Consider the following 457,656-nt stretch of genomic DNA (forward strand, 5'->3'; position numbering starts at 1 on the left):
AGTAGGAAACAAGATCAAATTATAAAATTCTCATTCTGTGTAAACTGTATTTTACAAATAAGTGCCAAAGCTTTTCCTAGTACTCAGAATTGAGAGAAATGTGTTTATACTTTTCAATAATGCAACACTGGACAATGTAACAATTTTCTCAACAGTATCTTTATAGAAATTAAATTCACAAATTTCATATGAAATTCATCTTCCTTCAGGACAAGCCGGCATAATATGATGAAAGGTACCAGAAAACAAGCCATCTTGCTAGGAAGACTTTTGCAATTTATCTAATCTGGATCTTTGAACAAACACTAAAATTCTCCAGGATCTTCCATTAAATTCACAGTCCATTTTCATGTTCTAAATTTATTTTTAATTTTCTAAACTCAAGTTCTTCTGCTGGGTGAGTAAATAAAATGAACATGCAAGTGATAACTGTGGTTTCAGATCAGACAAAGGAGAAGACACTGGTAGATAGGTCCAGACACTTAAAAGGGATCTCTCTCTTTTTAACTTAAAACTTTTTTCTTTGGTAACTTTTTATGATCCTACTCAATTCAATAGCTTAGGAGCCCAGTTTCTCAAAATTTTTATTCTTCTTCAGTTTGGTATTTCTAACTATGGTAGAGAAATCTGTCTTAGACTTTCTAGATTGCTACCTTCTCAGTCCTCACCGATTTCGAATTTATTTTAAAGCACAAATCTGTGCATACTTTTACAGGATTTACTTTTTATATTATTGAAGGGGGAAAGATAGTAAAATTAATATAAAAGCAATCTCTTCTCTCCCATTTTATTATACAAGATAAGTAGTAGCAAATATATCCCATTATCATTGGGTTGATCTCTTCTCTTTCTCCCAAAGACGCCAAGGTTATATTCTCTTACCTACCAGTTTATGTTGTTTCCCATTGCTTCCTTACTTAACTATCAGCTTAGGTCTCATCACTTTCAGGATGCTCCTCTTTCATAGCCTAACTATTTGAGTTCAGAAAACTGTCTTTTTCTATATGATTTCGCTCCACATTATTCTCCAACTATTTCAGGGATCACCCTTAATAGATTTTAAAAGTCCTTTTTTTACATTACCCGTTGTAAACAATAAAATGCAGACATTCTAAGTATGAATTAATATGATACATTAATAAACTTCTGTACACATTTATAACAGCTAAAGTTGGTCCAACATAACCAAGATATTTGTTAGGACTGCATCAAGTAAGACAGAAAGCCAATTTTTTACTATATGGATAATTTCTAAATGATACACAATCAACCCATATTAAATCAAACCTTGGGCTTTGCTATCAAGCTTGTCAAAAATATTTTAGTTGTGACAACTTCTGAGAACACTACCAAAAACCAAATAGATTTTGTAAATTATTGTCAGACCTTAAAATGACTAAAATTAAACAACTGTGTCCAGTACAGCTTAATCCATATTTGAACTCACATGTATAACCCAAAGAGTGATTTTGCCTTTTCCCTCATTAAATGACCTTTTCCAATGTGGAGCCACTGAAATTCATTATTTCTGAATTTCCTATTTTATGAAAATTAAAATCTTAGTAATCTCAGCATACAATTTCTGCTACTGCAAAGTAGCAGTACTTATATTTGGCATAATATGTGCATTTGCTTAGCATTTTTCTTACAATAAGAAAAGCCATTCCTAACATTTAAAAATATGTTAGAAAGCATATGCTTAAACTCATATTAATTATCAGCTTAAATCAATCAAGATTATATTCTATTCATTTAAAAATTATAGGATAATTAAAATGGACCACCTTATAACTGTTTATTTCAGAGAACAGAAGTAGGAAACATATCTATAATATAAATTGGAAAGCTTTGAACAAATTTAACAACAGAAAGAATATAATTCATTTTTCTTTCTCTTCCTAAAAAACAAATGGAAAGAGTAAACCAAAGGAAGCTACACACATATATATTTTCATTTATTGTAACATAATAGATACACACAGAGCCTGTAAAAATACAATATTCATTTTGCTGCAGAAGAACAGACATTGCATAACAATGAGATTTGCTAATGAAATCAACCATCAACCTGGAATACATATGTATTAAACCAAGACCTCAGTGTCATTTTCTTTTTGCATCGTTTGTTCTTTCTTTCATTTTTTTTTTCTTGACCTTGTCAGTATTTCAGTCCTTTAGATTTTGGAATTTTGGTAAAGCAAAATCAAGACTATAATATCATAGTGTACTGCTTTTTATTCATCGCATTTATTTTTAATGTAAATTCCAATTGCTCTGCTTCTATCAGCACTATTAATGTATCTTTGGGGAAAAAAAAAATCAATGGATGTTACCAGAAGAAACAAAAGCGGTTTACTGCCATACAAAAATTCCTGGGTCAGTTCTAAAGAAAACTTTTATCAACATTTGACATAAATTTCATATAAAAACTTTTATACTAACATTAGTGCTTACTTAAAGAAATAAGAAAATAATAATATATTTTAAAGTCACTTTTGTAATAATGTAATTCCTCCAGCAATTTCTACTACTGACAGTGAAATAATGTAAGGCCGACATAGCCATGTTTTTAGATAAAAAAATCACAGCACCCCCCCAAATTCTCTGCTGTCCTAGTCTACGAAGTTAATTACCAATTTCCGCTTATCAAAAAATAAATAGGAGTTCCCGTCGTGGCGCAGTGGTTAACGAATCCGACTAGGAACCATGAGGTTGCGGGTTCGATCCCTGCCCTTGCTCAGTGGGTCAAGGTTCCAGCGTTGCCGTGAGCTGTGGTGTAGGTCACAGACGCGGCTCGGATCCTGCGTTGCTGTGGCTCTGGCGTAGGCTGGAAGCTACAGCTCCGATTCGACCCCTAGCCTGGGAACCTCCATATGCCGCGGGAGCGGCCCAAGAAATGGCAAAAAGACAAAAAAAAATAAATAAATAAATCTGAGAATTTTCTTAGACTTATGATTTAAACTTATGGTTTAGTTATTATAATTTTCTATAAAAACCAAAAACTATGAAAGTATTTGATATTATGTATCTTTAGAAAAGCATTAATGTCCTTCAGAATTGATTTATATCTTTTTTTTGATTTATATCTTCCTGAGCATAAGCTATTTAGCTGACTATCTGTCCTATTGGTTGTCCATTTACACAAATTAGGTTTTCAATTCACACATGCTACAAATAAAATTAACAGCCTAACCTACTGAGGTATATTATAATTGCTACTAATTCATGATAATAATACTTTTTTAAAAGCAGTACTTATAGGAGTTCCCGTTGTGGCTCAGCGGTTAATGAACCCGACTAGCATCCATGAGGACATAGGCCTCGCTCAGTGGGTTAAGGATCCAGCGTTGCTGTGAGCTGTGGTGTAGGTTGCAGACGCAGCTCAGATCCAGCATTGCTGTGGCTCTGGTGCAGGCAGGCTGGTGGCTACAGCTCTAACTGGACCCCTAACCTGGGAACCTCCATATGCCATGGGTGTGGCCCTAAAAAGGCCAAAAAAAAAAAGGCAAAAAAAGCAGTGCTTATACCAGCTAAAACAACCCTAGCTAAACAACTGTTTCCTATTTTCATTTTATAATACCTTAATATCTAACCTCACACAATATCCTTAAAAATAAAAGTCAAAAGGAATAAAATTCTGTTTTAAAAAGTATATCAAACAGATATTCCTCATTAAAAATTCTCTGGAAGTTGCCACTGACAGTCTAATAGTTATCAAAGCCAACTATCTTAAAAATTTTGAAGGACAATTTTAAGCAAAGAACCACATGATCACAGAGCAATCATTAATCCACATAGAAAGTAGTTCCCCTAAAACAGAAATTTCTACTAAAAAGGCAAACTATAAATCAGATTGTAAAGAAACAGACAGTTAAAACAAACATCTATGATAATGCTGAAAACTTAAACTTTCACTAAGGCAAAAGATGCAATCCTAGTAAAATGTGGAAATAGGCTCTGGAAGGTTATCAAGCTCCTTGCTACTCAACCTGTGGTCTACAGATAAGCAACACTGAAACTACTTGGTAGAAATAAAGAATCTCAAGCACTAGCCCAGACGTAGGGAATCAGAACCTTATACAAATTAAAATTTAAAAAGTCATAATCTAGAAAATTTTTTAGTCTCCCTAACAATTTATCAATTCCAGTCACTTCTGATATTCTAACAACTCCTTAAAAATTAATATTAAAATGAAAATTTTTCAGAGAATAAACTATTTATTTGTCATGCTCAAAGCCCATTACCTACTATGTGCTTAATTATTTGAAGTTTCATAGTCACATGGAACACAGATTTGAAATTTGTGGTAACACAAAAAATAAAAGGGCAGCAATGTTATATTTTTGCAAGATCTTAGAAAATATTAAATAAATGGATATAACAAGTATTATACTCTCTTAGCAATCATTTTAAATTATTTCAGCAGAAGAATCCTTTCTTAAATAAAATCCTGTGAAGAAATCCTGTGTGGTAAAAAAATAAAGGGCTGCTATTTGGGGCAGGGGAAGCATCCAGCAGTAGCCAAAACATCTCAACAGAACCAATTCATCTGATTCCTTAGAGTAGTTTGAAAAACTGATTTAAGGGAACTACTTAAGAGTCTAAAAATGTACTGAACAACTGCTGTACCAATCACAGATAAAGTTAACTATTTATCAAAGCAAGTCATAAAGATCATTACATAAAAACTCATTGTTTAGTTTATTCTACAGTATTTAAAGTAAGAACAATAGATCTTAATTAAAATACTTAGGTTAATAGTAAAACATGTCTACCATATATAAAATACAATCTTAAGTGCTATAAGGGCAATGCAGATGAATAGACAAAGCACTCTATTACCTTGGAAGGCTAAGACAAATACATGGCATACAGTGTAAGCCATAAAAGCAACAGAAACATAGTGCTATAGGAGCGAAATTAACTCAGGATGTCAGAAAAGACTTGATGGAAAGGTGATAATTTAACTAAGCCTTGAAAAGTGTGTAGCATTTTGAAAGTCAGAGACAGCTGGGTAAAGGAACTAGGAAAAAGGTATGGCAAGTGCAGGGCAAACATATGCTGAGGGCAGAGGTTGAAAAGCACTGGGTGTGTTCAGAGAAGAGCTTGAGGTTGCTTGCAAGTTCTCCCAATAACAACAATTATGAGCTGTTCATTTTTATAGCAGTAGCACTTGCAAAATTCAAGTATTAATATATCTGTATAGCATAGTAAGAGCATTAAATATCTACTGTTGAATGTATTAATCAATAAATAAATGAATGTAATCTAGTCTGGCTAGTAAATGGGACATATATAAAAAATAGTGGGAGATGTGGCTGAAAAGGTGGTTTAGGATCTTATTAGAGACATCCCTGAACACCATCATAAAGGTTTAAATTTAACACTGCAACCAAACTTAACACTGTAAATTGCATGCATTAGAAACACTGAACCATGGAGTTCCCAATGTGATTCCCGTTGTGACCAGGAACCTTGAGGTTGCGGGTTGGATCCCTGGCCTCACTCAGTGGGTTGAGGATCCGGCATTACCATGACCTGTGGTGTAGGTCACAGACACGGCTTGGATCTGGCGTTGCTATAGCCGTGGTGTAGGCCAGCAGCTGTAGCTCTGATTAGGCCCCTAGCCTGGGAACCTCCATATGCTCAGTACAGCCACCCCCCCAAAAAAAGAAAAAGAAAAAAAATACTGATCTAGCAGTTTTTAGTAGGAAGAATTGGAGCAGGAGGAGATTTCCAGTAGGGATATTGTTATTTTCAGTCTGTTGTAATACTGTAGGCAAAAGGTAAAGATCTGAACTAAGATTGTGGCAGTAGAGTCAGGAATACGAGAGTTCCCTGGTGGCTCAGTGGGTAAAGGATCTGGCATCATCACTGCTGTGGCACACGTTCGATCCCTGGCCCAGGAACTTCCACATGTCACAGGCACGGCCAAAAAAAGAAAAGAAAAGAAAAGAAAAGAAACACAGCAATGAATATGAATATGAAAGATAAGATGAATCAATTCTGTCTTACTTCTTGACTTAAAGTAGAGCAAGAAACACAAAAATTTCTGAACTAAACTTATGTTTATCAAAGGGGAAACATAGGTGGGGGAGGGATAAATTAGGGAGCTGGGGTTTGCATATACATAGTATTCTATAAAATAGATGGGTAACAAGGACCTACTGTATAGCAGAGGGAAATTTACTCAATACTGTGTAATAACCTATATGGGAAAAGAATATAAAAAGGAATGGATATATGTATATGTATAACTGATTTACTTTGCTGTATGCCTGGAATTAACACAACTTTTTTAAGTCAACTATATTCCAATAAAATAAAAAATGCATATCAAATATAGTAGAGCAAGAAACAAAATTATATTTATAGAATATCTATTGGACTTCATAGGAGATTCTACTTAGAGAAAGAGGGAAGGAGAAAATTAAGAAAATCACAAGGACTGGGAAAAATATAGAGCAGGAAACCTTTCATGCACTTCTGGTGTAATCTCATATAACCAGAGTAGACAGAAATTAGGCAATACATAGTAAAATCAGAAATGTATGTAGTCAATATCACAGCAATTCCACCTCCAGATATGTAATCCAGAAAAATTCTCATATGCACTCATAAAGTCACATACAAAAATGTAAGCTACAGCATTATCAGTATAGTGAAATGCTATTAATATAAATAAAAAACTGTGATATGTTTTTATAATGAAATATATAGCAGTTAAAATAAATGATTTAGATGGAGCTACCCATGTTAACATAGATATGTATCTTTAATATACAATAACAACCACTTAAGGGAAGTAAAGATTTTGTTGGTTTGTTTACTTCTATTTATCATTTAAGATGGGACAATCCAATCTGAAATAAATCAGTCAGGAAAGGAGAAGATGGATATGTCTTATGAATGATCAATAAAACATGTCTCTGGAGTACACATAAGAGGATAAAAATCAAAAAGCATGAGTAAGCCTTAGGTTTAGTAAGAAGGCAAAGCAGATTTTTGTTTGTTTGTTTTTACCAGGGCTGACTTATTTTATAACTGGAAGTTTGTACTCTATGACAGCCTTCATCATTTCACCCACTCTCCACCTATCTGTTCTCTGTGTCTCTGAGTTCAATGTTCTTTTGTTTGTTTTTTTTGCTTTGTTTTGTTTAGATTCATATAAATGAAATCATACAGTATTTGTCTTTTTCTGTTTGACTTACTTCACTTAGCATAATGCCCTCAAAGTCCATGTTGTTGTAAATGGCAGGATTTCCTTTTTTTATACCTGAATTATATTCCACTGTATAAATATATAACATGTTCTCTTTACCCATTAATACATCAGTGAGCATTAGGTTGTTTCCATGCCTTGGCTATTGTAAGTAATGCTGCAATGAACATGGGGATTCAAGGTAAAATAATATTTTTTCTCAGAGATGGGTAGAAGGTAGAACAAGAAAAAAAAGACAATTTTTAAACTTTTTCATTTGAAATAACTATATAGAAAGTTACAAAAATAGTACAGTAAGGTCCCATGTACTCATAACTCAGTTCCCACCAATGGTTATACCTTATATAACTACAGTGAAATATCAAAAGCAGGAACCAAACCATGTGTCATATAGCTCTATGTATCTTATTGTATGTGTAGATTCATGTAACCAACACCGCACTCAAGATACAAATCTATGGAGTTCTCCTATTGAACAGTGGGTTAAGGATCTGGCATTGTTACCGCAGTGGCTTGGGTTACTGCTATGACATGGATTTGATCCCTGGCCTGAGTACTTCTGCATGCTATAGGTGCAGCCAAAAAAAAAAAAAAAAAAAAAAAGATACAGATTTATTCCATCACCACCAAGCTCTCTCATGCTACTCTTTTAGAATCACACCTGAACTCGCCTCTCTTCCATCATCCCTAAACCCTAGTAGCACAAATTTGTTCTCAATCTCTGTAATTTTGTCTTTATATAAATGGAATCATAGTGTCCTTTTGAGACCAGCTTATTGCATTGAGCCTAATGCCCTCAAGATCTGTGTTATCAACACAGATTTTCCCTTATGTTTTCTTCTAAAAGTTTAACAGTTTTACATTTTCCATTTAAATCTATAATCTAGGAGTTCCCATCGTGGCACAGTGGTTAATGAATACGACTAGGAACCATGAGGTTGTGGGTTCGATCCCTGCCCTTGCTCAGTGGGTTAAGGATCCAGCGTTGCAGTGAGCTGTGGTGTACGTTGCAGACGCGGCTTGGATCCCTCGTTGCTGTAGCTGTGGTGTTGGCCAGTGGCTACAGCTCCAATTGGACCCCTAGGCTGGGAACCTCCATATGCCGCGAGAGCGACCCTAGAAAAGGAAAAAAAAAGGGGGGGGCTTAAAAAAAATCTATAATCCAAAGAAAAAGGGGAAACTAATTGATCTGTTTATCAGAATGTCTTCAACTACTTTGTAGAGTTAATTTCAACATTTATTTTTTTTAATATTTTTAAAACTTTTAATTTATTTACTTTTTAGGGTCACACCTGCAGCATATGGAGGTTCCCAGGCTAGGGGTCAAATCAGAGCTGCAGCTGAGGGCTTATGCCACAGCCAATGCATTGCAGGATCCAAGCCACGTCTGCAGTCTAAACTACAGCTCACGGCAGTGCCGTATCCCTAACCCACTGAGCAAGGGGAGGGATTGAACCGCATCCTCATGGGTACTACTCAGGCTCATTAACACTGAGCTACAACAAGAACTCTCAAAACTTTTTAAAATTTTAATTTAATTTCTTTCTTCTATTATGCTCTTTTGTTTTTATTGATGTATAGTTGATTTACAATATTATATTAGTTTCCAAGGATATATTGTATAGCATAGGGAATTATAGCCATTATCTTGTAATAACATTTAATGGAGTATAAACTTTAAAAATAACTCTTTGACAGACAGGAACAAAAAGCCCATAGTTGATTGGTTCTTACACATTGATTTTTTTTAACTCCCTTTCTCACAGTCTTTTCCCAAGTCTGAATAAGATCTGGTAGAAAGTATTAATTTTTCTACGTAAAACACACTGAATATTAATGACATGCCAGGTCCCAATCCAAGTATTTTATGTTTTATTTTGCTTAAAGACATAACAAGTAAATGTGGTATTTTTATGTTATTATTTTCCATTTCACACAGAAAGAATCTAAAACTTAGAAAGTTTAAATAATCTCCCAAAGATTAACAAAAAGTACAAAGTATAGAGCTGCATTTGAAATCCGGGTAATCTGACTTCACGGTCATTTTTTTTTTTAAGATCTGTGAATTTCAACATTTACTGAGATCTACTTAAAGTATGAAGAAGTATGGATACAAGGTATAGGATATAGACAGTGTGGAAAACACATCTTTTTATTTCATTGTTTTAAGTGCTTTGACAGAACTGTACATCAGCGTACTGAACTTGGCCAGGAAGAGCTTGAGCGTACTCTTGGAGAAGATGATGACTAGTCTAAAATTTTAAGAATGGAGATATTAGGCTACTCACAAGGGTCAAACTATGTCGGGAAGAAATAATAATAGCACTGAACAAAAGCAAAAGGACTGTATACCCACTGCTTCCTTTAAGGAAGTATAAATGGTTTCAAAATTGGAGAGCACCAAGTATGGAAGATTTACGCAAAATTTTAGATATTAAGTAGAAGATAGATTGCAGAAGATTTCATATGCCCTGCAAATGAGATTAAATTTTACTCTGTAGTGATGGGAAGCTAGTAAAGGATTTTAAGTAGGTGAATAATCTTGTTAGATTTGTGATGCCAATTAAATTGTCACTGAGAGGACAATGAATTTGGACACAGCAAGACTAGAGGAAGAGTCACCGGTTAGGAGGCTACTGTGACAGCTCAGATGAGGCATGATGCAAACCTAGGTAAAGATATAGCCTTCATGAATAGAGAAGAAAGGATGGATTTGAGAAATACTTAGGAAAATAAAAAGAAATGCAGTCTTTACTGAAAAAATAAGCAGGGAGAAATGTTGGCTTAAGGAGAGTAGAGGTTATGAAACAGCAATTCTGGAAAATCCTTTTATTAACCAATAGTTAATCTGTAGGATTACATAATATAGCATTTACCAAAGCATGAACAACATTAACCCCTTAAGAGGCTCCTGGAAGTGAGGGTCAAAAAAGCTGGCGATTCACAAAACATGTTAGCATGTTAAAAGATGTGCCTCAACAGTTAAAAACAAAACAAAACCTGTTAAGCTTTATTTAACATTAACCCCATGTTTTCCAAACTTACGTGACCATGGAATCTTTTTATCATGCAATACTCACTCCACACAACTAATGCTTTACCAAAAGTACTTTGGAGATCCCCAGTTTAGCAAAAATATGAGCAGTGGTTAAGCTTAGAGCATAATTATTTTCAATATTCTCTTTAAAAAAAAGACTTAATTTTTAAATGTTAGTCTATGTGAAATCTCTCTAGCTTCATTTACTATTCACATTCATCATTCACATCATTCCAGCCATGCTGGTTTCCTTACTGTTACTGTAATATGCCAAGCTCAATCTCCCTCAATATCCTGGCATTTGCTGTTTTCTTTGGAACAGTTCTCACCCTTCACTTTTTTTTTTTTTTTTTTTTTTGCTTTTTAGGGCCTCACCCATGGCATATGGAGGTTTCCATGCTAGAGGTCTAATCGGAGCTACAGCTGCTGGCCTACACCACAGCCACAGCTACACCAGATCCAAGCTGCATCTGCAACCTACACCACAGCTCATGGCAAAAGCAGATCCTTAACCCACTGAGCAAGGCCAGGGATCGAACCTGCCTCCTCATGGATGCTAATCAGGTTCATTTCCGCTGAGCCATGATGGAAACTCCCTTGTTCCTTCACTTTTTTAAGTTATCTGTTAAAGTATCATTTTCTGAGAAGGGCCTTCGCTGACTATTCTATAACAAATACTAAGTCCACAACCCTGGCACTCATGACTCGTAATTCGCTTTAATCTTTTTTCACAGCATTGGTTGCCATCTAACTTAATAAATATCAGTTTATTAACTATTACCTCTTTCACTCATAGAGTGTAAGCTCCATGGGTGCAGAATCTGTTCTGTTTACTGCCTTATCCTCAGCACTTGTACGTACTAGGCACCCAATAATTAGTTACTGAATAATTTGGTAACCGTCATTTAACCTCTGAGTGTATTTAAATCACATTAAAGTATATAGTAAGTGAAACAGCTTCATATCAATTTATCCATTGATAGGAATAGTATTCTTTTTTATGATGTTATGGTTAATATTTTTATGCCCACTTTTCATCTTAAAAGGTCTAACCAGTTTTATTCTTTAAAAAAAAAAAAAGGAGAGAGAGAGAGAAAGAGATGTTCTCTTATGATGCAAAGGGTTAAGGATTCAGCATTGTCACTGCAGCTGCTTGGATTACTGCTATGGCACAGGTTCCATCCCTGGCCTAGGAACTTCCATATGCTGCAGGAGCAGCAGCAAAAAAAAAAAAAAAAAAAAAAAAAAGAAAAGAAAAGAAAAGAAAGAGAGAGAAAGAAAAAGAAAAAAATTCATGATTAGAGGGAGCTTTCAGTTCTAACCTTTCAATTTTTTCTCCTAACTAAAAACAAATGTAAAATTGTGTAATTTTATTTTTAGAAAATGTGCATATATCATTTTGAACGATTGTTAAATTTCTCTTTAACTTACTTCTTTAGACACTGGCTTGTGAAAGAGTACAAATTGGAGCACTGAATGACCAACCTTGACCTTCTAAAGCAAAGGGTGGTTTTCTTCCATAATGTACAGGGATTCCTTTCTATAATTTGAGCAATTGTCAAATGTTCCAGTAGGTTTTAGGTGTGTAATGCTTCCACATTTAATTTTAGCCATGACTCATTACTCTTTACTATAAGTCAGCTGCCCAAATGAACATACCTCACATGGTAGTTTACTCTCATGGGGGCCTATAGTCCTCTAAATACTGGATTTCTCACTGACATATGCAACAGTATTTCAAAATATCTCAGTTTAAAATCTACAAAACCCTCAAATATCTTAACATGAAATGCAATATTGCTTAAAGGAAGGACTTTTACAAAGACACAAGTAAATCAACACAAGATACATATTTGAATTGGTTCTAATTTAAAGAAAATATTGTTTAAACACTTTCTTACTAATAAATAAGAACACAGCTTATGCATCATATATAACCTTATAACCCACGTATAAACACTTCATTCAACAAAACTTTTTCTGCACAGCAGTCTAGTGATCATTAAAAAGAAAAACTTGCTTTCCAATAAAAATATGTGCAATTAAATAATATATATATAAAAGTCTCTATAAGAATGCACTCTCAGTATGCAGCTGTCTTGAATAAGTGACGGGTGTACTCTGTGGTATTCTAAGTTTTATTCAAAGAAAGTAGTTTCTTTTATTTTCATAACTAAAGCTATTTTATACATACAACAGGTGATAATCTAAGAGTCACCTAATGTTTTTCATAAACTAGTTTAGTGACCTTGGTTAAATTCCAGTCTAGGTCACTCAGTCTCTTCATCTGTCCAATGAGAAAGCTTCTCTGAGATTTTTAATATATTTTGTAGCTTTAAAATTCTATGATATTAAAAATATAATTTTTCAATTTAACTCTATTGTTTTTACTATTGCAAAAGAACTGAGAAATATTTCTTATTTCAAGAAATGCATGTTCCCTTAAAAGCTTACTTCTTTAAAAACTAGATAATAAAACATATTTATGCTTCTCTGTAATGAAATACCTCAATTTGTACTGAAATATGATAAGTACTGTTTATCTACTTTAGGTGCATAAAAGCTGAGGACAATTTATTAGAGCATAAGATTCCTGAATAGTAGAAGGTCACAGACTGTGTGCTGAGTTGCTAGCAAAACATCTATGATGCTCCAAAGCTGCCATTTTTCTTCCTTGACAAAGACTCCATCTGCCACTGAGCCATTTACAGCCTCCAAGTCAGAATATCAATGATTTCTAACCATTCTGCAAGCCTGCTTTCACCTTGACATCACCTCTGTAATACATCTAAAGCAGATGATACATGTATCCTCAACTATAAGCATGAAGCCTATGCTTTATTCACCTGATAGGTATTTAAACTGTCCTCTCATGTACCATTTTTATCCATGCTGAGTTGTAAAGGAATTTTAAAGTGAATAAATTTACTATAATTCTTGTTGCTTTACTTACATACTTTAAAATCAGATATATTCATAAACCTTTAAAACCTAAAAGGATGGTACTAGGTAGTTTCCAATAATGCCCTAATAACCAAGACAACAGAACTATATCATACTTACATCTATAATCTGCTATAAAATTATTTCATATAAAACATTTTATTTCCTTAAAAATTGAGAACATTAAAGCAATGAAGAAATGTTTAATAAAATGTTTAACATTGTACTCAAATCTGTGTTCTTAACATTATAAACAAGTGAAACCCATCTACCTAGCAATGAAAGAGAAGTTGTAGGAGTTCCCGTCGTGGCGCAGTGGTTAACGAATCTGACTAGGAACCATGAGGTTGCGGGTTCAGTCCCTGCCCTTGCTCAGTGGGTTAACGATCCGGCGTTGCCGTGAGCTGTGGTGTAGGTTGCAGACTCGGCTCAGATCCCGCGTTGCTGTGGCTCTGGCATAGGCCGGTGGCTACAGCTCCGATTCAACCCCTAGCCTGGGAACCTCCATATGACGTGGGAGCGGCCCAAGAAATAGCAACAACAACAACAACAAAAAGACAAAAAAAAAAAAAAAAAAAAAGAAATTGTATTTTTTTGTTTCTTGCTGTTTTTTTTTTTACTAAAATCTTAGAAATAGATGCAGGAGTTCCCTGGTGGCTCAGCGGGTTAAGGATCTGGTATTGTCACTGCTGTGGCCGGGGTCACTGCTGTGGTACCTCAATCCCTGCCCTGGAACTTCTGCATCCTGTGGGCATGGCCACAAAGGGAAAAAAAAAAGAAAAAAAAATAGATGCAAACCACCAAAAACCAGTAAAAATTCTTCTTTCCTTCTTTTTAAATAAAAGAAATATAATCCTTGGTCAGTAACAGTGGTAAAAATGGAAACAATAAACTTACATAAAATAAAACTTTTATAAGAAAATAATATCTACAAAATAAATCCTAAATTAAGGCCTATTATATGAAAAATATTAAGAGGAGTTTAAAAAGTCAAAAGCAAGATTCTTGGCCTCAAATAGAGGAAATAAACACACTCATGAAAAAGCATCTAAAAAAACAAGGCACTTTACAGTGAGAGAAAGTGTTACACAAGAAGAAATTCTGGGTTGCAAGTTAAGAGATGTAAGTGTAATGAAATTTTTGCTCTGAACCCTCCAAATACTCAGTCATTTATCTAAGAAAACCATGTACTCACCTGTAAATGAGGTGACTAGAACAAGTGATATCTAAGTCTCTTATGGATCTAGCATTCTATGATTATAAGATACCAATGAGTCTAGTCAAATGGTTACAAATGTTAACTGACCCTAGATTTAAGTGGCACTACCTTTAGGTAGATATGGCTAGTGAGACAAAGAAGCAAGTAAGTAAGCAAGCACAGTGATCTAAACATGACCTAAATAGGGTGGTGGTGAAAATGACAGGAAAATAAAGAATGCAAAAAATATTGAAACTGGTTCCTGGGTTGGAAAAATTAATATTGTAAAAATGGCCATACTACCCAAAGCAATCTACAGATTCAATGCAATCCCTATCAAATTACCCACAACATTTTTCACAGAACTAGAACAAACAATCCAAACATTTATATGGAATCACAAAAGACCCAGAATTGCCAAAGCAATCCTGAGGAATAAAAACCAAGCAGAAGGCATAACTCTCCCAGACTTCAGGCACTATTACAAAGCCACAGTCATCAAGACAGTGTAGTACTGGTACCAAAACAGACATACACACCAATGGAATAGAATAGAGAACCCAGAAATAAACCCAGACACTTATGGTCAATTAACCTTCGACAAAGGAGGCAAGAACATAAAATCGGAAAAAGACAGTCTTTTCAGCAAGTATTGCTGGGAAACCTGGACAGCTGCATGCACATCAGTGAAACTAGAACACACCCTGACACCATGCACAAAAATAAACTCAAAATGGCTAAAAGACTTAAATATAAGACAAGACACCATCAAACTCCTAGAAGAGAACATAGGCAAAACATTCTCTGATATCAACCTTACAAATGTTTTCTCAGGTCAGTCTCCCAAAGCAACAGAAATAAAAGCAAAAATGAACCAATGGGACCTGATCAAACTGGCAAGCTTTTGCACAACAAAGGGAACCAAAAAGAAAACAAAAAGACAATTTACACAATGGGAGAAAATAGTTTCAAACAATGCAACTGACAAGGGCTTAATCTCTAGAATATACAAACAACTTACACAACTCAACAGCAAAAACGCCAACAACCCAATGGAAAAATGGGCAAAAGACCTGAATAGACATTTCTCCAAGGAAGATATTGATGGCCAACAAGCACATTAAAAAATGCTCATCATCACTGATTATTAGAGAAATGCAAATCAAAACTACCACAAGATACCACCTCACACCTGTCAGAATGCCACATCATTAATAAGTCCACAAATTAACAAATCCTGGAGGGGGTGTGGAGAAAAAGGAACCCTCTTGCACTGTTGGCAGGAATGTAAATTGGTAAACCACTATGGAGAACAGTATGGAGGTATCTTAGAAAACTATACATAGAACTACCACATGACCCATAGCCACTTTTAAGATTTAATTTCTAGAGCCAGAGGGAGAAGAGCAATGCAAAATGATGCTAGAGTTCATATACTGATGTGGGAAATGGTGCTACTATTCACAGAAGTAGACTTGAAATGTGATCATCTTTCTAAAATAATATGAAAAAATATACATTAAAGGGAAATATACTCACCTAATTTTCAGAAAAATATTTGATTAGGAATTAGCTACTGATTTTGGAGTCTCTGCATAAATGACTGTGTAACATATAGTCAGTCACTCTAAGGTCTTCTAAAATGAGAATAATGAATGTAATAAGATTTTTTTTAAGATTCTTTTCAGTTTTAGATATAACATAGCATCTTGATTTCTGAACAAACTTGGAAGTTACAGAGACAATCTTTTGAAATAGTCTTAATCCTGACTGACTGAAGATTTGACTTTTTTAAATACATATGAAAAGTTGAGAAATAGAAAATATTTCATCCCAAAACAATTAAAATGATTATTTTAACCTACAGGTACAACCAAAAACACAAGTGCCACAGAACTAAAGGCAAAAATAGTAATTTCAGAATTAAGCTTACATTTTTGATACTATATTACTCATTAGCTAACTCATTAAATACCTTTTACTAGGAATAAGGGATAGCCAAAAGAGAATAGTTTCCATGTTTAAGATTAACATTACTGATGAGAGAAAATGAATATATACAATATAATAAGAAATCACCTTTTGATACAGATAAACCCACATACCAAGAAAATCATTACTTAACATCATTTCAAAGGGGAGATGAACCCCCTAAAGTGTAATCTTAAAAAATGTGACAGATATAAACTTAGATTAAAGGAGAAAATATTCGTAGAAAGTTCCTTTAAAAAGAGTCCATAATCAAATTAAAATCTTATTCACATTTCATACTTATGTTTATACAATGATTACCTATAATTTTCAGCCAAAACCTCATATTTATTCCAATGTCATGATTCAAAATACATGGAAGGTTTATAAAGTATGCTTTTAGTGGTCTGTACAAAACACAATAAGGCAAATTTTTTCCTAAACATTAAATTACAATTTAAATCATATTCTGAAATTTTTTGAACTCTAAAAATATTTTTTTGTTTTATTTTTGTCTGCCATATGCAGAAGCTTGATGTGGGATCTCAGTTCCCAGACCGGGGATTGAACCTGGAGTATGGTAGCGAAAGCGCTGAGTCCTAGCCGCTAGATCATCTTGGAACATCCTAAAAATAATTTTTATATTAAGTTATGATTTTAATTTTTTTCAGGAAAGTATTTAAATTTAAGAAACATGCAAAAGAAGGAAGTCAACTTCTAAAACCTGCTATATTTTATTCCGTTAAGGATGGGTCATAATAAAGTATTAAAACAACATATCAGAGCTTATTACTATTAATTTCTCATTATTTAATATTAACATTATACTCAATTAAAATATAATTAAGTTCGCAGGTGCCACACATGTCACAGTGTGGTAATTTTTTTTTTTTTTTTTTGTCTTTTTGCTATTTCTTGGGCCGCTCCCACGGCATATGGAGATTCCCAGGCTAGGGGTCTAATCGGAGCCGTAGCCACCAGCCTACACCAGAGCCACAGCAACGCGTGATCTGAGCCGCGTCTGCAACCTGCACCGCAGCTCACGGCAACGCAGGATCGTCAACCCACTGAGCAAGGGCAGGGACCGAACCCGCAACCTCATGTTTCCTAGTCGGATTCGTTAACCACTGCACCACTACAGGAACTCCACAGTGTGGTAAATTTTTATACTTTGGGAAAAATATTTCTATGTATGCATATATTTTGATCTCCAAGATGATATCTTTTTTACTGAAACATACTTTTATTTGAAGAGTATAATCACTTATAATAAAAAGTCCACTATTCAGTATGTGAAACTGGTCACAATACAGTACATAAAATAGGGAAAGAAAATGGATTAGAAATAGAGTGTTACTTATAAAAATGCAAGTACAACTTCAGATAACAATGAACCCAGCTCTCTTCAAAAAAAAGAATATTCTTTTTTCATTATTAATATTGAGGTAAAGTAAAATCAATCTACTTTCCACTTCTTCAAGTGCAATACACATTAAAAGTGTATTAGAGGAGTCTAGCGGTCTAGAGGAGTTTTGACTGCAGCGGCTTTGGTTGCTGCGAGGCATGGATTCAATCCCCCGCCAGCACAGTGGGTGAAAGGATCAACTGCACTGCAGTTCAGATTTAATTCCTGGCCCGGGAACTTCCATACTTTCATATGCCGCAGGTATAGCCATTTAAAAATAAATAAATAAATAAAAATTTTAAAAGGTGGTCTGGAGTTACTGCAATTGTTTAGTAAATTCTTTAGCAAATGCTGATGATACCTGGCTGGCAATAGTTTAGGTGAGTTACTGCAATTGTAGTGATTTGATAATTAGTTTGGTCCCCAAGTCCTCATATTAATCCCTCTTTAAACAGTGCTTTAGGGAAAAAAATTAATAAAAAGAAACTGGATCACAGTATGGGTAAAATTATATACAGATTAGCTAAATCCATAAGCAATAACTAGAAACCTACTCAATCCAACAAACACTGATTGAAAACAAGTTTGAGAGCTTAAGCTCCAACACTGTGAACAGATATGTGTGAATAAGACAGTTTTGTCAACAAAGAGCTTACAAGTGAATATTGTAAGTTGAAACTTCTCAAGGAGTTTCATAAATTATTTAATAGTATTCAAATTTTTAATGAGGTAATGGTGAGCTTAAATAAATTTTTTTCCCCTCTTTTTTGGCCACCCATGGAATATGGAAGCTCCTGGGCCACGGATCAGATCCAACTACAGTTGCAACCTACACACACTGTGTCAGGCCAAGGATCAAATCTGCATCCAGCACTCCAGAGATGCCACCGATCCCACTGTGCCACAGTGGGAACTCCTAAACACTTATTTTTAATAATAAAGAAAATCACTTTCTCGGCAAGCAAAAAAGAATAGGCTGAGAACTTTAAATGTATATCATGTGTGGTGGTGAGTGTCACCTGATAAGAGAGTACATGATACCCAGTCCTGAAATCACACAGCTAAACAGTGGCCTAATTGCTATGACAGTTTTAATGTTTTACATTTTTAATGTATTAAAGAACAGAATTATGAGACACATTAGTAGAGAAATGAAAGCCAATGAGGACATAAAATGACAATTTGCCAAAATCATCCCAAGAAGAGTTTCACCAAATCCCAGTTGCATTTATCTAATCAAAGTTCTTACACAGCACATCAAGATGTCTTTATTATTTCAAAAATCAATGTAAAAAGGAACAACTGCACTGATAACTCTCTTTAAATGAAAAGCTAAACTAGATGCAATTATCTTCTTTCTAAATTAGGACAAAAATTATAAAATTAAACCAGTGTGTTTGTTAACACTGTAAGAACGTCAAACATAGCAAATGAAAACAATTTTTAGCTTTTTAAACTGTTGTGATACTATAACATTTAATTCTATGCTTAATAAATCAAATAAAAATGTCATTTTAAAACGTTATCACAATAGTGAAGAGCTGGAGCAACTTAAGTGTTTACTGGAGGATGAATGGATAAAGAAAATGCGGTATGTACATATAATGGAGCATTACTCAGCTTTAAAAAAGGAGGAAATTCTAACACATACTACAATATGGATAAACCTTGAAACATTACACTAAGTGAAATAAGCCAGTCGCAAAACAAAAAATACTGTATGATGCCAACAAGATGAGTTATTTAGAGTAATCAAATTCACAGAACTAGCAAGTAGAATAATAGTTGCCAAAGGCTAGAAGAAGGAAATAGGAGACGCTATTTAATGTGTACAGAATTTCAGTTCTGCAAAATGAAAAAGTTCTGGAAATTGCTTGAATTAATATTATGAATGTAGTTAACACTATTGAACTGTATAATCAGAAATGGTTAGGACAGTAAATATAATGTTATGCATTTTTGACACAGTTTAAAAAGAAAAAAAGACCTTCAAGTGCTTATGCAGAGATGCCTAGCTTAAAAGTTGGTAAGTATGTCTTATAGAGGGCTTTATTTCCAAAATACACAAACAGCTGATACAACTCAGTAACAAAAAAACAAACAACTCAATCAAAAAATGGACAGAAGATCTAAATGGACATTTCTCCAAAGAAGACATACAGATGGCCAATAGGCACATGAAAAAAATGCTCACATCACTAATTATTAGAGAAATGCAAATCAAAACTACAATGAGGTCACTTCACACTGGTCAGAATGGCCATCATTAAAAAGTCTATAAATAAAAAGTGCTGGAGAGAGTGTGGAGAAAAAGGTACCCTCCTACACTGTTGGTGGGGATGTAAATGGGTGCAGCCACTATGGAGAACAGTATGGAAGTTCCTCAAAAAACTAAAAATAGAGTTGTCATACAATCCAGGAATCCTACTTATAGGCATATATCTGGACATAACTATAATTTGAAAATATGCATGCACCCCCTATGTTTGCAGCAATATTAATTACAACAGCCAAGACATGGAAACAAATGTTCATTGACAAATGAATGGATAAAGAAGATACGGTATATATATACAATATACAATGAAATACTACTCAGCCAAAAGAAAAAAGAATGAAATAATGTTATTTGCAGCAATATGGATGGACCTAGAGATTATCATACTAAGTGAAATAAGTCAGAAGGAGAAAGACAAATACCATATGATATAATTTACATGTGGAATCTAAAATATGACACAAATAAACTTATTTATGGAACAGAAACAGACTCACAGACATAGAAAATGAATTTATGCTTACCAAAGGGAAAGAGGGTGGGGGGAGGGTAAACTGGGAACTTAGGATAAGCAGATAAAAACTATTATGAATAAAATAGACAAATAACAAGGTCCTATTGTACTGCACAGGGACGTATATTCAATATCATGTAATAAATCATAGTGGAAAAGAATATGAAAAAGAATATGTGTGTGTGCCTATGTATGTATAACTAAATCACTTTGCTATACACCTAAAACTAAAACACTGTAAATCAACTATACTTCAATAATTTTTTTAAATAAAATAAAACGGTATCCCTTGAAAAGTAGAAAAATTATCTTTATGTGTTAAAAATTATCAAATTCAGGTGAGGATATAATATTTATTCATGTACTGATTAAATACATACCATTTTTACTGAAAATCAATGTTATACAAAAAATGGTTAGAGGTTACATTTCCTAAAAAGATTCATAAGATTATACATTATCATAAAAAAGGTTTGAGATTTTAAAATATTAAAAATGATATAAGCAAATAAGTTATAAATAGCAACTAAATGAAATAATAAATGCATAGTTAAGATTCTCCATCCTAGAGAACAGCATAGTGAAAGAACTGGTATATTACTCAAATTGGAAATGTAAGAAAAGGGAGCTCCCGTCGTGGCACAGTGGTTAATGAATCCAACTAGGAACCATGAAGTTGCGGGTTCAGTCCCTGCCCTTGCTCAGTGGGTTAAGGATCCTGCATTGCCGTGAGCTGTGGTGTAGGTTGCAGATGCGGCTCAGATCCCGCGTTGCTGTGGCTCTGGCATAGGCCGGTGACTACAGCTCTGATTTGACCCCTAGCCTGGGAACCTCCATATGCCACAGGAAGCGGCCCTCGAAAAAGACAAAAAAAAAAAAAAAAGAAATGTAAGAAAAGGCTTACTTGAGAAAGCAACTAAGTTTTAAGAATAAATAGATGGTTCAATATAAGAAAATCAATCTGTAAATAAATATCTCAACCAACACAGAAAAAATATTTGACAAAATTCACCAGTCTTTCATGAATTAAAAAAAAAAAGCACTCAGAAAATTAGTAATATAAGGGAACTTGCTCAACTTGAGAAAGGCATTCTGGAAAACCCATAGCTAACATCATACTAAACAGTGAAAGAACAAAAGCTTTTCCAGTAGATCAGGAAGAAGAAAACAATGCCTGCTTTTACCACTGAAGATTCTAGCCAGAGCAAGGACCAAGAAAAACAAATAAAAGACATCCAAATTGGAAAGAAAAAAAGTAAAACTATCTCTATTTGCAGATGATATGATTCCCAAAATAGAAAATCCCAAAGATCCAAAAATAAATAAATAAATCATAACACTAATAGACAAATTCAACAAAGTTGCAGAATACCTGATCAACACACACACATACACGCTCCCCCAACACACACTGAGCTGTGTTTCTATACACCAACAACTGAACAATCCAAAAAGGAACTTAAGAAAATAGTTCCACATATAATAGCACCCAAAAGAATAAAATACCTACAAATAAACTTAATCAAGGAGGTGAAAGACCTATACAATAGACAAAACACTAAAAAAGACCTTAAAAAAATACAAAACACTATTAAAAAATAATTAAAGACAATCTGAATAAATGGAAAGATAGTCAATGCTCATGGATTACAAGACAATATTTTTAAGATGGCAGTACTACACAAAGTGATCTACAGATTCAGTGCAATCAGTATCAGAATTCCAACAGCATTTTGTTTTACAGAAATAGAAAAGATAATCCTCAGATTACAATAAATTTGCAAGTGGCCCTGTATAGTCAAAATGATATTGAAAAAGAAGAACAAAGTTGGAGGACTAATACTTCCCAATTTCAAAACTTACTACAAAGCTTCAGCAATCAAAACAACGTGGCACTGGTATAGGAATAAAGATATAGACCAGCAGCATAGAACTGAGAATACAGAAATTAAAACCACACAGCTATGGTCATAAATATATACACTGATTTTTGACAAAGGTGCCAAGACAATTCAACGGAAGAAAGAAGAGTCTCTTCAACAAAGGGTGCTGAGAAACTGTATACCTATACACAAAATGATGAGGTTGAACTGCTACCTCAAATCATATGTGAAAATTAATTCAACAACCAGGTAAAACCATAAAACTCACAGAAGAACTATAGCCATAAATCTTCAAGAACTTGGCAATGGATATGCTTAGATAAGGCACCAAAACCACAAACAAAAGAAAAAAATTTTTTCCAAAGGAAAATTCTTAGATTTCAAAGAATTAAAATTTGGAAGGCATCAAAGAATATTAAGAAAGTGAAAAGGCAATAAACAGAATGGGAGAAAACATTTACAAATCACATATCTGGTAAAGGCCTGGTATCCAGAAGAGATTAAAGAACTTTTACAACCCAACAACACATGTAGACAACAACCCAATTAAGGGGGCAAAGAATTTGAACAGATCTTTCTCCAAAGAAGATAAACAAATAACCAATATGTGAAAAGACACTCAAAATCATTAGCCATGTGTGAAATACAAATCAAAACCACAATGAGGTACCACCTCATACCCACTAGTATAGTTGTCATACTGAAAAGAAAAATAACATATATTGGCAAGAATATGGAGAAATTGTAAATCTTGTACATTGCTGCAGGGAATGCAAAAAGGTTCAGCTGCTGTGGAAAATGATTTCACGGTTTCTCTAACAGTTAAACATAGAACACCTAAAACAGCAATTCCATTTGTAAATATATATCCAAAAGAACTAAAAAACAGATACTCAGACAAATACACATTACATGCGTGTTCACAGTAGTATAAATCACAATAGCCAAAAAGTGGAAATAACCCAAATGTCCATCAATGGAAGAATGGATAAACAAACTACAGTATAAACATATAATGTAACATTATTCAAATATAAATGTGAATGAAATAGTGATACATGCTATAAGAGATGAACCTTCAAAACAAAGGAACAAAGTGAGACATAACCGGTCATGTATATATTATTCTCTCTATAAGAAGTCTTCAAACTAGATAAATCTAGAGAGACAAAATGCAAATTGGTGGTTTCCAGGGTTCACGGGGGTGCAGGGGGGGGGGATAGAAAAGGAGAAATTGAAAGCAACTGAGAGGTTTCTTTTGAGGGTGGGAAGTTTCCTTAGCAGGTGGAAAATGTTTTAGAACTAGATAGAAATGGTGGCTGCAGAACATTGTAACAGCACTAAAATTTTCACTTTTAAATGGTTAATTTTATGTCATATGAATTTCACCTCAATAAAAAGAAAAGTTTAAAAAAAAAAAAGAGCAAATAGGGCTTGATCAAGTTCTTTCCCAATGGAAAAAATTATCCAGGGTAAGAACATTTTTAAAAAGGCAAAAGTTTTTTGTGTGAGGAAAATTTATATCATCTTAAAGAGAAATTCATGGATATACATTATCGCTTCATGCAGTATACACTGCGTTGTTCCTTTTAAATTCCTTAGTAGGTTTATAAAGATGGAAAATGTACTGTTCCTCTTCTTTAAGAGCTTACAGTCTAGTGGAGGAACAAACAAACTGGTCATTATATATGTGGTTGATGTCACAAGAGAGGTACATGTACAATGTTTTTTGAATATAGAAAGGATAGTGTGATCCCTGGGGGTGGGAAAGGCCTCATCGAAAATACTTATTCTCGGAGTTCCTGTTGTGGCACAGTGGAAACAAATCTGACTACCATGAGGACGCAGGTTTGATCCCTGGCCTCACTCAGTGTCACCAATGTAATACACATAGCTTCCTCCTTAATGAGGGGAAATTAAATCAACCATTAGAAAGTGGCTTCTCAAGGAAAGACAAATACTGTATGATATCACTTATATGTGGAATCTAAACTATGGCACAAATGAACCTATCTACAAAACAGAAACAGATTCAGACACGGAGAGCAGACCTGTGGCTGCTAAGGTGGGGGGGACGGACTAGGAGTTTGGGGATAGTAGATGAAAACTATTATATTTAGAACGGATAAGCAAAGAGATCCTGCTGTATAGAACAGAAACTATATCCAATCACTCGTGATGGAACATGACAGAAGGTAATATGAGAAAAGAATGTGTGTGTGTGTGTGTGTGTGTGTAAAACTGGGTCGCTTTGATGTACAGCACAAATTGACAGAACATTGTAAATCAACCATTAAAAAAAATTTTTTTTTAAAGAAATGGCTTCTCTTCACATTAGGAAGAGTTCTAACTACTTTCAATGACATCTACCTACCTCAATTCTCCCAGCTCACAGTATTTTAGCCTCAATGGCACTGTGATTCCCACTTCCTCAGATCCTCACATGGCTGGCTCTTTCTAGTGATTAATTTCTTGATACAGTGTTGTCACTTCACAGAAGCCTTCCCAGACTTTTACATGTATTTCACCCTCAATTCTACCCTGCCCCCCTCAACACTATCACGTTTTCCTTACTTTTCCCCCTCCTTTGGAGCTCTTATCAATATTTTAAAATATTTTCTTTCTTTACTTCTGCTCTGCTACTAGAAAGTAAACTTAATGACAGAGGAACTTTGTCTTACTGACCATAGTATGCCCAATAGCTAGAGGGTGGAAGCATTTAAGTCGGTACTCTACAAATATTTGTTTAAAGAATAAATGAATACATCAGTGAGGGCTGAACATGAATCACATAACATATTGATTAACTGAATGAATAGCTCACAATCCCTACCTATGAAATACTTTGTCAGGCAGAATCTTTGAAAACAAGCAACTTTACAGTATATATCATGTCTCTTTCCTTTACTGAGTATCAATACTATAGTTGACATATAAGAAAATGAAGATAATTAAATAAGAGAGATTGGCAGTATATAAACTGTTTGAAGAATATGTCTCAGAAAATCACCTCAGGGGACACACCAGCTGATTCTAGAATTCTTTTCTCCCATAATCCTGCTTCTATCATTCAATCAGCTAGCAGATATTAATTACGCATTATGCACTTTATTTCTAAGTATACATACTCAGGTCTCTTGAACACAAATAAGTTTTATATTCTTTGAATACATTTTAGTAGAAACATTATAATCCTTAGAGAAATATGAACTTGAATCCAGTTATGACCACAACTAATTGTATCAAGTTGGAGCAGTTACTTAATATCAATAAGTCGAAGATAAAATGATACTTGGAAACTGGCACGTAATTAGCCTTCATTATGAATTCTCCCATAAAGGGCAGGAAGGGAAAGGTAAAGGCAATCATAAGACCATATCAAATATACCTTTGTTCTCATGGTCACTGTTGAATACTGTTTGCTAAGAAGGAACAGGTCACGAACAGAGTTAACAAAATTTATATAACCATGACTGCATTTGAAAAAAGTAAAATTGCATTCCTCAAACATAGTAGGCATTTAGTTATCATCTGCTGAAATACTAGAGAACAATTTCAGGTCACAGAATTTCAAGCTTAAAATTTCTTAAACATTTCTTAAATTTGTATTTATAAGAAAGGCGGAAGTCAAGATCAAGACATTCCTGGATTATGGTCCCAATTGTATCACTAAATCATTGTATCACCTTAGGTGAGTTACTTAACCTCTGTAAGCCTCAATTAAAATTGAGTTATTGATATTTTAAACTTAATTTTATACTTCAAACATTTCTCATTGCCCTTAGGGTAAAGGAAAAAAAAAATCCTTATCTTACTCTACTATATCCTATACCTTCTGGTTGCTAATTTCTAACCACAATCTTTACTCTCTCTACTCTAGTTACACTGGCCTATTCTTTTCCTCAAAGTACTATGTTCCTTATCTATCTACCTATGTAGTTACCTTTACCAGAGTTCTTTATTTCTTCACATGGCTTTTAGCAGCAAAAAATTCCCAGTCTTAAATATATTCGACAGCAAATTTCAGCAGGCAGAAGAAAGAACTAGCAAACTTGACAATAGGTCAATTGAAATTACCTAGCATAAGGAGCAGAAACAATAAGGAAAAGTGAATGGAGCCTATAGAATCTGTGAGATAAAATCAAGAGTACCAACATATACATTATGGGTGTCTCAAAAGAACAATGGCGAAAGAGGCAGAAAAAGTATTTTAAGAAATCATGGCTGAAAATTTCCCAAATTCGGGAAAACACAGAAATCTGCATTTCCAACAAACGCAATAAATTGCAAGTAGGATAAACTCAAGGAAAATCACACCAAAATACACTACAGTTAAACTGTTGATAGACAAAGATAGAATCTTGTGAGCAGCAAGAGAAAAGCAACTCATCATGTGTAAGAATTCCTCGATAAAATTAATAGTCAATTTCTTTTGTTGTTGTTGTTGTTGTCTTTTTGCCTTTTCTTGGGCCGCTCCCGTGGCATATGGAGGTTCCCAGGCTAGGGGTCCAATTGGAGCTGTAGCCGCTGGCCTACAGCACAGCCACAGCAATGCAGGATCCGAGCCTCGGCTGTGACCTACACCACAGCTCACGGCAACACCGGATCCTTAACCCACTGAGCAAGGCCAGGGATCGAACCTGCAACCTCATGGTTCCCAGTCAGATTCATTAACCACTATGCCATGACGGGAACTCCTAATAGTCAATTTCTCATCAGAAAGCATGGACACTAGAGGCAGAGAGATGACATATTCAAAGTGCTAACAGAAAAAACAACTGTCAATCAACTTTTTTTTTTTTTTTTGTCTTTTTGACATTTCTTGGGCCGCTCCCACGCCATATGGAGGGTCCCAGGCTAGGGATCGAATAGGAGCTGTAGCTGCCAGCCTACACCAGAGCCACAGCAATGCGGGATCCAAGCCACGTCTGCGACCTACACCACAGCTCACGGCAATGCCGGATCCTTAACCCACTGAGCAAGGGTAGGGATCGAACCCTCAACTTCATGGTTCCTAGTCGGATTTGTTAACCACTGTGCCACGACGGGAACTCCTCAATCAACCAATCTATATCTCACAAAACTAAACATTGCAAAAGAAGTAATTAAGAGATTTCCAAATAAATGAAGTGAGATATACATTAATAGCACCTAGCACCATGGCAAAGAAAGAAGCAGTGTAGCATAGTAAAGACACACAGTAAAGGTTCCATGTCAAACTGTCTAGATTTGAACCTTGAACTTCACTGAATAATAACCATATAACCCTGGGGAAACTTGCTTAACCTCTTTATACCTCAGTTTTCTTAAATGTAAAATGAGGATACCTCCTTCATGAAATTAGAAAAATAAGTTAAAACAATAAACTTATAAAAGAGTACCTAGTACATAATTAAGTACTTGAATTTTGACTATCACCATCACCATCATCATCACTTTTATAGAGGTTCTAGAAATGTTAATTTTTATTCCCCTGAACTTCCCATATTTCAGTGAAACAAACACTGAATATTGAGAAACTGTGACACAACAGTGATTTTTTTTTTTAATGGCCACACCTGCAGCATAGGGAAGTTCCAGGGGTCAAAATGGCGCTGCAGCTGTGGTCTACACCACAGCCATGGTAATGCTGGATCTTTTACTCCACTAAGCAAGGGCAGGGATTGAACTGGCATCATCACAGAGACAACATCGGGTCCCTAACATGCTGAGTCACAACGGGAACTCCATTGGAGAATTATGGTTAGTAAAATTATGAATTATGTTTTATTTGAAATAATGGTATTGGGCTAAATGGTTTGTCACCTTCTTTAGCAAATTCCTTTTTATGAGAGGGGCCAAGTTTACTTTTAAAAAGTGATTGGTGAATGCACTTTTAGTCCTCAAGCTCAGCCTCCAACAAAGATGCTATGCTCCTTTGTACAGATTTGTGTTTTTTACATAAACAAACAGCCCAATACTACTATCATACCTAAGATAATTTCTAACAACAACAAGCTGATAATAACTATCCAATCAGTGTACACATTTGTCTGAGAATATTTTTTAAGTTGTTTGAATCTGCACTCAAGTATGATCCATATATTTGAACTGGCTAAGGAGTTCATGGTGTGGCACAGTGGGTTAAGAATCCAACTGCAGGGGCTCAGATGGCTGTGGAGGCACAGGTATGATCCCCAGCCCAGTGCAGTGGGTTGAAGGATCCAGCATTGCCACATCTGTAGCAATTCAATCCCAGATGCAATTCCCGGCCCAAGAACTACTATATACTGTGGATGTGGCCATTAAAAAAAAGAAAAAGAACAAAAGAATTGCCTGGAGTTTCCCTCTAGTCCCTTTTATTTTTATTTTTTTAGATTTTAATTTATTTTTCTTAATTTATTTATTTATTATTTTTTAATTAGTTATTTCCCCTATACACATACATGTACACATTCTATTTTTGCACCATCATATCATGCTCCACCATAAGTGACCAGACATAGTTCCCAGTGCTACACATCAGGATCTCATTGCTAATCCATTCCAAAGGCAATAGTTTGTATCTATTAACCCCAAGCTCCCCAACCATCCCACTCCCTCCCCCATCCCCTTGGCAACCACAAGTCTACTCTGCTAGTCCATGATTTTCTTCTCTGTGGAAAGGTTCATTTGTGCCTTATATTAGATTCCAGATATAAGTGATATCATATGGTATTTGTCTTTCTCTTTCTCACTTACTTCACTCAGTATGAGAGTCTCTAGTTCCATCCATGTTGCTGCAAATGGCATTATTTCGTTATTTTTTATAGCTGAGTAGTATTCAATTGTGTATATATACCACATCTTCCTAATCCAATTGTCTGTCGATGGACATTTGGGTTGTTTCCATGTCCCTCTAGTTCCTTTTAATCTGTAATTGCTCCTACCATATCCTCATCCCAGGTGTTTATTTCCATTAATATTTTCAGTTGAAGAAAACAGATTTTTTTTGTCTTTTAGAGTTTCCCAGTCTGGAGTTTCCTGATTTTATCCCCATTTAATATGTTCCTCTGTCCTTCTAATTTCTTGTAAATTAGGCTCAATCATATCTAGGGTTTTTATTTTCTTTTTTAAAACTTTGGATGGACAGCTTCATAGGTACTTTCATCAGTAAATTCATATTTTCACAAAATAGGAATGATAAAGTTCATTAGGAAGATTAAATTGGTTACCACAGATCAAATGCTCTTTGCTTAGTGCCTGACACATAGCAAGCACTCCATAAACATTAACTCTTATTATTACACTGCATGTAGAGAATCAACAGAATTTGAGTTCAGATCATATAAGGGTTTTTGAAGGAGTTAACTAATATTTTTAGTTTGGGTGGCTGGGTAGATGTTGATATCACTGACTAACACATAAAATACATAAAAAGGGAAAGGTTTCCACAGAATTGAAAGAGAATGAGCAGAGGTTTCGACATCCTGAATTAGTGCCTGTAGGATGACCAAGTGCCAAGGTCACATAAAGAGCTAGAAATATGGGTTTAAAATTTAAAAAGAGAGGTCTGTGGGCAGGAAATAAAGATCAAATGTTGACATTACAGGGAGATCAGTGAAGATCACAATTATCATAAAAGATGACAAGACCACTTGAAGAATGAGTTGGCAATGGATAAGAAAGGTAACATCAGGAGTTCCATTGTGGCTCAGTGGTAACAAACCCAACTAGTATCTGTGAGGATGCAGGTTCAATCCCTGGCCTCGCTCAGTGGGTTAAGGATCTGGTGTTGGCATGAGCTGTGATATAGGTCACAAACACAGCTCAGAACTGGCATTGCTGTTCCTGTGGCCTAGGCTGGTAGCTACAACTCTGATTCGACACCCTAGCCTAGGAACTTCTATATGCCATGGGTGTGGCCCTAAAAATACAAATAAAAAAAAAAAAAAAAAGAAAGAAAAGAAAAGGTAACAGCATTTCAAGAAAAGGAAATGATGCATGGAAAAAAGACATGTACATAAAATTATCACCATATATTGTGGCTATAGCACTGTTCTGACTAGGAAACAAACTGTGTTGGAAAGTAGAGGGAAATAAAGGTACATGGATAGAACAAGACTAACTTTGAATGACTTTGCAATTTAGGAATAGGTAATTTAGGAATAGGTAAGTAGGAACAGGAAAACACTGAAGAAGTTAGAAAGAGGAATGACCTCTATGCTATGTCAATGTTATACCAAAACCAAACCATAAGAGAATCAGCGAAGTAGAAAATGTGCTTGCTATATTATTCTAGAAGATTTAAATTTATGCCACTTTGACTTCCATCTAAACTAAAAGGAACATGCCCTAGACACTGTGGCTTCATGCCAATACCCAAAAGGTGAAGATGGTGGCTTCATATCGTCCCATATCCCTCTCCATTCCCCTCTCTTGTCTCCTCTTCCTTGGAAAACCAATGCTCTCAAGCCACCCTAACCAGATAAAACTACATTTTTGTAATGATGCACTGTTCTGTTCCCTGAAGCACTCTCCGCATTCAGTTCTGTCTACCATGAAAGCTTTCATTCTCCTGCTGTCACCCTACAGATCCTTTGATTATCAAAATAATTTATACAACACTGTAAGTTGTGATATAGGTCACAAACACAGGATATTTAATTTAAAAAGAGGAATTTGTTAACTTGTATGAATTTCAAATTGTTAAAATATACATTCTTTATATGCTTTCTAATTATATATCCATTCTGGTTCAACTGGACATATTACTAAGAGGCATAGCTGATTAGGCCAATTTTTTTTGTCAATATATGCTGTGTGAATATTGGGGACAAGGCATTGAAATAGACTCTAAGAGGACTGCAAGAGTAAATAAAACATAATCTATGGCTTTACTAGACTGTAAGGACTTTACAATCTAATAGGTGAAAGAGCCAGACAAACAACTCATCTCATAAGGCAGATATAGGCTCTATAAGAATATTTCTGAAACTTAGATTATGTATAGATTCTTTTTTTAAATTTATTTTTTTGTCTTTTTAGGGCCACACCTGCGGCATATGGAGGTTCCCAGGCTAGGGGTCGAATCAGAGCTGCAGCTGCTGGCCTACACCACAGCCACAGCAACACCAGATCCAAGCCATGACTGTGACCTACACCACAGCTCACAGCAACACCAATCCTTAATCCACTAAGTGAGGCCAGGGATCGAACCTGCATCCTCACGGATACTAGTAGTCAGATTCATTTCCGCTGAGCCACGACAAGAACTCCTAAATTCTTATAAAGAGAGGAAAAATGTGTTGTGCACACACATGTTGACAGATTAACTGAATTATTATTTTACTGAAATATATAGAAAAGTACAACTATGGATAAAGATAAACTCTTCTTCTTGCTTGCAGATCTTATTCAAAAATAGGACCAAAACAAATTCACACAGTATGCTTGTAAAAACTACAAAACTAACAGATTTCAAATTGTTATCAATATGATGATGTTACTATTTCCTCATTATTTTCCAGTTACATTTGAGTTTGACATGCGTATCTTACAGTCTAGTATTCCCTGAACGATTTAATATTCCCACCATTTCTTTCTACTCAAACTATTACAAAGCTTTAATTTAGCTCTCTCTGATGTCAACCGGCCTTCACTTGGTACAAATGAACCATTTGTACATATCAAATCTATTTTTGTTCTTCTCTCATTAAACTGACATAATTAAATAAAATCATAGCCATGAAAGTACATGGCAGTAACTGTTTATGAGGTAAGTATCCCAGATCCAAGAATGTTTCTTTTATATTAATGTTGAAAATTGTAAATTATTGTAGCAAAGTCTCTCTCTCTCCTCCAGAGAGAATAAATCTACGTACTCAGGTACAAGGACTCCAATGTTGAAGAATAATGCTATGATACAAATAACAAATACTAGACGGGCAGAAATGATAGGAGATTAACACCAAATGCAGAGGTTTTATGGAGGAGGTAACATTTGAGGGAGCTGTGACATTTGGGTTTAGTGCTAAGTGTGTAAGTCTTCTAAAATTTCTTTTCCGTAAGGTCAATGCTGAAAATGTGAAACGAACTTGAATAAAAAAGACACACAGGAATACTCAGTGGTAAAGGCAATAAAGAGACAAAAATCATGAATTTTATGAACAAAATTGAGGGGTTTTTCTGAGAAGAAAGAAAATTAGAAAATAAAATTGCAAACATTACATGTGCAATTCACAAAATAAATGGCATACTTTGCATGTGGAAAAGTTTACACATACTATCTTATGATGGAAATGTACCTATTGATGTAATTTTTAAAATATTTTTAAATGTACTCACATAAGGAGAACATCAGGAATATTTGTATTTGACTTTTTTAATGTCTACGACATGCTAACTTAGGCACACTTTTCCATTTTTATCAAAATATTTTCTCCTCCACAGTGTTTCCTTTGTGTTATTTATAGAAAAAGAATAAAAAAGTCAACTATCATAATCCCATAACTCAGTCTATAATACCCTCCTTCTCATTGCTAAAACAGTCTCTGTAGACTATACTTGTATTTTACCTACTTAAGTATTATTTCAATAAATGCATATCTCACAGCAGGTGTTTTAGAAAGTGTGAAGGAAAAGAACAATGTATTAACCAGATTAACTTTCAAGTCACTTTAATTCAGAAAATATTTACCTAGTCTAGGTGCTAGACTCCTTGCTGATTACAATTTTAAAAACAGCAAACCAAATCAGAAAATTAGTTTTTCCTTTATAATCTCTCATGCCTCTATAGTTATTTTTAAGCTATGTTAAAGTTATCGCATTTTAATTTTTAGGTGGATTTATTAAATTGCAAACCATTTAGAATTTTCAGGTAAGAATTAATCTCTAAACTAAATGAGTGTGTATCACTGTACACTTTTCACTTGTTCAAAGAAGTTCACTTAGGTCTTGGCAGCAGGATGTCATTTCTATCTACAGGCACTCATACTAAGAACACGATGCTTTTAGCTCCATTCATGTTAAAACAGTGCAACTTTTGAGGGAGATGCAGTTGGAGTAAATGGAGGTTTCTTTTATATAAATGTACACTTAGGAACAGCAATTAAAAATTGATCTGTATAAAGTAATTTAAATGGCTGTCACGTAGTTAACTTTGAAGGTACTGTTCACAATTCAGACCCTAGGAAAAAAAATGATTAAGAAGCAGTTTATAACTTTACTATATTAGATTTTTAAAAATATTTTAGATGTATTCACTGGCATCAAATATGGAAATTCTTATATAGATTTTAAATTCTGGCTTGATCACTGTTATTATATTTTACTAGTGATACTTTAAATTTGGCTGTAATGATCCTTTGGGTATTAGAAAAGTAGAAAAATAAAGGTCAGATAATACACAGCAAACCTGTTCTTAAATGGTTGATTTTTGTACTTTCTAAATAACGACAATTACCGAAAGACACTTGACCCTTCAGAGTCTCAGTTTAGTTATCTGTAAAATGTAATAATATGTCTTCTAAAATTGTCAAAGGCTCAAATATAAAGTACCTAACATCTAAAGCAGTAAATAATGGTTTTGTTCTTCCTTCCTAAATATTTGCATAAAAATCCATATAATTAAAATTTTTAAGTGAAAGGATCACAATGTGAAAGGTAAATTAGGATACATTCCTGATCTTTATAGTTGATTTCCCACCCTTCCCATGTCTATAAAGAGGCAAAACATAAAGTTAAAGAAGAGGGAAGAAAAGTAACTAACGTTTATAACATTCCTTTTAAATATATGCATATATAACTTTACAAGTGCAGATACTGAGGCACAAAGAGGCTGACTTGCTAAAAGTCACATATACAGTACACAGGAGCATCAGTACTTGAACCAGCTCTGGTTCTTTTTTTTTTTTTGGTCTTTTTAGGGCCACACCTGTGGCATATGAAGCTTCCCAGGCTAAGGGTTGAACTGGAGCTATATCTGCTAGCCTATACCATGGCTACAGCAACGCCAGATCCAAGCTGTGTCTGTGACCTACACCAAAGCTCACAACAACACCACATCCTTAACCCACTGAGAAAGGCCAGGGATTGAACCTGTGTCCTCCTGGATGCTAGTCAGATTCGATTCTGCTGAGCCAAGCTGGGAACTCCCCAGCTCTGGTTCTAAAAGCTATGTTCTTTCCTATCCACCTGCCTCCTATGGTTCAATTTTGGATGTTTATGTATTAATACCCTTGTTTCAATTTTAATATAAGAAAACTGAAGATACTAATTAATTTAGTTCTTTCTGGGGTATTTATGATTACTAGCAGACATTTGCTGAATACTCATTTGCTGCATATAATGGAAAATACATATTAAAATGTGCAAAATACAAGGGAATATATGTTATCAGTTACATAGGAATAATAAAAAAATTAAGCATTACCAAACTGCTAGGGAGAGGGAATCACTTTCAATTAGGATGATTAGGGGAGGCCTCAGAGAGATGATTACATGTGCACAGGGCACTAGAAGGAACGTTTGATTTCATCAGGAGAAATAAAAGACTGAAGAAGAAAACGAATATTCTAGGAAAAGAGAATGACATGAATATAAGTATGGAGACAAAATGTATGTTCAAGGTGGAGTATGTAGTCCACATTGGATAGAGTGTAAGGTTCTTCTTAAATAATAGGATATTTGTCTCAGAAACATGTTAGAGACGAACTGATGAGGGGTCTTGAATACCAAGTTAGAAACCCTGGATTTGATCTTAGAAGAAATGGAAAGTCACTAAACATCTTCAAGTAGAGAAATAAAAAAATCAGGGCAATGCCTTAATAAAATTAAACTGAGGATGATGTATAGCTAAAATAGAATTCACAATGGCCAGGAAAAAGAGAGATCAGTTAGAAGATTTTGACATTTCTTTGGAATGTAACAAAGGGAGTGAAAACAGAAATTCTCCTCAGTTCTGAAAATTTTGGAAGAATAAAATATATAAGGTGTATATTATATAACACATAAATACTACAGCTTCAGCTCTGAAACAATCTAAACATTTCCCTCTCTGACCACAACATTCTACTCTTTTAGTTCTTTATCATCTCATTTCACCAGTTTATCTACTTCTGACTAATCCCTTAATTTTTCTGAATATATCAGCCCTTCCCTGGCCTCATTTTCTTCCAGTCCCATGGTCAACACTTGAACTACCCTCTCAATACTCTCCGCCTGAGTCAGTAATTGAAACCTACCCTCTCTTCTTGATTCAAGGGGCTATAGAAAGCCTCACAACTCTGACATTATTGCAATGAGTTTCTATTATCAGTCACTTATGAAACTCTAGAATGAATACTTCTTAGTTTTTAACTTATTTAATAACTGATAATATTGAACCCTACCTCTCTTCCTGAAATTCCTGAATTCAGAACAGCTGCAATTAAATGTTCTCTTAATATTACCCTAAAAATGTACTGAGAGTCAGCATATTTTAACTAAAAACAACAAAAACAAACACCCTTTTCATCCAATGCTAATTTTAACTTCCTTGATTGTAAAACACTAAATGCAAAACAAAAAATTACTACAGAAATATGTTAATACTTTGTTGTAAACTATTCAGTTAGGGCAATAAAGTTCTGATTAAGAAAAAACAAACAAGCAAAGAGCTACAAATCAGAGACAGCTAAAATGCTCCCTTAGGACAATGAATGAACAAGCCATAAACATCTGTGGACTCAACAATGATGATAAAACCTTTAAAAAATACAATAAAAGTTCTCTCTGGACCCTGAAAAATGTTAAATTTAACAAATGAACCAGTTTCCAAAAAAATTTTAAAACACAAGATTATATACATCGTTTACATTTCTGATAATTACTGCTTCTAATGAACAATTAAAACAGGGTTAAAAAAGCAGATTCATTGAGTACATAATTTACTCAATTTTTTACTCCTTTCATTTAAAAGGAGTTTTCAAAAATGCCATAACATTTCGTTCCTATAATGCAGATTTTACTAATTAGAATTTTCTAACAATGTAGATCAAGGCCTTGAATAAAGTTCTTCTTTAAGTAACATGTTTCCTTATATACAGTAGAAATAAATGTTTTAAATAAAATTAAAGAGGAAAAGAAGATAGTTCAGAGAACTATCCTTTTCAACAACTCTTTACATTTGGATGACTCCTTATGAATCACTTAAATATCAATGAAAAATTTAAGAAAGAAGCTTAATAATCCTTTCAAAGCTGTTTTCATAGTCTTTCCTTAATATGTGATTACAGTCTCAAGTAATTTTATTTTTATAATTTTCTTTCTAACATGGAGTTGCCTTAAATGTTTTGTGTCATATTTTAGAAAGAACAAAAAGTGAAAAAGATGATGTTCGGATTATGATTCGCACTGAAATGTTAATATAATTAGGCATACAATTTCAGTTATAAATTAAGTTTAATTTTCATTTTAAACCTTTAAAAAGCATTTAAAGAGGTATTTAAACAACTACAGTGTGAGAGGTGATTCATTAAAATGTAAACATTCAATTGGCTGTTGAAAGAAAAACAATTTAAAATTATAAATATTTTCGGAGTTCCCACTCGTGGCTCAGTGGTCATGAACCCAACTAGTATCCATGAGAAAATGGATTTGACCCCTGGCCTTGTTCAGTGGGTTAAGGATCTGGTGCTGCTGTGAGCTGTGGTGTAGGTGGCAAATGCGGCTTGGATCCTGCATTGCTGTGGTTGTGGCGTAGGTTGGCAGCTGCAGCTCTGATTTGAACCCTAGCCTGGGAACTTCTATATGCCACACTTGCAGCTCAAAAAGAAAAAAAAAATTATATTTTCTAACTTAATTTTCATTCTCAGAGAAAACAAATAGCTGTAAAAGCATAATTATCATTTTGGTCTTACTGTGATCAGTGCGGTCAATCTTGTGACATCACTGTTGAGAAATCTGCAGAAGGAAAAGAGAAATAGCATTCAGCTGAATCATACTTAAGTAATTTCGTAAACTAAAAAGTCTGTCTAGAATATGTGTCTTTCTTGATGCCATAAGTCGTATTTTAATTAATCTAAAATTGTCAGGAAAAGTAGAATTGGAATGGCACAAAAAAGCATAAAACCCCTGGAGTTTATTTACAGGTTGTTATTTACTATGGTATGGTAAATTATATAAGCAACACCCCAGGGCTAACGTAACATTTTAGTAAATAAATTAAAGGATGTTTGGGCTAGTTTTATTTGTTTTCAAATATTTACTAACAAGGAAATCACAGTCTTAAATATATTACAAACAACAGATACCCAGGTACTGTATATAGGTACCCATTTCTTTATGATTAGATTAGCAGTTCAGCCTCTGGCCAGAAGATGATCTACTCATTACTAATTTACAGGAGAAACTGCTTCGTGTTAATCCTTACGAACAGTGGCGAAATTATTAAAGATTGAAAATATCATTACAAAGGAACTATAAACCCAGGGAAAGTTATAAGTTAAACTGCTTCCTAACTATATATGGCTTAGAGTTCTTATCTCTGTCAAATCCAAGCTTTTAGAAATTTCTTAATTAACAAGGTATGGCTTAATTTAAGGTAAGTTTTCAAGTGTTTAGTGTTAAAAAGTAACATGATGTTAACGCGTTTTAAGATTCATAATATGCTTTCATGCATAATTTCATCAGATCCATATAACAATTCAAAGAACCGGGAAAGTGGTATTTCTTATTATATACTCGGGGAAAATAGATGTTGCAGAGGATACTTGACTTGTTCAAGCACAGAGAACTGAGTTTTCCTTGGTTCCTTCTTTATCTCACACCTCCCAACCCATTCTGCTAATCATCCATCCTCATTCTGTCCTTAATTCAAAAGAAGTTATTACTGCTTTTTAATTCATTAGTTCAAGATATTGTTCTCCTATATATATGTCTATTCTAGTGTCCCTTCTAGTCTTAACTCAGTGACAAATATTAGCTCACAATACTCCCTTCCTAAAAACTGTCCAATGACTTTTCCATCACTTAGAATAAAGTTCACAGAGTTCTGTCAGGGCGCAGCGAAAATGAATCTGACTAGGAACCATGAGGTTTCGGGTTTGATCCCTGGCCTTGCTCAGAGGCTTAAGGATTCGGTGTTGCCGTGAACTGTGGTGTAGGTCGCAGACGCAGCTTGGATCTGGTGTTGCTGTGGCTGTGGTGTAGGCCGGCAGCTACAGCTCCGATTAGACCCCTAGCCTGGGAACCTCCATATGCCGTGGGTGCAGACCTAAAAACACAAAAAAGATAAAAAAGAATAAAGTTCATTATACCTATCATGGTCTCTTAGTCCCTCTGTTACCTGGTCTCCTGACTACGTCTCCCGTCATTCTCTCTACTGTGTTCCAGTCACAATGGCCTTTTTGATATTCCCTAAATATACCAAATTTGTCCCTCTTTAGGGCCTTGACATTTGCTGTTCTCTCAGTCTGGAGCAACTATTCTCCATATCTTTACAAGACTGGCTTTCTCACTTCATTCAGGTCTGAGAACAAGTGCCACCTCCTCAGTAAGGGTAAGGCTTCCCTTACCACCAGAGACTTTTCGGCTGCAAGCTCCATGAGAGAACAACACTAGAGCATTGTTTACAGCTGGAACCGAATAACTACTCAGGAAAAAGCTATTGAATGTATGAGTGAACAATTACTTATTGATTTCCTACTGCACCTAACACTATGCCCAGAGGGATGTATAAATTAAAATGCTTACAATTTCTATCTATTTAAAGAAAATATAACGACTTTGTGTACATTTTTAAAAGTCACTGGAGGGAGAGTTTGAGAAGCTAAAAAAAAAACAAAAGACAAAGCAAGGGTGTTGTGAAAGTGGGTGTAGTGAGTTACAGGTGTGATACAATGAGGTTTTGCATAATAACGATGAGGAGTGCAGAGAAAAATGGTAAATTCAAGACACATCTTACATGGAGAAACAAGAGGATTTCATGCTAAATTAAATATAGGAATAAGCACAGTAGAGAATGAAAGACTACTTGGGACACAATAAAGGAAACCTGCAGTGCTAGGGTGGAGTGACTTTTATCTCAGACAGTAAGCCCAGTGTTAACCACAGGCTACTCAAATGGAGATGCTTCCCAATAGCAGGTAGAAATTATGATTTAAAAATCAATCATATAACAAAGCACAATTAAAGCCAAGAGAGCAGATGAGTTCACCAAAGGAAAGAATATAAAGAAAAGACAGTCTATTCACCAGAATGTGAGGGGTAATCATAGATAAGGCTCATGGAACACAAGAGAGGTGACAGTGCACAGAATTTTAAGTCTAAGAAACAGAAAAATGGAAAGTACACTGACTGAAGGCAAAAGAGGAAAGATTTACATGGAGGGGTCAGAGAAGTTAAACCAGAAACTTACGTTTTCTAAACTACCCATGCTCCCACCATATCAAAGCAGATCAGAATGTGGCTACATAGATGGAACACACTATTCTCTGTATCCAAAGACCTGCCTTCAAGGAACTCCTTGCTAGCATTATGCTCTCAACTTCAATCAATACAAAAAAAAACCATCTTGTGATGGTAAAGAGTCAATACAAAAAGTTTCCTGAAAGAAGCAATTATACTTTCTATAAAACCATGTAATGAAAAAGGTATTAAATATTTTTAAATTGTTACAGTCAAACAATATAAGTAACAAAATTAAAAGATAAATGTTCCGTTTTATTTTTATTTTTTGGGAAAAAAGATAATTGAGATTAAACCTATAGTTTAAAATGCAAAAAAAAAAAAATTTAAATTTAAAATGCATACTTTATTTTAAACCCTAAACCTAGAGTTCCCCTGGTGGCGCAGTGGTAATGAACCTGACTAGTATTCATGAGGATGCAGGTTCAATCCCTGGCCTCCTTGATCAGTGGGTTAAGGATCCAGCATTGCCGTGCTGTAGCATAGGTTGCAGATGTGGCCAGAATCCCATGTCGCTGTGGCTGTGGTGTAGGCTAGTGGCTACAGCTCTGATTCGAACCCTAGCCTGGGAACTTCCATATGCCATGGGTGGAGCCATAAAAAAGACAATAAATAAATAAATAAAATGAAATAACCCCCAAACTTCGTAGTATAAAAACCTAATAAAGGCATTCCTTCATCATGGTAGCAATTTTTAGTCATAACATACTGGATATTTGCAAATGCATAAAAAAAAATTCATGAAATTAAAATGACACTAGAGGTTAAAGCCAGACAAGTCTTAACGATTCTCATAAAGATTCCAAGTGGCTTTTATCAGGAAAAGTTAGTTCTTTTATTTTTCTTTTATTATTTTTTAGGGCCAAACCTGCAGCATATAGAGGTTCCCAGGCTAGAGGTCCAATCAGAACTACAGCTGCCGGCCTACACCACAGACACAGCAATGCAGGATCCTTAATCTGCTGAGCGGAGGCCAGGGATTGAACCTGTAACCTCATGGTTCCTAGTCGAATTCATTTCTGCTCCACAACGGGAACTCCAAGAAAAGGTAATTCTTTAAAATCATTTTGAAACAAGGAAATATATTCAAATTAGACATATAAAAAGTAACATTACATTTTTATAAAAACATAATATCTAATGTATTGGTTATTACTTTTCCCCTATAAGATATCATTCTTGTAAATAATGCACAGCTATATTTATCCTCAGCTATATTTATCCTCAGAAAACACCTACCAATGTTAAAGTGTGGGGAAAGAAATTTTAAATTATACAATTTTATGAGTATGTTTTCAGTACTTAGAATGTAACTATCTCTATTTTTCTTCTGACTCTGCTCTCAAATGGAAAAAGTCCTTATGTAATCAATTTTAGCATATTTAAGTCTTAACCTTCGCTTGACAATTCTACCTAAGTTTCAAGACATAGAAACTAAGGATATTTCTCCTTACCTAGCTTATTGAAAAAATTCAAAGATAAATGAATAGGAGTTCTTGTCGTGGCTCAGCAGAAACGAATCTGATTTGTATCCATGAGGACACAGGTTCGATCCCTGGCCTCGCTCAGTGCATTAAAGATCCTGCATTGCCCTGAGCTTGGTGTAGGTTGCAGACACGGCTCTGATCCCACGTTGCTATAGCTGTAGCATAGGTCAGCATCTACAGCTCCAATTTGACCCCTAGCCTGGGAACCTCCATATGCCATGGGTGTGGTCCTAAATAGACAAAAAAATAAAATAATAAAATAAAATAAATGAATAGAAAACCTACTACCTTTTCCTCACCTTACTCAATCTGAACATGGAGATATATGTTAATTAACCCTAAAATTCACCTAAAGCAATAATCACTAAAATATTTAATCTTTAGTTTCTGTATCACCTTTAACATTTTCTCTGTGTTCCATGCTCTCTTCAAGGCATAGTTATATAGTTATTTCTAAAATTTCTATATGAAAAAATATAAATTATTTCTAAAATTTCTATATGAAAAGTAACTTCATAAACCATATGCTACTTGTAGGCTGTTTCTGTGCTACAATCTTGAATTACAGGCATGGAAAGTCTGTCATTATTCTCTTTGTAGAGAATTACAACTATGCATATTTTGGCATATGCTTTTTTAAGATTTAATAAAAAACTTAATAAAAATCTAAACATGCTTCTACCATCATCTAGTTATTTCAAATCCTTATATTTATTACTATTATTATTACTTGGAGAAATCATTGCTAGGAAAAAAAATCACAAGCTTTGATAAGAAATACTTTTTTGGTAAGAAGGATACTTGTAAATGATAGGAAACAGTAGATTAGGTAAGCTGGTAAAATGTGACCTACCTCTAATAGGATAGAGTACCAATATCTGTGGGATGTGGGTTCTCCATCCCACAGGAAACAGAAGCCTGACTGTACTACTCCACTTTATATAAGGGACTTGAGCATCCATGGATTTTGGTATCCACGACAGGGTCTGGAATCAATCCCTCACTGATATTAAGAGACAACTCTATCCAGAGCTGTGCAATGGAACCTTATGAAATAATGGGAATGTTTAATGTCTACGCTGTCCAATACCTAGCCCATAGCCAAATTTGGCTTCTGGGTACTTATAATATGGTTAGTGTGACTAAGGAACTCAATTTTAAGTATTAACTAATGTAAATTTAAACATCCACACATAGCTAGTGGCTACCATAATAGAGAGCGCAACTAGGCATTTCTTAAACTATACTAGGATCAAAGTGTAAATTATCCTCCTAAATAATTTGAAAATTTATTTTCCCTATTTTTTTTAGATACATGGGGGAAAAAAAAAAACTTTGACTGTGTTGGGCAAGATATATTCAATTCAGGAACACTGCTCCAAATTTGGAAAGAAATTATTTTATCTTCAAATAACTTTATGCTGGGTGGAAAAGGTTTATTTTATTGCAGAATTCTTAATGTATCGCAGTGTTTATAACGGGAAACAGTCTTAAGTTTTAAAAAAACTTGGCTTTTAAATCTCTTTAACTTTAAATCTAAATCAGCTAGGAAGAAGGAGTTTAATTCATTTACTCATGCACTGTTAGGACTAAAAACTCAGGAGAACTTAGAAAAAAAAAGAAATTTATTTTATTTTATTTACAATTTTAATGGTCCTGATCATTGGAAACCTCTTTTGCTATCAATTATTTGACCTTTTTTTATTGTTTTAAGGAAAAAACATGAGCAAGCTTTAACATCAAGACAAGAATTTTAAGCATGTAGTATGGTATGTATGAAGCCTGCCATCAAGTCTACAGTGGACATATAAATTTGAAGACCTTCTATAATATTAATATTAATTTTGCCAGAATTCCCTGGTAGCTCAGTGGATTAAGGATCCAGCATTGTTACTGCCATGGCTCAGGTCACTGCTCTAGTACAGGCTGGACACTGGGTCAGGAAACTTCCACATGCCGTGGGCATGGCCAAAAAAAAAAGTTTTGTTAAGCAGGTTTGTCAAATTAGAAAAGCACCTATCAATTTAGATAGTTTAGATACTTTATCTACAAGCAACAAAGTTTTAAAGTGATAGAAATCATTTCCTGACCCATACAAACAGTGATTATATTGATATCTAGGTAAAGGTTTTTTTCCTGATTTCATGGAGAGAAGACATCAAAGGTAGAAAAAGGGAAAAAAAATAGGTAGCCTGGATAGATATTTCCAATTCCAAGCAGTACTTTTGGTACATAACACTCACTGAATGCTCTCTGTCCTCAATTCCAACTGTAGATCTAAGCAGGGTATGTGGTAAAATATTAGATGTGCTTCTTCCCTTAATGTTCAGAGAGGCTGTGAAGGCAGTAGTTCCTGTGATTCTTGCCACTGCACATTAATCCATGCACATTAATTCAATCCCTCTCAATACCAAGGGACAACTGTGATTCAATACTTGTGTTAGAAATAATCTGAAGCCTACTATCTACACAAGACATACCCAGAAATTTAAAAATGATGACTCTATAGCCTCTAGAAGTCTAGAAATAAAGTAAATCAGTTTCTCATTTTAAAACACCAAGCTTTGTCATATCATAACCTAAAACAAAGTGAGCTTCCCCTTAAGAGAACTGCCTTAAGTAATATAGAAAACCAAAAGCAAAAACAAAAAAGCATGCAATATCTCTTTAAAACCTTAAGGAGATGATTTGCCAGAATTCTAACTTTTTGTCACCCTTTCCAAACTACTACTCTCTTCACCAAAACAAATATTACTTGAGGTAAAACCAAATATAAGAAGACTCCATTTTAAAAAGCACTTCTCGGAGTTCCCATTGTAGTGCAGCAGAAACAAATCCAACTAGTATCCATGAGGATGTGGGTTCAATCCCTAGCCTCACTCAGTGGGTTAAGGATCCAGTATTGTTGTGAGCTGTGGTGTAGGTCACAGACGTGGGTTGGATCCCGTGATGCTGTGGCTGTGGCATAGGCCAGCAGCTGTAGCTCTGTTTCAATCCCTAGCCAGGGAACTTCCATATGCTGCAGGGGCAGCCCTAAAATGCCAAAAAAAAAAAAAAAAAAAGCACTTCTTAGAGAAAACTGTAATTCAGAATTTTCAAACCAACACTATTTACAATAGCTAAGACATGGAAGCAACTCAAATGTCCATCAACAAATGAATGTATAGAGTAGATGTGGTACATATATCCACTGGAATACTATTCAGCCATAAAAAAGAATGAAATAATGTGATTTGTGGCAACATGGATGGGCCCAGAGATAATCATACTAAGTGAAGTCAGACAGAGAAAGACAAATATGTGATATTGCTTATATGTGGAATCTTTTTTTTTTTATATATATAATTTTTTTATTTTCCCACTGTACAGCAAGGGGGTCAGGCTATCCTTACATGTATACATTACAATTACATTTTTCCCCCCACCCTTTGTTCTGTTGCACCATGAGTATCTAGACAAAGTTCTCAATGCTATTCAGCAGGATCTCATTGTAAATCTATTCTTTTTTTTTTTTTTTTTTTTTTGTTGTTGTTGTTGTTGTTGTTGTTGTTGCTATTTCTTGCACCGCTCCCGCGGCATATGGAGGTTCCCAGGCTAGGGGTTGAATCGGAGCTGTAGCCACCGGCCTACGCCAGAGCCACAGCAACGCGGGATCCGAGCCGCATCTGCAACCTACACCACAGCTCACGGCAACGCCGGATCCTCAACCCACTGAGCAAGGGCAGGGACCGAACCTGCAACCTCATGGTTCCTAGTCGGATTCGTTAACCACTGCGCCACGATGGGAACTCCGTAAATCTATTCTAAGTTGTGTCTGATAAGCCCAAGCTCCCGATCCCTCCCACTCCCTCCCCCTCCCATCAGGCAGCCACAAGTCTCTTCTCCAAGTCCATGATTTTCTTTTCTGAGGAGATGTTCATTTGTGCTGGATATTAGATTCCAGTTATAAGTGATATCATATGGTATTTGCCTTTGTCTTTCTGGCTCATTTCACTCAGTATGAGATTCTCTAGTTCCATCCATGTTGCTGCAAATGGCATGATGTCATCCTTTTTTATGGCTGAGTAGTATTCCATTGTGTATATATACCACCTCTTCCAAATCCAATCATCTGTCGATGGACATTTGGGTTGTTTCCATGTCCTGGCTATTGTGAATAGTGCTGCAATGAACATGCGGGTGCACGTGTCTCTCTTAAGTAGAGTTTTGTCCGGATAGATGCCCAAGAGTGGGGTTGCGGGGTCATATGGAAGTTCTATGTATAGATTTCTAAGGTATCTCCAAACTGCTCTCCATAGTGGCTGTACCAGTTTACATTCCCACCAGCAGTGCAGGAGGGTTCCCTTTTCTCCACAGCCCCTCCAGCACTTGTTATTTGTGGATTTATTAATGATGGCCGTTCTGACTGGTGTGAGGTGGTATCTCATGGTAGTTTTGATTTGCATTTCTCTTATAATCAGCGATGTTGAGCATTTTTTCATGTGTTTGTTGGCCATCTGTATATCTTCTTTGGAGAAATGTCTATTCAGGTCTTTTGCCCATTTTTCCATTGATTGATTAGAATCTTTAAAAATAATACAAATGGGAGTTCCCGTCATGGCTCAGTGGTTAACGAATCCGACTAGGAACCATGAAGTTGCAGGTTCGGTCCCTGCCCTTGCTCAGTGGGTTGAGGATCCGGCATTGCCGTGAGCTGTGGTATAGGTTGTAGATGCAGCTCAGATCCCTCGTTGCTGTGGCTCTGGTGTAGGCTGGCAGCTACAGCTCCAATTAGACCCCTAGCCTGGGAACCTCCATATGCTATGGGAGCAGCCCCAGAAAAAGGCAAAAAGACAAAAAAAAAAAAAAAAAAAAAAATGAAATTATTTACAAAACAAATAGACTCAGAAACATAGAAAACAAACTTACGGTTATCAAAGGGGAAGGGGGAGAGGGATAAAATAGAAGTTTTGGCTTAATAGATACACATTAATATATAAAAAATAAACAACATAATCCTAATGTATAACAAAGAGAACTATACTCATACTTTGTAATAACTTATAATGGAAAAGAATCTGAAAAAGAATATATAAATAAAATTGAATCACTTTACACCAGAAACTATCATAACATTGCATATAAACTATAGTTCAATAAAAGATAATAATAAATTAAAATAAAAACGCACTTCCTATATTGTCAATTTTTTTTTTTTTACCTTTTTGCCTTTTCTAGGGCTACTCCCATGGCATATGGAGGTTCCCAGACTAGAGGTCTAATCGGAGCTGTAGCCACAGGACTATGCCAGAGCCACAGCAATGTAGGATCTGAGCCACATCTGCGATCTACACCACAGCTCATGGTAACGCCAGATCCTTAACCCACTGAGCGAGGCCAGGGACCGAACCTGCAACCTCATGGTTCCTAGTCAGATTCATTAACCACTGTGCCACAACAGGAACTCCATTTGCTTTATATACTTTTTTTTCTTTTTGGATGCACCCAGGGCATGTGGAAGATCCCAGACCAGGGATCAGACTCATGTCAAAGCAGCAACCTGAGCCATTGCAGTGACAATGATGATCCTCAATCCACTGCACCACAAGAGAACTCCGATTTTCATTTCTTATAAAGTTACATTTTCATAAGTTACTAAAATTTATCAATAGTTTCACTACCTTACTGCGAAAAGCTGTCATTCCCTCAAAAAGTATCACATTCCTCATTTGCAACACTTGTCCTTATTTTTCTATGTGATTGAAACTTCTCTAAAAGAGTAATAATTTCCAGAGGTTAACTCATAAAACTTTTAGGCAACTAACATAAGCCTTATTACATGAATTATCTACAGCTCAGATGGCAACTTCATAATTTTGCTAATAAAAAATAACCATGCAAATGAAGCACATCTTGCTATTAGACTTTGTGAATTTTTAAATATAAAGCTCTTTGTTTCTCTAAAGTTCACCACCATATTCTTTTAACACTAATTAGCACTTCCCAAAATCTTTACTCACTTGTTCATACATTTCAGCTTTAGAGCCATAAATGGGCATCCAGTAGAGGAAGAAAGTGATAGCACTGTCAATAGATGTTGAAACATTCTTGAGGCTAATACATACACAATATCTAAAAATGAACTAATCACTTGGGTGAAGTAATACAATGAAGGGCTTCACTTGAGAAAAATTGTATGCTGCTTGAGCTGTATTTTTTTCTCTTAAGTTTTTTACAGAATTCATCTCAAATTACAGCAAGAGAAAGAGGCAAAGCCTTTAGGAATTACTATTAACTAAACTAAAATACATTATCTGAAAATAAATTATGGGAAAATTTTAGTTTTTATCTAAATTAGAGTCCATCTTGGTCTTGTCAACAAATGGCAAATTGATAATTTGCCACTTTTATGATCACCTTAAAAAAAACCACCTCACTTGAACAAGCCAGCAACCAAGACAAACATAGTTCACAGTTTTATAAAGGTTTCAGGTACCACTGCTAAAAGACTTTAAGGAAACTATTCCAGTCCAAACCTTCAAAGTTCCATTTCAGATTATGGCTATGAAGACTCGTGAAACAATTAAGCAATCTAACAACATGCAATCAAAAAAAATATTTAGTTAGATATAAGAACTAAAGTCACCTCATTAATTCTAGATTTCAGATAATACACACTTTACTCTTTTCTATTAAAAGTACTTTGCTTGGAGTTCCCGTCCTGGCGCAGTGGTTAACGAATCTGACTAGGAATCATGAGGTTGCGGGTTCGGTCCCTGCCCTTGCTCAGTGGGTTAACGATCCGGCATTGCCGTGAGCTGTAGTGTAGGTTGCAGACGCGGCTCGGATCCCGCATTGCTGTGGCTCTGGCGTAGGCTGGTGGCTACAGCTCCGATTCGACCCCTAGCCTGGGAACCTCCATATGCCGCGGGAGCGGCCCAAGAAATGGCAAAAAGACAAAAAATAAATAAAAAATAAATAAAAGTACTTTGCTATGAATATTTAGGGATATTAAGTAATCATTACTGCTACTTTATTTTCCTGAGAACTCTTAGAATGATTTCATCATAAAAAAGAAATCTGGTTTAAGGCTTTCAACAAGGTGCTACATTACCCTGGTCCACTTTCAGAATTTTGGCAGACATGCATAAGATACCTTAGGCAATCTCTTCATACTTCAGGTGGCCATACCGTAATTATCTACTTCACAAGGATATTGTGAAGTTTTAATTATGCTTATGAAATTTCTTGAGGTATACAGATGAAAGAGAGCTCTGTAAGGCTCAGATAGAATTAACTGCTATGTACTTGATGAAAAAAATGCCACTTAAGAGCATTTAATAGTAACAACAGGGATAAGATGGAGAAGACTGAAGTAGGAATAAGATTGGTGATGTACTGACAGTACTAAGAAATCAAGGATTCAGTTTTGGCAAAGTTACTCAAGTAAAGAGTTTCAGAAAAAAAAATGACATGATCAACCAAGACAAATGCTGCTGGGAAACACTTAACCTAAGAATGAGCAATGACCACTGAATTTAGTTAGATAAATTTCACTGATGCCCATGACAAGAATGGTGTCAGTAGAGTAGTGTAGACAAAAGCACTGAACAGGATAAGTACAGCAGACAAAGTGCAATGAGGGTATGGAAGCAACATATATGGACAACTCTTTGAAGGAGTTTTGCTACAAAAAAAATTGCAGAGAAACAGTAAGGTAGCTTGGGGGAATATGGAGTTCTTGAAAGATTTTTGCATTAAAATGGAGTATATGCTGAGGAGAAGGATTTAGGTAGGAAAAATGATGATGGGGAAAATTACAAAAGTAAAATCAATCATTACTAAACACCTAATAAATGTATAAATCTGTCCTCGGTAGAAATGCAAAGATAACAAATATAAGACATTAACTAATTTAATAATTCTATGGAACCTATATTAAAAATCATAGGGGGAAATACCACATATAATTAAATTAAAAATCCTTTAGAAACAATATTATTTTGTAATAGAAGCTGCCACATTGAAAATATGAAAGCAATGTTGACATTTCACGATGTGACAGGAATGTCCTTCTAAGCTATACACATGCAGCTGCACAGTGTGAAAATAATACCATACACAGCTTCTGATTTGATTATGCACAGTGGAGCTTAACTAGGATCAACATTAGACAAAAAGTAAAGCCAGCAATTTCAAAAAACTTTCCCTCTTCCCTCCTCTGTGTTGATCTATTTTCACTTTTGGATTTCCAGCACCACTCTATTCTATAACATCACTCTATTCAAAATAGAAAGCAATTCATACTATCAATCATTTGAACAAATTTTTGTCATTTCCAAAATTCCATTCCCTCTGCTTTTTAATTAGTTTCCACTATGTTCCCTTGCCACTAAGTTTTAGATAGAAAGAACTGGAAAGTTATAAAGATAATTATTAATTACATATTAGTGTAAATTAATAAGTCATTCAAAGACATTTGCATTTCAGGCTTTTTTCCTCTCATACCACCCTTTTTTCTCTCTACGTTTTTATACACCCTGTCCTGTTCTAAAATATGAGGTAATATTCTTAGATGAGGTTATATACTAAAAAAGTACATAATATCCATAATAAAAATAACTTGTGAGTGAGAAAAATAAGACCAGGCCAAGAAGGTTAGTTTCAAAACTGCATGTCATAAGGCACTGTGTACACTTTGTCACTGGAGAACCAAATACATGGCTTTCAGTTTCCTGAAAACCAATGCAAAGAAGAAATGACTATTGTATGCAACTTCTGTTTATTTGAATTATTCACAATATTCATAATGTGAAAAGAAATCCCTTTCTTTCTTCCTTCTTTCCTTCCTCCCTCCCTTTCTTTCTTTTAATGGGCACATCAGTGGCATGTGGAAGTTCCCAGTCTAGGGGGTCAAACTGGGGCTGCATCTGAGGCCTACACCAAAGCCACAGCAACACCAGATCTAAGCTGCATCTGTGAGCTACACCTCAGCTTGTGTCAAGGCTAGAACCTTAATCCACTGAGAGAGGCCAGTGATCAAACCTGCATCCTCAAAGAAATAACATCAGGTCCTTAACACATTAAGCCACAACTTTAGAAATCATTTTCTTAAAGAAAACACAGCTCTTTTTTTGTTACTGTGATCTGAGGACAGTTGTTCTATTGAGTGATCAAAAAGGTTCCAGCATTAAAAAAAATAATGAGTTTTAAAGGCCTATTTCTTTCAGACACTGACCATTGGCATCATACTTAAAGAGCATTTTAGCAGCTAAAACAATACAATTCAAGGATTTCACATATAATTTTAATTCCAGGATAAGATATGAACTAGCCAGAGCAGTATTTTACATGTTTCAGTCACTCCTCCCCCAAATATTAAAATTTGAGAAATCACAATGAATTTTTTAGATGGAGATAAAATACACATGAAATAAAATTCACCATTTTAAAGTGCATAATTCAGTGGTTTTAGTATATTCACAATGTTATGCCACCATCCCAACTATGTGATTCCAGAACCCTTTTATCAACCCCCCAAAACACCATACCAATTAAGCAGTCATTATACATTTTTTTTTTTTTTTTTGCTTTTTAGGGCCGCACCCGCGGCATATGGAGGTTCCCAGGCGAGGGGTCCAATCGGAGGTACAGCCCGACCTACACCACAGCCATAGCAACACCAGATCAGAACTGCGTCTGCGACCTACACCACAGCTCACGGCAACACCGAATCCTTAACCCACTGAGCAAGGACAGGGATTGAACCCGCAACCTCATGGCTCCTAGTCAGATTTGTTTCCACTACACCGAGACAGGAACTCCACACATTTTTATTTCCACTCTCCCTTCCAGCATCTTGCAACAACTGATCTACGTTCTATTTCTATGAATTTGCCTCTTCTACACATCTAATATAATACAATCATATAATATGTGTGGCTTCTTTCATTTAGCATGTTTTCAAGCCTCATCCATATTATAGTATATATCAGAACTTCATTTCCTTGAATAGCTGAATAATACCCAGTTATATGTACATTTTATTCATCTCTTCATCAATTAAGATACATTTTGGTTGTTTCCACTTTTTAGCTGTTGGAATAACACTACGAAAAATTCATGTACAAATTTTTGTGTGGACAAAAATTTTTAGTTTTCTTAGATATATACCTAGAAATGGGAGATGAGTCACATGGTAGCTCTATGTTTAACTTACCAAGTAACTGCAAAACTGTTTTCCAAAGCTGCTACTTCATTTTACTTTCCCACAGTGTATTAGACTTCCATGTCCTCCATCCTCACCAATATTTATTTTCCATTGGTTTTGATTTTCTGTAGTTATTTTAGTAGAAATGAAATATTGGAGTTCCCGTGGCGCGGTGGTTAACGAATCCGACTAGGAACCATGAGGTTGCGGGTTCGGTCCCTGGCCTTGCTCAGTGGGTTAACGATCCGGCGTTGCCGTGAGCTGTGGTGTAGGTTGCAGACGCGGCTCGGATCCCGCGTTGCTGTGGCTCTGGCGTAGGCCGGTGGCTACAGCTCCGATTCAACCCCTAGCCTGGGAACCTCCATATGCCACGGGAGCGGCCCAAGAAATAGCAACAACAACAACAAAAAAGACAAAAAGACAAAAAAAAAAAAGAAATATTATCTCATTGTGAGTTTGATTTGCATTTTTGATGCCTAATAATGTTGCACACCTTTTCATGTGCTTATTGCCATTTACATATCTTCTTTAGAGAAATATTCAGATCTTTTGTCCAGCCTTTAATTGGGTTATTTATCATGTTTGTTGTGGAGTTCACACTGTGAACACTGTTGCATTCACAAGGAATATTTTTTTTTTGTCAGTTGTCGGTTCCCAGGGTAGGGGTCGAATCAGAGCTGTAGCTGCTGGCCTACACCACAGCCACAGCAAAGCCAGGTCCAAGCCATGTCTGCTACCTACCCCACAGCTCACCGCAATGCCAGATCCTCAACCCACTGAGTGAGGCCAGGGATCGAAACTGTGTCCTCCCGATGCTAGTCAGATTCGTTTCCACTGAGCCACAACAGGAATTCCCCCATAATGAATTTTCAAAGACTGTCATCTGTTACCAGTTTTTAAATTAAGATTGACAAAATATAAGATTATAATTTGTGAAAATGATGATGGCAGATCAAAATTATTTTGAGACAGAAGACACATTTCCATTTTATAATGATCTATTGTATATTAATATCAATACTAAATCCTTGCTCTGCCTATGAATTCTCTTCCTCCTCACCATCAAAATGTACTATCATGTCAGTGAACAGTCCATATCCATAAGGAGGCACACTGTTTCAACATTCAACAAAAACTGACAATTGTCAAATAATAATCAGAAAAAAAAGGTTAGATATTAAAACAGCTTGCAGGAGTTGAAAAGAAACTGCCAAAATAAATGGATTACAGTTCAAAAAAGTAAAAGTATATAACATTTGCACACTCACTAAGCTCTTATGCAGACTGCAAAGCTTTTTTTTTTTTTTTTTTGTCTTTTTGCCCTTTCTTGAGCCACTCTCGCGGCATATGGAGGTTCCCAGGCTAGGGGTCTAATTGGAGCCATAACCACCGGCCTATGTCAGAGCCACAGCAACACGGAATCCGAGCTGCGTATGCAACCTACACCACAACTCACAGCAATGCCGGATCCGTAACCCACTGAGCAAGGCCAGGGATCGAACCCACAACATCATGGTTCCTAGTCGGATTCGCTAACCACTGAGCCACGACAGGAACTCCCGCAGACTGCAAAGCTTTTAAAAAAATTTTAAAGGTCTCTTATTTGGAGGTTTCAAGACAATGCTAGTTTAATGTTTTCAACAAAAGCCAAGGATAAGCCAGTGCCTGGATTTCTCTGGTGTGAACAGGTAATGTTTTTCTTTAAAGTTCTAGTAACAGAAAGAAAGATTTTACTAATCATTAAATTAATTAACCAGATTCAACCAGCAGCTGGAATTCATGGTAAAAAGGCTGGTAAAATAATAATTCTGAGTTTTCTGATTGTGATTCTTAATAGCTGGAATTTGAAATAAGCAAAGGCTGAATTTTCAGGGAGAAGAGGAAAAGATTAGGAAAAGCTGCCAAGCTAAATCACTTGAATATCTAAGTTTTATTAAATATATTTAAATTCACTATTGTCATAATAAATAAGTTTTATTATAATATTTACTATTTTTCCCTTATATTAGGATTTCTAAGCCCTACTCTCTAACATTCCTTGGCATGCTCTCTGTTCTACCTACTGATGCATAGGCAGCATTTAACAAGTAAAAATTAACATATGTCACCATAACACATATTTCTTGACTTTTAATTTCAACATATATTTGTGATGTTATCAATGATACAAAATCATTACATATTAGTATGAACCAGCTTTGTTCTCAAAAACCTTAAAAAGATGATTTAAATTAAAAAGAGATTCTTTTCTCAAAATTACTAGTGAATTAAACAAGCATAAAAGTTGGAATATTTCAAAGATAAGAGCTGCCTTCAGTTTCTAAAAAAACTGTGAAGTAAGATATTCAGGATGAAACAATGACTGTTTTTGGAGCAACCCGAAGATATAACCACATACTGCAAAATATGAAGACTGTTCTTCCCTTTCCTATCATATACCTAAGCAAAATGGGCTAAGAAGGGTCAATAAAAAACATAAAACAGATTTAATGCTGAACTTCTGTAACTATATACTTCATTAGCAAGTTTTCATTAATAAGCAGAAATAGTATTAAAAGAGTCAAATATAATGCTTGCTTTTTTAAAAGTTGGCATATTTAGGATTTTTAAAAAATATATAATAAAATATACTTAAGTTTCTCAAAATAAAAAGGTATTTTTTTACAAAGCCACAGTAATCAATAGTCTGCTACTGGTACCAAAACAGAAATACAGACGAATGGAACAGAAAAGAGAAGCCAGAAATAAACCAGACACTTATGATCAATTAATCTTTGACAAAGGAGGCAAGAATATAAAATGGGAAAAAAACAGTCTCTTCAGCAAGTGGTGCTGGGAAAACTGGACAGCCACATGTACATCAGCGAAACTGGAACACACCCTCATACCATGCACAAAAATAAACTCAAAATAGCTGAAAGACTTAAACATAAGCCAAGACACCATTAAACTCCTAGAAGAGAACATAGGCAAAATATTCTCTGACATCCACATTACAAATGTTTCTTAGGCCAGTCTCCCAAGGTAACAGAAACAAAAGCAAAAATAAACCAATGGGACCTATTCAAACTGACAAGTTTTTGCACAGAAAAGGAAACCATTAAAAAACAAAACCCCAAAAAGACAACCTACGGAATGGGAGAAAATAGTTTCAAACATGCAACTGACAAGAGCTTAATCTCTAAAATATACAAACAACTTATACAACTCAATAGCAAAAAAACCAACAACACAACTGAAAAATGGGCAAGAGACCTGAATAGACATTTCTCCAAAGAAGATATACAGATGAAAAAATGCTCAACATCACTGATTATTAGAGAAATGAAAAAACTACTATGAGGTACCACCTCACAACAGTCAGAATGGCCATCATTAATAAGTCCACAAATAACAAATGCTGGAGAGGGTGTGAAGAAAAGGTAACCCTCCTGCACTGTTGATGGCAATGTAAATTCGTATAACCACTATGGAAAACAGTATGGAGGTACCTCAGAAAACTAAATATATAGAAACTATACAGCAATCCCACTCTTGAGCATATATCCAAACAAAACATTCCTTGAAAAAGACACATGGACCCACCCATATGTTCACTGCAGCACTATTCACAATAGCCAAGACATGGAAACAGCCTAAATGTCCACTGACAGATGAATGGATTAAGAAGATGTGGTAGGGAGTTCCGTCGTGGCACAGTGGTTAACGAATCTGACTAGGAACCATGAGGTTGCGGGTTCGGTCCCTGGCCTTGCTCAGTGGGTTAACGATCCGGCGTTGCCGTGAGCTGTGGTGTAGGTTGCAGATGAAGCTCGGATCCCGCGTTGCTGTGGCTCTGCCTTAGGCCAGTGGCTACACTCCGATTCGACCCCTAGCCTGGGAACCTCCATATGTCGCGGGGGGCGGCCCAAAGAAATAGCAAAAAAAAAAGAAGATGTGGTATATATACGCAATGGCATACTACTCAGCCATAAAAAAAAACGCCATTTGCAGCAACACGGATAATGGATGGAACTAGAGACTCTCATACTATGTGAAGTAAGTCAGAAAGAGAAGACAAATACCATATGATATCATTTATATTTGGAATCTAGTTTATGGGACAAATAAACCTTTCCTTAGAAAAGAAAAGGATTTGCAGAACAGACTGTGGTTGCCAAGGGGAAGGGGGAGGAAATGGGATGGACTGGGAGTTTGGGATTGGTATATGCAAACTATTGCATTTGGGATGGAAAAACAGTGAGATTCTGCTGTAAAGCACTGGGAACTACATCTAGTCAATTGTGATGGAACATGTTGGAGGATAATGTGAGAAAAATAATGTATGTATGTACGTGTGAATGGGTCACTTTGCTGTACAGTAGAAAATTGACAGAACACTGTAAACCAATTAAAATGGAAAAATTCATTAAAAAATAAAAACTTATTTTTGATTCAAAATTTAAATATGATTTCACTTATTTGCTTGTCAAAAACTTTCAAAAATGTGATAAATAAAAATTTATTTTCAGCAATTAATTTATCTGAGAGAGAATTTTTTTGTTGTTTACCTTAATCCAAAGAAGCTAGGTCAAGGTTGGGTTCATCCCAGGTACACAAGGATGGTTCAACATATGCAAATCAATCAGCATCATATACCACATTAACAAAAAAAAAGTCAAAAATCATACGATCATCTCAGTAGATGCAGAAAAAGCATTTGGCAAAGTCCAACATCCATTCATAATCAAGACCCTCGCCAAAGTGGGTACAGAGCGAACATTCCTGAATATAATCAAAGCCATTTATGATAAACCCACAGCAAATATAATCCTCAATGGGAAAAACTGAAAGCCTTCTCACTCAAATCTGGAACAAGACAGGGATGCCCACTCTCACCACTGCTCTTCAACATAGTTTTAAAAGTCCTAGCCACAGCAATTACACAAACAAAAGAAAGAAAAGGCATCCATATAGGAAGAGAAGAAATAAAACTGTCACTGTATGCAGATGACATGATATTATACATAGAAAACCCTACTCAACCCCAAAACTCCTTGAACTGATTAATAAATTCAGCAAAGTAGCAGGATATAAGATTAACATTCAGAAGTCAGTTGCATTTCTGTATACCAGCAATGAAATATTAGAAAAGGAATACAAAAATACGATACCTTTTAAAATTGCACCTCACAAAATCAAATACCTCGGAATACACCTGACCAAGGAGGTAAAGGACATATATGCCGAGAACTATAAAACTTTAATCAAAGAAATCAAAGAAGATGTAAAGAAATGGAAAGATATTCCATGTTCCTGGATTGGAAAAATCAATATTGTAAAAATGGCCATACTACCCAAAGCGATCTACAGATTCAATGCAATCCCTATCAAATTATCCATGACATTTTTCACAGAACTAGAGCAAACAATCCAAACATTTATATGGAACCACAAAAGACCCAGAATCGCCAAAGCAATCCTGAGAAACAAAATCCAAGCAGGAGGCATCACTCTCCCAGACTTCAAGAAATACTACAAAGCCACAGTCATCAAAACAGTGTGGTACTGGTATCAAAACAGACAGACAGACCAATGGAACAGAATAGAGAATCCGGAAATAAACCCTGACACCTATGGTCAATTAATCTTTGACAAGGGAGGCAAGAACATAAAATGGGAAAAAGAAAGTCTATTCAGCAAGCATTGCTGGGAAACCTGGACAGCTGTATGCAAAGCAATGAAACTAGAACACACCCTCACACCATGCACAAAAATAAACTCCAAATGGCTGAAAGACTTAAATATACGACAGGACACCATCAAACTCCTAGAAGAAAACATAGGCAAAACACTCTCTGACATCAACATCATGAATAGTTTCTCAGGTCAGTCTCCCAAAGCAATAGAAATTAGAGCAAAAATAAACCCATGGGACCTCATCAAACTGAAAAGCTTTTGCACAGCAAAGGAAACCAAAAAGAAAACAAAAACACAACTTACAGAATGGGAGCAAATAGTTTCAAATGATGCAACTGACAAGGGCTTAATCTCTAGAATATATAAACAACTTATACAACCCAACAGCAAAAAAGCGAATCAATCAATGGAAAAATGGGCAAAAGACCTGAATAGACATTTCTCCAAAGAAGATATACAGATGGCCAACAAACACATGAAAAAATGCTCAACATCGCTGATTATAAGAGAAATGCAAATCAAAACTACCATGAGATACCACCTCACACCAGTCAGAACGGCCATCATTAATAAATCCACAAATAACAAGTGCTGGAGGGGCTGTGGAGAAAAGGGAACCCTCCTGCACTGCTGGTGGGAATGTAAACTGGTACAGCCACTATGGAGAGCAGTTTGGAGATACCTTAGAAATCTATACATAGAACTTCCATATGACCCCGCAACCCCACTCTTGGGCATCTATCCGGACAAAACTCTACTTAAGAGAGACACGTGCACCCGCATGTTCATTGCAGCACTATTCACAATAGCCAGGACATGGAAACAACCCAAATGTCCATTGACAGATGATTGGATTTGGAAGAGGTGGTATATATACACAATGGAATACTACTCAGCCATAAAAAAGGATGACATCATGCCATTTGCAGCAACATGGATGGAACTAGAGAATCTCATACTGAGTGAAATGAGCCAGAAAGACAAAGGCAAATACCATATGATATCACTTATAACTGGAATCTAATATCCAGCACAAATGAACATCTCCTCAGAAAAGAAAATCATGGACTTGGAGAAGAGACTTGTGGCTGCCTGATGGGAGGGGGAGGGAGTGGGAGGGATCGGGAGCTTGGGCTTATCAGACACAACTTAGAATAGATTTACAAGGAGATCCTGCTGAATAGCATTGAGAACTTTGTCTAGATACTCATGTTGCAACAGAACAAAGGGTGGGGGGAAAAAATGTAATTGTAATGTATACATGTAAGGATAACCTGACCCCCTTGCTGTACAGTGGGAAAATAAAAAAATTATAAAAAAAATAAAATAAAATAATAATAATTAAAAAAAAAAGAAGCTAGGTCAATACATTAAGATACAAACAATATTCCATGATAAAATAATAAGCCTTATATGGTGTCTGATACATAGTATATTTTCAATGTACATCTATTAAACTAAGTTCTAAGTCTTATCTGTGCCTCATCTTCTTCTGAATACCTGTTATACAGAGAATAAATATTCTGATCTTTGGTTTAAAATTTAAAACTTAAAATATTATTCCTCATAAATTCATTTCACTTTTTTTTAAATGGCCACACCCATGGATATGGAATTTCCCGGGCCAGGGATTGAATCTGAGCCACTACTAAGGCAGGGAAGGATCCTTTAACCCACTGGGCTGGGGATCTAACCTGCATCCTGGCGCTGCAGAGACACTGAGGATCCTGTTGCACCACAGAGGGAACCCCCCAATTTTGGACAATTTTAAAAAAGGATAATTTTGATCCAGCATTTTATTTAATTTTTAAAATTCAATTTAATTTTTTTTTTGGGGGGGCTGTGCTCGCAGTGATAACACCGAATCCTTAACTAAGGCTACCAGGGAACTCAATCATTCCAGTATTTTAAATGGAATTTAACTGCATAGAAAACGACGAAAAAGGAGTTCCCATTGTGGCGCAGCAGAAACAAATCCAACTAGTAATCATGAAGTTGCAGGTTTGATTCCTGGCCTCACTCAGTGGGTTAAGGATCTGGGGTTGCCATGAGCTGTGGTGTAGGCCAGTGGCTATAGCTCTGATTCGACCCCTAGCCTGGGAACCTCCATGTGCCGCAGGTGCAGTCCTAAAAAAAAAAAAAAAAGGAAAGGACCAAAAAGAAGAAAAAAAAAGTAGAGTAGTAATTGATTTGAAAATCTCCCCTATACATCACTCTGAGGTGAGAGTGACCCCACCTTAAATGACCTTTTTGTTAGATTTATACCTCCACGAGATTTATTTCTTATCTTTCTCTCTCTGACTCCTTTCCTTTTGTCAGGCAAAAACAACTTCCTCTGGAAACCATTTTCCAACCTCTACCATCTACCATCAATCCCAGTACCAACTTTCAACACTCTAGATAAGTGAGGTAATCTTAATACCCCATAAGATGCTGTGCATGTATCTATCACTGAATAACTTACATTGTTAGAATTTTCTTTTTATTGGTTTCCTTTAATTAAACTCTAAGTTCCATGCAAGCAATGGTATGTCTAATACATAACAGATATGGTATAATAACAAATAAACAGTCTTTGTTCCTGGTTGCTAGTGCAAAGCTGCAAAAGCTATGGAATTTAAATTTTCTGTCTTTGTATGCTAGTGAGATGACTCACGGGGAAGGAGTGATAGACAGCTTCAGGAAAGTGTCTGGGCACCAGACAAACTAACCACTCAATTAGAGGACTAGAATTTTCACCTCTAACTCTGTCGCCTAACTCTGGAAAGACTTGAGATTGAGTTCAGTCACCAAAGGCCAATGATTTAATCTCTCACACCTAAGTCATGAAGCCTCCACAAAAAAATCTAAATGGTAAGAATTCAGATAGCATCCAAGCTAGTGAACAGATTCACATGCCCTGAGAGTGGTGCACACTGACTCCATGGAGACAGAGGCTCCTGTACTCTGGACCCTCCTGGATCTAACCTTATTGTACCTCTTCATCTGGCTATTAATTTGTATCCTTTATAATAAAGTAAAATAGTACATATAACACCATCTTGAGCTCTATTGAGGTCTGAAGGGAGGAAGTCATGAGAACCCCAGATTTGCAGTTAGCCAGTCATGAGCATGAATAGACTTAGGACCCCAACTGGGGATAGTCCTATGGAACAGAGACCTCAATCTGTAGAATCTGCACTAACTCTGAAAAGTTTGTGTCACAACTGAATTAAACTGTAGGAGACCCAGTTTGTATTAAGAGAATTGAAGGATTTGGTGTTTATTTTGAAGAAAACAACAATAATACTTAATACATTTATTTTAGAGAAACAGATGATTGAGAAACAGATAAAAAAAGAAGTAAATAATATCTAGCTTATTTATTAACATGTATAGTCATCCCTGTCTTTTTTTTTTTTTTTTGGCTACACCTATGGCATACAAAAGTTCCTGGACCAGGGATCAAATCCATGCCACAGCAGTGACCCGAGTCACAGCAGTGACAATGCTGGATCCTTAACCCATGAGGCCACCAGGGAACTCCTTGTATTACTTTTTAGAATTAGTTTTTCCTTTTTGTTATTGCTGTATATTCAGTTTCTCTATAGAGACAACACTTGCTTTTATCTTTATAATTATTATAAAATAAACAGTGCTTTAAGGTATTACTTTCAAGTTTAACAAAACATAAACTGAAATATATTACTAAAAGGAAAATCAAAGACAAAAATCTGAAGGAGTTGCCACTGTAGTACAGTGGGTTAAGGATCCAACATTGTCTTTGAGGGGGCATGGGCGTGACCTCCAGCCTGGCACAGTGGGTTAAGGAACTGGCATTTTTGCAGCTGTAGCATAGGTCACAGCTAAAGGCTGGATTCGATCCCCGGCCTTAGAACTTTCATATGTCACAGGTGTGGCTGAAAAAGAAAGAAAAAAAAATTGATTCTAGTTTATGAAAGAGGATTTAACACGGACTCACCTAACTCACAGTGTTTGTCATAAATAAATTAAGAATAAGGATTGTGTTTAATAGAATTTTATTATCCAGAGATTAACAGAGGGCTTAGCATATGAAGGATATTCAACAGCTAACTGGAAGATAAAAAGAAATATTTCGACAGGGAAAAAAGTTGCAAAAAAAAACAAAAACAAAAACAAACAAACCCTGGAAATTGGAAGAACAGAGGGGAAACGTTACAAAAAACTGAAAAATAAAGTACATAATGGGAGTGGCAAATAAGGGGAATACTGAATTTGGCCAAAGAATTTTCTTTTGGTCATACCTAAGGCATGTGGAAGTTCCAGACCAGGGATCAAACCCCTGCCACAGCAGTGACTCAAGCTGCTGCAGTGACAAAAACAGATCCTTAATCCACTGTGCTAAAAGGGAATTCCTGGTCAAAGAATACTTCAAGTGATCCTCAAGAGAGTAATTTCAGATTAAAAAAATCATGAAAGGTTAATGAAACCACACAGAGGTAAGACATGAAAGGAGATGCTGATTCAGAAAATCTGTTAATAAGAGATTGAAAACTGCTAAACAATTCTGAAAAAGAACAAAGTCAGAGAGCTCATATTGCCTGCTTTTAAAATCTACTACAAATCTATTACTTTATTCTGCTTATTTATTTATTTATCTTTTTAGGGCCACACCACAACATAATTCATTTCCACTGTGCCACGACGGGAACTCCTTAATTCTACATATTCAATGAAATGGAACTGAGAGTCAAGAAATAAAAACTTTTTTTTTCTTTGACTTTTTGCCTTTTCTAGGGGCACTCCTGCAGCATACAGAGGTTCCCAGGCTAGGGGTCGAATCGGAGCTGTAGCTGCTGGCCAGAGCCACAGCAACGCCAGATCAGAGCTGCGTCTGCAAACTACACCACAGCTCACGGCAATGCCGGATCCTTAACCCACAGAGCAAGGCCAGGGATCGAACCTGCAACTTCATGGTTCCCAAGTGGTCGTTAACCACTGAGCTACGATGGGAACTCCAAAACTTTACTTTTATTGTCAATTGATATCTAACTAACATCAGTGCCAAAACAATTCAATGGGGGAAAAATGTCTTTTCAACAAAAAGAACTGGGACAACTGGATAACTGCAATGCAAAAGAATAAATTTGGACCCCCACCTCACAAGAAATACAAAAATTAACTCAAAATGGAACAATGACCAAAACATGAGAGCTATAATTATAAAACTCTTAGAACTGGGCAACCACAAATCAAAACCAAATAATACATTCACAAAAACTAAAACGAAGAGGACACAAGCATAACACAAAAGGAAATCATCCAAATGAAAAAAAGAAAGTAACAAAGGACAAACATAAAATCAACTGGAAAACAAGGAATAAAATGGCAATTAATACACATTTATCAATAATTAATGGTAATGTCAAATGTCAATGGACTGAATGCTCCAATCAAAAGACATAGAGTGGCAGATTGGATAAAAAAACAAGAGTCTACAATATGCTGTCTACAAGAGACTCACCTGAGAGCAAAGAACACACATAAATTTAAAGTGTGGGGATGGGAAAAGATATTTCATTGCCAATGGACAAGACAGTTGCAATACTCATATCAGACAAAATAGACTTTAAAATGAAGGCCATAAAGAAAGACAAAAAAGGACACTATTTAATGGTAAAAGGATCCATTCAAGAAGAAGATATTACAGAGTCCTCACTGTAGCTCAGTGGTTAACAAATCCGACTAGGAACCATGAGGTTTTGGGTTCGATCCCTGGCCTTGCTCAGTGGGTTAAGGATCAGGTGTTGCCATGAACTGTGGTGTAGGTTGCAGACGCGCGGCTCAGATCCCACGTTGCTGTGGCTCTGGCGTAGGCCAGAGGCTGCAGCTCCGATTAGACCCTTAGCCTGGGAACCTCCATATGCTGCAGGTGCGGCCCTAGAAAAGAAAAAAAAGAAAGAAAAAACAAAAGAAGATATTACAATTATCTATATATATGCCCCTAATATAACAGCACCCAGATACATACAACAAATGCTAACAGACATAAAAGGAGAAATTAATGGGCATACAATCATAGCAGGTGATTGTTAACACCCCAACTCACATCAATAGACAGATCCTCTAGACAGAAAATCAATAGGGCAACAGAGATCCTAAATGACACAATAGAAAAGTTAGATTTAATTGACATTTTCAGGAAATACATCTAAAAAAATCAGAATACACATTCTTTTCAAGTGCACATGGTACATTCTCAAGGATTGACCACATACTGGGGCACAAAACTAACGTCAACAAATTTATGAGTATAGAAATTATTTCAAATAATTCTCTGACCACAATGACATGAAATTAAAAATCAACCACAGGAAAAGACATGAGAAAAAAAATGACTACACAGAGACTAAACAATATGCTACTGAAAAACCAATGGGTCAATGAGGAAATCAAAAAGGAAATTAAAAAATACCTTGAGAGAAATGATAATAAAAACATGACCATTCAAAATCTATGGGATACCACAAAAGCAGTGCTTTAGAGGGAAGTACATAGCAATACAGGCCTTCCTCAAAAAAGAAGAAAAATGTGAAATCGACAATTTAACCCACCACCTAAAAGAATAACAAAAAGAAGGACAAACAAAACCTAAAGTCAGCAGAAGGAAGGAAATCAAAGATCAGAGGAAAAAAATCAATAAAATAAAGATTCACCAAAAAAAAAAAAAAATCAATAAAACCAAGAGCTGGTTCTTTGAAAGGGTAAACAAAATTGACAAACCTCTGGCCAGACTCACCAAGGAAGGAGAGAAAGAACTCAAATAAACAAAATAAATGAAAAAGGAGAAATCTCAACGGATACTGCAGAAATACAAAAAAAACATAAGAACAATTGTATGCCAACAAATTTGACAACCTAGAAGAAATGGATAGCTTTCTAGAGACTTACAGCCCTCCAAAGCTGCATCAAAAAGAAACAGAATATTTGAACAGGTGATCACTAGAAATGAAATTGAATATGTGATAAAAACACTCCCTACAAACATCCAGGACCATACGGATTCACAGGCAAATTTTATCAAACATATAAAGAGCTTATACCCATTCTTCTTAAACTTTTTCAAAAGGTTGAAGAAGAAACACTCCCAAAGACATTCTATGAAGCCACAATCACCCTAATACCAAAACCAGGAAAAGATACTATCAAAAAAGAAAATTATAGGCCAACATCTTTGATGAATATAAAAACAAAAATTCTCAACAAAATTTTAGCCAACCAAATCCAACAACATATAAAAAGGATCACAAACCACGACCAAGTAGGATTCATCCCAGGTTCACAAGGATGATTCAACATACGCAAATCAATGTCATACATTAACAACTACATTAACAAACATTAACAAGTCAAAAACCACATGATCATCTCAACAGATGAAGAAAAAGCATTTGACAAAATCCAACATCCATTCATGATAAAAACTATTAGGCAAAGTGGGTACAGAGGAACATACCTTAACATAATAAAAGCCATTTATGACAAACAAATATAATACTCATCAGAGAAAAGCTGAAAGCCTCACCATTAAAATCTGGAACAAGATAAGGATGCCCACTTTCACCACTTTTATTCAACACAGAATTGGAAGTCCTAGCTACAGCAATCAGACAAACAAAAGAAATAAAAGGTATCCAAATTGGAAGAGAAGAGGTAAAAGTGTCACTCTCCGCAGATGACATGATACTATATATGGAAAACCCTAAGCACTCCACACAAAAACTACTTGAACTGATAGATGAATTCAGCAAAATAACAGGATACAAGATTAACATTCAGAAGTTGCATTTCTGAATACTAACAATGAAATAATAGAAATGGAATATAAAAATACAATACCTTTAAAAATCACACTCCCCAAAATTAAATACTTAGGAATACACCTGACTAAGGAGGTGAAAGACTTACATGCTGAGAACTATAAAACATTAATCAAGGAAACTAAAGAGGATTCAAAGAAATGGAAAGATATTCCATGCTCCTGGGTTGGAAAAATTAATGTTGTAAAAATGGCCATACTAACGAGAGCAATCCACAGATTTAATGCAATCCCTATCAAATTACTCATGGCAGTTTTCACAGAACTAGAACAAACAATCCAAAAATTTATATGGAAGCGTAAAAGACCCAGAATTGCCCAAAACAATCCTGAGGAATAAAAACCAAGCAGGAGGCATAATTCTCCCAGACTTCAGGCAATATTACAAAGCCACAGTCATCAAGACAGTGTGGTACTGGTACCAAAACAGACATACACACCAGTGAAACAGAATAGAGAACCCAGAAACCTATGGTCAATTAATCTTTGACAAAGGAGGCAAGAATATATAATGGGGAAAAAAAAGCCTCTTCAGCAAGTGGTGCTGGGAAAACTGGTCAGCTGCATGGAAATCAATGAAACTAGAACACACCCTCACACCATGCACAAAAATAAACTCAAAATGGCCGAAAGACTAAAACATAAGACATTGTAAAACTTCTATAAGAAAACATAGGTAAAACATTCTCTGACATCAACCATACAAATGTTTTCTTAGGTCAGTCTCCCAAGGCAGCAGAAATAAAAATAAAAATAAACGAATGGGACCTAATCAAACTTAAAAGCTTTTGCACAGCAAAGGAAACCATTAAAAAAAAGAAGAAGAAGAAGACAACTTACAGAATGTGAGAAAATAGTTTCAAATGATGCAAATGACAAGGGTTTAATCTCTAAAATATACCAAAAAACCAACAACCCAATTGAAAAATGGGCAGAAGACCTAAATAGACATTTCTCCAAAGAAGACCTATGAACATGCATTCATGAAAATATGGTCAACATCACTAATTATTAGAGAAATGCAAATCAAAACTACAATGATGTACCATCTCCCACCTCACTGGTCAGAATGCCCATCATTAACAAGTAAACAAATAACAAATGCTGGAGAGGCTGTGGAGAAAAGGGTACACTCATTACTGTTAGTGGGAATGTAAATCGGTACAACCACCATGGAAAACAGTACAGAGGTTCTTCAGAAAGCTAAATATAGAACTGCCATATGACCCAGTAATCCTACTCCTTGGCAAATATTTGGACAAAACTTTCATTGAAAAAGATACATGCACCCCTATATTCATTGCAGCACTATTCACAATAGCCAAGACATGGAAACAGCCTAAATGTCAATCGACAGGTGAATAGATTAAGATGATGTGGTATATATACACAATGGAATACTACTCAGCCACAGGAAAGAACCAAATAACACCATTTGCAGCAACATGGATGGAAGTAGAGGTTCTCACACTAAGTGAAGTACGTCAGAAAGAGAAAGACAAATATCATATGATATCACTTATATCTGGAATCTAAAATATGGCAGAAATGAACGTTTCTACAGAAAGGAAATGGACTCATGGACTTGGAGAACAGGCTTGTGGCTGCCAAGAGAGAGGGGAAGGGAGTGGGATGGACTTGGAGTTTGGGATTAACATATGCAAACTACTGCATTTGGGGTGGATAAGCAATGATACTCTGCTGTACAGTACAGGGAATTATACTTAGCCACTTGTGATAGAACATGATGGAGGATAACATGAGAAAAAGTGTGTGTATGAGACTGGGTACTTTGCAGCAGAAATTGACAGAACACTGTAAATCAACTATAATAGAAAAAATAAAAATCTTACAAAAATTAAAGAAAAACTTTTAGAGAAAAATACATGTGTAAACCTCTTTTTATAACCTTAGATTAAGCAATTTCTACCTATGACACCAAAAGAAAAAGCAATCAGTCAAAAGCACAAGCAATCAAAAGAAAATAAATATATTTACTTTTATCAAAATGAAAAATTTTGTGCTTCAAAGGATACTATCAGAGTTCCCACTGCAGCTCAGTGGGTTAAGTACCTGATAAAGTCTTTGTGAGGATACAGGTTTGATCCCTGGACACTCTCAGTGGATTAAGGATCGAGGCTTGCTGCAAGCTGTGAAATAGGTTGCAGATGTGGCTGCGATCTAGTGTTGCTGTGGCTGTAGTAAAGGCCTCAACTGCAGCTCTGATTTGACCCCTAGCCTGAGAACTTTCATTTGCTGAAGACGTGGCCACAAAAAGTTTTAAAAAAAGGATACTATCAAGAAAATGAATGGATTCACTTCAAAGTGGATTAAAGACCTAAATGTAAGACCAAATACTATAAAACTCCCAGAGGAAAACATAGGCAGAATACTCTTTGACATAAACTGTAGCAATATTTTTTTGGATCCATCTCTTGGAGTAACAGAAATAAAAACGAAAATAAACAAATGGGACCTAATTAAACTTAGCTTTTGCACAGCAAAAGAAACCATAAATAAAACAAAAAGACAATTTACAAACTGGGAGAAAATGTCTGCACACAACATGACTCACAAGAGACTAATTTCCAAAATATACAAACAACTCACACAGCTCAATATCAAAAAAATAAAAAACTCAATCAAAAAATAGGCGGAAGATCTAAGCAGACATTTCTCCAAAGAAGACAGACAATAACCAAAAAGCACATGAAAAGATGCTAAACATGACTAATTATTAGAGAAATACAAATCAAAACTACAGTGAAGTATCACCTCATCCCAGTCAGAAGGCTTGTCTAAAGTCATTTAACAAATAACAAATGCTGGAGAGGGTGTGGAGAAAAAGGAACCCTCCTACACTGTTGATGGGAATGTAATTTGGTACAACCACTATGGAGAACAGTATAGAGGTTCTTTAAAAAATTGAAAATAGAGGAGTTCCTGTCGTGGCGCAGTGGTTAACGAATCCGACTAGGAACCATGAGGTTGTGGGTTCAGTCCCTGGCCTTGCTCAGTGGGTTAACAATCCGGCGTTGACGTGAGCTGTGGTGTAGGTTGCAGACGCGGCTAAGATCCCGCGTTGCTGTGGCTCTGGCGTAGACCGGTGGCTACAGCTCCGATTCGACCCCTGGCCTGGGAACCTCCATATGCCGTGGGAGCAGCCCAAGAAATAGCAAAAAGACAAAAAAAAAAAAAAAAAAAAAAATTGAAAATAGAGTTATATGATCCAGCGATCCCGATCCTGGGCATATATCCAGAGAAAACCATAATTCAAAAAGATACATGCACCCTAATGTTCACTGCAGCATTGTTTACAATAGCCAAAACATGGAAGCAACCTAAGTGTCCATCAATAGATGAATATATAAAGAGGTGGTAGATATACACAGTGGAGTATTACTCAGGCTTAAAGAAGAACCAAATAATGCCATTTGTAGCACATGGAGGGAACTAGAAATTATCATACTAAGTGTAGTAAATCAGATAGAGAAAGAAAAACACAATATGACATTACTTATATGTGCAATCTAAAAAAAGATCATACACTTCCTTACAAAATAGAAATAAACTTATAGACATAGAAGGCAAACTTAAGGTTACCAAAGAGTAAAGATGGGGGAGGGATAAATTAGGAGTTTGGGATTAACAGGTACACACTACCATATATAAAATAACCAACAAGGTAACTATCTCAATATTTGTGATAACCTATAAAGGAAAATATTCTGGAAAGAGAATATATATACATATTTGCATATATGTGTATGTATGTGTGTATATATCACACATACACTTGCTTTACACTTGAATCTAATGCAACATTGTAAATCAACTACATTTCAATTAAAAAATTTTTAAATAAAAAATAAAAATAGCGAAAAAACAACAAACAACGTGAGAAAATATTTGCGATCACATATCCAATAAGGGAAGTATATCAGAAATATATATTAAACTCTTAAAACCCAATAACTGAAAACAAATAACACAATTTTAAAATGGGGAAAAGATTTAAATATATGTTTTTTCAAAGAAGATATAAAAATGACCAATGAGCACATGAAAGGATGCACAATATTATTAGCCATCAGGAAAATGCAAATATAAACACAAGGTACCATTTCAAACAGACTCGAATGGCTAAAATGAACACAACAGAAAATAGCAAGTGTTGGTGAAGATGTAGAAAATTGGAACTTTTAAACAGTGCTAGTGGGACTGCAAGGCATTGCAACAACTTTGGAAATTATTTGGCAATTCCCCAGTAAGTTAAACATAAGAGTTATTACCATGTTATCCAGCAATTCCATTCCTAGTTACACCCAAGAAAACTGAAAAATACGTTCACACAAATATCTGCATCTAGGTAGATTTTATATCTGAATGTCTATAGCAGTATTATTCATAATTTTTTCAACATTTAAAATTATTCAAAAGTCCATAACTGATAAATGGACAAACAAAATGTGATATATCTCTACAATGAAAGATTATTTACACTATATATATCATTAATATGTAGAATCTAAAAAATACAACAAAGAGTGAATAAAACAAAAAAGCAGCAGAATCACAGAGAGAACAAACTAGTGGTTACCAGCAGGGAGAAGGTAGAGGGTAGGGGCGATACAGGAGTGGTGGGAAAAAAAGGTTATTGTGGTATTATATGAAATCATGTGTGTGAAACTTTTCAAAGTTGCAAACCACTACAGAATGTAAAGAATCTTTTTCATTCAATTTTAAAAAATGAGAAAATATAAAATGAAAATTTTTGGTAATAAAGTGGAAAGTAATGATGCATGTTACAACATAGAGGAATCTAGAAAACATTACAAGAAGCCAGTCACAAAGACCACATAGGATTCCATTTAAATGTCTAAAATAGGGAACTATATAGAAATAAAAAGTAAATTATTGGTTATTATGACCTGGGGGAATGGGCAATAGGGAGTGACTTACGGTTTGTATGAAATTTTTTAATGGGATGAGGAAAACGTTCTAAAAATACATAGTGCTAGAGTTTCCGCTATAGCAAAGTGGGTTAAGGACCCAGCGTTGTCTCTGAGGTGGCATGGGTACTATCCCCAGTATGGAGTAGTGGGTCAAGGATCTGACATTGCTGCAGCTATGGCATAGGCTTCAGCTGTGGCTCAGATGCAGTCTCTGCCCCGGAATAACTTCTATATGTGTGGGAGAGGGGGAGGGCGAAAAGGAGAGGGAAGGGGAAATCGAGGAAAAGATAAAGAAGCAGTATTTGAAGAATTAACAACTGAGTGTTAGAACTGAGAAAAGAGGAGTTCCCGTTGTGGCACAGTAAAAACGAATTCGACTAGTACCCATGAGGATGCGGGTTCAATCCCTGGCCTCACTCAGTGGGTTGAGGATCCAGTGTTCCCGTGAGCTGTGCTGTAGGTTTCAGATGTGGCTTGGATCCGACGTTACTGTGGCACGGCAGGCCGACAGCTGTAGCTCTGAGTTGACCCCTAGCCTGGGAACTTCCATATGCTGTGGGTGTGGCCCTAAAAAGCAAAAAAAAAAAAAAAAAAAGAATTGAGAAAAGAGTAAGTTTCTCAGATTGAAAGTACATTTTGCGTCTCAAAAAGGATACATAATAAAATAAATAAATAAATAATAAAGACACATCCACTCTAGACACCTCAAGATGAAACTGCAAAATATTAGGAAAAATAGGAAATCATAAAAGACTTCAAAGAGAAAAACACAGATTATCTCATAAAGAATGGCATACTATTCTTCAACAACAGAAACAAAAACACAATAAATAGATTCTAAGTGAGAAATTTTACATAAATTACAATCATCTGTTACTTAATAGTTTGCTTATTTTTTCTTATTTTAGGAGAAGGTAATTTCAATTTTGATACTGTTTCTTAATTATTTACTCAGGTCTTTAAAAATCCTGAAACAGGAGTTCCCGTTGTGGCACAGTGGAAATGAACCTGACTAGGAACCAGGAGGCTGTGGGTTCAATCCCTGGCCTTGCTCAGTGGGTTAAGGATCTGGAATTGCCATGACCTGTGGTGTGGGTCGCAGACAAGGCTCAGATCTGGCATTGCTATATGGTGTAGGCCAGCAGCTATGGCTCTGATTTGACCCCACCCTAGCCTGGGAATTGCCAATATGCCGTGGGCGCAGCCCTAAAAAAAAAACAAAAAAAATCCTAAAACAATTTTGTTTCTCTGTTCATCTAGGAAATTATACATTTTCCCTATGATTTCAAATTTGTTGAGAAAAGTTTCATTTTATTTGTTACTTTTTAGGTGCACATAATTTTAAAATTTTTTACATCTTGTTAATTCTTTTTTTGTTGTTGCTGTTCTTTTTCGGCTACATTCACAGCATATGAAAGTTCCCAATTCAGGGACTGAATAGGAGCCACAGCTGCAACCTATGCCATAGCAACACCAGATCCATAACCTGCTGTGCCGGGTCAGGGATTGACCCAGTGTCTCCACAGAGACCAGCCGGATCACATACCCACTAAACCACAACGAGGACTCCAATCTTGATAAGAACAACCCTTGATGAGAACAACCTTTTATCATTAATTTCTGTCAGCTCTGATAAAATTCTTGTTTTAATACCTACTTTGTCTGAAATTAATATAATCAGTCTGGATTTCTTTTAATTAATGTTTATAGAGTATATATTTTATATGCTTTCTCTTTTAATCTACCTATATATTCATATTTAAAATGAGTTTCTCTGAAATATATAAGCATGTAATTGGGGGTTACATTTTTTCATCCAATCTAACTATCTCTGCCTTTTTTTTTTTTTTTTTTTCAGTGCCATGCCTGCAACATGTAGAATTTCCAGGACCAGAGATTGAACCCACACCACAGCAAGGACCTGAGTCACAACATGACAATGCCAGATCCTTGACCTGCTGAGCCCCCAGGGAATTTCAACAATTTCTTCCTCTTATTTGGAGTATTTATTTATTTATTTTTCTTTTCAGGGCCACATCTGCAGCATATGGAAGTTCCCAGGCTAGGGGTTGAATCAGAGTTGTAGCTGCCTGCCTATGCCACAAGCCACAGCAATGTGGAATCCAAGATGTGTCTGTAACCTACACCACAGGTCATGCCATGTCTGGATCCTTAACCCACTAAGCAAGGCCAGGGATCAAACCCACATCCTCATGGATACTAGTCAGTTTGTAACCCTCTGAGCCACAACAGGAACGCTTTAATTGGAATATTTAGATAATTCAGATCTAATATAATTATTGATAAAGTTGAATTTAAATAAACACGCTTGCTAGTTGTTTTCTATTGTCCCATACGTTTTTTATTTCTTTTCCCTCTTTTCCTGACTTTTTGTAAATCAAGTGTTTATTATTTACTATGAAAATGAGGAAGGACAGATAGAGAGGAAGACTCATTTTATTAAGCTAATTTAATTTTGAAAGCAAAACCACATTAATTTCAGTAGCAAAATTCTAAATAAACTAGCATATCAACTCCAGCAAAATATCAACATACTAATAACAAATAATAATTAAGTAAGTTTTCATTCAGAGAATTCAATGCCCGGTCTGGCTTTGAAAAGCTGTTAATTATAGTCATAATATTAATGAATTAATAAGAAAAAATTACAATATCTTCTCAAAAGTACAAAAAAATTCAATAAAATTTAACCTGTGATTAAAAACTGCTACTCTTAATCTCCAAAATATACAAACAACTCATACAACTTAACAGCAAAAAAACAAATAACCCAACCGAAAAATGGGCAGAAGACCTAAATAGACATTTCTTCAAATAAAACATACAGATGGCCAACAGGCACATGAAAAAATGTTCAACGTCACTAATTATTAGAGAAATGCAAATTGAAACTACAGTGAGGTGCCATCTCACACTGGTCAAAATGGCTAAGTCTACAAATAACAAATGCTGGAAAGGGTGTGAAGAAAAGGGAACCCTCCTACACTATTGGTGGGAACGTAAATTGGTACAACCACTATGGAAAACAGTATGGAAGTACCTCAGAAAACTAAATATAGAATTACCATATGACCCAGCAATCCCACTCCTAAGCATATATTCAGACAATGCATTCATCGAAAAAGATACATGCACCCCATATTCATTGCAGCACTATTCACAAGCCAAGACATGGAAACAACCTAAATGTCCAACGAAAGATGAATGGATTAAGAAGACGTGGTATATATACACGATGGAATACTACTCAGCCATAGGAAAGAACCAAATAACACCATTTGCAGCAACATGGATGGAAGTAGAGATTCTCACACTAAGTGAAGTAAGTAAGAAAGAGAGAGACAAATACCATACGATATCACATATCTGGAATTGAAAATATAGCACAAAAGAACCTATCTACATAAAAGAAACAAACTCATGGACATGGAGAACAGACTTGTGGTTGCCAAGAAAGAGGGGGAGGGAGTGGGATGGACTGGCAGTTTGGTGTCTCTAACCATCTGTGATGGAACATGATGGAGGATAACGTGAAAAAGAGAATGTGTGTGTGTGTGTGTGTGTGTGTGTGTGTGTGTATAACTGGGTTACTTTGCTAAACAGCAGAAATTGACAGAACATTATAAATAAATTATAATAAATTTTTTTTGTTGTTGTTGTTGTTGTTGTTGTTGTTGCTATTTCTTGGGCCGCTCCCGCGGCATATGGAGGTTCCCAGGCTAGGGGCTGAATCGGAGCTGTAGCCACCGGCCTACGCCAGAGCCACAGCAACGCGGGATCCGAGCCGCGTCTGCAACCTACACCACAGCTCACGGCAACGCCGGATTGTTAACCCACTGAGCAAGGGCAGGGATCGAACCGGCAACCTCATGGTTCCTAGTCGGATTCGTTAACCACTGCGCCACGACGGGAACTCCCTATAATAAAAATTTTTAATTAAAAAATAAAAAAAGCTGGTATTCAACTTAGTGCCACAGTAAGAAAGTTCTTTAAGATGACAACATATTAATAGTCACAAATAACAAAATGAAGAAGCATTCCCAATAAGATTAGAAAAAAAAATCTAAATATTTGTTGTTAACACTTCTATTTAATGTTGCTCTATTGTTCCTACACAATGAAATTAGTTAAACATGTAGGATTTCTGACTGGCAGCCAACCTAAGGTTCCAGTCAACAACTAGCAACCACCACAAGAAGCCAGCAAAGATATCTCTGGATATTTCCAGTCCACAGCTGTCAAGCCATTCCCAGACTTCCAGTCCTTCCATGTGAGGCATGTGGAGCAGGAACAAGGCAAACTTGCAACGCCCTGTCTGAGTTCCTAACACACAGAAACCATGAGAAATAATAAAATAATTGTTGTTGAAAGACACTAAGTTTGGGGTTCTTCCTGGAACAATGAAACAATAGGGATTTTTTTTTTAAAAAAAAAAAGCACCATCATAAAATACAAAACTAACTTCAAAAATTAACAAATTTTAAGCTTATATACAACAAAGAGACTTTAAGCAAAAAGACAAGGCACTGAATGAGCAAAGACATCTCCAATGTATCAAGGATATACACTAAGAAATAACTTAATTTTGAAAAACAGGCCAAGAATGTGAACAGACAATTCACAAAAGAAGAAACTTAGATGACTAGTAAACACATGAAAGCTGTTCAACCAATCAGAGAATTTAAAATAATAATCAGGAGTTCCCACTGGGGCGCAGCAGAAACAATTCCGACTAGGAACCATGAGGTTGCAGGTTCGATCCCTGGCCTTGCTCAGTGGGTTAAGGATCCAGGCGTTATGGTGAGCTGTGGTGTAAGTCGCAGAAGTGGCTCAATTCTGGTGTTGCTGTGGCTCTGGCGTAGGCTGGCAGCAACAGCTCTGATTAGACCCCTAGCCTGGGAATCTCCATATGCCGCGGGTACAGCCCTAAAAGGAAAAAGACAAAAAATAAATAAATAAATTAATTAATTAAAATAAAATAAAATAATAATCAGCTATCACTTAATAACCAGTCAGAGTGGTAAAAAAAAATTTAGGCCTGATAATATCATATTCATTCAGGAGCAAAAGAAATGGAAACTTGCGTGCATTTTATCATGACAACTTCCCCTGCATGATAATGTCCAGCAAAGCCAGGGACCTATGGCTAGGACAGTAGTTCCAGACTGCCCCCTTAGTGTGAGGAACTTGGGAGTCACTTAGGGACAGTAAAGTGGACGCCTGAGGGATGGGTGAGTGTGCTCTACTGGCAACCATGAGGTCAAAGGTGTCCCAAATCACAACAAAGACCTGTGGACTATGGAATGTAAAGTCTACAACCATCAGAGAGAGAGAAATATGACAACAGCTAATCATTTCAAGGTGCAAATCCAGTTCTAGATACAGTAACGTCCACAGTTCTGCATAAGAAGGCAAATACAAGAATGTTCCTTGTGACATTTATAGTGAAAAATTATAAAAACCCTAACTATCCATTATTAGAAGAGATAAATTAATTGTATTACATTCATACAATGAAACAATGTTCAGCAATTATCATGAATGACTTATAGTACATGAACGAAAGCAGATAAATCTAAAAGACAAAGAGTAGTGAAAAAAGTAGACTGGAAAATGATACATGATATAATACTATAAAGGGTTTTTAAAGCATGATAAACAATACTATATAACATATACACATGTGGTACAAAAATGTACAAGTACTGTCATGGAGTGATCAACATCAATCTCTCTTCTGAGAAGAGGGAGAGAGAGAACTGGATTGGGTAAACTATACATAAAGTTTCAAATGTATTTGTTTTTATTTATTTAAAATAATAGGCATTCCCATTGTGGCTCAGAAGGTTAAGAACCCAACATATTGTCTGTGAGGATTCAGATTCAATCTCTGGCCTTGCTCAGTAGGTTAAGAATCCAGTGTTCCTCCAAGCTGCGGCATAGGTCACAGATATAGCTTGGATTCAATCCTAGTCCAGGAACTCCCATATGCCCCAAGTGCAGCCATAAAAAGAAAATAAAGTAAAATAAAATAAAATGTTGAAGCATATGTGGTAAAAGTCAGCATTTATTAAAGTAAGGTAGTAGGTATAGTACATGTATTTTCACTACATTACTTGATATTTTGTATGTCTGCAATGATTTAAAACTTTTTAAGTTTTAAAAAATATTGCAAAGGACTGTGGAGGAGTTCAAGGCTAGAGACAAGTGAAAAAGATGTGGAATCTTGATTGTGGAGAATGTACTATATTCGGTTTATTAGAAATAAGTGACACAATTGCCACTGAAAATAGAATAACTGGACAGCATGGAAGCAATATATAGAAAGATTCAAAACAGGGTTGTTTTAGACAGATGTTCCCTTAATACAGGCAATAATATTTACTTGCAAAACATTCTACTTGAATTTTTCTGCCCCAGAAAATAAGCAATTGTATAATAATCAAAGACAAACCTCTGAAACCATAATATAAATTTAAACACATATATTTTGATTCTATTAGCAACTTTTAAGTTACCTTTATTCTAGAAGACCTCTTTTCAAGGACATAGTCATTAAAACGCTATGAATTTTCAAAACTAATATTTGAGTGGGAAATGCTTTGATTTTATTAACAACTGACACAGCTTAAAGGAGATCTACGAAAACTCTCTTAGCTCTTGCAAATTCCAAACTTCAGGCTCTATTTAAAATGACTAGAATTTAGTAAAAGACAAGAATTCATTTTATGCAATGGTCCTACACTTAACAGAACTAGAACCTATACCTCATCGCTATGATCACTTCATCTCTCTGAGTCTAGTTTTTACATTAATCACCTGATCTTTTTTAATCATACTGTATTTATTTACGTATTTATTTACTTGCTTACTTATTGGCCACACCTGCAAGATGTGGCCATTCCTAGGCCAGGTATTGAATTCACACCACAGCAATGACCACAGCCAGTGCAGTGACAATGCTGGATCCTTAACTCACTGCATCACAGAAGATTTCTCACCTGAACTTTCAAGTGGGTATTTGTTAATCATTACCTACACTTTGTGGGCAAGGAATGTCTTGTGCATTTTTGTTTTCCCAATGCCTGATCAATAATAGGTGTTCAATAAATATACATTTATTGAAATAGTGAAATGCATCTAGCCCCTAAAGCAGACATAGTCTCATAATCTCTGCAACAGATTATAAAGCCAAAACAACCACTGTGGGACAGACCCACCGACTCTTGTAGCTTAAGATTCAGGAAATTATTTGGAGGGGTTATCTATCTACCCTTAGGAGCGCTACTCTTAATCCCACTTCCCTAATATCTCAGGCAGTAAGCAAGTCATTTGGATCTACAATTACCTTGAAGATAGAGGAACAACAATTCTTCAAAATGTAATTTTAAAAATATTACATATACGGGAATTTCACAGTTCATGGACTAATTTTGATTCAAAAAGCCAAGAATCATTGCTAATATAAGTAATGAGGGGATGAGGACTGAGAGAAGGTCACAGTTTTAATAAGAGAACATAGCTCATTACTCACAAAGGAACTATTTCAGTAGGGTAGTAATCGGAACAGACGGCAAATTACCTTTCGTAAATATGATGATAATAATAATAACCTAGTTTAGATTTCTTTTATTTAGAGACTATGTGGCTGATTCTACTAAGTGTTAATACCACAATAAAAATAGAAAATTCTACATATCCATATAATATGGTCAAGCTAAAAGATATGTTATCAAACGTTTGAGGTTAGTACATTTCATATGCATATAGATCAGACAGGAACATTAAGAGCAGGATATCTTCTTCTAAAAGTATAGCAATTTATTAAACAAACATCTTTTATTTTTCTGATTTTTGTCCTGAAACAGGAGGAAATTCCAAAAACATTTTAATGCTGAGAACTAAAACTGTAAATTGCCAGGTGCAAGATAATTGGTGAGAGGTAAGCAAAATGGTATATATCATCTGAGGAAAGGCAAGTCATATACAGAATAAATTTTTTTTCCTTTACTGTATCTACTAATTTAAATAATGATCCTTATTAATAAAGACCAAATATATACTAAATATGTTCTAAAGCTGTATTATATGTATAGAACTATATTCTAAGCAATAATTTCCTGATTAGATTCACAAGAAATATAAAACCTAGGTCTACTATATGTACTTGTTTTGATTGTGTTAAACAAAATTTAATTTCTTAACCACTTTTAAGTGTACAGTTCAAAAGTATTAAATGCATTCAGTTGTTGTGCAGCCATCTCCATCATCCATTCCCAAAACAATATATGTTCTTTTAAGAGCACTCTTAAATAATAACCTGATCATGTGCAAGACAACTAGCGTAAAAGGGCAAAGCAGAAAAGAAAGTCCAATGAGTTAACTGCAATGAATGGAACATAAAGGTGGTCACTGACAAACCATATTCTGACCTGGAATCTGTAACCTGAATTTAACCTTTAGGAGATATCAGATAATCCCAAATTAGAAGCATTCAATTGAGGAGTTCCCGTCGTGGCGCAGTGGTTAACGAATCCGACTAGGAACCATGAGGTTGCGGGTTCGGTCCCTGCCCTTGCTCAGTGGGTTAACGATCCAGCGTTGCCGTGAGCTGTGGTGTAGGTTGCAGACGCGGCTCGGATCCTGCGTTGCTGTGGCTCTGGCGTAGGCCGGTGGCTACAGCTCCGATTCGACCCCTAGCCTGGGAACCTCCATATGCCTTGGGAGCGGCCCAAAGAAATAGCAAAAAGACAAAAAAAAAAAAAAAAAAAAGAAGCATTCAATTGAAAAGAAAGTGAGGGGGGGATATTTTCTTCAAAAAAGACAATGTTGAGGAGTTACTGCTGTGGCACAGTTGGTTAATGATCTGGTGTTGTCTCTGTGATGGTGGAGGTTGGATCTCCAGCCAGCACCAGTGCATTAGGGATCCAGTGTTGCCACAGCTGAGGCTTAAGTCATAATTGCAGCTGGGATTTGATCCCTGGCCTGGAAATTCCCATATGCTGCAGGTGCAGCCAAAAGAGAAAAAGAAAACAAACAAAAAATCAATGTTGAAAATGATAAAGAAAAGCTGTAGGGTGTTCCTGCTGTGGCTCAGCAGGTTACAAACCCAACTAGTATCTATGAGGATGGGGGTTTAATCCATGGCCTTGCTCAGTGGGTTAAGGATTGGGTTGTCATGCGCTTGAGTGTAGGTTTCAGACAAGGCTTGGATCCCACAGTGCTGTGGCTGTGGAGTAGGCCAGCAGCTGCAGCTTCGATTCCACCCCTAGCCAGGAATTTCCATATGTCTCAGGTGTGACCCTAAAAAGCAAAAAGAACAACAACAACAACAACAACAACAACAAATAAAAGCAAAGGGAAATGACAATCATTTGCAAAACTTCATCATAAAATGGATTCTATATTGGAGGGAAAAATACAAAGGAAAACATTCCTTCGATAAAAACTGAAATATGCATAAGAGATTACACTGAAGCATGAGGTAAAGGGCCACTCCTCTCAAGTGGTTCAGAAAAACAACCAAAAAAGGTGAATTTGAATAAAGATATAAAGGCTATGTCAGGTGTTCTCCAAATTTTGCTTAATTAGGTAGAGGCTACATATGGAAGTATAATTCAACACACTAACGAATACAAGGAATTATTAACACAGAGCTTGTACAAAAGTACTTTTTAAAAATTTCACAAACAAATGTAATTTCAAAGCACTGTCAGTATATCACACCTAAATTTTGAACAATGTCAGAGCTGTGCTTTTCATGGGCAAATATGATGGGGTCATTTCTATCAGGACATTCTGTATCTTGGTCAGTGATTTTGATTAAGATTCAGTACTTGTGGGAAATTACCTCTAGCTATGTTGCATTTACAATGCCATAAATACTGAAAAAGTTTTTTATTCATCATTGAATTCAGTTCTTGTTGACTAACATTTCATGGGTCAAAATGAATGGGTTGTCTGTGGGTTGTCTGTGGGCTCAGCCAGTGTGGTGATTGACAAATATAATTCAATAATAGCAGAATGAATAAAATGTCAACTTCTGTATCTGATACTTATGAGACTTCATTAATGCTTCATTTTTATTCTAAAATTATTTAAAATTATTTTATCTTACTTTTGGTTTATTTTCTTCCTTGCTGCTTCATTGTTTTTTCAGTACCCCTTTTTATTTTATTTATTTATTTTTTAGGGCAGCACCCTTGGCATATGGAGGTTACCAGGCTAGGGGTCAAATCACAGCTATAGCCGTTGGCCTATACCACAGCCACAGCAAAGAGGGATCCGAGCCACGTTTGTGACCTACACCACAGCTCACTGCAACTCGAGGCCAGGGATAGAACCTGCATCCTCATGGATGCTAGTCAGATTCATTTCTGCTGAGCCATGACAAGAACTCCTTCTTTCACTATTTTTTAATCTTACTTTCCTTTTCAATTGTTTTATCTTATTGTTATTCATTTGGTCTCAGTTTATAATGATGAAATGAAAGCATGGTAATATCATTGACACAAATCATGAACATATTAGCAAACTACAGAAAGTCATCTAACTTCATTATGCTTTATTCTAGACACTCATTGTATGAAGTATCAGAACCAGCAGCAAATGATCTTTATGAAAAAGTTCTGCACAGGCATACTCTACATCCAGAAATTATAAACCATCTTCCTTCTTGAAGCCTGCCTGAACCAATTAAGTTCCAAGAAACTTCATTTAGCTACCAAGTTATATAGTTATTACCAAATTAATCTTAAACTGACACATTTTGAACATTTTATCATTTCTATCCAGTAACGTTAATATGAAAACTCTGAACTAAGTAGTATCTTACTTCAGATTCTAAAAATCTAAATGTTTATGATTTGGTGCTGTACTATTCAGAATAGAATTCCAGAAGGGCACTGAATACCTAAGTTCTTGTTCACTATACAACTATCTATTAGCTGTGGAATTACAACAATGATCACTATATAACCTAAAGAAAATGTGGTAGAAAACAAATTTTAAGTGTTCAAAAAGAAAGAATAAAATAAAAACAGGGAAAAAAAAAAAAACACCAAGTAAGTTCAGTTCATGAGGTATTTAGCAAGTGCTTTCCACAGTTTAGGTAGAGTTATGCACTAACTGTATTAAGGGGATTAGATTAAGGAATTCATTAATTTGAGAATAATTAATGAGTCACCCAAAACCCAGCAAAACTCCAAATGCCCCAAATAGATTCATAAAATTGCTGTTTAGGAAAACACAGCATTTGCCACAATTTAATTTATGAGCCTGTGTCTAAGGTTCCTAATGTGTATAATGAGAAATGCACACTCTAAATCCTTAAGTTCTAAAATTCTAAGAGTGTAAACAAACTAGAAATTGAGATAGTAGGCCTAAATCCACAAAATGTGTAATTTTAACGTGATTAGGAAATCCTCACACTGATACTAGTGTATACTTAAGAATATCAAAATTAAAAGATAAACATTTTAATAGGACTAGATATAAAAGTTCCAAAAATACATTCAGGAGTTCCCGTTGTGGCACAGTGGTTAACGAATCCGACTAGGAACCATGAGGTTGTGGGTTCGGTCCCTGCCCTTGCTCAGTGGGTTAACGATCCGGCGTTGCCGTGAGCTGTGGTGTAGGTTGCAGACGCGGCTCGGATCCCGCGTTGCTGTGGCTCTGGCGTAGGTCGGTGGCTACAGCTCCGATTCGACCCCTAGCCTGGGAACCTCCATATGCCGCGGGTGCGGCCCAAAGAAATAGCAAAAAGACAAAAAAAAAAAAATACATTCAGATGTCAGGGAAGAATATCTGCATCTTCCTTTATTCATAGGAATTGATTTTGGACTATGTAAAGTTAGGACACTAAGCTGAAATATGTAAGTAGTAGCCTAAAACATGAATAAACACAAACATGAAATACTTTTCCTTTAACATTAAGAAACTTACTAAATTCCTGACAAATAGCTTCAAAATATTACCAAGACACAAATTAAATCACATTCACAAAATATATTTAGAAGTTCAACTAAATCTGGCTGGGCTTACTGAGAAGTCAGTATAAGAAATCTGAATTTCACTCCTGGATTTACTGTACACTAGCTATGAAATCTTGGGCCAAATACCTAACCACATCTCAGCTTCCTCAACTGTAAAATGGAACAAATAGAGAACTTACAGTATTGTGAGGATGAACTAAAAATATGCAGATTCCTAGCAGCATAATATCAATATGGGCAAAAGTTATTAACATATAATTTACAGAAAAAACATGTAAGTGGCCCTTACACGAAAATATATTAAATCTCACTAATAATCAAAGACATACAAATTTGAACAATCCTGAGTCAACAATATGTACCAATGAGATTATCAAAGTTAAAAAAACAACAACGAAGTATCCAGAATTGAATAAGGTGTGGCAGCGAGTATATTCTCACATAATGTTAGAGGGACTGTAAATTCTTACAATTGGCTGGAGAGCAGTTTGGTAACAAACAACAAAGTTGTGATTCAGCATTTTCTCTTTCAGGATTTATCCTATAAAAATAATCACACAGATGTAAAATCATCTATAGAAATGTTCAATAGAGAACTATTCATAATTTGGAAAACTTTGAAATCATCTAAAAGTCAATTAATATACATTATGGTATATCCACAAACAACTCTGCAGGAACTAAAAAGTGACTTATATTCTCAATATTTATGAGAAGAAAAGTGCTCCCCCCCAAGATACTTTATGGAGTAAAAAAAGCAAAATAAAAGACAAGTATCACCCTGTATTTATAAAAGCGTATGTGTACATTTATAGAAGAAAGTTCAATGTTACTACAGTGTGAAAGTGGTTACTTCCAGATAGTAGGATTCTGAGTAATTTAATAAACTCTCTGAGTATGCATTATCTTTAGAATCAGAAAAAAAATTTTCATTTCTTTAAATTAAATTTTAAAAACAATTATACAGGAGTTCCCATCACGGCGCAGTGGTTAACGAATCCGAATAGGAACCATGAGGTTGCGGGTTCGATCCCTGGCCTTGCTCAGTGGGTTAAGGATCCGGCGTTGCCATGAGCTGTGGCGTGGGTCACAGGCGCAGCTCCGATCTTGCGTTGCTGTGGCTCTGGTGTAGGCCGGCAGCTACAGCTCCGATTCAACCCCTAGCCTGGGAAACTCCATATGCCGTGGGAGCGGCCCAAGAAATGGCAAAAAGACAAAAAAAAAAAAACAAAAAAAAAAACAATTATACAACTAAAAAGAGGAATACTAATTCTCCCTCCAGTGATTATGTCCACTTCATACAACTACCGATCTAAGCAAACATTATGTGAGAGAGGAACAATATACTTTGAATAAGTTTAGAGGAACTTGACAGCTCAGCGAAAGGTAAAAGTAAAACCAATTATGATGACAAGATTCAACAGTATCTCTAATTTGAAACATATCTAGAATTAAGCTAGACTGACTACTACTGTCTTATACACATCAAGAATTAAAACTAGGAACCTGAATGATGACAACAAAGGCAAAAGAAATAGCTAAGAAATTTACTAGGCACATTTAAACATAGTATTACTTTCCAAGTAACTCTTACTCAAAGTAATTCAAAGAATTATTCAACATAACAAAGCATTTAGTAGTTATTTATGTCAGAGGACTTGGGTGATTTAAGGAAAGTTGTATAATTTTTAATAACTCCTTTACTGATAGACATTTATTTGCCTCTACTTATGAGAGTGGGTTATATAAAGTTAAATATTTGCTTTTCTGCACTACAGTGCATTATGATTCTCCAAAGAGAAACCTGATTGAAGCCTAACTTGTTTTCACTTGCCACTAATTACCTATCAAAACATAGCATGCTGACATAGAAAAACCTAAAGACCCACAAACGTTAACTTTTCCTAGTATCAACACATGAAATCTATTTTTTCCCTTATAAAAAAAATCCAGTGTTTAGCTTTTCTCTTTGAAATCAGGAAAAGGTACTAAATGAAGATTAAATTCCAAGCAACAGAAGCAACATGGAACCAGAATCAAGAAACTGACGGTAGGTTTCAATTTTTGATTATTTCAGTCTCAATTTCCTTATGAGTAAAATAAGAAGACTGACTACAGCTCCAACTACATTTAATAAAGGATTAGTGACATGACATGTTCTTTGAGAGAATTACATGCTTCATGAAAATAAATGTTCTATTGGTGAAATAAGTTCAGGAAATTCTGCACATAATTTACCCTCTTTGGAGAATCATGCATTGTACTACAGAAAATATTTAACTTTGTATAACCTACTGTTAATCATAATTAAAGACAAACTAAATGTCAGTGAGTTATTAAAAACTTATACATCATTGTGTAATCATTACAAAGCAGATATTTTATATACTCACATAGATTTCTGTGACACAAGTTGGAAGGGATAAACTACAGAATAATACATATATTAACTAGATTTTTTTAATTTTAGTTTTTGTATATAAATTTGTTCTTCTGTATTGTTGGAGAATTGGTTCCAGCAGCCTCAAGGATTTCAAAATCTAAAAATACCAAAGTCCCTCACATAAAATTGCATAATATTTGCTAACCTATGCACATCCCCAGTATACTTAAAATCATCTCTAGATTACTTATTATACCTAATACAAAATAAATGTTACGGGAGTTCCCATCGTGGCTCAGTGGAAATGAATGTGATGAGTATCCTTGAGAATACAGGTTCAATCCCTGGCCTTGCTCAGTGGGTAAGGGATCCAGCATTGCCTCGAGCTGTGGTATAGGTCGCAGACGCAGCTCAGATCTGGTGTTGCTGTGGCTGCAGCATAGGCTAGCCAGCTATAGCTCTGATTAGACCCCTAGCCTGGGAACTTCCATATGCCTCCAGTGTGGCCCTAAAAAGACCAAAAAAAAAAAAAGTAACTGCTATGTAAATAGTACAGAATACAATGCAGTGATATCTAAATGGTTGCCAGCTCAGCAAATTCAAGTTTTGCTTTTAAGAAAATTTGGGAATTTTATTTCCTGAATATATTCAGTCTGTGATTGGTGGAATCCACGGATGTGGAACCCATGGATATGGAGGGTCGACTGTATATATACGTGTGTTTGTGTATATATATATATGTTTATCTACATATACACATATGTATGTAGTCATATGCATATAAAAAGGTCTGAAAAGAGAGTTCCCTGGTGGCTCAGCAGGTTAAGGATTCAGCATCATCACTGTGTTGTGCTGCTCTGGTGCAGGTTCGATTCCTGGCCTGGGAACTTCTGCATGTCACAAAAGGAGTACACAGCATTTTTTTTTTTTTCTTTTTAGGGGCACACCTATGGCATATGGAAGTTCCCCAGCCAGGGGTCAAATCGGAGCTGCAGCTGCTGGTCTATGCAACAGCTTCAACAACATGGGATCTGAACTATGTCTGCAACCTGCACCACAGATCATGACAACGCCGGAACCTTAACCCACATTGGGCCAGGGATTGAACCCACCTCCCTGGATACCAGTTAGGTTCATAACCCACTGAGCCACAAAGGGAACTCCCACAGCAAACTTACTGAAGAGTGACTTTAGAAATGGAAACTGGCAGGGCAAAGAGGGATATGTTTACTTTATGAAATGATAGATGAGTTTTTCCAAATAAAAATGTATCTTTCCATGATAAAAACAAGTATCCAAGAAAAAATGTAAAAGCACTACAGTGGTTGATATTATTTAAAGTGAATCTTTTCACAACAGAAATATACTGGCTCTTTTATAAACGTGAAATTTCATGTATGTTTAGAACAGGGTATATCTCCACTTTACTGAAATTAAAGCCTTCCTAAAATATTCATAGAGTCCTTACCAGTAAAAATACAAGATGTAAAAAACTTAAATGCTCATAATAATCAAGTTAAGTAAAAGACTAAATATTAACCAAAGAGAATTTTTCAGAGTTCCCATTGTGGTGCAGCAGAAATGAATCCGGGAGTTCCTGTCGTGGCGCAGTGGTTAACGAATCCGACTAGGAACCATGAGGTTGCGGGTTCGGTCCCTGCCCTTGCTCAGTGGGTTAACGATCCAGCGTTGCCGTGAGCTGTGGTGTAGGTTGCAGACGCGGCTCGGATCCCGCGTTGCTGTGGCTCTGGCGTAGGCCGGTGGCTACAGCTCCGATTCAACCCCTAGCCTGGGAACCTCCATATGCCGCGGGAGCGGCCCAAGAAATAGCAACAACAACAACAACAACAAAAAAAGCCAAAAGACAAAAGACAAAAAAAAAAAAAAAAGAAAAAAAGAAATGAATCCGACTAGGAACCATGAGGTTTTGAGTTCGATCCCTGGCCTTGTTCAGTGGGTTAAGAATGCGGCGTTGCCGTGAGCTGGTGAGCTAAGGTGTAGGTTGCAGACACGGCTTGGATCCTGCGTTGCTGTGGCTCTGGCGTAGGCCGGTAGCTACAGCTCCGATTGGACCCCTAGCCTTGGAACCTCCATATGCCACGGGAGCAGCCCTAGAAGTGGCAAAAAGACAAAAAAAAATAATTTTTAAAGTTAACTCAAGAAAATATGTATAATGATTTAGAATATAAAGGAATAAAAATATTTATAAACATAAGTGAAAAAATTCCAATGTGTAATTTTGTTCTGATTATACCTGTATAAAATGGAAAGTATATTCTTTTATAAACTAAACAAATGTATACAACCACATGTGCAAAACACTGAAAAAATAGACCTACAAGTTACACACTTATCTGTCAAGCTTATAGGCAAGTGAAATACAGACAAACAAATTAATTATAATAAGAGATCCATTTATTCCACAAAACACTGTATTCAGTGCCTACTTTGTGCCAAGTGCTGTCTAGATGATATTTTTGTAGTACACCAAAACAAAAAATAATTCTTGCCTTCTTCTGGGGAGAAACTACAATAAAAATATGTGAAGACCATAAGAGCCACGGGAAAAAAAAAACCAAAAACAGAGCAGAAAAAGGGATAGAGTGAGTGTAGGGTGCAGGGCTTCCATTTTTTGGCTAGGGTGTTAAACGAAAAGTGTCACATGAAAGGATACTTTTGAGCAATGGTTTGAAAGAGATGAGAACAAGCCAAAGATTATTTGAAGGAATGGCAAATGCAAAAGTCTTAAGACAAAAGTGTGTCTTATATGTATACAACAAACAAGGAAGCTAGTGTAGCCGGCCCCAGGTCACCTGGAGGAAACGTAGGAAGAAATGATGTGAGAAAGGTAAGAGGCTGTAAGGAGATCATGCAGGACCTTGTAGGTCACTGCAAGGACTTGAAATTACATGAGTTGGTTGGTTACTTGAGTTTGTTTGTTTTTTTGTTTTGTTTTGTTTTGTTTTGTTTTGTTTTTGCTTTTTTGGGGGGCAGCACATGCACATATGGAGGTTTCCAGGCTAGGGGTTGAATTGGAGCTGTAGCCACGGGCCATGCCACACCCACACTAACTTGGGATCATCGCCATATCTGCAACCTACACCACAGCTCCAGCAATGCTGGATCCTTAACCCACTGAGCAAGGCCAGGGATTGAGCGCACAAGTTGGATTTGTTTCCACTGCACCACAATGAGAACTCCATTTAGTTGGTTTTACAGACTTGATTTTTATTTCTTTATAGTACTAATTAGTAGTCCATTGTCTAGATGTACCACAATTTATTTATTCTTTCACTAACTAAAGGACATCTTGTCTGCTTCCCAGTTTTGGCAATCATGAATGAAACTGCAGATTTTTCTGAGGACATAAGTTTTCAACTAAATTGGGTAAAGACCAAGGAGAGTGACTGCTGGTTCATACGGTAAGAATATGGTTAGTTTTGTAAGAAACTGCCAAACTGTATTCCAAAGTGGTCATACCGTGTTGCATTCCCATCAGGGGAAAAGAGAGGGAGGGAGAGAAAAGATGAGAAGAAAGAAGGGAGGAAGGAAAGAGAGGGAGGGAGAAAGGGAGGGAATGTAGTGCTGTCAGTGTTTTGGATTCTGTACACTCTAATAGGTGTGTAATGATATCTAATTTTTTCTTTATGGCTGCACCTATGGCATATGGAATTTTCTGAGTTACGGGTCAAATTGGAGCTACAGCTGTAGGCCTACACCAGTCATGGCAACACTAGATCCAAGCCACATTTGTGAACCACGCCACAACTTGCATCAGCCAGGTCCTTAACCCAACTGAGTGAGGCCAGGGATCAAACCTGTATCTTCATGGAGACTATGTAGGATCCTTAACCCACTGAGCCACAATGGAAACTTTTCTCATTGTTGTTTTAATTTGCATCTCCCTGATGACATGTGACTTAGAGCATCTTTCATGTGTTTATGTGCCATCGGAGTTTCTTTAGTGAACCATCTGTTAAGATCATTGGTGCATTTTTTTTCTTTTTTCTTTCTTTTTTTTGGTCTTTTTAGGGCTGCACCTGAGGCATATGAATATTCCCAGGCTAGAGGTCAAATCAGAGCTGCATCTGCCGGCCTATGCCACAGCCACAGCAATGCTGGATCCAAGCCACATCTGCAAGCTACACCAAAGCTCACGGCAACGCTGGATCCTTCACCCACTGAGCGGGGTCAGGGATCAAACCACATCCTCATGGATTCTAGTTTGGTTCATTATCACTGAGCCAAAACGGAAACTCCCAGCCCACTTTTTAATTGGGTTGTTTGCTTTCACATTGTTGAGTTTAAGAGTTATTTGCATATTTTGGATAACAGTCCTTTATCAGATGTGTCTTTTGCAAATATTTTCTCCCACATTGTGCCCTGTTTTCTCATTCTCTTGTAACTGTCTTTCCTAGGACAGAGTTTTTATTTTTAATGAAATCTGACTTATCAATTATTTCTTTCATGTATCATGATGTTGGTGTCATATCTAAAAAGACATCCATACCCAAGGTCATTTATATTTTTTCCTGTTATCCTCTAGGAGTTTTATAGGTTTTCCTTTTACATTTAGGTTTGTGATTTATTTCAGGTTAATATTTGTGAAGGTTCTAAGGTTTGTGTCTGGATTTTTGCATGTGGTTGTTCAGATATCATAGTACCATTTGTTGAAAAGATTATCTCTGCTCCATTGTATTACTGCCTTTTCTTTTTTGTCAAAGATCAACTGCCTATGTAAATCTATTTCTGGGTTTCCAATTTTATTCAATTGAACTGTGTGCCTATTCTTTTGCCAACACCACATGTCTTAATTATTATAACTTTATAGTATGTGCTGAAGTTGTCAGTTTTCCAACATTAACATTGAGCATGTTAAATTTGAGATGCCAAGTAAAACGTTGGTATAGATGTCAAGAAGGCAGTTGGCCATGAGAGTCTGAGTTCAGGTTAAAAAAAAAAAAAAAAAGCCTCAACTTATAAATATCCTACTTTGCAAAAAAAAAAAAAAAAAAAAAAAGGTCTTTTTCAAACTCTTCCAAAAAACAGAAGAGGAAGAAACACTCACAAACTCAGGTTATGAGGCCAGCATTACGATTCCAAAACCTGACAAAGACATTGTTAAAAAAAGAAAATTACTGGCCAATCAACTCTGATGAACATAGATGCAAAAGTCCTCAACAAAATGTTACTTTTTACATTATAAGAATACATTAAAAGGATCACACACTATAATCAAGTGGACTTGTCTGTAGGATACAAGGATGGCTCAACGTCCAGAAATCAAAGTGATACACCCCATTAACAAAATGAAGGTTAAAAATCCTATCATCCCAATACATGCAGAAAAAGTATTTTACAATATTCAACACCCATTTGTGATAAAAACTCTCATCAAAATGGGTATGGAAGGAATGTACCTCATCATAATAAAGGCCAAATATGACAATCCAACAGTGATCATCATATTCAGTGGTGAAAAGGTGAAAGTTTTTCCTCTACGATCAGGAACAAGATAAGGGACAAGAATGCCCACTCTTACCACTTCTATTCAACACAGCATTGGAAGCTTTAGCCAGAGCAGTTCGGCAAAAAGAGAATAAAAGGCATCCAAATAAGAAAAGTAAAACTCCCTATTTGCAGAAGACATGATATTATATACAGAAAACCACAGACCCCACATAAAAATATCACAACTAATAAATGAACTCAGTAAAGCTACAGAATACAAAATCAATTTATAAAAAGCTGTTGTGTTTTTATACACTAAGATGAACTATCAGAGAAATTAAGAAAACAATCCCATTTACAACTGCATCAAAAAGAATAAAATACCTAGGAATAAATTTAACCAAGAAGGTGAAAGACCTGTACACTGGAAACTGTAAGACACCAAAGAAGACACGTAATAAATGAAAATATAGTCCATGCTCGTGGATTGGAAAAATTAATATTGTTAAAATTCCATACTATACAAAGCAATCTATAGATTCAATGAAATCCCTATCAAAATTTCAATGGCATTTTTCATAAAAATAGAACAAACAATTCTAAAATTTGTATAGGACCACAAAAGATCCCAAATAGCCAAAGCAATCTTGAAGAAAAAAAAAAGCTGAAGACATCACATTTACTAATTCCAAACACTATTATAATGCTACAGTAATCAAAATAGTGCGGTATTGGCATAAAAACAGACACATAGATCAATAGAACAGAAAATAAAATCCAGCAATAAAGCCACCCACACATGGTTAATTAATTTTTTACAAAGGAGCTGAGAATATATATTGAGGAAAGGATAGTATCTTAAATAAATGGTATTGACAAAAGTGGATAGCTATATACAAAAAAAATGAAACTGGACCACCACTTTGCATCATATACAAAAATTAGCTCAAAATGGATTAAAGATTTGAATGTAAGACCTGAAACCATAAAACTACTAAAAAAGAAGACAGGTGGTAAACACCCTGGTATGTGTGTTAGCAATGAATTTTTGGATTTGACACCAAAAGCAAAGGCAACAAAAAGATAAACAAAAAAGAGCAGGACCAAATCAAACCAGAAATCTTCTACAAAGGAAAGAAAACCACCAGAAAAATGAAAATGCAACTTACCAAATGAGAAAACACTTGCATATCACATTTGATAAACAGTTAATATTTAACATATAAAAGAACTCATACAACTCAGCAAAAAACAAAAAATTGGATATAAAAATGGGCAGAAGATCTGAATAGACATTTTTCCAAAGAAGACATACAGATGGCCAACAGATACATGAACAGGTGCTCAACATCACTAATCATTAGAAAAATGCAAATCAAAACTATGACATATCAGTTCATACCTGTTAGAATAGCTGTCATCAACATGACAAAGAATAATAAGTGCTGCCAAGAATGTGGAGAAAAGGGAATCCTTGTGCACTGTTAGTGGTAATATAAATTGGTACAGTCAGTAAGGAAAAAAGTATGGCAGTTCCTCAAAAAATTAAAATCTTACCATATATCCAACAACTCCTTCTGGGTATTTTTCCAAAGAATACGAAAACACCAACCAGACAAGATATATGCATCCCCCCATGTTCGTTGCAGCAAGATTTGTAATGGCCAAGACATGGAAACAACCACCTAAGTATCCATCAATGGATAAAGAAATGGATTTTTTAATGTATTTTATATTTACTTATTTATATGTTGTTATATATATTTACATACAGTGAAGTATTATTCATCAATAAAAAGAAGGAAATCCTGGAGTTCCCGTCGTGGCTCAGTGGTTAACGAATCCGACTAGGAACCATGAGGTTGCGGGTTCGATCCCTGCCCTTGCTCAGTGGGTTAAGGATCCGGCTTTGCCATGAGCTGTGGTGTAGGTTTCAGACGCGGCTCGGATCCCGCGTTGCTGTGGCTCTGGTGTAGGCTGGTGGCTACAGCTCCGATTCGACCCCTAGCCTGGGAACCTCCATATGCTGCGGGAGTGGCCCAAGAAATGGCAAAAAGACTCCCCCCAGCAAAAAAAAGGAAATCCTGGCATCTGCAATAACATGTATGGACCTGGTGGATATTATGCTAAAATAAGTCTGAGAAAGACAAATATCATACGATTTCATTTACACAAAAACCAAAACACAACAAACTCACAGATACAGAGAACAAACTGGTGGTTGCCATAGGTGAGGGATAGGGGTGGTGGGCAAAACAGGTGAAAGGATCAAATATAAAATAAATGTCATGGCATGTAATGTACAATATGGTGGCAATAGTTCATAATACTGTATTGTATATTTGAAAAGTTGCTAAAGGGATAAATCTTAAAAGTTCTCAGCACAAATTTTTAAAATGTTGTAACTCTATGTAGTAATAGATGTTAACAAGGCTTATCATAGTGAGCATTTCACAATATACACATATATCCAATCATTATGTTGTACACCTCAAACTAAAATAATGTTATATGTCAATTATATCACAATTTTAAAAATTCAACTTTCAAAAAAGAAATAAGTAAATTTGGAAGTCATAAGCATTTAGATGCTATCTAAATCCAGGGACTGAATTATTTCACTAACAGAGTGATGACAGTGAAAGAACAGAATATGCAAGGACTGAAGCCTGAGACATGGATGGAGAGATGAAGAGAAACAAGCAAATAAACGGCAAATAGGAAATTAATAGGAAAAAACAAAATATGAAATTTTGGAAGGAAAAGTAAAAATGTTTCAAAGAGGATAGAGTGGTAACATGTGTCAAATGCTGTAAGTCTGTCAAGAAACATCAGAACTGAGAACTGACTGAAGTCACAGAGGTCACCAGAGACACTGGCAAGAATAGTTTCAGTGAAATTGATAATGAACCAAAGCATGACTGAAGCTAGATTAAGAAAGAATGATAAGGACAGCATTTTAAGTAACAAATATAGAGAATTAGGGCAATAATGAGGGGAATGAAAAGGTCAAGAGAGGATTTTTCTCCTAGTATGTTGATGGTAATAATCCAAGAAATGGGAAAATTATGATGCAGAAGGAAAATATATGAGTAACATGAAGGGACTACAGGAATCTACTAAAAACCTAGGAGCATGGGGAAGCTGGAAGGTGAGTATATCAGGGCTGATCTCTCAGAGCTACCTCAGGGCAGATCTCTCTGAGATACCTCTCAAAGATGATTTGATGTGATGATGAGTGGATAATACCAGGCATATGGAACAAAGAAGATTTCCAAAGGCAAAAATCTTAATGGAAATTATTTCTTTCTCTTTCTAGTAGGCCATCGTATTTCTGTTCCCATCATTTGATTTGCATGCCTAAGAAATTTTGTTTGCTCTCAAACCCATTAAGGGTGGTAATATTTGCTACTGGATTTATATAATTCAATTAACTGTAACATAAAACAATGAGTGCAAAAAAAAGTTATTTCCCTGAAAATTCAATGCTTCTGAAAAAGTTGATAAAAGTGGGTCATTTTTTAAGTTAATGTTAAATTAGATGTAGGTAAAACAAGTGTAAAGTAGTGACAGAAGATAATAAAATGTACAGGGTTCTGCACTCAGTTCAGTAAGTGTCTAAGTTTTGGCTCCACTTTAAAGAATCTGATATGAAACTTCTCTTTCAGAAGTTTGCTCAAGAAAAACAATGTGTGTTCAAAGAAGACAACAATGATTTCTAATTATGGAATCCATCCTCAAAGAAAAGGTATGGATTGACCCCCACAAACACATAAAAAATTCACAAATGAATGTGAAAGTTTTGATTTATTAAATGTTTAGTTCCAAATGTATGTGTCTCGTTTTTTTTATGATTTCCTATTTCAAACTAAAAGGACTGAATGAACAGCTATCAGTTCCACATGCACTAAGTTTCTGTTCCTGTAAATTCTGCAAATAAAAATTAGAAGCCATTTGTAAAAACTTAAGTATCCATACCTAAATATTCTACATAAGGAGTTCCCGTCGTGGCGCAGTGGTTAACGAATCCGACTAGGAACCATGAGGTTGTGGGTTCAGTCCCTGCCCTTGCTCAGTGGGTTAACGATCCGGCGTTGCCGTGAGCTGTGGTGTAGGTTGCAGACACGGCTCGGATCCAGCATTGCTGTGGCTCTGGCGTAGACTGGCGGCTACAGCTCCCATTTGACCCCTAGCCTGGGAACCTCCATATGCCGCAGGAGCGGCCCAAGAAATAGCAAAAAAGACCAAAAAAAAAAAAAAATATATATATATATACATATACTACATAAAACAGTTAAGATACTTTCTTCCTTTAGACTCTTTTTTCTGATGCTCAGAATCACCTCACAAGTCAACTGGATATTTCCTATGTATTAGTTTTATGGTTGGAATATGGTGATGTTCTCATTAAATGACTAGGACGTTGTCCCTATGTTAAATGGCACTACTCAGATGGCTTTCAAGTTTTCCAGTTCTCTCTCATCAGAGTCCTGTCAGGAGTTCCTGTTGTGGCTCAGCAGAAACAAATCCATGAGGATGCAGGTTCGATAACCGGCCTCACCCAATGGGTTGCCACGAGCTATGGTGTAGGTCGAAGACATGGCTGTTGCTGTGACTGTGGCTGTGGCTGGTGGCTACAGCTCTGATTCAATCCCTAGCCTGAGAACTTCCATATGCCTTGGGTGCAAACCTAAAAAAACAACAAAAAAAGTCCTGTCAGCTATGACCTATTTGCTGCATGAATGCTTATGTAAAAAATAATTTTTTATTGAAATAAATGACTTTTTATTTTTACATGCATACTTATTCCATATTTTTAGCAAAAGTCACCTCTACACTGTTTGCTAAGAGACTTTTTAAGTATAAGTGGAGCTCTGCTGAGGCCCAGTGGAAACAAATCCAACTAGGAAACAGGAGATTGAAGGTTGGATCCCTAGCCTCGCTCAGTGGGTTAAGGACCTGGCATTGCCATGAGCTGTAGTGTAGGTCACAGATGTAGCTTGGATTCCACATTGCTGTGGTGGAGGCTGGCAGCCGTAGCTCTGACTCCACCCCTAGCCAGGGAACCTCCATATGCTGCAGGTACAGCCCAAAAAAAGAAAAGAAAAAAAAAAAAAGAAAGAAACTTTTTAAGTATAAGTAAGGCAAATTTAATATTTAGAATTTAAATGCATCAGTAAGTAATTTTAAGTGTGGCAAAGATGTGGATTATTGTTTTTAAAACAGTATAATGATTTATTTCACAGTTTTAGACAATATTAAAAATCACACTAAATCTAAAAACCCATTGCTATTTGTTAATTTATTGATAATCTAGAGTTTGTAGTAATTATGATTGTAAGTTTACATCTGGCATAACAAAAAAGGATTTGATAAGATCTCAAGACTAAAAGTTATTTCTTGGCTCTTGAAAATATCTGCTTTCATTTTATGACCCAATACTTCTGCTTGGGTTTTTTGTATGGAAGTGCGCTCTGCTTTCATTTTATGACCCAATACTTCTGCTTGGGTTTTTTGTATGGAAGGCGCTAGATTATATACAAATCTGCTGAGCAGAAATAATCAAATCACCCAATCTACAGACAACTCAGAATTTTTCTTGTGAATTACTACTAAGCTTGTTATCAAGCTATCTTAAAAGTGCTAACTAATCTTCAGTTGAACCAGTTTAGCAACTTTAAGCTTTTAAATTTCTTACCTAAAAAAATTTAAGCAAGATCCTACTTATTCTCCCTGTCCTGTACCCAAACATCACTGGTATAAATGAATTAGTTATTTGGAACATTAAAAACTTAATTAGATACAAAGAATAGCTAAAATGTATCAAAAAATTATTCAATACAATAAATTTTGTAAGTTATTCAATACAAAATGATTCAATACAATTTCGTAAGTTATTCAATACAAAAAACTTAGACTGGAATAATATAAACTTTAAAACCTAATAATACAAATTAATGTATAAAAGCTTGATTTTCAGTTAATACTTCTATCAGACAAGGTTTACATGTATAAAGTTGACAACTAACAAATGACTTTCTCTCTCAACCATAGCTTCCACAATGCTAACAGAGATACCTTTCTGAAACCCGAATATAACTGAATCTAATCATCTCTCTCCCTTTCCTAAATACTTAATTTGGAACCCCATACTTCTTTTTTTTTTTTTTCCTTTGCTTTTTAGGGCCACACCCAAGGCATATAGAGCTCCCAGGCTAGAGGTCTAATCGGACCTACAGCTGCCAGCCTATACCACAGCCACAGCAACACAGGATCCAAGCCGCATCTGCCACCTACACCACAGCTCATGGCAACACTGGATCCTTAACCCACTGAGCCAGGCCAGGGATCAAACCCACAATCTCATGGTTCCTAATTGGATTCGTTTCCGCTGCACCGTGATGGGAACTACAATGGAACCCAAAATTCTAATGATATCCTGTCACCTGCAAGCTCCTTCATTGCTTATATAAGCCTCATCTTTCAACATTAATTGCTAACACCTCCTATGATATCTGAGGTTTTTTTTTTTTAACCCTGCCTGTCCCTTCCCACTTTGCCTATCTGCACATAATATATTCTTCAAAAATTTGCTAAGGTATCAACTTGTTTAATCACTAGTATATATTTACTGTCACTATATTACCAAGTGTATGGTCCAATGCTATGTGTTCTAAATATGTAACTTTCAGATGAAAAGATGCAGATAGTTCTTGCCCTCAAAGAGTTTAACAATATGGTGACTTCCTCCCCTAAAACCTTACCCTTCTCAGGGCTATATTTCTCAGAGCTACTTCATTATATTAAATCTAATTCTTCTAATGTACTTATCATACTTTATTCTAATTACTTATGTGACTCGTTCCCCTACTAGCCTATGAACTGAGAGAAGAGTAACTGCTATTCATCTTCATAGTCTCAGCATCTAGCAAAATGAATTACCAGTAGTAGCAGCTCAATGCTGCAATGAATTTTATGAGCAAAAAAGAATTTGTCAGTGCAAGGAAAATATCTTTCACAGTCATACTTTGCCATGATATAAACATATGTAAATGGTCTATAATTTTAATCTATAGTAGAAAATATTAATCTATGAATTAATTGTCAGTCTTCTTAGCAAATGATAACTATAAAATATGACTTTTGCCCTGGGTTTCACAGTTAACAACATCATCTTGGGACAATTCTTCATTGGGCGAGGCTGCTCCAAACCTTGCAGATGGTTAACACTGCTGGCCTCACCCTCTAAGTGTCAACAGTGCCCCTCAGTCATTGTAAGAAATTAAAACATTCTATAAATTTGAAAGTGCCCCCTGGGTGAACAGTTCTCCCCTGAGATAATAACTCCTGGTTAGTCTTGTGACTTTGTTCAACTTTATTTGCAAATAAATCTGTTCCATATAGAACAGTTGCTGTGCATCTCTAAAATTGAAAATTAAAATGTCTAAAATTTAAAAATTATAATCAAAATCAACCCAAATATGAAGTACAAATTTAATATATTAAGCCTTTCTACCTTAGGGAGATATACATACACAAAAAAGACTAAACAATTTTTTTTTTTTTTTTTTTTTTTGCTTTTTAGAGCTTTTTCTTTTTAGAACCTTCGCATATGGAGGTTCCCAAGCTAGGGGTTGAATCAGAGCTATAGCTGCCAACAGAAACACAAGATTGGAGCCTAGTCTGTAACCTACACCATAGCTCATGGCAACACTGGATCCTTAACCCACTGAGCAAGGCTGTGTCCTCATGGATACTAGTCGTTTTTGTTTCCACTGAGCCACAAAGGGAACTCCTAAACAATTATTTAAATGTATGAAGAAATCAGACAGAGTCCAATGGGGGGGGAGAATGTTGGCTATATTATCAAAGCTTTAACTGGAATGCTATATTTGAGAGAGACCTGCACAGACTCAGATGTGACCAGATAGTTTCAAAGAACTGCTTGGAAAAATCAACCTGGTACCTTGCTTACAAGTTTCTGGCAAAGTAGTTTTTAAAAAGAATCTATAGGGTCAGTCACTATTCATGCTATACTTATAAAATTAATCAAATGTATTACAAACAAATTTGTTTCACTATGGTTATTTTTGGGAAAAATGTAATTGTAGAGGGAAAATTATGTTTGCATCTTTGCAGACATTAGATTCTGGTCCTATTGTCTCTGAGGTCTTGTTATATACCTATAAATTGGACTAGATTTGAATTCTTTTAGTTTCCTCAACTTCCTGTCTAGACTCACCAAAATGTTTCACGTTTTCTCCCACCTTTCTGATTTGGAGTCACTAAGAATGAGGTCAGTCCTGGATCCCTGCTGGAAGGGATCTTATCAATTACTCCTGACCACAGACACTGCTGTAAAACTTGAATGAATTGAGCCTTGTGTACAGATCTCACAGCTGAAAAGGTCCCACCTGATACCTGGTCCTATACAAACAAAAGATAACCTGCAAATCAAACTGACAAGGAAGAGAAGTGGCTGATATCAATGTAGAGTGCTTCTGCCCAAGATGCAGATCCAGACTCCCTACTCTAGCTAAACATGAAACCCTTTCTTCTTTACTCTGACATCAGCCTGGAAAAATAATACTCTCATTTGTATCTCCCAGGCCACTACTAAGGGAGGTAGCCTCTGGAATTTAGGATAACTCTTTTATTTCAGGCTAGAATATAACTTACACTTAGCTTGAATGGACGAATGTGCCCGCAATAAGATTTACCTTTGTCTGTGGTGACTATCATTCTCTTTGGGTTTATGAATGCTTAGATGGCTGGTGTACAGCTGAGCCATGCCTCTTAGGTTATTTATCTGCGCCCCAACTATTCTACAAAGGACCTACCTGGAGGCTTTTCATGATGCAGGGTTCACTTCCTTTGACAGAGCCATATTTTTCTGGTTAGGAGTAAAGAGAGTAAATATGAATGAGAATATAATCAAAAGCCTCTTCTTAACTCCTGAAAGTAATGCAGAATTTGCTGCTGCTGAAGCCCGGCAAAGATCCTAAGACTCTCTCTCAGTTTTCCTTGATAATAGGCCTTGATTATCTTCTAGCTAAGCAAGAAGGTGTGTGTGTTATGGCCCACACTACTTGTAGTAATTGGATCGACAATTCTGAGTAAGTTAAAACTCAGTTACATAAAACCATTAAGCAAGCTAACTTGGATTAAAAGAGTGACTCCTTCAAGGAGGTCTTTCCTAGATTTGTTTGAGTCTTTGGGAATAGGACTCTGAAGTGCATTTCAGACACTGGGAATTATCCTGCTTATGGTTATTAAATCATAGTAATATCCTGGTGCTGTATCCTCTCAAAAATTTTAAATGGATTTTGCAGCAGCTACCTGCCAAGGAAATGCTATTTCTAAGACTAGAATGTCTAAGTAATACAGAAAATGGCCAACTTAAAATTCGTGAATCTGGAACTGTGATCTGTAGACATCATGGAGATTAAGCAAAAATGTTATGCCACACCGAGGATCAGCAAAGCTGTAGAGCGGTAGCTGAAAGTGACACTAATACATTAATTTTTTAACCACACCTCTCTGTTAAGCTGAGAGTCTGATCAAAAGGGAAGGAATTGTGGGAGTTCCCTGGTGGCTCAACAAGCTAAGGATCCGGATCCAGCATTGTCACCACTGCAGCTTGGGTTGCTGCAGTAGGGCAGGTTCGATCCCTGACCCACAAACTTCCGCTTGCCACAGGTTTGCAAAATGGCACTTGTGCTAAAGCTCATGATACCAAATCTAAACTTAATACCTGACTTAATTGCAGTTATGCTCTTTCCCAGAAATGTAATCTTAACCAACCTGTTTAGAATTTTCAGCACCAGTGAGGTAATCTGTCACATGGGCCCTTTCCATCCCTCCCAGAAGGAAAAAAACAATCCACACAATAAAACAAAAACAAAAACAAAAACAAAAACAAAAACAAAACAAAAACCCTTCCCTTCGCCCCAAAAAGATGTCCTGGCCTAAAAATCTCTTTCTCTTTTTTTGCTATTACTTCCCTTGCCCCATTCCTCTTCCTATAGAAAACTTCCATTTTGTAAAACCCCTTGGAGTGCCCTTCTGGTTGTTAATGGGATGCTGACCAATTAATTAATGGACTGCCTTATTAAGCCAATTACATCTTCAAAATAAAAAGTACAAATTTTATTAAGAAACATAAGAAAAATTTGCTAATTACTAACACTAATATTGAATACTCAAACTGAGACTTGAGACACTCCCATGGGATTGAATGTTAAGCGTTTATGCAGCACATACTGCTCTTAAGCTATCCTGTGGGAAGAGTATGAGTTTCACACCAGAAGAGCTAGCAGCGTTATCCTTAATCATTTGGTCAGCATATTGTCCAGAGTCACATTTATATAGGTCTACGGTAAACTGGATTTATAATTTATATCAGTTGCAGTAGGCTCTCCATAGCTTCCAGTTCTGCATCTGTGGGTATGATCTGGGAAGAACTGAATGCACAGATACAGAGAGCTGACTAAGGTACTTGGGTGCCTATGGACTTTGGTATCCAAGGGTGTCCTTGAACCAATCCCCACAAGATACTGAGAGATGACTGTACTTTAAACCTACTTTCTCAAAATAGGAGGGACCTTTTTTTTTTTTTGTCTTTTTTTTTTTGTTTGTTTTTCCTTTGCCTTTTCTAGGGCTGCTCCCACAGCATATGGAGGTTCCCAGGCTAGGGGTCTAATCGGAGCTGTAGCTACTGAGCAAGGCCAGGGATCGAACCTGCAACCTCATGGTTCCTAGTCGGATTCGTTAACCACTGCGCCACAAGGGGAACTCCTAGGAGGGACTTTTTAAAGGAAAAGATTTTTTTTTTTTTTTAAAAATCATGGATTAAATATGCTATGGCCTGAATATTTCTGTAACCACCCCTTCACAATTATGTTGAAATCCTAACCCTCAATGTGACAAGAATTAGAAGGGAGGTCTGGGAGATGATTAGTATAACCAGCCCAATCCTATTTCTAAAAAGATACTGAGATGTTTCTTAAGAGACTAGAGATTAAAACCACCAATCATGCAGCTGAGGCATGTGCAGAGAACATTTTTGACTTCAAATACACCCAGAACCAATATTTCTCCCCACTACTTCATGGAACCAAAGGACTGGAATATGACTAGAAACTGAATGCTAGAATTCTTTCAGAAGCGATGGGTCCATCCTCCAGGAAGATCTGATGTTAAAGCTCCTTTAGCATAAATAGCCAGATTCCAAAGCCCTCCAAGTGAAATCTCCAGATACCAACACTCTCAACTAACTCATAAAAGCCTGGCCTAACCCCAGACCTGGGAGATAGATTTGAGCCCTGTCTCCTTGCTAGTTGACCTCACAATTGAAGCTTTTTCTTTTCTCAAAAGCCTATGCCATAGTATTGGCTATTATGCAAATGTGGCAGTAAGCCCTTGCTAGATAAAATTAGGACTTGAGGACAGAGCCCTCATGAGTGGGATTAGTGCCCATATAGAAAGAGGCCCCAGAGAGCTCCCTTGTTCCCACCACTATGTGAGGACACTGCAAGACAAGATGGCCATGGTCTATAAACAAGGAAGCAGGCTGTCAACAGACTTGGAATCTGCTAATATCTTGGATCTTAGACTTCCCAACCTCCAGAACAGTGAGAAATTAATTTCTGTTGTTTATAAGCCACACAGTCTGTGGTAATTTGCTATAACAGGCTGAATGGAGTAATACAGAGTATATTTCTAGTATTAAAACCACAAGAAGCAACATGGAAGTGACAAAGCTGATGCTTCTGCTCCCAGTTATCAGAGATATTATGAGGGAAAAATAAGCATGAGCTCAGCAAAAAATAATTATGAGTTTAACAATATGTTATTTTCAATACAGATATCTACTACCGTTAACTACCACACCAAGTGTTCAATGCATTTTGAGAAATTGGCTAATAATACAGTTTTCAGGAGTTCTTGTCATGGCACAGACAAAACAAATCTGACTAGGAAGCATGAGGTTGTGGTTTCGACACCTGGCCTCACTCAGTGGGTTAAGAATCCGGTGTTGCTGTGAGATGTGGTGTAGGTCGAAGACACAGCTCAGATCTGGTGTTGCTGTGGCTGTGGCGTAGGCCAGCAGCTGTAGCTCTAATTGGACCCCTAGCCCGGGAACATCCATAAGCTGTGGGTGCGGCCCTAAAAAAACAAACAACAACAAAAAAATACAGTTTTAATCATTAACAAAGTATTTTAGGATCCTAGATATCATTTTTATCTTGTTTTCATTTCCATTTATTAGTGTGTTGGAAATATACTACATATTAGAATATTATTAAATTTGTATAATTTATAAACAAGTGTGTATATATTCATGATCTATGCTCCTAAAACAAAGGAGACTGGAGAGTAAAAGTCATTTAATCTAAGAAAAATTGGAGTCTACCACATTTAAATACTCAAACAAAAGTCATCCAGCAAGAAGCAAATACAGCCGCCCCTCAGTATCCACAGGTTCCAAAATGCAGGTGCCACATTCACAGATTCAACAACCAAGGGTCAAAAATCTTTGGAAAAAAAATCCAGGAAGTTTCAAAAGGCAAAACTTGAACTTGCCCCCAACCCAGAAATCATTTACATAGCATTTACATTGTATTAGGCATTATAAGTAATTGAGAGATGACAAAGTGTATAGGAGGATGTGCATAGATTACATACAAATATTGTGCAATTTTATTGGTATCCAAAGGAGTCCTGGAAACATACCCAAACTAGGGACCACTGTATTTTTAATTCTCACTCAAAGGAAAACCAAGTAAAAGGTCTTCAAAACCAAACAAAAACACTGCCTCTTTGAGAATAGATTTAATATAGGAATTAAAATTTTTAAAGGCAATTTTTAAAGGCCAAAGGAATGAAACTTTAATTTAGGTTTCTAAAGCATAAAATTCCAAAAAGTATGCTATTTCTTAATTGCAGCAAAAAAGGGGGGGGGAGGAAGCGAACTTCCAGCAACCTCAAATAATTTATTTACAATGTGGGCATTATCAGATTTATCTGTATTTCAAGAGGAAAACAAAAAAATGCAAAGAAGTGCTTTTTAAAAGCTTCTATTTAGCCTTTAAAATAACATTTCTTTACATTCTAAAACTTAACTATTTTAAAATAATTATTTCTTGACATGATAAACAAATAACATTTTGATTACATTCAATATTTTTAATATCTTCTTCCTAGAGTTTAAGGTATCTATCTGCTTCTCAAAGTTCACTTAAAAAATGCGTAAAAACATTTGACCATGGTGGGCTAATATTAAACAATATAAAAACTCATTCCCTAGACAACATTATTATTTTAATACCTACAAATGAAAAGCATGTTATAAACATTTTAATGTATGATAGCATGGAATGGAAAGTAGTCTAACCATTCACAAGAATGCTCTTTTCCAAATCATTAGAAAGCTCTTTGATAACAGCTTTCTAGGCAAATGAGGAAGTTTGAGGTAGGAGAGTTATGTTTCAGGCTTTTTTTTTCTTCCTAGTCAACAGGCCTTATGTTGCCCGTTTATTTCTGTTAAAACAGCAGTTGTTATGGGACACAACAACTACAGGTGAAGAGTTAGAATGCTCATTAATTTCAGTTGCTGGCTGTCTTCAAAGTTCCCTAGTCCACTTCTGTTTCTTTGGTAACAAAGGAAGAATCAGGAAGCAGAAGCAAATACTTTAAGACAACAGTTAAGTGAGGAGAGTCAAGTATTGAATGGCATATACAGACAATTAATTTTAAGAAAATAATCTAAAATGTAAAAAGGAAGAAGAGAATCATAGTTCACACAATCTTAAAGACATTAAAGTGAAGAGGAGCCTACCAGATCAGTATTTTTTTCCTTGATTGTTTTCATTGAAAAGTATTTACATTTACTTATAACTTTTCTAAAAATTTGATTTGAATCCCACCAGGAGAGACCAAAAAAAACAAAATGAAAACTTAGAATCACCAAGTGTCCAGATTCAATTTCTAGCATAAAATTCACAGTATTGGAATTAAGGCTTTCAAATATGATAGCATGTTTAGTGAACTTAATTAGAATTTCATTTTAAGACAATCTTTGAAATAGTTGATCCTAATATTTTTTAAGTCAAGCAAAGCAGCTACCTTTAAGAATAAAAATAAATCTCCTGTTAATACTAATATGAACCTTTCATATATATTCCTTATACCAGTGAAACATATATAATTTGTCTGAAACGGAAACTTCTTCAGAATATTTTCTAAGTATTTTGATTAACTAGTTTATGAGTATCTAAAATCAGGACTTTATTAGACCTTTTAAACAGTTTATTCTTTTCCAAACTGCTTTTTGTTCAAACTTTTCTTCTCCTCTCTCACAACACTGCCACTCCAAAAAGTCTCTGACTGTCTCTCATTACTCACTCTGTAGAGGCAAGCAGCCATGCCAAAAGCAGCGCTATGGAAATGACCATGTGACAGAGAACTCTGGCCAAAACCAACAAGGAACTGAGGCCTGAAAACAACCACGTGAGCCTAGCAGTAGATCCTCCAGCCCCAGTTGAGACTTGAGATGAGTGCTATTCCACAGAAGGCTTGACAGACACCTCTTGAGAGAACCTGGGCTAAAACCACCTATATTAATCCCAGATTCGTGACTCAAAGACACCGAAATAAATATTTGTTGTTTCAAGCTGCTAAATCTTACAATATTTTGCTAAATAGAATTCGATGATTAATAAGGTATCTTACTCATCTTTTTATTTCCTCCAACCCAACTCTAAGAGTTCTTTGCCTATAGCAAATACTTAAGAAGTAAATACAAAATCAAGCATTAGAATGCAATGCAGTTTGGTCAAAACTCCTACCAAATGAGCCTGCTCTATTGTTAAGGAAATCAGAAAAGTTCTAAGCCCCAAATCCTTGTGACAACTGAAATAATTTGTTCATTTATAAAACATATAATGTGCTAACCTATAAACATTAGAAAACAAAGAGTATGTCTAAAATCTATATTTCAACCCTATCTACCACTATTTTCCAGTAAACATTCAAACTTTGGCCAAAACTTTGTGCATCTTATCTTTAGACAATGTGAACTATATCTCTCTTTAGTTCTGCACATCCAAATCTTACCCCTTTTAATGTAATGTTCCCGAGATAAAATGGTGAAGACTTTAGCAAAGGCCAAAAAAGATTGCTAATGGCCTCTCCAGGACATCTTACCAAGTTATCTGTGCCTTTCTTTTTTTTTTTTTCCTTTTTGGTAGCAGTGGTAAAATACATATAACATATCACTTGCCATTTTCATCATTTTAAAATGTACATTTCAGTAGTATCAAGCTCATTCACAACATGCAATATCACCCCATCCATTTCCAGGATTTTCATTGTCTTTAATTCTCAGAGAATAAAAAAATTGGATTTCAAATATTTTAAAAGTACATTACAAAAAAAAACAAACAAACAAGATACTTATAGAAACAAAGTCAGGACGACCTCCCTTGCGGCTCAATGGGTTAAGGATCTGGCACTGTCATTGCTACAGCTTGAGTTGCTGCTGAGGCACTGGTTCAACCCCTGACCTGGGAAATTCCACATGTTGTAGGTATGGCCAAAAAGGACAAAAATATGGGAAAAACAAAATCAGGACTGTTGAAGAACCCAAGATTTAGGCAAATCTTTGGTAAATTAGACTAATTTAATAAATTTAATAAAGTTATGGCTTTAACCAAAAAAGCTAAAATTAATCACAAAAATGTTTACAGTTCTGAAAAATATAAATTCCTATGTTCAAATAAATTAAATCTTTTTTTTTTTCTTTTTAGGGTCACACCTGTGGCATTCATAAACTCCCAGACTAGCAACTGAATTGGAGCTGCAGCTGCTGGCCTACACCGCAATCCCAGTAATGCCAGATCCCAACTGCATCTGTGACCTATACCTCTGCTTGAGGCAATGCCAGATCCTTAACCCTCTGAGCAAGGCCAGGGATTGAACCACATCCTCAAGGACATGACACTGGGCTCTTAACCTGCTGAGCCACAACAGGAACTCCTAAATCATTCTTTTGGCAAAAGCTTTTTTCAACAACACCTATTTTGTGAATGGCAGCTTGAAGGTAATTTTCAAGATGTTTAGGTAACCTAAAACCTTGAACTGATATTAAATTAAATTAATTAAATGAAAATTATTAGATTCCTAGAAGTATCTAAGATACTGAAACATTAATTACTAGGCACAGTTTTAAGCTTATATATTTTGCTTTTTATTTTAATACTGACAGGCTATAGTTCCAGGTCATGTTAATGAAAGCGTCAATTTTTGCCACTTTAAGGTGTAAAGGGATATATGTGTGCCCAAGAGCTCTGCTAGCCTGCTAAAATGCTGGTGTATGGCAGACAGTTCTCAATTTAGGCACCCTCCCCCATAACTTTTCTCTGTGAAACAGAAATTAGCTTAGCTAAAAGTTATAATCAATATGAGTAGCTGAGAGCAACAATGACAGAGAAATAAAACTGAGTTTTAACTAAAGGACAGGCTCTTGGGCTTTTTGGTCTTATGACCCCATTCCACTCTTAGAAATTATGAAGACTCCAAAGAGCTTTTATCTTATATGGATTATATCTATTGATGTTTACCATATTGGAAATTGAGAATTTTGAATATTTATTTACTGACACCCTTGAAGATAGCAATAATAAATGTATTATACATTAAAACAGTGTCTTAGTATTGCCACAGATATTGTTTTGACTTCACAGATCCCCTTAGAGAAACACTGACCTCAAAGTAAAATGCCTGTTTGAACAAGAATATGAAAGACAGTAATGAAGGACCTAACTTGGAAAGTAAATTTTTCTTTGCTTTTGTTTATAATAGCCAGTTCTGAAAAGAAGCTATGAAACATTTTAAATTTTAGCCAAGTTCATTCAGTGTTGATGGGCTTGCCTCCTTGGGTTACTGATTAATATCTTCAACATGAAAGGCTATTATATACCTTCTGCACAGAGTGCCTAAATAGCAGAAATACTGTCCTACCAAAATAATTTTCTGTGCTTTGTGCTGACTTTTTTATGTCCTTGATTATCTAAAGAAAATAATAATAAAAGTTCCTCCTCATTTATGAATCAGCAAACATATTATCTTCTATGTTTATTTTTATTGTTACTTTGATTAAATAAGTAATGAAGTATTATTTCTCAGATACTCATGATTCTATTTTAATCAAGCCCCAAATCTCCTAATAGCTCTCGATTTTGCATTCTCCTAATCATCTCCTAAATACAAATAATATAAAACTTTTTACAGTATTTTACACTAAACTATCTTTGAGATTTCTCAGTGTGCCTCAAGAAAGCCAAAAGATCTGCGGCTTCACCTTATAAAAATAGAGCTGTTACAAATAATTAGGTTGTTTTGGTTTTGTTTTTGTTTTTTGTCTTTTTGCCTTTTCTAGGGCCGCTCCTGTGGCACATGGAGGTTCCCAAACTAGGGGTCTAATCGGAGCTGTAGCCTTCGGCCTATGCCAGAGCCACAGAAAGGCAGGATCCGAGCCACATCTGCAACCTACACCACAGCTCATGGCAACGCCGGATCGTTAACCCACTGAGCAAGGGCAGGGACCGAACCCACAACCTCATGGTTTCTAGTCGGATTCGTTAACCACTGAGCCACGACGGGAACTGCAAGAATTAGGTTTGTTTTATCTGTTGTTCCTCTAAGAGTCACATGGGAAAAACTGTCAAATCAAGAAAGGCACTTATCCTTTCCTAGAGTTAGTTCTGTATAGATAAAATGTTTAATGTAAATATTTCAGAAATTTTGTTAATGAGAAGTCCCTGGAGATGTGTCAATGTCCTCCTTGTCCGTTACATTTTTATTTTCAGGGGAAATTCTGAACAAAACTTTAATGAAATAGTTACATACTATGCCCAGATATAGAAATACTCTTTTCATTGTTTTGTTTTTTGTTTTTGTCTTTTCCAGGGCCGTACCCTCAGCATATGGAGGTTCCCAGGCTAGGGGTCGAATCAGAGCTACAGCTGCCTGCCTACACCACAGACACAGCAATGCAGCATCCGAGTCATGTCTGCGACCTACACCACAGCTCATGGCAACGCCGGATCCTTAACTCACTGAGCGAGGCCATGTCGTATCCATAAGGATGTGGGTTCAATCCCTGGCCTCGCTCAATGGGTTGGGGATCTGGTATTGGGGTGAGTTGTGCGTAGGTCGCAGACTTGGCTGAGGTTCCACATTGCTATGGCTGTGGTATAGGCTGGTAGCTGCAGCTCCAATTTGACCCCTATGATAAGAACCTCCATATGCCTTGGGTGGGGCCCTAAAAAAAAAAAAAAAGCCAGGGAAAATACTAATATTATAACAATATTATAACTCTTATGCCCTTAGAAAACAAGGTACAGATTTTACTAAACATCCTAACTTGTAAAGTTAAAGTTCAAGAAAATGGAAGGCCTACCTTAAGAGAAATGGGAATCACATATGTGGGACTCATGTTTGCATAGGAGAAAAACATCATGGGCTACATTTTAGCCTCACTGTTTTAATTTTCCTCAACCAGTCATCAGGGTTGAAAAGGAGCCAGCATTTTGCAGGTGGTGATCAAGTTTGACTAGGCAGACATAAGTAAGCACTGACTCACCAAACAAAAGTCATAATCCACAGTATTATAGAGTGGCCATTTTCCTCCTCCTACCTCCCCACTCCCAACCCCCATCCACAGGTAGGCCAGGCTGAAGCAGAACTGCTAAAATCAAAGGATGACCTTTGCGAGTTCTCTGATGGTCTGGTGCTCAGGACTCAGCACACTCACTGCTATAGCCAGGGTTCAATCCCTGGTCTGGGAACTAGATTCCACATCAGTTGTTGCATGCAGAAGTCAAAAAAAAAAAAAAAAAAAAAAAAAAAAAAAAAAAAAAAAGGATGACCCTCAAACACAGAATCACAGGGGTACATCCACAGCACAGATCTCAAGAGATTCAGAGAAAAACTTATAGGGAAAAACATATCTGAACTATTACTGCCCAGTTTACCTTGTTGCTTACCCCAAATATTAAAAACCATCAACATCTAAACTTCTAGCACATATTATAAAACAAAGGCCAGGAATTCCTATCGTGGCTCAGCGGAAACGAATCTGACTAGCATCCATGAGAATGCAGGTTCAATCCCTGGCCTCACTCAGTGTGTTAAGGATCTGGTATTGCTGTGAGCTGTGGTATAGGTTGCAGACCAGCTTGGATAATATGGTGTTGTGGCTGTGGTGTATGCTGGCAGCTGCAGCTCTGATTTGACCCCTAGCCAGGGAACCTCCATATGCCATAGATGTAGCTCTAAAAACAAAAAGAAGTTTAAAAACACTAAGGTAAATGGAGGTCATCAAGAATTACCCAGCTGCTACTCATTTAAATAGTTAAACTTCCTTTCTGAATTTTTTTTTTTTTCTTTTCAGGGCCATACCGGCAGGCTAGGGTTCAAAGTTGCAGATGGTGACCTACACCACAGCCACCAGCCTATGCCACAGCCACAGCAACACTGGATCATAGCCGCATCGGTGACCTACACAGCAGCTGGATCCTTAACCCACTGAATGAGGCCAGGAATTGAACCCACATCCTCATGGATACTAGTCGGGTTCTTAACATGCTGAGCCTCAATGGAAACTCCTGAATTTTTTAAGTCTTAACAAAACAGAAATCAATAGATACTTGCTTAATGTGATTTTCAAAAATACATGTAACAAACCAAAAGCCACCAAAAAGGACCAGTGAGGAAAATGTCATCATTAAAGAAGCCAATAGACAATGATATATGAGTCACTTTGTTGTGCAGCAGAAATTATCACATTTTAAATTAACTAGACTTCAGTAAAACTTGTAAAAAATAAAAAAAAAATGAAGAAGCCAATAGACAATGATAAAATATTTGAAGCATTCCCAAAGTCAGGTGAAAAAAAGATGCTCAATGTTAACATTTGCTTTGTAGGTAATAACCAACTTTATTCTTTACACGGAAAAGTTACAAATATTAAAATGAAGGTAGCAAAATTATATTTATTTGCATAATATGATTATGTATCCAGAAATCCTGGAGAATCAACTAAAAAAATATTAGAAACAGTAAGAGTTAAATAATTCAATCAACTGTCAGAACTCAAAAATCTTTTGGGGACAGAGTTCCTGCTGTGGGACAACAGGATCAGCAGTGTTTCTGCAGCACCAAGATGCAGGTTCAATCCCCAGCCTGGCTTGGCACAGTGGGTTAAAACATCCAGCACTGCTGCAGCTGCAGTGGCGTAGGTTACAACCATGACTGGGACGGATCTGATCCCTGGCCCAGGAACTCCATATGCTGTGGGGTGGCCAAAAGTGAAGAAAAAAATAAAGAATATTTTGGAGAAAACTGAATATGAATAATCTCCTAGAAAAAAATATATAAATCTGGGTATCCATACTTTATTTCTTTCACCTAAACTGAGTCCACCTATCACACATTCAAGAGTAAAGCAAAACAAATTTTGAGGCCATAAAGAAAAAAATAAAGCTTTGTCTTCTAAGTGTTTATATTTCTTCCCATAATGAAAAATATAATATTGGAAGAAAAATCCCACCATAAATATTAGAAAACAGAAGAAAGAAAGGTAAAAAGGAAGGAAGAGGAGGAAAAAAAAAAGGTAACTTCGCAGTGGTGTGCTTGAGCTTACTCACAGTAGTTCACAGGAGCCAACTGCTAAATTTTCAGGAATTTTGCAACCCAGCTGTTAACCACAGTAACTATTAAAAATTAAATTACATGAACTTACAGATCAGTAAAGAAAATTAAAAATAAGGTAATAAACACTTAAAACTGATCACTCCCTAATTACTTTACTACATTTTATTATTATCTATGCTGTTTAGGTTATTTACATCTATTGTATCAGTTTGGTGCAAATAGTATATAATGGTTGTGTGACTGCATATCTCAATTCTGTTCAGTGGTATTAAGTTGTTGGATTAAAACAGACCACGCTGGGAGTATTTACACCATAGAAAACAGCATATACTACAAATCAGGACTCCCTCTCCTAGACACACAGACAGTTGTTAATATTTACAAGGATAATACATATATGTAAATATTCATATCCTTTGACATAGCAATTCAATTTCCAGGAATGTATTCTAAGGAATTAAAAATTAGAATATGCACAAAGGCTTAGGGATGTTTGATGTATCATTACATACTATAGGCTAATCAGAAACAATTTAAATATCCCAAACTTGGGTAGTTGATTTAATTATTGTATGCTGTTTAAAAATATTTAATGACACAAGAAAATGCTCATAAAAGAATCCAAAAAGAAAATACAGTGTAAAAAGTGCAATGCAAAACTCCATATCATTATTATTTTGTAAAAAGAAATATATATATATACACACACATAGAAAAAAATCACTTGGAAATTAAAACCTTGTTTTATTAAAAAAAAAAAAAAAAAAACCAGTAAAGAGCCATTTCTGGTTGAAAATTTTCTTCTATTTCGAACTTGAACTCTGAAATTTCTTTCCACCAAAGCTCCAACCTCACTGCTACACATATGCACAAATTTTATCATTCCTTCTAATCACAGAAGTATCCCTCTTTCTAGTTAATGACAATCCATATAACATGGTCTGGAACCTGTTTCTTCCCACTTCTCAAAGAACCTCTGAATTATATGCCCAGACCTTATACCTTGAGTTTCTTTCACTATTTAAGAAGGTCATATTCAAGTCCACATTTCCTTCCTAAACACTTGCCAATCTCTTTTCCTTTTCTCTTAGAAAAGAAAAAAGAAAAAAAATCTATCTAAACTCCAAGTTTCTATTTATTCACCTCTAGTCAAAACCACTGCACTGAAACTAGTATTGCCAAGGTTACCAATGTCCTTATTGCTTAATCCAACTGGATTTTTTCATTCTTTCTTAGTTGATAACACAAAAGCGAGTTAATTCATGTCCACTTCCCTCATCTTCACTTTTTTTAAAGATACAAACTAGCTATTTCATTTATGAACACTTTCACTAAATAAAGTACAACATTAAATAAAGAGCAAATAATGGGATTTTGGACATTTAAAAGTTTTATCTTAATATTTTCCTGTATTTTTCAAAACTTTTGCACTTATTTTTTAGTAAAAATATACTTTTAATTTTAAGCACATGTATATCTGAAAATATAATGTTGTATGTCAATTATACCTCAATTTTTTTAAATGTTAGAAAATAAAATGAATATAAAGAAAAAAATCAATAGGCAATGAACATGATTATACTGTGTTCAGTATTACCTAATAAAACTAATACTTTTATAGAGTCCTTTTACCAGAGGTAGAAACAAAACAACAATACAAAATTGACAATGGAGGGGTTACCATTATGGCTCAGCGGAAATGAATCCAACTAGTATTCATGAGGATGCAGGTTTGATCCCTGGCTCCACTTAATGGGTTAAGGATCTGGCATTGCCGTGAGCAGTGGTGTAGGTAACAGATGTGGCTCAGATCCCAAGCTGCTGTGGCTGTGGTGTAGGCCAGCAGGTGCAGCTCCAATTTGACCCCTAGCCTGGGAACTTCCATATGCTGCAGGTGTGGCCTTAAAAAAGAAAAAAAAAAATCGACAATGCTTTAAAAACTCAAACTTTAGTTATCTAGTTCAACATTCTTTGTAATAAGAGATTTTGTGGAAATATAGTATATGTAATAAGTGTTGATGGGAAGTTGGGCCTTAATATAGGCATTGAAGGACAGCTTTACTAGCAAAAAGGAATGGTGAAGAATTATATACCAAACATAAAATATAGAACAAACTAGTGGTTACCAGTGGAGAGAGGGAAGGGGGGAGGGGCAAGATAGGGATATGAGATTAAGAAATGCAAACTACTACATATAAAATAAATAAGCAACAAGGATATATTGAACAGCACAGGGGACTATAGCTATTATTTTGTAACAACTTTAGATGGAGTATCCTCTATTACAAATATTGAATAACTATGTTGTACACCTGAAACTAATATAATATTGTAAGTCAAATATACTTCAATTTAAAAACTTTTTTAAGCTTGAGAAGAAAGAACAAAGCTAGAGTCATAACCATTCTACACTTCAGATAATACTACAAAGCTACCATTCCACACTTCAGATAATACTACAAAGCTTCCATTAAAACTGCGTGGTGGAATTCCCGTTGTGGCTTAGCAGAAATGAATGTGACTAGCATCCATGAGGATGCAGATTCGATTCCTGGCCTCACTAGTGGGTTAAGGATCTGGCGTTGCCATAAGCTGTGATGTATGCCACAGATGCAGCTCAGATCTGGCATTTCTGTGGCTGTGGCGTTGGCCAGCGGCTACAGCTCTGATTTGACCCCTATCCTGAGAACTCCATATGCCATGGGTGCAGCCCTAAAAAAGACCAAAAAATAAAAAAATAAATAAAAAGGGCATGACACTGTATAGCACAGAGAACTCTACTCAATATTCTATGATAATCTATATGGGAAAAGAATCTGAAAAAAGAATGGACATGTGTACATGTATAACTAAATCACCCTGTGGTACAGCAGCAATTATCACAACATTGTAAATCAACTATACTTCAATGAAACTGAAAAAAAAAAAAAAAAAAAAAACCCAACATGGTATCAGCACAAAAACAGACATATATAACAATGAAACAAAATAGAGAGCCCAGAAATAAACCCACACAACCTCTGGTCAATTAACTTAAGACAAAAGAGTCAAGAATACACAATGGAGAAAAGATCGTCTCTTCAGCAAGTGGTGTTTGGAAAGTTCGACAGCTACACGTAAATCAATGAAACTAGAACACAACCTCACACCCTCACACTTTATATAAAAGTAAACTCAAAATGGTTAAAAGACCTATATATAAGACATGACACCATAAAACTCCTAGAATAGAACACAGGAAAAACAGTCTCAGACATAAACATACCAATGTTTTTCTTAGGTCAGTCTCATAAGGCCGTAGAAATAAAAGCAAAAATAAACAAATAGGACCTGATCACATTTTAAATTTTTTGCAAAGCAAAGGAAACCATCAACAAAACAAAAAGACAACATGCAGATTGGGAGAAAACATTCACAAACAAAGCCACAAGAGCTTATTTTCCAAAATACACAGTTTATACAATTCAGTATCAAAAACCCACACAACCCAATCAAATATGGGCAGAAGACCTAAACAGACATTTCTCCAAGGAAGACATGGCCAACAGACACATGAAAAGATGCTCAACATCACTAAATTTAAAGAGAAATGCAAATCAAAACTACAATGAGAGAGTTCCCACTGTGGCACAATGAGATCAGCAGCGTCTTGGAAGCACTGGGATACAGGTTTGATCCCCTGCCTGACACACAGGGTTAAGGATCCAGTGTTGCTGCAGCTGTGGCTTAGGTGTGACTGCTGCTCGGATCTGATCCCTGGCCAAGGAATTCCATATGTGATATGCTGCAGGGCGGCCAAAAATGAAAACAAACAAACAAAAACACAATGAGGTATCACCTCACACTGGCCAGAATGGCTATCATTTTAAAAATATACAAATAATAAATGCTGAAGAGGATGTGGAGAAAAGGGAACCTTCCTACACTGTTGGTGGGAATGTAATTTGTGCAGCCACCATGAAAAATAGTAATAAACTATAAATAGTAATAAACTAAAAATAGAAATACCATATGACTCAACAACCCCTTACTCCTGGACATATATTCAGAAAAGATGAAAACTCTTAATTCAGAAAGATATATGCCTGAGTTCCCATTATGACTCAGCAGTAATGAACCTGACTAGTCTCCATGAGGATGCACATTTGATCCCTGACCCTGCTCAGTGGGTTAAGGATGAGCCGAGGTGTAAGTCACAGATCTGCTGTGGCTGTGGCTGTGGCTGTGGTGTAGGCTGGCACCTACAGCTTCAACTGGACCCCTAGCCCAAGAACTTCCATATATTGCAGGTGCTGCCCTAAAAAAAAAAAGAAGATTCATGCAGTGCAATGTTTACAGCAGCACTATTTACAACAGCCAAGACATAGGAGTTCCTGTCATGGCTCAGAGGTAATGAATACAACTAGCATCTATGAGGACTCAGAGTCGATTCCTGGCCCCCTGTTCAGTGGGTTAAGGATCCACTGTTGCTGTGAACTGTGATGTTGGTCGCAGACATGGCTTGGATCCCATGTTGCTATGGGCTACGGTGCAGACCAGCCCCGTCAGCTCTGACTCAACCCCAGCCTGGGAACCTCCACATGCCATGGGTGCGGCCCTAAAAAAAAAAAAAAAAAAACAAACTACAATAGCCAAGACATGGAAAGAATCCAAGTGCCCATCAACAGATGATTGGCTTAAGATGTCATATATATATACATGCCCCTGGCCTTGCTCAGTAGGTTAAGGATCTAGCATTACCGTGATCTGTGGTGTAGGCTGCAGATGCTGCTCATATCCTGTATTGCTGTGGCTGTGGTGTAGGCCATATATATATATATATGTACACACACACACACACATATATACACTCAAGAATATTACTCAGCCACAAGAATGAAATATTGCCATTTGCAACAACATGGGTGGATCTAGAGATTATCATTCTAAGAGAGGTAAGACAAAGACAAATATTATATGATATCACTTATATGTGGACTTTTTAAAATAATACAAATGAATCTATACACAAAACAGAAACACAGACATAGAAAACAAACTTATGGTTACTAAAGGGGAAAGGAGAGGGGAAGGGATAAATTAGGAGTATGGGAGTAACAGATATAAACTACTATACATAAAATAGATAAGCATCAAGGATTTACTGTATAGCACAGAGAACTAATTCAGTATCTTATGATAACCATTAATGGAAAATAATCTCAGAGTTCCCATTGTGGTACAACAGAAACAAATCTGACTAGCATCCATGAGAATGAAGGTTTGATCCCTGGCCTTGCTCAGTAGGTTAAGGATCTAGCATTACCGTGATCTATGGTGTAGGCTGCAGATGCTGCTCATATCCTGCATTGCTGTGGCTGTGGTGTAGGCCAGCATCTATAGCTCCGATTCAACCCTAGCCTGGGAACTTCCATATGCTATTGGTGCAGCCCTAAAAGAAAAAAAAAAGAAAATAATCTGAAAAACTATATATATGTAACTGAACTACTTTGCTGTATACCTATAACTAACACAATTTTCCAAATCAGCTATACTTCAGTTTTTTAAAACCCTATATATATTTTATATATATACATACATATTTTTATGTGTGTATATATATATTTGTCTTTTTAGGGTTGCACTAGCAGCATATGGAGGTTCCCAGGCTAGGGGTCGAATCTGAGCTACAGCTGCCAGCCTACACCACAGCCACAGTAACGTGGGATCCCAGCCGCATCTGCGACCTACACCCCAGCTCACAGAAAAGCTGGATACTTAATCCACTGAGCAAGACGCCAGGGATCCAACCTGCGTTCCCATATATGCTAGTCAGATTTGCTTCTGCTGAGCCACGATGGAACTCTTGTTTAATATATTTTAATCTTGGTAATCTTCCACTACATTGTGAGACTTTGAGGTCAAAACCAGGATTTATTACTCTTTCTACATGCAGAATATGCTAGGTACTTAATGAAACTTGTTGAATAAATATATGAATACAACTAAAAAAAATCCAAAACACACACAAAAAAAAACCCTGCCTCTCTTCAATCTAAAGATTTACACCTCGGTTGAGATATAAGTCAACCAAAGTATTAGTCCTCCTAAATTTATTTTTAAAAATAATTAAATAAGATTAAAAATATGAGAAGTAACTATAAAAACTCGGTCAAGGAGAACATTTTTTAAGCTTAAAAATGGAAGAAAATGTTTCCAAAAATCCAAAGATCAACAATTTAATATTTTACATTTCTATAAATAAAAACAATATTAAAAAGCCAAACAAGGAGTTCCAGTCGTGGCTCAGTGGTTAATATATCCGACTAGGAACCATGAGGTTGTGGGTTCAATCCCTGGCCTTGCTCAGTGGGTTAAGGATCTGGTGTTGCCATGAGCTGTGGTGTAGGTTGCAGACGTGGCTCAGATCCCACCTTTCTGTGGCTCTGGCATAGGCTGGAGGCTACAGCTCCGATTAGACCCCTAGTCTGGGAACCTCCATGTGCCGCGGGAGCGGCCCAAGAAATGGCAAAACGACAAAAAAAAAAAAAAAAAAAAAAAGCCAAACAATTATAATAAATATAATGAAAATATATCATGAATACTTAGAAGAATTTATAAATGGTTACAATAAACATAAGATCTCAGTGCAAAAACAGCAAATGTCAAAGACAAATCACAAAAGAGAAATACAACGGGTGAAGACACTGAAAAATTGTCACTTTAATTAGTCACAGAAATGCAGATTAAATAAGGTATAGGAGTTCCTATTGTGGTCAGTGAAAACGAACCCATCTAGTATCCATGAGGATGTGGGTTCAATCCCTGGCCTCACTTAGTGAGTTAAGGAGTGACAGTAGGTCACAGAAGCAACTTGGATCCTGCATTACTGTGACTGTGGCTGTGGCTGTGGCCAGCAGCTGTAGTTCCAAACAGACCCTTAGCCTGGGAACTTCCATATGCCACAGGTATAGCCCTAAAAAAAAAAAAAGAAAGAAAAAGAAAAAGGGACATTTTCTGCAATGCAATTGGCACGGGCTAAAAATAATGAATATACCCAACCCAATGAAAATATGGCAGTGTGTAATAGTGGTTCTGGGATAGAATTCCCACCTGCCACTGAAAGTATGGTAAACAGGTACCATATAATGACAGTGAAATATAAAATCATACAATACTGAACAAAAGCAAAGCTCACGATATATTTTAAAAGCCTTAAAGCATTCTCAGCCATTGACCCAACTGCAATTGCATTTTTGGAAATTTATCCTATGAAATAATGTCAAACAGGAGTTTCCGTCATGGCGCAGTGGTTAACGAATCCGACTAGGAACCATGAGGTTGCGGGTTCGGTCCCTGCCCTTGCTCAGTGGGTTAACGATCCGGCGTTGCCGTGAGCTGTGGTGTAGGTTGCAGACGCGGCTCGGATCCTGCGTTGCTGTGGCTCTGGCGTAGGCCGGTGGCTACAGCTCCGATTCAACCCCTAGCCTGGGAACCTCCATATGCCGCGGGAGTGGCCCAAGAAATAGCAACAACAACAACAACAACAAAAAAAAAAGACAAAAAAAAAAAATAAGAAATGATGTCAAACAACAATAAATAAAAGTGGTATGAATAAAAACGTTCACTGAAGCATTATTTATAAAGGTTAAAAAAGAATCAGTGTGCCTATTTACACAACCATGCACTCCACCATTTAGCACTCAATTGGGGAACAAAGAAAGAATCAGATAATCTTGTGGGGAGGTAGAGGGTTAGAAAGATTTTCACAAAAGTAACTCTTCAGAGGATATTAGAAAATAAGCAGATTCTACCAAGTAAAAAGAGAGAAAATAATAATTGAGAACATCATATGCAAAAATCACAGTCATCAAAGTCTACACTTAGGGATCCATAACATATGGCATGTCTCTAATATGTTTAGAACATGCTGCCTCCCATCTCCCAGTGGTTTTCAGAAAGCAATGTCTGGCAGTGGTATAAATACATTACAGAGCTATAAACATAAATACAAATGAAAAATATTAGGCAAACTAGCTGTGATTATTCATTTATACATATGTGATATACCAGGAGAGTAGAAGGGTTTTTAAAAAAAGGATGAGAGTTTGTTAAGCTAAACTCATCTTGAGACCTTATGATATATTAGAAAGAATATGTAACAACTGACAGTGGTAAGCCACAGACAGTCTCTATAGCTTTCACTTTCATCATCTGAAAAGAAGGAAATGAGTGTTCAATTGCATCAAATTATTGTTATGGTCATATGAAATAAATGTGAATGTAAGGTAACATAATCTCCTACCTCCCCCAACTAGCTCAACCCCATTCCTTTAAATTATGTAGTTCATATTAATCCTTCTGCCCATTCACATTACTATTAGTCTAGTCATTACCGTCTGACACTTGAATTTCTGCAATAAATTACTGGTCTTTTAATAACCTCTTCTTTCTAAACATTTAACAGATTTCCTTCACATTTATTTTCCTAAAACAACTTTTTAATCATGTCACACCTCTGCTTGAAAATCTATTAACTAGCCCAAATTCCTCTAACTTATCTGTCATTATTTTCAAACAAATTTTAGTTAGTTACGTTCCCCTCCATCCTCGCCTTTGCTCAGGTTGCTCTTCTAAGCTAAAATATCTACTACTTTCTTCAAAGCCCAATTGAAGTTTCATTATCTCCTTGAATCCTTTTAATTCTAAAGCAATTTTAAAAAGCATTTTGGAGATACCAATACTTAAGCATATGAAGTATCCTAAACCATGCGACCTTACAGTATAAACTCATCTTACTGGAGAATGGGAGAGTGTGGTAGGGTCTAGTCAACAGGTTGTATTAAAATATAATTTAAAAATATCATCGACATCGACCACACTGGGGATGGATTATATTTGCCACTCATAAGTGCAACACAGCCAATTTCACCACCAACATTAAAGCAGATGTCATTTATGTAGCTGAGCTCCAAATACTCACAGCTGGCCTGTATTTAGAAGCTATGATAGGAGCTCCTGTTGTGGCTCAGTGGTAATGACCCCAACTAGCATCCAAGAGGACATGGTTCAATCTCTGGCCCCACTCAGTGGGTTAAGGATGAGGCTTGGCTGTGGCTGTGGTATAGGTGGGCAGCTGCAGTTCCAACTGACCCCTAGCCTGTGAACTTCCATATGCTGCAGATGTGGCCCTAAAAAAAGCAAAAAAAAGCTATGATATACAAAAAACATCTATATTAAGACATAAGAGCCACATTTAGTGTAAGATGCCACACTGTGAGAGCTACTCAGGAACAGAGGGCATCTGACACATGTATCCCAGTTGGAGCATAAGGTCACTGAGTAAATGATGGCTATTAAAATAATTTTTCCTTTCCTACCCTTAATTTTTTTCCTGACATAAAAAATTAAATTTATAACATAAAAATCACAAAAGAAAAGATTTCATGTACACCCTTTCTCTCTAAGTAAATTATGAACTCCTTAAGCACATTATGGGCCATACATTTTATTCCTAGGCACCTTGAATTGTTTCTAGTTATTTAAAAATAGATGCTGACCTGATACTTATTCTCAATTTAACGACCAATATATTTAACTAATCACTGCTGCCTAATACATAACTATTAGCACATCGCAATAGTACTAAACATGAGAAACTAATAAGTGATTGTTTCCATGGGTGGGTACAGGATTATTTTTCACTCACTCATGAAGTGCTGAGATTACAAATACAGAAATAGACATTAATTTTTACCCCGGCACATGTAGTTAATTTAGTTATGCCTCTGGACTTCAGCTGAAACATATCAAATGCTACCTACCAAGAATGAAATATTTGCGATAAATTGCAAGAAATGACCTGTTTCACAAAAGGTGTTTCACATTACAAAGAAAAAAGTCAAAACCAAGGGACTATGTTATAGAGCACTTCATTAAAAGAACAAAAAAACAAAACCAGGGAAATTCTGGTCACATTCTATTCGGCGCCTACTCTCCTCCCCCAGCTCAGCCTGCTCCTACCTTTCCATTTCACACTTAGCACAAAAGAATTTACCAATTCTTCTCGTTTATGAGTTCTGGCAAGTACATCTCATTCTGGAGAGGGAAAAGGAAAGAGTTTTTACCTAACTGGCCAAAGTTATTACATGTTCTCTTCCTGAACCAACCACCTGACTGTTTACAAAGCCCTTCCCTAACCCTTCAACTTCCTACTTCAAATGCCCAAGGTATGATTCTAGATAAGAGTTATTTTCTCAACAAACTGCTGAAATTATTAATAACAAGGCAGGAATTCAATGCCAAGACACTTTGACCACAGTGAAGAGGACTCCATTACATAACAATTCTCCACTCCTCTTAACCCCATTTAAAAGACTTCTTGGAGTTCCTGTTGTGGTGCAGCAGCTGAACGAATCCGACTAGGAACCATGAGGTTGCAGGTTCTATCCCTGGCCTCACTCATATCCAGCGTTGCTGTGGCTGTGGTGTAGACCCGCAGCTGTAGCTCTGACTAGACCCCTAGCCTGGGAACCTCCATATGCTGAGTACAGCCCTAAAAAAAAAATAAAAGCCTTCTTTAAAACTGTCTCCTCTTTTTGTTGTTGTTACTGTCTACCCCCAATTCCTTTGGCTTTGAAGTACCCTTCTTTTAAAATAGATTTGACCCACAATCTCTGTTACTGTTTCTTTGTAGACCCTATTTCTTTCAGTACACTACACTAACAACCCATAAAAGTAGAAATACATTATGTGACTTATGGGCTGCTCCCTGATTTTTTTCAGGTGCTCAAGATCAGCTTAGCCGCTTCTTACACCACCATAATGGTTTATGTTAACAATAACCCTCCTCCCAGGAAGTCCAAAAGTAATGTTTCAACAACCATGTCATGATGGAAACCAGAAAATAATAAGTATGGTTTCTTTCTAAACTCAGATACTAGATAGCCTTCTATGTCTACTCATTTCCACATTTCATTTACCTCAAAACTCATCATCATCAAAATAAGAAATGATTACATATGTTTTAACGTTTTCTTCTAAAAGGTCCCTTCAAGTAAATGTTTATCACAATAATGCAAAAAGGAAAACGAAATAAATTTAAATTTATCTTACTGCAGTAACAATGAAGTTAGGAAAAGTCTAGCCACTGAAAACATACTTTCTTGTACATCTGTCTTTGTTTTAATCTTTCCTTTTCAAACTCTTTATTCTTTGTAGGATTTCTATTATAAGGGAAATTCAGTACTGATGTAATTTAAAGGAAGAGGTTAAACATTTTGTTGGCTTTTTGTCCTTATGGATATTCCTATTATTGATAGTCCAGCCAGTCTGTCTTCTTCATTCATCCAAAGGAACTAAAACAAGTAAAAGTGTTTTTTGAGCCAGAGGCATCAAACCTCCTTGGAAAGCTAGTTCCTCACCACCACATCTAGAAAAGGAAAAAAGAGGTCACATCCTCTTTGCTTGATGTTCTTGGTAGGTATGATGATACATTAGGTTTCAAGAAACAACATTTATAAAAGCACTGGAAAAGAATGAGGCAGAAGAGAGTTTTTCTGGTTGATCTCACATTAAACAATATTTGAATAACTCTGACCAGAAAGGGCAGTTCTGTCAGTTTTAACCTGGCTTCCACAAACTGCAATCCTATCACTGAAATGGATGATTTGAAACTGATTAACCTACCTTCTCCAGAGAAAGCCAAGCAGCCAATTCTGAAAGCAATGGAGGAAAAGCAGCACCCCATAATGATTTCTTTTCCATCTGGCATAACCCCCAAAAGACTGCTCAACTCCAGATACAACAAGCCCTAGTTTGAATTAATTTGTTCTAGAGGAGGCTCATGCTGTCCTAGTAATAATAGTCAGATTATTTCTTCTGATCTCTGAACATTCAGTTTATTCATTCTTGGTCTAATTCAAAGCTACCCAAACCAAAGAGCCGTTTCTGTGATTCTAAGCAAAAGTCATCTCTCTCCTGAGCTTTCACAAACTTTACTCCATAGCTCTCCATGAGTATGCTTGAAGACAGCATTCAATACAAACCTGATGAATGAAGGTAGCTGCCCTCCTTTTCCCCTATTATTAGGGGACCAATAAAAATATATCAAATGCCTGTGATTCTCCTGTGGCGGTTGTTTTTGAGTCAATTCATTTTTCGAGTAATAGCTAAATTTTCTGGATTTTTTTGCTAATATTTTAAAAATTGAACCCATTACTTCACCTCTCTTTTTATCTAAGTATAATTATCTGTTACAACGAGAACCAGGAAAGGTAGACAAATAAAATTCCAAACCTTTATTTTGGTGAAAAATCTAAGGACTTCTCTCCATCTGATCTACCAAGAAGTCAGGGAGAAAGGAAAACAGGGCTTATTTTAAATTTACCTGCTTTTATTTCCTCAGCTTATTCTGGGCTAAGATGCTGACGATCAGGGAGATAACTGAAAGGACAACAGTCCAAAAAAAGAGAGAGCAAAAGGGCATAGAACAATTTACAAAATGACTAATGTAACCTGAAATAATGGCAAATTAATGGTATATATAAAGTTATTATCCTATGGGACTCAAAACTAAAATACAACACATCGTCCTTTAATAACCTTTGAATTTATTATTTAGAAAAAAGTACAGCCTACTATCAGCTAGATTAAATTTGGCCATATATTCTGTTATATTACCAACATATCCAGCCATTTGTGAAGCCAAGAAAGAGTAAAATGCACTCTTAGGATTGGTACTCAACCTTGAAGTGCTGAAAGCCACTTCATCATCTAGTGTGGGGACAAACACATGCATGCAGCACATGCGAATCTAACACTTTGTTGTGTGAAAGCTCAACAGAATCACCGTCACTGTAAATCACTCAGAGAAATTATTTTAACATACACAAATCAAGGCAGAGTTCTCTCTGATTCCTACCAGGATATGCAAAATCACATTCAACATTTTCTCCCCCTACTCTCAATTGAAAGTTTGGCATACAGTGGCTTTCTCCTCTCTTTTCATTCACTACTAAGCAGCACAACACACAGAAACTATTATAGCTGGACCAGCTTTCACATGTTACTTCAATACACAGCTATACTTAATATTCCAGAAGTGACCCAAAAAGCAGAAGAGACTCCATCTTTGATTCCTTCTAAAAAACTGATAGTTTAGGATCAGCATTATCCTAACCCCATTTAATGTCTTGATTTTCCTTCCTTTCTCTCTTGCCTTACACCACTCCAAACTAAAAGTTCTGTCAGTCTTCTACATATTAGATGAAATTGTTTTATAGGCTACGGTTTGTGCTTCTTAAAACTACATCTAACTAGTAAAATATAATTAACAATATTTTCAAATCAAAGATAATTCAGTTATTTACCTATGGACAAAATCATAAAACATTTTCCAAAAATTACAATGGTTGTATAATCTATATTTGTTTTTGGCCAAGATGAGACATACAATCAGTAATACATATTCACCTTTTACACTTGCTTCCTTCAAAGCTTCTTCATTTTATTCAGCATTTAGTTTAAATTAAATATTTAAAATTGAAGCTGTTCTATGTTGCAAACACAGCTAAAATGAAGAGCTTCAGTAGCAGCAGTGACCAGATTTTAAATGCAGGTAGATCAATAAAAAAAAAAAAAAAAAAAAAAACAACCAAAGGCTCCATGTGTGAGTGGAATGGTTTATAATAGCTTGCAAATGACTATGTGCTTGCTGTAACCAGCTGTTCTTAAATTATGAATATGCAACCAATTCATGTTAAAGCCAAATCCCAGCACTCTTTCTACAGAGAAATCCCAGTAGTTTTGCTTGTTCTACATGTTAGCACTGTTAAGGATACAAATAGCAGTAAGCTTCCGAACAAATAGGACCAAACTATTGGCATTTTATGCACTGGGTCCATTATCACAGCGGGCGATGTCAATCACTGGTACATTCCTATAACAGCTCAGGCAATATGACAATGATCTTGAAGGAAAAAAAACCAAAATCTCTGCAGCATAGTCAAAGTCCTTCTGACAGCCTAATGCTTTCTTACTTCAGCCAATCAGATTGTCAGACCTGACCTACTAGAAGACTTGCATCAAGCTTGAAACATTTTAAAACATCAATCATAAAAACAAAGACAGGACATTGAATTATACAGTATTAACCTCTAGGGTTTGCATACAAAGACCTTAGATTTATTTATGTCCCAGCGAGTTAAGAGCTTCAGTACACCGTTCTTTACACCAAACTGACTGCCAATTTGATGAACCTCTCTGCCCTCAGCAGGAGTGCACCGTCTTTGATTAATGAGTGCATGCTTGTAGAAAAGTATTAAGAGCAGAAAACAGGAAAAACACACAATTATTTCTACACATAGCTGAAGTACCAATGCAATCATTATCTGCAAACAAAATGCTCCTTTTGCCTATGTACACATGTGCACACAAAGTTAGTAAAGGTTCTGATCTACATATTACCATCATTATTATCTCTAACACTTAATTCTTATTTGAAAGACATTTAAAAACCAAGGTGCAAGCCAAATTTCATAAATCATAAAAACAACTATTTTAAAGCAGTAATTTTATTTTTAAAAACAAACTAAAAACATCCTATCTTACACAGCAAATTTTTAAATATGTGGCATAAAAAGTATATTTTTACCTCATATTCTTAAAAAAGTTATGCATTAAAAAAGCTCAATATTCTATTTACAAATATCAGTTCTCTTAAATATTTTACATCTCAAACTGTATTATGACTTGCCACAAATCACATAGCATTCAAAACAGATTTAAGTCATATAAATTCATTTTAGTCTAAGTACCATACGTAACTGTAAATTAAATATATTTATTGCCCATGATTTCAAAGTTAATAGGGTCAACAGAAAAATTTATGAATGAAAATTTAAACTTTTTATGATTGTTCTGTTTAGAACTGCTTTCCTTTAAGAAACCCAGTGGGGGAAAAATCCTACTTAAATTAAGGGATGCCTATTTGCACTACAATTAGGAGTATGTCATTTCTAAAAATGAGCTAAGCATTGAGATTCATTTAAAAAAAGTTTACATTTAATATACAACTCAATTTGCCACTTAATTTATATCTGCCATGACATAAATATTTTCTGAATAAATATATTTCTCAAAAATTGAAACACAGGCTAAGATAATAAAATAATTTTAAGAAACTGTATGGTGAATACATTAAAATATAAAAGCATTATTACCTGAATATAAATTTTAGCTTTAGTCTCAGTAATTTACATTTATTTAAAAGAAAAGCATCTTTATAAACTTATGATTTCAGGATATTATAATTCTGGAATCACTCAGTGATGCATTATAAATGTTTAAATTTGTTTATATTGTATAAGAAGTCCTTTTCATTGGGTTTAACTCAGCAAATTATTCTAATCATCAATTTCACTTTTTAAGAATTCCTTTTAAAGGCAATATTCAATATTTTGAATATGTTATGTTATGCTCTTTGAAAAATTGTTGGTGTACTTAGATTTAAAAATTAAAAATTGATAAATATTAGAACTAGAAAATATCTCAACACAGTCATAAGTTACATTTTATCCTTCAACTCATCATCCTAAATTTGTTACATAAATTTTTTTTAAATATGTTTTTTTCTGTTGAGATGATCACTCCCTATTCTCCATCTTTCCTGTCTCCTCTTCCACCAAAACAAACAAAACAAAGAGCAAGTAATTAGAAAAAGTATAAAACAGAGGCCAATGGGATGATCTGACACCACTATAGTATAACAGTTTAATAGCTGAAACTATTAATAATGGTTATTAGTACAATAAAAACATAATTTCAAATTTTAAAATAATTAAATGACTACTAGTCAATTATATAATATTTTTACCTTCTTATAGAGAAAATTAAACCCCAAATTGCCCTTTTCCTAAATAATTCTTTTCTCTTCTAAATATCTTCTGCAGCAAAAGTTTAAAGAAATGTTTAGTCAAACAAGTCAACGTTTACTAAATAAGGCATATTTTTGAAACCTTATGATAAGATTTAATTTTATATAACCAAAAACTTCTTAAAATACCTAACTAGGTATTTAATTACTCCCTCAGGATATCAAATTTATTTTTTAAAAAATCATTAAATCTCAATGATAGAATTTCATCTAGGGGTCAAAATCCCCACATTACTTTGTGCTAAAGAACACCTTCTTTTGGCAGTTCCACCTAGGACTAGGTCAAAAACTCAGAAACTACAACTTAAAAATCCTATGAGAAATCTTTAAATCTAAAAGTAATCAAGTTCTAATGCTTCCTTTCACTGATTCAAGAAGATAAGACAGAAAACTAAACTTTCATGTAACTGTGATATCCTACATCTTGTATAGTAACACAAAAGTAGCAACAAAGACATTAACAATTGCAGTTCAAGCTGGGAGTGACTGTTCTGTTTCAATTCAATGACACCACTAATGGCTTCTTAGCAGCTCCATGAAATCAACCAGCTGTCAAGTTGATGCATCAGAAGGAACAGTTATGCACTCCCATAAGAAAAAGCAACACATCAGGATGTTTGGCAAAACATCTGCTCCTTTACACTGCAGTTCTATAATAAACATGCAAACAAAGAAATGGGAGAAAGGGCAACAGAATTAAAATTCCAAGGTTTCCATTACAATTTCATATGCATTTTAAATAAATGGCTTATAAAAATAAAAACAAATTTCTGCCAAGCTGAATACTTTATTTGAAATCTTTTGAAAATGCTAAATATGATTAGTCAGATTCTTTTAGGCAAAACCTACATACAAATCTTTCCATTTTTAAAACTAAGAGTAAACTATAGTTACCAAATAAAACCTTACCATGGTGTTACATACAAAACTCAAAAATTAATACTAAAATATAGTCTTCCTTCACTCAATACATATTTAGTAACTTATGCCAACAGTGTTTTGCATTTTCAAGACTAAATAGCCTAAAAATATTTTTCAGTAGTGTTTGAAAGAGTAAATGCTGCTACAGTTCAGCCCCAGTTTTTAACACATAGTAACAGTAAATATACCACTCTATTTCAAAATATGTATCTACTCCTACTTCTCTCCAAACCTCTATATGAAAACAATAATATTAAGTTCTCAGAAATAACTTCCTGCTTTTAAAGCATACAATTTGATTTCCCCAAAAAAAACTCTTGTCCTCATAGGCTTAAAATAATTTTACATTCAACCATTCATTTCAAACATTTGTAAAATATTACTTTTTTCTATCTGAAACTTACAACTGCCTCAATGTTCCTAAATTATTGATTATGCAGCACGGTGACAATATGTAGTGTTTACAATAGGTGTGAGACATCAAATGTACTTAACTACCATTTTCTTAAACTGCTTATCCTCTGTTGCTTGCCATTTATAATCTGCCAAATCTTCTAGTCCTTTGTTGCATGTATAATTTAGAACCATCTGTTCTATGTGCTTTTAACTATTTAAACATTTTTCACCTACCTACAATTCACATAAATGGCAGACATTCAATTCAGTCAAGCTTTCAGTCATAGTGTTTTACATAAAGCACATTCCTAAATAAATAGCATAGCAGATAACACCAAAGAAGGCTGCAACAGAGATAAAAACACACCCCATACAACATAAGTTTTTATGTGTTAGACAAACCTTTTCAATGTACTCAGAATTGTTTCTATTAGCTTTTTTCGAGTTAATTGTAGTCAGTGTTTTTCCCCAACCCAGAAGACAAAGAGAATGCAAATTAAATACAGACAGTTTCATGTCCTTGTTAGAAGAGAAGTAAATATGCTGACTGAAAATGACTGCAGGAGACAGAATTACACTTTCCCATTCAATTTACAGTGCCTCCTATTTATATACCAGTCAGTGTATCATTAAGTTTGGTCATGTGACCAACCGAACTTTAGTGAGGTGAAAAACTATTTTAGACAAGCAAGTTAAAACAACACTAGTTTATATTGTTTACCTTTTCATAATGGCTGACAAAGAGAGTATAGCTTGAGATTTTATTTTTTAAATCAATTCTGCCTTTTAAATACTGATTACATTTTCGCTGATCATTTTACTTAATTATCTGCTACTGAATTTGTAAAGTATCTAGTATCTCCAAGTATTTTCAATAGTTATCTTCTCAAAATGTAAAGAAATATGTACAAAACAGAGTATTTAATTACAAAAGGAGATCTAGGTCATTTTTAAAAAGTATACACAAATATTAACAAAGCTGATTAAAGGAAAATCCACAACAGAGAGTGGAGTAAATAAGAAATAAAGTATGCTGATTAAAAATAACATTTAAATCCTTTAAATTATAAAAAAAAATGTCGACAAAAGCTAGGTGAAAACCAAAGGATACTATAAAAGTTTCCCCCATTTTTTTGCACATAATTTTCCACCTGTTACCAAAACATAAATGTGCAGACACTAAAGGTTCATTTTGAGAGCACAACACAAAAATAAGCAGCATAGCTTATCGTTAACCTGTAAGTTACATAATCCTTTAAATGGTCCCTTAAAAACATGATAAAAATTAAGCGAAAAATTCACTCCTGGGAAAATTTCTCAAGTTTACATGACGTCACTGGGCCCCCTGAACATTCCCTAAACTTTGAGTCTTAACCAGACACTTTTTGACTTTGTAGTGTTTCTTTCCATTTCTTAAATAAAAAAGAGAGAGAGACTTGGGAATAAAAATTGCCCAAGATGGCGAAACGCTTGTTGTTTAGAGGGCAGGGGAAAAAAATGGAGGATATTGTAATATACACAAAGGGATAAATTTCAACAACTCGGCCAAGGACTGCAGCTGCTTCTCTCTTTATAAGGAAGCAACACACAAAAGATAAATACAGAGGGAAAGAAAAGAAGAGAAAAATCTCCCAAACAGCAGGGCTAGTTCTGACTCTCCGAACACTTCCTGCTTTTCCCATGTTCCAATTCTGGGGTTCGTGGAACTACTTTAAGGGGAGAGGAGCCGCGAAAAGGAAGGTGGGGCGAGAGAACGACAAGGAGATTAAAAGAGCGAGGAAGAGTTGAGAGCAGGAGGCAGCTCCCAGGGAAGAACTGCTAGGAGACAGACATGACTGTAGGAAAAGCTGTGTTCCTCTAACGCTCTGCGTTACTGAAACAGACCTACCCAGGTATCTAGATCTTTTCCCAGTTTCACCTGCCCCCCCACTCCCACTCCACCCCCAGCTCACTTCAGTAACTCTGGAGCTCCCAGCTACTCAGGGAGAGCGAGCAAGAGGCCCGAATTGGGGGGTGGGGGTGGCAGGCGCAGCTAATCAGTCCTAGAAGGAAGAGGGGGCGGAGGCAAAAAAGGGCAGCAGTAGGCGGACTGGAGTGGGGGGGTATCTTGAAACTACCCCGGCGGGGATGGGGGGAGCAGCGGATATTCCTGGATAGGAACTACGATCGCAAGAGTGCCAGAGGTTGTTTAAGAAGCAAAACTGTTGGTGGCAACCTGAGCGCTGGAAGCCGAAGGGAGGAAGAAGGAGACGCGAAGCCGGGGCGGCGGAGCAGGGCGGCCGGCACAAAGGAGGCGGACTCGCGGCGGCAGCGTATGCCCGCGCCGGGGGATGCACGGCCCGCGGCCCTGCTAGACCGAAGTCCCGCACTGGCAGCTACGAATAAAGTTTACATTCTCCTGAGACCGCACCCCCCACCTCCCACCCAGGACCGCGCTTCTCCGCGTCCTCCTCCCCCAAACTGCACTCGGGACCCCGAGCACCATCCCAGCCTTCCAGCCAGCACAACAAAGAGACACACCGACCGGCGAGGGTAAACAGCCGCGGCAGGGCGAGCAGGGCGGGCAGAGCGAGCGCCTCGAGATAAGCAACTCCCGAGTCTTCCCCGCTCGCCGGAACGTAGTTTCTCCTTTTCTGTTTCAACCGGCTTTACATTTGGAATCTTCATCTTCTCCCGCACCCCTCACACCCAAGGATTTTAAACTCACCTTTACTTTCGAACTGAGAGTTGCGGTGGATGGGATTTTTGCCTTCTCCAGATGGTTGAAGGTTACGATTTTTGTTTTTGGAAACCCTACCACCTCCTTATTTCTATTACTATTTTTGCAAGAAAAGTATAAAGAGAGTTGGAGTGGAGGTGAGATTTGTGATCGGGAAAGCCCTGGACTCCCTCCTTCTCCGTCTTCCGCCTCTCTCTTCTGATTAGTTCCTATCCAGCAGCAGATTGAAGCAGGAGATGATTCTTCTCAAGGTTTGTTCAGCAGCTTCACTTCTAGGCGAAGGCTTCATGAACCAAGTGACGTCAACCAACAAGGCTTCTCTCTCTCTCCTCTCTCTAACAATGAAAGTTGCTGTTAACAAGGGAAAAAAGAGAGAGAATTGTTTATACCATTTCAGTTCCAATAATAAATGACCTATCAGCTCCTAAAGTAGCCAAGGGAGGGAGGGGGTTGCTTCTTCCTCCCAAGAATGCTGTAGCTTTGAGTTTGTACCGTTCCTCGTCCCGAAAAAGTTAAGGAACTCAAATGTTTTTGTTCTACTTCTAAAAGTAGAGAAGACAGAAAATAGGATTGAAAGTGTAATTTTTTAAAAAAGTACACCGAAAAGAGGGAGCCCAGATTAATCATTTCCATCTAAACATTTGGTTCGTAAAACTCAGAATTCGGTTGAAGTCTAAAAGCTAATTTAATATGCCAAGAATTCGTGGATGTTTAGAACTCAAAAAGCAGGCGCAAAAAGGTCCCGGGATAAAACACTACTGCCCTAACACAGGCAAGTTAAACCGACTGCTGTAATGTTTATGCACTGAGTAAAAATTTAAATAAAACGTTAAAATAGTAAATAGTTTTAAAGTTTTAAGTTAAGACTGTAAAAGGTAACCTCAGTATTTTCCCCCTCAACTTCTGAGAAGGCAAAGAAGGGGAGGGATAACTAAATGTAGGAATTAGAACACTTGAAAAAAAAAAAAAAATCAAGACTGGGCAGCCCATTGCTCCATCTTTAAAATACACACGAGGTATGTTATTTGTCTACTCCCAGAATTTTTTTCAACTTTCATTTTCCCCCACCAATTTCAACATCCTGAAACCAATAAAGTTAAAGTAAAGGTGAAGTACACCCCATTCCCTGCTACGGCACACTACACCATAGCTTCCTAAAAGATGATTCTTTTTTTAAAGGCCTTAACCTTCGCAACACTTTATTAACCAAGACGACAAATAAAAATGTTTTTCATTGAGGTAGTGTTTTTCCCCTGAAGCACGTTAAAGTCTCGAAAGTTCATATTATTAAAAATTGCATAATAAAATTTTTAGGAGGAAGAGCAAGTGAAAGGCAAGCTATAGAATAATTTGACCATATATGTATATTTTGCACATGCATATGCGGATAAATGTATCTTAAAAGATGCTATTGTTTTATGTTTCCTCTTCAGCCACTGGCTGTGATTTTAATTGTGCTGGAGGATCTTCATTAGTATTAACACATGGGGAGATTTCACAAAGCTGCTTCATTAGGAAAAAAAAAAGCTTGGCAGACTAGGTCTTTTTGCATGCACTGAGAATGTCAGCCTTACCTCGGTCATTTGTAACATAATAAGTGCAAGTACAATGATTGCAAAGCAGGAGCACTGGGGGAAGGGCAGAAATACTGCCTGTCTAATAGGGATATCTGAAAAGAAGGCTGCTCATTACATAGTAAAATGTATGCTAAAAATTAGTGAAGATGATGTCTCAGGAGATTGATGCTAAATAAATTAATGTGCTGATATGTTTTTAATTATTATTTTTGTAGTAGTTTATTTCATTCTCAGGATTCACATAGAGCAGCAAAGCTGTGCTAGCACTTATTGATTTTTTTTCCCTGCCACATTCCCGGAATACAGATTTTAATCATTTCACTACACCACACTCAGTAATTTCATTAAAAACTGGAACCTTCCATCCCCAGAAAAGCATTTAATTTCAATGACATACAATTTCTCTCTTAGCAGAAAACTGTCTCTACAGTAAAAGCTGGCCTAAGGTTCAAATGCATAATTTAATCCTGAGTTTTCCATGCTCTGCATTCCTTTGAAGCTATAATTTGAGTAACTACCTAATAACTGTAATAAGGACAATAATTTCCTTATAATATATTATTAACTCATATTTAATTAACTCAGAGGCCAAGCTCTGTACATGTATGACTGGGTCAACAGTTCCACAATAACAAAACTTACAAATAATTCTCCAGAAAAAAAATATAGATTATGCTATAAGTGTGGAAAGCTAGCATTTAGATATTACTTTAGCAAAGAAACTTGCAAAAAAGTTCATTCACTTTTATATAACAGTAGTCATTATTCAAAACAGTATTTTAAAATATTTGGAAGAATTCACGGACATTTCTTTATATAAATAATTTTAATATTAATATTTCAACATTCCATTTCTGATATTTTGCCCAATCACTAGCATTACTGTTAAAAATAATCAGTTTTGAAATGATAAAAAGAAAGCACTAGATTCAAGTTGTTTCAATTTTCATAAAGAATTCTCTTAAAACATTTCTCTTGAAATAAAGTTAGGTGGCACACTTCAATAACTTGGATGACCAAAGATATATCTTTTACTTAAATACTTTAAACAATATACTGCAAAGCATGGTTCAACTTTTGTTTCCAATAATATTTTGAATAATACTGGGTTTCAAGATAGCACATTGGTTTTCCAAACAGTAAGTTTCATAGGAATATGTAATTTACATTGCCTAGTTTTTAGAGGAAAAAAGCCTGCGGGAAAACTATTTAACATAATAAAACTCATTTTGTAATTTAAATTTTAGATATATGCCTAATCCAAGGAAAAAAAATGATACATAGATAATAAAAGCAATTAGCTTATATAAATATAAAAATTCATATTAAAAATTTCTATCATTCCCCTCAGTGGTTTTATGACTAAAAAAATTTTAAAGTGTGTACATTTATGTGTGTATGTGTATATCACATATATATATAAAATTTCAAGTTGTAGCCGTATATAACACAAAGTTGTCTTTTCCTTGGTTGAATGATGAAGTAATATAACAAAGTAAGACTTAGTGTCATTAAAGATTGTTATAAAGGATAAAAGTAGTGATAATGAAAAACTTGATTTTGGTGTCTTTAAAATATTTTATAACTATATTTTTATTATCATCAAGGGCTTTTTATATAGTTTGGAAATATTTTTGCAACATTCTCAAAGGCAAAGTACAGTTAAATGATAATCAATAATTAACAAAATAGTTAACAAATGAAAAACTCACATAGGTTGATATCTAAAATTCATAAAAGGAATTTTTGTATTTCAATAAAAAATAAAATCTTCAATTTTTATATTAAAATAATCTTCAAAATAATTGGGGGTTATTTGGTAATTCAAATATATTACTTATCCAATTTAATCTATACTTTTAAAACTGCTATTTAAAAATAATTATACACTAAAAATTTAAAACTGGATTACTCCAGTATTTGATACCCCCTTACTAAGAAGTTGTGCTTAAATTATTTTTTAATATGATTCCTTCCCTTTTTTTATGTTATCTACATTTAAGTGTTTCAAAGATGACAACTCTTCATAGAGTTGAAGGGAAAAAAAGGGAAAATAATTATAAGTTATAAAATAATTTGGCTCCCACAGCACTTAAGTCTTCTACTTAAGATCATCACCTAAATTAGTACTTGATCATGTACAGAAGGTGAAAGAATTTAATAATCAAACAGATCTTTTCCAATATTACTGATAATTATTTCTGAAATTCTATATATGATACATACCTATCCCATAAACGAAGTATTCCACCACTGTGGACTAAATTGTTGCACTTTCTTCTGTAAAGCATCATCTACTTTTAGGACTAAGGCAAAACTTTTCAAATAGGTAGATATAAAGATGGACAGGTATCTAATTTACTACTGTAGTTATTGTACAGGGACCTTCAAAGGGTAAGAAATTGCTGTGTACAGAGAACAAAGTCTAGGCTGACTATAAAAAGCTAAAAGAACAAAAGATCTTAATGGTAGAACAAGCTGGCCACTGTCATGTCTTGTTTCTGTTTCAATCAGTACAGACTAATGAAGCTTTATTTGTTTTCATTCTCTGAACAAACATTTGAGTGCTCGCTATATGCTATGCACTCTGCTAGAGGCTGGAAGGACATGAAAAGCTCACATTCTGGTTGATGTTGAAAGTGTGAAATTCCTGGGAGATTAGAGGCTCACAAAAATCACATTATAAAGATACAAATAATAAAGTTTTGCAAGAATAACGAGGGTGGGGCAACAACTAATTCTGACTGAGGGTCTATGAAAAGCTTATCAAAGAAATCCCATTTGAGCTACATCTCAAATACATACCAGGCAAAGAAAGTGAGGGTGGATTCTGAGTGAAACCTGTTTAAATACAAAGAGCTACTACTACATCTTATGTCCATCTACTAGAGTGAGAAATACAATTTAGCAGGACTATTCAGCATGAGGTGTGGAATATCAGGGACAAGAAGGAAAAGGAGGCAGGGACCTGTGAGTGAAAGGCTTTATGGTTGAATTTATCCTGAGAGCCAACAAAGGTCAGCAAACAAGTGACATGATCAACCTTATTTTTAGGGAAAAATAACTGTGTAGGCAGTGCACATGATAGACTGTAGTATGAAGAGATTGCTTAACAGTCCATGAGGGAGTTCTGTGGTGCAGCAGGTTAAGACATTGTCACTGCAGCAGTTTGGGTTGCTACCGTAGCACCCCTTCAGTTTGGAGCCTAGGAACTTCCATGTGCCACAGAGGTGGCCAAAAAATAAATTAATTAATTAAAAAACAGTCCATGAGAAAAATGGTAAAAGACAATGGTACTGGAAGTTTAAAGTGAAATATTTTTGAGGTAAAATGTGGATTGTGTGACTAAGTAAAAGCAGAGTAAAAGGAGAGGAAGGGCTACACGAAAACCAGAGATTTCTGCCTTAGGGAACTGGGTAAATGCTGCAGTCATTTAGGTAAAGTCAGAATACATAAGGGATGGAGTTCCCATTGTGCATCAATGGGTTAAGGACCAGATGCAATCTCCTTGATAAGGGTTTAATCCCTGGCCTCATTCAGTGGGTTAAGGATCCAGTGTTGCCATAAGCCATGGGGGATATGGCTTAGATTTAGTGTTACTGTGGCTGTCGCATAGGCCTCAGCTGCAGCTTCAGTTCGACCCCTAGCCTGAGAACTTCCATATGCCACAGGTACAGAATATATAAGGGAAAACAAATCATAAGGTAGTTTGGAATTAGAAACAATTTATACTTTATAGAGCACTCTTAAATGGGATTATTAAAATCAACTGGAAAGTTTTTTTCAAAATGTACATACCCGGGCCCAGTTATCTACACATTGACTAGATCTGGGGTGGAGGCTAAGTATTTATTTTCTTTTTTTAAAAACTGATGGTGTTTCTGATACACACTGCTGATTAAGAACTTAGTTGATTATAAGCACAAGTTGATTATAAAATTCATCTGGAATAAACAAGAAAAGTTCAGAAAACTCTGCAAAAAGAGGATTGGGAGTAAGGGGAGGATGTCATATCAGATTAATAATGTAACAGCATTGGCACATGAAAAAAGACAAGAGAAAATTGACAAATTATCCAAATGCATATTAACATAGATGAATGCTGATTCTCAAAGCAGTAAGGAAGAGATGTACTTTTTCATAAGCAATGTTGGGATAACTGGTAATCATAAGGAAAAAGTAAATTTGGATCTGCTCCAAAAATAAATTTAAAAAAAGATCAGATATTTAAATACAAAAATTTGAACCCATACAAGTATTAGGAGAAATTATAGGTCAATTCCTCTGTAAACGGACAGTAAGGAAAAAGTTCCCAGCATTGGTCAAAACTAGATGCAGTAAAGTGAAATATCAGTAAATTTCAAAACATAAAAACTTTTGTATGACAAAAAAGAAAAAATACTGCAGGCGAAGTATAAAAACAAATGAGAAACTGAAAAAATCTGTAACACATGAGACTATTTAATAACCCTACATATAAAAAGTATCTAAAGTTGAATAAAACACCAACACCCTGATAGATATATGGTAAGATATGAACAGACATTTCACAGAAAAAGAAATGCAAACGTCCTTTAAACAGAAATATTCTCAAACTTGCTCTTAAGAGAAATGCAAATAAAGAGTCACTGAAATATGGAGTTCCCGGTGTGGCTCAGTGCTAGCAAACCCAACTAGTATCCAAGAGGATGCAGGGGTTTGATCCCTGGCTTTGCTCAGTGGGTTAAGGAACCTGCATTGCTGTGATCTGTGGTGTAGCCTGACCCCTAGCCTGCGAACTTCCATATGCCGCAGATGTGACCCTAAAAAGAAGCAAAAAAAAAAAAAGAATCACTGAAATACTATGTCTCACCCAACAAACTGGCAAAAATCCAAAAGTTTTACAACACAGCCTGTTAGTGAGGCAGTTGTGAGGAAAAGGAACACTCTCAAACACTGCTTGTTAGAGTGAAAAAGAGAAAAACCCCAACAAGAGAATTTGATATCTAGCAGTTATACGTGTATTTTATATTAGAAAATTCCACTTCTAAGAATCTGACCAACACAAAAGAATATAATATAGGCATATAAGAAGTTATTCTCTGAAGCATTGTTTTTTATAGCAAATGTCTATGTGAAAATAATAGAGAAATCTCACTAACATGAAGTCTGAAGACCAAAAGAGGGAGCACTCATCCATGTACCAATCAAGATCTATTCAGATACCAACAGGAAGACTTAAATCATGTCTCTCCAGCTGGAAGTGACACTGTTTTACTACCAATGCCAGAGGAGAAAGATCTCTTCCTTGCGTGGCAACAGCTCAACCAATGAGAAATTGTCACAACTCAGCCAGTTAAGAGCCATCATAATTTGAACTCCCAGTTTCCTCCAAGGGACTTCTTGTTTATGAATGCCTCTTCCAATTTTTCCTTTTTCTCTATAAAAAACTTTTCTTTCTTTTGCTTTATAGGACTTGCATATGGTTCTCATAGTTGCATGTCCTAAACTGCAAATCCTTGCTGTTCTCAAATAAACCCATTGGCTATTAATTGTTTTAGGTTAACATCTAGAAATAACCCAAATGCTCATCATAGGGAAATGGCAGGATAAATTATAGCATATACAGGGAGTTCACGTCGTGGCTCACTGGTTAACGAACCTGGATAGGAACCATGAGGTTGCAGGTTCAATCCCTGGCCTCACTCAGTGGGTAGGGGATTCAGCTACACCATTGTGGTATAGGTCGAAGACTCGGCTCAGATCCCGCTTTGCTGTGGCTGTGGTGTAGGCCGGCACCTGTAGCTCCCATTAGACCCCTAGCCTGGGAACCTCCATATGCTGTGGGTGCGGCCCTAAAAAGCGAAAACAAACAAAAAATTATAGCATACACATATGGTGGAGTTCTATTAATTTTTAACAAGGAATAAGGAATATATGTAGCATAAAATACTTCATCATCAACTCCAGTATATATTGTTAAGTTAAAAAAGCAAGATGGAGAAAATCATCTATGAGATACTGCCATTCATTTATATAGTTACCTCATTTATTAAAAAATTTTATGACCGCACCCAAAGCACATGGAAGTTCCTGGCTGGGGACTGAACCCATGCCTCCACAGTCACCCAAGCTGCTGTAGTCAGGTTCTTAACCCAATGCACCACAGAGGGAGCTCCTCTCATTTTTTAAATGAAAAGTCAAAAAATTAAAACACATGGTTACCTGCAAAAACAAAGTGAGCAGAGCAGTAAAGATAGAATGGTAGCAAAGTTTTTCATAAAACTTGTTTTGTAGGTGTGATTTTGGGAAACATATAAAATAATTTACATAATTATAAAACAAAAACACATTAAATTGGAGTTCCCATTGTGGTTCAGTGAGTTACAGACCCAACTAGTATCCATGAGGATGCTGGTCTGATCCCTGGTCTTGCTGAGTGGGTTAAGGATCCCACTTTGTGGTGAGCTGTGGTGCAGGCTGCAGACGCAGCTTGGTTCCCACGTTGCTGTGGCTATGGCATAGGCTAGCAGTTGCAGCTCCAATTGGACCCCTAGGCTGGGAACATCCATATGCCACAGGTGCAGCCCTAAAAAGCAAAAACAAACAATTACATTTTAAAAGCAATCCCTACATCTAAGGATGACCTGACCCCCTTGCTGTACAGTGGGAAAATAATAAAAAAAAAAAAAAACCAAAACAAAACAAAACAAAAAAAAACAAACAAAAAAAAGACATCAGTTCACACCAAAAAAAAAAAAAAAAAAAAAAGCAATCCCATCAAAATGAAAGCTAAATGAAATCAATGAACTTACTTGTATATGGAGTTGGTGGCATAACCATACAGAGAAGAATATTCTAAGTGATTTTAAATGCAGTAAAGTTTTTTTTTTTTTTCTCCTGGCTGCCCTGCAGCATATGGAGTTCCTGGGCCAGGGATCAAATCTCACCCACAGTTGCGACCTAAGCCGCAGCTGCAGTAACATGAGATCCTTAACCCTCTGTGCTGGGCCAGGGATCAAACCTGTGTCCCAGTGCTCCCAAGACGCTGCCAATCCTGTTGCACCACAGTGGGAACACATAAATGCAGTAATTTTTTAAAAACCACATACAAACACTAACTTAACAGTACATTCCTCATAGGATTTAAACTAATAAAATGAACTTTAAAGCAGCAACTACAAAAGAGAAACTTAAATTGTTATCACTAATCATAGTTTTGTAGTATTAACTTGTGATGTTATTGTAATATTACTGCATGTATAGTCTGAGAAAAAACAAATGGTTAATTAAGTTGGATGTTTTTTGTGTGGAAAAAAAAGAAGCAGATCTAAAAATCAATGTTACATAAAATTTCTGATCATGAATTTGCACTGGATATGTTAGAATGAACTAATCAAATATTTTCTAGAAAATATATATTTTAGTTCCACCCACCATAAATGCCTAAAAATGGCATCTACTACAGTAGCAACATGCATACACTTATGTATCCAGTTATGGCTGCTAAACACCATTCACCCCTGAAATGAATTCCTTGAAACAATGTCTGATTCTAGGCTTGGGACAGGAAATATCCAGATAAGCCTAGAATACCCTATCATAGGATTAAACATGAAAACTATCAAAGATTATTGGGGTCATGTAAAAAGGACTTGGGAGTAAATTCGAAGAAGCTAACTTGAGGTGGTTCCCACTGGCCAAAGATGAGACAATTTTAATTTGTTAAGAATTACTACAATAGGGAGTTCCTTGGTAGCTCAGTGGGTTAAGGACCCAGCATTGGCACTACAGTGGCTGGGGTAGCTGCAGTGGCAGGAGTTCCATCCCTGCCTTGGAACTTCTGCATGCCACAGCTGCAGCCAAAAAAAAAGAAAAGAAAGAAAGAACTACAATGAATTGAAACACACACACAAAAAATATCTTAAAGTATGAGTTGATAATGATACTGAAAAAAAAAAAAAAAAACTTTATGGAGTTCTCTTGCGGTGCAACTGGTTAAGGATCCAACATTGCCATTGCAGCAGCTTGGGTGGCTGTTCTGGTGCAGGTTTCATCCCTGGCCAGAAAATTTCCATATGCCTTGGCACAGCCAAAAAGCCCCCAAAACACAAAAAAACTTCATTGTTCACCTTTGAAGAATGCTAGGGAACCAATCACCTCATTATTTTGAAAACTGGTAAATAAATAATACAAATTATGACTTTAGTCAACATTTCCTATCAAATATACCTTAGAAAATCTAATTTGAAATTATTTTTGTATGTATAGATATATATGTATATACCTATGTCTGTATGTGTTGTATGTATATAGGTATGCATATGGATATAGTGTATACATCTATATCTTAATATTTCAACATAATATTTCATTTTTTTAAAAAGTTTAAATGTTATTGGCCTGCACTAACAGTTATTATGAGCAAGGAAATAATACAGATTTCAAGGTAGATAAAACAAAGAAGGAATATAATATTCTTATCTGATAAACAGCAAAATTACCAATTCATTAAGACAAACTTAAAACACTGGAGTTACATATCAAAGTTTTGAAGCAATCAAAACTTATACCAATGTACAGACATCATTCGCGTGGTCTTTCTCATAGCAATCCTCCATGAAAGCCAAAGGCATAATGATGAATAAGCTGATTGAATTAACAAAAAAAAGTTCACCCAAGTCAGTCACATAAGGCTGTGCATATTATACAGGAAACCACTCCAGGGGCAGCAATATACTGAATCCAACTCATTAAAGCCCATGCAGTCAAAACTTAAAGTTTCAGAAATTCTGCAAGCTGGTTGTTAAAACACAGCCATTATCAAAAATAAATATTTTAAAACTTAAAATAAATTATATTAACAACAAATAAATATAACTCATCACTTCTTATTTTATTATGTTTTACCATCATTGATGCCCTTGAGGTTATTTATGCCCACTGCAGTATGCAGAAAAAATGATACAGTGGTATGCTACTGACATCCCTTCCCAACTCTATTATTAGTGATATTACATTGGTAGTTTGAAATAGACCACGGCGGAAATGTTTAAAACGTGGAAATCAGCAAACACTACAAAGCAGGGCATAAATTTAACATTTTGGGGTTTTTTTGTTTTGTCTTTTCTAGGACCACACCCGCGGCATATGGAGGTTCTCAGGCTAGGGGTCTAATCAGAGCTGTAGCCACCAGCCTACATCACAGCCACAGCAATGCGGGATCCAAGCCTCGTCTGCAACCTACACCATAGCTCATGGCAATGCCAGATCCTTAACCCACTGAGCAAGGGCAGGGATCAAACTCGCAACCTCATGGTTCTTAGATTCATTAACCACTGAGCCACGACGGGAAATCCAAATTTAACATTTTGTTGACAGTCTACAATTAAGAAAGTGATAGGGAGTTCCTGTCGTGGCGCAGTGGTTAACGAATCCGACTAGGAACCATGAGGTTGCGGGTTCGGTCCCTGCCCTTGCTCAGTGGGTTAAGGATCTGGCGTTGCCGTGAGCTGTGGTGTAGGTCGCAGACGCGGCTCGGATCCTGTGTTGCTGTGGCTCTGGCGTAGGCCGGCGGCTGCAGCTCCGATTCAACCCCTAGCCTGGGAACCTCCATGTGCCGCGGGAATGGCCCGAGAAATGGCAAAAAGACAAAAAAAAAAAAAAAAAAAAAAAAAAAGAAAGTGATAGGAAAAATGTTAACCAAATTAAATTTATTTATTTATTTATTATTTTATATATATATATATATATATATATATATATTTTTTTTTTTTTTGTCTTTTTGCCATTTCTTGGGCCGCTCCCGCAGCATATGGAGGTTCCCAGGCTAGGGGTTTAATCAGAGCTGTAGCTGCTGGCCTACACCAGAGCCACAGCAACTCGGGATCCAAGCCGCGTCTGCGACCTACACCACAGCTCACGGCAACGCTGGATCCTTAACCCATTGAGCAAGGCCAGGGATCGAACCCACAACCTCATGGTTCCTAGTCGGATTCGTTAACCACTGCGCCACGACAGGAACTCCTAATTAAATTTAAAGTGTTACACAGAAACAGCACGAAAAGGGAGAGAGAGTAATCTAATATTTTTTCATTTCTTAAAGTTTTATTATAGTATAGTTGATTTATGATGTTGTAATAATTTCTCTGTACAACAAAAATGACTCAGTTATACATGTATACACATCTATTCTCTTTCAGATTCTTTTCCCACACAGATTATCACAGAATATTGGGTAGAGTTCTCTGTGCTATATAGTAGGTCCCCACTGGCCAATCAGTCCATATATCTCAGTGTGCATATGCCAATCCCAAACCCCTCATTCATCCCCCTGCAATCTTCTAATATTTTAAACCTATTAATGAGTTAGTAAGAAGTCTTTGATCAAAAAGTAATTTCATTTTCATCTTACTCTTTAACTTAGACAAAAATATCAATGACCATTTATATTAAAACTACATTCTTCAACAATTGTGCAACTATACGTTGGCTACAGATAGGGACATAGAAACAAGATTTTGGTAAACATCAACCAAAGTGTTCTATAAGAATAAATTGGCTATATGGATTTTACAATTAGTACTGCATATGTTACGATTTGCAAAATGTATACATTTTCATTCCAGAAAGATTTACCAGCACACCTCTGTTGGGAAGGACCACAATCACTAGCCCTTGAGAAGTGCACTGTCCAACTGAAAGATGTAAACAGTCCAGATATCTGATACAATGCGTTAAATGCTCTAATATAAGTATTCAAAGTGAAATGAGTGCACATGAGAAGAAGCAGTTATTTTTTTCTGGGGAGAGATAGGGGAAGGAGAATTCATATCCTAATTTGTAAAAGTCCATCTCATAGTAAAACCTTCTTTGCATTATAATTTGTCCTAATATATTACATATATTATTTTTAGCACTGAAGTTTGTAACAATTTAGCCCTGAAACACAGTTTTAAGCTCTTCAAGGTATTGATACATGCCATTTGGGCAAGCCCTCTGAAATCACAGAAATGATCTTTTTTCAGCGTCATGATGAAATATTTTTATCTATCTGATTTCAAAAATTCATATGACTACTTTCCCTCTTGACAGCCAACGGTTTCAAGTTGGGGAAAAAGGAGGTTTTTTGTTTGTTTGTTTGTTTTTGTTTTTAGGGCCGCACGTGTGGCATATAGGAGGTTCCCAGGCTAGGGGTCTAATCGGAGCTGTAGCTGCCAGCCTACGCCACAGTCACAGCAATGGAGGATAGAAGCCACGTCTGCGACCTACACCACAGCTCAGAACAACTCCGGATCCTTAACCCACTGAGCAAAGTCAGGGATCAAACCTGCGAACTCATGGATGCTAGTCAGATTCGTTAACCGCTGAGCCACGACGGGAACTCCCTTTTTTTCGGCAGGGGTTTATATTCACTGCTCATTTATTTTCACAACATTCTGAAGAATATATACTCAAGGACCCAAATTCAATCATAGGCATGGTTTTCACTATTTCTTTTAAACACTAAATCAAGATCAAAGTCCATATTCTTTATAGACAGTTGTGTCTGGGAATAACACACTGTGAGAAACAATATTCAACTGCCAACTCTTTAACTAGTGTAGTGCTATTGTTTCTCATATTCTGCTTGTACTCTGTCAATACTGATTCCAACAAACTTTTTCCAGAAAATTGTTTGGTTCATAAAATAATCACAAACCAAATTTTAAAAATATCTTCCACCTTAAGCATGAATCTTTAGTGATTTAAAAAAGAAATCAGAGATCCCACTGTGGCACGGGGTGGTGGGGAGGAGTAAGGACACGGTTGTCTCCGTGGGGGAAGGGGGTTCAATCCCTGTCCCAGTGAAGTGCCTTAAGAATCCAGTGGGGCTGCAAGTGTGGCTCAGATTCTATCCCTAGCCCAGGAATTTCCATATGCCAAAAAAAAAAAAAAAAAAAAAAAAAAACCAAACAAAACAAACCCAATAAGCTCTCAGGCACATCTCCCTCATAAACAGTAAAACATTCAATGTATTCTTTACATAGAAGGTTTCAACCAAGTGTAAAGCCAGATATCTAATAGCATGCACATGTTAAAGAGTAGTTAGAGGGAGTTCCCGTCCTGGCACAGCAGAAACGAATCCGACTAGGGACCATGAGGTTGCAGGTTTCATTCCTGGCCGTGCTCAGTGGGTTAAGGATCCAGCGTGGCCGTGAGCTGTGGTGTAGGTCACAGACGTGGCTCGCATCTGGCGTTGCTGTGGCTCTGGCATAGGCCGGCGGCTACAGCTCTGATTCCACCCCTAGCCTGGGAACCTCCATGTGCTGCGGGAGCGGCCCAAGAAATGGCAAAAAGACAGGAGTTCCCGTCGTGGCGCAGTGGTTAACGAATCCAACTAAGAACCATGAGGTTGCGGGTTCGGTCCCTGCCCTTGCTCAGTGGGTTAAGGATCTGGCGTTGCCGTGAGCTGTGGTGTAGGTTGCAGACGCGGCTCGGATCCCGCTGTGGCTGTGGCTCTGACGTAGGCTGGTGGCTACAGCTCCGATTGGACCCCTAGCCTGGGAACCTCCATATGCTGCGGGAGCGGCCCAAGAAATAGCAACAACAACAAAAGACAAAAAAAAAAAAAAAAAAAGAAATGGCAAAAAGACCAAAAAAAAAAAAAAAATTAAAAAATTACTTTTTATAACCTCTCTCTCTCCCATATATTTATAACCTTTCTATCTTTCCCATTCTTGACTGGAGACAAAGAGAGAGAGAGAGAGAGAGAGGGAAATTATCCTCCAAGAGGCAAATAAAATGATAGAAATCACCTGGAAACAAGATAAGTTGGATCTTTTAAAATAGTAAAAAAGAAATTTATACATTGTGAATTTTTTATTTTATTTTTTTGTCCTTTTTTTTTTTCCCAGTGCCACACTCACGGCATATGGAAGTTCCCAACCAAGGGGTCAAATTGGAGCTGTAGCTGCCGGCCTACGCCACAGTCACAACAACACAGGATCCTAGCCACATGTGCCACATATGCCGCAGCTCACGGCAACACCAGATCCTTAACCCACTGAGCAAGGCCAGGGATTGAACCTGTATCCTCATGGATACTAGTTGGATTCGTTATAGCTGAGCCACAAGTTGATTTACAATGCTGTGATAATTTCTGCTGTACTGAAATTATTTCTGTATAGCAGAAATTATCACATGTTCAGTACATGTATAACCAAAGAGTGATTCAGCTATACATGTACACACCCATTCTTTTTCAAATTCTTTTCCCAGACAGATTATCACAGAATATTGGGTAGAGTTCCCTGTGCTATACAACAGGTCCCCACTGGCCAGTTATTCCATATACCTTTTGTGGAAGTTTTTATGTGTGGCTTTTGTTGAAAAAATTAGGTTTAATTCTTTGAGACTTTCTTGGAGGGTCGCTCTTACTACTCAGAGAGGAAATACACCTTATACCTAAAGGAAGAGAGCCCTTGGGATTTAGACCATTCCCTCAATTCAGGAGTCCTGAAGCCTCTGCTTCTGCCAGGAAATCATCTCCAATCCTCACGTTTCCCTTTTCAATCATCCCTTCCCAGCAGCTTTTCTATTTTTACACAATAAGAAAAAGAAAAATGTAAGGGGACTCTATACATTGATTCCTCTACTATTTTAACTGTATTAATGATGAATCTCAGAGCTCCCATTGTGGCTCAGTAGTAAGGAACTGGACTAGTATCCATGAGAATGTGAATTCTATCCCTGGCCCTGCCCAGTGGGTTAAGGATTTGGTGTTGCCGTAGCTGTGGTGTAGGCTGGCAGCTTCAGCTCACATTCAACCCCTAGCCTGGGAACTTCCACATGCCACAGGAGCAGCCCTAAAAAAGAGAAAAAAAAGATGAATCTCAAGATCATCATTAATCTTGACATTAAGATAAGATTTTAGGGAGTTAAGTATGGGTCTGGGTGCCACACTACGCTTTGGCAAATCTTCTGTTTCCTTCCTTGGCTATTGTCTTTTGAAATACATGACATGAGCTTCTATCCTGTTTCTTATTTTCTGGTTACTGCTGATGAATATTTTCTTTTCTTTTTTTCTTCTGGTTCAGCTATTCTTATCTTTTTAATTGTTGAAGATCATATCATTAGGTATCAGAGGAGGGAAATTCTGTAGCTTCTTTCTATATCTTTACATAAGAGTTTCTTTTCTTAATTGCAAACATGCTTAATTGAAAGCATATTAATTATTTTCAGATGATAATGATGCATAATAAAGCTTATAACCTAGAGGAATTTTTGTCTTCAAAAGCCTAAAATCCTTTAATATGTCCCTTTATTATTAGACCATATGATGTTTTCTCTATCATTGTCATTTAATTGTTCCTAGAATACTTACTGAACACCTATTATGTGCCAGTTACTATTATAGGTGCTAAGGATGCAGCAGTAAAAAAAAATAAAAATAACCTGCCCTTACAGGGCTTACTTTCTTGTGTGGAGAAATAGGCAATAAACACATAAGCAAATACATTGTGTATATCAGGATTAAAAAACTTTTTCTGTAAAGGGCCAAATAGTGAATGTTTCAGGCTTTATAGGCCACGTCTCTGCTGCAATTACTCAACTGTGCCACTGTAGTTAAAAACTAGCCATAGGCAACATGTAAAAAAGTGTGTGTGGCTGTGTTCCAAGGAAAGTTTATATACAAAAACAGATAGTAGTTGGAGTTCCCAGCATGGTGCAATGGGATTGGCAGTGTCTCTGCAGTGCTGGGATGCAGATTCAATCCCTGGCCCAGCATAATGGGTTAAGGATCCAGCGTTTGGCCCCAGCTGTGGCGCGGGTGGCAACTGTAGCTTGGATCAGATCTCTGCCCTGGGACTCTATGTGCAGTGGGGCAGCCCAAAAATTAAAAAACAAAACAAACAAAAAACAGACAGTAGTTATATTTAGCTCACTGGCCACAGTTTGAACACTCTGCTATATATAATTGTGACAGGTATCATGGAGAAGCAAGGGAAGGGAAGGGAGGGAGCCAAGATGTACAAGAGGTTCTAGAAAAAGTGAAAAAGGGCCTTATTGATAAGTTATCTGAGCAAAGACTTGAAAAGTGAGGGAATAAGGCATGTAGAAATATGGGGAAATTGCTTCCCAGGCAGAGAGAACAAGATTTAAAAATGTCCTTCAGCAGGAACATGCCTAGTTTGTTCAACAAACAGTAAAGAGGCTGATGTAGTCAAGAAGAGCACCGACAAATAAGGTCAAGAGAGACGGTGCCACATTTTGCAGGGCTTTTGAGGCCATCATATAAAGACATTGACTTTTTTTTTTTTTTTTTTTTTGCAGCACCAAAGCACGAAGAAGTTCCAGGGGTCAGGGATCAAACCCATGCCACAGCAGTGACCCAAGCCACAGCAGTGACAACATCAGATCCTTAGCCCACTTGGGCCATCAGGGAACACCCAAAACATTGAATTTTACCCTAAGTAGGAAACTGCTGTGTAGTTTTGAGCAAAGAAATGACATGGTCTGATTTAACTTTTAAAAAGTTCTCTCTGGCTTCAGTTTTAGAATAGTCTGTAGCTAAACAAAATGGAATTTAGACCATATAGGAAGCTGCTAAAAAATTCCAAGCAAAGGATGATCATACTAAGCTTAGAAATGAGGGCAGAGATTGAAGTAGTAGAAAGTGGTCAGATTCTTTACATTTGAAGGTAGAGGTAAAGGATCTGTTAATGGAGTTTGATATGTAATATAAGAAAAAGATTGCCAGTGCATGACTCCAGAGTTTCTGTCCTCAGAACTAAAAGCAAAAAGTTAGCATTTAATACATAGACTGCAAAAGAGTTGCTTTGGGTGAGGGAGTTGGGGTTTGGTGTAAATCAATAGTTTGGTATTTATCAAGCTGAAGATGCTAACTAAATACCCAGGTGGCAATGTTAAGCACAAAAATGACTCTATAAGTTTGGAGTTCAGGGAAAGGTCCAGGCTGGAGATATAAATTTGGGAGTTACTTGCTTATAGTATTTAAAATATGAAATGGTAGGACTCCCCTGGTAGCTCAGCAGGCTAAGGATCCAGCATTGCCCAGAAACTTCTGCATGATGTGGGCATGGTCAAAAAAAAAAAAAAGACATGGTGAGATCATCACCATGCCCTCTAATACTGTGGTAACTTAGAAGCTGGAGATATGAGGAAAAACCAGGAAAATAAGGGATGGCCACTAGTGAAGAGAGTGAAAAAACAAAGAGCAATGTTTTAAAAATCAAATAAAAAACATGTTCAAGAAGGACATAGTGATAAATCGTTTCAATTGCCATTGATAAACTAAGAGTAAAAATTAGCAATTGGATTGGAAACGTATACACATCACAGCATTTTCACTGAAGTGGTTCCAGAAAGTTAAAAAACAAAACCATCTTTCAGTTCAGGAGTACGTCTTTATGAAGTTTTTTTCTATATGGGTTGGGAAAATAAATATTTTCTGAACCCTTGAAAATCTGAGAATATTTTCAGGTTCTTTTCATACATGAAAGACAAATCAGTTAAGCACAAAATTCTTTTTTTTTTTTTTCCCTTCTTTCTTTCTAGAGCCGCACACATGGAATATGGAGGTTTCCAAGCTAGGGGTTGAATCGGAGCAATAGCCGCGAGCTTACACCACATCTGAGCCGTGTCTGTGACCTACACCACAGTTCATGGCAATGCCAGATCCTTAACCCACTGGGCGAGGCCAGGGATCAAACCCTCATGGCTCCTAGTCGGGTTCATTAACTGATGAGCCATGAGGGGAACTCCTGAGCACAAAATTCTTAAATCAATTTTATCCTTCCTCTTAAAATTCTCTCTCTCTCCACGGTCTTAGGGAATTTATAGAGAGAGTTGAGACCATCCTGATTTTTACTTTAAGTAAATGATTCTTTTGCTTAGTTGTTTATCCTTATTACAATAATTCAAAAAGACATCAGTTGCATTTAAGAATGGTTCTCTTTTACCTTGATTTTTCTTTTATTAGGCTGAATTATTTAATTAGAATATTTAGATTAAAAATCTTACATTTTTAATGTTTGCTTCTTTTCCAGTTATTTTACAGGATACCTAAGTTGAATATGTTTCTGTTATAATATGATTTGCATATTTTCTTCTTCTTTACCTCTGCTTATATAGTAAACTCAAGATAGTTATCACTGATTTGTCTGCATGGTTATTTAGTTACATATTGCCTCTAATATAGACTTAAATTCTATCAGTGCATTTTTAATCACCATGAAATCTTTCTTCGTATCACTCAACTCCTTTTTTACCTAAGATTTTTCTATTCTCATTTAGGTTTTCTGCTCAACTTGTATTAACAACATACCTACTCTCTAACCTTTATGACAGAAATTGAAAATGTTTATAAGATTTTCTTCTAGTTAGTTTTTAGTGTTATATTGTTTCATTAACATGGGGAATAATACTAATTTTCTCTTGTTCTGTAATACATTTTCCATAGATTGTTGGAGTAACTTTTTTTTTCACTTTAATGAGGTGATGTTTATACCAATTTAGTATTTGTCGTACTGACTTCCTTTCTACACACTTACATGATTTACAGCTTCACAGATTTATAGCTGGGAGGAATATATAAATATACATTTTATATATATATATATATATATATATATATATATATATACACACACACACACACATACATAGCAAATGAGTATATATTAATGTGTGAGTGTATATAATTTATCATTAGATTCCCATTAAGGTCATCAAGTAGTTGAGATTTCCTAGGGATTAGGCCACTCACCAAAGGTAAGTTTACTGACTTTCACATCCTTTCCACATGTAAACTACATTCATTCCATTTCAGCAGCCCCAAAAGTCTTAACTCATTTCAGCACCAACTTTAAAGTCTAAACCCCAAAGTCTCATGGGTAAGATTGGAAATACAACTCATCATGACAGAAAATTCCTCTCTAGTTGTTAACATAACAAAACCAGACAAGTTATAAGCTTCCAAAATACAATGGTGGGACAGGCAAAGGAAGACGTTCTCATTTTGGATATTCTCATTCCAAAAGGGAGAAATAGGAAAGAAAGAAGACATGAGGAGTCTGTGACCTATACCACAGCTCACAGCAATGCCAGATCGTTAACCCACCGATCTAGGCCAGGGATTGAACTTGCATCCTCATGGATACTAGGTGGATTTGTTTCTACTGCACCTGCAACAGGTACCCCTTCCATTAGATCTTAAGGTTTGAGAATAATCCTCTTTGGCTTAGTAGCATAAATGGGCACAATGGGATGGCAGCTGAAAGCTATTGCATCTGAAACTGAGCAGGAAACAGCCTTGTTCTCTGGGCCTGGAGTGGGAGTGTCAGCTCTGATGATCTCTAAATCATCTTGGGACCATGCTTCATATTTCTTTAAGAATAACACACATTTGCAGCTAAACAGGTCTGAAGGCCTGTCCTGTAGAATCAAGGTCCTACAGCCATCCTTCATTTTGTCCTGTTTTCTTTGTCTCTTTAGTTCAAACTGATAGAGTCTCTGCTGGTATAATTCTCTCTTCCTGCTCCTGCTGAAAAGGCTGATTAAATCCGAGTTGCACCTATGATAGATCTCTTTATCAAATGGCCCTTCAGCTACAACCTAAGCGTTTTTGTCAGAACAAGCTTTTCATTTTTTGCAATATGGATAGGCTGAAAATTTCCAAATATCCAAATCTGGTTCCATTTTGCTTAACCAATCTGTTTTCAATTCATCTCTCTCTTCTCACCTTTTACTACAAGCAATAAAGAGGATTCAAGCCACACCTTTAATGCTTTACTTAGAAATCTTTCCTAATAAGTATACACATTCATTACTCACAAGTTCTATCTTCCACAAAACACAAGAACACAATTAAGGCAAAGTCTATGGTACACCATAACAAGGATTGCCATTCCTCCAGCGTTCAATAATTTGTTCCTCATTCCATCAGAGACTTCTTCAGAATGGCCTTTAATAATTATTTTTCTACCAACATTTTGTTCATGATTATTTACGTGTTCTTTAAGAAGATGAAGCTTTCTCTTTTTTTCTTTTTAGGGCCGTGGGTGTGGCATATGGAAGTTCCCAGGCTAGGGGTTAAATCAGAGCTACAGTTGCTGGCCCACACCACAGCCACAGCAACACCAGAGCCAAGCTGTGTCCGCGACCTACACCACAGCTCACAACAATGCTGGATCTTTAACCCACTGAGCGAGGCCAGAGTTTGAACCCGCAACCTCAGGGCTCCTAGTTGGATTCGTTTCTGCTGCGCCATCAATATAATCAAGCTTATTGAACATATCCATTACCTTCAAAAGTTTCCTCATGGGCCTTTATTAATATTACCGTCTCAATTCTTCCATGTTAAACTTTTCCTTGTTACTCACTTCTGTAATCCCAGAACCACTGATTTACTTCCAATCACAATGGATTATGTTGCAATTCTAGAATTTTACATAAATGGAATCATATGGCATGTATTCTTTTTTTGTCTGGTTTCTTCCATTCAGTATAACTATTTTGAGATTCCCTGATTTTGTTACATGTATCAATTGTTCTTTCCCTTGTATTTACTTCTTTTTTTAATGATTTTTATATTTTCCACCATAGCTGGTTTACAGTGTTCTGTCAATTTTCTACTGTACAGCAAAGTGACCTGATCACATACACACACATACACATACACAGTCACACACATATATATACATTCTTCTCACATTATCCTCCATCATGCTCCATCACAAGTAACTGGATAGAGTTCCCAATGCTATACAGCAGGATCTCATTGCTTATCCATTCAAAAGGCAATAGTTTGTATCTACTAACCCCAGATTCCCAGTCCGTCCCACTCCTTCCCCCTCCCCCTTGGCAACCACAAGTCTGTTCTCCAAGTCTATGAGTTTCTTTTCTATGGAAAGGTTCATTTGTGCCATATATTAGATTCCAGATATCAGTGATATCATAAGGTATTTGTCTTTCTGACTTCACTTAGTATGAGAGTATCTAGTTCCATCCATGTGGCTGCAAATGGCATTATTTTGTTCTTTTTTATGGCTGAGTAGTATTCCATTGTGTCTGTATACCACATCTTCTTAAACCATTCCTCTCTCAATGGACGTTTAGGTTGTTTCCATGTCTTGGCTATTGTGAATTGTGCTGTAATGAACATGTGGGTGCATGTGTCTTTTTCAATTAAAATTTTGTCCGGATATATGCCCAAGAGTGGGACTGCTGGATCATATGATAGTTCTATATTTAGTTTTCTGATAATAACCTCCATACTGTTTTCCATAGTGGTTGTACCAATTTACATTCCCACCAACAGTGCAGGAGGGTTCCCTTTTTTTCACACCCTCTCCAGCATGCTATTTGTGGACTTATTAATAATGGCCATTCTGACTGGTGTGAGGTGGTACTTCATAGTAGTTTTGATTTGCATTTCTCTAATAATCAGTGATGTTGAGCATTTTTTCCCTTGTATTTCTAAGTCATATTCCATTGTAGGAATACCAGATTTCATTTATTTATTCATCAGTCAATTGATATCTGGACTGTACATCTAATTTTTTTGTTATTACAAATGATGCTGTTATGAACATTCATGTTCAAAAATTTTATGCAGATGTATACTACCACTTTTTTTTTAACCACTTCTTTTGAGTAAGTTAAGGAGTGAAATGGCTAGATCACTCTGTAGGATATTTTACTTTATTTTATTTAGTTTTATTCTATTGCTGAACCTGTAGCATATAGACATTCCCAGGCAAGGAGTCAAATCAGAGCTGCAGCTGCAGGCCTACGCCATAGCCACACCAGATCCGAGACACATCTGCAACCTATGCTGCAGCCTGCAGCCACACTTGATCCTTAACCCACTGACTGGGGCCTGGGATACTAGCCAGGCTCCTAATCTGCTAAACCACAATAGGAACTCCTATATTTAATTTTTTAAGAAACTGCTAGGTGGTTTTCCTAAGTAACTATGACATTTTATATTTTCAACAGCAAATGAATGCTTGATATCTTCTACACACTGGCCAAAAACTTGGTTGGTCTTTTTAGTTTTAGTCATTCTAACTGGTGGCATCTGATTGTGTATTCATTGATACTTCCTTAATACTAGTGATGTTGAGTATGTTTTCACATGCTTGTTTACTATCCTTATATCTTCTTTGGTAAAGTTTGTGTTCAAATTGCCCATTTTTTTTTTCCTTTTTCAACCACACCCACTGTATATGGATGTTCCCAGGCCAGGTTTCAAATCTGAGCTGCATCTGTGATCTACGCCACAGCTGTGACAATGCTGAATCCTTAACCCACTGTGTCACAGTGGGAAATTCCTCTTTGCCTATTTTTAATTGGGTTGTAATTTTTCTCATTACTGAGTTCTGAGAGTTCTTCATAAATTCTGAACACAAGTACTTTCATTAGATATATGATCTGCGAATATTTTATCCCATGAATCTTTTTATTCCCTTAAGAGTGTGTGTATATTTGGATGTTTATAGTCATACCCATGTCATATGGAAGTTCCTGGCCAGGGATTGAATCTGAGCTGCAGCTGCAACCTATGCCACAGCTGCAACCTATGTGCAGCTTTGGCAATGCCGGCACCAGATCCCTCAATTCACTGAGCCAGGGTAGGGACTGAATACTCACCTCTGCAGTGACTGGGACTGAATACTCACCTCTGCAGTGACTGGGACCACTGTGTCACAGTGGAAAAGAGTACATTTTTAAGAGCAGAGTTTATTTTTCATCTTGATGAAAACTGATTTATCAATTTTTGCTTTTATAGATTCAGCATTTAGAAATCTTAGTGGAAAATCATGAAGATTTTCTCATTTTATGTTTTCTTCTAGATGTTTTATACTTGAGGTTTTATTTACATTTAGGTCTCTGATCCATCCTGAGTTAGTTTTTACATATGCAAAGTAAAGTATAGAGGAAATTCCATTTTTTGCATATGGACATCCAATTTTCACAGCTTTATCTATTGAAAAAACCATCCTTTCTCCATTAAATTGACTTTGTAACTTTATCAAAATTCACTTGTAGGAAGTCCCATCATGGTGCAGCAGAAACAAATCTGACTAGGAACAATGAGGTTGCGGGTTTGATCCCTGGCCTTGCTCAGTGGGTTAAGGATCCAGCGTTGCTGTGAGCTGTGGTGTAGTGCGCAGATGCAGCTTGGATCTGGCATAGCTATGAATCCTGTGTTGCTGTGCCTGGGGAGTAGTCCGGCAGCTGTAGCTCTGATTTGACCTCTAGCCTGGGAACCTCCATATGCCATGGATATGGCCCTAAAAAGTGAGTTAAAAAAAAAAAATCACTTGTCTTTCAGCTTTTCCATGTCCAAAAAACTTCATTTTAGGAATTTCCGCCATGGCTCAGTGGTAACAAACCCATCTAGGATCCATGAGGATGCGGGTTCGATCCCTGACCTCGTTCAGTAGGTTAGGGATCTGGCATTGCTATGAGCTATGGTGGAGGTCACAGACACGGCTTGGATCTGGTATTGCTGTGGCTGGCAGCAATAGCTCCAATTCGACCCCTAGCCTGGGAACTTCCATATGCTGCAGGGTGCAGTCATGAAAGGAAAAAAAAAGAAAAAGAAAAGACTTCAATTTCATGTTTGAAAGACTTTTCTGGTTATAGAATTCTAGTTAACAGTATTTTTAAACTATTTTAAAGATGTTGGTCTACGGTCTTATTTTTTACATTGTTTCTGATGATATATCTACTTAATATATCTGTGGTTCTGTAGTCATGTGTCTCTTTTCCTCAAACTGCTTTATTTTCTCTTTATCACTGGTTTTGAACAAATTCGTGATGATCTACCTTGTCATGTTTTAGATGATTTTTACTACTGAAATATAATTCACTTACAATAAAATTCACTACTTTTTTTTGTTTTTTGTTTTGTTTTGTTTTTGGCCACACACATGCAGATACTCCCAGGCCAGGGATGGAACCTGGGCCACAAGAGCAGCCTGAGTCACAGCAGTGACAATGCTGGATCCTAAACCGCTAGGCATCAGGGAACTCCCAAAATTCACCTTTTTAAAGTGTGTAATTTCATGTTTTTTAATATATTCACAAGTTTCTACAATCACCACTACTGCCTAATTCCAGATTTTCATCAACCTAAAAAGACATCACACACCCATCAGTAGTCACTGCCAATTCTCCTCTTCACCCAGTTCCTAGAAACCGCTAGTGGACTTGGTTTCTCTGTGGAGTTGCTTATACCTCACACATAAATGGAATCATACAATATATGGTATTTTTATGATTGGCTTCTTTCACACAGCATAATGTTTTTAATATTCAACCATGTGTAGCATGTATCAGTTCTTCATTCCATTTTATTGTTGAATACTATTTCATTCCATAGCTATTATACTGCATTTCATTTTTCTATTTGTCCAGTAGTGGACATTTGGATTATTCTACCTTGTGGCTATTATGAATAACACTGCTATAAACATTCATATACAGGTTTTTACATGAGCATATGTTTTCATTTCTCTTGGGTATATACCTAGGAATGAAATTAAGTCATATATGTTTAACTTTTTGAGGAACTGACAAACTACTGTCCAAAGTGACTATAATATATGTATTCCCATCAGCAGTGTATCAGGGTTACAATTTCTCCATATCCTCACCAACATTTGCTACTCTCTATCTTATTATAACCACCCCTAATGGGTACAAAGAGTATAAAGTGGTATCTCACTGTGCTTTTCATTTACATTTCACCCTGATTATGACATTGAGTGTGTAAAACATCATTTTCAACTAACCTCTTACACTACCTCTTTATAACAATTTTTTTTTTTTTTGGTCTTTTTGCTATTTCTTTGGGCCGCTCCCGAGGCATATGGAGGTTCCCAGGCTAGGGGTCTAATTGGAGCTGTAGCCACCGGCCTACGCCAGAGCCACAGCAACGTGGGATCTGAGCCACGTCTGCAACCTACACCACAGCTCACGGCAACGCTGGATCGTTAACCCATTGAGCAAGGGCAGGGACCGAACCCGCAACCTCGTGGTTCCTAGTCGGATTCATTAACCACTGCGCCACGACGGGAACTCCACAAATTCTTTAAAAATGTTGTTTTTTAAATCTCATTTCTGTAAGATTTATCCTATAAGACAATTTTTTAATTTGTTCAAATGTGTACATAATCGCAACTGTGCACAGTCGAGATAGATATCCTCTAATTGCTTTTGGAAAATATAGTAAGAGTTGGAAAGAATCATAGCTTACAAGTTTTGTGTCGTCTCATACCTCTCACAAAAACATAAAGTAGTCTCTGCTTTGGTTTTTCATAAATAAAAAACACTTGGAACTAAATTTTAAAAGTAAAAGATATATCAAGGGAAACCTGGATCAGCTGGCTTATATGACAAATTTTCTAATTACAAATAAAGTTAAGTGACTTCTAAAATCTTTCAGTCAGTAAACAACAAATCTATAACTAAAAGCTAGATATATTCTTCACTGTATCAGTGTTCCTTCTAAAGGAATTCATTGGTAAATAAACTCAATAAAATATGTAGCAGTAAATAATGCCAGAGGCAGTGGACTGGTAATCAGAAGACCTGCCTGTATCTTATTACATTTGGTAGTTCCTAGGGGAATCCTAATTTAACCTCTTGACCACACCTTCAATAAATAGGAAATTCTACTAGATAATCTGTACTGAATTCTTTCACATCTAAAATTCTTTGGGAGTCAGTGAAATACAAAAAAGCACAAGTAACTACACTTGGGGGTTAACCCCCCCAAAAAAAAGAAAGAAAGAAAGAAACTTTAAACAGTAAAATCCAAAATCTTAATGGAATTTTTATTATCATAACAATGGGAATGGAATCAGAAATACATTCTATGAATAAGAATAGCAAATAATAACACTGATAGGAAAACAATTCAACTACTACTACATGTTGCAATGTATTGATCAATAGAAAAAGCATCTCCCAACTGTATAGAATGATATACTGAGGGAGCCAGAATCAGAATCTGCCAAAGGTTCCAATTTAGCTCTATATATTCTCTTTAATATATAAAGAATCAAGGGTACCTAGTAGGAAGATACAAAATTTTGTGTACTCAGAGTGGAAAAAGGATGAAAAGATAAACTTGAATATGCATTCTAAGCATTGTAAACTAGATCTGACAGTAACTTAGAAGACCCAAGACAAAAAATGCAAGACAGGCCAGATAAATATCAGTAGCTATTCAATCTGAGGTAGAAACTTGTCTTCAAAGTTAATGCTTAGAGGGCTGTTTGCCAGCAGTTGTTTTAAAGTAAGAATGTATAGGGGTCATTCCTTAATGCTGTGTATTGAGAAAAATGCCAGACTGAGTAACATGAGTATGTAGACAACAAAGAACAAGGGAGGGAGAGGGAAAGGAAGGGAGGGAGAGGGAAAGGAAGGGAGAAGGGACGGAGGAAGGAAGGAAGGAAGGGAGAAAAGGGGCGACTGCTTTGAAAAAACATTGCAGCAAAAAACCATGAGAGAATACTATAAACAATTGTATGCCAAGAAATTTGACTGACAACCTAGAAGAAATGGAAAACTTTCTAGAGACTTACAGCCTGCCAAAACTCAATCAAGAAGAAACAGATCAAGTGAATAGACAGATCACTAGAAATGCAATTTAATATGTCATAAAAACACTCCCCACAAATAAAAGTCCAGGAACAGATGGTTTCACAGGTGAATTCTACCCATACAAAGAGGAACTTATACCCATCCTCCTTAAACTTTTTCAAAATGTTGAAGAAGAAGGAACACTCCCAAAGATATTCTATAATGTCACCATCACCCTAATTCCAAAACCAAAGATACCACCAAAAAAGAAAACTCTAGGCCAATATCTTTGATGAATAGAGACGCAAAAATTCTCAACAAAAATTTAGCCAACCAAATCCAACAACATATAAAAAAAAACATACACCACGACCAGGTGGGATTCATCCCAGGTGCACAAGGATGGTTCAACATATGCAAATCAATCAACATCATACCCCACCTTAACAAAAGAAACATCAAAAACCACATGATCATCTCAATAGATGCAGAAAAAGCATTAGACAAAGTCCAACATCAATTCATGAAAAAAATTCGTACCAAAGTGGGTATAGAGGGAACATACTTTAACATAATTAAAGCCATTTATGACAAACCCACAGCAAATATAATACTCAATGGAGAAAAGCTGAAAGCCTTTCCACTAAAGTCTAGAACAAGACAAGGATGTCCACTCTCACCACTGTTATTCAACACAGTATTGGAAGTCCTAGCCACAGCAATCAAACAAACCAAAGAAATAAAAGGCATCCAAATAGGAAGAGAAGAGGTAAAACTGTCACTGTATGCAGATGACATGATGCTATATATAGAAAACCCTAAGGACTCAACCCAAAAACTACTTGAACTGATCAACAAATTCAGCAAAGTAGCATGATACAAGATTAACATTAAGAAATGAGCCACATGTCGGAGTTCCTGTCATGGCTCAGTGGTTAAGAATGAGGTTGCGGGTTCAATCCATAGCCTTGCTCAGTAGGTTAAGGATCCGGCATTGCCGTGAGCTGTGGTGTAGGCTGCAGACGCAGCTCGGATCCCACGTAGCTGTGGCTCTGGCATAGGCTTGGCAGCTACAGCTCCAATTAGACCCCTACCCTAGGAACCTCCATATGCCGTGGGTGCAGCTCTAGAAAAGGCAAAAAGACAAAAAAAAAAAAAAAGAAAAAAAAAAGAAATCAGCCACATGTCTGTAAACTAACAATGAAATATTAGTAAAGGAATATAGAAATACAATACCTTTTAAAATTGCACCCCCAAAAATCAAATACCTGGGAATACACCTGACCAAGAAGGTTAAAGACTTATATGCTGAGAACTATAAAACATTAATCAAGGAAATTAAAGAAGATGTAAAGAAATGGAAAGATATTCCATGCTCCTGGGTTGGAAAAATTAATACTGTAAAAATGGCCATACTACCCAAAGCAATCTACAGATTCAGTGCTGTCCCTCTCAAACTACCCATGACATTTTTCACAGAACTAGAACAAACAATCCAAACATTTATATGCAACCACAAAAGACCCAGAATTGCCAAAGCAATCCTGAGGAACAAAAACCAAGCAGGAGGCATAACTCTCCCAGACTTCAGGCACTATTACAAAGCCACAGTCATCAAGACAGTGTAGTACTGGTACCAAAACAGACATACACACCAATGGAATAGAATAGAGAACCCAGAAATAAACCCAGACACTTATGGTCAATTAACCTTCGACAAAGGAGGCAAGAACATAAAATCGGAAAAAGACAGTCTTTTCAGTAAGTGGTGCTGGGAAACCTGGACAGCTGCATGCCCATCAATGAAACTAGAACACACCCTGACACCATGCACAAAAATAAACTCCAAATGGCTAAAAGACTTAAATATAAGACAAGACACCATCAAACTCCTAGAAGAGAACATAGGCAAAACATTCTCTGATATCAACCTTACAAATGTTTTCTCAGGTCAGAAATAAAAGCGAATATAAACCAATGGGACCTCATCAAACTGACAAGCTTTTGCACAACAAAGGGAACCAAAAAGAAAACAAAAAGACAGTTTACAGAATGGGATAAAATAGTTTGAAATGATGCAACTGACAAGGGCTTAATCTCTAGAATATACAAACAACTTATACAACTCAACAGCAAAAACTCCAACAACCCAATGGAAAAATGGGCAAAAGACCTGAATAGACATTTTTCCAAGAAAGATGTACAGATGGCCAACAAGCACATGAAAAAATGCTCATCATCACTAATTATTAGAGAAATGAAAATCAAAACTACCACAAGATACCACCTCACGCCTGTCAGAATGGCCATCATTAATAAGTCCACAAATTAACAAATGCTGGAGGGGGTGTGAAGAAAAGGGAACCCTCCTGCACTGTTGGTAGGAATGTAAGCTGGTACAACCACTATGGAGAACAGTATGGAGGTACCTTAGAAATCTATACATAGAACCACCATGTGACCCAGCAATCCCACTACTGGTCATATATCCATACAAAACTTTCCTTACAAAAGATACACACACCCGCATGTTCACTGCAGTACTATTCACAATAGCCAAGACATGGAAACAACCCAATGTCCATTGACAGATGATTGGATTAGGAAGATGTGGTATATATACACAATGGAATACTACTCATTTCATAAAAAAAAAAACAAAATAATGCCATTTGCAGCAACATGGATGGAACTAGAGACTCTCATACTGAGTGAAGTAAGTGAGAAAGAGAAAGACAAATACCATATGATATCACCTATATCTGGAATCTAATATATGGCACAAATGACCTCTCCACAGAAAAGAAAATCATGGACGTGGAGAATAGATTTATGATTGCCAAGGGGGTGGGGGAGGGAGTGGGGTGGATTGGGAGCTTGAGGTTAATAGATGCAAACTATTGCCTTTGGAAGGGATTAGCAATGAGATCATGCTATGTAGCACTGGGAACTATATCTAGTCACTTACGATGGAGCATGATAATGTGAGAAAACAAAATGTGTATGTGTATGTGTAACTGGGTCACCATGCTGTATAGTAGAAAAAAAATTGTACTGGGGAAATAACAATTAAGAAAGAAAGAAAGAAAATGGAAAAAATAAATAAATAAATAAAAATAAAAATTTTATTCCCACATCTGAAAGAAAAAAAGGCACTGCAGCAAAATGTAAAATATGTAAAACAGCATACACTCTGTAAATGGTTTCCTCTGAACAAAATGTAAACATATAGTTTTCACCTACTTGGTAACTGCAAAGAAGATACAACAGGAGAAGCAGAAAGAAGTTAAAATAAAAAGACAAGATGGAATGAAAATTAGTCAACATAAGGTATTATGTAAAGCAAAAATAACAAAATAATTAATATATGCATTATAGGCATTATAAAACTGAATAAAGATGTGAAAGAGAGAGTTTTTAATATTTTTCAGACTAAGAAAATATAAACAACATTGAAAAAAAATTTAAAAGAGAAGATGTCCGATATGGAGGACAAAAACCTGAATATTCTAAAAATCACAGATATATCAGCCAGGGTTCCTTTAGGACAGAGATGGCCCTTGGGACAATCCAAGGAAGGTTAAGGTGCAAAGGTACTATTTATAAAAGAGTGAAGAGGAACCATAAGGAACAATGCAATCACCCAGGGCAAATGAAGGAACTTTCACTTTCCCTATACCCATAGGTTTAAGTAGAGGGGTTAGTCACTGTAATCAGAAAGAGGGTATCACATAGAAAAGGCCATTTTCAGTATACAGACATATATATCCTGACATGCCCTCACAGGAAGGGAGCCATAAGAAAAGGCCATCTTCAGTATATAGACATATATATCCTGACGTGCCCTCACAGGAAGGGAGCCCTCACAGAAACGAATAAACACCTCAAGGTATTTATTCAAGGAGAATAAATACCTTGACTACATACTCTTGCCTTCTTTCAATATTCTTGAAGGTCTCCTTAGTGGTAAAACTGACAGGTATCAAAGGATATGTATATATATTTGATCCAAATAAATAAGCCTCCTAGGTTAAAAAGCAAGGTAGACTAAGGAAAAGACTAGATCTGGAAGGGCAAATGGAAGACAAAAATAATACTCTTTACAGGAATAAAGAAAAGAAATGTGAATCTCTGCCTTTCAATTGAAGTCCATTCACAAATACTGTAATTACTGATATGGCTGGACTTTATTTTCTATCTTGATATCTTGATATTGTTTTCTGCTCTTTTCTTTCTTTCTTTTTTTTTTTTTTTTTGCTCATTGACAAATAGATCTCTTGGTTTTTTTGTTTTTATTTTTTTTCTGTCTTCTTGTCTTTTTGTCTTTTTAGGGCCACACCAGAGGCATATGGAGGTTCCCAGGCTAGGGGTCAAATCCCAGCTATAGCCGCTGGCCTACACCACAGCCACAGCCACAGCCACACCAGATCCGAGCCATGTCTGTGACCTATACCACAGCTCATGGCAATGCCAGATCCTTAACCCACTGAGCGAGGCCAGGGATCAAAGCTGCAACCCTATGGTTCCTGCACCATGACGGAAACTCCAATATTGTTTTCTAAATGTCCTTTTTTACTCTTCTGTTATTCCTTTAGGGTCTTTTATGTAAAGTAAGGATGTTTTTAATGTAACATTGTAAGTCCTCTTTCAATTAATGTATTAGATTTTGTTTAAAGTTTCTTTTTAGTCATTGCTTTAGGGGTTACAGAATGAATCTTTACCTTATGACTATCTATTTCAAATAAATACTGACTTAATTCTATTACACTAAATTTGCTCCTATATGGTCCATGTCCACCACCCTCATTAGTAATATTAATTATATTACTTTCATATATGTTACAAATCCAACAATAAAGTACTATAATTATTGTTTTAAAAACTTTTGTTAAGAAATAAGACAGGGGCGCTCCCATTGTGGTGCAGCAGAAATTAATCCGACTGGGAACCATGAGGTTTCGGTTTGATCCCTAGCCTTGCTCAGTGGGTTAAGGATTCAGCGTTGTGGCGTTACCATGAGCTGTGGTGTTGGTCACAGATGTGGCTTGGATCCCACGTTGCTGTGGCTCTGGTGTAGGCCGGCGGCTACAGCTCTGATTCAACCCCTAGCCTGGGAACCTCCATATGCCATGGGTGCAGCCCTAAAAATGACAAAAAGATTAAAAAAAAAAAGAAAAGGAAAAAGAAATAAGACAGGGAAAAATATTATATGGTCTTTTGTATTTACTCACACATGTACTTGTGCTCATCATTCCTTCATGTGGCTCTGAGTTACTGTTAAGTATCATTTTCTTTCAGCCTGAAGAATTTCATTAAGTGATGCTTGTAGTACAGGTCTGCTAAGCAATAAAACCTTAGTTTTTGTTTTCTTAAGGAATGTTTCTCATTTTCATTACTGAGGGATAATTTTATTGCATATAGAATTCTACAGTTGTGAGTTCCCATACCAAACTCAAATCCAGGATCTTGAATATGTCATTACATTCTTTTTTTTTTTTTTTTCCTTTAGGGCTACACCTGCAGCATATGGAGGGTCCCAGGCTAGGGGTTGAATCGGAGATGCAGCTGCTGTCCTATACCACAGCCACAGCAACCTAGGATCCAAACTGCATCTGCCACCTACACCTACTCTTGGCAATGCCAGATCCTTTATCCACTGAGCGAGGCTAGGGATTGAACCTGCATCCTCATGGATACAAATCAGATATGTTTCTACTGAGCCACGACAGGAACTCCCCAAAGACACATTACTTATGAACAGTAAGGTTATTTCTTTGATTCAAAACCACAGCCACAATGGGAACTCCCTACACTGTCTTCTTGATGTCACCGTTCTGATGAGAAAAGTAAGCTATTAATCACATTGTTGCTCCCTTGTTCATAATGAGTTGTTTTTCTGTGGCTTCTTTCAAAAATTTATTTTTCTCCTTTGTCTTTCAACAGTTTTGCTATAAGGTATTCAGGTGAGGTACCTTGTCTTTTCATATCAGGGTTTGTTGGGTTTCTTCAATCTGTCGTTTAATATTCTTATCAATTTGGGAGGTTTTCATTAATTATTTCTTCTATTATTTTTTCTGCCCACCTCCACCCTTTCTCTCATTCTAGGATGCCCAGTAAATGTATGCTGGGATACTTCACACTGATCTATAGTTCTCTAAGATTCTATTTTTTTCTTCAATTTGTTTCCCTATTCCTTGCATTGGTTTTTGTTTGTTGGTTTTTGTTTGTTTGTTTTTGTCTGATTGATTGATTATGGCTGCAATCATGGCATATGGAGGTTCCCAGGCTAGGGGTCTAATCAGAGCTACAGCTGCTGGCCTATGCCATAGCCACAGCAACCTGAGATCCGAGCCATGTTTGCAACCTACACCACAGCTCATGGCAATGCCAGATCCTTAACCCACTGAGCAAGGCCAGGGATCAAACCGAAAACCTCATGGTTCCTAATCAGATTCATTTCCACTGTGCCACAGCGGGAGCTCCGCACTGGGGTATTTCTAATAATTCTCAGGTTCACTGAGTCTTTCAATTGCTGCTAAGCCCATTTAATGAGATTTCCATTCCACTTCTGGTTCTTTTAAGTGCTGAAATTTCTATTTGGTCCCTTTTCTACAGACAGTATTTCTCTATTTATTTTGGCTGTGCCCAAGTCATGTAGAAGTTCCTGGTCAGGTATTGAACTCAAGCCACAACTACAACCAGAACCACAGTAGTGACACCATATCCTCAACCCTATGAGTCACCAGGGAACTCCTGGATTTATCTATTTAGATTCTTTTTGTTGTTACTACTATGTTTTCCATTCGTTTATTAAACCTACATATTTTATTTTTTATTTTATTGCAGCATAGTTGACTTACAATGCTTTTTTAGTTTCAGGTGTAAAGCAAACTTATCAGTTAAACATATACATACACATATCCATTCCTTTTAGGTTGTTACACGGTATTGAGTAGATTCCCATGTGCTATAGAGTATATTCTTGTTACTTATCTATTTTATATATAGTAGTGTATATATGTTAATCCCAAACACCTAATTTATCCCTTCCCACAACATTTCCCCTTTGGTAACCATAAATTTGGTTTTAAAATCTGTTTCTGTTTTGTGAATAAATTCTTTTGTATCATTTAAAATTAGATTCCAGGAGTTCCTGTGTGGCTCAGCAGTAATGAACCCCACTAGTATCCATGAGGACTTGGGTTCCATCCCTGGCCTTCCTCAGTGGGTTGTGGATCTGACATTGCCAAGAGCTGCAGTGTAGGGTGCAGATGTGACTCAGATCCTCAGTTGCTGTGGCTGTGGTGTAGGTCATGGCAGCTGCAGCTCCGATTAGATGCCTAGCCTGGGAACTTCCATATGCCATAAGTGTGGCCTTAAAAAAAGCAAAAATGAAATGAAATAAAATAAAATTAGATTCCACATCTTAGTGATCTCATATGATATTTATCTTTCTCAGTCTGACTTACTTCACTTAGCACGATAATCCCTAGGTCCATCCATGTTGCTCCAAGTGGCATTATTTTGTTCTTTTTTATGCTACTATGTCTTGGCTATTGTAAACAGTGCTGCACTGAACATTAGGGTGCATGTATCTACTCAAATTGTGGCCTTCTCTAGATGTATGCCAAGCAGTAGGATTACTGGATCATATGTTAGTTCTATTTATAGTTTATTGAGGAACCGCCATACTGTTTTCCATAGTGGTTGTACCAATTTACACTCCCATCAACAGTGAAGAAGGGTTCTCTTTTCTCTGCGCCCTCTCCAGCATTTATTATTTGTAGACATTTTTTTTTTTTTTTGTCATCCCCAAAGCATATGGACTTCCCAGGCCAGGGATCAGATTTGAGCAGCAGTTGCGACCTAAGCCACAGCAACTCCAGATCCTCAGCCCACTGTGCCAGGCCAGGGATCAAACCTTCATCCCAGTGCTCCCAAGATGCCACCAATCCTAGTGTGCCACAGTGGGAACTCCCTGACCATTTTTTAATGGTTTTTTTTTTTTGATATAAAGCTGTATGAGATATTTGTATATTTTGGAGATTAACCCCTCATCAGTAGCTTCATTTGCAAAGATTTTCTTCCACTCTGTGGGTTGCCTTTTTGGTTGTCTTTCTTTCGTATGGTTAAACCTATGGGCATTTCTGGATTTTGTTTTATATATATCTATATATAGATATAAATATATAGTTCAGAAGGTACTATATATACATATAGAGAGAGTACCACTTTTTGGCCACACCCTCAGCATGCAGAAGTTCTATGTATCTATATATCTATATATAGATATATAGTTCAGAAGGTACTATATATACATATAGAGAGAGCACCACTTTTTGGCCACACCCTCAGCATGCAGAAGTTCCGGGCCAAGGATGGAATTCACACCAAAGCAGTGACAACACTGGATGCTTAACAAAGAGGTCACCAGGGAACTCCCAAAAGCTAAGGTTTTTGGGTTTTTTTTTAATTTAATTTTTTTTTCTTTCATTTTTTAGCCATCCTGTGGCATACAGAATTCCCAGGCCAGGGATCAGATCCAAGCCATAGTCACAACCTAAGCCACAGCTGTAGCAATGCTGGATCCTTAACCCTCTGTGATAGGCCAGGGATAGAACCTGTGACCCAGTGCTCCCAAGATGCTACTGATGCCATTGAGCCACAGTAGGAACTCCACTGAAACCTACATTTTTTAAATGTCAAAAATATATTTCTAGGAGCCCCCTGGTGGCTCAGCATGTTGAGGCTCCGGCATTGTCACTACTATGGTACAGATTCAATCCCCTGGCCTGGAAACTTCTGCATGCTGTAGGTGAGGTCAGAAAACAAAAACAAAGCAAGGAGTTCCTGCTGTGATTCAGAAGGTTAAGAACCTAACACAGTCTCCATGAGAATGTGGGTTTGATCCCTGGCCTCATTCAGTGGGTTAAAGATCCAGTGTTGCCCTAAGTTGCAGCATAGTTGCAGGTGTGGCTCTGATCCAGCATTGCTGTGGCTGTGGCATAGGCCTGCAGCTGCAGCTCCGATTCAGCCCCTAGCCTGGAAACTTCCATATACTGCAGGTGTGGCCATAAAAATAAACAAAACAAAACAAAGAAAATTATTTCTAATAGTTGCTTTGAGATTTTGCCTGTTAAGTCTAACATTCGGACCCAGAGTGAGTTACAGCTGATTGTCTTATTTCCTGGTATGTGTCACTCTTTTCTTTGCATATTTAGCAGTTTTTGTCTTTTTCTTTTTAGGGCCACACCCACATCATATGGAAGTTCCCAGGCTAGGGGTAAATTGGAGCTGCAGCTGCCGGGCTATGCCACAGCCACAGCAACACCAGATCTGAGCCTTGGCTGCAACCTACACTGCAATTCACAGCAACATCAGATCCTTAACACAGTTGAATGAGACCAGGGATTGAACCTGAGTCCTCATGGATACTAGTCCAGTTTGTTACTGCTGAGCCACAAGGGGAACTCCAGCATGTTTAGCAGGGGTTTTTTTTTGCCTTTTTTTTTTTTTGCTTTTTTAGGGCCACACCTGAGGCATATGGAAGTTCCCAGGCTAGGGGTCGAATCCAAGCTACAGCTGCCAGCCTACACCACAGCTCACGCAATGCCGGATCCTTAACTCATTGAGTGAGGCCAGGGATCAAATCTATGTTCTCATGAATACTAACCAGATTCGTTTCCACTGAACCACGATGAGAACTCCCAGCATGTTTAGTAGTTTTGAAAACATTTTAGAGAGCATATAGCAACTCTGTATTCTGCTTTATTTTCCAGAAAGTTTTTGTCTTAATAACTTTCCTGAACTTAAAACTGCAGAATCCGTGTATGCTGCACTACGTATCACTGATGACTTTGCTCAAATTTTTAAAAAATTAATGTATTTTTGGATCAGTCTTTAAAAAAACAAGACCAAGTACAGAGACTTCCCACATACCCTCTCATACATTTTCTATAATCTTCTCTATTATTTTTTTTTTAAGACTTTTTTTTTTTTTTGTCTTTTTTGTTGTTGTTGTTGTTGTTGTTATTGTTGCTATTTCTTGGGCCGCTCCCACGGCATATGGAGGTTCCCAGGCTAGGGGTTGAATCGGAGCTGTAGCCACCGGCCTACGCCAGAGCCACAGCAACGCGGGATCCGAGCCGCATCTGCAACCTACACCACAGCTCACGGCAACGCCGGATCGTTAACGCACTGAGCAAGGGCAGGGACCGAACCCGCAACCTCATGGTTCCTAGTCGGATTCGTTAACCACTGCGCCACGACAGGAACTCCAATCTTCTCTATTATTAATATCTTGACTCACTATGATATATGTGTTAAAATTACTTAGCCATATTGATAAACTTTAACTAAAGCCACAGGTTACATCAGGATTAACTATTTCTGTTGTTCATTCTACGAGTTTTGAGAAATAATGACTTGTATTCACAATTAGAATAGTTTCTATTCTTTCCTACCCCTAACTCCTGTCAGCTACTGATTTTTTTTACTATCTCCATAGCTTCACCATTTCCAGAATGTCGTGTAGTTAAAATCGTACAGTACATAGCTTTTTCAGATTGGTTTCTTTCATTTGGCAACAAATGTTTACATTTCTTCCAAGTCTTTTCGTGGCTTGGTAGCTCATTTCTTTTTAGTGTTGAATAATATTTATTGTATGACTATATCACAGCTTGTTTATCCATTCCTCCACTGAAGGACATCTTGGTTATTTCCTAGTTTTTGGTATTTATGAATAAAATTTTGATAGATATCTGAGTGCAGGTTTTTGTGCAGACATAAGCTTTGTGCTAATTTGCATAAATATCAAGAAATGTTACTGCTGAGTCAAATGACTGGAGTATGTTTAGCTTGTTAAGAAGCTATCAAACCATCTTCCCATGTGGCTGTATTATTCTATATTTCCAACGGTATTAAATAAGAGTTCCTCTTGCTCCAAATTCTTGCCAGCATTTGATGTCAGTGTTCTGGATTTTGGCCAAAGCTGTGCAGCGGTATTTCATTGTTTTAATTTACAATTTCCTAATAACATAGAATGTCAGACTTTTTTTTTTTTTGGCTGTGCACACGCATGAAGAAGTTCCCTTGCCAGGAACTGAGCCTGTGCCACAGCAGCAACCCAAGCTACAGCTGTGACAATGCCAGACCCTTAACCCACTGAGCCAGCAGGGAACTCCTGGACATCTTTTTATATACTTATTTACCATCTATATGTCTTCTTCAGTGAGGTTTCTGTTCATATCATTTACCCATTTATCGATTGGGTTGTTTATTTCCTTATTGTTTTAAACATTTCTTTGCATAATTTGAATACTAGTACTTTATCAGATATATGTTTTATAAATATCTTCTCCCAGTCTGTGGCTTGCCTTTTTGTTCTCTTAATGTCATTTTCCAAACAGATTTTAATTTTAATGATGTCTAACATCAATTTTGTTCATTGAGTTCCCATTGTGGCTCAGTGGAAAAGAATCTGACTAGTATCCATGAGGATGCAGGTTCTACCTCTGGCCTTGCTCAGTTGGTTAAGGATCCAGTGTTGCCATGAGCTGTGGCATAGGTCACAGACTCGGCTTGGATCCCATGTTGTTGTGGGGTAGGCCAGCAGCTGTATCTCCAATTTGACCCTTAGCCTGGGAACTTACACATGCCGCACTTGCGGCCCTAAAAAAGAAGCAAAAAAAAAAAAAAAAAATTTGTTCATGTATTATATTTTTGTTGTTATACCTAAAAACTCAGTGCAAACTCAAGATCACTTAGATTTTCTCCTAGGTTGTCTTCCTGGAGTTTTATGGTTTTAAATTTTATATGTATGATTATGATTCATTTTGAGTGAATATTTGTGAGAGTTGTAAGGTCTGCATCTAGATTCAACTTTATGCATGTAGATGTCCAGTTTTTCCAGCACTATTTGTTGAAAAGACTATCCTCCATTAAATTGCATTTGCTCTCTTTTCAAAGACGAGTTAATTACATTTGTGTGGGATTATTTCCAAGTACTCTACTGTCTTTTTTTTTTTTTTTTTTTTTTTGGTCTTTTGTCTTTTTTAGGGCCATACCCACAGCATATGGAGGTCCCCAAGCTAGGGGTGGATTCAGAGCTGCAGCTGCCAACCTACACCACAGCCATAGTAACATGGGATCAGAGGCGCATCTGCACCCTACACCACAGCTCACGGCAATGCCGGAATCTTAATCCACTGAGAGGGGCCAGGGATTGAACCTGAGTCTTCATGGATACCAGTCAGGTTTGTTAACCACGAGCCATGATGAGAACTCCTACTCTGTTTCATTTATCAAATTGTCTATTTGTTATCAATACCACAAGTGTCTTGATTATTGTAGCTTTTTAACAAATTCTGAAATTGGGGAATATCAGTCCTCTCTTTCTTCTCCTTCAATATTGTTTTTGCTATTCTGAGTCTTCTGCCTTTCCATATAAATTTCAGAATCAGTTTGTTAATATCCACAAAATAACCGACTAGAATTTTTGTTGAGATTGCACTAAATCTATAGGTCAAGATAGGAAGAAATGACATCTTGACAATATTGAGTCTTCATATCCATGTACATGTGACATCTCTCAATTTACTCAGATTTTTATTTTTATATTTTTAGAGCTGCATTCACGGCATATGGAGATTCGCAGGCTAGGGGTCCAATCAGAGCTACAGCTGCCAGCCTACAAAGCAGCTACAGCAACGTGGGATCCAAGCCACCTCTGCAACCTACACCATAGCTCACGGCAACACCGAATCCTTAACTCTCTGAGCGAGGCCTGGGAACCCGCAACCTCATGGTTCCTAGTCAGATTCATTTCCGATGCTCAACGACAGGAACTCCATACTCAGATTTTTAAATATTTTTCATCAGTTTTATAGTTTTCCCCACATAGATCTTAGACATATTATATTTATATATATGTATTTCACATTTTTTGGTGTTAATGTAAAACGTATTGTGTTTTTAATTTCAAATTCCAGATATTCATTGCTAGTATGAGAAAGCAATTGGCTTTTGTACATTAAGGTCGTATCCTGCAACCCTGATATACTTATTAGTTCCCGGAGAGTTTTGGCTGATTTTTTGGATCTGAGAATAAAAACAGTTTTATGTCTTCCTTCTCAATTTGTACACATTTCATTTCCTTTTCTTATCTTTTGTATTAGCTAGGACCTCCAGTATGAGGATATTTGAGAGTGGTAAAAGTGTACATACTTGATTTGTTCTTGATCTTAGAGGGAAAGCATGTATTTTTTCATCATTAAGTATGACGTTGATTTTTTTTTTTAATGTATGTTCTTTATAAAGTTGAGGAAGTTTTCTTCTGATTTTGAAGAGTTTTTTATCTTAAATGGCTGCTGGATTGTCACATATTGATATAATCTGCATTACTCATATAATCTTATGATTTTTCTTTTTATCTTGTTGAAGTAATGGATGATATTAGTTGATTTGATTTTTTTTTTTTTTTTGTCTTTTTGCTATTTCTTGGGCCGCTCCCACGGCATATGGAGGTTCCCAGGCTAGGGGTTGAATCGGAGCTGTAGCCACCGGCCTACGCCAGAGCCACAGCAACGCGGGATCCGAGCCGCGTCTGCAACCTACACCACAGCTCACGGCAACGCCGGATCGTTAACCCACTGAGCAAGGGCAGGGACCGAACCCGCAACCTCATGGTTCCTAGTCGGATTTGTTAACCACTGCGCCACGACGGGAACTCCTGATTTGATTTTTGAAGGCTGATCGAACCAAATATACCTGGAATATATCCCACTTGGTCATGGTATGTAATTGTTTTTATATATTGCTCAATTCAATTTGCTAATATTTTGTTGACAATTTTTGCATCTATGTTCCTGGGGGATTGATCTGCAGTTTTCCTTTATGTAATCTGTCTGGCTTTGTTATTAGATGAATGTCAGCCTCATAAATGAATCAGAAAGTACTGCCTCTTGTTCTTTCTTTTAGAAGTGATGGCAGAGAAGTGCTATAATTTCTTCCCTGAATCTTGCTGCTTAGTTTTTTATTCCTATTACTAGTATTTTGTAAGCTGGCTTTCTAGAAGATGGTATTATTTCGCAATAACTTAGTGGTTAGCCAATGATTTGGCTAGAGATTGTGCTCACATACCTTGACCTGATAAGACTTCCATCATTTGCCAATTAATCTGTATATGGGTTGCAGAACACTTTCAAATCTTGAGCCAGCTCTCTAGTTCCCTTTGCCTTTTCACTTTCCAACAGATGCTCCTAGTGATGTCTTGAATATGTATATTTTGCCAGTTAGCCATAAATATGAGGGGAGCTTATCTGAACCCCTATATACCTATCTTATTTTCAGGATCACCCGTCTGATTTCTGGCTTGTCCACCTCTCAACCCAATTGGAACCATAATTTCTGGTTACCAAAGTGGAGATTTCCCTCCATCATTTCCAAACCTATTTGGCAACTTTAGTTGACAAAGGCAAGGGTTTTTACTCCTCACCTCTAAATGATTACTACTCTGATTTCAAATATGGCAATTCCCATGACCAGCCAAAAACTAGTAAATGTACAATTCTTGTCCACCCAGAAGAGGGATTGTGTATAGAAATTCTTGTCCAGACAAGATGGCCACAGCCTCCCAATGTTATTACCCGAAATTGCATTAGTTTTTCAGGAATAAATGTTTCTCAATGTGTAGTCTGCTTTCTGGCGTTCTGGTATAGATTTTGCCATACTTAAAAAAAAATTTTCATCTTAGTGAGGTGTAACTGACACATAAAATTGTAAGATATTTAAAGTGTACATCTTGGTTATTTGATATATGTATACATAGTAAAAGGATTCCCCCATCTAGATAATTAATACATCCATCACCTCATATATTTATTTAGGTAAGAATATCTATAATTTTTCCACTCTTGTACTTATTCTTCTGTAGAGTGGAATCACCAGTCATCTTCAGTTGCTGTAACTGAAAGACCCTTATTCACTAAGCTCTTATAATTTCATGTATTACTTTTTTTTTTTTAGGGCCACACCCATGGCATATGGAAGTTGCAAGGCTAGGGGCTGAATTGGAGCTGCAGCCACAGCAACACAGGATTTGAGCCATGTCTGTGACCTACACCAAAGTTCACAGCAACACCAGGTCCTTAAGCCACTGAGCAAAGCCAGGGATTGAACCTGCGTCCTCATGGATACTAGTGAGTTCGTTACCACTGAGCCACGATGGGAACTCCTCATGTATTACCTTTCCATTGATAAAAAAATAACATAACCTTACCCTTTAAAACATTATTACATACACAATGCAGTGGCATTAAGTAAATTCACATTATTGTACAACCATTACTATTTCATATTTATAAAACTTTTTCATCATCCCAAACAGAAACTTAATATTTATTAAAAAATAAACTCCCCATTTCTTCTTCTCTCAGCCCCTGGTAACTACTTACTTTCTGTTTCTTTGAATTTGCTTGTTCTAAGTACCATGTATAAATGGAACTATATTTGTTCTTTTGTGTTTGAACTTATTTTACTTAGCATAATGTTTTAAAGGGTCAATAATGTTGAAGCATGTATCAACACTTTATTCCTTTTTTGGCTGAATAATATTGCATTGTATGGACTTAACACATTTTATTTCATTCATTCATACATGACAGAATTTACATTTTTTCCAACTTCCAGATATTATGAATAATGCTGCTATGAACATTTGTGTGAAATTCTTTTGTGGGCCTATGTTTTCATTTCTCATGAGCATATACTTTGTTGTAGATTTGATTGATCTATGTTTAATCTGTTGAGGAACTGCCAAACTGTTTTTGAAGTGGTTGCACAATTTTTCAATCCCACCGTAGTATGGAGGGTTCCTATTTTTCCATATTATCACTAATATTTATTACTTTAAAAATAGCACTATAGAGGTATAACTGACATAAAAATTTATATCTAAAATATATCGTTTGAGGGAGTTCCCATCACGGTGCAGTGGAAACGAATCTGACTAGGAACCATGAGGTTTCGGGTCTGATCTCTGGCCTTGCTCAGTGGGTTAAGGATCCGGCGTTGCTGTGAGCTATGGGGTAGGTCGCAGATGCAGCTTGGTTCTGGTGTTGCTGTGGCGTAGGCCAGCGGCTACAGCTCCGATTAGATCCCTAGCCTGGGAACCTCCATATGTCACAAAAACAGACAAAAAGACAAAAAATAAATAAAATAAAATAAAATATATCATTTGATAAGTCTTGACATATGAATACATCAATTAAACTATCACCACCATCAAAATAATGAATATATCCATCACCCCCAGTTTCCTCATTCCCTTTATAACCCTTTTTCTCTTTCTATTCCCCTGTCCCTGGCCCCAGATAACCACTTATTTACTGTCACTACAGATTTGTTTGTATTTTTTAGAGTTTTATGTAAATGAAATTATATGGTTTTGTTTTGTTTTTTTCCACTGGCTTCCTTTTCTTGGCAAAATTACTTTGGGCTTCACTTCATATTGTCATGCATTTGTTGCTAGTTCATCCTTTTATATTGCAGATTTTTTGCCATATAACTATATCACAATTAGATTATCCAGAAACCTGCTGGTGGGTATTTCAAATGTTTACAATTGGGGCTATTACAAAGAAAGTTGCTATGAACATTCCAATACAAGACTTTATGTGGACATATGCTCTTTCATCTTGGACAAACTCTTAAAAGTGGAATGGCTGAATCATGTGGTAGGTGTACGTTTAACTTTATAAACAACTGTCAAACTTTTTTCCAAAGTGGTTTCACAATTTTATTTTCCCACCAGCAGTGACTGAAGTGTTTCAATTCCTCCACAACCATGTCAAAACTTGGTATGGTCAGGTTTTAAATTTTACCCACTGAAACTGGTGTGGACAATATATTCAACATACCAAGGGCTTTATTTATTTATTTATTTTTTTGTCTTTTGTCTTTTTTGTTGTTGTTTTTGTTGCTATTTCTTGGGCCGCTCCCGCAGCATATGGAGGTTCCCAGGCTAGGGGTCTAATCGGAGCTACAGCCGCCGGCCTACGCCAGAGCCACAGCAACACGGGATCCGAGCCACGTCTGCAACCTACACCACAGCTCACGGCAACGCCGGATCGTTAACCCACTGAGCAAGGGCAGGGATCGAACCCGCAACCTCATGGTTCCTAGTCGGATTCGCTAACCACTGCGCCACGACGGGAACTCCCCAAGGGCTTTATTATATTTGATTTGAAAATATTTTATCCTATTCTGTGGGCTTTAATTTCACCTTCTTGATAGTATTTTTTGAAGTATAAAACTTTTTAATACTGATGAAGTCCATTTTATCTATTTTTTTCTTTTGCTACTAATTTTCAAGAAACAGTCAAACCATTTTCAAAAGTGGCTATGAAAATTTACATGCCCACCAGCAGTATTTGAGAGTTCTAGCTTCTGCAAATCCTGAACCACATTTGGTATTGACATCTTTTTACTTTAGCAATATATTTTTTTAATAATACTTTTTATTTTTTCCATTACAACTGGTTTACAGTGTTCTATCAATTTTCTACTGTACAGTAAGGTGTCCCAGTCACACATACATGTATACATTCTTTTTTCTCACATTTTTATGCTCCACTATAAGTAACTAGATACAGTTCCCAGTGCTATTACAGCAGGATTACTTTAACAATATTAATGAGTATGAAAGGCGTCTCATTTTGATTTTAGTTTGGACTTCCCTGCTGACTAATGACGTAGAGTATATTTTCAAATGCTTATTTATGTATCTTTTTTGTGATGTGCCTTTGCAACATTTTTACCCTTTTTTAAATTGGATCATTTGTCTTCTAATTAATGAGCTATAAAAGTTCTTTTAATATGCTGGTAGCAAGTCCTCCGAAATATGTTTGCATAATATTCTCCCCCACTATCACAAATGCACTGCCTTTCTGTTTTAAGGGTGTTTTTGAGAGAAAAAAAATTTTAATTCTGATTTTAAAAAATCAATGTATTATATTTTCTCTTATGGTTCAGACTCTCTTGAGTCCTTATTAGTCATTTTCCCAGGTAGGAAAAATTTTTCTATTTTTTTTCTTCCAAAATTTATAGTGTTATGTTTCCATTTAAGTCTATGGTTTGAGTTAATTTCTCTTCATGATGCCAATAGGTTCTAATAATTTTCTCAATATGTATAGCCAACTGCATTGACATCATTTATTGAAAAGATTCTACATTCTTTCACTGAATTACCTTGGGACTCTTGATAAAAAATTAGCTGTTAATGTTTGTATGGGTTTATTTTAAAATTCAATTCAGTTTCATCAATTCAAATGCCTGTCATTTCACCAATTAGGAGTGATCTAAACACATTAACTTTACCTAAAGTACTGGGTTCATTTTGGGTAAGTCCTCCTACCTTGTTTATCATTTAAAAAATTGCTTTGCCTACTGCTGATTTATTTTCATTTCCACATAAATTTTAGAATAAGCTTGTTATGTCCTAACAAAATAATTGATTGGAGTTTTGACTGACATTGTGTTAGACATATTGATCAATCTGGATAGATAGAAGTAACAGATGAATAATCTTGAATATTTCAACCCATGTATATCTCAGTATTAATTTAGTTGATGTTTATATTCTCCCATCATTTTCTCGGTAATTTTCAGGGTAGAAGTTGTGTGTGTCTTTTGTTACATTTATTCCTAAGTATTATTTGAAGGGAGGTGTACAATTATAAATGGAGTTTTAAAATCTTTTCCAATTGTTTGCCGCTAGTATATAAAAATACAACTTTTTTTTTTTTTTTTTTTTTTAATGGCCTCATCTATGGCATATAGAAGTTCCCAGGCCAGGGATCAAATTTCAAGCTGCAGCTGTGACCCACACTTCAGATGCAGCAACACCAGATCCTTTAACCTATTATACCAGGCAGGGGATCAAATATGCACCTCCACAGAGACCTAAGTCACTGCAGTCAGATTCTTAACCCACTGTGCCACAGTGGAAACTCCCAAAACTGATTTTTTTTTTAATCTTAACTCTGTACCTGTAACATTATTAAATTCCTTCTTTTGTTCTAGTTGTTCTGCAGACTCCTTAGATTTTCTAGGAAAGAATTATCATTTGAAAAGAGGGACACAGTTTTACTTCTATTATGCAATTTATACATATTATTGCTATCATCATCATTATTATTTTGCCTTACTGCAATCAATGCTTATAGAATTTGGTACAATGTTAAATACAATTGATTAAAGTGGACATTCTTTCCATGTTTCTAAACGTTGAGGTAGAATATACAGTCTTTCAAAACTAAATATGATGTTTTGTGTGTAGTTTTTTTTTTTTTTTTTTTTTTCTTTGCTCTTTTAGGGCCATACCTACAGCATATGGAAGTTCCCAGGCTGGGGATCAAATCAGAGCTACAGCTGCCATCCTACACCACATCCACAGCAATGCAGGATCTGAGCTGTGTCTGTGACCTACACCATGGCTCATGGTAACGCCAGATCCTTAACCCATTGAGCAAGGTCAGAGACTGAACCTGTACCCTCATGGATACTAGCCAGGTTTGTTACTGCTGAGCCACCTGGAACATGAAGGTAAATTGAGTATTCTGTAGAAACTCCTTACCAGATTAAGATGTTCCCTATTATTCCTAGTTTGCTGAGTTTTTATCATGAATGTGTGTTAAATTTTGCAAATGCTTTTTCTTCACATTTGGAAACAATCAGGTATTTTTTAATACTCTATTTTGTTAATATAGTAAATTAACATTTTAAAATGTGTATATAATCTTCTATCACAGGTGTTAAAATCTTCTATCATTGTATAAATAACTATTTCTCTTTTGAATTCTCTCAATTTTTGCTTCATGTATTTTTAGGTTGCTGCTAAATACACAGACATTTATTTATAATTATATCTTCCTGAAATGTCCTTTTAATATTATGAACTATCCCCTTTTTTTCCTTTTTATAGCTGCACTTGTGGCATATGGAAGTTCCCAGGCTAGGGGTTGAATCAGAGCTGCGGCTGCTGGCCTACACCACAGTTATAGCAACACCAGATCTGAGCTGCATCTGCAACCCACACGGCAACTTGCGGGAACACTAGATCCTTCACCCACTAAGCAAGGCCAGGGATCAAACCCAAATCTCACAGACACTATATTGGGATCTTAACCTGCTGAGCCACAATAATAACTCCTGAAATATTCATTTTTATTTCCCATAATACTCTCTATCTTGAAAGTTATTTTATCTGGTATTATTATCTTGAAATTTTCATGGCTACACTTGCAGTATATGGAAGTTCCTGGGCCAGGGACTGAATCTGAGCCACAGCTGTGACCTAAGTCACACACGCAGAAATGCTGGATTAAGCCCACTGTGCTGGGCCAGGGATGAAACCTGTGCCTCCACAGCAACCTGAGCCACTGTAGTCAGATTTCTTAATCCATTGTACCACAGTGGGAATGCCTTTATCTGATATTAACATAGCTCTTCCTTGCTACATTAATAGAAAAAAAAAAAAAAGAATACCAAGAGTCAAGGGCAAATCCACATAGGATTTTATATAGTTATAAAACTGAGTAAGGAAAAGAGTTCAGGCTTTGGAAACAACAGACCTAGGTTTCACACTTTTTTTTTTTTTTGGTCTGTTTTAGGGCCACACCCACAGCATATGGCAGTTTCCAGATTAGGGGATGAAAGAGAGGTGTAAGTGCCTTCCGACACCACAGCCACAGCAATGTCAGATCCAAGCTGCTTCTGTGACCTACACCACTGCTCACTGAGTGAGGCCAGGGAGTGAAACTGCATCTTCATTCACACTAGTCAGGTTCATTGCCACTGAGCCACGACAGGAACTCCTGACTGGTATAGTTTTGTACATTCATTTACTTTTAACATACCTATGTGTCTTTATATCTAAAGGGTAATTCTTGTAAGCTGTATATCTTCCTTTTTTATAATCCACTCTGACAGTCTCTAATTATTAATTGCAGTGTTTAGACCTTTAATATTTAATGCAACTGTTATCATCATCAGATTTCACTTAACGTTTTATTATTATTTTGGCTGTGTCCATGGAATGCAGAAATTCCTGGGCCAAGGATCAAACCCATGCCACAGCAGTGATGCTGGATCCTTAAGCCATTCAGCCACCAGGGAACTCCTATTATTTTTCTTTTGTCCTCTCTGCTGCCTGTTATTTCTTCTTTCTTATCTTTTAAAAATATAACAAATAATTTTCAATATTATATCTTAATGTTTCTATCAGCTTAAAAGATATCTCTACTTTTTTAGTGTTTTATTTAAGAAACACAATATACATCTCTAACCTTTCAGAATTTAAGCAGAATACTGTACCTTTTTACATAAAATATAGACACCTCGTAAGCATATAGGTCCATTTTGCCACCTCTGAACAACCATACTCTCTTATAGTATCATACATTTAGTAGTTTTATATATTTATTTCATTATACATTTACATATTACATCTTCATACATTACAAACCCCAAAGACTGATGTTATAATTTTGCTTTAAACATCAAGAGGTCTTCTTTTTTTTTTCAAAGAAATTGAGGATAAAAATAATCTTTTATTTAATCCAGATATTTACCATTTCTGATGTTCTTCATTTGCTCCTGAAGATCCAATTTTTCTGTTAATATTCTTTTTCCCTTTGGAGAACTTCCATTACAATTTCATGTAGTACAGGTCTGCTGGAGACAAATTTCTCTTAGTTTTCCATTTATAAAATTATGGTAATTTTGCCATCATTCGTGAAGGATATTTTCACTGGATACAAAATTTTGGACTGACTGATTTATTGTTTCAGCTTTAAAGTCTTCTGGCTGCCATAATTTCTTTCTGTTTGCTTATTTGGTTTGTTTATGGCCACTATGGTTTCTGATGAAAAATCTATTGGCATTTGAATCATTGTTCTTTTGTATGCAAAGCATCACTTTCCTCTGTCTGCTTTCAAGATTTTTTCTTTATCTTAGGGTTTCATTTTGTAATGAGCCAAAGTTTTCTTAGAATAGTCTTCACTGTTCTAAACTGCACTGCAACATGCCTCATGCCTTGATTTCCTTTTATAGCCAAGATATCAGTCTTCTAAACCTGGTCCTCACTATCTATTATCTTCTTTCTTTTTTTTTTCCAGGGCCACACCTGCGGCATATGAAGGTTCCCAGGCTAGGGGTCTAATCGGGACTGTAGGGCTGGCCTATGCCACAGCCACAGCAACGTCAGATCCACGCCGCGTCTGCAACCTACACCACAGCCCAGGGCAACGCCAGATCCTTAACCCACTGAGTGAGGCCAGGGATCGACCACAGCCTCACAGTTCCTAGTCGGATTCGTTAACCCTGAGCCACGACGGGAACTCCACTATCTACTACCTTTACCCATAACCTGTCAATGTTGTAACAGTCAAAGCTGCTGATTGATGTTTTATAACTTTATAATTGATATTTATAATTTTATAAAACACATCGATGTTTTATATTTCAACTGAATCATCAGATACTAGGCAATACTTTAATTCTCTCCAAGGACCATTCCAAATTTAAACATACATGAAAGAGAGATATTTACAAAGATAGAAAATACTTAGTAGCTACCCAAGGTATAAAAAACTAACTTCTAGAAGACATTATGTCAAATCCTTTTTAAAATGAGTAATATAATACCTCTCAAATAAGTTCAAAGATAAAAGTTCCAATTTTAAAAAGAATAGACCAGATAGGACAGTTAGAATTTAAGGAGTGATTTCACCAATGAGACATAAGAAAGAATTGTTCAATCTTTCTGAAGTCATCACAGGCCTGTTTAACAGGTGAACATAAACACTTTCTGCTCAGGGACACTCAGGATATTGGTCAAGCTAAGAGAAACAAAGCATTCACATATTCTTAGTAAATCATATGATAATATTTATATCACTAAGATTGAAGACTGGATATGCTTATGGTAACTGCCCTTTATCATTTATTTTCTTCACTAACAGCCATTTTTCATGGATATAGTTTGCATTAATGTCAATAAAGTATTTTATAAAACAACAAATTCTAATTTTATCTGTTTTAATTTTTAAAAGTTCTATGACCACTCGCCTAGCATACGGAAGTTTCTGGGCCAAGAACTGAATCCAAGCCATAGTTGCAACCTATGTTGCAGCTATGGCAATACTGGATCCTTTAACCCACTGCACCAGGTCAGGAATCAAACCCACACCTCCACAGCAACCTGAGCTGCTGCAGTCGAATTCTTAACCCACTGCACCGTACCAGGAACTACCCAACAAATCCTAATTTTATATAATATTGTTCAATTACTCTTGGAATGGTTTATTTGGGAAATGCCCAAGGATATAACCATGCTGTCAGACTCTAGGATGACCTAAAAATTCTTCATGTCAAAACACACTCATTCTTGAAAACTTCTGCCTTTATTTTCTGGTTGTATATATTGTTATCACATTATAGACCACATTACTATTTCACTTACCATAAATAAACATTCTAAGATTTTATATGTGATATAAGAATAGTTTTCTAGTAATGGTAATTTTGCTTAAAAATATGAGTGCTCATAATCATTGAAACAATGGGATTCATGGTACACACTTCAAAAATGCTAAAAATAAAATGGTACAACAACTGTTGTACCAGAATAGCATAAGTATTATAATCCAATAGACTTAAGGATTATAATTAATTTATACTATTCTTCCAGGTAAATACACAAATCATAACCTTCTAATTGCTAATTCCAAAGAATCATAATGTATATTAACAATCTTCAACGACTGTCAAAACTGTTTACTTTTTCTTTCCTATAAATCTCTCAGGCGGGAAAGATAAACACAAAAAAGTAGAATTGTATGATTTCATTAAAATAGGGAAGATAGGGACTTCCCTTGTGGCACTAGCAGGTTGAAGATCAAGCATTGTCACTCTAAGGGGTTGGGCTGCTCTGTTGCACAGGTTCAGTCCCTGGCCGTGGAAATTCCACATGCCATAGGCACAGCCAAAAAATAATAAATAATAAATAAATAAATAATAAAAATAGGAAAGATAGAAATTATACAACAGTGCACCCTGTATAGCACCCTGGATCCCTAGAGTCCTCATGGATATACACAGTTGCCAGGGATACTAACCAAACAGGATGAAGGTTCTTCCAGGGATAAGCCATATCTACTTTATACCTCTGGAAGAAAGGAAGTATTATAGCTTCCTGACTCCTCTCATTGTTTGAGATTCTGGAAAGCGTTTGCCTGCTGACCTGATAAAAGTATACAACATACACCTACCATGGGGGAGTTTACAGGGAGGTAGTAAGTTACAGGTCAACTCCCAGGCTTCCCTGACCTTTTGTCCAGAACCAGGTCCCAGACTTCCTTGAAGGTTCTCTCAACATAAGTGCAACCACACCTGTATTTGGGAAATTCTTATATTAAACATAGTCTAAGGACAATAGTCACAAGTTTATTTCCCAATAGTCCACTCCTTGATCCTTGATGAGTTATCATTTAGCCAGTAACTATGAGGTACACACTTTTGTATATTTTGTAATTGGGGATCATAGGTCCCCAGATATATATAGGTATGATTTTAGTGAACACAATTTCTTCTTTTTGAGCATCATCATGGATTTACGGCTTTTTACAGATTCAACTAGTTCTAGTTATTATAACTGTGGGCTTCTTTTTCATGTTTGAATTATCAAAATTCAGCCTAAAAGGTCTTTGAAACTGGGATCTTTGTCAGTACTTCCAAAAATCTTGGAACATATTCTTGCTATCCCACAATAATAATATATTCCATACTAGTCTTATTTTTTCTGACTACAAACACGAAAGCATCTTATTACAGGGACTTAATGTGCATTCAGAACCCCAGCAGCAAGGGACTCAGGAAATGCAGTATTTAGCTGCCCAGTCTCTTCAGTACAAGAAGGCACAACAGAAAGTAATTTAATGGATGCTGAATAAGTCAAACAACTTTAAAATCCCTCTGATTCCTCAGTCAGAGATAGGAAAAATTTGTATGCATTAGTAAACTGTTTTCTATTTCTACTCAGGTCAGGATATGAAGGATAAGTTAAAAACAGATCAACTGATTATATTTCTGAGAAAATTAAGGTACATTTTTATCTAAAATAATTTATAGAAAAATAATTTTCCAGATTTCACAACCTGACCATTCATCTATTTTATATTTATCAGCATATCAACTTATTAGAGAATATAACAAAATATTAGCTTGTCTAAGTGAAAGAGTCCAACTATTTCTTATCTACCGTGTTAATATATCTAGTATGATATGAATCAAATATTAATTTTAGCACATGATTCTACAAGGATTCTGTCCACCTGTTGCTCTATTTACTGTTTATCTTCCCATTTAGCAACACCAAAATCTGAAGACTTTAATTAAATTATGAGTCAGGTCTAAATTTTCTTTCCAGAAAATTCCAGGTATGAACAGTTAATAGTTGACATAGTCTTTACAATTCTCTTTCACTCTTGTTCAGAAACTCCAGTGCTTATGTCTGGCTTACACTGTAAGCCCTTTCTTTAAACTGGTTTCATCTGAGAGGCAGTTTCTTAAGATCAGTAAAAATATTTTAATACCATTCATTTTCTATTTCTGTTAATACTTTTAAACTACTGTGTCTTGTGTATAACCTGAAAAAAAATTAAACAAATGCAACCTTTAAAATGCAAGATGTTTTAAAATTCTTTTCCCTTTAATTCATATAACTCTCTTTCTTTTTTCTTTTCTTTTTTTTTTTTTTTTTTTTTTTTTTTTTGCTTTTTAGGGCCGTACCGAAGGCATGTGGAGGTTCCCAGGCTAGGGGCTGAATCGGAGCTGCTGCTGCTGGCCACAGCCACAGCCACACTGGATCGTAGCCACATCTGCGACCTACACCACAGCTCACAGCAACACCGGATCTTTAACCCACTAACCGAGGCCAGGGATTGAACCTGAGTCCTCATGGATGCTAGTCAGATTTGTTTCCACTGAGCCACGATGAGAACTCCTACCTCTATTTATTTTCTTTGTTATACTATTTTATTATATTTGTCACCTTGGTGTGAATAAAATGGAGACCTTAATTATGTATGCATGTGTGTATGTATCTATATATGTTCCTTGATTTTTTTTTTTTTTTTTTTGCTATTTCTTGGGCCGCTCTCGCGGCATATGGAGGTTCCCAGGCTAGGGGTCGAATCGGAGCTGTAGCCACCAGCCTAGCCAGAGCCACAGCAACGCGGGATCCGAGCCGCGTCTGAAACCTACACCACAGCTCATGGCAATGCCGGATCCTTAACCCACTGAGCAAGGGCAGGGACCGAACCCGCAACCTCATGGTTCGTAGTCGGATTCGTTAACCACTGCGCCACGACGGGAACTCCTGATTTTTGTTTTAAGATAAAGCACATCATAATACAAAAGAATTGTGAGCTCTCCTCATCCTGAAAATACTTAGGAATCCCTAAGAATGAAAAAGATGTTTTTAGTAAACTTAGAGATACTAGTGGCTTATTTCTTTGTGACACTTGATAGCTATTTGTGTGTTTGTATATATGTACACAGTATTGTTCACTGTTATATTTTATTTCTTCTAAATGATAACAGTGGACCTTTATTACATTAAATGTTTTTCATCGAAGTAGAAAAATTAAAAATATACAATTATATTAAAATTGAATCATTCAAGGCAAATTCAAATACTGAAAGTAGATTAGAGGTTACCAGTAGCTAGTTAAAAATGGGTAATTATTGCTTAATAGTTACATAGTTTCTGTTTGGGGTGATGAAAAATTTTGGAAACAGTGGATGGTTGCACAACAGTGTAAATATCATTAATACCGGAGTTCCCGTCATGGTGCAGTGGTTAACGAATCCGACTAGGGACCATGAGGTTGCGGGTTCGATCCCTGGCCTTGCTCAGTGGGTTAAGGATCTGGCGTTGCTGTGAGCTGTGGTGTGGGTTGTAGATGCAGCTAGGATCCCGCGTTGCTGTGGCTCTGGTGTAGGCCGGCGGCTGCAGCTCCGATTAGACCCCTAGCCTGGGAACCTCCATATGCCGCGGGAGCAGCCCTAGAAAAGGCAAAAAGACAAAACAAAACAAAACAAAACAAAACAAAAAAAAAACCCAAGAAACAAACAAACAAAACATTAATACCACAGAACACTTAAAAATGGTGAAAATGGTAAAATTTATTTTAATCACAGTCTTAAAGAAGCAGACATTCACTTACAAGAAGGGTTTACTCCCTTAGAAATTGTCACATTTACTCATCTGAGATGTAAATATTAAACATATCATGGTCTCGATCTCTATTTCTGAGCTAGATTTTATCTGAGAACTTCACAGATATGTAATAATCTATAATTCATTCCAATTATGCTAGAAGTTGGCATGGTTTTTCCTGCTGGGTAAATCACTTAAATTATAATAAATATGCTAAAACCTTTTGATCTTAGCTGAGCCAAAATACTGACGATGAAACACTGAACAACGACAAAGCTAAAACAGACTCCTAAAAGAAAAATGGTCTCACCGCTTATTGGATAGAAGTCCTATACACTGCTGAATAGCAATCTTCAATAGTAATATGATATATAGATACCAAAGCTCATATAATTATCAATAACCATGTGCATTTGCTTGAGAAGTAATAAAAATACAGTATAAGAAAATTCTCAAAAAATAAATTATTTCAACTCCCCTCATTTTAGAAATAAGAAAGAAAAAAATCTATTCCCCTTCCCTAATTTTTTCCGACATACTCTTCAAAGGACTATTTGCATAGTCTTAACATAGCTCAATGGTACTTTGTTTTAAAGCAATTCTTTAAAGACAGTCTTAATGTTTTGTGTAACTGTTTTTGCTAATTATATGTAGAAAACTAAAAATTACTAATAAACCATGATAATAACATAATTTTTAGATGTATCTTTAAAGAGACAAATGATCACTCTTTTTTTTATAGTATCAAAAGGAGGACAGGGAAGGGGGAACCCAGAAGAAAAAATTACAATGTATCTTAATTGTTATTTCTAATTACATATCTATCACTAAATATGCAGCAGGACAAAATAAACTCATAAAACAATGGAGTTCCGCTGTGGCACAACAGGATCTACAGCCTCTGCAGTGGGAGGATGCAGATTTGATCCCTGGTCTGGCACAATGGGTTAAAGGATCTGGCATTGCCGCAGCTGTGGCTGTAGGTTGCAACTGCAGCTCAGATCTGATCCAGGAACTCCATATGCCTCAGGGTGGCCAAAAAAGAAAAAATATACAATGAACATCACATATTGTGACCATGGAGATTCAGTCAAAGAAATTATGGTTCGGAGTTCCTGCCATGGCTCAGTGAAAATGAATCTGACTAGCATCTATGAGGACACAGGTTTGATCCCTGGCCTCACTCAGTGGGTTAGAGATCCGGTGTTGCTGTGAGCTGTGGTGTAGGTGGCAGATGTGGCTCGGATCCCACATTGCTGTGGTTGTGGCACAGGCCATCAACTAGAGCTCTCATTCAACCCCTAGCCTGGGAACCTCCCTATGTTGCAGGTGAGGCCGTAAAAATACAAATAAATAAATAAATAAAAAATTGTGGTTTCACAATACCCTCTTTGAGCACAGACGACTTTATCCTTAATTCAGAAGCTTAGTTTTTCCCAAATCCATATTACTGACATTTAGAAAGATTCAAAAAAGTACTTGTGTGGATATGTTCTTTGTTTTCTCCACCTTTTCAGGGACTTAAGTTTAAAGCTCTATCAAGTTACTTTGGAGCACAAGGCAAACAACAAACACTGTATTGTTTACATCCCCCTCCAGTGGTCTTAAATTTCTGTTCTGCATAGTATTAAAAATGAATACTTAAAAAATGAAAATTCAGAAAAGTTATCTGGAGAGAATTAAAACAAACCAAAAATTTACAGCTAGGAGAGATGATTAGATTGTCTAGTCTCATGCTATTTCAACTAGAGGATGTAATGTCGAAGCATGTGAAGCTCTATTTTCTAGAGCATCTGTTTCACTTAATGTTATACATGAAAGCAAATACATATATTGGAGTAAATGCTTATTAGGAGTATTTCAGTTTAAAAAACACAGTATCCAAACTTTTCATTCTACAAAAAAAGAACATGATGACCTAAGCAATTAAACGATTTGCTCAAATTTACTTAACCAGATAGTGATAGAGTGCTATCAATAATGCAGATATTTTCTACCCTTTCCATTGCAAAATATGGTTACATACAAAATACAAATCAAGTTTACAAGATGCTAAATACTAGCCCAAATGCCAAATAGCTGTATAGCAAATATACACTGGCAGTTTTGGGTAGTTGTTTTTGTATACAGAATTTCTTAGACCTTTTAATCCTCAGAATTTTACTTTTACTTCATAACAGCACACTTACAACCTGAAATTAACTCCAAGTACTATTCCACCTTCTTTTCTAATATTTGCCTAAAATTACATTAAATTGCCTTTCTTGGGGAATAGTTTTATGAAAAAAATTTTTTTTGGTCTTTTTAGGGCTGCACCCACAGCATATGAAAGTTGGATCTTTAAACCTCTGAGTGAAGCCAGGGATCGAGCCCTCGACCTCATGGATACTAGTCGTGTTCTTAACCCACTGAGCCACAACAGGAATTTCTCTTTTTTTTTTTCTGCACCCGCAGCATATGGAAGTTCCTGGGCCAAGGAGTGGATCCAAGCCACAGCTGTGACCCAGACCACAACTGTGGCAATGCCAGATCCTTAACCCACTGCATCGGGCCAGGGATTGAACCTGTGCCACCACAGAGACAATACTGGATCTCTTACCGACCACACCACAGTGGGAACTCCAACAGTTCAATGAATTTTAACACATGTACAGATTCATGTTACTACTCATACAATCAGGATATAGAACTTCTATCACCCTCTACTTCCCAAATTCCTCATACTATACACTTGAAGTCACACATTCCCACAATCCCTGGCTTCTGGCAAATCCTGATCTGTTTTCCATCAGTATGGGTTTGTCTTCTCAAGAACAGTTTATAAAAGGAATCACACAGAATATAACCTCTGGAGAATGGCTTCTTCATTTCAGCATGTTGCCTTTGAGATTCATCCAAGCTGTTTTGTGCATCCACAGTTTACTCCTTTTTATTGCTAAGGAGTATTCTATAGTATACTATATATTACAAGGGATGGTATATAGCATAATATAGCATAAAGAGAAGTACCATAGTTTGTTTATACATTCAACCATGGAAGAACTTTTGGGTTGTTTCCAGCTGAGGTGATTATAAATAAGGAGTCCAAAAATACTGGTGGCTAGGACCTTTTCTAATTTTTATTTTTTATTTTTATGTAATGATTATGATTATGATTATGATTTTGCTATTTTTTTTAGGGCTGCACCCATGACATATTTAAGTTCCCAGGCTAGGAGTCAAATCAGAGCTACAGCTGTCAGCCTACGCCACAGCCACAGCAATGTTAGATCCAAGCTGCGTCTGCCACCTAAACCACAGCTCATAGCCAACAGTGGCTCCTTAACCCACTGAGTGAGGCCAGGGATCAAACCTGCACCCTCATGGATACTAGTGGATTCATTTCCACTGCGTCAAAATGGGAACTCCTCTTTTCTAATTTTTAAATATAGGTGATTTACTATTAGAAGGTTTTCAAAAGTCAGATATTTATACAGAAAATGTGACACAAACATATAACTTTCATAGGGTAAGAATTTAAATAAAAACTTTCAATGCCTAAATTATTTCATCAGTATTAGGAGGACAATTATTTCTATTGATACATGGGAAACATGAAAGAGAAAGACTGAAAAATCAAACTTCCTTTAAATACAGATATACATCATAATTTATTTAAAAACATAGGAAGCGAATGGCAATCATTCCCTCTTCCTCTACTCATGATGTATATCAATAACCAATCAAGGCACACTTTGCTGTAAGCCTTGATGTGGCCCTAGAATGCTCAAGACACAGTTCTAGGTTGTCACTGCTACATAATCAGAGCTGGGACTCCAATTGCAACAAATTTTCCATCTCTGGTTTAGGGGAAATTATTTGCAACAAAATGCAATCTGAATAAAATTATTTTAGCTTTAGGGAAAAAATAACTATTTCTAGCACTCTTAATCCTAGGCCTATTACCTTCCAAACGTGTGTTTTTTTTCATAAGATAGAGAAAGAGAAAGAACGACAGTGTAGTTCCAGGCAGCCATTTAGTACCTGAACAAAATCAAAAGTAAAAGTTAAAGAATCTAATCTTGAAAAAAGGGGAAGGAGAAGGAGAAGGAAGAACAGGAGGAAAGAGAGGAAGAAGAGTGGTGGAAGGGAAGGGAAGAAGGAGGAGAAGAAGGCAGAAGAGGAGGGAGAAGGTTACAGTCTGTTGAAAAATTATTAAAATCTTATTGGTTAGCCATTGTATTAAGCTAATTCTTCCAATTCTATATCTGACATTCATTTGTTAATAATTTTTTGTTGTTCTACTTTTATACTACCTCTCTCTTAGACATCAATGTTATAATAGTGTGAGTGCATCCTTGGACTCCCTTATTATATTTCAAACATAAAAATGGAAAATAAAATTTTAAGGAGAAATTGTGGAAAAAAACAGCTACATAGAAGAACCCAGCACCCCACCCCCACCAAACTCCTTCACCCACCCCCACCCCCAATCCCTGCAAAGATCAAGGATTGAACAGCTATTCAGAAACAAAATCAGTTCTAAGGAGTTCCCATCGTGGCTCAGCGGAAATGAATCTGACTAGTATACATGAGGACGCAGGTTCAATCCCTGGTCTTGCTCAGTGGGTTAAGGATTCGGTATTGTCGTGAGCTGTGGTGTAGGTCGCAGACACAGGTCAGCTTTGGCGTTGCTGTGGCTGTGGTGTAGGCCTGTGGTTGCAGCTCCAATTTGACCCCTAACCTGTGAACCTCCATATGCTACAGGTGCAGCCCTAAAAAGACAAAAAAAAAAAAAAAAAAAATCAGTTCTAAGAGACCTTGAAAGTGCACTTAGGAAATTTTAGCAACACAGTGGAACAAAACAAACTGAAAATAATCACACAAGAGGACAGCTTCACTTTGGCTAGATCATCCTATCACCCAAGCTGGTATTGTTCAGCACCCAGAAGGAACTTTCCAGACAGAAAGAGTTCCTCTTGCCAGGAAAGGAAGAACAAGGTGAGCAACCAGCTTCTGCATGTCTGTTAGTAATAACCTCTGCTATTATAAAGAACTGCTTTACAGACAAACTAAGCAGACTTCACTACTGACAAAGCCAACAGCCAGGACAGCTTCTAAGCACCCACAACAGATTTCACCAGACTTTGCCTCACAGGAAGTAGTGTTTATTAAAACTAACAGACTGAAGCTGCACAAGTGTTAAGACACTAGCTACGTGAGTCTCTTCCTGTCCCTGTAGGAATTCAGTAATCACACTTGCAGCCAGCTTGAGCTTCTACAGCTACACATGTGCAAGACACCAGCCTAGACGCCCATGGCAATGCTTAAGGATAGATCCTCCACCTGTGCACTTGCATGCCACTGACCTGACACCCATCATAAGCTTCCACTACAGTGCACATGCCTGGGGTTAGCATGCATACTCACAGGTGAACACGTAGAGAGCCAGGCCCCACAGCTGTTAGGGGCCTAGATCAGGTGCTGCCTCCTGTTATGAGCTGGCACCACAGTGCTCACCTGTAGTCAGCCCCCCACTGTGCACCTGTAAGCCCCCAGCCTGGCTCCCATAACTGGCCTCCACTGCAATATGCACACCTGGTGGGAAGAGCAAGTAGCCACAGGAGTGTGCACCAACAGGGCCTCCATAGTTGCCAGTAAGCCCATAACTGGCCCTGGCCCTTGCTACCTGTCCTGGCCCCTGACACTACACTATCTTTACATGCATATTATGCCAGTATCATTACATCCATGTCTGCAACTGGCCCCCGCCACTACATAGGCACTTGCAGCTCACCCCCACAGTCAAGCGTAAGCATGCCACTGGCTTAAGCCACCACTACTACCTGCCCTGGTCCTGAGTCACTGGATCTAGAAGGGCTGCTGAGGACACCAAAAGCCTTTGATGCCACTGAAAACCCCCTGCAGTGCTTGCGAGTTATCAGTGCTATGGTAACTGATAAAAAGTCAAAAAGACATCACGTCCTTGTTGTACTTTGTATTGCCACAGGCTCTGGCACTTAACACCCTGCACCACTAGAATCAAGGTCACAACTTGGTCTTGGACCCCCCAGGTGAAAGACTTCCCTTACTGAAGTTAGTCCATAAAATCTGAACAAGATGATTGCTTCTTCAAATGCTCAGGTACCCATGCAAGGCCACAGGGATCATGAAGAATTAAGGAAACATGTCTCTGCCAAAGGAATACAATAAATCTCCAGTAAGTGGCCCCAAAGAAATAGAGATGCAGGAGTTGCCCAATAAAAAATGAGAAATAATTTTACTACAGAATATGGAAAAATAATTTCATGATACCAACAACATACATGTCCCATCTAAAGATCTCTAACTTAGAAATGCAAATCAAAACTACAATGAGGTACTACCTCACTCCAGTCAGAATGGCCATCATTGAAAAGTCTACAAATAACAAATGCTGGGAGGATGTGCAGAAAAGGGAACCCTCCTACACTGTTGGTGAGAATGTAAAATTGGTATGATCACTATGGAAAAAAGTATGGAGGTTCCTTAGAAAGCTAAGGCTAGAGTTACCATATGAGTCCGCAATCCCACTCCTGGGTATATATCCAGACAAAACTATAATTCAAAAAGATATGTTCATACCTATAATCATAGCAGCGCTATTCACAATAGCCAAAACATGAAAGCAACACAAATGTCCATCAGCACATGAGTGTATACAGAAGATGTGGTACATATATACAATGGAATACTATTCAGCCATTAAAAAGAATAAAATAATGCCATTCACAGCAACATGGATGAAACTAGAGATTATGATAAAGTGAGGTAAGTCAAAAGAGAAAGAGAAATACCATACGCTATCACTTCCATGTGAAATATAAAATAGGACACAAATGAACCTATCTACAAAACAGAAAGGGACTCATAGACATAGAGAACAAACTTGTGGTTGCCAAGGGGAAGGGGTTTGAGGGAGATGGGATGGGAGGGTGGGGTTAGCAGATGTAAGCTATAATACATGGAGAGGATGATCAACAAGATCCTACTGTATAGCATAGAGAACCATATTCAATGTTCTATGAGAAACCATAATGAAAAAGAGTACTTTAAAAAGTGTATACACACACACACACACACACACACACACACACATATACACACATATGTATATATAACTAAATCAATTTGGCAGAAATTAATACAACATTGTAAATCAACAATACTTAAATTAAAAAAAAATCTCTAACTTAATCATAACTGCAAGTTCCTTTTGGTATATAAAGGAACATTTTTAGGTTCTAGAAATTAAGATGTGGATATCTGGGGAGTGAGGGGGGGCATTATTCAGTCTACCATAGCAGTCAACCCGTCTCTAACCCAGCTGCCAGCAACCATTGGTAGTTCTGTCCCTATAGATTCGCCTTTTCCAAAATATCATATAAATACAATTATTATACTATATAGCCTTTGTAGTCTAGCTTCTTTCACTTAGCAAGATGTATAAGAGATTCATTCATATTATTATATTTATCAGTAGTTCATCCCTTTGTTTGCTAAGAAGTTTTCTATTGCATGGACGTACCACACTATGTTTAACCACTCACAAGATGAGGGATATTTGTATTGTTTCTAGGTTTTGACAAGTACTCATGTGCAGTGTTTTTCTTTGTGAACATAGTTTTCATTTCTCTTTGGTAAATATCCAGGAATAGGATTGTTAAGTTGCATGGTAAATGCATGTGTGACCATCTAAAAAACTGCCAAACTGTGTTCCAGTGTATCTGTACTTCTTATGATTTTTCTGAAGCACACAGTCACTCACTGCATAAACAATGAAAAGGCATTCATAAAGAAAAAGTGGAGGAAATAGCTTTTGGTTAGATAACACTGTTTGCCAAAGTGACAGGATGAATTCTTAATAGAAAAAGATATAGAAATAAAAATAGAAAAGCACATTTAAGAGACAGGATAAGTAGTTCTAAAGGATCCAACATATAGCTAACAATAATTCTAGAAATAACTTAGAGAATAATAGAGAAGCAATACTAAATAGATAATAGCTGACATTTTTCTAGAACTGAGAAAATATGTAAATCCACAGATTGATAATGCACAAACAGAGTAAAGAGTGTCACAATCAGACACATTATGATGAAAACGTGGGGTATTAAAGATAAGGAGAGGAGTTCCCTGCTGGCCCAGCAGTGAGGGATTTGGTGTTGTCACTGCGGTGGCTTAGGTTAGATTCCTGACGCAGGAACTACAGCATGCTGATGCCGAGGGCACCTCCTCCCCAAATAAAAAAGCGAAAGAGAAAATATTATTATTATTTCAAATTTTTTTTCTTTTTAGGGCCACACTTGCAGCATATGGAAGTTCCCAGGCCAGGGGTTGAATTGGAGCTGCAGCTGCCAGCCTACACCATAGCTCACAGCAATGCCAGATCCTTAACCCACTGAGCAAGGCCAGGTACTGAACCCTCATCCTCATGGATACTAGTTGGGTTCTTAACCCACTGAGCCATAATAGGAACTCTCTTAATTTTTCTTTTTTATAGTTGATTTACAATGTTTTGTCAATTTTGCTGCACAGCAAAGTGAACCAGTTATACATATATACATACATTCTTTTTCTCATATTGTCTTATATCAAGAGACTGGATATAGATCCCTGTGCTATACAGCAGGACCTCATTGCTTATCCATTCTAAATATAAGAGTTTGCATCTACTAACCCCAAGCTCCCAGTCCATCCCACTTCCTACCCCCTCCCCCTTGGCAACCACAAGTCTGTTCTTCATGGAGAAAAAGAAAATCTTAAATTTACCACAAAGAGTAAACAGATTACCTAAAAGAATGAAAATTAAGACTGACAGCAGGAATTTCATCAACAATGACAGAAGCCAGACAATAGTAAAAAAATAAATCTATAACTTTTTATGTGAAATATTAGGACCAAAAATATTTCGGAATTCAGATTTTATCGGAGGATGGAGGTTATGAGAAAATTAATAGGGTCCATATACTGGATATCACATAGCACCCTAAGTAGCACATTTAGTCAGTTCTAAGGAATAAGGCTTAAGTAGCAAGGTGAGAGGAAGGGAGTTGACATTAGGCTCCAGAAGCTTTCTCAGAGATATGAAGAGACAGGGACATTATGGTAGCGAAGAGCTGACAGAACTGTACTACCTTTGGAAACTGCAAATTAGATCACTACTTTGCATGATTTTTTTAAACTTGTTTCTCCAAACTGTTTATGCAAAAAGAGTGTAAAGAGTTAAAGCTTTCAGACCTCTTCTCAAGAAACCCCTCACTGCAAAAATCCTTCTCCTACTCCCTGGAAGTCTACTTTTAAGTGGTTTTGGTCTCCAATTGTAGAACCGTATTTTTCTAATACTTTTAAGAAATGCATTTTACATCACAACCCAGAAATCACTCACACACACATACACACTCGAAATAAATGTTTTAGTAATTACACTAATTATGCGCTAAATACTACACTTTTCATTGTTTTACTTAATTTAAAAAACGCAAGTTAAGATTTACTAAATTGTTTTCATGACATACCAATGGTAGCAACTTGCAGACTGACAATGATCTAGAAATTTTCTACGTACGTATATACAGTTAGCCCTCCACATTTGTGGGTTCCACATCGGTAGACTCAACTGACCATGGGACAAAAATATTTGAAAAAAATTCCAGAAAATTCCAAAAAGCAAAACTTGAATTTGCCATGTGCCAGCAAATATTTACATACATTTACACTGTATTAGATAGCCTAAGTAATCTAGAGATAACTTAAACTATGGAGGAGAATGCACATGTGTATGTTATATGCAAATATAATACCATTTTATATAATAAGGGACTTGAGCATTTGCGGATTTTGGTGCTCTCAAACAGTCCTGGAACCAATCCTCTGCAGATACCAAGGAACAACTGTACATCCTTTTTATATAAAAATGAGGTTAGAGCATATAAATTGTGTCTTTTTTACACTCTTCCTATTCACATTCTTTTTTACATTATTTGTTAAGTCAATAAGTGTCATTAAGAGCTAAAGTTAGCTATATCATCCTTTACATATTTCTCTTATTTATTCTTATATTCTAGAAGAAATAATTTGTAAAATAACTTTCCAAGATATAAAATAGACTCATCTGGTATAGTAGTAACTTTCTTATGTCATAGATCAAAGAGATATTTTAAAATCTTCCCTATGAAATGCTGCATTTTCATATACAGAATTTCCTGTCAAACAGGTCACATTGTCCACATCATGCTTATTCACTAAAATGGAATGGGAGGGTGGAGGTACCATTGCTTGAAAGAGTTATGAGTAATGTCAAGATCTTCCTTTACGCCCCTGCTATGCCCTTTTATGTATGCATGTTGAACTAGACAGCTCACTTATTAGTTTTGTATGTAAAGTTTTAAGAAGTTAATCATAGACCTCTGCTTTTCATAAGAGGAAAATATGACAAAGTGTTTCCATTCTATTCAAAAGCTGCAAATAAAATATTAAAAAATTCTACTAAGGTTGTGGTATAATTTTATTAATAACTTACATATACCAAGTAGAATGTAATTTTTATTTAGAAAGAATATGCATCTATGAATTTTAAAATGTAACATTTGATAATTGACATAATAGTTTAACTAAGGTAGAACACTTAAGAATAATAAATAACAGAGTTCGCGTAGTGGCTCAGTGGAAACAAATCCGACTAGGAACCATGAGGTTGTGGGTTTGATCCCTGGCCTCACTCAGTGGGTTAAGGATCCAGTGTTGCCGTGAGCTGTGGTTGCAGATGCGGCTTGGATCTGAAGTTGCTGTGGCTCTGGTGTAAGCAGGCACCAACAGCTTTGACTAGACCCCCTAGCCTGGGAATTTCCATATGCCCTGGGTGTGGTCCTCAAAAGACAAAAGACAAAAGACAAAAAAAAAAAAAAAAGTAAAGAAGAAGGAGAAGAAGAAATATGATGTACATCTTACATTAAGTCAGGTTTTTTTTTTTTTTTTACTTTTTATTTGGAAATGACTTCAAACTTACAGAAAAGTTACAAAACAGTAGAAACCACTTAGTGCCAAGACTGTGGTTTCTAAACATCGTTCTCCAATTACAAAAACCCAAGTGCTCTAAAGAAACAGCAGATTGAAACAGGAAAAATACAAGACAAGCCAATAATACCAGAAAGCAAGGGAATGCTCATAAACCAAAAGGATGGAAGCATGTCAGTACCACAGGAGTCTACCAGAACTCCAGACAGTCAAAGCTGGAAGTATGTGAATGACAAAGAATATATTATATTATAACCCAAAGAATAAAATAAATATTAATGAATCAATATACACATAAATAAAAGATACATAAACAAATTGGGGAGAAGAATCAAATCTTCCTTCAGCGGAATCCAAGTAACATATGTAGCAACTAACCTGTCCAGAAAGTGAAGTTTAACCTGCCCCCTCACCTTACCTTTGAGAGTGGGCTGGAGTTAGTGACTTCCTTCCAAATAGGGAAAAGTTGGAACTTTACATAGGAGAAACCTGGCAGATATTTCCTTAACCAAGATATTAGGTTTACATCACTGGAGTTGATAGTATATACTCCCTGATACAATGTGATGAGAAGAGTACTTCAACTCTGCAGTATTCTTTCTACAAAAACCATAACCCAGGAGTTCCCATCACAGCTCAGCGGTTAACAAATTCGACTAATATCCATGAGGACTTGGGTTCGATCCCTGGCCTCGCTCATTGTGTTCAGGATCTGTTGCTGCCGTGAGCTGTGGTGTCACAGACGTGCCTCGGATCCTGCATAGCTGTGGCTGTGCCACAGGCCAGCAGCTACAGCTCTGATTCGACCCCTAGCCTGGGAACCTCCATATGCTATGGGTGCTGCCCTAAAAAAGACAAAAAAAAAAAAAAAAAAAAAAAAAACCAACCCAAAAAATCAAAACAAACAAACAAGAAAACCATAAGCCCTAGTCTAATCCTGAGAAATACATTAAGACAAACCAAAATTGAGAGATATCCTAGAAATATTTCACCAGGACTCCTCAAAACTGTCAAAATCATGACAAATAAGGAAAGACTAAAACTGTCACAGACCAGGGGAAATTGGAGAGACTAGTATCCATAAGGAAGAGGGTTGCTGGTGTTGAACAGGTTCGATCCCTGGACTCGCTCAGTGGGTTAAAAATGCAGTGTTGCCATGAGCTGTGATGTAGGTTGCAGATGCCGTTAGGATCCCGTGTTGCTGTGGCTATGGTATATGCTGGCAGCTTCAGCTCCAATTCGACCCCTAGCTTGGGAACTTTCATATGTCACAGGGGTGGCCCTAAAAAGACCAAAAAAAAAAAAAAAAATTGAGTATTGAGTTTTGATGCTACTAATTTTATAGCTTGCTAGTTACTAAATTATTTTACTGTTTGGATTAGTTTTATTACTGATTCTCTAGGGCAGGAGTCTACACAATTTTTCTGTTCAATATCTGAATATTTTCAGCTTTGTGGCCCAAACAATTTTTCTTTCTTTCCTCCCTCCCTTCCTTCCTTCCTTCTTTCTTTGGCTGTGCCTACAACATGTAGAAGTTCCCAGGCCAGGGATCAAACATATGCCACACCAGCAGTCACAATGCCAGATCCTTAACCCACTGCACCACAAAGGAACTCAGGTTCATTCAGTTTCTGTCACAATTACCCAATTCTGTTAGTGTAGAGCTAAAGGAAAAAGTAATACACAACAAAATGATGTGACCATATTTGGCTCTCGGGCTACTTTTCTGACCTTTGTTCTAGGGTTTTCCACATATACTATCATAATATATGCAAATATACTTTTACTTCTTAATTTCAAATTGTTACGTCTCTTCTAAATGCTCTTATTTAATTGCATTGCGTAATATATGAGGGCAGTAAAATGAGGGCAGTAGTAAAATGAGGGCAGTAGTAAGGTTACTACTGCCTTGTTCCAGATGGTAGAAGTAAAAATGTCCCTAGTGTTTCCCACTAAGTAAAATGGTGTTAAGAAAATATCAATTCCTTCACACCTGTCAGAATGGCCATCATTAACAAGTCAACAAATAAGAAATGCTGGAGAGGGTATGGAGAAAATGGTACCCTCCTACACTGCTAGTAGGAATGTAAACTGGTACAATAACTACAGAAAACAGTATGTAGGAACCTCAGCAAATTAAACATGGAACTATGGTATAACACAGAAATCCCACTCTAGGGCATATATCTGGACAAACCTTTCCTTGAAAAAGATACATGCCCCTGAATGTTCACTGCAGCACTATTCACAACAGCCAAGACATGGAAACAACCTAAATGTCCATCAACAGATGATTGGATTAGGAATATGTGGTATATACACACAATGGAATACTACTCAGCCATAAAAAGGAACAAAATAATGCCATTTGCAGCAACATGGATGGAACTAGAAACTCTCATACTAAGTGAAGTAAGTCAGAAAGAGAAAGACAAATACCATATGATATCACTTATATCTGGAATCTAATACACAGCACAAATGAACCTTTCCATAGAAAAGAAACTCATGGACTTGGAGACCAGACTTGTGGTTGCCAAGGAGGAGGGGGAGGGAGAGGGACAGACTGGGAATTTGGGGTTAATAGATGCAGACTATTGCATTTGGAGTGGATAAGCAATGAGATCCTGCTGTATAGCACAGGGAACTATATCTAGTCACTTATGATGGAACACGAAGGATAATGTGAGAAAAAAAATGTATATATGTGTGACCAGTCACTTGCTGTAAACCAGCTATAATGGAAAAAATTAAAATCATTTAAAAAGAGAAAATATTAATTCCTATTTTGTTGAGTGTTTTTATCAAATGTTAAAGGTTGTTGAAGGTCATTTTAGCATCTACATATGATTTGTCTCCCTATATTCATTAATATGGTATACAACATTAATGGATTACCTAATAGTCAACTAATTATGTTTTCCTTGAATAAATCCCACATGGTCATAGTACCACGTATTATTTTCTTAATATGGTATTAAAATTGGTTAGCTAATGTTTTATGCAATAGTTTGCATCAGTACTTATAATTGATATAGGTCTGTAATTTATTTCCTGTACTATCTTTCAGAACTGGTATTATCTACTTTCAGTGGTCTGGAACAATTTATAGAGCACTGAGATTGCTTGGTCTTTGAGTGTTTCATAAAATTTCCCTGGGGAACCATGTGGAACTGTTTGTTGTTGTTGTTTTTAAATAAGGTAGTTCCTTGATGTCTTTCTCTGTTTGTTCTATAGAAACTGCACTATCTCAAATGTGGTCAATATATTGATAAGCTTGTATTTACTTTGGAAATTATCCTTTTCATCTAAGTTTCAAGTGTATTTTCAGAGAAGTTTACAAAGTAGGAATATATATATATATATATAATTATTATTATTTTAATCTTTTTAGGACCACACTGGCAGCATATGGAAGTTCCCTGGCTAGGGGTCAAATCAGAGCTGCAGCTGCTGACCTATGCCACAGTCACAGCAATGCAGGGATCTGAGCCACATCTGAGACCTACACCACAGCTCATGGCAACGCTGGATCCTTAAGCCACTGAGCGAGGCCAGGGATTGAACCAGCAACCTCGTGGTTCCTAGTTGGATTCATTTCTGCTGTGCCGCAACAGGAACTCCCTCCCTGGAGTTTTAAACTCTCAAGAGTTGTCCATGCTGAGCCTCAGCGATTCATTGATTAAAGTTCTGGTTTTTCCTACCTGGCCCTGTTTCCTATAGTGGTTTGAGATCCAGAGTCTCTGCTTCCATAAACTACAACTTCTTATGTTCAAATGTCTGTCTGTTTCTCCAGTCTTGGTGGGTAGTGGTTTGCCTTCTGTCTGCCCCTCTCTTGTGGATCCAAGAAAAGTTGCTGGATTCAGTCTGTTCAGCTTTTTACTTATTGTTAGTATATATTGAGGACTTCTTTTTTTTTTTTCCCCACTGTATAGCAAGGGGGTCAGGTTATCCTTAGATGTATACATTGCAGTTACAGATTTTTCCCCCACCCTTTCTTCTGTTGCGACATGAGTATCTAGACATAGTTCTCAATGCTATTCAGCAGGATCTCCTTGTAAATCTATTCTAGGTTGTGTCTGATAAGCCCATAATGAGGACTTCTAAGCTCATTATGTGAAACTGGAAATTGGAACCAACACACTTTTTCTTGATTTTTAACAGGAATATATGGTTCGATTCCTAAGGACTGGAGACTTGTGTCATTTGTTTTTTCAAAAATAAAGGTAATTAACTATTCATTTGGAAGAAATGATGGATTACAAATTCAAAACATTTTTTTTAATTCAGGAAAAGGGAAATATTCTCTTACTACTACTTTAAACATTTTTTTTAACCTTAAACATTTTTAACAGTTCTATCTATAATTTAAAAATCTACCATATATTCTATTTATCTTAAAAGCATTTTTCTTTTTTCGTCTTCCTTATATTAATTTGTTCTTTTCCACTACACATTCTTTCCCTGCATAAAATATGTTAGGAATATTGCAAAGATAGTCTGTGCCAATTTTGCTGTGAACAAAGCCTAAATTCCAAATGTGGTTCTGATAGTAAGAAAGTAAAGTTTTCAAAATAGGGAGTAAACAGTTTTATCAATGTCTAAGAGTTGCTTTAGTCTTACTTCAGTTGACTTAGAAATGCTGTAATATATTTACTTCTTTCTATACATTTTTCTCTCAAAAAAAGAAGAAATGGGAGTTCCCGTCATGACTTAGCAGTTAACGAACCCAACTAGCATCCATAAGGATTCGGGTTCAATCCCTGGCTTCACTCAGTGGGTTAAGGATCTGGTGTTGCCATGAGCTGTGGTGTAGGTCATAGACGTGGCTCAGATCCCATGTTGCTGTGGCTATGGTGTAAGCTGATGGCTACAGCTCTGATTTGACCCCTAGCCTGGGAATCTCTATATGCTGCTGGTGCAGCCCTAAAAAGACAAAAAAAAAAAAAAAAAAGAAATGGTAATAATTTCCACGTGGCTTTCTTCCAAGCACATTACTAAACACTAACTAGTCTAAGACTAAACACTAACATTTTCCTTTCTGGACATTATCAAGAAGAATTATTAAAACAACTTAAAATCTTCAAACTTTTTAGATATAAATTTTCATATACCCAATTAATTTTTAATGCTATAATTTGATTAGTCTTTCATTTATTCAGATCAAAAGTTATTAATAAGGCCTATTAAAATCCTGATATACAACTTCACAAAAATAATTGTATTTTAGAAGTACTCTAGCAGTTTGTATTACTACAACTAGTAGCAAAATTCATGTACAAGGAAAATATTTGTTTATCAACCTAAGGAAGTGAAAGTCTAACAAAATGGTCATGTCAATTTATTTATAAGACTGTTCATGGACACAGTAGGAAACCCAAATACCTATTAAAATTATATATTTTCATTCATATTCTCTGACGCCAGAATGAAAACACATGTTCAATACTTCGAGTAACTATCTGAGATAAAGTTCATAAGATTTAAAAATATCTTACTAAATGGACCTGAAAACAATGAAATAATCACTTTCCTGAGAAAATCCTTCCAATAAATTTAGGCAAAATTAACTGTATGCAAACAAAACAAAAAAAAATTACTGAATATCCCCTAAAACTAAATTTAAACACAATTTTTATTTTTTCATTTTTTGCTTTTTAGGATTGTACCCATGGCATATACAGGTTCCCAGGCCAGGGGCTGAATTGGAGCTACAGCCACTGGCCTACACCACAACCACAGCACGGGGTCCGAGCCCGCATCTGTGACCTACACCATGGCTCACAGAAACACCAGATCCTTTAACCCACTGAGCAGGCCAGGGATCGTAACCACATCTTTATGGATACTAGTCAGATTCGTTTCCACTGCACCACAATGGGAACTTAAATTCAGAGTTCTTAGCTTTGAAGACAGCAATATTAAAACCACAACAACAAAATCAACAACCATCACCAATATATTTATAAGATATGCTAAAGCTAAGAATTACAAACATTAAACCTAAGTGAAATATTTAAAGTACATCACCATTTTCAAACCTTTTATGATGACATAACAAAAAACAATGTAGGATTTCTTCTACATTGTCCACAGTAAACTTACCAAGAGTGGCTAAGGCTCCATGGTAGAAAAAACTACACCGGGGAGATCTCCTATTAGCTCAGCAGGTTAAGGACCTGATGCTGTCTCTGTGAGGATATAGGTTCTATCCTTGGCTTCACTCAGTAAGTTAAAGTGTAGCTGGAGTGTAGGTTGCAGCTGCAGCTCAGATTTGGTATTGCTGTGGCTGTGGCGTAGTCCCCAGCTACAGCTCTGATTCGACCCCTGGTCTGGGAACTTCCATATGCTGTAGGTGTAGCTATAAAAAGGAAAAAAATTAGATTGGACTTTGGGATAAAGAACAGGGTTATATACAGGGAACTATATATCTAGTCACTTGTGATGGAACATGATGGAGGATAATGTGAGGAAAAAAATGTATATATATTTATGAGTGTGTGTGTGTGTGTGTGTGTGTGTGTGTGTGTGTGTGAGACTGGGTCACTTTGCTGTGCATCAGAAATTGACAGAACATTGTAAATAAACTGTAATAGAAAAAAATAAAAATATTACCAAAAAAAAGAGAGAGAGAGAACAGGGTTATATAAGAAATTAAGCATATATGTAAATAAGTTCTCCTGTTGTTGTTTTGGCCACAACTGTGGAATGCAGAAGTTCCCAAGCTAGGTATCAAACCTGCACTGCAGCAATGACAATGCTGGATCCTTAATCTACTGAGCCAAGAGGGAACTCCTTTATGTTTTTTTTTAAATTACTATGATATACAAAAGTATTGATGAGATAATTTTATTTTTATTTTGATTTTGCATTTTAGGGCTGTACCTGTGGCATATGAAGGTTTCCAGGCTAGAGGGCTAATTGGAGCTACAGCTGCCGGCTTACAGCACAGCCACAGTAATGTAGGATCCAAGCGGAGTCTGCAACCTACACCACAGCTCATGGCAATGCTGGATCCTTAACCCACTGAGCAAGGCCAGGGATCGAACCTGCAACCTCATGGTTAACCAGTCAGATTTGTTTCTGCTTCACCACAACTGCAACTCTGAGATATTTTTAAATACCTGAAATATATTCACAGACTTTAGTAAACTGCCAAGAAAGGGAAACAAGAACAGTGGAGAAAGAAACTAAGGTAATTCTTGGCAGGGTGGTGGTATTATGCTGTCATATAAAACAAAGCTGGATAAATATATTGGGTGATTCTGGAGGAAATAGTTATGGTTCCTTATAATTGAGTAAGCAGGTAACAGAAATGTGGAACAGTATTTATACACATAAAATGTTTAAAAAGGGGCTAAACAATATTTAGTTTTCGGCAGTTTATAGTTCTAAATAGTTCCATTTTCAAAACAGAAAATCTAGAAATAAATCCAGTATATATTTGAAAATTTAATGACAAAAGTAGTCTTTCCAGAGTTCCCAGTGCAGCTCAGCGGGAACAAACCTCTAGTAACCATGAGGATTCAGATTTAATCCTGGCCCTGCTTAGTGGGTTAAGGATGCAGTGTTGTGGCGTAGGTCACAGACACAGCTTGGATCTGGCATTGCTGTGGCTGTGGTGTAGGCCAGCAGCTATAGCTCCGATTGGACCCCCAGCCTAGGAACTTCCATATGCCACAGGTGTGACCCTAAAAAGACCAAAAAAAAAAAAAAATGAGTCTTTCTAATCACAAAGAATAGATTATTTAAGAAACACTACTGACAAAACTGGCTATCTATTGAGAAGAAAATAAAATTGGATCCCATTATTCATATACGAACACTAGTTTAATTAATTAAACATAATATTGTAATCTAGGATACTACATGATACAAGCTAGGGATAAGTAATACCTTTTATACTAAGCTAGAGTCCCAAAAAGTTATAAAGGAAATTATAGACACATTTTACCATATGGACATATCTATAGCAAAAGATAATAAGTAGCAAGGTCAACAGTTGAAAAAGAGAAGGCAGGACAGAGTAGTAATATCTATGACATTGAAAAGAAAGAATAAACAACTAATATAAATAGGTATTTAGAGAAAAAAGTACTTTTGATTGAAAAATTAAGATGAGGAGTCCCTATTGTGGCACAGCAGAAATGAATCTGACGAGGAACCATGAGGTTGAGGGTTTGATCCCTGGCTTTGCTCATTGGTTAAGGATCCCGTGTTGCTGTGAGCTGTGGTGCAGGTCACAGATTCGGCTCGGATCTGGTGTTGCTGTGGCTGTGGCTGTGGTATAGGCCAGCAGTTGTAGCTCTGATTAGACCCCTAGCCTGGGAACCTCCATACACCACGGGGGCAGGCCTAAAAAGACACACACACACACACACACACACACACAAAAAGACCAAAAAAAAAAAAAAAGAAAAATGAAGGTGAATATGCATATTGAAATTTGATGTTATTTTATAAAATAAATGGAAAAAAATCTCTATACGAGTATTTCTCTGCAAGTGTGTGTTAAATAACTATTCTTTAAACACTGTACAACTGCAGAAAAATGCAGACAGATACTCACAAATTTTGCAAGAATGTTTATGGAGTAGGAAATAGAGGTGAGAGAGCAAATTTTAAAAGCAAAAGGGAAAAAAGGAAAAGAACAGGGAAGAAAAGAGAAAAAAAAAGAAAAAGGGGGAAAAGCAAAAGAAACAGCCTATCCTAAAATAGCTAGGATGTATGACATAATCACATAATACATAGTTATAAAATTGTACACAAATATGGACATAAAAAAATTAAGACTAAAAAGGACATTGCAACCACTTTTGCCAGAGGGATTATTCAAGGAATTTATATAAGTATTTAGATGCTCTTCTGTTTGCAGTCTCACAAAATACAGTCCAAAGTGGCCACAGAGATTATTATTAATCTAAAGTTGTATGTATATATTCAGCTTGACTGTATGAAAGGAACAGTTCAATTTGGCTTTATAGTTTACTCTGGGGGTCAGCAAGCTTTCTATCAAAAACCTATTAGATATTTTAGGCTTTCTGGGCCATACTGTCTCTATCACAACTACTCAATTCTGCTGTTATAGGGTGAAAGCAGTCATTGACTGCAATTGTCAATTTTATGTGTTAAGTTGGCCAGGCTAGAGTATCAAGTCATGTAGTCAAATGATAATTAGGCATTGTAATGAAGATATTTTACAATTATAGATAGATAGGCAAGTATTGTATACTATTGGTTCCATTTCTCTGGAGAACCCTAATATAAAGACAATACATAAAATTCTGGGCCTGGCTGTGTTCCAACAAAACTATTTACAGTAATAGGTAGTGGATCAGATTTGGTCTGTGTACCATAGTTTTAGTATTAACAATAATAAAAGATAGTTGTTTTTATTAAAAACTGTATGTTTTAGGCAATATGAAAAGTGCTTCACATATGGATTCTAAGTGCCCCGTAAATTGAGAATTATTCCTGATCAGGATAGATGTTCTAGAGTAACAATGTGAGCGGGAATGATCTTCCTAGTACCAATGAGATCTGGACCATAAGCTTAGGTATAAGAAAGAGTTCTGAGAGAAGGTTTGCAGATGGTATTTTTAAAATCTGTTTTTATATTGTTTTATCTATTAGCTTAAAGCATCAAAAGTTATTTCTGAATATTCGACAGAAGTCAACCAACAGAATGCTTTGAATGCTCATTTATTAAATGTGACAACTTTCCATTAAACTTGATGAAGGAAAAATTTAAATTAACAGAACTTTTTTTTTTTGTCTTTTTAGGTTGCACTCCCAGCTTACGGAAGTTCCTAGGCTAGGGACTGAATTGGAGCTGTGGATGATGGCCTAAAATCATAGCCACAGGAATGCCAGATCTGAGCCATGTCTTAAACCTAAAAAGCAACTCCAGGCAAAGTGGATCCTTAACCCACTGAGTGAGGCCAGGGATTGAATGTGCATCCTCACAGATACTAGTCAGGTTTGTTACTGCTGAGCCACCATGAGAAATCTTAATTCACCAAATTATTAAATCATGAGGTTATTATTTTGGGAATAAAAAGAATTTTTTACATCAAAGATTTAAAATAACAGACCTGGAGTTCCCGTCGTGGCGCAGTGGTTAACGAATCTGACTAGGAACCATTAGGTTGCAGGTTCGGTCCCTGCCCTTGCTCAGTGGGTTAACGATCTGGCGTTGCCATGAGCTGTGGTGTAGGTTGCAGACGTGGCTCAGATCCTGCGTTGCTGTGGCTCTGGTGGAGGCTGGTGGCTACGGCTCCGATTAGACCCCTAGCCTGGGAACCTCCATGTGCCACAGGAGCGGCCCAAGAAATAGCAAAAAAAAAAAAAAAAAAAAAAAAAAAAAGATAAAATAACAGACCTTTTAAGTAACATATTTCCTAGGAAAAATCCTCAATTAGAGGCTTTTTTAAAAAATGAAAGAGAATTCTAACCTATCAGGTAGGCGAGGAAGTACTTAAGCATAAGAACAAAGGGTTGTTATGATCATGTTATGACCAACAATAGACAAATTTACAAAGTAGAAGAGAAAAAATTAATAATAGTAAAGAAGGCCTTAATTTAGAAAAGAAGCCACCTTCGAAAATGGGAACTAATGTGTTGGTGTGGCAAGTGGAGAACAAAGATATTTAGATACAAAAAGGTATGTCAGAGTTGGTCATAAGGAAAAAAAGTTGAGCAAAGGAAGGTCAAGTAGGGGAACTCTAAAAAAGGCAACCATTGGGTCTCAATTGGCCAGAACAGTTCTAAGTTTAAATCATTTTGCCTGTCAAATCACTGATCTTGATTTTAAGTTCATAAAATATAGTCTAGATTGTACCTATTTGTATCCATGATCCCTACCAAATTGTCTTTAACACAGAAAATCTCAATAATTATCAGCTGATAATGATAATTATCTGGAAACTCAAATCACAGAAAGCACATTAAAAAAACAATATCAATTAATAATAATTCTTAAAGAATAAAAACATACTTATGAGTGGTCATTATTTACTAGCATTAATAAGAAATTAGAGTCTGGAAAGTCTGCTTAGCATATGAAATTGGTGCCAACTCACCTCTGTTGATATTTTATAAGTGTTGGTTGGGGATGAAGTGATAATCTGCCAAAATCTGAATCATCCTTGCCAGGTTTGGGGGTTCTGTAGAGAAGACACCTTTACCAGGTCTGACTGCCATAGCTCAGGAAAATGGTGCGGTCATTCCTCTTAACGTAGAATGTACTTGAGATGTTTAAGGGACCTATGTAATAAGGTCCAGAAAGACAGTATTAGTAGTGGTTTAGATATGGAATGTAATAGTTAACAATTATGGAATGCTTAAACTATGTTCTAGGCACTGATGCATTAACCCATTTAATCTTTTCAACAACCCTATGAGTTATAGGTACTCCAACCCACATTTTATAGGAAACCTTGGCTTGGCAAGGTTAAGGAATTGCTCAAGATAACAAAGGGAGTAAGAGGCAGGGCTAAAATTTGAACCCATGCAGCCTGTGCTCAGGGTGTCTATGTTCATAACCACAATGCTACAGGTAGACTCAAACAGTTGGAAGAAACCTGGGCAAATTTTCTATAAAGAGCAAATTAATTTTCTCAAACAATCCCTGTTCACTTTATTCCATATTAGATAGTCTTCAACTCACCTTTTTTTTTTTTTTTTTTTCTTGGTCTTTTTAGGGCTGCACACACGGCACATGGAGGTTCTCAGGCTAGGGGTTGAATAGGAGCTGCAGCTGCCAGCCTACACCACAGCCAGAGCAATGCCAGATCTGAGCCTCATCTGCAACCTACACCACAGCTCATGGCAATGCTGGATCCTTAACCCACTAGGCGAGGCCAGGAATCAAAGCCACCTCCTCACGGATACTAGTCGGATATGTTAACTGCTGAGCCACAATGGGAACTCCTTCAACTCACATTTTAAAGAGATAGAATGGCATTTATATGCCAACTTTAAATAATAATTATCTTTAATATTTTACAATTTACAATAGTGAAGAATGAACAGTCTGTTAGTTTCTAAGACAGAGGGATGATACATTTCACCCTCCGGATGAAATAACAAAAACCACAAACTTCATACTACATTTATTGAAATTACTTGGATCTAAAGAATTGCTTAAACAACCTAATGAAAATAGGTCAGTGTACCAATCAAGTGTAATCAGTATGCCTCCAAGTTTCAATAACTTAATCTTTACTGGTGAAGAACTTTGATGTTTGGTACATTATTCAAAATCCACATATTCACCTAAATTCACCGAAATTGTGGCTTTTTCCTCTAATCTACTCCTTTTCATTAGGATTCTTTTATATCTTGGTTTACCACATTTACAGATTTCTGAAAGTTTCGTCTCATTCTCGTCAGGCCATTTACCTCACAATTTTCCTCTCTAAATGGATGAATTCTTACTGCAAAATCTGTAGCTACACTACCAAAGATTAGTAAAACGATCTTAAAAGACTTGTCTAAGAAACTACACCACCACCACTGAATTACAACCAGTAACAAATGGTCCGGGACAAATCCACTCCAACCTTTAAAGGAGAGGGTTCGGATACACAGGGCAGACAGGGAATGGGAGGAGGGGAGGTCGGAAAAGGCAGTGTTTGATTCAAGTCAATAAACATTGACTGCGCCACTCCTCAAGCGGAAAAAAAAAGGGGCGGGGGCGGTATTTTGAGCAGTGGGCCTTGCAGGTTTGCAGGAGGAGGCAAGAGCCTGTGCCACGGACTTGGGCTCTGGAGAACGGCAGGGCTGGATACCAGCCCTTCGCCAAGCCAGGCGAGGGCGGCCAACTAGGGCCGGGCCTCCAGCGCCCAGCTCCCGGCGCCCGCACCCTCGCAAGCCCGCCGGCCGACCAGTCGAAGCCGCTTACCGATGGCGCCTCGCTGACTCCCCAGGGGCAGCCCTTCAACGGTTGCCGCAGTCAGAGCACCACCCCGCGGTGGGGTACGTCGAGTCCGCCCGCAGTTCTCGGGTCCGCGGAGCTTCGCCACTCTCGCGAGAAGTCGGCGGAATCCGCGAAGTGGTGGGGTTGGGGGAAGGAAGAGAAGGGAGGGGCTTTTAACGGTGGCGGCTGCTTCTGCGCCTGATCCTGGAGAAGGGCGGGCGCCATTGTGCTTCGCCGCCGACTGTTCAGCCTCATTTAGAGGCCTAGAACTCAGAGGAAGAAGGTAGTGGTGTGATCGCTGGGAGCCGGACGCGCCTGTTCGGTGTTAGCACCGGAAGAAGGGGAATAAGCTGCGGAGTTTGGGCTTCTACCTCTGGGGTAGGTGGTTCTAGTCTAGGCCGCTGGTGGGGGAGGGGAGGAAATGAAGTGCGGCCCCGGGGACGCGGAGGCCCCTGCTTCCTTCCTCTCTAGATGGGGTGAAGGAGCTTGATCCCGCGAACGAAGCGGAGCTGTCCGCAGGCCTTCTTTGCCCGGAGCCTTTCGTCCCGTGGTGGAGTTTTGTGACGGGTGAAGGGGGCAGGTTGTGCGTCTTCCATATGGACTTGCGGCGGGCTCGGGCAAGGGGCTTGAGCCATATTTTGGCCTTTGGCGGCCTCCCCTTAGGTTGGGTTTAGGAGGGTCTTTACCGAGCCCCGAGGGCGAGCAGTGTCACGTGTAAAATATTTAATGAGCGAGGTGTTGAAGGCCAAGAGACTCAGGGCTCTGCCAGCCCAGCCTTGAATTGTAGGGACTTTGCCAGCACCTTAGATGCGGTAAATATTTGCTGATTGATTGTCCAAGTTCTTGAGTATCGTAATAACTTTGGGCTTTCTTTTGCTTTGTGGTAAATTGTACGTTCTTCAAATGGAAATACGTGATGATATGTGTAAGAACGGACTTGTTGGCCTAAGAAGTAAAAATATGGAGGGCATCAGTAGAACATAGTACTCCTTCATTTTGATGAAACTGCATAATGAAGATGACTGTGTACACACACCAAAAATACTGTAATTCTTTTTTCCTACGTACAGATGTAAATATATGGGCAACATCTCTCTTGGTAATAAATTCATCACGAATGCTGTCGTTTGTCACTATTAAGAACAAAGGTGCCAAGTGAAGTGGAATTCAGTAAGATTTTTTTTTTCCGATTTTGTATAATATTTTAGTTTTTTTTTTCATTTTAAAAATAATTTAAAAATCTCTCCTTGCTCTCATCTGTCCGTTTCTGTCTAGAGCCAAGAGGTAAGGTTAAAGATGAATTTTTGACTTAAAAATCAAATGGTATACCATTGTTAAAAAGGCAGGCATATAGTGTAACTAGATTTTTGCTTTCCTTTGAGATAAAATTTTGTTTCAGAAATGGGGTCATTACAGAATTCCCTGGTGGCTCAGCAGGCTAAGAATCTGGAGTTGTAACTGCTATGAGTGGATACTGCTGTGAAGGGGGGGGGCGTCCCTGGCTGGGGAACTTCCGCATGCCTCAGGTGTAGCCAAAAAACAAACAAAATCCGTATTAAAAATTTTTTAAAAAATGAGGTCAGTGTTTCATTTACAGCTCTACATACAGCATTTTGTGAAACCTCAGGGGTATATGAGGCATTAGCGGTAGAAGATATAGGTCTGATTCTTGATTTTACCGTAATTATTTATTTATTAATGTTTTCCTAGAAGCGTAGCAGTCAATTCTTAGAGTTAAGATGAGGATTAAGTTCTAGTAGTGAGTAGCAGTCAACACCCTGGGGGACATAATACTTGATGAGTATAAACAATTGGAACGGATATTAAAGTCCATCTGTCCATTCTGGTCAGAATAACATTCAAATTTTACCCTCCCTGAAATACCCCCTTCACGGAGTGCTGGCCGTTTTTCACAGGCAAAGTGCTATCTACTTATATAAAGTCTATACTACAAATCTTTACATGTAAGAATTTTTTACAACTCTTCTTTTGCCCTAAATTATACCACAGATATAAACATGCTTGGTAAGTATAGTTCTGAGTTTTTTCCAAAGTTGAGTACTGGATCAGATGTCTTGAATAAGAATGATTAAAAATTCATACTTACTTAAGTACAAGTGATTTCTCTTCCTCATTGGCAAGAGAGATTAATTTCCCAGATAAAGCACAATGATGCCCCTATATAAACATGTGCATATATTCTTTGGGGTGGGGGGAGGCAAGGAACAAACTTTATGTTAAAGTTTAGAATTGAGTATGGGTAGTGTAAAATCAGGCTCCAATATGTTCATATATATACTACATGAAGGTGTCAGATAATAGCTTGAACATAAGTCATCCATGGCCCCAATTTTTAATCAGCTCCATATGCACTTTACACAGCTCTTCATCTAGTATGCTTTCAAGAGTTGCCCACTTAATTTTAGGAAAATAATTTTAATTGTACAGAACTATCAAATAATGTAAAACACTTTGATAGTTTGTTATGTATTTTAGCTACTAGGTTAGGGCTTCACATTACATGAAGGAGCTTAACACAGCTTCTGCCCTCCACAAGTACAAGTTAATCATCAGACTCATCTATAAACTTATTTTAAATTTATGGTAGTACTGTCAGAGCATAGAGGAGTGCTGTTTAATCTTGGGGGAAATTTTTACCAGACATATTGCTGGAACTAAGATGTGAAGGATGATTAGAGGTTTAATAAGGAAACTGCTAAGTCATGTTATCATGGTTTGTTTTAGGAATGGACAGTTTATTCCCCATTGCTCAAACAATTGAATGGAAGGTTAGAGCATTATGTAAAAGGCCTTTTGTACTGTTTTAGAAAGTTAGTGCTCTCTGCTGTTGGGAATAAAGAACTATTGTGTCCATAAGCCAAATAAAAAATGATTTTTCAATTGTCTTTGAGGATACATCCTCCTATTACTATAGATAATTAAGAGCTAGTAATAAAGAACAGTGGGAAAATGCATAAATGAAATGCACAGGCTTGCATCAAACCTCACTTTTAACCAACAAACTTAACTAATGAACCCTTTAACTGTTGTATGACTGAATCAACAACTGATCACATAAGTATAATTACAGTTTAAAATGAGTAGCGTTTTAAGTTCTTACTAAGATCTTGAATTCACTGAAGCAGAATTAATGTGAAGTAATTTATCTCCTCACAAGTATTATTTTACAAAAACTATCTTTAATGTACTTGCTAATCATAAGATGAACTTAAAAGGGGGAAACAGAATAAAATTATAATTTGAGAGTTGGCTGGGTTTTAATTTTCAGTGATCTTAATTTTTAACTTTTCTGTTCTGATCCAAACTCATGTGGTCAAAGCTGGTTTTTCTTGTTTGAGATATATTTCTCTGGCTCTACTGGTTAGACTAGATAAGTTGTTCACCTGGTTTTAAAATTACCCACTGTCATACACCCACTGTTGTCAACAGTTTTAAGAAGGCAAATTTTTAACCTTAAGAGCTAGTTCTTGGACTTCGCGTTGTGGCACAGCAGAAACGAATCCAACTAGGAACCATGAGGTTGTGGGTTTGATCCCTGGCCTCGCTTAGTGGGTTAAGGATCCGGCATTGCCATGAGCTGTGGTGTAGGTCGAGGAAGAGGCTCAGATCTCCTGTTTCTGTGGCTCTGGTGTAGGCCAGCAGCAACAGCTCCAATTAGACCCCCTAAAAAAAGGCTAGTTCTCATCTTTTCATATTGTACTTCAGTATAATGTGTTTCCCACTTTTAGATAGACTAAAATAGTTTCCAGTTATCGAATGAGGATTGAAACTTGGCACTTATAGAATAAGTACACTTCAAAGGAGGATAGATTATTCCAAAGTTTTCTAATGTAGACTTAATTTAACATCATAGTCATATTTTATCATGGAGATGTTGAACTTTTTCTGGTTACTATTTTTTAAGACTTGTGTATATCTTTGTGTCTTAAATATTTGTCAGTTAAAAATAGAGGCATTGGAGTTTCTGTCATGGCACAGCAAAAGCAAATCCAACTAGGAACTGTGAGGTTGCGGGTTCAATCCCCAGCCTTGCTCAGTGGGTTAAGGATCCCAGTAGGTTAAGGATTCTGTGTTGCCCTGGCTGTGGCTGTGGCTGGCAGCCGTAGCTCTGATTAGACCCCTAGCCTGGGAACCTCATCTGCCATAGGTATGGCCCTAAAAAAGCAAACAAAAGGATATGCCAAGTAGAGGTAAATAATGGACTTGTACCTGTGTGTATTTCTAGAAGATTACTGGCTATTGAAATACATTAGTATTTTGTGTTGTAACACTGGCCTTTATGCCATGAATTTATTGTATAGTAATGTTGAATGTTGTGCTTTTGGTAATTCATTAACTTCAACTCCCCTGGATATTTAAGACAAAGTCTAAGACCCTGAAATAGAATCAGATTTTTCGTAAGACTGAATGCATAACGGTAATTGTAGGAAAGTAAAAGAATATGTTAGCAAACTTTACCCTATTAGTACATGGTACACCACCGCAAAAACCTATGGACTAAAATTACTATTTACAGTTCTGTGTTCCTGTTGAATATTTCTTCTGGTTTTGCCTGGGTTTGCTCTTGTATCAGCATTCAAGTGAAGGATTTCTCAGACTGGCAGGTCCAAGATGGCATCACTCACATTTCTGGCACTTGGTGTTGGTTAACATTTAGGCTTTCCTCTATGTGGTCTTCTATTACATGGGGATCCCAAGACAGCATTCCAGGAGAGTGAAGTGGAAGCTATAAGACTTCTTAGAGCCTTGGAAATCATATAATGTCACACTGCATTCTCTTAGTTAAAGTAATTTTCACAATGGTAGCCCACCTTCAAGGTGTGGGGAAATAAGATTTTGCCTCTTCCTGGAAAGAACAGCAATATTGCTGTGCAGAGAGGTGTGGGTGTTCAGCTGGGAGGGATTTGTAGCAATACTTTGTAATTGATGACAGACTGCTTAGAACATTTTAAGAATAGATATTCTTAAAGATGTTCTGATTGAGATTTGCCTTAAAATAGAAATGGTAAAATGGTCAAATCTTGGTAATTGTTGAAGACTGGTGATTGGCATGTAGGGGCTCATTGTTGTCTCTACTTTTGTGTATGTTTGAAATTTTTTCTAATATTTAAAAAAAAATTTAAGGCATTCTCAGGTAATATAAATTCAATTTTGTGACGTGATTTGGACCTTATTTTCCATTTGTTACTTACCAGCTGTTGCTTAATATTTACTACTTTGTGGTATGTAGATACTAAGGAATATAAACCAGCAAGTACTGCAGTTAATAGAAGGGAAATTATTTTTTAGCAGTTCTTTATAGATGTTATTGTAACGTAAGATAAATATCTTTTCATTTGCCAGTAACTTTCCCTTAATTATTAAAGTTAGTCCAAGTACATTAAAGAAATCCAAAACTAAGTATAAAGAAGAAAATAAAATCCATTCAGAGATACACTAAAATGTTAGTAATTGCTATTTTTCCCAATTTTGTATGAATATGCTTGTATAAGAGTGAGGTATACTAGTTTTCTTTACTCTGCAGCAATTATCCTCCTGTACATAAGTGACTTTTTATTTTTATTTATTTTTTTTTTAGGGCCACACCTGTAGCATATGGAAGTTCCCAGGCTAGGGGTTGAATCAGAGCTGTAGCCACTGGCCTACACCACAGCCACAACAACGCCAGATCCCAGCTACATCTTTGCCCTACACCACAGCTCTCAGCAATGCCGGATCTTTAACCCACTGAGCAAGGCTGGGGATCGAAACTGCTTCTTCATGGATACTAGTCAGATTTGTTTCTACTGAGCTTCAATGGGAACTCCATAAATGACTTTATTTAAAACAGTCTTTTTACTGTGTGTTAAATTTCAAATAATAAAAAAGCCAAAATAATGTCTACTAAGCTGTTTGAGTATTCCTTAATAATAGCAAGTATTTGCCGAATATATAACTGTGTGCCAGCAAAGCTCACTATAAGTTGGTACTGTTGTTACTCTCACTTGGTAGGTGAGAAAAATTAAACATTAGGGAAATTAAGCCTAGAGTCACATCAAGTGAGGGACAGGCTTCAAACCTTTGCCTTCCCAACTGTTCTGATTTTACATATAGTTAGAAGTTGATTCATGTGCTAAAAATTGGGCAGTGCTTAATTTATCTTGCCTAACCTATCTCCTGTTGTGGAAAATTTACCTTTATTAAAGAATAGATTTAAAATAAAGGGAAAGTCTTTGGTGTAAGCTATACTATTAATACGGGTGGGGCTGGGACCTTATTTGTTAATTTGGTCATTTGGTTTATGTCTACTGTGTGACTCTCAACAGACCCTGTACAAGACTCTTACTGTGTAGGAGTTCCCATCGTGGCTCAGTGGAAAGGAATCCAACTCGTATCCATGAGGATGCAGGTTTGATCCCTGGCCTTGCTCGGGGATCTGGCATTGCTGAGCTGTGGTGTAAGTCATGGTATAGGTCATGGGCGTGGCTCTGATCCCAAATTGCTGTGGATGCAGCCTTAAAAATCAAAAAAAAAAAAAAAAAGGCACTGTTATGGTGGGAATGAGACACAGTGATCTATAGTGTTGGGAGAGGATACATATTACTTAAGAAATCTCATTATAAATAAGCAGAACCATTGAAAAACCTTTGAGCATTACACTGCTATTTCTCTGATCTTAGGAATTAACAGCTTTCCAAATTGGGTAGACCAAAAATTCAAGTCTTTTTTGGTAGGTAACTTGTGCTCAGAGGAAGCTTTATTTACAAGCAGGGTAATATGTAGATCTCCTTTGCTCTAGGTGTTTTCCTATGTATTCTAAAGTTTTTCAGTGTAACTTTTTCATGATGTTGACATTCGGTGCAGGGGGGACAACTAAGGCTGACCAGGAAGAAGCTACAGTTCAAGCAGAAGGCTAGGAGGTAGGTAGCATATGTGTAAAGAAAAAAGTAAAATCTAGTTGTTAAGTGGTTGAAAATCAGTCAGCTGAAATTGCTCTCTGGGATTTTCAAAACTATTTCCAGCATTCTTCTGGACCTCTTCTCGGTACTTTAGGGTACCTTTTTTTTTTTTTTTTTTAAAGAACTCATCTTGGTATGCTTCTTTACTTTCCACTCCCAAATCCCTGTAAGCAATCAATCAATATAAATATTCTTCATTAATATGCTGAATTTTACCTCCTCACTGCCACCCCCAGTTAATAGGTGAATTCTCTTCTACTTGGGATATATTGAATCTACCTTCTATACATATACTTTGGGCCCACACTAATGTGTCTCTTCCTAATAACTTGTCCTCAACACTGATTTAGTGTGTGGGAAGTCAGGGGTTGTTTGTTCTTAGCTGACTCTCTTTCAAAATTTTTAGTAGCTACTGAGCCTACTAAAGCCTATAGAAGTAGATTGTTCCTCATGGTTCCACAAAGGTAATAAAATTACTGACTTTAAGTAGTGTAAGAAATGCAGAAAGCTATATAAATCTGTTATTATGACTAGACAAAACTAAAGTTTTGGTGTACTAATTGTTTCATCCTTGAAAGCTCTGATTGCTGGTCAGAAACATAATTTCTTGGATCCTTAGGGAGGAAAATAATATAAATACACTTACTGATGGTTAAAAGCTTCAAAATCATTGTCTTGTTAAAGTATAAACTGAGCAAAGGACACAGATTGCTTTTACAACCTTGATATAATTAACTTTATGTATTTATTTCCTAGACAGTCCTTTCTGTTGATTCTCCCTTCCCACACCTTGAATTTCACCCCTCACATGTACATTATTTTGTTTCCAGTTATTCAACATGCTTTAGCATCTTTATACTTTCTTTTTTCTGTTTTCAATCTTCAAAGGCCAATTCAGATGTTAGCTCATCTAAAGTCTTTCTCGTCTTGTTGGAACTTTTGGCTCCCATAACATTTTTAGAATTCTTCCCCCCCCCACCCCGCCTTTTAGGGCTGCACCCCTTGCATATGAAAGTTTCCAGGCTAGGGGCCTAATCGGAGCTACAGCTGCCAACCTAAACCAAAGCCACAGCAATGTGGGATCCAAGCTGCATCTGTGACCTACACCACAGCTCACTGTAACTCCAGATCCCCAGACCACTGAGCAGGGCCAGGGATCAAACCCACATCCTCATGGATGCTAGTTGGATTCGTTTCTGCCGTGCCCCAGGGGGAACTCCCAAGAATTTAATTTAAATTGTAATCTTCCCATTCAGTGCTCCCATAACATTTTCAGAATTTATTTAAGTGTAGTGATTTTCAGCAGTCTGGTATGAATATAACATGAATGAATATAATATTAATGTAATTGCTAATTATTTTAGTTGGTATTTGAAGGACTTCTTGACTGATTAAATCAATTCAGCCAAGTTTCTTTTTTCCGAATTGTTTCTCTGCTCTAGTTCGTTCTTTCTGTAATTGTAGTTAAATTTATAGTAGACTTTCTTATTTTTTCTTCAGTGTCTCTTTAACCTTCTCCTGTATTTTACCATCACCTATTTTTCTCTCATCCCGGACAATTTTCCTCTAGTTAGTTTCGCAGTTCCCTAGTGTTTTAGTTTTGTCTAGGCTACTGGTAAATGCATCAGTTTACCAGTTTGCTAACATTAGGGCCATCTCTTAATCTGGTTCTGTTGACTCTTGTCTCTTGACAAGGAACTAACTTTTTTTCCTTGTATTTTTGTGTCTTGTAATTTTTGATTGAATGTAAAACATTGGAAATAAAATAATAGTAAAGACAGACAAATAAAATTTTATGCTTGGATAAGGTATGTGTAGTGGGTTGAGTCGATTTAGTTTGTAGTTGAGCTGGGTTCGGGCTTTATTATTGCTTCATTTATTTTCAAAGTATTCTAGTAGTGGATTGCTGCTGCATGTGCTTAGAGTGAGGCTGGAGTGCTAGAGGATTTCTTTTACTAGCCTCAACTTCCTGCTGGCCCTGCACATTTGCACCACTGAGGGCTATAAGGCTGTAACTCCCTCAGCAGTAGTCTGGTTTTGTTTTTATTTGAATCAAATCTCATGGTGAAAGGAGATGTTCTTAATTCTTTGAATCTTTCTCCAGTCTTCCGCAAGTTCTTATGTGCCTGATACTCAGAGGTGGGGCAGTTCCAGGATTTCAGTCCTCCCTGTCTCCTGGGTATAAAGCGTAGGCAGAGCCCTGCCACCTCCTCTCCACTAGGGTGTGAACAGGAATTAGGTTTTTGTTTATTTGTTTGCCATGTCCGAAGCATGTTCCTGGGCCATTTCAACTCAAGCCATAGCAATAACTCCAGCCACAGCACTGACAATGCTGAGCCTTTAACTGCTAGGCCACCAGCAAACTCACTGGAACTAGGATTTTTTGGGGTTTTTTGTTTGTTTTTTGCCTTTGGTCTTTTTAGGGCTGCACCTGCAACATTAGGAGGTTCTGAGGCTGGGGTCAAATCAGAGCTGTAGCTGCTGGCCTATGTCACAGCAACAGTAGCTCGGGATCCTAGCCGCCTCTGTGACCTACACCACAGCTCACGGCAACACCGGATCTTTAACTCCCTGAGTGAGGCTAGGGATCGAATCCGAAACCTCATGGTTACTAGTCGGGTTCGTTAACCACTGAGCCACTACGGGAACTCAGATCTTTTTTTTTCTTTTTTAGGTGGTAGTTGAAATTAAGTGGAAAAGATAGGTTAGAATTCTGGATACTGGGGCAAAGAATTTAGACTACTTTTTAAGGTACTAGAAAACAATTGAAAGTTTAATTGGGGGAGTTCCCGTCGTGGCGCAGTGGTTAACGAATCCGACTAGGAACCATGAGGTTGCGGGTTCGGTCCCTGCCCTTGCTCGGTGGGTTAAGGATCCGGCGTTGCCGTGAGCTGTGGTGTAGGTTGCAGACGCGGCTCGGATCCCACGTTGCTGTGGCTCTGGCGTAGGCCGGTGGCTACAGCTCCGATTTGACCCCTAGCCTGGGAACCTCCATATGCCGCGGGAGCGGCCCAAAGAAATAGCAAAAAGCCAAAAAAAAAAAAAAAAAAAAAGTTTAATTGGGAAGTGGTGCTATTACTTGGTAGAATAAAATAGAAGAGAAGAAAATATGTGGATTAATGATGAGTTCCTTTTTAGACAAGGCCTAGCGTGGTATTGTTAGAAATGAACTTTGGTTTACCCAGAGTAGACCTGATAAACAAGTAAAGTCTTTTTGGAAAATGTTGTAAAATTCGGTTTAAATTTGTAGTGTAAGTTGTCAGATAGAATTTCGGTTGCATTTCAGTGACTATGAGATCTTAACTTGTAGATGATGTTGGACATAGAATTTTGCATGTCAGGTAATGATGTAGAATTCGTTAAGACTTTTTACCTAGACTAAGAAAGGTTAAGGTGAAATTATTTTTATAGAATAGATTTGAATTGTACTGTTCATAAGTAGGAGAAACTTTTTGGTTTAAAGATCCTTTATAATGTTTAACTGGATACCAAAAACATGAACTTGCTTTAAAGAGCTCCTCAGAGGTTTCCAAGGAAGCCCAGCAGAATGAAATTATGTATGTAGTCAGTTGTTTGGGTTTTTTTTTTTTTTTTTTGTCTTTTGTCTTTTGTTGTTGTTGTTGTTGTTGCTATTTCTTGGGCGGTTCCTGCAGCATATGGAGGTTCCCAGGCTAGGGGCAGATTCGGAGCTGTAGCCACCGGCCTACGCCAGAGCCACAGCAACGTGGGATCCGAGCCGCGTCTGCAACCTACACCACAGCTCACGGCAACGCCGGATCCTTAACCCACTGAGCAGGGGCAGGGACCGAACCCGCAACCTCATGGTTCCTAGTCGGATTCGTTAACCACTGCGCCACGACGGGAACTCCTGTTTTTTGTTTTGTTTTGTTTTAGTAGCTAGCAAACCACAGGCTTATGAAATAGACTACATAAATTTTGGTATTGGTATGAATATTTGTTTTCCACTCCTGTTTCCTATACCAGTCACTATTAATGCCTGAAGGTAAGGAAACACTTAATAGTAAAATTAAGACTAATTGGGTAAACTATCAGTTGAATATCAGCCTCAGAGAATCTTCATCCAAAAGACTTCATTTTAGAAGTTACAAAGTTTAATGCAGTAAAAATCTCAAATAATTTACCGTAAGATTATTGTGGTTTTGTGGCTCATTACCTTCTTTCTGCATTTAAAGTTGAAGCAAGTTCTGGAGAATAGAAAATATGACTTCTTGGAGCTGTCAGTGCCTCAGCTTATTCACTCATAGATATATTGGTAAAGAACATAAGTAGGTCCAGTGGACCCATAGTGCCTAGGACTTGGGTGAGGCTCAAAGAGAGAAAAATTAAGTGTATTGATAGAAGCTTCATAGCAATATTGAATGCAGTATGCAAATTGAGTGGCAAGGCTTGGCAAACAGGTACATATCTCTTTTGCTCAAGTTCATGCTCCACTATCCTGACTTCACTTGTAATGTGCAAGTTTAGATTAAATTATTTCTAATTTCAAGATGTCAACTGTAGAGCTTTTTGATCAAGCACAGGGCTCCATGTGTCTGTGTGGTGGTTGCACGGCTATAAAGCCAGCCCTGGTGGTATGTTTTTATCTTGTCTTTCTTTTTGAAAGCTCCACTGTCCAACTTTGGAAACAAATCTAAATAAATTTATATTTAAAGACATGCCATAGTAACAGAAGGAAAGTAGGAGACCATTATGTGGATTATTAAGAGAAGAATAATACATACCAACCTTTTTTGTGCTTTAACTCTCTTTTTTTTTTTTTGTCTTTTTAGGGCTGTACCCATGGCATGTGGAAAGTTCCCAGGCTAGGCAGTCCAATTGGAGCTATAGCTACTGGGCTATGCCATAGCAGCCTAGATCCAAGCTGTGTATGCAACCTACACCACAGCTCATAGCAATGCTGCATCCTTAACCCACTGAGCAAGGCCAGGGATCCAACTGGTATCCTCGTGGATGCTAGTCTGGTTTGTTACTGCTGAGCCACAGCAGGAACTCCTGTGCTTTAAGTCTTGGTTAAAAGCACTGCCCTTCAAATGCTTTCTTACTGCTAGTCTATTATCTGTCTTATACCTTTTCCTTAAGTGCACTTATAACTGTTTATGTTATATGGTTATTTGTGTAGTTTGTTCTCTGTTTCGCTACAGCTTCTTCATAGTCAATATTTTGGTAGGTTCAGTGCTGTCCCCTCTCTTCATCTCCTTCCTTGTTTAGTATTAATTAAAGTGCCTAGCACATACTAAGCATGTAAAAAACTATCTTAAATGATTGAATGAACTTGAAGAGATGCCTCATAGCATCTTGAAAGTGGTCTGGTAGAAGTTTTTCAAGAACTGCATATTTTATTTTTCACTATTTTTTGTGCTTACACAACCAAATTATGTAAGTTTTCTGGTAACACCTACACTGTCAGAATTCAGTCAGTTTACATAGAGGAGTTGCCAAAATTAGTTTCATGCAGTAGAATTTGCAGCTCTCAGAGGATTCTGCCTCTTTGCCTTCCCCCAAGGGCTTTGTTTTGAGCAGATTTGCTACTGGGTTAGTTTCATTCTGCAGGTAAGTCTGCAAGTAAGAATTGGGTATAAATATAATCAATGTAAACTGTGAGAAGTATGATTAAGAAGCATTAATGTTAAAGAACCGTCTAAAGACTAATATCTCTCTCTCTCTTTTTTTTTTTTTTTCTTTTTTTCTTTTTCTTTTTAGGGCCACATCCGAGGCATTTGGAAGTTCCCAGGCTACGGGTCGAATCAGAGCTAAAGCTGCCAGCCTACTCCCCACCCACAGCAATGCAGGATCCAAGCCACGTCGGTGACCTACACCGCAGCTCACAGTAACTCTGGATCCCTGACCCACTGAGGGAGCCTAAAAACTGGGATCTCTTATAAAAATGTTTTATCTCCCTGTTTAAAATCCTCAACAGATACAGTCACTTGTTTAGTGTTTTTATAACCTTGATAAAATTACAAATCTGCTACTTGTTAAATCATTTATGGGCTTTTGCATATCAGTATTTAACCAATACTATTCTTTCTGTTATGTATACCTTCTTTAAATGTCCAATCCATAGTTCACTTTTTTAGTAAAAATTTTTGTGTGGATATATAGAGAGAGTTTATAAAAAGCTAGAAGTAGAAGAGATTTATGTTAAGTGAGTTTATGCTTTATCAGAAACCAGGGCACTTTTAAGACAATGCAAGCACTGTTAGTAATTGTCCTGGGATAATGAGCACAAACTAGGAGTTTTTTGGCCCTGAAACTGAGACTGTTCTAGGTGAACCAGGAAATATGGTCATTCTTAAAGGAAAAGGCGAAGTCCTTTGACTCAGCGTTTCCACTTTCCATAGGCAACAATCCTAGCCTTTTAGCTGTTCTAGGATTTATCTTCGTATTTCTAAATGATGAACTCATGATTTTTCAATAATAGATATGTGCTTTTTTATTCACCATTGTCCTTACTTCCTCTACCCACCTAAATTACACAGCATGTTTGCAGCAAGATTATTGATTCAGTAGTCTGTTTACACTATTTAACTATGTAAATATTAAAGAGTTCATTCAAACACAGCAGTATCTTCTTTCTTGAACAATAGCTTTGTTTCCCCAAATTACAAAATTAATGTATTAAATTGCCGTTTTAAGTACTTAACATTTTTCCACAGTTATATCATCATCTCTGCCATGTGCCAAAATAATATAAGGCTATTTTTTCCTTAGAGTTTTGCTTCCATCTGTAATCCTGGTCCAATCTTGATTGGTTGCTCCCTATGCTTTTTCCACACCTGATTCTATGTCTGGTTCTTTTTTTTTTTTTTTTGCTGCTCCCACAGCATGTGGAAGTCCCCAGGCCAAAGATCAGACCCAAGCCACTGCCTTGGCAATACCAGATCTTTAGCCTGCTGTACCACAGGGGAACTCCATGGTTCTTTCATTCTTTATACTCCGATTTTCTTTGGACATGCTCTCCATTTAGCTTCCTATGGTTTTGTTTTGTTCTTATTTTTTAAAATCTTGCACGTCTGAAAATATGTTCTTTCTCCACTTCACATTCAGTTGCTAGACTGGAGTTCAAAGGCTAAACATTTTTCACAGTACTATGGGCATTGCTTTATTTTATTGTTTTTAAAGTTGTAATAAACTATTTCTTTTGTATATCTTGTAAATTATAGGATCTTCTTTTCATCTTATTTCTGGTGTGTTGAGATGTCACCATGATAAATTGTGCTTGGTGTTGGTTCTTTTTTGATCCTGCTAAGTACTCTTGACCCTTTTCAATGTGGAGATTTGTGTCCTTCAATTCTACAAAGTTTCTTTCATTTCTTTGGTAATTTTCTCTCCTTCACTTTCTTTTTTCCGTCTTTCTGTAACCGTAGTTAAGAGTCAAAGATAGGTAATTATCCTGGACAATATAATTCTCTTGTTTTTGAATTACGTTTTCTGCTTCTGAGAGGTTTCTTTTGTTTACTCCTGATCCTTTGTTGCATTTATTTCAGTGCATCACATTTTTTTTTCTTTCTTTTTTGGCCACCCCTGTAGCATGTGGAAGGGATTGAATCCAAGCTGGAGCTGCTGCAGCTACACCACAGCTTCAGCAACACTGAATCCTTAACCAACTGCACCAGGGTAGGGGTGGAACCTGTGCCTCCAGAAGACACTAGCCAGAACATTAACCCATGGTGTCGCAGCAGGAACTCCTCAGTTTTGTTTGTTTGTTTGTTTGTTTTTGTCTTTTTAGGGCCACACCCACAACACATGGAGGTTCCCAGGCTAAGAGAATAGGAGCTGTAGCCTCCAGCCTTACCCCATAGGCAACCAGATCCAAGCTGCATCAGCCACCCACACCACAGCTCACAGCAACGCCAGATCCTTAACCTACTGAGCAAGGCCAGAGATCAAACCCTAATCTTCATGGATACTAGGCAGATTCATTACCACTAAGCCACGATGCAAACTCCCTCTCATCACTTTTTTTATCGTGTTTGCTTCATTTTATGGACAGTAGGGAACCTTTGATGAACTTTACACTTCTGCCTTGTTGGAGGGTGATGATACTCTCACAGTTTACTATACCAGATATAATTAATTTCGTGGTTGATTCTTTCTGAGTTGAGCTGATCATTAAGGAAAGGATTAAGAGTCAGAAGTTTGCACGTTTTCCCAAAGGCAATTAATCAAAATTTGCATTTCACAGGAAACCTTAAGAATGGAGTCTAAACCTTCGAGGATTCCAAGAAGAATTTCTCTTCAACCCCCCAGCTCATTAAGTGCTAGGATGATGTCTGGAAGCAGAGGAAGTAGTTTAAATGATACCTATCACTCAAGGGACTCCTCGTTTAGACTGGATTCTGAATACCAGGTAACATCTTAGTTTGAAATATGTGTGCACATTCTCATTTTTAAAATCCTTGGGATTTTTAAAAACTTTAGGGGAAGATAAATCCCTAACAGTATTTTACATGAATTTGGGGGTTTTATTTTTACAGTTGGTATGAGTTTTCATTGATTCATAATCTAGATGAAGTAACATAAATTACTCTTATGTAGCTAATTCTCCTTAGGACCAGTAGGTTTGTTGCACTTTAGGTTTGCTGCTGTTTTGTTTTTTTGTTTGTTTTGTCCATGCCTGCAGCATGCAGAAGTTCCTGGGCCAGGGATCAAACTGATGCCACAGCAGTGGCCTGGGACACAGCAGTGACAACACTGGATCCTTAACTTACTAGACCACCAGGGATCTCTGAGCACTTTGGTTTTTGAAGTAGTTTATTAGTGTTATAACACTATGGTTGGAGTATAAAATAATAAAAATCTCAGAAGGCATGGTTTGTAGGTTTAATGCAGTATATCTTGCTCATGTTTGAATTTAAGTTTATTGCATTATTGGCTGAATACCTAATTAAATTACCTGTGATTCTCAAAAGTCTGACTTTTAGGTAACTGAATTTAAGAGAATCCTTTAGTGAAAATGACTAAGTCTTAAGTATTTATGTAATTTATATATTATGTAGTATGTTATATGACAGAATCATTTAAAGAATATTTCTGCATAGTAATAATAACCATTTTATAAAATATTCAGAGAAAGATGCAAAATAATTTCTCTCAGATGCCCAAATCTGCTACCTACCTGTTGACTTTATATGTACTGTTTACTTGGATTTTTTTTTTTTTAATTAAAAAAAATTTTTTTTTTCTCCTTTGGCTGCGCTTGTGGCATATGGAAGTTCTTAGACCAGGGATCAAATCTGAGCTGGAGCCGTATCTTGTGCCACAGCTGTAGCAATTCCAGATCCTTACCTGCTGCAGCACAGTGAGAACTACTACTTGGACTCAGTTTAAATGTTGTTTGATGATTCTTTTTTTTTCCCCTTCAAACTATCTTGCTAGGCAAGAGTATGCTAGCTAGAAGTACAGAATCATATTTTTGCATTCTTTAAAAATGTTGTGGGTTAAATGATTGTGACTTATTAAGAACACAGAGCTAGGGGAGTTTCCATCGTGGCTCAGTGGTAATGAACCCAACTTTAGTATCCATGAGGGCACCGGTTCGATCCATGTCCTTGCTCAGTGGGTTAAGGATCCGGGGTTGTTTTGAGCTGTAGCTTAGGTCACAGACACAGCTCGGATCTGGCGTTGCTGTAGCTGTGGTTGAGGTTGGCAGCTGTAGCTCCGATTTGACCCCTAGCCTGGGAACTTCAGTATGCTGCAGGTACTGGCCTAGAAAAAGCAAAAAAAAAAAAAAGAACACAGCTGGAGGGTTTCTTCCCCTATTTTGTCTTGATAAAATTTTGTCTACTGATCTTTGTTTACTTTTTCATGTAACTTAGTGAGGAACACAGACTCTGAAACCAGACTGAAAGTGTTGACTATACCTAGAAAGTGTATTGACAGTCACTTTTAAAATATGACTATTTTTAGACTTTTTCATCTAGCTTGTTCTTAATGTCATAGATTATTCCAGAGTCTCATTTTTCAATGTGAAAGTTAAGTACAAGCATAAAAAAATTTGCTACTTTAATGACTTCTAATCTTTTTTTTTTTAAAGTGGGTTATGAGAGCAATTCCAATCTCTACTATTCCTAGCCCGTTTTGCTGTTTAAATTTTGATTTAGAAACTAAAATTCCTATATTCTTGAGCAGAGTACTTTTCTGTGTCCTCTTCTGTGAAATGGTAATAATGGTAATTTCCTCATATAATTACTGTTAACATTTTTTTATTTTTATTTTTTATTTTTTGCTTTTTAGAGCTGCATTCGAGGCATGTGGAAGTTCCCAGGCTAGGGATCTAATCAGAACTGTAACTGTCGGCCTACACCACAGCCACAGTAACTCAGGATCCTTAACCCATTGGGCGAGGCTGGGGTTCGAACCCGTGTCCTCATGGATCCCAGTTAGGAATGTTAACCGCTGAGACAAGAAGGGAACTTACACTATTAAAATTAATTGAAAAAAATAATACATGAAAAGCACTTAGAACAACAGTACTTGGAACCTAGTAAGAGTTCAGATGTTACCAGTTGTAATTATGGTGATTGTTATTGCTACTGTTATCATTTCCTTGCTTTGCATTAGTTTAAACAATATCCTTAGGGTATAGTATGTTATCAGAATATATAAATTACGTATCACACATTTAGTTTTATTTAATATTCTTAAGATTGCTTAGTAGAATGTGTATTTAATGAATAAAGGAGTCCTTTGATTATCAAAGGGAACTTTTTTTGTTAATTGCTAATGTTTTCTCACTTAAAACTGTCTGCAACAAACAGTCCCCTTCTTTATTATGCATAGTGAACCTGAAGCTTCAGAAAGGAGGGTCAGGACATGACATACTACATCAGTCTCGTTTGTATTACGAATTAGATGATAGGAAAACACCTTATTTATGTGGTTCTTGACATTTTGCAGAACATTTTTTTATTTTTAATTTTATATGGGACAGAAAGTAAGGATCTGAAATCTGGAAAGATAAGTGCTTTCTCCCAAGTACACGATTAGTGTGTACTTGAGCTTAAGAATCTAAGACTTCTAGATAGCATTGTTTCTTTGGTAAATGTAGGTTCTAAGTTCCGAACAGTTGGTTTTCTGTGAATATCTTTTGGTTTTTGGCCATTTGTAATCTGGGCTGCCTCTGTTAATTAGTCTTGTTTATATTTCTGTTACTCCATCTTCCAGTTTTTGTTACAGTTTGAATGGTGGAAAACCATGATCCATCTTATCTCTCTGGTAACAGTATGTAGAATTTTAGATATTTTGGGGAAGAAAATTTATTTTCTATAATTCTCATTGTTAAAGGTAAAAAATTGGAGTTTTCTGTGAATATGTAATTGTTTTGTTATTTTTTTCTAATTTAAGATTTTGAAGTTTTTATTTATTTATTTATGGCCATGAATATGGCACATGGAAGTTCCTAAACCAGGGATCAAACCCACGCCACAGCAGAAACCAGAGCCATCAGCAGTGACAATGTCAGATTCTTAACTCCTGTTTTTGTTACTTTTATATATTTTTCTGTACTTAATTTAAGCATCCCCTAATCCTACTTTTTGCTTTGTGGAGAGATTGATTACTTTTAATAGGAAATAATAGTCTTTTTATGGAGGTTCCAGGTACTTTTTAAAATTATTTATATCATTTTCTAACATATATCAGCTCTTACAGAGCTCAGTACCATTAAATATTTTGTTAGGATGTATTCTCAAGAATTAAGAACCAGTGATCATTAACTTTGTTTTGTTTTGTCTCTATCTGCTACAAAGGTAGCTTCCAAGGAAATACATACATACATATCAGACAAGAAAATGAAAATAGTTTTAAATGGAATCAGGAAAACTACAGGTAAAATACTGAGAAGGTCAGGGTTGGTTGTAACATTAATAGGCATTTGTAAGCCCCACAGTATTCTAAAGTTATACTTGGGCTCTTGTTTGGGGTGTCACGGAGATCACAGGGAAACAACCAAGTCTATAAGGAGTTTTGTTAATAAGGAAAAGGAAGCAGTGTTTGGCAGTTTGATCTGAAAGGGAACAGTGAATTATGTAGAAGACAGTATCTTCAATGAATATTCATACTGTAAGTATATACCTAGTTTAGTGAAACTGTAAAGCTCAGTGAAAACACTTGTGTAAAGGGACAACAAAGGATGATCTGAATTTTAACATTTTTGTAGTCTGTTTTGTTCCAAATATTAATCTTAAGAAATTTTGAGGGATAAATGGATTCTAAGTCATTCCCTTTTTTGTAAATAAAAGGTTTCTTACCTGGATATCTCTTAAAGTTAGGCATGGATGAATCCATACATTCTTGAGGTGTGCAAATGTCTTTTTTATGAAAATTAGGAAGACTGGTCATTCTGAATAGAAAGTAGGATGTAAGACCTCTGCATTAGCATTGAGTTGGATACTCTTCAGCACATGAATATTTAAAATAAAGAAGAGGTCAGAGTTTTATGTTTTGCTTATGGCTAAGGCAATTTTGATCTGGAAAATTTTGAAAGCAGGAACTATCAGTCATCACAGTCAAGGCATTGATTCATGGAAATGAGCCGAGAAAGAGCATTTTATTCTGGACTCACTTCCATTACTGTGCATTATATGATTTCTCATGATTAGCATTGGTTGCATTGGCAGCAATTGTTAAGATTACTTAAAAAAAATAACAGCTAGCTTTATTGAGTTATAAATCAGATAGGCTATGACTTGCCTAGTTAAAGTGTACAAGTGAGTGGTTTTTATTAGTATATTTACAAAATTTGTAAACATCACCATAGGCAACTCTAGAATATCTCCAGAGAATATTCCACATCCATTAGGTATCACTTCACTAATCTCTCCTCTTCCCCTCAGCATTAAGTAACCACTAATCTACTTTTCTGTCTTTATAAATTTCTCTTTTGGATTTCATGTACATGAGTAGAAACATTCTATGTTGTCTTTTGTGACTAGCTTCTCTCACATTACTTCTCTCATAATGTTTTTTTTTTTTTTTAAGATTCATGCTCATGATAATTGTGTGTATGTGTACGATGTGTTTTCTACCTTTTTGGCTAATATGAATAATGTTGCTATAAGCATTCATGTACAAGTCTCTTTGTACAACTATCTAGTCTCTTTCAACTATCTTGGGTATATACCTTACAGTAGAATTAACTGAATCATATGATAACTCTGTGTTCAGTTATTGAGGAACTGCTAGATTGTTTTCCAAACTGGCTGGGCTATTTTATATTCCCACAACAGTTATGTATGAAGTTTCTGTTTCTTTTCATCCTTTCCTGTACTTAATCTTACATTTTGATTCTAGCCGTCCTGTCATGGGTGCGAAGTAGTATCATGTATTTTTTTTTTTTTTTTTTGGCTACACCTGTGGCACGCAGAAGTTCCCAGGCCAGGGAATGAACCCCTGCCACAGCTGTAACCAGAGCCACAGCAGTGACAACACCGAATCCTTAATCTGCTGATCCACAAGGGCATTCCAGTTATCATATAGTTTCAATTTGGATTTCCTTGACTCATGATGCCGAGCATCTTTTTGTGTGCTAACTGGCTATTTTTATTTATTTATCTTTTTTACAGCCTTACCTGCTGTATATGGGAGTTCCTGGGCCAGGGGTCAGATCCAAGCTGCTGCTGGGGCTTACACCACAGCCATGGCAATACTAGATCCATGCTGTATCTGTGACCTATGCTGTAGCTTACGGCAGCATTGGATCCTTAACCCACTGAGCAAGGCCAGGGATCGTCAGGTTCTTAACCCACTAAGCCACAAAGAGAACTCTATTAATTGGCTATTTTTATGTCTTTGGAAAAATGCTTATTTAGATCTTTTGCTCATTTTTAAATTGGGTTATTTGTTGTTTTATTATTGAATTGTAAGAGTTAAATTTCAGCTTCCACTTTTTGTTGCTGATATATAGGAAAGCAGTTAATTTTTGTGTTTTAACCTTGTATCCTGCAGCCTTAATATAATTGTTAGTTCTAGGACATTCAGTCCTTTCAGATTTGGTCAGTTACTTAGGCTTTTCTACATAGAAAACCATGTGGTCTACAACTAATGTCTTCCTTCCCAGTCTGTATGCCTTTTGTATTTTCTTGCCTTATTGTATTAGCTTGAAGAGTGGCGAAATGAAAATAACAATGATCAGAATGTAAATAAATGTAACAGAGACTAAAAGACAGTAAAAAGATAAACAGAGCTAGCTTTTTGAAAAGGTAATTAAAATAGACATATCTTGGGAGTTCCCTTCGTGGCTCAGCAGTTAACGATCCCATCTAGTATCCATGAGGATGCAGGTTCGTTCCCTGGCCTTGCTCAGTGGGTTAAGGATCCGGCGTTGCTGTGGACTGTGGTATAGGGCAAAGATGTGGCTCAGATCTGATGCTGCTGTGGCTGAGGCTTAGGCCGGCGACTGTAGCTCCAATTTGACCCCTAGCCTGGGAACCTCCGTATGTTGTGGGTGCGGCCCTAAAAAGACACACACAAAAAAATCTTTAGCTAGACTCATGAAGGAAAAAAATGACTTAAGTAAAATAAAAAAATGAAAGCGGAGACTTTACAATGATACCACCAAAAGAAAAAGGATCATAAGTGACTGCTTTGAACAATTATACATCAAAAGATTGGACAATGTATAAGAAGTGGATAAACTCCTAGAAATTCGAAACCTACCAAGACTAACTCAATGAAGAAATAGAAAATCTGAACAGACCAATAATGAGTAAGGAGATTTTTTAAAATTTTTATCTGTGTGTGTGTGTGTGGGGGGGGTTCTGGCATGTGGATGTTCCCTGGGCCAGGGATCAGACCCTCGCCACAGCAGTGTAAAAACACTGGATCCTTTAACCAATGACCACCAGAGAACTCCAAAGGAGATTTAATCAATAATCAAAAATCTCCCAACAATAAAAGTCCAGGATCAGATCACTTCACCTGTGAATTCTACCAAACATTTATAGAAGAATTAATATCAGTCTTTTCTCAAAATTTTCAAAAGTAGAGAGGGGATAACACTCATTTTATGAAGCCAGCATTACTCTGATACCAACACTAGACACTATAAGAAAAGAAAATTAAGGCTAATATCTCTCATGCACATAAATGCAAAAATTCTCAACAAAATACTAGCACACTGAATTTAGCAATGTACATTAGAGGCATTATATACCATGGTCAAGTGAGATTTTATTCCTGGGATACAAGAAGGATGGGTCAACATCCATACATTTATCAGTGTGATACACCACATTAACAAAGTGAAGGATAAAAAATCACATGATCATCTCAATAAATGCATAAAAAGCATTGGCCATTTATGATGAAAACTCAGCGAAATGGATATCAAGAAAATGTACCTGAAGGTAATAAAACCATGTATGACAAGTCCATAGCTAACTGGTACTAAGTGGTGAAATGTGAAAAACTTTTGCTCTAAGATAAGGAGCAAGGTGAGTCAAGGGTGCCCACTCTCTCAACTTTTATTGAATATAGTATTAGAAGTCCTAGCCCCAGTAATCAGAAAAAGAAATTAAAGGAATCCGGAGTTCCCATTGTGGCTCATTGGGAAAGAATCTGACTAGCATCCATGAGGTTCAATCCTGGCCTCACTCAGTTGGTTAAGGATCTGTTGTTGCCGTGAGCTGTGGTGTAGTTCACAGATGCAGCTCGGATCTGGTGTGGCTGTTGCCCGTGGCGTAGGCTGATGGCTATAGCTCTGATTCGACTCCTATCCTGGAAACTGCCATGTGCCACTGGTGTGGCCCTAAAAAAAAAAAGAAAAAGAGAAAGAAATTAAAGGAATCCAAATTGGAAAAGCAGTAAAACTGTCAGTATTTACAGATGATATAGTTACTGTATATAGAAAAACCTAACAATTCTGTCAAAAAACTGTCAACTAATAAATCAGTAAAATTGCAAGTTACAAGGTCAATACATAAAAATTTGTTGTGTTTCTATACACTAATGCTGACTATCAGAGAAACTAAGAAAAAAATCCAATGAACAGTTACATCAAAAAGAGAAAAATACGTAGGGATAATTTTTTTTTAATTTTTTTTTTTCTTTTGTCTTTCTAGGACTGCACCCAAGGTACATAAAGGTTCCCAGGCTAGGGGTTCGTTCGGAGCTATAGCTGCTGGCCATAGCCACAGCAATGTGGGATCTGTCTGCGACCTACACCACAGCTCAGGGCAACACCTGATCCTTAACCCACTGAATGAGGCCAGGGATTGGACCTGCATCCTCATGGATGCTAGTCAGGTTCATGAACCACTGAGCCACGACGGGAACTCCCCTATCTAGGAATATATTTAACCAAGAAAGTGGAAGACCTCTACGCTGAAACCTATAACACATTAATGAAAGAAATTGAAGAAGACACAAATAAATGCTGTGGGTTGGAGGAATTAATATTCTTAAGATATTCCTACTTCCCAAAGCAGTGTACAGAATGGGTGATGGTGGTCAAAAAATACAGACTTCCAATTATAAGTCGTGAGAATGTGTACAGAATGGTGACTATCGTTAATACTGCTATGTTGTATATTTGAAAGTTGCTCAGTAGAACAAGTTTCCTTTTTTCATGAGGAAAAAAATTGTAACTGTGAGGTGAGGAATGTTAGCTGAAATTATTGTGTTCATTTCAATAAATATATAATTATGTTGTACACTTGAAACTAGTGTTGTACATCAGTTTTATGTCAATTTTTTTAAAATGGAGCAGTGAGAAGGGACATCCTTGCCTTGTACCTGATCTCAGTATGAAAACTTTTGCATCTCTCCATAAATATAATGTTAACTGTACATTTTTTTCATTCTTTATCAAGTTGAGGAAGTTACTCTCTAGTTTGCTGAGAGTTTTTAATCATAAAGGGATATTGATTTTATGCTTTGTTGGATTCAGTTTGCTAATATTTTGTTCAGGAATTTTGTGTCTATATTGAGATAATGGTCTATAGATTTCTTGTGGTTTTAGTTTTGGTTTTAGGGTGGTTGTTGGCCTCATAGAGTTAGGAAGTATTTTCTCAACTGCTTTCATCTAAAAGAGATTGTGGAGAATTAGCATAACTTCTTAAATGTTTGGTAGACTTCACCAGTGAACTCATGTGTGCCTGATGTTTTCTGTTTTGAAAGCTTATGATTGATTCAATTTGTGAATTATAAGAGTTTTTATATATTCTAAATATAAGTTCCTAATTAGATATATGACTTGCAGATATTTTCTCTCTTTTTGCTTTTTAGGGCCGTACCTGTGGCATATGGAGGTTCCTAGGCTAGGGGTCCAATCCGAGCTACAACTGCCGGCCTACACCACAGTTACAGCAACATGGGATCCAAGCCGCGTCTGCGACCTATACCACAGCTCACGGCAATGTCAGATCCTTAACCTGCTGAGCAAGGCCAGAGATCAAACCCACAACCTCATGGTTCCTAGTTGGATTCATCTCTGCTGCGCCACTACGGGAACTCCTCTTTAAGGTTCTTTTTTGCTATACTGTTTTAAGGGCATTTGCATTGGGAATTTTTTATGATTTTTATGGTTTCCATTACAGTTGATTTGCAGTGTTCTGTGAATTTCTACTGTACAGCAAAGTGACCCAGTTATATATATATATATATATATATATATACACACATGTATATATATTCTTTTTTCTTATATTATCCTCCATCATGTTCCATCATAAGTAACTGGGTATAGTTCCCTGTGCTATACAGCAGAATCTCATTGCTTATCCAGGAATATTTTTTAATCTTTTTTAGAAGTAATTATTTTCTGAATGTAGATACTGACTCATTCAGTACTAATGATTAAAGAGTATTGATTTCTTTGATTATCCTAGTAAACCTCTGAAGGAAGAGAAACCTAAATATTATGAGGATAAAAATAAATCAGTAAATAAAATGAAAATTGAATGCCTGCCAGTTATAGAATGCTTATAAAATTCCCTTCCTTCCATCTGTAGTTTTCAAACTGTTTCACATGATTGCTCAGGTATACAGTATAGCATTCAGCCACATATACCATATAATTCATATGATAATCGCTAATCATGGCCTTTTGAGTTGAAAATAACTCATAAAAACATGTTTACTCTAGGAGCTTTACTTATTCTTGGTAAAGACTGGAAATTTAGTGAAAATGAAGGAGAACTCTTAAAAAGGAAGAAAAAAAGTTTTTCCTCTATTCCCTAGAAATTATGTTAGTGATAAGTGTCTTCAAGCAGTTCAGAGATTATATGCCAAATGCATCCTTCTTGGTCTGTTACTGTGTGTGTACGTGTGTACATTGTGAGTGACTTGGTGTTATTTCATTTTGTTGTATGTGTATTTGTATGTTAAAAGAGAAAACCTTAAGCTAGGAGTTTCTAAAATAGATAGTTTTAGCTGTTACTTGCTTCACTGATGAAGAAATCCCATATATTGAAATTTTTTTTTAAAATACCATTTATAGTGTTTTATGATGGTATTCCTGAGAATGGGCATAAGATCTAGGATATGTAAAGTTTCTACTCTTCAGTGTTTCCTAGCCTAGTTTTTATACACAGCTATATAGAAGACATTATTTAAATCATATTGATTATCTAGCAAAGGAAATTACAGTATAAAGTAAAGAGGCAAGTGGGTAGAAGGGAACAAAGATGGGAAAATCTACATGATAGAAAAATTTGTGCTTGTGAAGTCCTTGGGAATTTATTAGAGTATTATAGGTTAAATTTAAATATTTAAAATATTTAAAAATTGTAAGCATTTTTTTTGTTGTTCCTTTAAATTTTTTTTTTTTAACCTTGTAGTCTACATCAGCATCAGCATCTGCATCGCCGTTTCAGTCTACATGGTATAGTGAGTCTGAGATAACTCAGGGAGCACGCTCAAGATCGCAAAACCAGCAACGGGATCATGATTCAAAAAGACCTAAACTTTCATGTACAAACTGTACATCTACCTCAGCTGGGAGAAGTGTTGGACATGGTTTAAATGCAGTATCAGGTAAGAATTAAATTTTTATACATATAAATCACTGTATATACATTTGGGACAAAAACCCTATTCCCAAGATGTAGTATATTAAGCAAATAGATTGCACATAAGATAGTGGGTCAGAAATACAGTGGAGTTTCTATAATCTTACCTTCAGTTAGTGCTGGAACTGAAAACTGAAAGTAACTCTTCATCTTGAATTTTTGTTCTAAATTTGATACAGATGTCTTACACAAACAGGATGTTAGCAGATTTTAATTGATTAGAATAGCTGATATGTATGATAATAAAATTAGTGACATGTTTTCTGTTGGTTATTATAGGAGGTAAAATTTTAAATTGTTACTTAGAAAGCCAGATGTACTGATTCATGTTAAAAACATTTCCTAAGCATAACTTCTTGTAAATAATAAATGTTGTGCTATATGACACTTATTTTTAGAAAAGGTAGAAATCCTTTAAACAAAATCTAGTTGCTGGTATTCCGGTGGGAGTTCAGTGTAAGGAATTAGAAAGCTGTGATTCTAGCTCTCTGGAACCACTTTGGTGTTTTGATGACTTAGGCACAAAGCTCCATGCTGAGTATCTTACTCACAGACCCACATTTGTTGCACAAATTGAAAAGATCTTTTGTTAAGAGGTACTGCTTCACTTATACGTCTCTTCAAATGAAATACTAGCTAATGCCTGAAATTGTTTTAAGGTAAGATAGGACTTGTGATGACACAGTTGGAGATGAAATTCTTGAAATGCATATGTACTACCACTTGAATTAGTGTAAGCGATTCCTTTCTATTTTGATAGGCAGGACCGCCATGGGAAAGACACTGCCCATCTGAAGGATATTAAGAGTAGTGTAATGGGTAAGAGCAGACTGACCTTAACTCTGTAGACCAATACCACTCTGTAGAGATATTTTTGTTCTCTTCTGCTCTGTGAAGGCTTAGCATTAACCCTGGACCATTTCCCTTAATGAAGAGGAATTATTAAGGCTATTAGGACTAGGAGAGGAAGAACCAAAATTTCAAGGTAAATAGTGAGGGGGGGGAGTTTTGAGACTTAATTTTTAATTTCTTTTTAAATGAATTCATATATAATGAAATTTAGATTATAATTGCAAAGTACATTAATTTTTAGCATAAGAATGAACCAGTATGGCAGCAGTGATGTAATAGCTCTGACAAAATAGTTTTGTAACCTACAATGTAACATTTTTCATTTCAAGATGGCTTTGATTTTGATTTTGGCTATTCTCCAACATCACTTTCATTGATTTTTTTTTATGAAATTCTGCATCTTTGGCAAGCTTTACTTTTTTGCTCTGTAATCATTTTACATCATGTTTATATTGTGTGGTCAAATGTTCTAGAGTAATATTAGCATCCTAGATGGGGGTAGATAATAACATTAGAAAAGAATGAGTAGGAGATAATTTTATAAGTAATTAGTTCATTAGTGAATAATTTTATGTTTTGCCGAATTTTGCTTTCGATTGTAACTTTATAACTGATATAACTAGGAATTTCTATAATAAACCATATTATCTTTCTATATAATACTAAAGATTTGTTGTCATCTGAAACCTTGAAAGCTTTTTTCTAAATTAAAACTTGAATTATTTTAAGATTCTTCTTGGAGGCATAGTCAAGTTCCCAGATCTTCATCAGTGGTACTTGGATCATTTGGAACTGACTTAATGAGAGAGAGGAGAGCAGATTCCTCTGTTAGTAACCTTACGGATTATAGTCACCGAAGTGGCGATTTCACAACTTCATCATGTATGTATAAACTATGTTGTTACTCATAATTTATAATATTACATTTTCCTCTTCTGTCTACCTGTAGTTTTTTTCACTTTTAAGAATCTGTTTTAGGAGTTCCCTTGTGGCACAGTGCATTAGGGATTTGGCATTGTCACTGCAGCAGCTCAAGTTGCTGCTGTGGTACAAGTTCCATCCCTGGCCTAGGAACTTGCAAGTGCCACGGGTATGGCACTTGCCAAAAAAAAGTTTTTAAGGCATAATTTAGAATTCCTTCAGTTTAACATGAATATTCTTTATTTTCATTTAGTTGAAATAAAGACCCACACTGTTTCTGTCAGTGTATGAAAGCTTAAGCTTTTCAAAAATAAATAACATAAAACAATAATACTAAATAACTGAAGAAAAAGGTGCTAATCAAAATTGACAAATATAGCAGATAAAAGTGGGATTTGATTTATAAAGAAGAAAATATATTTGTTTTAAAGATTTAACCAGGGTACTTTAAATAATCTTATTGGAACAAACTTTTATTTAAGACAAATGAAAGCATCTTTTATTTGCTTGACTTTGGATGGAGGAGCTCTAATAGTTTCAATAGCTTCTAGGCTTGGGAGGTTATAAATGTGCAGAATAAAATAGGTTTAGTCCCTGACAGTTTATCCTTTCGCAATGCTTTATGTATTAGCATAGTAGCAGTCTCGCTCTTAAACTAGGTGTATGGATGAGTATTCTTTATGAGAAAATGCTATGGTATTTCTCATTCCATTTGAAGATTAGAACCACCAGTTGTGTACTCTTAAAATTGAAGATGCCAGGGCTGTATTCTGATTCATAGTTCCCAGCAAATATTTTTTTAAAAAGGAGTTCCCGTTGTGGCTTGGTGGTAATGAACCCAACTAGTATCCATTAGGATGCGGGTTTGATCCCTGGCCATGCTCAGTTGGTTAAGGATTTGGCATTGCCATGAGCTGTGGTGTAGGTCTCAGACACAGCTTGGATATGGTGTTGCCGTTGCTGTGGCATAGGCCAGCAGCTGCAGCTCCGATTTTACCCCTAGCCTGGGCGCTTGCATATGCAGTGGGTGCAGCCCTAAAAAGAAAAAAAAAGAAAGCATAGGTATGTTGATGAGTAATTAGGGATAAGAATCACACCTGTTAATTTGAAAGAGGAGATAAAAGTTTAGAGAAATTTTGGGCTATTTGCAGGGTTTGCCATAAAATTACAAGGGTGATACTATTTGTATGAAATAAAAATGTCCTATGGAGTTCCCATTGTGGCTCAGAGAAAACAAATCCAAGTAGGAACCATGAGATTGCAGGTTCTATCCCTCGCCTTGGTCAGTGAGTTAAGGATCTGGTGTTGCCCTGAGCTGTGGTGTAGGTCATAGACACGGCTCGGATCTGATGTTGCTGTGGCTGTGGTGTAGGTCGGCAGCTGTAGCTCCAATTCGACCCCTAGCATGGAAACCTCATACGCCTCTGGTGCAGCCCTAAAAAAAGCAAAAAACAAAAGGAATAACTTGTCCTTATTGCAGAGTAAGAAAAATCTCTAAAACACTGTTTCCCTATTATTATTTTCCTTTTGTATGTTGTGAGTCATTTACAGTGAATTTTTTTGCCCATTCAAAATTCCTTATCCATTTAGGTATTATATATTCTACCATATCAATTTCTGATTAATAAATTCAGCTGTTTTACCTTCATCAAGTTGGTAGATTAAAATTTGCCTCTCACAAGATATGATTTGTTTCTTTATTTTTTTATTTTGTAATGTTGACTTTATACAGCGTACTGGATTTTACCAAAGATGTAGAAAGATAGATAAATATGTTTATTTTTTCTGTAATAATTAAGCTGTATAGTTATAATATAGCAGTATTCAGTTTGAATCTGTTGTTCATTTTGGCAGTAATTACTGGTTAATAGACACAAACTTAGTACTCAAATTATTCATGTAATTGGTTATCTTTCCTTTCTTTCAAAAACAGATGTTCAAGACAGAGTTCCTTCTTCATATTCACAGGGAGCAAGACCAAAAGAGAACTCATTGAGCACTTTACAATTGAATCCATCATCTACAAACCACCAAATGCCTTCTGAACATCAGGCCATACCATGTTCTAGGGACTCTCGTAGAAATTCTTTAAGATCAAATTTTTCACCAAGAGAATTAGAATCTCCCCAAAGCAGTACACAGCCTGGGTTTTCTTATATTTCACATAGAGATGAAACCTCAACTATAAGCAGTTCAGATAGGGTTGGCTCATCTCAGAGATCATTTCAAGAATCTTCTGACAATGAAGGTAGACGTACAACAAGGAGATTGTTGTCACGTATAGCTTCTAGTATGTCATCTACTTTTTTTTCACGAAGATCTAGTCAGGATTCCTTGAATACAAGATCATTGAGTTCCGAAAATTCTTACATTTCTCCAAGAATCTTGACAGCTTCACAGTCTCGTGGTAATGCAGCATCACCTTCTGATGTTCCTAATAATAGGGCATCCGAAGCTTCTCAGGGATTTCGATTTCTTCGGCGAAGATGGGGTTTGTCATCTCTTAGCCAAAATCATAGCTCTGAGCCAGATTCCCAAAATTTTAACCAAGAATCCGAAGGTAGAAATACAGGGCCATGGTTATCTTCCTCACTTAGAAATAGATGCACACCTTTGTTCTCTAGAAGGAGGCGAGAGGGAAGAGATGAATCTTCAAGGATATCTACCTCTGATATACCATCTAGATCTCATCATATTTTTAGAAGAGAATCAAATGAAGTGGTTCACCTTGAAGCACAGAATGATCCCCTTGGGGCTACTGCCAACAGACCGCAAGTATCTGCAGCAATGAGCAGTGCTGCTACAGGTGGCTCAACATCAGATTCGGCTCACACTGGACGAAATACAGGAATAACAGGGATCCTTCCTGGTTCTTTATTCCGATTTGCAGTCCCCCCAGCACTTGGAAATAATCTGACCGACAATGTCATGATCACTGTAGATATTATTCCTTCAGGTTGGAGTACATCTGATGGAAAAAGTGACAAAACTAAAAATGTACCTTCAAGAGACCCAGAAAGGCTGCAAAAAATAAAAGAGAGGTAAATTTGAATACCTGTCTTAATTAAGCCTGTAAAGCAAGAATAAATTAGAGAAAGAACTCTTTGTTTCTAAAATTGTTTCTCTTAACAGTATTAACTGAAATTTCCCTTAAAATTTACATCTAGTAATGGAGTTCCCATTGTGGCTCAGCAGTAGCAAATCTGACTAGTAACCATGAGGATACATGTTTGATCTGAGACCTTGTTTAGTGGGTTCAGGATCCAGTGTTGCCATGAGCTGTGGAGTAGGTCACAGACGCGGCTTGGATCCCATGTTGCTGTGGTATAGGCCAGCAGCTGCAGCTTCCATTCAGCTGCTAGCCTAGGAACTTGTATATGCCACAGATGCAGCCCTCAAAAGCAAAAAAAAAAAAAAAAAAAAAAAAAATTTACGTGTAGTAAGATGTTAGCATCTCACTCAGAGGTAAAATAGATGAGAATACTGGAGGTAGGCACTGTGCATATAGATTGCATCAGGAAATAATCTAAAGGTTATTTTTAAGCAGCTTTGGATATAGATACATACAAAGACAAAAATCTTAGTCTCTTACCCTATTTCTTGATAGACTAATGCTAAATAGATTATTAAGACTATGTTTCAGGAGTTCCCGTCGTGGCGCAGTGGTTAACGAATCCGACTAGGAACCATGAGGTTTCGGGTTCGGTCCCTGCCCTTGCTCAGTGGGTTAACGATCTGGCGTTGCCGTGAGCTGTGGTGTAGGTTGCAGACGCGGCTCGGATCCCACGTTGCTGTGGTTCTGGCGTAGGCCGGTGGCTACAGCTCCGATTCGACCCCTAGCCTGGGAACCTCCATATGCCGTGGGTGCGGCCCAAAGAAATAGCAAGAAGACAAAAAAAAAAAAGAAAAAGAAAAAAGACTATGTTTCAGCCTTTAAGATCATTTGTATTTCTCACTTCAAATCTTTTTTGGAATGAGGTAAAAGAATTTGCACAGATTTTTAAATTTTGTTTTTGAAGTCCAAATATATACTTAATATTCTTTATGTATTGTGACTTTTGACAGAAATATCACTTTAAATTCAGTATTTAGAATCTTTTTATACATGTGAAATCTTCTGAAGAGTTGAGATTGCTTAAAAATCTCTGGGAAAAGATGAAAAAAGATCATAGATTTTAGGCCCAGCTTAATTATTTTGTCATGTTAGTATATTTACTTAGTTTTCCCAGCTATTGAAACTACTTTATGATAAAATGCAATAGGATAGTACATGAAAAGACTTAAGCTAAGGTTGTTCGGTGTTTTTATTTTTTCTTGTTCATGAAGTTCTCATGTAATGGAGTTATAGGGAAGCATAGTTGTTACTACCATTTTAGATTTTTCTTTGTTCTTTAAGAACAAATACATTCAAATCTACTCTGGGGATAAAGGGAGCTTCACATGCTTTTTGTGATACTGGGCCTTGACTAATATATTCCCACTTTTCCTTATATAGGACAAATTGTACAGTGTGATTGTTCTGATTTTAAAATTTGCTTTTTTTTTGCTTTCTTAGAGAAAGATTTACTGTGCCCTGGCAGTGTTAGCTTTAATGTTATTACAGCAGCTTCCTCTGATTACAAGCTGTCTACTGAGTAATATGGTAACCATTATATTTCTTTTGCTCACAGATTGAGTTCAATAGTGTAAGTAGGGCAGAGCATTAATTTAGTGATTTCCAAAGAGAAAGCAGTTAAGCCTGTACCACCCTGTTAGGTTAGATAGTTTAGAACACAACATTTTTTCTTATTTAGACAGAGTTTGTGTGTATGTTCCTTTATTACATATTTTGCTTACACATGAGGATTATAAGACACTTTACAGTTAAATGAATAAGCGTGTATGAAAAACAATCTCCCAAAGTAAAAACTGTCAACTAAAAAAAATACTATCTAAAGGTAAAACATAAACATTTATGCATGAGGTCATATTTCTGGTTAAGCCAAGGCATGGAAGTCACCTAATAGTACATTTTCTTCTTTGCACACATCTTGTGCTAAACTCATTTGAAACCCATATGATCCAGGTTGTATTTCAGTAGCAGTTGAGCATTCAGTATCATCAATTTATTAAGTACCTTTTTCATGTCAGAGTGGACTAGGGCAATAGGGATTTTAACAAAAAAATTACTTGTTTTGTAGGAATCATTCTTCATTTAAATTAACCAATACATGTTGGCCTGTGAAATAGAGGACATAGGTTAATAGAATCTCTTCCACACTTTAAAAGCCTACCCTTGTAGAAATCAGAGCGATTTTTGCTTTTTAGGACCACACCTGACTGAGGCTTATGGAGGTTCCCAGGCTAGGGGTCGAATCAGAGCTACAGCTGCCGGTCTACACACAACCATAGCAACATCAGATCTGAGTTGTTTGTGCAGCCTACACCACAGCTCACAGTAACACCGGCTCCTTAACCCACTGAGTGGTGCCAGGGATCAAACCCACAACCTCATGGTTCCTAGTCGGAATTCATTTCCGCCGCGCCACGACAGGAACTCCAGGATGATTTAATTACATTGCTTGTGATGGGGAAAATTAAGAATATAAAAAATCTATTCTTTTGGTTTTTTATTGTGATTAAATACAAAAAGCTTATTAGTTTAAACATGTGATTCTGATAACATGTAAATGAAAAATCACAAGTCAATATTCGTTTAATTCATGAAAGTTGTCTTAAAAGTTTTGGGGGATGTGGGGAGACAAAAGTGATGGGTGTGTAAGTACATTATACTGCTGGAATTGAAGTAGTCTATGGTACTGAAGAAATTAATATCAGGTATACTTGTAAATTGTGAGAAACAGGGACTTTAAATTGTGATGTCAAAGACAAAATGACTTAGATTGCTTGAAAATAAGTAAAAAGATATTTGTTATAATTTTCATTCTTATTGAAATGATTTTTCATAGTACTTGTTATTTATTATTATTGTTGTTTACCTTTTTTCTACCCAGAGAGGACGTGATATTGTTTGGTATTATGTATGACTGGAAATGACCAATCAGAATAAATTAAGATAGCTCTGTTTAGGAAATGTGTCTTCTCTTCCAGCCTCCTTTTAGAGGACTCTGAAGAAGAAGAAGGTGACTTATGTAGAATTTGTCAGATGGCAGCTGCATCATCCTCTAACTTGCTGATAGAGCCATGCAAGTGCACAGGAAGTTTGCAGTATGTCCACCAAGAGTGTATGAAAAAGTGGTTACAGGCCAAAATTAACTCTGGTAAGATTTACCCTTTTGAGTATTTTGTTTTCACAATTTTTCCAAGAGATCCACGTATGTACACATTTTAATTGACAAATCTATAATTTATTGATTGTCAAACTCATACTCTTATCAGAAGTGCCAATCATTTTTTTTAATCAAAAGCATAAAGAGCATCACTCTTACTTCATTAATTTATAGTAGTGTTTCTTATATCCATTTACCTAACATCTATTTACTTCCATATATGCATAGTACAACTAATTTATCATCATTGGTGACCCTTGTATCATGTAAGATCCTTTTGCCTTACTGTTCATAAGTTATGTGTCTTTGGGGAGTTCCTGTTGTGGCTCAGGGGAAACGAATCTAACTAGCATCCATGAGGATGCAGGTTCAGTCCCTGGCCTCGCTCAGTGGGTTAAGGATCCAGTGTTGCCGTGGGCTGTGGTGTAGGCCAACAACTACAGCTCCGATTTGACCCCTAGCCTGGAAAATTTCACACGCCACAGGTGCACCCCTAAAATGAAAAAAAATGTGTCTTTGAGAATTATTTATTGTCTGTAATGATGTTATGCAATAATAGGGACTCATTGTTTACTGAGTGCCTATTAGGAAACCACTGTTTGAGATGTGGGATTTAAAGAACAAGACAGACAAGGCACTTACTTTTTGGTGGTGGTATTTTGTGTTAAAGGAATGCCTTGTTTAGATGAGAACATTTATTTAAACTTGAACAAAAGAGGAGCTTGCTATTCCAGAATGAGAGCAAAAGCATTCCAACACATGTAACTAGTACAGAGCCTTTAAGGTGAGAATGACTTGAGTGTGTTTGAGAAATTGAGAACAAAGGCCCAGTGTCGCTAAAGTATTGGTGGAGAAGAAAAGTGATTTTGTTGAGATAAGAGAGATTAATAGGGGCTAGCTCATTTAGGACTTTTAAAGCTGATGTCAGAAGCTTAGTTTTTTTATCTTAGTGTTTTGGGAAGCCACTGAAGGCCAGAGGAGTGAAATGATCTTATATTTCAGTGGCTTTGTGAAGAGTGGGTTTTTAACAGGACAAGAGTAGAAGCGGGGAGGTCAGTCAGGAATCTGTTGTGGTGACCAACCAAGAGTCTGTCTTTTAAGAGATGATGGTGGTAGTGGTAGAAATGGATGGATTCTGGTATGTTGCAGAGATAGATTCTATAAGATATAAGTCTTGCTAATGGATTGAATGTTGTGGAGTGAAAGAGAAAGAACATTAAGGAAGCTCATAGTTTTGCCTTGATGAATAAATGGTGAGACCATTTATTGAAAAAGAACTGAGTATAGAATAAACTGAGGATAGGAAACCAAGAGTTCTGTTTTGGAATTACTGCGTATGAACTATTTATTAGATAACCATGTGGAAATGTCAGCTGGGCAGTAAGCAAGGCAAGAGTGATGTTTCAAGGGTTTTAATACTGAGAATTACAGTTTTGGGAATCATAAGTACATAAGTAATATTTTAAGCTTTGAGATTAAGTAAGGTCACAAGAGCAAGTGAGCCCAGGACAGAGCCCTGAGGCACCCAGATGTTTAGTGGGAAGAGAGGAGGAGATTTGAAGAGTAGCCTCAGTGTGAAGGAAGAAAACTGAGAAAATGTGTTTTGCAAGCCAAAAGGGAATGTTTTAAGAGGGTGTGATCAACCCCTTCAAGTACTGCAAAAAAGGCAGATCAAGGAGATAAGAACAAAGAAACCCATAGTTGCATTTGATAGCCTGGATGTCCTTGGTGACTTTAGACACTGTGATGGGGGAAGCATTATAAGATGATTCAAGTGGTCTTGGGAGAAAAAAATGAGGTAAGACTGGGAAAAACAGCAACATAGACCACTCTTTACAATAAGCTTTACTGTCAAGGACACTGGAGATATAGGAATACAAGAGTTATATGGGGTCATGGTACATATTGCTTCGTTTTTGTTTCAAGGTAGATTTGAGGGCATGTTTTTATTTAAATGAGAGATAGAGTGGAGAGAAAAAAATGATAAAAGGGAAGGGAAAGATGGGATCCAGAGCACAAGCTGAGTAGTTAGCCTTTAACAGGAAAAGGGGTACTTTATCTCCAGAAGGCTGTTGTAGATATGAATTATTGATCAGTTTTATTGCTTTGGTGAGAAGGTACTTGGATTCTTAGATAATTGTTTCTATTTTGGGGGATGGGTTAAGAGATTTTCATGTGTGTGGGAAGATAACATTCTAAGACGTTTTTAGGGTTTCACATAGTATGTATACGTGTACATGAAAACCTGTGGCCATGAAGTGGGATACATGTACATTTTTTAGAAGCAGTTTTCAGATGCTTGGATATAGACAGGGATTTGAGTTCAATGGAGTTGGGACCCTTGCCTGGCAAGTATGATGGCAGTTATTTGTAAGGATGTAATTATGATGAGCCTAGAAATTAGACAAAATCACTGAGTACAAGAACCTTAGGAAGTGGATGGTGAGAAGTGGTAGGGTCAGTGTCTTTGAGTCTCATGAACATTGAAGAGAATTACCAGAGTAGGTGAGCTAGGACGATGAGAAATTGTAAGTTGTTTTTGAGAAGATGCTCAAAATACATATTTTAGAAGTAGTACAGTAAACCGCAATGACAGGGTTAAGAGTATGAACATAAAGTGGGTGGCCGAGGTGGGGAAGGAATATTGGAAGCAGAGAAATTGAGGAAGTCAGAATCAAATGTGAATGGTCTCTGTTGATGTTGAAATAGCCACGAAATTAGTTGGATGTTAGACAGGGAGTCACATTCTAAAGTCATTAAGGAATGAACAGGGAGGGACTTAAGAGTTTTAAAACAGCAATAGGTGTGGGGGAACATATATCCCTTTTTTTTTTTTTTTTTTTTGTCCTAAGGTGCAAAGGGTTGAGGGGGAGAGAAAATGGCTACAGAAGAGTATATATCAGACTGAGACATGTAGTTCAGGCTTGAAGTTAGAATTCATAAAGGAGATGGGTTAAGAGGGATTTTCTCATGGTATCCCATGAGTACTAGTGAAATGTGACTAGTAGGGTGAGAAAGGTGGGAAATTAGAGCAATAAATGTACATAATTGTGTAAAATCAAAGGTCTGATGATAGCTGGGTGACATAGGCAAATAGGTTGTAAGGTATGGTATTAATTTTAATTTTAATAATCTTTTAGAGGAGTTGGATAACCAGTTCAACTGGAGATTATGAGGCTTTGGGAAACTTTTTTGCTGCTGCAAAGTAGCAGAGTCCTCCTTGGGGTAGGAGGTTATCTTTTCTTCTAAGCTTACCTGATCCCAAACTTGCGGGATGGGCAGTCTTAACCTGCAACAACCTCTTCTTGGATATATGATATTTTGACAGCCTCATAGGCTTTATTAGTCACTGTCCTAGGACGTTATTAATATTAAATGAGTCCTCAGCATGGTTCTTGGCATTAGCAAGGGCCCAGAAAAGTTAACTATTACCACAATGAAAAACAACTTGACCCACCTTCTGGTATAGTTGTAACTGAGTTGTAGGTATTGGGTTAGCCGGAAAACAGATAATACAGTGTATTTATTGTTTAAGAACATTGGATTTTGGGGGGTTCACATTGTGGTGCAGTGGGATCAGCAGCATCTTGGGAACACTGTGTCTTGGCTTCAGTTCCTAGCCTGGCACAGTTGCTTAAGAATCTGCTGTTGCTGCAGTTTCAGCTTAGGTGGCAAGTGCGGCTCAGACCTGATCCCTGGCCCGGGAACTCCATATGCCACAGGGCAGCCAAAAAAGAAAGCCAAAAAAAAAAAGAAACATTGAATTTTTGGAGTTAGACATGCTTAAGGTTGGAATAATGACTCTAGTTGAGTCAGTATCTTAACATTGGTTCTCAACCTTGATTGCTGATCAGAAATTACCCATTGGAATTTTTAAAAGTAAGGATGCCTCAGATCCACTCCTGAACATTGTTAAGTAGATGTAGGGTTGAGCCTCAGTTCCATCATGAGCAATATTAAGTAATACTTAGTTCACAGGATTATTATTAAGGTCATTGAGGTGATGTTTATGAATAGTTTCTCACAGTATTGGGCTCACAGTGACTACTCACTTAAGTGGATTTTATAAGGTAATATCAACTACCTTTAAAGACATGGCCAAATGAGTGCAAAGATCTCAAGAACCTTCCTGATAAATTTTTCTTTCCCAAGTTCATATTTGCATGAAGACCCTATCTGGTAGATAATTCTCATAGAGATGTTAAACATTTCTTAAGCTGCTGCTGTGTAAGGACTGTTAAACTTTATAGAATATACAAAGATGAATAGAATAAGTCCAGTGCAAGCTTAGGCAGATGCGGTCAGGGCCGACTGAATGAGGTGGGGTATAAAGGATACCTGGATTAAAGAAAGATTGTAGGGGAGTTCTTGTCATGGCTTAGTGGTTAATGAAACTGACTGGGATCCATGAGAATGCAGGTTCGATCCCTGGCCTTGCTCAAGGAGTTAAAGATCCGGTGTGGCGTGAGCTGTGGTGTAGGTAGGTCACAGACAAGGCTCCGATCTGGTGTTGCTGTGCTGCAGCTTAGGCTGGCAGCTGTAGCTCCGATTTAACCCCTAACCTGGGGAATCTCCATTATGTGGTGGATGCGACCCCAAAAAGACAAAAGACCAAAAAAAAAAAGATTGTAGGGATAAATGGGTTCTTCCCAATTGTATATGGCCCTTTTATTTATTTATTTATTTTGTCTTTTTAGGGCTGCCCCTGCAGCATATGGAGGTTCCCAGGCCAGGGGTTGAATCAGAGCTGTAGTCACTTGCCTGCGCCACAGCCATAGCAATGCTAGATCGGAGCTGCATCTGCAACCTACACCTCAGCTCATGGCAACACTGGATCCTTAATGCACTGAGCGAGGCCAGGGATTGAACCTCTGTCCTCATGGATGCTAGTCAGATTTGTTAACCACTCTGCCATGACAGGAACTCCCTGTATATGGCCTTTTTAAACAACTTCTTTAGGTCAGTTGTACATAGAAGAGAAAAATAAAGCCCTAAGATGGGGAAGACTTTGTATTAAATGATCTACAGTGTCCATATTTTTATGACCACATTGTCCTGCTTCTGAATCAAAGGATAAATGTCTGATAAGAGAAAGCCTTCCAAAATTTAAATATTATAGCATTCTTTGTATTCTCCATCAGGTCATAAGATGGACTTATCCTGAATTTAGCTCAGTGACATACTACTAATTTTTAAAAATTAAGAAAATATTCTGGCTGCATTTTAATTTCAGTGTTTTCAAGTATACCTGACTCCTGAAAAATGACTTTGTATTCATAGACCTGAAATATGTCTTTTGTAATTTGACTCGAGCACATTTTGAGATAACATAGACATGATACTACCTCAAAATAGCACTCAGTTTCCTTTCACTCAGTTTCCTTTCTTTTTCTAGAAAATGTATGTCAGACTTGGACTATTGTCTTGGACTACTATTGTCTTGGACTTCATGCTAAATTTTACTATTTAAAGAATTATTATTAAATAACACTAGTTCTAAATTTTATGAGTTCTCAAAGGTAGAAATAACTATTTTCTTTCTGAATCTAGAACCTCAAATGTTTTTTGACACATAAAAAGCACTCAAGAAATGTTAGTTGAATTGAATCTAAGCTTTTAACTTGTTACCAGCATCACTTAGTCTAATTTTTAGGACTTTTTTCAATTTAAAACCCTATCTAAAAATAAATACAATGAGGGAAAATGGCGATACATTTAATTAGACAAGACTACTACCTAGTTAATGGGAGCCAGAAACTGAGGAGTAACCAAATGTTGAGTGCATATGGGACAGAATTTTTATTTAACTGTGGTAAAATATGTATAACATAAAAATTTTCCCTTTGAGCCACAGAGTGTATAATTCAGTCGCATTAAGTACATTCAGAATGTTGTGCAGCCATCACCACTATTTATTTCCCAATATTTAAATTGCCCTCAATAGAAACTCTATACCCATTAAGCACTAACATCCTTCCTTACCTCTTTGCACCCTCAAACCTGATAACTTCTGATCTACTTTTTCTGTGCATTTGCTTATTCTACATATTTTATGTAACTGAAATCATACAATATTAGTCCTTCATGTATCTTATTTGTGCCTTATTTTACTTAGCAGTTGTAGCATGTATCAGGACTTCATTCCTTTTATGGCTGAGGTGAGCTGTTTTTATCTGAATAAAGGTAGATCCCTTTTTTTTTTTTTTTTTTTTTTTTTTTTTTTTGGCCTCCTAGTCTGTAGGGTAGGTGCATTTCTTAGCCAATAGAAGGTCTCAGTATATGTTGTCAGATCAAAGATAGATACTCTGGCCTGAAGATGTGTAACTAGTTGTTTTAGATTCCATGTTTTCCTGGCATCTTGCCAGAGTACATAAGGAGGAAGTAGGAAGTACAGATAACATTCCACTGTCAGCTTCCCATATCAGAGATGTGTGAGTATCTGGTAAGAAAAAAAAATAACAACTAATAAAGAATGGAGGCTTAGATATCACAGGATAGGGTTTGACAAGCACATCAGATATTAAGGATTGCTATTTTAGAAGACATTACAGTACAGTTTATGGCAGTAGCACAATCTCCCTTCTGTCTTTTCCTCCCTTCCTTTCTTCCTTTCAGTTTTTAATATTCTAAGCTTAAAACCTACAATGAAAAATGTTTTGTGGAGACATAGCAAAATTAAGCTGTACTTGTAATTTTTTTTTAACCAGGTTCTTCATTAGAGGCTGTAACCACCTGTGAACTCTGTAAAGAGAAGTTGCAGCTTAACCTGGAGGATTTTGATATTCATGAACTACATAGAGCTCATGCAAATGAACAAGTTAGTATATTTTGCCTAATTTGGTAAGTGTCTGTTCTATGCTTAAAGGACAACTCTTGAAGAAAAGATTAAATCATGGTCAGAAAACCTGCATTAAAATAATAATGTTAACATTTTCTTTAACTGCATTAGGTATAACTTCATAATTTTTCTTTCCTATAACTTTCTGAAAGTGAAAGGCAAAAAAAGCAAGTCACGTGTTTTAAATTACTAAGGTAAAATGTATTCTATGCTTCCTAAATGAAGCTGAAAATACAGGCTTAGGAAAGTAGTCCCAAAATAGGCGTGTTAATCTTAACTCCCCAGAGTGGTCTTAGTTGTGAATGAATGCCTCAGAGTCCTAGAACATGATTGAAATACCAAGTCGTGAATCTACATCCTGTTTCTTCCTGCTTTCCTTTCCTTTCCGTCCCCCCTTCCTCTCTTCTTTCCTTCCTTCCTTCTTTCTTTCTTACATTAGGCAGTTTTTTGAGTATGTGCCCCCATATTCTTTATGTTGAAAAGCATATCTTTAAAATCGTTTGTTCCAAGTTCACATTGTTTATAAATCCCTTATTATTTGTATTATTTCAGTCTATACAGTAGATCTCTGATCTTATTGAAGTTTTTTTCATTTAATTTTCATTTCTCAGATTTTTTTTGGTATGTATTAATAACTATTCTCCTTATAATTGATTTGATCGCTGATTTTTGTTTCTTGAAGCTTTAAATTAAAAAAAGTTTTCGAGATGCTTAAATTAGTTAGAATGAAGAGTTCAGTATTTCCCTGTTTTTTCCCCTCCTAAAGGAAAATTCTGGTGGGAAAAAAGATGTTAAAAGGAGATTACAAAGATGACTCAAGAGCCATGCTATCCAAATGTACTTAGCATATTTGTTATTAAAGAGATATGATGATGGGAGAATGCATGAATGTTTGAAAAACTTTTTTAAAATTTAGAAGTAATGGATACCCCTGTCCTTTTTAAAAATTGAGGTAAAGTTCATATAAACATGAAAATAAATCATTATAAAATAAATAGTTTTCAGTGCTAATGCAACCACCCACCTCTGTCTAGTTTCAACACACTTCATCTCTTGGAAAGAAAATTCTATACCCATTAACCATTTGCTTTCTGTTCCCTCTTCCCCTGACAACCACCAATCTGTGTTCTATCTCTGTGGAATTATTTACTCCAGAAATTTCATAAAAAAGGAATCAAGCAACATCTTTTATGGATAACCTTTACTTTTTTGGGGGGGAGGGGTGTCTTTTTTATCTTTTTGTCTTTTTAGAGCTACACCCGGAGCATGTGGAGGTTCCCAGGCTAGGGGTCCAATCGGCCTACACCACAGCTCACAGCAATGCAGAATCATTAACACAGGGATCGACCTGTGTCCTCATGGATGCCAGTCAGTCAGTTAACTGCTGAGCCACAGTGGAAACTCCCAATAGCCTTTATTTTTAAAATGTGAAATAATACCCTTTGAAAAATCTGATTAAAATCACATTCCTTACAAAATATACAAAAACATAAAATTTGTATATGATTTAAGGGATTCCCAGATCCTTTGAAGCTGGTTACTTAGATCCAAATTAAGAATGACTGACTTAATTAATGAAACTTTGGCATTGGTATAGCACAGATGCTACTCATACTTACTGTTGTTTTATTCTCTGAGCTAGTTGTCCAAGGAGTCTGAACAGCTGAGTATGGTTTTTGTTTTTGTTTTGCTTTTTAGGGCCATACTTGTGGCATATGGAAGTTCCCTGGCCATGGGTAAAATCAGGGCTTCAACTGCTGGCCCATACCACAGCCATGGCAACTGGGGATCTAAAGCCACGTCTACGACCTACATCACAGCTCATGGCAACACTGGATATTTAACGTACTGAGCGAGGCCAGGAATTGAACCTGCATCCCCATGGATAGTAGATGGTTTTGTGACCTGCTGAGCCATGGAGCAAACTCCCTAGCACTGGTATTTTAAAGAACAGGGGAAAGAGTATGTAAAGGTAGAGTAATGCAAAGAAAATACTTTTTTCTCCTCAAAATGAGAGTAGGTTTCACAGGATGGTTTTCTTCTACCATTCTTCTCTAGGTACTACATCTTCAGGTTTCTTAAAGGTGATTCTTTGATTTTTCAATTTAACCAGGAATGTTTTTATGGTGCTCCAAGGATTTTAATGACCCACAATCTTAAATAATTTTGTAAGTGCGAGTAAATACTAGGTGGAGCCATTGTAAAAACATCAGCAGTCTTGAATAAGCTTTCTAGCTTTAACCCCTTTGTTCTCTGTGAATGTTGAATTCTGGGGGCCGAAGAATTACTCTCATTTGACATGATTAATTTAGTATAGTTTATTTCCTCCTTATCCAGTGGCTTCATTTTTTTTCCAAGACGATAGCCATTAAATTTAAAAAAATTTTTTTCTGGACATAAATTTCCTTTTCAGTTTTAAAATAAGAATTAGGTAAAGATTTAAAGAGGGAGTTCCTATCGTGGCTCATTGGTAATGAACCTGACTAGTACACATGAGGACATGGGTTCAATCCCTGGCCTCGCTCAGTGGGTTAAAGATCTAGCATTGCTGTGAGCTGTGTGTAGGTCTCAGATGTGACTCAGATCTGGTGTTGCTATGGCTGTGGTGTAGGCCGGCAGCTACAGCTCTGGTTTGACCCCTAGCTTGGGAAGTTCCATATGCCATGGGTGCGGCCCTTAAAAGACAAAAATAAATAAAAGATTTAAAGAAAGTTTTAATAAATCTAATTCAAATTTCTTGAATGCTCTGTGGAATGATAACCAGTTACTTGCTGAATCTGATGCTAAGAATATATAGTTTTTAACTTTAGACAAGTTAATGACCAAAATGGTAGAACTTAACATATAGTTTGCTGTATAAAATTTACAGAAAAGAGTGGATTTTTGGTAACACTATATTCATGACTTGTATTCTTAGCTTCAAAGTGATAGAACAATTTCAAATTAAAGGACTGTTTTTACCCACTATAAATTTCTATGAATGATATGAGGAAGTTACTACCTTTATTCATTTTTATATTTACTGTTGCCTTAATTAGATTACATGATACTTGATCCACTTGAATGGGTTGTAATTACATAGTTTAATTTAGGTATAGATGAAATGGTAAATTTTAAGCAAACATTTATAGCCATTTTTATTAATAAAATCTGTTAGGAGCCTTACAGAGAACCAGAGCACCCATTCTACCATTTTAAAAGTCCCACTTTTGAGAAGTCCCATATGAAAAAAGAGGATATTCACACACCTCTTGGACTCAGTATAGCATTAGTAAAATTAGGAAATTATAGAGGGTGGCTTTTTATTTCTTGGTTTAATAGGTGGCGCTCTTATCTCTTACTAGGAACCAGATGTGAATACATTTCCTCTAGTTTATCAGTATACTATTAATGTCAGTCTCTTGTCTATTAATTTTTCATTCTCCATATTCTTTTTCTCTTTTTTGCTTTCCTATTGAAGGCTGAGTATGAGTTTATCAGCTCTGGTCTCTACCTAGTTGTGTTATTGCACTTGTGCGAACAAAGCTTTTCTGATATGATTGGGAATACGAATGAACCAAGCACACGTGTCCGAGTAAGTAATCTTGGGGGGGGGGATGCAATGAAACAAGTGTTTGCTTTAGAAAGAGATTGTTTTTATATGTTTACATTTCCTTTGGGGAGTTCTTACAAAGATATTGTAGATTTAATAGAAAGTGCTATCTCCCTTACTTCTGTATCAAGCAGCCTAATTTTCTCATAAAGTTATTTTAGAAAAAGTAATTGTCTAGCTCGCGAAAGTAACTGGAATACATTTCAGTGAAAAACAGGGATAGAATTGGAAGTACTACGGAAAAATACTTTTTAATTAAAAAACAAAAGCAAGACTCAATATTATAAGTTAGAAACCTGAAATTGAACTGGAAAAACCAAAAGAGTATGGGAGATTAACTTCCGTTTATTTGTTACTATCCTGTAAAAGATTATCAGTGTAGTAGTTGTGAAGCATCCATTTACAAACTACCTATGATTTGGACCATTTGGTATTTACTCTGTATACTATCAACTTAACACTTAGGCTAGTTGTTTTTTAGGTATTTTTACTTAAATGGTACTGTTTGTTTCAGTGTGTAGTGGAAAACTATACTGCTCTGCCCATATATATCAGGGTCTAGCATCTACAGTAGCATTCCTGAACACTTCGTATCTTGAAATGTGTTCATAAACACATCCTTCAGACTATTTTTTTTATAAATGTTCTCTTTGGTGATAAAAATTCAGTAATTAATTGTAAGGTATAGTGCTTCTGTTATATTTTGAAAATTAACAAATAACCAGTGTATATTTGGAGAACATTTTTCCATAGTTATGTAAACATTATTCCTGTGAGCCATTTGACAGATTATTATCAAAGTAGAAGTCATTCTATGATTTTTCAAAAAGTGAAAAATTAAATATAATACTTCTAGGGCTAATGAATTTAGGCAGGAAAAATATTGGTTTATTTTTTAAATTGTCCACAAAATCGAGTCCAAATTGCCAAGGTTTATTTTTTTCGTACATGGTTTTTGGAAGTGTTACATTTATGCAAGAAGACAGTGGTATTCATCTCCCAATTTCCACATGATTAATACATCATTCCTACATGGCTAATAACGATTAAGACATTTAAAAAATCATATCCATAAGCTTGTAATTTTTGATGTGGGGAGAGAAAGACCCTTTATTTAAAAGCTAAAAATTGTTTGACTTTGAAGTAGAAATGAATCTCTTATATTGATTCTTTTTAGATCCATGTGTTACATTTAAACTACTGTATTTCTTTCTGCATTGTTTCTAGTTTATTAACCTTGCAAGAACTCTTCAGGCACATATGGAAGATCTCGAAAGTAGGTGGAATTTCCCCTCCTTAGACTTATTGAATTTACTTTTGCAAATTAAACCCACAGAGCAAAACCTAAGTATATATATATATACCCTTTCTACGAAATTAGAGCTTCATTATAGGATTAATAATACCTATTAATCATTGATTTGGGAAAGATGGGTTGGGCAGCTGACATTAGTTTTTTAAGAGCATATTTTTTTTAAATCACATGAATTTTAAGGTCTAGAAGGATGTTATTTTAACCATCAGTATTTTACTTTTATTTAAAATAAAAATCTGTATATTTAATCATTTTAACACTTAATCAAAAAGAAGATATGTTTAACTACTAATCAGAACACTTGTGTGTGTGTGTGTGTGTGTCTTTTTAGGGCCACACGCACAGCATATGGAGGTCCCCAGGCCAGGGGTCCATCGGAGCTACAGCTGCTGGCCTACACCACAGCTCACAGCAACGCTGGATCCTTAACCCACTGAGTGAGGCCGCTGTGTCCTCATGGATACCAGTCATATTTATTTCTGCTGAGCCATGACAGGAACTCCAAAGCACACTTCTTAATTGGTTAGATTTTTTTATTTTGTATATGAAATTTTACTTGCTACTTATTTTTGTTAGATCATAAAAGGTGTTCCTAGGAAAATAAGGTGAAAGAGTCCTAATTCTGAATCCCTAACAGAAGCCATAGTTTTTTTGTTTTTGTTTTTGTTTTTTTGCTCCTTGTTCAGGTCCTCATGGACCTTTAATAGACAGCCAGCTCGGCCAGCAGCTTCAATCTCTTAAGATCACGTTGCAGCATTAGGACTTCTGCCTGGGCTCCTATGTTGAAGGCACTTAATGCCCAAATCTTTACAGGCATCTGCACAACTTACCCTCTTCTCAAAGTCCTACAGCCTCAAGGGTGCTTCATATCAGGTGGGCACAGATATTGATGGCTCTGGAACAGTTCCTGGGAATCCAAGATTTTCCTACCTGTTACTTTTTTTTAATCCAAACCAACCATGGTCAGATTTAATCCAATCTCTCCATGGTCAGATTCTAGTACACTCTTTGAAGTATTTTTAAATATCAGTTATCCAATTGATCATCTTCTATATTCATCTTCAAAATACTTGGAGTGTTATCTGTAGTGTGCGTAACATTTTTACCTTCAGAGAAAGCTCAGCATCCTTTGAGGTAAGGTTTTAGAAGGATTTAATCCTAAGAACCTTTTAATTCCTTGAATGTTCTAAGCCATGGATTTTTGTCATTAAGTTTATGCTATTTTTAAGTTTTAAAAGGATTAGAGGTACAACTAGATAATGCATTTTTGCAGTTTTAGTACATGTGGAAATGGTATATAAAGGAGTCAGATGATAAAGTGGGGATTCATTTAATGAGATCTTTTTTCTATTCATACCTTCTTAGTTCAGACCCCTCATGTTGACCAATAAATACAAAGATTTTTCTCTTTTTTGTAAATAATACTTTGTCAAATGTAGTAATAATTTGTTGCAGTGTACATTTTCCCTGAATTGCTTGTTTTTTTGTTTTAAGTAATGTTCTCATTTAGCATTTAGTTTTTAAACATATAGGAGTGTCTACTCCCAACATGTGAATGAAAGGGAAAAGATGGAGTTGAAGTATATACCCAAACTCAACTGAGAATGAAAGATGTTGTGGACGCTACACATTAACTTCTAAGTACTAGAATATTAATATATTCTGAAATTTGGTTCTGACTGAATTTTCTTGTGTTGGTCCAGTAGAAAACTTTAATAAAGAGTTTTGAAAAGCCATTTAATTTTTTAGTTTAACATTTCTCTATGATACAGCATAAAACTTAAAACATAGATTTACTCATCATAAGCTATGTACATGCTTGATATCATTTATTAAATTGGATTTTAAATTTCCTCAAGATAAACAGACTGAAACATGGAGACTTAAGTCTCATTTATATGTGTTGTGTAATTTTCTTGTTGATTGGATTTGCTGGGTACTCAAATTGTTCAGTATTAAATGCATGAAGAGTATACATTTAACCTTTCTGCCCTTGATAAAAGTGGGAATGCTTATTAGATATTTAGTGAACTTCATTTCCCTTCACATGCAGACAGTTTACAGAATATGTAGTGCTTCATTATATCCTTCTTAAAGACATTTGAGTATATTTTATTTATTTATTTTGGTGGTGTTGGGCAGCAGCTTGATGTGGGAATATCAGGTCCCAGGCCACAACTGTGAAAGTGCCAAGTCCTAACCTCTAGGCCACCAGGGAACTCCCTCGAGGGTGTCTTTTATTAAAGTCTTAAGCCACTAATGACTCTAAAATAAATTGAATCAAATGTTGCACCAGTGATATCCCTGACAGCTAGAGAAGCATAGGAATAATCTCAGAAAGTTTTCATTAAATCCAGTTATTTTAAGTAAGGCTGTGTCTATATAAAGCTCTTTTTTGACTGACCAGAACTTGGCATTGTATAGACATAGCTTTGATGTAAATTGCAAAAACTCCCATAACCTATGCTATGTACATTTTTTTCCATTTTCTTCGGATACATCAGACGTGAAGTGGTAGTAAGCCAGATTCTACTCAGGTGTGTGAGAACATTTGTCCTTTAATTCACTTTTTGTCTAGTGTTTATATATTAGCTATGATGAATACCAGTTGATCTCAGAAACTTTTTAGGTGTTTTTTTGTTTGTTTGTTTGGTTTTTTTAGGGCTGTACCCAGGGCATATGGAGGTTTCTGGGCTAGGGGTCAAATCAATGCTGTAGCTGCCAGCATACACCACAGCCACAGCAACACAGGATCCATGCCACCTCTGCAGCCTACACCCAGCTCACAGCAACACCGGATCCGTAACCCCCTGAGGCCAGAGATCAAACATGCATCCTCATGGATACTAATCAGATTTGTTTCTATTGAGCCATGCTGGGAACTCCTAGAAGATATTCTTGAAACACATTTTTATTTTAATAAAAACTAATAAAAGAGGCAGAGGAGGAGGTTTTGTGAATGGGCATCACCCACAGTCAAACCACCTAACCCTATCATAGTAACCTATCGTTTTGAGGAAACATACACTAAATTGGGGTTTTTATTTTACATATCATCGCCATTCTGGCTTCATATTTACACTTCTATTCTCATCCCCCTTAAAGTCATTCTTGATTATCCTGTTTTCTTTCAACAGCTTCAGAGGATGATTCTGAAGAAGATGGAGACCATAACAGAACATTTGATATTGCCTAACTTCATATAAGACAAATGGATGATCTGTGAACAAGTGTTTATTAAAACTGGCAATTAAGTATGAATTAATTTTGTGGGGAAATGCCTATTAAAATACATTTACAATCTGTCTATATAAAATGAATATATGTATACATATGTATGCATGTATATATATATTCATTCTCAAGTGTTGCTGAATTAAAATTCTGCTAGGCCTTTTAAATACGGCCATTGAATCTGATGTTTATAAGTTGATAATCAAAAGTATTTTTCTTTTAGATGAGTGGGAAAGTATTACCCTTGTTTTAAATATGTAAGCAATGCTGTCGGCCCTTTTTTGTGTTCTGATTACTGTAGTCATATTTATGAAAAAAGTTTGGTGTTTTAGTCTCTTGTTAGTGAAAAAAATGGGACAAAATATGCTTTCAGAATAAACTGCCAAATGGCACCTAATTGTTTTTCTTTTTAAAATGCCTTAAGTTGCAATCTCCTTTTCATAATCATTTGCTTCCAGTGTTTAAAAAAAATAAGAGTGGGGAGAAAGTTATGAAGAGCATTGTATTAGGTTTCCAAATTTAATTTGCATTCTAAATTTGCTTAGGAATAAAATCTCTTTTCCAGAGAGGGGAGGGCATGCTTGTGGCATGTGAAAGTTACCAGGCTAGGGACTGAACCCACACTGCATTTGCAGTCTGTGTCACAGCTGTGGCAGTGTGGGATCTTTAATCTGCAGTGCCACACAGGACAGGAACTTCCAAATCTAATTTTTTTTAAGTATATAAATATAAAATGTAAAAATGATGGATAAATTTTATATTGATTTGCAAAAGCAGATTGTATTTGATAGGACATAATATGTAGATATTCCTTTTAGGAATATTACAGCTGTAAATTTATCAGAATTGCCAGCCATGCTATTTGGTTAAAAAAATTATTGCAATCTCAAGTTAATTAAATATTTTTAAATCCCACAAAGTTTAAAACACTGGTTTTCAATGTGTTTTTTAGTGTTGTCACTTCTTTATAGATAAATATGCTATAAATAATCTGTTTGGATAGTGGTCATTTTTAACTGTTCCTTGGTAATTCTGAGCATTTATTTGATGACAATAATTTTCACTACCTTTAGAGAAGAGGTGAACATTATTTATTCACCATGAATTGATCTACACTGTGGTTATAAGTTGTGTATACCTGCATAACACTGTATATTTCCTTTGTCAGCACCCTTAGGATATACTTAAAAACACTTTCAGATGGTTTCAGCTTAAATAGTCTTATGTCATGGCAACAAACTACTTTTTCAGACCCTAAATAGAAACTATGTAATTTTTCTCAAATTGTGAATCAACGCTTTGTTGATTCAGTTTGTTGGTCTTAATGTAAAACCTTGGCTTGAAATAAAGTACATACTGATTGATTTACTTTATAGTTTGAAATGTTTCCTTTTAAACTGGTGCTCCAAGAAGCCTTCAAACCTTATAGCCAAGAATCTTTATTATAATAATTTCAAATACCATTTCATACAAAATATGTTTCTAAAACATTTGCTCAGCTTTTGCCTTTCATTGCCTTCCTTAAAGCAAAAATACAAAATTTAAGGATTAATATCTGTTATCTAGATCTTTAGGGATGCTTTTAGGGATTTATACTTTTCATAGAACTCAGTATGAAAATGTAGTATCTTCTTAACCCACAAAATTATTTAAAAGTTTTAATTAAACAGTAGAAAACATTCCATTGGTATGCATAGTTTATTTATAGCTTTGTTATATTAACTGCTAAATGATGGAGATATGCAGACAATGGTTTGAGTTTTATAGTATTGTTAGTAACAATTAGTATTTCAATATTGTATTAGTTTCTGATATCCTTTAAATGTGAATTTGAGGGAATAAGGAAAGTCATTGGAATAAATTCTGAACAAAGTAGAAATCATACATTATTCAAATTCCTTAGAATTTAAGATTGTAAATTCCTAAGAGAATATAGTTAAAAGTAATGGTAGCTAGGCATTCCCACTTTGTCGCAGCGGGATCGGCAGTGTGTTGGGAGTGCTGAGTTGCAGGTTTGATCCCATGCCTCTCACAGTGGGTTGAGGATCTGGCGTTGCCAAAGCTGTGGTTTAGGTCATGAATGCAGCTTAGACCTGATCCCTGGCCCCAGAGGTCCATGTGCCCTCGGGTGGCCAAGAATGAAAAAAAAAAAAATAGTAATGGTAGCTAAAGGTAGTAATGTTAATAATGGTTGCCAGAAATAAGAATTACATTGTCATTATTACACGGAACCAAGATGTTTGAAGAAAAGGAGTTTATGCATTCTGAATGTAAGCAAGTATGCTTATGTTACTGTTAATATTAAAAATAAATACAGACTTAAATGATCCAGTTATCTGTTGACCACCGAATAGCTACAAGGACCTGTTGCAGATGTTCACATATGTAAAGAGAATTAAGGTTTAGCACTGCATTCCAGAGGCCTTTAAGGACTTGAAGATGAAGCCAAACATGGAAAATTAAATCACAGTTTAAAATAGCCATTTGGAAGAGCTGTCATTAGGTAGAAGTTATTGAAATAGGCTAAAGAAAATTAATTGTTTCAGAGTGGGAGAACTAGAGCGGCATTGTCCAATAAAACTTTCTGTGATAATGGAAATGTTCTATATTTTCCATTGCCCAATATGGGAGCTGCTGCATGCATGTGATTTGAACACTTTAAAGATGGCTATTGCGAATGAGGTTGTGATCTGTGGTAACACCTAGTGTAATAGTTTGTTCTTTTAGTACCACTGTCACTACTTTCTATTCATGTATCATTAATAAAAGTGCCATTAATTGTGATGAGGGATGTTTCTAATTCATGGTGGCCAATAGAAACATGGCACAAGCTAGGACGTTGTTACCATTAGTCTAGCTTGAGAGATAGTGTATTTCTCCATAAGAAAACTATTCCCATAAGATGATTCATGGGATATGGGTTAGGGAGAGAGAGAGAACTTTCCTTGAGCTTTCTGGTTTCTAAATATAGTAAAAGTTATATATGAAGTATATATATGTTATCTTCTCTAATACTGTGTTTTTTAAGTTGTAGAAGTTGTTAAAGTCACTTTGTTTCACCTTTCTTCCATTTTCCTTTTTTACACCCCAAATGATTATTTTACCATCGTCTTAAAATATTCAGTATATGTACTCACTGCAGTAGTGTGTAGTTTTTCTCTGCAGTTTAAAAACTTTGCTCTTAGAATGATCCCATAGATTAATTTTTGTCACAGTCATTATGTAAGAATAATGCATCTTACTGAAATAACTATTTCATAAAAACCACAATTTTCTTTGTCAGATTTTATATTAAAATCTTGCAGAGGATCACTGTCAAGGTATTTGATGTCTTAAACTGAGATTTCTAAAATCTCAGTCAAACTGAACAGCATATTCATTTTCCTCTGCAACTACCAAAACACAATCATCGTTGAAAGGTGATTGGGGTGCAGTTGAGAAAACTGTGGTGAAACCAGAGTCCAAATTTCTTTTGTACAGGAACCAAATGACTGCTCCCAAAACTGTCAAGATTACTGTGCTAGCGATCACCAAAGCTGATATTAAAATGTGGTTATCTGAAAAGGAAAAGACAAAAGAAAATATGGGAAATCAGGGTACACAAGTTGCTAGTATTGCTTTTGGGGGAGCACAGATACAGTTTCATCATGTAAATACTGCCCTATTTGGGGAATTTCTCACATTGGTGAGAAAAACAAGTACAGATTTATTACTATCAAGGTTTATATTTATTAGCTTGACTGCCGTATTTCAAAATTCCAAGTAAACTTTACAGTTCTCCACTCTACTGTTAAGACCCCAAAGTGGAAATTATCTACATTCACATCCAGGCTACACTACATATTTCAGTTTGCACATATCCCTTTATGTTTTCCAAAGTACACATTTACATAGCTTAAAATTCATAGTTCTCTAGGGTATGTAATGAAAATACTGTGCTCCTCCTGCCTTACTACAGCTCACATTTAATTACCATTCCTCAAAGCAACCACTCCAGTAATTTTTGTTATTTGCCTCCATGCTTTCCAGCTATTGTGAGTAATGTTCATTGTAAACATGGTGGTTCAAATATCTGTTCAAGTTCCTTCTTTTGTATCTGGGGTATATACCCAGAAGTAGGTTGCTGGGTCACATGGTAATTCTATGTTCAATTTGGGAGGGAACTACCATACTGTTAGCACAGTGGATGCACCATTTTACATTCCCATCAGTTGTGCAAAAGGGTCCATTTTCTCCACATCCTTGCTTTATTTTTAAAAGATTTTTTTTTGTCCTATTGACTGAAATTTTAACTCTCCTATATATACATGAACCTATAAACACTCCTGTCCACTTCTGTCAGTTGCAGCAAGTCCCAAACTGAGAAGTGTTCATGATACACATTCGTGACAAAGGACTCGTCCAGAATTTTTAAAAACAGAAGCTACCAGTAAGAAAAGCAACCAAATAGACAATGAGGGCAAAAGACTTGAAATAGGCATTTCAAAAAAGAGAATATCCAGATAGCTATAAATGTGCAAAGGGACTCAGTATTTTTCAAAAGGGAAATTCAGACCACAAACTCATCTGAATGGCTAAAATTAAACAGATTGGTAAGACCATTATGGGATGGGATGTAGAGCAAATGGAACTTGCATACACTGCCAGCAGAAATGTAACACAGTTCTACCACTTTGAAAAATTATTTGATTATTTCTAATAATGCTAAGCATTATCAGCTACCCTACAGCCCTGCAATTTCACCCTTTGGATTTCACAATCAAGGAAAATGAGAACATAGGTCCAAAAAAGTATGAGACTGTGGGCAGTGCTGTCACATCCATGCCAAATTATTATTATTATTTTTTTTTTTTTGTCTTTTGTCTTTTTGTCTTTTGTTGTTGTTGCTATTTCTTGGGCCGCTCCCGCGGCATATGGAGGTTCCCAGGCTAGGGGTCCAATCGGAGCTGTAGCCAGCGGCCTACGCCAGAGCCACAGCAACACGGGATCCGAGCCGCGTCTGCAACCTACACCACAGCTCACGGCAACGCCGGATCGTTAACCCACTGAGCAAGGGCAGGGACTGAACCCGCAACCTCATGGTTCCTAGTCGGATTCGTTAACCACTGCGCCACGACGGGAACTCCCCATGCCAAATTAATAATGAATCACATATCCATAAATGGGAGGATGGACAAATGATGTGTTTATAAAATACTATGCAGCAATAGAAAAAGTACAATAGATGTACAACACTGATGAACTGAAAGAAGTAGAGTTATATTTATGTGGATTTCAGGAACATTACAGTGATAGAAGTCAATAGTGATTACATGTGGGGTGGATGGTAGGGCGGACATGTATTGGGAAGGGGCAAGAGGGAGTTTTGTGGTTTGATGAAAATGTTTTATGACTTGATTTGAGTGGTAGTTACACAGGTGTGTGTGTGTGTGTGTGTGTGTTTATAACCACTAAGGTGTATAGTTAAGATTGTACGTTTAATTCTGTTAATTATATCTGAAAAATAGGAAGTTAAAAACTATGCAATTTGCAGGACTTCCCATTGTGTTGCAGTAGAAACGAACCCAACTAGTATCCAAGAGGATGTGGGTCTGATCCCTGGCCTTGCTCAATGGGTTAAGTATCCAGGGTTGCCATGAGTTGTGGTGTGGATTGCAGACTCGGCTCGGATCTGATGTGGCTGTGGCTGTGGCTGTGGAGTAGGCTGGTGGCTACAACTCCAATTTGACCCCCAGCCTAGGAACTTCACATACCTCGGGTGCAGCCCTGAAGAGCAAAAAAAAAAAAAAAAAAAAAAATTTGCAAAAATTCAGTTTCAGAACAGGTGTTCATACATTGCTTTGGGAATGCAAGATAGTATAATTTCGTTATAGGCAATAGTATGGAGAAATACCTAGACTATATTAGTAAAAAAAAGCAAAATAAGTTACATATCTTAATTTGCCTATATTGGCAAAAGAAACACTACACATTTAAAGAAGAAACTGAAATGGTGCCCATTAAAGTTAAGGGTAGAATAGGATGGATAGAGGCAGAGTGGGAGACAAACTGCAGTGTTTGCCTTGTATGGTTTTGCTTTTGATCCATGTAAATATATTACCTGTTCCTTTCCCCCAAAATGCATTTAGTAGTATGCCTTAAGACAAATGTTCATGTAATTAATTAAAAATTACAATTATGAGAAAACTTTTTTAAAAGATGCAGTCATTTCTCACAAAAATAGATAATGGAACTCAATGAAAAAATGTGATTTGGTATTTAAAAATGTTCACTTCATACACTGCAGATATATTTAAAATGTCAAGTCTTAGACCTTTCTGCATTATAAAATTTGTTCTACTTTACATTATATAATTAATTTTTAAAGGGGTCTTTAGTACTACTTTAATACACTAGAATCTTAATATATTTTTACACATGGGAAAATTTTAACAAAAGTCTAATACTTACCTGATAAATATTTCTTTTCATATGGGACTAGAATACAAAAGAAAATAATAATTAAAATTTAAGTATGTCTTATTCTAAGATTGCCTTTAAACATTTAAAAGTAGTTTAAAACGAACCCTTTAGGAGTTCCCGCTGTGGTTCAGTGATTAACGATCTGACTAGCATCCATGAGAACACAGGTTCTATTCCTGGCCTTGCTCACTGGGTTAATGATCCAGTGTTGCTGTAAGCTGTGGTGTAGGCCAGCGGCTACAGCTCCGATTTGACCCCTAGGAACCTCCATATGTTGCAGGTACAGCACTAGAAAAAAAAGAAAAACCTGAACCCTTTAATAGCGGAGTATTACTGCTAGTTTTATTGCTTGGTCATATGTGCATTAACTATTTTGAACTTAAGTTGTTTTTTTTGTTTTTTTTTTTTTTAAAGACATAAAGGTCTAAAAATACATTAGCCTGGTTGGCGAAAAAAGAATAAGGAAATTCAAGAAAAGTGTGATGAAATAAGGAAAACAGGAGGTTCTGGTTGGAGAGTGTGTAGAAAATAGTAAAATTATACAACTGTGACCTTCCCTCAGTACAGATTTGCTCGCTATTTCTGGTTTTAAAGTTATAGTTTAATGGTTTATAAAATGGTTCAGAGGTGTGCAGAATATGAAAAGAACGAACTTTTTAAAAATCTAACAAATATTGGAAGTTGAATGCTTCTGCCATAAAATCATGACTAGTCGAAAACCATGCTGATGCCACAGGTGTGGCCCAAAAGGAAAAAGAGAAAAAAAAAAAAAAAAAAAAAAACATGCTGAGGCAAGTTTAAAGAAAATAAAGAAAACCATGTAATTCCACACGTAAAGAAAGGAAATAATCAGAGGGAGGTGTATAGTTTTGGTTTTCAGTTAAGGTAGAAGGGGAGAATATTAAGGATGCAATGTGGGGAAATGGCTGTTTCTGCCTTGTTTCAAGCATCCCAAAGTCATATTTTGAAATTTGTCTTTAATGAGAAGACAGTCCTTTCTAAAACATAAAAATAACAAACTGCCTAATGTTTAACAGTAACATGAAAACACTGGGACAGAATAACTTTGTTCATTAGAAAGCACTGTGATGCATAAGAAAACATTTTAATCCAGAATCATTTATAATCTACAGTGCATTTTCTTCACCCAGTCAAGGATGTTCTTGTACTGAATCAAATTATCTGTAAACTAACATTAGAGTTCTGGAATCAGCCATGATCATTCTTCACCACTTCTACTGTTTAATCAGATCACATGCAAAGAAAACATGATGATTCCTTTGAGTAACAGGAAATTTTTGACTTCTTGCAAGTTCTAAGAATAAGCAGGTAGAATAAAAGTACACCTGGTTCACATGGTCTGACCCTGCCTCTGAAATGTAATAGAACTACATATTTGATTTCCAAATGGGAGCAAACCAACATAAGTACTTTCATAATACCTTCTGAAGTCTTCTATTTACTGAGGCACACATCTCAAAACTTTAAAAACCTTTCCCCACCCCTCTTAGAATGGAATAAAGCCTTCAATTATACTTACTAGCTGCTTTACAAAGGGTTCCTTCCACAGAAGAAACTTCACAATTTCCTTTTTTCCATTCACCTGTCTTGGTGTGCAGAAAGGCACAAGTGTCAACTAGATCCTCTCCATCTTCTTGGTCTGACCACTTATCAAATGTCATATTTGACTTATCAAACCACTTGAAACTGGCATCTGTCAGTTAAGGAATATTTTCAACATTATGACAGTATAAAATGTGTTAAAAGGGACTAGGCTTAAAGGTGGGAAGTTACTAAGGATGTCTGGTCTAAACTTCTGAATTTAGGGTTTAAATTAGAAGGAGGAATATATCCTATGTACAGGCAGAATAGACTGGTTCAAGAAGGTTCCCATTTTTGTTTTAAAATATATGTTATTTTCATGGAGAAATAGCCAAGACAATGAATGACAACAAATACATATTACTTTGACAGCTTTCTGTCTTAATCCTGTTGCTGAAGATCCCATTTTTGTTTTAAAATATATGTTCTTTTCATGGAGAAATAGCCAAGACAATAAATGACAATAAATACATAATTACTTTGACAGCTTTCTGTCTTAATCCTGTTGCTGGCAGTAGTACCAATTTTTTACCTACCATATTAGAACAACGCCGAGTTGTTATTAGAACCACACTTTTTTTTTTTTTTTAATCTTTTGTCTTTTTATGGCCACACCTGTGGCATATGGAGGTTCCCAGGCTAGGGGCCTAATCAGAGCTGTTGCTGCCAGCCTACTCCACAGCCACAGCAACACCAGATCCGAGCCTCGTTTGTGACCTACATCACAGCTCACAGGCAATGCCGGATCTTTAACCCACTGAGTGAGGCCAGGGATCGAACCCACAACCTCATGGTTCCTAGTCGGATTTGTTTGCGCTGTGCCACAACAGGAACTCCTAGAGCCACACTTTTTTCCTTTTTACAGCCATACCCATGGCACATGGAAGTTTCCAGGCTAGGGGCTCAAATCAGAGCTGCAGCTACGGGCCTGTGCCACAGCCACAGCAACGCCAGACCTGAGCCACATCTGTGATCTGTGCCATAGCTTGCCGCCACGCTGGATCCTTAACCCCCTGAATGAGGCCAGGGATTGAACCCGCATCCTCATGGACACTACATAGGTTCTTAACCTGCTGAGCCACAATGGGAACTCCCTAGAACCACATTTTAATCCCGACGAGAGTCACTTTAATTCTCACATGTGATACACACTGAGCTGATCAGGGAAAAGCTGTGGTACATGGTACATATTGAAAATACAGTACCTGGAGACCATAGGAAACATCAACTTGAATAGAGAATTAAAGAATCTGAAAGTCATCAGTTTTATCGCTATTGGGAAAATATCTCAAGGTTAAATATCACTTACCATCTGTGTCAAAAAACATGCCTAGTAGGATATCATCTGGGCCTTTCCATTGCTTTTTCAAAGTCTCCAGTATAAAAGTATTTTCTTCTTCATTATGTATGCTTACCATGTCTGCCCCTGAAATTATTTTGGGGAGAAGAAATAAGCATATTCCCAGAATCAATGAAAGCCACATGAATGCAAATTATACATTATTATATGTAACAATTTTACATCCTTTTTAAAAAACTTGGAATATCATGCACTTTTCTAAAGAGGCAACATATTCATGAGAAATTATGTGATAAACTGAACAGAATCATACTTTTTCTATTTCATTCACCTAGGCTTGATTATCTCAAACCACATGGAAACAAAACATCATGGGTAGGCTTGAGCAGTAAAACACACTTTCTGCATCTCTCAACTTTTCACTACCACTTCCTCTAGCAATCAAGGCCTCTCCTGCCCTCTGTTCACAATTTATAGGGAGGAGTAGCTCTGACAACACCCAGGAGAGCTGAAAAGCACTAGGGCAACTTACCATAACTGTCCCAAGACCAACTGAAGTTAAAGTAACAAGCAGTCTCTGTCCTGCCTCACTTAACTGGCTGTCATGCACCTGCTGCCTGAAGCCTATGCCTTTCCTCTCTGGTCATCCTTAGAAAAGTCAATTTTCATTAGAGAAAATGACAAAGGAAGACCTCATCCTTTGTTCTCATTGGATAGTTGATTTTTTTTCCTGGGAAAAAAGAATAACTTGGTTTTCACTTAGTTCAAGAGTAAAGAGCAGCAGCCGTACGATTTATGTCTCACATTAACATTTTTTTATCCTTTCAATCTGTAAGCTACACAGCACCCTATAAAATATTATTAGCAGTAACTTCACTTTTCCAAAATATACTTAAAAAGTTATTTTAGAAGCTTTGGGTACTACAACTAATTCAAATACTACATGGAGAGATGAGGGAATTTTTCCAAATATTAACTTTCATTCTTCCAAAATCATCCTGACTTAAGACTCCTGAAAACTTTAAAATAATTGTCTTAGATCAGTGGCTCTACAACTTTAATGTGCATCAGGTTCACCTCCTGGAGGGCTTGTAAAACAGTGTGGGGTCCTACACCCAGAGTTTCAGGTGTAGCTGGAGTAAGATGGGGCCTGAGAATTTATATTCCTAACCAGTCCCCAGGTGACACTGATGCTGTTGATCCAGGAAACACACTGAGAATTATAGGAAACAAATAATTGGCTGCTATATTTATGACATCACTCCAAAACTGGTCAATTTTTTGGTAATTAGCAGATAAGTGGAGAAAAGGAAGAACTATTAGGTCATAATGCGGTAAGAAAATCATGTACTAGGTGATTACTTTTATATCTTTTAAGCATCTTAAAAAATAAAATTACAGGGGAAAAAAACCCACAGGGCCTAAAATCTGCCTCCAAACATACTATATTGTTAAAGAAGAAGATAACGAACTGGGTAGACTAAAGCTCTGTTGTAAACAAAAAACTAATAAGCAAACACCTTAACAGGTGAAAGAAAAATGGTCTCTGATCTTCACAAAGATGCAGAGAACTAGTGCTTGCCAGTGGGGCAAAGGTAGGGGGAAGAAACAATATAGGAGTAGGGGTTAAGAAATACTACACATAGGGGCACAGCGGAAATGATCTGACTAGTATCCATGAGGACGTAGGTTCGATCCCTGGCCTCACTCAGTGGGTTAAGGATCTGACGTTGCCATGAGCTATGGTGTAGGTCACAGACGCAACTTGGATCTGGCCTTGCTGTGGCTGTGGTATAGGCCGGCGGGTACGGCTCCAATTCAACCCCTAGCCTGGCAACTGCCATGTGCTGTGGGAGCAGTCCTAAAAAAAAGAAAAAAAAAAAAAGTAGTGTACATAAATTAGCCACAAGGATGTATTGCACACCACAGGGAATATTGCCAATATTTTATGGTAACCAAAAATGGAGTATAAACTTTAAAAGTTGTGAATCACTATATTGCACACTTGTAATTTATATGATATCATACATCAACTATACTTCAGTAAAAAGGCAATTCACCCTCACGAAAGGAAATATAACACAAAAATATGTGAAAAATGCAATCTCACTGGTAAAGAAATGAAAGTTACAATAAGCACTGTTTCAGATGTACAAATTGAACAGTGCTAACTTTGGGTATAGAAAAATAGGAATCCATAAGTGGTTAGTTGGAGTAAAAATTAGTAAAACATTTTTGGAGACAATTTGGCAGGATTATGGAAAGCCCTACAAAAAAAGTACATATTCTTTGGCCTAGCAATCCTGAATAATATATGCTAAGGCAATCACTGGCTCTCTGCTCAAATAGGCACAATCATTAATGTTTATCACATTTACGACACTGGAAGATTGGAAACAACCAGTATTAGAGGATTAAATAAATCAATTATGGCATATCTCTATAGAGGAATAGTGTATAGCTGTTAAGAAATATGCATTCTATATTTACTATGGAAAAATATTTTTAAGAGAAAATGCAGATTTCAGAACTGTTTGCTTAATGTGATCCCTTTATATACACATTTACTAAAATATATTTGCCTGAGAAGATCTAAACAGATAATTCTCCAAAGAAGACATACAGATGGCCAAAAAACACATGAAAAGATGTTCAACATCACTCATTATTAGAGAAATGCAAACAAAACCACTCTGAAGGTACCACCTTACACATGCCAGAATGGCCATCATCAAAAAGTCTACAAACAGTAAGTGCTGGAGAAGGTGTGCAGAAAAGGAACCCCATTGCACTGTTGGTGGGATTGTAAATTGGTGCAACCACTGTGGAAAACAGTATGGAGATACCTCAGAAAACTAAATATAGAACTACCATTTGATCCAGCAATCCCCACTCCTGGGCATCTACCCAGAGAAAACCATGACTCACAAAGACACATGTACTCCGATGTTCATTGAAGCACTATTTGCAATAGCCAAGACATGGAAACAACCTAAATGCCCATCTTCAGAGGTGTGGATCAGGAAGATGTGGTTCATATACACAATGGAATATTACTCAGCCATTAAAAGGAAAGAAATAATGGCATTTGCAGCAACATGGATGGACCTAGAAATTATCATGCTAAGTGAAGTCACTCAGACAATGAGACACCAACATCAAATGCTGTCACTTTCATGTGGAATCTAAAAAAACACACAATGAACTTTTTTGCAGAACAGATCCTGACTCTCACAGACTTTGAAAAACTTATGGTTTCCAAAGGAGACAGGTTGGGGGGTGAGGGGATGCACTGAGGGTTTGGGATGGAAATGCTATAAAATTGGTTGTGATTATCGTTGTACAACTATAAATGTAATAAAATTCATTGAGTAATTATATATACACATATATACACATATACATATGTACATATATATACCTACACACACACACATATATATATATTTGCCTGGGCAGGGTAGGGGAGAAGGAAGTCTAGAAGGATACTTATCAAAATGTTACCAGTCATTACATTTCCTTAGGATGGTACAATTTAGGGTTATTTGGTTTTATTTTAGAATCTTTGCATATGTATTTTTCTATATAGTGACTATGTACTGATTGTGTTCTAATTGTGTAACTAAGAAAACTTTTACAAGAAAAAATAAGACTGACCTTTAAAATACTTGAGTCAATCCAAAGTTAGGATTTAGCAAGTTTCTCTCTCTCAATCATAGCTTTATTTTTAAAAATTCTATGATGGTTTTCTTATTAGTTTCAGCTGCTATCACCTCTTGTCTATTAAATGTCATGCCAACTTTTAATCTGTTTTACCCCAGTACGTACTTGTAGCTATTTGTGAAATGTAACAAAAATGCCTGTTTTTTTGTTTTTGGGGTTTTTTTTTTTCTTTTTTTTTTGCTTTTTGGGGCCGCACCTGTGGCATATGAAGGTTCCCAGGCTAGGGGTCAAATCAGAGCTACAGCTGCCGGCCTACATCACAGCAATGCCAGATCCTAGCCATGTCTGTGACCTGCACCACAGCTCACGGCAATGCCAGATCCTTACCCCACTGAGCGAGGCCAGGGATCGAACCCGAAACCTCATGGTTACTAGCTGGATTCATTTCCGCTGCGCCACAATGGGAACTCCCAAAATGCCATTTTTTAAAAGAAAAATCTTCAAGAGAAATATTTAATTAAGATTATAGTTTAGGCTTAAGTGTTCAGAGATAAGGTTTTCATTCTTTTCTCTGGCCTTATGGCAGCTAATGGAACTTCACTGATTTTTAACATTGCAATTTAAGTAAATACTGTATAAACTAAATTACTATGTCAGGCAAATAAGACACACTTTTATTTTCTTTAACAAATGACAGCATAAGTCCCTGAAGAATACATGTACTCAAGCAATTTTTCTTTACACTGCATTACCAGTGATGCTACCTGCTGAGATATAATTTGAGTCTTTAATACTTTTCATGACTAGTGACATAACTCATACATAGATCACAAGAAGGAAAGATTGACAATATTTATTTGTCCTATTATAATGATAATATCTAAATCAAAGGTAAATGTTGCAAAATAAAAATTTTAGCCTCTCACAACTATTTTCCTAAATGAATAATAACAGTATCCCCAAATAAGGACAAGTAACATCAAGTAAATTAGCACAAAGCACTGGGAATATTTCTAAATATAGCTTTAAGCCCTCAAAAAGTAACGTCACGGAGTTCCCGTTGTGGCGCAGTGGTTAACGAATCCGACTAGGAACCATGAGGTTGCGGGTTCGATCCCTGCCCTTGCTCAGTGGGTTAAGGATCCGGCATTGCCGTGAGCTGTGGTGTAGGTTGCAGACGCGGCTCGGATCCCGCGTTGCTGTGGCTCTGGCGGAGGCCGGTGGCTACAGCTCCGATTCGACCCCTGGCCTGGGAACCTCCATATGCCGCGGGTGCGGCCCAAGAAATAGCAACAACAACAACAACAACAAAAAAAGTAACGTCACTTATTTTCCTATACCCCTAACTAGAGGTTTCAGATAGGATTTTGTATAGCTGCAAAGAATTTATTAATCCAGATGTAAACATCCTAGTATTCTTTATGGTTTTCCTTCATTATACACAGCAAACACTGAATTCATGTCCACCTAGTGCTCTAAACCAAAACACCATCCTGGCCAAAAAAGTAACAGTGTTATGAACAAATTTTAGCTAATTTTCTGACTCATCAATGAAATAGGTATTTCCAAATGTAAAGAATTATCAAATAGGGAGTTCCCTTCGTGGGTCAGTGGTTAACGAACCCGACTAGGATCCATGAAGATTCGGGTTCAATCCCTGGCCTCGATCAGTGGGTTAAGGATCTGGCATTGCTGTGAGCTGTGGTGTACGTTGCAGATGCAGCTCAGATCCCACGCTGCTGTGGCTACGGCGTAGGCCAGCAGCTACAGCTCCAATTCGACTCCTAGCCTGGGAACTTCCATATGCCATGGTGCAGCCCTAAAAAGCAAAAACAAAAAAACAAAAAACAATTATCAAATAAGTGGTGAGGTTATCAGAAATGTGTGAGAAATTTTTAAAAATCAAATCACTAAAACAAACAGAATTTATAAACTTTGAACTGGGGGAAAAGGCATATTTGTCTTTAGACACAAGACAAACTTTATAAGCAAATCTGTATATAATTTAAATTCCTAAATGGCTAGCCAACTTGAATAAATAAGAGTCAATGGACTTCAAAATAAATAATAAAAAATCAGGCCTCTAGGGAGTTCCCATCATGGGGCTCAGCAGCCATAAATTCAACTAGTATCCATGAGGACTCGGGTTCCATTCCTGACCTCGCTCAGTGGGTTAAGGATTTGGCATTGCCATGAGCTATGGTATAGGCTGCAGATGCGGCTCAGATCCTGCATTGCTGTGGCTGTGGACCAACAGCTAAAGCTCCGATTTGACCCTAGCCTGGGAACTTCCATATGCCACAGGTGCGGCCCTAAATAAGCTTAAAAAAAAAAAAAAAAAAAACAGGTGTCTAAGTTGCTGGGTGCTTTCAATTTTGTTTGGCTTCATTTGCTAAAGAAAAACAGCAAATACAATTAACTACAGTTTAGCTGTAGAGGAGATCAGTCAACAAGTATTAATTATGCCTTTATATACTATGCAGTTGCTTAATTGTTTTAAGCTGGACAGTCAAATCTGACCTTGTTATTACAAGCTAGTTGAGTAAGGAACATGTCTTTTCTTGGCTGAGACCCCAATATAATTTTGTTTACTGAAATCAGTGTTTATGTCTAAGTATACCTGATATAAGTGGGTTTTTTTAAAATACCTGTGGGGGAAACAACATTTGAAAAAATCTTGTAAGATCGGCAAAATTCCTGTTAGTCAATTTTCTTGGCATGAAACTGTATCGGCATCTTGGAAATGTCTTGTTTTCAAAGAGCCAATGTTCAACACCATTTAGCAAGTAAGGAAAATGACCAATAAGTATGTATTAAGCATGACGTGGCACTTCACAGGATTTAAAACTCCTATGCTACATTTATTCCTTCTATAGCAAGAGAATATGATTTTAATTAAATCATCTTAATGCAATTTGATATTCTTCCAAAATGTTATATTGGTGGGTTTTCAGAAATTATGTTTTTTAGGTAAAGGATTAAATGCTAGTGTTATATGCTTAAGACAAAATTTAATGAAAATAAGAGAATTTTTGATCTTACACAATAATAAAAAGCTCCTTAAAATAATCAAAGACTCCCATCTCACTGTCATAGATATCTCAGGTGAAAAAAATGCTAGCTGATACCATATTTTAGTTTGAGCTCATACCATATTTTAGTTTGGTCCAAAGTCCATTCTTGTTGTTAAGCTTTAGAAGCTTAACAACAAGAATGGACTTTGGGCCAAACAGCCAAATAAATATATAAAGAGCACCCAAACACACCTTTTTAAAAATGACATTTTTGGAGTTCCCGTCGTGGTGCAGTGGAAACAAATCCAACTAGTATCCATGAGGATATGGGTTTGATCCCTGGCCTTGCACAGTGGGTTAGGGATCCAGCGTTGCCGTGAGCTGTGGTATAGGTCTGGCGTGACTGTGGCTGTGGCGTAGGCCCGCGGCTACAGCTCTGATTCAACCCCTAGCCTAGGAACCTCCATATGCCAGAGGTGCAGCCCTAAAAAGCAAAAAAAAAAAAAAAAAAAAGGCATTTTTATTTAACATATTTCACAATGTGAAGTTATAAATATATTTCCCAGAGACTACTGAGCACATCAGGTAGCAAATGTAGCCTTGTTCTCATTTTTCTTTAATGGTATACTTCTTTACCACAGTCTCACGTCATAGTTCCATGTAATCTGACTTTTGCCCACACGCATGCCTGAAACAGTACTTTCAGGGTGGAATAACACAGTGATTAAGAACACTGGTCCTAAAATCACATCCTGGTTTGAATCCTGGCTCTGTGGCCTTGCAGAAATAACTGAGCTAATTTTATTATTCTCTTGATAAAAGGAGGCTAATAATAAACTACCTGATAGGTTTGCTACAATAATTAAAGCCAGTTAAAGTATCTTGTGTGCTTACAAACAGTGCCTGACACGGAGCCCTCACATTACATAGACACTGCTGTTGCTATGGTTCTCTCACTGTGCTTTGGACAGTGCTCTCCAACAACTGTCTTTCAACTGTCCAATAGGCTTTACCCCAATCCCACTGCCTGTGACTACCCATTTACTATATGGACCAAAGTAAAAATAAGATGTGACAAATCCTTTTTTATTTTTACTTCTTTTTTTAATTTGGGCTGCATCCACAGCAAATAGAAATTCCCAAGCCAGGGACTGAATCCTAGCGACAGCTATGACTTATGCTGCACTGTGGCAATGCCTTTAACCCACTGCACTGAGCTGGGGATCGAAACCAGGCTTCCAGCCACCTGAGCCGCTACAGTCGGTTTCTTAACCCACTGCATCACAGTGGGAACTCTTGACAAATCCATTTTTTAAAAAGACATTAGTGAACACTCTCTACTGACCTGTGGGGGAAAAAGAAAGAAAGAAAAAGCTCCTTACCATGGTCAGTACACTGATTTCTGACATCCTCTATGCTTTCTACTTTGATGGCTTCTTGAAGAAAAATGTAACAACTGTCCTGGAACTGCACCCACGTGGATGAAGGGCAGCCTGTGTGGAAAAAGAGGAACCTGTTAAATAACTTGAGAATAAGAATTTCATGAATTCATAAAGATATTAGAGACTAAATTTTCGCAGGAAAAAAGAATGGCAATTTGCCTTATTAATTTAGCCAAAAGGCTCTTGGTCTTTGTTAAAATGAGAAACTGACTGGTGTGACAGGAATTAATTCTTCTCCACTGTACACATGGGAAAAGAGAAATGGGCCATTACTTCTCTTCTGATTTGACAGAACACAGTTATAAGTCTTTGGGTTGTTTACGAATTTAGACATAAATTATAGCATATTACATATGGTAATAACCAAGGCAATAAACGATCAAGAAGACAACCAATCAGAATTACAAGTTTCTTTCAAGGTTATCTTTTTTTCTTTAGGGCCACACCTGCAGCAAATGGAAGTCCCAAGCTAGGGGTCGAATCAGAGCGATAGCTGCTGGCCTATGCCAGAGCCACAGCAACGCCGGTCTGGGCTGCATCAACGACCTACACCACAGCTCAACCCACTAAGCAAGGCCAGGGATCAAACCCGCATCTTCATGGATACTAGCTGGGTTCTCAACCTGCTGAGCCACAGCAGGAAATTTCAAGGTTATCTTTTCAGTATATAATAACAATTCCATTTCAGAAGTCTTAAGTAAGAGAGAAAAAAAGAAGTCTTAAGAGTCTTGCAAGATCCTTTTATTCAAAATATACTTTCAAGAACAGAGGAGAAAACTTTCTGGATTATGAATACTCAGAGAAGTTTTCCTATTGCACAAAAAAACCAGACTGGTGTTCTAGTGAATGTTAACACCTCACCAAAGCAGATTCTTTGAACTAGTTTTATGAAATGGAACCGTCTCGCTTCCTCTGTTGCTGTACGGTAGAGAGTCAGCTCCATCTCTATCTTTTGCTGCTGTACATTATGAAGGTGTATGTGTACATTTTCAGCCTCAGCTCTGGAATTTCATTAGTTAGCATTAGAAGCAAAAGTAGACCTGTAAGAGCTTGATTTCACTGGCCAGATGGAGAAAGGATCCAAAGATGTTACTGAATTCAGAGAATAAGAGAATATCAGGCATTAATTTTCCATATTCTCTTAGGTCTGTATAAAGGAAATCCCTAAGATTTTACTTAGTTTTATTTATTTTTATTTTTTATATTTTTGCTTTTTAGGGCCGCACTCACGGCATATGGAAGTTCCCAGGTTAGGGGCCTAATTGGAGCTGTAGCCATCAGCCTACACCACAGCCACAGCAATGCCAGATCCGAGCCACATCTGCAACACACCACAGCTCATGGCTATGCCAGATCCTTAACCCACTAAGCAAGGCCAGGGATCAAACCCGAAACCTCATGGTTCCCAATCGGATTCGTTTCTGCTGAGCCATGACGGGAACTCCCCCAGTTTTATTTTTTTAAGTGTCTGTGTGATTTACAATTTTAATATAAACAGAATGGGTTACTATAAAGATCAGAATTTAACAGACTGCTATGTTAGTCTAAGTTCAACAACCTCAGTTTTACGAAGCTCAGAACATGGCAGAGACCATTAGTTGTCTCTAGCACTTGACCTCAGCTTCTTGTACAGCAGAGAGTACAAGCCACCGTGGTAGACTGTCTCAGTCTTCTGGTAACTTCTGGAGAATGAGGTGTAAGCAGAAGTGAAACATGCAAAAATGTGTCTTGAAATCCCTGGACCATGTTTCCTCTTCCCCATGGGCTAAAATGTAGTTGGCCATCTTTAATCCTATAAACAATGGAAACGGCTTAAGTATAACAGAGCAACAAGATGAAAGGATCCTAAGTGAGGCCAACAGACCACACTCCGATTGTATTTTTTCTTTTTTTTTTTTTTTTTTTGTCTTTTTGCCTTTTTCTAGGGTCGCTCCTACGACATATGGAGGTTCCCAGGCTAGGGGTCTAAACGGAGCTGTAGACACACTCTGATTATAATGGGAGAGAAAATAAAACTTCTACCTCGTTAAGTCATTGTTCATTCAGGTCATCCTTAGAGCAGCTGAATCAATAACCTAATTAATACAATAGGCTACTTAAAATTATCTCCATGTGTGTTTTTCCCTGGCCTCATACTGCTGTGTTTAGTCTTTAAACCACCCAAGATATACTAGCATGAGGATAGGTGTGCCAAGATAAGATTTATTTTACATACAGGGTTGCCCCCCCCCTCCACCCCCGGCCCCTGCTGTTTATAAGTACTTGTCTTACACATGTGACTACCTTGGCTTGAAACTCTGGTAGGAATCTAGACATTTCCCATTATGGTGGCTTTAAAGGCAGTTGTATAGGGATATTTTAGCAATAAGCACTTTGCTTTGGGGGAAATGCTCACAATAAAATGGTAATTTTAAAAAATTTCACTATAAAATTACATCTGCAGTATGATTCCAAGGTTTAAAAACGCAAGGAAGTCTAGAACGGTCCAGGAATTGGAAGGGCCAGCACTTTGGAGGGAGAGGGCTCAGGGAGGGCCTGAAAACAAGGTGCCTGGTCGAAAATCTGTTTGTGGAGCAGACCCTTAGATCCTGCTCCTGAGAAATGGTACTCAGCCATCTTAGTTTCACTGGACACCTCCGCTGCCTTCTTTGAAAGTCTGGGCCTTCCCCAGAGGAAAAGAGTTTAATTCCTCCAGATCCACTTCCAGAGCAGCAAACATTACTCTCTGCTCTTCCTTTGAGAGGCAGGCCATCTATCCACACCACTTTCTCTAAGACAGCACCACAGGGATTTAACTCCCACTTGCCATTTCTTCCCACAGTTCTTTCTCTTAGCCTCCATCCATGGCCATATAAGAGCTTGATTTCACTGGCCAGAGGGAACATGGCTTTGAAGTCCCAACTTTTATTTTTATCTTGGTGGTGAGACTTTGAACAACTTATTACCCATGTTTCCTCGGGAAAAAAAAAAAAGGATAATAACCTCTTTGGATTGTTATGAACATCAAGAAGCAACACAACTGCCCAGCAGAGTGCCTAGTACAAAGAAGGTACTCAAAATACTGTAGCTTTTATCAATTCTTATCAATGTTGGTGCCCTTCCCCAGACACAGTAACCTCTCTGAAAATAGGAGCTGAGCTTTATTTCTGAATTCCCAACCCCTCAAGCAGCTCTTGGACCATAACAGGGACTTAAAATATTCTGCTAAATGAATGAATGAATCCTATTTCTTCTTCATCCTTAAATACCTTAATTTATCATCCCTTCAGCATCTGCAAACACTCCCTTTGCAGTGTATTCACCTTTTCCTGCTAGAAGCATGCAACATTTCTTATATCCTGGAATATAATTGATCTTCCTGCCAGTTCTAGTACCTTCACTGTAACAGTTGGCTCTCAGTACCTGCAGATGTGAAACACAAAGATATGGAGGACTGACTGGATCACACCATTTTCAATAAGGTGTTTGAGCATCCATGGATTTTATTATCCATGGAGTGTCCTGGTACCAGTCTACTGGGACACTTTTTAAAAAGTAAACTTTGTATTGAAATACAACATACAATGTGCAAATCATATATATGCTGGGTGAATTTGCATAGAATGAACATGCCTATATAATAATCAGAAACAGATCACTAATCAAAACTTTTTGGTCCACTCCCAGAAGTAATCCCTCCTAACAGCTAACACCATAGATTTGTTTGCCTGTTTTGGACTCTATAGTAATGAATGCATACAGTATGTACTCTTACGTCTGACTTCTTTTAATAAACATTACTTTTATGAGATTCACTTATGTTGCAGTACGCAGCTATAGGTTCTTCTTTCTCATTGTTATATAGTATTGCATGAATTTATTCATTCTTCTGTTGATGAATGTTTGGTAGCTTCTGGTTTGTGGTCATTACAAGCAATGCTGCTATAAATATCCCTTGCACGTTCTGGTGCACATATGCATGCTTTCTAGTGGGTATGTTTCTAGAAGTGGATTGCTGGGTCATAGAGCGTAGATGTGTCTAGCTTTGGCAGATACTTCCAAACACTTTTCCAAAATGGTTATAACCCTTATAAGCAAGCAGGTTTTGTTTGTTTTTTGGCCATGCCCATGGCATGTGTAAGTTCCTGGGCCAGGGATCAAACCGAACCCATGCCACAGCAGCAACCTGAGCCACTGCAGTGACAACACTGGATCCTTAAGCTGCTGTGTCACAGCAGGATCTCTGCAAGTAGCTTCGTTTTTTAAAATCAGTTTAATAATCTGTCTTTGGAATATTTCCATTAGTATTTAATGTAGTTATTGATGTAGCTTGTATCTACCATCTTAATATTTGTTTTCTATTATACTTGTTTGAATGTTTTTTCCCTTTTTGTCTTCTTTTTGGATTAGTAAATATTGGTATCCCATTTTTTTTAGCTTATTAATTACATATTTAACTTTATTTCTAGAGTGAGTACCCTGAAAATTACAACATTGAAACTATTTATTTGTACCTAAGATAAATTAGTATTTTTACTGTTTCCTAGACAAGGCTAGGATATTACAATGTTTCAACTTCCCTTACTTTGTGTTATTGTTGTATTACTATTTTGCACAATGTTTAATTTTATTTATTTTTATTTTTTTATTTTTTTGTCTTTTGTCCTTTTAGGGCCACACCTGCAGCATACAGAGGTTCCTGAGCTAGGGGTCCAATTGGACCTGCAGCTGCCGGCCTATGCCACTGCCACAGCAATGTGGGATGCGAGCCTCATCTGCGACCTACACCATAGCTCACAGCAATGCCCGATCCTTAACCCACTGAGCAAGGCCAGGGATTAAACCCACAGCCTCATAGTTCCTAGTTAGATTCGTTACTGTTGCGCCATGACGGGAACTCCTGTTTGTTTAATTTTAAACACATATTTACCTTCTCCGTTGTTCTTTATTCCTTCTTACATTTCTATTGCTGACTGGAATAATTTTGTTTGCCTGAATGAACCCCTTTGATGTTTAAGCACAGGTCTACTACAAACTCCCCTGATTCTTAGTTTTCTATAAATGTCTTTATACACCCTTCCTGTTTGAAGGATATTTTTGCAAATACAATATTCCAGAATGGCAGCTTATCTTTCTTTGGAGACATAATTTTACTGTTTTGGCTTCCATCATTCTTATTGAGAAATCAGCTGTCGTTGCTCTTTGGTGGCTGCTTTCAAGATTGTCTTGGTTTTTAGTAGTTCGACACCGATATGCCTAGTATTTTTTTTTTTTTTTAAATCCTACTAATGATGCACTGTAACTATTGAATCTGTGGCTTATTTCCACGGGTCACTTTGGAAAGTTCTTAGCCATCATCACTTCAAATAATGCTTCTTCTCCATTTTCTTTCTTCTCCCTTCCTGGGACTCGAATTACATATATGTTAGATTTCTTTTTTTTTTTTTTTACTATAATTTTTTCCATCCAAGGGGTTATCTTCTCATTTTGTTGATTGATTCTTTTTTTTTTTTTTTAATTTTCCCACTGTACAGCAAGGGGGTCAGGTGATCCTTACATGTATACATTACAATTACATTTTTCCCCCACCCTTTCTTCTGTTGCAACATGAGTATCTAGACATAGTTCTCAATGCTATTCAGCAGGATCTCCTTGTAAATCTATTCTAAGTTGTGTCTGATAAGCCCAATAGATTTCTCACCATGTCCAATATGTTCACTTTGCTCTTCTCCATATTTTTAATACTTTCAGTTCTCCCTATTATAATCTTGTTCTTTCTGGTTTACTAATCTACTCTCTAGTTTTAACAAATCTGCTGTTTAAACTAGCTATTGAGTGCATAATTTTTCAGTGAGTTTTCAGTTATAGAATTGTTTGTATTTTTATAGTTTCTGTGTCTGGTAAAATTCTCAATCTTATTAATATTCTTGAACTTATTACAATTGTTTTAAAGTTCATTTCTTAAAATTCTAATCTCTGGGTCACCTTTTGGTCTATTTTTATTTATTCCCCGCCCCATTTCTTGTTATGCCTGGTAGTTTTTTTTTTTTTAATTGTCAAATACCAGACACTGTGTAAGAAACATTTCGGAGGCTCCAGCTGATGTCATTCTACTCTAGAAAAGATTCTGGTAGGCAGCTGGGGTCCTAAAGATCACCTTCATACAATTAATAGTTGAAGCCTCCTTCAGGGGAATTACAGCCACTGTGAGGCTCAATATCCATGGATTCCAACTGAAAGACTGGATATTAGCTAGAGCCCCTCCTCTTCGGCAAGTTTAAACTCAATTTTTTGTCTCCTTTATGACATGAGAATACCAAAAACTCTGTTCTGTTTTCAGCAGCTTAAAATCTAGGCAACTCTCCTCGGAGGAAAAGCAACAAACAGGATATTGGGCTCAAGGCATGCCTGCAAATTAGCATACCATTCTTATGGAGTTTTATCTAGTTGTTCTTAGTGGGAGCCTCAGTATCCCACTTCATCATAGCCACAAGCAGAATTCCCTCTTTCACACTTATGAACAAGTTATCGTAAATGCTGCTACCATTACCTATCCAACGATCATTTGCTGAGCAACTCCCACGTGTCAGATACTACGGTTAGTGTGAAGGGGTACGGATGAAGGGATTTAAGAGGAATGGGTCCTACACTTCAAGTGCTCGGTCTGATGGGAAGCGTCAGACACATATACATATTACAAAGGCATGAGAGGTTAAATGCTGCAAGACTCTAGTAAAAAGAGTAAATAACTTGTAGGGTGAGGAAACATGTCCAAAAGGAGGCCATTTAAGCTTCAATTCAAAGGATAAATGAGTTTAGCATGTGGACAAGGAACAAGAAATCCCAACCAGAGGGCACACCATAAGGAGCACAATCACAGACACCTAATAAGGTGTCAAACATTGGTTGAATGGGTGAATGAGGCAGGTCTCTCCCTCCCCACATTCCTCCTGCCAGACAATGTGTCATGTATTCAGACATGATGGGGAAAAAAAAAGCAGTCATTTCCAGGATGAAACTCAAATTGAAAGTCATAACGGCAGATACTCTGAATTTTTTTTTCCGCCCTTATTTTCTTCTGGTTCCTTTTGCTGCTTTTTCTTTAGCCATATGGAATTTAAAAAGAAGAAAAAAAAAAAAAAAAAGGAAATGGAAACAGACTCCATGACCACATTTAATGACACCTGAAACAGCTTATAAATCACTGCAGGTTCTTGAGCTATGGATTGAGAAATGCCCTCTTGTATTATTTCTAGTCAAAACTACACATAGGATTTTGTGGTAATAACAACTCAATATAAAAAAAATTTTGAAATACTGCAAATGGAATAAAGCACATCCATTCAGTACGCAAAAAAATAATCAACACCAAGCAAAGTGAAATTTACAATTTTTTTTTCCTGCTAACAAAGCAGAAGACTTTATTGGGAAGGGGCACCCAGAGAAGAGAACCACAGGGCAAGGGACCCCAGGAGAAGTGTCCTCCCAATTATTTTTCTGTACACTTGGAGTGCTTAGGCTTTGTAATTATAATGAACTCTGATCTCTAAACCATCTATTGATTATTAAAGTATATTCTTCTTTCAGCAGCAGCACGTGCGTCCAATCCTCACCTTCCTGTAACCTCTGATCCCCCTCAACTTCTATAGGACTTTGTCCTTTACAACATATGAGGAATCTTTTCTGCTTATAAAGACTAAAGACTTGCTCAGGTTACCCCACTTGACAGGAGTTTTTGGTAAGGATACATGGGGTCATAAGAGTGCTGAGGATTCTACCTCCGCACTCACACAGGCCTCTCAGAGTCCTTATACCAGGTTCCCCCTTGGCTTGCTCCCTAGTATAGTTGTCAGCCTTTGACTTAGGAAATTATCTTTATTTTGATTAGTTGTGGCGTGGATGGTGAGTATAACATAGCACAAACCACAGACCTAAGCATAAGAACCACAGGTCGCCATTCTTCTTAGAAAGGGGCTGTGTTACCCATTGATGACCAACACACATTCATGTGCACTGATGACATTCTGTTCTGCATGGTAGTTTATCTGATACGTATTCCATTTTGCCAACTGGACTGTTAACTGTGTGACAACAGAGACCATGTCTTCCCCCCACCTTTTTAGGGCCACATCTGCGGCATGTGGAAGTTCCCAGGTTAGGGATCAAATCAGAGCTTCCAGCCTACACCACAGCCACAGAACGTGGGATCTGAGCCGTGTCTGTAACCTACACCACAGCTCATGGCAACACGGGATCCTTATCCCACTGGGTGAGGCCAGGCATCAAACCCACATCCTCATGGATACTAGTCAGATTCTTTATTTTTTTGTCCCTAGTCAGATTCTTAACCAGCTGAGCCATGGCAGGAACTCCAGAGATCATGTCTTAATCTACCTTGTACCCCCAATAATAACCACCACAGCATGCAGAGAGGTGGGACAGTGCAGGGTTCTGATTAAACTGTTAGGGTCTGATGACATGACTTTGGGTATGTTACTTAACTGTGCTCCCGTTTCTCCATTTGTAAAATGGAGATGATAACAGTACTTATTTCAGGGGATTGTGGTGATCAAATTGTTCTAGGTGCTCAGGGTTCCACAATGAACAAAAAGAAAAAAAAAAAATCCTGCCATCCTGAAGTTTATGTTCTAGTAGAGGCACATAGATAAAGGCAAGATAAACAGGTATAATTATATGTTAGACAGTGTTTTATTTAGATAGTATATTAGCAACCTCTTGCTATATAACACAGCAGCTTAAAAAAACAAAAACCTTTATTATCGCACATGATTTCTCTGGATTGGGAATTCAGAAGCAGTTGCTTAGCTGGTGATTCTGGCTTGGCATCTCATAAAGTTTCAATCAAGATGTTGGCCAGGGCCGCACCTCTCTGAAAAGTGAACGGGGGCTGGAGGATCAGCCTCCAAGTGAGTCAGTGTTGGCTGGGGGTGGGAGGTCTCAGTTCTTCATCATGTGGAATTCACAGGGTGACATGAGGGACCTTATGACATGGCAGGTGGCTTCCCTCAGAGCAAGAAATTCAAATGAGAACAAGGTACAAGTACAATGTCTTTACAATCCAGCTTTGGGAGTCACGCCCAGTTACTTTCACAATAACCTCTCGGTTATACAGGTCAGCCCTACTCAGTGTGTGGTGAGCCACGCAAGAGTATGGACACCAGGAGGCAAGAACCACCGAGTAGGATGATGATGGTAATTGTAGCAACTCAAAGGCCATTGTTAAATAATTAAATAAGCAATACGTAACAAGGCCAAAATAAAAACAAAAAGTTATAGGCAGAAAAGCAGAAAAGAAATTAACTTCACATCCTCAAAACTTTCAATTGCCTTCTCTTAGACTCCTTTCAGCATTATCAGTAACTCCAGTTCATTTAGCCCTGAACCCGTCTTTTCATGCCTCCAGTCAGGGTGTGTTCCCCAGAAACAAGCTTTAAGTGACCACTACTCAAGAGATCTATTTTTCTACATTGAGAAGAGTGTTCTGATACCTACTGTGAGGGAAGTTACTGAGGTTCATGCACTTCATGAGCAGAAGAGCTAAACTAAATCTTTTCCAGAGCTCAGTATCTTTGCCATAATCCTATTACCATGAAAAACCTGCCTCCCCCAAATACTACCATAAGACTTCCATTGCAGCATCTGTAATATTTTCTAGAAAATACATTTCAATAACTATACTTTGATTAAAAAAAAAAAAATCTGCCCACTATGCTCTCTCCGAAGTGCTTTTTCCTGTTTCTCTGGCTTTTGCACAGTTGTCCTGAGAGGTTTTATTTATATATATATTTATTTTGTCTTTTTGCCATTTCTTGGGCCACTCTCGTGGCATATGGAGGTTCCCAGGCTAGGGGTCTCATCGGAGCTGTAGCCACCAGCCTACGCCAGAGCCACAGCAATGCAGGATCCAAGTCACGTCTGGGACCTACACCACAGCTCACAGCAACGCTGGATCCTTAACCCACTGAGCAAGGCCAGGGATTGAACCCGCAACCTCATAGTTCCTAGTTGGATTCGTTAATCACTGCGCCATGAGGGGAACTTCGAGAGGTTGTTGTTAATAAGGCACCTAAGTGACTCAAGGCTTGCATAATTTTATAATTCCATTGACTTAATATGCACAGAAATTTAGGAGCCTAATGAAAATTTTAAAAGCTTGAACTCCAAAACTATCCAAATAAATCTTCTGCCTAAAATCATTATGTGATCAAAGAATAAAATGGCATATCCACAGGAATATTTTGCATTACCAGTCAGTCCTAACAGAACTCTGTTCCCTTGTAATTTATTGTTTTTTAAAGAATCAGGCACAGCATAAGAGGAAGTAATCCTTGGGACATACTTATTCTGAATGTTAACAAAAGAAAGGCAAGACTGTATTTTTTTTTTCCTTGTTAATAATATGATCTTTGCCCCTCTCCCATTAAGATATGAGTCAGTCACTTTAACTTCCACAAGGGCAACTTCGGCAGAGGCAGAGGAAGAAAGAGGCACTATTTGTTTTGTAGGGAGGGGGACGTGGTGTTCCAGGCCTCTGACAAAAACAGAGGGCCTGGGCGGCAAGATCTCCTGAATCGTAAGGCAATTCAGCCTCTCCAACACTCCGTTCCTTCTCCAGGCCACCCTTCCCAACCTAGCTTCCAAGCCAAGATGTCCACCCCCATCTTCTCCCTTCTCGGAAGAGCTGTCCTGATATTTCTTCATAGAAAGGGGGTGCCAGTGTTACTCTCCACCTTTCTCACTGGGTGTCACTCATCCATTTCCTTATCGATGCCATCTCAAGATGTGCCCTCAGCATCTAAAGTAATCTGAAATACTTGATATGTATCATAAAAAATTGTGGACGATAACCTTATTGCCAAACTAATTTTCAATGCATAAGCACATTTTTTAAAAAGCTTCTCAACAAAGAGTCCTGAAATAAAACCTTAATTAGAATTTCACCTTTTCATTGGAAGGAAAAGAAACACTTATTAACATTTCAAATTTTATGAAGATATATCTGAGATAATTTCCCCTGAAATATTACTGTGCCATCCACAGGAGTCAGAAAAAGTCCCATCAATAGATTAAGGTGATTTAATGCTTTGAATTCAATTATGAGATGAGTTCAGGGCAGAAATAAAAGTAATTGGAAAGAAATTGTAATCCCATTATCCCCCCTAGTTTTAAAATAATTCCTCTAAATTTTTTGTCCTTTTATTATAAATTAGAATGAACTACAGAGACACCTTGCCAAACAAAACAAAAATCCACAGGACAGTAAAGTTTTTGCTGTTATGGAGCTTCCTGGATAACGGGAGTGACAAGCAAGAAGACTGTGATTAGAAGTTCCCATTGTGGCTCAGTGGTAACGAATCTGACTAGCATCCATGAGCAGGTTCAATCCCTGGCCTTGCTCAGGGGGTTAAAGATCCAGCGTAGCCATGAGCTGTGGTGTAGGTCACAGACTCAGCTCAGATCTGGTGTTGCTGTGGCTGTGGTGTAGGCTGGCAGCTACAGCTCCAGTTCCACCCCTTGCCTGGGAAGCTCTATATGCCATGGGTGCGGCCCTAAAAAAAAAAAAAATAAAGACAAAAGAAGACTTTGAATAAACAAGATGCATTCTAAGGGAATTCAGTGCTCTGAGGAAAATAAAGCTCTTCTTTTAGGATGTGACAAAGAGGGTGGGGTGTTCAGGGAAGGCCTGAGGAGATGACATATGAACAGAGACCTGAAAGATGTGGGAGGGGACAGCAGGCCACGGACTAGGGAAGAGGGGATTGTCTGGGTGGAAGGTGGTTGAGGGCCCCAGAGGTCAGTGTGGGTAAACAGAGTGAATGGCAAGAAGGTTGGGAAGAAGGCAGGGGCTTGTAGACTATGACAAAACCAGTCACCTGGAATTCCCGTTGTGGCTCAGCAGTTATCGAACCCGACTAACATCCATGAGGTTACTGGTTCGATCCTTGGCCTCACTCAGTAGGTTAAGGATCCAGCGTTGCTGTGAGCTGTGGTGTAGGTCACAGATGCGGCTCTAATCTGGCATTGCTGTGGCTGTGGTGTAGGCCGGCAGTTGTAGCTCTGGTTCGACCCCTAGCCTGGGAACATCCATATGCCATGGGTGTGGCCCTAAAAAGACAAAAATAAATAAACAAAACCAGTCCCCTAGGTTCTGAGGCATGCAGTGACCAGAGAATGAGGGTCTTCTCTAACATGCTTATATTCATTTATTTCATGCTGCCTATGTGAAGTCACCGACCCAAGAAACATATTCCAATCATCTACTATGTACAAAAAGCACCACTACAGAAGGACTTTTTAAAAGGGATGCCATGGATCCTTCCTCAGGAATTTAAAGACTGTTTTGTTCATTGTGATTTTTCAAGATAATAGCCAAGACCAACATAAGACCAATTTACACTAATAAACTCCAAAAGAACAGAAAACAATAATTTCCATTTCAATATCATACCTGTACTTTATGCAACACCACAGGAGATTTTCTGTTAAGATCTTGCCATTGGAAAAATTCTGTGATAACCTTGATAAGTGTTTTCTTGACTCAGTTCTAAGCCAACTATGAGTCCTCATCTTGTGTGGATACACTTGTGAAGCATTATGATGAAAACAGACATAGTTTCCCAGTCCTATGTTATCAATATGCATGGGAATGTGATAGGTCTAGAGTAGCATAATTAATTAGTTTAGAAATCCCACCAGGGGATTAAAGACAAAAAGGGAATTTTAAGGGAGTTTGGGAGACTCCTGTAAGCTAATGACCACTCAAGAATAGAATCCACGAGTTCCCGACATGGTGCAGCGGAAACGACTCCGACTAGGAACAATGAGGTTTCCAGTTTGATCCCTGGCCCCCACTCAGTGGGTTAAGGATCTGGCATTGCCGTGAACTGTGGTATAGGTTGCAGACTCGGCCCAGATCCTGTGTTGCTGTGGCTGTGGTGTAGGCCGGCAGCTGTAGCTCCGATTAGACCCCTAGCCTGGGAACCTCCATATGCTGAGAGTGCAGCTCTAGGAAAGACAAAAAACAAAAACAACCCAGTGTGGTCAAAGAGGATCTAAGTATGTCAGTCTTGACTCTGCCCAAGAAGGAGAAAGAAGTTGGTCTTTTCCCCCTCTCTACTCTTCTTCTTCTTCTTCTTTTTTTTTTTTTTTTTTTGGTCTTTTTAGGGCCCCAGCCACAGCATATGGAGGTTCCCAGGCTAGGGGACCAATTGGACCTGCAGCTGCCGGCCTATGCCACTGCCACAGCAATGTGGGATGCGAGCCTCCTCTGTGACCTATACCACAGCTCATGGCAATGCTAGATCCTTAACTCACAGATCAAGGCCAGGGACTGAACCCACGTCCTCATGGATGCTAGTCAGGTTCATTAACCACTGAGCCACAATGGGAACTCCATTTTTTTAATTTTAATTTTTTATTTTAGGGCCGCACCCACAGTATAGGGAGGTTCCTGGGTCAGGGATGCAATCTGAGCCACATCTGTGATCTATGCTGCAGCTGCCACAATGCCAAATCCTTTAACCCACTGCTCCAGGCCAGGGATCAAACTCATGCCTCTGCAGGAATCCGAGCCACTGCAGTTGGATTCTTAAATCACTACATCAAAGCAGGAATTCCCTCCTTAATTTTCTTTAGTTTATAAAGTTCTCTCAGCCCTCAGGGCAGCACCTTCTCTTCTGCCAGCTTGTATCTCTCAAGAGCATCCTATGATGATAAACTCACTCTTTGCCACTCTGCCCCTCTTTGCTGAATTCTCTCTGCACTGAGACAAGAGAATCTGAGCTTTAGTAAACCCTGACACCAGATGAGTGGTTTCAGTTAAAGACAGTGGGCTTGAGTCCCCTCCTAAGTCAGGGACCATGGGCTCAAGTCCCAACCTGAGTTTTGGCTGGGTTCAAATCCCATCCAAGAAGACGTGCAGTTTCAAAGGTGCTCAGTAATCATAAACATCCAACACACATAAAGCAGCACTCATGATCCTTTCTAACTGCAATAATTACCCCTTATTCCGTTGGAAGAGAACAAAGGGTAGGAAACCAAGATTTATTACACCTGCAACAGGTGCCAAACATGGAGTTCTACCGAATGCTCATCCTAGCCCTAAAGGTATTACTGTAACCCTGCAGGACCCTGTGAGGCCTTCCCATGGTGGATCCCCACTCATGTCCTCCACCTGCCTTTTGCCTATAGAAAAACTTTAGTCAAGGAATCAGTTTAATGAGAGAAGTGAGAAAATACAGAGAGAAAGGACAAGAGTCAAGCAAGACAGAATAACAATAGCTCAGCCATTCAACAAAGTCAAGGACCTTTAGTTCTCCCAAGGTCTATAGATAATATTCTGAGCCATGTCCTTGGAGTTGCTCAAGTCCCCTCCGGGTGGAAGAAGTTAACTGTACTGCTGCCCACAAGCACATAGACCCCAGACCTGTTGCAACCAGAAGGTTGATGATGCTGACTCCCAATCACCTCACCAGCAACCAGTCACCAAAACGTCACGCCCTGCTCCTCGAAGACTATAAGACTCCTCACTACCCACTGCAAGAGGGGCCTTCTGTGTTCTCCTCTTTGCCTGGCAATTAGAGCTACTTTTCCTGTTTCCTCCAACTCTCATAGTTTCTACTTGGCATTGGTGTATAGAGGAAGCCAATAGTTCAGCAACATTATCTCCATCTGACTCAAGTGCAAAGACTTGGGTAATTCAATCAAGGCCACACAGTCTGTACCTAACTCCAAAGCTCATGTTTTTTCTAATTTCTTAAAACCTCCTGAGATAAGCTGATTAATAGCATTAATTTATTCAACATGGACTTATTCAGCTCTTGAAAAGTCTATTTAACCATAATGGACTTACAAAAGGAAAAAGAACAAAACTTTCCAAAGAGTTTTGAGATAGGCTAGGTCCTGGGACCCTTTGCTGCAGTGCTTGCACCTGGACTAACATGTTCTCTGTGCAGTAGAATACAAAGAAACTGAGGGACTAAAAATAACTGCACCCCTGTGCAGCTGGGGCAAATTATGAGCAACAACATACCAAAAGGCCAAAACCCAACTGTCACTTCTGAGGGGACTGCTCAGGATCCATGCACTCAGCACTACCAATGGGGTAGGTGGACCACCTAAGCCACCCCTGTGGCCAGACCCACAGTCTGCCCAGCCCCCTACACTCACCCCATTTAAGGACCAGCTTGCCCTCACTTAGGAAGCAAGCAAGGGCACCTGTTACTTGTTTTCGCTCCCGCTCTCTCATGCTGCAGGAGTGCCAATAAAGTCTGGCCTGAATTCCTCATCTGGCTTATCAATTTCTACTGATTAAACAGTTTGTCCTCGATTGCTGATCAAAACGGTTTCTCTAAAGAAGAGAGATATCAAAATCTAGAAATGGATTTTTTAAAAACGAAGTATTTTTTAACTTAACCTGATGGATGAAGGCACGGGCAACCCATGGAGCGGCTTAAATGTGCGTTTAGATGTTACTGGAAAACTGAACGAGGGCACGTACGAGGAGGGCTTCGCACAAAGTCTCGTCCAGCCTTGTCTTGGACCAAACTAACGTGCTCAGTCTAAACGGTGTGAAAATCTTGTTTCTGTGCCTCCACAGGCATAAATAGTCATAAATGCTGGTGGACAAATGGTTTCAGGAAAGGAGCTTTGAGTTTGCAAGCAAGTTCTGAGCTGCTTACTCTACTGCTGCCTCCAACACTGAGATCCTTTAACATATTTCTGTCGGTCAGCAGGCTTCTAGCAGGAATTTATAAAATGACAGTGAAATTCAGGAGAAAAAAAAAGCCAAACTCTTGCATAATCACTTTATTCAAACCCATGCAAGTATTCACTTAGTTCTTGTTTATTTTGTTCTTTAATTCCCAGAGCTGGTCAATTAACAGTGGTTTTGGATGGAAGTTCTTTCCCCAGTTTTCCCTCTCAACATTTTCGACATGGTTGCATGGGAAACTTGCAAAAAGAAAAACAAACACAAACCATATTCAACAGAATTGTCTGTTTTCCTCAGGATTCATTTTGGAAATGACTACGAGTAATTTTTCAGATGTCACTAGTACAAGAGCAGGCTAGACTTAAAAAGATTTTAAAAGCACACGACTTCAGTGGAATCCAAGTCTCTCCTGTTCACGTCCCAATTCCATCCAGGGGGTTATTTGGCTGAACTGTTTTCCTGTTTCAACAGCTTGAGCACCAACCGACTGGACAAACAACACGGAGAGCAAAGAAGGGCCAGCTTCCTCGCACCCCCACCCCCACCGCACAAAAGCTGTGGAAATCTCCACAGCTAACTTGGCCACTTCTCCTTTCTGCTCCAATGGCCCTGAAGCTATGTTCGTCCCGGGACTCTAAGCCCCTCTGCCCTCCTGTCAATTAGCCCCCGTTTGGGGACCTCTCCCTGCGAGTGGGGTCTGCACTGAGGATGTGCACACGACTGGACAGGGGGTTCGCTCTCAGGTCCCCGGCGGCCCCCTCCCTGGCGGGCGCCCTCGTCGGAACCCAGGCGACGCAAAGGAGGGGGTGCTGATCTGACCCCGGGGCGCACGGGGTGGGCGTGGGGGAAAGCGTGGGATGCCCGTGGGGATGCAGCCCTCCGCCATCGACAGGGTGTAGGGTCTCCCCCGGTTCAGGGGGTTGTGGGGGCGGAGAGGTGGGGCCGAGCGGGGAGCGAGGCGAAAGCGGTCAGTCTGCGTCCCAGCTCTCAGGCCGAGGAGGTGGCGCACCAAGGGGGCAGCTTACCCACGGCGGCGGCGGCGGCGGCGGCGGCGGCGGTGGCGGCGGCGAGGCCCAACAGCGGCAACAGGAGCGCGGGTGGCGCGGCCCGGGCCATGACGGCGGGTGCGGGCCCGGCGCGCTGCTCGGAAGTGCGGAGCCGCAGCCCGACCCCTCCCACCTGCGCCCCCGCCGACCCGAGAACCCGCCCGCGCTGCCTTCTGGGCCCGCGCACAGCTCTCCGTGATTTTCAAAACTTTTGCTCTTAACTGAAATGTCAGCCTGTCAAAAATGTTGCCAAAATAGTACAAGGAGTTTCCATAACCTTTCAACCAGCTTTCCAAGTAGTAACGTCCTATGTGACTTCAGTACAATGGTCAAAGCCAGTGTATTAACCCTGGTGCGATAACATGAACTCATCTGCAGCCTTTATCACATTTCGCCAATTGCCCAGTTGTTCTTTTACTGTTCTAAAATTCATCTGCGTTGAGATGTCACGGGTACCCTCAATTTCTTGAATGCGGGACAGTTCCGTATCATTGCTTGTCTTTTGCCACCTGGACATAGGTTTGGAGAGTTCCAGCCAGTCGTTGTGCAGAATGTCCTTCAGTTTCAGTTTATCTACTATTTTCCTCTTGAGGGAGATTGGAGGACAAGCATTCAGGTTATGTTTATGTTTTTGTTTTGTTATTTTTTATTTTTTTATTTTTTGGCAAGAATACCGCAGAAGTCATATGCCTGGCGCAGGAGGGCCGTGCTGTTTCTCTCATCACTGGAGATGTTCATGTTGATTACTTGTTAAAGTGGTGTTTGTCCTTTGGACCCAATGACCAGAAACATTTTCAAAAGCCCTCTTTCAATGGACTGTGTCCCTCAGATGATTTGTCACTAGCTTTGTTACCAGCTCCTGGATTAAAGGTCTTTAAACTGTGGTTGCACAGCCCTGGGAAGGAACCAACTCTGATGGATACTTAATCTTGAATTTCTAGCCTCCAGAACTGTGACATAAAAAATTTCTGTTGTTAAGGAAAAGAAAACTATACTTGTTATTATATATATAAACTATGTAAGTATAACTTGATTGGGGAGGGCCTCTGGAACCAGACAACCAGGGCCAAGCAGGCTTCTTATTTAAGCCCTGAATAGCTTCATGTCATTAGCAAAAGAGTGCTTTAAAACTGCGTCTAAACTCAACAATACAAATGACTCAATTTAAAATGTACAAAAGCTCTGAAGAGACACCTTGCCAAAGAAGATATACAGATGGCAAAAAGCATACGAAAACACACTCAACATATGTCACCAGGAAACTGCAGATTAAAACAAAAATGAAATACCATTACACATTATTAAAATGGATTTTTTTTTTTTTTTGCTTCTTAGGGCCACACCCACAGGATATGGAGGTTCCCAGGCTAGGGGTCTAATTGGAGCTGCAGCTGCCAGCCACGCCACACCCATGCCGGATCACCACAGCCATGCCAGAATGGAGCCGCGTCTTCAGCCTACACATCGCACTGCCAGATCCGACCCATGTCTGTGACTTACACCACTGCTCACAGCAATGCCAGATCCTTAACCCACTGAGCAAGGCCAGGGATCAAACCTGCAACCTCATGGTTCCTAGTCAGATTTGTTTCTGCTGTGCCAGGACAGGAATTCCCTAAAATGGCTTTTAAAATCCAAAACACTGACAATACCAAATGCTGATGAAGATGTATAGCAAAAGAAACTCTCATTCACTTCTGGTGAGAATGCAAAATGGTACAGCCACTTTGGAAAACAATTTGGCAGCTTCTCACAAAACTAAATATACTCTTACCATATGATTGAGTGATCATGCTCCTCAGTATTTATTTATCCAAGCAAGTTGAAACTTTACATACACACAAAATTTTGCATATATATATATGTATGTATTTATTTATTTAGTAGCTTTATCTATAATTGCCAAAACCCGGAAGCAACCCAGATGTCCTTCAGTAGGTGAATGGATAAATAAATCATGGTGTATCCAGATAATGGAATATTATTCAGCACTAAAAAGAAATGAGGAGTTCCCGTCGTGGCGCAGTGGTTAACGAATCCGACTAGGAACCATGAGGTTGCGGGTTCCGTCCCTGCCCTTGCTCAGTGGGTTAACGATCCGGCATTGCCGTGAGCTGTGGTGTAGGTTGCAGACGTGGCTCGGATCCCGCGTTGCTGTGGCTCTGGCGTAGGCTGGTGGCTACGGCTCCGATTCAACCTCTAGCCTGGGAACCTCCATATGCCGCGGGAGCGGCCCAAGAAATAGCAACAACAACAACAACAACAACAAAAGACAAAAGACAAAAAAAAAAAAAAAAAAAGAAATGAGCTATCAAGCCATGGAAAGACCTGGAGGAACCTTAAATAACATTACTAAGTGAAAGAAGCCAATCTGAAAAGGCTACATGCCCTATGATTTCAACTTTATATTTTGCAAAAGGCAAAACTATGGTGACAGTAAAAAATATCAGTGGTTGCCAACAGTTGGGGGAGATGAGGAGGGAGGCATGATAAGTGGAGCACAAAGAACTTGTAGCACGTTGAAACTGTACTGGGAGTTCCTGTCATGGTGAAGTGGAAATGAATCCGACTAGGAACAATGAGGTTTCGGGTTCGATCCCTGGCCTCGCTCAGTGGGTTAAGGATCCGGCATTGCTGTGAGCAGTGGTGTAAGTCACAGACATGGGTTGGATCTGGTGTGACTGTGGCTGTGGCCTGCAGCTACATCTCTGATTCAACACCTAGCCTGGGAACCTCCATATGCCACAGGTGCGGCCCTAAAAAGACATAAAGGACAAAAAAAAAAAAAAAAAAGAAACCGTTTTGTGTGAATTTGTAATGGTAGTTACATATCATACATTTATCAAAACCCAGAGAATATATGATATAAAGATGAATCCTGGAGTTCCCTGGTGGCTCAGTGGGCTAAGGATTAGGCATTGTTATTGCTGTGGAGTGGGTTTAATACCTGGCCTGGGAACTTCCATATGCCATGGGTGCAGCCAAAAAAATAAAAACAAAAGAGATGAATTCAAATGTAAACTATGGACTTTAATAATAACAATAATATGTCAATACTGGATCATCAATTTTACTAAATATACCACACTAACACAAAGATGCTAATAAGGGAAAGGTGGGGAGAGGTAAGGAGGTATATGGAAACTCTGTACTTTTTGCTCAATTTTTTAGCCTAAGACTGCTAAAATAATAAAGTCTATTCTAAAAACAAATATCAAGTCTAACCCTTTCAAAACTTTTCTGATAGTCCAATCGGAAATGGAGTGAGTCCATAGAAATCTATCTGACCAAAGGGGTCTAGCAGGAGAGTCATAAAGTCAGAGGAGGTAGGGACTATAATATATTCATTTATTAAAAGAAAATTGAGACTCGAAGAAGGGATATGACTTGCCGATGGGCACACAGTGAATGCTCTGTGCAGTCACTTATTTGAAAAATTTTCTCCACCCCCACCTTAGGCACCAAAGTATATGGTATCAATATGAATTACTTTGTGTTAAACTAATTTTCAAAAAAAAGGTTGGATTTACAATAGAAGCTGTACGTTAATGAATCAATCTAATTTAGGCAAATAACCCATTTTGGCAGCTTCTTATTTTTAAGTCATTTGAACTAAGGGAAGATAGATATATTTTCCCCACTGTTAACCCTGGGGCACACTTCCTCATTTTTTATGCTAATATGACAAAACAGACTACTTCCCACCTCTGTGTGGAAATAATATGCTATTTCATTAAAATCTCTCACTCTGATGTCCTACTTTCCAATCTCACATGATACTTTTTAGTTTTCCTTTTCTCTCTCTCTCTCTCTCTTTTTTTTGTCTTTTCGTCTTTTCTAGGGCTGCACCTGTGGCACATGGAGGTTCTCGGGCTAGGGGTCCAATTGGAGCTGTAGCTGCCAGCCTATGCCAGAGCCACAGCAACACCAGATCTGAGCCACATCTACGACCTACACCTACATTTAAGATCTACTCTCTTAGCAACTTTTAAGTATAGTACACAGTATTGTTAACTATAATCACCATGCTGTATATTTGATCCCCAGAACTTATTCATCTTATAACTGGAAGTTTGTACCCTTAAACCACATTTCCCTTCCCCCCCATCCTCCTACCCTTAGTAAGCACCATTCTTCTGTCTTCATGAGTTTTTTGCTTTTTAGGGTGCACTAGCATATTTTCCCATATTCACCAGCAGCATATGGAAGTTCCCAGGCTAGGGGTTGAATCAGAGCTGTAGCTGTCAGCCTACGCCATAGCCACAGCAAGGCCAGATCCTTGACCCACCAAGTAGGGCCAGTGATTGAACCTCATGGATACTAGTTGGGTTTGTTAGCACTGAGCCACAATGGGAAAGAGTTTGGCTCTTTCAGATTCTACGTATAAGTGAGATCATATAGTACTTGTCCTTCTCTGACTTACTTCGCTCAGCATGATGCTTTCAAGGTCTATCCATGTTGTTGCAAACAGTAGAATTTCTTTCTTTCTCATGGATAAACCATATTCCATTGTGTGTGTGTGTATATATATATGTATATTTATAATATAAATATATATAAAAATACATACATATATATACTCTTTATCCATTTATCCATTGATGGATACTTGTTTCCATACCTTGGCTATTGTGAATAATGCTGCAGTGAACATGGGGGTATCACTATCCATTGAGATCCTGTTTCCATTTCCTTTAGATATACACCCAGAAGTGGAAATGCTAGGTCATATGGTAGTTCTATTTCTAAATTTTTGAGGATGGGGTCTCTTCTTTCTTTTTCATAGTTTCCCTTCTCTCAACTTAAGTAACTAAGGGCAGGTAGAGGAAATCTATTAATTCTCCTGATGCTTGTCATTACTAATAGATAGGTTGTTGTTGTTGTTTTTTTTTTTTTTTTTTTTTTTTTGTCTTTTTGCTATTTCTTGGGCTGCTCCCTCGGCATATGGAGGTTCCCAGGTTAGGGGTCCAATTGGAGCTATAGCCGCCGGCCTACGCCAGAGCCACAGCAACGCGGGATCCGAGCCGCGTCTGCAACCTACACCACAGCTCATGGCAACGCCGGATCGTTAACCCACTGAGCAAGGGCAGGGACGGAACCCGCAACCTCATGGTTCCTAGTCGGATTCGTTAACCACTGCGCCATGACGGGAACTCCAGATAGATTTTAATTTCATTTGGGCCCTGTATACCTCTTCTTTTATTTTGTCTTAGTCATTCTTCTCTCTCATTTCCTGCATAGACTATTTCAGTTCTTTATTCTCTTCTAGCTGAAACCCCATTTGATACCTGTGTTTCTTGGCAGAAGACCTCACCTTCTACTCACTAGGAAAATGGAGGCTGTAGAGTGTACACAGACAACTTCAAAATACTTCTCTGCTCTTCTTTTCTCTTCCATATAGGTCTTCATTTTTTTGTCCTCAGAGAGGAAGTCATACTTCCTCCTATTCCATCCAAACCTAGTTCTTTTTTTCTGTGGATTTAGGACCAGCCCTCTCATCCCATCTTTTCCAAGATCTTCTTCCATTAGTGTTTCCCCCTCTCTCCCTTGCATCATAAACTTCTCTCCACAGTTTTTAGTTTTCAATTTGTTTTGTCTTCTCTTCTCTCAGCTTCTAAACCTGTGAATCCTTCCCCTCTCCTTTAGAAAAAAATCTTATCAATCCTCCTTCTCTCTCTAGCTATGGCCTATCTCTGCATATTTCTCAAAATTTCATGTTCTGTTTTCCCTAATTTCCCTTTCACTTTTCTGCTCACTCTCATCTAGATTTTGGCTCCTTCACTCTGCTGCATTTCCATTGGATAAGATCACTAATGTTTTCCTAATCCCTAGATTCCTGTTTTATCTGACTTTGCCCCTTTGTTGTTTAGAAATTGGAGCAATATTGACTCAACCCTACTTTGTATTAAAAGAGTGTTTGCTGGGAAACCAAAACTCAGGACTTCTCAGGACTGACATCAAGCCACATAAGGTCCCTGGCTGAGCTCCTTTTAGGCCTGAGACAGTCAGATCCAGACAATTTTAGACCAAAACAGAGGGGGAGTCTTCCACTGTGAATTTCAGTTCTCCTAGGCCCAGAATGGGAAAAAAATGGGATGAAGAGGAAAGGCTGATAAGGAAGACCAGTGAAGAAGAGCCTTGTGTAGATAATCCAGGGAGAAAAAAAAAGATAAAGGTCTGAATTAAGACAGCTGGCAATGGAAATAACCACTCTGAGAGAAGTGGGGGATAAAACTGACAGAATTGTTGGATTAGAGAGATGAGAGAGAAGATTTAAGGATGACTTCTGAGTTTCTAGCTTATGAAACAAGGGGTATGCTGTCTTCATACCGATTCATAGAGAATATAAGAAGAAGAACTGTTTGGGAGAATAGAAAAAAAGTCTCAAATTCTGCTGGTGGTTAACCTAGCTTGGAAAAAAAGAAAAATATATGTATACTAAATTTGTTGAGATGTAATATTGTGAGACTGCTTTAATTTAGAATACACAGAGAATTAGAGTTAACTTTGTATAGATCATGAGGTCTAGTGAAAAAATGTCTTTGAGATCAAGTTAAAATTTGCCTTTTTAGGTAAAAAGTTGTTGAGCTAGTAACAATTAGGTTTCTACTTCTCTAAGAGCGTTTTAGGATTAAATGAACCTAAGGTAAAGGAATCTGAATCTCTGGCTTTTCCTAGTGTCAACTCAGCAGTGGGATCAGGACTGGGAGTTGTCAACACTCCATCAGCCATTTGGAGATCTCCCAGGTAATGAAACATCTTGCCCTGGGATGAGGGAGAGGAACAAGCTGTGAGAGGACAGTCATGGGTATCACTTCTGAATGGGTCCTCTGTACCTGATCAGTAGGTATATTGGCCTGCATTTTTAGGTGCCTGGTTTTAAACAATCAGTTCTGTCAGATCACATGTAGGGGTTGGGTTAATGAGGAAGATTGGAAATGGCTGTCTTCACTTCTTTGAAACATCTAGAATAGGGGAAATGAGGAAGGGAATGTAATACATGCAGTTCTGGTCATGTTGAGAAGGACTTTTCATGGAGACTGTTCAGTGGGAGTTAGAAACATGAAGCTGGAACAAGATTTTTTTTTTTTTTTTTTTTTTTTTTTTGTCTTTTTAGGGCTGCACCCATGGCATACGGAGGTTCTCCGGCTAGGGGTCAAATTGGAGCTGTAGCTGCTGGCCTGTGCCACAGCCACAGCCACAGCAATGCAGAATCCGAACCGTGTCTGTAACCTACACCACAGCTCACAGCAATGCCAGATCCTTAACCCACTGAGCGAGGCCAGGGATTGAACCCACATCCTCATGGATACCAGTTGGGTCATTAACACTGAGCCATTATGGGAACTCCAGAATGAGATATTTGAATTACTGACTTAGAAGTGGTTGATGAATGCCATGGGGTGGGAGGTGGTGCACAGGATCTCCTGAGGGGAGAACACAGAATGGGAAATAAAGTGGGTCAAAGAATGAGTCTCCGTTGATGCAGTAGTTAAATATGGAAACACTGAGTCAGAGGAATCCACTAAGGAGCCTAAAGTCAAATATTCAGAGATGTAGCAGTGATTACGTTTATTCTTTTAAAAATACACAAAAAATCTTAAAGATGCCTTGCTTTACAATAGCTGGACACTTTATTTTGTGTCATGCTGTATGCCTAACATAATAAAGCCCAATCTAGCAATATATATATTTTTCCAACAAGGATCAACAACATTTTTACTTAAAGAATAAAAGAAGACAACTTTATTAGGTCATCACTACTGTATATACGTGTACTTTTTGCATCAACTTGGTTTAGCTCTTTGGAGAAAATCTCAACAACTAAATTATTCAGATCATAGAGCAAGAGAATTAGTTTAACAAATTCAATAAAAAAATAGTTCAGGATAACTATACTATAGAGTTTTAGACTATACTAAAATTGTCTTAGAAAATTATTTACAATGTTATCATGGTATAAACACTCTAAATTTAAAAAATAAATCTGTAGGTTTTATACAAAAATATTCTAAAGTACAAATATAAGTTAAACACTGAATAAAACATTCGCCATATCCAGTGGAAGCTATTATGAAGAATATTCTAAGTGGTAAAATTTAAAGCCTTCATCACAAAACAGTACTTCCTTAACCATTTATATAATTCAAAATATTTTAATAGTAATCACAAGGCTTAGAGTTTCATTGTAAATTTTTCATTTTACAAATGTAAGATATAGTTTCCTTCCCAGACCTTTCCTCTCTTTAGCGTATGTAAAAAGGCAACAAAGTAATAAAAATTTCTTAGTCAGAAGTTGCCATACCATATAAAGTACATAAATTGTGAAATTTTCATAAACTCTTATCTTTAGGTGACTCCCTTTAAAAAGAAAATGGTTATATATTGTACATAAGACAAAAACCACATGGCCACAAGGTATCTAATCAATCCAAAAATAATGTTCCTATACTTTAGAAAAATATAAATACTAAATCTTTAAAAGCCCTTTTAAAAATAACTATGAACAGAATAAAACATTTGCATTTAAATAATTTTGGTGTGAAATACCTTTGGAATAATAAAAAAAAATCTTGCAAAGAGGCTCTGTTAAAAATAAGCATGTTTCATTGTTCAATAATTTCCCCCAAATGCTACAAATAACTATTTTAAAACAAAGTTGATATTATTTACAGTTGTATTTTTAGCTTGAGGTACCAATTTTATATTTGGCTTGGATGCTCTTAAAAATTAAAGGTAGATGTGTGACCTAGAAATATGCCATTTCAGGGCATTTCCTATGACATTGTGTTAAAATGCCACTAAGATACACATATCCTAGACACCAACCACGTTCTTATAGAGAAAATGCACATTAAACTTGTTACCCTAGGAACAATTTGGACTTTAGTTCCACCTTTGGTTCGTTTTCATTCTATTAAATAGAGTTATAAACATGGCCTTTTGTGGGTAATCGCAGATACCAGCATATCAATTAAACAAAACCAGAAAAAGTACTTAAGATTTCTACTTGGAAACAGAGTAAATACTGACACTGGGAAATTTTTTAATGGCTCATTTTTCCTAAACCATCAGTGCAAATTAGCAAATCTTTAGAAGAGTTTAGTCGTGGAAAGAAGGAAGCATAATCTCATCTTCATTTGCTCCTTGTTGATATCGAACTGAAGAGAAGCGCATCCAGTGCAAACGGTTCCTTTGGAAGAGGAACCAAATCAGTCCGCTGATGAAAGCCAAGACACTTAGCACAGCAAATGTGATACCTATTCCTCTGTAATCGGGACCTAGAATAGGGAAAGGTTTGGTAGTGGTGGAGAGAATGTACAAGTGGTCATTACTGATTTTATACACTAGTCTCTGTGTCACATATATAAACCCCGTCCAAATTAGACACAGGAAGTACCTGATTGTTTCATAGCATTAACAAAGAATTCAGAGAGTTCCCCTTGTGGCTCATTAGAAATGAATCTAATCTGACTAGCATCCATGAGGACGCAGGTTCGATCCCTGGCCTTGCTCAGTGGGTTAAGGATCAGGTGTCGCCATGAGCTGTAATGTAGGTCACAGACGTGACTTGGATCCAGCGTTGCTGTGGCTGTGGAGTATGCCTGCAGCTACAGCTCCAATCCAACTCCTACCCTGGGAACCTCCATATGCTGCTGGTGTAGCCCTAAAAAGACAAAAATAAATAAACAAACAAACAAACATAGAATTCAAACTCCTTATCAAACACTTAAGTGCTTTCTTTTACAGTTTAACTGTTTTCCTTTCCATTCAAGTCCTCTTCATTGCTATAGCAATTTTCTTCCAAAGAAATTAAAGCACCATCATCATTATTCTCACTTTCCCTTTTGAGACTTTCACTGCCAGTATATTATCTTACTTTGATAGTAAATTGCTGAAAGTTGTAAATGTTTGTATTTGACTTACCTAGGGCCAAAAAAAGTATTATTTGCTTTAAAGGAATTTAAATCTTTATGGTGACCTCATATAGTTCCTAGCTCTTCATTTTTCAAACACTATTCTATGTCCCTTCTCTGCATGTTGCCGAGATGGACTTATTTTGTCCCATGACTTGAATACCATCTCTCGGTTGAACTCCTTTCTCTGTCATATGCCCACCTGCATACTAGACGTTGCATGTGGATAGCTCATTTCCACATGGATGGCTCAAAATAGAACTCTTGGTTTATAGTACCCGAATGCTGCTCCCAGCCCACCACCCCTGAAATCTTCTAGCTACTCTCCATTCCACTCAGAATAGAACCTGGACTCTTGATGCAGGATTCCAGAACCCTAGGTATCTGGCCCCTTTCCCCTTCTAGCTCTTCCCTGAACCCACATCAAGTTTGTTCCTCCTTAGGCTCTTTGCTCCAGTGGCCACCTTTGCCTGGTATGACTCTTCCCCTGATCCCCAAAGCCTTCCCCAAAGGCTCTGGTTGGCCGTTCACATTTCAGCTTCAACATCTCCTACTGGAAGATGTCTTCCCTGATAACACAATCTAGAGTAATTATCACCCTAGTCTGAATTACAAAGAGTTTATAACTACTTGATATTTTCTTTTCTTTGAAAAATGGACCTGCTTGATTACTTATTATCTGCCTTTCTCCATTAGATTGTAAGCTCTGTGAGAAAAGGAATCTTATCTCTCTAGTTTATAGGTCCATCCCAGCACATAGAATAGAGCATGACATAGACACTCAATATCTACTGAATCAATGCATAAATATATAGATACTGATCACCTACAATTGGACTTCTAGTGTTTGTACACCAAAATGGACATTTTATTTTATTATGTTGTCTTTATAGGGCCACACCCAAGGCATATGGAGGTTCCCAAGGTAGGGGTCAAATTGGAGCTGTAGCCGCCAGTCTGTACCATAGCCACAGCAACAGATCTGAGTCACGTCTGCAACCTGCACCACAGCTCACAGCAACACTGGATCCCTGACCCACCAAGTGAGGCCAGGGATGGAACCTGGGTCCTTATGGATACTAATCAGATTCATTTCTGCCGAGCCACAATGGGGGGAACTCCAAAATGGACATTTCAAAGCAAATCTTTTAAAATGTTGATGTGAATCGTTCTTTAATGCATCAATTATGACGAAACAGAAGTTCAAATTATGACTTTCTATAGTTACTCAGGACATTTTAAGTAATTAAATACAGTTTTGTATTTTTGTTAAGTTAATCATGAATTTTATGGGAATGAGGAGAAAGGAAGCAAACTAACTGCAGAATTAGACCTTTGAGCTTTTACATATTTGAACTATAGAATAAAATACATCTTAACATTTTCAAAGAAATGACCTCCCTAATACTCTGGTGGCTTCTAATTTCCTTAGGAAAGAATCATACAAGTTTAGACAGTTGAGAACCTTCCTCTGGGAGTCCAGGACATCTTGTGCCATTTGTCGTCTCTTATAATCTATTTTTCCAAGGCAAAAAATATCTATGATCGTTTGGATATACTCTAAAAACTAAGTACTTCAGGATGAAGTACAACACTTTGCACAAAACTGAACTGTACATTTATTTCCTGACCTGTTCCACAAAAATGTTCCTTAAGGACGGGTTGCATACTTACCCACGGGAACTTTGCAGACAACTCTTCCACGGCCATCTGAACATTCAACTTTTATCCAAGTTTCATTTGAAGCCAACAAAATGCTACATTGTCCACTACCACTCTTAATTTTATTTGCCCACTTGACAAATATTGCTTTGGATCCATCTAACCAATTCCAAGACCGATCTAAAGAAAGAAAATAAGTATGTTTATTGCAATTAAGTTACTAAGGTAAAAAGGCCTATGGTTTCATACAATTTAATTACTTAGAACTGTGCTGTGCCACTACTTAAAATTTATTAAAAGTGAACAAATTAAAAAAATCAGTTCGTCAGTGGCACTTGTCTCATTCCAAGTGCTCAGTGGCTGCATATGACTAGTGACGACTAAGTTGAACAGTACATACACAGAACAATTTCATCTTTGCAGGAAGTTGTATTATACAGCCCTGATAAAGAATACGGTATTTTGCTTAGAGTGCAGAATGCCTGCACATTTATCATTGTGTGAGGAACAGATTTCTAAGAGACCTGTATCTCTTGTCCCTTGCCTCCACGCCCCACCCCGCCCCCATTAAAAAATTCATATGATTCACAATGTGCTGGTGGGGGAGACAGGGTCCAGCAGGGTCCAAGAAAGCTTCCACAGCGTGATTCCATTTTTCCTTTCCTGCTGAGGGAGCACCACTACCTTGTGGTGATCAGATAAATACAATTTACAATTCACTTAGATGGCCAACTTTGAATTCATTTACTTTTTGACACATACTTCATATTTTGGAATTCGCATTTTCCCAAGTATTTAGAATTCAACTTTCTGTAAAATATGAAACAGACTTCCTATTCTAGCAAATCTGCACTCCTCATTCTTTATCAATTCCAACTGTACTAAATCTATTATTCCTTACTGAAAAGTTCCTCCACAAATCTTTTTTGAACCAAATCTCTGCAATTTTACTAAGCTAGGATGAAAGCAATCACTATTAATACTTATTTTCACTCTATGGTTAAAAAAATTACAAGAGGGAAGGGAAGAAGAAGAGGCCTTTCTGAGTAACGGACTTATAAGCTGCAAGATCACTGGGTGATAGACACTAGAACTCTGAGGGAAGTAAATGATGGATGTCTTGTGGGGACATGGGAGTCACTGACATTGACACGGGAGAAGAAATGTCCTATTGATCCCAGTATCTTAAGCCTCTAAAACAATTCCAGTTGACTTAAACTGATTTTCTATTTTGTTAGTGTTTCCATCATTACTAATAAGTTACTTACTCATTAGAAATGTATAAGCCTCTAAAACAGCAGACCTAGCTTATTCGCCAAAAGGAAGCGTCTGAATTAGCTACTGCTTGACATTTCTTCAGTGAGGCTGACTTGGTATTTAGGACAAGTTAGAACTCTCTTCACACACTACACACACAGATAGGTCATTTACCGGCAGAAAGTTGGGATAATCCAAGCCAAACTCTCATGGTAATATTATTATTTTCCCTCATCAGTTTGCTCACAAATTTATTCTCATCTTCATCCTTTATGGTAACGATAGTTGCAGAAGGATCTGTTGAAGGAAAACAAACCCCAAACCAATTCACTTTATGCAAACTAGGGAAGTGGTTTATTCTCAACCAACCATTTGAAGAAAAGACTATCATGTTTAAGATCACAGAGAAATTCAAACTTGACACAGAGAATGTTCTTCAAATCTGATATTTACGTCAGATTTTTAAAGTATAGCACCAAAGACTTCCCCCCAGATTAGAAATATTTCAAGATTAAAATCTTGTATATAGATATTTTATATTTCCTCAACATGTTTACCTGGTAATATTTTTGGAATTTGGAACTGCCTAACCACTGAGACCTTCATGTATGAACAGCTTTTAATAAGAAGTGAGGTAGGTAATGATAGAAATCTGTTTTCTCCTGTAGATTTTAAACACTTTCTCCTCAATAACTAGTTCTTTATAATAACTCAGCTTCAAATTTGCTTCTGTTAAAATGAAACTAAAAGCAAATAAATTTGGGACATATACTGGAAAGCACTAGCCTTTCTTTTAGTAATATTTTATACCTAAGTGTCTTCAGTCATGCCATTGAAAGTTCCTAAATACAGTATGGAATTGAATGAGTGAGTATTCTCAAAGTTTGATAGGTTACCCTAAACCCACAGGGAAAATAACATTATCACCAGCATCAGACAAGGGATAAAATAATAATTCGACTTGGAAATCAATCCTAAATGGAATCAAACAGCCTTCAATTCCAACAAGTCTATGAATACTTGAACTAAAACATTTCTTTCGTGGTGTGAGGTATTGAAATTAAAAAAGGGCAAAGGAAAGCTTTTGCTCCTTTATAGATCACCACAGGGTGCTGGTACTTTATATGTTACTTTGTTTAATACTATATAATCCCGCAGAGTAAGGTATTACCACTATTTTCCAGATGACAAAATAGAGGAGCAAGGAGATTAGTAAATTGGTCAAGTTTACACACCAATGATAAGAATAGTTTTGAGGGCTCACTTATCAGGGCACTGTGATATATTAGCATACCTTATCCCATTTCATTCATTCCTACAACAACCCAAAATTTACCCAAACTATTTTCTTTCTTTTTTTCCATTTTTTTTTGGGGGGGGCACATTTGAGGCGTATGGAGTTTCCCAGGCCAGGGATAGATCCTGCACCTCCGCAGAGACAATGCCAGATCCCTCACCCACTGCACCATAGTGGGAACTCCATGAGTACTATTTTCATTCTCATTGCTCAGATGAGAAAGAGAAACAATTATGTAACTTTCACAGTATCACTCAGCTAGTTAGTGTGGGAGCTGGGATTTGAACTCAGACTGTCTGCCTCTAAGGCTTGAGTGCCTAACCCTCACACTACAATGACAATGAAACTTATTCTTTTCTCTCTTAGGAGCAAGTGTCATGTGACTTTCAAAATATAAATGATTATGACCTACTATAAGGCATTGTGTCTGTATGTATATATACACACGTTTATATATATATATATATATATATATATATATTTCAGAACACACATACACACACACACATATATATGGTTTATAGTAGTTCCCATCACATGTATACATAAACATGTATAACATACAATAGTTCCCATTATGTAGTTAAGTGGTAGATTTTTAAATCAGTCCAGTGTCTCAGGTTAGCAAAAGAGATGCCATCTGCCTGGCTAAACTGCTACCCAGGGATGCAGGTCTTTGGAATACTCTAGGTAGTCTCCCTAGAAGTCAAGTCACAGTTTGACTATAGGCTAAGTTTCTTATGGGAGAGAGTCAATCATTGCTGCTCTTTATAAAACAGTTAAATCTGAAGACATAAGTTCTGTCCCTTTTAGTTTTCAGAGATGTGGCTCATTCTTTTTGCAGATGGATGAACAACCCATGCTTTTTGGATTTTATTGCCCTGGTCAGGCTAAGCTTACTGACTAATAACTAAGCAATGGGAAATCTCCAATCTTGTAATTACAGCTTAATCAAACTGTACAAAAAAAAAAAATCTACTTCTTGGAGCTCCCATCGTGGCTCAGTGGTGACGAAATCTAACTAGTATTCGTGGGGACGTGGTTTCCATCCCTGGCTTCACTTAGTGGGCTAAGGATCTAGCATTAACGCAAGCTGTGGTGTAGGTTGCAGACACGGCTCGGATCCCACGTTGCTGTGGCTGTGGTGTAGGCCGGCAGCTGTAGCTCTGATTTGACCCCTAGCCTGGGAACCTCCATATGCTGCCCTAAAAAGACAAAGAAAACCAAAAAACAAAACAAAACAAAACAAAACTACTTCTTAATCCCTTCATCTAAGCATATTTAAAACTCTTATATTTAAAATGATTTCATTTGTCAGCATTTTCACATAACAGTTGACTTAGCAATTTTTATTTTACTTCTTCCCACTTAACGTTTATTTTCCATGTACTTATTCTTACATTGATCATTTTTAATGGCTACACCAATATTCCATTAAGCTCCTATATCATAAAATACATAAACCATTTCCCTACCACTGGGCAATTAGGTTATGATGCTATTATAATTAGTATTTTGAAATTATTTTAAAAAAATATAATCTTTAAAGAATATCCTTAAGAAAAATTTCAATGGTTAAATTATTGAGTCAAAGAAAATCAACACATTTTAACTCACCAAACTCTGAACAAAGTTGTCTGGCTTCTGAGAAGCTGTGCAATGCCTGGTCAGATATGTAACAATAGCCCCTGTACTGGATCCACTGTGACTTACTCCCTTTTACTGCTGGGCATCGTGATGAGTACGTATAAGAGGACATCTCTTTAGCTATAAAAATGTTAGACACAACTGTGAAAATGCACAGAAAAAATGGCTGACTTTTAAAATATCATTAAATGTCCCATTTGACACTGTGGTTCCTGGGGTAAGAAGCATTCAACTCAATACACACCAGAGAAAGCTACAGCCCACACTCTAAGAGTATACATTCTAGGTAGCTTTTTGGAACACCATTTTTAAAAGTGAGAATACAGAGGAAAGCACTTAGCTTTCTAAGATGAACTTCAAACTAAAATAAAAACTATTAGAAAGACAGAATAGGAAAAGAAGAAAAGACAGCCTGAGTAGGCCTGGAACTACTTTGAAGTAACAAAATTCTTTCTTTGGATTCCTTTTTATCTTGATAATAGTAAAACAAACAAACAAACAAAAAACAACATAGTTTTACCTTGCCATAAAAAATCACAACCCACAAGTAAAAATTTGGTAATCTGTTCACAAAAGGCAAGAGATCAGCACAGCAAAATCTGTCTCAAACAAAAAAAAGGTGTGGCTTCTCAGATCTTAACAGTTCCCTTGGTTTTCATTTGAACTGCTTAATTTTTAATTGCACTGTGTAACACAAGAAGCCTGTGCCCCTTAAAAGTGTTGTTAATTCCAACAGAAGAGAGTATGAAAACTGGAAAGTAAACTGCCAACATCCTGTTTGTGGTGTACAGATTATCTGAATCAAATATCTGACCTGGTAAGGCCAGTAATCTAAACTTAAATCACTGGTCTGTACGCATTACATACAATCTGCATGTCTTTCAGTTGCTGAGGGTTTTTCCCCGTTTTTTCTCCTCATTGCAGTTGGGCAGAATTCTTATTTATGGTCCCTCTGATTCCAGAAGAAGGACTGCTGTCATTTCCTTCTTCATTAAGAGACTTCCTGATGGCTCTTCATTCCTTCTTTTGCTTCTCAATCCTCTGCTTCTCCACCTGGGCTTGATCTTTTTTGAACTCTAGTTATTTGATAGGTTTCTGCCTCCATACTTCCCACTAAGGTTATTAGTTTAAGCTCTGAGTCTTTCTTCACTATGACAGTTGATTACTCCTGGGTACATTTCCTAGTTGCAGATGATTAAAACTTATTTGCAAATGCATCTGCAAGTCTGTAAGACTTGTGACAATTCTTTATTAATGCTTCTGGTGGAGAAAGACGTTACTAGCAAATTCTTGCTTTTACCACACTGTGAAAATAGTTTCTTTGTCAAATATATACTGCTGACCATTCCATCATTACATAGGCAATGGTGTGTGTTGCTTCATTAGATGCGAAATATGCTGAACATTGGCTACCAATGCATAGCTAGGGCTAGTGGACTTTCGTGAATGGATTAGCTTAAAAAATTCTTCTTACACTGGGAATATATAGAAATGCCTTATCTCCAAAGCCTATTTGTTTCTAGTTTAGGCTATAACTGGCCTGTCTTATACTGCATTCATTTTCTTTCTTTACTTTTCTTCATGGAGTTTTGCTTCTTTTACATTTTCTTTTCCTGAAAGAGCCAGCATTGTGGTAAGTTTGCTATATTCCTGTCAAAAAGATTTTCAATGTTTTTGTGTGAAGATTCAGTTTTTTTGAAAGAGGTAAAATATACTCAACAAAATTTACCATCATAAGTATTTTTAAATGTGCAGGTCAGTGGCATTAAGTACATTCACATTATTGTGCCTCCATCACCACCATCCCTAGAACTTTTTCATCCTGCAAAACTGAAACTCTGTGTCTGTTAAGTAATAACCCCTCATTCCTCTATCCCCCTGGCAAAAACCATTCTACTCTGTTTCTATGAATTTGACAATTCTAGGTACCTCATATAAGTGGAATCATACAGTATTTGTCCTTTTGTGACTGGCTTATTTCACTTAGCATAATGTCTTCAGGATCTATCCATGTTGTAACATGTGTCGGAATGTCCTTCCTTCTTAAGGTTGAATAATATTCCATAGTATGTGCATAGCATATTTTGCTTATTCATTTATCTGTCAATGGACACTTGAGTTGCCTCCAACTTTTGGCAATTACAAATGATGCTGCTGTATAGAATGTGGCTGTACAAATATCTGTTTGTGTACCTGCTTCCACTTCTTTTCGGTATATACCCAGAAGTGGAATTGCTAGATAATACGGTAATTCTATGTTAGCTTTTTAGTCACTGTACCGTTTTCCACAGTGGCTATACATTGTTTTATATGACCACCAGCAGCACACGAGAGTTCCAATTTTTCCACATCCTTAGCAACACTTATTTCCTTTTTATCTTTTTTTTTTTAAATCCAGTTTTAAAGTTTGCTCTTGTATTGGTTTCTCAGGGCTTCCCTAAGAAATTAGTACAAATTGATGGCTTAAATCAAAAGAAAATTATTTTCTCACAACTCTGGAGGCTAGAAGTCTGAAAATAAGGTGTTAGCAATGTTGGTCCTTTTTGGAGGCTCTAAGAGAGAATGTTTTCTGCCTTTTTCCGTGCTTCTCATGGTTGCTGGAAATCCTTGGCTTATAGCTCCATCACTTCAATCTCCACCTCTGTCATCAAGTGTCCTTCTTCCTGTGCATTTGTGCCTGTCCTCTTAGAAGGACACCAGTCATTGGGTTTAAGGCCCATCCTAATCAAGTATCACCTCATCTTAACTAATTACATATGCAAAGACCATTTCTAAATAAGAGCACATTCTGAGGATTTGGGTGGACATGCATTTGGGGAGACATCCTTCAACCCAGTATAGCACTGAATTTGTGTTTGAGCTACAGTCATTCTCCATCATCCTATAAAGTCTGCTTTTCTAACACAGCTGTCCCTTTCTACTTCTACGTGCTTTATCACGGTTATCATGTATTTCATTTGTTTTTCTAAAAAATTATTCTTCTTTTCTGTACCTAACAACTCAGAGGTCAGTTCTTGATTGTGCCTTTATTCCTCATTCTCTATATCATTCCCCTTTTCTTGTATTCACTTGTTTCTCTAGCTAAGGTTTCCACATTTTCTTCCGCTTAATCTGTTGAAATCCAAATGTTAAATCTTATCATGAGGGTACTCCAGAGCAGAAAATACGGTAAGCAGAAAACAGGGCAAGCACTGAGAATCAGAAGCTTTAGACACCAGCACCGCAACCAGCTCTTGGCCTGCCTGGCAGGCCTCTGTAGCTCTGGGGTGTGTGTGTGTGTGTGTGTGTGTATGTGTGTGTGTGTGTGTGTATTGGAGTGTGGAGCAGTGTCCTAGGTTTTTGTACTCTAACTCATGGCTCATGCTCCACCCCCCCAAGGATGACTCCAAGTCCAGCCCCTGAAGAAAGGAGCTCTTTCCTTAGATTTTAAGGGTCATATAAATTTGGAAAATGTTTAGTTATACACATTTATTTACTATAGAAACTTTTGGAGTTCCCGTCGTGGCACAGTGGAAATGAATCTGACTGGTATTGATGAGGATGTGGGTTCCATCCCTGGCTTCGCTTAGTGGATCAGGGATCTGTCGTTGTGGTGAGCTATGGTGTTGGTTGCAGATATGGCTCAGATCCTGTGTTGCTGTGGCTATGGCATAGGCCAGCGGCTGTAGCTCTGTTTTGACCCCTAGCCTAGGAACTTCCATATGCTGCAGGTGCGGCCCTAAAAAGCAAAAAACAAACAAACAAACAAAATGAAACACCTCACAAACAAACAAAAAACAAAACAAAACAAAAATACTATAGAAATGCTTTACTATAGAAACTCTACTGAACTATCAATATGGTAAATCATTTGAGGTATTTTCTAAAGTCATATGCTGTGGAACTCTTTTTTAAAAGGAGCATCTCAGCCTTTGTAAAACATTGCTGAGATTAAAATTCACAAAGTCTAGAGTAAAATTCACCTAGTGAATAGAAAGTCTGAGAACAAATTCCCTGAATGTGCATATTATATTTGTTTCTCCAAAGTACTGAAATTTTTGTGATAGGATTTGTGAATAAACCTTATTTAAAATCTATAAAAATTCCTTTGAGGAGTTCCCGTCGTGGCGCAGTGGTTAACAAATCCGACTAGGAATCATGAGGTTGCGGGTTCGGTCCCTGCCCTTGCTCAGTGGGTTAACGGTCCGGCGTTGCCGTGAGCTGTGGTGTAGGTTGCAGACGCGGCTCGGATCCCGCGTTGCTGCGGCTCTGGCGTAGGCTGGTGGCTACGGCTCCGATTGGACCCCTAGCCTGGGAACCTCCATATGCCGAGGGAGTGGCCCAAAAAATAGCAAAAAAAAAAAAAAAAAAAAAAAAAAAATTCCTTTGAGTATTTAATCATGTACATAAAACAAATGTCACATTTTAGTAAATATACAGTTATTTGAAATTAAGTCTTACATTTGGTAGGTTTATAACAAATAGCACCATCCTTAACAGAGTTGCATTTTTCATGTTTCCAAATTCCTTTTGGATCCAAGACAACACAATTTCCAGCAGACTTTTTGTCTTTCCATGGGATATAGTCAAATGCACTGCCATCAGACCATTCAAAACTCGATTCACTTCCCTGTTTTAGGAATAATAGGCATAACCTGAATTCAGATGTATGACTTCGAAAAAGAACATATATGCTTTAAGAAATATAGGAATGATTCTTGGAGTTGCCGTCGTGGCGCAGTGGTTACCGAATCCGACTAGGAACCATGAAGTTGCGGGTTCGGTCCCTGCCCTTGCTCAGTGGGTTAAAGATCCAGCGTTGCCGTGAGCTGTGGTGTAGGTTGAGCTGTGGTGTAGGTCGCAGACGTGGCTCGGATCCCGTGTTGCTGTGGCTCTGGCGTAGGCCGGTGGCTACAGCTCCAATTAGACCCCTAGCCTGGGAACCTCCATATGCCGCGGGAGCGGCCCAAGAAATAGCAAAAAAGACAAAAAAAAAAAAAAAAAAAAAAGAAAGAAATATAGGGATGAGGTGTTAATCGTTTGCTTACAAGTATTGTAAGTCTGTATCTATTTGTAAAATCAGAGATGCACTGATTTAAGACGTTTGCTCTGGCATAATTTAAATAGGACTTTAAGTTTAGAGACAGAGTTACTACCTTCTGTCTCTAAATTTATTTTTTTAAAACATGAGTTTATATAACACTTGAAATTAAATGACATGCAAATGGCTTCCATTTTTCATAATTACAGATTTACAATCCCAACCTTCACATTATTCTGAATATTGTTTTTTATGTTTTATAGTTTTGTGGTTTGTGTCTCTGGCTAAAATATCATATTATGGAAGTCATTAAGCAGCATGGGGCTGGAACAGGAAAATACTTCCCAAGAAACTCATATAAGAAGATTACTTCTGATTTGTCCTGGATTCCATATGCTACTTTAACATCATTTTATTTTCTTCACTTTGTTCTAAAGATTATTTAAATTAGACCTTCAATTCTAATCTCAGTAGATGTCTACTTTTTGTATACTAGATATTATTGTCATACATGCATATACTAATTAATAGGATCCAAATGGTGGCATAAAAGATATGTTTACCAGCAGAAGATTATTCTCAAATGGTGTTAATTTTTAGGATAAAGTAAAAAGAAAAGATGCACTTATTTTTTTTTGATCTTTTTAGGGTCGTACCTTCGGCATATGGACATTCCCAGGCCAGGGGTCCAATCTGAGCTGTAGCCACCAGCCTACACTAGAGACACAGCAACTCGGGATCCCAGCTTCGTCTGTGACCTACAATGCAGGTCACAGCAATGCCGGATCCTTAACCCACCAAGCAAGGCCAGGGATCAAACCCACATCCTCATGGATGCTAGTCAGGTTCATCAATTTCTGAGCCATGATGGCAGCTCTGAAAATATGCACCTATTAGTCCTAATGTTGAGTTTTTGGCCCCTTACATACATTTTTGTGTTAATCTTTGCTACAATCCTATATTAAGGAAAATATTATCACCCTAATTTTACAGATGAGGAAATAAGCTTGCAAAGGTTTAATAACTTGCTTGTGACCACCCATCATGTAAATAGAAGACCTGCCCTTGTACTGGAAATCAGGATTTTCTAATCCTATGCTATTCCCTTTTCACCAGCTTTCCAACTGGTCTGTCCTACACAGGTAACAGAGATGTTGTTGAAATATTAATCTAATGAGCCCATGGGATGGTTTGACAGTGTCTAGGGCAGCTGCAGTCCTGGCCATTTGCCCTAGTGCACTCTACAAATATAATTTTCAGCTTGTTTTATGTTGTGAAAAGATAGAAAGCACTATGCTGTGCAATGCAATCCCAGGACTTATCTTGATGTTATACTTTGAATTAATATTTTATGCTCAAATTTCCAACCCTCTAACATATTTGGAAAATTTCTAGAAAACAAAACAAGACTTACATCATGACTTGAGAGCCCAACCCACAGTGGAAATCCATCACGCTTTACAATATCTTCCAGAAAAAGCTGGTCACTTTGGTCGTGAACACTTGCCAAATGACCTCCACTTTGAGAACATGTATTTAATGCTTCATACCATGTTACTTTTTTTTGAATGACATTATAAACACCATCTTCATATGGAATTGACTGTGGCAGAGTAGTATTATATTCTTCCTTGTGGTCAACTATAATATTTAAATTAAAAATGTTAGTGATTAAATTTAAATTATTTTTTAAAATACATATTTTGGGCAAGGGTGGACATGCAATCATTAGTTCTAAAGTGAAATAAAATTGGGTTTCTTATTAGTAAGGGAGGTCAAATGCTTATTTTCTTTTTTTATTGCCACAGCATATCGAATAGGCTCTTTACTACAATTAAAGCAAAGGTTTAAACACTATAGATGAAACCATTGGGCTATCAAGAAAAGGTTTAAACACTATAGATGAAACCGTTGAGGGGAGGGAAGAAGTGGGAGGGTGGGAATAATATGTATATAATAGTACATATAAAATAGATGATAAAATGTATAAAATAGATGATTAACAAGAACCTTCTGTATAGCACAGGGAAATCTACTCAATAGTTGGTAATAACCTATATGGGAAAAATAATGGATATATTTATATGTGTGATTAATTAATTCACTTTGCTGTATACCTGAAACTAATACAACGCTGTAAATCAACTATATTCCAATAAAATTAAATACGAAAGGTATAGACTTCATCTTTTATTTAAGGAGCTCACACATTGGGCACAGAAAACAACACCTGAAATGAGGGCAAAACAATTAACTACTAGAATATGTGTGACTGACTAGAGAAGGAAAGATTCATTTGAATTAAGGGAGAGAGCTGGCTTGATAAGTTAGATCTCCAGATTTTAGGTTAGCTGAAATTAGGACTAGAAAGAAATTAGGTAATCAGAAGGTCAGCTAAAAATAAGCAAACAGCAATAACAAAACCACAATGATGAAGACATTTCAAAAGGACAGAGGAATCAAGTAAAAGGGATCCCAATGGTGAAATCTGGAGTAATTTGAACAAAATATGAAATAATGAGGTCTATTATATTCTAACCCAAAGTATAAAATAAATAACCATGAGCCCATACTGATATAAATAAATGACTAAATAAATTTTTCTTTAAATGAGAGAGAATAGACAAATCCTTGAAGAAATCCAAGTAATTTATATGGGCCCTCCTCACCTATGGAAGGTAGAGTATCTCTGCATTCCTTAAGTGTGGACTAAGGATGGTAATTTCTTACAAAGAGGTCGATAAGGAAAGGGACCAGGGGCGGGAGGCTGGGGTTGGGGAGAGTTCCCTTCATGGCTCAGCTGTGAACAAACCCAACTAGGATCCATGAGGCTGCAGGTTCCATCCCTGGCCTCGCTCAGTGGGTTAAGGATCCAGCGTTTCTGTGAGTTGTGGTATAGATCGCAGATGCTGCTCAGATCTGCATTGCTGTGGCTGTGGTGTAGGCTGGAAGTTGTAGCTCTGAGTTGACTCCTAGCCTGGGAAATTCTATATACTGTGGGTGTGGCCCTAAAAAGCAAAAACAAACAAAAAATTAAAAGGAAAGGGGAAAAAGTGTAACTTTGTAGTGGAGAAAGCTGATAGACACTACCTAGATCTATGCAATCAAGATTAAAAATCAGCAATGATAAGTAAGTCATGTTTAAGCATATACTTTTCATAGGATGTGATGCAAATGAAACTTCATCTCTGTGGTTTGTCCCCAAACCCATAGGTCCAGTTTAATCATGAGAAAAAAAAAAAATCAGCCAACCCAAACTGAGGGACATGCCACAAAAACACATGACTAGTGCTCCTCAAAACTGTCATGAAAAGCAAGGAAAGTCTGAGCAATGATCATAGCTCGGAAGAACCTGAGGAAAATATATTAAATATAACATGGTATCCTGGATGGATTCCTGAACAGAAAAATAACATAAAGTAAAAACTAAGGAAATCTGAACCATGTATGAGCTTTAGCTGATATAAGCCGCCGACATTGGTTTATTAGTTGCAAAAAATGTACCATGCTAATAATGTTAAATGTTGACAACAGGGGCAACTGGTTATCATGTATATGGTAACTCTATACTATCTTTGCAACTTCTCTGTAAACCTAAAATTATTCTAAAATAAATTTTTTTTTTTAGAAAAAGGGGGACAAAGAAAGAACATAGAAGACTTCTTGGCAGGAAAAAAAAAACCATAAATGAGTGCAAATGAGAATGGGTATACACTGTATGTGAGACAATTAAGAAATCAGCCTGACAGAAAAAAGATCCTTTATCGAACCAAAAATTGGAAAAAGAAAAGGACACTGGGAGAAAGCCTAGAATTTTAGAAGAGACACTGGTTTCTAAAGTCTCAAAACCTTACGTGAACTCAAAGTAATTGATAATAGGGGATCCCTGGAAATTGTTGATGGAAATGGTGCATCAGAAAGGTATTCTGCAGGACTGTGAAGAGTGAAGATGGGCCTGGATGCAACTGTGATGGGCTCCATGTTAGCAGAGGGCTTACAGCAGAATGGCCATAATGACAGTTACTAAGCTGTGGAAAATTTAAAGCTGACTTGATTTAAAAATAGCCTTATTTAAGATAGGTTTAGAGACATTCATTTTCAGCCTGGAATGTTAAAACTCTCCCCAAATACGCTTTATTATTTATAAAAATCTTAACCATCCTTTAAGGTCCGACCAAATTTTACCCCCACCTCAATGCATATTTGTTTTCATTATTCCCGTTTTCATTGATTTCTTTTGGTTTCCCAACAAATGTAAGCCCATATCAAATAACTTAAGACAAACCTACATAAAACAATGATAAAGAATTTAACTCTGTCTCCCCAGCTACATTTCACTCCTTGATCAAGACCACAGCACCAAGGATTGTGTATATTCCTTCCTCAGAAACCTCTGAAGTGCCTCTTACTGCAGAAGACTGAAACAGGGAGCCGCTCAAGAAATGCAAGTGCTTGATTCCCACTAGTGGAGCTAATACCTTTATATTCTCTTTCTCTGGAGTAGAAACTCTACATTCGCATACTTACCCATTTCTATTTTACAAGCAACAATGCTGTGCTGGTGAAGGTAAAGTATATCCTCAACAGTATTAAAGGTTTGAATATCCCAGAAGCCATCAGTATTCAAGCCAGCAAAAAACTTGTCATTTTTCACAACTGGTCTTCCTGCTCTCCAGTGCGTATATGACAGTGTGGTCTTGTCAGACCACATAAGAGAATTATCTAGAAAAGAAACATTTTTTTTCCTATGCTTAGATATTAAATCAAGACGTGATTTATAGTTACGAGGTTACTATCTCAAGCTCAACTATTTTTCTTTCTTTTTCCCCTCTTTCTAAAAAGGTTGTATGTCTTCCTCCAAAATATTTTCTAATTATAACAGTAAATCATGCTTATTTTGAATAAAGTACAAATTATAAACATGAAAATTAAAATTTATGTATAATTCTACCACCCTGTAATAAGTTTATGAATTTTGTTACTTTGTTATTTTTTCAACCAATATTCATTTTTTTCTACATATTTTTTTTTGGGGGGTGGTGCTGCACCTGAGGCATATGTAAGTTCCTAGGCCAGAGATCCAATCAGAGCCACAGTGTGACCTACACCACAGCCGCAGAAACGCAGATCCTTCACCCACCGCACCAGGCCAGGTATCAAACCCATGTCTCAGCAGCAACCCAAGCAGTCACAGAAACAATGCTGGATCCTTTATCTGCTGTACCACAGCAGAACTCTCCTACATATATGTTTAATTCTGATGGAAAATGAACATAACCATTTTGTTTAAGAATTAACACATTATAGAACTTGTGATAGAAATCCCTTCGCTGGACCAAAACTATGCACAATTATGTCAACTGATTTTTGACAAGGGTACCAAGACAATTCAATGGGGAAAGAATAGTTACTGGGACAAAAAGATATCTACATGCAAAAAAAAATAAAGTTAAACCATTTTCTTTCACTACATAAAATACTGAAAATTGATCATGTCTAGAATACATGTCTAGAATAGACCTACTTGTATGAGCTAAAATAATTAAAACTCTTCAGTGTGTCTTCATGACCCTAGGATAGGCAAAGCCTTCTTAGACACACACAAGTGGACTTCATTAAAATTACAAAGTTTTGGGGAGTTCCTGTCGTGGCTCAGTGGAAACGATTCTGACTAGTACTCATGAGGCTGCAGGTTTGATCCCCGGGCTTGGTCAGTGGGTTAAGGATCCAGCATTTTCATGAGCTGTGGTGTAGGTCTCAGATGCAGCTCAGATCCCAGGTTTCTGTGGCTGTGGCATAGGCTGGTGGCCACAACTCCAATTCTACCCCTAGCCTGGGAACCTCTATATGCCACAGGTGCGGCCCTAAAAAAACGAGACAAAAAAAATTAAAAAGTTTTGTCCTACAAATTATATTACCAAGAAAGTGATGGAAGACAATATTTACAAATCATTTCTTTGACAATGAATTTATATATGGAATATATAAAACATGCTTAAAACTCAACAATAAAGAGAATTTAAAAGAGGGAAAAGGATTTAAAGAGAGATTTCTCCAAAGATAATATACAAAGAGCCAATAAGTACATGGAACAATGCTTCATATCATTAATCAACTGGGACACGAAAAAAAAAAACCTCAATGAGATACTTCATATGAATTTTAATGGCTATAATCAAAATAATAAAGAAACTGTTGGCATAGATATGGAGAAACTGGAACCTTCAACGGAAAATGGTACAGCAGCTTTGGAAAACATCCATTAGTTCTTCAAAGGGTTACACAAAACCCAGCAATTCCACTCCTAGGCATTTACCCAAGAGAAATGAAAATGTATATCCACATTAAAGACTTGTATATGAATGTTATTCATAATAACTAAAAAAGTGAAAAACTAAATACCCATCAACTGATGAATGGATAAATAAAGCGTGGTACCTATCCATATAATGGGACTATTCAGCCATACAAAGCATGATATACTGATACTTGCTGCAATGCTATAGGCATAAACCATGAAATGATTATGCTAAATGAAATAGCACAAAAAATCATATTATACGATCTCACTTACATGAAATGTCTAGAATAGGCAGTCTGTTGAGACAGAAAATAGATTGGTGGTTGCTGAGGGTTGGGAGAAGGGCTCGGGGATGAGGAGGACTGCTCATGGGTATGATATTTCTTTTGGAGGTAGTGATAGTTGCACAACTCTGCGACTATACTAAACACCATTACACTGTACGTCTTAAATGGCTGGATTGTATGGTATGTGAAAATATCTTATTGAGGTTTTTTGAAAAACAAGTTGTTAGGCTTATTAAAATTATGAATTGGTAATGAAGAGGGATGTCATTATTACCTACACATACCCCTTGTCCTGGTTATTTCTACTTTTCACTGATTACCATCTCCCAAGATATTATACCTAAACCTCTGCTTGCAGCAATGACACACTAGCAACATTGGACATATGATTTGGTTGTTGCTTGCTGTTCTGTATCACCTCATGTCTTCTAGTTCCTCTTCCCTTCTCCCCAAATGTTAAAGTTACAATTTTCTGGCCAGTACAATGGACAATTGCATATGCATATATATGCCATATATATATAATTGCTATAACAAAAGGGTTACTTTTTCATTTGGCTTGAAGTATCTTTCAGTTGATATGTGGTTTCTATTAGTAATTTCTATTTGTGGCACTATTTTTGAAAAGTCAGAACTTTTTCAGAAACAGAATCTTTTGTGTAGGTAGTATATACAATAAAAATATTATTTAAGTAATAAAAACCCTATAGATATAAATTCAGCCAGTAAGAATTAGGTTTAAACCAGGTTCAATGTTTGCTTGAAACATCTTTCTATATGTCACTCATGTCTGTATATTTTTAACAGAAATTTTGTTACTTTTTTTTTTTTAAGAGGTTGCATATAGAGGTTCTGAGGCCAGGGGTCAAATTGGAGCTGCGGCTGCAACCTATGCCACAGCTACAATTTATAAATGAAGTTAAGATTATTAAAAGAAAGTCTAGAGATATGAAAATGCTTTTCATAATACAACATAATTAACAAAGTTAATTATGAGGGGTAAAACTGAAATCTCCAGCTATATCCTGGGTCAGTTTCTACTTCTCTATGTGGGATCACTGTTTCCTCAGCTGCTTTCAGGTGAAGCCTGGGATCTTTTGACCTAGTTTCTCTCCGTTCCTTACATTGCCCAATTTAAGGGTATTCAGGCATCATTAGAGAAAAGATTTGGGCAACTACGTCCTGCCATAATGAACTCATCTGCTGGCAACCCAAGTCTTACCCCTTGCTTGATAGCTTATTTTTGTTAAGTCATAAACATTTAAGAAAAACCTGAGTAATTCTAAGAAAAGACATAAGTTAGACTGCAAAGAGAAGGCTATTTTTGTTGTTGTTGTTGTTGTCTTTTTTAGGACTTCACCCGAAGCATATGGAAGTTCCCAGGCTAGGGCTCCAATTGGAGCTGCAGCTGCCAGCTTACACCACAGCCACAGCAACCCTGGATCTGAGGTGCATTGGTTACCTACACCACAGCTCATGGCAATGCTGGATCCTTAACTCACTGAGCAAGGCCAGAGATCAAACCCTTGTCCTCTTGCATACTAGTTGGATTTGTTATTGCTGAGCCACAGTGGGAACTCTGAGAAGGCTTTTTCTAAAATGGTCAGATTTTGAGTAATTTAGCTTCTCTGCCTACCCTACCTCTTGCTATCATTGTTCTATGCCCGCTATTAACATCTTTTTTGGGGGGGGGGTAAATATATGCTTTTGATCCTTTATGCCCAAAGTGTGATTTTTTTTTTTTCTAATTCTAAAACTTTGTGGGAGTTCCCGTCATGGCGCAGTGGTTAACGAATCCGACTAGGAACCATGAGGTTGTGGGTTCGGTCCCTGCCCTTGCTCAGTGGGTTAACGATCCGGCGTTGCCGTGAGCTGTGGTGTAGGTTGCAGACGCGGCTCGGATCCCGCGTTGCTGTGGCTCTGGCGTAGGCCGGTGGCTGCAGCTCCAATTCAACCCCTAGCCTGGGAACCTCCATATGCCGCGGGAGTGGCCCAAGAAATAGCAATAAATAAATAAATAAATAAAAAATAAAACTTTGTGATTTTTCAGGACCTCTCTAATTGAGTATCTTTCTAAATTGGTCTTCTTTCCCCTATTAATGAGGACTGTGTTTTAAAATTTTTTCATAGCAATTATATCTTGGGACTTTGGTATTTATAATTTCAAATATTCTATTCCATTGGCAGATTATATGCCTCATTTTTCTAAAGTACACCCCCAAACTAATGATATAAATCCAAAGGTGCACATTAGAAGTATATTTCTGTTTTTACTCATTCCACATACAGAGAGATACAAAGTAAGTATTGGAGGTTTACATGGCAGTGCAGTCATTTTTAGTTAGTCTTGTATTCCCAAGAGGGAGAGTGAAGAAAGGAAAATACCTTCCATCACTTCACTCTAAGCTCAGTGGTAAAGGCATTTTAATGACAGAGCAGAGACAAAGAAATGGTCTTGGTATTTGTATAAGTTATGCTCCGTGTATAATTATAATTTTGTATACTGATAAATATATACTCTGAAGAATTATACTTTTATACCTTGATAAACAAGAAGTTTATAATGAATCATTAATATAAAGATAAAATCAGGAGATTCACAACTTACTTTCATAAGTTATGCCTAACATGACCCATGAAGCCATGTAATTGTAGCGTAGAAGTTCCTCAAGAACAAAGTTATTCTCTTTTTCATCTCGAATACTCAGAATATGCGATTTTGGGTCTGTTAAATAAAAACAGTCGATAATTTAAATACTCATTTAGAACCCATTTATTTGTTTGATAGATTTAGTAAATTTTTATTTCCCAGTTTAATACACTCCAAAACTTACACTATAGTAGAAAATAAGAAAGATATGTACATTAAAACTATCTTGTTATACTAAAATAGATAGGTTAAGAAGTTTTCAAACATTCTGATATTAAATTTGGTTTTATAGAAGAGTAGAAAACTAGTAGCTGAGTAGAGAACTTGAAACATTGATTCACTTTATTTTTCCTCACTTAAGGCTTATTTTGAGTTGGTACAAATTTACCCATATTAATGATACACTGTCAAAGACTATAATAAATAAACCTCTTGGATGGGCTAAAAGACAGATCTTCCTTTTCCTAGAGATCATTGCTATATAAGGGTTTAAAAAGTTTAATATTTCCCAAATTGTGTTCCTCAGGAAACTTACAGAGAGTCCTCAGAAAAGGACTTCATGGGAAAAAAAAATTTACAAACATTAAACAAAGTTAAACTAGTTCATTTATGCCAGTCTTCCTTCCTTCCTTCCTTCCTTCCTTCCTTCCTTCCTTCCTGCCCTCCCTCTCTCTTTTTTCTTTTTTGGCTGCCCCACAGCATGTTGGAGTTCCTGGGCCAGAGATAAGATCCAAGCTGTAGTTGTGACCTAAGCTGTGACTGCGGCAACGCTGGATCCCTAACCCACTGGGCTGGGCCAGGGAGTGACCGTGAGTCCCAGCGCCCCAGTGCTCCCAAGGTGCCGCCCATCCCGTTGTGCCGCAGTGGGATCTCCTCCAGTATTTCTTAAAATACACACTAATGTACATTCGATAACATTTAACAGGAAGTGAAATGTGCCGTGTTTCTCCACCTTGCCCTTTTACTAAGGATCTTTCTTTCTGTCTTTCTGTCTTTCTTTCTGAACATCTCTTAAGACTAGTGTTCTACAGAGCACATCTTGGGGAATAATGGTTTGATATTTTCCACAGGAACTTTCTACAAAGTTGATAGGTCCATTGTTCAGAAGTCAAAAATCCTCAGTGGATCTCATAGGAAATATTCGGAGTCTTGAGAACAGAAAGGATGAGATATATATTACTTTTAAGCTTCTTCGTGGCTTATGTAAGCTTTCAACCACTCAAACTGACCTACTTTATCATGGCCAAAGCCTAATTTGATTTAACATTTAGCTCTCTGCTCTCTAGTGTCATTTCTTTTACTTTTTAAGTAGAATATATTTGGTTTATACATGTTAAGACAGACCTAGTTTCCTTTTGGATGGGTTAAAAAAAAAGAGGTAACTCCTATACTTCACATTTTAACTAAACACAAACTTTAATAGTTTGTAATTATTAAAAAAGAAATTGGAAGATAAGTACTTTTGAGATCTGGTTGCTAGTGCTAATTAGAATATTTATAATACACTCAGGTTAGATTTGTTTTTTAAAGAGTATAATGTAATATATAATGGCCATATAACATACTTACTCAGTGTCTGGCATTTGGAATGAACTTCTTCTTGTGTTGTTACCACATATCTATTCTTTGTTATCATAAAATTATAGCAAGAGTTCTGAAATGGTATCCAGGGAGTATTTAGAACAGGAGATGGACACTGAACACTGTCAACTGGTCTGACCTCTCTTTCAGTATCATCTAGAAAAAATTAATAGTAAGAATTCTAATTTCAGATATAAATGTTATATCCTGTTCATAGTAATTAGACTTGATTTGTAGGAAATACACAGGAAGCCAAGAAATAATAGCCTGGTGATGCTTGTTCTGTTTATGCTCAAATAAAATGTGACCTCTTAACTGACTTTCTGTAGGAAGGAAATTATTTAATGTAATTTTCCTCCCCCTGATGTGAATGAGTGGAAGAATGTGAAAAATGAGGTGTTATTAGATTAAATTCAGTTTCTGTCTTCCTGCATCACCAAACTTATAGGGAGCCAGTTCAGGGAAACTATACAAATATAATGATAGGCACCTAGATATAACTAAGAATTCATCTTCAAGTTTCCAGTTACTGATATCTTCTCTAACTTTAAAGGAACATTTTATGAAATACTTAATATTCTAAATAAGTTATTGCTTTAACTAAACGAACAGAAATAATTTAAAATCTGACATCTAGAAAATCTGAATTTGGCTCTTTTTTTCACTTTATGAAAAAGCCATGCATTAAAAAGATACAGAGATATGCTCGACTCAAAGCCAGTCAAACTGATTGAATATGTGATAAAGACCATTCAGTATTTCTCCCAGCCCACAGCAATTCCCTTTGTCTGTGAAGTAGTGTCTTCTTTCTAACCACAAAGCCACATGTGTGGGCCCCTGGAAGTTGTAAAACCACTTTCCTCTGACTGGGCTAGAAATGGCATATCTGACTCCAGCTGAGTCTATCAGCTCTCTCCAGATCTGAAAAGCAGAAGAGACAGTTCATCTCCAGCTATGGCTATAACTGAAAGCTGCAGAACTGCCATGTTTCGCCATGTACCATGTACACAGAGAAAGCACATGAAGAGTGGTATGTAGATCTACAGACAGAAACAGAAAGGAATCGCACAAGACAGCATCTCTGGTTTTCTGATTCCCTTTCCTCAAGAGGCTCAACTCTAACCCCTTTTTGAGGATATAATTTCCCTTTTAGCTTAAGCTAGTGTGAGCTAATTACTGTTACACCCAACCAAATGAATATTAACAGTGACTCATAAAAAAGAAATGTTAGTCCTTGACGATATGAATTATAAAAGAATTCCCACAAATATGTTTTCCATAAGAATATAAACACAAAATGTATGCAAAACGAGGCTAACAAGGACTTAAAACTCAAAGGTCAATTACTATTGTCACAAAGATAAAACATCTAAAATAACAAATTAATACAAAATAGGTCACATATAATTATTCTCAAATACAGATTTTCACAATAAATTTTTTGTAAAAAGGACATGATTATAATTGGTTTCTAACTTTAAAACCAGATTTGGAGTTCCCGTTGTGGCGCAGCGGTTAATGAATCCAACTAGGAACCCTGAGGTTGTGGGTTCGATCCCTGGCCTTGCTCAGTGGGTTAATGATCCGGCGTTGCCGTGAGCTGTGGTGTAGGTTGCAGATGTGGCTCAGATCCTGAGTTGCCATGGCTCTGGCGTAGGCCGGTGGCTACAGCTCCGATTGGACCCCTAGCCTGGAAACCTCCATATGCTGTGGGAGCGGCCCTAGAAAAGGCAAAAAGACAAAAAAAACCCCAAAAAACCCCAGATTTTATAAAACCATTCCTCTAAAATTCCACTACTCATGAGACTGGTAACAATTTAAGAATTAAAATATTTGAAATCACCATACTTCCTGGATAATAGCAAATAGCGCCTGGTTGTTTATCATCACAATCAAATGTTTTCCAGAATCCATCAGTGTCTAACACTACACAGTCTTCAAGTTGCTCATTGTTTTCAGCCCAGCGACTAAAATGAAGACGTTTCCCGTCTGACCAACCAAAGTTGAGTTCATCCTGTAAGATGCAGAAATATATTTTAAGTGGTATACTCATGTTTTCCCTAATGTATGATTTTGATCCTCAAGATCAATCTGTGCCTTTTACTTTGATCTTATATTTAGCATATATTTACACAGCACTTACTCTGTGAGAGACACTGTTCTAAGTGCTTTGCAAATATTAATTTAGATAAACCTCATAACAACCATATGAAATAGGTACTGTTATTACATCCACTTTATAGATGAGGAAGTTGAAGCCATGTAATGTGCGCAAAGTTACACAGTGTGTAAACTACACTGCTGGGATTCGAATCCAGGCCATCTGGCCCCAGAGTCCATGGTCTGAACCATTACGCTTTGATGCTCCCCACACAATTGGAACTTGGTTACTGGAGTGAGGACCACTGCCTCCACTGATTTTGTTAGAGACAACATGTGGTAGTGGAAAGAAATGGGCTTTGGAGCCAAGCATATCTAGTTTTGAATTCTAGTTTGGTCACTTATTAGCTTTTGATTGTGATATTACCATGCCAAGTTTCCATCCCCTCATCTATGAACTTAACCTTGTGCAATCAGTGAGGTAACATGGAAGACACACTACGTCAGTGGCCAGCTGGTACACAAGAAGAGTTACGTAGATGTTACCTCCCTTCCTCTTAAACCCTCAGGCCTTGGGGATCTCACGCCACTCTCTTCACACTTGTCTTTGAAGAGAAGCTTCCTCATTCTCTGGATCCTATGGTGGGCTAGGAATCTGTGTACATCCACCTTTACATCCTGACAAGGGCCTGACCACCCACCTGTCTCAAGAGAGGCTTGATAGGGTAGGTACAGAAGTGCAAGGGATGGACTGTGAAGTACAGGCCTGCCTGAGCTTCCCCATGATGCTGCCAGAGCACCAGGCTTTACACACTGACCTAGTGAGCTAAGCTTTCCTGAGGTCCAAGGCAATTTTGAACCACTGGTTTATTTGGAATATAGAGCAAAGGTCATACACAGTTTCCTTAGTGAACCCCAAAAAGCAAAGATGGTCAAATCTCAACACCACCAACTGTTTCATTCTGAACTATTCTCCACCAGAGTTCTAGTTGTAAACCTGTGGCCAGTTAATCTCTAAACCAAGTGGCCTCAACTGTGGCCCTTTGGATCTCTGATGTTGCTTGTACTGGAGGCTACCCTGGATTCCTTCCCCTTTGCTACACTCTCAACTAACCAGGTCCCTTTGGAACGTCTGTTCCACTCCCTCTAGCTCTTTGCTGAATACCAGATCTCTTTCCTCCCTCCCTCCCTCTCTGTTTCCCTTCCTCTCTCTCTTTTTTTTAAGGTGGCACCCAGGTTCCAAATCAGGGGTTAAATCAGGGGTCAAATCAAGGCTGTAGCTGCCAGCCTGCACTACAGCCACGGCAATGTGGGATCCCAGCTATGTCTGAGACCTACACCACAGCTCACAGCATCGTTGGATGATCCTTAACCCACTGAGTGAGGCCAGGGATCGAACCTGCGTCCTCATGGATACTAGTCAGATTTGTCAACCACTAAGTCACTACGGGAACTCCCAAGATCTCTTTCTTAAAACTGTAAGTATCTAATAAATTCTAGACCTTGATTGATCTTCATTAAAACCTGTCCTTTCCAACAGAAGAAAGTTCCTTTCAGCCTCCACAAGGGAAAGCTGTTTGTTATTTTAGTTGCAGACTCCAGGGCATTAGAATGAAGTAGTAGATATTTTTATCTCCTTCAGTCACTTCCTTTGAGGTTTATGCCCTTTTCATCACTGCAGATCTGCAGATGCTCTCTGACATTCACCAGGCACTTGGTCCCCTTGCCCCTCCCCAACATTCACTAAGGATCTGTCCCCATGTCTTGCTCTGTCCTCCTGGTCCACTAACTTAGGGATGTCTATGTTCATGAGAATGACTCACCCTATATCCAAGCCTTCTTGACTTCCTCTTCTGTGTACTTTCACTTCTATGTACTTGAGTGACCTGCTGCCACAGCCACCCTCTGGACATTTTATAACCCAGAACTGCTGCACTGCAGACATTGTAAACATGTCTCAGTTCAGGCCAACAACATTTCCTGCATGAATGTCTACAAGAAACTCTTAACTAAGTCTTCTATCCCTGGTTTTCCTCCCCTGACTCCTGCCCAGTAAAATTTTTCTCAAGTAAAAATCTCATTTTATTACTACCATGTTTAAAAATCTTTCAATACCTTCCTACAGCCTTCAGTGTAAAGTTTTATTTAATTATACCCTGCCATGTTCCAAATATTTGAGGCAGCTTATGAGATACATAATAAAGATCTACAGAGAACATGTTAAAGAACAAGAGGAAAAAAGAGAAACACAAGTGAAGACTGAAAATAGGACAAGAAAGAAGATCAGTATCATTAAGCGGGAGAAAAGAGTTAGAAAACTGCATGACCCCAATTGTCTTAAAAACAAATATGTGTACATAGAAAAATAACTCAAAGAACACATACCAAATTATTAAACCATATTTATCACTAGACACTGGGATTACTGGTAATTTGAATTTTATTCTTTTAAGTTATTATAACTATAATTTTTCTACAGTGACAATATTGCTTTGTTTCAAAAGGACTAAGGTGACTGAAACTAAGAAACATCACCCCCCCAGCCCCCCACAAGAGACATGATGATGGGTTTCACATAATGCCAAACACCAAAGAGAAAGGAGATAGAAGCAATGTTGTCAAGGAATTGATAGTGTGAGGTCTAGAGAGGCAGTTCAAGCTGATGATCTGACTTGATCTAAGGGTACATTTTAAAATCCAGAGTGTTAGAGAAACTATTTTTCAAGCAATTCTAAATGCTGTTTATTTTAACTGAGCTTCTGGTAAATGCTGATAGAAGTAAATCCAAAGTTTGTCTAAGATAACATTTATTTTGGAGTCTATTTTAAGGTTTTTTACCCATTCTCAGTTCAATTCGGATTTGTGCTAGGACTAAAGTGCCTTCAAGCACATTTTCTCTATGCAGTCCTAAAGCCATCTTGGTATTCTGAGAGTTATTCTACAGCCTATGTAACTCAGGTTTGCTTCATAAGGCAAGGACTTCTCTCTTCTACTTTGCCAACTACCTTCTCTCTGAGAGTGGATTAGGAACATTGGTCTAGGCAACATTTGTCTAACTAGGGCTTCAGCAGTCATGTGCTACACAGATACAGGGGGCAAAGTTCACATCACAATCTTTGTAAATGTCACCCCTTATCAGTGCATAATGTATGCAGCCTTATACACCAGCCCTGTATCTTACCCTCCAATACACCTTAGTGGGCAGAGTATCAAGTTATTACATAGAAGGCTTAGGAAAGAGGCAAAAGTGGCCCACAATGCTGAGAAGAATATTACAGCTTTACTAAAGAAGATTCCCTATTAATTATAGCCAAATGATTTAGTAGCATAAATATTCCTGCTTGTGCTACATGCATGTAGTTTAGTGTTGGGAATTAACAGAATAGGAGACTAGCATTCTTTGCTGGACTATGAAATGAATGAGAAGTACCCAAGACATCTATCCAGGATCAGGGCTTGAGATGTGGCAAAACACTATCCTAATCCCTTCGCGGAGTGGCTTAATTCACTCTGCTGATTCGGAAAGGGATACAAAGCTGTTTAATAACGTCCACAGGGCTTCCACTCACCAAACTCCACCTGATTTTTTAGTTCTCTTCCTCTCTTCTTTTCATTGGCTGAGGAGACATGGTAGCTTCTGATTCCAGCTCAGTATTTGATTAAAATGAATAAAAAGAGGTGCTCAGCTATATACGTCCACTAGAACTTTTTCTTAATCTAAGCAATAAAGCACCAGATCTTTCAACAGTGGAAAGATGACTGCCACTAAAAATTACATACCTCACAAAATTCATTCACTGGAGTAAGATTTTATGATCTCTGATTTCTTTTAGTTTGAAATGAGAGATGCTGTATGCAAAAAAAAAAAAAAAAAAAAAAAAAAATGTCACAATCTGTCACCCAATCCTGGCAGTTGGAACTGAAAACTTACATCATGACTGGAGAGTCCAATCCATAAAGAAGAGTTACGAAGGACCGCCTGCACAGTCAGGAAGGCCTGCTGGTGAGGGTCTGTGATGCTCACCAGGTGCATATTTTCTTTCTGACACTCCCGGAGAGCATCGGACCACGTCAGAGTCTTCAGGATTATTTTGTACAGATTGTTTCGATACTTCATAGTTTCTGAAGTATTGTGCAAGGTCTGTCCACTTTCAACTTCTGTGTGTAAGAGAAAAAAAAACACAAAAACCACCCACTCAGAAAGTCATGGGGCTTTTTTTCCTCTCAAATTTCTGCCTATAATAATGTATTTTAGACGTTTTTTATTTATTCATTTATTTTAGATTTTGGGTGGAAGAAACTGGGTATGTTTGACTATATACCTTAGGTAAAATATGTGAGCCACAAATTTGTTTCCTAACATTAGAATGAAATTGTGTTTCAGTTCACCTGATTTAGGAAAAAGAAAAACTATAAGTAAAATTAGCCTGCAGTAAGATTAACATTTCAGATTGGTGTCAAGTAACTCTTGTTTGAACTGCTTCAACAAGAGACAGTGTTAGGTTTCCCCTTACAAGTCTTTACCTGGGAGAGCTCCCATGAAAAACTGTACAAAGCCACCCGTAAGAGGATATATTTGAATAATTTCTCTAAAGTACCACTCTGAATAAGGCAGTTATTTAAAAGTATGAGACAAATAAGCAGAGATTAATTGAGCAAAAAGTTGTTCAGAAGCACAGGGATTAACTACCTAAGGTTCTTGTTACATGACAAAGATTTTTTTTTTTGAATGATTTGTTAAAAACCTATCCTGATCAATGGAAACAATTTAATCCTTTAAAAATAACTTTCTGAAAATACAGATGATTCCTACTTTAAGTACATATTTTATTTTTATTTGGATTATAGGAAGGCATAGACAGTGGTCCATTTCAATGCTTCACATCCTTTATTTATTTATTTTTTAGTGTTAAATTTAACTGTGAATGTTTATACTGGTCTCAGTTAAAAACATTAAGTTTTTCTCCAACTTTATTTGTGATAGAAAGTAAAATCTGAAAAATTCCAGAGTAGAAAGGAGAACAGGAGTTCTTGTCGTAGTGCAGTGGAAATGAATCTGATTAGGAACTGTGAGATTGCAGGTTCGGCCCCTGGCCTCATTCAGTGGGTTAAAGATTCGATGTTGCCTTGAGCCATGGTATAGTTTGCAGACATGGCTCAGATTCTGCATTGCCTTGGCTGTGGTATAGGCTGGCAGCTGTAGCTCTGATTCAACCCCTAGCCTGGGAACCTCCATATGCTGCTGGTGTGGCCCTTAAAAAAAAAAAAAAGGAGGATAAAATGTAACCATAACTTATTATTAACAAATTCCAATGGACAATTTTTTCCCCGCACCTGAAGCACGTGAAAGTTCCCGGGACGAGCTGCAGCAATATTGGATCCTTAATCTACTGAGTCACAAGGAAACTTTCTTGGATACTTAATTTTGATATTTAAGTATGGCAATGATCTTGAAAAAAAATCACATTCCATTTGAGCTCATCTGACTCACTGAGTCAATACAGATTTAGTCATGTTGAAATGTTAAGGAAGCTATATGATTATAAATTAATATTAATTCATTTACAAGATTCTTTGTGAAAAAGTGTTATACATAAAGTACCAATGTTATCTAAATAATATCCTATACCTGAATATTTCTGACAGAGAGACAGAGTATGATGTTCACCGCAGGAAGTAAAATTCCATGTCCCAGTGAAAGGTGACTTTTGGAGGTTGAGCAATAGAGCACAGTGGTAGGATGACTCTTCATCAAAAATCTACACAAAAAGGCAAAGATATACAAGCAATTGTGAAACTAACAGTCTCAAGATCCCAGCAAGAGAACTTTATATTGCAAATTGGATTTTTTTTTCTCCTGTAAAAAAATCTGTTAAGAAACTGACCATGAAATCACCAAGAAAATCCTGATAAACTTTCAAAACATAGGGGAAGGGCAATTAACTTTAGAGATTATAAAACAAAATACTAGCAATACTGACAAATATATATTCAAAACATAAAGAAAAAATGTTAGAAATAAGAGGAAAACACATTTACAGTAATATTTAACAGTCTGTTCTCACTCCTAAAATTTCAAGCAAGCAAAAAAGTAATGACAATTAATTCAACTTATTAGATGTTTATAAACTTTTTATAATGACAAATGGTGTCCCACACAATAGGAAATTCACTTAAAGATTTTTTGTCTTGGTCTTTTGTCTTTTTAGGGCCTCACTAGCAGCATATGGAGGTTCCCAGGCTAGGGCTGGAATCAGAGCTGTAGCTGCCAGACTATGCTACAGCCACAGAAACACGGGATCAGAGTAGGCTTCTGGGACCTACACTACAGCTCATAGCAACACTGAATCCTTAACACACTGAGAGAGGCCAGGGATCGAACCTGCATCCCCATGGATCCTAGTCAGGTTCATTAACCACTGAGCCATGACAGGAACTCTAAAGCTTTGATCCTATACTAGTCACTATAAAAAATCCATAAATAAAGGTATCTATCTAGCTTTCATTCTCTGACCACAAATCAATAACATTAGACATGAAAATTGATTCAAAGTATACTTTCTGTATACTCTGCTGTACATTGGAAATATCATATGCAGGAAAATAAGAAAAATGAGCTTATCCCAGGAGCTACAGATTAAAAAAATCCACATACTCACATGCTATTCCATAATCATTAAACCAAAAATGAAATAATTACAGGAAAGAATTATAATTACAAGAGATATGAGTAAAATGCTATGAAGGTAAAACGGTATTATTAAATATGTTCTGATTTTAAAAGGAAAGATGTCCAACATCCACACGATAAAAACTCTTACTAAAGTGGGTATAGAGGGAACATACCTTAACACAATAAAAGTCATTTAACAAACCTACAGTCAATATAACACTCAACAGAGAAAAGATGAAAGCCTTCCTTCCAAAATCTGGAACAAGACAAGGATGCCCACTCTCACCAATTTTACTCAATGTAGTATTAGAAGTCCTAGTCACAGCAATCAGACAAACAAAAGAAATAAAAGGTATTTAAATTGGAAGAAAAGAGGTAAAATTGTCACTCTATGCAAATAACATTATACTAGATATAGAAAGCCCTAAGGACTCCACACAAAAACTACTTGAACTGATCAATGAATTCAGCAAAGTAGCAGGAACTATAACAAACAATCCAAAAATTTATACGGAACCATAAAAGACCCAGAATTGCTAAAGCAATCCTGAGGAAAAACAAAACAAACAAAAAAAAAACAAACCAAAAAACAAGCAGGAGAATTAACCTGCAGACTTCAGACAATATTACAAAGCTACAGCAATCAGTGTGGTACTGGTATCAAAACAGACATACAGACCAATGGAACAGAACAGAGAACTGAGAAATAAACTCAGACAACTATGGTCAATTAATCTTAGACAAAGGAGGCAAGAATATTAAATGGGAAAAAGAAAATCTCTTCAGCAAGTGTTGCTGATAAAACTGGATAGCTGCATGTAAATCAATGAAAGTAGAATATACCCTCACACCATGTATAAAAATAAACTCAAAATGGCTTAAAGACTTAAAATAAGACAAGATACCATCAAACTCCTAGAAAAGAACATAGGCAAAACATTCTCAGACATCAGTGGTATAAATGTTTTCTTAGGTCAGTCTCCCAAGGTAGCAGAAATAAGAACAAAAATAAAACAATGGGACCTAATCAAACTGACAAGCTTTTGCACAGCAAAGGAAAAAAAGACAACCTATGGAATGGGAGAAAATAGTTTCAAACAATGCAACTGACAAAGGCTTAATCTTTAAAATATACAAACAGCTTATACAACTCAACAGCAAAAAACCAACAATCCAATTGAAGAATGGGAAGAAGACCTGAATAGACATTTCTCCAAAGAAGACATACAAATGGCCAACAGGCACATGAAAACATGCTCAACATCACTAATTATTAGAGAAATGCAAATAAAAACTATAATGAGGTACCAACTCACACCTGTCAGAATGGCCATCATTAACAAGTCAACAAATAACAAATGCTGGAGAGTGTGTAGAGAAAAGGGACTCCTCCTACACTGTTGGTGGGAATGTAAGTTGGTACTACCACTATGGAAAACAGTATGGAGGTATCTTGGAAAACTAAATGTAGAACTACCATACAACCAAGCAATCCCATTCCAGGACATATATCCATACAAAATTTTCACTGAAAAAGATACATGCACCCCTATGTTCAATGCAGTGCCATTCACAATAGCCAAGACATGGAAACAATCTAAGTGCCCACTGACAGATGAATGGATTAAGATGTGGTACATACACACAATGGAATATTATTACTCAGCCATAAAAAAGAACAAAATAATGCCATCTGCAGCAACATGGATGGAACTAGAGACTCTCATACTAAGTGGAGAAAGTCAGAAAGAGAAAGACAAATACCATATGATATCACTTATATCTGGAAACCAATATATGGCACAAATGAACCTATCTACAGAAAAGAAACAAACTCACGGACTTTGTGAGAACAGACTTGTGGTTGCCAAGGGGGAGGGGGAGAGAGTGGGATAGACTGGGAGTTTGGGGTTAGTAGATGTAAACATTGCATTTGGAGGGAATAAGTAATGAGATCCTACTCTATAGCACAGGGAACTATGTCTAGTCACTTGTGACGGAACATAATAGAGGATAATGTGACAAATAGAATGTGTGTATATATACATGCATATATATGTATGACTGGGTCACTTTGCTGTACAGCAGAAACTGACACAATACTGTAAATCAACTATAACAGAAACAATAAAAATCTTAAAAAAAATAAAAGGAAAGATGAACTAAGAATTCAACATGAGGAGTTCCCGTCGTGGCGCAGTGGTTAACGAATCCGACTAGGAACCATGAGGTTGCGGGTTCGATCCCTGCCCTTGCTCAGTGGGTTAACGATCCGGCGTTGCCGTGAGCTGTGGTGTAGGTTGCAGACGCGGCTCGGATCCCGCGTTGCTGTGGCTCTGGCGTAGGCCGGCGGCTACAGCTCGATTCGACCCCTAGCCTAGGAACCTCCATATGCCATGGGAGCAGCCCAAAGAAATAGCAAAAAGACAAAAAAAAAAAAAAAAAAAAGAATTCAACATGAGATTTAAAATCAGCAAAAACATAAGCTCCAAGAAAAAGAGTATAGAAAAATGCAGTAGTATTCACATACATAAAGCAATAGCAGAAGGTGGAGAAGGGGGAGGAAAAAAAATAACACACACTAGTTTTTGTAAAAAATCTAAATAAGAAAATTAAAAACAAAAAAAGATATGGAGGTTTTTTTTTTTTTTTGTCTTTATTTTATTTTATTTTATTTTTTTTTGTTTTTTTGTCTTTTTGTTGTTGTTTTTGTTGCTATTTCTTGGGCCGCTCCCGCGGCATATGGAGGTTCCCAGGCTAGGGGTCCAATCGGAGCTATAGCCGCCGGCCTACGCCAGAGCCACAGCAACACGGGATCCGAGCCCGTCTGCAACCTACACCACAGCTCACGGCAACACCGGATCGTTAACCCACTGAGCAAGGGCAGGGACCGAACCCGCAACCTCATGGTTCCTAGTCGGATTCGTTAACCACTGCGCCATGACAGGAACTCCTACAACTTTAATACATTTGAAAATTGTAATGAAATAGACAACTTTCTTGAAAAGTACAAATTAGCATAACTGTTATAAGGAGGAGAAACACCAAAAGGTACCAGTAACTTTGGAGGATATTGAAAATTAATAATCGCTTATTTTAAAAACTATGTGTCAGGTAGGTGCTAAAAGCTTTAAGTGAATTATCTTTAATTCTCACATTGTTTTGTAAGTACAACAGTATTGGAACTTACGGACGAAAAACTGACACTTAAGAAAACTTAAATGAACTTCCAAAAGCATGCTAAATGGCTGAATGGAATTCAAACACAGGCAATCTGACTCTAGAATTTAGCTTTCAACTACTGCCCCAAATCCCTTTGTTATTAAAGAATGATCTCTGAAAGGGTTCTAATGTCACATATTTGTATTTAGTTCCTTCAAACTTAAAGGAAAAGATAATTTCCCAGGCTGAGTTATAATTTCCAAACAGAAAGGCAGAAAACTACACAGTTTATCTTTGAAACTGACATCAGAAAAAAAAAAAAAAAACCTGACAATATGTCATAAAAAGTTAACTCTATGAACAGAGTTTAAAACATTCCCAAATGAAATTCTAGCCAATCCAATTTGGTATAATAGGAAAATATTAATACACTCTGAGCAACCAGATTTTAAAGAAGATAAAAATGGTTTAATATAACATCTATTAATGTATTATACCACTTGTCAATAGGCCTAATGGGCAAACCTATATGATAATTTCACCAGATGTTATAAACAAGTTTTAGAAAAGCCACTACTTACTCCTGAATAAAAATTCTAAGTCAGCAAGTTATAAAACAATGTATCTTAAACACAAAATCCACATCAAATATGGTAATGAAAGATTTCAGACGGTCCCATTAAAGTCTAGATCAAGTCTAGGTACTTAACATCATTCTGAGAGTCCTACCATATGCAGTGAAGCAAGAACTGTTATTTGCAAATTATGATTATCTAATTAGAAAACCCAAGAAAATCTAGTGAAAAACTCTGAGAATAAGACCTTTTGGAGTTCCTGTCGTGGCGCAGTGGTTAACGAATCCGACTAGGAACCATGAGGTTGTGGATTCAATCCCTGGCCTTGCTCAGTGGGTTAAGGATCTGGCGTTGCTGTGAGCTGTGGTGTAGGTCACAGACGCAGCTTGGATCTCATGTTGCTGTGGCTCTGGCGTAGGCTGGTGGCTACAGCTCTGATTCGACCCCTAGCCTGGGAACCTCCATATGCTGCAAGAGTGGCCCAAGAAAATGGTAAAAAAAAAAAAAAAAAAAAAAAAAAAGAAACCATCGGTGATAAAATACTAAGTGAGAAAAGTAGCTACAATAGTACATATGATGATCTTATCTATGTCAAGAAGATAATGTATAGAAAAGCCCTAGATGAAAAAATTGCTGAAATGCTCATTGTGATTTCCCAGATTAGGGTTCAAATATGATTTGAGACACATTTAATAGGTCATGAAATCAGTTCAGGGGATCTTGATTCGTTTGTGATAAGGACATAAGAAAGCATAATGGGAGTTCCCGTCGTGGCGCAGTGGTTAACGAATCCGACTAAGAACCATGAGGTTGCGGGTTCGGTCCCTGCCCTTGCTCAGTGGGTTAACGATCCGGCGTTGCCGTGAGCTGTGGTGTAGGTTGCAGACGCGGCTCGGATCCCGCGTTGCTGTGGCTCTGGCGAGGCCGGTGGCTACAGCTCCATTGGACCCCTAGCCTGGGAACCTCCATATGCCGCGGGAGCGGCCCAAGAAATAGCAACAATAACAACAACAAAAAAAAGACAAAAGACAAAAGACAAAAAAAAAAAAAGAAAGCATATGGAGAGTAGATTGATTAGACTAGACCAGATTAGAAAGAAATATAAACTCTAAGGTATGTTCTGTTTCCTGAAACTTTTGTTTCAATTGACTATTATATCTATGTGCTGAATGGTGATTTAAATGTATTTTTACTATGGGTCACTGTTAAAAAGTTTAAAAGCTACCAGCCTATGTGGGATAGGGCTGATATTCTTCTTTGTTTATTCTATAACTTCCAACTTTCTTATAACAACCAAGCATTATTTTGATATTTACTTTGTACATAACTCCACACATTTTATTTATTTTTTTAATCTTTTATTTACTTATTTTGTCTTTTTAGGGCCACATTCATGGCATATGGAGGTTCCCAGGCTAGGGATCAAATCAGAGCTGTAGCTGCCAGCCTACACCACAGCCACAGTAATGTGGGATCTGAGCTGTGTCTACAACCTACACCACAGCTCCTGGCAACACTGGATCCTTAACCCACTGAGTGAGGCCAGGGATTAAACCTGCCTCCTTATGGATACTAGCCGGGTTTGTTAACCACTGAGCCACAATGGGAACTCCAACTACACACATTTTAGAGTTCCCTTGGTTGCCACCAATGTCAACCTTGAGCAAAATTACAATGCATCAGAACATTAGTTGATATTGTCTGAGATATGTTTTTGGAGTTCAGCTTTAAAGTTGTTCTCTTAACCTTTGCTTTTAGTACAAAAGGTGGTTTGTATCCAGCAAATAAGGAAGACAGAAGCAGTGGGTAGCAACATCATGGTATAGGCAACTACTGTTAATATAATGCCTTCTTCCCCTCTATAGCTTCTTTACATTTAGCACTTAGAGAAAAATGATCCGTAATCACTAATTTTGTACTTTTTACCTCAGGAGACTGAAGCTGACAGCTCCAAATTCCAAGATGATAAGTAAAACATTTATATTAGCTTTTATTTGCAACTCACTACCTGATGGTTTTTACATGGTTATGAAATAAGTGCTATGAAATCATGCTACTATGAAAAGCTAAAGCAACGATGCAAAGGCTGGGGACGCTCCTGCTGTTGTTGTTGTTCTTGTGACAGCTTTGTTGAAATAATTCATAGATGGTAATTCACTCATTTAAAGCATATATTCTACAGTTATTAGCATATCACAGAGTTGTGCAACCATCACGCCCAATCAATTTTAGAACATTTTCAACACCCTAGAAAGAAACCTTATATACTTTAGCCATCACCCCCAATCCTTCCATCCTCCTTAGCCTCTGGCAACCACTCATTGAATTTCTATCTTTATAGATTTGCCTCTTCAGGACATTTTATATAAATGGACACATAAAATAGGCCCTTGTTCTTAATCCAATAACTTACGAAAGATATAAGTATTTCATAGAGCTACATAACCTTTACCTTTGTTGGTATTCTCAGCCGTCGACCAACCAGTAGTGGGTGAAAGTTACTGTATATAAGCTCTCTGTTATCCATCCATTTGTTTATCTTTTCATAGGCAGTCCAGCGCAAACCAATCCATAAAGTATCTTCTGTGTCCGGAAGCAAATGTGTAATAAAATCTGTCAGAAAAAAATTAAAAAAAAAAGCATTTGACTTATTCAAATTAAAGATGTACTAAAAATGTCAATGAATACCTCTTGCTTATCTAACCACCAAGATAGTCTTTCACTTACTCTGAAAAAAAGTAATTTAATATTATTTTGATATGTTAATTCTCCACAGCCTCCCAACATGAACTTAGCCCCCAGATAAGAATAAAATATGTTTACAAATAATTCTGCTACCTTGTTCTCTCTGGCTCAGCACTGAAGGAAGGGTGCCACCATACGTATGGCAAACATCACTGGCTTCAGAAAATGTGAGAGACTGGGGTTTGAGCTTTAAAAAACACTGCAAACAAAGAACAAATATGAAGTATGAGAGCCTAGACATGAGAAATCTCATTTAAGAAGAAGATGCCTCACCTTTTAGTGGGTTTTCTATCTGTGAGATAACGGAAATTTACAAAGCAGTACCGTAAGAACGCAGATCTACATTCTATACTGAGTAGTCTTCATACTATTTTTCTAAAATCTTCTATTTATTGAGTACTTCCTTGTGCTAAACACCTTGCACAGTATTATCTCATTTCGTCCTCATAACAAATGGGAAAACTGAGGCACAGGAATGTTAAGTTTACCAGTAAGTAAAATAGCCATAGAATGGTACAGCTAACATTTAGACTCTGATCCATCTGATTTCAAATATGCACTGTTCATCATTTATATAAAAATCATATTTTAAAGAAATCAGCCCCCAATCTCTTGGAAGCCTTAAGTTAGGATGGCAGACCAGAAAGAGAAAAGAAGCCTGGTTTGCAAGACTTCACAGAGTTTCCACACCAACCCCAGCCTGCTTAACTTCAAATTTCTTTTATGTGAGAGAATAAATGCTTTAGCACACTGTAGCAATCTCTCTTTTTAGCAGCCAAATGCATTTCCTAAGAGATACATATACCAATATGAATTATGCATCTCAGAAAGGCAACTATAGAATGCAGCATTTCCCTATTTAATCTTAAACCCTGCTTTGGAGGCAAGATCAATGATTAACATTTTGTTAGCATATGTGTATGTTCCCAAAAAAGTAGTTTGGGAAAAATGCTGGTCTAATATGATTGGTAAATGCTGCTTGGGAGTTTTCCTTAAGGGGGAAAATTTATCAACCAGAAAATAAGTCAGTTTCCTGACTATTCAATGTACTACTATTCATTGAAAGATCAACTTCAGCAATTTCGATGTTAGTAGCAACGCAATGGAGCATGGTACTCTGAAAGGCCTATAGGCATAGTGAACTTGAGAGTTAACTTGGTTTCTGAAAATGTAGACACTCAGGTGAGATATTGTAACATGCAGAGTGTATCTGAATGAAGTTATCTGGTGAGATGCCTTTCTGCCACAGCCCATGTAATCATCATGAAAGCAATCACTATTTGCACAATGTAGCAATTCTCTCCTTACCTTATTCTGAAAAGCAATCCAATCTCCGGAGCACTGTATTTTAGCTCCAGAATCTGGACTATATTTCTCTAATGAAGATACATTATATTTTTCACAGATGAAAGGCAACTTGGTACTACAGTCAACTGGTTTATTTAAGTCTGAGAAATGAAAAATAGGAGACTGTGGTGAGAATTTTCCATTCAGCACACATAGAAAACAAACTGATGGTTACCGAAGGGCAAAGAGGAGGAGGGATAAATTAGGAGGTTAGGCTTAACAGATACCCACTACCATACATAAAATAGATAACCAACAAGGACATACTATATAGCACAGGGAATTATACTCGGTATTTTATAATAACCTATGATGGGAAAGAATCTGAAAAACTGTATCTATATATCTCTCTATGTGTATCTCTGAATCACTGTGCTGTATACCTGAAACTAACACAATTTTATAAAATTAACTACAATTTAAAAAATTTGAAAAACACAACAATTCCGTAGTAAGGTAAGTCTCTTTAAATCAATCTTTGACAAGTAGTTAAATATATTCCTTTTCTTCTCTAGCCATTTTTGTCTTCTATATTATTATTCATATCAGTAGGCTGTAGCATACCAATATTGCCTATAAAAATGCACATACTTGGTATAACAAGTATGTGCATTTTACCACAGTTCTTGTATTAAATTTTTTTTTTTTTTTTTTTTTTTTTGCCATACCTGCAGAAATTCCCAGGCCAGGGATTGAACTCGTGCCATAGCAGCGACCCAAGTTGCTACAGTGACAATCCACTGAGCCGCAAGAGGAACTACCACAGTTCCTTATGGCAGGAAATAGAGAGTTGAAGGCAAAGAGGGGGAAAGAGACCTAAACAGTATTTTAGAACTGCTGCCTGATCATCTTTGCAAATTTGTCTATATCCTTATCAGTTATAAAAGTGGTAGATTTATTTCTAAATAACTGCTTTAGGATAAAGGAAGTCAAAATATTCACAGTGAAAAAAAGCACCTTTATTTGCATCTGGAATTTGAGCTATTGTCATTAGCAAATAAATCACAGTAAGATGAAGCTACTAAACATGTAATCAAAGGAAAAGAAGATTAATAGTAATTGAAACTGAAGTTCACATATCACATAATCAACATGAAAGGATTTGGAATTAACCTTACCATTAAGCCAAGTCTTGGCAGACAGGGACAAGCATTCCTCTCCAAACATTATAGGAAAGTGATACAATGAATACCGTGAGCTGAAAGGAAATGAGAGATGTGACAGCTCATAATATCGTTACATGTTTCATTCTGTTATTTTTTACTGTAATTTTAATTCTAAATTTAATTTTATATCATTATTTTATACTACTTTTCCTTGATGCTCATATGCAAAAGGACTTGGTTTCTCTAGTCTGGATAGTTTATGGATTATTGCTCAAAACTAGTTATAAATAGTACTCTTTAGTAAAAGGGGACTTGGGACTGCTTCTTTTAAATGATAACTTTACAAAGGCGGCATTGAGGATGTCACATACTATCTAAAACGGCGATCTACCGGCAGCCCAGTAGTTCTCAACCACCACTTCTGCTCATCACCAGATATCTGAAAAAAAACAAAAAAACAAAAACAAAACGACTAAACACTCATCCTTACATATGTTGCTTTCTAGGAGAGTTTTGATATTAATATCCTGGCCCATCATAACCACAAGCCACTAAAATTTTTGGATATTCACAACTTAATTTTTTAAATTTAAAATTTTTAAGATTTTTATTTATTTATTTATTTTTTGCCTGACCTACAGCATGCAGAAGTTCCTGGGCCAGGGATCAAACTCATGCCACAGCTGTAACGAGGGCCACAACAGTGACAATGTCAGATCCTTAAGCTGCTGAGCCACCAGGAAACTCTGGATATTCATTCTTTTGGTCTCTGAATTATACAAACCAGGTCCTTTCACCAAAAAAGTAGTTTGAAAACTCTTTGTATATTCATAGGCCCTATTTTGCACTAGGAAAATACAGTCACTGTAATTATAGGCATACATTAATTAGACATATGGTATCCTATTGCAAGTATCATAAATTTTAAAATATACAAATTAGTTTTCCTCCAAAAAACTATTTTGCAAATCAGCTATTATTAGAAACAGAATCTCCAGTTAACTATGAAGTTAACTTTTAGTTTAAAAAAGTGACAAGGAATTAGAACAATTTATATTATCTATTGGCATCATCTTTTTGTTGTTGATGTTGCTTTTTAGGGCCACACCCAAAGCATATGGAAGGTCCCAGGCTATGGGTCGAATCAGAGCTACAGCTGTGGGCCTGTGCCACAGCCACAGCAACAGGGGATCTGAGCCGCATCTGTGACCTACACCACAGCTCACAGCAATGCTAGATTGCAGACCCACTGAGCATGGCCAGGGATTGAACCTGCATCCTCATAGATACCATTCGGATTCGTCTCCGCTGCACCACAACGGGAACTCCTGGTGTCACCTTATCAATTGACATTTATAAATAAACTCTTTTTTTTTTTTCTTTCTTTCTTTCTTTTTTTTTTTTTTCTTGTCTTTTAGGGCTGCACTGGTGGCGTATAGGGGTTCCCAGGCTAGGGGTCTAATCGGAGCTGTAGCCTCCAGCCTAGGCCAGAGACACAGCAACGCAGGATCTGAGCCACATCTGCAACCTACACCACAGCTCAAGGCAACACCAGATCCTTAACCCACCGATTGAGGCCAGGGATTGAACCCGCATCCTCATGGGGTTTGTTAACTGCTGAGCCATGATGGGTACTCCTATAAACAATCTTGAATATTTTAAAACATTAAGCAATTCTATTTAACTTTGTTAACATGAAATGATGAATTTAGATGTTGTTAGGCAAATTGTACTTGAGAGGAGCACTTAACTTTTGTTGATTTTTGAAATATTTTAATGGAATAGATAAAAATAAGAAAAAATTTAAAAATATATTTTCTTAAATTACATTTGCTATTTTGTTTTTGATGGCTTTCAGTCCTGCAAAAGATGTTAAAGCGGCCAGAGAGCTGTGATTGCTGGCACAATACAGGACAGCTTCTTCATAGTTTAAGTGGGGCTCAGCAACAAACCAATATTCACTCCCTTCTATTATAACTGGAGGTCCATGAATTCCAGCACGCTCTAGAGAAGAAGAACAGCAGAGTTATGACAATGCAAACCAAACTGCACCTGTTCAACATGGATTAATGTTCAAAACTACTTATAAATAGTAATCCATTTAAATTATTGGCTCTCTTTGGCTAGGGCAGTACTGCCTAGAAGGATCCAAGCACTGCTGAGCCAGTGAGTGACTCTGCTACCCTCCTAGGCTCACAGAGAGGGATAAACCCAGCCTCACAGCCTCGTCCCACACCAGCCAGTCACCTTCCCTGCCTGGAGATACTTCATCTCACATGAAGACATGATAGAGAAAAAGCTGGCACATAGGCCTGGGCTTCAATGATTAACTAAATACATCATTGAAAAGGTAAAAGCAGCTCTGAATAAATTTCAGTTTTCTTAACTCACCTGGATTGTACCAGTCTGGCATTTTTGGAGTACGACCTATATAAGAAAGAAAGTGGCTTAAGTTTAGTACTCAATTACAGACCATGGCATACTATAAATAAATGTCTTTAATCTAACTCAAGGGGACTTGCAATATTGCAAGGTTTGTCCATTTCCAGCCAAACCATCTCCTTTCATGTTATGATCACTTCAGTTTGAATTTTGGGGGGCCTATGCTAAAACTGCCTTTGTGGCAACCAAAAAGGCAGATTCGCTAACTAGTAATAAAGCAGTAGCAGGAGTAAAGTAGTAATAGCTTTTTCTACCTTATATCATGGGAGTCACAAAGGAAGACTAGATAGATAAAATATAGCTAATAACTAGAAAGTACAAATAAGTAAACCAAAACATTGTACATATTACATAGAAGCATTAAGGAATATTCACCAAGATAATCATCACTGTAGGATGACGTTATTCAGGAACCATATCCCCATCTACTGCAATTTGACTACACCTGGGTTGATAGAATTAATTTTCTTTTTTTTTTTTTTTTGTCTTTTTTGTTGTTGTTGTTGTTATTGTTGTTGTTGTTGCTATTTCTTGGGCCGCTCCCACTGCATATGGAGGCTCCCAGGCTAGGGGTGAATCGGAGCTGTAGCCACCGGCCTACGCCAGAGCCACAGCAACACGGGATCCGAGCCGCGTCTGCAACCTACACCACAGCTCACGGCAATGCCGGATCCTTAACCCACTGAGCAAGGGCAGGGACTGAACCCGCAACCTCATGGTTCCTAGTCGGATTCGTTAATCACTGCGCCACGACGGGAACTCCAGAATTAATTTTCTCTCAAGACATCCTTGGAGAAAAAAATGTACAATGACCAAGTACTGAAACTTTTGAGAAGATGAGAGACAAAACTGGGAGGGAAATAGTAAAATTCAGCCAGGATTCCAGGATGGAAACAGTAAATATGGTACTGAACAAAGAATTATGGGCTTTGAAGTTGGTGATTCAGTGTCCAAATGCCCTCAGACTCTTGGCTGCTGTGGTACTTTGGATCAGTTGCTTAACTCTCTGAACCTCAACTTTCTATTCTATAAAACTTTAATTCTCCTACCTAACCTAACTCACAAAGACAGTGAAAATCATCTAAGATCACCCTTATGGAAGCACAGGGCTCAGTGCCAGGCACAGAGCAGTTCCTCTTAGGATACTAGTTGCTTTCCTCTCTCTTTGCATTCTGGTCATGGATCACACCAGTTTCAAGTCAGAGACATAATTTGATGAACTTTAGAAATTACATGGCAAAATAGCTGTTCTTAATTTTTCTGTTGTATCAGGGCCCAATGCATGGGAAGACCCTAGTCAGAGGAACGTCTACATATCCAGCATCTGTGGATTTTTTTGACTCAGTCCTCTGCATATTAGATAACTTCCATTAACAATGCTGCAAATAGGTTAAAAAATATATATAGTTTCTTGTTTGCAAGCTGGTCAAAGAATTCTGTTCATTTGTATGTTGACAGAAAGCTTTGTATAGCCTTTAAATTTCTTTAAATTAGTGAAAAATGCAAAACGAAGGTGTTTTTTTCACATACAATCATGAATATGTATATGTGGACAAAGAACCAAGAACTACGATATAAAAAAAAAGTTGTATTATAAGCCATTTTCCTAAAAACATTTTTATGAACTTTATTTTTGATACTATTTTCTCAACTAAAAAAAAAAAAGAATATTTTAAAAGTATACATACCCATAGCGGTTATGACAACTTAAAAATTTAGATTGTCGGAGTTCCCGTTGTGGCGCAGTGGTTAACGAATCCGACTAGGAACCACGAGGTTGCGGGTTCGATCCCTGCCCTTGCTCAGTGGGTTAAGGATCCGGCATTGCCGTGAGCTGTGGTGTAGGTTGCAGACGCGGCTCGGATCCCGTGTTGCTGTGGCTCTGGCGTAGGCCGGTGGCTACAGCTCTGATTCGACCCCTAGCCTGGGAAACTCCATATGCCACAGGAGCGGCCCAAGAAATGGCAAAAAGACAAAATAAATAAATAAATGAATGAATAAATGAATAAATTTAGATTGTCAAGATATCCCTTATAGAGGAGAGAGGACTAATTAGAACCAGTTGGATGAGGTAATAGAAAAAGCAAGAGCTAGAGAAAAGATTTGGTGATTTAGGTAATATAGCTTAACACAGAAGTTATCTATTTGAGTAGGCATTGGCTGTTTTAATAACCAGGAAAATATCCAACCAGGTGAATGTGACACATCGTAACTCAGAAATTTAGGGACTGTCAAAGGTAGAGTTAATATAAAATTTAAACCCTGATTAAACAATCAATGATTTTTTTTTCAAATGATTGCAAATGGGTTGAGGCAGGAAGTTCTTTAGTTTTTAATTTTGTTTCTGCATTGGAAAGAGCAGGGGTGCAATTATTCATAAGATATATTTATTTGTTTATATTTGCTAAGCTAGTTAATTCCCTTTTATTTAAAATAAAAAACATATTAAAAAGAAAAAAGAAAACTATATGCTCTTCATAATATTTCCCATGGTTACTAGTTTGTCATCTCTTAAGATTGTCCTAGTGTAAACTCTAGGGTCTGCCTCACCACTCAAACATGAGGCAGGGGAATAGATACCGGAAACAGCATACTTTGGAGGGAGAAATGACACTTTCTGTGGCATGCCATATGCCCAAGAGTAATAGGAGTGTCACCACTAATACTTCAAGCCAGAGACATTGTCGAAATTCATTGTATGTATTTGTAATTTTTCCACTTGTTAAAAGGATATCCCAACTGATTTTCTTTTGTTCCTCTTTAAGGTTGAATCAATAATCGGAACTAACTCAGGTACAAATTCTCCTTTAGAAAACACACACACACACACACACACACACACACACACACACACACACACATATTTCCCCTTTTGTTAATGGCCTGCCAGTATGCCTTTCTGAAAGAGACATGGCAGTTACTGTACTGAATGTTGCATCTGAAGTTCTTTTAAAGGCAATATGGTGGACTTTTTAAGGGAAGAAGAACAATCTTCTAATGGGTAGTTCTTGAGACAATCTTTGAGTTCTTTGAGAACTTGTAAGAGGATATCCCTTTAGTTTCAATGGTCTATTTATATTCAGTACAGAAATTCACTTGGGGGCTTTCACTGCACGTACCACTAATTAATATATCTAACATCTGCTTAAAAATAATTTGTGAGTTAAAATCTTAAACATTTTCCTTAATATATCCTTGACTTTTATCCTACTAAAATGCTTAGTGAAAGGATATCTATTTATTCTCGTTTCTCTCCTTTTTGAAACCAAAGGCTCTAACATAATGCTAACTCGCTTCCTGAACTTTCTTTCTTTCTTTCTTTCTTTTTTGGCCATCCCGAGTGAGGGATCAGAACTGAACAGGGATCAGGTCAGAACCATAGTTTCAACCTATGCTGCAGCTGTGCCAATGCCAGATCCTTTAACCCACTGCACCAGGTTGAGGATTGAATCTGGGTCCTGGTGCTGCAGAGATGCTGCCAATCCCATTGTGCCACAGCGAGGACTCCTGAACTTCAATGAGACAAACTATTAGCAATTTTTGAGCTCATTGAAAATTATTTATAAATTATAAAATTTAGATTGGGGACTTGCCCAAATTAGATTTGTGACATTTGCTTCATTCTTCCCAAGCTTGTCTTCATTTTGCAACAAAATAAAAATGGAAATGATTCCCTGTGCTCCAAATCTCCTTCCACTTGAAATAATGTTTCATTCTAAGACCTAATCGCCCTAAATTAGCCTTAAAATTTATCTTCTATACAAATTCTTTCATGGTAAAAGAAGGTAGCATATAATTTCAATAAGGCAGTCTTTTACTAGGGGTAGAGCTAGGCAGGATGTAGTTTAATATATTTACTGTATCATCAAAAGCTTTTAAAACTTATAATTATAGACTAAAATGGTCTCTTAGGTACTTTTGCCTCAGCAATCACAATGTTCACCTAAGAAGACTGTGAAAAGGAATATCCACCACTTACCTTTTGGAATCTGGCATATCCATTCAAGTTTTGTATCACAAGCAAAAGGCCTTAAATAAATAAATTCTCTCTCATCATAGAAATACCAGCTTCTTCGCCATGGTCTATGTGTGACCTAAAGGAGGAAGAGGATTGCAGAATATTCTCAAATTGGTGCAGCCCTTATGAAACACTGACCTGTAAGCCCTATGGTCTTGAATTGTACTTTAGCGCTAGGACATAAGATGTTTGTATATGAATGTATACATAAATGAATGCAATGTTTAGGCAGTAGCAACCTAAGCAAGAGCTGTCAAAGGCGCTGATAAATGAAATACAGCATAGGGTCATCTTTATGTCCAAAATGCAAATTACTGGGTTATTCTTTTTTCTGTTTCTGTTTCTGTGAAATTATAGAATTTTGCAACTTTAAATTTTGGACCGATCAAGCTAGAAAAGAATCATTTGGTTCAGTGGTTTCCAAACACCAGGCTGTGATTAGGGCAGATCTGTGAAAAAATGACATAAAAGTCTGGTATCAGGGGCCCAAGTTTCTTTTTTGGTGTTGCTTTGTATTCCTGGGATATTGCCCTTCTCGTGAGGTCTAAGTTTGCTCTCTATAAATTCCAGGCTGCAAGCAGCAGGGAAAGAAACAGGGAGGGCATGACCTGGTAGGAACACCCATCCGTTTTTGGCCTGTTTTCATTTAAGGGCTAGATTCTGGTGGGTACCATGGCAGGTGAGGTAAGCTTCTCTTTCCAGACACTGCCTGGCTGATCTTGTTCCCGATTAGCATCTCTTTTAGTTTTGGGGTAGATTTTCCAAACTTCGCTCTCACAAAGGACTCAACTTACACAGAAGATAGTTTATTGCATGTGTTCTAGAAGCTTTACAAACTTCTCTGAAGTTTTCACTCTTTCATGTGTCAAATTGGGAATTCTGTAAAAATGACATGATACTCTAGAGTGTATTATGAAAACAGTTACTTTGAAAATAACACTTTCCAATGGCCTTCTCAGTTCTTTGTCTCAACCTTCTTGTAACATTTCTGATCCAGCATCTTTTTGAATCTTTTCCTGGGCTTACACAGCAAAGATATTTTCTAGATGTCTCCTTTCCCTCATTTTCTTACATTTTATATGTTGGTAATCACCTCAAATCCCCTTCTGGGCCCTTACTCTTTTTAAAATGAATGTTTTTCCTTCAATTCCAGTTTCTTGATTTCAAATTACCACAAGATATTTCTTACTGTAACCTTGGATTCAACATGTCCAAACTAAAATGTATTACTATTTTCTCCATGAACAAGTACTCCTTCTTACTGATTTTATAAATGCCACATAGCATAGAAGACCCAGATGCCTGCATTAAACTTTCACTCTGTAATCATTACAAGTTATTCAGCTCACACATCTTCCTCCTGAGATGGAAGGTTGCTTAAGTATTAAGTGAGATAATGTAGGTGACATGCCTAGGACTGTGCCTGGCTCATAAGTCAAGCGTTAGCTGCTGCCATTATCATCATCATCACCACCACCGTCACCATCACTCTCCTATAACACTCTTGTTCTTGCATATAACTTACACTTTGTTTGGCATAGCCCTTGTAATTGCTTGTTTACTCGTCTGTCTCCTACCCAATTATAAGTTCTGTGAAGACAATGACTGTTATATACCTTGTCATTGTTGTACGCCCCCAAAGAGCATCACAGACTGTTTAGACATACCACTTAATGAATAAATAAATGAATGAAGTCTGCAAAGGAAACAGCCTAATTGGTCTTTTATGTCTTCCAGTCCTATCTGTTGCATCTTGAAAACTGTCTCAAGATGAATCTTCTCATACCCTGCTTGGCTCACGTCAAAAAACTTTAATCATGCTCAGCTGCCTACCAAAAAATGTACAAACTCCTTAACCTGGCATCAATCTAATTTCCCCCCTTTGTTTCCAACCATAGCACCAATGAAAACTTCTTGATCTGCATTCTGTTCCCCTCACTGCCTTAGCTTCTCTCTTCCACTCCTACTTTCTTTTATGCCACCTCCTCTTATCACTCCACCATTAGAAAGCCTTACTCTATCCTACCTGTACAAATTCTATCCATCCTTTAAGGTCCAATTTAAGTCCCGCTCTTTCTGGAAATGGGCCGTAGGAGTCACTTCCTCTTCTGAGTTTCATTAGCCCTCTTCAGCTCACTCATTTGGAGCTTATTACTGCATAGTAATAACAGCCACCTTTGTTTGTTTGTTTTTGTTCTTTTGCCATTTCTTGGGCTGCTCCTGCGGCATATGGAGGTTCCCAGGCTAGGGGTCAAATTGGAGCTGTAGCCGCTGGCCTATGCCAGAGCCACAGCAATGGGGGATCCCAGCCGCGTCTGCGACTTACACTCATGGCAACGCCGGACCGGATCCTTAACTCACTGAGCAAGGCCAGGGATCAAACCTGCAACCTCATGGTGCCTAGTCGGATCTGTTAACCACTGAGCCACGTCAGGAACTCCACAGCCACTTTTCTTGAATATGAATTTTATCTTCTTAAATTAAGTGAAAGTTAGGTTGCTTGAGGGCAGGGCCATGGGTGTACTTCTAACCTCCCATTGCACCTAATGTCATGTTCCACACACAAAAGGCACTCCATGGATCTGTTGCCTGACTGCACACCCTGCAGATTTATTTTTTAAATATGCAGATTTTCTAGCATGGTACTGACCTTGACAGCAGCACAGTCTCTGATATCATAATCCTGCTGAAACTCATTTGCCATGATAACAGTAGACACCTTAAAGACAAGAGATGCTTGAGAATTTAAGACTGATGTATAAATATTTGCAATTTAGATGTAATTTAGGCAGCTTTAATAACTCAAGTGTGTTCATATGCCAAGGGAGGAAAACTTTTTCATTTCTTTTTTTATGCCAGGATGCTAAATCATGAGAAGACCTAGAAAATGCTATAATGGCATCAGTTTCCAAACAAAGGAAGCTACCGTTTCTGAAGTGGAGGTTAATCGTGTATTAAATTCACAGTTGGAGTCACAAAGAATCAGGAGCTTGTAAAATACCTTTTCTTTTTGCATGTGTTGCAATGCTAGTTACCTGATTAACTATTCTCAGATATGCTCCGATTTTTTATTTTTTATTATAAGTGATTAACAATGTTGTGCCAATTTCTGCTGCATAGCAAAGTGGCTCAATCATACTATATATATATACATATATATATATATATATATATATATGCACATACATTCTTTTTAAATATTATTTTCCATCATGGTTTATCCAAGGAGATTGGATATAGTTCTGTGTGCTATATAGTAGGAACTTATTGTTTATCCATTCTAAATGTTATAGTTTGAGATATGCTCCAGCGGAAAATGAAGTCAAAGAATTTTACATTTAGACAGAATACATAATGATGTGACACAAAGGTAATGTGGAGCAAATATAATATTTGAGAATAATTTGCTCCTGTAAGTGTTACTTAAAACCTCTCCTTAGGATAATATAAACATTTCAAATAATATTTAAGAACATTTTAAAGTTCTCCCATTTGTTTCCTCCAATAAAAGTACTTTTTTACATGATTCGTTTTTAGATAATAAAAATAAGAACTTATTATAATACAAATACAAATACAAATAAAAAACCACATACTAGTCACGAATGATGACTATATTTATATATCTACATTTTTATGTTTTTTGGACTATACAGAGAGAGATTATATATGTGTATTTTTTTTAATAAAAAAGAGATTGGTAACTTGTTTTTTCTCCAATTCATATATGTAAATCTATTTCCACTTCAATAAAGCTACATCTACATAATTTTAATGGTTCTGTGACTATATTAATTAACAATCAACTTGTTATTTAAACAAATACTCTTTTCATATTAGCCCCAAAAAGAAAGATTAAACTTACTGGTGTGTGATCACTCCACTGCCAGGATCCTTGTAAATCAGGGCTCCTTTTATTCAAACCTATCCATAGCCAACGCTGGTCACTATGTAAAAAAGAGAAAGTGTTAAGGAAGTTTGAGGAGAGCATTTGACAAAAACATTTAGCATTCATATGTCTAAAATGCTTAAGACTTGTAAGTTTATTCAGAAGTCCTTTTCACTAACTGAGAGACACAGTTTCAGGCTACATAAATAAATGATACTGGGAATTCCTGTCATGGCTCAGTGCCAACAAACCCGACCAGTGTCCATGAGGACTCAGGTTTGATCCCTGGCCTTTCTCAGTGGGTTAAAGGATCCAGCGTTGCTGTGAGCTGTGGTGCAGGACAAAGATGAGGCTTGGATCTTGTGTTGCTGTGGCTGTGGGATAGGCTAGTAGCTGTAGCTCGGATTCGACACCTACCTAGCCTGGGAACGTCCATGTGCTGTGGTAAGGCCCTAAAAGAGAAAAGAAAAAAGAAAAAAAAAAAAAAAAAAAGAAAGAAAAGAAATTATACCGAACCCTAGTTATGGAGTAGCTATTGACAAAGTACCAGAATTTTTAAAACTAAATTTTAAGTTATTTTCTTCATATGAAAGACAAAAACTATTGTTTTGAAGAACTTAAGATGGAAAAAAGTATATGATTATTTCAAAGATTTTACTGCAGAGCTTCAATATTAGACAATGTTTTCAGATACAAAAACAACAATGGCATTTCCTTAAAGCATTTGTCTAAAACACTGTTAAATATCTTTTCTTTAAAATGTATAACAAATCACTTGGCTAACCCTTTATTCAACAAGATTTTAAGAAAATTTAATTCCCACTGCCCATTATCTTAAAAGAAAAACAAGTATTCAAGTATTTTCTAAATACCAAACTCCATGAGTTATACCAGAGCAATATAATTAAGCGATCACTTCAGTGAATATATTTAACGCTATTATACCTTTATGCACAAGGCATTGAGCTATGTGAGGTGATGACACAAAGAAGTATAAGACATAATATCTACCCTCAAATGGCATATAAACTAATAGAGGAGACAAGATATATATGAACAAAGAAAACATAAGACCACTTTTGAAAAACTTCAAGTGATAAAAATTTGTCTACATTTCAAGCACTACAAAAGTTGGGAAAAAGGAGAGGTCACTGTTCAGAACATTTTGTACAGCTAGTAGGACAAAAGATAGTCTTCAAAGGATAGCCAACACTTCTTTCCAGACATAATTTGAGTGTTTACCACATGCCAGTATTCAGACTGGCTGAGAAGAGAAAGGAGAGGCTTCCCAAGAAGAAAATATACAACATAAAGAGGCAGGGACACACACTGTAAGTGATCCTTCCCTCAATTAAACAAATGCTGTAACCAAGGAGATATTTTCAGTATAAACAGAAGTGATATAACCATAAAAACATTTCTCCAGCTCTAACTTCACTTGAAAATATTCTATAAAATGTCTTATACATTTTAGGCCTTAATAAGCAGGCTATTTTCCACGCAACTTTTTTTTTTTTTTTTGGTGGGGGAAGGTTGATGCTGGCTACCTTCCATATAAATGAAACTTGTGATTGTATATGTAACATACAATCAGCACATAAGTGAATATTACGTATGCAAAACAATATATACATAAATGCCATATAAATAGAAATAGAGAAAGGGTAGAATTTAAATACAAAGTTCATTCCTACTCTTAAGCTCAGTGTAATACATGGAATGCACAGTTACAAGACTACTGGGAAATATAGCAAGTCTGCATTTTAAAATACTTGCTAATGAATCAAAGGCTGGAAAAAATTAATTTTAAATTTATCACTTTTTTTGGTCTTTTTAGAGCCGCACCCTTGGCATATGGAAGTTCCCAGACTAGGGGTTGAATCAGAGCTGCAGCTGCTGGCCTATACCACAGCCATAGCAATGGGAATCCAAGCTGCATCTGCAACTTACACCACAGCTCACAGCAACACTGGATCCTTAACCCACTGAGCAAGGCCAGAGGTTAAACCTGCGTCCTCATGGATGCTAGTCAGATTCATTTCTGCTGAGCCACAATAGGAACTCCATAAATTTATCACTTTTTAATGAAATAATTTCTTTTTCTCTTTTCTCTGTTCAACATTCCCTCATATTTTAACATCAATAAGCACTTTTTCATCTTGTCAACCTCAAGCTTTTCAACTTATTGCAACAGAATATGAGGATAGTCCCCTTTCAGTTTTTATTGTCATACTGTTTTTTTTCATAAAGAAAGATCACTAATTTGTAGAGTTAAGATAAATCCAGTGGAGTTCAACTTCTCTCATAAAAACAACAAAATTACAACCAAATGCCGAGCAACCTACAATCAAATGGACTGAAAACTTTCAAAAAGATATCCTACTCCAGAAGACAAAGAGGAGGCCACATCAAGAAGTAGGAGGGATGATTACATGATATAAGCAATCCCATACCTCCCAGGTGGGCAGCCCACAGACTGAAAAGTAACTGTATCACAGATACTCACCTACAGGAGTGAGAGTTCTGAGCCCCACGTCAAATCCCCATGCCTGGGGATCTGGCATTAGGAGAAAGAGCCCCAGGGCATCTGCCATTGAAGGCCAGTGGGGCTTGTGCACAGGAGCTCCATGGGACTGGGGGAAATGGAGGCTCCATCCTTGAAAGAAGCACACAGATTTTCTGTGCACTGGGTCCCAGGGCAAAGCAAAGGCTCTGTGTCGGACCTGAGTGCAGTTCTTGGAGGATCTCCTGGGAAAACAGGGGGTAACTGTGGCTCATTGTGGGGGAAGGACATTGGAGGCAAAGCTCTTGGTAATATTCATTAACGTGCATTTCTCTGGAGGTAGCCATTTTGGGAAAATCTGGCCCCACCCATCAGCGCTGACAAGCTCCAAGCCAAACAATAATCCAGGTGGGATCACAGCCCCACCCATCAGTAAACAGGCTGCCTTAAAGAGCCCCCAGGCAAATAGCCTCCTCTAATCTCACCCAGAGGCAAAGCCCCACTCACCAGAGGGATAGGAATCAGGCCTACCTATCAGGGGGCAGGCACCAGTCCCTCCATCAGGAAGCCTACAGCAAGCCCCCTACCAACTTCAGCCACAAGCAGGGCAGACACCAGAAGTAAGACAGGCTACAACTCTATTGTCTACAAAAAGGACACCACACAAAAAACCTATAAAAATGAAAAGACAGAGAACTATAACTCAGATAATAGAGAAAGAAAAAACCCCAGTAAAACAGCTAAGTGGTCAGGAGATTCTCAGCCTCCAGGAAAAAGACTTTAGACCGTTGATGCTGAAGATGATGCAAGATATTGGAAATAAACTGGAGGCAAAGATGGATCATTTACAGGAAACACTGAGCAAAGAAATACAAGATTTAAAACGTAAGCAAGCAGAGATGCAAAATACAATAAATGAAATAAAAAATTCATTAGAAGCAGCCAGCAGCAGAATACAGGAGGCAGAGTGAATAAGCTAGGTGGAGGACAGACAAGTGGAAATCACGGATGTGGAACAGAAAAGAGAAAAAAAATTGAAAAGAAACAAAGAGAGTCTCAGAGAACTCTGGGACAATGTTAAATACACCAAAATCCGTATTATAGGGGTGCCAGAAGCAGAAGAGAGAGAGAAAGGGACAGAAAAAATATTTGATGAGATAATAGCTGAAAACTTCGCTAACATGGGAAAGGAACCATTCACTCAAATCCATGAAGTGCAACGAGTACCATATAAAATAAACCCAAGAAGGAATACCCCAAGACACATATTAATCAAAATGACCAAAATTAAAGATGAAGAGGAAATACTGAAAGTAGCTGGGGAAAGAAACAAGTAACAATACAAGGGAACCCCAATAAGGTTATGGCAGATTTTTCAGCAGAAACTCTGCAGGCCAGAAGGGAGTAGCATGATATACTTAACACGATGAAAGGAAAAAACCTCCAACCAAGATTACTTTACCCAGCAAGGCTCCCATTCAAATTTGAAGGAGAAATTGAAAGCTTTACAGATAAGGTAAATCCAGTGGCAATAATTAAGCCCAGTGTGAATGTAGCAGCTTAAAAAAAAAAAAAAAGGAATCTGCGGTTTGTGTCTTCAGCAGCTTTCCTATAGGCTTCCAAATGTATTATATTTTCTGCTAGATTTCTAAACCTCAAGGTCTAGATAATTGCCATATACATTATAATTTAAGTCAGAAGCCAGATAGCTAAAATACAGAGGAGGTCAAGTTTGATTTCTTTTTCTTTTTCTTTTTTTTTTCTGTCTTTTCTAGGATGGCACTCATGGCATATGGAGGTTCTCAGTCTAGGGGTCTAATCGGAGCTGTAGCTGCCAGCCTATGCCACAGCCACAGCAATGCGAGATCCAAGTTTCGTCTGCAACCTACACTATAGCTCATGGCAACGCTGGATCCTTAACCCACTGAGCGAGGCCAGGGATTGAACCCGAAACCTCATGGTTCCTAGTGAGATTTGTTAACCACTGAGCCATGACGGGAAATCCAAGTTTGATTTCTTATACTTCACTTATTTCTAATCTTTGTAGATTAGATATTTAGCCCTGGGGAATTCGTGCAGAATTTTGTGTTTCCCTAAAGTAAGCATTAGATATTTATCTTCTTTACACAACCAACAGTAGAACCTGGAAGAGGATCAAAGATCATTTGCCACTTGTATTTGCTCTACAGTCGACTCCCACAGCAGCCTCTTTAGAAGTCAGGCCCCAACATTTCCACCCAGTCTGCTCTTAGCTCCACATCTTCCCACTTAGAAACTTTGCTTTCAAGCCCATTTCTGCCTCCTTGGTTGCACTTCAGAGAACAACTTCCTAGAGAGCAGCTTGCCTGATTGTCCAAAATTTCCTTTTTACTTTTTTTTTTCTTTTTAGGGCCAAGCTTTCGGCATATGAAAGTTATCAGGCTAAGGGTCGATTGGAGCTGCAGCTGCTAGCGTATGCCACAGTCACAGCAACACCAGATCCAAGCTGTGTCTGAGACCTATACCACTGCTCACAGCAAGGCCGGATCCTTAACCCACTGAGGAATGCCAGGGATCAAACCTGCATCCTTATGGATACTAGTTGGGTTCATTATCACTAAGCCACAACGGGAACTCCCCCAAATTTCTAACCTTCACTACTTTCTGAGATTGGACTTCATTTCAACCCAGACCTTTATAGTTTTAAGCTTCCATTTCAAGAGACTTATTACTGTTATAAAAATAGAAAATAGTAGTTACTTGTTGGGGGTGTGTGTGTGCAATAAGAGATAGAAAATAACTTCCTCACTTGTAACTTATTCTTGGTTTGACCTGGTTTATTTGTAGGCAGATAAGGAAGAAGAAATTAGAAATCACATTAATTGTTGCAAACCTCTAATGTGCTTTTTAGGAAACTTGAGGGGAAAATGGATCATAACTAAGGAATTAAATCAAATTGAAAATTTCTGTCTATATAAATTTCTTCTATTCCAAGAACTAAGTAGGTATTGTTACGGCTTTTAGGCTAAGAAGACATTGCATGAAAGCTTAATAAGTGTATTTGTGTTAAAATTTCTACTCTCAATCAAATTACCTACTGTATCCATCTGGTTTCTAATGAAAACCAGCCATAACCCCCAATATACAGTTTGATGAGGGTGCCTAGTCTGCAAAGCCTTAAATATGTACCTAAATCCATTCATGCCACACTACTGGAGGCAGCGCACACGGCAGCAATAGCACAAGGCTTTCTTTCCTAATCCTAAGACTGTTTTTGTTCTACGATGGCTTTCCCTGGTGGGCTGCTGTTAAAAGTTGCAAAGATCTTAGAGCTTTACTGACTTGGCACACCGTGAACTCTTTTCATTGAAATATAAACAGAGATGTAGAACTTAGATTGTGAAAAGTATAGCAGTAATCTGACTTCACTCCTTGGCAGGTAATACACAGTTTGGGCAATGGACATCTTGCTAAGAAAGGTCAATCCCTGTGATAAAGAGCTAAGGTGTTCAAACAGTAAGCTTTAGAAGCATTTTCAGACATAAATCGGTTTGCTTCCTTCCTTGCCTTCCAACCATGGTTACGATATTGAATAGGTTTTAAAATATGTTGACTAAGTATAACATGGGCAAATGACCCCTTTATTAACAGAGCATGTATTAACAGACATTACAGTCTGCTTAGTGTGGCACTGTATCAGCTGCTAAGATGAGTACAAATAAAATCTGGTCCCTATGAGTGAAAGGATCATGGTGATTCGTTTTTAATTTGTGCTTTTCTGTTTTCTAAATTCAACATGCATTACTTTTGTGATCAGAAAAAATCAAACACTGTATATTTTGTGGAAAATATGTATAAGAATAGAAGAAAATGGAAAGGATTTATACTGAATGATAACTATGTTTATAACTAGGAGTGTGATTTCAATTTTCTTCATTATCTTTTTTATATTTCCCAAATTTTATATAATGAACTTATATTTTTAATTGGAGTGGGGACTCAGCAAGTGTGATCAGAAATAAAGAAATCAAGAAAGATTCCTTAATTGTCCCTCAGATTTTAGTTTTGTTTTCTAGTATAATCTATTCCATATATAGATGCACTTAATGATCATTTATGTGATGTACGATATTCCATTTTCATCAATTGATTCCCATGAATACCACTGTCCCTTGGCACCCACTGTGGAATCGGTTCCAGGAACCGCCCCACCCCCATCCCCAACGCCAAAATCCACAGATGCTCAAGTCCCTTAAATTAAATGATGTAGAGTTTGCATATAACCTACACACATCTTCTCATATACTTTAAATTATCTCTAGAGTACCTAAAATACCTAATACAGAGTAAATGTTCATGTAAATAGTTTTTGGGAACTTGCTGGAATTTTTTCCCCTCATATTTTTAATCTGCAGCAGATTGAATCTGCAGGTGTGAAACTTGTGGCTATGAAGAGCTGATTGTAATCCACAACCTAATTGCTTAGTACTTATCCATGGTTCCTTGAAACAAAGTTTCCTAACCTCTTGCTTGGTTTTATTCAAAATCCAGTTTATGTCAGTTTTTCCTTAAAAATACTTTAGCCTAGATAGTATGGTATTGTGTGAGTCAAACTTGAGATCTAAGGGCTAGTAAGTTGCCCTGCTCCCATTTCTCTCTTAAGGAGGAGGGTATTAGAAAAGTTATGCTCCAGAGGTGGCCACCACAAGGGAATCTGTGCTCCTAAAGCTGTACCTGAAGCTTTGGTCATTAGCAGAGTGAATGTCAAAAATAGGTTTCTGGAGTTCCCATTGTGGCGCAGTGGTTAACGAATCCGACTAGGAACCATGAGGTTGCGGGTTCGATCCCTGCCCTTGCTCAGTGGGTTAACGATCTGGCGTTGCCGTGAGCTGTGGTGTAGGTCGCAGACGCGGCTCGGATCCCCGAGTTGCTGTGGCTCTGGCATAGGCTGGCAGCTACAGCTCCGATTAGACCCCTAGCCTGGGAAACTCCATATGCCGCGGGAGCGGCCCAAGAAATGGCAAAAAGACAAAAAAAAAAAAAAAAAAAAAAAGGTTTCTATCAGCAAAATTACAGGCTTGTTAATCAGCATGATGCTACAAATAGGCTCTCATTGGTAAAATTGAAGTTATTCAAGATATGAGGAATAGCTAAAAATACTTAGAGATAATCTCACCCTTCATGAAAGGGTGTTAGAATTTGGTGAGGCCAGTAGCCTGTACCATTAGAAATGAATGGATCTGTGGACTGATTTCTAATTGGTCCCTGTCCAGTCATTGGGTCTGGTGATTGGAACTGCCTGATGCCAACTACAGTGGGAACAGAATGAATCCTGCCTCTGGAACACTGTCACATTTACCTCAAATGCAAATCTGGAAAATGCAAGAAAATGTTCAAATCTTTAAACCCTTATTCAAAATCTTATCTCCCAGAGGTAACAATGGTTATCTCTTTTGTGTTTTTTTTTAATAGTCTACTTTTTGATATAAATAGTATTTTTTTACTTTTATAATTTGCCTTTCTCTCCACTTAATATAAATATTTGCATGCTATGACATTTTTAAAAAATCTTAATGAACAGGGGATAAATTCCAAAGATCAATAACAGTGATGATACTGGGGATCTTTGCCATTTTTTGACTTTTATGGAAATGCAGTTAATGTTTAATCATTAAGTGTGATATGGCTACAGGTTGATGTCTCCTTCTATCCTTAATTTAATAAGAATTTATATGTTAATTATATTAATTAAATATGCTAAATATATATTTATATATCAAGCCAGGAATAAATAAATTCATTCATTTTACCAGATGCATTTTCAGATTTTATTTTCTATTAAGATAATCACATATTTGACTAGATAATTAAAGTTCCTAATACTGACACAACCTTACACCCTTGGAAGAAAGCCTGCATCATCAAGCTATGTAATTTTGAGGTATTATAATATAATACAGTGAGTTAAAGTAAGCTCTTGGAGTTCCCACTGTAGCACAGCAAGTTAAAGATCTGGTGTTGTCTCTGACGTGAACCGGGTTCGACACCCTGTCCAGCCCAGTGGATTAAGGATCCAGAATTGCTGCAGCTGTGATGTAGGTCACAGCTATGGCTTGAATTTGGTCCCTGGCCCATGCTGCATGGTGCAGCCAAAAAAGAAAAAAAAAAAAAAAGAAGAAAGAAAGTGGGTTCGGATGGGTTCATACATTGGATCCTTTATTTACTAGCTATATAACCTTGGGCAAATTATTTTACTTCTCTGTATCTCTGTCTCCCCATTTAGATAAAATGGGCATAGTAACAGTACCTACTTCATAGGCTGTGGCTGTTGTCAGAATTAAAGAGAAAACACTTAGTACATTACCTGGCACATAATAGGCACTATATCAGTGTTTGTTATTATATAACCTGCTGGTATTTACTTTTTCAAATCTAGCCATGAGCTTAGTGTATAATTCTCTGCACTTTCTTTGACAGGCTATGATATCAGAATTAGACTAGTTTGAAAAGTAAACTGGATGCTTGCATCAGTTTCTATGTAATGGATACAAGCTCTTGCTTGTACTATTGAAATACATGGTAATGATCTCTTTTTTAAAATATAAAGGAATTCACATGTAGAACCATATAGGTAGTTCCTATCTCTTTCTTGGAAGAAATTCTTTGTTACCTTTTTTTTAATTTTTTTTTCATGGCTATTGGATTACTGGGTTTCTACTTATTAATTCAATTGTATACTAATTTATATCCACCTAGAAATTGTTCACTTTAATAATTTAATGTATAACAGCATAGAATTATGTGTAGGATTTATACCACTTAAGCAAATTCTCCATTAAATGGATTTAATAATCCCTTACTCAGGTTTCATGGTAAGTATCAGTTTTCTTTTTTGTTTTCATGATTTGGTCATCAGTAGATTTTTTCTTCTGTTTTGTAGTTTTATTTCTAGAGATATAGTTCTAGGATTTGTCAGTTCTACTGCTTTTCTGTTTTCTAGTTCATTCATTTCACCTTTATATTTATTAGGTTCTTTCATCGGTTTCTTTGTATTAATGTAGATAAATATTTTCACTTTTAGGTGAATTCTTATTTTCATGATTTTTGTTTAATCATTAAGGTCCTTAAGCTATTAATGTGCCTCCAACTATAACTGGCTATATCTCATGAATTTCAGAATGAGTGTTTTTATTATCATTTATACAGCTTTGAGTTATTTGTCAAAAGAATCTTTGAAATGCCAAATTTAAAAGCAGAGATAATGTGAGAAAAAAGAATGTATACATGTATGTGTCACCTTGCTATGCAGTAGAAAATTGAAAGAACACAGTAAACTGGCTATAATGGAAAAATAAAAATCATTATTTAAAAAAAATAAAAGCAAGGAGTTCCCGTTGTGGTGCAGCGGAAACAAATCTGACTAGGAAACACGAGGTTGCGGATTTGATACCTGGCCTCGCTCAGTGGGTTAAGGATCCCATGTTGCCCGTGAGCTGTGGTGTAGGTAGCAGACGCGGCTTAGATCTGGCGTTGCTGTGGCTGTGGTGTAGGCCGGCAGCTACAGCTCTGATTAGACGCCTAGCCTGGGAACCTCCATATGCTGCAAGTGCGGTCCTAGAAATGGCAAAAAGACAAAAATAAATAAATAAATAAATAAATAAAAGTAAAAAAAATAAAAGCAGAAGGGATTGATTTCACTTCTAATGTAACCAGTATAATTTTGCTACTTTGGAAATTTAGCTTTTTTTTCCTTAGCCTAACAGATCAATTAATTATTTTAAGTGATTCATACAAAGAGCTTGAAGAGGAAGTATTTATGGACATTTTAATCCATAAACAAAGAGGATATTATTAAACCCCTAATTATACTATTCTATATACTATATTATTTCTATTTTGCCTGTATCATTTGTTGATGAATGAAGTAAGAGTTAAAATCTCCTGTTATTATTATTTATTGGAAAATTTTACTAATATAACTAATATTTTTACTTTATATATTTTGATGTTATTTAAGTGCAAAAATATTATTGACTATTAAAACTTCATTGTAGATGGTCAATAAGTAGATCTCATTTTCACATTTAATGCATTTTTACTTCAACTATATTTTACCTAAGATGAATATTGTGACTCTAGCTTGTTCACATTTGCACAACATGAACAATAATTTTGCCCATTCTTTCAATTTTACTATTTTAAGTTTTTGTTTTTTTTGTTTTTGGGGGGTTTTTGTTTGTTTGTTTTTGCTTTTTAGGGCTGTACCTGTGGCATATGGAAGTTCCCAGGCTAGGGGTCAAAACGGAACTGTAGCTGCTGGCCTAAGCCACAGCCACAGCAATGCAGGAGCAAAGCCACGTCTGCAATATATACCACAGCAGGAACTCCTAGATGTTAGGTTTTAAAATGCCTTCTTATATTTAATGTCTTAGAGAAGAAGGCTGGTTTTCTTTGTGTTTCGGTACTTGTTTTATTTTTGCTGTTTTTCTTTGAAGTTTTTGGTTTTTTGAGGCAAAGTAATTAGGAAAGTATTCACTAGAATATGTGCAGGTGGTGATTTCTTTTCCTGGTATATCCTGAATCCTTGATTTCCAGATTTGGGTCATCTCAGTTCAAAAGCAAGGGATAAAAATAAACTGTGAAGCTGAAGGTCCTCATACCTATGACTGTCCCCAAAACTTCAGAAAAAATTTCCTCCTATGATAGTGACACCTGGCCTATATTCTCCACGTTATACTTAAGGACATCAGGAAAACCACTCAGGAATCCTCTTCTACCATGACATTAAAAATCACAGTGGTCAATGCAATACTGCTGTATAGTACTGGGAATTATGTCTGGTCACTTGTGATGGAACATGATAATGTGCGAAAAAAGAATATATACATATATGTGTGACTGGGTCACCTTGCTGTACAGCAGAAAATTGACAGAACACTGTAAACCAGCTATAATGGAAAAAATAAAAATCATTATAAAAAATAAAATAAATAAATTAAAAATAAATAAAACAAAATCACAGTGGCTTACTGACTCCATCTTTATAACAACTCTGATCACCTCCTACTGTCCCATCTTCAACGTAGTTTTCTACCAGAGGGGCCATAATAGCCTTACATAAGTTGCTCTGCATCTACCTACTATGTCTGTCTGTCTGTCTTCCTGTCTCTCCTTCTGTGTGTACACACACACACACACACACACACACACACACATACTTTGTTTTTGGTTATTTTTTGTGTATTTACTTAAGATTAAACTCCTTCCCTGGCAAGAAAGGATGTTCCAATTTCATTCTAAATTCCATTTTCTAGCTATGCTGAATGGCTTATTTCTCCTTGACCATGTCTGTATATTTTGGTCTCAGTTTCCTTTGCTTGTGTTGTTTTCCTACCATCTCACCTTTCCAATATTACCTTACTTTCTAAGAACCATCCCTCTTCATAACATATTCCCCAATTATACCTTCTAGAAATGCTTCCTCCTTCCTCTGAATTCCCATGGGCTCTCCTTACCTATGTTCTACATTTTTTACCATACTTTTCTTACCCCACCCATTGGGCTTTATCATTCTACACAAAGGGTGAGGACCCTGTCCCCCTTATCCCTGAATTCCTTATAGTGTCTTGCACATAAAAATGCTTGATGTTGAAGGACGACTAAAGCACTGAATGACCCTTTTAGATATTAAAACATTAATTCTGAATACCTAGAGGATATCAAAGCATAGAAGTATAGAATATCTCATTCTGAGTGTATTACCTGAACTGGTCCATTAAAAAGTGAAGAAATTCCTTTATTTCATCCACATGACTGAAGCTAGGAAGGTGTCCTCCAAGTGCCTGGCAGAATCTCTCAGCTTCTTCCCAGTTCCTCTTTCTTACAATTCTTTCCACATGAAATAGCTTAACAAGATACATTGTTAATTCATTTTCTGTCTAATTATAAAGTATTCATAATTTTAAAGTCAACTACAGTCAATATATGGGCCCCTGAAGTGGATTCTTATAATGCAATAAATACAGAGGTAAGGGCACATATACTGTGACATAGACAGATCCTGCTGAAAGAGCCAACTAGAGGCCAGCACAGGTGCCAGCCACTGTTGTCAGGTGGATGACCTTCCTCAGCCAGGCTGGCAAGCTCCTTCAACATGATACCATATTCTTCTGCCTTCCAGGGACCTTGAGAGATGAATCAACTAGGAAGAATGATTGTAAAGGGTGCATATGAATGCTTTGGGAAAAGACTTCTGCAAAGATATGTGCTAACCACGTAATTGTGACCATGATACACTGAGACATGCATAAGTATAGGACTATTTTCTGATGAAGAAGAATCATGGGCAGATTTCACTGATGTGCAAATGTTGCACTAATGTGCAAATGTGGCAAAAACAAAGCTTGTCACTTTGGACTGTTTCTTTGGTTTGTAATGGTTCATTTTATGCCAAAAGAACCACAGTCATTTCAAAAGAAGAGGAGCATATGACACATGGTAGGTTAAATTATTAGTCCCGATTCATCAATTCCTGTAACACATTCTTGCCATTGGGCTTACCAGTGGGTGAGGTATACTTCCTTGTGCCTTGACTTGGGACCCAGTCATGTGACTTGCTGTTATCAATGGGATACTAGCAGAGGTAAAGTGAGCAGAAGCCAGAAATGTGCCAATGTGGTTAGGCTTGCATCTCAGGCTCCAGTAACTGAGTATGAGAAGAACAAGCTCTTGCTAACTGCTGCCCCTTCAGCCTGACACCTGGATTGAAGGGCAGCAGACCTCAATTTAGAGCCTGGAGCCTAGCACAGCTGACCCACAGCTCAAAGTAGAGCTGACCACTGATTCAAGCTCTAACTAAATCAAACAAATTCTATCTGACCCAAACATCTGTGAACATGAGACTAAATGTTTGTTGTCATAGCCACTGAATTTTGCAATAGTATTGTGAGAACATGTGACTAATACAGACCTGAAAATAAATTCTTTGACTTGTTAGAGATGATGGAACTCTTCATCGACAAAAATAATTAAAGGAATATCAGAGTCATAGGCAAAGTATTAGCATGGCATGCAGCTCATCCAACTTCCCAGAATGAAAGCACCCTAGGAAAGCCAGACCTCACATTGGCCCTGCTCTTTTGCGTAGCACATGAGTTTATATGGGAATGAGTTATCTGACACCAGAGGTTTAATGATGCCATGACAAGGACTCTGTGCTCCCAAATACTTTGGTAGGTGATATATCTGTCTAAGGAGGAACATAGTTTGTACAAAGGAACACACTAGGATAGTATAGAGATAACTTAATTGAGAGACTGAGTAAGAGTATTTCTTTACCTTATAACAAGAAAGACCTGAGGAGAAACTATGCCAGCCTTCAGGACAGGGATCTCCAGGCTTGGGAGATGATTTTTCCGGCTCAGGAGGCCCACTTATCTTCTTGCAAATTGAAAGTGCTCTGAAGCTTCTGCAGTCTTTTACCTCCCACTTTCCAAGAGACTTTCCAGTAGCCATAGCCACACACCCTCCTGCAAAAGCTGGGGGTGAATTGAAAAGTTTAAAAAATTACAATAGATAGTTCCCATTGTGGCTCAGCAATAATGAACCCAACTAGTATTCATGAGGACGAGGGTTTGATCCCTGGCCTTGCTCAGGGGGTTAAGGATCTGGAACTGCCATGAACTGTGGTGTAGGTTGCAGATGTGGCTTAGATCTGACAGTTGCTGTGGCTGTGGTATAGGCTGGCAGCTGCAGTTCCAATTCAACCCCTAGCCTGGGAACCTCCACATGCTGCAAGTGTGGCCCTAAAAAAAGCCCCCAAAACAAACAAACAAAAAAACCCAAAATCAAACCAAAATAAAACAAAAAACAAACAAACAAAAAAAAAAGCAAAAAAAATTACAATAAAAATTTCAAGTTCAAAACTTTCCTAGTACCTACACTATTTGGCTCAGGGTGAGGAGAGAAAACAGGAAAGAAAATGAAGGAAGTGAACGTGTTGTTCACAAGAATAATGACGATGGCGATGGTAATACAGAGAAGTGTTTACTACATGATAGGTACTATTCTAAGAGGATTAAATGAACTGATCCTCACAAAAACCCTACAGAGTGGATTCTACTGTCACATTGAGGTACAGTGAGGTCCAAGGTCACATATTAGCAAGCAGTTGATCCAGGATTGGAATCCAGGCTGTATGTGTACAGAGCTGTACCCTAAACCACTATGATGCTCAGGATAACCTAAATTGTTCATATTCACCTAACAACTTTCACACATTTTTAAGCAACTTAGTAAACCTCAAAACAAAACTTTCCCAGATTCAGATCCAGAGGAAAAGCTGGTACGATAAAGGTAGAAGGAGACTACAGCCAACTAATCTATGACAAAGGAGGCAAGAATATACAATGGAGAAAGGACAGCTTGTTCAATAAGTTGTGCTGGGAAAACTGGACAGCCACACGGAAAAGAATGAAATTAGAACACTCCCTAACACCATACAATAAAATAAACTCAAAATGGATTAAAGACCTAGATATAAACCTAGACACTATAAAACTCTTAGAGGAAAACATAGGCCAAACACTCTCTGACATAAACGACAGCAACATCTTCTCAGATCCACCTATCAGAGTACTGACAATAAAAAGAAAAATAAACAAACGGGACCTAATCAAACTTCAAAGTTTCTGCACAGCAAAGGAAACCCTAAACAACACAAAAAGACAACCCACAGAATGGGAGAAAATCTTTGCAAGTGAATCACGGACAAGAGATTAATCTCCAAAATTTATAAACAACTTCTGCAGCTCAACACCAAAAAAACAAGCACGCCTATCAAAAAATGGGCAAAAGATCTAAACAGACAGTTCTCCAAAGAAGACATACAGATGGCCAAAAAACACATGAAAAGATGTTCAACATCACTCATTATTAGAGAAATGCAAAAATCAAAATCACTCCGAGGTACTACCTTACACCAGCCAGAATGGCCATCATCCAAAAGTCTACAAACAATAAGTGCTAGAGAGGGTGTGGAGAAAAAGGAACCCTAGTACATTGTTGGTGGGATTGTAAATTGGTGCAACCACTGTGGAAAACAGTATGGAGATTCCTCAGAAAACTAAATGAACTACCATTTGATCTAGCAATCCCACTCCTGGGCATCTACCCAGAGAAAACCATGACTTGCAAAGACACATGTACTCCAATGTTCACTGCAGCACTATTTACAATAGCCAAGACATGGAAACAACCTAAATGTCCATCAACAGAGGAGTTGGTCAAGATGTGGTACATATACACAATGGAATATTACTCGGCCATTAAAAAGAATGAAATACCAGCATTTTTTGCAACATGGATGGACCTAGAAACTATCATGCTAAGTGAAGTCAGCCATACAATGAGATACCAACATCCAATGCTTTCACTGACATGTGGAATTTGAAAAAAGGACAGACTGAACTTCTTTGCAGAACAGATGCTGACCCACAGACATTATGGTCTTAGGAGGAAACAGTTTGGGGGGTGGGGGGTGTGCTTGGGCTGTGGGATGGAAATCCTGTGAAATCAGATTGTTATGATCATTATACAACTACAGATGTGATAAATTCATTTGCGTAATAAAAAAAGTAAAAATAAATTTAAAAAAAGGTAGAAGGAGATGTGTGGTAACATACATTTGTTTACTATATATTTTATGGGAGCCAAAATTTTTTTTATCTTTTGTTTTTAGGGCCGCACCCATAGCACATGGAGGCTCCCAGGCTAGGGATCAAATCAGAGCCAGTATATGCCACAGCCACAGCAACGCAGGATCCAAGTCGCATCTGCAACCTACATCACAGCCCATGGCCAGAATTTTATTTATTCACTGTGACATGAAAAGACTGCATTGTCTGATCCATTTATAGATGAAGAATTAGCGACTTGCCTACAATCAGAGTGAATGGTGGAGTCAGAATCTGAACCCAGATTTGTCTGGCAAAATGCCATAACACCTTTCCTCTCACATCACACTGCCCAAAATGGGCAGAGGACAAGAAGGGCATACATTGCATAGTAATGAGCACAACTTCTCTGTGAACAATATAGAGAGAAGCCATATGTCTCATGCTCATTATACATGGACAGCAAGAGGAACAGGACCTGGGAAAAATAGTGCTGTGTTACCCTGGATGGGTGTGCTATTTTCCCCTGTTCTGTCCCCTACCCCTGGCTTGCTCAATGCCAACCAAGCTGGCTAAATCTTGGGGTAATAATGGTAAAGGGGGCTTAAGGGCAGTCTTTCTGCCTAAAGGACTGAGAGAATAACCATATGGCTACTTCCTGAGCAGCCCTCCAACCACTGAGGCTTATCCATGAAGAATATAACATTGGCGCCAAGATGTCTGAATGTCTATAAAAGAAATCACGTGTTTTGTATATTAGAATATTCTAATTTAAAGTGAAATTTAACCAGGATTATCATATGTATCCTCCATCCTCTACAAGTAAAAAGATGACCTTGTTATTATCAATATCCCTCATATTTATGAGGACAATGTATTACAAATTTTGTGGGCATTCTCTATTTCAAATGTTGTAACTATACACTCACTTGTTCCAATTGTGAGATTATAAAAAAATGGTCTTCATGAACATATTCTACAAACACAAGAAAATATAAACAATTCAAAGGAAGAAAAGGTCAATGCTTTGTAGCTGTTGTCTCAAAGACAAAATCCTCTAAAAAGTATTGGATTAGAAATCAGGAGATCTGGATTTAGCAATTCAATAACCAGATAAACTTGGTCAAGTAAATCACCTTCTTAAGCCTCTGTTTTCTTAACTCTAAAATCAGGAGGGACTTCTGAGGCCTTTTCTGGCTCAAATGCTCTGATTCTACAGCTAATTACAATCAGCGCTTTAGCACATTAAAGAAGAACAAACTAACTTTCGGGATAAATAATATCTACAATACATTGCTTCTCTAATTCTCACCCATTGAAAATCACATGAATAAACACTTTCAATTTTGGGGAAAGGAGTTAAGAAGAAGAGAGGTGAAAATGCAAAGTGCTCCATGATGAAGCTTCTAGAATCTGTTGAGACTTACATGGAAAAGATAAAAAAATTCATGCTGATGCTTCTAGCTGTGTACCATTACACTGTGGTTTCCGAGAACTCAGTTTTCTAGCTTTTATTGGGTCGTTCCCAAGGATTTCATAGGAAAGACATACTCTGTGCATCTATTTAAGTTTCCATAGATAGACTCTAGTCCGGAAGATCATCAAAGGGAAATGAGTAGATTTGGGAGACGTGCGGCATCTCTCAAGTCACTGAATTCTGCTGCTTTAAAAGCTAAGGCACTCACCAGGCTCCAAATAATTCCAGTTGGAAAATGTTATAGCCCACTTTACTCCACCAACACTTGCCCATCTATATTCTCTACTTGCATCCTTATCTCTCAGGCCAGTCCAGAAGTATTTTTCTGAAGATTTAGTATACTTTTTCATCATATCATTCAGGTATTCTTGCTCAAATCTACAAAAAGAGAGTCAAGTTAGTAGGTGTTTTTACAATGACTGAATTGCTCTATAAATTGAAGATGCATCTTTTACTTAGGAAGAGTATTGAGCAAAGAGACTTGGAATTAAAAATTCTCTAGAGGCATTCCCATCGTGGCGCAGTGGTTAACGAATCCGACTAGGAACCATGAGGCTGCGGGTTCGGTCCCTGCCCTTGCTCAGTGGGTTAAGGATAGGGCGCTGCGTGATCTGCGGCATAGTTTGCAGATCGGGCGTTGCTGTGAGCTGTGGTGTAGGTTGCAGACGTGGCTCGGATCCTGCGTTGCTGTGGCTCTGGCGTAGGCCGGTGGCTATGGCTCCGATTAGACCCCTAGCCTGGGAACCTCCACATGTGGTGGAAGCGGCCCTAGAAAAGGCGAAAAAGACAAATAAATAAATAAATAAAAATAAGAATAAAAATTCTCTAGTGCATATTTACTCATGGTCGCACCTGCTAGTTATAGTCAGATTGCAGTTGGTTCCAAAGGGGACCTCGTCCTCGTAAATCTTGTAACAAGTTTCTCCATGTCTCTTCCAGCCCTAAATCAGAGGAAAAATATCATCACACTGTCTCCTGGACTTGATGTTGTCCCCTTCTGACAAGCAAGGTTCTGCTATAGGTAACATCTTACAACTTATGGAAATGAAGGACTTTGCCAGTGAATTCACACACATGGTGAGGGTGGCATACAATTTCATGGATAACCTCCATCAAGACTATGAGCCTGGGTCAGAAAGAGGTGTGTCCATTTCCCTTACCCCTAGTGCCTAGCTCATCCTAAGAGTATAACAGTTTGTGGTCAAATTTTTTTTGAACAAGGAATAATATAAGTAGGAGAAGTGAAAAATCAGCATTGAGGATGGTAATCACATATATTTTCATAGAAATTCATGAATAGATAATTATTTTTCCTATAATTCTATTTTTTCTGTAAGAATGCGATATGCTATGATTCATTGCCTTCTGGCTTGTTCTAATGCAAATGAAATGAAGCTAGCAATTTCTTCTATTTTCCAAGTCTAAATTGTTTAAGTCTCCACTACGATCTCTAACCAAGAAGGTGTAATATTGCTTAGAAAAACTGATATGGGTTTTACATACCTCATCTGGAGGGCACATCTTATCAGATCTTGTATCATTCAATTTTTCTCCCTTTTTCTTACATACATATTTTAGTTTCTCTTCACATGACTGGACCTTCCACTGACCTAGCTTTTAAAAAACAGAAAATATTTTTTCCCACAAGAGATTATTTGTCATCTATTTAGAAGTGAACTCTTATTTTAAATCAAGATAGTTTCTTCTTACAACTATCAAGGAGGGAGAGGGGGAGACAAGGAAGTATGAGAGGGACGGGGGGAGAATGACTATAAACAAATGATTCGATCTGAGAACATATCTGAAAAAATGTCATCCAACAGGCCTGGAAACCTGTTAATTTCAGTATCACCTCAAGGTCAGAGTGCAGATAAATTTCATTTTTTTAATCATGGTCTTGGAGAATAGACTTGTGGTTGCCAAAGGGGAGGAGGAGGGAGTGGGATGGATTGGGAGCTTGGGGTTAATAGATGCAGACTGTTGCCTTTGGAATGGATTAGCAATGAGATCCTGCTGTGTAGCACTAGGAACTACGTCTAGTCACTTATGATGGAGCATGATAATGTGCAAAAATAGAATGCGTACATGTATGTGTAACTGGGTTACCATGCTGTACAGTAGAAAAAAAGTAATGTATTGGGGAAATAAAAAATAAATTAAAAAAAATTTTTTAATTTCATTTTCTTATGGAAATAACAATAAAACCATCAAAGGACACTTAACATTCAAGTTGAAGAGAGAAGAACCCAGCCCAAAAAGAGTTGCCAGTGTTACAGTCTTCTTTCACATGATGCAGTCAAAGTTTGTTCATGGGTTACAAAACTTTGGACAGGTCACCTAACTTCCCTGTCTCAGTTTCCTCCTATGCATGATGATGATGGTGATTAGAATAGCTACTCTCTAAGAATTTTAGAATCAAAAGTTCTTCCAACTACTTCCAGCCTGAGGTCAAAGTTCTGTTTTTCAAATGTTACTTAATATTTATTTGGCATAAGTCACTCTGCTTTCTTCAAATTAAATTTTAGTAAATCAACTGAGATAAGGGTCAGGTTTTTTTGTTTTTTGTTTTTTGTCTTTTTGCCATTTCTTGGGCTGCTTCTGAAGCATATGGAGGTTCCTAGGCTAGGGGTCGAATTGGAGCTGTAGCTGATGGCCTGTACCAGAGCCACAGCAACATGGGATCCGAGCCGCGTCTGCAACCTACACCACAGCTCATGGTAACACCGGATCCTCAACCCACTGAGCAAGGCCAGGGATCGAACCTGCAACCTCATCGTTCCTAGTCGGATTCATTAACCACTAAGCTACGATGGGAACTCCCCAAGGGTCAGTTTTGAATACTGGAATGCTGTTTAGATATACCATCACTCTGTTCACTCTGTCCTATGGGACTTCATTTCTATCTATGATCCTCTTTTAAAGACAGCCTGTGTATCCCTTTAAATAGAACATTAGGAGTTCCTGTCATGGCGCAGCGGGGAAACGAATCTGACTAGGAACCATGAGGTTGCGGGTTCAATCCCTGGCCTCGCTCAGTGGGTTAAGGATCTAGCGTTGTTGTGATCTGTGGTGTAGGTCACAGACCTGGCTTGGATCTGGCATTGCTGTAGTTCTGGCATAGACTGGTGGCTACAGCTCCAATAAGACCCCTAGCCTGAGATCTCCACATGCCACAGGTGCGGCCTAAAAAGGACAAAAAGACAAAAAAAAAGAAAGAAAAAGTAAATAAATTAAAAAAAAATAGAACATTAAATGTGACACCCTTCTAAATCCAGCTTTACACTTTTCGAAACACCTTTACCGCCAAAACATTTCTAAATAGTCCTACCATTCATTGGTTGTACTCAAGTCTCTCTAGAAGTTTGGGTGACACAATCAGCCTCCTAAACTATTGGGCATCCACAGAAAAGTGAATCAAACAAAAACATAGAGATACCTATGTCCTTTCAGCTCAAGATAGTTTATCTTGGACTCTAATGATGCATGTTCAATAAACATTTGTGCATTCTATAGAGTAAGACTGTCTTGTACAAAATCAGATCTAATTTTTTTTTTTTTTTTGTCTTTTCTAGGGCCGCACCCGCGGCACATGGAAGTTCCCAAACTAGGGGTCTAATCAGAGCTATAGCCGCAGGCCTACACCAGAGCCACAGCAATGCGAGATCCCAGCCGCATCTGCAACCTACACCACAGCTCACAGCAACGCCAGATCCTTAACCCACTGATTGAGGCCAGAGATGGAACCTGCAACGGTTCCTATTCGGGTTCATTAACCACTGTGCCACGATGGGAATTCCAGATCTAATTTTTTAGTAAAAGCATTTTTTTATTCTCAATGTAGGATAATTATAACACTGATCTGAACATGAGAAGATGAGGTTTTCCAGGTTAAACTGTGACTATATGCTAAATAGCACACTGATGGTCCTGAAAGAAAGCAGCCTTTCGGAGCCAACCTGCTGCAAGAATCTGAGCTCTAAAGGGATTCTCTTGATCTGTTTCACACCAGAGCAGATACTCTCAGACAGGAACCGGATTGCTTCTTGAGAAATAGCTTAATTTACCTTTTTTTTCAGCATCTACTAGGAAGACAATCTACAATGCTGTACCTTTTATTTCCCAGCTTAAATAGAAATATCCCAACCAAAGTCATATTATTATTATTATTATTATTATTAGTCAGGTATCACAATAAGGACATAAATAAGCCCGAGGAGGTTTCCTACCTTTCCTAAATAGGAAACACAGTTGGGAGTCTTATTGTAGGAACATTTGGCTCATTCTCATTCCAGTAAGTTAGAGTAACTTCAGTACCATCTGACCACTGAAATAGAGTGGGTGTATTTACATTCCTAAGACCTGTCCATGTTTCTTCTTTGGCATCTAAAAGAAAAATGGTTTATTTGGTTACTCAATACTATACTTCAATATGCACATTACTACTGATTTTTTTATATTCTGATACAGGAGGTAAAGAGCCTAAAATTTTATTTCAGAAAAAGATATTCTTAATCAATCTGTCAAAAATGTTCATAAGTTGGCACGATGGTGATGAGGGCTTTTTAGGTCACTTACACAGGTAGGGTACACAAGTGGAACGACAGCTGTACTGTGATCTACAGGCTCAGGGTTCCTCATACATGGTTGAGATAAACCTTGCTTTATGAGAAACAATGAAATTCTACAAATGCAATCATAGATACTCCAATTAGAATACGAATACTGTCCATCACCGCCATGGAATGACCATACTGCCTTCCCAGGTAAAACAACTGGCATCATGAGGGCACAGAATAGGTATCTAGTATTTGCTATTATGAGTGAATCCATAGGAGGAAATCGTAAGAATGGCTCTCTAGTGTTCTGTTCACTTTTCAGCTGTCAAATAATTACAAAAGTGAAATAATCATCACTTAAATGTTTGGAGCAATTTAAAGACCATTTAGCTTATGAGAAGAGGGAAATTATTCAATCATTGGTTGTACTGTCAAGTTGGTAGCCACTAGTTATATGTGGCTATTTAAATTTATAAATCAATGAAAGTAAAAATTCAGTTCCCCGGTCGCCCTCACTACATTTCAAGGGTTCAACAGCCACAAGTGATTGCTGGCTACTGAATTGGACATAACAGTTTATAGAACAGTTCCATCATTGAAGAAAATTCTATTGGACAATGCTGATATACAGGATCAAATCGGAAGCTTTTCAGTCTCACAAAAAAATTGAAAATAGGGCTATTTTAAAATGCTAACACCTCTCAGAGAGGATACTTAAAAAACTTACCCCCTTTATGGAGTTTTGTGACAATCACCTCCACATCTGCTAAAGAATGAATGCTGATGAGGTCACTACTGAAGGTTTTGCATTTCATATGTGCCTTATCCCAGGAATCACTTTCATTCACAAGCAGATAGCAAAATCCATCATTTGGCAGCCAGTCTGCTGCATCACAGCGGGTATCTGAGTATGTCCAAACATCTGGAGAAAAGAAGCTATTTATATTCCAGTAAAGATACATCTATTTGAATCAATAATATTGTATATTCTTCTTTCTTGAATCATAAGGCTTCTGGAATACTGGAGAATGTGGTGTCAGATAGTACAGTGACATGAATTTATGTGGTGCCTAATGTATACAGGGCATCATAAGAGTGAGTACAAGGATTCAGGATATAATGTCATTTGAAGGCATACAAATGTGCTATATGGCTGGTTACAGACTATTTAGAGGGTTTCCCCTGGTCCTAGTGACAGAAGAAAGTGTGGGGTAAGTCAGTTGCTGACAAATCTCTTCCTGGGTATGGGCTTTGTCAGGTTCCCCTCCAGTCTCTGCCTTTGGGAGACTATGAAGTTGAGCCTCCTTTTCATGAATGGTCAGCTGAGTCAGGGAATGTGCATTCATGTTCACTGCTGAACAAAGAACAGGGAGAGACTTGAGGAACAGAATAAGACATTTATTCACTTCACACCCAAGAAATGGCAGCAGGAGAAGAAAAGGGCAAAGAGCATCCCTGGCCCTCTTCTCTCCTCCCCTCTTTCAGTCCTGTGGTCCTTATGGAAGGAGGGACTCTCTGTTTTGACTACAATAAAACTGGCTCAAGTGATGGTCAAAAGATTAGAGAAAATGAGTGAAGCATAAACCATACAAAGTACTTCCATCCCTCTTAACAGAACTAGAACGTAGCTCAGCTATTCAGGTTTCATAGCTTTGAAACCATTTGGAATATTTGTTACAAGAAAACATAGCATCTTTAAAATGGGGATGGTTTGGTTCTTTTTTTAACTAAAGGATAAAGTTCAGGTTCAGTTTTTCATATTTATAAAATAACTCAATTAACTTTAAGGTTCTAAAATAGAACTTATTATAGTATTTTATAATTATAATAAAGGAATGGGGAAATACTCATAATTGAACTTAATCATTTTCATATTCTAGTCTTTGTCTCTGTGAATACACATTCTTACAAGATTAAAATGATAAGTAGGCATATGATTTTTGTCCTATGTTTTGTATTTTCCTGCTGGCACAGTTATTTTAATAAATGCACATTATTCAATCATGTGGAAACATCACGATTTACTTAATAATTGCTACTACAGGATATTTATTTGATCCGTCATCAGTCACCCTGGCTTATCTTCATTTGCAACTGCCTTTTCTTCTTTGCCTTTGTTGTATGGTCTAATATGGTCTAAATTTGAATCAACTTGGAAGACGAATGTTCATTTTTTCCTATTATTTTTTAATCTTAAAAAATAGCTCTATGCTCCTATTTGAATGGTAAGAAATTTTATGCTTTATTCTCTTCCCTCAACATTCCTTAAAGCAAGACATTTTAAAAACCTTCTCTTTTCCTCAAGTTTTATATTAATTTTTCTTATTCAGTGATGATTTAATCAAATGCCAGGTATACAGTGGGCCCTGTACAAGATATTTAGGGCATTTCTCTGCTCCATTCTTTCAAAGACTCCTCAAACTTTTCTGCACCTCAAAAGTTACAGCTGTCCTGTGTTTCTCTTACCCCTAAAAATCCCTAGAAAAAACTCCTCCATGTACATATTTTGTCCATCTGCACCTCTCCTTTTTTTTCCTTCCTTCTTTCTTTTTTCTTTTTTTTTTTTTTGGTCTTTTTAGGGCTGTACCCCCAGCATATGGAAGTTCCCAGGCTAGGGGTCAAATCAGAGCTATAGCCACTGGCCTATGCCACGGCCACAGCAATGCCAGGTCCTTAACCCACTGAGCAAGACCAGGGATCGAACCGAAATCTCGTGCTTACTAGTCAGGTTCATTACCACTGAGCCACAATGGCAACTCCTGCACCTCTTCTTTCTATCTGATTTATCAACAAAAAGAATGAAAGAACCAGCCTGGCAAAAAAGAAGAGAGGTGGGTAGGCTTGAGGGGCAGAGGTGGAAAAGTTCCTGTGTCCATCATTTCTTATTTCTCAGAAGCAGGTACTATGTAACACCTGGCCCTGGAGCAGGGGCTCACAAACTTTAGTGTGTATCAGAATCACCTGGAATACTTTTTAAAACACAGATTGCTGGGTGCTACCCTCAGAGTTTCTGATTCAGTAAATCTGGTGGTAAATCTTAGAATCCACATTTCTAACAGGTACAAGCGAAACTGATGCTCCTAGTCTGGGAAACCACTGCTCTAGAGAAAAAAGATCCACCTGATTCATTCCCTGTCTAGAATATCTCTGCCTTCTTATGGGCATATACCCATATGAATAAAACTAAAACTAAAGCTTTATTCATGTATAGTTGGTATTATCTAACCACAGGGTCAAAATCAAATACTTTCCTGCGTTGGTAGTATACGGTGAAGGAAAGGGGGAAATAAGTATCTGAAAAGGATTTACTTGTGTGCACAAAACTAATTCTGAGACCTCTTTATTGGAGGAAGTGAGAAAGGTACCTGTTAATTCCACTGTGTTATTTAACAGTTTCTTGCAGACGTAGGGCAGTCGAGCCTCACAGGAAAAACTCTGCCACAGACCCGAGTAGGCATCCATTTTTGCACAGCTGGATCCGCCAATTGTCGGTGCACTTGATACATCTTAAACGGTAGGATTTTCAGAGTTAAAAGAAGATTAGGGCCAGGATGGCAGTTAGAAAAAATAATTTGTATCCCTAATTTTCTGTTTTTATGGGAACTCGTAAAATAGTTAAAACTTTTAACAAAAATGAAATGTATAAGCTGCAATGGACAATCATGTGGTTACCTATGTCCTTAAGCATAGGATATGGAGTTGGGGGGGAATCTGATATGTTATAGTTAATTTTTATTTTTTTATTTTTTTGTGCATTTAATTTTATGGAATATACTAGACTTACAATTTGTTAGTTTCAAGTGTACAGTAAAGTGCATCAGTTATACATGTAAATTTATCCGTTTTTCCCATATAGGTTATTACAAATTATTGAGTATATTTTCTTGTGCTATACAGTAGGTTCTCGTTAATCATCTATTTTATATAGTGGAATGTATGTGTTATTCCCACCCTCCCAATTCTTCCCTCCCCCCAACAGTTTCACCTAGGTAACCATAAGATTGGTTTATGAAATATGTGTTTCTGTTTTAGAAATAAGTTTTTTATATCATTTTAATTAGATTCCACATATCAGTGATATGTATTTGTCTTTGGCTTAGCTTACTCAATATGATAATTTCTAGGTCCATCCATGTTGCTGCACATGGCATTATTTCACTATTTTTTATGGCTGAATAAAATTCCATTGCATGTATGTATGACATCTTTATCCATTCCTCTGTTGATGAACAATTTAGGTAGCTTCCATGTCTTGGCTATTGTAATTAGTGCTCTAATGCACATTGGGGTTGTAGTTAATTATTAAAAAGACCAACCAAACCTTTGCTCCTAACCAACTTGCATGTCATATTCTGTGGTCAGAAGCTCTTAATTTGCTACCCTATACAATAAAAATACTAATTTATGATTCTGCCATGTCTTTAAGGCTCTGAATTAAGGATTAAATTATCTTTAAAGATTATATTTACTGAGATAATAGAGAATTAATATACCAACACAACTCTGTTAATTAAAATGACCTATGTATTGGTTTTTATTGCACTTGTTTTTCTTACATGCATGCAGAATGCTTTTGTACTGAAGCTGGCGTTAACTTTTACATTCTATATTTGTCAGAAGCCTGTGATTTTATTTTTTTAAAAAGGTTATCTAATTTTTTTTTTTTTTGGCTGAGAGGGGTTTTCTTTGTTTTACTCACTAAAATTTTTTCTTCAAGGTCTTTATTTATGTATTAAAATAACAGCTTTATGTTTTCAATACTTGGATGCTTCAGTGGAAGAACCCAAGTGTTTGAGAATGAGAAGTTAAGTTGCAGATGAAACCCAACATGGGTCAGTCACAGACAAGACAAGTCAAAACAAGACACATAATGGTCCCCAGGCCATGTAGTATGGCTTATTCTGCTCCTACTTAAAAATGTAGGGTCCTTCTAAAGATTAGGGCAAATGCCCAGCTGCCCATGGTGGGGGGTCAACTTGGCTATAATGGTACTACAATAGAGAAGGGCTTAGGGAAAAAAAAATCTTCTGAGAAGTGACAATTTTAAGAGCTGTCAAGTTTTAAAATTTGTATAAGCTCTCAGGGAGTGGGAAGCTCTTATTTTTTGAGGCTTATGTTCTATGCATAGCAGTGGAAGAGGCAGCAGTTACCTGGGTCCCAGTTGAGAAAGTTTAATGGCTTGTGGTCTGACCATTCCCAACCTCTAGCAGAGTACAGTTGATTTAAACCGATCCAGAAAACTTTAGCAATGCCTTCTTTTTCTGTAAGATTACACAATTTTTAAAAGTGACAAAATTACCTGTTATTATCTAAGCCAAACTTAAGTTTACATTAAGAGCAAAAATTTCTGCAGGCCTTGATTATAAGGCAGGAAACCTATAGAGGCTTCTATCCAACAAAATCAGGCGATGCTGAGAGACAAAACTTCTGTCTACTGAGAAACCCCAAGGCTGCTAAGTTAATTCAGTTCTGCTTTCCCGTTAGCTTATCCAGTTCCCTTTCTTCTAAGAACAGAATCTTCTCAGAGTAGTTGTTTCACTATTTTTAACCTTCTTGGTACTGACACTGAAAAAAACAGTTTCCATTACATATCTAGATAATTCAGACTGACAGTTTAATAAATTCATTAAGCATGTATCATTTGCCAGGTACTAAGGATATAAAAACCAAAATGACCAAGTCCCTGCCTTCATGAGGCTTTCAATCTAGTAGAAGGACACATATGGATACCCTAAATGGTGAAGTGTAGCCAGTACTGCTTCAGAAATATGTGCAGAGCTGATTCATAGGCAAGGGATATACAACTCTAGAGTCCAAAGGAGACATTAAGGCTGGAAACACAGAGTAGGATACACACACACACACATTACTGTTGAGATGCAGCATTCAAATTTATTATTGGATGATTAGGTAACATTAGCATAAAAAAGAGAAGCAGAAATAATTTAGTGAAGCTAATTGCTGATATGCCACTCAGTGTGCACATGCCCACAAGCAATGGGTAAAATCATGCTGGGTGTATCAGTCCATGTGTATTGAAAAAAGAATGTATGGATGATTATAAGGATTTTCACACCACTGTCAGAAGTCAACACCATTATTCAAGAACCTGGCAGGACTTGATCAATATCACAAAGAATCTGAAGATGTTGATGGTCAGATAGAAGAGATAAAGCAGAGTTCCTGTGGTGGCTCAGTAACCATAAGGTTGCAGGTTCGATTCCTTGCCTCGCTCAGTGGGTTAAGGATCCGGTGTTGCCATGAGCTGTGGTGTAGGTGGCAGATGTGGTTCAGATCTGGCATTGCTGTGGCTGTGGTGTAGGCCAGCAGCTGTAGCTCCGAGTAGACTCCTAGCCTGGGAACCTCCATATGCCACAGGTGTGGCCCTTAAAAAAAAAAGAGAAGAGATGAAACAACTAATGAAATGGTCTACAGAAGACAAAGATGATGTTGACAAATAGAAGAGCCAATGGGTTGGAATCTCTATAGATTTGTTGCAATATTCCCAGCAGTAAAACACTTGATAACTGCTTCTTAATTCTCCCAGAGACTTATATATGCTGTATTATAGTATTACATATATAATTCATATATCTTTCTATAAAAATATAAAATATAATTTATATTATGTAATTTATATGTATATTATATAAATATAAATAATTCTTAAAATATAGATTTTGTCTAGTATATATACCAGATTTATCTATGTGATTTGCATGTAAAAAACCATATCCATACTTTATTCTCTATATAGATATTTATCTGTGTAACTTGCATATAGAAAACCAATCAATACTTTAAGGGCTCTTTGAGGGTAACTTTGACTAAACATAATTTTTGCCTTACACACTTTAGAACCCAAATGCCTAAAACGAGTGACTCCACTGGAACTGACACCTGAGAATGGAAGACATTCCCTGGGTAGGGCAGAAGTAGCAACAGCAAAGACAGAAGGGGCCAAGAGAAGCAACCTAGACACCAACATCTGAGCCATGGGTGGAAGTCTGGGAAGTGGGTAGTAGCCATGAGGAGAGGCCCAGTTATTGTTCAACTGAAGGGTAAATGTGAGGTTAAGAGTGAACTGTAAAGATACACTGTGCTATCCAGGAGCTATTTTTCACTGTGTAATACAGAGGCTGGCTTTACAATCTAAGGAAATTTTTCTTAATGCTAGAAATTTAAACAAGTTTATAGCCTATTGGGGAAGAATCAATAAAGTGGGTGTTGACGCAAACATAAGAGACAAAACAGCTGATGTAGATACAAAGTTCTCAGGGGAAGTAGTTAACCCTGAGCAAGCTGGAGGAATAACAGTATAGACAGAGATAAATTCATAAGTATGAGGGTGAGAAACGAAGGGTTCACCTCACTTTCTCAAGGAGATAGATGGTAAGGAGAGTCTCTCTACTAAGGAGGGAGAGAGTGGGTATTTGGGTAGATGGCTGGAGGAGAATGCTGAGGGGGACTCTGGATTTATCCTTTGCTTTCATCTTATCAGCATAGGCAAGGGCTGCCAGCATTGGTGTACTGACCTGGAGGAATTGTTCTAACGTTTTCTTCATTAAAATAATGAGGTAAAAAATGCAACTGATCTTCCAGCATTCCTTTTTTTTAATTTATTTTTTATTTTTTGCTTTTTAAATTTTTTGTCTTTTTGCCATTTCTTAGGCTGCTCCCGCAGCATATGGGGGTTCCCAGGCTAGGGGTCAAATCAAAGCTGCAGCCACTGGCCTACATCAGAGCCACAGCAACGCGGGATCTGAGCCACGTCTGCAACCTACACCACAGCTCACAGCAATGCCGTATCCTTAACCCACTGAGCAAGGCCAGGGATCAAACCTGAAATCCCACTGAGCCACAACGGGAACTCCAATCTTCCAGCATTCCTAAAGAAGTCCTGGAAACTATGACAGATATTTACTTCTTATATGGCCTGGACAATTTAGAGCTGGACTTCTTTCCTTCATACAGTCCAGGCAGGGAATGCAATGATGCATTCCTCCAAATTGATCATTATATTGTCTGGTAGGGTGTTGACCCTTAACCAATTTAAGACTCTAGAAGTTCCCGTCATGGAGCTGTGGTTAACGAATCCGACTAGGGACCATGAGGTTGCGGGTTCGATCCCTGGCCTTGCTCAGTGGGTTAAGGATCCAGCGTTGCTGTGAGCTGTGGTGTAGGTTGAGGATGCGGCTCAGATCCCGCATTGCAGTGGCTCTGGCGTAGGCCAGCAGCTAAAAAAAAAAAAAAAAAAAAAAAAAAAAAAAAAAAAAAAAAAAAAAAAAAAAAAAAAAAAGCGTAGGCATGCCGTGACTAGGTGGGATCTGGCGCAGTGGGGGGGGGGGGGGGGGGGCCGGATGCAGTGGCTCTGGCGTAGGCCAGCAGCTACAGCTCCGATTAGACTTGAGAACCTCCATATGCTGCGGGAGTGGCCCAAGAAATAGCAAAAAGACAAAAAAAAAAAAAAAAAAAAGGAACAGAATTAGATAGACAAATAACTATCTAATCAAAGTAACAAATCCACTGAGCTAGATATTCTCAACTTTCCCAACATCCCTATTCAGACACGACACTATATTTCTATTCCTCTCCCCACAACGACAGACTGCATGGCCTGATAGTGGTCATGCATCTGGGATGAACATTGGAAAGGCCACAGGCAGCAGGGGCCCTGACCTAGAAGTGTCCTAGCACCTTGGGTCAACTATCAAGGTGGTTCAAAGTGAACAACTCTCAGGTCAGAGGCAAATCAGGAAGAATAGAAATGCACTGTTCCTGTTCTGAGGACTGGTAGTCCTCCTCTGCAGCTCCTGGATGAATCTGTGCTTAGAGGTCCCTGAGAAGGCCTGAGCCATAGGAAATTTGACTCCCAAACAAAACCCAGTGAGTATGAGGAAAACAAATCCCTCACTCGTCAGCCCCTGTGTTAGTAAAACAAAATCAAAACAGGACTAATTAGGTGCGGGGCAGGCACAAGGGAGAAAGAAAGCTCTTTTAGACTGCATGGGATTTATCCAAGGGGGCTTTTACTGCTTTATTTCTGTCAGCAGATGCCCTAGTCTCACCCAACCACTAGCCACTAAGTCCAAAGATCATTTGGGAATAACATTCTCCATTATGCTCTGCATAGGTACAACTCTTATTTTCCTGACTAGATGAAGCATTTTGGTCACACAATCTCTATCTCATTCACTTTCGTGGGCCTCACTGTTCCTAGCCCCATGTTTACACATAGTAGTTCATGGAAGGGACACAATATTAATAGAAGTGTCAAGAAATTTTCAAGATTTGGATACTCTGAGCTTCAGCTGTTAAAGTACAGGGTTTTTTTTTAAGGTCTCAGGAAGTCAGCAATCATAATTAGGCATATTGATAACCCTTAAGAGCATCACAGTGAAAGCGGAGCTTGGAACATTAGAAAGGGCTATTCCTTGAAAATTACTGATATCCAAAAAAATGTGGGGAGTGTCTTCCCTGGGATAGGGAACAACTGGGTCCTTTAAAACATTATTTCTCTTCGGTGTTCCCATCGTGGCTCGGTGGTTAACAAATCTGACTAGTATCCATGAGGACGCAAGTTCAATCCCTGGCCTTGCTTAGTGGGTCAAGGATCTGGCGTTGCCGTGAGCTGCGGTGTAGGCTGAAGACATGGCTTGGATCCTGTGTTACTGTGGCTATGGTGTAGGCCTACAGCTGCAGCTCCGATTGGACCCCTAGCCTGGGAACCTCCATATGTCATATGTGAGGCCCTAAAAGACAACAAACAAAACAATAAAAAAAACCAAAAAACATTACCTCTCTTTTATGTGTTATTAAAGAAATTGATACATAAAGAAATCCTGCTCCTTCAGATGCATCATTAGATTGTTTGGAGGGTGTTGGTAATCATACTTCAACAATTTTCTCCTTCACTGAAGCCATCGGTTTCCAAATGTCAATATTCTGGGAGACAAACTGATTGGCACTTTCTACTCTCAATAAGATTTGTTGTAAGGTTTTGGCAGGGGTGGGGGGAGGGGTCTGTCTGGAATAGAGTTCCACTGGCGAACACTAGCCCATTACGCTTATTTAACAGCTTTCCATTCAAGAAGTCTGATTAAGTTCCAAACAATATTCAAGGAAAAGGTTAAAAACTACAAGAAAGGAGGTCTGAATAAAGCTTTAGCCAAAAAGCACAACAGGAGTTCCCGTCGTGGCGCAGTGGTTAACGAAGCCGACTAGGAACCATGAGGTTGTGGGTTCAGTCCCTGCCCTTGCTCAGTGGGTTAACGATCCGGTGTTGCCCTGAGCTGTGGTGTAGGTTGCAGATGCGGCTCGGATCCCGAGTTGCTGTGGCTCTGGCATAGGCTGGCAGCTACGGCTCCGATTGGACCCCTAGCCTGGGAACCTCCATATGCCGCAGGAGCGGCCCAAAGAAATAGCAAAAAGACAAAAAAAAAAAAAAAAAAAAAAAAAAAGGCACAACAGAAGACTAGCAGACTTTTTTTGAGGTAATAATGGTTTAAAACATTACATAAATTTCACGTGTGCAACATTACATTTTGACTTCTGTATACACTACAGCATGCTCGCCACCAAAAGTTTAGCTTCCATCCATCACCATACAGTTGACCTCTTTTACCCATTTTACCACTTCTCTCCCTGCTTCCCCTCTGGTAACCTCTACTCTGTTCCCTGTGTCTATGTGTTTGTTTTTGTTTGGTCTGATTTGTTCATTTATTTAATCTATTTATTATTTTTAAATATTTCACATGTGAATTCAATCATATATTTGTCTTTCTCCATATAATTTCACTTAGCACAATACTCTCAAGGTCTCCCAGTAACATTTTCCATAGAACCAGAACAACAACAAAAACCCCTATGATTTACATGGAACCACAAAAGACCCATGATAGCCAAAGAAATCCTGAGGAAAAAGATCATAGCTGGAGGTACCCATGGCCTGAATAAGTTATAGTTGTCCTCTGAACAACATGGCTTTGAACTATACCAGTCCTCTTTTATGCAATTTTTTTTCACTAAGTATATATGACAAAACTATACAATCTGCAGTTGGTTGAATCTATGAATATGGAATCACAGATACAGAGGCCAAATTAAAGTTACGTGAGAATTTTCTAGCAAGTGGAGGGTTTCCACTCCTAATTCCTGCATTATTTAAGGGTCAACTGTATTTAATTTATCTGGATAAATTAGGGCTTTCCTCACAGTTAGCATTTATCAAATATTTACAATTATTACAAAACAGTGTGACAAGATTTCTTTGAACTATTTGATAAATAGATATTTGTTTAATATATGACAGCAATGTTTAGAGTTTTGTGCAGAAGGAGGAAACAACTCATGAGATCCATCTCTGCCTGCAAAGAATTTACAATCTTATAAAAGATGAATACAAGTACATGCCTGATGCAACTTGTTTTCAAGTCAGCTGACTGGTTCAAATTTTGGCTCTGCTAATTAGTTGTGGGTATCCTTGGACAAGCCACACTTTTTTTTTCAGAACTCTGCTATCCTTATCCTCAAAATTAGCATAATAATATCTACCTTAAATAAGATAATGTATGAGAAGCATTTAGTATTCTGCCTGAAAAAAATTTTTTTGCCTTTTTTTTTTTTTTTTTTTTTTTTTTTTAAGGGCTGCACCTGTGGCTTATGGAGGTTCCCAGGCTATAGGTCGAATCAGATTTGTAGCCACTAGGCTATGCCACAGCCACAGCTGGTCCAATGCCAGATCCAAGCCATTTCTGTGACCTATACCACAACTCATAGCAACACTAAACACTTGTCGAGGCCCGGGATGGAACCTGTGTCCTCATGGATACTAGTCAGATTCATTTCCACTGAGCCACAACAGGAACTCCTACTCTGTCTGAAATATTGTCATCATCATATATTATGATTATTTATTTCATCCATTGAACAAATCATTAGGGCCTCATTAACTTGGGTTCCTGGATTTTAAAATATGTATATATATACATACATAATTTCTCTTTATAAATTTTATAGTAAAAGATGTCCAACACTCTGAAGTAAAAAGTTACAGAATTTTACCAAGTACATAAAAAGAAGTCCTAAATAAGTAAAAAGGCATACCATTTTCATGGATAAGAAGATTTAATAATGTAGTGACAATAATTCCTCCCTAATTAATCTATTAATTCCACAGTCCCAATAGAGTTTTTCATTGAAATAAACAAAGTGATACCTAAATTTATATGAAAGAATGGTCCAAAAAATACCCAAGTAACTCAAGAAAAAAAAATTGAATGAAGGAGGATTTGCTCACCCAGAAAGCAAGATTGCTATGTAGTCTTGGAGTAATTACAATAGTGCGGAACAGACACAGAGATAGACCAAAGGAATATGATAGAGAGCCTAGAAACAACCAACATGTAATAGGGGAGTTTATATTTATTAGAAGTGGCATAAATCAGAGGGGAAAATGTTAACTAAATACTCTTTGGTCAGCTGATTATCCATCTGAAGAATGATAAATTAGATTCCCACTTCTACAAATTACATTCTGGATGGATTAAGAACATAAATATGTGGGGTTCCCTTCATGGCTCAGCAGTTAATGAACCCAACTAGGATCCAAGAGGATACAGGTTTGATTTCTGGCCTCACTCAGTGGGTTAAGGATCCAGCATTTCCATGAGCTGTGGTGTAGGTCACAGACATGGCTCAGATCCCATGTTGCTGTGGCTGTGGGGTAGGCTAGCAGCTGTGGCTCTGATGGGAACTTCCATATGCCAAGAGTGTGGCCCTAAAAAGCAAAAGCAAAAAAAAAAAGAACATAAATATGAAAAGCAAAATTAGGAACTTTTGAAAAAAAAAGGGAGGATATCTTTTATCATGTTAGGGCTAAGGAAGGGTTTGCTAAATAATAAGCATGAAACATTAATATTGATATGTTTGACCAAGTTAAAATTAACATATTTTTAATGATGAGGCAATAAAAATAAGGTGAAAAGACTAAAGACTAGGAAAATATATTTGTAAAACTACAGTGAAACATTGATAAGTATACAGAATATACAAAGAACTGTAACAAATCAATAATAAAAAAAGCAAACAACTCAGTAGAAAGTAGGCAAAGGATATGAACTGCCAGTTACAAGAGAGAAACCTAAAGGCCTAAGAAACACAAGATAGGAAACCACATTAATTATCACGGAAATGTAAAGCAAAAATGAAATGTCATTTCACTTTCATCATACTGGCCAATTAATAAATCCATAAAATCAACTGCTGGTGGAGGTGTAAACTCATACAACCACTTTGGAAAGCAATTTAGAAACTTTGATTAGAGGTGAAGAAGTGAGAATTGCAATTTAGCAATTCCTACTCTAAAAAAATTCTCATATACTGCTTTATGAGGCATATACAAGGATGGTCCTTGCAGGGATATTTGCAATAGCAAAAGCTGAAAACATCCTGTTTCTCATAGGGAATGGATAATTTGTGGTTTCTTCATGCAATGTAAACTGCAGCAGTTAACAATGGATAAACTTACATATGGGTAAATAAGATAATTGTATCATTTAAAAACATGGGACAGTAGTATAATGAAAACATATACAGTATTTATACATATACATGTTGTAGAAGCTCTCAAAGTATGGTTATTTTAAAAGGTGGGCATGGGGCTTTGACTATGTTAACATTTTATTTATTTAAAGACAGGGAAGCAGGGAAGGAGAGCGGGTAAAGGGAGGCTGGTGGGAGGGAATAAATTCATGTAAAGCAATGTGAATAAAATGTTAGTATATATTTAGTCAGGGTGGTATTACATAGGTCTCTCAGGTTATTTTCCATTTATGTCTTTATGATTTCAGTTTTCATAATTAAATTTTTAAATATTACACCACCACCCCACAAACAAAACAGAACAAAATCCTATCTACACTATGAGTCCATGTCCACTTAGAGATTTCTTAGAATTCTCTTTGCCCCTGAGGACTGCACTCATTTATTCAAATGTGAAGACTTTTTACTGAGGTCATCTACTGTGACTCAGCAATCTTCTCCACCTTCCTCAAGTTCTCTATTTTTCAATGTTCAGAGTCGAATGTTCACCTTTTTTTCCAAATCCTTTCACATAGGGGTAGGGTAGCAGTTTAATCTTGCTACCCCACCTCATTTTCTGAACATTAACCTCTCTTTGGTTTCTATCATGAGATGCATTTTCAATGGATAAGCACAGGATCAGATTTAGTATTTTTGCTTGTGCCCTTTGGTGTTGAAGTTTAAATTCCAAGAAAAGATACAGAAATAAATACACAAAACAACATACTAGGTATGAAAACAGAAGATAGACAGCACCTTTACAATCTCAGCCATTTGCTTTATTACACACAAGTTACACCCACCTTTAAGATAAGTTAACTCAGCAGCAGTACTAATGCTCAGTAAGTCGGCCCCTTGATTCTGACATGAAATATAAGCTTCTTTCCAAGAAAGAGCTGCCTGACTATTAAATTGGTAGCAACCTCCAGTCTGCTCATTCTTTTCCCAATTATCTTCACAGCCATTTTCTGTTGATAAAAAGATACGTTAGTGATCATAAAGTAAAGGCATAATGTATATTACTTAAAATGTTTATAAATACTGCCATTCAATTTGCATGCTCTTAGGACATGCTAAAATTGAGGCCGCCACTGCTCAACTAGACAACCTTTTTTTTTTTTTTAACCTATTTTAAATTTTTACTTATTTATTTTGTCTTTTTTAGGGCCGCACCTGCAGCATATGGAGGTTCCCGGGCTAGGGGGTCAAATCAGAGCTGTAGCTGTTGGCCCACTCCACAGCCACAGCAATGCCAGATCCAAGCCGCTGGCTCACACCATAGCTTACAGAGATGCTGCATCCTTAACCCACTGAGTGAGGTCAGGGATCAAACCTCCATCCTTATGGTTACTAGCTGAATTTGTTTCCGCTGAGCCACAACAGAAACTCTGAGACAACTTTTTGATTCACTAGTTACACAAACTGAAGTCACAGGACAGCAAATGTCTCAGGCTGATTAAAGCTTCCACTCTCCTTTTATCTTCTACTATCCCTTTATCCCCATCAACTGTAATGCTATATGTTTTAGCCCATGCCTACCCTCTGTATAAAAATAAAAGTAACAGCTTCTGAGCTCACTTGAAGATGGTGGCACAATACAGAAGTGGCACAACGCCCGTCACCTGCAGTGAAACCACTGAATGTGCAAGAGTGTGGGCAGACATGCTGCTTAAGTGCACAAGATTTAGGACCCTATTGATACCTTATTTGGGAAACTCAATCCAAGTTTCTCCTTAATATTTGAATAGATGATTTAATATACGACTAATATAACATTACATATGTATTATGTATCTGTATGTACATATGTGTATAAAATGCATGTACACATGTGAATGTTATTTTCTGTAACAAATATCTAAAAAACATGTAGAATTTCAGATGAAGAACTTTTAAGCTCTTTCAGGTACAAGATAGGTCCTGATACAACGGATTCAAAAATAAACTCAGAGCCTCTTACGTGTTCCCTACAGGGAAAAATGAATGTAGGCTATGTCGAGTGTATGCCAGGCATCACTTGGGGTTTTTTCAAAGGGTTTCCCATAACCAGTTAGACTTAAGTAACTTCAAGCTAGAAGGCCCCTTAAAGATCATTTTGTCTAAGGTCTTCATTTCACAGATGGGAACAGAAGATCTAGGGGTGTTTGTGGCAGACCTATAACCACAGCACTGTTTTTAACTCTGATGTTTATCTAAATGGCATTCATTGCCTCTTCAACCACTTTTGTTCGAATGTCCTCAACTGTAACAGAGGTTGTTGTGATATTTGGTAAAAATGAAATAGATGGATTTGCAAGTGCATTTCTTAAAGGTTCCTTATTACCACTAAGGCCACATATTTGTAAATCTCCAAGTGTCCAGCAGGATGGCGGTGTGTTTACTGTAAGATACAATATTCATGGTTTAGAAGTTCTCAGGTTCAAGAAACTCACAACCTTGCTTCTTCTGTAAAAAGGAGGCATGTAAATGCACTGACAATCCCCCATTCCATCCAAAGTAGGCTAAAAGCATGGAGACACATGTCAGTGAAGGCAGCAAGGTGGAATGGGATAAATATGCTGGGGAATGAGGGTCAGAAAACCTGGGATCTCCACGGTCTCTCCACAAATATGGTCTGATTCTGACAGGCTATTCCGTTAATCTAGGTATGCTGCTTCTCACCTGAGAAGCAAGGGTTTTCTCTAGATAACCTCTAAAAGCCCTTTCCTAATCCCTAAAATTTCTGATCCAGAGTATAGAAAGATTTAAATGAAATTGGTGCCTGGTTCGCTAAACCTTGCTTGTTATCAATTACAGCTGAAGTAGATACTGGCTTTTTATTTTTTAATAGGGTCTAAGTGTTGAAAAGCCTGTGTCTCTCCCAGAAAAATACTTCTTGAAGTGTGGTCATCATTAGCATCATCTGGGAACGACTCACTAAACTACAAAATCTGGGGCCCCATTCCAAATCTACCAAATTACAATTTCTGGAGGTGGGCCCCAGAAGTCTGTATTTTACCAAACTCTCCAAGTGATTCTGTTGCACACTGAAGTTTGAGAACCACTGGTTCAATACAATCTCTTAAAATTGCTTAGAATTCTGCATTCTGAAGCTCAGTTTCCCTTGAGGAAAGATCAACAATACTAATACCACTGCCAATGAATAAGGCAGGATAGTATAGTTGTTTGGGGCAAGGACTTTGGAGCCAGATTTCATGAGTTTGAATCTTAGCTCTGAAATGTATTAGCTGCGTGACCTCAAGCAGATAATTTAAATCCACTGTGCCTCACTTTCCTCATCTGTAAAATGAGGATAAATAGTGGTACTTTAAAGAATAATGAGGATTGAATGAGGTAATAAGTGGTTAGAATAGTACTTGACACTGGCAGGGCCCTATAAGTAACAACTATTACTACTTAGGTCTGGAGTGTTTCCCTTCTTATTTAGAATAGATTCTTTCCACTTATTACCCATTAAAAAGTATTTCTTGAGCACCCATCACATATGAGCTCCTATAACCCTCACAGGATTATCAACAAAATATTTCTCATTATGTACCAGATAATGCTGGAACTGCTGCTTTGGTCTTTCTCCTTTTAAAGAACAGTGAATTTTTTTTAGCACACCCTGAAGAGTTTGCTTCAGGTAAGATGCAATTAGAAAAAAAAGAGCTTTGGCCAACAAACAGGTGCACCAGAGGGAACAATGTCAACAACTTTGAGTTAGGGATATCTGCGGTTGTCTGTCTCTTTTGTTCCCTGCTCTTTGCTTCAGGCCATAACATACCTAAGTCTCCACCCACTGAAAAGCAGCTTACTCTCCAGTCCACTATAATCTAGCTTCTTTGACTGCTAGCTTTTTTTTTTTTTTTTTTTGAAACTGCTCTACTGAAGGCCAGCAGCAATTTCCTGACTGCTCCTGCCTGGTCCACATCCTTTTCCTGAGGTATCTATGCTACAGAACACTTCCTCATCCTTTGTCTTCTGTCACAGAAACTTGTCTTGGTTCCCTTCCTGGCCTACTTCTGAAAGTAAGTTCATGGCTACACACAATTTCTCTCTCCTTCCTCAAACATATACTTCTCTAGGATATTTGTTGCCCTTATTTTTGAGTCATCATGGACTCTTCCTTTTCCCTTTTGCCTCGCAGGAATGGTATCCATTTATTTCCACATGTAAAGCTTACCAGCCCAAACATACCTGGTTGTAAGCAGATGCCCCACTTTCCCTCATATTCATAGTTGAAGGTGGTTGCACACCACAGCCCATTGTGATCTCCATCACGCATACACTCGTGATGCCAAGTTCCGTTAACTAAGAATGGAAATTCACAAGGTCTCCCATTGGAATTCCCATCTCTGGTATAGATCTCTGCAGGTTGGGGAGAAAGTAGAGGAAAGATGTTTAAAACTGGATAATCGGCTTTAATTAACTTATTTCTAAAACCGTTAAAGATTATGTTTTCACTAATGAGAATATAGTATCTGGGTAGGCTGCCCAATGGGGAGTTTCGCAGCCTGGATGCTGACTGCCCAAGTCTGGACTTGAATGCTGGCTCCCCAACTAACCAACTGTGTGGCTGTGGGCAAGCTCTCCAACCTCATCAGTCTCAGTTTCTGCATTTGCAAATTAGGATTAATGGTATTTGCCTCATAGGATTGTTCATGAGATTCAATAAAATAATCCACGTAAAGCTTCATGTAGCGTGGTATGATGAAGAGTTAAAGATCCTGGTTTTATCAAGTAAGGATCAACTGACTGAACCAGGAAGAAATTGAAAATATGAACAGACCAATCAATCACAAGTACTGAAATTGAATATGTGATTAAAAAACTTCCAAAAAACCAAAGTCCAGGACCAGATGGCTACACAAGTGAATTCTGCTAAACATCCAGAGAAGAGTTAACACCCATTCTTCTGAAACTCGTTCAAAAAATAGCAGAGGAAGGAGAAAAAATAAAAGGAGTTCCCGTTGTGGCTTAGCTATTAATGAACACAGCTAGCATTCATGAGGACATGGGTTCAATCCCTGGCCTTTCTCAGTGGGTTAAGGATCTGGCATTGCCATGAGCTGTGGTGTAGACTGCAGATGTGGCTTGGATCCCGCATTGCTGTGGCTACAGCTCCAATTCAACCCCTAGCCTGCGAGCTTCCATATTCCGTGGGTGTGGCCCTAAAAAGACAAAAAGGCAAAAAAGAAAAAAAATATAGCAGAGGAAGGAACACTCCCAAACTCATTCTATGAGGCCACCATCACCCTGAGACCAAAACCAAAGATACCACAAAAAAAGAAAATTACAGACCAATAGCACTGATAAACATAGATGCAATAATCCTCAACAAAATACTAGCAAACCTAATCCAAGTATATATCAAAAGGATCATACACCATGATCAAGTAGGATTTATCTCAGGGATGCAATGATTCTTTGATATCTGCAAATCTATCAATGTGATACACACATTAACAAACTGAAGAATAAAAATCATATGATCATCTCAATAGATGCAGAAAAGGCTTTCAACAAAATCCAATACCCATTTCTGAAAAAAACTCTCTAGAGAGTGGGGTTAGAGGGAATCTACCTCAACATAATAAAAAAACATATTATATGAAAAACCCATAGCTAACATTCTCAATGGTGAAAAACTGAAAATATTCCCACTAAGATCAGGAACAAGACTAGGATGTCTACTTTCACCACTATTATTCAACATAGTTTTGGAAGTTCTAGCCACAGCAATCAGAGAAGAAAAAGAAATAAAAGGAACCCAAACTGGAAAAGAAGTAATACTACCACTGTTTGCAGATGATATGATACTACACTTAGATAATCCTAACACCAGAAACAGTTAGAACTCATCAATGAATCTGGCAAAGTTGCAGGCTATGAAATTAATACACAGAAATCAATTGCATTTCTTTACACTAATAATGAAAGAGCAGAAAGAGAAATCAGAGAAACCATTCCATTTACAGTCACATCAAAACAAGTAAAATACCTAGGAATAAACCAACCAAAAGAGACAAATGAACTATGCTCTGAAAACTATAAAACATTGATGAAAGAAATCAAAGACAACACAAACAGACATATATGCTCTTGGATTGGAAGAATCAATGTTGTCAAAATGACAATACTGCCAAGGCAATCTACAGATTCAGTGCAATCCCTATCAAATCACCAAAAACATTTTTCACAGAACTAGAACAGAATGTTTTAAAATTTTTATGAAAACACAAGAGAGCCCGAATAGCCAAAGCAATATTGAAAAAGAAAAATGAAAATGGAGGAATAAGCTTCCTGACTTTAGATAATACTACAAAGCAACAGTCACCAAAACAATATAGCACTGGCACAAAAACAGAAATATAGACCAGTGAAACAGGATAGAAACCCCAGATATAAACCCAAGTACCTATGGGCAACTAATCTATGACAAAGGAGGAGAGAACATACAGTGGAAGAAAGATAGCCTCTTCAATAAATGGTGCTGGGAAACTGAAAAGATACATGTAAAAGAATGAAAGTAGAACACTATCTAAAACTATATACAAAAATAAACTCAAAATGGATTAAAGAGCTAAATATAAGACCAGACACTATAATACTTCTAGAGGAAAACAGGAAGAATGCTCACTCTTTGACATAAATCACAGCAACATCTTGTTTGATCCACCTCCTAGAATAATGACAATAAAGACACAATTAAACCAATGAGACCTAATTAAACTCAAAGAAAACCTTTAAAAAAACAAAAAGACAACCCACAGAATGGAAGAAAATCTTTGCCAATGATGCAACAGGCAAGGGCCTAGTCTCCTGAATATACAAACAACTCATGCAACTCAACAACAACAAAACAAACAACCCAATTGAAAAATGGGCAGAAGACTTAAGACATTTCTCCAAAGAAGACATACAGATGGCCAACAGGCATGTGAAAAAATGTTCAATATCACTAATTATTAGAGAAATGCAAATCAAAACTATAATAAGGTACTATCTCACACTAGCCAGAATGGCCATCATTAACAAGTCAACAAATAACAAATGCTGGAGAGGGTATGGAGAAGGTACCCTCCTCCACTGTTGATGGGAATGTAAACTGGTACAACCACTATGGAGGTACCTCAGAAAACTGAATATACAGCTATCATATGATCCAGCAATTCCACTGCTGGGCATATATCCTAACAAAACTTTCACTGAAAAAAATACATGCACCCCTATGTTCACAGCATGGAAACAACCTAAATGTCCATTGACATATGAATGGATTAAGATGTGGTACATATACACAATGGAATATTATTCAGCCATAAACAAGACAAATGAATGCCATTTGCAGCAACATGGAGGGATCTAGAGACTCTCATACTAAGTGAAGTAAGCCAGAAAGAGAAAGACAAATACCCTACGGTGTCACGTACTTGTGGAATCTAAAAGATGGAATGATGATCCTATCTGAAAGTAACAGACAAACAAAAAACAGAAACAGATTATGGCCAAGAAGAGCAGACTTGGGGTTCCAGGTGGGGGGAAAGAGAGGAGGGAGTGGAATGGATGGGCATTTTGGGGATTTTGAGGATGCAAACTGTTACATTTGGAATGGATGGGCAATGGGATCCTACTGAACAGCACAGGGAAATGTGTGTGATTGGGTCACTTTGTTGTACAACAGAACTTGACGAAATATTGTAAATCAACTATACTTTAATAATAATAAAAAAAGTAAGGATCAATTGAGCACTGTGGGTGGCAGAGGTGCCCTGCTTGAGATTAAACTTAGACTCTGTTTTCTTCAGTAAGAGTAGGCCAGAAAAATTCCTTGGAATCACTGAGGCTGGTGTGGATTTTGAAACCAAATGTGGAGTTAGAGAGATGGACAAATAGCCCTATTGATCACAGACTAGTGATAGAATTGAGGCTGTAGGTTTTGAGCAAGTGGGAGAAAGGGCTGCTGGGTCCCTGAGTGGAATCTTGGAGATGGGCTGGACATGGTAATTCAGGTTATGAAAGAGGAAAAAGCTTCAGCTGGGCAGTCATGGGACTAGTTGCTGTAGTCATAGCCAGCAAGGTAGTAGAGCTAGCTTTTCATTTTAACAATTTTCTGTGGTACATGGAGAAAAACTGAAAAATTATTCCAACCTCGAATATGGTTGGAAATGCTGGAGAAAATGTTAAATATTATGTCAATCACAGCTTTTTTGGAGAGGTGTTTCATGGAACAGCTGTGTAACTATTTCAGTCACCTTTTTTCATATCTTTAACTTGTTTAAAACCATGGTTTTACCAGATCAAATAATGGTTATTAGGTAAAGCACAGTAATCAGATCTTCTCATCCTTTACCAGGCTATTAAGGTCCTTCAAACTGTCTTACAGATGTGCTTAAAGTAGAATTTGATTCCACATTCTTTTTTTTTTTGCTTTTGCTTTTTAGGCCCCACCCTCGGGGCATATGGAGGTTCCCAGGCTAGGAGTTTAATTCGAGCTACAGCTGCCGGCCTATGCCACAGCCACAGCAACACCAGATCTGAGCCGTGACTGTGACCTACACCACAGCTCACGGCAACACTGGATCCTTAACCCACTGAGCAGGCCAGGGATTGAACCTGCAACCTCTTGGTTCCTAGTCACATTAGCTTCTGTTGCGCCACGACAGGAACTCCATGATTCCACATTATTATTCTCAAATGTTCATTTATCTGAAGTATGACACTTAATTTAACAGTTTAGAATGTATTAGGTGGCAGTACAGCAAAAGGAAGAACAATCTAGATGCTTTTATTTGCAATCTTTTAAGGAATATTGGTTTTGTTCTTCTCTGAAATATAAATGGCTTGAACGGTGTACTTTTGTTAAAGAGTAATCTGAACTTATATTTTATAAGGATCCTGCTTACTACCTACATTTTATTTTTAAACATACCAAAACTCCCAATAGCTTGTGACCAATTTCTCTTCCTATATTACAGCACTTAAGAGGAGAGTCCCTGAGCACAACGACTATCACTATCACTTATAGAACCACGGGTTTTTTTTTTTTTTTTTGGTAAAACCTTGTGTTTCTGTAATATGAAGAACTTTTACTACTCTTTACCATCAGCCCACAAGATCAGTAGGGTAAGTCTTACATATGTTTGTGAAATCTCCATTTCTGCAGAGTCATTAAGTGAAATATTCAGTCATTCAGCTGTGACAGGGATGAAGATTGGTTCTCTGATTAAGAGTCCTTGACTTATAAGTACATGTGGCATCAATGGGTACCTTTTTGGAGTTGAAGCTATGTTTCATAGCTCAAAGTTGGGTTTCAATTAAAGAGCTCCCCTATTCACAATATGCTTTGAAGAATGATAAGCATATAACAACCACACAATAGCAGCAGCTAAATTATGCTAAAAATTCACTAAGAGTTTTATTCTCACATGTTCTTTGCTGCTACTGGACCTCTTAAGTCCCATGGGTCTCCCCAGAGAGATTTTCCTGAGAAGAATCTTCTCTGAATGTATGAATTTATGGTGATGGCAGCCTTAAAACAACAGCTTATTCTGCAATAGGCACAAATTGGTGAGATGAGACACTTATGTGGGAAACTAACATTAATTCTCCAGTAATATAAAATAGCTTCAGTTTAAAGAGCTTGGCAGGTTTCTAAGAGTTACGCAGAATTCAGTCATTTCTACAGCCACCCTTCCACTAAAAGTCTATCTTCTCTGCATGATTCACCAAACTTTCCAACTGAGAAGAGAGCTAGTGAGGTCAAGATATCTTAATGATATAAATGCATATCTGGATGCTAGTCAAGAACAATTTATTCATAAAATTTCTCTGAGAGGAACAAGACTCACATAGGATGTGGGTTGGGGAGAGAAGCAACCCAGGATACAATAACAGATAAATGTTCTTATACTGGAAGTAAAAAAAAAAATTAGGATTGCCCGTTGTGGTGCAGAGGAAAGGAATCCGATTAGGAACCATGAGGTTGCGGGTTCGATCCCTGGCATTGCTCAGTGGGTTAAGGATCCAGTGTTGCAGTGAGCTGTGGTGTAGGTCGCAGACATGGCTCGATCTGGCATTGCTATGGCTGTGATGTAGGCCAGCAGCTGTAGCTGCAATTAGACCACTAGCCTGGGAACCTCCATACACCGTGGGTGCGGCCCTAAAAAGACAAAAGCCAAAAAAGAAAGAAAGAAAGAAAGAAAGAAAGAAAGAAAGAAAGGAAGAAAGAAAGAAAGGGAAAGAAAGAAAGAAACTATATTTGGGGAACACAATCCTGGTTTTGAGCCTTAGCTTTGCTGTAACAAGCTGTGTTACTTTGAACTTCATTTTGTTAGACTCAGGTGTTTTATCTTTCTTGTTCTATACAACTTGAAGGAGGGGGCAGGGACCAATATGAGTAGTCTCAGAGAGCAGTCCTAGAGAAAGTCCCTAACTTAAGACAGCAGTCTCCAACCCAAGAACAGGAAGAGACCACCTAAATTTAAAGGACTAAAATTGTCAGGATGTAATATTTGATTAAATTTGAAGAGGAATTTAAGGAAAAGGAAAGCAGGGCAACTCTAGGGTGACTTGTAGATTTCTAACATATGCAACCTGGGTGGTACCAGTCACCTGGAGAGAAACAGAGAAGAGGCAAGTTTGGCCCTGGCCTCTGTGCAAATGAAAACTGGAGGTATGTCATAACAAGTCAGAACCACATGCATCTTTTCTTAGAAATTTCTAATCTGGAAATGTAATGTTCTAAATACTGTATTTGGTAAGGTCAAGAAACACTATATGGGGAGTTCCTGTTGTGGCTCAGCAGTAGCAAACCTGACTAGTATCCAGGAGTTGCGGGTTCTATCCCTGGCCTCATTCAGTGGGTTAAGGATCCCACATTGCTGTGGCTGTGGTGTAGGCCGGCAGTTGCAACTCTGATTTGATCCCTAGCCTGGAAATTACCATAAGCTGCAAGTGCAGCCCTAAAAAGACAAAAAGACAAAAAAAAACAAAAAAAGGAAGAAAGAAAGAAAGGCTGTATGCCTGTGGGCTCTTGCTGGTGGACAATGTTTAGCTCTTTGGGTTGGTACCCTAGGTAGGTTCTTAACTTTTTTGTGCCACTGATCATTTTGGCTGCCGTGTGAAGTACATGAGCCCCCTTCTCAGAAGAATATTATAAATGCATAAAATAAAACACAGGATTACAAAGAAAACTGGTTGTAGTGAAATGAAGGCATTTTAGGGACTGAGGGAATTTATAATTACAACTATATCCTTCAAAAGAATTAGGGACAGGAGACAGAAAGTGTCTGCCAAAAAAATTACCCTTGCTGATACTTGAACAAATATAAGGAAACAAGTCAAATCCAGCTCAAATGGCAACTGTTTGGTTCCATTTTTCTCTTAGCTGCCAAGTTAGAGAGAGACTTTTATAGTACAAAATTTAAGCTTGCCATTAAGTGGTACCCAGAAAGCAAATTGTTTTTTAAGGTTAGGAGGAAGGTGGCTCACAGAAACAGACTTGTTCAACTACTCAAGGGTCAAGGACTGAAGAAAACAAGAAACAAAAACCCATCTCTGATTCACCAATATTTTCCCATAACAGCAGAACAAGACATCTCAGAAGCTTCTGTATCTTCACTAGGAAACAGAAAGAAGGCCCCCGGAGAAAAACTTGCACAGATAACAAGAAGGATGGGAGGCCAAATTCAGCTTAAGAAAATAGGAAAAGCTCTGCAATGCTATGTAAATTTACAAAGAAGAACACATATGAGGTAATAGTTAAGACTTAGATAAGTAACTACACGCCCCCCCAACATTTGGTATAATTTGGAGGAACATAATGAAATAAGATTTGTTTGGGTGACAGCTGATTACATTTAGAGATCTAAAAAAATAAATCTCTTTCTTTTTAAACTCAGAAATGTGTTAAACTGACTCTCTAGACTCAGAACAAAATTCATGATCAGCTCCCCCAAAGGCAACACAGACAGTTCCTGAATTAGGAAGGTTTGACTTAATGATTTCTTGACTTTACAATGGTGTGAAAGCAATACTCATTCAATGCAAACTGTATGTTGACTTTTGATCTTTTCCAGGGCTAGCGATAGATGGTATAATCCTCTCTCATGATGCTGGGGAGCAGCAGACACAGCTCTGAATCGGCCACATGATCACAAGGGCAAACAACCCACAGACTTTTACAAGCATCCTGTACCCATCGACTGTTCTGTTTTTTACTTTCAGTACAGTATTCAATTACCTGTGATATCCAATACTTTACTATAAAATAGGCTTTGTGTTAGATGATTCTTCCCAATTGTAGGCTGATGTTAAGTGTTCTGAGCACATTTAAGATAGGGTAGGCTCAGCCATGATGTTTGCTATAGGTGTATTAAATACATTTTCAACTTATGATGGGTTTATCAGCACATAACCCCATTGTAAGTTCAGGAAGATCTGTAATCATATACTTATTTTTGGAAGCAAGTGAGGAAAAAAATCCACTCTTAAAATGCTGAATCATAAATACAAATATCAAGGTGTGATAACCACACCAAAATAAAATAAAAAACAGACTCACAGACACAGAGAACAGACTTGTAGTCACCAAGAGTGGGAGGAAGAAGTGTGATGGATGGGGAGTTTGGGGTTGGTAGATGCAAACTACTGCATTTAGAATGGAGAGGCAATGAGGTCCTACACACACACAGGGAACAACTATATCCAGTCTTTTGGGATAGAACATAATGGAAGATAGTATGAGAAAAAGAATGTATATGACTGGGTCACTATGCTGTGCAACACAAATGGTCACAACACTGTAAATCAACTATACTCTAATGAAAATAGAATAAAATTAAAAAAATAGGAGTTCCCGTCGTGGCGCAGTGGTTAACGAATCCGACTAGGAACCATGAGGTTGCGGGTTCGGTCCCTGCCCTTGCTCAGTGGGTTAACGATCCGGCATTGCCGTGAGCTGTGGTGTAGGTTGCAGACGCGGCTCGGATCCCGCGTTGCTGTGGCTCTGGCGTAGGCCGGTGGCTACAGCTCAGATTCAACCCTTAGCCTGGGAATCTCCATATGCCGCAGGAGAGGCCCAAGAAATAGCAACAACAACAACAACAACAAAAGACAAAAAAAAAGACAAAAGACAAAAAAAAAAAAAAAATTAAAAAATAAAGCCATACAATACTCTTGAAGTTTTTCCATTACATCCAAATCTGCAGACAAGAAAAAATACATTTCCTTTCTTTATCTTTTTTTTTAGAGTAGGTTCAACTTTACTAGATCATTTGACTTTTATTCTGTTAAAGGATTTCCTGTTACTCTAACATATACTTTCCTTGGAATTCAGGATAATCATAGGAGGTACATCAGGCATCAGAGATCTTTCAAATCTCAGGCTACCACAGAATGGTTGTTGGACCTTTGATGAGGCACCCGACCTCTCCTAGCCTTGCCTTCGAAAGGGGGCAATTAGCACTGACCTCACAGAAGTAGCTCAACGTTACTGCACAGTGGCTGGAACTGGGTGCTAATTCACTGCCCTCACCAGTGTATGACTTGCCTATGGTCAGCAGTACATGGTCAATGCCACTTTCGCCACACATAGAATGAGTAAGTCTAAGTCCCTCTCCAAAACTCACCATGGTAGGGCTGGGCACAGAGGCTTTCCTCTGAGCCTCCTTTCTTCCAGACGTCAGATGAATTGGTACTTGCTATGGCGTGTCCACCCTTCAGAGCCAACCTGTACTGGGCAGCTCCATACAGAGAGTGGTCCTCACATTTCCACCACAGCATGGCATCGGAGTCACAGCTGAACATTCTTAAGGAATCCGTGGGTTTGGTTATGTCTAGGCCAAGGCACTTCTGGGATTGCAAATGAAAGAGTCGATGCTGAGATACCCACTTCCAAAACATGTCCTTGGTTTTGTCACAGTCCTTTGCCACTATCCAGTCGTTCAGTGGTGTGATGCACTTGCCTGTGTTTTCATTGACGATGGTGAATGAATCCTTATCTGAAACAAGACAGGCAGAAGACATTTCAGGGTTCTGAATTATATGGTCGATGTGCCCTGGCCTCTGCTTGCTAAGGAGAATCTGAGCATCACTGGACTTTTCCCACCCTCCAAACTGTATAAACGGTAATGTCCTACACAAGGTCGGAAGACAGCTGTAAGTCAGAGAGGCAATTCAGTGTGGGGTAAGAGCATGGGCTCTGCCTGGGTTTAGAGTCTGTGTGGCTTGTCAGTCATGTGATCAAGGCATCATTTACCTGCTGTGCTCTAGCTTCCTCTTTCGTAAAACAGTACTTCACAGGGTAGATGTGGGGATAAAATGAGCGCATATATGCAAAGCACTTAGAATAGTATGTATATTTGTGACTGCCACTTAATGAAATATTTGCCCCCCCTCATTTAATGAGATGAAAATTCTCCTTAGTTTTTATCTTCTTTAGATAGGTGGTCTGTGGTTTATGAAAAATATTCTAAGCCAATAGTCCTGTCTTGCTTAAACTTTGGCTACTACAGCAGGGTAAGTTATTATATGGCATTAATGTGTCTGAAAGGAGATGAGGTAGAAGTAAAATAGTGGGGTAAAGGGATGAGAGGAAATGGAGGTCTGGGTTCTGAGGATTGGGGGGACCTGTAGCCAGCTCCACTGTCATACTTCCAAAAAAGGTGACAGGAACCCCCTCTCAGGGAAGGGCTGTGGAGAATGACAGTCTGGATCACCTAAGGAGGCCAAGGCTGAGCTCCAGGAATCACCTATGTCATGGGAGTCAAGATTTGACAGCTTTGGAGTTCCCATTGTGGATCAGTGGAAACGAATCCAACTGGTATACATGAGGATGTGGGTTTGATCCCTGGCCAGGCTCAGTGGGTTAAGGATCCGGCGCTGCCGTGAGCTATGGTGAAGGTCGCAGACTCAGCTCAGATCTGGTGTTGCTGTGGCTGTGGTGTAGGTCAGCAACTGTACCTCTGATTCAGTCCCTAGCCTGGGAACTTCCATGTGCTGCAAGTGTGGCCCTAAAAAGCAAAAAACAAAACAAAACAAAACCAATAGGTTTGGACATGTGGAAATTCAGAAGTCACCAGTGTGAGATGACGGCAAAGGGAGGGATCTCCCTGAACGCTCCCCTGGCAGTTGTGCATGAGCAGGGAAGACCTCAGTAAAGACAGAAACTGAAGTTCTGTTAACCTGGTAGAATGGGACCTCGGAAGAAAATTTAATTCAATTTTATGAACATAAGGTAATGCACTGTTCCTTGTGTACCCGAGTTTGTGGAGCAAGATTCATGTCTGTTACAGCAAACTACAATTGAACAATTTGCTTAGTGCTTTCACAAAGAAACATATATTGAAGGTATAGCACAGAATTTCATATTGATTAGAGTAAAGCTGAAATAGTCTAGACAAACATAAGCAGTTTTGTTAATGAACCAAAGAGTTCAGCAGAAGGAACTGTAAAATTTTAGTTCCCAAAAGGCACTTTCATTTTGATGCTGGCTTCGCTTTCAGTAGTTTTACTGACACTAAATAATCTTTTCTAATAATAATTCACAAGCTTGTGGAGTTAAAAAAATCTCATACGAAGGACTTAAGGGGAAATTTCACTATGCAAATAATAACTATAAAATCAAGTTCAATTCCAGCTTGAACTTTGGACGGAATTTTTTTTTTTCAACATAGTAGTAGCAGCACCAAGAGAAACAAGAACAAAATCCTTTAAAATGTTATGTCTGCTTTCAAATCTATTTTAAAATCCTGCCTAGGGTTGCAGTTAGAACTGTTTGGATGGCAGTTTCCATCCCTCACTCTTCTTTGACATCACTCTGCCATTCTCTATTTTATAAACACAGTTTGGGGAGATGTTAACGAAAAAGGAAAATGTACTATCTTAGATGATTATCCCTCTCATTTTCTCTAATGTCCTTCTCCTACATATCCAATAGCCACTCAGACCGTGATGTACTCCCTCCCACCTCTCTTGTGTTCCAAAGTATCAGGAATTACTGCAGAAGAAAAGAAGTCTGCTTCTTCAGGAGAGTGGGCAGCAGTTACTCCTGCTGAAACCTTCCTCCCTCCTGCCCTATAATCTCCCTGCTCTCTTTCCTGGGCACTTTGCTCTGAGCCCTTTGACCCTAAGTGGGTAAACTAGGCAAGCAGCAGCCTTGCCTACATTTGCAGTTTGGAGCTCAAGATTTTCTGAACTGCCTTTGCAGAATCCAATGGATTAGCTATAGCTCTTAGAATCATGAAAAGAGCATTGGAATAAGGAATCAGAGGTCTGAGATTGAAGACCTACTTTGGCCAATTAGCTGGGAGACCTCAGCGAAGTCTGTCTCCCCAGACTTCTAATTTCCAAATGTAAGATAAAAGCAGTAAAGTATAAGATATCTAAGTCACTTCCACTGCTAACATCCTATACTTCCACTAGTTCCCAGGTTTCCTAGCCTTGCAGGCTTTACAGGTCTATGCTAAGTTCACTGCATATTGTTCTTGAACAAGATGGCCACAACTTTATTTTGCCATGCTAGCAGTATTTTGAATCATGTTTGGGTGTGTGCACTCAGGTGACAGTTCCGCCTTATAAATACACCTTGAAAGAGAAAAAAATTTACCTTTCCCATTTACTGTATGTTTAACTTTTAGGACACCCATGGCCTAAACAAGCTTGTAGGATTGTGAAGGACTACAGGAGAGGTGTGGAATAGTTGTGGTGAAGAGGAGTTGCTGAGCTTCTTACCTAACTGCAAACATCTATGATTGTAGATACTTGCCTCACCCTAAATCTTTTAACCAGGTCTGTAATATCAATGCTTGACACCTATGGTGGTCACCTAGCAGATATTAATTATTGATATGATTTGAGGAAACATATGAGCCTTCATGCATAATGTATGTGTAAGCAGTCACACATAATACATAACCTAGGGAGGGTCTTATGGTCTCATGACATTTCCCAATATTTTCTTTATCCTTAAGAAGAAGCTGTTTGGTCTGCTCTAGTCTTGCTATCCTGCCAGGAATAAAGGTTGAAGAGGGGAAGAAGGACTGAGGAAGTATGAAAATAATTTCTTATTTAGAAAATTTGTTCAATAAGGGTATCTAAAATATTTCAGAACTGTATTATACTTTGAAAAGGTGATTGCAGAGCAATTTATAAAACAGATTCTTTATTGATAGCCATTTTCATCTTATCCACTTTACAACCTTATACTAGTCTTAAATGTAATTTTAATGTTTACCTCCAAATACAATATTTGTCTAAAAGGCAGAGGTTGATGAAAAAAAGCCTCATCATCCCTAGCAGCACTAAAATATATATATTTTTTCATTTTATATAAACATTCTACTGGTGTTTGGGAGGAAATTGCTACATAGCATTATCTAAATTGAAAAAGAATTTTTAGAACATCACAGGAAAATGATGCCTTATTGTCTGATTGTTAAGTAACTCTTGCACTACAAGCCCTTAAACCAAAGAGCTCTGCACATTCCAAAGAGCAGCTGGATGTCAACATTTTGGAACTATAATCAAATGGAGAGAAGATGGCTTGGGAAGGCAAAAAGGGTGAAGATTCCAGCTTTTTTAGCTTCAGGGGAACTTCCACAGCCCATATTGTTGAGCATTTTGTGGAGTTACTACCATGTGTGCAGTGGGTACAGTAGGAGAGAATCAGAAGTCTGGATGTGCCTGTTCAAAAACAGGTCCTAAAGTGAAAGTTGGGCCCACTGGTGGCAGGGTACTAGGAAAGTCATGGGGTTCAGGTTGGGTGGTGTGGGCTGGTGAGAACCTCAGGAATCCCTGAAGAATTAGGTTACTTCAAGCTGTTTGGTCTCCAAGGAGGCAAAAAGGAAACTAAGCAATTGGCATTTCCCCAAGGACACAGAGATGCTCCTCCAACATCTGAGCAACAGAGACCACCTGTGTAAACCTAGCAGCATACAGCTGATGAAGTGCATACTATCACCAGCATCATGAAGCTGATACATTGCCAAACAAGCTACTCAAATGGCTGGGGTTTCAAAATTCCAGTGCTTCCCTTAATATGGACACAAGTCTAGTCTGAGGATGAGGGTGAGCTGACCAGAGCAGCTGCTCAGGGTGAGGAAGGATGTAGGAAAACAGCTACCTGAGAGGACCTAGTATAGGAACAATGGCGTTAAACTGGTGCTCTTTGCTTTGGGTTGATGAGAAAGGCCAAGGATTTACAGAGATTGCCAAAAGTAAGGAAATCTTGAGTTCTACGGGAGAGACAAAACAGATAAGACTAAAGCGAATGTAGATGGAAATAAGAGTTTAGTGGCTGAAAGGTTAGTGTATTTTGACAATAGTGACTGCAGTGAAAATTTTCTCCCTGGTTTATCAGGCAGGCAGAAGAGAATTCTCACAGCAATAAAGGCCACTAGTTTCCAACATGGAGGATCAAAGAACGAAGAAGTGTCAATCAGAACAGGGTCAGCTGAGAAGTTCTTGGTGTAGATGAGTGATGCCACTCATACTCCCCATAAAGTGTAAATCAGACAGTAACTTACTTTAGCTGCAAAGAAAGTGCCACAAGCAAAGGGAGGTTTTTCAAAAACTCCCTAGACTACCTTTTACTTCCTCATTCAGACAAGATGACAGAAGTGGTAGGTGGAGACGGCTCACTGATTGCTCATTAAGCTGCCAGGATAAGAAACAAAGTCCTCAGCACACCTTTTGCCAAGGCAAAAAGAGAAAGTAAAAGCAAATTTCAGGTGCTGCCAAGGGGGGTGGTGGGGCAGGCACCACCCAGAGCATCAGTGTCTGGTTTTGGTCCTGCTTCTCAAGTGAGAGGCAGGAAGTCTCCCAACAGGGAACTCGAGCTCCACTGCGGGACCTTCGCCCTCTTGGGGTCGTTTGGAGCCTATAAGACAATTAGAAGAAAGGGCTCTGCCTGAGGCATTGGGGGAGGGCATCATAACAGTCACGGCCATGGTCACTGTAGGAGACATGGCTTTTTGACGTGCACCACAGGCACAGTGAAGTCAGGGAATCTTTAGTTATTCTTGAAGCTGTGGCAGAAAGTTCCTCTTGACAGTAAGGGCCAAGGTGACCAAGGAGCGAAGGAGGGGCGAGATGGCCTGGATGAGGCGTGGGGAGTTGGGGGAGAGGTGTTGAAGAACCCTATACTCCAGGGAAGTGTGATTCTAGAGGAGACAGGACGAAGAAGGACTCCAGGACTTGTCCAGAAAAGAGTCTGGTTGCCTTCCCTCTGGCGGACTCCTCGCCTCAACACTGGAAGCGCCCTGCCCTCCCAACGCCCCTCTCGCCCTCCTCCCGGAACCCCGAGGGCAATGGAGCGCCTTCTTCTCAGACCACTCTTCAGCTCACTTGTCCCATTCCAGACCCCAGAGCAAAGCAAAGGTGACATGACCCCAGAACGCAGCCCTAACCCGAACCGAGGAAAGTCGGCCGACGTGACAGCGTCGAGGCCCCTAGCGGGCCGGAGGGCGGACGCGCCCGCGGTTACCTGCGTGGCCAGACGGCTCACCCAACGCGAAGCAGGCGAGTAGCAGCACGAGCAGCTCCGCCACACGGCGAGGGGTCGCCCTGCGAGTCGCCATCCAGAGCAGGTCCAAGCGGTTCAGTCGGCTCCCCGGGGGCACACCGCACCTGCCCCTCCTGGTGCACCCAGTCAGCCCCACCGGTTCACTCGCCCCAGGCCTCCCAGGGCGCCCCGGCCCCGCCCCTGCCGCCTTCGGCCAATCAGATCAGCACGTCCTTGGTTCCCCCGGGCAGGGCTGGGCAGGGCGGAGCTGGGGTGGGAGCGCAGGCAGGATGTGTAGCGGGAAGACAACCAGCAAAGAACTCTGCGCACCTGCGCTGGGCAGCGCCCCCCAGCCCCAGCTCCCCCCGCGCCCCGCGTCCCCGGGAGGCGGGCTGTGAGCGCGAAATCAGAGAGCAGAGCGGTGCTCAGACTACCTGGTCTAGGGTTCGTGGGCCCAGCCGCTTGTTCAGTAAAGCTGAGGAGACGCAGCACTCTGGGACATGGCACTGTCCTGGTGGATGGTCAGTTAGGACAGTTAGTCTCTGCGTAAAGCACCTCAGTCTGGGATAACTTCTTTTGCACCGCTGGCCTTGCCACATCCCTGGTACCTCAGAGAGGGAAACGTGCACCCGTCCTGTGGCGGCTGTGGTCGAGCCAAAGAATTCAGTCGTCCTTGGCAACGTCTTGCATATTTTGATAGTGCAAACACAGGTGAGGTAATGGCGCAATGATTGACCCAAAGTTGTTAAAAGAATTAAAAGCAAGAGCTACTCCAGTGACCCAATAATACGTCCAAGGATGACTTAGACTTTATAACCATTTGGTCTTGCAAGTAAGCTCTTTTCTTAATAAAACAATAAAATAATAAAAATAATCAGTAGAAATGTAGAAGTCTGCATCCTAAACTGGCAGTTGTGAGAGCAGAATTTATCCTCACCCTGTGGGAACTGCTATCATTATAAATAGAGTGATCTAAGTTACCTGGATATGAATGTCCTATATTTTTAAACCCGTGCTTATTGAGCACATGGTATGCCTGGGATGGCCTCCATCCCTTTGCCCCAGGGTGAATGCTTCCAGGAGGTGGTGACATCAAGTTTACCTTTTCTAATTCCAACCAGCAATTCTTCACTGATGGCTCCCAAATCTCCCTTGGCTCTGTTCTCTCACCAGGCCCCTGTCTTCCGGATCAGTGTGTATATTGAATACTTGCCAGCACAGGACCTGAGCACCTCCCAAGATAAGGTAAAAGGACAAGACTCTTCCCTTTTCCAGCTTACTGAGGCACACAGTAACTCAGGGACGAATGAATGGGGAGACTTCACAAAGCTTCAAGGCAGACAGCACCTCAACTGAGCCTTGAATAACGGGTAATGGGCAGTCATCTGACCAGGCATAGCAGGTGGGAGGAAAATAGTGACAGAACAGAAGCAATAAAAGGCAAAGCAGTGTCAGGAGACAGTCAAGAGTCCAGCATGGCTGTCCTGCAAAGTGTGTGTGTGTTGAAAGGAGCTGTGATGGAGGCCTAAGTGGAAATGACAGCAGAAAGGTGAGTTGGGACTATTTTTCGAAGTGCCTTTGAATATGATGTTAAAGACATTGACTTGATTCTCCAGGGAATGGGCAGTGGAAAGTTCTGGGTGAGACAATCTGCTATAGCTCTGATTCCCTCCACACCTGTGGCTGCTTGTCCTTCTGATTCTTGCCCAGCTTGGAGCTCCTTGAGAGCAGTGGTCTTCTTCATTAATACTGAGCACCAGGCCTGTCCCACAGTGAGCTTTCAAAAAATACTAGTTTAGTTAGTTAATGAATACCTAGAACTGCTGCCTTAGCCTAGGGCCATATGAGCTCCAGCTTGCATTATATTGCAATAGTTTGTCAACTGACCTCACTGCTAACTGTTGGTATCCTCTTAGGCATGTGAAGCTTTCTAAACATGGTTTGAAACATGCTACCTTTCTTTCACTCACATCCTTTCAGTGCTACTTGCTTATAGCAGGGATTCCTAAGTGGGAGTTCAAGGGGATTGTGAACTAAAATTGCATGCACCTTTATGAATGTGCTTACTTTTTTTGATGAGGAGGTGTCCAAGGCTTTCATGAGAGTCTCAAAGAAGGCCATCCTTCCAAGCAGGAAGAAAATTCCATCTAAAATAAAGCAAAAAAACCCGCCCCCCCAAAAAAAAAACCAACAAAAAAATCCCCCCAAATAAAGCAAGCACCCCCCCCACAAGTCAACACTTTGTCTTTCATTACCTTCCTATATCATTCCTTGGTTCAAGCCACCTATCTAAATCTGTCTTGTCTTTTCTTTCTCTTTTTTATTTGCCTTTTCTTTCTTTTTACAGCCACATCTGTGGCATATGGAAGTTCCCGGGCTAGGGATCGAAGCAGAGTTGCAGCTGCCCACCTACACCACAGCCACAGCAATGCCAAATCCCAGGTGTGTTGCAGCTCTCAGCAACACCAGATCCTTATTTAACTGGCAAGGCCAGGGATCGAACTCGCATCCTCATGTATAGAATCTCAGATACTAGGCAGGTTCTTAACCAAGTGAGCCATAACAGGAACTCTTGTCTTGCCTTTTCTTATCTCTGCCCACGTATTTATATTTTCCCCTATCAAGAATGCCACTTTTCCCCTTCCCTTATCTCAGTTTCACCTTTCCAGTTAAGGCCCTGCTCAAATCTTATGTTTTATAAAAAAAAATATTTCTAGACTCTCTCTAAGCCTTGGGGATTACAAACACTGGTATAAGGTACATTCTGTTCACTTGGTACTTAAGACCTGCTACTTCCTGCTGCTATTTTTTCTGTAGGTACATGTGCATTGACATTCCACCTACGTTATAGATCCTAAATAAATATCGTCTAGCGTAACAGTAGAAAGCAGTGTATCCTTAGTCCCAATGTGAATGTTACTTCCTCAAAGAAATCTTTCTTGACTCTGCAGGCTAGGTGAACTTCCTCTGTGACAGTTTCTTCTCTGCATCCCACACTTTGTCTTGATAGCACTTAGCCCAACTGCTTGCTCATTTGTTGAATACTATCTCCCTCCCAGGCCACAGGACCCACGGATGTGGTGACTGTGTCTGTTTTAGTCATTTCTATCTTCCCAGTACCTAGCCTGTGAGTCGCTGGATGAATGAATGAATAAATACTTGGTAAATGCCTCATAAATGCAGGTAATAGGAGGTCTAGGTATTTGAAAGAGGGAGGAATCAGCTAGTGTGAAAGAGAGAGTCTGCACACCTTGGATGAGTTACAGTTGGTAGATAGAAGTGGTGGGGAGGACCCTTCAAGCTGAGGCTATGATGTGAGCAAAATAACAGACACCTGCCTCCTGTTGGGTGCCAGGCCATTTTGAAGAGCCTTTCGCATATGATCTCTTACCTATTAATCATTCTTTGAGTTACTACTATTATCCTCATTCTACAACTGTTAATTACTGTTATGCTCATTGTGGAAACTGAAATAACACAGACAATTTCAACCACTTGGTCAAGGTCAGTAGCCATAAATGAAGATACCAAGATGCAAATCTTGCCTGAGTGTATGTGATTGTTACTATTATTTTATTCCCAATTACAAGGAGAAGGAATACAAGGTTTTAAGACCTCTAGAGTCATGTTTTTAATTATAAAGTATATCATACCTTAAAAAGTGTAGCTATGCTTGTGGGCCACCTCCTGATCATATCCCCCTTATTCCCACACAGAAGTAACCATTCTTTACAGTTATCATTCTTTACAGTTGCTCATATAGGATTCATTTCTTAAATAAAACATAAACTTTTCAAGTTTTTGAATTTTATGTAAATGGAATCATTTCAAGTTTTTTTCCTACTTAGCCTTTTTGCTCAAAATTACACTTGTGACATTCATCTGTGTTGGTGTGCGTGGGTATAATTTATTCATTTTTACGTGGCAACTGATTATAAGAATAAAGCACACTTTATCCATTCTCTTGTTGGTGGACATTTGGGTAGGTTCCAGCTAGGTGGCTTGCTATCCTTAGCAATGCTTCTGCAAACATTTGTGTGCACATTACCTGGTGCACCTTGCTAGACATTTCCTTTTTTTGGTGGGGGGGCGGGGAGGCAGCACGCACAGTGCATGGAAGTTACCAGGCAAGGGTCGAATCAGAACTACAGCTGCTGGCCTATGCCACAGCCACAGCAACATGGGATCCAAGCCATATCTGTGGCATACATCACAGCTCACGGCAACGCCAGATCCTTAACCCACTGATTGAGGCCAAGGATCGAACCTGCATCCTCATGGATCCTAGTTGGGTTCATTAACCACTGAGCCACGAAGGGAACTCCCTTGCTGAACTTTTCTGAGGGTGTGTTCTTAGAAGTGGAATTCCTGGAGCGTAGGGTATGTTCAGCATCAACATTATTAGATGATGTCAACATACTTTCCAATCTTTACCCCCAGTGGTGAGCACACATGTTCCCAGTGCTGAATCTCTCCATCAGTGTTTGACATTTTAACATCTTTGGTGGGAGGCAAAATGATATCTAATTGTGGTTTAAAGTTGCATTTCCTTGGTTACTAATGAGGTTAAACATGTTGTCTTAGGATTATTGGTTATTTGTTTTTCCTTTTCCAATTCTTGAACAGGTTACTTGCCTGTTTTTCTCTTAGATCCCTTCCTTGCTTTGACACCCAAGGGGCTGCTGTTCATCTCTCAGTGTCCCTCACCCACTGCCTTCAGATTAGGTTTGGCTAATGGGAGTTCCTTATAGGAGATGGAAGTTTGAGAAAGGGTGACCTCAAGGTGTTTCTCTCTTTTCTGCTTTGTAAGTATGTCTAGCAGTGCTGTGTCTCTTTTATGGTTTCAAGCTTCTGCCTGGAGACCTCACCCTGTGGTCCAGTTCCCACCAGGCAACCCCTGCCTTTCTCCCAGCTCCTTTTGCATTATTCCTCCTCCAAGGTTCTAGCTCCCACAGGGTATCCCTGGCTCTTGGCTGATAACATCAGTCCTTTTCTATCCCTCAGGCCCCATGGGTAGTAGCAGCTTCTTGTACTTGTTACTTTCTGGGTAGCCTCATTAGCACTTGTTTTTAGCTCTTCCAACACCCCATAACTAGTTATTTGCCTATATTAAATTTCTTCTATTGAACTACCTAGCATGGATTTTGTTTTCCTTATTAGACCTTGGTGATACTGATTCGACTTACAAAAAAATCATCCCTGAGACAATATCCAAAATTGAGTAAGATGTAAACAAGAAAAACTGCAAATGGAGCATATTCAACTATACAAGGAGTTGTGGCCTAAGGAGAACTGGCGTGGGATGCATTTAAACTGATGATGCCTACAGATGGTCCCAGGTGTAGTAAGGAGGACCCAGGAGGCTCAGGCAAGGGCTTGATCTAAGAATAAATTTTAAACAATTCCCATTACACTGTGATAATAAAGATCTGCATTTATTCCTGGTCATAACTAAACTCATGAGAACTATAGTCATGGACATAGACCCCAACGGGCAAAGATGAGGTTGTGATTCATCCAGTTAACAAATAGAAAACAGAATTAAGCAACTCATCTTGTTAAATTAAACTGAACTTCTGCAAACTTTAAACTGTAGAATTCTCAGGTGAGGAAATGTTCTTCTAAGATGTGTCCAGTACATTGACACAAGAGATGGGACGAGGAGTCCGTGTGGTTGATTTATTCACTAGCTCAGCTTAACTTCATGCACAGACACCAAGGAACCATGGAATTACAGAGCTCATAGAGATCTTAGAGCGCATTATCTGCCCTCTCACTTTATAAGAGAGAAAACTGAGGCTCAGAGGGTTCAGTGATCATTGCGGATACAAGAAGCATTAGAAGGATTAGATGCTAATCCCTGAGATTCATAGGAAGAGTCCAAAACACCAATGAGAGCACCTTAGGGCTCGTAAGCTGCTTCTGACTGGGGACAGAGGTGATGGTGCAAAGGTGGGTCGCAGATCACGAGGTTCTTGATGTTGGTAGGGGTGTGTGGGAATGTTTCACAAAGATCAGTGAGGTGTTTCAGGTAGGAGTGCATTATCTCAAGCATGGTGGGAATTCTCTAGGAAACATTTTCATTAAAGGTGCATGCTTTGAAGAATGAGAAAATAGTTGTCGTGGTACCCATGACTTTCTGGATGTGGGAAACGTGATGAAGTAAGTTAGTTTTGACTTTGCCAGAGACATGTATTCACTCTGTTTTGTCACAGAGGCAAGAACTGAGATGTGTTTGCATTTTACTTCTGTAATTGGAGGCTCTGTCCTCAGATTAACTAAATCCATTGGCCAAATCTGTTCTAAGAAAACAACGGTTCAAATGATAAATAACTAAAGCCCAGGAGTCCTTGCTCCTCAGGGAAACTGATCAGGTTTACACTTTATTTTTTTTTCTTGCCAAATATTTTTGTTTCATTTTTTAAAGTTTTATCGAAGTATAGTTGATTTACAAGGTTGTAATAATTCCTGCTGTACAACAAAGTGATTCATTTATACATGTACACACTTGAGTACATTTATTTCCCAAATTTAGCTGAAGATAAAGCTCAGGTTTTTCAGCTTTGGAAATCATAGGTGACGTGACCATATACCAAAGCTGACTCATAACCCAGGGACAAAGTTCAGGACCACCTAACCTGTTAGTTAATGGTGAAGAATTCTGGGTTACTAATTTTTAGAAATGTTTATAAGGTATAATAGTGAGAATCCTACTAAGAAATTCCAGTACCAAGAGGTATGACACTATGATATTACTGTATTTACCAATTTTACTGTTTATTTGCCTTTTGTCAAATCTCTAATATCTCCATGAAGCAGATGGTCCAAACCTTTTCCTCTTCAGGACCCAGTACCATTTACGCCCTGGGCTTTCTCCATGGAAAAGAATGAGCTTCTTACTTCCCTGATAGGCTAGATAGAGGCCCTGCTATGAGTTCATTAGGTCTCTGTTTTTCTCTCTATAAACATCTTTTTCTCAGCCTTGGAGGAAAAGCCAATCCCTCTTTCTTAATGTACCTGTGCTTCCAATTATACTCCTCCCCTCTTTAGTATTTTTTTGTCTGAGGATATTTAAACCTTTTTATAAATTTTTAACTTTTTTACTTTAGTGGGTAGAAACTACACCCAGAGTAGAGACAACTACTGTTCCCATTTCCCTCCTTCAACAGTTATCAGTATGTGAATAGCTGTTTCTTTTGTGTTCTGACCCACTTTTCACTCTTCATGGATTATTTTGAATCAAATCTCAGATATCAAATATTACATCAGTAATATGTCAGCGTACATCTCTAAAAGATAAGATTGCATAAAATACCTAACCATGGTACATTATCTCACCTAAAAACATTGGCACCAATTCCTTAATAATTTTGCCTATCCAGTAGATGTTCACACTCCCCCAATTAGCTAGTAAATGTTTTTTGTTTTTACATTAACAGCAGTTGCTATATCTCTTAAGTAGCTTTTAATCTCTGGATACCCTGTCTTGCCATTTTCCCCCCTTGAATTGTGTGAGGAAGAACCAGCTGTAAAATTTCTCACAGTCTGGATTTTGATTATTACATCACTATTGTGTTGTTTGATATGTCCTCTTATTCCTCATATTTCCTATAAATTAGTAGTAGGCTTTATAAGATTCAGATTCAATTTATTCTTTTTTTTTTGGCTGCTCTCTGCGTATGGATTTCCCTGGCCAGGGATCATATCCTAGCCACCTACTCTGCAGCGGTGGCAATGCTGGATCCTTTGACCCACTGTGCCAGGCTGGGATCGAACCTGTGGTCAAGCACTCCAGAGACTCTGCCAATCCTTTTTTTCCACAGTGGGAACTCCTCAATTTATTTTTGATGGTACCATTCCATATGTGTTGTACTTTTCTGTCAGGAAGCACATAATGTTATGCCTTTTTTTGTTTGGTGATGTTATCAGTCACTGATGATCATTACCTGGATCCTTTAGTTCATTGAGAATTAGAAAATGGAGATGTCCTACTTCTATCTTTTTTTTTTTTTTTCATTTAGTAACTAGATGCTTCTTGAAAGAGAAACTTTCCCTTACCAGCTATGTTGTTAGCTAAAGCTACAGATTATACAGGAAAGGCACGAAAATGCTTGATTCTTTCCATTTATCAGTTTTGAAAGTAAGGAGGTGGTTCCCTAGCATCTTCCAAAGGTGACCAATAAGATTTTAGTTTTTTTTAATCATTTAGATGTATTCGATATGTTTCAGTCCCTTTTTGCTATTATATTTATTGATGTTCCACTTTGGCCAGTAGAGACATGGCCACAGGAGTCATTCATAGTTTCTGCGTGATCTGGAATGACAAGATGTTTCAGCTTCAACCTGTACACTTCCTGACCCAGAGCTGCTTCTCTAAAGATCTTTGCTACCTTAAGTGGTAAGTATTTAGAGACCACAGCTGGGTACTAGGAGTACTCATTCCTAATAGGTTGGTCTTTATTTCCATCATGGGTTTTGAAATCAAAACATGCATCCTCACCTCACTACTTGCTAACTGTGTACTTAGGCAAGATACAATCATCCTTCAGTATCTGCAGGGGATTTAGTTCCAGAATTCCCCTCAAATACCAAAATCCACATACAGTCAAGTTCCTTATGAAATGGTGTCATATTTGCATATAACCTATGCATATCCTCCTGCATACTTTAAATCATCTCTGGATTTAATATCTAATGCAATGCAAATACTATGTAAATAGTTGCTATAGCATGTGGCAAATATAAGTTTTGCTTTTTGGAAGTTTCTGGAATTTTTATTTCAAATATTTTCAATTTGTGCTTGGTCAAATCTGTGGATGCAGAACCCATGGTTACAGAGGGCCTACTGTTCTTAATTTGAGCCTCAGTTTCCTCCTTTGAAAAAAGAATAGATAACCTTCCTTAGTCATGAGATTATTACAAGCCTTAGGTTTCCTTGCACAAAATAAGCAACCAATAAATAGTAGCTATTAATATTTTATGTCTCCGTTACCACAGCTGTGCATGTTATCAAATAGAGGGTCTCATTAAGCAGATCCAATATATATTTTCCTTATTGATTTGTAGAAGCTTTTCGCATATTTTTGAAATTACTCCTTTCTCAATTGTAAATGTTACAAATATCTTCTCTTGCGTGGTTTATATTTTTAAGTTTTAAAAACGTTTAAATTGTTTATATGTGTTGTGTTTTATAATACATGTATATGTGTGACATATACCACATATATAACTACATATAGTTATACTTCAACTTAGGAATATATATATATATATTTTATCCAGTGATTTAGTGTACAACTTAATGAATTATCACAAAATAAAAACCTAGGTAGAAAAAATCATCCATAACAAGGCATATTGATATCATGTACTCCTATATGATGTAATTAATAAGACTTGAGTTATGTGGTATTTTTTCTCAAAATCCATAATTTTGGTCTAATCATGCAAAGACATCAGATAAACCCATTTTGAGGGATATTCTTGACCACTACTCTTCAAAAGTGTCAAGGTCATGAAACCTAGGGAATGACTGAGGAATTGTCTCAGAAGGGAGGAGACTGAATACAAGGTGGTGTCCTGGATTGGATTTGGGGGAAAGGAAATCAGTGAAAATACTGGGGAAATCCAAATAAAATCTGTAGTTAGTTATCTGTATTGTACCAATGTTATTTTCTTTGTTTCGAGGTGGATTTTATTATCCCTTCTTTAAAGATGAGGAAATTGAGACTTAGAGAGATTAAAAAATTTGTCCAAGGCTAGCTGGTTAGCAGATAGCAGAGCTATGACCCAAAGTCAGCTAAGAGCCACTGCAAAACTCCCCCTTCCCCATTTTGTTATATAGTTTGTCTTATTTTTTAGATTTCACATGTAAGTTATAACATACTTATAACTTATATTTGTCTTTCTCTGTCTCACATTTCAATAAGCATAATACTTTCAAGGTTCATCCATGTTGCAAGTGGCAGAATTTCATTCTTTTTAAAAATGGCTGAGTAATATTCCATTATATATATGCCACATCTTCTTTATCCATCTATGGTTGGACACTGGGTTGCTTCCATACCTTGACTATTGTAAGTAATGCTGCTATGAACATTCGGGTGCATGTATTATCTTTTCAAGTTAGTGTTTTTGTTTTTCTCGGATATATACCCGGGAGCAGAATTGCTGGATCATATGATAGTTCTATTTGTAGTTTTTTGAGAAACCTTCATAGTGGAGGTTTTCTGTAAACCAATTACAATCCCACTAACAGTCTACAAGGGTTCACTTTTCTCCAAATCCTTGCCAACATGAATCATTTGTAGATTTTTTGATGTTAGCCATTCTGACAGGTGTGAGGTGATATCTCATTGTGGTTTGGATTTGCATTTCTGTAATAATTCACAATGTTGGTCATCTTTTCATGTGCCTATTAGCCGTCTGTATATCTTCTTTAGAAAAATATCTATTCAGATCGTCTGCCCATTTTTTAATGGGGTTGTTTGTTTGTTTAATAGTGAGTTGTATGAGTTGTTTATATACTTTGGATTTTAACATCCTGTTGTCATATCCTTTGCAAACATTTTCTCCCGTTCAGTAGGTTGGCTTTTTGTTTTGTTGAAGGTTTCCTTTACTGTTCAAAAGCTTTTGAATTTAATTTGGTCACATTTGTTTACTTTTGCTTTTGTTTCTTTTGCCTTAAGAGATAGATTTAAAAAAAATGGCTGCAATTTGTGTCAAAGAGTGTTCTATGTTCTCTTCTAGGAGTTTTATGATTTCAAGTCTTACATTTAGATCTTAAATCCATTTTGAGTTTTTGTTTATTTGGTATATGGTGTGAGGAACAAAACTTCTTTCTTAACTGTAATACTTATGTATTACATTCAAAAATTCAAAAAATTTTGATTCAAAAATCTTTCTCCTCACACCTACCCCACCTCATTGCCTTCACACTCCAAAGAGTGTTGAGGACTAGAAAAGCTCCACTCCAAAGAAAACAGAGATAAATGAATATTTGATGAACATATGATTAGGAAACTAGTGATTACATCACTCCTTGAATGCACGCAAAAAACTTTTTCCAAAACGTACAGCTGGGAAAAAAATTGCTGGATATTAAGGTATGTGTGTTCAGCTTGCTTTAATGTTACCAGTTGCTCACTAAAATTGTATCAGTGTGAACTCTGCTTTCCCTTGCTCTGAATTGTTATCAGCAACTGGTTGAACTTCTATGTTCATTGCCTTTTGAGGCTTCTTTTTTGTGAGGTGATAGTCATTATTTTGCTGTCTCTCGACTGATTTGTTTGTATTTTTCTCATTGGTTTTTAGAAGTTTTTTTTTTTTTATATATTCTGGATACCAAACACTTGTCAGTTATATATAGTACATATATCTTTCCCACCTTTGAGGTTTATCTTATTTCTTTAAGGTATCTTATAGACATTTTAAACTTTAATTTAGTCAAATGTATAAACCTTTTTCCTTTATTTTTTTGGCCACCCCTGCAGCATGTGGAAGTTCCCAGGCCAAATATTGAACCCAGCCTACAGCAGCCACCCAAGCTGCTGCAGTGACAATCCCAGATCCTTAACCTGGTGGGCCACAGAGAAATCCAAACCTTTTCCTTAATGATGGATACTTTTCATTCTTAAGAAATCCTTGGAGTTCTGAGCTGTGGCTCAGTGGTAATGAACCTGACTAGTATCCGTGAGGATTCGAGTTCGATCCCTGGCCTTGCTCAGTGGGTTAAGGATCTGGTGTTGCTCTGAGCTGTGGTGTAGGTCATAGATGCAGCTAGGATCTGGCATTGCTGTGTCTGTGGGATAGGCCAGCAGCCACAGATTCAATTAGACCCCTAGCCTGGGAACTTTCATATGCCGCAGGCGCAGCCCTAAAAAAAAAAGAAAGACAAAGAAATCCTTTTCTACTTGAAGATTGTAAAATTATTCTGTATTTTCTTAATGCACATTAAAAAGTTTCCTTAACACATTTAGATCTTTAATCCACCTAGGGTATACTTAACTATATGGTGAGAAATATAAATCATTTTTTCCCTAAATGTAATTAATTATCCATAGTACTCTTGCAAAAAAGGTCAAGGGGAACAATAATGCAAGTCTGAATTTTATTTATTTTTTATTTTTTTTGCTCTTTTAGGGAAACACCCATGGCCTATGGAGTTTCCCAAGCTAGGGGTCAAATCAGAGCAGTAGCCGCCAGCCTACACCACAGCCACAGAAACTTGGGATCTGAGCCTTGCCGTGACCTACACCGCAGCTCATGGCAACACCAGATCCTTAACCCACTGACTGAGTGAGGCCAGGGATCGAACCTGCAACCTCATAGATACTAGTTGGGATCGTTACTGCTGAGCCACAGTGGGAACTCTGCAAGTCTGAATTTTAGGGGCAGAAGTGGTAATGGGGATAAGATAAATGTGAGATACTTTTCAGAAACAAATGATTACTCCCTTTTGTAAGAAAAAGACCCAGTTGGGCTTCTTGCTTTTCTTCTTCAAGATGAATGAGAAGCTCTGAAATAGAAAGAAGCTAAGAAGATTTTAACCTATGGTAGTGAAAAATAGGAATCTCAGGAATGAGTCATTGGAGTCTCTGCTCCTTCTTTTGGAAATCAAATGGTTTCCTAAAGTCTAGTTCAGATAGGTAGACCTCTTCCTTGAGGCCAACCCTGGTTCTATCAGTGAGAGTGAGATTGTGTGACCTGTTTTCTTTGGTATTACTGTTATGCACATGCTCACCATTCCCACAGGAGCAGGCACCAAGTCTTAATGGTTTTTATTCCCTATTCTCTGGCACAATTCCTTTTAATGAATAGAAAAAGATCTTATCAGGCAACAATGGATGATAATTCAAGAATTCAAAAATTAAAGTCTTCATTTGTTCCATAAAGGACACTGGGTTCTTTCCCTTCCCTTTTGTAGGTAGAGTTTGGACCACTGTGCTATGTGAGGTAATCTCAAACAAATTGGAGTAGAATTATTTTCTTGGCGGGCGGCTTGTGGAATACTTGTGAACTTTTCTTATTTCCTTCAAAAATACCTTGTATATTTTGTGATTTCTTTCATTTGATGGCTGTTTCATAGTGTTACTATTGTATTCTGACATCTGAGTGTGAGTTAAGGTAAGTAGTGATTGAGTCTACAGGATTTTTTTGTGTTTTATTATTCTTATAGTTAAATGATTTAATCTGTAAATTACCTACCAGGTTGCTGTATGTAATTTACAGAATGTAAGATACCTAACAATTCAAAAATTACAGACAGAATACAATCAAAACTAAGGTGTCCCCTTGCTACCTTGTAAATAGCTCTAATCAGTTTCTGCCCATGGGTGGTCAGACTTCCCCTGTGAGTGAGTTAATGGAAAACTAGGGAGGTAACTATTAAGGTTCTTAAACATGGTTCAACCTCACATTGCTTTTAATGAGAAGAGTTGTGTGTGTGCGTGTTAGCATGCACACTCGTGTGCACATGCCTGCACATACCTGTATTTGTCTTTCATTCCTGATTCATTTCTGCTGTACCACATTGGGAAGTCCTTATCTTTCACATTTTAAAGTACCGTTTTATGATTGCAAATGATACATCATCATTTGGACACTTTTTCATTATTTCCACATCATTTCCACTACAGAGAGCACTTGGTTCCTTCAATTTGACATACACAGTTTGCAGTTTTTGCCTGTACTTATTGTCATCATGCAATATTTATGCCCAGCAGGCATTATCCAAATAAATACGAGTGTTTTCTCAGGAGAGCCTCTCTGGCTCTGAGATCTGCTTCTCATACTCAGAGTAGCTGCTATGGTTCCTGGCCAAAGCCCTTGATAAAGTGTATGCACAGGTTGTGATGCTCTCTTCCACGTGATCCCACAGCCCTGATCACAGCTTGTTCGATCAAGGATGGGCTTCTACCTCAAAGACAACCAGTTTCTACATGGCTTAGCAGAATACAAAATGGCCTTTTCTGAGACAGGTTCCCCAGCAGGCCCTGGGATAATTTGTGTGGAAGTGCCTTGGTGAAAAAAAATCTTCGAGTAGACAGTAGTCTCACTGTCACAGGACTCTTAAGCAGTGGAGACAGGGGACAAGGAAGGAAAATAAGACACACAAGGGTGGAATATCAAGCAAAGCCCCACAGAAAGTAACTTTGTAGCAATTCTATAGAGAGGTTTGGAGACATGTAGGTCACATCACAGACAATCCATCCTATCAGGGATAAGGGAGCTGGGGTATTTATACTCCCATACGCATCAGTCTTTGGCTGAGAGCTGACAAGGGGGTGGAGGGGGATATAAATTCCCAGGTACTGTCAGTTCTCTGTGTATGCAGAAAAAGCTGTGCCTTATGCAACCTGAGGGCCGCCCTTTGGCAAACAGATGCAGGTGCTGGCTGTCAGGAGTGGAAGCACCCCAGGGCTAAAGTATGCTGACATAGTACAGCCATCTGAGGGGATCTGCACAGAGCACTGTCATTGCCTTCCACAGGCCTGGTGTCAGAAGTTGCTCAGCAGGGACTCTTGTGATTCAGGGAACTAATATAATCCTCTCTCTTAGGGATCTGGGGATGACAGACATAGAGAGAAAGCATTCATGAGGTAACCAGATCTAGGAGCAAGAGGAAGCAGAGAGAGTTGAATAGAAGCAAAAGTTTATAGAATTCATATTCTTTGTATGTGGGCATTGGTCCTGGTTTTACTCAGTAGTACTCTCATTCCCTTGGGGAAATGGTCTTTCATTATTCTATCACTGCTTTTGGTAATGACAGAATACCTTAAGTATAAAGATAACAGGCATGACTCCTCCACAGAAGATCCAGATAGTCAAATCCTTGAGTTCAACTACTTTATCATTCTGCCTCTGCTTTCGCTTTTCCTCACCTGTCTATCTCAGGTGAGGTGTGGATTCCAGCTGGAACTATTCACTAAATGATCACTGAAATTATCCTTCTGTGATCTTTCGTAGGGGTGGTGGGTACCTCTGATGGATTAGTCTAGAAACTGAAAGCGTTTTTGTAACATTTCTCTACCTCACTGGCAGGGCCAGCTTCATGGTGGGCAGTAGGTAGTTGCTACAAACTGTGCTTTGGCACCAGTCCTGGGACTACAGATACCTCAGCCTCTCATCTTCCATTCAGCCCCCAATTCCTCACTTATTATGTATTTGAGTTCAGCATATTGGAGCTATTAAAATGAAAATATTTTCTGGAAATAACCCACATTGTTTAACAACCTAAGTTCATGTGCTCATGTACAGAGATGTGGCTAAAGAATTGCAAAACTGTATTTCCACAGAACAGCAGTTTCTTACAGTCTAGGATAATTCTTAAATCTGTCTTAATAGTGAAACTTGCTAGAGAGAGGAATTAGGCCAGATAAATATTAAATTAGCACAAGAACTGCTCACTTAGTGGTATTGAGGTGGGCATTTTTTTCTTCCTAGGCCTTCCAACCTTATCTCTGTATTGGATATCTGGTTAGGTATAGATGAGATCAGGGAAGGAGAAAATGACTCACAAAGCTAGTATTGCATGTGAAAGCAGACGTAAAAACAAAAACAAAGCAGTTAATCTTAGAGCCCAGTATATGTGGAGTTGAATTCAGAATGGCAGGTAATCTAGGTCTTCCCAAACCAAATAGCCATAAGCCATTGCATGAATCCTGCTGCACCAAGGCAGTTGTTTAATATCTGCACCACTTCTAGCCATACTAGTATCTGGGAGCTTTCAGGAGTAATGATGATATGACTACATTATATTTTTAAAAAAAGTAACAATATTAACTAACATTTTCTGAGCACCTACTTTGTCCTTTCCTTTCCTTTTCCTTTCTTTTCTTTTTTGGCCATGCCCACAGCATGTGGATGTTCTTGGGCCAGGGATCTAACCCACACCACAGCAGTGACCTGAGCCACAGTAGTGGCAATGCTGGATCCTTAACCTGCTAGGCCACTAGGGAACTTCCTACTTTTCTTATCTACAAAATGGGGCTAATAGTATGACCCACTTCATAAAAGTATTGTAAGAATTAAATGAGGAAAGCAGTTATATTAGCATCTGAGACAGTTCAGATGCTATCATCCACTGATATTTATTATTATTATTATTGTTGTTAGGTACTCATGTCAGTATTAGAGATATAAAGATAGACAAGATATCTAAAGATAGACAAGATAGCATCCTTCTCTTCAAGTAGCTCTGAGCCTAATAGAAAATGAGGCATCTGAAGAAGCATTTATGATTTAGTAGGATTCAGTGAAACAATAGAGACACATTAATACCAGAGTCCTGGCTTAAAAGAGGGAACAGATAATTTTGCTTAGGTCAATAGTAGAAGATTTTCCAGCGTGGGGGGACTATGGGAGAGCAGTGAAGGGCTTTCCAGGAGTGAGGCTGGTATACGCAGCATCACAAAGGTATGACACAGTGCAGAGCATTTGGGAGCTTGAGTGGATATCCAGGAGCAGAACAAAGTCTGTCGGTGTAGAAGCAGGCAACGGTGATGCTGGATGGTGAGGTGAAGCCATGTCAAGAATAGGTTTTATATGCAGCATTCAAGAGCTTCCACCTTATCCTCTGTCTACTGCTGACTATTGGCCAAAAACAACAATGAAGAAAGATGTAAGCAGATTTACATTTTCAAAAGATAGCAAGATGACTCTGGCAGCTGTGGATACATTTAAAGTTAGTAACACTGGAAGTGAAAGGCCAGTCGAGTTAAAATCCCTCTCGTCCTGACTCGGAAGAGGCGACACCCCAAATCACTCACGAGAAGCGGTCTTGATGCAAACAGCAAGAGGATTTTTATTCCGAGCGCGCTGGGGCCCACAGTCGTACGCCACGCAGGGGTAGAGGACTGCGGCCCCGAGTGTGGAGTCGGGACAGCTTTTATGGGGTTCACAACAAAGCCCGCGCTTTTACAAACTAATCATTTTTAAAATATCGCAAACCAGTCAATTCAAAACTTCGAGAGCCCGCGCTTTGTGGACCAATTAATTTTAAGTTGTTCTGGAGTTACATGTTTGTGCCTGTCTCTGGGTGGGGGAGACATATTGTCACCAAGATATATTTATCAGGATTTTCAACATTTTGTGGCACGCCCGATCTTACTGGGGTCCGTTAGGCAATTGACTTCTCCTCTTTTTATCTTATGCAAGCAGGTTTACAGAAGCCAAACAAGCAGTTAGGAGCAGTTTCAAGAAGTTTCAAGCATAGAGGCACATACTCAGGGGCCTGTTTTTCCCCTTCCACAAAGTTTTGTACAGAGCAGAAAGCAAGCCCTAAAACAGCAAAAAGTATGATCTTTTACCTATAGGGAACAGGGTCTGGAATTCGAGGGCATTTAGAGCTTCTTATTAACTTCCTGGGTTCTGGGAGAGTCAGGTTGCATTTTCATCCTTTCATTCCCCACTTCTTCTCTTGTTAATAGTTCTAATCTTAGAACTAGGAAGGCTAAAGGTCAGTTTCTTCTTAGCTTGGAAGGCCTTGGTACTGCTGTCTAAGTACCATGATCCGAACTGTACTCATTTGTTCTCTAACAAAGGCAACAAACCGATTAATTAAGCAAGGCCCAACTGTAAGCAACAGGAGCAGTATTACTAGGGGTCCTGTTAGAGCAGAAAGCAGGGTGGTCACCCATGGGGACTTGTTGAACCATCCCTCAAACCATCCTTGGCCAGCCTCTTTTTCTTTGTGACGTTTTTTTAACCTTTCTCTGAGCTTGTTCATGGAGTCCCTGATAGCTCCTGAATGATTCACATAAAAGCAGCATTTCTCTTTTAAGGCTACACATAACCCTCCTTTTTTTAGAAATAACAGATCTAACCCCCTTCTGTTCTGTAGAACCATTTCAGATAAGGAGGTTAGGGATTCCTCCAGGTTACTGACAGATTTTTCTAGGGCTTGGAGATCTTCCGTTACAATTCGATGTAGGTTACTAAGTCCTTTCTCCAGCTGTTGCGGTCCTGTGATTAGGGCAGCCGTTCCTGTTCCCACGCCTGTAGCTACTCCCAATCCGAGCATTACAGCTAGTGTCAGGGATATGGGCTCTCTTTTTGGCCGATTATATCTATAGTCATATTCATCAAGGACTGCTTTTTCGGGATAGTAGTACACCCGGGGGACAATTTGGACCATAACGCAAAAGTCTTTAGTTTGGTTGAAAACCAAGGTGGAAACACAAGGGGTTAATCCAGTATTACATGCCCACCACCTGTCATAACCAGGTACCAGATATTGACTCTCAGAGGTTCGATTAAAGGCTTCAGTGTGGTTACAAAGGTGTTGGTGGGATGGGGGAACCCTCCCTATGCAGGTGCCTTTTTCAGAAACCTCAGTAAGGGTAAGCTTATTTTGGGATCCCCATGTACATTGGTCTCTATGTTCCTTTGTCACATTGAATTTCCCTCCTCTAGCCATTCCCTCATAGTAAGGTGGGCCCGAAGCTAAGCAAAGCCAACAAGAAGAGGTAGCCTCTGGAGTCGTGGAGTTAAGAGCTTGAAAAGCTCCCTGGATGAGGCTAAAAAGTTTCGTCCCTGTTTTAATAGTGATGTTAGGCTCAGTGGGGACTGATCCAGAGGTTGTATTGTAATCAGAGGGGTTAGGAGATGGCCTCTGTTCTTGGATTGGAGGTCCTTGTTCGGCCAAACCCTTATTTGGTCCTATAGCAACCGGAGGTTCCATCTGAGTTTCTATTCTGAGGCGAATAGTCAGAACAGATCCTTTCTTTCTCCCAGAGCCTCCATAGTACACTATTCCCCAAGACATACCATTTACCCACTTTTGAATATTTTCTTGTTTTTCTTTTTCAGTGAAACTTATTTTTAAGTAATCTAGGTCTAACGAATGACAGCTTATTTGCTTATTTCGTACATCTTTTTGTACCCGCTGTTGTCAATCTTTCCATCTCCCATGGCCATAATTAAATTGATTATAACTGGTAGGATTGTTAACAAAAGAGTAACTTACTCTGTCTTGCTGAGAGACTGGCCATTTCCAATTCCCATCATTAGAAGTTACGCAGCTCCATTGCTTGCAAAAGAAATCCTGAGGATTTCCACAATATTTTTCATTATTTGGGGGTCCTGGGCAAACGTAAAACCCGTAAGCACGGAGTACATCGGGGGGTGTGGCCTGGTCATTGAGACCAGGGATTACTGATCGAAGGCAGACATATAACTCAGGCCATCAGGTCCCCAAGGGAGCCTCCCCTTGAGTGCTGTTAATATTAATACCTGTACCGGAGTCAGTAAGTAACCAGGTGAGAGATAAGGGTTTATGGGAGTTCGGGCTGTCCACAAGGCGTTTACCATTAACTTGAGGAGTTATTGACAGAGTAAGGAACCACGCGATGGAGGCGAAGCTTAAGGGGATTTTCAGTCTTTTCGGCTTTCCACCCTGAATCGGGAGGTGGCGCCGGCTTAACGTGGGATGCATGGATCCAGGTGGGGATTCCTTCGACTTTCATAGCCGTTGGTGTGGTCAAAAGTACGAGATAAGGTCCCTTCCACCGAGTCTCGAGGTTTCCTGCACGGTGGCGTCTAACATAGACTGAATCTCCAACTTGGAAGCGATGTGGAACTTGCAAGTCTCCTCCTGAGTAGGCCTCCCGGAGCTGTTTCCATGCTCGCTGCCTAGAGAACAAAGGCTGGGAAAGCAGCACATCAGCACTATGTGCAAAGGCAATTTCTGCCAACGGGGGGGGTCCCCCGTAGAGCAATTTATAGGGGGTCAGCCCAAACTGTCCAGGGGTGTTCCTCACCCTAAAAAGCACAAAGGGCAGGAGAGCTATCCAATCATTAATGCCAGTCTCTGTGGTCAATTTGGTAAGGGTCTCTTTAATGGTTCTATTCATCTTCTCTACCTGTCCTGAGCTTTGGGGTCTGTATGCACAATGCAGTTTCCAATCAATCCCCAATATCTTGGCCAGTCCCTGACTTACCTGGGCAACGAAAGCTGGACCATTGTCTGACCCTATTACCTTAGGTATTTCAAATCTTGGAAAAATTTCCTCCAGTATTTTCTTAGCCACCACGGTTGAAGTCTCTTTCTTAGTAGGATAAGCCTCTACCCATCCTGAAAAGGTGTCTACAAAAACCAATAGATATTTGTTTCCGTATTTAGCCGGCTTCACCTCAGTGAAGTCCATTTCCCAGTGAGCGCCTGGGTGGCTTCCCCTTAGTCTCTTTCCTGGAGGTATTCTGGAAGGATTAGCATTAACCAGCTGGCAGGGCACACAATGTTTGACCACCGAGTCAGCCATTCCTGGTAGCCTCAGAACATGATAAGGGGATGTTCTGACCAACTGCTGCAGGTGTTTAGTTCCTAGGTGGGTTAGACGATGTATCTGTTGGACATATTTTAACCCTTCTTTGTGGGGCAGGATTTCCTTCCCATCTGAGGTATAGCAGGTCCCCTCCGGAGTTTCAGAGAACTGGTCTATCTTTTTTATTTCTTGCCAGTCTTCTAGGGTGTACTGTCGTCCGGGTTCTGGGGCTTTGGGTGTTTCTATCATAGGCAGAAGGTTAACACCCTGGGCTGCCTGCTTGGCAACCCGGTCAGCCATCTGGTTCCCTCTGGATATGGGATCTTTGGCTTTCTGATGTCCAGGACAGTGTATAATAGCTAGCCTTTTTGGCAAATGTAAGGCTTCTAATAGGCTTAGAATTTCCTCTTTGTTCTTTATTTCCCTCCCTGCTGAGGTAAGCAACCCCCTTTGTTTATAGATGGCCCCGTGTACGTGTGCAGTCGCAAAGGCATACCTGTTGTCTGTATAAATGTTTATGGATTTCCCTTCGGCCAGCCGCAAAGCTTGCGTGAGGGCCATGAGCTCAGCCTTTTGTGCTGAAGTTCCTTCCGGCAGGCTGCTGGCCCAGATCGTGCGGGTCCCGTCCACCATCGCCGCCCCAGCCATCCTCTTACCTTCCACCACATAGCTGCTTCCGTCAGTGAACCAGGTTAACACTTCTCCAGTCAGCGGTATGTCTGTAAGGTCCTTGCGGACCCCAGTCTCCTCAATCAATAGTTGATGGCAATCATGAGTCACTGGTTTATCAGTCTCTTCAGGCAGAAGAGTGGCAGGGTTGAGAGCGGCTGGTGGAGCGAACGTGACCCTCTCTGTGAGAAGCAGGCTTTGATAGTGGGTCATGCGGGCGTTGGTCATCCATCGGTCTGGGGGCTGCCGAACGATGTTTTCCAACGTATGGGGGGCTATTACAGTTATATTTTGTCCCAAAGTCAATTTGTCAGCGTCCTTGACCAGTATGGCCACAGCTGCGATAGCCTTCAGGCATATGGGCCAACCACTGGCTACAGGATCGAGCTTCTTTGACAGGTAGGCAACAGGTCTCCTCCATGGTCCTAGAGTTTGGGTTAAAATTCCCCGGGCTACTCCCTTACGCTCATCCACATAAAGGGTAAAGGGTTTAGTCACGTCAGGGAGGGCCAGAGCAGGTGCGCTCAGCAGGGCCTTTTTGATAGCATCAAATGCCTTCTGGTGCTCAGGAGCCCAGGAGAATTCCCCTTTTTTTTTGGTTAGTGGGTAGAGTGGGGCTGCTAAGGTCGCAAACCCCGGGATCCACAGTCTGCAAAATCCAGCTGTCCCCAAAAATTCTCTCACTTGTTTGGCTGTGGTTGGGGCCGGTATCTGGACTACAGTTCTCTTCCGTGCCTCCGTCAGCCATCGCTGCCCGCCCCGCAAACTGTACCCCAAGTATGTTACCTCTCTCCTGCAAATCTGGGCCTTCTTAGCGGAGGCTCTGTAGCCTAGGTCAGACAATTCCAGCAGTAGTGCCTTCGTACCTTCTAAGCAGTCCTGTTTGGTGGCTCCCGCCAGAAGTAGGTCATCCACGTACTGGAGGAGGGTCACCTGGGGGTGTTGGATCCTGAAGTTGGCCAGGTCTCTGTGTAGGGCTTCGTCAAAGATGGTCGGGGAGTTTTTGAACCCTTGGGGCAGTCGAGTCCAAGTGAGCTGCCCGGTTCTTCCCGCACCTGGATCTCTCCATTCGAAGGCAAAAAGTGGTTGGCTAGTGGGATGTAGTCTCAGGCAGAAGAAGGCATCCTTTAAGTCCAATACTGTATACCAGCTCCGTTGGGGTGGGAGAGCACACAAGAGGTTATAAGGGTTCGGGACTGTTGGGTGTATATCCTGCACCCGTTTATTGACCTCTCTCAAGTCCTGTACTGGTCGATAGTCATTAGTCCCAGGCTTTCTAACCGGTAGCAGGGGAGTATTCCAGGGAGATTGGACAGGAACTAGGATGCCCTGTTGGATTAATCTTTGAACATGCGGCCGAATTCCTTCTCGAGCTTCTTTACTCAAGGGGTACTGTCTGACTGACACTGGTGCAGCACTGGCCTTCAGTTGAATAACCTGTGGGGGAACTTGCTTTGTCAAACCCATCCCTGCGGTTTTTGCCCAGGCTTGGGGAAACTGTTCCAACCAGAATTGTATATTTTGATCAGGCTTTACTAGGGGAGAATATAGTCGATATTCGTCATCTAATTGGAGGGTCAACACAGTGATAGGTTTGTTATTTGCAGACACTTCTGGTTTCCCTTGTTCAAAAGAAATTTGTGCTCCCATCTTGGTCAGTAAGTCTCTACCTAAGAGGGGTGCTGGGCACTCAGGTATGACCAGAAACGAGTGGGTTACCCGTCCCACTCCCAAGTCAACTGTTCTTCGGGTAGTCCATGGATACTGTTGTTGCCCTGTGGCACCCATCACCCAGGATTTTTTATCTTTTAGTTTTCTTAATGGCTGTAGTAGCACTGAATGTTTCGCTCCGGTATCAACCAGAAACTCAACTGGTTGCCCCTCCACCTTTAAAGTTACCCTGGGCTCGGGGAGGGGGTCCGAACCCCGTCTTTCCTAGTCTTTATCTTCTTCCAGAGCTAAGACCTTCAGTCCTTTGTTTCTCTTCTTGGGGCAGTCCCTTGCCCAGTGTCCTTTTTCTTTACAATATGCACATTGGTCCTTGTCGAGTGGGGTCCTATTGCCCAGGTTCCCTGACTGTCTAGGGCCTGACCTAATTTTCCTAAAATCTCTCTCTCTTTCCCTATTGCTTTTTCTTTCAACCACTGCAGCCAAGATCTTAGTCAAATTCTTCTCTTGTCGTTTATTACGTCTTTCCTCCCTTTCCTCTCTTTCTTTCTCTTTTTTTTGTTCCCTTTCTTCTTCTGTCTCCCTTTTGTAATACACTTTCTCTGCCTCCTTCACTAGATCACGTAACTCAGCCTCCTGTAACCCTTCCAGTCTCTGAAGCTTCTTTCTGATATCCAGGGCTGACTGTCCTATGAAGGCCAGGGCCACTGAGGCTTTCTGAGCCTCCGAGGTAGGATCAAAAGGGGTGAACCGCCTGAAGGCTTCCATGAGCCTCTCAAGAAAAACTGAGGGAGGTTCATTCGGTCCCTGCATCACCTCTCTTACCTTAGCCAAGTTAGTGGGCCGTCTTGAGGCGCCCCGGAGACCCGCCACCAGAGCCTGGCGATAGATTTTCAAGCTCTCCCTACCTTCAGCCGTGTTGTAGTCCCAACCGGGGCGAGTCAAGGGAAATCCCATGTCAATCTCATTTTGCAACTGCGTGGGTCGCCCGTCGGCCCCAGGAACATTTTTTCTAGCCTCTAACAGAATTCTCTCTCGCTCCTCGGTTGTGAAGAGTGTCTGCAGCAGCTGTTGACAATCATCCCAAGTAGGCTGGTGAGAGAACATAAGGGACTCCACCAACCCCGTGAGGCGTTGGGGATCCTCCGAGAAAGGGGGATGGTTAGTTTTCCAATTATAGAGATCTGCAGAAGAAAAGGGCCAATACTGGAGGGGCTGCAATTGGCCCCCCGGTATGGGAGGCCGTACGTGCGCAGCGGTAATGTCGCGATCTCGTCTGTCCGCTCCGGGGTGGCGCCCCTCCGGCTCCGAGTCCCTGCAGCAGGTCCCTCCACCGCCGGAGCTCCAGGAGGGGCAGAGGGTCCCCTCGCAGCACCCTGTGCCGGATAAGGGGGTGGGGGAACAGATTGGGGTTCCGGCCAAGCCGGCGGCTCCTCAATCTCGGGGTAGATATGAGGAGAGGGCTTGACTTTTTCAGCCGAGTGTTTGTTTTTCTCTCCAAGAGCCAGAATTCGGGGACCTGGCTTTCTTGGCTTATTCAGCCAAGGTTTAACCCATGGCGGAGGATCCTCTGCCAAATCTTGCCACGTAAGGATATAGGGCTCCTGATCGGGATGAGAGCCGGGTCCAGTCTGAAAAATAATTGCTTTAACAGCCAGGATAATCTCAGAATTAAAGGTCCCCTCTGATGGCCATCCAACATCGAATGTCGGCCATTCAGAGACACAGAAAGTCTGCCAAGGTCCCTTCTTAACCTGAACTGACAAATTATGAGCCCTGGATTTAACTTCAGTCCAATGGTCGAGAGTCAAACTAAGAGGGGTCGTCACAGTCTGTCCCATATTAAAACTGTAGACAAGGACGCACAAGACAAAGACACACAAAACAGAAACCAACAGATCCAGACACACGCGACCCGTCCGCGTCTTCCACAAGCAGGCAAAAGAGTCGGACGGCCGCGGAGGGGAAGCTTTCGCTTCAACAACAGAACTCGGTCCTCTGACCGACAGAAGGAGACCACCAGGCGTCCCTGGCTCTCCCCACCTCCCGGGGCGTCCCCCAGGGTGGCAGCCTGTGATCCTCCTAGCACGTCTGCTGATCACAGTCCCCCAGTCCTTACGGTCTGAGAGGACAGCTGCAAACCGAAAGCGCGCATCACCGAAAACAGACACTCAGAACAGAGACGCCAGCCGACATACACACTCACATGTTCCAAAGGGGATCCCTTTACCTCCAAGTCGGTTCTCGGGTGTGAGGGGTAGTCGCGGGTTTCCCGGCCAACGCACCAAACTGAAAGGCCAGTCGAGTTAAAATCCCTCTCGTCCTGACTCGGAAGAGGCGACACCCCAAATCACTCACGAGAAGCGGTCTTGATGCAAACAGCAAGAGGATTTTTATTCCGAGCGCGCTGGGGCCCACAGTCGTACGCCACGCAGGGGTAGAGGACTGCGGCCCCGAGTGTGGAGTCGGGACAGCTTTTATGGGGTTCACAACAAAGCCCGCGCTTTTACAAACTAATCATTTTTAAAATATCGCAAACCAGTCAATTCAAAACTTCGAGAGCCCGCGCTTTGTGGACCAATTAATTTTAAGTTGTTCTGGAGTTACATGTTTGTGCCTGTCTCTGGGTGGGGGAGACATATTGTCACCAAGATATATTTATCAGGATTTTCAACATTTTGTGGCACGCCCGATCTTACTGGGGTCCGTTAGGCAATTGACTTCTCCTCTTTTTATCTTATGCAAGCAGGTTTACAGAAGCCAAACAAGCAGTTAGGAGCAGTTTCAAGAAGTTTCAAGCATAGAGGCACATACTCAGGGGCCTGTTTTTCCCCTTCCACAAAGTTTTGTACAGAGCAGAAAGCAAGCCCTAAAACAGCAAAAAGTATGATCTTTTACCTATAGGGAACAGGGTCTGGAATTCGAGGGCATTTAGAGCTTCTTATTAACTTCCTGGGTTCTGGGAGAGTCAGGTTGCATTTTCATCCTTTCAGAAGGGCTATTGGGAAAGTCCAGCAAGAGACAGGAGACTGCTAACTAGGACAGTAACAGTGGGAATAGAGAGGAGGTGAGAGATAAGTGAGATCATACAGGAAAATAGAACATCGTAAGCTGCTTTTGAAAGGGTTAGAGATAATTATTATTTATAGTACAATTAGGTCTCTTAGTTATTCTAAAGCAAGTTATTTTAATGACTCTCAATCCATGTACAATTGAGAATCTTTGAATTTCTCTTCAAATTGTATCCTGCGGTCTTGAGTTTTGTACTTGCCAGCCAAACTTGTATGCATTTAAATTGTAAATAGTGGTAGAGAAGAATAAAGTCAACAGTAAAGCTGCAGTTGTCAGTGTAGCCTGTCTTGTATTTGCCATAGTCCATCACCGCTGAAAGGTGTCAAAATGAAGAATTTAGGAATTTAGTCAAGATAAAAATTGGAAATTCTGGATAAAAATGGTAATGGTAATATGTAATGATTATATCGATATGTTAGTGAATAGCTCCATTAGACTATCAGCACTATTTGGAAAGCTGTCAATATCATCTCATATTTAAACTATTTAAGTGCATATTTAAACTGTGCAAATCACTTGCATTCATTTCATGGTTAATCAATCCAACCTGAAATTGTTTGCCAAATAATAATGGGATTTTCCCTAACAGCCAGATACTTAAATCACTAGATACCAAATTATGGGATAGAAAAATCAATTCAGCATCCCAGTTAATTATCGGTTTAAAACAATATTGAGTTGAGTCCTGGCACACACCCTTTAACAGCAGATGTCTTTGTTTTGGATCATTTTGATGATCTCGGTAACTCTTAGCATGATAAACTAATGATGCAAATTATTTTTTCATTTTAATTTTAAATTGTGGATGGAGCTATTGGCTTTCAACATAACAAATTTTTCTGTTGCAGCCAGAACATAAATTAGAACAGTAACAGTGGAGAAGGAGAGCAGGTGACATATTCCAGAGCTATTTGGAAGGTATATCTGAAAGTGGAAAGTGGGAGTTGAAAGAATAAATTCCAGGCTCCTGAAGTGGGCAACTCAAATGACAATCCCATTTGCTGTGATACAGAGGCAGGAGGAGGGGAAAATTTAAGGGGAAGACAAATTCTGTTTTAGATTTGGTCAATTTGAGGTATTTGTGTTACAGATATAGAGAAATTCACTGAGCCTGTAACTCAGGAAGGATGTATGTTGGAGACGGAAAGTTGAGAGTCATCAGCATACAGAGAGTGGATAAAGTTATAGCACTAAGTAAAGAAGAATTTTAGGGAATACTAACATGGAAGGAAAAGGAGAGAGGAATAAGAGAGAGGAGGCATGAAAACAGTCAAAAAGAAAAGGTGGCCAGACAAACCCCAGTGAAGGCCATCAGCAAAATAACTGGCCTGTACTTAAAAATGTCCAAGACAGAGGACAGAAGGACTTTCCCAGAGGAAGCCAAAGAGATTTATGATCCTGATCTTGGACTGGATCCTGGTCTAGGAGCAAACCTTTTTCCTTTGCTGTATGAGTCAGCATGAGGACAACTGGTGAACTGAATGAAGTTTGTAGATTAGAAAAAAAAAAAAATGGAGTTCCTGTCGAGGCTCAGCAGGTTAAGATCCCAACTAGTATCTACAAGGCTGTGGGTTCAATCCCTAGCCTCTCTCAATGTGTTAAGGATCCAGCATGCCGTGATCTATGGTGTAGGTTGACGACTCAGCTTAGATCTGGTGTTGCTGCTGCTGTGGCTGTGGTGTAGGCTGGCAGCTATAGCTCTGATTTGACCTCTAGCCTGGGAACTTCCATATGCCATGGCCCTAAAGAAAAGAAAAGGTGGAAGAAGATAGCCACCAGACTACTTACTTATTGGAGATAGTTTAAATCAGTGTAAATTAACTATAGTTCAATTACAATAAAAGTAAGGAGGGATCCAGCTTTTTAAAAAAGGTAAAATGTGGAGTTCCCATTGTGGCTCAGCAGAAACAAATCTGACTAGCATCCATGAGGATGCAGGTTCCATCCCTGGCTTCCCTCAGTGAATGAAGGATCTGGCATTGCCATGAGCTGTAGTGTAGTTTGCAGATGCGGCTCAGATCCTGCATTGCTGTGGCTGTGTTATAAGCCAGCAGCTACAGCTCCAATTCGACCCCTAGCTTAGGAACCTCCATATGCCACAGGTGTAGCCCTAAAAAGATTAAAAAAAAAAAAAGGAAAAAAGTTTATTACTTTTAACAACTCAATCACTGGGGCCTTGATGGGGACAGTGTCAATACTATCCCCTTGATGGGGACAGTGAGGTGGGGGGGCAGCCAGGTGTTAGATTTCAAGGTGTAAGTAAAACCAGGTTATGTTTAATACACATTTACTTCATGCCAGATTCTGTGCCAACTAAGCACATTTCATATAACTCTGAGAAATTGTGATTATCCCCGACATAAGGCAATAATCAGAGACTTGCAGAGTTTGAGTGACTTGCACTAGGTCACATAGTGGCCCTAGCAAAATTTGAACCCGTGTTGATAATCTCACAAGCTGAGCTCCATGATAATATGTTCTAATATCTCCCAGTGTGAGGTTAGTCAGTGGAGATGGAGAGACTGAAGGCAGAGAACCACTCCTACAGGTAGCCAGGTGTCTCGCCTAAAGACAAGAGCAGAAAGACAGGGAAATGGCTAATTGTATGGTTAAAAAGGCTCTTTCTTTTTTAAAGAGGGGTGAGAATTGAGCATTTTTATATTGTAAGGGGAATGAGGCAGTTATGCAAGGCAATTATGCAAGGCAGATGATAATTGAGAACAAAATCCCTGAGACTCTAGAGCACAGGCGGGAAATTCAGTCTTGGGCAGGAGAAGATTTCCTCCTCCACTAAGGGGAGGAAAGTGGTAGAAACTGGGAACAGGTACAGATAAGTTGGGACATTTTATCTGGGGAAGAGGTTGGGAAGGCAAGGAAATTTCATATTCTTGATATTTATTTTCTCTGTAGAGTAGGAGACAAGACCATTGCTTAGAGTATGTGTGAGGTGGAGAACAAATGGGTCAGGTCTGAAAGGAATATTATTAAGCTTTAAACAGTAGCTAAGGGGAATGGGAGCTGTAGCTCACCTAGGACTTGTCAGAGGCTATGAACTATTCATGCCACTACCTGCATGGTTTAGGAGTTTTCCCCCCAGTGATGTCTGTCAGCTTGGACCTAAGAACCTGACGGTTGGATTGGAACAATGTTGGGATTTTACACTGTTTACAAAGGCAATGGTTGAAGACAAGGAGGCAAGGGGATCAGAGATTCCAAGAAAAGTGGAGGGAGCTGATAGACTGGAAAAAATTGAGGTATCAGAATCCTGGAAGTCTTAATGAGGTTACTGATTTGGCAGATGTAGGGGGAGCAGGAGAATGAGGAAGCTGAAGGGGAGAAGAGAGTCGGATCCAGGCATTTGAGCCTTCAGAGTGGGCCCAGTTATCTCCCATCTTCCCAATGACCATCCTTCTAAATGCTCTCCTTTGTGACAGAACTGGAAATTTGAAAGTTACTTTTCTCAGATTCCCTTGCCAGTGGAGTTTCAACTTCACATCCTCATGTGAGAGGCACTGGTTTGAGATTTGCAAGGTAGAAGAGGAAAAGCCATTGTTTTCCAGCTGCAGGTCTGTGAAAGTTCAAGAGCATCTGCGGATGGCAGGTATCTGGGCAGACATGCTAAGATTCCCAGGCTTCTTCCTGAGAATCACCCACTTTTGGTGCTGCACAGGGCTGAGATCCTGAGTAGCGGCTTCTACAACGTATGCATTTCAAAAGGTCTTGAATTCCAACAGTGGCTTCTCTGACCTTTGCTTCCCCTTTGCTCTGACCTTTTCCCTGGACCTTCTAGAGACTGTGTAATCCTCTAATTTTTTATATCAAATCCCTTTTAACTTGATGTGTTTAGAGAGCTTTTTGTTTTCCGGACAGAGCCTTGGCTAATAATCCCCCCAGTTCTTCATTTAGGCTGGATTAGGATCTTTTCCACGATCATACCAGTATTGTTCCAGATTATCATGTCTGTCAGGATTTTTAGTTGCAAGCAACATAAAGAAAGTATAACCAATTTAAAAAGAAAATAAATTTTTTGAATGGATTCCAGGAGCATGTGGAATTGCTGGGAGGACTAGGAAGCTGGGCTTTGAGAATGAATCTAGGCAGTGGATGGGAAACAGATCAAATTATGTTACAGAGCCAGTGCCATGTCTGTCACTGCTGCAACCAGTAGTAGGTATGCCTAATTGATGACTCTAAATCATGCTCCTCTGTCCTGGATGTAGAGGTGGCAGGGAAATTGAGGATCTGATCTTTAAGCTTTTGGAGTGATAGCTCTGCCTTATAATTCAGAGGAACTTCAAACAGTAGATTCAAAAGTTGGGAAGCCTCCTGATTGATGCGTGTCTATGCTAACACCCAATTTTTGCGTGCGTACTCTTGTTTATACCTTTTCTCTGGCACACTCTCCAAATGCCCATCATCCCCACTGTGTGTTCTTATTCTTTAAGATCCAGCTTCCTCCTGGAAACCTTCCCAGCTGCAAGTGTCTGCTTCCCGCCCTGAACCCCTCTAGCAATTTGTATCTTGTTTGACCCTATTAAATTTTAACTTATTGATATTTTCAGTGAAAAATATTAAAGCGATAGCATATTTAGGTTTGGAGGAACATTAGAGGCCATCTAATGTGGCTAGCTCATTAGCTCACTGAGGTCATGGCTTGTCTTACCAAAATTTGTAAATTCACAATTCCCAGCAGAGTACTTGCTTATGGTAGACACATCATAAATATTAGTTAAATCAAATGACAGGAATGATACCAAGATTTGCTTGTCCTCATTTCCATTTTTTCTTCCAGCCATCTTCCTCCACCACTTGCTTGTCTTTGACCCCAACCCTTCCCACATCCTATAGTATCGTATTTCACTCCTTGTATTTCACTCCTTTTCTTTTTCTGCAATTTTCAATCACCCTCTTTATAGATTCCTTCAAATATCCCCTGTTCTAAAATAATTTCTCTTGGCTATCTTTTTTTTTTTTTTTTTTTTTTTTTGGTTTTTAGGGCTGCACTTTCGGCATATGGAAATTCCAAGGTGAGGGGTCAAATTGGAGCCTTCGCCACAGCCACAGCAACACCAGATCTGAGCCAGGTCTGTGACCTACACCATAGCTCATGAAACTCTGGGTACTTAACCCACTGAGTGAGACCAGGGATTGAACCTGCATCCTCATGGATACTAGTTAGGATCATAACCCGCTAAGCTACAATGGGAACTTCCTTGGCTATCTTTCTTTCCACTTTAAAAAAAAAAAGTTTATAACAGACAATTCTCCAAAGAAGACATACGGATGGCCAAAAAACACATGAAAAGATGTTCAACATCACTCATTATTAGAGAAATGCAAATCAAAACCACTATGAGGTACCACATTATACCAGCCAGAATGGCTGTCATCAAAAAGTCTACAAATAATAAGTGCTGGAGAGGATGTGGAGAAAAAGGAACACTATTATTACACTGTTGGTGGGAATGTAAATTGGTGCAACCACTGTGGAAAACAGTATGGAGATTCCTCAGAAAACTAAAAATAGAACTACCATTTGATCCAGCAATCCTACTCCTGGGCATCTACCCAGAGAAAACCATGACTCGAAAAGACACATGTACTCCAATGTTCACTGCAGCAACTGTTTGGAAACAACCTAAATGTCCATTGACAGAGGAGTGGGTCAAGAAGATGTGGTACATATACACAATGGAATATTACTCAGCCATTACAAGGAACGAAATAATGGCATTTGCAGCTTTCACTTATCATGCTAAGTGAAGTCAGTCAATGAGACACCAACATCAAGTGCTTTCACTGAAATGTGGAATCTGAAAAGAGGACACAATGAACTTCTTTGCAGAACAGATACTGACTCACAGATATTGAAAAACTTATGGTTTCTAAAGGAGACAGGCTGGGGGGTGGGGGGAAGTACTGAGTGTTTAGGATGGACATGCTTTCAAATTTGGTTGTGATGATTATTGTACACCTATAAATGTAATAAAATTCATTAAGTAATTTTTTAAAAAAAGTTTATTTATAGCCTGCATGTTGTCACTTCATTCAGCCACTCCTTTTTCTTAGAGTCTGGCTTATTTCCTCTTGAAGGTGCTCATGACTGCAATGGGCTGATCCAGAACCGTTTGCCCACATCCTCTTTGGCTTCCTAGTTGTTTGCCTCTGGTGACCACGTGACCACTGCTCTCTCCTCTTTAGAGAGACTGCACCCTTTACTCCTCTGCTGCCTTTCCTGCCCTTCTCTCCTCTCTCCCTCTGTCTCCCACCCCAGCTGCTAGCCTGCTGGCATCTGGCCTGCCCTCTGCCAGTTAGAGGCTCCTGCCCTGGGCAGTCAGAAAAGTTTTCTGCAGGTGGAAGTGGCACTACAAGTTTCCCACGGGTCATGGTGCAGTGTGGGCACAGTGGAGTGTGCTCTGCAGGCAGCAATGCAGTCAGTAGCTTTCTCACCGAACCGCTCCTGTGGCCTGTGTGATCTTGTCCCCACTCACAGCTGCTGGCCTCATTTGGTCTTTGTGTTCTGGATCTGGTTTTCCCCTTTCTCACTCTCTGTGAGCAAATCTATATCCTATCAATAAATTCTTCTGCTTAGGTGAGCCCGAGTTGGGTTTTGTGGTTTGCTCCCCAAATCCCTGGCTGGGACTTTTCCTTTTCTTCCTTTTTCTATCCCCTAAGTGAAAGTATATTCCTCCCAGCTCTTTCTTTGTCTGTCTTTTTCCACTAGCCATACTTTTTTTTTTTTTTAACGCTAGCAAACTCACTTAGCAGACTCACCTGCTTCTCAGACATAGGTTATCACCTTAATGCTGACTTCTCCCAAATCTTTTCCCAAGTTTCATCTCTTGAGCTCTAATTGCATCTCATGTTTCCCTATGCCCACCACTGCATGTCCTGATGCACCCAAATCGATAAGGCTAAAATTCAGACTCACCAATTTTTATCTTGCTAATAAACCCATGTCTCCAAACTTGTGTTTTTCTCGCTGAACACCCAGGCTTTGGATTTTTCTTTCTGTGCCATTCCTCATATCCCCAAACAATACTAAGTTCCTTTTATTTTTTTTCTGGACAAATAGCTTTCAGATCCTTTCTCTCCTGCATACTGTCCTTACCTTGTCATTGCCTGAACACTTGTCATATGCTCCCTACGGAGCTGCTACCTCCGATTGTCCTTCTGAATCAACTTGACACATGTGCTTGGATTAAATTTCCCCAAACACAGTTTTGGACATATCACCCTCTCTTCCGCCCCTTCATACATCTTCTGTGCTCCAGGCTAAAGTGAATACTCTAGAACCTGACTCTCAAGCCATCCACAGTTAGATCCTCACCTACTTTGCCCTTCTATTCTGTATGCTTTATGGTCCATGATCATCTTCCATACTCTCCCATTCTCACACCTTTGCTTAGGGTGTTTTCTTTACATGGAATCTCTTTCTCTGTATAGCTCAACCTGAGTCAACTTGAGTGCCAAACCAAATGCCATCCTCTCCCCAAAGTCCTCCTCCTACTTCCCCTGTAAAGTGCTTCTCAGCCTTTAGTATGCATATGACTCACTTGGGCATCTTGTTAGAATACAGGGTTCTTGTCAGCAGGTCTCAGGTGGGATATGGGATTTGCATTTCTAACAAGCTCTTCCTTGATACTGAAGGCCCCTGGGCCACACTTGCAGTAGCAAGGCTGTGCAGAGAAGTGTGCCTTTTCACTGAAACATAGGGCAGGATACCAGGGCAGGAACTAAATATTGATTATCTACACGCTTTTATAATCTTTCAAGTACTCACTTGCCTCCTCAAAGGCAGAGACTGGACTTGGCATGTTGTTAGCTTGGTTGAATACAGTAACTTGCTCAATTTATTTTAAATAAATTGAATATGCTTCTGATATCACCTTCTCTTTTCCACTCCATGGTTACCCTCGCTGCTTAGTTAATTGGATTACAAATGGATAAATATGTGGGAAGAAGAAGGTGCTCCATGTGTGATCTGCTGTAGGAAAGGATGACCCAACATTTTTAAAGATAATGCTAATTTAATTGCTGTTATAGCAGGGATTCTTAAATGCAAAAAACCGAACCCACTCTAGCTTAAGCAGAGAATTTGTACAAGTATATTAGGCAGCTCACAGAAGCGTTGAGAGGGTCAGAGACTACAAAGAAAAAGCAGTGCGTGAATTATACCAGAGGACTAATAGCCACACCCTTTGGGCATAGATTCAGCAGCTCACTGCCTATTTGCCAGTAGTTCTGGAACTTCTGCCACTTCAGCTGTATGTACTTCAGCCATAACCCTCACCACTGTGGATTCTGTGCAGGGCCTCCTTCTTTTTGGTTTGTATTAATTTCCAGTGTGTAACTAATTACCAGAAACTGAGTGGTTTAAAACTGAAAGTTATTTGCTCACAATCCAGTCAGACATCACTATCACAGGTGGAAATGGAGGAAGGTGTGTCCAGGGCTGTGCGCCCTCTGGTGGCTCTAGGGGAGAATCCATTCCTTGCCTTTTCCAGCGTCTGGTGGCTTCTGGAATTACTTGGCTGCACAACTCCAGTCTTCAAGCCAGGTGCTTCAAATTCCTCTCTGTGCTGTCACTGGACTGTCTTCTCCTTGTACGTGTCCATCTCCCTCTGCCCTCTTCTTTTAAGGATACATGCAACTTTGCATGTGGCCCACCTGGATAATGCAGGTTACTCTCCCTGTCTCGATACCTTTAATTTCACCACACCTTTGAAATCTTTACCTTATAAGGTAACATTCACAGGTTCCAGGTATTAGGACCTGATATCTTTGGGAGCCACTATTCAGCCTGCATTGAGGTCTACTTATGTACATCTCATTGGTGGTGTTTGCTTCTGCACTGAGGTCTACTTATGTACATCTCATTGGTGGAGCCCAGGTCACATGTCTGCTCCTGAGCTGCAAGGGAGGCTGGGAAGTAAGCTTGTCAGGGAAAGAGTTCAAAGATGATAGATGGACAAAATACACATCACTACCAACTACAACCATCCCAAAAGCATCATAAAAATGAATGTGGTGCCATAAACTACTTATGGCTGAATGTTTTGGGCACCAACTATGGACAAGGAAAACCATCAGTCTGGAAAATCATTTTCATTGACTTGGGGAGGGGGTAGACAGCAAAACAAAACAAAACAAAAACCAGGAATGGCTTTGGGCTGTGTTCCTCTTTTGATCACAGGAAAAAATCTTCCCCAGGACCCTAATATGGGCAATTAGGTTAGATCCTATATTTTATTAAGAATAACATTGGGTGGACTTCCCATCATGCTCAGTGGTAATGAACCCAACTAGTATCCATGAGGACTCGGTTTCAATCCCTGGTCTCACTCAGTGGGTTAAGGATCTGGTGTTGTCCTGAGCTGAGGTGTAGGTCACAGGCATGGCTTTAATCCTGCATTGCTGTGGCTGTGGCATAGGTTGCAGACACGGCTTGGATCTGGCATTGCTGTGGCTGTGGTGTAGGCTGGCAGCTACAGCTCCAATTAGACCCATAGCTGGGAACTTCTGTATGCCATGGGAGTGGCCCTGAAAAGACAAAGACACACACACACACACAAACCAAAAAAGCAAACACATGTGGTTATAATGTCACGGCAAATCCCATTTCCTACCTGATTTGACATAAATCACTCCTGTGCCTAGCACTGTCCAATACTTGTATGGCTATAAGGACTTAGGCAATAGGAGATGGACATCTTCTGTTTCTTTGACTCCCCGATAGGTGGTTTTCAAGCAAACCTGAAGTTCCTTCTTTTACTTCTTGCCTCTTTTTCCATCATACTCGTGTGCCTCCATGTCAGTAATTCATTTTCCCAGCTCCTCTCACCTAGATACCTGCTAGAAATAATGGTGCTGACTCCTATTTGCCTAATCAGTTTGTCAAAAAAATTTCAAATAATCTGTTAAGTAATGCCATGCCTTTACAGTGCCACAGTGACAGAAGGCATCTTCCAAGTGTGCCAGTGTCCAAGTTACTGTGGCAGGAGCAATAATTCTACATTTTGAGTTGTATGTGTATATAAGGGAGGGAACTGTGCAAAAGTTACTGAGATTAGCATATATAGCAACTACATAGATGTCAATTTAAATACATCTTGGGCTCTTCAGTATAAACAGTCTGATGAGGACATTGTATTGTTGACACTTTGCTGAGGTTTCTAAGACACACATAAAATTCAATGTGTTCCCTTAAGCTTTTTTTTTTTTTTTTTTTGAATCTGGCAGCAAAACAAAAACTTTCTTTAGGAGGCCTAGAATCAAAGTGATGGGAAAAAAAACTATGGAAAAGAATTATTCTTTTCTTTAACCTTGGGGGCTTCCTATTTCTTTGTTGAGAGATTTTGTTCAGGAAGGGACATTATGATCTGATTGACAATCATCCCAGCTCCTCCACACACTAACTGAAAAGTTTGGGGCAAATTCCTGACCCTTTTTGGCACTCTGTTTCTCATTATAAGATGAGAATAATAACCATGTCACCTTCTTATTCCCCAGCCCCAGTTACTTTCTCCTTTCTTGGATATGATTGGCATTTTTAGAAAAGTATATTTTAGTGCTTGTCTCTCCCTCGGGTTCTAGAGTGTTTTGTGTATGTCGAACATTCACACAATGTCCATCTCTGTTTTGACCCCAACCCTCTGATTTGATGTGACCTTTGTGATGGGGGGAGGAAAGATGAAGGAGAACTGGAGAGGTTTTGGAAGCTTCACTCTATGAATTAATACTCAGCTTCAGCATAATGTTGGTATTTGATCAAACATAAAAAGCTTCAAGCTTTTAATGTCCTGCTGACACCAGTATCAACAAAGCATTGAAGCGGAAGCTTTCTGGCGGCTGATTAGAGTGAGATTTTATTTCACTAGCTTTAAGACTAAGTATACCTTTTAGTAGATTTTTCTCAAGGATAAGCTACATCATGCATTATAAATCAAATTCAAGAGCTTTAATAAAGGACCCTTGATAATTTGGTAATATATTATCACTATGTTTTGGAAAGGCGATAAATGACTGCCTTTTATAGTGTAATTTAAAATAATAATATGGATTACAGTTGTGTTCAGTCATGAAGGTATAATTTAACAGTTTGGGCTTATAATAACCTTTTTTCCCTTGACAGTGTCCACTCTTATTTTAGCCCAAGAATGGCTTACTTGGGAATGATTTACTGTGCTTGCTTTTAGAGTCTAGTAGGGCTGAACATGTGTTTAATTGGAATTTTATGTTGTTGTCTTGACAAAGCTTCACACAAAGAATGAAATCGAAAGCTGGAGGATAAAGACTGCTAAAATTGAGCTATTCCAATATCAAAAGCATGACCCAATGTTTGCAAGCTTGCTGTACCCTAGGGGCCCTCTAGGAAAAGGCGGGCTCATTAAAAGTGGAATTGAGGAGAGTTGAATGAGAGAACTATTTATAAAGGTGTGGGAGGGTGCCAGGGAACAAGGGAGAGTGAAGCACCTAGCAATTCATGCAGTAGAAGCCTTTACACCCCAGGCCTGAAGAGACAAGTGGTTTTGCTGTTCTTGGATCTGGAAAAGACTGCAGCTTTGGGAAAAGGGGCAGGTGATGGGTGCTGTGGCCTCAGTGGAGGAATATGGCTACTGTTCCGTTGCATAATTTAGGCAAGGAGGGAATTAGAAAGTTGAACAGCCCCAGTTTTTTTCCCCACCTTTGAATCCCCCTGTGGAGTCTCCTATTAGGCTGGACACAACCAAAGCCAAAAGGCAAGGAAGTGATATAGTCTGAGGCACAGACCAGGGTGAAGACATGTAGGGTGTGGGTTTGGAGGAATATCCAGCACACACACCAGACTGGAAGTGAGGAAAGAAGAACAGAACTGATGCTAAGGGACTTTGCAGTTTTATCTCCTATGTATGTGTTTTTATCTCCTATGTATGTGACCAATTAGAACCTAAACTTCAATGATCCTCTAGTTCCCATTTTTTCTGCTTTCTAGCCATTGCTCATTAAAAAAAAGGGGGGGGGGCTTTCAAAGTTCTCTTTTTCCTAAGATTCTGTGATTTTCAGAGCTGTTTGTTCTGCATCTTTTTTTTTTTTCTTTTTTGGCTTTTTAGGGCCACACCTGCAGCATATAGAGGTTCCCAGGGTAGCTGCTCCCAGGGCAGCTATAGCCCCGATTTGACCCCTAGCCTCGGAACCTCCATATGATGTGGGTGCGGCCCTTAAAAGACAAAAGACAAAAAATAAAAAATAGAAAAAAGGACATTTTGTTGGGAATGGACATGGAACAGAGGAAGTTACACTTATAGCACAATTTAAGATGGTTTAATAATACATCCATTTCATCTACGCATGTGTTTGGAACCCTAAAATCCTTGGGTCATACATACTGCTAGGAGACTTGCCATTACAGATGGAAATACATTCTGGCCAATATCCATGTCCCTCCAACACTGTCAAGGACATCTGTCTCTGAGCCTCTCTGTTCTGTCTCTGAGAGACAAAAATATCTCTCACATTTTTGCTAATTGTCCTAGTTATTTTAGTTTTATAGTTTAATTAAATTATAAAGCATAATATATTAGTATAAAAAGAGACTTCTTTTATGAAAATTAAAAGCTTTGCAAAGACTCAATAAAGGTGATTAGTTAAAAATTCTGCTGTTGAGCATGACAATTATAAATATGGGGGAAAATTATAAAAAATTAGGGCTTTGTACTCACATTGACTTACAGATATCTTTAAATTTTTACTCCACTAAAGGCAGTGAACCCAAAGATTGTGAAAAAAATCTTAGTGGATATATTTTATGCATGAGACCAACAGACAAACATATTGAAATGAATGATACTGTCCCTATCCGAAAAGATTTGTGGATGTTTATTTTTGTGTCTAATGGAAAATAAGGAGTTCCCGTCGTGGCACAGTGGTTAACGAATCCGACTAGGAACCATGAGGTTGCGGGTTCGGTCCCTGGCCTTGCTCAGTGGGTTAACGATCCGGCGTTGCCATGAGCTGTGGTGTAGATTGCAGACGCGGCTCGGATCCCGCGTTGCTGTGGCTTTGGCGTAGGCCTGTGGCTACAGCTCCGATTCGACCCCTAGCCTGGGAACCTCCATATGCCGCGGGAGCGGCCCAAGAAATAGCAAAAAGACAAAAAAAAAAAAAAAAAAAAAAAAAAAAAAGAAAATAAAATGCTTAAGATAAGTATGCATCTATCACTTTTTTTATGATTCCTTGCTTTAACTGATTTTTTTTTTTTTTTTTTTTTTTTTAGGGTCTCACCTGTAGCCACATGGAGGTACCCAGGCTAGAGGCTGACTCATAGCTGCAGCTGCTGGCCTTCACCACAGCCATAGCAACACGGGATCTGAGCCACGTCTGTGGCCTACACCACAGTACAGGGCAATGCCAGATCCTTAAGCCACTGAGAGAGGCCAGGGATCGAACCGCATCCTCATGGATACTAGTCAGTTTCATTTCCTCTGAACCACAACGGGAACTCCTAGCTGATGTTTTTGATTCCCTGACTAGAGGTCTCTACTGAGTCAGATAAGAGTGCTACAATGCAGAATGAATGATAATAACTATAGGATAATTATAGTGGCTACCACCCATGGAACTACATTTCTTAACAAATATAATTTATTATTATTATTGTTATTATTATTATTTTGCTTTTTAGGTCCTTACCTGTGGCATATGGAAGTTCCCGGGCTAGGGGTTGTAATTGGAGCTGCAGCTGTCAGCCTAACCACAGCCATAGCAAGACAGGATCTGAGTGTGTGTGTGGCCTATACCACAGCTCACTGCGACACCAGATCCCCGACCCACTAAGAAAGGCCAAGGATCAAACCTGCATCCTCATGGATTCTAGTCAGATCATTTCTACTGCACCACAATGGGAACTCTGACAAAAATAGTTTATTATTAAAATGTAACATGAAATTTACTAATAGGGAATTACAGATTATCCTTTAAAAGCAAAACAAACAAATTGGCTTTCTTGCTCAGTCTCTCTCTTTTCTCTCTAAAGTTCCCTTGGGAAATTTAAGTTGCAGGACCAGTTCCACGGAGTTTCTACTGAGTGCCAGGGTCACCAAGTTCCTTGATCCTTCCCTGTCTCCAGGAGGCACTGATTCACTCAGATGCACCCTCTGTTGGGCAGGGAGCAGAGATGCATCTCTAGGTGTCATGGGGGAACGAAATAGCAATAAAACAATTTGTGTGGGACCAGAGGAGCCCTTGCTTGAAGTCTGTGAGTGCTGATAGCCTGGATAAACAATACATCTGTTCAGGGATGCTCAGTCTGGAACAAATTTCTGCTTAGTCTCCACAGAATCGAATTTCAAATCGAGAACTCCAAAGCTCTCACATGAGGTAACACTTTCTAAATCCCCATCCTCCCTAGTCCTTTCAGGGAGTTTTCCCTGATTCTGCCTTCTGGTTCAGGGTTCTCGCCTCTAACCAAAGTCTACAAGGGTCTAAGGGTCCTGCTGATTCCTACGTCTTTCAGTTGGGCTTCCAACTCCTGCTAAGCTTTATTGTCTGAGAAGGTGAAGAGTAAAGTTTAAACAACCTCCTGGGGACATGACCTCATAGATTTGGACTGAAGTATCTCAGGTTAATTCATAAGCTACCCAATGAAAACAATAATAAGGTCACAATTTCAGTGTTGGGGGAGGGGGGCAGGAGAAACCATTAGAATTGTACTTTAATAATTTGTCATAATACATTCAAAATATATTTGAAAAATAGCCAGGATAATATATAATGCTTAAATTTAATGTAAATGAGAGATTTAATGAGATAAATGGAAAAGAGCATTTCTGTATTAGTTTTAAAAATCAGTTTCCATTATTAAATAGCCCAGGAAACAAATTGAAAATAGCATAGATTTTTTTTTCTTTGCAAAAAAAAAAAAAATGGTATTACTACTCATAATTACAAGAAAAGGATGACAGTGTTTTAAATGAGTTAACTTTGGCCCATCATGCTTACTTCATGGTGTGAAGAAAACAGCACTTGAATGATTTTTTCCCTTAATTTGTTCTAAATTATAGCAAAGTGCTCTGCAAGAAGCAAGTGCTTGTGTTAATTAACTCTGAATAAAGAAGGTCACTGGTATACATAGTACTCATTTTGTGGTTTTAGTTATAGATTTTTCTTCTGCAATTAGAATTCTTCATTAGGCACTATAAACACATGCAGGTTTTCACCTTTTTATCTAGCATTTCAGATTTAGGCACTTTTGTTATTTTTCTCTAAAAAAGTTTAAAATGCAACAATACTAATGGAATTGAGTTAAGAAATAAAATGTATGGTTCAACATATTTATAAGTATGCCTAAAATATTGACTTTTCATGTAAGCCTGAGTATCATCGCTGAATTTTTAAAACTGCATACTATTGCACTTCAAATTTTACAACATAAAAATTAATAAGTCTGAGTTTTCAGTCATTTTTTTTTTTTTTTGAGTTTTAAACATCGGAGATATGGAGTTCCCGTTGTGGCTCAGTGGTTAATGAATCCAGCTAGGAACCATGAGGGTTTCCGTCCCTGGCCTCACTCAGTGGGCTAAGGATCTGGCGTTGCCGTGAGATGCGGCTCGGATCCTGAGTTGCTGTATCTCTGGCATAGGTCGGCAGCTACAGCTTTGATTAGACCCCTAGCCTGGGAACCTCCTCATGCAGCAGATGCGGCCCTAGAAAAGGCAAAGAGACAAAAATAAATAAATAAATAAATAAACAAACAAATAAATTAATTAATTAGTTAAACTTTGGAGATAAAATTCTAAATGCTGTAAATTGCTGTAAATTATTCAAGATACCAAAACTTTCATCAGGCTTTAGGGAACCCTGAATGGCTAAGTCAATGTTTTAAAATAGATATAACTTTTAAATTAAAACTTTTTATTTCTAATGTTCAGTTATAAAAGCTTTAGGTTTTTTTTGCATAAGCCATTATTTTTATGCCTAAGAATTAAAAGCAATCCATGGCATGTGACAATTGTGTTGCTCATATAACACATGATGTAATATAGATTGTAGACTGAAGTTGTTTATGGAAGTAAATGTTAATACCATAGTATGATCAGCAATGCATATTTATTTCCCCTTTCCATTCCACTCTAGTAATAACTAGGAATAACTATGAAACAATTTAGCTTTAAATGGATTAAGCCATAGTATAAAGATATACATAGTATAAAGTATAAATACTGTGTTCCATTCTTGTGAGTTTTTTCTGAGGATTCTAAACTTACATATATGTAAATTAGGTCTATCTTTTCTTCATTATTGGACTCAAACTAAAAACTTTCTAACTCAAAAAATATCAAAGAAATCTGTTTTATCTAAAATTTCTTACTATTTAATAGGCATTGCTTTCTGTTAAGCCTCTTTCTCTACCTGACAGAATTAATCAGTACCCCATTTTTTCTGATATTTTCATCCTGGTATTAGGTAATAATATTATGTAATACCACATTGTATTACACTTACTATTTATATATTCCTCTTCCTCTGAGACATCATGAGCATCGAGATGGGGTTTTATTCATATCACCAGCTCCAGCACCTAGGGCCCTTTCTGGCCCACAGTAGGCTCTCAATAAATGTTTACCAATCTGAATTGCTTACTGATACACTGAAGTGCTGTCCATTTATATAATAGTGCTTATAAGATATGTCAAAGGATGTTAGACTTCCCATCTAGGTGTTTATTCTTTGAATCAGCGGTTGGCACACTTTTCCTATAAAACATGAGATGGTAAATATCATAGGGTTTGCTGGCCATTTACTCTGTGTTATGACCACTCAGCTCTGTTGTTGTAGCCTGATCATACACAGTGGGTGAATGAAGGAGGATGGCTGTGTTCCAATAATTTTATTTACAGAAACAGACAGCAGGCTGGATTTAGCCCTGCCCATCATTGTTCTGTATCACTGTTTTGAGGGGGTCGAGGAAGAGAAATAACGATTCTCATCATGTATCATAATAATCACCACAAACTTTCTAAAAATGTTGGCAATGAGAATTAGGATGGATGTAACATTCTGAAATATCTCCCAGTTTTTGTTCCCTAAGAACAAAGAGGAAACAAAACAAGCTTTGTTTTTTTCCCCTTCTGTACCCTGTCTACCATGAAGACTAAGCCATGAGGTTGAACTGGATAAGCAGGAGTAAGAGGATTAAAAGTGCTTGGGAGGTGAAATACAAGAAGAGTGTAGAGGCAAGAAAGCAAATAGAAGTAAATGTGGGTGATGACAAGACGGATTCATCCAAATCCTCCAGTGGGTGGGCTGTTAGATTGAAGAAGAGCTGGGTTTTTGCCTTCTTCTCATTTGAGACAGGAGAGAAAGGCTGTCATAGAGCAGTGGTCCTCAAATGTTTTTGCTTGCAAATGTCTTAAAATAATTTTGAAAACAAGTGTATATCCCTTCACACATTTACAATTTTTTTTATATTTCATTCATTTTATTTTTAAAAATTATAGTTGATTTTAAACTGTTGTGCCAATTTCTGCTGTACAGAAAAGTGACCCCCTTCATACATTTCTAATTTGACATCTAAAATTTTTACAATTAGAATGCAGTTTTCATCACATTATAAATAATGGCATTATTTTATTTATTTATTTTTTGCTTTTTTAGGGCTGCACTTGCAGCATATGAATGTTCCAGGCTAGGGGTTGAATCAGAGCTGTGGCTGCCAGCCTATGCCCCAGCCACAGCAACTCAGGAGCTGAGTCATGTCTGTGACCTACATCACAGCTCACAGTAGTGCCAGATCCTTAACCCACTGAGCAAGGCCAGGGATTGAAGCCGCACCCTCATGGGTACAAGTTGGGTTTGTTACCATTGAGCCATGATGGAAACTGCAAATAATGTCATTTAAATTAAAGTATCATGTCACCCTTTCAATATAACCAATGGAATCTAATATCATAGCAGATTTTTTTAATTAAAAATTTTTTTTTTCTTTTTATGGCTGTACCTGTGGCACACGGAAGTTCCTGGCCTAGGGGATGAATTGGAGCTGCATCTGCCAGCCTACACCCTCAGCCACAGCAACACCAGATCAGACTTATGCCATAGCTGTGGCAATGCCAGATCCGAAACCCACTGATCGAGGCCAGGGATCGAACCCATATCCTCACAGAGACAATGTTGGGTCCTTAACCTGATGAACCACAATGGGAACGCCTCATAGCAGATTTTTAACTGTTCATTTTGAAATAATTTTAGGCTTAAAGAAAAGTCATGACAAAGTACAGAGATTTCCTATACACCATTCACCCAACATCCTTTAAAGCTATACATCACGTAACCATCATACTAAGAAATTAATACTGAAACAACACTATCAACTAAACTGTAGATTTTACTCTAATTTCAAATTCCCCCATAATGTCTATTTTCTGTTCCAGGCTCCAATCCAGGATTCCACTTTGTGTTTAGTTGTCATGGCTCATTGTCCTCCTCTAATCTGTTTCCTCAGTCTTTCCTTAACTTTTGTGACCTAGACACTTTTGAAGTTAGCAATTATTTTGTGAGATGTTCCTAATTTGTAATTCTTTTTTTTTTTTTTTTTTTTTTGTCTTTTTGTCCTTTTTAGCCACGGATGGAGGTTCCCAGGCTAGGGGTCCAATCAGAGCTACAGCTGCTGGCCTACACCAAAGCCACAGCAACTTGAGATCCAAGCTGTGCCTGTAACCCACACCACAGCTCATGGCAATGCCAGATCCTTAACCCACTGACAAAGGCCAGGGATGGAACCTGCAACCTTATGGTTCCTAGTCGGATTTGTTAGCCACTGAGCCACGACGGAAACTCCTCAATTTGTAATTCTTATTACATGGAGATTATGCATTGCTGGGGAGGATACCAAAAATGTCATGTGCCCTTCAAAGGGCATCATATCAAGGGGTACATGATCTTGATATGGCTTCTTACTGCTTATATTAACCTTGATCACTTGATTAAGGTTTCTCTATTGTAAAGTTGGTACTTTCCAATTACAATTAATGATTCTCTCAGAGGCAATAATTTAAGGCTATGAAAAATTCCTGTTTTGGAGTTCCTGTTGTGGCTCAGTGGTTAACAAATCTTAGTAGGAACCATGAGGTGGTGGGTTCAATCCCTGGCCTTGCTCGCTGGGTTAAGGATCTGGTGTTGTGGTGAGCTGTGTTGTAGGCTGTGGATGTGGCTTGGATCCTGCCTTGCTGTGGCTCTGGTGTAGGCTGGCGGCTGTAGCTCTGATTAGACCCCTAGCCTGGAAACCTCCATATATCACAGGTGTGGCCCTAGAAAAGACAAAAAGACAAAAAAAAAAAAAAAAAAAAAAAAAAAAAGAAAAATTCCTGTTTCTCTTTAAATGTTCACCCATGAATTTTAGCACCCACTGGTGGATCTTGCCTGCAGCAATAACTTCTGTTCTGTTTCCCTAATTTTTGTTTCTCTCATTCCTTCTATATTTTATAATTGAAATTCTTCTGCAAAGAATAGTTGCTTCTCCCCATTCATTCATTCATTGATATCAATATGTTCTCATAGATATTCTATGGTTGTAATCCAATATTATTATCATTTTGTTACTTGAGGTGTTCCAACTTCGGCCACTGGGAGCTTCTTCAGGTTGATCCTGCATCCTCTGGACATGGCTATTATTTTGTGAACATTTCCTTACTTTCTGGCATCACAAGATATTCCAGTTTTATTTTGTATTTTTCCTGCCCCAAACCTGGAATCAACCACTTCACCAAGGAGTCCTACTTTTTTTTTTTTTTTTTTTTTTTTGTCTTTTGTCTTTTTGTTGTTGTTTTGTTGTTGTTGTTGTTGTTGTTGTTATTTCTTGGGCCGCTCCCGCGGCATATGGAGGTTCCCAGGCTAGGGGTCCAATCGGAGCTGTAGCCACCGGCCTACGCCAGAGCCACAGCAACGCGGGATCCGAGCCGCGTCTGCAACCTACACCACAGCTCACGGCAACGCCGGATCGTTAACCCACTGAGCAAGGGCAGGGACCGAACCCGAAACCTCATGGTTCCTAGTCGGATTCGTTAACCACTGCGCCACGACGGGAACTCCAGTCCTACTTTTTTTGATTGGTAATACCATGACAATTTGATTTCTATCACAATCTATTTTAAAATAGAAAATACATACAAACAAGCTCTTAGCAGTCAGAGATTCTTGTTTTCTCTTTAATCTTTTATTTCTGTTCTGTCCTCTACAGAATTTTAGCCTAATGTAATATGTTTTTGTTCTTGAAAGTGTTTTATTCATTGCCTTATCATATTTGCCTGAGGTAAAAAAAAATGTATATAAGCTAAAGCCATTTAAAAAACTTTCCCTGTGAACATAGGCTGTGTTATATATTTTCTTTAATGTTGAGTTGCCATTTTAATTACTATTAGTATACCCAGTTGATCAGAACAATATGAATGTATTACAGTGGTTAATAAATAATTATCACACACATAAAATGTTATAGGTAATTCATCTCCTAATGAAATGGATGTATCATTGACAAATTAATTAATATTAATTTAAAATTTCTAGAATGAGTTAGGATTCAACATGAATTCAATCCCCCCCACACACACCTTTTTTTGGTACCTACATGTGCTGAGGAAATCTGGCAGAGATTGCTGGTGCTCACTGTAATCTAATAGCCTCCCCTTCCTGAACCCACTGGGAGACCTCTCTCCTTCCTTGCAATTAGGCTGGACCCTGTGACTAATTCTGTCCAGTGATATGTGAATGGGAGTGCCCTGTTGTGCTTCTGGAGCCAGAAACTTATATTCCTTTTAAAAATGACTATTCCTTTTAAAAATGACTATTAATTATACATGTTACTCTTTCGCTGATAGGCATCTTGTTTTACCTGGCATACAAAGTAAGGTTGGAAAAAATAAAATATTGTTAATGTTATTTTACTTTTGTCAGTACTTTCCTTCCTTCCTTCCTCCTTCCTTCCTTCCTTCCTTCTCTTTCTTTCTGTTTTTTTTAGGGCTGCACCTGTGGCATATGGAAGTTCCCAGGCTAGGGGTGGAATTGGAGCTGTAGCCGCTGACCTACACCACAGCCACAGCAATGCCAGATCTGAGCCACATCTGCAACCTACACCACAGCTCACAGCAACGCCGGATCCCCAACCTACTGAGTGAGGCCATGGATCAAACCTCGTGGATACTAGTTGTTTTCGTTTTTGCTGTGCCACAAAGGTAACTCCAATATTATATTTCTTTTAAAGTGTCTTTTTCTTAATATTTAATCAGAACACTAGAATTGCACATGTAGTTCATTTAATTTAATGAAAATGTTCATCATAAAACATAACTGGTAAAGCCAATCTACACTGTCAAATGAGCCAAATAAGACAATATTCAGGAAAAAGTCTGATTTCATTTTTCAATTCAAATAAACATGATAATACTCATCCTCACAGCTGAGAAATGTCAGATAAATAAAGCACAGAGCTTTGCCATGAGTTTTTCACCAAGATAAAGTTAACACTTCAGGTTCTTATCAATAGTTTCACTCTCTTTATTTTACTTTCCCTGTATTTTCTTTCCAGAAATACAGTCTTTCATAATACACAGGGGCTGGATGAGATAAAGTCTCAAAGGAAGGTAGTTATTATATATAATTTAGACAATCCCGACATGGGGCAAAATAATTTTTTTTTTTTGTCTTTTTTTTTGCTATTTCTTGGGCCGCTCCCGCGGATCCTATGGAGGTTCCCAGGCTAGGGGTCCAATCGGAGCTGTAGCCACCGGCCTACGCCAGAGCCACAGCAACGCGGGATCTGAGCCACGTCTGCAACCTACACCACAGCTCACGGCAACGCGGGACCGTTAACCCACTGAGCAAGGGCAGGGACCGAACCCGCAACCTCATGGTTCCTAGTCGGATTCGTTAACCACTGCGCCACGACGGGAACTCCAAAATAACCCATTTCTAACTCATCGCTTCATCTTTAACAGAAAGCTTTAGCAATACAAGGAAAGACTTGGGGGTTTACACAGGTTTACAAATTCCTTTATTAAAAAAGTTTTACTGACGTCATTATTTTGAAATTTTTTCTCTGTCTGGTGCTATGGAAGATTTTCCCAAGATAAGGCATCATAGTAGTATTTGGAGTGAAAGCTATGTCTTTTTTTTTAAAGGTAGAAATGGGCATTTCTGCAAAAGGAGATGATAAAGAAGAACCAGCATGACACCTTGATTTTAGGCTAGTCAATTCTAAGAAGGAATAGGTATGAAGGTTAAAGAGTCTGGAAACTGAGCTCCTTAAAAATAGCCATGCCCCTGTATCCCTTGGAAATCTTTATGTACTGCTAGGGTTCATGTCCTCAACTTAAAGACCGTTAACTAGAGGTCCTATTGTTGCTCAGTGGTAATGAACCTGCCTAGTATCCATGAGGATGCGGGTTCAATCCCTGGCCTTCTTCAGTGGGTTAAGGATCTGGCATTGCTGTGAGCTGTGGTGTAAGTCGCAGATGTGGTTCAGATCTGGCGGTACTGTGGCTTTTGTATAGGCTGGCAGCTACAGCTCTGATTTGACCCCTAGCCTGGGAAATCCCATATGCTGTACCTGTGGCCCTGAAAACCAAAAACAAACAAACAAACAAACAAAACCCAAAAACAAATGAAACAAAACAAAACAAAACAAAAAAGTCTGTTAACCTACTGACTATATTTCAGTAGCCCACGGAAGCTACGTAATTAATCATAGACAGATCTCTAACTTCTGCCAGGCAGAGGTAGACCCAGTAAGGTCACCAAGGCCTTAGGAGATGGAGGCCCTCCTATGTAGGAAGAGCCTAGACCATGAATGACTGCATAGAGCAAAGTCTTTCCTCATGCCCATGTTGGTGTGGATGAATAATAAACCTTTGCCGTGTTAAGCCAATAATATTTTGAGACTGTCTGCTACAATATCAAGCCTCCCCTGATTCAGAGAATCACTGATGGTACTACGTGGGGTCTCACTACTTCAGAGGTGGTGTGACTTTATTGCCAAGAATTGCAACATCCAGGTAGGGAATTAAATGGGATTCACAGTCTCTGGGGATGAGGCAATGCCAGAGAGAGCCAGGATGGGGCAAAAACAAAGAGACTAGACCAACTACAGACTTCATAGAGAGGCCAGCAGAATTCCCAGGTGTGAGACAACTACCCTTGGTGGACACCAGGTAACACTTCCAAAGTCGGTTACTGCTACTCCCTTCAGTACCACAAGGACACAGCAAGTTCTCATATATCCAACCACAATTTTGAGGAGGGAATGGAAACTCTGGAATACTGTTTATCTAAAGAGAACACATAATCAACTCTGATGGAGGTGGAAAAAGACTGCTGAAATTGGAAGTGCCCAAGATATTTTCAATTGAAAAATTCAAGATTTTCCATTACTCAGAGTTATAGAAAATAATTGCAGCTCAATATAAAAAAACCCCCAAACAACCCAATAAAAAATGGGCAGGAGATTTAAATAAACATTTCTCCAAAGATGATGTACAGATGGCCAAATACGTATGAAAAGATGCTCAGCATCACTAATTAGAGAAATGCAAATCAAAACTATGAGGTACCACCTTACACCAGCCAGAATAGCCATCATCAAAAAGTATACAAACAATTATTGCTGAAGAGGGTGCAGAGAAAAGGGAATCCTCTTACACTGTTGGTGGGAATGCGAATTGGTGCAACCATTATGGAAAACAGTATGAAGGTTCCTCAAAAAACTAAAAATAGAACTACTATATGATCCAGCTGTCCCACTTATGGTCATCTATCCAGAGAAAACCATGACTCAAAAAGACACATGCACCCCAATGTTCCTTTCAGCACTATTTACAATAGCCAAGGCATGGAAGCAACCTAAATGTCCATCAACAGAAGAATGGATAAAGATATGGTACTTATGTACAGTGGAATATTACTCAGCCATAAGAAAGAATGAAACTGGTATTTGCAGCAACATGGATGGACCTAGAAATTACCTTACTAAGTGAAATTAGACAGTGAAAGACAAACATCATATGTGAAATCTAAAGAAAAAAAAAGATACAAATGAACTTATTTGCAGAACAGAAACAGACTTACAGACTTTGAAAAACTTATGGTTACCAAAGGGGACAGATGAGAAGTAGGGAGGGATGGACTGGGGGTTTGGGATTGGCATATGCACACTGAGGTATGTGGAATGATTGGCCAACGGGGACTTGCTGTGTAGCACAAAGAGCTCTACCCTATATTCTGTGATAATCTATGTGGGGAAAGAATCTGAAAGAGAATGGATGTGTGTATACACTAAATATGTTATACAGCATAAATGATCACAACCTTGTAAATCAACTGTAGTTCAATAAAAACTTAAACAAAATTTTAAAAAGAAAATAATTGATTTTTTTGGAGGAGGCACATTAATTGTGTGTGAATGAATTTGTGACCCTGCTACTTTTTTTTCTTTTCATGTGTAGCTATGAAATCTAGCTCAGATTAAAAAAAAATAGATGTGGAAAAAAATTTTTTAAAGTGTATGTATATATGTGTGTGTGTGTGTGTGTGTGTGTGTATATTCTTTTTTTTTTAGGGCTGCACACCCAGCTTATGGAAGTTCTCAGGCTAGGGCTTGAATTGGAGCTACAGCTGCCAGCCTACACCACAGCCACAGCAACGGTGGATCCAAGCCATGTCTGCAGCCTACACCACAGCTCACAGCAATGCCAGATTCCTGACCCACTAAGCGAAGCCAGGGATCAAACCTCCATCCTCAGGGATAGAATTCAGGTTTGTTTCTGCTGCGCCACAATGGGAACTCCAAAAGTGTACATATGTTAATTCAGTACTTCCTATTTCTGAACTTTCAGTAGTAGAAAGTAATGAGTGACCTGTC

General features: G+C 37.8%; 5 protein-coding genes and 2 long non-coding RNA genes across 26 annotated transcripts; 2 read left to right on the top strand and 5 right to left on the bottom strand.

Moving 5' to 3' along the window:
• On the bottom strand, window positions 37,306-209,036 carry LOC110256931. 2 transcript variants are annotated; one of them, XR_002339014.1, is made up of 5 exons: window positions 208,900-209,036; window positions 207,077-207,260; window positions 179,311-179,410; window positions 130,512-130,874; window positions 37,306-37,353 (listed from the first exon to the last, which is right to left on the bottom strand). It is a non-coding gene; the product is annotated as an uncharacterized LOC110256931 (long non-coding RNA). The 2 variants fall into 2 exon arrangements; XR_002339013.1 differs by lacking the exon at window positions 37,306-37,353 and adding an exon at window positions 118,087-127,137 and having other exon boundaries at window positions 129,757-130,874.
• Window positions 129,922-148,340, top strand: LOC110256932. Its single transcript, XR_002339015.1, has 2 exons — window positions 129,922-130,774; window positions 147,395-148,340. It is a non-coding gene; the product is annotated as an uncharacterized LOC110256932 (long non-coding RNA).
• Window positions 209,009-259,293, top strand: MARCH7 (membrane associated ring-CH-type finger 7). Of its 19 annotated transcripts, none has more exons than XM_021074773.1 (11): window positions 209,066-209,292; window positions 209,985-210,084; window positions 224,080-224,244; window positions 234,674-234,869; window positions 236,486-236,638; window positions 238,611-239,718; window positions 242,768-242,937; window positions 249,654-249,763; window positions 253,245-253,358; window positions 254,604-254,652; window positions 257,829-259,293. In XM_021074773.1, the coding sequence occupies exons 3-11, from the start codon at window positions 224,092-224,094 to the stop codon at window positions 257,885-257,887; spliced, it is 2,112 nt and encodes a 703-aa protein (XP_020930432.1). In that variant the 5' UTR covers window positions 209,066-209,292; window positions 209,985-210,084; window positions 224,080-224,091; the 3' UTR covers window positions 257,888-259,293. The 19 variants fall into 19 exon arrangements, 13 of the variants coding, with proteins under 13 accessions (XP_001928250.2, XP_020930432.1, XP_020930430.1 ...); XR_001304688.2 differs by lacking the exon at window positions 209,985-210,084 and adding an exon at window positions 255,378-255,564 and having other exon boundaries at window positions 209,075-209,292; XR_002339012.1 differs by lacking the exon at window positions 209,985-210,084 and adding an exon at window positions 255,378-255,564 and having other exon boundaries at window positions 209,076-209,292; window positions 249,654-249,786.
• On the bottom strand, window positions 261,280-292,236 carry CD302 (CD302 molecule). The gene is given in 6 exon segments (NM_001110425.1): window positions 261,280-261,482; window positions 264,376-264,402; window positions 265,928-266,101; window positions 267,299-267,415; window positions 275,349-275,459; window positions 292,146-292,236. Coding segments are annotated over 6 exon segments (723 nt in total).
• On the bottom strand, window positions 301,269-407,173 carry LY75 (lymphocyte antigen 75). The gene is given in 36 exon segments (NM_001184946.1): window positions 301,269-301,447; window positions 303,758-303,925; window positions 305,177-305,299; window positions 307,917-308,066; window positions 312,387-312,555; window positions 314,381-314,607; window positions 317,494-317,688; window positions 322,163-322,279; window positions 323,774-323,941; window positions 325,634-325,799; window positions 329,817-330,043; window positions 331,515-331,644; window positions 338,748-338,908; window positions 339,134-339,239; window positions 340,349-340,488; window positions 341,506-341,585; window positions 341,865-341,932; window positions 343,322-343,497; window positions 343,885-343,920; window positions 347,915-348,029; window positions 350,604-350,672; window positions 351,819-351,900; window positions 364,087-364,229; window positions 365,662-365,861; window positions 369,683-369,852; window positions 370,327-370,415; window positions 370,978-371,088; window positions 373,701-373,739; window positions 373,742-373,857; window positions 374,758-374,952; window positions 377,396-377,536; window positions 379,181-379,291; window positions 388,415-388,579; window positions 391,791-391,961; window positions 401,225-401,596; window positions 407,080-407,173. Coding segments are annotated over 36 exon segments (5,169 nt in total).
• LOC110256933 lies at window positions 423,878-430,941 on the bottom strand. The gene is made up of 2 exons (XM_021074788.1): window positions 428,018-430,941; window positions 423,878-427,183 (listed from the first exon to the last, which is right to left on the bottom strand). The coding sequence occupies exons 1-2, from the start codon at window positions 429,816-429,818 to the stop codon at window positions 426,408-426,410; spliced, it is 2,577 nt and encodes an 858-aa protein (XP_020930447.1). The 5' UTR covers window positions 429,819-430,941; the 3' UTR covers window positions 423,878-426,407.
• LOC110256914 lies at window positions 430,313-431,934 on the bottom strand. Its single transcript, XM_021074732.1, has 3 exons — window positions 430,822-431,934; window positions 430,524-430,606; window positions 430,313-430,387 (listed from the first exon to the last, which is right to left on the bottom strand). Exons 1-3 carry the CDS (start codon window positions 431,537-431,539, stop codon window positions 430,313-430,315), a joined length of 876 nt encoding a protein of 291 aa, XP_020930391.1. The 5' UTR covers window positions 431,540-431,934.

Source organism: Sus scrofa, chromosome 15 (genome assembly GCF_000003025.6).
Source record: "Sus scrofa isolate TJ Tabasco breed Duroc chromosome 15, Sscrofa11.1, whole genome shotgun sequence".
Classification (NCBI taxonomy): Eukaryota; Metazoa; Chordata; class Mammalia; order Artiodactyla; family Suidae; genus Sus; species Sus scrofa.

Coding starts and splice junctions, on each gene's coding strand:
- LOC110256933 (XM_021074788.1), bottom strand. CDS start 429,818: ATGGGTGCCACAGGGCAACAACAGTATCCATGGACTACCCGAAGAACA. Junction 427,184..428,017: donor AAGCAGCTATGTGGTGGAAG/GTAAGAGGATGG, acceptor TGGTTTTTGTAG/ACACCTTTTCAGGATGGGTA.
- MARCH7 (XM_021074771.1), top strand. CDS start 224,092: ATGGAGTCTAAACCTTCGAGGATTCCAAGAAGAATTTCTCTTCAACCC. Junction 224,245..234,673: donor GACTGGATTCTGAATACCAG/GTAACATCTTAG, acceptor TTAACCTTGTAG/TCTACATCAGCATCAGCATC. Junction 234,870..236,485: donor TGGTTTAAATGCAGTATCAG/GTAAGAATTAAA, acceptor AATTATTTTAAG/ATTCTTCTTGGAGGCATAGT.
- LOC110256914 (XM_021074732.1), bottom strand. CDS start 431,539: ATGGGACAGACTGTGACGACCCCTCTTAGTTTGACTCTCGACCATTGG. Junction 430,607..430,821: donor GATCCCCAACGCCTCACGGG/GTTGGTGGAGTC, acceptor ACACGGCTGAAG/GTAGGGAGAGCTTGAAAATC. Junction 430,388..430,523: donor GGCCCACTAACTTGGCTAAG/GTAAGAGAGGTG, acceptor TGGCCTTCATAG/GACAGTCAGCCCTGGATATC.